Below are 570,079 nucleotides of genomic sequence, written 5' to 3' on the forward strand. Positions count from 1 at the left end.
TCCCTAAAATACAATTTGAAACTGAAATTAACTGGATCAAATGTAAATAATGTAACAAATAAATGAAGCTTGGTTCAGATTCAGGTGTGAAAATGACATAAAGATGCATTTTCTTCCCACCTGTTCTTGTTTCAGTAATGCAGGTGATCGATCAGCGAATCAATATTTTCCTTGCAAACAAAATTATATGGCTCAGCAGCTTTTAGAAAGGAAGGAAAACTTGGATGCTTTGAGTGTTTTTAAGAGGATTTAGAAAGTAAGTGGGGTGTTTTATGTTCGAGTTGTCCTAGTTTAGAGGGAGGGGTACTTTCTTCTTTTGTTCTGTGTTTTCTTCTTAATGGCTACATAAACTTGTGAGAAAAAGCTTTTTTGGAATACGCACACTCATCACCATGCCCCCCATTGCCATCAGTCTTTCTCACTGCTCTTTCATTATTATTTTTATCTTCCATTCCCCTTTTTTCAATGTCTTTCAGTTCACAGTGATTCATCGCAAAATCTCTTTAAGGTGTCTGTGAAGTTTGTGTAAAATTCAAACATCAAAATGAGATGTGTTTTTTTTGAGGAGGTAAGTATTTAAATGTTATACTTTTTGACCTCCTATTTACGAGCAACACAATTGTAAAAAATAAGAAATGATAATACATGAAGCAAGGTTTCATTAAATGTTTGGTCTTCTGTCACTTCTGCTGTCTCTCTCCCTTCCTACAAGGTCTTTATCCTCCTCTGCCTTTCTTCCTTTTCTTCCTTTTCTTCCTCCCTTTCTGTTAGTTTGACTAAAGCAAATGATTAAGTCATTTGGAAAGCTTGTGCGGTGCCATACTGTGAATATTGGCTCAGTAATTTAGTCAGTGTAGTCAATGCTACAAGCATATGGTAGATATTGATAAATAACATACTATTCTCCAACCCCTCCTACACCAAGTGCCCCGCTATGCTCTATAAAACAATGCCTTGAAAGTCTATACACATACAGACCTATGCGCGCACACACAAACACTCACACACACACACATACACGCACGCACTGGAACCTCTTAAGACGTTTCTCAGGGTCCTTTAGTGTGTTGGCTTATTTACAATTGCTCCATGAAATTATACAAATCAAATAGGCAGCACACACACACACAAACATTGACACACCCACGCACAGACACAGACACACAGGGATTTCTCTCATAACACATCGCCTATAGTTCCTTAGCCAAACTAAACACCTAGCACCAAACCTAAACCTGATTCCGTTCCCAAACCCTGAAACCAGGTCTCGACCCCCACTCAGCCCCTTTAAGGTTGTCAGTTGGGCGGACCGGTCAAGATACCCTCTCGTCCCAAAAATGGGACTATGAGTCACATTGGTCCTCGCACAGACAGAAGTACAAAAAGTCTCCCCCCCCCCCCCCCTGCAGTCCACACACCCTCCAAATCTCCAACCAGCTTGCGTTTGTGGGTTTCTGTGTATTCATCTGTGACAGTGTGTGTGTGTGTGTGTGTGTGTGTGTGTGCGTGTGCGTGTGTCTGAGTGTGTGTGTGTGTGTGTGAGAGAGCAGGAGAGAGCGAGATTAGATTCCCCGCAGTGCACCGTACTCCTACTGTAGATTAACTGCTCCTAATGTGGCTTCTCACTCCAAACGTAGAGTTCTTAAAAAGTCCCGTTCTGTACAGAAAGCCACATGAGGCTCCTCCTGTAACTGTGGGTTTATCCCGATTAAGTATTCTCGAAGCTGTTTCTCTACACCTCCGTGCACCTTCACTCACAAGATACATTTCTATACACTTAAAACGCTATGCATAGCAGAAAGTGTGTCTAATTTTTATTCCTCACGATAGGAGTTCTCGGGTAATTATAATTAAGTATCTTCCAATAGTACATCAGGTGCCCCAGGGATCCACATTCACAAGTAGGACTTTGTCTTTTTCCCTCTCTACAGCTCAATACCAATAATTGCAAATTGCAAGGTAAAATAACAACAACAAAAGTGGGCATAATTTAACATGGATCAATGTGTTCTTTGAGTGTTTTAACAATACCCTTTTAAACAACACTTGAAAATGAGTTTTTTTTGGTTTGACAACATGTCCCCAGAGCAGATTGTGTTGTCTGACCACTTAAAAACTCCTGAAACTTAATGTACTAGAACACTAAGAAATCCATCCATCACCTGCGATACTATAAAACACAAAGACTCACTCCATGGTGCTCGATCTCAAAGTGATGTCCGGGCTTCACTGTAGTTAAGGGACTGGAAGTGTGAGGGCGAATGAGTTATAAATAAACACTTTCTGCAGCCATTACTACTCAAAATACTAATTTTTGTTTTCACGCGGCTGTTTAAAGGCTTTATTGCAGCCTAGGGGCAGGTTGCATGTGCAGCTCACATTAGAATGAAGCAGAAGTGAATTCAGCCTGTCAGAAACTGGGAGGCGAGACACAGAGCAAAGACAGGATGAGGAGAAGACACAAAGAGGGTAAGGGAAGGCAAAACAAGGTTCAGGTTATGTGAACAATATTAGTTTTTCATTAAGGCATCATGGGATTTTTTTTCAATCCCTTATCTGTGTTTTGATAAAACACAGATAAGGGATTGATGAACTATAGGGCATCTCTTGGAGAGTTCACACCTCAACACCCATGTTAAATAAAGGGAAGAGGCTTCCTGGATTCGCCTGCAGATCCAGTCCAGTTGTTAATGAGTTCTCCTTTAGTTCATGCCACACATTTTTTTCATAATCCTGATGAAAGTTTTACAAACAAATAGCCATGAAAACATAACCTTCTCGGTGGAGGTGTAAATATTACTGAGCACACTCAGAATATTCTTTTATCAGCTTGTGTATGTGTAGTGTGTGTGTGTGTGTGTACCAGAGTGAATGGAAATGTTATGTGGGTGAGTAAAAAAATCTTCACAGACCAAGTCCAGTGAGTTCAACAAAACACATTAGTATTTTTGGGTCACAAGCAGGACTTCTGGTTATGACGCTCATTACAGCAACATATACACCCCATAATAAGGACAGACCATCTGGACAACACAGTGTTAGCCCGCTGTACTGAATTGCCCTTTGGACTGATGCCCTGCTCTCTCTCACTCTCTCCTGTCCTCGCTCGCTCCCTCTCTCATGTCTTGCCAGGTTTGTTGTCTGAGCATGTTTTGCCCTAAAATCAGTCACTTCTGTGGGGAGTGGAAAGTTGGGCAGAACTGACTGGAGTCAGCTGCTTGTTTACTGCAAGATTTTACTGGTGACTTTTATAACTCACCAGCACGCTGCAGAGCTCGTGTACATTTTCAGTGTCCTTGTGCTTTAACCTCTTTTCATATCATTATCAATCACTTGTTCCCCGTTGACGGTGAGGAAACAGAGACCCCTGCCGTGTGGTGAGACGCGGGTGATAAACATCTTGAGTGTCAGTTATATTTGTCAGGGAGCAAAGTTTATCGTGACATTGAGTTACCTGCAAATACACAGAGGGAAGTCTGTGTGACGTTGATAGAGAGTCTTGACTACACCTTCAGGCTAGCCTCTGCTGAGAAAAACTGACTTTGACCATTACAGCTGTTGCTTCTAGAGCTTCAAACGGTAGGAGCTTGGATGGATTCAACTGAACAAGCCAAGTTTCAATGCCAGTAAATCAAACTCCATGATCTTTTTAAACAATTCCTACTACAAAATGTTCTAATTGCCACATCGGAAATGATTCTTAAACATGTAAGCAAGAGCTCCATGAAGATGCTTGGTATATTCATCTCACAAACAAATGTCAAATTCATAAACACTGTTTACCCCTGAGGCTTTTATTATGGATTAATATTTACCCATACTGATGAGGGTAATATTGTTTTGGCTGCTACAGATTCAAAAGAGTTTTTGAGAATTATTTCACATTCTCACAGACAAGATGCAACTGATCCTCTATTTAGAACATACTCACTGAGGTCAACATACAACTTTCTAAGCATGCTCCCATCATATGTATTTAAATTACATTTTTTCTTTTTGTGTGTTTTTCCTATTTCTGCAACTGAACCAGGAATTTCCTTTTCTTCAGCTGTTTCTACATTGAATCCTCAAAATGTGTGTGCACAGGATACAATCTGTTCCAAAACTTTGATGAATTCATTTTCATGTTCCTGATGGAATCATATGCAGCAGATCTGTGTATATTTACAAGAGACCAGCGTCTCCCACTGTGAGCCGACGCGCAGGGTTAGTGACTTTAATCTGTCAATCTTCTCACTTTCCAAATACAAGTGTTGCAGTATGAGAGTCTTAGACAGGTTAGGAAATCTTGGATGAATGTGACTCGTCTGAGTAAGGTGTTATCACAGAGTGTTCACCAAATACATGGAAATATGATGATTTCTGATGTGGTGCTGCACCTGCTGTAGATTTTCCTGTTTGGATGATGGATTTTAACATTTTGAATCTGAAGCTCCTTGTGGGAAATAAACACAGCTTAAAGTAAAAGACTCGCTTTGAATTGTGGTGCAGTGAATACAGTGGTGTAAAACTCAACAGATCACTTCAGCAATAACCCAAAATAAATCATTTTTCTTGATCATGACCTGAGCTTCAACATAACAGATATAGGAGAGTTAGAGTTGGCAACAGGGAGAAGCTGTTTGGTTGAGTTGAGGCATGATATTCAAGCATGGAACATCTAGCCACTTGCTTGCGCCCTTACTTTGAAAAAAGATTCGTCACCGACGTGCAGTGAATCATGGGATAGGTTTGGTCGGTATGGATTGTTTGTTTCTCCGGGTTGAAAGAAGTTATTGTCAGCCACATTTGAAGGGGTCTTCAAAAATGGACGAGTCTTGCCATTGACACAATTGCTCTTCAAATGCAGCCTCCAAAGGATGCGGCCCCTGAATTAAGACATGGCTGTACTTGTCAACAGTATGCCAAAAATATGCCACTTTTTAAAATATCTACCGGTGACAATCCAAGGAAATTTGAGGTAATAGTTGGACTGTTTGAAATAGGAAACAAAGAGTCACTTTGTTGTTGTTCTGTAAAACTGTCATACTGCACTTTCTTTGGAAAGTGAGCAAGATGACAGAACGAAGTTCTGTTTGTTCTAGAGTAGTTCTAAAGCATTTACCTTAAGGGTTAGAATATGGGACCACTCCAAATTTAGGGTTGACAGAATGTACCATAAGGCTTTGCTGTATTTCTAGCCTTCTGTGGGGTAAAATGTCACCTTGATGAACTTATGTATTTTCCTTCTTTCTTTGACCACTCACTTCTCTACAAAAAGCTTTCACAATCCTTATAAATAAAGTTTAAAAGACAAAAATATTAAGACATAAAAAGTCAGAAAGATATGTTTTATTAATATATTTAATCCTGCTCTGAGAAAAAAAAAATCTAATATTTTGTCATAGTCGCTGCTTACTTAGTAATCAATTTCTGTCACACTACAGCAATTTTTGATGGGATAAGTTCCTTTTGTCAGTTGTGTTATTGAAACCACTTTTGTCAGCTCGTCGTATATCACACTGGAAACAAATGTCTGTGTGTATTTCAACGCTGTCTCCTCGTGTCATTCGACTCAGTAAAACTTTCATTAAGATTTACTTTGGTCTCACCACACCAGAAATCATGTGTCACTTCAGACTAACTACAAAATGTTGCAAACTTGGGATTCTCGTGGCTTCTTTGGTGGGTTTTTCCCTTCCTGCTTTAAAAAACAAACATCGACTCACTTCACATTCTCTCTTGTCACCTCACACTAGCATGAAAAGTTCCCGCAGTCAATTACGGGTTTTAGTGGGTCACACTTTCGACAGCCTGCATAGTAAATCTGCTCTTGGAGGCCGGTGAGATCAGTCGAGGCCATCTATGATTCAACATGTCCTCAGCACCTCCCACTGCACACAGATGTAGCTCACCCCCTCACAGTGACAGGAGCTGTGGGCTTAAACTGAAGCTAATTATTTGTGGTGCTGGAACAATTCTGTTCAAAGTGTATAATTCAATAGGCCTCGTGGTCCAAACTGGGTTCGGCTTTAAATGAATAATCGGCTGACAGCATCAAAATCAAGCCAGATTTTGATTAGAATATTAAAAAAAACAGCTTTATTTCAATAACATACAGTGCTCAACACTAGTATCCAACAACAATAACCTGTTACTTTGGGCATGACAGTTCAGAGCAGAATGGTAGGGACATAGGTAAGAGACATTGGGTAGGGTTTCAGAGATGAACAGAATAAAAAAGGTGCCCACACCCTCACACGAAAGAGGTTTAGAGCAGAAGAGACATAACATTTTACATTTGTTGTTTGTCAAGAGTAGGCCCCACTACTTGTAAAGAAACTTAGCCCTCCTCTCTTTCAAGCTGGCAAATCTCTCTATCACCTTCTGGTTAAAGTCAATCATGTCTGTGACAAGCCTTTTTTCCATTGAGAGCATGGCTAAGGCATTCAGTCTGTCCTGAGTCATTGTGTTCCTGAGAAAGGTTTTAACCCTTTTCAGTGTTGAAAAACACCTCTCAGCCTCAGCAGTGGCCATGGGAGTTGTGTTGATGATTTTAAGCAGTGTTTCTGTCTCTGAAAATACCTCAGAAAGGTTATTGTCTTTGAACAACTGGTAAAGATCCACAGCACCACGACAGGTTCGGAATTCTTCTGAGCCATAGATGAGGGTAAGCTCTGTCTTCAGCCTACTTCCATCGAGCACAGGATAGGCCTTCAATGTTGTGGCCAGAGCAACTTCAGGGAATGCATCGAGGTAGTGGTCAAACTGGGGGCTGTCCAGTAAGGTGGCACTGATGAGGTGGTCCTTGAAGGCAAAGCGTTCCTTGGTGTTTCCAAGTATGGTGTCGCATACCTACCTACAGATAAATATAGAGAGAGACAGACAGATAAGGTGTGGGGCATTTAGATGCTAATAACCTTTGACTTCAACCATCTTGTCCTGGCTGCAGACAAAAGCCAACAATCAGAGTCTAACAGCTCTGGCTCTAGACACACAAAAGCCAGGAACTAGCCTGGTGCTATGAAACACACACACCCCCACTCCATGACACACAAAAGCCAGGAATTAGGTCTGATGGCTCATCAACATTTCGAATTGGTATTTTAGATAAAGTATAGTCTGATATGATATCCACACAAATCTCACAATTTCCAACATGTGTTCTGCTGTGGGAAAGACAAAACATTGAACTTTAACACAGGCATCTGCTGATTTTGACACTCACCTCTGAGGCAATCCTTTTAAGCTCATCTTGATCGATAACCCGGCGCTTCCTCGGCTGCTCAGAGCCACTTCTGTGCTCCACCACCATTGCATGGACTGAATCTCTGTAAATAAAAATAATAATAATTTAAAAATCACATTTGTCTTATTACTATGGTTAATGTAAAATAAGAATGTTATGACTAAGCTTACAGAATAATAACAATAATGAAATTACCTGATTTTTTGTATGTCCTCTTGGAACTGCTGGATGCAGCGATTTATATGGACTGAATCTATGTTTCTGTTCTGGAGCTTGGCATAGAGAATGTCCACGTGTGGCATTATCCGATGAAACAGTTTAAGGAAGAAGTTGAAATCAGGATCCTCCAGTAGCCTGATGTGGCCTCCTGCTTCGTGGCTGGTCTTGTCATCAAAGCCATCTGATGCTCGAATTCTTTCAAAGCAGTCAATGAGGTCATCTCTGTTTTAAATCCGGACGGTCAGGTCCCATTTCTTTTAGTTTCTTTTTATCGACATCCGATCGTCGATTGAATGGTGTTCCGTGAATAGCTACAATAGAGTTTTCATTCGCCATACTCTCAGATTAAAACAAGTATCTGCTAAGTGCTAACTATGCTGCACCTGTAGATATGTGATGTGAGGGAATCACAAAAGGTCTCTGATTGGACAGTCCTGTCAGCATGATATATAAGAAACCCTTTCATTGGCTGTGGGCGCAAGGTACGTGCGCCCATGGCTCGAACTGTCATCCGCCAATGAGAACTGTCCTTGCTCAAATGTTCCTGCCCCTTTATTTGGCTTCCATAGACTTCCACTTGCCCGGCGCCCACAGGGAGGAGTGGCTTCTCTCTCAGTGACGTTATCGTATGTTATCATTCAACGAATGGCAATATATTATATTTGGTCACATTTAAGTGGTTTTTGACAGGGGCTTACAGTCTCCGGCACACATTTAACGCTTTAAAACAGTACATTTCTTATTCAATTATTTGATATATAATGTTTTTTGACATGTCATTTTTTTTTTTTTTTCATCTCAAAATTGTAGGGTGGGCGGCGCCCCAGCGCCCTGTATTGACGCACCGTCACTGACTAAAACTGGACGGGGCAGAATAGCGTGAATAGGGAGCTCTTACCACAACTGACAGCAACTTTGGAAATGCCCCTGGGTAGTTAATTTCAGCCCAATCTCTATAGCCATATTTGCATTGGAATTTGCAGAATCTGTAGGTGAGGGACAGGATTTTGGGGCCGGAAGCCTTCTGGTTTCCATTTATTGTTTGACCAATCACTTTGGAGCAGGCTTTGTTTACCAGCAGGTAAACAGTCCGTGTGGAGAGCAGAAAAGGTGAATGGCTATCGGCTCTGTCATTAATCTGCAGTCATATGCAGATAAATTGTCATCAACACGGCAACCCGACTCACCTCCTAAAGGTGTCACCGTTTGTGTTTTATAATGGGAAACGTTTGACTCTATTTGCTGTCTACACTAAAAGACCCAAGATTTAAGGCTAATTTGTCTTCAGACAACTGCCGATGGGCTTCGAGATTGATTTAGTCCTAACGAGAGCTCTCTTAATGAAGTAAGGTCAGGATTTACACTGACATATGAAACCATCCTCTCTAGGGACCAGCCGCAGGTTTTGATAACCGGCTGCCGTCCTGTCAGACTGACCGTTCGGGTCACTGACTGATCGGCTCCCAGGTCGGTTGACTAACTGACCAGATAACTGGCTGACAGACTTAGTGATGGCTGAATGACTGGCCGGCTGGTTAATGAAATAGCTTATTGGATGAGCGGATGAGAATGGTGCAGGCTCACGACTCCAAACCAGTAGAGCAGAAACAGCAGCGTCTTCAGGTCAGATTTTCAATACACACACAGAAACTGAACTCACATGTGGCTTTTAGAAGTTTGGTTTGAGAGCTGTACGCTTCCAAGAGTTAGAATGACTTTGGATCTTTTTCAGGAGAGCAAGTTTCTAATGTGCACTGACAAACATGTTGTTCTTGTCTGGTTGTGCTGTTTTATGCCCTGCGGTGAAGTGGATTAAAAAGTCTGGTTCGTTCCCAAAATGTGGGATCAAGCTGGATAAAGATGTTTCTTAAAATTGGATAAAAAGGCATCAAATTACTTAGCATGATACTATGAGTGGAGAATCACTCATACTTTGTAAAATATGATGCATCTTTCATGTTCGTTCACAGTTTAGTGGTGTTGATTGAGGAATGATTTCCTTGTTGCATCACTCGATTTTAAAAGAATAAATGTTTCACTTCGGCTTAATAAATCATTATACAAAATCAAAAAGCCAAGTATATTTTTAGGCAGCAAAATACAAAAATTCCAAACCGTATAGAGACACAGGAGACAGACATAAAAGTGTTTTACCTCGAAAAATCTTTCTCTCTTCAATGCCCCTAAATGCTTTTCCATCTGACCTTTACCCTCGGAGCTTTGGTCCTACAGCACCCATGCGAGTACAACTGAGCAGGTGAAACAGTTACAGGCTGTACGGAAATCTGAACTAAACCAAGCAAACAAGGGTTGAGCGACTTTTCACTTCCTGTTCACTGAGAAATGTTGAGATGTACTCAGCTGAACTTGTTGGGAACATCCACGAGATACTCTTTTCTTTGTAAAGCTGAGTCTATGTGACACATCCCTAAGTATTATAAAGTTGAGGATAGAAGGGCTTTTTCAGATCCTTTAATAAAACAATTGCATTTGTGCTCAGGGGTCGTATACATTTTTGATCTTTATCTTAACTTTCACAATATCTATAACTGATCTCTATATTATTGATATCTTTGAGGCGGGCTACAGAAAGAAGCCTGATTGGTTTCTTTTTTTTTTTTTTTTACATATTTTGTCTTGAGTATTCTGCGGCTCCAAATCAACAATAACAAATAACACTGAGAAACTCAAATTTATTCATGTTATTTCTCAATGGGAGTCACCACAGAGGTCGCACAGCATTGTTACTACAACACAGTGCAGGAATATTACAACTTAGACTCGATTATACTTTGATCGGATCAAATTTGCTTTCTTTTCATCTGATCGCGATAATAAATTTGATTAGTTTCCCTGAGGATAATATAATATAGGAATTATACAGTATATAGAAGCAACATTCCCTAAATCAATTCTGAAATAAAATTTAGGAATTCTAAACCTTTAAAGAAACATTCAAGAAAACCCTCTAATTATATTTCATTAATTATCAGTACACTCTTGAAAACAATAGCTTTCTCTTGTCTCACTCATTTCACTTTACTCTTACAATAGGCTTTAAAATAAATCACTTTAAGGAGTTCCAAGTCCCCTGTTAGAGGAGTTCATTAGTCATCTATGATCAGTTTCTCATTTATTTTCAGTACCAATATTTCTTCTGGGGATCCGTTCCACATCTCTCCCTTTAGCCCCCTTCCTTTGCTCATCTCTCTCCCTCTCACTATCAATAATAGTTAGAAACTATGGGTTTATGTGCCTGTAACTATAATCACTTATACGGATGTATAGCCCTGTTTGTTATCCTCTTCATCTCAGTCTTTCCTGTGCGGCTGTATTTATGCCACCGTACACAGATACAATACATTCACATATACTATGTAAAGCCCATCTTAGTCTCTCTGGCAAACACATGGTTGTGTGTATCGCTGCTTACACCTGACATGCATGGGGTTTAGGAGGCTGGAGTGTATGCATCATCAGATAACAATAGACTGTGAAGGTTTGTGAAGGTGACACAACTGCTCCCCAAAAGGAAAGCTAAAGCACAACGATCCCCCCCTGGTGGCTGGCTGTTGTATAGGTCTTAAACCCTCCCTCATCCATGTTTGCTGATTGGACATTGACCAAAACTCAAAGTGCACATCAAATAAATCTTTGTCAAAGATGGGTTCTGTCACTTCAGGGAGTGTTCCTTTAAAACAAATTCTGGTAAGTGCGTTATTTGATGCTATAGAAGTGGACAAAAATGTCATGATTGACAGCTGAGACTCTCTCATGATTGGTGGAGCAAGCCTGTGATCCCAGGACCTCAGTACCGGGGCCTCTCGTCTATGATGACTGCTGCCCAAACTCCAAATGCTCCAAATGGCAGCTTTCATATCTGGGATGTTTTGGCTTCGTTTCTGCATAGCAGGAGAAAGTGGAGACGTGCCGTCCATCTTAATTCACAGTCTTTGGTCTTCACTGTCATTCACATGTTTCATTTCTTTCACTGAAAGACTTTTCTCAAGAGCGCCTGTTGTGGTTTGCCTCAGAGCAATCTGACAGCTGTGGGAGTTGAACGTCATTGCACATGCACAAAACGTAGTATATCATGGGATGAAGTGGAAATGCATCTTGCATCCTCATATACAGTCACTGGTTCACTGAAGCACCAGTGTGATTAACCTACAGTTTTTTCCTATCGTTTTCGGTCATGTACCCATACTATGGTCACTTTTCCCTATCACTTAACACAGTGGGCTTTAGAGACACACACCTCTGCATATCTGTTAACCTTTGGTGCAAAATGCACTACAACAACCACACCACAAACAATGCTGCCATAACTTAACACATGTTTCCTCTCAGAACACTATGACCTAAAAAACACTAACATCTTGAAGCATTGCCAATTGCATATATAAAATGTTGCTGTGTCCTCCAGTTTGGCATAGATTTCCTGTAGTGTTGCATTGAAAAAAAGAGAAAAAACACAGACAAACACTTCTTTGGACTACAGTAATAAAGTTTGTAATATTACAGTATGACAATCCAAGCCAAGTATCTGCTGACAGTGTTCATATGTCGGTTTACCTCCCACAAAAGATGTCACAATTGAGTGTGGTAAATGTACTGTAATTGTAAATACAGTAAATACTGTAAGTGTTTTATGAGAAACTGAGAATAACAATTTTCAGTTTTTGTAATGCAAATTACATACAGTAAGTACGTAATATATGATCCAGAAACAAATCACAAACACAACAGTTTTTTTCACTGTGCTTTACTTTTTGGAGATTTTGTCACAGTGCAAGTGTTACACAAAACAGAAAATACATTACAAAGTCAAAAAATGTGTTCTAACAAAAAATGCAATGCACAAAACCTGCACATACTGTATATTACAGTAGCCCAACAGTGGCGCAGAATTGGGCTAATCCCTCCTATCCTCCGCATTTGGCCACAAATTTTCATCTACGTCGCAACGTATGGTTTCTCTTGCCATACAACGTGGATAAAATCTTTTGGAATGCCTTATCCAGGCCTGGATATCTTCTGGGGCTATGTCCATACACCCATACACCCTAATAGGGACATCTGGTCCTGAGGGCGGTGGTCATAGACCTTCCATCTCCACGCCGAAAAGAATTCCTCGATGGGGTTGAGGAAAGGAGAGTAAGGCGGAAGGAAAAGTGACATCATCCTAGGATGCGCCGCAAACCACCCTGTGACTTGCCGGGAGTGGTGAAAGGCCACATTGTCCCATACAATTACATACGTTGGTAGATTCTGCCTGTCTACCTCTCTTGCTGTGAGCCTTTCGTAAAGCTCATCTATGAAGGCAATTAGGCGTTCGGTGTTGTATGGGCCTATGCCGGCCTTCTGCAGCTGCAGTCCATCGTTCGAAATTGCTGCGCACATGGTGATGTTCGCACCCCTCTGGCCTGGATCATCTATCGTGGCCCTTTTCCCAATCAGGTTCCTTCCACGGCGACGTGTTTTTGCCAGGTTGAAGCCAGCCTCATCCACAAAGATGAACGAATGTTCATTCTCACTGGCTTCAAGTTCCATGGCTCTCTTCAGGAAATTAGAGAATACACAAGATACCATAAGACAAAAATGGCATAGCTTACAGTTTTGTGCAAAATCACAATCAACATGACAGTGTGTCCTGTGTTCAGTCTTACCTGGACGTATTGGTACCGGAGTTCCTTTATCCGCTCAGAGTTCCTCTCGAAGGGGACAGTGTAAAGCTGCTTCATTCGAATTTGGTGCCTTTTCAGTACTCTGGCGATAGTCGTGGTGCCAACATTCTCAATGTTGGCAAATACACCAATGTCTGCGATGATGTTTGCACAAATTTCTCTTAGCCTTATACTATTGTTAGCAATAACCATTTGCACTATTGCATTTTCTTGTGGCAAAGTGAATTTTCTTCCCCTTCCACCTGAGTGGGGCAACCGTTGGGTCCTACAATAGTGAGTCAGACACAAATGCACTGATACGTCAGGAGAGTTTTGGAGACTTCTCACATCACATTACTACTGTTACAAACACATCAGTCAGAATGCTGTAAATACTGTATAGTACCTGTTAGTTTGTGTGAAAACCCTCACGATTGATGCCACCGTTGATCTTGGCAAGTTCGGCTGAACCCTCAGACCAGCTTCCCTCATGGACAGACCATGATTGATTACATGGTCGATGACAGTTGCTCTGATTTCATCAGATACAACTGTCCTTGCTGCTGCTGCTCCTCTCCCTCTCCCTCTTCCTCTACCTCTCCCTCTTCCTCTACCTCTTCCTCTTCCTCTACCTCTTCCTCTTCCTCCTACTCCACCTCCACCTCCACCTCCACCTTCACCTTCACCTCCACCTCTTCCTCTACCTCTTCCTCTTCCTCCTACTCCACCTTCACCTCCACCTCCACCTTCACCTTCACCTTCACCTCCACCTTCACCTTCACCTCCACCTCCACCTCCACCTTCACCTTCACCTCCACCTCCTCCTCTTCCTCTGCCTCTTCCTCTGCCTCTGCCTCTGCCTCTTGCTCTTGCTCTTGCTGGATCCATTTTCCTATACCAACTACGTAAAGAAGTCCAAAGCAAATGCCAAAGAAGGCCCTTTTTCAACAAGGCACAAATTACATGTAAAACACCTGAGTAGGTCTTTAGCTGAGTAGGTCTTTAGCTGAAATGACCACCAGGTGTTTTGCATTGCAAAACTTATCCTCTGTGTTTTGTACAGATCATTGTATGTAGTGTTGCTTTTACGTAAAAAAAGTAATTCCATGCCAATTCACCAAGAACTATGGTGCACAGGGGGAAAAAAAATCTAAATTACTGTAAAATAAAATAAATAAACTATAAACTAAATATTTTTTCTTATTCAAACATGTAACTTCATTTGTCTGTCCAAATGCAGCATCTTTCCATCTACAGTGATCTAAATTACTGATAAGTTAGGTTATGAACAGAAAGTTCACTGTTTTGAACAGAGTATCTAAACATTGGTAAAATATGCTGTAGTTCCACAGCGTTTTGCCGGTAGTGAACATTGACTGGGGCAGGTATCCATGAAATTTGGAAGAAGGCGTCATTGCCAGCATTTGTATCTTAGCATAGGGGCAAGTAACCACAGTTTGGTTCACATGGTCTACTGGTATGCTCACTGTGTGAAGTGTTTAGGGAATGTGAACATGGTTTAGGTAAATTGCCTAAAACGATAGGAAAAAACTGTAATACCGACCATAGTAAAGAACCACTGTGCGACGTTGGTTATTGGCTGGAGTTTTGCTGCGTGGTTCCAGTCCCCTGATTTACCAAGTGTTACCCATGAGCAAAGCTTTAATGTCCCATCTAAAAAACAGTCAGATTCAGTTTGTCACTGTTCAAATCACTTAACAGATTTTTGGTTTCCCGAGGTGGGACTCTACTCTTTTAGCAGTCGGATAAAGTTGCTTCCACTCTGCCAGGAAAACTCAATAAGATCCACCCGTGTCCACAGAGAGTTTGTGTGACAGAGGTTCATGCATAAAACTGAGGCTGGAGATGGTGACAGGATGTCATGCTCCTCAGGACTCAGACCCCCCTGGGACCAAAATCACAGGAAAGCTGAAGCAGGCGGCTTCAAGTTCACTTGATCCTTGTTTTTTCCCCCATGTTGCCTTCGTTTGAATTCAGAAGTGAATATTATGTAAGTTTACTTGCAGGAAAATTTGGCGTTTCTTGCGGAGTTTAGAATTAAACACAGAAGCTGTAGTGTGTGTGTGTGTGTGTGTACCTCAGTCCCTTGTATTAGCTCTTAAATGTTTTCTGTTTAATCTCAATAGCAACCCATTCATGGTAATACGATTACTGTCCCCTTAATAGGCTAATTACAATAGCCTGTCATGTAGAACGGCTTATGCTAGGTAGGTGTGATACATGTGACCTGTGAGTGAGTGTACGTGTATATGTCTTCCCTCCCTCCCGACTGTCAGACTGTATTTATCTCTTTGCTTATTTCTTTTCACCTCCTCTGTTTATCACTGCCTCTCGCCCCATCGCTCCCTCTCTGTCTCCCCGCTCGTCTTTTCCTTGTCTTCCTAACAGACTGTTAATCGTTGATTACCGCAGCAACAAAAGGTTAGGTGAAAGTGTTGATGGGATTCTGTTGTCGTGGGAAGTGCTTAAGGCAAAAGTCGCCATCCGCCGAGTTTAATGATCCCGTGTGCATGTGCGTATGTTTCAAACTCTTAGCTAAATCATGCATGAATGTGGGGTCGTTTGTTAAAGAGTTGAGGGCTCATGTGCAGGCACCCTCACGCACACACGCCGCAGAAGATCGATGTCCAAGGCTCTCGGTAATGCTTCTCTGTCTCAATCTGTCATCCTGAAAATGACAACGTGCCACGATCATACAGGATATATGGCTGCACACAAACAGATACACACAAATACAGATTAGGACACACACATGCACAGTGTGACGTGGGGAGGAGGACAACGTAACAGGAATTCAAAGGAGCTAAGATAAGAACAGTGAGAAAAATTAATTATAAAACTGCAATTTTTTTGAATATTTCATTTCTCATTGCTCCGCCTTTTAATTCCGTCTTCACCTTCCTGTTTTTTGAGGAGGCCCATGGAGGGAAGCTGTTGTGTCATTGTAAACTTCTCCCATGCACCAGTGTGTCTATAAGAATGTGTGTGTGTGTGTGTGTGTGTGTGTGTGTGTGTGTGTGTGTGTGTGTGTGTGTGTGTGTGTCAGCTGGTTCTGTATGTATGCGATGTCTGTCTCTGCGTGATTAGTAATAATCATATTGTTTCTGGCATGTGTGTGTGTGTGTGTTTTCACACGTTGCATAATAACAACTCTGCAGGTCGGTAAAATGGGCACATGGAAACTGTTGCTATAGAAACACCAGAATAAAAAGCACCCTCCCTGGTAACGACACAAGTTTTAATTTCTTCCTGTGGGATGGGTAAGGGGGTTTCACTCTTTATGCCCCCCCCCCCCCCCCCCCCCCCCCACACGCACAGGCAACCCACCCAGTCCCCCCCATCTCCCTCTAAAACGAGACAACAGTTTCTCCCTCTCTCGTCTCCATGTTCCACTTTTCTTCTGTGTCTCTCTCTCTCTCTCTCTCTCACTCTCTCTCTCCCTCCCTTTCAACCTCCCCCTCTGCACTTCCTCAGAGGCCTCCGTTTCTGCATGGGAGTCAACTTTACTGCACTCGCACACTAGGCAGTGACTGACTCTCTCCTGCCTCGCTCTTCTCCTTCGGTTATGTATTTCTTTATGTCATTCATTTATTAGCTGTTTCCTATTTTAACACCTCCCACTCAATTCCGAAGCTTCACTCGCCCTCGTGTGTTTCCCCGTCAGTGCGTTGGCCGCCCCACTCTGACTCATTTCACCTGTTTTCGCCTCACTAGTTGGTTCAGCCCGTCCCTTTCCTTGGTGCCAGTTAATCCTTCTACCTTGTGTCAAGGGTTCGTGCTATTTCTCCCGTGTTCAGTGTCCCTATTTTTGGTGTTGTTTTTTATTCCAGCTGGTTTCCCTGTGACCTTGTCTTCTCCCTGCCAGATTTGTTTGCCTTTACCTCTGACTGTTCGCCTGTGTACCAGATGGGGTCTTTGCCAAGTAAAAGACAGCTATTTGTCGAATTTAACTTTTGTCTCAGAGCCGTGCGATTGAGTCTCTTTTTCTTCATGGTGGTTCCGTCAGTTTTTACTGGCAGAATTTTGGGGGTAATTTCATGGCCAGAGGCGGTAGCGCTCCGGCGGTGCACCTGCAGCGCTAATGCAAAGGAGGCTGGATTAGAGGAATAAATTATCGGCATCAATCATGAACAATCAGATCAGCTCCTCTCATCCCATTTAACAGCAGTGCGCTCCCAGCACTCACTGACATTTGGTAATGGAGAAAAGAGCCGAGAAATCCCCCATGAGGAAGCTGATGTGCTTTATCAGGAGGTGCAGAGTCTGGAAACACAAATACACACACACAGGGCTACACACACTTTTCCAAATATGCAACAAGTGGGGCTCAGTTTAGGCGCTAGTTCAGCAGGATTTATTCATAGATGAGGAGTGTGAGCTGCCCTGAAAATATGTACTATTCTTCAAATTATAGGCTGCAGGTGGATCGGACACACATCTTGCTGCTCACAGAGAGCTACAGAATTTCATCAACTGCAAAGGAAACGTCCCCTCATACATAATACAAGCATTTGTAGATGACAAATACAAGTTAGAATAACCACATGTTTGATGTGCTTGTAGTGATGTTTTCTGAGTTCAATGTGCATGTTGTTGCAAACTCAACCAGACAGAAGACAATATATTTTCTGAAATAAGAGCTGGTCTGAGCCTGGAGAGGCCTGACTTCAATTTTTGATGGCAGACAACACTGTCTCAACTAATTTGTGTTGACATCCTCCTCTGGTGTGCTCTTCTCCTTCTGGAATCGTTGGTCTACTAATGTCATGGCACGGAACAACATGACCGAACCCTTGTAGCTCATGTAGTTGTAAGTTATATTATTGCAACGGATTATATCTAGATATGATTTCAATCCGATAACACCTAGAATAAATGTTTGTCCCCAGTGTCCACAGTGTGCACAGAAATATGTGACATACCTTTTTACAAAGTGGGACAATAAAGGGACAAAGGCAAAGAACAGGACACATTTTTTAAAACATCACTCTATCCGTTATCTATACTGCTTGTCCTTTGGATGTTAGGGGGGAGCTGCTGCCAATCCCAGCTGACATTGGGCGAGAGGCGAGGTTTACCCTGGACAGGTCGCCAGCGTATCACAGGGCCAACACACAGAGACAAACAACCATTCACACTCACATTCACAGCTAAGGTCAATTTAGTGTCCAATCAGCAGTATGGTTACAGAGATCACCCCTGCACACTGAGAACATGCAGCCTCTCACAGAAAGCCCCCTGCATAGGTCTGACCCCTCTCCCTATTTTCACTTTGTACTTGACTGGAGTAGCCAAATAAAATTATTTTGTCAGAGCTGTCACTTTATTTTAAATGGTGTAAATATTGGGACAGAAATTGTCCATGAAAATGATATTTGCCAGGGTGAAGCAGACGACGTCTGTCTGCCCTATTTGGAGGCATTAGCTCTTCCTCTTTCTTGTCCTTCATTTTATCTGCATCTGTTTACTTACCTCTACAGTATTTTCTTCCTGTTCCTCTCTTTCATTGCACGTCTCTCTCGCTTTCACACACACAACCTGCTAGCTCATGTGAAACATCAGTGTCGCTACAGATGAATAACAAAGCATACTGCAGCATATAGAGTATAAGGGCCTCAGGGGCAAATATATACTGTAGATGCAAAGAGCTGCATCTCCCTCCGTCTCTACCTGCTCATTATATAATCATCCCATCCTCCCTCTTTAACTTATAACCCCTTTTCTTTTTTTTTGTAAGTCACTGAATAAAAATTGTCTAGAAATATCTTTCTTTTGAACTTTTATTTTTCCTTTGTACATTCATGCATCAGCCTTATACATCCAGTAAATCTACACACTCACACACTCAGCCATGTAACTCCAATATCAATTTGATTTATATGGCAACTTGGTTTAAAACCACTTGGTTGACCAAATACTTCTCAAGTGCGATGGTACAACAAGAGGACAGTAACAAGTTAAACATCATTAGTAACAATAAAACAGATGTAAAATAAGAGAACATTTTATATAAGATACGGGATAAAATAAATAAAATCAGCTGAGATAAAAACATACTCAACTTGAGGAGAAAGCCAAGGAGAACAGATGTGTTCTATGTAATTAATAGAGGCTTGATCTAAGCCCACATACAGGGAATTGCAATAACCAAGACGGGATGTTATAAAGGCATGGATCATCCTCTCTCGGTCTTTTAGTGGGCCGGGTAACACACCTTGTTGGAGCCACAAATATGGGACAGCAGCTGCTTTATTGACCTATGTGTGTGTGAGATGGTCCTCTCATAGGAGACACACAAAGACGCTTCTTTTTCCTGCTAACTCCACCTAAATGCCATAAATGCCTGGTTCACACAGTCAAATACTGATCTGCAGTTAGGTGTAACTAATTAGGTAAATAGTGGATTTGACAGGACTCAATTAATATCACTGGGGAAAGGAAGCTGAATTATTCATAACTGAATTATTTCAACCCATCTCTGGCCATCAGCTTAATACCGACGTATACAGCGGTGCTGGATGGCAGCAGCGCAGGCATACTTCCACCAAAATATATCCTTCACTAAACTTGTAGCGTATAATTCATCAATTTAAAGAAACATGATGAACAACAGCCAATCTTGAATGGATTTGAGAGCTTTGTGGTTATTTGAGTGCTGTTGAAATAAAGATAAGTAACAGCCTCTCGTTGTACACGTGCCAGATAATCTGCTCATGATAAACGACGACTCCTTTACATGTACATATTTAAACGTGTATATGTTATACGTGTATTTTAAAAAGTGCTTGGTGGACAGTTAAGGGTATAGGATGGAAAAACAGTTAAAGAGTTGTTTAGACTCTTATAGGTGCTGTATACGTCTTTTCTGTCACTAAACATTTTTACCAATGGAGACAACTTTTCTCAACTAAATAAATTAAGTCTGGGGCCGAACACAAATGTTACTGAATGCAGTGTTTCTAGTCTGCTCAGTAATGCTAAAGTTGGCAATATATAGCAATAGCAAAAAGTTAAATAAAATCCCTTTATTTTAAATATAATTTTGGTCAATGCTAACATTGTTTCATTGTTTCCAGTAACATCTCTAAAAGCAATTATCCTCAGACAAAACAGGTCACATTCGCTGTAGTGTAAGAGACACGCAGGTTATTTGAGGTTAGCATATCAGTCAGGTAAATATGCAAATATTATAGTATTTTTAATTCACATGTCAATATTCTCCAAGGGAGAGGGTGATGAAGTGTTTTATATTTGTCAAGTCCCCTGTCAACTGGACCGTGACTCATTGGAAGTAGAGGTGTTCATTTCACTCTGTTTGAAATAGAGCTGAAAATGGAGCTCGGCCACCGACAATTGTGGTTGTGTGTGTGTGTTTGTGTGTGCGTGTGGGTCGGTGTGTGTGTGTGTGTGTGTGACTCATCACTTTGATCAACTGGAAGGTTAAAGAAAAGATCAAATTAAAGTCAGACGACATAACTGCCACTTACAGTATAATTACATTCACTTTTTTCCACAAGTCATGATTATTGTTCAATAAATGCGTATATCATTTAGAATATTCCCTGTTAACGAAAGAAGGGAGTAAAAGAAAAAAATCGAAGGTTGGAGTTAAGACCAGGTTTAATGACTCTTTTACTTTTTTTTAATTATAATTGAGAGAATAATTTACCGTGGACATTTCACATTTATTTTATGTTTTAAATAACAAAGAGTCTTATTGTGAGTGTGTGTGTGTATGCGTGTGTATATGCGTGTGTGGGCCTTTTTTCCTTTTCCCATCAAAATGAGATGGGAACTTTCTCATTGTGCACATACCAGATGTTCTTGTTTGTCCAAAATAATACAAAACACACAAACATGGGTAAATACCTATACACAGGCCCAAATGGACAAGCTGGCAACAACAGAGGCACACACACATGTACACGTTGCTCACACATACACAAATTTCAAACCATCTGGAGTGTCTAGATTAATTTCAGATTGCTCTCCGCTGTCTTTCCAACCCAATTCACCTCTCCCCCTCAGCCGTCTTTGTGTCCGTCCCTCAGTCTGTCTCCACTTGTCTCTCTGTTCTCGTCTTCGGTCTTTTCTGATGCCAGATCCCCCTCCGTCCGCTTCTGAGCAGATGGGATGAGTAGAATTCAGCGGTCATTTGCATCATACTGGATGCCACATTGCAGCACCATACTTGGGGCGTTTCCGCCAAGGAAATACTTTGACTCTTTGTTGACTTAGCACTGAGTTCATATACCCCCTCTAGATTTTCAGGTTCAGTCTTTGTGTTTGTTCATCGTGGTTTTTCTCCGGGAGAGACTGTCCCGTAACCAACAACCACACCATATGGTCAGCCCTCCCAACAGCTGTCAATGTGAGGAAAACAATAAAACACAGTAACATCTTACTCACAGTAAGAAATAACAGAATCGACCCTACAGCCATGCTAGCAGCTCTGTGAGCCTGTATTTTCACAAAGCGGTGTTTCGAGATTAACATTAACTTGCATGCAGGCAGCAGCCTCTTATTAGGCTGTTTGAAATTCAAATGTCTGTTTAACATTAGTTTTTACAGGTTTTATTAATGAGAAATCTAAGTTATGGTTGTAGAGATATTTTACTTTAAACCAAAGAGTGGTAAACATGCAAACTGACCCTTTGACCCCTGAGACTTTCATCCCTAAAGAAGCAAACCATCGCTACAACAGGATTCCTACTTGGTCGGCATGACACGCATGTCCTCTGGAAACTGTTTAGCAGGGGCAAACATGGAGCATCTGCTAAATCCTTCCTCCTCACTCACTCATCACTCACTACTGACTTCTTGAGTCGCTGAAGATTTAACAGATACATTTAGTAACATTACATCTAACTTTCTGACTTGTGTTTTCTCCATCTCAGAGGTGAAATGTGCTGATTGACTATTTCATTACATTCATGACTTTTTCCTGAACGGCCTGTTTGAGATTTTCTCACAGAAACATTTATTTAGCAAACACATCAATTGTATTTAATTGAGAAATTCTAAGCACACAAAATTTGTTTGTGTTTGGCACTCGCTCACACTGTGGAGAAAAATCAACCAATTGTAGAACACAACATTTTTGTTTGGCTGTCTGGTGTCCAGTTATATTGCTTGGATAAATTTCCCTGTGAAAATGTACCTCCTCTGATTGGTTGCTTTTGTGGAAGAAAAAAATAAGACTTGTTTGTCCCTGTCGCCAGTGGCCTTTTAAATACCGGCACATGAGTCTATTAAATATTTATTGTTTATGTTGTTTAGCTTGTATTTATGTGTACTGGTTTTGTGATTGCTCTGCTGGCTGTACAACAAATTGCCCCTCGAGTACAACACAGATACCTTGAACCTTGAACAAATGTAATGGCTTTTACATAAACATGTGAAAACATAGCTTTCTGTAATAAAATCACTGGCTCAAAAATAAATCACAAAGATGACATAATATTTAACTCTGCCATGTAGCTTCATATAGGAAAGATGTTGGATGTGTTTATTACGTGAATCCTAATAAATAGTATATAAAATAGGAGCTGCAAATACATACAGATAAACACATCTATACACATTCACACTGTGTACGTCTTTATCAAAATACACAACTAAATCCTACAGGTGTATGGTTTGATTTATATCCCACAAGCTTTAAGGCTTTTCTCACGTTTAAAGTTTTTATTTTCACTTTATATATAAAGACATCAATACCATACCAACGATTGCTTGAGGATTTTTACAGATCCAAGTTGTTTTCCTACCAGTGCCGCATGTTAACAATCACACCAAAGCTACTCCGTCCTCAATCCATCTCACAGTACAGAGACGTAGATATCACCAAGGTAGAAAAATGAATTCAATCATTTCTGCCCAACAACTCAAACAACCACTGGACTGTTCTGTGATGGATTGGGTCAGTGCACAGATCTACATAACAATCACACAGATTGTTACATTTTAGGGACTGAGGGGCAGCGGGGGGGGGGGGGGGGGGCGCTCGAGTCCAACCTGACCACAAGGTCCCCGGCTCATAAATCACACGCCGGCCTTCTCCTTCCACGGCGTGCTGGGCCACAAATCAAATGCATCTTTCTAAGTTACGCTGTGTAGAACTATTGACTGCAGTGATTCAATACCAGCCATGAAAAAGTGGAGAGGCAACGAGAGAAAGAGGAGAGGAGTCTGTTCTGCTTCCCTCCGCCCTCGTTTTCTTTCTCTCTTCTCCACCTTTTCTCAAGTAGCCCCCTCCAACCCCTTCTTTTTCATTATCTCTGTGTCAGAGTCGTCGTGTTTCTTCCACATTGTGTTTGTCTCTCCATCTCCCCTCCTCCATCTCTTTCTCTCCTCAGCCTTATATGTCCAATCCTTGCTCTCTTCATTGCCGCGGTGTTATCGCCTCCCCTGTTTGCCTCCCCATGCATCTCTCCCTCCCTGCAGCTCCCTGTATCGGTTTCCCCAGCCCTCTGTCATCAGCCTCCGCCTCCCTTACCTCGTTCTCCCTCTGTCCTGCTCTCTCATCCCTTTATCCTTCCCTATCTCCCCCCGTCCCTCTTTTACCACAATTATCTCTATATTAGTATCCTCGCATCTCCCCCCCCCCCCCCCCTAAGTGTCATTAAGTCTCTCCCTCACTTTCTCCCTGTTATTATCCCTGTGTCATATTGTCTGTGTCCTGGCGTGATTATTTCTTTCTCTCTGTGTGTTCCCTCTCTTATCCTGCTGGAGTGTTAGGTTGTTTTTATTCCACCCACTCACCTCCTATATTTATCACAGAAAGAACAAATACCGCAGCCTCTCTCTGTCTGTCTTTCTCTGTATCGCCGTTCCTCGCGCTCCGTCAGCCCACTGTCAAACAGTTTAAGTAAATGGGACTGCAGTTAGATTGAAGCGTTTAGGCCATTTAGCTGGTGCTCAGCGGGGATAAGGGCAGGTCTTCGGAAAATCTTATGAACGTCCGTCTAGTTAACTGTGCTAAAAAATACAGTTTTCCTCTGAAAGCAATTACCTTTAACACTAAATTCCCCCATTTTGAACTTTATGCTTCCATCAGGACTCTGAATAGATGGTCGGTGCAACTTGTGTCACTATGTTTTTTTAATGTGAATGACACTGTCGGCAAAACCTGTCGAGCTTGTTAACCAGTCAAGAGAAACTGTGACCCTTAAGTGAAGACTGGTGCTCAGCAAAACGTTCACTTGTGCCGAGAGGAAAACTTTTCACAAACAATGATGTAAAGTCTTCCGTGCCTTTCATCGTACAGGAATAGATTAAAGAGCCTGTTTGCCAAATACAAGATTAATAAACTAGTCAGATGTAAATTATTGTAAATAAGATGTAAATTAGATGCAAATTAAAATGAGTCTAAACTGTCAATTCAATCTACAGTGAAGGTGACGGGATAAACTGGTGGTAAGGACAGGGCGTTCACAGTCACAGGTCACCATGACAACCACAGGGACGGAGGAGAAACATGTATCATTCGCCCTGTGACACACACACACACACACACACACACACACACAAGAGATACACGGAGAGAATCAAGGCCGTGTCCAAAGTAAATCCCGAGCATTGTCAGCAAGGAGAAGGGGATGCTGTCTGAAGATAGCGGAGATAGATGGGATTGATGGTGTGTTTGTGTGTACGAGTGTGTCCCTGTGTCCGTGTGAGGAAGAAAGAGAGAAACGATCAAAGACAGAAGCCGACCAAAATAAGGATAAAGTGAGAGGAAGGGAGGGAACTGCTCACAACTGTGTTCGTACTCATATTTACATGTGTGTGTGTCTGTGTTTGTGTGTTTGTGTGTGTGTGTGTGTGTGTGTGTGTGTGTGTGTGTGTGTGTGTGTGTGTGTGTGTGTGTGTGTGTGTTATAACACGTTCTCTTCATCATTCTGGCTTTCAAAAACACAACAGCTTGACTTTCTGAGGGGAGCCACCACTCTGCCTCTGTGATCAATCATCCTTCAACCAACAACTCAACAGCTTCACGTTCTGAACAGAAAGAAAGGAGAATGATTCAAACCGAAACAAATTGCTGAAACCAAATATTTAACAAAAAAAGAACAAATTGAGAGAACATCGTTGGCCTGTGAAGTTGCGCATAATACACCTCTCAAAACGTTTCACAAATCGTGAGTGATGCATTCTTCAGTGCAGATAATACCGTCTTGCAGACACACTTGCTCACGGGCACGGGCTGAAATTCTGTCATTCCATTATTTGTATTTGCCTCAACAGTCTCAGTGGAGCAGCCCAAGCCTGTTTGTTTGGGGGTTTGGGAACTGCTGTCAGTACTGTGATGCCAAAGCACTTAGAGCAGTTTTATGAAGCGATGGCAAATGCAGTGCAGAATACTGCCCCAACAACAGCTCATTACGAAACGTGTCGGCACAGTCACGAAATGAAAGAGGTTGCCTATTGGCCACTTTAGGGTCAAAGGTTTAGAATGACAGAAGCTTAAGACAGTGACACGAGTGACACATGTGAGCTCCCTGTCCCTATTAGGACTAGTTTGGATAAGAACCATCCCAACAATGCAGAGACACACCTCAAGTCTTGGAAGTTACAATTCATTATTAGCTTTTGTCCATTTAAATGTTTTGTGTAGAGATGCAAACAGTGACATTAATGCACCATTTTTAAATAACAAAAGATAACAACACTACAACTTCCTTTTTGAGGTCTCACATCGGCTTTAATCCTTTATGTTTTGTCCTGGCAGAGCGCGAGTGCCTCATTATTACCTTCACCAATGTTATTGTTAGTTTTTCTCTAAATTTATTGAAACTTGGTGAAGGGTGGGTCCAAACGAGAACCTTTAACTCTGGAGAGGATTCCATAACCGGGGTAGATCCAGGATTTTGTTTTTCCCTTCCTTTGGCACTGCTAGATAGGCACGTGCTGTCCACGAACCTTCAAGTGTTGTGTTGTCTTTTTCCTGATTGCCGTCCTAACCAGCTTCAACACAAGACCTTCGTCCAATTGTTCTGATCGACACCTTGACCACGTTGCTTTTAAAGGTCCTTTGATAACTATGACAGCCTCAGGTCCTCCCTGAGAGTGCACTGTTTTTGCAGTTCCCTGTTCCAATCAATCGTTTTATGTCACCTGGGGGCAGCAGAAAGTTGATAAAAAAAACTTTTCAGCAATTTAACAACTTAAGTGAGCGTGTCTATTTCTGAATTAAGCAGACAGGGACACACCGATTTGTTTAAAGCCAAGCTTCTGTCCACCTGGGGAATATAAAAGCTCTCTTTTAGCTCAGCCTTTTCTCTCCACCAACTTGTGTGGGAAATATCAGGCTGTTAAATCCACTCCACTTGCCAGCTAGTCACTAACCCTGTCTGCCTGTCACTTGGTGCAGTGGGTTTTAAAGCATTTTGCTGGAAACAGCTGCCTGCTGCAGCCAGACAGGACATAATGAGAGCCCTGACAGTGAATTAACATGCTGCTGGTCTCAAAATCAAAACACTAAGCTTCCTAGAATTAAGAGGAAGCACAGAGTCAGGCCGTAATTGTTAATAGATACTTCCTCCCTGCAAGTGACCCCGGTCGCTTCACACACAGTCATTACATCCATTGTTGCTATACAAATATTTAGAGCATGGCTGCCTTTATCTGCAGTCGTGGCTGTGGAGGTATTTCACATCAACACATCGGTGACTGTCACGGAAGTGGAGTTTGTGTGTTCCTTTTCGAGTTTGGGTTTCCTGAGAGTTTAAACCGTCAAACTCCCCGGGCCTGAGTTTTCCTAGACACGGTGTGGCCCTGCTCCGGAGTCAGTGAAGGGGAAACAGGAAGATATACACCGGGCCATCTAACTAGAAAAGATGTGACACTGAAAATCACTGAAGCCCCTCTAGCTCGCAGTGTTGTGTCTGAAAATAGAGGCAGTCTGCTCAATATTTCAGCGCATTAAGCAGAAAAAAAAAGAGAGAGAAACCCGGTGAATATGTTTTGAGGGGGGGATTCTTGAAAAGTCAACCTGTAAATGCGATAGGGAGAAAACAGAGTCAGCACACACACACACACACACGCATCAACTCTCACACAGGGATATTCTGCGGTCAAGGCCAGGTGGGAATATCTAATCCCTTAACTCAGCAATCTGCTGAACATGTGTCAGCAAAGCAAAGTGGGTGCTGAGCGCAAGCAGTGGTAATTAGTCCTCTAAATGTTCGTGAGCATGTTTGCTGTTAGCGTTAATCTATATGTGGAAAACTGTGCAATTATGCTGAGATGCGCTAATTCTGTCTCTTCAGCTTGTGGTCAGTCCCCCCCCCCCCCACCCCCACCAACTTCTCTTTCTAAACTATAAATTCCTCCCTTCCTCAATAAAGATATTTCTTCTTGACAGTGGAAATCAATTGCTTGTTACATCTGACAATAATGTTGTTTTTTACTGCAAACGAAAAACAAATTAAAGTGCTCCTGAAGCCCAATGGCTCCGACGGCAGCGGTTACTTGGTTTTAGTTTTTCTAAATTAATACATCACAAATTTGCTTCTCTCTTTTTTCTCTCTGATCCATCACAGCTTCATTCCTAAAAGACAAATTCATTGTTTTTCTTTGTGTCTTTGAATTTTTATTACCTGGCAACACCAGGAAGAAATCCCCCCCCGAGCCATGTCACATGACAAAGTTCAGTGTGATACCCCGGATGTACTAGTTACAAGTAATCATACAATTTTAAACTAGAGGTGATTTTTTATGGTTGATAACCCCCCAAAAATAACAAAAACGGAAACACACATACAAACACACCCATACAACGAACAAACACACACATTGATGGACTGGATTATGACCTAGCATGTAGTTGTGCTTGGAGTGTACGACACGTATTTGTGCGTGTGTAAAAGAGAGTGTTTTCGGCGATATAAGGTTAATAAATCAAACGCCATCGCCATCTGAGAAACAATTACTGCTGGCTTTCATGTTTGCCACAAACACACAACACACACACACACACTCACACACTGTGCACTACGTGCCTTGCATGGACCAGTAGCTGTAGGAGTAAACTGTATAAAGTGTTTCTCGAGGAGCGAGTAGCACGAGATGAAAGACGGAGGGGAGAAGTGAGGAGAGTTTTGTGTGGAGTGAGTGTGGAGTTTGTAAATGAGGGATGAGGAGGGGAGGAGACTGGGAGACTGGGAGACTCGAGGCACAGCCCTGGTCCACGGTGGAGGATCCTTAAAGCCTGATTGCGTTTCATTTTCTGTTTCTCTTGGCTTCACTTTTTTCCACGTCATATTCCACTGTTGCCTTTGATGCAGCTGAGCAAACTGTGAAGACTGAAAGTCGCATGCTGTTTTTGATCCATAAAAACCTTTTCATCATTATTTCTTCATCGCTCCTTTCGCCATAATTGAACTTTTGTCAATTAATGCTTACATCCCTGTTTCCAATTTTCTCAGCTTTGTTTTGCATTCGCTCACACTGGCCCTCTTCACTAGCTCTTAGTAGGTTTTGGTCTTTTTTTGTGCTCTCCTCTGGTTCTTGTTCTGGGCTTCTTTTCTGCCTATTAGCTGTCAGTTAGCCACGTAGCTTTCCACAGATTTGTTACACATTAGTGCAGCTTTTGGCAGCTTTAACTGCTTAATTACTACTTTACTGTCCTTGTTTTCCGGCTATTCATAAATTCTTCAAAACCCGGTGAGGTCTATTGCCTGTTCCTCTGTGTGTTTGTGCAGCTCCTGTGAGGTATACCCGTACGTGGTTAGAGGTATTCAGCAGCGGCCGGCACTCGGCGGCGGTGGGATATCGGATGCCAAGAGTACTGCTCAAATAGCACAGATAAAAGCAAAGGTGGTGCAGGAGCACACAAGCACTTACCCTTTGAAGCTCGCACAGGTTTTTAGCAGAGACATTTTTATGGTACGACCGTTTGACTTCTCCTACTTTAAAACAAGTGGTTTTAATTTCATGATAATTACACTTTAACCACAGCGTAGATTTAGTAGAAACACTTAAGTTTAGCAGCTTGTGTGCTACGCGTACATTTTCAATCTGTTGGACATAATGTGCAGAAATGTTGAAAATGCACTTTCTGACCAATACTTAAGAAAAAAAATGTTTTGCTGGTTGTTGGTGTGTGTGTGTGTGTGTGTGTGTGTGTGTGTGAGTCGACGTTAAAGTTATAGGCTCTGTGTGCATTCAGTGTGAAGGGAGGACAGTCTAGGGATTGTGTAAACTCTCTTGTCTGCATGCTTTAATTATTGCGTGTTTTATGGCATGATATTTTAATGAGTGAGCCATGCGATCACACGGTGCACACTGCTAAAACAACACCATACACTATTCTGTGCATGCGTGAATGCGTATGAATGTGTCATGGGAGGTTATTTGTGGTTTGAGATCAGTGCGTCGCTGCCCTAACACTGTCGGATTAAAGGGTTAGAGCCGTGAAATCTAAATGTATACAGTATGTACTCATATTCAGGCACTTTGCATTAAAAGCTTTACATGACATGCGCCTCAGTGTCGGGGGAGGCGGTGAGCCATGTGTTGCATTATGGTGGAGATCCTGCAAGTACAGGGGCTTGTTACTCACTTGGCTTGGCACAGAGCGTGGATCTAAATCTATCGGCCTAGTGTTTTAGTTTAATTAAACAATTCATTGCATTATTTCCCAAGGTTTAAAAAGATGTATGAATCCCTTTCTGCATAGTGATATTGAATCTACATGTTGACTCTGTTTCTAGTCCTCAAGTCTGTACAGATTTTGACATTACGAGGCTACAGGCCGAACGATGACAAATCTGTATCTTTGAAGTCCTGGAAATCTGTCACACACAAGACATGTGATTCTACATCTGACCGCTGTTCTCTGATGAAATGCAGGATGCATATTTGAGTTAGTCCTATACTAATATGATCTTGTTTCTCTTCTCTCTTCCAGCTGAATCTTGTGGTGGCGTAGTCCAAGGCCTGAATGGCTCCATAGAGTCGCCTGGTTTCCCCCACGGCTACCCCAACTACGCCAACTGTACGTGGCTGATAATAACAGGGGAGAGGAACCGGATCCAGCTGTCCTTCGTCACGCTGGCACTGGAGGAAGACTTTGATATTGTATCAGTTTACGATGGACAACCATCGCCTGGCAACCTGAAAATGAGGTCAGATATCTTTCTTTAATTTACAGTCAGATCGTCTTTCCTGCTCGTCTGCTGCTCTGATCTCTGTCCTCTCTCTCTCTCTCTCTCTCTCTCTCTCTCTCTCTCTCTCTCTCTCTCTTCAAACCTCTCAGATTTTCACCCTTTTCACTGCTCTACTCTCCTCCCGCCTATAAACAAAAACTTGACATTTGGACAACAGCACATTGACATCTGAGCTTTGAATACTTATTCCATTTAGATGGGAAATGACACAGCCAGCCGAAGAACAGTGTCGGCTTCAACATGAGTTGAGTTCCTGTCAGATTGGATGAACGGTTTAAAAAAAGGATATATTCATGGTGCATGATGGTTGTACAAATGCAGTTGGATAAAACAAACTGAGATTTAAAGCTGATGCGTATATAATTTTTGATCCTCTACAAACTTAACAAAAACAGAAAAGGCATTTTTTAGTTTTCTACACTTAAAGCATTGCCTGTGCTAATAACTGTTTATCACAGTCATTTTCTTGGAAATACATAAATAAACTGTATATGACAGTTAAGAAAAAAAGCTTCACATCGGCAAAGAAGCAAAGATACAAAAATAACTCATCTAAGATAACATCGTCTAAGGATTCAGGCAATTAAAAACCAGTTTTACCAAACAATATTTTGGGCTGTGTATGTTTGGAGAGTACAGTCCTGGATATTCATGCATGACACACAGTCTTTCTCTCTTTCTTTCTTTCTTTTTCTCTCTCTCTCTCTCTCTCTCTCTCTCTCTCTCTCTCTCTCTCTCTCTCTCTCTCTCTCTCGCTCTCTCTTTCTTTCTCCTACTGTGGTTGGTCGACTCAATGACACAGATATCTAAATATACGTCCGTGGACCTGAACATAAATAATGCCGCCTGTCTGTTTGTTTATTTATCCTTTGATTCCAGACATACAAAGTGTTGCCTGGACTTATCATATGATAAGGTTAACATGATAATTATCAACCACTTAGGTTGTATGACTGATGTTGGAGGATGTATTATTCTAATTTGAACTGTACAATATTTAGTCTTATCTTCAACAGAAATTGGGTTTAATGTCTTTGCTTATCAAGTGCTGTTCAACACTGACGCTCAGGCTACAGGGACTTTGGCCTGTGAAGAATCACATGGGGCTTGTTCCCTTTGGCCTACACACACACACACACGTTCTACAGAACAGAAGGTGGGAAATACAGATCTCAAAAAGTGCCACAACATGTAGAATGAAAATACTGTAAACATGTTACTGCTTTGTAGAACATAAAGACACATATGGAGCAATAACATAACAGGCATTGATTGTAATATAAGTTGTACATATCAAAATGAGGTCCTTGGAAATCCCACGTGTTAAATCACAAAAGGACAAACAGTAAATAGAGAGTTCCCCCAGGCCTATATATCAGACTCTTGTCATTATACAGAGGAAAAAATAATTCTTGCACATTTTAGATTATTATGTCGGTTAGTTTAGCTGTAATGCAATGAAGGAGGATAATTTACAGAGTTTTTCCCGGAAGAGACGACAATAGAAGAAGTCACATTAATTACATGAACTACTTGTAAGCATTGCTGCTTTTATCAAGGAAATATATTTAAGCAACATTTTTAAAAATCTCTTTCAATCTTTACCATTTTTGGAAAATGAATGTCACTGATGAATTGACAGGGTTTCTTCTTGGTGAGTTGGATCTGTTGTTGCAGAGAGAACAATGTCTACCGAGCTGGCAAACTGTGAACTGAAGCGTGTTCCTAGTTCTCTGCTTGTATGTGGGAGGTATGAGCTGGGAATGCACCAAGTAGGGTTTGAGGATACTGGTGCGGTTACGGATAACAGTGGGTTGTTGTTTCTTTATAGCAACATGAAGCTGTTTTATTTTTATTTTTTTCTAGCACACAGAAGAATAGTGTAGACGGCAGACTATATACTGAGAAGGTCTCTGTGGAGGTTCACATGAAGAACTGTATATCCCCATTAGGAACACCTCTGTTTATTGTTTGCCTCTTTGCAAGACCAAGACTGTAGTAAACATTAGTTAATAGATAAATCACCCCATTTTGGCAGTAATAAGAATATATGTATATTTGAATTTGTGTATTTAATTTATCCTTACTTTCGGAAATTCATACAAATTGCAAGACTGTATTTTTTGGGTTTTGATTTACAGATTGGTTTGACATATCCAATGCTACTCATGAATGTTTTTGTGAAAATGAAATCCCCAAACTCATCCCTAAATCACCTTAGTTTGTACTTCAGAGTGGTGCTTCTTAGATCAGGCATAATTTGATCCGGCTTTCAGGAGAGATTTAGTGACGCTGTTGTTTATGATCTCACCGTCTTTATCCTGCCTGTTGCTTTACATCCACAACAAGCCGACGGTACTTAGAGGGTTTTGTTCGGGTTTATGTTAATGATTTGATTCACTGAACTGTGTTGTGATTATCTCAAGAGATAGGCCGACTCATAGGACTCCTTCAAAACACAGATTTATTAGATCCCTCACCATGTTAATTTCCCCAATTTCTTTGAAAAGGTCAAGTCTGGTAAATCAGATTGAATATATTATGTTAACATATGAAAATACAGCTCAAATCCCCGGATAAATTAAAAAACATGACTGATCTTTGGAATATTTGTTTAAATTTTCCTTTTATATTGATCATCTTTCTGTTTGCTTTCATTTGTTCGTCATTTTTCTTATTTTTCCTGTTCTATCTTTAATATTCCAACAAAATTCTATCTCTCTTGTGGTCAGTTTAAGATCAGACATGCAGTTCAACTACATGTCTCCAGTAAACACATGAAGCTTCTCTCACAAATAGTCTGGAGTTTCTTGGATTTCTCAGTCGAAGCCTTGAATGACTCTCTTGTGTTTGTCCAGTGCACTTGCCTGCATCTGCTCATACATAAGACCTCATTGTATAACGCCTTCAGCAGAGGACAGCTAGGCAGTGGCGACAGTAGCTTGTCAGGTGACTGCACCATGGCTCCCTACGTGCTGACCCCGTGTGTTCCTTGTATCAAAGCATGTTTCTGCTGAGAAAGTGGAGCCACCAGAGTGTGCTGTCTGCAGGCACTGCACAAAGCCACACCACAGCTGCTCTAGAAATATCCGACAATGTCTAGAACTACAGGTACGGCGTTCGGCGGCAGGAAATTGAAGTGTGCCGCTGACACACCAGTGTCGTTCTCAGAGGGGCCAGATGTCCTGACAAATAAGTGCTGTTATTGGAACACACCCAGTATCACGCTCTGTGTTCATGTGACACGTTTCAGGGATGCAAGAGTGTACAGGGCTCTTTTTTAGTGGATGTGAGAACTACTTGCTGATATATTAATGAACTTACAATTCATTCATTAATCAAAACCAAAATGTTAATGTACCTGCAGTGGAAGGTGATGTAGTGAGATCTGACAGTCGCAGCCTCCTTCCAGGCTCTGTCACTGGTGTTAATTGGCTCTGGAGTTATTTGGCACTCACATTATCCCACAGAGAGCCAAACGTAACCGGGAGTATTTCAAATTCTGTGTCGCTTACAAGCCCTCAAACGTAAAGGATCACTAGGAGAATGGTGCATTAGCTGCTCACAGAGCTCCTGGCCTTAAGTGCAGTGAGCTCCTGCAGTGAACCCATTCCCAATGTCATTTGGATCAAGTGAGTAAGCTGGGAGGTGCGGGCTCATTCTCTCCTCAGCTCAGCTCCTGTGTTGATGTTAGCACTTATCTGAATGGTCTGGACATTACTGAGGACAGGCAGCACAGTGCTGAATTGAGATCACTGGCCAGCATTCTTCTGTGCCCTTGGGGTTTCCCTGGTGTGTGTCACTGCCGGAAAAATCTAGGCCCGGCTTGCAAAGCTTCCTCCAGCTGCAGATGAGCGCCAGTAGCTGCTGAATCACACCCACCATCCCGTCTACTCTTATTGAAGCCTAACTTTTGTTTTTCCATAAAACACTTCACCCTGTCCACATGAGAGCCGACTCGCGTTTTCGTGCTGCTGCCTGTTCTTGGTCTGAGCTCCACCAGAGCAGTGGTCAGCTGGTTGACCTCAAATACTCTCCTCCTCTCAGCTTGTGGCTAAAGGAGAGTATATGAACCCATCAGACTGCCCACATGGTCGGTGGGATGAAGCCGAGAGGAGCTCACTGCCTTCTTTTTGTTCACAAAGAGGAGCTCTGAAGAGGGAGGATATATCTTTCTTTCGCAGCCAGCCCTCCGACTGCCCTCGGACCGTGTGTGTGCGGAAAGCTGCAATCTAATACATAGAAGAAAGGCTGATCCGGCATCTGTGGCCTCTTCTTACCAGCCCCAGCTGTGCGTCAGCAGTGGTAGCTCTACTCCGTCCCACTCACTCTGATGAATGATGTCAACAGTGTGGAAATATTTATTTCCCTCACTGCAAAGCTTCTCTCATACAGAAAGCAATGTTAGCGGTCAGAGAGGTACAGACGTGGGTTTACAGACAGTTTTGCCAACATTCTAACTTTGCTTGTTTTTTTAAACCCACTGCAGATAAAGAAGGGCTCTGATAAATACTGTTTTACCTTTATCGATATAATGTGTAACAATTCCTATTTAAAATGTCTAAAAAGGACTAGACCCGTGATAAATGTTTTGCTGATTTCTGTACATTATCCAAAGTGTTTCGAACAAAGTTCGAACCAAGAGAAATCCACATGTTTATTTAAGGTGACAGGACATTTCCCTTAATTGACTTTATATGGCGACTTATTCGCTTAACCCGCGGTACCCTGCTTTAAAGTTTCAGTGTGTACGTTTTAGATGAAAGGGATCTATTGGCAATCCTAATATAATTTAGATGGGTAATCACCCAAATTTGTATGATTTGTTATTTTCTTTACCCTAGAATGGGCCCTTTACAGTCAAACAATATATATTTACCTCGGGAGCAGGGTCTTTCTACAGAGGCCGCCTTGTTTTTTACAATCGTCCAAACTGGATAGACCAATCACCTATTGATTTTTCTAACAACTAAAGGCTGCCACAGGTTCTCTTTTATGTTTGGGTGGGGGGGTTGAGGGGAGGGGAATTCAGCTGCAACGTGCAACTCCACCACTAGATATCACTAAATTTTACACACTATACCTTTTAACTTCCTGTGCAAACAAAGCAGGACAAAGGCAAATCATAAAGGTACAAAGTTTATTGCAGTTGAATCGCTGCAGTGGGCGTCTCTGATATGAGTTAAGCTTGTGTTTAGCGTCTCGGGATCACGTTCTTTCTGATCATTTACTACATTCATGTGCCGGCCTGGTTTGAATGTGTTTTTGGGGATGTGGGGATCAGGAGGAGTGTTGGATCCTGGTTCAAAGCTATTGTATTCAAAAATATCTATTGTTTGATTTCAGAGGTCAAAAAAACATTTTTTTTGGCTGAGATCGCTGTGGTGGGAGTCATTGGCAGGAGATGACATATCTGCACTGGAGCGCCCTGGTCATGCTGATAGTGGGTGTGTTAGAAGACAGGGCAGATGAAGAGAAGTGGGGCTTCCATGTCATGTAAGACATCACTGTAACTACAGAGGCATGCAGGTTGCAGAATGATGATACATTTCACTCAGAGTATATGTTGTGCAATAGATGTGAGTCTGTCCTGTCAAGAAGAATGACAGCATCAGTTGTTTCAAGCAGTGTCTCAAAATGACAAACACAATGTTAAAGCCATGAACCCCTCTAGTGGACATGTGAAAATTGGAAATATGGTAATACAAAGAAAATAAATACACATTAGGGAGGGCGACGCTGTGGGTGAATGGATGTGTTGGTAAAACATCAGACTTTAATATAAGAGACCATTGTTTTTTTTCTGTCTCCAACTGTCGCTGCTGTTTTGAAGAGAATCATTCTCTTACCTTTACAACAAGTTTATTATTATAATCATGAAATCCCAGCTCCCCTGGTTTTAGCAGGATAGCAATTTTAATGTCAAATCATAGTAAAAGATTCACTTTTTCCAACAGTGTCGAGTGTCAGACCTGAAAATGCTTCCTTGTAATTCTAGAGCAGGGGTGTTCAATTCAAATCAGAGAAAAAATCCTCAAGTGGAGGTTCAACACATCACAATGTCTTACTAACATTACTGAATGCAATTTATATATTTTTTGGGGGGGGAATAAAATAATTATTCATTAATTCCAATCAAGGTAAAAGTTTAGCCCGGTCCTAATATATATAGAAATATACATCAATTTCTGAATGTAGTACACAGCTGACAAATCAGTATAATGCAGTAATATGAATTGTTAGTTTTCACTTTGAACTGGTGGGACTATAAATAAACACTATAATCAACACTAAATGCCGCTTTCCTCATGTCAAGTAAAAGATGAAACACACAGCTGAAAGTCTTTTTTTTTAATGTAAACTTCATTTGGGATTTTTTTTCGAATTTCAACACAGAGCTTTAACAGCTGCTTTAATCTTCCTTTCTTTTATCCTTTTTACAAATCCGGGCTGGTGCAGTGTAGCTGCACCTCAGAACATATGCTACTGTTTTTGAACTGCTTGTTGGATAAATTAACATGTAAGTCTAGTGCGCTGGGTAAAATAGAAACCCTCTCTCAAAATGTGACAATTCTCATTGATTTGTTGTCTATAGGAATGGGCCCGGATTCTACGGCTTCTTGGTCCCATTTGATTCTAGCTCCAGCTTTGGTCAGTCTTCCTGTACAGTTAGATAAATTAAAAAAAAGGATGTTCTATCTGAAGGTGCTGCTGGATTTCGTTCTACTTTAATTGAGTTTCTCAGAACCAGACAGCAAACTATTACGGAGTCAGGTCAGGGGCCACAGCAAAGGCGAGCCATTGACATTCTTATGGCTCGTGTCATCTCCCCTCAGGATCTTGTGTCAGCAGCTCACTGTATCTCCACTGCGGCGGCTGCACAGGACGCGTTCCCAGCAGTGGTTTGTCAGGCTGCACTTGGACCAGCAATTTCACAACTGAAGTTATACCTTTTTGATCCCTGTAGGGAGATATTTTTTTTCCCTCCTTGACCCGCACACCAGCAAACTGATGAGTTCCTCAGGAGATCACAACATTTTTGCCGTCACATTCACTGAAAAAACATTTCTTTCCTCCTCAAGCCTTTGTCCTCTTTTCAAAGGACATTGCTCTATCTATTTCAATGAATATCTACTATCATGGTCATGGCAATGTTCTCGCCAGACTCGCTTTTGCCTTTTCAATGCCACCGTGTTGGTGGCAAACTTTTTCTTCAAATCTGACCTATGGGTTTTAAAATCTAGAGGCAGAGTTTGCTGTACAGGTTTGATGTTTTGCTAAGCTGTAACAGCTAATCTTATCTTATTTATGTCACTTTAACAACTACAGAGTTACTACTACCAGGGCTGAGATGTCATTAAAGGATAAAGTTCATTTATTTTTGTTTGAAGCATGTGTCATTCCTCCTCTTCATTCTCTCCACAGAAAACTAGCACAATCCTCCACCCAGGCCTCCTCAACATAATGCAATTTACAACCATCACACTGCTTCCTGAATGAACAATATCAATAAACATTTATACCTGAGGTAGAACAGCCGACATATGGAGAGGGGACTGCGATACAACTTAATGGTTGCAAACATCAACTTGAATAGCACCTAACATGCACAAGCTCAATGGCTGTCAGAAGAGAAACTGCTTTGTGAGTTGCTGGTTAGATTAAAGATTTGTGGAAAAAATCGTGTTGAAACTATTCCCAAACTGTTAAAAATAAATATAAACTGCCACTTGTTCTTAATGAGCTTATTTCCATCACAACTGTCAGGGCTCCTGTTGTTGTGGCCAGAGATATGGATTTATTGTGCACTGTTAACAGACTGCTTCATAACTCGACAGTTAGCACAGCAGCGTTTCCCCTCCATCCACCCAACAGGGCGGCTAAAATACGACTGCCGCTGATGATATCTCTATATAGCAGAGAAGAAGAGAGGCGAGGCCCGGTCTCCGTCTTATCTCTTCAGAAACCAATCTTATATTAGTTTGCGCTGCAGACACCTCATATTCAGGTTCGATGCACGCACTTGGGAGTAAAGCACATAACTAAGAAACCCCTGTGCCGACCTGTCATGACAACAACATGCAGCGGTATGTCAGCGCTGAATCAAGCAATGGTTTTTTAAGGTTTCCATTCACCAGGGTTGATGGGATGAGCGGCCCTGGCTGGGTCATTTATTTACCAAAGAAATTCTTTGTACATTAATCCATGTGTGATGTGTGCTGCATATGGCTGTTTGGATAGCATTTCCAATTGGAATCTCCCACAGTGCATTTTCTGCTCTCACCACGGCGAAGATAATCATTGTGTTTAGACCATGAGATGAGAACAAAACTCCTTTGAAATGCATACTAATGAAATTATTTTAGGAGGGTAAGCAGCTACAGGACACGTCTGCCCTCGCCTGCTGCTCGACTCTCCTTCCACCGGAGCCAGCGGTAATATTTGTCACAGACCAGCACACGTTCAGCTGGGAGGAATTCCTGGAAAGTTGTTGGTTAGTCAGTGCAACCAGAGGATGTTGGTTAATATTGTGGTTGCAAATCTTACTCCCCAAGAAACCTGCAACTACACTGTACCTAAATGTACTGAAACATCTCTGCTTACATCTTTGATATCATCGCACAAAATTTTGTCCGTACTCACAATAAACATGATCGGTTTTTACATATGATCATGGACAATGCATGTTATTTGCTCACATTGCACTAGGATAGCCAACCTTACAGTTACCCTTACAGATAGAACCAGAAAGGCCCAACAGTCCCCTTAAATTAAATCAAACTGCACTCGCAGATACGTCCCTTAAATATGCCAGCAACAATATTTAATAGGTTCTTTCCTGACTCCTACCAGATCCTTCAACCAAGTTTTGTGGCAATCCGCTCTGTAGTGTTTGCATAATCTTGCTTAAAAATAAAACAAAACTTGGTACAGGTGAATTTAAGCGGTTTGTGGTGCTATTAACCACAATCTAATTAGTCAATGAAAGGCCACCTCTTGATAAGGAGCAGTGTGAGAGAGCTGATCTGGGTACGGATAAGGATAAGGGTGGAGCAGGCACCGAGCTCGGCTGTGAGTTTTTATGCACACGACGGAGCGATGAGGAGGAGGAGGCAGAGAAAGGTTATCAGTGAGGTGTTGTGTCTTTGTTGTATTGAGATGGAGACAGAGCTAAATCAAGAGAGCAATATAGAGTGAAAATGGAGACAAGGAGAGAGAATGACAAAGCAAAAGGGCAAGGTCCGTGCTGTGCTGTGCTGTGCTGTGTGTGTGTGTGTGTGTGTGTGTGTGTGTGTGTGTGTGTGTGTGTGTGTGTGTGTGTGTGTGTGTGTGTGTGTGTGTGTGTGTGTGTGTGTGTGTGTGTGTGTGTGTGTGTGTGTGTGTGTGTGTGTGTGAGAGAGAGGGGGAGAGAGATAAGAGAAAGAGGTCAGCTTATTCAGTAAGGAAGTTATTAATTTTTTTCAATGCAAAATAGTGTACCGATACATACACACACTGTTAAGTCTCCTCTTTGAATTGTGCATTTTGGTCTAACGTACAAACACACACACAGACACACAACACACCTACACACACACACACACACACACACACACACACACAATAATAACATAATAATAAAGCATTATCGAAGAACAAAGAATAGAAAAACTTAAATATCAGTGGGAAAAAAAACAAATGAAATAAGTAATGCCTCCAGGGAATCATGTACCAACCAAATATGGCAAAAACAGACCCTTTATAAGTGATATTTTATATTTAACGACAGGTCATTGATATTAATTTATTGTAGATATTTGGGCTGCATAAACTGAGGACTTATATAAAAAACCTGTTATTTGAAGCTTGTATAAAATCAGAGTAACACAGATACACAAACATTCTATTGTCAGAGACACAGCTGCTCATTGAGATCATTAAATACATTTTATAGTAGTGAAGTAAGAAGAGGAACAAAATCAAAATAAAGTGCCCAAATAACAAAGAAACACAAAGGAGTTTGTATATTGAACTCAATTCAAAGCAATGGAATATCTAATAGATTATTTAAAAAGTCTCATCACAAAGTACATTTAAAAGCAACATCTTGTGAACACACACACACAGGCACTCACACACACACACGCACACACACACACACAAACACACACACACACACACACACACACACACACACACACACACACACACACACACATACATACACAAAGATTAGACAACCCGAGTGACTGCACAGTAGAAAACACACTTTTCTGAGAAAAATAGGCCAACACTAGATAACCAGGCAATGGAACTAATCCAGGACTATCGCTAGGGAAGGAAGGAGCGAAGTGAAGAGAGAAAGAGAGTGTGGGGGAGGGATGAAGGTACGACTGCTGGGGAAGAAGAGACAGAAGCATAAAGAGAAAGGGACATAGGACCAGAGAGAGACTCAACACTCACACACACACACAAACATACCATACGCACACACACAGAGGAAGGATGCTAAAGCCAGTAGAACTAAGTCCCTCTGCGGTTGGTAGTTCTGTCTGCCTGCGTCTCATTGTATTCCTGATAATTCTCTAAGATGCTTCCACTTGTCACAGGCACATCAGAAAGTTAGGAGTCGTTTTCACATTGTGATAAGAGTTGAATGGAAACTTAGAGAACATGTGTGGTTGCCGCCTAACACGCATTTTGATATGTTGTTCATCCTGTTGTTTATCCATTTGTTGATCTTCCTGCTCGACTAAACTCTGAAGTGTCCAAGCAGCAAAAGCTTAATGTGTGACTGTATTCATCTATGTGGACTCAAACAATGATAACTTTGGTTTTAATTAGCAAACACTCTCCCTCCAATGGGTTTGAGAATTGGCTGTAAAAAGTCTGTAGCTCGCTCCCTTTGCGAGGATGGCAGCTGTGATCAGCGTGGAGTCACAGCAATGACAATAAATTCCGACTCGTTTTGCAGTGGAAAAAAGTAAAAAAAAAGGATCTAAAAATCCACAGAAACTTCCCAAACTACTCCCATGGCGTAATCTACTTCTCTGTTTTTGTCCCAATGCTCAGGGTGATCCAGACATTTAGTTTTATTCCCCAAACAATGCCTGAACCTGGCTGTAAATACGGCTTATTTTTTGCCCGTTATAAAAGCTTTTCATGTTTGTCACCAGCTATGTACAGCTTTGTATATAATCATCATTATGATTGAATTCTCTCAATTATGTTGTGATCAATTCATTAGTTATACAACTAGAATGGCACTCAGTAATGTGCTCATCTCCACCAAGGCTCAACAGTCCCCCTCTGAATTCCCATTTACATTCACCTGTATGTTTATTCGGATCTGCACCAAATTGCCCACACAAATAAATATAGGTCCTCTAAACATGCTTGATTTTTTATATTAAGGATATAAAATAAACAAGTGACAGTGATTATTTTTTTTAAAGTTCAGTCCACCACTCCATCAAGGGAACCGATTCAATCACCATATTACACACACTCATAGAAATCAGTCCTCTTAATATGCCAGATTCTTTTATTAAATTGATGAATTATTCTCTGAGAGATTTGGCAAATGTTGAAAAAAGCCTTGCAAAGTTTAAGACAATGTAAAAAGAAAACCTGGCTTTGCCACCTGATCGGGATCCATACCCAAACCACGTCCCTCTACCAGGTATCATTGAAATCTGTCCTGCCAGTTTTGCATAATCCTGCTGACAAATAAATCACCACCTCCTTGGCAGACAGAGAAAACACATAAGTCCTACAATAGTAAATATGATAATGACAATCTCACAACAACTTATCACTTTTTAAAGTTGCCTGCTTTGTTACAGTGAGAAAAAATTCAAATGTACAGTGGTGTGAAGAAACAGAGGAAAGCATTAAATCCAAGAGCTGAAAACAAGAAAAATCATTTCCTTTTTTCTGTACTTATAACTTTAACGGGTTAATTTATCACCAGATTTTGTGTCAATGAATTGCCGCTCACAGTCTAATCAATGATGAAATGTTCAGGGTTGTAGTTGAATTCACATTGGGTTTTTTGAAAGTTGTACCAGCAGAGTAGTCAGAAGTATTTTGTCAGCAGAAAAATGAACGTGTGTTGTTGTGAGGACCGAAAATGACCGGGAAGGAGCCGCGGTGGCTGGAGCAGGCTGTGGACTGATGCTGAGTTCAGCTGTTGGGCTCGACTGCAGGACTGATGAGAACATTTAGATCCACAGGCCTCCTGCCTCACCAAACACCTGTTACTGCTGAGACACAGCAGGGGGCTGAGGGGATGCGGGAAGAGAGATGAAGCAATAGAAGGAGAGAGTTACAGGTAGACACTGAGAGATAGTAACAGAGACGCCATGAGAGAGAGGGAGGGAGAGCGAGAGAGGGATAACATGGAGGAGAAAACTGAAGGCCAGCCGACAGATTGCAAGTTGGGCTTTGCTTAGGTTGTCTGTAGGAATTGTGCTTTATGATATCACCCAAACACACCCAAACAAAACACACACACACACACACACACAAACACACACACACAGACACACACACACACACACACACACACACACACACACACACACACACACACACACACACACACACACACACACAGCCTTGTCTCTAAACTTCAAAGAACATTAACTTAAACTCATTTCCTGGAGACCTTAACAATAACTACTTACTTAACCCTAGCCCTAGGCCTGACCTCATCCTAACAATAAAACATGACCTCAACCTTAATATGAAATGCTTTATGACATAAACACTCGTCCCTAGTGTTAATGCAAAGTCATTTAGGTCCCAACAACATGAGTAATACCTGCAAGACAGACCCCACACACACTCTGTCTGTAATAATGCTGTTAAATTAATTCCGCTCACATTTACTCAGACATCTGCAGTAAAAGATAAATCTACCGTGAATCCAGATTAAGTCTTGTCACAGAAGTTCAACTTCAATGAAACATCTGAGTTTCTACTTTAGTTTGTGTACAAAGTGATAGAGCATGGAGGCAACGTACTAAAAAACAGTTTGAGGAAATACAGTGACAACACAACAATTCAAAACACACCCCGACTGGATAGAGCAATCTCAATGGCATGTGTACTCATGAATAGTTCACCACAAGCTCCGGCCACCCAGCGTGATCGCTGCATGCCCTCCCTCTGCCGCTGAATGTGAAGCTCACTGCCACAGCTGTGAGAAAGCACTATTTTAACCTCAGTCTTATGACTGTATGTATTTTTAATAAGTGGCATCTGTTTGTCACAAACGGTAAATTGAATGGAACACTTTGGAATTGACCAAACTTCATACTTCAGATTTATATTACCACTATAACCAAGCGATATCATTCAAAAAATATGGCCGGCTCCCACAAAGACATTTTTGGCACAGTGTGGGGTTTAGAAACTCTTAGAAATACAAACAATTTTTCCTGTCATCATAAATATGGGGAGATATCCTCTGGCCATGTTTAGGAAAAGGCCAACTGAAGCATCTTCATATTGGGGCACCTCAATTTTCAAATGGAGTTAAATGTGTACCTCAAAACCCAGAGGTCACAATTCTTCAAATTTAGGAACCCCTGCTCTGGAGGTGTTGGCCGTAATCTTAAGTGTCTTACTGATTGGTGTTATGTGGTTGGTCCTATCACATCTTCTCTGTTGACTTCAAAAGGTTAGAATCTGCGTATACACCACACAATATACTGTATATAGCTCATAAAGTTTACAGTGGAAATATCATTTGGATGATTTAGCATTTTAGCAATATAGCACAAATTGAATATTTCAGTCTGCGCTGAGAACGGGTGTGGCATCTCTCTTAGTGCATTTTTGGTTAATATTAATGTGAAGGAGCTCTTATACCCCAAAAAAGTGGTTTAAATAAATTTGTTTGGAGGAAAAAAGGAAAATGGAAAACAAAAGCTGGTCCAAGCTCCTTAGCTTCAACCGATTTGTACACCTGCTTTCAGTAAAACCTCTTAAATGCCACTTTTGATCAAGACGGTGACATCCACAGGGGGTTTGAACTGATTCTGACTCTGATTGAAGGCTTATAGTTTAAGGTTTTCCAACTTTGAGGATTGTGCAGATCACTTGAAAGAGTTGACTTTTTGTTTAAATGGCTATAGTCTTCACACAAACCACAAAACAAAAGTTGTGGTTGCACCATTGACCACACCCAGCTGTGATGTCACCCTGTACTGACACTCCTTCAAGTACACCTTTACAAGATTTACCACAGGATGGCAAAAAATAGGAGATTATTAGTTTCCGATAAATTGCTCTTTAAACTTTTATTTATTTTGTCGACACACACACACACACACACACACACACACACACACACACACACACACACACACACACACAGACACACACACACACACAGATGTTACGGTGTTTTCTGCAAAAATACACCAATTCAAGATAAACAAGGTACAGCGATAGTTGTAGTTGCTGACCACCGCAGGGACAGTATTTAATCTCTAAAAATAAACAGAAACACAAAACATCAGGCTTCACAGCAAAACAAAACTGACCCCTTGGAATTAGTTTGTCTGTTATTGCCGTGTTTTTAATTGCCTGAATATTGCTGCTCTTGATAGTTACCTGTTATGCACAAGTGACTGACAGCTGATGTGTTAGTAAAGTAACAACAGTACAATGCATCTTGGCACAAAAATTCCCCAGTGCAATTGAGAAAGGGGAAAGAGGGAGAGGGAAACATCATTGTGGTGCACCTCACTTTTTGATATTCATAATTGTGCAGTACTTATTCCCCTGGATATTTGAATTATTTATTTCTCCCTGTTTTTAATACAAATCAACATTTAAACCACAAATAACGAGCACTTGTCCTTCGTTACACTCATTCACTCCCTTCATGACTTTCTTTCACTGAGGATTTACCTCAATATTAATGATATTTATCAATAATGAATGTTTCAATGCGGCTCTTTGTTTCCTTGGATGTAATTTTTGTGACAGTCATACTTTAAATATGCTGTCATCCCTTAAAATGTTAATGTCACAGCTGTTGTCAAAGTTGTTTAAATGTGTAAAGTTTCAAACTCTCTTTAGAATTGGACGTGCACACGTTGACCTTGCATTGCTGCTTTGCTCTTTTGACAATTATTGTTATGTGCAAGACACCGAGGCCTTGTCTCCACTCTGCAGATATTTTTTAACAGATATTTTTTCCTCAATACAACAAAATATAAATCTCTGACTATGCAACCTTCATTTTTCCCAAAATCGTCATTAAGACAAGAACGTAAAAACAACTAAATGCTTACACATGCATGCCGGGCCACTAGGTGGCGATCACGTCAACAATCTATAAAACACCAGAGAGGAACATTGCGAGCATGCTAAGTGAGTTCTGGTTTTTGTATCTGCACTTTAGGCTGAGTTTGTAGTCCCAGAAATGTCAGTGATTTCAGTATGTGGATGCAGGGCTCAAAAACAGAAGAAAACAGTTTGATTTGCAAAATATCTGCATTAGCATGAGAGAAGAAAATGTAAATGTAATAGAATAAATATAAAAATAGCAATAGATGCCATGTATAATGGAGAACACCAGAAAAATACGAGGAGTTACAGCATTGGTTAGCAGTTTGTAGCATAATGAAAGGTTAATGAAATGATGAATTATTGTCATAAATGGAAAATTCATTTATAACTAAAACTAATGTTAAGCAGATCATCCTCATGATTTTCATGTGGCTGCTGTTGCCCCTGCAGTCTGAAATACCTCAACTGAAGTTAACCTGAAACAATGAAGTTCCTACCGCGATAAATAAATAATCATCTTACATGTGATTATTTCCACCAGGAGGCATTTGCTGAAATATCAGGTAAATATACATTGTGATACTCAGAATTTACAAGGCAACAGTCAGATGTATTGTAACAGCCATTTTCTAACTCTTTCTTATTTAGCTCTCTCCCTGAGGCATAGCAGTTGATTTATACTTTGCATTTCAAAACATCATACATCATAAGATGTAATGTGCGCAGGCATTTAGACACAAGGCCTCGGGCCCTCCTTTCCACTCTGGTTGACTGACTGACTGACTAACCGGCTGGCTGAATGGCTGGCTGAATGGCTGGCTGTCACCTTTCTCTTTTTTTAAACATCTGAGCTGGAGCATTTCCAGAAAATCCCCCGTTGTTTTTATCCCCTTTGGGTGTTTGCTGAGCGGTAATATGGAATCTACACTTCCTGAAAATACTGATATAAAAATGTTTGTTTGTTTCAGACACATCAAGGTAGAAGGGCTGGCTCGTAAAAAGCCAGAGTTTGAAATCCCTCCAAAAGAATCTTCTTTTTTTTTACAAATACATCAAAGTACAGAGAGGAAAGAGCTTTGATATCAGAGCAAAAAGCAAATGATGCTCCCCTCTTTACTAGCTTGTCATTTTATTAAAACATCAGGAAATAACAGTTCTTTTTAATGCTTCACACTTTGAAAACTTTTAGTTTAATGGCTGACCAAAAGAACGTCTTAACTAAAAATAAAGTGTATTTTCTTTGCATTCTATATTTATAACAAATGTAGGCTAAAGAAACTTCTTTCCCCATATAGATTTCATAGCTTTCTTTAGATTCTAGTTCTTTCGTCTTTTATTCATTAAAAGCTTTACAGCCCTGGTGTTGTGTCGTTTTCCTCATATATCATTGTGTATAGCGAAAGAAACACTGTTTTTATTTATATGTTGCTGACTGACAGGAAGAACATGATGGGATGGAACATTGTTTCCCTCAATCCATCTCTCAGATTTATTTCCATTGTTCTGCTTGCTAAGCCTCTCCTGTTAACCACTCCTCAGACTTTCCGTGTCTGTCGTTTTTTACTCATGCACTATTTCAACTGTCGATGGCCCCTCATCTCTCTTTTTTTTTAAGTCTCTTCACTTTTTTATTTGCTGAGTTTTTCTCTCCGTTCCTCCATCGTTTTCTGCTTCTCACAGTGATTCTGTGCTAGCTGCTGTGTCCCTGATCGGAAACTTGTTCTTGTTTCTTACAGACACACACACACACACACACAAACACAGAAACACACACACACACACACACACAACACGCAGACCAACAACACAGAGCAGTGGGGCTGTTAAAATGGAATGAAAAGGTTTTCACTTTGAGATGGGAACTCAAATAACTGAAATGATTGGGGACGATTCTGAAAATAATCAAGTGTATAAACTCCCATTGTGAACTCACTGTGGAAGGAAGGAAATAAACTTTTTTTCTGTTTTAAAATGGTGTGCAGGCTCTCAAGCTAACCTTTGCTATATTAAATTATAAACATAAGCAGGAGGAGACATGTAGAAGTAAATGATGAATCAGTGAATGGACTATGGAGCCGGAGTCTTTGCATTATCGAGGCGCTGTTGACACAAACACTCAATCAGTTCAATCAATACAATGGAAATATCACTATAAACAATGTAAAAAATATTTTTGGGGATTGGCTCTAATGCATAATATACACTGTAGTGATAATTTGATCTTTAAGCACTTACAAGATTTATATAAATGTAAATAAATATCACCTTAATGACCCAAATAGCAAATATTCTATTCCTTCACTTGGATAAAGAAATATGGCAGAGTTGTGGTCTTCTAGATTTATGCCCTATGATATTGTTTTACACACCTGAACACAGGATATGTGATCAAACAAAGTTTAACTTTGTACTGTTCTCTTACACTATTTTTTCAATAAAGGTTCAGATCTTATTATTATTCAGATATTGTTATAATAATAAATGTCTGGGGACCGTGGAGAACAGTATGGTGGGAGTATTTAAATGTCAAATTTGCTTATGCGGGCTGCAGGATTGTGGAAAGTGGGATGACTGTTTTCTGTGGTTGTTACCCTTGTGTGTGAGTCTATGTGTCCACACTGTGCGTGGTGTTGAAGTCTTGTGAAAAACTTTGGTGCTGGAGAAACTGTATTTACCTTTAAGATGACTTAATCTCGACTTCCATGAAGTAGACGGACTAATCTCAGCAGTGGACATCAACACTGCTCACAGAGACATGAAAGGCGTCCATGAGTTAGTCTTTGGTTGAGTAGAAAAATCTGATATCAGCAAATGAGTCAGCAGGATTAGCATATTTTAGCCCTGTAGCCCACTGCAGCACATGCAGCCTGGATTTTAGCTTTTTTTTTTCTCACCTGCAAAAGACCACAAGGTTACTATAGCAGCTGAAGAGGAGTTTTGATGGGGACTGACAGCTGACAGATTAGTGTCATCTAGCTTGTCTTCTTACATGACACCAGAACGGGAGGGGGAGAGTGAAGTGAGGTTGTCCACAACTGCAGTTTGGATGGATAGAAAAATATAAAACAAGACCGAAATATGCTTTGGAAGTCATGCATATACCTGAGCAGGTAAAGTGGGGGAAACCCCGGTCTCCTCATGATTTGCCTCTTTTTGAAGTTCTAAATCTTTCAAAAGGATCTCTCTTTCTCCCAGTCCTCTCTCTTCCTCTCTTCCCATTCTACCGTCTGTAACATGAAACTGACTCCAGAGTTGAATGTTTATGTTTCAATCCGATTTAAATTTCAAAGAAAATTGGGCCAGTCTTCTTGGAAAAGGGAGGAGGAGCATGAATGGAGAAAAGAGCAGGAAATATAAATAAAAGATAAATACAATGTGGTATGTTGCCACCAATGGATAAATGCATACGCACAGACACACAGCCGCACACAAACATACCATGTGAAAAAGGATTTGGAAAAATGTCTGTAGGGATTACTCATGAATATTGAAATGTTGCCTATACTATTGTGTATACTCCCACATGTTTGTGCTGAGTGTGTGTGTGTGTGTGAAGAAGCTGGTTACATTTCCCATATTTGTTTAATTTATATCACAAACTATCACTTTACTGCTATAACTCAACTCAATGTGTGTGTGTGTGTGTGTGTGTGTGTGTGTGTGTGTGTGTGTGTGTGTGTGTGTGTGTGTGTGTGTGTGTGTGTGTGTGTGTGTGTGTGTGAATATTACATTTCCTGTCCCTTGATCTGTCCCTCGATTTGGACGATTCGATTTGATTTGTCACTTTCTCCACCTGTCTCTCTCCATATGTCTTTATCTTACTGCTTCAACCTGTCGCTGTTCTCATGTATTCATAAAAAAAAAAGATGCAGCAGGATGTCAGAGATGAGGGAGAGGAGATGAGGAAATGGCAGAGGGACACGGACGACAGGATCTAGACAAGGAAAGAGCAAAAGATGAGGAAAAGAGGGAGGTGAAATAAGGGCCGAGACAAACTAAGGGGACATTTATTTGAATGATGTTGAATAAAGGTAAAGTCGGATCAGCTGATTTGAGGAGATCTACATTTAGTAGTGCAGAGAGCGTAAAATACTTTTAGATCAAACTGATCCCCATAACTTTTCGGATCAAATTCAAACATAATCCAATGACATCTCTTGCTAAAACCAGATTCATACGATAGGTAAAGAAAAATCGAAAAAAGGACGGAATCGTGAGAGAAAGATGCATAATTTCCTATTTCTTTACTCCTGGTATCTATCAGTGCTAAATTGGACACTGTGCGTGGGTTCTGAGTGTCTGAGTCATTTTGAAGGTAAGAACAACCGAGTCACAGTAACACTGACTAATGACGGATCGTTCTCCGGCTACAAGCAGAGCTAATTTCTCATCACAGCTACAGTATTTCTTCAGAATGAAAGACAGGCATTTGACCACATTCTTTTTCTTTCGTTCCTCAGGCTTTTGTCATTTTAGCAGCTGATTACTTTGAATAATTAAAAAGGTGAATAGTGTTGTCCTGCCCAATAATATAAAATACTCTTTAGTGTCTTATGTAGTGGACACTGTGATGGTTAGTGTCACCGCTGGCAGGATATCATTAGCTTAAAATATACTAATTTATGTGTAATGTACTAAGTTAATGAGTTAATGCTCCTCTCCAGGACAGGGGCCCATCCAGGGGTGGGGCCATGGGGGCACCGGAACCCCAGCTGATCGGCCCCTTAATTGCAAATGAGCCTTTATTAGTTTAACTCCTGACACTGGTCTCCAGGGTCATACATCCGAACTGAAGTGAACAACAAATACACATTTTGTGTTAGAAGGGGACTTTGAAACAGAGGTTTTTAACCCAGCTGCATAGACCAAAAAAGCTCAAAGACGACAATATGACAAAATCCACAGTGATTACTTTATATCCCAAAAATGCAAATTACTTCCGGACTCCAAATCTGCGATAACTGGGAATTTAAACCTCTCAAGAAACAGGACTGCCGCCTGTCCAGCTTCTCTTTCTCGGTTGGGAAGCGTCGTGACGGATTACAGCTGCAACAGAAGGGTGGAAATCAATCAAACGTGGATGAGTATGTGTGTGAAGGAGGGGGGGGGGGGGATTCTTTCATGTCAGTCATGTTTTATATATCAGGAAATGTGCTGAGCAAGAAGCTGCATGTTTTATTTCACAGGAATCCAACCTTTTGTTTTATCGCCAGTGTTTGTACTTGCATTGAGTCCTCAGAGTCCAACCTAATTCTATATCTAATAACTGTCCATGCAGCGAGGATGAGCAGGACTGTAGGATTCTCGATCCATTTGAAAATATTAATTTGCAGGATTGCATGCAGACACATTAACCAAGATTTCTTCTGTTCTATACCCCCCTCCCCCCACCCAACGCGTATGAAGGCAACAATTACTTAATGATGTAAACAGTGCTCTAATGAAGGATTAGGGGCTCTGTTCATAATGCAGAATTTTCATTGGCTGCATGAAGACTGTAAACTGCGTTCCATGAAAAATCCAAATCAGCCTTATATTGTAACTTATGGAGTTAAACGAAGGACACATAATGTCACAACTTGAAAAAAGGTATTCACATACCTTTTTATGCCAGAGTATCTGACCAAAGCTTCCTAGCTCACCAATTATACCAATTTTAATAGCCCATCTTCTATTGTCCCGATTTATCAAATATATAGAGCTTAACAATCTGTAGAAGGTGCGACTTCCTCTGTCCTTAACCCTTGACTAGTCAGGAAAAACTTTTTAACAGGGCAAAAATAAACCAGACACCTCAGAGAGAGTCACGGGTGAATGATCCTTCTCCAAGCACAGACAGGAGTGCAAAAGATGTGTGATCCAGCATCTCAATAACATTAAATAAAACATTTAAGAGACAACATCTTGTCTAACTTAGATGTTGATCATGAACCCTAAATGATGTTGCTTGAACAGGTTGGGCCTTCAGTTCTTAGTGAATATGATTTTTTTTCTCAGCTGCCGATTTGTTGATCTATTGAGTATTTGATCTTTTACGAATTTAATTAACGCAGATAAATGTGCAACTCGCAAATTTCTGTCAGAGCCCAACAGCAAACTAAATGCCGGCCTAAAACTGATAGGCATTTAGTTTTTTGTGTCCGTACCCGGCCCAGCCCATTGTTGTCCTCTCCTACAGGCATGTTAAGTGTAAAAAAATCAATCAGATAGACCGAACCTGTCTCAAACTCTAATTCCGATCAAAAATAAATGTGTCAGAGAATGCATGAATGAATTTGGCTCAAACCTGAATATCGTTTTTATCCCAGGACCCGTTGTGAACTGTCGGATCTGGTATCCACACTGAAATGCAGCTGTGTGACTGTAGAGATTTGGTTAGATGATGAGCTGCGCAATAACATGGTCTTCTTACACATTAAACGTGTGTGTGTGTGTGTGTGTGTGTGTGTGTGTGTGTGTGTGTGTGTGTGTGTGTGTGTGTGTGTGTGTGTGTGTGTGTGTGTGTGTGTGTGTGTGTGTGTGTGTGTGCGTGTATGTGCGTGTGTAAGTGTATACTTAAGTGTCTTATGTGTGTCAGGCCTTTGACCCTACTGTATGGATGTGTACATGCACATGTGCGTCAAGGTGTGTGTGAAGGTGCCCTTCCCTGAGGCCTGTGGGTGTATGTGTCAGGAGAAGCTTTTAATGTTCACACCTTGTCAGTCTTTCAGTTACCTCACCGACATCACACTCACACACACACACACACACACACACACACAAACACACAGGCATTTAGAGGACACATGTCATAGGCTGCTAAACAAAACCTGACAGAGGGTGGAGGGGGTTGAATGAGATGGGGAGAGCGAGGATGTAGTAGAGGGAATGGAGGAGGAGGGAGGGGGGTCTCCTAATTCGGGCTTCCTCTCTCTAATCCTTCCTTCTCCTTTTCTCTCCTCCTCTCTCTGACTGTCTCTCAGAAGCATAGAGAATCAGTTTTAATGGTTTGTCAAATAATGCTTTTCTCCCCCACAGTGGATTGGCGATGCATTGTTTGTGTTAGTTTATGTGCGTGTGTGTGTGTGTGTGTGTGTGTGTGTGTGTGTGTGTGTGTGTGTGTGTGTGTGTTTTATAAAAGGAAGCTTGCCCTACTTTAGCCCAGTGGTTTTCTCTGTTGATATTGCCCACAGCGCCGGATTATACGCTTTTCAATGTGGTCAAACACACACATTCACCCTCAGAAAACAATGCAAATGCACACAACATGCACGTGCACACACCATCAGGGAGACTAAATGTTTATATATGTTGAAGAATGTCACGCATAAACACACGGAGACACAGACAAACACATATGTCCAGACACTGAGTTATGGTGTACATAACATGGATGTTAATGTTTTCTCACTAACAGCATTTAAATGATGCCTCAGGAATAGCCTGTATTTGGTTAATGTGTGCATTTGTCTTGGTAATGATGTGGTAACACAGGGTCATTTTATATTATATTATATTATATTGTATTAAATTAAATTAAATTATAATATATTATATTTCAAGCTGCCCAGTATATGTTTTTGTAGTTCATTGTTTGGCCAGAATAACAATTTATTATATCAGTACCTGTGTTCACACTGAGCCAAGGTCTCAGAGGATCTGATTCTGTTTTGCTTCTCTACTTTTTTGTGATTGTGTGTAGGTACTTTATATATTTGTGTCTGTATATGTTTTTTTTTGTTTTTTTACTTTGCTCTCAAGGGGAGTCATGACTAATCTCTGTGTGATACTAAGAGTGTGAAATTGATGTGTTGGTGTGTTGCTGGGATGGGAAGCACAGCACTGTGTGTGTGTTTGTGTGTGTGTGGGAGCGAACGTGTGCGCTTGTGATGTATAGAGCAATACATCTCAGGTAAAGCAGCTAGATGTGTGTGTATGTGTACAACAGCAATGTTTGCTCACCTGTAAACACTTTGATGAACAGTTTCCTGTAGCCTGACTGTGCTGCACTACATGACAGATGGAGAGAGTGTGGGGGAGAGAGAAGCAGAAGAACTGAAGAGAGTGAGAAGAGACTCAAGCAGAAAATTACAAAGAGATAAGAGATAAGCAAAAGTGTTAAAATATTAACCAACTAAAGGGTCAGTTTTTCATGCTTTTATCTAACTGTCTTGTATTTGTCTGCTCATTAAAGAACCCTGACTCTGTAAAACAAGTTATAAAGTTCAGTTCAGTTCAGTTAAGGTGACCCCGCCCACTGACAGATCAGATACAGTCACCCAGCCTGTCGTATCGACATGTCTCAGATCAGTGGTCGAACCATTTTCCTAACTGAGGCCATTTCAGTTTTTATAGCATCTATCTGCTAAATTATACACAAAATCATACATTTTACCTAAATGATCTAATGCCATGACCAGTAATGGTGATGATGATAATGCTACACCTGGTACACACACAGACACACACTCAAAACATTAACAGACACATTGTTATAACTCGTAATGATCCGAGATGACCAGTTTAGTGCAGATCCAATGGGTTTTCACACTTGATGCCAAAACACTGTGCAGTGGTTTAAATTATATGGAAAAGCCAAAGAGCTAATTATTCGTCTAATTTTTTTTGCCATTTCATGTTTCAATATCGCCAGCCGCCGTTTATAAATGTCGTTGTTAATGGCAGTCTGCATTTGTGATTGCCAGCTGGTTTATACAAACGCTGTTGCAAATAGCAGTTGGCATTTGTGAACTGCATTTGTCAACGTCGTTTGCAACGTTGTGGCAGTCCACTGATATGATGGCTGCTCCATGCGCCTGTGCAACGTGACTTACGTCATGAAGCCAGAAAGTGATTAAAAGGACAGCTGCTTTTATTCAAATCAGACAGCCATAACATGCAAATATACATGTGTTGTAATAACAAACATATGTCTTTGATAAACCTTTAAGATGTCTTATAACCAAGTAATCATTTGTTGCCAAAGAAGTTTTTATATTTTAAATGGTAATCAGGAATGATATCTACATGATAACATATAAAAATAGACTAATTACAAGAATTGTGGAAGCGTTTTATTTGAAAATATTTAATGTGGAATAGAAATCTTATATAATCTTATTGATTAGTGTTTTCAGCCGACTCACTTACCTATATACTTAAAGATAGTGATCATATGCACAGTATTTGAAGAGTTATTAAATGTTGCATTATTAATTTATATTCAGAAGGAACAGATATGTTACAAGATTTTTAAAAACATTTTCGTTGAGAACATGTACTTTGCCTTTTTAGTTTGGTCCAGGTTTTACACATTACATAACATTGAGGCTGTGCGATTTATGACCTGTACTGCAGCCAGCCACCAGAGGGTGATCAAGATGCTTTGGCTTCACTTTTGGGGAGCTATCAGAACGTCCATCTTCACAAACAGTCTATGGTCTGAACGGGATAGTACATTACATTCAAACACTTTGGAAAATATAAATAGAATTGCCTCAATATGAATAACAGAGTGCAAGGTTTGGTCGTTTTCTGTCATCGCCATGGAAGATGCATCTTTATAATCATTGTTACTAAATCCCAATCTTTCTATCTTTGGGTGTTTGTTGTCTTTTCAAATGGATGAGCAGATTTGCCAGGAGCCCCACTGTCTGGCACTGATCCACAACTCACATTCACAACTTTTAGCTTATTTTTGTTTTTGTTCCAAGTGTTCCACATTACTGATGGAGAAGAGCCAATGTCAGGCTCTGGGCTTGATGCCATTTTAGTTTTCCACTATTGTCATGCGCACTAGTGATTTGTATACACACAATATGTGAGTCTGACAGAGGGATGGAGAGACTGTTATATGTCATTGTGTTACTTTCCTTGGTCTATATTGGATTGCAGTGGAGAACTGATAGGAAATATGTGGAACATTATGATGACATGGTCAGCAACTTAAATTCCAATGTCCCCAGGACATACTAATAAAATACAGTTGAGCAAAAATCTTTTACAGAGACAGAAAGAGAAAGTGCTTTGGTCTGAGGGACCCAGGGTCCTGGCTGAAAGCCAGTGGTCTGGATATCTGTAAACCTTTGCTGCTGGCATTGGCACAATGGGAATTTCTAAAGTGCAGTTGAACCTCTATTTTCACATTTGAGGTTTCTATGCCTACAGAATATAATTAATATACATTTCATATTATTTTTTATTTTTTTTACAATTCTTTACTGTGGACTCTGGCAAGTGCAATTTACATTGCAGGTTAAATTATTTCGTTTGTGTTGATTGGAGAAAATATCTTATCCCAGCTGGAAGACTTTATGTCTGACAATTTGTTACTAAGCAGCTGCTGCGTTTATGGTCCAATGAGGATATGCTCTTCCTCATCTTGTCATCCAGCAGCAAATCAGTGCTCTGATCACACGGGACCTCAATTCACAACCTTATTGTTTCAACCTGAGATCCCCATTCAATAAAGCATCATCTTGTTAGAGCCCACTTGAAGCAACCAGTGACCCATGCTAGTCCCAGATTCACCGTTTGAAAAACACTGGTTTACAACCAATTGAGATGTGGCTTGATGCCAGCTGCCTGTTCATAATATCCTGCTGCTCAGCTCCTGTTCCTCACACAGCTCAAACAAATTGGTCCTGTTGGTATTTTGTCAAGCTTTTTTTTTTTTTATCTATAGTGACCTAATATTATGGTGACTTTTCTCAGCATCTTCAAAGATGTTAGCATTTTCAATGCGATACATTTTTCTTATATACCGTATATCCTCTAATATAGGCCCGGGCCTTTATTTGACTCAAGTGCATCGCGACCCAGGCCTTTATTGGAAGGAGGCCAGAATTAGAGGCAGGCCTCTATTTCTATTTGAGCAAAATAGACTACCAGTAGAATTAATAAAAACAAGATTTTGTGTCTATTTGAACCTATAAAATACTAGGTTCATTTATTGAAAAAGTAGGCTACAGGTACCATATACACACACCTCTGCTGCATTTGTTTCCATTAGGACACATTTTGTTGTAACGCATCCTGCAGAGCTGATAATGTCGTAGTCTACTATAGTACATTCTGAACGGATTGAATGACATGTTTGTTTGCAAGGCAGAGGATTCAACAAGCTTTGACGCTAGCGCTATAGCCGACTAGCGCTTAGCTATAGCCGCTTAGCTATAGCCGCTTAGCACTTAGCTATGCGGCTATAGCGCTAGCTAATAGCCCCGGCCACTTTTAGAGACCGGCTTTTATTTACCTCCGCCGATAGCAAGCCCGGCCAATGTTAGAGACCCGGCCGCTAATGGAATACAGGCCACTATTAGAGGATTTACGGTAATTAACATAATTGCAATTCATGGGAAAAAATACTGTGGCAGCATTTACTTAATTCCAGGAAGATGTGATTTGTACTGAAACTGTAACTGTGTGTAATGAGAAGGAGACATATTTTATTTCCTGCCATAATTAGCATACTGCAAATCACAGTGACTACAGAAACTTAAAGTTGTCATCATTTGCATTTTCTGACAAGAAGGTTTTAAGCAAAGAATTTGCTGCTCTTTGGCTCCAGTCTTGATGAATATATCTTCAACTAGTTGGAGCACATTTATAATGTTGATTTGGTCTTTTCATGTGCAAAAAGCTAAAAAAACAACTTTTTTCACAATTGATAAAGTTCACTGATTTAGTTTAACAAACTGTGTGTGTATAATGTTAAACTAAATCAGTGAACATTATCAATCGTGAAACGAACATTATCAAGTGTGAAAAAAGTTAATTAACACACGCTGTGTGTTAAGTCTCCATTTGTCTGTATGAAATGTGTTCAAACCTGTGAAAATAAATCTCTTAATTTCTCTGCTCTTCTCCACCAACCAATAAAAGTAAAAGTATCTCTGTAATACTTTTAGAACCAGACTTAAAGCTGGTGTTTAAACAGGCTAGCTTCAGGCTATAGCAGCTAGCCTTGGGTAGACTGTCAAAAAGTTCCATAGCCAGAGGTCTATAATTAGGGCAGATAACTAACTATTCATAAAAACAAATTAATATCTTCATTAACTGCTACCAAATATGTGTCTAGAAAATGAAAACATGCTATTTAGTGTTTTCAGATGTTCACTGTTGGCTTTAAATGTTGAGTCTTCAAAATAGGCCTGGTGTATTTAAAAAAAATCATCCAGTGGGGTTTGAAAGAATTTCAGACGAATTAAGTAATATGTCTTAAATGGGAAAGCAGTGAAACTACTTCTACTTCGCCTTAGGGTTTTTTCCCGCAGCACATGGAGAAAAAAATAAAATGCTCTTAGTGTTTTGTGTGCATCTGTCTGGGCAATTTGTAAAAACTCACATTCCTGTTGTCACAGAGTGACACCACCTACAGGAGCTAAATTCAATTTGAGTTGAATATTTACATTGTTATTTGCATTATGCATTGTGAAGGAGATAACTCAGTATCACCTTCAGGGAAACCTCTTGTATTTTGTGCAAGCATTCACTTGGACTCAAGGTTGAGCTGGACAGAGTTTGTAGGTCAAATATCAAGGTTAGAGTGGCATCAACAATTATTTTTTTGTTCTCTTAAACATGATCTCTCAAGACGGCCTTGAGGGGATTTCTTTCAGATTGTGAGCCATAGCTACTTGGATTAAAAGATGAACTGATTCAATTCCAGTGGTCAAAGGTCACAGGGATCTCATATGGGTCTGGGGAAAAAAGGATGATGACTGAAACTACACTGTAGGGCAGTGCTTCTCATATACTTAGTTGTATTGCTGCTGCTCTTGATATATTCATTCAATTAATTACTTTTGATCAAGTTAACTTGAATACAGTATGTATATATATAAATAATTCTTATAATTTCTTTGTGAAACATGTATATAAGTATCCCTTTAAGATTTAAAAACTTCTTTCCAAATTCCCACTTAATACCAGTCTGTCTTCAGCCATGTTTTTGCTGTTTCTAGTTAAAATAAAATGTGATATGTAATTGTTTTCAATGAGGTCAGCTCTTCAAGATTTCATCAATGAAATACTTGAGGCTTTTCTATCTCTCCCCACCTCTCTCTTAGTGTCTGCTTTCTACTACAAGCGGGACTTGTCTATCCATTTCCTCCGAACAGCGTTGTGTCACTGATAGACTAGTGTTCCGCCAGGCAGAGTTAAAAAATGGATAATACCCCCAGAATGACGTGGAGAACAAATAGTTTCCGCCTGGGACATACATCTACTGTACAAGTGTGAGGGGTATCTAGTGTTGGCAAGAGGAGTCCAAATGCGCTGCCTGACTATGGTGGGAAATAGTAATGTTTGTTTTATGGCTTCACATTGGTCTTTTCTCTGGTTTGAGTGTGACAGGTGTTTATTCCAGATGTCAGAACCAGTATATATATGAGGAGACAAAGATATGAATTGCTGCAGTCTCTCAGAATAGTTAATATAATTTTTTCAGTGAACACCTTTTTTTTCATCCATTCGATTATTTGACTGTCTATGAATTCCATAGTTTGAAAGGTCATGGGTTATAAGTGGCCTTTATTATGTAAAGTTCAAGCTCAAGGTTTATTATGGCAACGCACTGCTTTAATAGAGTCAGGTTGGAAAAGAAAATCTCAAAAACGTTGGATCATAAGACAACCACCCTTCTGAAATTTGTGTACCAAATTTGACCTTAAAATGTACCTTCTGAGCGGAGTGAATGAATGATGGTGTAGTGACTCCAGTCCACTTGGTGGCACTAATGCCCACATAATCCTGTTTGCCAACTGCCAATATGTAGAAGAAGAAGCCAAGTGTGAGGCTGCACCACAACTGAGCGGCACATTGTGTTTTTAATTCCTATAACCACCATTTTACCATGGTGGCATATAATCCAGATTGTTGCCATATTAGCACATTGTTAGCTGAGACCGCTTTGAGTCTTCCATGGCTCCTCAAATATTGGATCTTCATGTTCCCGGCCTTGGCTCATCAGTTAAATGTGCACTGCTTATCAGACACTACAGCCCCACTAGTCATTTTATAAACAAACACAATATATATAAGTAAACATGAACTACGTTAATTACATTGTCATTTTGCTTCATTACTTATGCAATACAATTTGGATTTAGTGCCGTGCTGCCATCGGCTCAGGTTGGTGATGTAGGAAGTTTTTTTCTAAAACCAGTTCAAGCTGGTACAACAGACTAGATGGGCAAGATGGGAAATCCTCCCTCGGTCTAGTTGTGAAGGTGTTTCAGCAGCCGGAGTAGCTGAACTGAGTAATGTTCATGGTGCAGAAATAGTACCCTAAAAACCACATATGATAGGAATTATTTTCTGGAGAGGTAGGGCAAATTTAGAGATAATCGTAAAAATAACTACTGTATAGAGCTTCACCATCAAAAATACATTGGAACGTGGAATTCAGTCATATTGCGTTAGGAACTGGATTGCTCACTTCTTAGAAATCCACAACCCAGGAAGAAGGTTTTAGGTTTTGAGTATTCGTGATGAGCCTGGCTGGACGTGGGTAGTAGAAAACTCATCTATGTTTTTCCACTTCATTTAGCCCTCTTATTCTGAAACAATGAGCTTCCATCACAGCCAGCTATTGTACCAGCGTCACCAGAGCAGTCGAAGGTCGAGTGTCTCAGCCAAGCACATTAGAGCGGTCACCAATAAGTGCCATCCTCTCTCCCTTCTTCGCCCTGTCAGGATTTCCCCTGATGTCTGGTGGATTTCACCCTTCAACAGTCTATTCATAGCTTTCTTTTTTTCACCTGTGAGCTGTTGAAATTCCCAGGCTGCAAGCATCACTCTTGATTTGGCTTTGTTAAGGTGTGATTGATACACGTTGTCACAGCCATTGCTAGCAAACACCGAAGAGGGAGAAATACAGTCAGTCAGTACTGGTCAATATCAACGTAAATCCTTTAAAAGACACCAACATTTAACCAGCATCAGTTCAAAAGCGCATTCATTTCGATACAGCTGAATACCAACCATGATCAAATGAGACCACCAACATGGAACCTTGCCGCTCGAAGGCCGCTCATGTGCTGGATGTTAGCAGGGTCGATATAACAGGACATCTGGAACACCTTGTGAAAAACAAAGCTTTTGTGGTACAAAGATGATGTAAATGACTGTTACAGTATTGTAGTGTTCCGTGTGGAGAATTAGAATAGATGTTTTTATTACCCCTGCCAAGGAGGGTTTGTTTTCAGCTGCATTTGTAGATTTAGCTAAATTATGCAGAAAATACCACATCTCCAAAACGTCTATGAAGGGATGGGGCATGACCCAAGAAAGAATCCATTCAATTTTGGTGCGGATCTGGATTTGGGGATACATCCAGGAATGTTTTTCTCTCACTTTCTTACACACTGAGATCGGGTGTATTACAACATTATTCATTATTTGACCGAGAACAATTCATGGGAAAAGTCTAGTATGTTTAGGAAACTGATATTTAGGAGTGTGTGTAATTTGATGCAGAAATACAAAATCTGGGTCTAGTAAATTTAAATGCTGTTTCATGAGGGGACTGTCAGGCTTTGGCAGATTGACTGGGTGCCATTGTAGTTCCATAAGTAACACAGTCATACATTTACTATTTGTTGGCTGCCAAATTATGACCCATCCAAAATGAAGCGAATCCTATGAACTAGTCCAGATAAGCAAGTCAATTCTGCCTTTTCTTCCTGAAAAATATCCATGGTACCCTTTTGATTATTGTGTTCTTGAGCTGCTGCCGAATCACTCACCTGACTCCTACAGCATTTGAAAGACGAATTCCACCCATGGCTGCATATGTAGCCTCTGCATCCACTTCCTCCTCAGGGGGAAGTTAGTGATGTCGTCCCCCACTCCCTCCTTAGTTATTTCCTGTAGGGAGTGACAAGGTCAAAGTCTAGTTTTGAAACATCAATGCTGTCCTTATTTCACATTTAATCTATTCCATGCGAGTGGGCTGGCGGACATACAGAGCGCTTCAGAAAGCTGTTTAAAAGTTATATAGATTTTCTGCTTGGTGGACCACTCATGAGATCGAAATGTACATGAGGTCTGCGGGAACATGTCAAAGGTCATCAGGCTTTTATCTAAATATGTAACTGTTGTAGTTAGGAATGGCAACATTAAGTTGGGTTGCTGTGAGTAACTTTTATTTGAATTATTCACTGAAGAGTGCACTTGAATTATCTGTTATCTGTGACGATAATTAAATAGGAAAAATTAACAATGCCGTCTTTGAAAAGCATTGAAATAAAATTGAAATGGGTTCTTTGTTGATGGCACATTTGGGCACGGTGTATACTTTTCATGCACATGGACAGTGAGGCCGTTTCTAAGCTTATTTGCATTATTAAATGTGTAGTTACACTCTTTCCTTAGCTGCTCACTTCGATGACAGAAGAGTGCTGTTTAGATGGAAACCAAACTGCTTCTCAGATGTCTATTCTTAGCTAAACAAGCCATTTTTCATCTAAATACAATCAACACGTATAGCACTTTATGCAGCTGAATACCCCTCACCTCTCCCTCCCTTTCCAAACAATAGAGAGAACCTGTGGTAGCCTTCAGACACCTAAAAGGTGTTTAGTTGGTCCAGTTTGGGTATTTAACATAATGGGCCAATTCTAGGGTAGAGAAAACAACAATTCATACAATTTAGATGATGAATGACACACCAGTAGGATTATTTTATATTTAATTTCTGCCAATACAAGAGAAACACACACACACACACACACACACACACACACACACACACACTTGAGGTGACTGCCCGTTTAACCATGAATATAAATACAGTAAAGCCTATAATCAGAGCTTTTCACCACACAGGCCTTAGTGCACTGATGCGGCTTGAGTGTGTAACTAATGAAGTACTTACCTCACTATTTATCTAAATTAATAAATTGGATGGCCCGCCCCTTCTGCTAAAAATTCGTAGTGAGCCACATGTTCATTTTTTTGAGATTCGAAATTATCCCACGCTGCTTATTTAGTTTTTTGTTGGAAGGAGATAATTAGTCTTGATCCCCTCTGCTTTTTCTCTTTGAGTGTGTGTGTCTGTTTGTGTGTGTGTGTGTTGTAGATGTGCCAGTTACTGAGTGTGACAAGCAGTTGATGAGGAGAGTAGTGTGTGCATTTTGCAAATTACAATATATTCAATACTGATAATAAGGTTTTTTACAAAGTAGGATAACCCTCAATTGTTATACCATGGTATATTGAGAAATACAAATACTGCTGCACCTTCAGTGAAGTCAAGTGAGGGGAGAATCTCTCCATACCTCATTTATACTGCTCACCCTGTATAAGTGTGACTGGGGAGAGCTGAGCCAATCCCTGGGCCCATCCCCATTGGCCTGAGTCAATCCCAACACACAGAGACAATATCATTCAGGCAAACCCAGGTCTGAGGACATGCAAAGTCCACACAGAAAGGCCCTGACCGAGCAGGGATTTGTGAATTGAGACTAATTCTGCTAAATGGGTTTAGCGTCTGGGCATTACTGCTGTATAATAGAGTAGCATGACACAACACGGCAGCTGCACTTCACTGTGCCTTTCCACAAGGACAACTCTCTAAATCAAGAATTGTATTCATGCAACATTATCCGACATATTGTAAATAGTATATGGTTGTTTCCACAACCTTCGACTGTTCTTCATTGGGGTTTTTCACCTCACATTGACGCTTGTATGATTTGCTATTATCCTGATTTGAATTATTATTCCATGGTCATGTTTGGCACCCAGTTAGAGGGTCACTGATTCCAAATAGGGAATGCCAATTTTCAAGTATTGCCAGCTGTATATTCCAGCTGTCCGTCTTTTCAGGAAAATCTTACACACAGCTTTACCGAAGTCTTCTGTGTCTCTGTTATCATATTGTACGAATCTGAAATGCTGCCAATCTGCACCAGCTGCAATCTTTTGAGGGAATAACTCGTTTACACTTATGCCAAGTTTTTGTCTTGACTCTGTCTAATCTGTGAAAAGTGTGGTCATGTGATGATGATAAAAATAGCGCTGACCCAGTATCATACCATGCATTAGCACTGTACCACCACCGAATCTGAGCAGTACTCTTAGCATGTGAGGGTCCGTGAACATGAGACGTTCCGACAGTGTGATAAACTGGCGTGCAGCGTGAGAGTTGGGATGTTAAGCAGGCTGATACAGATGGGCAGTCAGACAGATGGACGGGGTGACAGGAAGGCACAGGGACAAGCTGGCTGGTTTTACTGTAGAGCCCAACTGGCTGGAATCACTGAGTGGCTGCCTGATTACATAAGGAGGTTGACTGGTGGAACAGTTGACCGACTGGATAACGGTCACATAGTCTAAACTCAGCCGACTTATTTTTGTATAAATGTCAAACAGCCGCAGGATCAGCGGGTTCGCTGCATTGGGAGAGAATCTAAGAAGGAAAGGGAGCAGAAAAACCCCCGGCTGGGTAGATGGATAAAAAAAGAGATATAGAAACAGAGATAGTCAGGATTATACACCAGAATCGTGTCAGTCCATCAATACTGTGTCGGACATCTACGCAATTACCTGACCTCTTACCTGAGTTTGAGACAAATCAAAGACATTTATTCTCAAAGACAGACAGAAAAGAAAAAAAGATAGTGGTGCTTGTATTTCGGTTTGCACAATATATTTTCCCTTAAGGCTGATTTGTGATCTAACGCGTGATATGTAAACGGACTGAGCCAGCATCCTCCTCTGTGCTCCGACGGGGGGGTTATAAATATTGGCTCATCACTCCCATCACTCCTATGTAATCATATGTGAGGGACTGATTAAGTCGGAGCCTAGACGCCAAACACTAACATGTTCTTGTGTTGTAATTAACATTTGAACCGGAGTTGTCTGACTGAAGTACATCCACGTGAGATGCACCTGCTGCCCGCTGTGGTCCATCAAGGTGATTAGTCCCAACCTTTGACCAGGAAATTCTCTTTGTACTTGAGACTATAGACGGTGCACTGAAAAGCACACAATGGAAAAAAGTAGATGCTCTTACACTATTAATGAAAGAAATGCCTTTCGTATGAAATCCCCTGTATCGTAAAACATATTTATAATATATGATTCTAAGCTCATAAATGATAAGACGAGATCCACAAATTAAGGAATTACCTTTTCGACAACAACGCAAAAGTCTACTGGTTTTTATCTTATTACTGATATTTATGAACCAAACAATCACAAACAGTAATAATCAATACAATTTAATAAATTGTCAACTAAAATATTGAATTATCTGAGGAATCATAATATTCACATAATATACCAGGCATTTCAATTTGCTCAGAGAAATTGAAAATATTAGCATGTCCTACAGGTGAGAACAGTGTGAGGGATTTAATTAGCCTATAGTCACAAGGATGCTCAGTCTGTAGAAGGTTGATAACTGGGTAAATGCATATGATTGAAGGGAAAAGAGCGAGAGAGGTGACAGACACTATCGTGACTTAAATCTCATTAACACCTGTAAGAAGAAATAACATTTCTCTTCTTCCTCACATCCTCACCTCCTTGTTTCTCCTCAAACCTCACACCCTCTCCGCCTTGTCCTTCCTCAGTTCCTTCCGTCTCTTCTCTTCCCCGGAATCTCTCTTTCTGTTCGTCTCTTTTCATCTTCTCACGTCATCCATTCTTCTCCCTCTTTTGTGCCCTTGCTTTGAGGCCAGAGAATTCAAATCGTTCATTTTGTCACTGTCCTCTGCGGTGCATATTATTCAAACGGCTTCCTCTTTCCTATTTCTTTTAGTTTTATGTCCACCTTAATTTTTTCAAAACAACTTTCCATTTCTGGCACTTTTCCTCTTTCACTTTCACTGTCATCTTCTTTGTGTCTCCCCATCCCTCATCTGTCCTTGGTCTGTGTTAGCACTTGAATCCTGTGAAAGTATCTGCCTTTAATTCACTTTTATTGTGTCCTCTTTTTTACATTTCCAGTTATTTTTGTCTCTTCTAACCTTCCTTATTGTTTACTTTTGTGTGCCATGAACCGAGGAGAAATTGTTTTCTGAACTTGTTATTTTACACATCCTTACCCTTTGTTCACTTTGATGGACCCTCAAAAGTAAAACGAGTCATTTCATGCTTTTAGATTTTCTGCTCTAATTGTGTCAAAAAGTGCACAAGAAAAGCATAATAACTGAAAATTGAATTTGTAGATCCCTTTCACTTTTTGAAACATGAGAACGTCATGATGTCAAAACAAGAAGTCCTCCAGCTGGGGGACAAATGGCTTCCACCCCAGCAGAGGCTATTCAGTTTGCACTGGATGTCAGTCTGTTGATACAGAGCTCCTTCATATGTAATGGCTTATCACCACTGACACTTTGTGTTTGGCTGGGCCTAAAAAAATCCAAATCAAAACAGGTCAAAGGTCATAACTTTTGGAGAGTCTGCGACCTGGAGTCGGGGCTTTCTTTTTTTGCGGTCGTGAAGGTGGGTTTGGGATTTGCATTCTAACTCTTTAAGGCGGTAACTACAATATAGATATAATCGTCCTATATATCTTTGTCTAATATATCTACTTACTTCTGTCAGATTTGCAGCAAATTTGGTTATTGATGTAACCTTGAAGTGATGTGATCCATGCTAGATCTTCCACTTCCACTATATATAAAGTGTTAAGTGTTTTTTCTTTATATAAACAGATATCAATACTGTGGATCTGTTATTATATATGCTGTTAATCTCTTGCTATTTCCTCTCTCTGTTTTGTGTTATTTGTTGCTTTAAAAACCTCCTTATTCTCTTTGCTTAAACCAACAAACTGTCTTGCACAAGCTCCTGTGTAACCGCAGTCTCACCTCGCTGCATCAGTCAAACCTGACTGTCTCACATGTAGGTTTGACTGCTTTCGTATGAATCACAGTATGTGTCCATGCTCATGACACGGCTAGTTAGGTTGGTAAGTGGCGTATCTAAGATTTATTTTTACAGGGTGGGGAATTCAGTCTCTTCTTCAGCGGACGAGACAGCAGGAAACCGGAGTGAAGGAGGTGTCGGGAAAACAGAAAAGGGAAAGCTCTTGGAGGAAACCGATCTCAGGCCAGCAGGGAGCTTTATGACTTTAGGGGCAGCGGTCTACGCGCCGCATCAGCACTGTGTTTTACTGTCATATGCTTATTTATTTTGCCCTTGTTCAGATTTTCAGATCTAATGTTGCCTCATTGTTTTCCCTCAGAAGTCAACAGTCCTGCTGTGTTTCACTGATGTATTTTTCATGCATTTCTATGTGTCTTCCAGGTTGTCAGGATTCATGCTGCCCTCCCCTATAGTCAGCAGCGGATCTATATTGGCCTTGTGGTTTACCACAGACTTTGCCGTCAGTGCTCAGGGCTTCAGAGCTGTTTACGAAGGTAAGATCATGTGTGAGTGTGTATTGCCATGTGTTACTGCAGGTCATGATACACAGGAAACTGTGGAAATAGTGAGGATGGGTTTGAATTGTGAAGCCATTGGTGAATGTTGGAAAATGTGCATGAATAATATTTTGTTCAAAGGAGATAAGAAACACAATATGCAAACATGAAATGAAAATAAAGCTGGACTGTGTTTGGATTTCTGCAAGTCCTAAAAAGTTGTATGAAGTGGTATATCCATTAACCAAAGTGTTTTTATTCTACTGAAACATTTTGATGTTCGAAAGCTGGTTGTAGAGCTGAATATTACTCAATATTATACGGGTTGGGGCCAGTTTAGTGAGATGGCTTGAGAACAGTTCAGATTGTGCTTGTTGGAGAAGCTTGTTGAAACCAGATGCCCGCTGCTTGGTCAAATCAGGAGCGGGTCACATGTTAAGTCTCTTTCTGGTTTTAACATCGACCCGAGCGCCGTCCACTCTGTACTTGTAATGTTCAGCCCTGCCACTCTGTTTAGCGATGTGCGAACACTATTTTTATTTACATCAACATAAACAATAAGTCTGAAATGATATTTTGGTCTCTAAAATGTCTTAAAAACAAAAAATTTAACTTGCTGAAAATCTGTAGAAAACCTAAGTAACCGTGAACGTTGCTGATTAAAAAACATAAGGATTCATGGCATTTGCTTTATTGAGAAACTATATATTTTCATCACAAAACATTGAAATGGCTAGAAAAGGAAATGGCAGTCCCCTGGTGTGACTTTATTGACAGACTGGAGTCGGAGTCGGTGTTAACGTTTCACAGTGTGGTTGTAGCTGCTGTTGAGTAGAAACTCATCATTGTCTCGCTTAATGGGAAAAAGGTTCAGATATTAGAAAGACCTTTTTTTTTTAGGGACTCTATGTCGGTTTACAGGACTGAAGAATCAGGGAATGAGTTGTGTTGATCAAAATGTGTTGAGTCAGCAGAGATGTATATGCAGCAACTTTCCGCGTACTCAAGGTGAAATTGTATAGGTAAGCTTTACTTCTGATTTATGACAATGACTGTTGATGTTAATAGTTCTGTGTGGGCGATTCTTGGCTAGAAGCCCAGGGCTGCTCTCTTGGTTGTCCCTCCATCAGTTGGGACTATATATTATATGTGTATTTATAATGTGTTGGTGACGTGTCCTGTATTCGTTTCCCTGCTCATAAAGATGGATATACAAATTAGTGCTTCCTGACTGGATGATGTCTGATGTGTGCTATGAACATAGTAGACTGTTGCATGTCGGCATTGCCTGTTGGGATGCAGCACAAATGCTTAGCCTGACCTTTTGAAAACACACACACACACCCACACAAACACACAAACACACAGACACACACACAGCCACATAAACACACACAAACACACACACACATACACAGACACACAAACACACATTCCATTAGGCTTGTATAACGGTTCATCTATGAATCATGAACTCTAAATATCAAACACAAACTCAAGAGAACCGATATGCAGTCTTACTACACTCTCTCACGCTCTCTCTCTCTTTTTTTCTCTGTGTGTGTGTGTGTGTATATCCATGTACCTGTTTCACCTATATCTCACTGTTAATTATTTTGATTTGGTGTGTGTGTGTTTGTGTTAAAACAAACCTGACAGCCATTAAACCTTTTTTCTGGGAAGTGCTTTGTCTTTATTTTTCCTTCCACTGTTCTGCTTCACATCTGTTGGGACCTCTAAGTGTGTTTATTGCCTCAGGAGTGATTTTGCTTATGCATGTGTGTGTGTGTGTGTGTGTGTGTGTGGCTGTTTAACTGACAGTTCTTTCTGCTAATGTCCTTGTTTCTATGTTGCTTTGTGTTTGCATTGATTCCCAAGACATAATGAATTGATTTGTGCAGTGCGAATGTGTGCATGTCTGTGTATTTGTGGGTGTGTGCAAAGAAAATTGCACTTATGCATCAAAACATTACTTTTATTTTGTTTTTGTTTTTGTGTGTGTATGAGATCAGTCATCAATCATGTGATCAGTCCCTGCAACCTCAGGCTAACTGGTGAGCTGTGTACTCCATCTGCGTGTTACTGGTGTACACACAGGATTGAGTGAACATCAGAAAAAAAACAGAGACAAATGAAACGCTCAATGCAAACAGATGTACATTGCAGATTTGATGAAGTATGAAGAACAAAATGAGGCTGTTCATTTTGGAGTCACACAGAAGGGTTTCAGATCAAAGATTAACTGTGCCTCTTTACACTATGGGCTTGTTATTTGTGCAAATTGCAATTATATAAAGAAGGCAGATTTGAGGCAAAGTTAATCTATTTACGCTGCTCAAAGACTGTATCTCTCAAATAACGAACAAACAGTTCTCACAGTCAGTGTACATTGAGGGTGTGATTGCATGTTCAGTGCAGCAAGTGGAAGGATATTAATCCGTTGCATGATGAGAATTTGAGAGATTTAAGGAAGGTCTTCTCAGAACTCATTTTAATACACTACATTCGACTATTACTTGAATCTAGACCGTTGATAAAACACAACCTGGGCATAACTTTTCGACTTGAGACAAAAACCCTTCATAGCTGCCTGCTCTGTTGCTCAACCCTCTCTCTGGAAACATGTGATTTAGATCAGTTGTACATTTAAATAAACTGCTACGTGAATCCTATATAGTGGAGTATAAAAAGTGCCTGAGTTACAGAATCATAAACTTGAACCCTGGACACAAGGGAGATGTTTTGATCTCATGACATAGCACGTTTTATTTGACGGTGGATACCTCACTGTGTACCACTCAGTCACGCACACTCTGGAGTTGTTAAAGCACACCAACGCATCACGTCTTCCTTGTGTCCTGTTATTCAGGCTCAACTTTGGATTTTAACGAAATGTTTTTGGGGCATAGTTTTGAACTTAAATTGTCTCCAGTGGTTGTGTCTTTGTATTTCTGCTATTGTCCGTCTTGTTGCTATGGCTTCCCACTGCAACTATTTTTTCCATATCAGAAAAAACCATCAAACCTAACCTGACATCTGCATCTCTGACTTTTGTATTTCTTTTCCAGCATTTTTTTACCCTCCTTTAATTATTGAACTTAATATTCAATGTCTCTGTCTCTGCTTCTCTTCATTCAAACTAATTCACACTAACAAATAATCTGTTGGGCCCGAGTGTCCTTATTGTCTTTAACAACCTGCCTCCCTTCTCTGTCTGCACCTCTCCTAACATATTCAGTTCTGTTTACACATCTTTTCCGTGTTCCGTCCCTTTATTAAAATAAACCAAATTGAACTATAAGTCTGAACATATGGTTAACAGATCAGATCCCAGTTGCATGAGAGAGGAATGGCTGAAGAGAGAGACAGAGAAATGGAGAGTGGGTAAAATGTAGCTATAAGTGCTGGAAAGTTTGAAAACCAGCTCAGCAAGACAAGATTATCATCAATGAATGTCCCCCAAAGCAAAAAGAGAGACAGGAATAGAGAGAGAGATAGAAAGGTGAAGAGAGGAACGTATAGAGATAGAGGTGTGGACATGGGAGACCAGCAGGGGGGGGGGGGAATAGATTGAAATGAGGAGTGTATATTTGTAGTTTGTTGTCTTTCCAGATGAGGGATAAAACACAACGCCATCCCAGATGACAAATGCCTCTTCAATATCATACAATTTCATTTCAGAGCCCTAATGTTAAAAGTACAGCATCAAAACAGTACATGAACTCATATCAGTCAACAAAGATGAGATGGTTAAACGCTGCAAGGCAGACTGGATGCTGTGACATGGTTCTGACACAGATCCTCTGCAAGTTCCCCAGCAGGCATGGCCTTTGAGGTAGGATGTGAGCAGGGAGAGAACAGAGCCTGAGACGCCCAGATACTGAGGGGAGGAAGTAAGGATCTGGTGGTTCACCGTGTTAAAAGCAGCAGAAAGGTCTAGAAGGACGACCACAGAGGAGGGCGAGGCTGCTGTAGCAGTGTGAAGTTGCTCAGAGACAGCAAGGAGGGCAGGCTCAGTTGAGCGGCCTGCCTTGAAACCACACTGGTGAGGATCAAGAAGGTTGTTCTTGTGAAGATGGGAAGAGAGTTGATTAAAGAAAGCCTGCTCAAGAGCTTTGGAAAGACAGCGAAGAAGAGAGACAGGTCCAGTTGTTTACTTCAGATGGGTCGAGGGTGGGTTTCTTCAGGAAAGGGTTTACTCCTGCCTCCTTCAGAGAGTTAGGGAAACAGCCAGTCGACAAGGAAGAGTTAATATGATGGGTGAGAAAAGGAAGAAGGTCGGGAGCAGTAAAGTGGAGAATGCAAGAATGGATGGTGTGAAGGGGGCAGGTGTTTGGGCGGCAGAGGCTACCAAGGTAAGAGCTTGATTGGGAGACAGGATGGAGGATAGAGTGAATCTGAACCAGAATGTTTAGACATATCACGGAGATGCAAACATCTGACTTGTTGGGCTGGCTTGGTCAGGAGAAAGTAAATTTGTCTTTCCATTCCTGCAAAGAAAAATACATGCAGCTCTTGCAGGAACAAGGAATACAATCCAATGGGCTCACTGCATCTATACCACTCAGCACAAGATTAACTGTCTCCAGATGTTCATCTTCCAAATCATTATGTTCTAGACCCTGGGTTCTTTCTGTTTGATGAAAAGAAAATCGCTAACTATATCATTATAACTTATAAAAGGTAAACCTTCTCTCAGATGTGGCAATCAAGACAGAAATTAAATTATAAATAGAATGTGGGAGCCATATGTGGTCAAAGTAATTCATCGCGACCAAATTGGATTTGTAAATTGGAGATTTACCTCAAACAGTATCAGGAATCTTTTCCATATTTAAGTCAGTCTTGCACCCTGCAGCTCTGTCAGCTTGGACCTGCAAAGAACATTCGTTGGGGTGGGTTGGAAAAGCCTGTGGGGGCCTTTCTAGAAATCTGGCCTCGGCAAACTAAAAAAACAAAGGAATCACTATTCCTTGTGCAGTTATACAAACAGCTAGTCTTCCAACTGCATGGCACTCGTTCAAGGCTGCTCATTATTTCCGCTGCTTTTTGGAGTGTCACTGCAATGTCTCTCCCAGATAATTACTTAATCTTCACATCTCATCCATCAACAGACAAGGTACAGAACAAAAGTCTCTCTTTACTAGGACAATGTATTGCTCTGCCTCTTTGTTTGTCTTTGATCCTCAGCCAAATAACAGGACAATTATTTTGTACAGCTATTCCCTACACTCAGTGGCACGATTCTGCTTTTATACTACAGGCTTATTCCTCACACACCAATTAGGATGTCAATAATCAAATTGAAAATGTTTGGTGAAATATTATCGATTGAAGTGTCTGAAGGTCTTGTGTTATCTCATTTAAAATATTATTGGTAATTTCAGCTTGGTTGGCCAAATAGTAAACGATTGAATGTACATAGATCGGGGCATGTGTGGAATGTTTGGTCCAGTTACAAGCAATTCTGTTCTAATGCAGCTAAAAACTGTTAATAAGTTCCAAAATTTAATAAAAGGTTCTTTTGAAATAAAAGAGTATATAGTTTTACTCAATAAAATTTTTTATTACACTTTGTATTTAGGTGCATTTGGCTCTTGTTGGGAGCATTTTGTCAAATAAAGTTCTCACATCTCCCCCATCACCTTCTCCATTTGTTTCAGCTGCAGAAATAGGTTATTCGATAATTTAACATATCTATATTTGTTATCTCTAAGTTCAAAAATCAGTCAGTGACTGTAAACTCTTACAGCTGCTTTGTCAGGAGTTGGACTCACTGTCATAGCTTTTATTATTTTGGAAAAATAATGAATGAAGCCACTTAAGTCCAATTAAATATCTTCTATTCAGATATTAGGGTCTTGATGTGTGATCCTGCTGGCACTGGAAGCGTAACCAGTGTTTAGTACTCATGAAACCAAATGCTAAATGTTAAAAGTATTATACATTTTAGTGGTTTGCAATTGTCGCTTGGCAACAGGAAACAGCACTTACCCTTCAGGGGTCTTTACTTTTTTGAAGTAACTGAACGGACCTGTAACAAACGAGCACTTGTCTCCCTGCTGCTTACAGCTCCTGAGCAGAATGACTTGAAGGGGGTCAAATTTCTTTAACATTTACAGCATGTGACCATTTACTCCATTTAGTGTGTTAATTTTCATTTGAGGAAACTTGAGTCAGTGCAGCTGCGGTGCTTGTTTCTGACATTATAAAATTAACATTGTAAAATATAGTGTTTGTGTTTATTGGGTTGAAGAGTTCAAGCTAGGTAATAGTTAATAATGAGTATGAATGTATAATACAATATAAATACCAATTGATGGGGATTATCAAATTTGTACCGAATGAAAAAAACCCTGATGCATCTTATTTTGGTGACAAATCTATTTTTAATGGGTAAATGCAATCTAAGGACAGTAAACAAATGACCATAAACTAATTATTTAAAGGAGAAACATGTTTTAACAATTCTCATTTACCATCTTGACTAAAGATACAATAGCACAGCTTTAATTAACTATGTATTTTAATTATACACTGTTGATAATTATCTCCAATAGGCAAGCCAACAGAAGAGCTCTCTGTCCGTGTGTGCGTGTGCGTGTGTGTGTGTGTGTGTGTGTGTGCGCATTCGTGCATGCGTGCGCATGTGTGTTAAAGGATTATTGACTACAACCACCTTAAAAGGTAAAAGTTGGAACACTATCACATCCTCTTCAAAGTCTCAACCTCTTACATCCTCTCTCCCCGAATACACACACACACACACATACGCACCTACACACATACACGCACACAGAGAAAGAGGCCAAGTGTACATTTTTCAGTCCCTAGACTCACTGCAGAGTTTCCTTTCCTGTGAAAAACACGACTTGGAAACCCTTTAAACTAAAGGGACTTTGCACATTAAACACAAGCAAATGCATAAACTCAGAGTTTCCTTATCTCCCTCTCTCTCTTTCACACACACACACACACACACACAAGTATTTAAAAAAGCCAGAGATTACATGTAGGTATCACTTTTTAAAAGCAATAAAGGGAGAATACACAGAAGATCTTCAAGGAAAGAGAAGAGAAAGAGAGACACAGGCCTGTGTTTCTGATCCATGTTCTAGCACGTGTCCCAGGTCACAGCTGTTTTTGTGATTTTCCTCATTTTGTGTTGTTATGCCAATTCTCCCCATGTCCCAATGTATGGATTACTATACATTCACTTATACACTGCATTACAACATGTCATATGTGAGGGCCTGTGTATGGATGTGTGTGTATCTGTAAAATTGCAGGAAGTTCATCCCCTTTGGTGTTGGCATTTCCACCGTCTCTCCCTCACTCCCTGGCTCGCTCTCCGTCTCCGTGGCGCAGACTGGTGGGGAATCCATTAGGAACACTTCTAGGAGCTTCTAAATCATGCTGACTTGATGCAAAGCTTTGCTCAGACTATGGCAGAAGCCCTGTAGCCAACCAACCACTGGACAAAATGCTAAAAGATTGCAGCCTCCTGCTCTGAGATTCTAGGTCCTTAGACATGATGATACATATAAGAGAGATTTATTCATCTGGAGATTTTCCAAGGGCCCTTAACAGGATCATTTTCATAGTGGTGCCTTTATTTTACAGAATGTTTCCTTACTAAAGTAAAGAGGGCTGCAAAAAGCCATTGCAAGCAGTTTGTACAGACAGAATAACGTTTTTTTAAATAAAGGGTTTTGGACAGATGAACCCTAAACATTTTGTTATATGATTATTTGGCTGGTTTTGTGGTTGGTTGGCCGTATTTCACAAATGTTACCACCTAAGAGTCCATGGTCCCACGTATGTAAATGTATCAGTCCTCCTCCTGTTCACTTCCAATCTTTGCGAGGCAGAAGGCGAATAAAACATTTGCTTCCTGTGGTGAGGCGAATCAATGCGTGGCTTCGCCTGGAGTTCAGATTTCGTGAACTTCTACCCGCAATATTCGCTTCACATCAGTGTGACCGGGCCTGAAGACTCTTGCTCTGCATCTATCAGTTAAATCCACGCAGCCTCCAATGTAGATTTTGAACCTCATTGTCCTCAGACTCCTGACTTATCGAAGGACTATCTGCTTGGAGTTAATTCCCTCCACCGGGTTTACCTATAGTGACTCCAGGAAGTGCAAAGATAAACAGGAGGGTTTTTTATCAATCATTACACATACAAGTAATATGCTCCACACATATATACATATATAATGCAGGCGCTATGTGTGTTTGAAAATACTTCCTCTGGAGAATAGGCAACACTATAAAAAACAATGGCCTCAGCAGGGGGTCCCTTGTTGCTGGTCTATGTGGATTGCGCTGCCAATTATAATATAGAACAGTAAACAATAGTCATAATTATTATCATCATTATGCATGACTTATTTTTTCTTTTAGCTGCAGCAACACTAAAAGTCTCCCCACTGAAAGAGGTGGTCACCAGAGTACGTAACACATTCACACCATCTTGTATTCATAAAATTTATCAGGTTGATGTTTAAGAAACATAAAAGCAATGTTTTCCTTTACATTTAAATGATTGTGAGAAAACCATATAAGGCTCCACCCCACGCTGCAAGTACAATTTGTACATCCATCTCTCACCACATGCAGTATTTTGTACTCAAATATTGGCTGCAGTAATTTCCTTGTTTAAATGACGGTTGCCCAGCCTGATAGGTTCCACTGTAGACCAGACTGGCCCACTTCCAAAATAAAATGAACCAAGACAAAGCTCCAGAAGGTTCAGATATTACAGCCCTCTGGTAATAAATCTGCAGATAGTCAGAATGAGCCCATGTGAGACCACAGCAGGAGATTCTCTGCAGGATTCCCCGCGATCTAATGTGTGTGTAAATAACGTGTTATACTTAAAAAAAAAAAGAAGGATACAAATATATTTAGAGGAAAAAGCGGTGCCACACATGTAGAAGACACCCATGAAGGTATCAAGAGAGCTTTTGGTGATAAGGGCGGCGTCAATGTGCTGTAAACAAAAACACGTGTTTTCCGTGGCGGATTTCTGTGTTATCGTGAACGTGTGCAAGCGGAGAATCTCCTCCTGTGTTGTTCACGAGTGAAGAGTTAACTCAGGAGAAAGTCCGGGCCCAAATCTGCAGATATCCTCTGGAGTTCATGTGTGAAAACTGCTTAACACGAACAAAGGTAGTGGAACAGTCATGGTTTGGTTTGGTTTAGGCACGAAAAACTACTTGTGTGTTTCTTCTGAACACAACGTACCTGCTGGTGTATGAAATATACTTCTGGTCTATATTTAGCAAATATAGATTCACAATAAGGACTGCTTTCATGTAGATTTGGCAACAGCAACACAGACTCCATCTCTGTGAGCTAAAGTCAGATGGTAAACAAGTCTCAGTCATTCCAGAGGAAAATAAATTCATTTGGATTTCCTTTTGATTAGCTTGTTGATGAAATGGGTTGCATACATACAGATGGAATGTGTTATATACATGACAAATATTAGCTGTTTGAAATGGAAATGTTTAAGATGTCTGAATTTAATGGGCTTGTTGTGTACGTAATATGTCAATGAAAATTGCTTTGATGTATATAATAGGACGCCTTAAAGTAGAGCAGTCGTGCACACATATTGGTAAATTAAGACACGCACACATTTCCATAAATAGACGGTGTTGAGTGCGTATACGGGTTAGGTTTGTAAAAATATCTGTGTAATACGCCTTCGTATCTTAAACAGGAATGATTCTGCCACCAACTGGGACATGAAGTGATACATTAAACATAGAAAATGGCATTTTACCTATTTTATGAAAGATGGGGGGGGCTCAGAGGGATTTCAATGATTATGTTTATGGGTGACATTTACTACATTTCTCTCTTACCAGCACGTAGCCTATTTCGGCTGGCTATCGACCTGTTACACTCTGTTCCTATCAGTGTCTGTGTGTCCCATTGAGAATAATAGGTTGGTGGGTTTAGCCAAAGCCAATGGATTCAGCAGGGAAGCTTCTTAGAGCAAACACAGCAAATCATTAAAGGAAGGGAGGACGACTGGAGGATTTGTCAACTTGGATCATCAGGTGCTGCTACATATTTGTGTGTGTGTGTGTGTGTGTGTGTGTGTGTGTGTGTGTGTGTGTGTGTGTGTGTGTGTGTGTGTGTGTGTGTGTGTGTGTGTGTGTGTGTGTGTGTGTGTGTGTGTGTGTGTGTGTGTGTGTGTGTGTGTGTGTGTGTGTGTGTGTGTGTGTGCGCACGCGCTTGAGAGATAAAGAGAGCGAAAGAGCAACAGAGAGTGAGTGGAAAGGGAGAAGCAGTCCGTTACACCATTAACCCATATTGACTGGAACGCCATAGGAAGCTCTTCTCTGTGGGAGTGTGTCATATAACGCTGCTGTTACTGACGCCAGCAGTAGTCAGCTACATCGATCAAAGCAGCAATGTCAACTTTCCTGCTGTGAGTGTGTGTCTGTGTCTCTGTGTGTGTGTGTGTGTGTTGCCCTGCGTTCATGGTCTGGTAACAGCGGAGTGTCCTAGGGTGATACCACCGTCATCAAAGCATGCTGTCGGAGCCAGGCCACACACTCTCTGACTCTCACAGACACATACTTGTAGTAAGTGTTGTGAGCGGGTGATCGACTTCACACCATGCAGTCAAGTCAATATGACATCTAAGTGGTTTTGAACGTAGCTCCCTTCATGTGCTATTTTCAGTTTGTTTGGACTAACTGGTCTCTCGGCACTGGCGCAGGAGGGATATGGGATCACTCTCACCTGGGAGGTGTTCAGCACATCCACAGCGTTGTTTTCTTGGACAGCTCTTCTCAAGCACATGAAGACATTGGGCAGTGATCAGAGTTCAGGTGGATGTTCATAATGACCAATGACTTATCTGAGGAGCCAGGCACATACTGGGATTTGGGAACATACTGCGCAGCTCAGACCTTATTGGTAGCCTCAGTTTTCTCAGCGACATAGAACGCAACACACACTCACATGCACATGTATCTTAATGGGATGTGTACCATTAGGCTATATTAATCTATCGAGTTCATTGTACTGTGCCATTAATGCTGTGGAATAAAATGAGGGTTCTTATCACAACAGGACTTTTCACAGAGCAAGTCTTATTTCATTTGTGTGTTCCCTAAGAAGGAAGCCAACGATTGATGTTCTTAATCCAATCTCTAGAGAAAGGGTCTGCAGGAGGGAAGTTATTTTTGCATCTGTAATGTTTGCCTCCTTGCTATTGTTTGTCCATTTAGATTTGCCAAGAAAGACTTCATCTCTTTTTTTTCTCAGGTAGTTTCCTTTTCTTTGTTTACTTGGAGATATCACATGATTCTCATTCAGTGCTTTACGTTGTAGGCATTTAGGTGAACATTGTTTTAGGTAAATCTATTGACACATAGAAACAAATAAAAGAAAACAGGGCAAATTTGGATACACTGAAACAATAAAGGCCAATGTATGCTTCTCCGTTTTGACGGACACGGACAGATAGGACCGCCCTCTCCAACGTGGAACGCCCTCTCCGTGCCTCTCCGCGGCTCCTCGCAGAGCTTTTCGTGCAGCTCTCATTTTTCTAACTACACGTCGAAATGACAGACAGCCCACGGATAGCACTTGGCTGTGATTGGTCCGCTATCGCAGCATTTCGGAATGGAAACTTCCTGTTCCATTCCCTACATCACAATAAACCAAAATCACAACTACGACTCTATGATTAATGTGAAAAGTGTGTTAAGCCAGCGGCGTTGTCCGGCTGACTGTGGCTGGTTAGAGCACTTACAGCATGTGTATACGGTCACATACGGTTATAACGAACTTTGATAACGGGGGTAGCGGGCTAACCACCATGCTAACTGCGGTGGGAACAGCGCAAAAACCCGCTGACTTTAATCCCACGGCTCTCATGACACTGTTTCTCAAACACCGTCAGGTTAGAAGAAAACACTTTGTAGTAGTTAGTATCGGGTGTCCGTGCTGACTGTGTGTGGAAGCTGGGGGGAGCTAGCTGCCTCCGTGTAGCTTCAAGCTGTTGCAGCTGTTGAATTAGCAACGCAGTTTGGAAACAAGACCGGGGAACCGCTGCGTTAAGACACGATAACATAAACATTATGACCCGCTGCGTGTCACTTTATTCAGCAAAAACTGTCGCGTCATCAACGTCCTTTTTCTGTTAGTTGCCATCGTTCACTGTGTGTGAGGAGCCGGGAGGACGTAAATAAACCAGCGTGGACTTCTTCTATATACCTCATGAGGTAGGCTTCTCTAAGCTCGACTTCAGTTGCGCCATCTACTGTTCTGGCGGTGAATTGTTTTCACAACAAAAAGGCTCGTAGAACTATAAATCAAAAAGGGTCCGTCCGCTCTGTCCGTCCGTCATTCCGAAACGGACTCGGAGAAGCATACTGAGGCCTTAACTCCCACTGCTTCATCAATGCTGCTTTACAACACGTCTTAACACAAGCTTTCAGGACAGAAGGCACGGAAATAAACGTTCTTACCATGAGCCCAAGTTAGACAAAGCGAAACGGTGCCTTGTATTGAAAAATGTTCTGAAGATTATCCATCACTCCGTATCTTATACTCTCTATACAACATATATTTGCAAGCTCAGTCAAACTTAGGCACATGAGTAAGAATTTTGTTGGGAAAGAGAAAACCCTAAATTTTGCAGTCCACGGATTAGGTTCCAGCACTCACCGATCAGGAAGCAATTTCATTATGTCACAGCAAAAATTATACAATCACAGAGAGATGGTGGGATTCAGGTCAGTCTTCGCAGCAATGGGGAAGTAATGAAAACTAAAAAATCTATTCTCCTGCTCGATATTCTACATCATTTTTTTCCAAAGTCACACAGACACATACTGTAGCTTTCATATGAAATTGTTTGCTGTAGCTATAAGTAGATTATATAAATCAACTGAGAGACCAACAAAGGAGAAGAGTTTTTATGATTCACTAAACTTTTTCAATCACAAATAGCACATTTGTTTATCACAATGCTTAAAGACTGACACTGTGACTTGTGACCCAACAAGTGAAGAGTTTTTCCTCTGATATGTCCCGCCATAAACAATAGAATGTAGCACTGTAATTGCGGGACAGAGATAACAGATTTCTGTTTCCCTTTCATATCTTTGTTGGCCCTTTTTATCCTCAATGATTCTCTCTGTGATGATAAGCAGTTTATAAAATCTGTGGAACAATCTTCATGGCGGCTCTCTTGGGTTGTTTGTCAGAGTCTCAGTAGGTCTCGCAAATGACGATAATCTTGACACTAAGACTAAACAAAAAACTTATATTTCAACTGAAGTAACTGTTTGAATTATTTGCGTACTCTGTGAACTTGATATCTCAAGAAAGCCTTAATGGAATGTCTTCAAATTTGGTTTGAGCATTCACTTGGACTGATAGAGGAACCGATTACATTTTGGTGGTCAAACGTCAAAATGTCAAGGTCGTACGAACGTGCGTTGTTTTGAACTCAATATATCGGGAATGCCCAAAGGGAATTTCATCATATCTGGCACAACATTCACTTAGACCAGTGGTCTTCAACAGGGTCCCTAGGGGGTCCGCGGGGGTACTGCAGGGGGGTCGCGACATTTTTTTTTGCCACAAAATTCAACTCTTCATAACCAGAATTGTATATATTGTCTTTAGATACACATTGACATGAATTCAACATATTGTAGCGAACGGATACATTGAGGCAGAAGACGTTATCTTTCAGTCAGCAATGCACACATTCAGCTACACACAGTAGCTCTCTCAAGCTGGGCACCGGTTCATAGTCTAAAGAGTGCGAAGCTCAAAAATAAAAGATGGCGGACCAAACTCTGTAGATGGTAGTATTTGTACCTAAAAGTTGTTTGTTTGACTTTTTTTTGCTTAGATTTTTAAAAATTTACAGAGAAATAGACACTGTACAATGTAAAAAAAAACATTACTCTAACTGAAAAATAATTCTGAGAGGATTTGCGAGGTGTCTGATTAACCTTTCTAATGTTAGCATGCTACTAACCACAAGGGTAGTATTGAATGCACAATAACAGGGTAGCTATGTTTATACATGGCACTAGGCCCAGAATAATATAAACACTATTTTATGCAATTTATATAGTAGGGGGTCCCTGCTCCATCTCACCATCAGTTTGGGGGACCTTGGCCTGAAAAACGTTGAAGACTCCTGACATAGACTGTAGGATGACCAGAATAGAATGTTGTGGTCAAAAGTTAAGTTCCCTGTGACCTCACAAATATGTATTTTCTCCCATGTGAATGCGACATCTCCAGAACGCCTCGAGGGAATTTACGCAAACATTAACTTGGATACATTTTTTTTTGCCAAGGGTCAAAAGTGAAGGTCACGCTGGCTCACAAATGTGTTTGTTTCTTAATCTCATCAGGGTTCACTTGGACTCTGAGATGATCTGATTCGATTTTGGTACTTTGAGGTCAAAGGTCAAGGTCACAGTGACCTCATGTTACTGTAAATGTGATATTAGGACTGCCCATAGGGAATATAATGACATCTGGTACAATTAATTTGTGCTAACTGATTAACTGATTGGATTTTAATCGTCAGTTTCAAACCGTTTGCTGAAACAGAAGCGGTCTAGAGATGTTGTTTTCACACAGATAACGTTTCCACTGCTAGCATCACCAGAAGACTAGAAGACGAAAAGAAGACATTTATTTGTGTGAGGGTTCCCTTTGATTTTCCTTCACTTGCAGCATATGCTAAAATGGTGATGAAAGGACAACACTGGTGATACTGATAAAATTGTGCTTATCATTTTCAGCCTGTAATAACTGTATTGTTGGAAATATTACAAAGCTAGACTGAAAGCTGTGGAAACTAAAATGAGAGTCCAAATGGCATGTTGTCCTGAATGCAGAATGAACTCCTGAGTGGAGTTCAGAGAGGTGTCTGGTTCCTGCATTTCAAAGTCTGCATATTTTATTGAAATTAAATGCAGCTCTCACCTGAAGCTGAACTGGACATCTGTCCAAACTTTTCTGTGCTTTACTTTCAACTCTGATACTCTTTTTTTTTTTTTTTTTATTATGGCTCTATATTCATGTAGATATGGGGTAATTTCATATGCATTGTATAATTTAATTTCCATCTAATAGGAATACAATTTTACCTTCAGTTTAGTAACCAGTATGGTACCGAACTTCTGTTTCCACTTCATCTTCCACGTTTCCTGCAGATACAAGACCTAAATGTTAATATATGACCATTTATGACCCTCATTTGCCTAAATTAGTCCCCCTGTGGTGGCAGGAGATATGAAAAAAATACTTGTATGGTGTGACAGTGGACCAGGTATAGGCACAAATTTGTCTTTGGTTAAGATAAATATCGTAATTTGGTTTAAAATAGGTCATTATAAGTATATATATGTAGTTATATAAGTGGTTATAAGTAAGCTGTCTCTACAGATACTATAAATTTATTACAACTATTTTGTTACCGGTGAAAGTTGCAGTCAGGTCAGTGATGATCTGCGGTTCGACGTCTGCACTGCCATTAAAACGAATGCATTTTCTCCATATTCAGTCTGAATGTGAAGTAAAGTTTGAAGGCAGCACGACTGCAAACGGCGGTGTGCAAAGATGAGACATCAGCTGATGCAAAGACACATCGGTGTGGGTTGAAAATATTTCAAAATAAGAGTTTGTGATGAGATGTAAGTTCAATCCGAGTGTGAGCTTGTTCACAGACAGAAACACTCCCACAGACACTGTTGGTACTGTCTACGTGATACAAACCCTCGGAAACACAGCACGTTGGTGCTAATAACAAAACAATCATTTATGTAAGACTATAAAAGTTTCACCAATAATTGCAGCTTTTTCAGATCGACCTTGTTTGTATTTTCCTTTTGTCTGTTTGCCTCTTGAAGCTCTGGCACATGGTCCCATTTCTAAAGATGCGTCTCCACGTAACTCTTATGAAAATAATTTAGTGGCTAAGATCATTCAGAGGACATTTCGATACCTCTCCCAAATACAACAACTCAAACATAAGGAAAGTGTGCTGTAATAGTAACTGCTGTTAACAATTCACTGAACATTTACTCTGGTTGTGTCAGTGAATCCCCCTCACTGACTCCGTGTGTGTTGTGCTCATTTACATGTGGGTCTGTGCTTCAATTTTATGGCACCAAGAACAGATGGAGCAGCAAATGAGGTGCAGTAGTATTAATATTGTATGTACTATATGTTTGTACGTGTTCTTTGCGTGTGCTGCCTGAACTGTTGAATAGCAACTAGAGATCAAGGCTTACAGAGGATTGAACCGGCCTCGACAGGATGTAGGAAGAAGACAGAAGAACGAAGAAGAGGGGAGAAGTGGTGAGAAACAATGAAGGTTCATCCGGAAGCAAGAGAAGATAAGTGATGAGGGTGTGAAGATGAGAGGAGTAAGGATGGAGGGAGGAGAGGAGACTGGAGAGGAAAGAAGAGCAGACAATCCGTAGAATACCAAGCACTCCTCTGGTGGAGAGAGAAAGAACAGAGAAGAGGAGGGGTTGCAGTGAAAGATGGAGAGCGTCCACAGCATACCAAAGAGAGAATAAATGCTAGGAGGGTTTTCAAGTAATTTTCACATTAATCCCAATGTCTGCTCCAGAAGTTAAAAATAGACACCTATACTTGGATTTAGTTAAAATGTCTACTTTTAATAACTGGTTTTCTTTGATTAGTTGTTTCGTGGTAATAACTACAAAGTTTTAATTATAAATTATTGATTACAAATATTTAGTTTGTAAGTAGCTGAAAGTAGTGAGACATTCAGATGTTAAAAAACAAAGTGGTAGAGGAGATCATGCGATGAATGAAACAGGAAAATAAGAAATGAAAAGGGCGATGATCTTAAAGGAGAAGGAAGCAAAGAGAGAACGACTAAAGAGAGAGAACTGAAGAATCCTCTTCACTTGGCTGAACTCGTACCTTTTCCCAAGATGCATTCTGTTTGAGATGTGCCTAAAAATAGAACACACACACACAAGCACACTTAGAGACCCATACCTCTCCCTGGGGTGGCCTCACTGTCAGTATACACTACAGACGAGCTGGAGACACAGAGCATCATGTTGTCTCACCTGAACTAACTGCCACAAGTTGTTGTTATTTTTCATAGGGAGAGACGACGAACAGGAGAGATATAGAAACAACAGAAAAAGAGTAAAACTCAGAAATGGAAAAGTGGAGTCAGACGGGGGCCACGTCGACACAAGGGGATGAGATGTGCTGTGAATCAATGTTAACGTACCGAAAAAAGGCTGCGACCATAAACTAAGACCAGTATGTGATCCATGGTAACGCATGGAGTACACAAACTACACAAGCACTTCATGATCGTACTTGATGGAGTAGTTTGACTGCAATGCATGGAAAGTATTTTGCATATTGTTACCAATTTCCATCAAATTTGACTGAAGGACGGGACATGGGCTTAGAAACAAAAAACTAAAATATTCTACATAGAAAATTGGCCCAGGTTTGCTCCACGTCCCAAACATCCCACATCGGGCCCACATACCACATGATGCCGGCTCTAGTGGTCCACTCCTTTTGCAGATCTGTCTAACTCTGGACCTTGTGGTTTTATATGGGTTTTATGAGTGGACTGTTGGGCCTCGGTGGAGGTCCGCGCTTCACTGAGTGCTAGTTGCTGCCTCATTAGAACCTTTTCACTCATAATTCTGATGTTTTTTTAATATTCATACATAAGCAGAAGGATTTCAAGCTCCTCCATCAGTCAAGACTCATTTCCAGGCATTCAAACCTAGAACACCCTCTGGAACCTGAAGTATTTCATCAAAACAACACTCTCACTCAACTCTAAGGATGTTTGTCCTCTTGGTGCAGAGAAACTTGACATTTCGGAGGGATGCATGTTTCACCTGGAGGCAGATTGATTACGTTTACTCCAAAGACCATAATTGCGCCACATAATCACTGAATGACATTTAAGCTTGTCAATTATTCTCTTAGTCACTGTACAATCACAGTGGATTGTGCATGTCATTTTTTAATCAAGGCTGTCACCAGCACTTTTTAACATCATGTGCGTTTCTTCACCACATAGCTTGTGAACATTTCTTCTGTTTCAGTTTTTCTTTTACAATATCACTCTGTTGTTTCATGTGAGCTGGCCTGTACTGCTCCAGCTAGAAGGGATCAGTGTGCCCTTTGAGCTTTTGTGTTACCAGTGAAAAAAGTACAAATACAAATGAAAACAAGCAGATATTGCACGTCAGGATGTTCGGCTCTGTAATCACACCTCAAAGACGAGTCATAATCACGATGAAATTGTTCATGTGTTGCCTCTGCAGCTCAATGAACAGAGCTCACATGTAATCTGAATAATAGGAGGTTTTACTTTATACAGCCATGAAAATGGCTTAATTACTCTCAAAATCTGATTAATAATAATTACATGATTGTGTATGATTGAGATAATGTGAGTGAGAAGGATAGAAAGCGAACACAACCCACGTCTGCCTGCCTGCAGCCTCTTACCTCTTTATTTTACTTTCCTCATATCTCTCTGAAACACCTTGTCAACCTTGTACAGCTCTATCACTTTTTTTTTTACCATCCCACTCGCTCCTTCGTTCTCTCTCCTCCATCTTTATTTTCACAGGGGGTGAAGATAACTGCCCTTCTTTATTACCAGTCTGTGTTCATGCTATCAGTCCATGGGCTGTTTACTTTACCGAATCATGACTCAGCTCATGAACTGAACAGTACAGTACAAAGGTAGGAGGAAACGTAGTGAAAGTTGGTGGGTAGGTAGCTATCCACGATGTGACACATCTCCTTCCCTGTGAAACCAGGTTCACAGGGAAGGAGATGTGCGAGGATCAACTAGATTCACTCATCCCAGAATATTGACAGTTTTACATCATCCCCATTGTTACATGTCGACAGTTCGAGAGATCGGGGCCAAAACACCCAAATTAAAAGAGCAAAGCCGACGGCAAATATTTATCGTCCTTAAGCTCAACTGCCAGTCAGGTACACAACACACAGGTCTGTTATACGCACTGTACAGATTTCATATTGGTTTCTAGTGTGTTGATCTGTTGCACAAGCTTAATGTTACCTCTCCTATCTCCAGTGGAGGAGGGTGCATTTCTACAGGAATTTGTTTCTCTTCGGGGGGGGTGGGGATGTCCTGAGCAGTGAGTCTCAAGAGAACGACCAAAATATTGTAATTGTGAAATTGGACCAATAAAGGGATGGTTAAGGTTCAAATGTCTCCTCTGCTCTCCTCTCCTCTCATCTTCTGTAGATCTTGTTCTGGAAGGAAACATGTACATTTTCTCCACAGACAGAAATGAAGATACAGTATGCAAGATGAAATGATTGCAACTTCAGAAATAATATACTGTACGTTTTATGGGTAAAAGTATAAAACTTCAAGCAGCTGTTACGGCCATGCTCCAGCATAAAATCGAACTCTAATGCAGTTTGGATGAGACGTCATCTGTATTCAATATTAGTAGAGTTAAAAAATATGGAATCATTTTTGTGTGGAGATGTTGCCCAAGCCCTGTCTGCTCAGGTAGTCCTAGTGTGGAAGGTTACTTCAGCTCAGCTGTCAAACCTTTCAGTGTACCGTTGTCAACATCCTCACCATCACTTGATTTTGGAAAACATTTTCTGCATCCCTGGGACGTTGCACTTTCAATGTCCAACCTCTGCTATTTCACTGTCACTGCTGCTGGGCCGACTGATATTAAGGACGGGTGAATTTTGAGAAGTTGCCTAAACCCTGTCAGTGCAATTTGAAAACCTGGCGTTCCTGTTATGGCTCATTATGATAGCCTGACATTTTGTTTTTCTGACAGTAGCTCTGGTAGTGGAATTTCATGATGAATTCAGGATGTGCCATATCTAAACCATTGTTTTCATGTCATTGTCACCGCATCATTGAGTTCAGTTAAGGACAATGCACATTTAGTGCTACTTTACAGTGTACTGGGTGGTTAGGTATGGGGTTTTAATCCTCCAATTTTCAAGGGGGTGGTCCTTCGGATAGAGAACAGGATTTAACATTTAGCTTTTGTAATGCTCTTGCTCAACACCCTGCACTCTCCTTCAAATATACCATACTTGCGCTTAGATTTCCTGCATCAGCTCTTCTCCTCATGCCCCAACCAATGAAATGCTAGGGGTAGTGATGACAAACGAATTTGCCCCACCCCCGTTTTGGTTACTTTTGCTCAGCTCTCTGTTCTTGTTTATAAAGCAACAATGTTCCCATAATGTAAAGACTTCAGAATCTGATTGTTCAGCTCGCTGTTGAAAAGGGATCGGGAGGACTAATGCCCTATGAAAGGACTGGAAGCTGGTGTAAGCCTTGCAGGGCCAGACTGCATTAACCCGGTAAACCTATCACATGTTCATAGGCTAACGCTACACCTGGCATTCTATTGGTTTAGGTGGCTGGAGTGCAGGGAATTTAAACACAAGCAGGGCATATTTGAGTGTGAGCGCAAGGTTTGACTGAGAACATTACAAAATCTGGATTTGTTGCAAATAAGTCCCGCCCTCAAGCTGAAAGTGCACGCTCTTGAATAAAAAAAAATAAACTAATTTAATTTTTAATACAAAACAACTGTCAGGATGAAACATTACATTTAAAAGTGTACAATCTTTTGGTTTTAAAAAAAACGTTTTCCTGGTAAATTAATTGAAAGATTAAGACAATAACAAAACAAGGCTTCCACTGTCATCATCCCCTTGTTACATTTGAACGATCCTCTTTGGACGCCCGGCCACGAATCACATCCTCTCACTATGTCCTGTTATTTACCAATCAGAGCCGGGGCATAGCATCGAATGGATTTGGCAAACACAGTCAGCTGCAGAGTTGGACACAGAGCAATTTCTGGACCTTGGGCTAAACAATCTATATAAGTAGTGTTAGCATCTCTGGCACCAAATCTCTCAACATGTCGTTATAAAGCCATGACTATTATCATCACTTCACCTTTTTGAAAACTGATCGCTGTCCCAAAATATTCTTCTGAATGTTCTCACTCTGTAAGGATGTGTCACGGGCAGTGTTGCCATAGTTACTTTGAAAAAGTAACTTAGTCACTTTACAAGTTACTTGATTTTAAAAGTAACTAAGTTAGATTACAAGTTACTTTATTAGTTACATTCAGCAGCTGCCGACAACACCCCCGCCGCCTCAACATAAAAATGACAACCGGTTTTGCCAACACTAACTTTATTAGACACCGCCGGAGGTCTCCCCCCCCCCCCCCCCCCCCACCCACGCGCGAACGGAGGGTTCCCCCAACGGGCGCTGTAGCTGAGGTGATCTGACGGGACCGACACGCGTCCAGAGTCGCTGCCGCCGACCGCCGTACCCGGTCCCCTCCAACCGGTCCCCGCCTTCCGCAGCGCCGACGGACACCGCCCCGCGGCATACTAGAAGGAAAGCCCCCGCACCGCGGATGAGCACCTCCCCCCCTAAAAAAACGTCGAGGCGTGCCGCACACCGAGCCTCCGGCGGCGTGGTGAGGAGGGCGACGGGGCGACTGCTCCCCCAGCCGCAGGACGTGCCCAGCGGGTTAACCACAAATACCGAAATAGTAACGCAAGGTGACTTGGACAAGTAATTTTAATCTGATTACTGGTTTGGAAATAGTAACGCGTTAGATTACTCGTTACTGAAAAAAGTGGTCAGATTAGAGTAACGTGTTACTAAGTAGCGCGTTACCGGCATCACTGGTCACGGGTCATGCAAAAACACTCAGCTCTTCAACATCCTTTGTGAAATTTACTGTTCAGATATCATTTAGGTTTTAACTAAGGCAACAGCTGGTTTGGATATCTCATAAAAGCAACATTAAAAGTGTTAAGTGTTCACATATTTGAAGGTGAAGCGCCCTCCCACTGCTGTGTACGCTGTGACAACTTGATCTTTTTCCACCTAGTGGCAGCTCTCCTGCCAGAAAGTTTATCTGATTACCTTTAATATAATTCTCTACGATGAAATCTGAACTCTTTGCTGCATCTATATTTTTGGCCCTGACCCACTCACAAGGCACAGAGGGTGTGACGCTCTGAATAAATCAAAAGGATCTCTTATAGCACCCTGTCAAGAGTCTGCTCAGTCAAATCCACAGTGAAATGGATCAGGCCTAAAATAGTGCCAGACCTCTCTGGGATACATTTTTTGTGAAGAAAGCAACTGCTTGATTTAAGACATTGGTCCAGTCACTTACTGATCAAGATGTTGGTTTATGATCACCAGTTGTAATTAACTGTACAGGTGAATTATGAGTTAGACAACATGAGAACGGCAGTTTAAAACCTGGATAACATCATGTCAATTTTAAATGGTAAATAACACTTTTTATAGTCTTACACAAAGTGCTTCACAGTACAAGTCATATTCACTGCATGCACACACACATATCCAGCGGCTCTACACACTGCGCTTTTTCTAGCACACAGTCTGCAAAGTCATCAAGGGAAATTTGAAGGAGGCAGGGATCGAACCATTGACCCTCTGGTTAGTGGACGATCCTCTCTACCTCCTGAGCCGGTCTTAGGAAAGCTCTTCTGGAAGTTGAAGCCTCCCTGAAGAATTCCACTCTCTTTTTCTTATTCTTATTCTCCCTCTCTCCTTTCTTTTCCTCTCTCTCGGTCTATGTTCTTCTCTCTCTCTTCTGTCTTTCTTTCTTTCTTGTCTCTCTCGCTGTCCTTAATGCTTCTGTCATTCCTCTCGCCTTAAGGGTCATTCCCAGTCAGACACATTAACAAGGCTGGCTGCATGGACCCCCTGTTCATTGATCAAAACACACACACACACACACACACACACACACACACACACACACACACACACACAAACCACTGGCATAAGGCAGCACATGCATAAGTATTGCTCGTTCTGCCTGGTATCTCTCGCTCTGTCTCTGGCTGTTAGCGTTATGAAGCTGTTTGATAAAGCAGACAGTCCAGAAGTCGGGACTGACAGCATCAATCGAGGATTCCTCAAAAGCACCTAAAGGTGACAGATGGCTCATGGAAGTGGAGGATTTCTTCTGACCAATTTGTTCTTGTTCACACTAACATTTTGTTAAAACAGGAGGCGTTTGAACTGCGTTTTTCAGTCGCCATATCTCACATCTCTGACAGAACACAAGATTGTTTTAAACAACATGACACAAATTCTTGTAAATTTCTCACTTGTGCACAAACACTGTGATGCTTTAAGTCTATTTTCTTTCTGTTGCGTGTGCATAACCTCAGTAATTGAATAACTGGCTCTGAGCAAACTAAACACACGGGAGACCTACATTCGATACTGAACCTGAACACATCGTGTGCACTGACTACTGTCATTCTTCATTTTTATTTTTTTTATTGATATTGTTTTGTAATGGAACATTTTATTACATTTCACAGCAAAGACAATTATCAATTCTGGTTCATACAATTCTACCTAGCTGCGGCTAGGGACCAGAGCACCCTGTCACTTAGTCAGACTTGGGTCAATGGCACAGAACAATGGAATCACATTTGATTTATACTAAATAAGTCCCTCCTTTCACAGAGGTAGAATGTTTATCCAATCAGCTCTCTGCGTGTTGTCTTCAGGCTTAGATTTGGTCACCTCCAATCTGAATGAAGAACCCCTTCGAAGGTCTCACTACACATCAACATCAGGCATCTGCTTAGACTCCAAGTGTTAAAATCTGTTTTCCCAGAGACCCCTGTCTCTGACTGTAACACCTATGCACTCTATCGCAGACAGTAGGATGGACCCTGCTGTTAAGACCTTTTGTTTCATCAGAGGCACAAAGGAATCTCCAACGAATACACATCTGAGTCTGCCAAGCTGACCCCACATGTTTTCAGTCTTAAACACACAGAAATACATATCAGAATAACATTCCCATCTATAACTGTCATTCCTTGCATGAAACATAACTAAATATAAAATCTGCCATCACAGTTTCATTCACCCACAAGTACATTCACACATTCATGCAGTCTGAACTTAAGACCCAATGCGTGCATCTTAAAGTTTGAATTCAGTCTTCAGAGGCACAGACTGCACACAGACTCTTTTTGATGATGGGCTTCCAGTCTGTGTGAGCAACATGTGAATTAGCTGGTTGTCACACAAATCACAAAATATGATTTGCAATGGATTGTGAGTCTTTCTGTGCCTTGTATATTCATTGACATGTTTACAGTCAGTTCAAAACCAGTCTGTGTAAATATATAAATGTTTTTTTTCTCTGTCTCTTAGTCTCTTCTTACCATTTTTTCCCTCGGACATTCTGTTGTGGTTCATTCAAGCTTGGGCTCACCATGAAACAAGTTGTCAGACAAGAGCACAATGTAGTGTGTGTGTGTGGTCACCAGTTGTGTTGCTTCCCGTCCGCGATACAGGTCACTTCCCGCCAACCGAAATGCCACTTCCTCTCACCACCAATGACTCACAAACACACACACACACACACACACACACACACACACACACACACACACACACACACACACACACACACACACACACAGACACACACACGCACGCACGCACATACACACACACATAAAAACATGTACTTGTCTTGCCCTGGGCTGCAATGCACATCAGCAGTCGAATTCTCTCCACAACTGGAGTGCAACAAAATCACTGACCACAACAGACTCATAAACACAACTCGCACACACACACACACACGCGCACATTGGTGCAAATACACAGGCACACAAACAGAAGCAGAAGAATCCTTGACTGATTTTACTTCTCACAGTGAAAGCTGTCAACACAGTGCACAACTCTACAAAGTAACCAGTGGGAGAGCGTTAGTGAATCATATATGTGTGTGTTTGTGTGCATGCATGTGTGTTTGTGTTTGGGCGTGTGTGTGTGTACGTGGTAACCAAACCAACAGATTGCCAGCAGTCGCTTGGTTGTTTTCTGCCTGCTCATGCAACAAATCCAATTCCAGTCAGTCAGCAAACCAGAGATGACTATCTGAAAGAGTTCTGCCACCAGAGCCACTCAGCCCCAAAATACAATTTTAGTCAGTAAGCAAAGCTTAAGCTATTATTTCTTTACAGCTTGGTTTAAACTTAAGAAGTAAAAGAAATTCCAACATCAGAGGCTTGAAATTCTTCGGACCCCTCTGTGTGACAGCTATGAGGGGTCAAATCGGGGCTGGAAAATAATGTTTGCTGAGATATTAGGCTGTGAAATATGTAGGCCCTTAACTGCCAGAACGAAGCCCTGCAACACAGGAGTGTGCAAACACTGAGCTGCACTCTTCTTCTGTCGCCATGTCTCATGAGTCACTGTAAGAGCGAGGTGACTCGTCGTGACCGACATCCTAAACGTCCGCTGACACACAGTCATTTGTGATTTCAGCTAATGCAATTAAAGTTAATGTGATCAAAGTCTACGCACGCTCCGACTGCATAGATCCTATAAAGACTGTAGAGCGTGAGCTTCTACACTTTTCTCTTCTCTTCAGCTACAGTCTTACATAACATATCTGTGGAGAATGGACATGTGAGTGTGTCCAGTGGTTCAATGTCCAGACAGACCCGGTAGTAGAACTCTGCCACTATGCTACTTTCCATGCACTGCCATGTTGGCTCTTGTCTGTACACTTGATTGTAAAAGTGGTTCACTTCAGCTGTGTATCTGTTTAGTGTGAGAAAGAGGTGGTTAGGACACACACACGCCGACACACACGCCGACACACACAAACACACACACACATACACACAGAGAAACAACTATGGCCAACTATGACAATTAGAAAGCGGAAATTAGGCTGCAAGACACTTAAGCTCCAAGGTGACAAGTGCCTTGAAGGGAAAAGAAGCAAACTCGACATGTCACTGTTTTCCCACACACCTCTGGAGAAAATCTCACAACCTGCTATGCCATTGAAGGCTTGTAGCCATATTAATGACTCTGTGGCAGAGTCAAGCATGGCAGAGCAGTGTAGAGGATTTATACAGACTTGCATTCGGAAGGTTGAAGAGGTCGCCTATCAAGTGCTCCGCTGCAAACGTCGGCTCTATTTTAGCCAAGACTCAGCGCACCCGCCACCTCAATTATTGAACTGCGTGAGTCTGTGAAAAGCAGCGCAGGTGGAGAGTGAGGCTGGTGCAAGAAAGAAACAAAAGTAAGGTGTTTAGCTGGCGGCTAGTCGTGACCATACCGATGAAACTCTCACCGTTGAAACCTTTGCTTCACAATACAGCAGCTATTTGGTGAGTGAAAGTGTGTTCACTTCTAGTGGAGTGACAATAGACCTTCAGAGGAAGTGCTGAATCCAAGATGACTGAATGTTATTACATATGCATGCAGAGTGTTAATATTAATGGCCACGTTGCTGTCAGCTTTTTTAATATTCAGGTAGGGAAAGACCCTGGAGGCCGGGGGGTCAAGTACTGTGTATAATATATGTGAATTAAGCTGCACGCTACATACAAAGCGCTTTGACTGGTCACAAGCTCTTTATAAATACAGAGCATTTACGTAACACCTCATGCTAAATGTGTTTTTTGTAATATTTTCCATTAGTTGATCATTGCAGTGCGTATTTATACACACTCCAAAAACAACCATCTGCTGGCCTGCGCAAAAAAGTTAAATGTTTTGCCAATGAAGACATTATATAAAGATGGTTGACCCGTCTCCACTTCCTCCCACTATCCAGAAATAGAGCAGACATATCCTGGATACAAATGTCGCCACCTGAATGGTGGTCATCGGCTATGGAGCTGTGGTAGTGAGGTCCCATCTCAGCTGTTGATCAAAACTTTTCATAATTTTTTATAGCATTAATTAACTAATGAAAACTGAACTTACTGGAAAATGATCTTTTGAAAAAACATCAGTGTGATTCAAAGACTACCCTAAATGACAGAAACCATCGTTGGGAAAAAAATATATTTGGCGCTTTGGCCTTTTTATTACCACGTTCCATCCACTAACATGGGGGAGGTGAAATTTATGACCCATACTGCTAACAGCCACCAGGTGATTATCTAGAGGCTCATACAGTCTATGGTAAAGACAGTGAAAGACTGGGCTCCAGGTCATGTTTGCTCTTTGTTTGTTGTCATGTAAAGACTCTTTTAGCCAGATTAACTGTTATTGTTGACCACTAAAGGTATGCTACGCTTCATCATTTATTTCTGGACTTTATCAAACGGCATCAGGTGTATTAGCACCACCCACTGGACTGGAGTGGTCAGATTTGTGACGTAGCTAATGGTGACTAATCTATGTGACAGTGTATTCAATCTCTAAATCTAGATCTTGTCCAGATAAAATTAACAGGTGTCATTGATAATAGGAAGGGTGACAGTTTCCATAGTACTACTCTGACATGATATTTACATTTATTGTCCACTAAAAAGATGCAGTTAACTGCCTCTAGTTTAAACTGGTTTAAAAGTGTATTTAGCTGTCAGGGTCGACCTGGCTTGTTGCAAAGTGTGAGGTTGAAGTCTGAAATACTTTCATGCCAATAGCAACACTTACTTAGACACTTGCCTCCAGCAAGTAGCTTTTACTGAGCACTGCAATCAGTGTCTGTTCTGTAGCCTCCGACTTCCAACCCTGATCTTTGCACTCACAAGTTGTAAATTATTTAACGGCATGAGAGAAAATGACAAGGTCCCTTTTTGTGCTAAAACACTGAAGAGCTGTGAGGTTGTCTCTTGACATCACCCGAAGCTCAAAAACAGTAGAAATTGAATAAGTTATGCAGCATTCAAAGATGTTTTCACTAAACCATTCAAAAACCCTTGACATGTGACTTTTGCCTCCAGTGTGAAAGGGAATAATGTACATTCATTCCCAAGTCAAATAACTCTAGAGTAGTCGCAGGTATATAACGCCTTCAGCTCCAATCGACTCTCTGTTCAAGGGCTCTGAGTCACGGCCCCACTATCAACAATAGCTATCAGGGAGGCAATGCAGGCTTGTCATATGTGTTGGTGACTTCTGAGACTGTCAGTCCCAAATTCCATTGAAACTCTGTGATGAGTTTGAAGAGACTGAAGTAAGAGAATCTAAAAAAGTAACTGCTGCAACATAGTCTCTGGCCTTCGTGCTTCTCTCTGCCATTTACGAGCCCAGCTTTCCAGTGTTTCGTGACGTTGAACATGACACACCAGGAGAAAAGATTAATAAAACAGAAGGGCAAACTTGTCCTCTGGCAATGGGAAAGGAATCCTTTTTATAGGGGTTTAGCTGAAAACTTTTATATACGCATACATTTTCTCTTAAAAAGGGTTTAACTTCCGCTAACAACCACTCAATAGTCACTCATGACTCACTGCCGCTCACACGTCCATTCCTGTATAACCAAAAGTGGCTCTCTGTCTGAGTCGAATTATCTCAGGTACGTTATTTGAGAGGTGTAATTGTGGTCCCAGTTATGTTATCTGTTTCTCTGAAATTACTGCTTTTCTTTGTGAACTCTCCCAGCTGCTATGTATTTGATTTCTCTCTCTCCCTTTTGTTCTCACTCTCTCTTTCTCTTTGTCATCCATACATGTCTGATGTGTCAGTCAGTCAGGGTCTTAGCAAATCAAAGTGTGTGTGTGTGTGTGTGTGTGTGTGTGTGTGTGTGTGTGTGTGTGTGTGTGTGTGTGTGTGTGTGTGTGTGTGTGTGTGTGTGTGTGTGTGTGTGTGTGTGTGTGTGTGTGTGTGTGTGTGTGTGTGTGTGTGTGTGTGTGTATGTGCTCCACTAGACAGAGCATATCCAGTGGAGCCAGCCTTGTGTTAATCTGACGTGCTTGGTTGACATTCTTTAGTTGAAACTTTGCATGACTCCATGACAATCTCTGCTTAAGCTGAAAGACAGGGAGAACCTTTATGTGTGTGTGTGACAGATAGAGAGAGAGTGTGTGTGTGTGTGTGTGTGTGTGTGTGTGTGTGTGTGTGTGTGTGTGTGTGTGTGTGTGTGTGTGTGTGTGTGTGTGCGCATAAAGGACAGAGATACATAGAGAGACAGAGGGAGAGAGTGAAAGGCAGAAGGCAAGAAAGTTAGCGAGAGGGCAACAAGAATATTAAGTATGTGTGCATGAAAAGAGGGAGAGACAGTAAGCCTTTGAATTTGTATTTGGGTATGTGTATAAGGGTTTAAACTAGGCCATTGTAGCATCAAATATGTGTGTGTGTGTGTGTGTGTGTTTGCTCGTGTGTGTGTGTGTGTACATTTGTTGCAGTCCAGGTGGGCTTTTCTTAGAAAGAGAAATCCATATCGTTTTGTTACACTGACCATTTGAAAGTAAAATTAAGGCTGAAATTAAACCCGAAATCAAAGGGCCTTTTTAACAAAAGTCTACATATTCTTTTCTTTTTTGTTTTGATTCAGCTAATTTCAGATTTGATTTTCTTGTTAGCTGCTATACTACAATTTTACAGAAATACAATAATAAGGAAGTCTTACTAAACTGCACAGTACACAGCAGAAAAGATTGAGATCCGGTATAGTATTTATCAGTCTTCCCAGAAATTTGTATCTCAGTATTTTTCTAGCAGTGAGGAATGGCCTTATAATAAAATAGAAAAAAATCAGTTTTTCCTTCCTGTTGTGCAAAGTAGGGTGACATATGAAGACCGACAAACCCAGTTCTCACCCAAATTCAAAAAAATCTCAGGGGAACGGGATGAAACGATGTAAAAAGCCGTCAAGATGAATCATCAGCAGGCTGCTAGGAATCCAAACAGAGGGGTTATCTTCTTGGAAGCAACGCGTCTCTTTACACCTGTAACGAGCGATGGGTTTTAAGGAGCGGCAACGTCAACACAGTAATTATGGCGCCTCATCACTCTCCTGGTGAGAGAGAGTCAGCATGCCTCGGTTTAATTCCCCTCCAACGCTCCTGTCAACAGGCGGGATGTCCCATTTGTTATCAAACACGCTTCTTTGGTTGTCTTCTGGTGTTAGCAGCTCAAGTGAGCACCACGATCACTGCGGTTAGTGTCAGGGCAGAATTACACTGACCGAGATACAACCCCAGACAGAGAAATAACTAATTCATCCGGTAGAGCAGAATTTGTCATCCATTTTGTGACAGTTTATATGTGGATATGTTTTAATGGAGGGGGGGGGGGGGGGGGGGGCTGTCCACTGCCAGTAGCATTACCTTTCAGACCTTGAAGCTTGATGTGAAAAGCTAAATCCATTATCTTTGGCACCGGAGACGGCTTTTGTTCGACAGAAAGGTGCCGTTGCTCCTATTAAGAGCACAGCAGCGGGATTTCCCCAAATCCTCCACCAAACACAAAACCCACACAAACACTGTCACGCTTCAGTGCGCCCCTCTGTTTGAACTTAGCTAAATCTGATCGAGCTCAGTGCGAGACACACCCACACACATACGGAGTGAAAGAACACCTTCTGTATTCATTAAACATTAATAAAGCTGCTAAGCATGTGTGCTTTTTTGTGTGTGTGTGTGTGTGTGTGTGTTTTGCTCTGGGCTTGATCCGATCAGAAACTAAAAAAACATCTGTGCATGGCTATTTTTTGCTGGGGGCCTTGAATGTGTCATTCGTGAGTCTGTGGGTCTCACTAGTTGGGAACATTTCAATTGAAACAGCTTTATTAGGTTGCATCTTTCACAGGAAACCAGGTCATTACAGCAACATAAGAAGGGAGATGTGTGATAGAACCTACACTCACAGATAATTATCATTATGTGTAGCAGTCCATTAACAAACATGTTAAGCAGACAGTCGGAGATGTGTTTGAAAACATGAATTACTCATTACTGTGTGGATAAAACTGGTACTACATTTCACTCTGAAGACAAAACGGCACCAGGGCAACACACAACTATGTAACAACTATGTTAATAGCTAGATTTCGAGAATAATGTTTTTCACACACCTTGATTCTTTGATTATGAAACTAAAGCCGCGGTTTTCTTAATTTCAAATTATTCACATCCAGTCTGCTCAGTCAGGGACACGAGGAAGATTTGGTGTTGGTAGGAGTAGAGGATGAGCCAGAAGACGACGAGGAACTAGAGCAGCATGGCTGAGCTTGAGCAAAGAGCGGAGGGATATTGCTGAGACACTATGACACAGGTTTATAGCAGTTTCTACTTCACCCCCTCGCATTGGGCTGAGGACTGAGCCTAAGCTCACTATCACCTCTTGAGGTATATAGTGGTATTGTGAGATGGTAGACATCTGCAACACAGTGCAAAGATGTTGACATGTCGAAGCGCCTATTTCATTGAGTCTTCAAATAAATCTTCTTTAGTTTTTGGATGTGCTCATCTAAAATACATATTGCCCCTTTAAGGTGGTCATGGATTGGCGCAAAAACATACTATGACATGGGACATGAGCAGTTTGTCTCCTGTGTAAAAGTCCTTTGTTCTGTCGACCCATCAATTCCACCCCGGCCTCTCCCTGATGTGGAGTTTGTCCCTGTTTTTTACTAAGTCACGTGACTTTCTCTTTTCCTCCTGTCATGATAACTGTGGCCACCAGGGGTCACATAACATAACTAAGCTGCTGTCAGCGAAAACCTTTTGACTTGTTTTTAACAAGAGCAGAGTTTCATCCATTTCCCTGTCGTGTTACAGGATGTATTAAACGAGCCTTGTTCTACATCTGACTACGGTGTATGTGTCTTTTCATGTTAATGCAGTGGATATTTGTGTTTAACCATCAACTAAGTTTAGCCCTTTATACCAGTTCACGCTGGGTTAAATACCCTTGCTGGGGCCCTGAGGCTCAGCTCATTGGGAATTGAACTGGCAACCTTCGGGGTCACACAGACTGAATCTCTTCCTGGCCGTTTTAAACGATCTAGATAACGAGCCCGTTGAGAGTCGATGAGTGTGTAGATTAGCATAAATTTACATAAATTAGGGTGGGAATTAATATTCTGTTCAGTCTGTTCAGAAGTCAGCTGACTATCTGGAGGAAAGGCAGGGAGTAAGGAAACAGAACGATACAGGAGAGGAAAGCAAGAAAGAAATCAGGCCGTGCCTGATAATGCTCTGTCAGACAACGTCAGATGAAATGACCGGATTGGTCGTTTTTGTCATCTAAGACAAGAGCATAAATACAGGGATGTAGGAACACATTCTGTAATGTCATATTAATACATATACGGATGAGACTACTGAGTTGATATGCTTTTTGATCTGATAGTTTACAGGCTATACAATAATGGGTTTGTAGTATTTTTGATTCCTGTATCTTAACTTTTCACACTAAAGTCAATGGAAGGCTAAGTAGAAAAGTCATTATTATTAGTAATAATATAATATGGACTGATTATAATAAACAATATAGATATGGAACTTTCACAAAAATGGAAGTTCTACAAAAATAAAACAAAATAAAATGTATAAAAATCGACAAGACAACATGTCCATTAGAAAAGAGCCAGAGAGCTTCATAATAGTCAAAGCTTAGTAACCAGCTCGACAAGCCACTCTACATGCAAGGTCAATGACTCAGACGAGGTGTTTAAAGGCATAAAAAGTGAACAATGATATAAGTTTGAAATCTAGTGCTAAAATGAAAGAGCTGCTGGCGGCCAAGCGCAGGAGTGATGTGGTTCGGCCTTGTCCCAGTATTGAGTTGAGCAGCAATGTTTTGTATCAACTGGAAATGGTGAAGGGAGAACTGGCTGATACCCAAGCTAAGTGCACCGCAATAGTTAGAGAGATAAAAGCATGAAGTTCTTTTGAATCAGCAATTGATAAAAATGACCTTATTTTAGAGATTTTCTTTAGCGGGAAGAAACAAGGCTGTACACTGCTTTGGATCTGACTGAGGTTACAAATTATTATTAACTCGAAATTTAACAGCACCTTGAATTTTGCCTCTGGGTAAGAAAGGTGCTTTATAGAAATAAAGTCCTGCTCTTGGTTTTATTTGAAAAACCACCAAGATTAGCACAGAGCAGATGGAATTGAGGGACCAAGCAGCCTTATCTTCAAGAAATGTAAGGAAGTCATAAGACATGCTAGGCTGCTAAGATATGTATATCCTAACGCTGTGGATATTAATAACAATACTTATAATAATATATAAGTGTCATCTTCATCTAAATGGTAAAAGACAACTAAATGAACAGAGAACCGACCCTTGACATTTAACATGACATTTACGATTGAAAGTATCTGGTTAAAGAGCCCCAAAACACACTCAGTCAAATTTCTCTCTCTCTCTTTTTAGTTTTGAATTGTATCATCAGACTTTATTAGCATATATATATTTATATATCCTAAACCATTGTTACAAAGTGCTATGAATGATCTAATTACAACTTGGGATAACTAGCTAGAAAGGGATCTTTAGTTGAAATTGTTTTGTCACTCAGGTTTGTCCTTCCATCATTGTCCTTCACTGGTGCTTTGGGCTACACCAATTTTTTTAATCTGAATCATTTTAATTGCTCTCGTTGCTTCAGTGTCCTTTGGCGGACTCCAGTCATTAGATTCATTCTAATGTCACGATCTGTCCCTGTTGGACTTTTGTAATGCTTCCTGTTTTATTTTGTAATATAGTACTTACATTCATGGTTGCTTGCCTTCTATCCGTGTGGGTTTTCCAGTGTTGGTGATCGTCCGCCCTGCCTTGATAAGTTTCACCTGTGTCTCACTGTCTTCCCCAGAGCGTTTCGTCTTTGTCAGTATGTCTGTTTTTGTTCCTGGTTGTGTTCCCTTGTGTGCCTCCAGTATCCTGATGTGTGTTCCTGCTTGTCATCTGCCTGCCTGCTTGAATTCCACTGTTCCACCCATCTTCCTCTAGTTCGTTTTTTCAAATTAAGAATATATTTCCCGACATAAGCTTACCTGCTTGTTTGCATTTGAGCCATATATACATTGCTGTTATTTAGCAATCCAAACAAAAAATCGTAGGAAATGTTAAAGGTATGCAAAAAGGCTTCTTCCTCGAAGGTTTGATAATGGTCTGACTTAGCCTTAATAATAATATATCCGTGTAATCCTATCTCTGTGGGCTCTTTGGTTATGTACAATACACGGTTTAATCAACATTGCCCCAAGGGAAATAATGCGTATTAATCAATATAGAAAGGTACTGAAACCCCTAACAAGAAGCTACAAGATGGCTATACAGATTCCTCTAAATGAGTTTACTCTCTTACACACACACACACAGACACACACACACACACACACACAATAATTGAAGAACACACATGCAGCAGCTACATAAGGGAGACAAAGCGAACATTGATCATTGCCAAAGTAAAAAAATAAAGTTTTAAGTAATGCAGGGGCAGGTTTTGCTTTATTAGACAATACAGTTTGGTGACAGGAAAAAATAAATAAGACAGAAAGGATACTACAGGTTGACACTTTGATTTCAATCGCTGTTGTTGTCTGTCATTCTCTATAAGCCAGACAGTAGATCTGTATGGTGAATGGAAAAGACAGAAAGGGAGGAAATAATGAGATAGGGCACAGGGGGACACTGGCTCGTAGCTCTCAGAGGATGGACTCAAATCCAGGCAATTCTTGAATATATTATGAGAGACTAAAACTCATGCACTCAAAGTGCTCACCTCTTCATGCCTCCTTGCTTCTCTCACTTGCATCTCCTCAGTTCCTCGTGCTCAAAACCCAAGGGAGACATGCTGGGCATTGGATGAATAGCGGAATCAACACATCACACATTTGCCCACTGGGACATTTTTGCCCAGTCGAGCGCCATTTGGAAACAATGTCATTTACTTGTGTTGCTCAGCTGTATCAACTAAAATATAACGTTTCACAGATTACGCTCTTTTTTGATTATGTGATGCTCTGTTCTACTTATGATGACTATTCCCTGTTGAGTCAATTCAACACTCTTTCACAGTTGCAAAGGTATATAGGTCATATATTCCTGCACTTCAGTTGTTACACACATAATAAGGCCTCAGTGCAGGTCCCGACCAGTGGCAGGAGGCATTATGTTTAGTGATTGTCCATCTGGTATCTCCATTCATTCATCTATCCATCTGTCCCACTCTTGTGGACACGATATCTTAAGAACGCCTTGAGGGAATGTCTTCATATTGGGCCGAAATGCTCAGTTGGACTCATTAACTTGTAATCAGAGATGACCAGATTTGAATTTGGTGGTATATGGTCAAAGATGGCGACAGAGTGACGGTGACCTCATCCTCTTGTGAAAGTGGTTAGGGTTAACCCTAATACCCAAATCTGATTTTTCACATCTCATCCAGAACTCATCCCTCATTATTTATATTCATATAGAACATGATGTGATCCATATTGTCCTGAAAAACCTTTCAAACTCATCTGTGTCACAAATCATGAATAGGCATTAGAAAAGAACCCTGCCCTGTCCACACTTCAGGTAATATAAATGGAGATTTTATACAAATAGTCGATCTCGGAGATCAGAAATAAGAGAGTGAAACAAATTGCAGTATTTCTACATTGGTGGTTATATCCTTCTTCATGGGAATCCCAGCAATATATGTTTTCAAAAATCTGAGTACCGGAACCACTTAATATTGAATACATTTTCCCTAATAATGCTCTGTGGCATTGGAATAAAAATATTGTATATTCATAGTTTCATCTCTCGAACCTGTATATCACAGGGAACACATATAATCACACAGCCTGCAGACTGATCAGCACACAGCCTGTAGCCTCGTGCACCACCTCAGGGGAAACACATCTTTTTAAGAAACCAACAATTCTCAGACTCTACATCTTCAAATGAGCTCATTCACGCTATTATGTTTCCAAAGTGGATTATGTATTGGATTTAATTTCCTTGTGTATTACAAATGATAATTAAATTGGAAATTCGCAATAGATTTTGTGCAACAACAACTATTTTTAGAGCAACGCTGCTTCCAAACATTTAATTTTGCAATTTGCTCTTGAAAACCTTTTTCCATAATGCACCTCTTACAAATTGGACCACAATATAGCAGATATATACAAACCTATAGAAATACACTTTGAGGTTCTTATAGCATTTCCAGTCATAGGAAACTGTAAAACAAGAAGCAGCACGGAAGTGTAATAAGAATAAACAATTGCTTAAATATTCTGATGCTTAATATTGAGATATTACCTCTGGACTTAAGTTACTGAGAGACCATTTAAAAGCCAAGCTTTTGAAACAGGAATTGAAAGAAAAAAAAGATCCAGAGTCTGTTTGAAAGGTGAGGAGCAGAGCGGAAAAAAATCAAAAGAGAGAGGAAACAAAAATCACAAAGCATGGTTAGTGAGAATAAAGAGTGATGCGCAGAGGCCATGGAAATATTATGGAAATCATAATGGGATAAGATTTCACAAGATGAATATGGAAACGCTAAACAATAAAGATATAAAAGAGAAGATGAAATGGTGGCAGAGAGAATGTCGTCTGATGTATGGGGCCCCTGGAGACGGCACTCAGGATCCGGTTATTTAGAAATGCTTTAAAGGTAAAAAAGTGGAGCTGAAGTGAATTGAATGCAAAAATGCAAAGTGGCAGCTAATACATACAAACGGTTTACAAAGGCAAGAGGGGAAACACCAAGGAGTGTCAAGATAAAATAAAGCTTTCAAAGGTTAATGTGGATTCGATAAGAGAAGAGGGGTAGGAAACAATTAAACAGGAAGAGGGGTTATTGAGGGTAGTAATAAAGTGTGTGTGTGTGTGTGTGTGTGTGTGTGTGTGTGTGTGTGTGTGTGTGACAGGTGGGGGGTGGGGGGGTTAGCATAAAAAAGAGAGGAAGAAAGAAGGGACACGGGGAGGAACGATAATAATGTCGGTAAGAGGCTCCTGCTCCCCCCCCCTTTTTTTTTTCTTCTGTTGTATTTTTTACAGCAACTAATGAATGAAGTATGTCTGCATGCAATTTACATTTGTGTTAATTTAGCTGGATGCATGCCTACAAACAGTATATATGTGTGTTTGTGTATGTGTGTGTTTGTGTGCGGGCGTGCGCACATGTGTGCGTGCCGATATGTGCTCTACCTGTATGAGTGTAGTGTGTATCTGTGTGCGTGTTAGATGAAAGTGTTGCGTGGTGTGTACGCTAGCCGGAGTCATGCCGTGAACAATAAGAATCCTTGATCATACATCAAAGACTTCGCATTGACACTCACATTGATACCTGCGCACGCACAAACACAAACACACTCACACACACACAAACACACTCAACCACACACACACACCCTCTGAAGAAGGGGTGAGAAAGTCTAACCATGCATTCACTGTGCTGTGTCCTTCTTATAAAGTACAACATAGACGGCACCTCACACAAACACATCTAGACGTTTAAGGAAGTTAAAGGTCGTATAAACATCCATTACATTCATAGGTGAGCCTGGCCCTATCGCACTCTGTCAGGCCTTATTCATCACAAACACAATTTCGACTGTGGATTTTAAAAAATGTATAATATGACTGTTCTGTTCTGTCAGGTTTGATAACTGTAACTCAGAGAAGTATATTAGAAAAAGTAAATAAGGTCCATTACTATTTATTCCATGCTGCCCTAACTTTGCCACAGACTGCTCATCAATCTAACAACAGTTCACGATACTCATTACTTACGAGTGGACAGCAAAATAATATAAAAACACAATATCACTTCATTGTTTTCCTATGGCATGCTTTAGTCAACATTTATACAGAATTCAGTAAACAAAAAACGACATAACTGTCATGTTCCCTTCGACTTGGTAATAATGAAGTGAGTCCAGTATTCTTCCTCTTTTAGACAGGTTTAACTTGTATAAAACTCTTGAGAGAAATGTTCCTGGTTGGTGCAGGCCAGGAAGAGCATAGTGGGTTTAACAGTGGGTTTTATTTGTTTTTATTTTGCTTATTTAATCCGTCACCTGTTATTGCTGGAAACAAAGTGGTTGAGGACAAAGTTGTCGGATACAGACATAAAACCATGATATAAGATAAAAGATCTTTTGAGCTGAAGGGTAATGTAATGATGGTTTATCATTACTTAGCCTCAATTGCATTACTGCTTCACAACCAGCCTATTTATTTCCTAGAGGTCGATGCATTCTTACCTTTCTTTGTAATAGGATTTGGTTCGTTTGCCACACATTGCTTTTTTTATATTGAAGTCTGTGGGAATTTGCTTCTGACCTGGACACAATTTTTTGATTTACATTCCTCCCTCCTACGAACATCACAGACTGTGACGCTGGCTGTACAACAGATAGGGAGGAACCACACAGACACAACAACTGGTTGATGTGGTGAAGCAGCTTTAATAAATGTACAAACTGGCTCACGGGCAGACGGCTGGATGAGCAGGCACGGCCAACAATTCAGGCAAACGAGAATCTAGAACAAGGTAATCCAAAATCACAGAGGGAAAGACAGGGACACGAGGCAACAGGTACAGAAAATCCAGCAACGAGTAGGAGGAGTCTGTCCCCTTGTAAAAAAATTGCCTAGACATCATCAAACCAAGACCTTTCCATAAATGTCTCTACAGTCTTGATTTACTGTTGCAAACCATAGCAGTGGGTGTCTGTTACGCTGTTGCTAGTTCCCTCTGTGTGCTTATTATTTTATCATCGACTACCATGAGGATTTGTTGAGCTGGCGAAAATGGCAGGTTTAAATAGTGACTGGGTTGATGAGGAGATCAGGTGTTTCAGGAAGTGGGGAAACACGAGTACGGAGAGAGAGAACAGGTGAGCATGTGGAACTAAGGATACGGAAAAAAAAGCCTTTGGACATCTGTTGGACAGACGGAGAATGACACGCCCGTGGAGAGAACATGGCTTGTGAGGAATAAAAAAGAGATTAAGACGGGCCAATGGGGGACGGAGTCAGCAGATCGTTACTCTGAGTCAACTGCATGCACACACAGTATACCCTGAGAGCGCCCAATAACCAGCACAGGTTTTGATCTAATTGGCATGGCTGATATATGTATTGCATGTAACTAGCATTACTGAAATCAATCAGCAATGTGTTGCATTCCCTTGCTACCGAAAAGTAATTGGCTGCAATACTGCAATACCTTGAAACCTCCAGCAATGGTGACATTTTATTCGTCAAATTCATCTTCCAGCTAAAAATAAAACAAAAACAAGGCAGAAACTAAGAGGAACTCGACACACATATGGTGTAAAAGTGTAAAATAAAGTTGCTCAGCTGCCAAAGATTATACTAAAGTTAACATTTGTTGTACTACTAATCTGATTGCCTGAAGTTGAATGGCAATAAATTAAAAAGCCACAAGCCAAAGACTAGTAAGAGTTTTCTGTCACTTAAAAATCAGTAACCACTTTCCAGATAATCAGCGTTGCTTCAGTCCCTTGCTCTGTCTGCTCCTGTGATGAATTCCCTGCTTTGAATGCCACTGCCAGAATCTTCTGGCTGCTGTGATCTGGTGACAAATGAATTAGTTACATTCCCTCAACGGAACTGAGACACATTTCAGTCACTCTTACAAGGTGCGGCCACTTCTTACGTTGCCCACTGAGCCGCTGACCCTTGGCTAGGAAATTTAATTAACGGAAAAATTGGATGAGGACTTTAGACCATGCACTGTGTTTGGTGGCAGTGTCACAGAGCTTCTCTGGCAGTGCCGAAGTGCTGCCGGACTAATGCAACAACAGACAGATATGATTAAAAACAACTCTTCCACTGCCGCCGGGCTTCTGGATTCACCTCAACTATTTACCTCAGGCACACAATGAATTGTGTGTGATTTGCAATCCAGTAAGCCATTGTTGTGCCTTGGCTGTTGGTTAGTCCATCTGAAATATGACCAAGAGGAGGAAAGCAAAGCTACAAATCAAATGAGAAACACATTCGCTTGGTCAGACTATGTTTTATCGGAGTAACCTTCAAAAAGGGCAGAAAAACAGTTATGGATTACAGTAGAAAAGGTAGCAGGTTAGGGAAAGCAAAAAGACAAACAGTGGACAAACATTGTGTACAACATGCAGGTAAACATGAAAACCTTTTTTTCCCTGTACAGAAAAGTCCTGAGAGGAGACCTTTAGAGTTTATGGCCTCTCCTGGCGTTCTCACACTCATTCAGGGAAATTGCCTTCTTCTGGCTCGGAGGGTTCTAATGAAAACCCATCACATTTGATCCACATAATCCCAGTCGGGAAAATAACACCAACTGCTGGACCTCAGATTGCAGTTATGCACATAAACTCACAATGATGCACACAGACACACACCATTTTTTAAACCTGGACTCTGTATCAAGGGACTGAAGAGACATACCAGAAACTTGTCAGGGATGAGTGGTTCATCTGACAAAAAGGTGTGTGTTTGTGTGTGTGTATGTGTGTGTGTTTTGTCTAATCCTGGTGATTCAGCCATCAACAGTAAATGCCAACAGCAGATGCCTGAGGGTAAAATTCTTCTTCCCACCTACATATCGGAGTCCGGTGGCCACCAAACATTATAAAGTAGGATTAAAAAAGAGCCACTCCTGCCTAAATATTTTGATTAATGCAAATTACGTTCCACTTTTGTATGCATTGCAGACTCATATGCATTCAGATCCAGGCGTTTAACAGTGTTTATTTCACGCTACATCCTCCCTCAGCTTTTTTCTTTTTTTTTTTAAATAGCATGGATTGCAATCAAATCTCTTATTGCACTGGAAACTGAATACCAATAAATATTCAGTAGAGTCAAGATTGTGGTTCATAACAAAGAATAGCAATGCAGTTGAAAAAGACTCAGCTCTTTCTGTATGCACCACAGTCTGTGAGGAGCTCAGTGAAACAGCCAAAACAAACTTTAAAGTCCAAGGAGATCGGAGCAGGCAGGTGCTCCATCCTAATGATGCATGTGGTTTTGGTGAAGCCAGAGCCCATTCACCTGAAGGTAAGAAAGAAGGCTGGAGACCCTTTAATTCCATTCACAAGACCACTGTCCTGCTGTCTTGATACAAATTGAATAGTCGATGTACTAAATCAAAAGCAGCAAGCATATTTCAATTCAAACAGGCTAATTTCCTGCTGACAAAAATCATTTTCACAGCCTCTTGTTTCAGAACTGATCTTGTGTTCGTCATCATCAATAATCAGAACAGGGGGATTGCTCATTGTACAGAACCATCATCTTTTAAACTAGGAAAGACAAGGGTAAAACTAACTTTTTAAATTTGGAATGGAGTTTAAGGAAGATAAGTTCAAAATACATGAAAAACAAGTATAAACAAAGAGTTTGTTTCGTACAAGTAATCATTTTAAATAGTCCTGTAGCTAAAATGTCAAAGCCATCGCGTCTCCCTAGAAATAATGTAATAATGTAGTATGATTGTAAGTAAGACAGATTGCTCTTCTCATGGGTGACTTGGCCGCTCGCTGCAAATGACTCTACGTCTTTCCAGTTAATGGATGTTCAAGTTTTGACTCAGTGCTTACAGGAAGTGTGCTTTCAGCTGTCGGCCGGATTTTACATAGGCGGTACAATATCTAGATCAAAATGTTTACATCCCCAAATATATAAATATATTAGAGCTGTGAAAAATAACGCGTTAACGCGTTATGATTAAATTACAGGATTAATTCTTTTTTTTTTTTTAACGCATTTAACGCATGCGCAGAAGGTACTTCCAATTCCGCCGCCTCTGCACTAGTTGCCGCTCTAATGCAGTCAGACGGCAGCTGCCATTCAAACAAACAAACAACATGGATAATTCTGATGAACCTGAGGACCTTCTGGACGGGAAGATCGTGTTCCAAAAAAACAAAGATCGAACATTCAGTAAAACCAAGGTGATATGCACACTCTGCGAGAAGACGTTATCGTTTCACCGTAGCAATACCCGCCTAACCCCCGCAACGCGAAGCATGTGTTGCGGCGAGGGGCGTTCAAGTGGAATGCGCCAAACCAGACTCACTCGCCGGACACATTGTGCAAAAGAAGCGGTTAGCTTTACTGTCAGAGAATTTGAACAAGTTAGTTTGCCTCACCAACTGGCTAAAGAACGAGTAGCTAAGAGGGCCTTTAGAGGTATTAGATTGTATCATGGTGTGGTTAATGGTTGTGTGACAAAAAATATAAAAAATGTCAACCATCCTATGGCTAAGAAGCTCAAATAATTTCTGTTTAATTTAAAAAAAAAAGTTTTATTCAACCACACAAGGGCTAAGGAACCCGAATTCTGTTTAGGATGAAGATTATATTAATGTTCCATATGGAAAAGCAATGATAACTGCTGAAGAACTGCTGAGTTGCAGCACAAAAGAAAAGTTAAATGTCATAAATCTTGTTTTCACAAAAATATTCCGAAAAAATCGGTAATGTGATTAATCATGATTAATCCATAGAAACCTGTGATTAATTTGATTAAAAATTTTAATCATTTCACAGCCCTAAAATATATACAGTATATTCATGAACTAGATAAACTTTATTTATTATAAAAAACTAAATAATCTATGTCAGCACATTTCCCTTCAAAAGTATGAATGAAAAACGAGATGGGCCCGACACTTCCCCTTTGAAATCATATTTAATCATACTCGATTTTTAGTTGAATCTGCACCAAATTGTCCACAATATCAGTTCCCTTAACATGACAGATTTCCTCATCAGCATCCATTACATCTCGAAATGCCATAGAAAGTGAATAAAACAATTTCCCAAACATCTTACCCCCTCATCCGGATCCACACCAACATCCGATGGGGTCTTTCCTGACCACATCCTTCCAGCAGGTTTTGTTGCGACCCATCGAGTAGTGTTTGTGTATTGAAGCAAACAAACAGACAAACAAACAAGCAAACAAATGCAGAGGAAAACATAATTTGAGTTTTCAGGTTTCACTATGTTTAAATACTGTTTTTAAAGCTGCTGGAAACTTTATTGCAAAACAACTGTACGTGACAGACATTGGTATATCATCACTCTGAATGTTTTTCTCCCCGTCTCTAGTATTGTTAGTATTAATAATAGCATGGGTGGCAGTCGACTCATCAGTCACTTCTCATTTTCTATCTCTGTGATGATTTTGTCAGAAATGTAATCTGCAGCAGAAGATAAGGCACACGCTGTTCTTGTGTGGGCTACAGGCACAGTTGGTTTTAATGTATTCGGTTTGGCTGTTTCTCAGTCACATGTGGGTGCATGAGTATTGTTCGGATGAGCGTGAAAGCTGCTGGTTTCCTGAGATCCTTGTAATTATTCTCCCCCCGTTGTTTTTTTTTTTACGTGACATGTTTCACACGAGAACATCAAAAGTTCCTCCCCGTCGCACTCGTCTCTCACATTCCCTCAACGTGCGCTCTCCCTGCGCTGCCGCTCTTTGCTTCCTTAAAGCCTTCTCCCCGCGCTCTTTCATTTTCTGCTTTACATCCCCCACCTCCCATTCACATTCTCAGCGTCTTGCTTTCATTTATTAAAAAATTTGATTTCATGCTCTTTTTTTCATTGGTCTGTATTAGAACAGCATCACTCTCCGGCTGTCATTTCCTGCTTAATGTTCCCGCAGTTATTCTGTCTGTCCTTCTCCTCTCGTTCTCCCTCTATCCCTCCATCCCTCCAGCTGTCCTTCACCCTCTGCTTAAAGATGGATGGATGGAACAAAGTGGTTAATGAATCAGCGAATGATTTTACGTGTGTGTGTGTGTGTGTGTGTGTGTGTGTGTGTGTGTGTGAGACTGACAGGGAGCGAGAGAGAAAGCGTGTGTGTGTCTATTCCGCATTTGTGAGTCTGTCTTTTGTGTGTCTATGTTGTGGACACGTGATAGAGAATAATGAATGATTGGGTCTGTCATTTGGCCCGCTACGGCTTGTCACGATGTTAAATTCATTGGTACATGCGTGTGCATATGTGCCTTGGTTAGGTGTGTGTGTGTGTTTGTGTGTGTGTGTGTGTGTGTGTGTTTGGGGGACAGGATATGAGGCTTTCCAAGCGTAGAAATGGTTTGCTCTGGACTGAACACAATTTAAATGGAAACAGCGTCAAACGTTATAAAAAGCTGTGGCCTAAAATACTGTAAAGCCAAGGTGCATTCAGCGTCGAGCAGTCGCACGGTTCAGGCTTACAGCATCAATCTACTGTGATGCTCTCCACTGCGGCAGGAGACACACACCTATGAACACACGTACACATATTCAGGTGTGTCTCTATAGACTCTACATTGCACAAATACTGAAATATGCTGATTTGTTGACCTTTGGATTGCACATTGGTTACGAATGCACACACAAACGTAAATGTAAATGCTGGTACACACTAAAATACACACTACCATGCCTGCAGAGATGATTAATAGTCACTGCCGCTTTGGATAATGAACTGTAATATACAATATCATTTAAATTTGCTTTATGTGTGTGTGTGTGTGTGTGTGTGTGTGTGTGTGTGTGTGTGTGTGTGTGTGTGTCAACTGAATGTTTTTCATTGAAGTCTCGATGGTATGTTTATTGTTGGCAGCAAAGGTGTAAATCTTGGTAATCCAGTGAGTTTGGATATTCTGTCAGAAATGAAGGAGAGAACAGTGTTGTCAGGTAGCTGGCTTCACAAGCTCAGCAATGCAAACTTGACTGTAATACAGCTGCGGATTTGGAGATGTGTGTAGTGTCTATACTGACAGGCCTATATGCACTGTAAATTTGTTACAGTGTGTCAATCCATGTCACACTGGCTGTGAAGTCAGGCTGTAGTTATTAAAAAATAAGAGTATTATTGTTAATGAAAAAAAACATTAAAGAATATTGTATCATTTTAACCTCATTATTTGACCAAACAATCAATGGGAATGTCTTCTAACAAACGCAGCCACCAACAACTTGTAAACTAGCTTTGGTAAGGCCCAAATATGAACAGTTTGTACAAGTGGTCTGTGGCTAGACATAGTGGCTTTATCCTAGATGTCTATTAATGTAGTGTTTGATGATGTATGATACAGAATTATTCCCAACTGAAAATGGGTTTGAGTGGGGCTCCTTCTTTGTCCATCTTGGCTTGGTCCTTTTCCGATTGAAGATTTTTTTATATAATATGTTTTTTGTAGTTGTTGTTGGGATCTCGTCTTAAGGTCTTTTATGTGGATGTGATGACAAAACCAGCCACCATGGCGTGATAGGGTTTCAACGACGTACCTGCCTCTCAAAGCACAAACAGATCCACAGTGCTTAAATATCTGAAACCTCCCATTAACAGTTAGAAGCCTTTTGGATGAAAGGTGAAACATCTGGACAAAACTTCTAAAGATATAATCTGGATGATATAAGAAAGACCTCCTGTTTGGAGTTTTTGTCTTTGTTTTTTTTCAAACATGGATTATCTTATGTTATCAAAGGCAGTATATCAAGGTATGACCCTGTGTTCTGTAGCTTGAGCTGCTTCCGCAGAACGGCAATATCAGCCGAGCCTCGACATGTGGCACTGCTCAGTTGATGGTTGTTTATGTGGTTGATCAGTCAGTTTATGACACTTAGGTTGAGTGTAAGGATGAGCAGTGTGGTCTTTAAGAGCCAGCTGTAGAGGCCTCGACCAGCTTCCTGCACCATTTACACCAGCATGCCCCATCAGCCACCTGCTCATGCACTGACACTGGTCCACATACGTTTTTTGTGTGTAGTTGTTGTCAGTAGTTGGTGATTAGTTCTCAGTTTGCGCGATAAAGCTCTGGCGTCCTCAAAAACCAAAGGGCTGAACTGTGCTGTATTTAATTACATTTGATTTGATATGGTACACCTATGGAGTAATATTACTGTTGCCTTGCTGCCACGCTGGTTTTTATTGTTCAGTCGTTTTGAAGCAGCTCACATAGTTTTTTATCAGCGTGTTTCTGCTGTAATCAAGCAGCGCTGCCCGGTGGTCTTATCTTGTGCATTCACATACAGGAGCCTGTAATTAACTATATGATCCATGGCTATTCAAACTATTAAGTATATTATCTATTAAAGCCTTAATCTCTCGCTGTAAGGCCTGTGGAACATGCATTAATGAAGCTGATACATGAAAAGTGACATCCTGGATGAGTTGTTCTTGAATCATCATGACTCTGCTTTAAGTATTGTGACGCTCAAAGCCGATCTTTACAGCCACATCAACAACTCTCATCATGGAAATGAAAGTACATCGAGTGCGTGTACTTGAGTGCTTGTGGATGCACATGTTTTTGAAGAGGATAGTGAGTGCTCTAAAGCACGTTTCATGCCTTTTCTTTTATTAAGAAAGACATGTGAGTAAAATCTATTTATTTCATTTAATATTTTAACACTGAATATAATACTTAGTTCATCTTGCTGCCACGTGTCTGTAGTTCTGTTACAACCACTGAGTGAAACTTAAAATTGAGCTTGTTCTTTATTATGGTATGAAACATCAGTGTTATACCGCAGGTCGTGATATGCATTTAAACACACACACACATACACAGACACACACACACACACACACACACACACACACACACACACACACACACACACACACACATTGCAAAGAAAAACCTAGTCTTATCATAATAATATCTTAATACCTTGTACCAGATTAACACTGTGCTCAGTGTATTAGCTTGTGTGTGTGTGTGTGTGTGTGTGTGTGTGTGTGTGTGTGTGTGTCCAGCTATACCACTGAAATGCCCTGAAGGGTCTGTTTATTTCCCCAAACACAACATGTATTGATCCAGAATACATGAAACGCCCACAAAACCACACGGATTCCAAAACGCAAACACAAACAGACACACTTTCTCACTCACAGACACACACACACACACACACACACACACCCACACACAATGGTGTACGCAGGTTTGTCATTTCTATCTCTTATTTTATCTCTCTCCCACACACAACAATTGAAACACCTAAATTGAGAGTTTTAGGGTTGAAATATGGGAAGGTTTAACAGGGCTTACATTGTTTTTATGGTTAACACCCACAGAGGAACACACAGAGACAAGCGGGAAGACAGAACAGGAACACTGGGGATAAGCTCTCTCTCGTTCACTCTCTTTCTCTCTAACATGCACACACACACTCACACACACACACACACACACACACACACACACACACACACACACACACACACACACAGTACACAAGGTCACTGTTGAGCAGCTGGTTGTCTGTTACAGCAACATCAAAGTAGCTTCCAAGTATTTGTGGGGCAGAACAGAGGAGAACCAGCCAGAGATTGAGTTTGGCCTTTGTGCTCAAGCCACAAAACTACATTTTGAATTCCCTATCCCATATCTCAGGTCCTGTTCCACTTTTAACTGGGAGTGTTATTCATCTCCATCACAACACAAACTGTTGTGTTCAACCAGGTCTCATGATGTCTTTCACTTATGTGAAACTCGTACCTACTGGCAAGCACTGATTTAATATCTTTATATTTGAGGCCAAGTTTTTTTCTTCAAACATTAATTCCGTACCATCTTGCTCTTCTTCACTGCATTAATTTCCTAATTGAATGCCTGCTTGATATTAAACAGAGTTCTGTATTCTCAAGAGTGTTACTGTACTGTATACACATATATATTGTACAGTATATTTATATATATCTATCTATATACACACACGTATACACACACACATATATATATATATATATATATATATATATATTAGATACGAAAAGAGCTTTGTGCCCTCGTTGTTTTCTTTGTTTATCTGATGTTATCTTTGGCTCTTCATCCTTTATCCGAGTCAAACTGCAGTCCGGGCGTCCTCCAGGTATTTGTTCCTCCTCGATAGTTAATGAGCCTCAGATACAAAGTGCGGCTCATTAACTTTCAGGGAACAAAAACCTGCGAGACATCTGCCCTTGACTAACAGGCCTCGACACCCCCTAACTGGATTACCGGGGTGTACGCCGGTGTTTACATCATGAATTTCCGTTGGAGGCTCAGTCATCAGTCAAGATTTTCTGGTAGTGTTTCAACAGATTCAGGTGTTATCGCACTGATCAGACTAATATCAGCTGCTTGGGTGCATTTAACTGGTGACTATAATTTTTGTTGTGATCTGGTAGACATTTTCAGATTCTTCAATAGTTACTGAAAACAGATGTGATCCGAGCCTGTGCTGATTCACTGTCTTCTTACCCCTTACTCCAACAATCTGTGTGTGATACCTTTTTGTTGGCAAACCAGAATCCAACTTTGTTTGATTGTTTCATTCAAATGTATTTCCCCCCTTATGTTTCTTCAGTAGATAAAGTTAATTGTTTGTCATAAAATGTAATGGCAGTCCTCAGCACTTTCTCATCCGCTTCCCTTTGTCTGGCTTCCTCAGAGATGTGATAAAAACCTATTCTGTCCTTGCCACGCTTCAAACTGATTTTCCCATCATCAGCTGACCTTGGTCATGGTCAACACTTTCCAGAGAGACTCACACATCTTAAAACTGCGCTCACATCCATTGTGAGGCACATTCGGGAAGTGTTGAGCTAGTATCAGCGGCTGCTCCCAGTCGAGCAGAACAGGTAACAATGGGGCTCCTGCTCTGACAGTGCTGCTCGAGCGACAGAATGACTCCTGACAAATGACTAATTCGGCAATAGTATACATACAGGTATTTCAGTGGAGCAGGAAATTCAGGGTGAGCGTGTGAGTGTGAGAGACTGTCCACCTTGCATTATCTCATTAATGTCACTCCATTCATTCACTCTCGCCCTGTGTAAGCATGTGCAGCTGCCACACTCAGAGGGGTCTGTGATATGAATCATTTGACGTTAGTTCTCATTTTAATGGCACAGTGGGTTTTATTTTATTGTAAGACTGACAGACATTTAGGGATGTTGATTTGGCATTGACATTATTGGAAGCTCGGGCTTTACAACGCTTATTTTTGATGAGGGATTTGTCATTGTGTGTCACGGCCCTGCTGACAGTGATCGGCCATTTAATTACGTGTGAGGGCACGTCTGTCTGTTCGGTCGTGAAGGATTAGGGGTCATTTTGTTTCTTCTGCTATGTTCACTTCCAAGTGAAAAGACAAGTCATGTCACACGTCTTTAGCTGGAACGTTCACTAAACCCCAAATAGGTACTGACATTCATCTGACAGAAAAAGTTCAGCGAACAGTTTTCTGTGTTTTGTGCTGGATTATACCTCATACATCTGAGTATAAGAGAAGATGACACTATTAATCATAGTTATGTGATTAGCATCATCATTCTTAATTGTTGTAAGAGTCAGTGATCCAGATGTTATATCCATTTCACTGTGGGAACTGCATTGATAATAAAATAGAGAAGGATGGTGGAATAATGACAGTGCATTTTTTACCATTATGACAATTTAGGTTGTACACCATTACTGCCCATTTCTGTGTATCGGATAAACTTCAGTGAGTCCTTCAAACTGCCTTCAAAATAATTTGACTTGACATAAACTAGTAGACTCCAGTTACAATAGAGTTTTTCTTCTTTCATATTAAATCTCCCATTAAAGTTTGGATGTAAAATGCTGTGTACCCTTCTTTCTTATTGCTTAACCCAGACAAAGCATTGACACATACAGTCTCACACATTTATCATGGATATTGGTTTTACCACTAACCATGATTCAACCTTGTACATTTCAAAATGGCCATGAAGTATTATCTTGTGTATTTGTGTTGACATGATTGTGTCTATGTGTGCATACCTATCTGTGACAATCTGATGATGTATGGGAGTAGTTGTGACATCGAGTTTACCCACAATGCTCTGCTGCCTAGGGGACCATGAACTGTTACCTATCAAGGCAATTTACTTTTTTGCACACATGCTTGCACACACGCTTGCACACACACACACACACATACACATATTTGTGACATATAGCAAATATGCATCTGCCTACATGTACGTACTATTAAACATCAAGACTGACTTGCCCTTTAAGATCCACAATAAATATTGCATAACTCCCAGGAAGACAAATGGATTCACACCAACCTGCAGCATGGCAAAAGACACACACACATACACAAGCCTATCCATCCATTTTGTATAGTCAGTTGACAGATGTAAATGTGCCCAGAGGACAGCAGGACTAAATGAAGATGCATTAGACCTTGTGTGTGTGTGTGTGTGTGTGTGTGTGTGTGTGTGTGTGTGTGTGTGTGTGTGTGTGTGTGTGTGTGTGTGTGTGTGTGTGTGTGTGTGTGTGTGTGTGTGTGTGTGTGTGTGTGTGTGTGTGTGTGTGTGTGTGTGACACAGGGAGAGAGGTGCAGCAAGCAACAGGGACAGCAATGATTAATGTCCATTTTAAACATTCCAGCAATGAACACTGGTGTCCCTATTGTATTCACCTGTTAGCTCTTCAATTGCTCCCTATTCTAGCACTCATAAAGTTATTCATGTTATTTTCTACATGTCAACTATTAGTGTCATATACCTTTTAATGTTCTGCTCCTGCTTCCCAACACAACTATACACACAAAAGCCTGTGTCTCTGTTTGTGTGTGTGTATGTGTGTGTGTGCGTGTGCGTATGCGTGTGCGTGCATGCACATCCAACTAGGCCGTGACAAATGTGTGCATGTGTGTATTGATAAAGCATGTGATGTTATTTCTCCATGTTTTGTCCCCATTGACACCACTGCCTCAGGGCGAACCGCTCGTACCATTGGAACTCATGCTCAGGTCAGGATTGTCATTGCAATGATGACAGGAAGGAAAAAGAGAGAGCAGGATGTGTTGGCAGTTCTCTTTGGAGAAGAGGGAAGAGCAGGAGCAGTGAGGGGACAAGGGGGGGGGGGGGGGTGACAAGGGAGACTGGGAATGGAGGTGGCTTTGGACATTTTGAGGTTTTCTGGCAGAATGAGATGCTATTTTATCTTCTGCTAACCCTGTTCCTGAGGAGAGCCTGTCACGGTGGACTGTGGAGACCACTTTGCTCCGGGCTCACCGAGCCCTCAGGTCCAAGTGAGCCGAAAGTGCACAAAGACAAGTGAGCAGAAAGGGAGAAATAAACAAGAGACTGGCTGACTGACATTTTCTTTGCTGAGCCTGTATTTCCTTTTGTTCAATTAATTTGTATGATGTATTTAATATTTTATACCAGTAATGCAGTTACAGAGAGTGCCACAAATAACCAGCTGCTCTGCTGGTTGCTTTCATATTAACTGGATATAGGTCAGGTCTCATGCACAGTACATCAGGGGTCAGGGCATCGAGCTATTCTTTGGACACATTCACTTTATTTATGATGATGAAAACTAAAATTCAACACATAAGATTAACATGTTTCCAGCTTTCAAGTATTGTAAGTACAATGTGTGTTATTCAATATTTAATACTATTTATTCTGGTTTTAAATGGCACATATACCTCTGCCAAGGCCAAACAGTAAAATCAATCAAGGTGCACCAAATTTCGCACAATTAAAGATATCAGTCTACTACAAACCTTTTACAGCAGCATGAGCCTTTCTATGAGCAACTCGATCATTTTGTTAAGACAAAAATAAACCATGACGTCATTAGTATACCAAAAGCAAAGGAGTTAATCATAACTGATGCTGTAGTGCTTTAACAAAAACAGGGGACTATATTGAAATCATGTAGTGGATCTCCAGAACACAGACCGTGTCTCTGATGTGTCAGAGATGAAAGCCTCGGGACTGCAGATGATCATTTTGGAAGCAAGTTGTTCCTATTTAAAAAATCTAGGCTGAACTGTCCCAGATCAAAAAAAATTACATTTACACATGTGAATACTATTTCAGTGCAGATGTTCCTCTCAAGATTAAATCAATGTGCAGACGTTCTCTATCGGCTGATACAGATGTGGAATGTTGTTTCCTCAGTTTGTCCCCTGCAGCGCTCAAGCCTCAGGCTAGGTCACTGTTTCCATGGCAACCTCCGGCCAGGAGTGCATTTGCCAAGTGTTGTTGTGTTACCATTGTAGCTCAGTCCATTCAAAGAAGAACTCACAGCAAAACCACAGAACTTACTATATTAAGAACTCAATTCATTATCACGATTTGATGAGTTTGAGTGCATGAGAGCAGTGTTTGTTCACAGAGAGTCAGTAGAAGAGCAGCCATGCCACACTAACTTTAATGTGTCAATCTTCTCACTGTCCAAAGACAAGTGTTGCAGTACGAACGTCTTAGAGAGGTCATGACATCGTAATCCTATCCAAACACACCACGTCCACGATTAACTAAATTGCATTGGGCAGGGCGACGTTAGCACAAGGATACATGTGACATGTGCGATTGTTAAAAGTGTTAACTCAAAGGCTACGACAGAAACATGGCACCACACTGACGTCTCTTCTGGTACTGTACCAGCTGTTACATCATTTCTCTTGTGGATGATGTAATAAAAGTATCTTAAAGTGAATAGTGAAAGTTTAAGTGCAGCATGTGGCTCCGGAGTGAATCTGTGGCGCGGTGAATGTGGTGGTGCATACATCCTCCAGCTGGATCACATCCTCTACACATCACTATAACATTATCCCAAAATAAATCTCCTTTTTTTTCCAACATGACCTCAGGGTATTGCATGTGAACATTTTCATGATGTAGTAAAATGTGGCCTATACGGTATATATATAAATGTGTTTTTTTTTGTCTCCATGAGCACCCCCCCGGGGCTCTGTATACGGCTGCAGAGGACTAGATTGATGGTCGGGAACATCTCTTCTGTTCCAGTCACCTTTTCATGTCTTAACCATTTGAACTGTTCCTGTCATCCTGCTTTTAAACAAGTTGGCTCCTCCTCCCCTGCTCAAGGAGTGAGAGAGGAAGAGAGAGAGATAGAAAGAGGGAGCATCAGTGATCGAGCGAGCTAGCGAGTGAATAAAAAATACGGAGAAAGGTGTTAGCCAGAACAAAGCGGCAAATCAGCTAAATGTTATTTTCAGATTGTTTCATCCGGGCTACGTTTAAGCGAGAAATGGAGACGCTTACACCTCCAGGGGAGGAGGGGAGGTGCTATATGGCCCTATTTAGTGTTAACCCACTCAAAGTGCACATTTCTTGCCGTCCGCTGTGGTCTCCCTTCTCTGCGTCTTGGTCAAACAAACATCCTACACTGGCAGAGGACAGAAGACACAGCAGCGTAACCTGGCTGCTAAGTTTTTAGTGTCCGGTCCACAAACTGTTTGCTGTTGTGTGCTGGGGGCTGCACACCCATCACCCAAAGGTTTGCAGCCCAGGAATAAGAAAAGTCGGAAAGTAAAGTCATAGAGCAGGGTTCTCATCTGATACTACGAAACACATCATTTGTGGCTCACTATGATTTTGAGCGATTCATCCTGTAAGCATCAATAAATTGTTTGTTTTTTTCTAGAAAACCCTGCATAGAATACCTCTTAGGGAGATCACATCGATATTCTACACAATAAGCCTTTGCCACAGTAGTAATTTTGACAGAAGGAGAAGCACAGGTGTAAATATAAAACTTTATGAAAGCAAAATCCCATTTAGCTGTTTTGCTTCCAGTGTTGTGCTCTGTGGCTCATTGTCGTGACTCAAATCGTGAGACAGAGCCGTCATTGATGTTGTTAGTCACACCTGAGCTTTTTGTGCTTTGACGAATCGAAAAATCGTCTGTGAAAAAGGAAACGTTGTCGTATTTATTTCAGTTGCGATAGGGAAACAAATGGGATTAAAAAATGTTTATGTTGGAAATAGCCTGAGTCTGCGGTGGGAAACCCATATGCCATCAAGTTTCATACATTTCAAAAAATATATTTTTTGCATTCAGCCTTGAATTGGTATGCAAGAGTTAAACGTGAAAGGGGGAGAGAACAGGGAAGACAACCAGCACAGGGCGAGGTCAGAACAAAACCTATTTCTAACATGATGGCTGGAACTGGTAGATGATTCTACTTGCTCAGATAAATCTCTACCTTTGGTTGCACCATACATAATTTGCAAAGACAACTATTCCTGGCCCATGTCCTAATAGGGTAATTCCACAATCTCCAATCCGGTTAGTTGAATTGTATTTGTGATGCAGGTTGTTACATTGCAGGCCAGTCAGAAAAAACTGAAATTGTTGCGTCCTTCAGATTTTTGGTTCGATCCCTTGTGCCATATTTGCTTTCTATTCAATGGCACTCCAGGACAAAAAGACAATTTAGAACTAATCTGCTCTATCCATTTGATGGAGCTCCGGAGCAGCAACAAGAATAAAAAATAGAAGCAGAATAGAAGGAATATAACTTAAAAATGAAATGACCTAAATTGTTTTTATCAAAGATATTTGAGGAGGTTCCTTTTAAACATTTTGTGAGACGTTACAGCCCTTGAAAACACTCAGTTCTCTGCTCTAGTTTTAGTTTCTCTTACAAAAGAAACTCGGATATCAAGGGGATTCGCCAGAGTTCACAGTCCAGCTGGTGAATGTAACTGATCCTGCGTGAACTGGGAATGCCCCGAGGTTTCCTTCAAGTCAGTTTCGCCCTGAACACCTTAAGGAGGCACTGTCCTAATTTGGAATTTGAACTCCTCAACGCAAAGGAGCTCCGGCTCGACACTGATTTCTTGTAGGTGAGCTCCTCATCGCAGCCACATGTTCATTGTTCTCCCACTCCACCCAAAGCAAATGAGCATGGAGCTGGTTTGAACAACATGTGTCGGGACTTGTGAGCTTTGGTTTATTCAGTAGCTCTCTCCTCAACACCACTGACGGAGACAAAATAAAAATAGACATTACCTCTTACCGCGGTCCTGGCTGCGCACTCTCTGGAGCAGATTAGGTGTATAGTGGAATTTTAGAATCAATCATAGATTCATTTTAATGAGTGTTCATTGATTATACAGTAGGATAATATTTCCCCCTGTAGATCAGACCCAACTCCATATTGCTGAATTTAATGTCTCAAAATAAATGTAATCAGAGGGGATGTTTTACCTTAAACAAGCTGACAGCACAGTTGTACAGCTCTTAATCATTGAAAAGTCAGTCAGTCTTATAGAGCCCAATTGCAACATCAGTAAAGGCCTGATGCCAATGCCAAGATATTTGCACCTTGCTCTTAACTTACTGCTGAGAACCTTGAACTTTTACTGATGAGCCTCATATCATTCAAAATCTGTTTTGTTCATATGTTGTTTTAACCTTTTTTTACATTCATGAATAAGCTCACGCATACGCTGATTTGACTATTCTGTATCGCATCAAAGGATAATCAGAAAAGACATGCTTTGACATGAAAATTAAACATTCTTAAAGCTATGTTTAATTCATTCATAACGAATGATGAACTGGCTGTTATTTATTTTAACAAGTATATTTTGATGTATGTGATAGGATGGAGAGAGTTTTAGTGGTGAAAGGGGAAAAGGGGGATGACATGAAAACACCGTGGCCGCAAAGCCGCTGCAGAGGCGTATAGCATCATGGGGGCGGCAGTTCTACTAGGTGAGCTGTACTCCACCCCCAGGCAGATATGTATTTGACATGTCCCATCCACTAACATGGAGGAGGATGGGTTCATGACCTATACTGCTGCCAGCCACTAGTAGGCAATCTAGATGCTTCGGCTTCAATTTTTGAGAGCTTTGATGTCCCCTGTCTTTATGTACAGTCTATGGTTAGAATATCTTTGGTGTTTATACTTAAAATAAGAATTTATATTTGACAGTTAGCTGGAAGTATAATATAACCTGTTGGTTAAAACAGAGCAAGAGATGCAATTTTTTAACCTTAAATCACAAAGGCTTTATATGACAGTAAACTTGGCTTTCTGGAACACGTCTGTTGGTCAATATACAATTTTAAACACATCTGCTGGTCTTTATGGTGTCGGACATCACAGCATGGGGATGTTGTGCGTTAGCAACCAACATTTCTTGGTTGTGAGCAGAGCTGGTGTTTAACAGAGTGTAGCTGCTACAGTGATTACTCTGTTTAGCGGGTGATTGATGAGAAGCAGTCCTAGAAATGTCACTTGCGGTGTTAATATATTTTCACCCAGGGAACATGGGGAAGGCAGAGTTAATACATTCTAATATGTTTACTCCAAGGAAGCTGAACAGAAATATAACTTTCAAGGGCCTGAGGATTTCTTTGATTCATGTTTTGGTCTTTGTTAAATGTGTTTTTTTGCTAAATGTGTTTTTTATGTGATGTAGGTTTCAGATGATGATGGCATATGTGCAGAGCTGTAACTAGATAGAATATATTTCGCTATTGCGGTGTTATTCGTGCACACCCGACTTATAATCCGGAGGGTTTGTATCCTACGCAGCTTCTGATTCCTCAAGCCCTCAGGCTGTGGTTTATTTTATGGGTTTATCTGTGTTGTAGAACAAAGTGAAGTCTGTACTCTGATTGCCCTCCTTCACTGGTGATCACTGGGAATTGATGCTGGAAACATCCCTGGCTGGCACAGCAAAGAGGAAAATCCCAGATCCAAGATCGTCGAGCAGAATTCCGATCTGTTGTTCTCATTATCTTGGACAGTGCAATCACTATTTAAGATAATAATCAACCCTCTGTCCCAAAGCAATAAATACAGGAATGAAAGCTGTAATATCACTGGGACGTGCAGTGAGGCATGTTGCTTTGAAAATTAACCGAATGAACCATAACCACACAGTGTTTGTTTGAGCCTCTTAGCAGTAGGCATTCCACACCTTAGTGTGGTTGCGTATTCCAGAAAACTTGATCAACACTAGATGCAAAGTAGCATAGATTGATGCGACTGATATAACCACTGGAAACATCACTGGATCTGCTAATACTGCCCATATTACATCAGCATGAAAATAATATACCATGAGTTACCTCTGTTCGTTATGAGGGCTGCAGTGATTTTCATTGTGAGATGTTGTGCCTTTTATTTTATTGTTTTGAATGCCCATCAGAATGTCCTGAAGCCTGGAATGAAGCATTCACATGGTTTGTTTTGTCTGGGCAATATATTAAACTTGCTATTATATAAAATAAGAAATAAGCAGCAAATGCTCGCAAATTACTAACTGGAACTGTGGAAAGTTTGCTTAAAAAATGCCATTAACAACTGATCCATTGTCAAAATAGCTGCAGATTATTTATTGCATATTTATTATTAACATTCCGGGAAAACAAGTTTTCTAATGACTTTCATTTGGCAGCCATGTTACAGTACCTCCCTATGTTCTCTGTAAAGCTATTCTCTATAGCCGTTTTCTGAGATAAACATAAACATACAAAATGTCTGGAGAATTTCCAGCATATGAGTTGCATATGAATATTGGCAGCAGGAGAGATTGTTGGGTCCCTGAGCATTTAGGCAACATTTGTGTTCTCACATACAACCCCTCATGGAAATCTCAGGAGATTATCCAGACTTCATTGCATGTAAGGCATCTTACTTAAATCCAACTGCTTCAATCGGCACTCCATGGTCAAACTGGTATTACTATGAAACCCAATGCTTTTTTTAAAGCCAAAAACTAAATACAGTGGAAATCGTTGATCAAGTATGTGTTGATTATTTTGGCTCTTTTTTATGCATGTGTTGACCATAAAACAATACCAGCTCTCTCAGTAATTCACTAATCCTGAGTTGAATTGAATGATTGCAAACAGATATGAAGAAAGATTTTATTCATTTCAGGAAAGTATCGATCCCCATGTGGTGATCAGTGTTGATATCCTGGCTGTCATTTCAAACAAATCAATGTTTAAACTGTAGCAGGTCAGAAACGTCAGCTGAGTCGGTGTCAGTGTTTGTGTGTGTGTGTCTGCCAGTCAATGAGAGAGAGAGAGAGAGAGAGAGAGGTGAGTCTGATATCACCCTTTTCTTAAAGACCGCTGTGACCTTTGCCTCAAGTTCTGAGACTTACCATACAGAAGCTGCTCAATTCGTTTGCAAAAATCCACCTCTTATAGGGATCAATTTGTCCCAGGACAACTGTGACCACTATAAATGGTTTCCGCTGTAGTTAAACTCACTTCTGAGGCCTCATTCGGATTAGACCAAAGTGATCTGTAGGAGGTGTGATATTAGCTGTTGTCACATTAAAAGTATGGGAGAACAGCAGGTGGTGAGGGGCTTGGATTATCTATGGCCCTTTGGCCCCAGTTGGGCATGAGCCCCATTAGTGTTTGGTTGGTTAGAGGTAGTATATATATTTACACCATGGGAGCAGTATCAGCGCTGGGGAGTCCATTTAGCCCAGGGGCTTTGGCATCTTTCCAACAGCAACAACTGTAATACATATACACCACTGCAGCTGAGTACAGGTGTTAATGGATTATGGATTGCACCCGCTGAGAGATGCTTTTAATGTGAACTTTGGCTCTCAGCAGAGATGTGTACATGGAGTGATTTATTCGGATTCAAAGGGTGGGTGGTGGATAGGTGAAATTTGGTTGTCTGCACTTTTTCCCATCAGTTCTTCTGAAGTGTTGAGTGTTTGAACTCAGCTATAAAAGGGCACAATCAGCGACTGCAGTATTGCAGACATTGTTGAGTTGTGAGTGCAAAAATCATAAGCGTTTTCAGAAAGGGACTTATTGGACTGAAGAAGCTTTTTTTTTTCTGTTCTCCAAAGTGAGGGGACCAAGGCTTTTGTTGTATGAGCTAGAAAACTTTGACAGACATATTGAATACATTTTTGAAGATGCATTTTTTTTTTTCAGGACCAGAACCCCGCCTGAGTTTTCAGTTCCCTAAAAACACTAAAGCATTTCCCCGTCAACTGTTCATGTTCAACCTCAAACTTGGTGAATATATTTCTAAGGATCCCGTGAACGGCTGCGCTGACACTGAAGGCTTGTGGAGGAGTGGTTTTCACGACCCTAACCTCAACCCTAACCCACTTAGTTCCCTTGCCGTGACTTATTTAATAGGTTGACATCACTGTGACATCACAGATTGTGGTTTTGTGACGCATGGATGGGTTTATTTCATTGGGAAAAAAACATATTTAGTATCACTTTAAAAAAGTGAACTTGCTCTGCCAACATTGTTAATCAAGTTTTGAAACCCTGAAAGATATTCTCCCCTTTTTTTTCAGACAAATTTAAAATGCCAACATCTGTCCAAATCCCTGTTTAGCAATATGTGCTTGCGGTCTGACATTTGTTCTGGTTCCGCTTGGTTTTAACTTTACAGCCCTCTGGAAACCAAACAAGAAATTAGTAATTTTTGCCAGGTAGGGGAAGCTGGATCCGATGAAACATCTGTTCCAACTTTGGCTGGTGGCAAGTTGCATGCTGTGGATACAGATACGGTTCACTCCAGTTGTTTTGTTGCTGTCAGGAAACTAGAGGTCATTTTCTTCCCTTATTCTATGTGTAGGATGAGTGACAGCTCACAAACAGCAGCAAACACACATTTTGATCTTGATCGGTATAGATGGAGGCATGATATTATTATTATTTCATTATTGGTTACATTCATTTCATTTCAATAAATAATTGAAGGTTTCAAATCTTTGTGTGTTTGCTGTTTACGTGTATTGTGCTGTAAGTGTTTTGTAATATGCCATAATTATTTACAAAAAAATTCTTGCACCATTAAAAGCAATCACCTTTCGAGTCCAGCCATTTGAGTCACTGTCATGTTAATGCACGGAAAACTGTCCCATCAATGTTACCATGAGCTTAGCGATTCTCACTCTTTTTGATTGAATTTTATTATGTCCATTTTTACATGCGGAAATCAATTATAGTGTGTCTGTCCCCAGTGCCATGCATTTACAGCACAGGGGGAGAGAAAGTGGGGTGGTGGTTGGCTTTTATCCAGCAGCAAATGGATCCACTGTGCATCCATGAGAACAGATTCAAGGAGCCGTTAGCAATGCTATTTTATTAGATGATTGGCTTATACGCATCAGCTTATAATAACAACGACTGTCGGACCGTGTTTGTAAATATAAGGTGACTATTCATTCTACTAGTCGGTTGTTTGCTGATAGATCTTTATCTATACATGATACCAACAGTTATGGTTTGTGTGTGTTACAGTATATACTAGAAACTAGTAGTATGTAAAACATGCACATTGTAGCATAGTTTCCTATGTGGTTGACAAACCTAGTGAATACTGAAGAAGACTATTGTCTCTGTTGAGTATTTAACAATTGTGTGGGATTATTTAAATATATTGTTAATTGTCAAAGATGTGCTACTATATTGAACTTTTTGCTTTAATACATTTTCTTTATAATATGGCCTTTTTCTCACTTGAGCCCTCCCCCCCAACGTGTCTGTGCACCTCCTCGCTGTGGGACAGAGCCCCGTAGAGGTCAGCACCACACAAATAGATGATGACATGAAGTTTTAATCGTGTTCACAGCCTTAACTGAACTCCAGTTAGAGAGTGGAAACACTGTGAGCAACAAGAAACTGTCTCGCTGTTTCCCAACTCATTGGCCGCCTTCTTTGTGCGCCGATCACAAAGGCCAAATACAAACTAGATGGTTCGGTCAACAGAGGGTTTTTTTTCACGACAATGTTTTAACCCACCTCGTTTTTGGGGGCGCGACACTTAAAAACGTTTTTCAACAGAGTGCAAAAAATCGTGGGATAGGCTGGATCAACACTTTGGAGCCTTCATAACTTGGTGATGAAATTATGCATTTGACTGCTGCATTCGTAGGAGCCTTCGAGGTGGGACAGCCTCGTTGTGCCACTGTGACCCGATTAGTTTTCAAATACGGCCCCTGAATTTAGACACAGCTATGACCACTGTCGGATTTGAATTTAGGTTTGCCAATGCTATAGATTCATGCTTTAGTTGTTTGATAGTTGTAGAGAAAATTAAAGTCATGATGGGGAACTCATTAAATGTATAATTTTCCTAGAGGAGGGGAAGAAGACATTAGAAAGGATCAAACAGAAAATAGGATGTAATTGTGTTTGTACTAGGTTTCTGTAAGACACTGATTATATAAGTAATTAATAATTTATTAATCTTTTAACAAAAGCCTTTATCAGAACCTCCCTCACCCCCCCTCTTTGTTTCCCTCACTTCCTTTTTCCTTCTGGCTCTCATCTTTTACTTCTATCATCCTTGATCTGTTCTTTTCCCTCTGAACGCAACATGGCCTTTCCTTCCTACCTCTTCCTTTTTCCTTCCGTTTTTTGATTCTGCTCTTCACTTTGTCCTACTTTCATGTCATTGTCAGCTCTTAGCCTCCCTCCCATCACCTCTCTGTCTTCTTCACCTCTGCATTGCTATTAAAATGATGCCCTGGCCTAGAGTTGCCATAGCAACCCGCTGACCTGCCCCAAGGCTGTGAAGTGCCGGGGGGGACAACTCTGTGGAGGAGAATCATCAGTCATTTCCACTAGACAAAAAAGACATGCACACGCACGCGCGCACACACACACAAACACACACACACACACACACACACACACACACACACACACACACATACGGGTACTCAAACAAACACACACATATAGACTTTGATACCATCTCCCCATCAGTGTTCTTGTGGCCATCCCACCAACTGGTGCTTTCCTCACAACGTGTATATCGAAGGTCACGCATGACTGTCTAAACACTCTTCAGGATAACATTGGAAGTTCCAGCCACTGCGTGAAAGAAGGGAATTTGCCTCTTAAATTAAGAATTATATTTTAACAATTTGGATGCGCTTCTGTAAATCAGCTGTCATGGCAGAATGTACCTGCATAGGCTACCATCAACACAAGTTGATACCAGAGGAAAAAAACTTAATAACTTCAAAATGTGTACACATTTTCAGTGATTTTGTATGTTTGGTTTCTGTGTTAGGAACATTATCATTCCCCCGTAAGTCGCTTTAATGTAATAATTAAAAACCTGCTTTGTTTTCATGGCTGGTTACGAACACTCTAAATTTACAAAGCTTGACAAGGGACCTAAAGAAAAATGATAAAAGATTGAAGGAAAAAAAAGAATGTTGTACTTCAATGTACTTCATTAGAATGTAGCGGTTCATAGATGTTTACTTTGAGCTTGGCCTCAAATATAAAGATATTAAATCAGTGCTTGGCAGGAGTAGGTAGGAGTTTCACATAAATGAAAGATAAGCGAATACTCAAGGAGACACGATAATGTAAGTCAGGAGACATGCTTGATGCAAAGTATACTGCCTGGCGGTCCTGGTTGATGGAATTCAAAACCAGCTGCAGGACTTTGGGCGGCTTCACTGGTATCGGTGGATTTACGCTAAATGGACTATACATGAGGGAAGAGGATATAGTGGTGCTTTGTGTTAAAGGAGCTGGATCCCAGAGGGGTGTCATGAAGTCCAGGTGCCAGATGAAGTAAGGCTGGATGGATTTGCCATACTGTAGCTTAAGCACAAATCCGGGCCTGTGTAATGACCCCTGTTTAAACCCACAGCCCCTGTAATCAGTGTCACATCATCTGCCTCATCAGCTCATTGCGTCTCATTGCTTCAGTCTGCAGAGCCTTTTATTTCATTGTTGCTAATCATCAAACAATCAATCTAATAATCAATTATTCAATTAATCAATCGGCCAAACAATCACACAAACTTAATTACAGCACATTTCAACAAAATGAATGCAATTCAAAGTTCTTTACAGGCGATTGGCAAAACCTGGAATCCTAAAAAATGTATTAAATTAGTTTAAAACATTTGGAGACTAATGCAAAGCAATCAACTGTAGAAAAGGCAAGAATAAAATAAAGTTGAGATGATGAAATATATATAATTAACAGTGACATTTTAGTAACTCTCCTCACATTTGGCACAAACCTAAGAAAGCTTATTTTTCAAACTTCCTTTAATGTCAAAGCCCAACAACATGATTATCAAAATACCTGCATGTTGTAATCTGTTGTGTTGTAGTAAAGGTTTAGATATAAAAAAATAATCCATAGTTTTAACATTATAAAGGTGAACAAGATAAATTTAAAAAAAAATATGTTCATTAATATCTATTTTATGTTAATATATATAGATATAAAGCTCTTAACCTTCTATTGGGCAAAGATATCGATAAAACATACTCAGCTAACTGATCTTGTCAAGATGAAACGCCGTGGTCATCCGTATCTCAAATCAGTTTTACATGGTGCTGCAGGTGATCCACATGTTTTGCAAGATATGAAAAAACCAAATGAGTATAATGTGATTAAAAGTATATTCAGACTTGTCTGTTTAACATTAGAGGAGTGAAAAGAGAGCAATATCTTAGTCACTATTTAAATGGTTTCTCTCAGAGCTGGAGGAAAAATGCAACTGTAGTTAAGCAGAGATTATCTGCATACTGACAATACTTCTGAGCACTTTATCCTTTCCCCAAATCCCTCCTGATTCTGTCAGATGACTTCTTCAAACATCGGTTCAAATGAGAGAACACCTTTGTGCATCAAGCCGGCTTGTTATAATGCGGCAGGCTGGCAGAGAGAGGACTGTGCGGTCACATAAGTGTGACTAATGACTTGGCTTGGACACGATTCCTTTCGTTCTCTCCTCTTTTAGTCGCTTCCTTCCCTCCTTCTTCCCATCATTTAGTCAGTGCTTTAGTTTGGGCTTTGAATTAGGTTGTGCGCTTCACCTTGTTATACCGAAGCAGGCAGCACAGAAGACAGAGTGGTCAGCTGAGTGTGGAACTTCCCTCTGATTCATGACTTCATACAATCCAAATAATGAGTCAATTAGAGTAAATTATACACGTTTAGTGTCCACTGTAATTAGTTCACCTCTCTCTTCTTCTGTCTGACTCCTTTTCCCAGCCTGCTTCCTCTTCCTCTCTCCACTGGAACCATCAGGCTGTCTCGAGCCTTTCCACTCTCCCCAGTCTTTTTCTCTCCTGTCTGTCTCTTCATCTTCCGGTTTTCTCCTCTTCCCCACCCTCTTTGTCTTCCTCTCATCCTCCAGCCCTCCCTCTTCCTCTCTGTCCTAGTTCTCATGGTCTCCTGGTGAAGCTTTGTCTTATTACCATGCAAGTGTTTAATTGGACCTGTGTACACAAACACACAGATCGACTGACTGAACACCCCTTACATGCAGTCACATGGCACCGTGCACACAGGCACATGTGTACACGCACACGCACACACACACACACACACAAACACAAAGTGGCTATTTGGAAGCACATTATGTGCACACACACCCACCAAGTTAACATGCTCCAGTTGTACAAATACACATAACACACAGCGCCCAGTAAGTTACTGTGGAGTCCATCCAGGTTGTACTACAGCTACCGTGTTGCTGCCCCTTCTGTGGCACTAAGGCGCGTTGGCTACAGTCATGGATTGATTTTGGCCCAGTTCGACCATGAGCTGCCTGTAGCTGCTGCCACAGTAGAGTTAGTAGAGACATCTGAGAAGAGGCAGCAGCAGCAGATGCACATTGGAGAAATGAAGGCTAGACAGACATCTAAATACTGCACAGTCAGTCTCACATAGTTGTAGGTCCGTATAGAAAAACAATCACACACACAAGGGTTTGGTTGGCTGCTTGGTTCTTCTGTGGAATGTTGATTGGTTTATTTAGTTGTTTTTTAATTAAATTTTACAGTTATTTTTATGTAAATATGAGTAATCATGAAAAAAAATTCTGTTTTCCTCTCTGTGTTTCAGTCCTGCCCAGCCACACATGTGGAACCCCAGGCCTCATTCCAAACGGGGTCATTCATGGTACGCGGTACAACATGGGCGACAAGATGCGATACAGCTGCGAGTCAGGTTTTGTATTGGAAGGACACAGTATCCTCACATGCATTGTGTCACCTGGCACTGGAGCACAGTGGGACTTCCCATCACCATTTTGTAGAGGTAAGAGGTTTCTATCTTTCTTTCTTTCTTTCTTTCTTTCTAATCACTGAGGTCGTCAGAGGGGAAGATGAGAAGAACCAGTGTATTGATTTATTTTAAATGCACAGCAGGGTCTGATTCAAATTATGCCCCAAATTTTATGTGAAGCAGATACAGGACAAAATCCTCTTAGCAAATCTGTGGAGGTTTTCACAATCTGAGTCAATAGATAGAACAATTGCATTTTTGTGCAGGGTATATGTCACCCCGCCAATGCATTTCATTAAAATGTGCTTTATGTTAATTTATATAATAATACATTAATCTGTTATATGTTTATTCATGAACAGAAATGAGAAATGAAGCTATTAAAAACATATTGTGAAACCCCAAAATGGTTGATTTGATTAAGTGGGTTTTTATTTTTGGTAGTAGTATTTAAGTATTTAACATTTACATTTGGACAGAGCAAGAACAGTAAAGGCAATTGTAAAAAAAAATAATAATCAAAAAGATAAAAGAGAAGAAATAAAAATATCAAGCCAGCCCAGGAGAGACAACACCAGAATCAATGTATGAAATAAATTACAAAAAACATGTGTTTGTTAAAGAATTGCTCCTCCTTCTCACTCTGTCCTTCTACCACTTTGTGTGTCTGCAGCTGAGGGAGCATGTGGCGGTACACTACGAGGCACCGCAGGTTCAATAACCAGCCCTGGATACCCTGCAGAGTATGAAAACAACCTGGACTGCACATGGTCAATCCTTGCTGAGCCAGGGGACACCATTGCTCTCGTCTTCAATGACTTCTTGTTAGAGGACAAATATGATTTCCTGGAAATCGGTGGAACAGAAGCACCAAGCATATGGTAGGATACATTTCACATACAGAACACATGGAACTGATCACATTTTGGTAGTAATGGGTCAAAAGGTCAAGGTGACTGCGACCTCACAAACCACGTGTTTGCCTGTAAATGGTTTGTATTTACTACGCGCTTCTATAATCTTGATGACCACTCAAAGCACCCTACTGGTCCAGGATCACAGTGGCCTTACAAAGTATGTTAAGTTCATCTTGAGGGAATGTCTTCAAAATTGGTACAAGTATTAGATTTTGGAGCCTTAAGGTCAAAGGTCACAGTGACCTCACATTCCTGTGAATGTGCTGTATTAGGATTCCCTGTAGAGAAGTTCATTATATCTGGAAAATTATACCTTGACTCATTGATGACCCGATTACTACAGTGCCTTGCATAAGTATTCACCCCCCTTGGACTTTTTCCCATTATGTACTGTTACTAACTGGAATTCAAATAGACTTAAATAAACTTTTTCCCGTTTGATCAACAAAACATGCATAGTACTTTGGAGGTGCAAAATAAATGTTATTGTGACACAAACAATAATGAGAACAAAAAAGTTGACATCTGTTGGGTGCATAAGTATTCACCCCCCTGTGTCAATACTTGGTAGAACCCCCTTTCGCTGCAATTACAGCTGCAAGTCTTTTGGGGTATGTCTCTAACAGCTTTGCACATCTAGAGATGGAAAGGTTTGTCCATTCTTCTTGGCAAAAAAGATGAAGCTCAGTCAGATTGGATGGAGACCGTCAGTGAACCGCAATCTTCAAGTCTTGCCATAGATTCTCTATTGGATTGAGGTCTGGGCTTTGACTGGGCCATTTTAAGACATTAACATTCTTTAATCCAAACCATTCCTTTGTAGCTCTGGCTGTATGTTTAGGGTCATTGTCCTGCTGGAAGACGAACCTCCGCCCCAGTCTCAAGTCTTTTGCAGACTGCATCAGATTTTCTTCAAGGATTTCCCTGTATTTGGCTCCATCCATCTTTCCCTCTATTCTGACCAGTTTCCCTGTACCTGCTGAAGAGAAGCATCCCCACAGCATGATGCTACCACCACCATGTTTCACTGTTGGGATGGTGTGCTCAGGGTGATGGGCAGTGTTGGGTTTTCGCCACACATAGCGTTTTGCATTGAGGCCAAAAAGTTCAATTTTGGTCTCATCTGACCAGAGCACCTTCTTCCACATGTTTGCTGTGTCTCCCACATGGCTTCTGGCAAACTCCAAACGGGATTTTTTATGGATCCCTTTCAACAATGGCTTTCTTCTTGCCACTCTTCCATAAAGGCCAGATTTGTGGAGTAGACGACTAATAGTTGTCCTGTGGACAGATTCTCCCACCTCAGCTGTGGATCTCTGCAACTCCTCCAGAGTAACCATGGGCCTCCTGGTTGCTTCTCTGATTAATTTTCTCCTTGTCCGACTCTTCAGTTTGGGTGGACGGCCTCCTCTTGGTAGGTTTGCGGTTGTGCCATATTCTTTCCATTTTCTTATGATGGATTTTATGGTGCTCAGAGAGATGTTCAAAGCTCTGGATATTTTTTTATAACCTAACCCTGCTTCATATTTCTCCACAACTTTATCCCTGACCTGTTTGGTGAGCTCCTTGGTCTTCATGATGCTGTTTGTTCAGTAATGATCTCCAACAAACTCTGAGTCCGTCACAGAACAGGTGTATTTATACTGAGATTAAATTGCAGACAGGTGGACCCTATTTACTAATTATGTGACTTGCAAATGTGACTTGTGAATGCAATTGGTCGCACCAGATCTTTGTTAGGGGTTTCACAGTAAAGGGGGTGAATACATATGCACTCAACACTTTTCAGATTTTTATTTGTAAATAATTGTGAAATCCATGTAATATTTCCCCCCACTTCCAAATGATGCACTATTTTGTGTTGGTCCATTACATAAACTCACGATGAAATAAATTTTAATCTGTGGTTATACCATGACAAAATGTATTAAAGTCCAAAGGGGGTGAATACTTATGCAAGGCACTGTATTTGGTGGTCAAAGTCACTGGGACCTCTCAAACTGTTCTGCCCTGTGAATGTAATATCCCAGAAACATCTCAAGGGAATTCTTTCAAATTTGGCACAAGGGACACTTGGACTCAGTGATTAACTGATCACATTTTGGTGGTCAAAGGTCAAAGGTTAAGATCACAGTGGCCTCAAACAACATGTCTTTGCCCTCTTGAATGTGATAGCTCCAGAAGGGAAATCCTTCAACTTTTGATCAAATGTCACTTGGACACAAAAATGAAGTTATTAGATTTCCGAGGTCAAAGGTTAAAGATTATAGTGACCTTATATGAATCTGGAAAAACTATTATGTAGAAATATGTACATGGTTACTGCACTGGTTGTCAGAGGCATACCACTGCAGTGCGGTAATTGTAGTTACAACTTGGAAACAAGTTGATAAAATGAGTGCCGTCTGGGTTCTCATGCAACTTTTTTTGCAATCTCACTCTTTTCTTATGGTTTTAATAGTATGAGATTTTCAATGGCCAGATTAAGAGAAGATACATATGTTTCATTTTGGAGTAGCAGGGATGAGGTTTTTTATGTAGTTGTTAAATAAAAGAGGAACAAGAATCCACTCTTGTGGAACACCTAGACTTGTTCTGAGAGGACTTGACTTTGAGCTATTCTCTGAGTCGAAGAGTTGAATAGAACTGTTGGGGTTCTAACACTTAAACCCTTTCTAACACTTAAAGTAATAAAACCTAGTTTAAATATTTTGTTCAAGTATCTGTATTGTTCCAGAAGTATTCGTGGCATAAGCCATTGAGCAACAATCGTAGATGTGTTGAGCAAAAGCCGCACCAGTAAAGTACCAGTGGATTGTTTGTAAATATAAGATCTAACTGTTAAGTGTTGTAGGACTAGGAATCAGATGATGTAGATTAAACTCTAAACACAGTATCTTGCAGCCAGTTGAAAGTGAATAGAGAAGTGTCTTGAAGTGAGATTGTACAAAAGCAAACCATTAATGCACAGTTCCATCCCACAGGGGTTAAATAGTCATTAAAGCTCATTATTCCATTTGGGCTGACAGTGAGTCACAGAACAGAGCAAGACTACTGGATGATGCTACAGGCCAATATTCAATGCAGCAACAGACGTACATCAATCAGCACTCTATTGCTATTTATTACTCACTGCAGTGTAATCAGTGGATTCTGTGCTCCGATAGCATTTATCTATCTTAACATAATCGAACATCATTTCTTCTTTTGTCGAGCTTTTGTCAATCGTTCTTGCTCATTCTCCTCTCTCTCTCTCTCTCTCTCTCTCTCTCTCTCTCTCTCTCTCTCTCTCTCTCTCTCTCTCTCTCTCTCTCTCTCTCTCTCTCTCTCTCCGTTGTATCCATTAACATTGTCGGTGTATCTCTGCCGTTGCACACTGCTGTGCCTATGGGATGGTTATGATGATTTGCATGGCTGTAATCGTACTGTCTGCCTCAGAGAAACTTCCTGTTGTGCTTTGTGACAAACGTTTAAAAAACCACTGAGCTCCTCCCGCTAGCTGAAGCAGCCTTCTTCTCCACCGACCTGAGCTCCTAGATGAGGCGGTGGCACGCTAACGTCCTGACAGGAGATAACTCTTCCTCCAGCTCCTCGGGTCTCGCCTGCGCCTCGTCGCCTTCATCCTTTTTCTTCTCGGGAAAGCTTCTTATATTCATAGCCTTCAAGTCTTGCCTCAGTGAATTAGCTTGCTAGCTACCACCAGATGCCACCAATGACAAGCCCTGTAACCGGTGTGCTCTGTCTCTTGCTCTCTCACAGTCACACAAAATGTATGTGGATGTATTGTATGTGCCAAGTGTGTGAAGTTAATCCGCTGCTTGAACGACACACAGTTATTCAAGCGTATTTAGATCAACATTAATGCAAGACTGCAGCGACACATGAATAAAGCCAGGCAACTTTTGTCATTATTCTATTATATATAATTAGTATTGTTTCACTATTATATATTTATATCTGGGATTATTCATAAAACATCCTGGGCTGTAGCCTGCAGACATCTAGGACTAATGTCCTAGAGCCTTCAGTGTTGTCTGTTACATTACAGAGTTTACATTGTGCTGCAGTTTTACTCGATTGTTGGGAAGTATAGATACAGCTAGGGATTGACTAGGAGTCCTCCCGATTTTCCCAATTTATTTAAATCCCACAGGGAAGGTTGTTGTTTTCATTCGTATTTTGTTTTTTGTGCAATAAAGCCGACATTCTGGTTTACTACGCATATCCAGGTTTTTAAATTTAGAGTCTCCTTTGAAGGCTTACATGTGTTTTTGCAGGAGCGGAGGCAGCCTAATAGCAGCCCTGTTCAAGTCGATGGAAATCATGGAAAAACTTAAAGATGGGAAAGTGAAAAGCTGTTTGTCCTTCTTCATGGTTTTTGATGGATAAAAAATACAATATTTGAAAACATTTTTCTAACCTAAAATAAAACAAAGTCCACGTCAGTCGTCAATAAAGTAGACAGCTTCTCTACCAGTTTTTATCCAGAAAGATGTTGACTTGCCGTGTGGTGTGTGACCCACAGTGGAAAATATCCAGATAAGATGGTACCGATATCTCAGAAATGCAGAGATAGCATCTGGTGAATCAGTACAAGTTCTTATTGATAGTTAAAGGTTGAACATTTAATTATAAACGTCCCTTGTTTACATTAAGGCGTTACAATTTGAGGGGATCCTAATAAAGAAAAAGAGAACAGTGCTGGTATATGCTTTTCAAACTTGAGTCTTTAATATTTCTTTCTAACTGGTAAATGTGTACCCTAAAAATAAATTTATAGATCACTATGTCCTGCAGAAACAGTCCCATTCGTCATGTTCTATTTACTCCAGCTGACATCGTCTGCCATGTGTAGAAACAGTTTCATGATTGTGGTGCAGCTTTGAGAGGCATCGAATGGAAAAGTCGACAGATAAATAAGTGGAGTGAAGGAGGCAGAGGGGATTGCATTAAATGGAAACAACAGGAACGGAGAATAATTACACATTCAGTCCTGTCACCAGCTGAGCAGCACACGAACCATGGCATTGTCATGACACCATATATGTGCGTGTGTGTCTGTGTGTGTGTATATTTGTGTGTGTCAGGTCTTAAGTGGCCGCCTGACAGTTTGAGCTGCTGATCATTCCTCTCGGCTCTGACAGATTACACGCGCACACACGGCTTATCTCTGACGGTATAACATTCAAGGACCACTGTCAACCCACCCTCTGCAATGCAGGGGAGGACAGGGAGTGTGCAGGGGAGTACACCAACACATCGACACCAAACGGTGACTGCAATATTTGAAGCCTTTCGACTTTAGAGTTGCTTCTACGCCCATTTATTTGCCTTAATAGATCATCTTAATTAGAACACTAGATTACAGTAAGCGCTACGACAAAGAAATGTTGTCAACTGCATAAACATACTTTTTAAATGATTTTATTTCCGCACATTAAATAAATGAACAAATTAAATCACAAACACAATTCTTGTTATGTGTTGGTCACCACATTCAATTGCATTATATCAATGTGCACTGTGTTTAAGTAGGCAGCTTCGGTGCAGAAGTAGAGCAGAGACTGGCGGGCAAAGGTCTCAAGTTGGAATCGAACCAGGGCTGTTGCAATTTTATGGTTTTTACCCTCACCGTCATAGGGCTCTGAGACGCCATGTGTATTTAATCAAAGTTCACTGATCTGGGCCTGAGACATTATAGTTATTATAGAAAAGGCAACTTTAATGGGCTTCTTACAATCTCACGATCTCATACCATTCTATGTGCCTTTGGTCAGATGTGGGATTAGTGATGACTGATGTTTCCACTGAGGCATTTGGTCAGGTCATTGTGGAAATGACTGACACCTGACAGGGCCACTGTGACAGGTTCTTCCTGTTTACTGAGAGCTTGTTCTGATTGGCTGTCCCAAAAGCAATTTACTGTTTCATGTTCCTGTCTGGTAGCTGGCAGGTTGAATGTCAGGTTGTCTATCTGTCACATATAAGCATACACACAAAACCCTGCTGCGCGCACACACATGTGGGTTTATATGTATCTCTATATATACACTTGTGTACACACACACACAGAGAATGATTTGATTTCAGAATATCCGTATAAGGCCATGTCACGCCTTTCCTTTTATTTAATTTTTTAGACTGAAATTATATTCCTGCAGCTATTTACAAACTGATGCGTCATACATTTCTAAGTAGAGAGGGGATATATTAGTGTTACATGATGCAGGTGAACCATGAGGGGGTCAGGGGAATAGAAAGACATATTTTGTAAGACCTCCGGGCATTTGTGGAGTTGGTGCCTACTGTACAGCGATGTCTGCATTCAACTCTATGGCTTATTGTGTTTATTTCTCCATGCATCCCTCTATTTAGCAAGGGCAATGTCATCAGGTCACATGTTTCTGTGCATACAGTTGAAGAGGTCATCCGTCAATTTCATTGCTGCTCATATTTCACATGAATCCATATGAAGATTGCAGATTCTTTGTGATTTGTAAACTAAATTCAGAAATGTAGGCGCAGATTGTTTGTCCCAGCAGCAGAGTTTGGTTTGTATAGAGGAGACACCTTCTGTACTTTAATCAATGTTATTGTGACGCATAATGAGCCTAGACATACGGGAACTACCTTCACTTCTGTGGATATATCATTCGAGTGAATTTTGCTGTATAATCAAATGAAAACGTTGACCGATGACCTGTATTTCTTGAACATATATGAATCTTGGATTTCAGAACACCAAACGTGTCCAGTCAACTGGTAATTGTTATTAATTGCGGACATGCTTCAAGGTCAACGGTTAAAGACCCTGACTGTATTTACAAGGGGATGATCTTAGGCTTGACGGTGTGAGAGCCTCCTCAAACGGTTGTGCAATTATAATGAATTCAATACCAATATCCTGTATGAACTCAGCTACACCTACAATACACCATCCTTATGTGATTGGATAAAGTCTCACTCTAAAAACATAGATGACAAAAAAGGAATGTATCAATATCTACGAACGTACTGTCGCAACTTGGCACTGTTCTTAAAACCCTATTTATTTATCAATCTGTATAAAACATAAAGAACATAGAAACAGCTTATCCTAAATAAATATTTCACAATGCTTCTGTATGTAAAGTGACGGCTGTTATCTTCAAATCTTATTTTTTTTGATAACTGAAATGAGGTGTTTATGTTCATAGAGATACAAAAAGGCATCCTCTGCTCTTAAACCTCTCTCTTTTCTGCCCTCTTCTTAACCTCTGCCCTTCTCCCCCTCCTCAGTCTTCCTCTCTCTTCTGTCCTGTGTATCTCAACAGGCCCTCTGGCTGTCCCTTCCTCTTCGTCTCCTTCTTCCCCTTCCCCCTTTCTCTGCTCCTCTCCTCCTAGAGCTTGAGTCTTTCAAAACCCAAGACAAATTGAAATGCTTGAGGAACAGCAGCGTTCTGTCATTTTCTTCAACTGAATGAATTCTTACACTGCCAAAGGCCATTATATCTAAAGAGCACAACCACCAGCAATTAATCATATTCCATTCCTTATTGCTCACTACATTATTCACGTTGATTTGAACCTATAGTTGCCGGTGCGGAAAACTCAACAATTTGCCGAACCGTCATGCTGGTATTCAGAGATTTGTAAGAAGCAGTGGATTGTTATGCTGATACAAAGAGATGGAAGGAATCTCTGAATTCTTTATTCCCTCTTATTTTTTTACAGACGTCCAGTTAATTCAAAGGCTGTAAATTGCCATTTTTCTAGTGTTTGACCAAAGGGCTCACTACACATAATGTGATGAAGGTAATACTCACTAAATGGGACTCACACCTTAATCTATGACACCTGCAAGGGATAAGAACTCTTTATCCATTTACATTATATTATATTGAACTGAGTTTTATTCTGTCATAAATATTCCCTTGTTTCCGTTTCTCTTTTAATCATCTTTCTCTCAGATTCTCATGTCTCTCTATCATAAACAGAAACACGCATGCAGGCCCACACAGTGTTGGAGTTTGTATTATTTTACTGGCTCTGATAGAAACATGTAGTGGTAAAGTAATGCCCATTCAATCGCTCATTTTCTAGTGGCTTGCCCCTGTAATTGTCTAGTCATCTAAACAGGAAAAAGTCCATTTATTCAGGGTGCACAGACTGCATCTTTAGATGTCAACTTTGTGACAAACTCTTGCACCTTCTGCTTCCAGTTCAAGTCACAGTCAAATCAGATGGGAGATGTAAATCCTCTTGTCTCCTCACTCCCTCACTCTTTTCTTGCTTTGTTTCTCTAATTCTTGGTGATTACTAACCCCAATGTTGGGAATCACTAAGAAAGAAAACAACCAACAGGTGAGACAAACTTCTCTCATTTTAACCAACAACAAATACAATCCCACTTTTGTCTATCACCTGTCACCGATGGACATGATCTTTGGGATTAAATAGGACTCTACGCTTTCAGTTTCCCATCCTGAGACAGATCACACGTTAGCTTCTCAGTTCTTCCCTAGATGAGAGCGTGATGAACCCAGCAGGACAACGTCATCCGCAAACAGCAGAGATGCCATGCTAATGTCACTTCTGATTGTTTAATACAAACACCAGAAAAGGCAAAGGAAGACCACTGCTATGTTTGAATGACCTTGTTGGCTCTGACACGCCATACCCAAACAGCATCTTACACAGAAAACAGCGAGGTATACAACCATGAGTATCCGATAAAACACTGAAACATTTAAACAAAATTAACAAATCTCCATCCCTGCTGAGATAACCTCAATTTGATCTACTACCCATGATCCGGCCCGAGTGCACACTGCTCCGCATAAGTCAGGGTGAGGTTTAACACTCAGCCAGCATTTCTTTACGAGCACCTTGTCCTTGGTAGTTTTTCTCAGGAAGATTTAGCTTTGTAATTCCTTAATCATTTGAACACATCCTGCAGCCCCTTGGCTAAATCATGGAGTCTTGCCTGCCAATCCAAAGGGTATTACATTAGGCCTACACTATCTTTGGACTATACCTCAGTACCTGCCACCAAGGAAGCAGTGACACCTGCCAAAAACAGGCTCAGACTCATTTTTTTATGGGGGGGGGATTTGCTCTCCTCTAATGCTCCTCTGTTACATCTCATTTCACTCCTCCCTTTGCTGTCCCTTTCTTTCTTGTACTCCTCCCTTTTACCTTTATTCCCTGCTTCCCCTTTTTGTAGTCACCATCCGTCTCCTAGTCTCCTTTCTTCTCTTTGAAATGCCTCTCTTGTCCTGTTATTACATTTACATTTTAAATTATGTTTACTGTGTGTGTGTGTGTGTGTGTGTGTGTTTCAGTGTGACTGTGTGAGTGTGTGGGTGTGTTATGAGATTAAAAGTACCAGTGTACCAGGGTTTTGCACTAAGCACTTGGAATAAACAGCTATCTGTCGTGAATAATGTACTTTCCAACTTTTTTTGACTCGCATCCAATCTTTCTTTTTACAGTCTCTTTTTGTCGTCTTGCAGATGCTTGCATCCACAGGGACCTGCAATAACTGCACCCGTAGAATAAACTTAAAATAATGTATTGCCAGCAATATGAGCAGCCAATAGGGAGGACAGAGGCCAAGACACAGTGCCCAGACAAGAGAAAGTTACGTCTGTGTTGTGATGTTAATGGATCACCAAAGAGCGTGTGGTCTAATAATAGAGAAGTGCTAAAGTAAGCACAGAAATAAGTCTCTCCTGCTCTTTGTTCCTCCTGTTTGTCTTGTATTGTCTACTCCTCCTGGGTTTGTTAATCAGCTCCTCTCTTTTCCTCTCATCTCCTCTTCTCTTTCTTTTTTTAGTCCTCCATCCTTTCCTCTCTGCCTCTCCTATACGCTACGTTACTCTTTCTTTTATCTTCATCCATTCTTTTCTCATGTGCGACTACCCCCCTTCTCCATCCCCTCTTCTCCTTTCTCCCATCACTCTCTTTCCAGCTTCACTCGCTCTCTCGTTTATCTCCATCCTCTGCAATCTGGTATCTGTAATGTCTCACCTCATCAACACTTTACCTCTTTTTATCACCTTTTCTAACTTCCGACCTCTCGTCACGGCTGGTGTGGTTACACTGTCTCCCTCCAATTCATTTAAGCAGATTTCTCCTCCTCGCCTCCTTTCCCATGGTCTTCACCCATCAGCCCCGGTTTGTGCCTGTTCTCCGTCCCTCGGTATCTGTCTCCCCTCTCCTCGTCTTCTCTGTCTCCCTCTAACCTCTGTGCTGCAGCCGGTTTCCTTCTCACCTGCTAAACTTCTTTCAAACCTTTTGCCAGTCTCTCCTCTTTTCTTTGTTTTCTCCTTCTCCCTTCCCCTCCTTCCTTAAAGTTCAGTCTCATCCCTCTGTCCTCCTCCTCTGACCCCTTGTCTCGCCCTCATTCTGATGTCAGGCAGTTGGCCATTCACTATGAATAATGGAGGAGGTGCAGCATATCTCACCGATTTTTTTTTTTTTATCCATCCCTCTCTACACTTTTCGTATTTCCCTACCTTTTTAGCTCTCTTATGCACATGATATTATTTATCTGATTTAGTTAAACATCCATACATGCAAATATGAATTGTTGAATAATTTGCATGTGCTCTGACAGTATTGTAATATGATTTGAGATTATATCTACAATATGAATGCGTTGTCATTTATCTACAGATACAATTCTGAACTGATTCTACCAATGTTAGTGGACTGTCCTTGACTTCATAATAGAAATGTATTAATTATTTAATTATTTGATTTACTTTATTGACTTCCACTTTTATAAGACGGATTTCAGTTAGAGACAAAACTGCAAAGTCCAGTGACAACCTCTTAAATAACTGTTTCATTTGTGTCATTATATTCATATTCTTTTTGTTGCTAGACATATTGAGCGGGGTCAATGAATATGGCTGAGATAGAATCACACTCTTGCCAATGCAATCAGGAGAAAAGTGCACGGAAGTCTAGAACAGAATTACTGGTGTTAAAATCCAATGATATGATGCTTTGCTGGTGCCTGTAGGAGTCGCAACATCAATTTCACTCGCCCCACTACAAACTGAGGTCATATAGATGAAGTGCAGAACAGTAACTGTGTCTGAAACAACTCCCTACACCATTTATTACAGGATGTGGTGCACGGTATGAACTGTCTGTTGCATGTCAGGGTGGAAAATTTATAAATTATACAGCGCCTTTAAAAAAAATGTCTTTATCTCTCATATGTCATGTTGTCAAGTCAGACTAGCACACATTTATATTCAACCACACTAACTGAGACAGACCACTGGTTGCCTCGTTGAGAGATAACATATCGCTCTACAGTAGTCGACTCACTGTGCGTACTGTAGAGTTAGAGTGCCTTTGGGCAGGGACATTGTCAGAGCTTTTGTCTCATCTGACATTTTTCATTTTCTTTCGCTCTGATTTTCACGAGCTGTCTCGTTCACTCTCTTCTTTTTGATTAGATCTGATATCTTTCCCAACTGTATTCAAAGAGGCAGGACTTTGTGTCTCCTATAATAAGCACTCAATAAGGTCCTCTAACAAGCGTGCTTCATATTTTATACCGCCGCTCATATTTTGTTTCTGCCCTTTTTCCTTATCGGCGTTTTCCCTCCCTCGCTGTGGGTCTCAATCTGCCGAGTATACCTGAGGCATTATTAAAGGGCAGTTCCACTCCTCTCCTTGCTCCAGGGAGGATCGTACAACATCGGCTTCCAGGCAGTTTCTGACATCATTTACTTTTTGTTAATAAAGTATATAGATATTTTTTTTACCACTGCTTGGTTGCTTTTGGTAACGGAATGCAAGAGATGTGAGACAATGATGTAAGATTCACCATAGGAAACCAACACATTGTTTCAGTGGTGATGCTTTAGAAACAGTTTTTGAATATTGGAATGTTTCTGTCTTTTCTTTTAATCGCAATGTCCTTACACCTCTTCTGCTTTACCACGTCTCTCTTCTCCTTATCCTCCACTGCTTTGTTTTGATCCTTTTCTTTCCACTCTCTTTCCCGAAATCTCTGTCTGCGTGTGGATTGAATATATCGAGATCCATTCTTCTCAATCGGCCTCACACTGAAAGTGTAGTGTTGAATTAAGCACGATTTGGCGAACGATACATTCAATGTGGACATACTTTGAATTAACAGGCAACCAGCGCTCTGTAGCAGACTATTTTTAGAAGGAAAGCTGCAACCATCATTACCACAGGCTTGGCAATCAGCCAAATCCAAACACGCAGGTTAAAAGCATTCGTCGCACTAGTTATTAATATATTTTAAATGCAGCTTGCTTCAGTCCCTCATTGTATTCTGAGTCCAGATTCATACAATCATACATTTTAAAAATCCCCAAATATTATGATGTCTTAGGAAACCTAATAATTTGAAGCACAGAGATTTGCTGACTTTTCCTTCAGCTCAACACAGTTTGGCACAGGAGATAAACATTATCGAGTACAACTAGCTAAAACCTGCCTTTGGTCAGGGGTGATCATTATGCAGAGGGATAAAATCCTTTATTCATTTCCCACATCCACATGTGGAACAAATTGCCTTTCAACGAAAACCTCTGTAAATAACAGCCAGACAAAGCAGAGTGACATCAAAATCCTTCCTCTAGAAACGTCTGCCTGACATTGGGATATCTTTTCCAATATACTGGCCCTGAGATGAAGTCATCTGAATCACAGTCTCATTTCTGCACTGTGCATTGTACGACATACTGCACTTAGAATTAAATGTGAAGCATAATTTCTCAACAATTTTCCCAAGAGAGGTTGGTCATCCATAAAGCTGCAATCCCTAATTACCCGGCAGCAATTTTTTAAAGCATTTGCCCCACAACAACTGCATTTTCGTTGGAGACTTTGATTTTTCAACATTAAATAAAAATACCGTATTCAAAGCTCTTCTTCCATCAACCAACTAAATGCACGTACTCTACTTCCACTTCTGGAGGAGCTTTAATAATATCCCTTTCAGCGTAATATTGATGACCAGTGTGGGCCATAAAGAATAAATACACACACACATTCCCGTCTTCCTGTAAACGTGGAGACTGTGGATTTTCAATAACAACAACTTGACTTTTGTTGCGTCACCTTCTCTTTCCCATTTGCCTTGTGTTTCTCTGCTGTATTCTCCATAGAATAGAGTAAGTAAACTATGGAGCAAAAAGTTGATTGAAACAAACTCTCTGTGGAAATGCTGTAACACTGCAGATTTGTGTAAAATGTGAATCTCATTACATGTTTTGTATTTATTTGCTTGCTTCCAGGTCGACAGGTACGACCATGCCCTCGCCAGTGATATCAAACAAGAACTGGCTTCGGATACATTTCACCTCAGACAGCAACCATAGAAGAAAAGGATTCAGTGCACAGTATCAAGGTATTTCATATTAACACTTTAACACCTATAGTGTGAATACTAGTGTTTGTGCGAACCTGTTTGTGTTGTGTGTGTGTGTGTGTGTGTGTGTGTGTGTGTGTGTGTGTGTGTGTGTGTGTGTGTGCGTGTGTGTGTGTGTGTGTGTGTGTGTGTGATGGGAAAAGCAACACAGAGATATATCTAAACACAAAAAAACACAAAGAGATTAAAGCTTGTATTGATCCCCACGGGGGGGGATTTGGGTAATAACAAGTACGGGATGAATAAAGGAATACAAATAATGATAAAAAAAAACATCAGACCTGACTAAATACATGATCGTGTTTATAGGTTGAATGTGCAGGTGGATGCAAGTACACTTTCTCAACCTCACGATCGATATTTGCTGTAATTATGATTAGCATTTATTTGGAACGGCAGTCTGAAATCACCTGACTGGACTTGCATGTCCTCTCCTGTCTATAATTGACTGGTAGTATGGTTTGATTGGTATATTACGGTGCATATTAGTTTCCACGTGGCGGCCCAGATTTAATTGGCTGCTTCCAACACAAAACAAGGCGTGTCTGTATCTGTGGCTCTCAGCCGCCGTCTGTCTACATGTCCTTTTTTCATTCAACCCCAATGCTGACTCCGTTGTCTCGACTCGTCTGTGTCACTCTTGAGAAAGAGAGAAATGTGTTTTTTATGCCAAGTCACAGAGGAAGTTTCACATTGAAAATGTAGTTCGGTAGTAGCCCAGCTTTTTCTGTTATTCTCTGCAATGTTTCTACTTTGGATTGAAGAGATGGGATGAATTTCAATGCTGCTCCCTCCTTCTCCTCCTCTTTCATATTGCCCCCACTTCTGTCTTTTAGTCGGTTCTGCTGTTCCCTGTTCTAATTTCCTCTGCCACTGTTGCATTTGTCTTGGTTTGTTAGAGGAGGGGGAGTGTGAAGCTGGATTGAAACTCTGAAAATAATAACAAGTGCTCAAGGAAAAAGGTGTACAGTAAACAAGGTCTAATAATGTATTAAAATTAAATGACTCTATTTTTCTTTCTGCAGTAAAGAAAGCAATAGAGCTGAAGTCCAGAGGGGTGAAGATGATGCCCAGCAAAGACTCCAGTCACAAAAATGCTGTCTGTAAGTAAACTGCTGCTGTTAGTTTGTCATATAGACATCACTTTAAAAAAAGTACACTTTCAAAATACACTTTTCTTTGTCTAACAGTCAACATCTAACCTGTTTTCACAAATACGTTCATTGCAAACCAACCCACAAAGCCCCCGTGTGGATCTTTTTGCGGTAACTTCTCAATAAGCAAGTCTAGAAAAAAGAGCAGGGAAGCAAAATGTACTATTTCATCGCATGAACGCTCGTGTCACAGTGTCAACTCAAGTTGTTTTTCTTCACTCAAGAATGTGGAAAACCTAATAACGCACACGCTGTGAAGCTTATAAAGTGCATTTTTAGTTAAGACTCAGAGGAGTGTTGTTTAGAGTCTGGGCTCCCCTCAGACACTGTGCTGTTGTTCATTTGGAAACATGACCGACCAGCCCTGCTCGGGATCTTCTGCTCCGTAATCAAGTCACTGTGTCAACCCCATGTGCAGCCATCATGTCTGAATGTAAAAAGTAGGGAATAGCATGTGTCTATTGTGATAGTTTATGTAATTTAACTTTGCAATAAGCTTGAAATCCTATTTCTCCACACAAACAAACACACACACTGCACCACCCTGTACTCGTGTGCAGATGAGAATCTGACTACAGCCCATAATAGACCCACTGCAGTACACTGACTCACTTTCTGCTGGCTGTCGCTGGTGCTTCCTACTGGATAAGTCTTTTGTATTACCCATTCCAGCTGCTTATTATGTTTTAACTTTCCACACTTTCAAAAGCTAAGTGGTGTCTGGAGGGTTGGCGTGGTGACTCTCGCTGGCCAGAGCTGGAAACGTGCCCACTGCATCTCATTCATTCCTTTTGGAGGCGCAGCCAAGATTCCAGTACGAGACTCCATCAGGTGGAGACACTAATGAGTAAACCAGTGGCAGCTCATCTCTGAGACATAAAGGAAACCAGTAGAAAAAATATCTTCAATCCACTATGAACATCATTGATGATCAATGGTTTATGAAGGTTTATGTATTTCTTTAATGTATATCTCTTTACCTTTTACTCTCCTGTCACCTAATCACATGTTCAGCTCTTGACTTGATTAATGTTCCCATATCAAACAGACCACACACACGTGTCCCACCTGTCAGTTCAATGGGATTTTGTGCTGTAATGCGTTTCTCCATGCAGTCTTTGACATGACAGAAGCCACTTCTTGTACTTTTCACATTAGAATACTAAGCATGACACCAAGTATAATCATTACATACGTTTTCATCCGTAGTTAATGTGCTGTAAATGGTCAAAAAGATTTCAGCAACAACTTGTAACTTTCATTAGCTCCATCGATCAGGCAAAAAAGACGATAGTCTGACAATGACACCGTTGTGTAAACAGCATTGTCTGATTACCTTAACTCATTACATTAGATTTCATTTAGCTGACACTTCTATCCAAAACGGCTTAAAATAAGTGCATCAGTTTAGTTTGCTTTGCTTCACAACAGCCACAAGTTCTACATGTAAATGCCATATAAGTGCAACATGTATTTATTTGTATTGAAGGTGTAGTCGGAATTAATGCGTCTTTAGTAGGACAGCAAACAGATTTCAATTTACATTGGGTGGTTTTCAATGTTTCAAAGCTACACATATTCTATTTTAATTCAAACTGCTATACAGGACTGAGATGGTAGTAGTGACAGTGACAGTTATAGTGATATCTGAAGAGAAGTGTCTCAAGATTCATGGTAAAAAAAAACACAATTAATTATATATATAATTTAATTTTTTCAGCAAATGTCTCAAGATGATTAATACCGAACACACCATCAGTTTGTTGTCCTGCTTTCAAGTAATGTGCACAATAGGTGTCAGTTTTCATGGTTAATCTGGGAATCATGGGCAATTAAAAGAAACCTCTAGTGGCTATGTTTACACATTTGAGTATTTACTCAGCTTCAGCTTTGTCATAACTTCTTATGCGGTGAATCATCTCTCGATAGCTACAGGGATTAGAACGCATCAGTCAAGTTTAGAAGGGAAACTGTGGCGGTGAAGCTCCTCAAGTCAAATCGTGAGCTGCGGAGGATTTTCTCTGTGTGTGTAGTATTTTATCAGGTGATCCATATGGGAGGTGTGGGGCACAGAGTGTTTTTATCTGGACCTCAGGAAAAATGTTTCTCACCTCGGTGGCAGCTAATGGGAATCCAATTGTACTTAAACACCACATTGACTACGAGGCAATAAAACAATGAATGTACTGATAAATACGATAAATATCTCTGGCTGACATATGTCTCTGAAGCTTGGAAATTCTTCTGGATCAGCGTTGGGATCATCTGAAGGAGCTTTTTAATTATCCCAGAAGCTCCAGCTTATACCTCATCCATTCCTAGCATTTCATAATAAAAGCCTCATCAATAATTCTGCCGATTTACACGCTCAGCCAAGCGTGTACCGGTGCAATTAACATTAGTGTGGTGTTTTTGTGTGCATGTGTGTGTATGTTGGGGGAAAAATAATTCCAGAGTGCCTGTGTGCCTCTTCTCTTGTCCTTGCATTTCAAATTTAAATTAGTATATTTGCATTGTGTATGTTTGAGAGTATGCATGAACATGTGAGGAGGAAGAGGAGCTCGGTGAAGAGTTCAGATCCCACACACACTCTTTCTTGGCTTCCACCTGCTTACCCTTCCCATGAATGCATTAAGATTTACACATGAGCACAAACACATTCATATACAAAATGGTTTCCACATGGGAGAATCACCTTTTAGATGGCCTGCGGAGTCCAAATCGAATGCAGTAACCATCTGCAAGGGTTTGTCTCAGGCTGACATGTAAATGTTTTAAAGCTAAATGATGTTACATCCTTAGCAATGTGATTATTGTATGGTTGTACCATAAACATTACAGTAGGATCTGGGGTCTCTAAGAGTCTTATACTTTTGGGACTGACTTCAAATGAACTTAAAAGAAAAGCTGAGCCTGACTCTGCAAGCAGTAAAGCCTTCTGCAGTCGTTCAATTATGACTTGTATTACACCTTTGCCTCAGGGGCTCCGCATTTTATCATGATGTTTAAGTACAATAATCACCAGTGGTTTTTGCACATGGGCTTAAAGACTCTCAAAAGTGCCGATCCCCCTTGTGAAATTAGTGCTGCACTGTACAGAACTAGCTTTGTTATCTGTAATCATTATGTGGAGCTAAAGAATGATGATAATGACTGTTAACCGTGTTGTCCAGGGATCCCTTAATCTCTTTAAACTCCGGACCTAAATGAGAAATTTACGCTCTCACCACGGGACCACTGCTCATTAAAAACATGCCAGCCTTTTTTTTTTTTTGGTGACCAAAACTGAGTAAATGTGGGCTCTGGATTGAGGGTTCAGGGAGATTATTCTAACACAGTACAGTGAGGCCATCAGGATGTTAACCAGGATCATTAAAACATTAAAGAAAAGCAAAGCCATCGTCCACTTTAGCCCCAAATCAGTCTCTCAGCAACATTTCTGTGCACTGTATGACTCCCACTGTTGATATTATAGCTGTATGGCAGAGCATGTGCAGTCTTTATGTAATATACAATCATTACAGAGAAGTAGAGACTTATGATAATGAGTTTTACCTGTCTGGAGAATGGTGTGCTTATGAATCATAATCTAAAGGACTATCTGCAACAGCCTCCAGCCTATATTAAAGCACAGACTAATAGACAGACACACATGAGAATACGTTTAATTCAGTTCGAGACTGTTTATGAATAATTCTAATTCAAATTGACTATTGATTAAATCCTGCAGTATGTGATACTGAAGACAGATGTATATAGAATGTATACAGGCAAAAAACGTCACGGTCCATTCATATGAAGTAGAACGTAAATGTAAATGGTTCGAATAGTAGAAACCCATTTTTTGGTAGTTTCCCTCTCTCCGCACCAACAGTAGCTTGCCGCTGAGGGGTTAGGGTTATAGGTCATAATACACAGAGGCTGAAAGATTGTGATTAAGGAGTTTTCCTCGCAAGACAACGACCAGGATCTGCAATGAATCATCATTGTGAAAGTGTGATTTATAATCAGTGTTTTCTTCAGGACTGCCGGGGAAAGGTGGTGCGAGGCCGCGCTCCCCTTAAACGAAAGTGATCCCACCACTTGAAAGTTAAAATTACAAGACGCTTCAGTAGCACGGCTAAATAGTTTTGTGGGGAAAAAAAACGCACGGTGATGCATTCCACCATACCATCAGAATAATTCGATATAATGTGTTTCATCACATCACACATGGGCCCGGCTCAGCCTCAAGCCGTTTTCTTGTTCATGCGGAGAGTCTTGTGGGTTCAGCAGAACGAGGCAGGGATACGCGGCTGTGGACTTCGGCTCTCGGCTTGGTTGACCCGTTTGAGAAGTTGGAGGAGAGAGGGAGAGGGAGGGAGAGAGAGGGAGGGAGAGAGAGAGGGAGAGAGAGAGAGAGAGAGAGAGAGGGAGAGAGAGAGAGGAAGAGAGAAAGAGAGAGAGATAGAAAGAGAGAGAGAGAGAGGACAGAGTGGATAAAAGGTGGCGAGAAGAGGAGAGCGGAACAGAGCATGTCAACACACTGCACTCCACACATGTCTCTCCTCATCCAGCATGAATCTGAACAGCACCTCAAAAGCTCTTACATGAAACACATCAGCTGATCACACATGTTTACACTCACACACTCACACACTCACACACTCACACACACAGGCACAAGCAAACAAACATACTCCCCTACGCTCTCCGTGCCTCTGCGTCTCTCCTCCCACCTTCCCTTACATTGTCTCATTGACCACAGTTTCTGTTTTTTTAATGGCTAATCTGTCAGCTGTTATGAAAACTAAACTTTTGTGCCACATGGCTTTGCATTCTAAATGCAAATGTCCTCTGTGTTTATCCGTCTTCACGTTGCTCTCTAAGCCAGCGGTTTACCACTTTCCTCCAATTCCCTGAGCCAGTGGTTTGTAACTCCTTCTCTTGGGAACTTCAAGAACAGTCTTCTACAAGAACCAAAACAAAACTAACAGAAGGAAAGACACAAAACAACCTGCAAGTAAATAACCCATACGTCACTGTTACATGAGATTCACCTTGTTTTGAATATTTTATTAAAGTTGTATCCAATCAATACTGGGATATGTCTTCATCTATGTAGACTGATAAATACAAATTTTGGAAAAATAATATGTACATTTAACTTGATTAAAATTAATATTGCACAGTTAAAAGAGTTAAACTTGTAACTCTTTTAATTTAAAACTCTTCAAATGTAGTTTTGCTATAAGCCTCCTGGCAGCAATGATGTCACTACTAGTTCTATACTGTCATACACACACTGTTTAAGACATACAGGTTGTACACTAAGAAAAGGGAAACATTGTTTTCCCACAATTGCAAATCCATTTTTTTTATAATATATCCATGTCTGTGAATGTTGGGATTTATAATGTTTAAATTGTAAATCTGCTAATGCTAAAGACAACTGGATTATATAGTTACTGTAGAACCATGAAGTTCTGGGACAGAAGTTTGAACAAACAAATTACCAACACTGGCTTAGATATTAGATGAGTTCTCCTACTAGCTGAGCTGTTTTTACTTGAATAAATTTTTCTCAACTTTAATATGCTGAGTTATTAATAGACACTTCTTATTTCATGCTGTATTCATGCAATCATTTTAAACAAACAGATGTACAGAGTTGGTCCATTAATCAAACAAAACAGATAAACATTGAAATTGCCTTTTTACGATTTAAAAGGAGACATCAAACTTTACAAACTGATACACTCCTGTGGTACTGTTACAAGTACACAACAATAGATATTGAAATTAAAATGCAATGTTCTTTTTATTCTGTAAAAATCCACCTACTATGATTATTAGTGGTGCATTAAAGCTTGCGTAGCATCTCATGCTGCAGGCGGCTGAGGTGGAGCAGCGGTGGTGTTAACTACACTGTGTTTCATTGAGATGTGTTTCTAACGTTCTTCTCCCCTCATGTTTAAAACAAGGTGAGCACAACAGGAGACCAACACACCTCTTTACATCAGGCGATCCACTCCAGCATCATTGTATATGATCACCTTAATGATAAACATTTAGCTACAGTAAAGCCAAGCTGACAGTGTCATTTCAAAGTGCATTAGATGTCACAGGAGCACTCTTCAGTAATTCTCTACACGTGCCCGGGTTCATTTCCTCCACAACAGTTGTTTCACCATTTCAATTTCACGCAAAAGCTAATAACTCCCAGAGGGTTCTATTAGATCTCCATGTCATTTTGCTCACTACATGTTCTGATTTGCTAACGACATGTTGAAAATTCCAATGACGTATGACCAGCCTCAGGTTCTAGCAGGTAAATAGGGAGTGAAGCATATATACTGTAGATCATCTTCTCGTTCTGCTGTTATGGCTGATCAGCACTTATATGTTTCAATGCAACAAGAGAAGAACATCCATCCATCCATTCATCATTTTGAGGATCACTGGGGGAGCTGTAGCCACTCCCAGCAGAGAGTGGGCGAGAGGTGGGGTCATCGACATGCGGCAAAATTAGCTGATGTAAGCAGATTTTGGGTAAAACTTAAAAAAAAATATGCAATGGACTCTTCTTCGATTGCCAGAAGAAGAGTCCATCATTCAGTTTTACATTTTTTCCAATAAGTCGTGTTCAACATCACAGAGGCAGCAAAAGAGTTATTTGACCCGGGAGTGACCTCTGACTGTTACCATTCAGACAAATGCCAGGAATTCACATTCACACCTTCGGGGTCTCTCATTAACCTGACTCCAATCTGCGTGTCTTTGGACTGTGGGAAGAAACGGTTGAACCTGGAGAAAAGTCCCACAGACACAGAAGCTGCTTTCGGACTTGCACTGGACTCCGGAGGAGGGTAATGTACGAAGGGCAAATGTCCGAGTGAGACGCTCCATAGTATCTGCAGACTTTATTTGCCTGGCTTTTATCCAGGAGAAGTAGATGTGTGAACACAGCAGGGGATCCCCCCGCTGGATTAACTGAGAGCGAGTGGGGAGGGGGGCTATTAAAATGCCAAAGACGCAAAAAGGAAAACAAAGTCAGAAACGAAGATGTCAGGAGAGTTTGTGGTGATAAGAGCCGACGACGGTGACGGGCTGATGTAAACATGGTCACATGAACTCGACAGTGGAGTTAATACATCACTTCCTGCCTCTGTCTGCTGCAGTCGGCTGCTCCAGCTCTGGCCTGAATACGGCATAGGATTTGATGCAGTTGTTAACGCGTCTGTGCAGAGAACCTCCCACTGTGCTGGGCATGTGTGGAAGACAGACTGCGGGTAAACTCCGTAGCCAATTGTCCGGATTTCACCTGGAGGTCATGTCTAGCAAAACGGCTAGAGAGAACATGCAACCACAGAAAGACTCAGACATAATTCCACTACTTGATTTATTGAACTCAGTCACTTTCCACTGCTATGACCGAGACATCGCCTCTCTCCTCATTCCCATGTTGAATAGTCTTTACCTACCCTTTGTCGTGAGTTGAAACTCTAACCTCAGGGTGACTGACGTGAAGTGGACTCCATTACAGATATCAGAAACAAGCACCAGCAAGAAAATGAATCACTTTTTACAGATTCCTAAAAAAAAGTTGACTTTTTGGAGATGAAAGGTTTGCTGGGAACACTTTGATGATATGGAAATGACTTGTTTGCATCATAACCTTATGTTTAAATGTTGAATGGTCTTTTAAGTGCAAATATGGGATTAAGTCGGCTTGAGGATTTTTGACATCAGCCCAGCAGTGATATTTGGCAGCTCTTTTTCTTAGAACAATCTCATGTTGTTTGCATGAGCTGGATTTGTTTCAGGAAAATTCGAACCTTTATGTTTGATGCCAATGCAAATCATTTGAACACGAGTAAGAGAGAAAGGGGATGAGAGCGCGCTACAGAGGAAGTGTGTTTTACAGCCTGTTTGTGTGCTGATTTTTGGACAGAACATCAAAAACACAGCAAAGCAGAAAGACAGCTGGTTCTGTTTGCATCACATCTCGCACAAACATGTCTTCAGAGTGTGTGTGTGTGTGTGTGTGTACTTACTCACAAACCCTCAGCACACACAGAACACCGTCACACAAACGCGGCAAATCACTCATCCGTCTTTTATGCCAGGATGCACAAAACTTCGGCTTGTCTTTGTAAATTGCAGCTAATGCATGTGAGAGAGGAAAAGCTTTGAGAGCAAACAGGGGAGGACAGAACTAAAGGAGACGGAATGAGAGAGAGGAGAAGCAGACGAGGAAGAGAGGAGAGAGAGATGGACAGGAAGAAAGAGAGGTGTTAATCAGTCTGATTTTCTCTCTCTCTCTTGGTCGGAATCTATAAGCCTCCTGGTTTTTGTTTATTTTATTATCTTATAGTTTTTATTTATTTATTTTCTCATTTTCTTTCTTGTATATTTATCCGCTCACTCCATTCCCTTTTCTATATTTTTCCTTTGCTATCCATCATTATTCAGCCGCAGATTTCCATTATGACCGACCCAGTGTGGACCGGTGCATGTCATTTTCTCTTCTCATTTACATTTACATTATGTCTCAGGCATGAAGCAGAGGCTTCCAGCCACAACCAAGTATGAAACCAATGCAGGATCCAGAATATGAGCTGGACAGAAGCACTTTCTTTCTTTTTTCATTTCAAAGCTTTTGAGTTTTTTTAAGGAACAGTGCAGATGATGCAGATAGATGAGAGAAACAGGAGGGAATGGGAGGCTGAAAAGTGAAAAGTGGCTTCTACAACTAAATCTCTGCGGGTGTTTGTTTTTATTTCCGCCACAACAGTTGTTTCCCCGTTATAATTTTATGCAAATTATCATATCTCTTCCACGATTACTTTTTACAGGTTTTAATTAATTTTCATTTCGTTTTGCACAAAAATTCTGCACATGTTTGCAATAGATGCTGATTAAAATTATTAATCAACATTTTGCAGAGTCAAACTGTGAGAAAGAGAATGCAATATTTTTTTATATAATTGGGTTTAAAGTGTTCTTCACCAGGAGGTTGTGTTTTCATATGTTTCTTTGTGTGTTATTTATCAGTGTTAGTCAAAAACTATAGGATATATTACCACCAATCTTGGTGGGAGGACGTGTTATGGGACTGGGAAAAAACAAGTTCATGTTGGTATGGATACGGATCAGGTTTCGGATTCAAGGAATTTATGTTCTCTTCCTTAAAAGATATTCTTGATTAAAAATAAATGTGGGATAGTAAATGAACTGCTTGATATATTTTAAAGTGACTGTTAGGCCTCTGCAGAGGTATGTGCTCTCTGAGTATCCTTCATAGATATGCATCATAGAGTAGGTTTGATGTATAATAGTTTGTTCTTTGTAAATAACTATAGCTCATGTAATCTATTCAACTGGAAAATCCTCTGCAATACTGTGCTCTTTTACTTAAGCGAGAACTACTCTCTGGAACTATTGGCTGTGTTGTAATGTAAGCGTCTTTGTGTTTGTTTAAAAAACTGAGTCACACTACTATCCGGTGTGGACGCTTGAATAAAATGAAAAGTTTGTCAAATTACTTTTCCTGCTATAAAAGATCTAATGTGCTGCGAAAAAAATAAAAAAAAGATGCTGAAAGTTGTGTTTAGTTTCCAGGATTTTGTCTGTGTGCTGTTAGATCAAATTACTTCTCCCTCAGTTCTTCCCTTTGTGGGTGAAGATAAAGAGCCTGTTTTCGTTTGGCACATCAGTGAGAAAAAAATGGTGGATACATAGAGTTTGGGAGAATGGACTTTATAGATAGACAAATTGCAAAAGGATGATCAGGATGACATTGGTGCAGATGTTCATTGCTGCCTTTTTGTGGAAAACCTTGTGATTCGAATGTATTATTATTAATCCAGCTGTCAGTCAAATAAAATACTAGAGTAAAAGGCCGTATTTTCATATTGGGGCCTGTGTATTCCTCAACCATGCTCCTGAATCAACCAAGAATAGATCTGAACAATGATTTCAACATCCAAAGGCTGAGAGCGAGTCTCATTTTGTTAATCAACAACACCAGTAAGGGGGGGGGGGGGGGCAGTATCCAAGTTTAGCTGAACCTCTTAGCTGTCATCACATTTTTTTAAATACCCACATGCCTGTGGTCAGGGTAACAAGAGTGATGTCCCCCCTGCTGGGCTCATTTTACTGATAAACGTTTAATGATTGACCTGTCAGCCGAATACGATGATGCCTCCAACAATTACAGGATGTGCTGAAATAACCACAGGATATCTCACAATGTGTTTCCTTTTTTTCCCCAGTAAGTCAAAGTGGCCTTGCTGGGGATGTTTGTCCAGATCCCGGAGTTCCAGAATATGGCAAGAGGATGGGCTCTTCCTTCCAGTAAGTTTTGTTTTCTAAACGTTATCCCAAAACTCACCTGCTCTGAGCCACTTAACATCAGAACACTGATCATTAAGAAACCAGACTGCAGGTATTTCCCAACATGGCACAAGTCCCTGAATCATTTGGTGATTTGAGGGATGGTTGCTCGAGTCGTGCTTTGCTGACGTTGTGTGAGAGCAGCTTGGTATATTTAGGAGTCAGGTCAGAGCGACCCCCCAGTGGGCGGAGTCACATTGTGAAAACACCTAACCTGTTTTCATCTAGATGAGTTTGACTTTACAAAATACTTGTCTATGAATGACAATAAGAGCAGTCAGAGACAAGAAAGCTTCATTTAGACCAGACTCCAGATCTACACTGCTCAGATTGGGGAGGCAAGTAGACATTTGGGGTGGGCACCTTTTCACAAAGTGTTGAGAGTTTTTCAGAGTATTAAAGAACGTTTTACAATAGGAAAAAAACAATAATAATATATGTCATTATTTAATTATGTCTGTTCTACATGTGCCACACACAATCCAGTGCCACTTTAGTAAATGGACAAACTGTCCTCTGTTTAGTGTTTGGGTTTTCTGACTGCACCTGAAGGCAGCTCCAAAAACTAAACCTATTTTTCCACCGGGACCTGAGTCTGATCCATCTATCCTGAATCAGGAAATACTGATTGGGCGAATCAAATAAATGTGATTCAAATGGCACAGAATAAAGTTGAGCCCCCTACCCCCACCCCGATTTAGTGCTCATGACTCCTCAGACTGTTTGTCCAGTTTAGTTTGAGGTTGTGGACATTTTGACTTCAGGGCCCAGTTCAGATTATACATTATTCACATGCAGGGTGTTTTACTTCTGCTCTCTTCTTCACTCTTGGGCATCCCACTGTGAGTTAGTGCCAGTCCGCCTCTGTTCTGCACAGAGCCTGGAACATCCTTGCCAGAGCTCTCCATCGTTTTCATGGGGACTGAAGTGTTGTGTTGTGTCTCTATTATCATAGATAATTCCTGTTCAGTTGGGGGCTTGCTTTTACAGGGCAGGCTTTAGCTGTAAAACGTCACATATTACTGACGAAAACTCACGACTTCACATTTGCAGTCCTTCAAATTCTCCAAACGGGGAACTGTTCACCACAGGTGGCACAATTTCTGAAATTGCAGCAGCTATTACTTTCTCTGCCTTGCGCGTACCTCTCTACATCTGTGCTTCTAAACTGCTGCCGTCATTACTTAATTTGTCAGCAAGTGGTGCGGTTTGGTTTGAGAATTTCAGTTCAGAACTGCAGGTTTAAAACTGCAGATATGACTTATCATTTTCTGCTCATATCTTTGTTTAAAACATCCGCAGTGGCTCTCCTGTCCAGACGCACTGTCGGGTTTTCAAGGGGCCGTATTAATGTAGGAGCACAAAGACTCTTTCACAAGTGGGATCTTTGCCGTTGAATAAGGACATTGTGGACTTGGAGATTAAATGATTCAATTGTTGGTGTCTGTCAAGTAATCAGTAGAAAGGGAGACATCTCTTTATATAATCAGGAATGAGCAATTATATGAAAATCACTTGTCCCTGAACTCCTCCACTTAGCATTAGCATTAATGGAAGCTAAATTGTTCTTATGTTTCACTTATCTTGAAGGGATTTTTACCACTTACTGCACCTACTTTAAGCCAAAAAATGTATTTAAATTATTATTATTAAACAACTAAAATATTAAAATCATCTTTCAATCTCCAGTTTCTACAACTCTGACTGACACACACTCTGCAGGACCATCAGTGGAATTGTCTGAGTTAGTGAGAGGTCATTATCTACATGTGTGCTGAAGTAAGAAAGGAGAAATGGAGAGGAAATGTAGACGGGAGAACACTTCAGAGTTTCACTGCAGATGTGCAAGATGCTCTGTTACATCATTAATCGCGGCAGTTGTGATCCACAAACAACCACAGACACACAACTGTGATGGAAAGGTTTGGGTGGTTTCCGGAGAAAACAGCAATAACAACAAAGTTTAACAGTGTGCGGCTGGACTCGATGTCATCAGCATCGCCAAAGTGGCAGGGACTGTAAAGTCTCCGTGACAAAGGCACTAACAGAGAGATTTGGCCCGGCTGTAGAGCTCTGCAGTGTTTTAACAACAGGGTGGGGCCAGCCAGCATCCAGAACCCGACATGGTGAATGTTTGGCCAGGTGGTCGACTGCAGTGTGTCTCAGCGAGAAGGAGACATTAAGCCTCGCAGACAAAGCACCCTGCAGACTTCCACTTAGATGGCTGAATGTCCCTCGCACGTATTAGACAGCAGGGTGTCGGAGGAAATGAGGAAACAAGAGTGATCAGAACAAGTGATGAGGGAAAAGGCAGAGAAGGAATGATGAGTGGAGAAGAGCGAGCGAGGAGCAGAGGAAGAGAAACGTGGAAAAACAAACAGAAAAGAGAAGAATCATAGATCCTAATTAGAGTATTTATTTTGCAAGGATCTTAATGCCACTACATAATTTGTTCATCATTCCCAAATTACAATCATTCCCTGGAAGCGTCCACTTCTCTTGTAAAAAATAGTAAGAAATCCTCCTGTGTTTCTTCAAAACAAACCGTATAACTATTTTTAACAAGTGTTGTTCCCGATGTGTCTCCCTAACTAGAATCGGCTCCAGCGTCCAGTTCAGCTGTGATGACAGCTACGTACTGCAAGGATCTAAAAGTATCACCTGTCAGCGAGTCACTGACACCCTGGCTGCCTGGAGTGACCACAGACCCATCTGCAGAAGTAAGTTAAACCCATCATTCTGTCTGCATTTCATCTCCTTGCATGTGACAAAGGCTATTTCCCTTCTTTCGGTCATTGCATTGAATTCCCGGCCTTTAAAATAAGTAAGTAAATGTTTGTTTAGCTCTGAAATGCGCCTCATTCACACACACGACCGTGCACTGATGGTGATGGAGCTGCCAGGCGAGGTGCTGACCTGCTCATCTGGGATTCAGCGCTGCCTGAGATCCCCGGGCTGATGTTGCAAAGCCGTGAAACCGTTCACCCTCGGTCTTTACACTCATTACCCTGGACACGGACTGAAACAGTCAGAAGGTCTGAGCTCCTCCAGCGAGGAAGCCTCGGCTCAGGTGGGAGAAGTTCAGAGCATACGTAAAGTAACAAAAGGAAACATTTTAAAAGTTTTGAACTAAAGTCTTAAAATAATGGCTTTTAACTAATTTTGACTTACAATAGGGGGAATGACATCTCTGCCATTGCCACGGCGCTACTGGAACTGCACCTTGTAAAGTGTAATGTGTATTTTGTGCAATCTGCTTTAAGAGAAACTTCACATCCCAATAACCGCTACAACAATAACTGGTGTTATGAGCTGGAGTCAGCAGCCAGCTGTAAGAAATTGTTAGTTCAGTATTGTCAGTGTGTAAAATCAAACAATACAGTACACGTCATTTTAAACTACATACGTACATTTTCAGAGTTTTGACTTTACTCATATTAAAAGCTACTGGTTGGGCACATTTTAACTACTGAGCTTTTGCAAGTCCTATTAGACACTGCAATGGTTCCAGGATCTCTTTTATTGATAAAAGTTTTGCTCTTAAATGGCTGTTCCTCTGGTTGAAAAAAAAACCTTAACCATAATGAGTATTTTGGGCAGAGTCATGGGCATCTTCTTCTGTCGGAGTCAATTAGTGTCAAACGATGTAAGATGTCAATTTACAGAAATTATAACTCTTAGATCGACATATTTTCTTGGAAATGATTCCTCTCCAGGGCCTAGAAACCTCTGCCATAGTACTCAAAATGATAGAAATGTATGCATATATAATTTAACACAGTCCTGATCCCGCTTTGTAAAGCACTAAATTTAAACCACTGTAAGATATTTTTGAATCCGTAGGTGGTTATGTCAGATTTCTGGTATTTTCCAATGCGCAGGCTCCACAGTAACATTGAAACATCACTGTGATTTATATGTTTCTGTTTTTGATGTGTTAAAATCACTTCATTCATTTCCTCCCTGACCGGTTGAGTGACTAAATAAATAACTGTGTGAGTGGCAGAGCAATGATGCAAACGCTTTCACTGCCCACGTGTTTACTGACAATACCCTGTTGGGTTTATTGCTCCACAGTCGGAGAGGCCGACAGCAAGCATACACACCCGAGTGTGTGCGCGTACACACACGGACACTGACACAGCAAGCGTCCAATGGACAATGTCACACACCTCACCGCTGTGGCGCTGTTTGCCTTGAGCTCCGTGTGTGCGTTTGACTGACAGGCAGTCCCTGTGGTCAGACACGTACTGTAGGCTCCCTGTCACATTGGATTATAGTGTGTGTGCGTGTGTGTGTGTTTGTGTGTGTGTGTGTGAGTGTGTATATGTCTGAATGCAGGAACCCCTCAGCCTTCACAACACTGGCTACTCTTTCCAGGACGAGCCGGCAGAGATGGAGGGAGAGTGAGACGGATATTATTTCCACAATTAGCTCGGTGGAGGAGCTGTGGGAGGAGAGGGTGCAGACGACAGAAGGCACAATTAGCACCCACAGTGTTAGGGGTGGACTACACCTGCACACACTGTAACACAGACTGCTGCTCCAGAACCGGCGCCGCCACTGAACTGCACACTGATCACAGACTCCTTTGTCTGCTGAGACAGAAGGACGACGAGGATTTAGTTCACTTGCAAAGCTTCTCTGAAATATATATCTTGTTTTATTTTCATATATTCTAATAGAAAAGCTGAGTGTGTTATTTTGCTCTCGTTGTTTGGTGCAGTTAATTGTTCAGTAGTGAAAGAACCATCAAACTGTTTTGACCTACTTGTCATGTTAATATAGAAAAAGGACAGAATCGAATAGAACAGAGCAGTGATGTGAATATTGGTTCATCCGGCAGTTTCATTCGATTATCAAACTGACAGCTCAGATACTAAGTAAAACTAAATATACACAATGTACACAAAGTCTAAGCAACCTGCCGTGTCAAACATTACCACACAGTTTAATGTGAGGCTCAGACCACAGTATCATTTTGTCTATAAAACAGTGACGGTTTCAGATTCTGTGATCATGATGTCACTGGAAGGAAACGCTTGGGACTCACTTCTTGGGAAAATACTTGAAAGAAACAAACATGGCATCCAAAGCACAGTGTATGATACCGTCTGCCCTAAAAAAATGCATCAGCTGTTCCGCCGTATAACACTGACAACTTAATTCCTATTTTGCTTCTCAATCCTCCATTTGTCGGTGGCCCCCTCTCTTCCAGCAGAAGGGCTGTCAGCTCTGCTTCTACTGGTCGAACAGAGAACAACAGAAATCCAATACGATAGCCTTTGTGTTAGGATGTTGTGAGGCGTTCCCGCCGCAGCGTCGGTTGTTACCACACGAGATTAAAATGATGATTGTAGCGCCCAATGCCCATCGATCATTTTTGAAGCCCCCTGACACCCTACAATTTCCAGGTGGGGCTTTCATCGGACTGATATTGTTCCGTGTGACCCTGGCACAAGCAACACAAGGCCTTTAAAAGCTTCAACACAAATAAACTCACCTTTAAAGATTTATAATAATTTCTAACGTGTGGTTTGAAAAAAATTTAATAGAAAAAAATGATATGTGTAAAAAGATGCTCAAGACGTGGATGTAGGATTCCCCTTTGAATTGTGCAGCAGTAATTAAAGTGTGTTTAAGACGCCTAAAAGAAACACAGGGACATATCAACAGATACTGATGATCTGAAATTGCAATGCGTTGATAAATATCAGGGGCGGTCGAGCAGTGGGTGAATTTTTGTCACATCAAACAACATAGCAGTAATTAATGTCCTTTTTATATCAGTAATTAGAAAGGAAGATGAATTCAGAGAAAGAAAGACAGAAAGAGAGAAATCTGAACACAGCAAACAGGATGAACAGAGTGTTAGGCACAAACACACAGGCAGAGGTTAAAAATTCTTATACTATAGCTCTGTTGTGCGGTGTTCAGTGGTGTGATCTTCCTCCTGGGATTCAAACCCACGAGTCTCCCTGCATCCCTACTGAGACCTAACTGTTAATTAGAAGCAGGTCTCTGGGATGAATTGCCATGAATGTGTGTCTATGTCCGTGTGTGTGTGTGTGTATGTGTGTACCTGTGTGTAACACAGTGTGTTCTAGCTCTCTTTTCTAATTAACAGGCAGATCAGTCATCTGAGGTCCTCCTCCTCTCTGTCCCTCTCTCTCCCTCTCTCCCGTGGTATTTTCGGTGTCTCTTCCTCCTTCTTGGCTCTTGCACTTCCTCACTATCTGTTCCTTTCCCACATTATCTTTCAACCCTTTAACTCTCTCTCTCTCTCTTTCTATATCTTCGCGACCTCTCTCTCCACATGATCTCACAACCTCTCTGTATTTAAAACCTTCTTCACTCTCACTTTATTTACACCTCTCTTTTCACTTTCTACCTCCTCACCCTCTCTATTAGTCATCATCCCTCTGCTTTCCTTTTATCCTCCCTTGTCTTGGATGCTTTTGATTACGTGTCACTGGCCCTCTTTCCCTCCTAATGGCAGTCATCTCCTCCAGCTAACTTATTACGATAGATAAAGGGCAAATAATATGATCAGTTAAAACTTTATCCACAGTGTGACAGTTCGTGTTGACTGGAAATGACTGAAAATGTCAAGTGCGCACTTTAATATTACTGCGCTCGAGGGAGAGAGAGGGAGAGAGAGGGAGAGAGAGGGAGCTTATTAGGGGAATTTTTGACACAATGCACTTCTTTTTTTGCCAAATATCCCTTTAAGGCAATAACACATGGGTGACTTTATGAGCTACTGAGGGCCAGAAATATTACCTCGAGTATCACAAAGGACAAAATCAATATGGGTAAAACAGAGCACTTGGAAGAATATTATGAAAAATGCAATGGATGCCAGGGATCTTCAAGCTCTTCAGGAGCAAAGGTACTTAAAGTTTCAGCAACGGAAGAAGAGGAGAACTTGGGGCCAATTGGGTTTTTTTTTTTATATCCCCATGTTTACTCAGAACATAACTTTTTAAAAGGGGGTAATACCACAGCATGTCTGATGGTTGTCTAGATCAAAGCATCCCAGTGGCATTGAGATAGGTTACTATTAGAGCAGACATCAATGTGGAAAGTAACGGTTTTCCCCAATGGCCCCTTTGGCCAGTAGATTATGAGTCGTACTGGCCTGTTATATTTTCAGTGGCCCGCCAGGCAAAAGATGAAAACAACTCTTTCACTCCCCATGATTTATTAAATTATTAATTAGAGTGGCCATGTACTGTGACACATTGTACACAGTTTTAATTATTCCCTTACACTTTTTGATCCGATGTAGATATATACCATACTGGGCCTGATGACCTTCTCTGTAAAGGGCCTTGAGAGTACATTATGATTCAGCCCTATACTAATACAATTTAATTGATGCCATCCATTAATCCATCCAGCCAATGTAGTACAATTGGATCCACTTCTTAGAAAAACACATTATTCTCCAACGTCCCCTTCAGCACCAATACAATCGACTGTACATTTTTCAATTGAACAATGTCATAATTTGAAAACCCTCTTTTGGTAAATAGATATTGGGAAATTATAATTTATACATTTGTATCATGTCTGTGTTTCCGCTGTTACATCACTTTTTGTTCTGATGACATTTCACAAACACTTCAGCAGGTCCTCCATCCTATGGACCATATCAGTCATTTATCCTTAGGTAGCAGCAGCAGCATATCAAGCCTTTACTGTCACAGTCACAAATGTATGATCTTCCTCTATTAGAAACTTACAGACACTAAAAATACACTTTTGGATGTTTTAAAATCATTGTTTTGAACTTATTTCCTGTTTTACTTCCTGTCTTTGTCTCATTTCTGTGCTTGTCGGCCCCGCCCTAATGTCTTTCGTCTGTTCCCAATTATTCCTGCCTGCCTCGTGTATTAAGTCCCTGTGCTCAGAGTCGTCTGTGACGGTTCGTCTGTCTCCGGCTTTTGCTTGTGCTGCAGACTGTCTCAGTTAAGCCTTGTGCTTCTGTTTTAGTTTAGTTCTCCTCAGTTTTGTTCGTCTCTTCTTCTTATCCTCGTTCTTCTGTTCAGCTCCCCAGTGATCCCTCGTATCTTAAACCTACTAGTTCATTCGTGGTTTTGGACTTTATGTTTGCCTTCCTGCCTGATAGCTGCCAACCTGACTACCAGACAACTGAATTGTTTTTTTATTTAAATGAAAATATGCTTTGTACATCTGCATGTTGGATCCTGAAAACCTACAACCCTGACAATCAACACGTGACATGTCGTCTAGTCAGTGTTTCAATCTGATTTGGGCACTACAAAAGCAGATCATTTGATAGGTTAAAATAAGCACTTCTATAGGTTTAGAGGACTATGGATGCCATAGTAAACACACCTTTACGGTTGTAAAATGATCATGGCTAAAGGAGAATCTTGGAACTATCACTTTCACTTGGGAAATCAAGAGCAGTCTCCCATGTGAAAGCTCTATATACTATGTTACATAACTCCTCTTCTGCTCGCAATATATTTATTATGGCCACAAGAGATCGCCTGGCAATGAAACATCACTATGGGTTGAAATTGACTGTTTGCACGTAAGGAGGAGAGGACACTTTCCACCATTTTCATTTTGCTGAGATATGGCTTTCCATTAGAACACATGAAGAATCAACCGCTGCTAAAATACAATCTGAAGGACACTCACTGGCCACTCTACAATCTGAAGTAACCCAATACACACAGTAGCTGTACCTTAAAGTCTGTCTCTCACTCGCTCCAGCAGTGTTGAAGTGCATCATTTGAAGTCGCTGTCAGTAGAAACCCCTTCAGATGTGTGGGAGTCCAGTCCAACACCATCACACACTATCACCTTCATGATAAACAGAATGTCTTCATTACCTCTCTGAACATGCAACAAAGGCAGACACATAACAAGTTTAATAAATGAGGACTTTGCTTCTGAGCAGTTGTATTGCTGCGTATCAGACTGTACAAGTGGACCTGATGAAGTGGAGGACTCTGCAGAAATGTTGCAGGAGAGTTCAACTTTATTAACTCTCCACTTGTTTGCTGGTGGGAGGTTTTGCAGAGTTATGAAACCATGAAGTTAGATCTTTAATTTAAACTGTTGTCATAACTGAGGGGGATAACAAACACGTTTACATAAACAAGGCCCGGATTTAAAAAAATATATAATTTCCTCTTGATAATGAAAACACTAAAAATAATTCATTTTCATCGCCTCTTTATAAACCGTTTGGTGTATTGCTTCCCAAACAACAATTGTTTCTTCAGTGCCCAACACTATTTCCCCACACTGTGGAGAGTCAAGGTGTCCTTTGGCAAACTTTCTCTTTGAGAACAGCAGTGTGATCGCCCTCGACCACAGAAGAGCTTTACCTTTGATTGACGGATGACCACATTATTGCAGCTCTATCTCTGCGATTAAAGCAGCACAAACAACAAACATCCGTGTTCCTGTTTGCAGAGCTTAGCTCGACCTCCACAACGATGAAGTTGAAGAATCACTGAGTTTATCAAAATTGAAGCAATTGGAACTTTCAGTGGATTAGAAGAGAGCAGCAAGGTGGCAAGATAGAGTAAGTAATACGTTTAACCTCGGCAGCAGTCGGTGTCTGTGAGAGATACTCTCTCCTGTGGAACAAGGTGCTGAAAAAACAATGTGACTGAGTTGATTGCAGACCAAATCCAAATAAAAAAACTGCCCAGATTTGATTTTCCACGAACCACAGTTTTGGTTTTGGACAGATTAGACAGATTGGCAATGGATCTTCTAAGATCCATTGCCTGTTTCTCTGTCACTGTCTTTTCTCTTCCATAGGTGAGAAGCCATTTGGAATCTGCGAGTATAATTTTGATCTCTCCATAAATCCTTTCTCTTTGTCTCTCTCTCTCTCTCTCTGTCTCTCTCTCTCTCTGCCCCCTCCTATAGCTCGCACCTGTGGCAGTAACCTAAGGGGGCCCAAAGGGGTCATAACTTCTCCTAACTACCCTGTTCAGTATGAGAACAACGCACACTGTGTGTGGGTCATCACTGCAATGGACTCTGGGAAGGTAAGCTCATTTCTTTACTATTTTATTCCCCCCCTTTCAGTCCTCCAGGGTTTCCATGGCTACACTCTGACATGGTGACGATAAAACTTCAGTAACTGGAGCGTCTTCACGTCACATGGTATCGTCACATGGTATCGTCACATGGTATCGTTACATGGTATCGTCACATGGTATCGTCACATGGTATCGTCACATGGTATCGTCTAATGCGCTGATCGCAGCACGGCTTCTGAGGTGATTCACTTTTTGTCTAGATCTACAGAGCACCGTTCTGCCAGTATTCAGCCATTTTCTAAAATATTGATTTGTGTTTTTTGATCTCATTTATCAATAATGTTCGATGCAGCCAATATAGGCTTAAAAGATTGGCCTAAGAAATAATTTTACTTATGTCATTCGAAGTGGCTGAGATGTCAACGGTGTGATGAAGAGATTATGAAATGAACCTGTCTTTGCAGAGGGATTGTTGCATTTCACTCCACAGCTGTTGAAGTGTTCAAGAAGACGTTATAGATGGATGTTAGTCACATGTTCAAAGAGGTTGCTGAAGAATCTGAACGCACACGGCCCTGTTGTGGTGAATAGAGTTGTAAAAGTGCTGCAGAGAGAGAGGGGCAGGTGCTCGACCTTAGAGGGCATCACTTTCAGTAAAAAGTGGAAAGCAAGACTAGAAACTATGACACAACATCTTCTCGTCTGTGGTGCTCTGTTGAAGGTTGAAGGATGGATGTTTTAGGCTACATTTTTGTTTTCCCTCATGATGACTGGACTGTGTATCCATTGCTTAGCTCCTGGGATCTACACCTCTCCAATTCTGTGAAGGCAACTTGTTTGTTGAGTCATTGTTGTATCGACATGAACAATTTATTTAACCTTTGTGTCTCTGTCTGCAGTGTCTTTTGCAATAATATTTTCTCCTCATGTCTCATCACATAGAGTTTTTACTCTACTTGCCGAAACTTTGTGGAAGTGTAAGCAGTTGAAGTCCAGTGAGGTATCCAACAGTTGAAGTGCCCCTTTTGGTGAAAATAAAGTTTTTAAATACTTTATTTTATGTATTTTGAGTGAAATTAGTAGTGAATCGCTTATATTAACATTTCCATAGATCCCAATTATGAAATGACCAAGGGAAGTGTAGACTCAAACCAAGTTGAGGTCATGAGAGCATTTTTTTTCATGACAAACCTTCTGAACATGCAGTTTTATAGAGTGTTATCTGCTACTGGAGTGGGGCTTAAACCAAATAAACTGAAACTAACGCTGGCATCACATCATGGATGAACAGCACAGTCTGCCTCTAGAGACCATTGAGCTTTGAATGACCTTACCAATATGAATGAAAGGAAGAAAGTGTGTGTCCGGATGCTTAAAAAGACAAACTCAAAATATGGATTCCATTTAGCTCAATAACAAAACAATTCAATGATTCCTCGATTATTGTTTTATTTGTTATGCTTTCAGAAATACTGTGGAATCAAAATAGGTACATTTAAAAAAGTAGCGCAAAGTTTCGTTAAACCTTTGCCGGTAGTGTGTCCTGCCTCTTCTTCTACTCCCCTCTCTCCACTGCTGCTCTCTCTGTCTCCACTCTCTCCCTTTTCTCTCCTCCGAACTCTCTCTGTTTCTCCCAACATTTAATTTCCTTCTTCTCTGCTCCTCTCTTCTCGCCTCTCTACTCATCTATTTTGCACTCTTCCCATCTACTCGGCCCTTTCCGTCATCCTTTTTTCTCCCTTCACTTTGATTCGTCTAAAATGTTAAGTTGGAAAATGGAGAGAGAGAGAGAGAGAGAGAGAGAGAGAGAGAGAGATAACGTGCGAGTGTGAAGGGCTGAATGTCCAAGCAGGTTCTTAACATGTGGCATTGAAGTTTCCTCTAAAGATGGATGGAAATAGAGTCTCCTCTCCTTTGAGTCTCTGAGGACAATGAAGACATATTGATGAGAGGGAACAATTTACCATTTTATTTAAGATTGCAACATGTGGCAGACATGAGTGATCCACAGCTTAACACGTCCTTGAAGAGAAATCAATTTATAAGCTAATCTGTCTTTGAAGAAATCATGACTAATAACCAGGTAATTTACCTTCTGGCACATTTCATGTTTTATGAATAACTTGCTAAATATTGTTAATTATTATGGTTGATGTCAGGTAACAGCCGGCTTGTGGTTTAAAAATAGAAAGATAGAATGTGTTTGATCTGTTTGGTCACCTGCCTGTACATACGTGTGTGTGTATGTGTGCGTGTGTGTGTTAGAAACGCTTCAGGTTTGAGAGCACTTTAAGAATCAGATTATCAGCTACTACAGCTGCTGGCATTTGCAGAATGTCACCATCTACATACATAGAGGGAGAGACAAGGACAGAGACAAACACGAGGATAAAGACACTTATAGACTACAATAGACTGGAATAGACTGGAAGACATGAAAGGAATGTGTCAGTGCTTCTCCTCTACTTATATAATGAACAAACTGTTGTGCCTTTCTAATTTGCTTTTTGAAAATACATAATATGTAATCCTCCTCATTCAGACACTAAGTGGAATGATCCAGCGTTTCATGATACCACATATTTGCATTTTCTTCTTCTGTTAGCATTCACTAATACTGCATTTCCATTGTAATATCAGCATATTTTAAGTATGTTGTCAGTGAGAATGTGCTTAGAATCAGGCGGCTTAGGAACTGAGTAGGTTTACAACTGTAATGAATATTGAGAAGGTTATTCCTTTTCAAGTACTAAACCTTCACTCCACATGGTGCTCCTTTTTTTTCTATTGAACAACAAAAACCCTTACCCAAATAAATTATCATAATTTATCATATGTTTTAATATTATAAGTAAATCAAACATGATTATAAGCTAAACAGTGATAATATCAATCATTTCTAGTGTATTTGTTGAGATTTGATTGTAATATTAACAATTCTGACAAGATCCCTGTCCATGGCTACATAGGCTTACCACAATTTTAAATAACAACCTTTGTCCCAGTGATATAGACTTTCTTTTAAAAGAGCCTGTATTAAACAAGGGCATGTATATGGATGAACAATTACCCTTATCCCAAAATAAATCCAGGTAAAGTCTTCAATATAAAATAAGCATACCAATGTATAGATCTGGGGCATATTTATAGAAATGTCATGAAATGGAATAGAATATTTAAAAAAATTAAAAATTCTCAGTTTCAGTTCACTGGCTGATTTGCAAACTTTGCTGAGCATCATAGTTGCTCTTTGTTTTCTATCAGAGAGCGGATTTCTTTGTCTCTACACATTGCTTAAAGGCCCTTAATTTGTCTGTTGTGAGCCTCCTTCTGAATCACATTCTTCCTTAAGTAGAAGATGTGAGTATTCCCGCTTGAACATTGATCTTTAGTCATGCTTTAATTTGTGCATGTGTGGAAAGAGACAGATGATTAAATACCATGGAGAATACTAAGTGTAAGTCGCCCTGAAAAAAAGATAGTTATATGAGCTTTTTAGTAGACGGTATAGAGAGACTTAGGAAGAGGACAAGATACTAAAATAGAGAAAATTAGCAAGAAATAAATTAAATAACAGTCATCTTTTCTAGATCTTTGTTCTTTTTTTCTGTTAACATTTCTCTGGTTCCATCTCAAACCCCTGCTCTGTCCTTCTTTGTTTTCTCTCTTCTTCTTTCTTCCCCTTGCACCTCGGTCGCCTTCTAACTGACTATTAATCCAGATGACTTCTTTCATCAATAACACGTTACACAAATTGAGACAGAGACAAGTCTTTTCAGCCCAGCATCTCTGCTATTTGTTCCTTCTGTGTGTTTACTTACGTAGACAAGTTTAATTGGCCAATAAGTAAAGTTGGCTGTTGTCATTCTGGTAAGTTCTGAACAAAAGCAGCAAAATCAATATCGCTTGTGCCGGTCTGACAGCCTGTCGGTGAAATGCTGTGATTGTGCTTCAGTGTTTGCCTGTGCTTTTGTACACCCATGTTTGATTGCGTGTATTTTTATCAATGTTTTCTATTTGCCAACTTATTTGCTATACCTTCCAGATGCTGTGTGGGAAAAAAATATTTTGGAGAGTAAACTTTCAACTTTGAAGTGTCGAGGCAAAACTCACAGGAAGAAGGACTTAAAGGGATAGTTCACGGAAAAATTAAAGTTCACTCATTATCTACTCGTCATTGTGATGATGGGTGGGGCGAAGTGTTTGAGTCCACAAAACACTTCCGGAGTCTCGGAAGTAAACTTTGTTGCAGGAGAATCAAATAGAGTTGAAGTAAATGGTGACCTACACTTCAGACGTAATAAAACATCAGAAAAACATAACATGCCTCCATACGGATCGAGTTGTGTCATCCAATTCCGTAAGCCCCGAAACTGTAATAAGACTCGAAACTCGAAATTTACACCATGTTTTAAGCCTAAAGGTCAACCTGAAGTGGCTAAGCTAGCAGACGTAGCCACACGATGGTGTGTCTGAGGGTCCGTGAATGCACCTCCTAGGAAGACATCTGTGGGCTTTTAGGCAAAAAGTATGTTATAACAAAGCTATTAAGAGTCAAATACAACTGTTTGGGACTACGACCAGTTGGATGACACCACACAAGCAGTGTGGAGGCATGTTATGTTTATTACGTCTTCAGAAGGACTCATCATTGATTTCAATTGAATTGGAATCTGCTGCACCTGTTTTGTGGACTCAAACAAACTATGAATTTCATTTTTCGGTGAACAATCCCTTTAACACAGTGGGTGTATCAGTGCATATGTGCGTCTATGCCCCTGCGTGTGTGTCTGTGAGCTGTTTCTGTGTGTATCAGTCATGCCATTCATCAGTATGAAGCAGATTATTTTGTTCGAGTCCGAGCCATGCCTGACTGCTCACACGCACACACCCTGTAACCCATCGTCACACATACCCATTAGGCCTGTAATCACTGCTGTCTTTTTCCTGATGAATACATATTAGCGAGTGTGTGTTTTTCTCGTGTGAGACTGTGTGTGTGTGTGTGTGTCTGGTGGGGGTGCTGGGTCATTTTCATGCATGGATCATCATCGTCATTATAGTGTTGGCAGGACACATTCTGTGACACTCTATCAGATTCTGTTAAATTTTACTTGATACTGAAATTGAGGCCAATCAAGACCAATAAAAGCCTCGGCCAGAATATGGTAAAATTCTGACCGATTCTGCAACAGCACATCTTTTTGTGACATGAGTTCATTACTGCTCAAGCTGTTACTTAACAAAGGCATAATACCCAATATTCTGATAAATAAGGCTATTTTCAGCTTTTTTAGCATAAAGCTATCATTTTCATCATCAGCTGTAAAGCAAACCAGTCCCCTCCTTCTCCCTCACCTGTTATGCATCACTCAGCCACAGACTTAAGGCCTCTGTATGCTTCTCCGAGTCTGTTGCGGAAGGACGGAGTGGACGGACACTTTTTGATTTATAGTTCTACGAGCCTTTTTGTTCCGAAAACAATTCACCGCCAGAACAGTAGTTGGCGCAACGGAAGTCGAGCTTAGAGAAGCCTACCTCATGAGGTATATAGAAGAAGTCCACGCTGGTTTATTTACGTCCTCCCGGCTCCTCACACACAGTGAACGATGACAACAGAAAAAGGATGTTGATGACGCGACAGTTTTGCTGAAATAAAGTGACACCCAGCGGGTCAAAGTGCTTATGTTATCGTGTCTTAACGCAGCGGTTCCCCGGTCTTGTTTCCAAACTGCGTTGCTAATTCAGCAGCTTGAAGCTACACGGAGGCAGCTAGCTCCCCCCAGCTTCCACACACAGTCAGCACGGACACCCGATACTAGCTACTACCAATTGTTTTCTTCTAACCTGACGGTGTTTGAGAAACAGTGTCATGAGAGCCGTGGGATTAAAGTCAGCGGGTTTTTGCGCTGTTTCCACCGCAGTTAGCATGGTGGCTAGCCCGCTAGCCCCGTTATCAAAGTTCGTTATAACCGTATGTGACCGTATACACATGCTGTAAGTGCTCTAACCAGCCACAGTCAGCCGGACAACGCCGCTGGCTTAACACACTTGTCACATTAATCATAGAGTTGTAGTTGTGATTTAGGTTTATTGTGATTTAGGGAATGAAACAGGAATTTAGAGGTCCGGAAATGACGTTCGGCGGAAATTATGTTTTTAGTGGACCAATCACAGCCAAGTGCTATCCGTGGGCTGTCCGCCATTTCGACGTGTAGTTAGAAAACTGAGAGCTGCACGAAAAGCTCTCCGAGGAGCCTCGGAGAGGCACGGAGAGGGGGTTCCACGTTGGAGAAGGCGGTCCTATCTGTCCGTGTCCGTCAAAACGGAGAAGCATACATTGGCCTTTAGCTAATGCAGGGGTACCGACAATACAGAAGCTTATTCGCATACTCAGAAAGTCTGAGTGCATTGATGGGGCTGGTCAGTAAGTCTGGGAAACTGAAGCCTTTGACAGCACTTTTACATGGTGCTTTCTCTGTGGGGCATACTAAGGAAATAGTCAGAAAAAAAAGGTAACATGATGTGTTTGTTTAAACTGAAGTTAAAGGGACATGATGGTGAATTGTGGTTATGACATCGAACAAGCAGACAGAACCACACACCTGATTTTTAATAAACCAGTTTGTTTCTTTTGGTTTTACGGGACCAACTTTTCACCTGAATGTGACCTTTGATCTTCTAAATCTCACTTTGAGTCAGTGTCAGCTGAAGCATGGCTATCTACTCTGACCTTCATAGTGGTGATAATATTCCACTGCAGCCTCACTGTGTCATTTCTGAATCATAACAAATAGCTCACCGAGTTCGTTGTTCACATAGACTGAGCAAAATGCAGAGTAAATAACCATCAGTGTCTGTGGTAATGGACAGACATTCACTGATAGCTGCCCAATTAGCACATTATCTCAGTTCTTTATGCTATTCTGGCTTTTGACTATAATTTGGCAGTCTGACTGACCATAATTTACTGTATTAGCTGAGTCTTTGGCTCTCATTCCTGAACCTAGTGCCTCTCTATCCAAAGGACGTTGTCCATGGTGATGCATGAATGTCCCAATGTCACACCGATTAGTTTTGTACACTGCTCGCTTATAATGGAGATGCTTGGATTGAATTTGTTCCAAAACTGCACTGTAAAATAATCTGCAACGAAGGCTCTTCCAAAAAATCCCCACATTGTCAAAACAAAACTCATCGACCCACAGAGAACTGTGCTCACATATTTTTCTATTGTATCACATGAGAGTTAATAATGCAGCTTCTCCAGAGCTGTCGCGCAGTGGAATGCAGTTTATTTTCCCTAAACTGTCGAGCCAACAGGTCGACGGCACTCTAAGGCGCCGTAACACCTCTGCAACTGAGTTATTTTACCAGACAGCGGCCGTTTATTTTCTTACCACTTGAGGCAAAGGTCACCTCGGGGCAGGATTGCAACACATAAACCTGGCATGTCTGAGTAATTTCAGGGTACAGCCAACAGGCTAGCATCCTCGTCAGTCTATTTTTAACAGAGTGATACTTTATTTATCCCTGGTGGAAAATCACTGGTCAGAGCTTTTAACAGCCCTGAAACACAATTAACATATGAAGTTAAAATGTAGCAAAAATACTGTACAGTATGTGACACTATGTGCAAAACCATTATAACATAGTGAGGTGATAAGTGTTTTGTTGTTAGACTTAAAGAAATCCCTTCATTCTTCTTTCTTGTATCTTTCTTATCACATTTATCCTCTTTCCACCGATTTGAGGTCCCGTCGATGGAGCATCCTGATTGGCTGCATGGGCTACCAGTCATATGTGTCAATCAACACTGCCAGATTTCTACACTGTGCATCACATGCATTATTTGATCAATCTTTTGTTATTTTAGCCCTTCCACTTTTGTCAGAAGAGGAAGACGTTCACATGGCTCTTCAGATGTAAGGAGATATAGTAGTTCAAGGCTGAACTGACCTTTGCTCAGTTGGCTGCCTGAAACATCACACACACACACACATACACACACACACACACACACACACACACACACACACACACACACACACACACACACACACACTCATTCAGAGACCAAAGACATGCAGGTCAGGTAGACTGTAAATGAGTTCTCATAAATCTATGTTAGCCCTGTGATATATTGGCCATTAATAGGGTAGCTCTACCCTCTGGTCATTGCTAGAAGAGACTCTGATAGTAATAACTTGTAAAGAATAGCAATGGATTAATGCTTAAGGCCTCTACACACAGTGAGCAACAAATCCCCCCATATATTTATTTGAATGGCTTTAGATCAGGAACCAGCCACGTAGCATCGGTACAACAGACATCCACTGACCTCTGAAATATGTCATCACAAAGGAAATAACCGTCTGACAACTAATGATTTGACCCGACAGCTAATCTACTCAGGCCAGTGGTGCGAAATTACATTTATAGGTATAGACAAGGAGAGCCAGCCACCTCCTCCTCCTCATCACTCATGTTGATCAAGGTGATTAGTGAGACAACTTGTTTGAGTGACTTCTAGATGATAGATCACAGTGTAAGTTGCTTGTTTATGTGCTACTGCTTCCTCTTGACACTTAGATAGAAAGAGTAAAGGAAAAGTACAGTTTCCACTTGTATCTGCTTACAAGTATAATCATGTTTTAAATATCATCCCTGATCTCAGAACTGTAGAAGCTGAGTGGTGAGAAGCTTGGCTCCCTTTTCTAAAGCGAGCTACTGCTAGTCACATGTCAAAGAGACCAGGGTTGTACATAGTGCGCGTCCTTGAATATCCAAACGATGCTTCTCCCCCCTCTGATTGACAAGTCCCAGCCTTTTGTTAATGAGACGGGGTCGTACACACACCAATGAAAGTGACAGAAATGACAGATGCAACATCTGGCTGTCAACCCAGCTTCTAGAGGTCAGCTGCAGCCACTAGAGGGCAGTAAAAAGGCAATGTCACATCTGACAGTGGCATCGTACTTCTTTGAGCTTGTTAGCGTCTCATGGAGGCTGTTCACTGCTGATCTGAATCAATTGTAAGGATGGGGATGTACACCCAGCGGCTTGGTATGCATCCCACTGCTGTGTTTGTCCCTCGTCCCTTTGCTGCATGGTGTGTATCCGTCGTAAAATCCACTGTGGCTGTGAGACGCAGTGCACTGTAAAGATGATTTATAACGCTCTCTTGAGCTGCAATGAGCAGCAAAAGTGCTTCTGAAATTCTGATTAGATTGTCAGTGAACAGCTCCTGGGAAATGAAGTCAAGAATAAAAAGAAGTGTGCTGATAAAAAAAAAAAAAAAACGAAGCTGTGTTAATATGATTATGTTAATCAATTGAGTAATTTGATAAATTGTGGATTGCAGGCGGTTGGTTTGCTGTAACTGATTACTTTACAAAATTAACTTTCCCAGGCATGAAGGTGTACCGGGGCTATGTCCTCAGATGTGTCGTCAGGTTATTCTGTACTTGTTTATTTGACTGAACGGCCCAAAAGTAATGTATCGGAAAAGATTCCCAAAGTGCCATCGTGGCAGCTCACCAGTGACTCAACCTTGCTGCAAAATGTCAGCAAGGGAATTTTGGTACAATCGGCTTTCAAGACAGTTGTTTCTTCTCTGTACTGTTTCTGACAAGGGGTCACCTCGGTGCTCGTTTTAAACTTTTTCTTGACAGTTTGTGTTTGAGTCAGTGTAGACAAAAATACACTAAAGCTCACAATACTTATGTAAAAATACACCTCACCTAAGCCGGAGTCCCAGTGGAGCAACCGCAGAAGCCTGCCTCTGCCCCTTGAATTGTGGTATTAGAGTTTGTTATTAGTGTGACATTATCAATGTGGACAGGAAGTACAAACTAATGAAAAAAAAATTGGAGACAAAAGACAACATTATCTTACCCTCTGCTTAGTCTCTGGACCATTCAAGCTTGTCATCATCAGGGGTGTGCACTTTACTGACACTGTGATTATATTATTTTTATATATTTTCTGGGGAGTTATTGTTAAAATTACATCAAGTCTCATGTCAGTTGGATAACGATTTGCATTCCTCCTCAGCACATACTTGCATTACACCATCACTACACTCTTGACTCAAGTAATTCAATTTGTGAATTTGCCGTTCAGTTGTAAAATCATGTGCAAACGCAGCATTCTGCCATGTCTTCAAAAGCTGTGCTGGGTAAATGCCGTAACTCTATTAAAGAAAGCATTTATTTTGCAGCAATTGCTACATTTACAGCTGGTCAGATGATTGGTCGAGCAAATCTGACTGTTTGGTGTTCGGTTGTAAATCACTGTGGTGTCTGAAAAATAGCTTGTTTGTTGTAGTATTGTTGGCTGTGATAGTAATAAGGATGTTGGCGGTATACTGCCCCCAAGATTGAAATTAAACATATACCCATGAGTGCTACCCTTGGCAGGGATCACCTCAGCTAATTATGTACTTCAAATGGCTGACTAAACATAATTCATTAGATGTGTGCAGTGTTTACTTTTTAACAGGGCCCAAATCAAATCTTATTTTTTTAAGGGGAACAGGGCTGCACACCTACAGGGTAAGAACATGTGGGCAGGGTGGTTGCTTTCTGACCAGGTGGTCGGTCGGTGTGTTGGTTGGTTGATATGTCAGTAGGTCGGGAGGTAATGGGGTATAGACTGATAAAAGTAGATCACGGTTTCCATATTTGTATTTATTTAATGACTTTACTCCACTGCTACTCAGCAGAGACTCAGCACGGGGGGATTCAGGAACTTTTCCACCCAATTACAGCTGTTTGTTCTCTTGCACTATTCTGACTTAAGGTCATAACAGCAAGGGCAATCTCAGCAGACACAAGGCAGTTTTTCAGTTTCAAGTTCCTTGCTGAGCGATGACCTTTCATCGTTCAGCTGTAGATAGACTGAAGACTTCATTTCAGTGCACTGTACTTGAGGTGTTTATAAGTCTCTTGTTGATTGGCAATAACAGCCACTATATGTCTTCGATCGTTTGCCATAAGCGGCACAAATCTGCTTAGAATTTAGGATCAGCGGAAGAGAGAGATTATTATCAGTTCACTCCTCGGATGTGGCCGTGCCCTGAGGAGACCCTCAAATTCACAGCGCTACAACTTTACTGTGTAACGAACTGAAGACATTTCACTGTATAGCTTTGGATTGCTCAGTGCTCTTAACAATGTTTAAATGGCCTATTGCGCTGCTCCAAGCTGCTCTGCTGCTTACTAATGATCTCAAAGTGATAACGCTTCACTTATCTCTTTGAAGTGCAGCCACAGAGCATCCTCCCTCAAACTCTAACACTCTTCTTTTGTTTCTGTTCTTGACCACGAGAACACACAATTCCGTGGTCGTCAAAGAGAAACACTGCTTGTTTCAATTAATAATCTGCAAAGGACTACATTACCCTTTTTGTCCTTTTTCTCTTTCTGTCGTAGATTCTTTCCCATCTTTGTTTCTCTCTTTGCATAAAAAAATAAAATAGAGAACCTAATCTAATGCAGTTTGGGGTTGCAGGCTGCTCTTAATGTCTTTCTAAATGGGCTCATTTGGATCTACTGAACAGCACTGAGCCTCTTGCTAATGACCTTAGTGTGAAAACGCTTCAGTTCCTTCCTTTAAGTCTGCCGCTACTATGCAATCTGCCTGGAGTGTCTAGACACACAGTCAAACGGCACTCACACATTCAGTGAAACAGGCATGCCTATCGTCCCGCTTCAGTTAAGGCAGAAATTCGTGAGAAAAGCTCCTCCTATAGATGAGCAGACACACACATACGCCGACGCACACACACGCACACAATTACGCTTGGTTGCACAGAAAACCATAGTCTGTTTCTCGTTCTGTTCTGCTTCGCTCCCTTTCTTTAGTTGCTGTCACTGTACAGTCTTAACAACAACCTGCACCTCTCACACACAAACACACGGGAAGCGTGCAACAGCATATTCTACAGTGTGTACAGTGTATTTGCCATGTTTCAGATTCCCTCGATTTGCACTGCAGTCAAAACAGTGATGGTCAGATTTACAGGTCAGACTTCTTTCATTAAAAGGGATACAAGCATGTTGATGAGAGGGAGATTGTAGTTTGGAAGCTGCTGTGAGTGACGTGGGTTTTGCAGCTTTTATGTGACTGTTCCCGCAGAGATAATCACTGCTGCATGCAAATTAAGTCTTAATAAAAACATTTGGTGATGTGCAAAAATGTCTGTAAATAAAGAAGACACCCAAATTACAACAACAATTCTCTATTTTCTATAAATGGGCACTGCCTTGCATAGTGTCTGTGTTGGGGGGGGGAGGTAATTGCAGACTTTGTTGTGACTCATCGTCTTTTAAATCAGTTTTTTAACAAATACTTTCACTGATGTTTGAAAATCACAAAATGATGTGTGTGTCCTCCTGCTGCCTTTGTAGCTGCAACACCACTGTGGACGGCTTAAATCCTCTGTTTTTACAAACAGGGTTAAAAAAACGTCCAAAGATTTCAACAGATGATGATGTATCCTTTTAAAAACAACAGATAACCTTATTGTCTCCTTAACCATCAGACACAGTGAAACAGATAATACAAAAACACATCAGCCAAAGAAGCACAATGGTTTATTAATGCTGCCTGTGATTTGCCGGTAGCCAGGAGAGATACCTCACCACGTTGTTTTCATCCTTTCCCCCATTATCTTTTAGCCTTTGTGGAGAGACTAAACATGGCCAGAGGCTGCAACATTGAGTGTATGATAAGATACTTAAGCATTTTAGTATCTATCTTATATTTATTGAGCCAAATTTAGAATTTGAGTTTTACATTATTTGAACATTTTTATTTTTGTACAAAACGTGACCAGAGCTTTGTAGAACTGATGTTTGCTTGATTAAACAGTTTTATCACCAGCAATTGTGATTTGCAATGTGATTGATCCTCATCCACTATATCACATGTTAATGTCTGAGATCAGCCCTGTTTTTTTTTGTACAGGTTTTCCTTAATGCAACCGAAATCCAACATCATCCATTCTGTCAGGGTTATGATCCACTGCCAGTTAGAGTGGACAGGCAGCAAATAACGGACAGCCAGAAAGATGCCATGCAGTAGATTGGTATTCCTGTGATGTGTGCGTGCCGCCACAGCCATGAACGTGACTTTATAAGGAAGGCGTTTTACAACAGAAGGGTGTGTTTGCATTGGGCAGTCTGCGCAGCTCGTGATTTGTGTGTCTGTGAATACAAAGGAGCCACGCCGCCAAATAGAAGCGAGGCAAAGTGATTTCAGAGTTTATTTTCTTTCTCTCTACTTTCCTCCATTTACGATGGATTATTTTTGGAACAGCAATATGTCATTGTCAAGTTAATTGTTATACCTTTGGAAAAGCAGCTGTAATTAAATGAGATGATGGTCACAGCCAAGAACACAAGTAGCCTCTCTCATGCTAATGGTATTATTAGTATTTGTGTGATGGGATACTTGGGCTTCGTAGCCCAAGCGGACATGATCACAACCTCATCCATCACCCATAGTTTGCTTTTTTTCTACAAGCATTATTGAATGATCCACACCAATGAATGATCCAGGTACGATGGATGGCAATTATGTTGAATAACAGATTATTTACAAAAATCAAATTCTTTAGAGGGAAACTAGAAACTTAGACGATGTATTTGTCTTTCATTGAACATTTATTTCCTGGTTTATTTCCCTTTTTCTGAAGGACTCAAACCAGTTGCAAGATGTCATAAAACGTGATTAAGTGTGATCAGGCCAAACATATCGTCTATGAATGTAATGAATGCATTTTAGATTCTCTGAATGTAAAACAGATAAGTATGTATTGACCGAGGAAAGCACTTTATTTCCAGGTCTTTGTGATGTTGTACTTTGTTGGCCAGCTAATAACTCGCCCCTCTCATAGGTCCACGTGTGTTCCAACTCTTTTTAATGATTTCCCAGTTGGTGTATTATATGTGACATATCTGGGATCACGCCCAGTATTTCTGTGTTTGATGATGCTCTCGGTTTTCATCCGTTTCCAAAATCAATGCTGTCTATTCCAAGCTTTAATGAGAATATACATTTACAGCCAGTGGAATGTATGGCTGAGTTTGGAAGTGGAAGAACCCGGTTCAGCCAGAGTGTCAGTGTAGCACCTTTGTTCCCCATTGTCAGGATGAGCCGGGTTCTGCAAAGGCAGTATAAAACTTGGGACTTGTTGTGACTGGGATAATAGAAGCTATTTTCTGCTCCAAAATGAGTTTCCACTGTGCCGTAATTGAGTCTGACTTCATGGCATAAAGTCAGACTTAATTACAGGAGTCACGAGGTCACGAGGTTGGCAGAGGCTGTCAGTCCTTTCAAGAAGGGTGGGTTTTATTGTTTGTAGAATTCTGGTTTATAATGAATGTGTTTGTTTATTGCTATTAACATCATATAGGAACGTTCACTACTCGAGAGGCCGCTCTTTGTGAAACAGAATTTCCGAATTAAATGCTAGGCTTTCAAATATCCCCAGTGATATAATCAGTGTGGTTTCTATTGCTGGAAATTGTAAAGGGCGGAAAAGCATGAGTACATCGCCACAGGAACAGATAATGAATCTCTCAGTGATCTTTCTGTTTCGCTTTTGTCCGTGTCCTCATCTCTCTGCATGTCTGCGTTTATAACTGTGTGATTGCTGTCATTTTTATGTTTTGTTTTCTTTAGGTGATAAAGCTGTCATTTGAAGAGTTTGACCTGGAAAGAGGATATGACACACTAACGGTGGGCGACGGAGGAAAGATAGGAGACACTCGGAGGGTTCTCTATGTGTAAGCACCACTCATGTTCTCACCTGTAATGTAGAGGAAGTCTGTGTCTCACCTGCTTTTTCTGCAATGAAAGATGAGACTGTAAATTTAGTTTTAAATATAATAATAGTGATCAGGATCATACAGTAATTACTAATAGTATTTATTCATAAAGTGATATATTTTTATTTATATGAATACTCTGTTATTCATTGATCAATAGTAATGTAGTAGTATTTAGTTATCAACAGTAATATACTGTTGTGTAATCATCAATATTAATATAGTGCTATTTTATTATTGATATTCAGATAATGTTATTCAATTATTAGCATCAACTTTGATATAGTGTTATATATAGTGTTATAATGCTTTATAACTGTTTGTGTTAATCTGTGTGTTTGTGTGTGTGTGTCTGTGTGTGTGTTTGTGTGTGTGTGTAGACTCACTGGCTCCAGTGTTCCTGACCTCATAGTCAGCTTGTCCAATCAGATGTGGCTGCATCTGCAGTCTGACGACACCATCGGCTCAGCGGGGTTTAAGGCGGTCTATGAAGGTATGGCTTCCCTTACAATGAACACAACAACTTCCAATACAACTTCTCAGTCACGCTCGTCTTTGCTTGTGTCAGAAACACACACAGAGATACACAAAGACAGAGACGCACACACAGACCTACTGTACACACTCACATAATGGAGTGTGAAAGTCACAGCGTTGCTGACGAGGGGATTCAATAGCAAACACAAGTGTTTATGTCTGCCCTTGTGGATACATGTGGGTGTGTGTGCGACTGTGCATTACCACAAGGTAATAGATGAATTATGAGTCAATCAGTTGATCGTTTTGCTTGGTTATTTCTTATATTACGCCAAAGCTGACACCGATAGAGAGATAAAGATGGTGACAGTCACAGTGAATGAAGGTGATAGGGGGAGATAGTGATGCTCGAACTATATACTCATTGTTCTGAACAGTCAATTCAGTATATTTAGACATCTGATCGCTTGCTACATCTTACCATGTCAATGCAGCTCTTTAAATGGAATTGAACTGGTACTGAACTAAATGGATTTCACTAGAGACACAGGTTGAGACATGTAGAGGGAGAAAGGTAATACAAGTAGAGGAAGAAAAAGAGAGAAAACAAGAAATTGACTGTTACAGAGACAAAATGACAAATTGAGTGAGAAGAAATGGACTCTGTCTCAGAGACACCAAGGCAGTGTGAGAGCAGAGGAGAGATTGAGTTGTGCTCTTGATTTAGGTTTGTCTGATTCAGTGTTGTCCAGGGTCACACCTTATTTACTCATAGCTCCATATGTGAGTCGACCGGAGGTCTATTAATTCCTTCAGAAGTTGGACAAGTGTACTGAGGTAACTGGACTTGTTTGTGGTTCTTGAAGTCAATTAACCTCTTATCCAAGAGACTCCTTGAGTTCTAACTGACTAATAGGAGGTTTCAGGTATTTAACCTCTGTGGGTTTGTACCTGTGTTGACAGTCGTTATGTCAAACAGACAGGTTGTTGAACCCAGTTGGATGTCAGGGTCGTTGGGGTCCTCTTGGTCAAGGCAAAAATACTCACATTTGGCCAGAGAAGACATGGTTTGAGTGACAGAAGCCAACTTTGTCAACCTGGAATCCACCAGGAGGTGGTTTGTTACACACAGAGGTTAAATACCTGAAACCTCCCACTGTCAGTGAGAACTAAAGGAGCCTCTTGGATGGGAGCTGAAACGTCTTCAATAAACACAAGCAAGTGCAGCTGCCTACATGCACTTCTGAAGATACCATGACCTGGATGTTCTTGTTAGGCCAATTTGACACATCAATAATGTTATTTTGCAAAAAAATTTTTTTTCATATTATTAAATTTCGTTAATGTGGTAGACTTGATAGTTAAATTCTTATACTTAATCTATATATGTATATATATATAAATATATACAATATATAAATATTGATAATAAGATACTCTACATAAATGTTTTAACCACCAATCTTTTTTGTCCTTTTATTGCTTCAGCAGAAATTTATACAAAATCGTGCAAAACTGAAAAAAATGTACCTTTCTTCCACTGCTGCAGTCGCGTCTTTATCTGTTGTCAAAAAAATAAATTTCCATTCGTTGAACACTAGGAGACGGAGTCCACGTATGAAATGCAATATCCGACATTATACAAAACTGTGAGGAAGTTAGGCATCGTTACTCCTCAAGAGTGCATACATTTATGTCAAACTGAAGCACAGAGACATTTAATCTCTTGTTTTGTTGGGCTCATTATGAACTGAAATGGTTCTGATCTTGATCTAAGGGCTAAATTTGTTTTTTTCCCTACTTAACATTTATCCTAACATTAAAACATGTCTTTCTCCTCTTTACACCTTGGCCTGCCTCAGTTATCTGGTATTATACATGTCAAGGCGATGACAGCAACGGCAAAGTAAATCTAAGGAAGAAACAAGCAAACAAACAATCCATAATGACCTCTGGATGATCTTGTAGTTTGCTGTTCCCCAGGGTAACAAACACACCGCCTGTGGTGTGTTTTGTGTGTGCGTCAGTGCATGTTTAAATGTGATGCTGTCACATTGTATAATATCACCACATCACATACTTTGATCAGTGTTACCACTGATAGCTGTTAGCTGTTCTGCCCTGCAGGAAAACCCCACACTTGCGTTTGTGTGTAAATGCATAGCCGTCTTGTTTTTGAATGCAATCATTTTACGCTTGATCACTGCGCACATGAGAGACCGAAAGAGAGAGAAAAAGAAAGAAAGAGAGTTATTATATACACACACAGCTTATTATGATAATTGAAGCTTTCAGGGAAAAGCTGCTGCCAGGTTTTCAGGCTGATTGCAACTGGCTGTGAAAAGTATGATGATGTAAATTATGCATTTATTTTATAACTCATCAAAGGAGAGAAAATCAGCATCGAATGACTTAAGATACTTTTCCTGTGGTTTGCAGTTTCAACGTGATGGTGTTGCTGTGTAAAATATGCGCATCTGTACACCATCCTTGCGTTGCTACAGTTTTAAGTCATTTATGTTCACTTCACTTTGTAGTAGCAGAAGTTGACCTCGATATGAATACAATAAGAATACGTCAATGTTATGAAAGAGTAGTCTGACCTCTGATTGTTAACTTTTAGAAAAGTTTCCCTACGTTCTTCAATTTGCAGCTTTTTACCATGTGATGATATCATCTATATCAGAGAAGTATAATGACTGTAAAATACTCCTTGTGATTGATGGTTGGCAGTGAAACAAAGTTTATAGACTTTTTGGTTAATGGGCTGAAACACACTACCAATGTCCCGAAAGTATCCGTCACTGTATTCCTTCTGTCTTTTACTTTTGAATACATTAATTCTCCATATTTTTTTCAAATACAGAAAATATTTTGTCATGTAGATTTCTTTATGCATTATGTAACTTTTGAGAAGGAAACAAAACAGAATCATAAAATGTTGAACAATAAATCTTAAGTTAAACCCTTTAAACTTAGAAAGAAGGACAGAAATTAACGATAGAAAAGAAGATAGAGACACAACAAACAAACAAAAAAGACAAAAGAATGGGTGAGAGAGGCAGTTACCATAATGTCAGACTTACCAGGGGCTCAAGATATCTGATATCCATCCTGACACTCGTCAGCTTTGTGACAGCTCGCTGTGGGCCACAAACACACACACACACACACACACACACACACACACACACACACACACACACCCACACACAGCTGCCAACTCATTGAGTATTATGTTCTTGTGGGTGTACTTACGTCCCAACAGATAGTAAAAGTGTAGAGCACATGCACACACACGCACACACACTGCACAGCTCACCTTGAGATGTATTTGCCCACAGCGAATCCAGGAGCATGGTGGAGCATGTGTTACAAGATGACAGACGTCTGGTAGAATGTCAAATTTTAGGAGGGGAGCGAGGGAAGAGTGGTGTGTAAAAGCATACTCCCATTAAAGATGGAGGAGGATCAGGAAACGTGACAAAATGAGTGATTGCAGGCCAGTTTGGCAGAACTGCTCATGTGACCCTCATACTGATGAGGCATGGCATATTGATATTATATACAACGTCCAGTATTGATCAGATTGAGAGTTGAGTGAGGCACAGGGACAATTTGACAGGAAGACTAATAAAGAGACAAAAAGATAAAGTGCAGCCTCAACATATGTCAACATAGAACACAGTATAGCATCACAACCATAAGAGTTGTTGTCCTTGATTTTTTACACCTGCTGGTTCAACTAATTTACATGGATCATTGGGTGCGTGTTTGCATCTACCTGTGCGCCTCCACTCGTTGTTTTGCCTTTCACAATTAAAGCTGAATTGCACAACAATTACCTTGATGACAATTAGCTGCGAGAGGAAACACTGAAATTAATTTCTCAACGGCTTTTCACCCCTTAACCCTGCAGCTTGAAATAACAGACAGTCTCCACGTTCACGTTTCCGCTGCTGCCGACAGCCACATTACAGTTTGCTGCGAGTCTTCCTTTTAAGACCTGACAGTTCTCGCCATTTGTCAAGCGGCTGACAGCGTAATGAGAACTGCTGCCAGCTCTCCATCAAAGGAAGTAGCTATTACATAAATTTTAACTACGGCCCCTCTCTTCTCCCATTGGGTCATTCCGAGCCCCAGTGGACCGAGCAGTCCACTGAGACCTGAGCCTTATTTGTGTTCTGACAGAGGTGTCTGTTTGCAGGTGGTGGACGTATTTAAAAAACGCACTAAATGAAACAGACCCATATTAATCTCAATAACCATAATTGTCTCTACATGGGGTGTGTTTTCAAGTGGGCGCTTTTTATAGATTAGTGTCGTGACTAATATGCAAAACTGCCGACATGAGATTCTGCGCATTACTTTAAACACCACATTGTTTAGATGCAGGGATTATCTAAAGATGATTGCATGCAGGTTATTGCCTTTTAACCCACCTCAAGAGCAAAAGCAGACAACCTCCTATCTGAGTGTCACCAGGTCACATGTCGATATCGATTATCTGCATCAAAACATGGCTCCCTGTGTTGTGTTACAGAGATAGAACGGGGAGGCTGCGGTGATCCCGGGGTGCCGGGATTCGGTCGGCGCAGCGGTGATCGCTTTCAACACGGCGACGTTTTGACCTTCTTCTGCCAGTCAGCCTTCGAACTTGTGGGAGAAAGGACCATCACATGTCAGCACAATAACCAGTGGTCTGGGAACAAGCCCAGCTGTGTCTGTAAGTGGACTATGTGTTCCTGCAGTTTTTTATTTTATTTTTTAACAGCGCCGCATCTATCAATTTTGCTTTTCTGCTTGGACTCTTTCCCAATTGCCTATAAACTGAAGCGTTTTCCTTCCTGCCTTTCTTCCTGTGCTCCTTTCTCCCTGCAGTCTCATGTTTCTTCAACTTCACGGCTCCATCAGGGACCATATTGTCCCCAAACTACCCAGAGGAGTATGGGAACAACCTCAACTGTGTGTGGTTAATTATCTCCGAACCGGGAAGCCGCATTCATCTCCTCTTCTCTGACTTTGACCTGGAGCCACAGTTCGACTGGTTGGTGGTCAAAGATGAAGGTAATAAAATCTTTAAAAGTTTTTTAAAGTAAATTCCTCCACTTTAGTGTAAACCCGTTTGAAGAAGTCAGAAGTTTAGACCTCAGGGTGTGGAGAATCACATTGTTTGTAGCTGAACTATTGATGGTCCATTTATCTGTCCGAACCCGTACAAGCCAAACTGAACTCGATCCGAACCCGACAGCCATTCGGATCTGATGTTTTCTGTGATCACAGGCAAGTGCAAGGGTAAAAACATTTAGTAAATAGCACAAACCAAAAAAGCATTGCAATGGATGGATGGATGATTGTGATGTTTTTTTGTACTGTTACAGCTTTTGAATGATTTGTCACATCACAAAGTGCACAGGGGCGTCTGATCACTGCACTTATTGATTGGCCCTGTGTTTAATTGACTGGCTGTAAACCCGTCATTCCGCAGGAGCGTGCTTTGTGTGTGTGTTAAGTAGTGTTTTGAAAATTGCAGGGCAATCAGCGCTGTGGCTGTGAGTAAACTAAAATTACAGTTATTTGAAAGTCTTGGCGATAAATCACAGCTGTCACAGGAAGTAAGAGCAAAAACATTTTCTGTAACACACATGTTATTTTGTAAAGGTACATGGGTGTGATACTGACCATGGTATTTACCTCTGTATGCAAATACTACATGTCAATAGTGAGAGCCACAAGTGGGTTCAGTTACTGCATGCTTGACAGTCTCTATGACTAAGGTGATTTTATTGGTCAGGTGGCCGGTCCACCATGGTTTGTAAATAAATAGGTTGTCAAGGATCAGTGCTCACTAATGTGGCAGCCATTACATGGTTACTCATCAGTGTTTTGAACTTTAAGAATGCACCTCATTTAAAACTGTGCTTCTCATAATCACACGGAATATATGTATGAATTAATTTGAACTTGAAGTCACTGAAATTCCCAACAGGCTGATGAATGAGAAAATCTGTCCAAAACAAACACAACACTTCATTGCAATAGTACATTGACTATTGAGGGACTTCTTCTGAGCTGCCTGTTCATCATTAATAGTATATATTTATAGTTGATAATTTATTTCTCTCATGACGCCAATGCGATGACCCAGTCTCTGCTATTAACCCTAGGAACATGAATGAATAAAAGATAGATGCTTCATTCCAATAGGAGATGAAATCCGCAAGAGGAACATTTATCCTGGCTTTCATGTGACCTTGATACTCATGACTTATCTTTCTTTTTTTTATTTCTGGATAATAGCACAACGATATACAAATAAATGAAAAGGAAAAGTAAACCGAGCATACGCATCCATAACCCATGATTCATCCTTAGCTGGGAAGAACCAAAATCAAGTCTAGTCTAAAATAAAATCTATTAAAGCGTCAACACATGCTTTTGAATGGTCAACATTCACAATGGTTCACATAATCAGAAAGCCATTGTTGTCATCTAATATAAGAGGACATAGTGATAGTCTGTTGCAAAAGGCTTTTCTCTGAACCTCTTCTCTGAGATAAGACAACATTGGATCCTGTCGCTCCTTCAGCTATTGTTGCATTGATTCTCTTTCAACTTCCATTTTCCTTTGTCAATGCAGTAATGAATACATGAAAGATGTGTTAGGATGGTGAGGAACAGAGTCTGGCACTTTGCAACTGAGTCGCTCTGTAACTTCATTGAGTCACTAAGTGAGTTGGATCCAAAACTCCAAGTCAAGGAGGAAATGAGAAGAAAACTTTCTGTGGGAGTGTTGGGGAAGAATTTCAGATACTGAGTTTTTACTCAGTTTATTACTCAAGCCGTTGGGTAGTTCCTTTTCCGACCCTCGCAGGGTTGATAGCTCTCACTGCTTTCATTGCATTGCATGGAGGATTTTGAGTATTACTTTCAATAGAGTGTCTGTACCTAACATGGAAATGAAAACGCACTGCAATGGATCACGCCGATCGCTCTCTGCTGTGTTTAAACCATCGGATGGATTTTTTTAAGCTCAGGACGGATGTGAAACTGTGACCAAAATCTCTACCCGTTAAAACCTGGACGTTTCTCAGGCCCCTGCTTGAAAATGACATGTCTAAAATGAAGGGAGTGTATCTCTGCAACTAGAGGCTCCATATGAAAACTCTTGGTATCTATATTAAAGTCAAACTTGTGGGGTGTATGCAGAGGTGTAAGCATGAAGATTTTACTTGGACAGAGTAAATGAAGATGAAACACAACGTATAGGAAAGATTTAAAATCCCCCAAAATATATATATTTTTTAGAGGGAATATCCCCCATGAAATAATGTAGTTGCAGCCCAAAATAAACTGTATGAATAATCAACACTGTAATTGTCATCTGATGTTATATTCTAAATGCCCGTTGTGTGCAATGTTTCCTCAAATGAATCTTAGTATCAGTTTGTCCAATTCAATTTCACATAATAAATGAACCAGCTCTTCATAAAACAGTCCGATCTCCCCCGTACAGAAGTCGAGAGTCTCGATCCATGTCTATTTTGACATGACATGAACAAATGTGCAAAGCACTATTTTCTCTGTGTGCGGATGAGTTACCAAGGGGCTGGCATTACAGATTGTTGACTGTCAGACTTTGACAAAGCCATGATTGTAGGTGCCAGAGGTGCGAGTGGGAACATCACTTAGAAGGAGTTGCTTGGATTTGTTTGTTACGTTGGAGATCAATGAACATGACAGAGCACAAGAGGGGCAGAAATAAACACATCAAACATTTACTGCGCCTGAGACGACCCTTAGCGCATAACCACGGGAAGTGCCAGGTGGTAAACAGGACATAATGAATAATCACAGTGTGCCTGCTTCACCTACCCGTGCAAAACTGCAGGCGCTTTCTGATGAATCACAGTTTTCCGCTGCAACATCAGTCTGGTGGACTCCTAGAGGGCAATCAACGGCAACAGGCTTTGTGTTGGTTCTGGCAGGGAACTGAAATGGTGCATGCCAATAGCCTATCAGCATCAGTTGACATTTATAATCACCAATCATACAGGAAACAAATTTCCAATCACATTCAATCGAGACAATAAAGTGATCTTAATAATCCCACCAGCGCTCACTCTTACTCTTGATCATTATGGCAATACTGCCACTGCGGGCTGTGGGCTGCTGCTGCAGGTTAATCTGTTTATTTCTACCTGCTACAAACTGGAGTTACTGGCGCTTGATTTCTCCAACATCGACCTCAGCCTCCTCCTGCTCTAGTGTCTTATTACTGTATGAGGGGATGGCATATCTTTCCTTCTGCATTATGTTTAATTCATATCTCGCTGATATGGGCCTGCTGGGTTCTGTTCTGTGTAGCCCTTCAGGGTTTTATTGTGCTCCCCACTGAATGCGTCACTGCCGACTGGATCACTGGGGAGCGCCCTCAAGAGCAACGTGTATTCTGCCAAACAAAAGTGTATAACCATTTGTCGCAGTAAATGGTCCTATGCTGTGACACAAATGTCTCAGGCAGAAATGAAGTGATGCATAGTTACAGCTCGGCAGGCCGATGGGGAAGGTCTAATGGTGTCTGCGCCATGCAATTGGTATACAACTCGCATAGAGCAAAGCTATAATGCAAGAACATACCTTTACATAGCAGCCAGGCTCAGCCATTCATTGTGATCATGTTCCCGGCGAGGAGACGATGGGTGCTTAAAGGAAGTTGATGCTCCCAGCAATGATGACAGGATTGTCAGGGAATGCTGGGTTGAAATCACAATCAGCAACAATAGCGTTAATAACGTGGACACCATGATCCCCTTATTTCAGTCTCTTTGGGAATCACCTAAGTGCAGCATCTGTAGAAAGGAGCATGCACTTTTGTTTTGTTGTGTGAGTCACTGATGTCTGTCTGGTTCGCTTTAACACCAGACTCTGGCAGGTCGGTCGCTGAATCACCGCCAAGACTTGTGGAGGCTGTTATTGGGGCTAAAGGTGGTCCAGTGCTTTACTGAACAAGAGCCTGTATGTTCAGGTCACTGGTTGTGTATTCTGTCTGCTCAGGCAGAAATAATATCGGAGCCAAGTATCAGCAGGATGATCAAATGTGAATTTAAGAGCCATCACTGAGTAGTTTAATCTGACATGAACAAGTTGCTTTGTGAATCAGTCCTGTATCAATGTGCAGCCTGATTTATACACAGATTTGTTCACTTCTTAGTGTAATAGGAATAGTGTTGATAAAACAGAGTGTGTAACTATAATACAGAGGTACAAGCAAAGTATATGCAAAGTACATTTATCAGTGACTATGCAGATTGTGATTATACAGTCACCATGAGATGAGTAAGAAAAATAGCATTTTCAAGATGTAGTCTTGCCAAGAACTATGAAAGCACATTACCATTGCATTTAAAATGATCTCACTAGTTCTGGAAAATGTGTACACCCTCAAGAGAAGCAGTTTAACCTTCACTGGCCTAAAAAAAAACATGTGACCTAAATTGGAGACAAAGTTTTCAACAAAATGGAAAATTGTTGTCATTTAAACTTTCAAGGTGTAATGAAGTCTTCAAACTGGGCTCCACAAAGACATATAGCTAATCATATTAATAAAGCATACTGTGTTTTATATGAAGGCACGTTTTAATTTCACCTGTTAGCTTTTCCTAAATTAAATGGATTATCTTTCCATATTGTTACTGACACGATGAGAATGTTGAATAAAGTGAATTATATCGTTTTCTTTTCTTAAATCCCAAATGACTGACAGACAGGCAGGTAATGCACAAATGGGGCAGCGCTACTGACATTTTTCTGTGAAGCAGAAGAACTATTGAATAATCTCAAAGTAAATTCTAAGAATCTGTTCTGGCCTTAATAACATTTAATTCATCTCCTGGGGTCCCTTAGGGTTTTTTTTTTTTTTTTTCTTCTTCTTTACAGGAGTCCTTCACTTTCCAAGCCTGTCCTTGCCTTAATGTTATGCAGATGAAATTAGATAAGCACCATTAAAAAGTGTCTCTAAGAGATTGTCTAAACTCTGTTCTATTTCAGGTCTGTCTGAGCCAACAACATTTGGAACGTTCTCAGGGAAAGATGTTCCATCGCAAATCGCCTCCAACGGACACATTATGAGACTGGAATTTCAGTCTGATCACTCTAATACGGGAAAAGGCTTCAATATCAGCTACACCAGTAAGTGCTTGCCTATCTCCCTCTGTGTGTGTGTGTGTGTATATCCATGTATGTATGTCTCTTTATGTGTCTGTCATTAGATTTCCTGACATGTTAACCCAGAATATGACCGATGCCACTGATTATGTCAAAGGTTATGTTTGTAAAATATTTATTCTCACTTATAGTGCATGAGAGAGTGATTCATTGTTTTACACATTTTTCGAACTACAATCAGTGCATTACACATATCTCATTGTAATAAATCTGTAATGTCATCTCAGCGTGAACTGAACAAGCATTCAAGCCTCCCTCATGGAACCCATCACGCCACTACTTTTGCAGTGTTAACCTTTTTCCTGATTCTGCCAGAACCGGACTAGTAATATAAATACAATATAAATGTTATTTTTATAATCATTTTACCAAGTGCTTGTTATTACTGGGGAAAGTCAGGGCTATATGTGTAAAAACACCAATTTGACAACATATGCTCTGTAAATACACAACCAAATACCCATGTTCAGAAATGACTAACAACACACCAAACACAGGGACAGACTGCAAGTTTCACAGATGACAGTGTTTCCAGGGGACATTTATAAAATATTTCATGCTTTTTCATTTGTTTAAAAAAAAATAAAGATGAATAATACTTTAGGTACTTGAAAAACCACAAAGCATTGACAGTTTATGTTTCCTAGCCAGGTTGGTTGGTGACTTTCCTTTAATCCTGCTGTTATCCAGTCAAACATCAGCATTTTGTCACAGTTGAGATAGTCCCAGAGCGGCTACCATGGAGGTTTGATGGAGGAAAATTATTCAGCAATCTAAAAATGACAGCAGTAAACATGACAGGCAGATTTTTGAGCATCACTCTTCAGAGAGGGCCTCTTGTAAGACACAGCGGTCTGAAGCAGCGTGTGATCACACAAAGATAAAGCTGAAAAGTCAGTGTGTTTTTGTCACTTGTCCAATTGAACAGCAGAACACAGAATGTCTTGGAGGAGGTTTTCTTCACCAGGAAGCACTTCCTGTGTTATTACCACTGTAATAACCTGTTGCTTCGAGCTGAGGATTACATGCCTGGTGGAAAAACCCAGCATGTAATCGAATGTGAATACGTCTATTCATCATACGTTATTGAAAACTATGTTTATACTTCGATGACTGATAGAGCAAACTGCTGACATATCTGCCCTGAGGTCTTATTCATGCTTTACCTGCAGCAGTTAAGCCTGTCCCATTGTCAGCTTTGAAACCCGACTGCTGCAGCCAGTGTATTTATCTCCTCTAAGCTGAACTAGTTCTGCATGACTGCCTCTGATTAATTCTCTTTGATTTCCATACGGTTTTGCACCATTTCACACGATACCTTCCAAAGTGACCTTGTCTCCGACTCGTCTTTGAGAGGCGAAATTTGACAAATGAAAATGCTCAATGTTTTCGTGCCACCTCAGCTGCACAGATTATTTAATAAAAAAACAACTCCTATCTCTGATCCCAACATACATTTTAAACCTAATCCTAACACAAATGAATGTGACATTTTGTTTTACTCAAACATATTTCTAAAGGTAATGTGCAAAAACAGAGATTTAATATTTATAGATACTCACCCGTTTCCTGGAAATATTACGCAGTGTTTTTTTTACTGTCAACACACATTACACAAAAAACACAACGTACTGTTGATTCTTAAAGAAAGATAAATGTTTTACTGCATTAATATTGTTCTTGATGTCTGATCGCATAACTACTTCACTGGGATTTAAGAAAGATCAGGCATCGTGGTGCTGTTTCAGTCATTTAGTCTATTAACATTTTAATGCATATATGAATATCAATGGGTGTTGCCGTGGGTATATCAGTATCTGTTTAGATGAATAATATCAGAAACTCAAATATGAACTTTGACACACCTGACAGTAATACATGCTATTAATTTATGACTTTTAAACTCGAGGTAAATCCATCCTTCGGGGTGGACAGGTTTATTATCGGTAGTTATACTTTCATTATTAATGGTATACGGTTATATCCAGTGAACAGTACTGTCAGGACTCCAAACAGGAAACGGCCATATCACATCTGTTAGGTCTAAATGATTTGCAGAAACGGATGCTTCCTTTCCCTTTCACACCATCAGGAAATTTGACCAGTACAGTTATTATTCTGCTCCAGCACTTCATGCATCCTGATGGATTGAGATGCTGCTGCAGTAGCCTCAGTGCAGCCGCAGCACATTGCATGGCTGACCTGCTCAAAGCATAAAGCCATTGGTGCAAATTTTGACTAAAACCCTTTTTACCCAATGTGGCTGCCAGTCAAAAACCTGCACTTTGACATAAAATGATCCATCTATTGCTGTTGAAGTTAGAGGCTCTCTTTTTACCTCTCCTCCCTGTTCAACTGTTCCCTTCTTCTTTCCCTTTTCTCCAATCCATCATGCTGATTTCTGTCTCTCACTCAGTTCTGTTATTTCCCTTTTTGATTCACACACAACCTTGTCCTGCACTTTTCCTCCTCGGAGACCCTCACACCACACACTCAAGTATTTTAAGACCTATGTCTTTGTCCCCTTGACTCTTGCCTCTTGTTTCCACACATAATTTGAATATTTTGTGCTTTGTCACTTTGTGTGTTTTCTCATATATATGGATATATCTTTTATTCCTCCTAGTTTTTTCACCACTTCTTATTATATCAGGGTTTTTGAATGTGTTCAAGGTGATTTCCAATGAATGCCTTTGGCTCTTTTATTCAGTATGTGCCACACGTGTATTTAAGAACATGCTCATGTGCGCAAATGTATTTCAATCCATCAGCCCAGTAATACATGTGTGTATTCATATGTTTATGTGTCTGCCTCACTCTCATTTGCTCTCTCTATCCTCTCTTTCCCTTCCTGTTCTCATTTCCTCTCCATCAGTAGCTAATCAACCTAAGACATGTCCAATCACTGGGTTTGAGCCCCGGTTGGTATCAGGTTAATCTCTGGAATGGGGATGATATAAGCTAAACATGACAGGGTGGAATCCACATGAAGATAATTCCATTCCCACATTTCCAAATCAGTGGATATGTCACATTCCCTGACAGTGAAACAGCAATGGGTTTTCTTTGTCTTTTCTCTTCTCGTGCAGAACCACCTCTCAGGGAATAAACACTCACATGTCTTTTGAAAAGCTCTAATAACATCCAGAATATAAATATATATATATATATGGTAAACTGTAGGTATAACACATCATTTTGTCTGTGCTCATTCACTTGAGCACCAATTAGCCTTTGTTTCTTATTTTATTTGATTCCAGGTCATCTGGCTTTCATTTTCACTTTTCTCTCATTGTTCTCCCTCTGTAGCATTTGGGCAGAACGAATGTCACGACCCAGGCGTTCCTGTCAATGGTCAGAGGTATGGCGACCAATTCCAGCTCGGCAGCTCTGTGGCGTTTCGCTGTGATCAGGGATTCATTAGGACGCAGGTAATAATCAGATCCAAGTGTGAAGAAGCATGCACTGTAATATATGTGACTAATCTTTGCGTGTTATATTATTATCATTTTCCCAGGGATCAGATCAGGTCACCTGCATCATCCAGGAAGGAAATGTCATTTGGTCTGCGGCTGTACCTCGCTGTGAAGGTGAATATGAGCAGACGCACACACACACACACACACACACACACACACACACACACACACACACACACACACACACACACACTCACACAGTTACATGACTTCAGTGGACATTACATTGACTGACTTCCTAGAGACTTACTCCAACTTTAAACATAGTTTCTACTTGTCTAACCCAAACCTTAACCTAAACCTTTTTGTCCCCATAAGGAGGACAAGTCCCAAAGATGTGACTGTGTAAACAGATTTAGGTCCCCGCAACGTGACTCATACCTGGACAACACACACACAGAGAATAACGGTTTAATCTTTTCATGAGCAATGGGGAATCATTCAAAATGTTTCACTTTCCAGACTGTAAGGTGACAAACATTCAAGCGTCTGGCTCTTGCCGTGCAGCTTTAGTGCGCTTACGCACCTTAGAAATCGTATAAATTTCCTCTTGTAATTGCTTTAGCCTCCAGCCTCCCGACACTCATTCAGGATATTTGCATGCATCTTTCTCTCCCAACAATAATCTTAAATGAGACTAGCACAGGTTCTGCCGAAACTCGTTCAGTGAGACACATTCATTATGCGGAGAGATGTATCCATGGTGTGCAGATAAGCTGCGTAATAATGAAAGGACAGTGAGTGGGCCATTATTGCAACACTTCTTGAATGGGAACCACTGGCCTGTGAGTGTGGTTTTTTTGTTTGTCCTACATCTTGATTATATTGTCTAAATTACATTATCAAATGTTGCCTGTTAACAAATGGGATGGAGACGATCAAACTAAATAGAGTTGTCACATTATTAAATACGGAGAATATGAGCAAACATTATCCATCCGAGTGGACAGCGGAGGATGAGGATGTTTTATGTCCAGGATGACTTCAGCACAGTGCTTCAGTTTGCGTGAAGAGGTTTCTTTCTTACTCAAAGTTTGCAGTTTAGAGCGCAATCAAAAGGGCGAAGGTATCAGCTACTTGAGAGCAGAAGAAGTGGGAAGAGTGCGGAGCATAAGCCACTGCAAATTATATATTGTAGACATCCAGGATATTGATCATGAACTCATGGCCTCATGAACAAAGTTTTTGAAGGCTGTTGCTCTGCATGTTAACTTCATGACTCATCAGTAGACAGAAAACCGCAAACAGTGAACACCAAAGCTGAATAGAGTTATTCAGACGACAGATAGTTCTAGCATTTTAATGACCTTGATTGAGATTTAAAAGCTCTAAATGTTTCTCTAAATCAGTGTCAAGATGTGCCAGCGTCTGCCGCCCTCTGTGATTCGGGGGAAATGAGGAGCCGCTGTTTTGGCATCATTATAAATATACTTGATTTCCTGTATAAATGATCACGCTTTAATTATTTTTCACCTTTTTCTAACGAGACCAGCGTAAAACTGTTTACTGTTGCACCAGGCTGGCACATTTTGGGAAGGTAAATGTTTATGCACGAAAATGTGCGTGAAAACCCCGAAAGGATAAGACAGCTAAAATAAATTGAGCAGATGATGAATCTGTTAGCTCAATGAAATATGAGCGTCATGTTCGTACCATAACACAGTTACAAGAAAAAATGATTAATTTCTTTCTCTCTCATGGTGTGTGCGTGTTTGTGTGTGTGTGTGTGCGTGTGTGTTTACGTGTGTGCGTGTGTGTGCGTGTGTGCGCCCTGTAGCTCCATGTGGAGGCCATCTTACAGCACCTACTGGTGTTCTGCTCTCTCCTGGTTGGCCTTCCTTTTATAAAGACTCTCTAAATTGCCAGTGGGTGATTGAAGCACAAACAGACCACGCTGTGAAGATCAACTTTGAAAGGTAAGTAACTTGGTTATGTAAATATGGAGAGATATTTTGTCTGGTTTCTTAAAGTTTTTCTCACGGTAATCATCCAGAGTTGATGATAAAGTCATGGAGTCAGTTTATCTCCCACTTCTAAGTCAGATAGTGCATCATTTAGTTTGTCTTTCACAAGCATTATGAATTAGTTACGGTTTTAAATGCCGTTGGTGAGTTTCTGCCCCGGTAAATGATTCATGTTTTGTTTTTCTTTGCATATTTGTCCTGCAAATAAGCCAAGAGCAGACACAGAGTGGCCTGACTTTGCTTTAGATAAAATCTGTCTTCTCTGTTTGTAGATTCAGAGTTCATTTCACAGTCACGTGTGAAATTGGCTGCTTAATTGTCCAGTTAGCTATTCATATATCATTGAGATAAAATGCTTGTCCATTGTGTGTGAGTGTGTTGGAACGATATAAATCTGCCACTATCTGATGTTCTTGATGGAGATATTGATAAACAGGCCTCCAGGAACCAACTCCGATGCCACAACTGCACACAATGTCACAGTCAGTCTCCGAGACAGAGCACAGCCACTGAAGAGAAAAGTGAGACAGGGGGAAAACAAGTCAGTCGTTGAGCTAATTAGTTACACAAGATGGTTATGCATTGTTTTTTTTTGCCAAGTGTATTCCTAGAAAGGTCACCAGTCTGTTCCTGTTCCCGCAATGAATTACTTAACAAAATTAAAACTGCTGCATTTTTGTTTTCATATCATTTGCTGCTGACTATAAAAAGAAATGTTTGCTGTTGTTTCATTAGTCTGCACCCTGAATATGTATGCCAGTCATATGAATGTAATCCTTTTGTATATCTGTTTATTGTGCATGTTTGTGTGTGTGTGTGTGTTTGTTTTTTGTGTGTGTGTGTGTGTGTGTTTGTGTGTGTGTTTGTGTGTGTGTGTGTGTCTAGATTTCAGACTGAGGTCAACTATGATACACTGGAGATCAGGGATGGCCCCTCTGCCTCCTCCCAACTGATTGGTGAATACCACGGCACCCAGGCACCTCATTTCCTGATATCCACGTCCAACTTCCTGTTCTTGTTGTTCACCACGGACAACAGCCGTTCCGCAGCGGGCTTCAGCATCAGATATGAAAGTAAGGCTGATTGACTGGATGATAGAAATGTTTAGTAGACGCACGCACTCCGTATCTCTTGCAGACGCTCAGAAGCACGAGTGTTTCTTTCAGTGTCTCAGCTCGGTATAATTACACACAGACACACACCTCTTTGACAATGAGGTATTTGTGCTTGTGTGATGTGATTCTCAGGTGTGAAAATGGAGCTAGACTCTTGTCTCGATCCTGGCATCCCAGTCAATGGTGGTCGCCATGGCAGCATCTTTTCCATTGGCTCCCGCGTCTCATTCACATGTGACCTAGGCTACACACCGAGTGATCAGGAGCCAATTGTCTGTGAGCAGAATCATCAGTGGAGTCACGCTCTCCCGAGTTGTGACGGTAAGAATCTTCTATCCTCTCACTGTAGCCCTCTTGATGAGAACCTGTCTTGTACTGAAGCCTTTAGCATCATACTCCAAAAATAATTTAAGAACTGATAGATATACCAAGGAAAAGGAATTCACAGGAATATGGGAGTTCTCATATTTCTGTGAATCCATATCTAACAGAGAAGATGTTATTGATATAAAAACTGTAATATCTCTGTCAAGAGAAGAGAAAATGCCCTTGGTCTTCCTGAGATACTTAATATAAAACCCAGCTGAGAGGACATTTGTAAATACTTTTGTCAAAAGCAAGACTAAAGTCCTATGCTTGGCCAATGAATTTACCTTGATCTAAATTTAATATTGGATGAATAAGCAGTGGCCTGGATTGATTATGTAAGATTTTGAGATTACATTTTTTTACTGCATTGTACAGTAAGAATCACCCATTGAAAAAGAGTGAAACACTGATCCGACATTGAAGTGGTTTCGACCATGACTTCATCTTTTCTACAGTTTTCTTTACTGTAGCTCCTTATCCATGCAGGGTCACAGGGGATGGAGCTAATGCCAGCTGACAGTGGGTCAGTGAACCCTGGTCAGGTCTCAAGTAATTCATTCACACTCACACCTATGGATAATTTAGAGTCACTACAGATCAGGTCTCAGGATCATTTAAAGGAAAGCCGTGCAGTTACAGCGAAAAATTCCAATCCCAACCTAAGCAGCAGTCATTTGGGATGTTCCAACAAGCTTTTAATGAGGCTATAAAGCTTAACACTGCACCTATCACCAAATTATTGGTAAATCTCTCAATATACTAAATGGACTAGTGCTGACAAATCAATGTAAGTTTTAACAATACTTAAAACTTCTATTATAGGTTTATTGATCTTTCACTCCAGGTTGCTGACTGAGATATTACATTGAGCTCTTAGCTAATTGTGACACTGGTTTAAAGATTTGGGAGCCAAAGAAATAACACAGGGCAGATGGAGTTAAAAGGCACATTAACCAGCCATCGGGCAGGTATACATTTAATAGATAGGCAGAATCTGGCAAGGAGCGACCAGTACTGCAGCAGCGTTGTGCTCATACATACCTAACAACAGTACTTCACAGTTACATTTGCATTGTTACCCCCCCCCCCACAAAAAAAACACACACACAAACAGACACACGCATGCATTTCCAGTGGTACTGCTCCGTTTTGTTTGTTTAGTCTGAATCAGAGAGCTTTCAGCAGAGTTGCACAAACAAGGATGAAATGGGCTCTACGTCTACGTCTCTCACAAACACCTGGACCAAACTAGGTCTGGGTGCAGTGTGTGACGCACCTATGACGCTGATCTGTCGTGTCTCATGCATGTCTGTTGTTAACACAGGAAGTGTGTCAGCTGCTACATGGGTTTCTGCTAAAACAACTTTATTTTCTCTATAGGCCTACATGCTCAACAAAACTCGTGCAGTGTTTACCAAGGCATCACTAACTTATTTCATCGATACTAGGATACTATTTGGCCTAATGACTTGTTTTGCTTCTCTTTTTTTTGTTATCACGGTGTTACGGAGAGCCATAGTGTTAATTGTACACATAGTGTTAATTGTACAATCAATGCCTCCACTCCAACCTAAGCCCTACTACAATGGCCAGAATGGGACTCCCAGCCTCAGTGAAACCCTGCGGGTCATCAAGCTCTCCTGAAACAGACGCTCACTGGCCACTCTCAGGCCCTTGCTCAGCTCACTCTATCATGGGGGAGGAGCACACCAGCGACTGATTTGATCTGCCGATTGAAAAGAATCCAATTTGAAAGCCACAGTCAGGATGTCTCAACTTGGGAGTGAGTTCATACAGAGGCAATCTATCTCACTGTATCACTCATATAACATAAGCAGTTTTAAAACGGCCACCGTGGCATTTTCAATTTGCAGCCAGGCACGCAATCTCGCCAGACAGCTGTCACATCGCAAGACTTGCTTTATTTCCTGAAACAGTTTGAATATCTCAACTGAGATTTTCTATGTCATGGTTTGCTTTTAGAGAGCATCATACGCCTGGAATTTGTCAGACTAACTTTTAGATTAATTCATTCATGTCCTTGCCTATTGTGTTACTTCGCCCTTTTTTTTGTGACAATTTCACATATCAAGTTCATCTTATATTCATGTTGTGGAACTGTAGGCGGATACCACAACAACAGCATGTATTGGATATCTAACATCAGTTCAAAAAAGAGAGAAAATCATTGTTGAAAAAGAAACTCCCACGGCCAGGCTTAAAGCAACGTGCACCCACACATGCACAAATTAGCGCCCATGAATCATCTCAGGTGCAAGGTCAACAATTTCAATAAGATAATATATCTCTCTGTCACCACACACTTTGGATTACAAACTGACAGTTGTGCATCTGAAAGAAGAAAACAAAGCGATGTGTGCTGCAGCTGCAGGCATGTAGAGACCATTCCCTCCCAGTATAATACCACAGCATCTGCTGGATCCGAACCACTCATCTTATTCCTGCAGGTCAGCTGAACAGATAATACCCAACACTGCCGGCTCTTTGTTGTGTCAGGGAGGATATTGAAGGGGCACTGTGACATTTTAAAGCTCGCAGTGGGTGCCAAGACAACAACTTGTTAGAAGTGACCAAAGTCACAGTATCCCCGCTTAGTGAGAAAACCCATGACATCTTTAAAGGGGCAGGTAATTAAAGATAGAGAAAAAACATGGAGGCAGGAACAGGGAGGAGGAATGTAGCTGGAATCTGGTGTAATATCTTTCTCTGTTTACCTCTCGTTCAGCATTCAGGCCCCTATCTGTGCTCTCCATACTGAAGACTTTGATTTGCTTAACCTTTTCTTATTAAAATCATGAATAGTCTTTCTTTCTATCTTTATCATTTTTTTTGCATTACAGCTCTCTCTCTCTCTCTGTCTCTCTCTCTCTCTCTCTCTCTCTCTCTCTCTCTCTCTCTCTCTCTCTCTCTCTCTCTCTCTCCCCTTGCATACAGTTTTACCCACAAGAGACACACGTATGCACTCACAGACCTCTGCATGTGCCTCCCTCCACCAGGGTAATCTTGACCCAATCATGGGTCAAGATGCACAGACGATGCACAGACCCCGCCATCAAATGCACTAGAAGGCAGCGTTCTTTACCCAAGCTGTTTTGGCTTCATTAGTGGATAGTGGGAGGAGTGGTGATGCGCCGTCCATCTTTACATGCAGTGTGTGGGTCCAATCAGCCAGAGGGTTGAAAATACTCCTGTGCACTGGGTTCATAACGTTCAGGCAATGTTTAATGTGGTTTCCAGTCTGATACTAAGAACATGGAGGTGAGAAATGTGCCATTCAGTGGTGACCACTGTACTGAGGACATGGGTATCGAAGTTAAGTAGGAATTAGCCAGGATTTTCTTGACGTCTTTGTGTTTCCTGCTAAATGTGAAGGATTTGAACAGGCCGTCTCTCACAAATCACATCGTGACATGTCACAGGTGGAGAATCACAGGCTTAAACAAGGAAATGACTTCATCTTGTGAATAGAACAGAGCCAGCATTAATGTTATCTGGAACACCTGGGCCCTTTCTACTGTGACAAGTCAAAATGTCTGCTGTGAAAAAGAAATTTATTCTCCTTCCCTCTTTCCACTCTTCTTTATCTGTCACTTTTCCCCTCTAGCTCTTTGTGGAGGCTATGTTTATGGTAAAACGGGGACTATTCTGTCTCCCGGCTATCCTGACTTTTACCCCAACTCTCTGAACTGTACCTGGACTATAGAGGTGTCTCATGGGAAAGGTAAGAGCACACATACACATTCATAGACACTCAAATTTTTGCCTTTGTCTGTTAAAAAAAAAAAGGTTTGGTAAACCAATCTTTTCTTGTGCTGTGTGTCTGTGCATCCACTCATGCATCCATCTTTCTACCCATCCCTCCATTCATCTGTCCATCTGTCCATTCATTCATTCATTGGTGGACTTACAGGAGTCCATCTGGTTTTTCACACTTTCCATCTGGAGGAGAACCATGACTACCTGACCATCACGGAGGACGGCAATTTCTTTGTCCCAGTTGCTCGACTCACTGGCTCCGTGCTGCCCCCTAGTGTCAAAGCAGGACTCTTTGGGAACTTCAGTGCTCAGCTACGATTTATATCGGATTTTTCAATGAGCTACGAAGGATTTAATATTACTTTCTCAGGTAAGAGCACTTGATCAGAAGTTGTGTTTTGTCAGAATGGATGTGATGGACAATAAATCGGTCTTACTTTGTTTTCAAGAAAGGTTTATCCGAGAAAATATCATAAGCTTCGGGAAATAGTTGTTACACAGTTTCATTCATGTGAGCTAATATCGTAAAGTGAGGTAAGGCGTTTGAAGTTTGAAAGCTATTCACTAAACCGAAACAGAAATAGACATCGTTAAATCCACTTTTTATGCCTTTTTAGGCTGATTAACTTCATAATCATTGTCACAGACCTTACATAAAAAATAAAATGGTGATGCTTTACTCTTAGCCCCATTCGAGACTGTCACAACCCCTGTCCACTTTATAGAGGCACGTCTTTGTCTCATTGTGGTGTGCTGAGCTGTAATGGGCTCATTACTACTACTTTACACTTGAAAGCCAAGTCTGACAAATGACGCAAAGGTCAGATTTATGCTTTATTAAAAATGTGTCTAAGTATTCAGTATTTTTTAGTTTTGTAAGAGGAAAGAGAACAGAAGAAGATGAACTGTCTGGTCGGTACATCTGTTTAGCTGCTCCACCTCCGGTTGCTCAGCCACTTCCCTGAGCTGGGGGACGAGACAGTCCTCAGTGGGACTATTGGTCTCTGTGTTTGGATAACACATAATGGCAAAGGCAACACAAATCAACAAATACAATATGTTGTTGTTTAATTAGTTCTCTTTGATTTATTATATTAGATTGTGGGATTTAAATGAAGCCTTAACTTAATAATGTGAATTCTGAGAAGTTACGGCTACTTGCATTGTGCATAGTTTGGCTAGTTTCACTTAAATAGATAGAAAATTCAGCACTATGCCGATGGAGGGGCGGGTGAAGAGGTTGAGTCCACAAAGCACTTCTAGAGTTTCAGGGATAAACAGTGTTGTAGCAGAATCCAATACAATTGAAGTCATAACGACATTCATATTCGACTCAAAAACTAGGTCATTTACACCTAAATGTCACTTGAGATCTTCCTACGAGGTGTACACAAGGTGTTAGTGACCTTGTTTGGAGTTGAATATAAATGTCGGGGCTTACGGGCACTTGGATGACACCACACGAACAGTATGGAGGCAGTTTAGAATTTTTTGTTGTTTTATTACGTCTGAGGAAGGACTCACCATTGACTTCCATTGGATTCTGCTCTAACAAAGTTTACCCCTGAAACTCCAGAAGTGTTTTGTGGACTCAAACACTTCACCCATCCTTCCATCGGCATAGTTATGAGTAGATAATGAGTGAATTTCCTTTTCGGTGAACAATCCCTTTAAGCAACATTGGTTTAGCTAATATTTGTATTAACTATTAGCTAATTTATACGTTTGTGATATTTTCTCATCACTTTTAGATGTAGCTGCTGCTATATTAACTGGTTTAAAATACTCAATAAGTTGCATCATCAATGCTGATCAATAACTTGAGACAGAAAATTTAAATTAGCTTTGTCTAAGGCTAACTCACCAGCTAGCTGTAACTAGCTGCAGTGCTGTAACTGCAGTTTGGCTTTAGTCTTAATTTTCTAGTGTTTACAAATATTTTTGTGTTGAAAAAGTATACATTTTAATGGGATCATTTAAGGTGTATAATATCGTAAATAAGTCCAAAACAAATTAGAAAATGTTGGCTTGGTAGCGCAGTGTTGTGATTAATTGTCTGGATAACAATATGAGTTTTTAATCATCTGCTTGAATTACATGTGATGTTTCACTGTTTCAGGTTTAAAGTTTTCCTAAAATGTAGTGAAGTTCTTTATATTTACTTGATATATATATATATATATATATATATATATATATATATATGACATTCAAATATATGTATGTTCCTATATATTGCACACGACTTTAGTTTATTTATTATGTATTCTCAACAATGTTATTTGACTCTCCTGGATGTTTAGAGTACGACTTGGAGCCGTGCGAGGATCCCGGTGTGCCGGCGTACAGCAGGAGGATGGGATTCAGATTTCGAGTTGGTGACTCGCTGGCCTTCTCTTGTTTCCATGGCTACCGACTTGAGGGAGACAGCAAGATCACTTGTCTGGGAGGAGGCCGGCGAGTCTGGAGCAACACACTGCCACGATGTATAGGTAAGACACCAAAGTACACGTAGACTCACTGGCTGAGTTGTGTCTCAGACAAAATGTGAATTAATTGGCACTGCGCACAAAACAAATGAAGGTGATGGTTGTTCTACGTGTATTGTTGTCCAGAGCGTGGGCATTGCTCTTTAAACTCGTTGAACTTTCTTTATACAACGGAACAATACACAAAGTAATGTTGCTGTGTCAAAAGTATTTCTGGCTTCATTCTTTATAGTTTGGAGTGGTTTATCTTCTATGACAATATCTGGTAGCTTGTAAAGTACAACTTTCAAATTAACTTCTTCAGCACATGAATGAGCCCAAGGGTGAAGTATCAGCCTTTTCATGGTTGTAATTCACCAATGTTTTATTGCTGACACAATGGTAATTTACTATTATTTGACTGGTTGAGTGTTGGTTTTATATGCCTGGATTTGGCTTTTAGCAGGTCATAATTTGCTGGTATTTGATGAGTATCAGTGTTTCCCTGGATGCTGCTGGCAATTTATGAGAGGCTGACTGGTGGCTGCTGGTAATTTCCAAGCCCCCAAGAAGAGCAGACTGAAACGGCTATAATAGCACTATCTGTCAAGAGATCAGACCTGACTAAGAGGAACCCGAGCAGCTGCAGCTGGCAACCTCCACCGGGTTCATCGCTCTCTTTCTTTCTAAATGTCCGTCTCCTAACTTCTCTGTCTCTCTTTCTAACTTTCTAACTGTTTCTCCTCCTCTCCCTCAGCCTTTGCCCAGTCCTTGGGTAGATAATTAGGCCATTAGATGTTTTATGAAAGCGTTAATGCTGTGTCTTTTGTTACTCCCATTTTCCCTTTCCTAATTTCTCACTGCATATTTTCAAAGGCTCTAGTCTAGGTCCATCTACTACCCTCTCTTCTTTTCCAACTTTCTCTTCACACCCTATTCTACTCCCCACTTTTCGTCACACATTGCTTGCAGCATCCTTGAATAACCTCAACTACATACAATTTAAAAAGATGTTGTTTTGAATATCAGATTTGTTCAGATTTGATACAAACTGTATTTTTCATTGTTTTATCTGAGTGAGTTCCATATTGTTCCACACCGCCTTCTCTCTTGTCTATCTCATTACTTCAATTTCCTCTTTATCCCTTCCCGAGCAGTGGTGGTCCTCCTCAGTGGGAGTTAAAAGCCTGCTCGGCTCACTTCTTTTCTCCTCTCCTCATTTACATACGACAAAACTCTATTTGCACAAAGTACCACTTATTTGAATTCCTAAACTTTGATAGGTGCAGCACCTGCCAGATAATTCTGTATAATTTATAGGAAATACTTTTTCTATCGAAAAATCACCCAGACCTGCTTCTCTGCGGTGTTTTTCATTTTACCCTCTTATGTATAATTGGTTTTCTTTTGAATGAGTTTGCTGCTCATTCTGTTTGTTGCCATTGTCTTGTTTAAAGTAAATTTCAAATGTACATTTCAGTTCTTTTAAGCTGCTGTATACTGTATGCTTCATTGTCATCATTATTATCATGTCTGCATATTTGAATAAGGTTTGTGGTTATAAAGGATGTGCTCTTTTCTCTAATCTCTCTTTTCATGTAAAATTATGAGCCCTTTGCCATCTCATTCCGACTGCTCAAAAATAATTAGGTAGAATTGCTGTGATTTTGATCCACAGTGTCCTTGTCCTTTTTCTTCTCTTGCTGTAGCTGAATGCGGCGCCTCCTCATTGGGGCCAGAAGGGGTTCTCCTTTCTCCCAACTTCCCCTCAAACTACGATAATAACCACGAGTGCATTTACCGCATCACCACTGAAAAGGGCAAAGGAATCAGGCTGAGAGCTGAGAGCTTCTCATTGCAAGATGGAGACAATCTCAAGGCATGTACACACACACACACACACACACACACACACACACACACACACACACACACACACACACACACACACACACACACACTCTCTGAAATGCACATAAATAATATGCACATGTTAACAAGATCAGCTTTTCCCAATCAGGATGCACATGGATGGCTCATTTATTCAACAATTCCGGCACACATTTAAACGCACACTAACAGGAATAAAACCTTAGTATAAGGAAATAAGATGCATCACAAGCATCATAACCCTGTCTGTGTTGTAGTAAAACTGTGGTTCATGATGGCTTCAAATGAAAATTTAAGAATTCCAATTTTCCTATCTAAATTAGTTCTAAGGATTGAGATGATGAGGGGGATGAAAAAAAGGATTTATGTACAGTAGCTGTTAGCTATGTTGAATGTTTTGGTCCCCAGATGTGAATAGCATCAAAAGCATCAACTTGAATATGTACATACACCTAAATATTTGAAGAACATGACTGTGGATAGTATTCAATTATATAACCATAATTAATAGAATATCCATCCTAGACCTGACTTGTGTATATATCTTTTGTTGATGTTTGTCACTTCAGTATTTCCCCCTGGTTTTCTCCATTTATTTATCAAGAAGTGCGGTTAGCTGCCTGATACCAGAACAGTGACAAACTGAACTAACCTTTCATTTCAGGGCTGCTGGAGTGGTTTCATTACTCCCTCTTCTTTATGTAAAGGAGCTTGTGCTATTTCCGCACAACCAATGTCAGCACTAACAGTAGGTGATAGGATGAACCATTGGTCTATCACTGTTTTGCAAAAACTAGTCAAGAGGAAAATAAAAACATCTCTTTCCTCAGTGGCTGTCTGTACTCTACATGTTCTCGAGTCCTGATATAACCTCTGCTATGGTAACATCTATACTAAGTTCTTTTGGACCTGCCACTGCTGTGGTGGTAACTTCTTGCTGTTCTCAGACCTGAGAACAACCAATAACTGCCCATAGTTCCTTCCTTAAATCGCACTGATTGGTCTGAACCACAAGCAAATAGTTTGGAACCTGGCAAGATTGAGCTTGCTAGAAATCCAGCTGCCTCGCAAGATTACTTTGGAAGTGACTATCACAGCCATCTGCTCCCGGCAAGAAACCACAGCCGGAGCTAGAGGAAACTTATAGCACATATAGCACCTTTAACACAGAACCAAAGAACTACCTTGAATGACAATTTCTCCTCTATTTATTTTATGTCTTTCCACTTCAGACATATATTTTGTTGCAGTGCTGAGTCCAAAGTTTTTTTTATCCAAGCCCATTCTGCAAGCTTTTGTTCCAGCAGCGAACACCTGGCCCAATTAAGATGTCAGGAAACTTGTAGCCCTTCATTATGTGAGGCGTTCAAGAACAAGACTGGAAACACAAGCAACCGGAAGGGCTTTGAATCCTGCTTTTATCCAGTATGTCGTTAAATTGTATTACCGAGGTCCAGGTCCCAGATGTTAGATGTGTTAAACATTGCTGTAAGAAGCAATAACATCCCTGGAGGGGTTTATTACCCATGTTCTCTATTAGTGCTCCTGCTGCAGTGGCCATCCATGGCTGAACGAATACATGAGAAGACGGGGCACCAGGGATCAATTCTTCCTCTCTTAACCCCTTTAAGGAAAAGACTGTTCTGTTAGTCTATAGAATTATTGTTCTATTTGGAGGTTAACCCTGGGTTTAATACACTTATGGCGACACATTTGGGTTGGAAAGGGACAAGTTATTCCACATTTTGTACTTGTAAATCAACCTTTAGAATGCTGTAAGACCGATCATAAAGCTTAGGCAATTCAGGTTTGTTATGTGTAGAGAAGGTTTTCATTTGAAGTTAAGATTTGTGTTTGTAGACTATATTTGTTTTGTTTTTTTAACCAGACTGTGGATAAAATCTTTGTAAAATTGAGTGATGAGTTGACACAGTTACAGAACTGCTTTTGTGCCCAGATACAAAGCAGCAAACTGTGTGTAAAACTCAGTGTCCCCACACTTTGTGTCACACTGAATTTAGAAGTATGAGCTTCTACCCTGTTTTTACACCTGAATCTTACTTTATTTATTTGTGTAACTTCACCATTCATATAATTTGTTAAATGTCCTTTTTTTTAACAAATAGCTATTTTTTTCTCAGTTTTCTGGTGCCCTTGCGAATTTGAAGGATTTGTTGTTGTCACAATGTGCATGCAAGGATTTAATTGAAGCATTAACATAGTATGAACTAGTGTACGTCTGAACTATAAACAGAATTACAGATGTTTTCCTGACTCATTATTCTGTATAAGTCTTCTCTCGGGAATATGAGCCCACTTCAGGGTCAGTTAGGAGCAGCTGTGTGAACTGTTTCACCGTCTTGATGTTGTCCTACAGACATCTTCTGAAATGTTTTTATTCACAATCTATCTTAGCGGTATTAGGGCTGTGGGCAAGGTTGAGCCAGGATGTGGTTGGAGTGTATTATCAGTATTAGGTGTAAAGCATTGGCTCAGCCTGTCTGTGGTTAAATTGTGTTAGCAGGTTTTTAACTGAAGTTTAATGCGGCTCCACGTCATTGTAAAAGGTGGAAACGTTCCCCGTGGAACATCCATCAAAAAATCTAATCCCCCTGCAAGAAAGGAAAGTCACACCAAATTAGGTTTGTGTTCGTCACACGATATTTGACATTGCATTTATGCTAACGCTACACACTGCGTAATTGCTCCAGAGCTACAGGCTAATCTTTCATACTAACACTAAGCAAGTATACCACACACCCAACATTATACTTCAGTTATTAGGTTATTAATATTTTATATCAGTATGATAACTTAAAAGTATACACATTAGTATCATGGGTTTTGTGTTACAGACAGGCCCATTTCCAAAAAGCATTAAATTATTATGAGAATCTTTTCAAACGTGCCATACTTGTTATTGCTTTACATCCTCTATGTTTCTTATGTTTTCTCAGAGGGAACTCACGCTGTTCTCTCTAAATGTGAAGCTAAGCTGTTAAAAAACACATGTCAAGATGGTGTAGTCACATTGTAATGTACTTATTTAGCTAAATTTCATGCATAAATCAGCTAATCGGGATGTGGTGCAGCACGTCATGTTAAAGAGGTCTGTTGAGACTGTTTCCCTGCATGGCAAATTTAGTGACTTTACTCATGATGTTAACAAAAGCGCTGAGATTACGTAAACAAGATGAAAACCCTGCGAACGTCCTGTTTCTTCACAATTACAGTTGGTGTTTCAGTGTTTCAGTGGGTTGGAAAATAAACTGCAGCAGACACATTCCCGAGAAGCGAAACAATGCAGCCACTTAAAAAGTTCAGGAATGAATTTATTTAGTTTTTGTGTGGTTGTTCCCTTGTGTTATATTGTCCTCCCTTTTCACTATTTTGTCAAACGCATTTGGACATTTTTCACTTGAGAATCATTTTCAAATGTATTGGGCACATTCAAAGTCATGTACTGTAGTCAGTATGTAAAGTTTAGCATGCTGTGGTTTAATTATCTTTAGCCTACTGCTGCCAGTTTCTGTGATGGAACTGGGTATTTATAAGGGCAATGACTATGTACAACATGTCTGTTAGTTATAAATTTCCCTAAGAATTAGCGGAAAGCCAAGTGCAAACTATAATGAACTAGAGGGAAATCCCCAAAGTGCCACTTGGGCTTGCAATTAGCATGCCACTCCCCAGGCTGAGCGTGATGGAGCCAATGCCGGCTACTGCTGCTGAACACTGAACACAGGCCATTTGTTTCACAAGGTTTCAGTCTAAAATCTCCGGTAACATATGAACCAGATCCTTCCATCTCCTTCTGCTTTTGGTGAAGGTTTTTGCCCTGGTACTGTAGAGGGTAAAGAAGAGTCAGGCTCAAATCGCCTAAAACGTCCTCTAATACATTGCTTGACTAATTCTATTCTGATGTATACCCGCCCCGAGGAGGGGAACAGAGAGGGTGAGACAAAATGGGGGGGTAGGGGGGTGCAGAAATTGTTATGAAAATAGAGGTGGTGGGAGAGCAAGCGGAGAGAGAGAGAGTGAGACAGACAGAGAGAGGAGGGGTGGCAGATGGTGACATGTTGATTTATGAGCTGCAGGGCTTTTTCATTAACCATACTGAGTTTTACAGAAACTGAGGGAGGAGGCGAGAAAGATAGAATGAAAGTGGGAGAAAAACAGAAGGAGAGCAGGAGAGAGAGGCGGTAAGATGCAACATTTTGGGGACACTGACAGAACTGGAGGGATGTGCAGGCGTAGAAACAGGAAGAGCAAAATAAAGTTCTGGGAGAGATATTATTACACTGCTCCTCTGTTTTAAAATAATCTTTTTTTTTTCAACTCAATTTCACTCAGTCCTTTACCAGGTGTCTCTATCTTCCTCTGCTCTCCGTCTAAACCTCACACCCACTTCACTGTTAGTTGGCCTCACGCAGAAGTGTCTCCTCCGTCACCTTGGCCCTTTATCTTTGGCGTTCCCGCCACCTGCAGACCTGTCACCACCAATCTGCGGAAATGTCCCCGACTGGCAAATATAAGCACTAGCAGTTCACATTTATATTCCAGCTGTGCAGTTGTATTATGAGGTACTTCAGAGTCCTAATTCCCTCCTTCAAACTGCACTCAAAAGTAGACTGCACTTCCTACTGCAACTACTGCTTCTCCACACAGCGAAGCTGCAGTCATCACTAGACTTAAGATGAAAAAAGTTACCTCAACACAAAAAGTTGTTTGATGTCAGATATTTTGTATCTAGCCCTTGAAACGTTTAAACATTAACCATATAGATGTGTGTATTTTCTTCTGCCTACTCTCCATATCCTCTCTCAGGGCATTGCAAATACTATTTCCCCTAAAATATGGCTAAATACAAAGCTTCCATTTGTCCGATCACTTTGTTGTATGTATCTAGATCCGCTCACTCAGGTTCCAAAAGACAAACTGTGAATTTAGTCCCATTTTAGGGAAAAGTATACAAAAAGATACTGTACCCTTTAATGGGTTTTTGAGCTATAAAATAAATAATATGAATATTCTTTGATAATATACATAATATTTGGTGTTAATATCATATTTAATAACAAATTGGCCCAAAGTTGCATAGCCAATGTCATCTGCTTAGGGATATCACTATGTCAAGACATTTATATATATTTTAATGGTGAACACGCCTAAACTTAAGGTGAAGTTACACTTGGAAACAGAGCGAGCAGCACATTTGGATACGAGTGATGTTTGCACATCAGCCCTTCAGCTGGATGCTCTTACACTGTATCATTTGTGTTATTAAACTCAAGCTTGCTTTGTGTTGCCAAATTGCAATGATCTTATTTGGCAGCCTTCACTCTATCCACTGTATCTCCTTGTCTCACAGTGCACATTGACAATAAATTACCTCCAGCTGTCTTTCTCTTGTTTTAAGCTGCCAGTAAACAGTTGATGATCATAATTCAAGAGATGAGAAGCAGAATTTTCATATCAAATGAGATTGAGGCAAAATATCCAAGATGCCAACATCTTAATCAATTTCATATTTTTCACCTCCTCTGATATGTGCAGCAGAATCTAAACCAAGTCACACACACGCACTTTGACTTGCTGCTTTCAACACTGTTTAGTTAACATGCAAACTGAGGCCTCTAGGTTTACTGACGATATCTAGGAAACACACTCTATTGCTCCTCAGCGGTTTCCTCTGTGGAGGATTCTGTAGCACTATAACTTTTCAAAATGTAAACACAAATTTAGAACACTTATCAAACCTAGAGACACCTTCAACTGTGAATAAGCTTATTTTTATTTTTCATTTAGGTCTGCAATATCCCCACTGCCAATACTCAAATTAAAGTGATACTTAAATCTGCTGCTTCCCGCAGGTGCTAGACAAGGATTAAACTGCAAAAACTCTAACTGTGGTTATACAACATCCTCATTTCACCAATTTAATTGTTGTAAACAACATTTCAAGTAAGGTAACCAATTTATTTACCCACCATCAACATTTTGTTTCCTGACTCTCTGGAATAGTTGCATAAAAATGTTGATGGTTGATCATTAAAATTGGAGGTTTCATCAGTTCTGCTTATTATTATAAAGCCTCTTCATAGCTCACATGTGTCCTTAGAAACATCCATGTGGTATTTGAGGCTCCCTCTTTGTGGTGTTTCACAAGATCCACACTGATGCAAGTGGCTGTTTCTTGCTTTAACTGAAAGTCTTTGCCCTTCTTGTGTTATTTGGTATTTTGGTGACTCACAGCAACACAGCAGTGCACTTGTATCAAGAGTTCCAGACCAAGTGATGGCAGTGCAACAGGTGCTCACTTAAACCTCTGCAAAACCACATAAGTCCTAATGTTTTTATCTTTATTCCTGTGTTTGATTGATAGGTATATGATGGAGAGAACACTTCATCCCGTCTCCTTGGCAACTTCACACGTGACAGCATGACAGGTTATGTCATCAACAGTACGTCCAATCACTTGTGGCTGGAGTTCAACAGCAACGCCTCTGGAACCAGTCAAGGCTTCCGCCTCTCATACACAAGTGAGTCATTTTAACTGAATTAACTTATTAATATAGATAGTTTTTATACTGTATTTACTTTTACATCCATGGTGTGTGATGCTCTGGAGGGTTTATTCAGTTATGGCGAACAAATTAAATACTCTTTACTCACATGCACAGAATCAGTAATTTGACTATGTCATCGCTAAGGTTCACATAATAAAATGATTTGAATTGAAACTAGAGCAGCAGGGATTGTATTGCCCTCAGGAATATGTATCCCATGTCTGCCCTGTGCCTCAGTCAGGTAATTCTTCAGTGCTACATACCAGGCTGAAATAGGTGTCATGTACCGCAACACTCTATAGAGACAAATTACCAAGCGATTTTGTTTACTTCTGAAAGAGGAGGTCGACATTCTGAAATTTCCTTTTAAAGGTCAAATCTAACGTGCAAGAGTAGTTCACCAAGCAAACAGAAGTGACCACACAAATGCCGCACAAGCTCTGTCTGTCATTTTCTCTCACACACACAAACGCACACACCTCAATTGCTTTTAAGAGAGTCCGTTAAGAAGGCACGACCAGCTGCCGTGTAAGTCAAAGAGGCTATTAGGTGAGTATTTATCTGGAAGTCATTAAAAGGAGGTGAGAAAGTGTCACATCTGGAGGGGAGGTGTGGCTGGATGGAGGGACAAAGGGAGGGAGGTGGATGCTATATGGATCCTAGATGGATGCTCTGTATGTCAGTGAAACCATTAGACACTCGTGAATATGCGAGTAATTAAATTGGGGAAGGTGTCACCTTCTGCAAAGTTCTGCAACAATGGAGGGGCTGATAGATAGAAAACAGTAGAAAGGAGAGAGAGGCGTCTGAAGGGCAGTGGAGGTTTCTTAAATATGGACAGGGACTGTTCAAGCAGTTGTATGGTTTTAAAGCTGTTTTTATATAGTAATAAGGATTCAAACAACAGTACAAGATATTGATAAGAAAGGTTGACAGAATTGTGATGCATATTCTTCTCAGAGATGGAAATACAAAGCGATATATGATTGTACATTTAATTTCCAAAACTGGTGACAGGTAACTCAAAATGTTGTGATTGGACAGTGAGGGTTCATTTTTTGTGGTCAGAAACAACCGATAACAGGATCTGTTTTACATATAATTACATCACTTAACAGTTGAGAGGATCTGAGGAGATTGCGGTTATGTAATCAAATAATTTGGCCTCCTCTGCCAGAGAGATACAACACAGTCTTTAGGATTCACATCCGGTCACCAAAGAATTTTAGAAATATCATTTGACGTATTTCGATTACCTGAAATTGTGAAACTGAAGGACAATATTCATGTCTTTGAATTACATGCATTACTCTACACTCAATTTAAATTATTATCATCCATCCGTCCATCCATCCTTTGAGTTTTTAGTGGCACCAAGAAAGTTCACCCATCCCGATTCCTTCCATCCACCCACCCATCCATTTCCTGCAACTTATCTAGAGTCAGTTCTAAAATTAGTTACTTATTTCCACTTTACTGATAGTGACTGGCTCACTGTTCATTGATGCTCTGTTCATAAGAGGTTTACCAGGGGAAAGAGGATATGTGGGTGACATTGTTCTGTCTTTGTTTATCCATCTGTATTTGAGGTGAGAAAGTTTCTTCTACTTTGTTATCTTTAAAATACAAACATACCCCTTGCAGTGCTTATTCAAATGTACATAATATGACTGCTGATGTGGAATGTGGTGTTATGGTTAAATATTTCCCCCCACTGTTTCATAGAGGAACCAAACTTTCAATCCATAAATATTACTGCTGGCACTGCTCACTACTCATCATTGTGTCCTTCAGAAAAGGGAGAAGCCCATACATATTTGAAAATATCAGAAACAAGCATATGAGTGGAATCTCTACAAATGTCCATCGCTTTCACTGCAGCTGTCACATAGTCTTTCAACATTATGTGAGCTGTGCACTCAATATTATCAACCCTGAGTGTTCAAACTGCATTTTCTGCAGAAGCACTGGGATTCAGTAAAATAATAGTGTGACCTCTTCTCCAAAGCTGCTCTGAATCATCCTGTTCATTTATGCAATGTTGTCTCACTGCATGCAAAGAGAAACCTTTTCTCTGTGTGTGTAAGTACCTTGTGTGTGTGTCTCTCTCTAGGTTTTGACTTGGTACGCTGTGAGGAACCCGGTGTCCCTAGTTATGGCTATAAGATCCAGGATGACGGTCATTTTGCCAACACTTTTGTCCTCTACTCCTGCAACCCTGGATACAGCCTCCATGGCAGCAGTACACTGACCTGCCTCAGTGGGGACAGACGTGTCTGGGACAAACCACTTCCCTCCTGTATCGGTTAGTATGTCAACACGTGTGCAAGTTCTATGTACATCAATAATTCATGAGTACAAGATCTGAATTATTCACCTGTGGGTGAGTTTTTTTTAAATATTATTCAGTGAGAAATGTTGCCTGGCTATGCAGCAGTCTACTCCTGTGTGTTTCTGAACTCCAACAAGAGCACAAAGGCTTATAAGAGAGAGTTGGTGAGTCAATACAGGGGTAATACTTTGAAAAGAGGGCATAGGGATTGATGGGAAATATTTGAAGTGGTCCTAACACGCCTCATTGGGTAAAAACTCCCCGTACTGATCCAGCAGCCTATGCACTCAAGACTATCTTCACTTGGGCATCACAGTTAGATTTGAGTGGACCTCTGTGTGTTTTAAGGATGGCAAGGTTAAAGTAAGTGATTACTGTCTGAATTGAAGTTTGATTAAATGTGTATTGTAAGTTAGACTACTTTCTTGTACCCTGTGTGCAGTATTTTATGCCAGGTACTTTGACAGAAGCCTCAGCTTTCTGTTTTATTCTAATCATGCACAGTAAATAGAATATTCTATCAGGCCAGAGGCGTTATGTTTTGGGGTTGTCCATCCATTCGTCCATCCCCTCCTTGAGAATCCAATATCTCAGGGGCTACAAGAAGGGAGTTCTTCAACTCTGGCACAAACGTTTCTTGCATGAACTGATTAGATCTTGGTAGTCAGAGGTAGTCAAAGGTCAAAAAAGGAACCAGAGGCAATGAAAGAAGAAGAAGCTCGTTAAAACAACCAAGCATTTCAGCCCTGTCAGAGACTTCATTTGAGTCCTTAATACGTGGCGGAAGCTCAATGCCTTTTTTATTTCCATTGAAATATTTAATATTTAAAAGGTCAAGGTCACTGTGACCTTACTAAACATGATTCTGCGAAGTGCAACCTAATGTGTTGGTGAAGTAATTCAAGTTGCCAAAAAGTGATGTTATGTAAAAACAACGATGACTCATCTAGAATTGTTGCCTTTTGCTAGAAGTTGAGACAAGAATCACATTATGACGTGTGCATATTTTCAGATACTGAACAACACAGACTGGAGTGAAAGAGAAGCCGAATGCACAATACTGATCACTACAGCATATCTTACTTCTTATTAGCTTCCCTTTGATTATATGTGAAGGCAGAGAATATGGTGGCAATAATTTCAATTGGAGACATTCAACGTTTCTATACACCCACATCACATGTGTTAAGACTAATCGTGAAAACAATGATCATGGGAATAACAGTCAGACTTAGATAATTCTGACTCATTCTTCAACAGAGAGCTACAGAGGGTGAGGACAAAAATAACAGTTTATTTAGATCTTGTGCATCTCGAGTTGAGTTGAGGTGGAGACCAACTGAATAACCCGTCACCTCCTCCAACAGAGAGAAGAGGGCTAAAGGCCATCTGTAGACCCAGTGTTTGGTTTGACCACTCTGGGTTACTGTAGACATAGCCATTTTAATGTTGGTTCAACCACCGGTGAAGCATAAACCTGATGTTGAAAATTCGGACAATTTTTATTGTCCATAATTCCTGCTTGTCAATAAATATTTTGTGGCTTTGCATAATTTAAAAAAGTGAAGCACTCGCCGTGTAAATATTTCTACCTTGTTTAGTGGACCTGAGAACTTGGCAAATGTTAATGTGGAATTCCCCAAAGCCGAGCCAAGCCTTGTGTCTCTCTAACCTGCCAGCACACCTGAGCTCTCTGAGCTGGAACCTGGCCTGATGCAGTTGCTAATAGCAACTAAAAAGGATCTGTGTGTGTGTGTGTGTTTGTAGAATGAGAATGAGAAAGTGTTTTGACTTGATATACGTGTGTGTGTGTGTGTGTGTGTGTGTGTGTGTGTGTGTGTATGTGTTCGTTCCCTGTATACCTCCACAGTCAGGCATTAATTTGTAGCTGCTCTGTCGCTGCCTTATTTCAGGTAAGCCAGCAACCTAGAGAGTACTTGCTGGCAGAGCCCTGAGCTAACTAGCTCTGAAGCTACCTTTGTCTATTCCTCCTTTGTCTGTGTGTCGGGGCATTTGTCTTTCTGCTTCTCTGAATATCTCCGTCCCAGTGTGACTGGCTGGGTCCCATATCAGTGTGTGCGAGCACGGAGATGAGGAGATGGCTTCGCCTCAGGCTGTTACTATACCATCCTTCTTACTTTCCCCCACATGGAGTCAAAGAGACTGGTGGTCTGCCTTTGTGGGACTTACTTAGTTGTTCCCCCTCTTCCTCTATTCATAGAGTACACCTGTCTGTCTTCTGCTATCTCTGTGTGTGTGTGTCATTCTCTCTTTCTCTTGTCTTAGGGAATTGCAGTTGTCTTTGGCTCGAACCACCTAACTTACTCTTGTTTTTCTCTCTGTGTATGTGCTGAGACTCACAAAGAGAAAAGCATATTTCTGGTCTTCTGTGTGGTTTTCTGCTACTCCCATTGTGTTTGTGTTTGCGTGCGATTGCATTCCGCCTAGGGTAATGCAACAGCAGTAGGTTGTCATATTATTGCAGATTGTGGAGCTGTGTTAACGGTGCCCTCTTAACTCACACAAACACGCAATGCCCACACAACTCTAAAGCCCTCACTGTACCAAACTGCTTCCTAATCAGCAGCGATCTGCTGGCTCAGTGGGCTACCATGTGTACCATGTACTACCACGATGCTCCCAGCCCATTCCCCTGCCTCTCAGTATCTCATCAGTTCCTCCCTCCGAAAACAATTTTAGAAATAGCACACAAAGCCAGTTATCTCCCGCGCATTAAACAGCATTTCTTTTTTGGACGTTGCACATTCTAAAGAGATCCTTAATAGAAAACAGCCATCAAAGTTACTTACTAACCTTGAAACTGTAAACCACGGGCTTGTATAATTCAAGGTTGATTTAATGATTCAAGCCTTTCTGAACTGATCCTCATTTAACTCAACCTTAACACCTCAGAGTAGTTTACAGCAAAGTAGAGAACCCTCTCTTACACAGATGAATTTAAATCTTAATAGGGCCGGAAAGGCTGGATACAAAAGGATTTGGTTCTGTTGAGAACAGAGGTCTTCACAGATCCCAAATGTTCGACTAATCCAAAACCACTGGAACACCTACCTAATCCTTGTTATGGAGATGTTCCTGCTTTGAATGTTTTATACTGTTTCAGTTAGTATGCATTGTCAAATTTTCCTCCACCCAGGATGACACAGTACACAGAGTGAGGTTAAAGGGAGATTACTCAAATCCACCACTTATTGGTGTCATACTTCGGAGACCTCTTTTCTCGTGGTACAGCTCGGAAGCCAAATAGATAACCAGTCGAAATTCCTCTGCAAGGATGCACTCTGAATCCTTCTTGGAGCCTGACAGAGCAAACATGAAAAGGGCTAGACGAGCCTAGCCAATGTTTAGATATAGTCCTGCAATAGAGTAGTTCCCCATATAATCTAATGGTAAAGGAAAACCTCATATTTTGCAAGGACAGCTCAGATTTGATTAGCATCTCTGTGAGCTCATCTGTCCGTCTCTAAGCACCTGCTGACAACCATACATTCTGCTTAAGAGATCATCTGTGTCGAGAAACTTAATTCATTCAGACCTGAGCATTGTCAGACCCAATGCAAAATGTATCTACATAAAAAAAAAAAAAAAAAGTGTGATGCACCTATCAAACAGGCTCATTCCAACAACTCTCAGTCAGCAATTTAAAAATGTGCTGAGATGAATGAGAAGTCATAAAAATTAAAAGCATTTATTTATTGTAACAAAGACTAATTCATAGAAATTATCAAAAGTTGTATTTTCTCCATCATCCACATTCTGTAACCAACTGGGTGATAGACAGTTGATTAAACTTTTCTACCCAACCTATTTGTGAATGCTAGTTATTTTAATTTAATTGAATCCCTTTTTATATTAATAATGAATCAATCCAAGCATTTTCTGCAGCCGCAATTATGATAAACACACAGATCTCAGAGCAGCGGCAGTAAAACAACTCAATATCGTTCGAAAAGGCTACAATTTGATCAGCGTCCAACTCAGGCCGCAGGTCAGGTTTTAGGTTCTCAGCAACATGCCATGCTGTAAATGGCTGAACATGAAAAAAAAACTAGATCTTTAACCGAGACTACCAACGCCACTAATCCGATGTATTATTTTGTACTAATGAATGTGCTAACCATGCCTCTCTATTTTTCAAATTCACCATAACACTGCAATAGAACAGGGTGTAACTGTATATTTGTATCCTTATTTGGTCACCTAATAAGACATGAGTGTGATGACTCATATTATTGAATAGAGTTCAAATGTTTTTGTCTTTGAGACGAGCTGGCTGAGAGGGCTGCAAGTCATCATTAATATCTACTGCAGAGTGCATAATTCATAATAACCCTGTCGCAATCCTTCAGACTGCGTTTTATTGGTGTTTGAAAAATGGCCGGATGTTTCTTATTTGTTTCATCTTTTTTGGCTTAATGTGAAATGATCCATGCTCCATAAAACAGGTGGAAACAGCTGAACAATATGCAGTCGGTAATGTTAAAACAAATAGTTGAAATATGCTTGTTTTTTTCCAGTGGTGTTTGATCGTCTTTGTGTCTCATGTCCTTGTAGCCGAGTGTGGAGGACACATAGCTGGAGCCGTGTCTGGACGCATCCTGTCTCCAGGTTATCCTGCTCCTTATGACAACAACCTCCACTGTACCTGGACTATAGAGGCTGACACAGGCAAGACCATCAGGTAATTATGAAGCACTTGGATATCCACTGAATCCGCTGTGAGTAGGATGACCTCTAATTCGTACACAAGAAACTTTGTGCTGATCCAATAATGATAATTAGAAACAAGCAGCGGGTAGATGTCAAAAGAAAAGGCAAGCAGGTAGTTGTTAATCCACATGGACTGTTATTGGTGTATTCCTCCTGGAGGCGGGGCCATATTATGTGCAAGAGCCCCAGTGACTTGCGATAGCTGTCAACCTCAAAGACGACAGATTCACTCACATATATATTCACATCACATATTATTCACATAAGATTTCCTGTGATAAATATATATATGTAAGTTGAAAATGTCATTATATTCAAGTAAATTAACATTTGCAAATTAATTGAAGAAGGAAAGTTACATTTTAATGATTGGAAGAATGAATTACAGCTGTATTTTACCGCTCAATAATTGCCAGTAATTGTTGTGAATATTATTTTGTTATTGTGCTGGATAAAAGTGTTTTTTTCCAACAAGGTGAAGACACTTCACAGACATTTCCCCTGCTCATTACTGTGCACGAATGTACTGTATGCACTTGGGCCTCAAAAGCCCATCTGATACCTGCCGTTACATAGAAGCCTCCAGGCACGTGTGCTTTGTTAGCACACAAAAAAGTGCAAAAAGAAAAAGGAATGTTTTGCTCTACATTCGCTGCAGCAACTCCATTTTAGGCGAAACATTGCGCACTATAGAAGCAAACACTCACAAGAATGTCAGGTAATAATATATTCACTAATTAGAGATAAACGTTCACTGTCAAAGCCACTGCTGGGTTGCAGAGTACACCACATTAGTCATTATGCCACCCTTGTGTTTCTCGACAAATTTTGGCTACTGCTGACATCTGTGTGCGTGTGTGTGTGTGTGTGTGTGTGGGTGTGGGTGTGGGTGTGTGTGTGTGTCTGTGTGTGTGTGTGTGTGTGTGTGTGTGTGTGTGTGTGCATGCATGTTTGATCCGTCTATTCTCAGCTCAGCTACATTTTATTTTATGAATATGATTTTGGGGCAAAAGTGCAGACTGTAAAGCCTGTTGTTACCCGATCACTGAGCTGTGTATCTTTGTGTTTTCTCAGCCTCCACTTCATTGTCTTTGACACCGAGATCGGTCATGATATTCTGAGAGTTTGGGACGGTCCATCTGGGCCCTCAGATGGGGGGATCCTGTTGAAAGAATGGTCCGGCCCAGCCCTACCAGAAGATATTCACTCGACTTTCAACATACTCACCCTACAGTTTGATTCCGACTATTTCATCAGCAAGCAGGGATTCTCTATACAGTTCTCCAGTGAGTGACCTAACCTTTAAATCAAAACCATCAAACTCCGTTGTTGTGGATCTGGGAATAACTGAAAAGAAGGGAAAATGTAGCATGATTCCACAAAATCACCAATTTGGGGGGTCTGCTGCACTACCCAATCCCCTGGATACATTTATGGAGAAGAACTAATTACTGAATTAGCAGGGGTTTTAGCTGAGTAACAAACTCATCACACATAGTTTCTTAGTTATTATATAAACCTCATTTATACTTGCTAAAAGATAATTAATCTAGAATTAATGTCACATTTAACAAGATTTTTGAAAAAACCTTTAGCCAAAGTATCAAAATAGAAATGTGATTTGTCAACCTGGGACTCCAGACCGGGACCAAAAGGGACCAGTGGGGGCTCAGCCCAGTTTGTCTCCCACTGTTTAGGAAACCAGAAGAAATGTTTAAAAAACACTAAATACTCTCCTTCAGCCCATGTTAGTTACTTATTGATAATTATATTAAAACTGTTTAGAAAATTGATCACAGTCCCACTCCAGTAGCTTATTACACCCCTTGTTCCTCAAATTGACATATTCACAAGAGCGCTTTATCATCCAAAAGGCATAATAAGGAAACGATAGCATGTTTGAAAACTTGATTTTCAGCTAAGCGGGACTTAAACAGCAACAACATTGACAACAATATAATATAGACTACAAATAAATTCATAGATAATGGCTAATATCTTTTCCATTCAGTTTTACACACACAAACATCCTTCTCCTTCCACTTGGTAGTTTACATATATATCTGCATCCTAAAGTGTGCAAACAAAGAGATGCATATCTCTCGTCATAAATATTTACATCCAACACATTCTCTCTCTATCTTTCTCCCATAATCACCATATTTAAAACAATAAATATTTGCCCTCACTAAACATGCTAATTAAACTCCCTTTATTTACCTCAGTGTTGATTTACCAAACGCCCTTATTTCCGAAGCAGGGTTTGTGGCTGTATTCAGGGAGTGGGATGACGGGGTGACTTTAAAATATATGTTTGTCATTACCTCCTTCTTCACTCTCTGTTTCAATATCTGACCTTCTTAAATGCATGCAGTTGTGTTCCCTGAAGGTTTAATTAACACAATGTGGAATCACTATCATTAGCCAAACACCAGCTGTTGGAATAGTTGTGAAAAAGATAATTTCTATGTTTCAGTGTTAGGGATAGGACTTGAGTTTGGCATAATCCAAATGAGAAGAACACATGAGCTGAGATTTGAATTAAAATAAACAACAAACAACACAAAGAGCAAAGGTGCTGACAAATTAGTCAATGAATCTTGTTTTTGCTGATTTCCTCGTGTTGCTCTTAGGATCTCACAATCCCTGAGAGGTATTATGCCTCCTGTCAGGGTTCTAAACCCCCAAATGATCCAAATGTGACAGGAATAACCCCTTTTATCATTCACTAGTGTCTAGTACACAATACTGAAAGATTATAAATATTAAAGGTACAGCATATATTTATACGTATAGATAATGGAACATTTTACAGACATATCTTTTAAATTGAGTTAGGTTTTGTTGATACACATATTTCAACTTTGTTATCTGATCAGAACATGTTTTTGTCATTTTAGTTGTTTTAAGCACAGGTTGATTCAATGGAAGCCCAACTTTTTTTTTAACACAATTGCAAACATATTTGAAACTCTTTTACAGTGAGTTTGATCGTCATGAAATATGCAATATACTATAGATCTAATTATCCCCAGTTAACACACCACTTAGCCTGAGGGGGGAGCCAGTAATTAAAACGCAAAATAGCACCAGGTCAAATTTGATTGAACTGATGATCCATTTAGCATTCGGTTGCTGACTCTTCAGATCGAGCAGGAGCTTTTTATCCCCAGCTACCACTGCTGCCTTCAATGGAATCATTTTGTCAGTCATTGTCAGTGTGGTGACAGTAAGCCCCATTAGAACTCAGACACTTTTTGTCTGCAGCTTCCAGCGATGATAACACAGTTTGAATGTGTTTGTCTCACTGCTTCTCCCTCGCTCTCTGTCCACCAACGGTACGTCAATACCTCTTTCTCTTTGACTGTATCACACTTTTCAGCCACCACAGCGACGACCTGCAACGACCCAGGCATCCCCGTGAACGGCTCTCGATACGGCGACAGTAAGGAGCCCGGTGACAGCATGACGTTCCAGTGTGACCCGGGCTATCAGCTGGAAGGCCAGGACACCATCACATGTGTTCGGATGGACAACAGATTCTACTGGCAACCAGACCCTCCAGCTTGTATAGGTAGGTGTGCATTACTCATGTACAAACTGAGATGAAATTACATGATGATAAGAGATATGATCTGATGCCATGGCGTGATGAGTGAAGCTTTAATGAGTGAGTGAAATTTCATATTGAATGCTATAAAAATTCCAATTAAATATGTTAAAAGATTGTTAGATAATGTTCATCAAATGTCTGCAATTGGATCCCCTGTTCTTATGATTACATCCCAAAATTGGAACGTTAACACGAAACCTCTGGATTTGAGATGATCTAGAATGATCCTACCTCTGACCCCAGAGAAGCCTTAAGTCAAGAACTAGCAAGAACACTGAACTCCAAAAGCAGACGGAGCTCTCAAGACACAAGAAGTAGATGCACAAAAAGTGAGTGACAACGTAGAATATAAATGTTAACAAGGTAGTAGTAAAAGTGTAGTAACTATCAGGTGTGCTGTCCAAAGGAGTTCCTGACAGGGTCCCTGAGTAGTGTCGCTGGAGAGTTGGCTGAGTGCGACAAACAGACTGATGCAAACAATCTGGTGAAAAAGAAACAAATTCAGGAACAGGCAGCTTCTAAAAATATAAGGTTTTAGGCAGGAGCTGGCCAAAGGCTTGAATATCCCAAGTCCTCATGTATTGCAGCAGGTGAGTAGATGATTGCAAGATGAGGAACAAGAACATGGAGTAGTTGGTGGCACTAAGTGTGGGTGGCGACAAGGCCACCCGCTCCGCAATGTGCAAACATCCCAAGGAAGTGTCCAGAAAGAGTACAGACGAGACAGTGCAGGTCCGTTAAGTGCCTCTGTATTGTTCTGCCATACTTCTCTGGAGACAAGTGGGCTAGATCTATGCTCTTTGAAATCAAGGACAAGCTGGACAGGTGCTGAAGGAATGTTGGTAGGGATAATCACTGTGCCATGTTCTTTAAAACTCAGAAAGCAGCCTAAATTCAAAAAACCTCAGAAATTCATCTCTCTGTTCTGTAGCTGTGCTGGACAGCCAGCACAACAAATGTGCCAGCAGATTGGCACCTTTGAAATAGTGAGGCATGTCAACACCAGAGGAAGAGTCGGTTAGATCTGTCGTCTTACAGAATGAAACATGGAGCTGTGACAGGGCTCCTGAATAAAAACTTCAGACAAACCAGAGCTTGTTTGCTCTTTTTCTCAATTATCCCCATCATGGAGCCCACATGCTGCTGAGAGCGTAGCGAGACTCCACAGCCTGCTCCACACCTCATTCACACGATTGTGCTGGAGTTTGTTTTTTTTAGACTCCCGCTTTCACGTGTGCTTTTCTTCCTTTATTTTCCTCCTCAACTCCTTCTGTCACATACGACTTCCCCAACAAAGGAAGAAAATTACTTCTATCCAGATAGCTTTTCTTCCTTTTAGAGTCAAAATAACAGGACAAGCAAAGCCAATGCAAAAATAATAGACATCAACAGTCCACTTGTGAAACCACATTTAAACTTACTAGATCCGCATTGTTATTTAGCTCTGCACCAAATTCACACACATAAATTTAAGTCCCCTTAACTTAAAACATCCATGAATTATAAAATGTTGAGAAACATTCTGACAATGTAACAGAAAGTGAAACCAATTTTTTTCGGATCCGCCCCCTGACCCGGATCCTCACCAAAATTCAATGAGTTCTATCTTGGGTCATGCTCCATCGCTTCACAAAATGTCATGGAAATCTGTTGAGTGGCTTTTACATAATCCTGCTGACAATCAATCAAGTGCAGAACAAAACACGACCTCCCTGGCGTAGGTGAAGATTTGTTTAGTAATGCAATCACACTCTTCACTGTCCTCGCCAATCAAACTAGATATTCCGCTCTATTCTTACCCCAAAAAAAGTCTGTGCCACATTCTGTTCATATTTAAGTTGGTAGTGTTTCACTTTATTGGGATAAAAGTTTCCTTACTGACTGCTGTACCCAGCTCAGCTTTGTATTGCACGTGACCTATTCCGTCATGTTAGTCAGAGCAGCCGCTGTGTTTTTAATGATTCAATGCGCAGGATGAGGTATGACATCACTCAGCTGAATAAGGGATGGAAGAGGGGAAACTTCCTGCAGCACATTGACCCCTGCCCAACCCGGAGCAAAGATATACTCATCTCCCCTGCTGTTAGATGCCACGGCCTCCCTCCCTGTTCTCCTTCTCTCTATCAGCCGGCACGATCTGGAAGTCATCCAGCGCGGTCACAGACACAGGTCATTTTCCTGTGAAACACATCACGCTCTGTCCCTGATATTACCTCTGACTCTTTGCCAGTTGACTCATGTTTTGCGTGACTGAAGGTAAAGTGTGGGGCTTAAGTCTCCCTCCATTTCCTCACAGCTTCCCGCCTGTGCTTCCCTCCCAAGCACCTTAACCTCAGGATGTGAAGCGCTCAAAAGCTCCGAAGATTACCAAGAATGTTACAAAGTTGTCTAGTGCCTATAAGTGTGTGTCTGTGTGAGTGATTTGCAGCTATTAATGCCTTTGTTTACCCCTGTTTCACTGTTGATCATCCATTCACACCCACCTGCCACCCCCAAGACACCTCTCCATCTTTCCGATTCTGCCTTCACATCACCAAATTGCTGCTGAATGCGTCTATCTGTCTCTCCTGCCAGTATCTCTTTTCTGCTCTCTGGCTTGTTGTGGGATAACAGGACCACTAGGGGTGATTCTCTCAGCGAACGGCCCCCAGTCCTTCACTCTGTAACTAAATTACAAAGTCTCTCCCTATCTGCCTTTTGCTCTTTCACCCTCTCCTGCTACCTGTGGAGGTAATACCAGTGGTCCTCTGGGTGTAATTCTCCCTCTTCTAACCAACTCATGCCATAGCTCCCATCACTAACGCACTCTCGCTCCCTCTGCCGACCTGTGGGGGTTATACGAGTGGTCAATCAGGGGTGATTCTCTTTCCAAATTACCTCAAGCCCCGTGCTGTGTAATCATCTTTCTCTCTCTCTCTCTCCCTGTTTTTGTTTCTCTCTTGCTTTTTGTCTGACTACAGCAACCTGTGGGGGTAACATCAGTGGACCCTCTGGCGTCATCCTGTCTCCTAACTACCCGCAGCCTTACCCCGCTGGGAAAGAGTGCGACTGGAGAATCAGAGTCAACCCTGACTTTGTTATTGCCCTCATCTTCAAAAGGTAGACACCCCAATTGAAAAAAGTTATTATACCTTTGTCTTTAAATGGGTTCAATGGCAAGTGGAGCAGCCAGGGCCTCAGAAACACTTTAACCTCCTAACAATTTCTAATATGTGTATTAAATATTTCATTTTCATCTCTATTTATGCCAGTTTTATACGCCACTGGTCCCATGTTAGTTAATAACTCTGGGTCTGTGTTTTATTATAGACGGGCAGAAACTGAGCTTTTTGGAGAGGATGACAAAGACACTCACAGCATTTGTGATTTGTTTTTTTCACTTATTCATCAGGCTTCTATCTAAGTGGCCTTTTTCCAGAAGGACACCAGCCACCATTAGCCTGAACCTGGTCAATCAATTACAAGCGTCGCTGACCATGTTGTCTTTGCTAACAGATGTTGTGCAGTTAAATTCTGCATTTTACAAAGATACAACTGTCCAGTGGGACCTGAGTGGGACACACGCTTGCCCCTTTACACCGGCACACACATGCCAAGTGTATGTGAGTGGTCATGTGATATGCTTTTTCAAGCATGTTAGTATAGACAGAGATTAAAGCTGATGCAGAGGCCAATGCTCAAATGGACAGAGATGGTTTTAGTTTACTGATCGTGAATGTGAATTTTACTCTCCGAAAATGTACAGTTACTGATGCATGGCTTGATCTGGCCGATATTTAATTGTTTGTTGTCAGAAGAATTCATGCTAATTGATCGTAACACACTTCATAACATTCGTAACACAACAAGAAAGATCAGGGAGCAACAGTGAGATGTATCTTTCCACAAGTTGGAGGCAATGCGCTAGCAGCAAACGCATCAGGGCAAAGCTCACTGATGTTATTACTTTTTAATTAGTTTATCCCAATACCTGAGAAAATATTAAAATCACCAACTTAAAGATTTAGGTGGATGGACAGAGTCCCCCAAGCATTTTCCAAAATATGTTTCTCTTCTGGCTTAAATTAAAAAATCTATCACCCCCCATGGACTTGGTTCATGAGTTCAGTATAAATTTATTTTTCAGTGTGGACTTGGCATGACTCACTTTGACCCTCACTGAGTCTTAAAAAAGGTCTGTGCTGTATAGTCAAGGGCCTGACCCAGTTTAACCTGATGTTAATTAATGTAGTAAAGGAACGTTAACCTGACTAATGAACCAGTAACCGTGCAAAAAAAACTCCAATAGACATTTAAAAACACGTCTAACATAAGTAACTACTGTAGTTTAATGAAAAGGTTATGGTGAGATAATCGCAATTTGACTCTCAGGGCCTGAATCTTTCAGTCTGCCATTTTAAGTGTCTGAGCAGGAACTTTCTGACCGCATGCAAAGGAAACTATGGCGGTCTCTTTCACAAAAACATTATACTTTGGCAGATAAATATTTCTGACAATTCCAACTTTTATTTTTTGAAACAGGGCTGTGTTTATTTACATCCCGAGTCCTGTTTGCTTCTTAGTTGTGAATATTTCATATTCATCGTGGTTAGGGGCATAAGACTATAGCAAAAGTGAAGATTACAGTTTCACATGTCGTAAAGAGATAAAAGCAAAGCAGAGTTTCTCTAGATTGCCAAAGGAAAAAAATGACCCAATTTTGGCGTCATGTTTTTCAGCTGGAGAGATAATTCCCATAATTCCCTCCTGTTGTAACAGTGAGACAGTTTTTTGTCATTTCTTTGCGATTGTTTATCTCATTTTAACCTCGTTATTGTGTTTTATGAACTCACATGAGACAAACGTCTATTGAACCAGTTACTAATAACTTCTAATCAGCCTCTCAATCAGATCATTGTACAATTCTTTAATTTCTCCATTGAAGTCAGAACTAATTTTGTGGTATAATCATGAAGCATTCTTATCCAAATTAACCTTGTTTTATAATAGTGCTAAAAGATAAAGAAATGTTTATTTGTCAAATGAGTGATGTTAAATTCCATATTCTATAATTGCGCTCTTTACTCTCAGTGTAAAATAATATGTTTGTAATCTTCCCCTAATGAGAGGATAGGCGGTTTTGTGACACTTAAAACACACAGTGTGTTTCTTATCCAAAAAACTAAAATACACCCACTCAAGTTTGCATTATTGTTGCATTCAGGTCTTAAATCCAAACAGACTTCCTTTTCTTCAGGCAGGGGTTATGCTGCTGTCCCCATTTTCTGCTCAGTGAAATATTTGTGTTCTTTTGATGACATTTTAGAAGCTTTAACATTCAGACCCAGGATGTATCTCTAATGCAAAAGGTATTAACATGGATCATTTCAATGCTTTGTCAGTGCAAGAAGGGGCTTATGCGCAGTTAAGCCCATTCTTCACCAGATATAAACTCAGGGCTTGAACTTCATTCAGTATTCTTGGCTCAAATTAAATTTTTGAAATGATTGCATAACGTTTTTGATAATACACTTTGTTTTAAGTTAAATAATAGCCTTTTCTGCCAAACTCTGAAATTCTAAATTGTTTAAAATAAAGTGAACAGGTACAAAAACTCTGGGAGACAAACTGGGTTAATCTGTTCATACAGCTACATCTGTCCATCCTCTATACTACACAAGTTCTTATATTGCAATTTACATTTTTTGTCAGGAACTACTACATATTTAGTGCATTTCCTGACTCAATCATTCTTCCTGGGTCCTCTTCACTGTCATTTGCAGAGCTGTGTAGTAACAGTGTTCATGTCCTGGATACACAGCATGTGTTTTATGTAAATGGCGACAGAAGAAAAAAAATAAAGGGATTTCCTCTTTTAAAGCCTGCAGTGTAATATCCCCAGTATTTGAAGGCTCTGTACCATTACACAAGTTGATATCAGTTTCTGGAGATTCGCTCTGACCTTAAACATAACTACAACAGGCTTAACACTAACCTTTACCCAAACCTTAACCTAAACCTAACCTCAGTCTTAACCTAATCTAATCACCTGAACAGTCAATCATTCAATTTGTGGGGATTTGTTTTTTAATCCCAAAAGAAAGAAATGTGATTTGGTAAACATTTTTAGGTCCACACGTCATTAGTATTACTTACAGCACACTCACACACACTATGAAGTCTTCACTTAACTGGGTGGTGTAACAGGACAGGCTGGAGACAGACCTTATACACTGAAAGCTAAAATATGTGTGTGTGTGTGTGTGTGTGTGTGTGTGTGTGTGTGTGTGTGTGTGTGTGTGTGTGTCACCCATACAAATACTGTGTGTCTCAGTGTGACAAGTGGGAGACAGGCCTGACACAACCTCTGTCAAAACAAACCCTGAGACTTTGTGTGGGACTGTGTGGTTGTGTGTTGTGTGTACATTTGTCATGTACCTTTACCCTCTGAAGCACCACACGTCTACATGTATGTGTAGAGAGATGACGAGAAGTTGTAAAAATCAAATCCAGCCAAACTTAAAAAAAAAAAAAACACATTAATAGTTTACTGGCAGTTAAGGCTGCAGGTTAAATAATTCAGGGCACATATTTGTGTTCGGTTTTTACACAAACACATGCACACAGAGGATATAAAGATAAAAAAATACTGCTCTGTGTTTACCCTATTTCTACTTGTGTCATTTTCACCAATATTACTCAAGAAAAAGAAATGTGTTGAGAACAAAAATGTAAGATAAACACATTTCAATTTATTTTGAAATGAAAATGTAAACGGCTCATTTACCCGAGGCAGTCTGGTTCCACCATGGGCTATATTTGGTGTCCTTTGATTTTCAATGTTCGCCCTGATCTGTTTTGACTGGTCCAGTTCCTTTCTTCCCCACGTGTATTTTTGCCTAGCAGTGGAGTTTTGGAGAAACTTCAATATATGTGGTTGCTTGCATTAGTGTGTCTTTGCTTTTTTCAGTTTTTAGGTGGAGTCGTGCTCACATCGAGGTAACCTGCTGCCCATGCACTTGTGCTCTGCAGTAATTAAAAGGGTCTCTGATAACAGTGGTCCTCAAATCACATCAAGACCTTCTCAGGCAATATACCCAAAAGGGTGGAGGGAGATCTTTCATCCTTATTTTTGTAAAAATATCCCAAAAGTTTTGATGAGTTATTGCTGCTTTAATTGCATTAGAGTAAAACAACATGATTTAAGGTACTATTTCTCTACTGCAGTAAACACATCCCAAAAATGTCAAAACATGTCAAATGAAAATTAGAAAATGATTAATGGAGAGATAGTACAAAGTAGTTATTAAATGAGGAAGATATTTGAATTGAATACATATCACTGGATTAATTGTTTTTGAATTTTTACACACACACTCGCACGCACACACACTTTATCACAGAAATCCATCTTCCCTGATTCTCAGGCCTAACCTTCTTTGTTTCTGTTTTAGTTTCAACATGGAGCCAAGTTACGACTTCCTGCACATCTACGAGGGTGAAGACTCTAATGGGCCGCTACTATCAAGTCTCCAAGGCAACCAGGCCCCAGAGCGAATAGAGAGCAGCAGTAACAGTCTCTTCCTGGCGTTCAGATCTGATGCCTCGCTGGGCATGTCTGGGTTCGCCATTGAATTCAGAGGTAATTAAACCCCCAAAAAACTCCGCTTAATAAAACATCTTCATATATTTCCAGCAGGTCTCATTTAAAGTACTGGAATTCTTCGTACATAGTGAACAAACTGCTTAAATCACTCTATAATACAGACTCTTGTTTAGTTATAATTGTATAAGCATAGAGAGCAGTAGCTGTATACATGATAGTAATGTTAGTAGTCTAGAAGAAGTAATAGTGGTACTGTAGCTATAATATACAGTAGTAGTTGAAACTGTATTGGCTATGCAACATTGTAGTAGTAGTTTTAGAGAGTTACCGTAGAGGAAGTGTGAAGTAATAGCAATATTTGTCAGTCTCGAAATTCATCTTGAAACATTGTTAAGGCAATTATGATGTTTACTCTTATGAACAAATCAGTGCTATACAACATGGACTGTATATAAAGTTGGACGACATGACTGCTGCCCAAAGGTGACACCAAGGCATTTTGATCTCCCCCTGGAGGCTGGCTGAGGTGTATGTTTTGAATCCTGCCTCATCCATGTTAGCAGCTGAGACATTGACCAAACAAACAAATCTGAATACATTTATCACAATCTAATTTTTCTCATTTAATTAGTTTGTATCCCACTGACGTACGTTCACATGTGTGTGATTTTAATTAGTAATTTGATGCTATATATACTAGGTAACATGTTTTGATTAACAGCTGAGACTGTATCACAATTGGACAAGGCCGTGTCTTGATGGAACCTTACTTCCAAGGCTTTGTCACCCTATCACTACTTTGCAGACTCTGTCTCCGAATGTGCAAACAGGCGGCGTTAGTTTCAAGTATATTTTTTCTTAACTTCTGGATAGTTGGAGGAAGTGGAGACCCGTCTTCTTTATGTGGAGTCTGCTGAGATTTAATCTACTTCTACATATTTAAGTTTCACTCTTTTATAATGTGTGGGCCAGATTTACTAATGCTTTTGAGCCAGTATTTTTTTAGATGCAGATGGTAAACAATCTGGCCCAGACAGATCATCTTAGCGAGTGTTTACAAGGTGTGTCTCTCTCCTCATTGCATTTGCATTTAAGGGAGAATCACAGAAATAATAGGAAGAGACATGTTGACAGAGGCTGATTATGTATTCCGCTGGATCTGCTCAGGTTGTGCAATTTCCGCAGTAGCTCAAAACGGATTTACGAGAGCGACAAGGATCGTTATGGTGGGGGAGAGAAACATAAACTCGTATCTAACTGAAAATCAATCAGAAACAAAGACGAAGCAATTAGGCTATTGTTAATGAGCACAATATCTGATTACTGTTACACCAATTAATAGTGGACGGGTAATTTTAGTTTGCGCTTATAAAACTTGACCATCAGTGAACTGTAAAATCACTACGGGCTGCAACAGAGCTTTTCTTTTAATTAAATGTTAAATGGGGATGCATTTAAAGGGAGAGTTTTTAACTCAGTGTTGGATTTAACTAAAGATATCACCTCAATTAGATGTTCTTTTCCAATGAATGCTTTGTTGCCTCTTTATGAATCAATACACTGGCTACATGCTTAGGATTATATTATAGTTATATAAGCAATATTTGAATAACAGCCAGAGTAAATGTTTTTGCAATCAGGATAACGGCATCATTATTTCTTTACTAATTGCAAAGGTGTAATTTATCCTGGAGGCAGAATAATGTTCAGTCCAAAAGCTGGCTGTGTAATGAGCTGCTCTCTTTCTAAGTGTATCCATCCATGTGTTAAATAAGTAGTGAGGCTGCTGTGAGCACAAAAGCAAAAGACAAAATCTTTGTCACTGTGCTCTGTGTTTACAGTGTTGTGATTAAAATGTGGATCCCGGAGTGTCTCTAACCTCCCGACTGGATGATATCGAAACTCTATTAACTTGAGAACGTGATACTTACTGTAAATCAGAAGTCTTTCTCAGTTGAAAGGGTTCATCCTGACACAGGAGACGTTGCTTGACTCAATGTGGAGCTGATGATTACTTGTTTGAGTAACCAGAGACTAAATTTGCTCTGTCAAGATATATCAACCCATTTTTCTCCTGTTTCTCTCCGTCCATTTATCTCTAATTAAAAAAAGATTATCTGCCTCTCTGTTGTCTGTCTCCTCGCGCTACCTCACACCTCTGTACTTTTGTCATTAATTCATTACCTTTCATCTGCCATCTCTCTAATTAAAAAACCAACCTTAATCATCTCCCTGTTTTGCTTCCATCCTGCCCTCCACCTCACTCTCTCTCCCTGTCTATCAGTTTCCCTCCGTCAAGCCCGAAATCTCTTTCTTATTAGAGTATCACAGAAAAGCAAACATGCTCGGCAAACAGCCCTAACCCAGCACTGTTTGTACAATATAGCCTAAATTCAGTTGACAAATAGTGGTCTGTTGACTAAATGTGTCCCAAACTTACCCCTGAAACAGTTTTGACCCAAGTAAAATGAGTTTTTTTGGTACTGAGATGCATAAAAGATTGTATGTTTTGGAAATTGGTACCTGTTATTAATAATTATCCCACTGAAAATGATATGAATTTGTCATTCGGCATATGGTGTTGGTAAATAGCTTTTTTCCTGCACCACATGGGAGGCTGTGGTTTATTGTATGTCATCAAAATTTGTTATAATTTATTTAACAGGTGAATAAATAATGAAAATTAAAAGCAGTTCATTTTTAATGAGTTGGACTTTGTGGCTTTCTGGTAACACAAAACCTCTTCATTCTCCAACAGAAAAACCAAGAGAGGCCTGTTTTGACCCGGGCAACATTATGAACGGCAGTCGGACGGGTTATGACTACAAACTGGGATCACAGGTGTCCTACAACTGTCACCATGGTTACACGATCGTGGGCGGGGATACCATCACTTGTGTCATGGGGAATGATGGGAAGCCAGTGTGGGACAGAGCTCTGCCCTCATGTAAAGGTAGGAGAGACACATCAAGAGCAAACACAGCCACCAATGTTTGGCCAATATTACACTTAACTACACTATTATGATTTTATAGTGTTATGACCTTAACAATACCACCTGCCTGCTTGTTAAAAGTAGGACAACCATAGTGTTTCAAAACTAAATATCTAAGCACAACAAGGAAACTTAAGAGTCACACCATTTGAATGCAGTGTCCTCACTTTTGTTTGCCGAACCTCTATGCTGTCAGATATTCAATCATTGGGGGAAATGACACAAACAATTGTTAGAAAATATTTTTTATCTTTATAAGCCATACACAACATCTATGGCTGCCAAGACTCATTTCACTGACAATCCCATGTGAAACTATGTCGACTGATTTGCCAAAACCTTGTCTAAATGGTACGAGAAAATACTGTGCCTGTAAGTGTATTTCTCGGGTGTGTGTGTATATTTGAGTGTGGCTAGAATGTCTATTTATTTTGATGGACAGCTCAGAGAGCTAAATAGGTGGAACCTGCCAAACTGCCACTCAGGGCATATGTGCCTTATGAATGTGAGTGAGAGTGTGTGATGTCCAGGTTACTGTAATGTTGTGGGGACCAAATGTCTCAACAGTCACATTATGGGAACTTGTCTTTCTTATGTGGACAAAAAGTCACTGTGGCATAAATCATGGCTTTAAGGTCAGGATGCGAGTTTGGGTCACACTGCTTTCTCTGCCATTACAAGGAAAAATTGAGTGAATGGGGAAAAAACGCCTTGCATTATGGGTTGTTTGTAGTTTAACTGTTCTTGGGCCAGTGTAGAAAGTGTTGGTTCGTCCGGTTTGACCAGTTTCCTTCATCATGAATTAATTCAAACAAACAAGTTATTAGTGTTTCCCATCGTATTAAGTGCCGAAATTAACCAGGGGGTAAATCTGTCTGCTAAGACAAGTGCTCAAAAAGACTCAAGTCTGAACAAATGTTGAACTTAAGGGTAAATAATCATGTGAGTGGAATCGACTCACTACATTAACGGAGTCAGGTGACCGGTCGACATAGTGGGTTGTCCACAGACGTCCAAAGAAACAAAAAGTTTGGTCAGCAGCCAAACACTGTTTACTGTCAGATGTTTATGGCAGAATGAGAAAATGTCTGCTCATATCCATTCGCTGTCTTGTTTTCAGTGTGATTTTGCAAAGCACACAATGTGACCGTTCACAAAAGTTTGACGCATTCGTTCAGGGCCTAGCATGTAGCCCTCACTTCGTCAGTGAGCATAGTTGTTTCTCTATTTTTCTCACGGATTTCTATGAGAGATGGCCACTTCAAACCCCCCCGCCCTCTACACCACCTAAGACCCCATGGAGTAATTATGGTTAGGGTTAGAGTAAGCCTCCTGGAAATAAATGTAAATCAGTGTAGGATGAGTTTTTGGAGGTGTGTGTGTGTGTGTGTGTGTGTGTGTGTGTGTGTGTGTGTGTGTTTGTGTTTGTGTGTGTGTTTGTGTGTGGGTGTGGGTGTGTGTGATAAAGTGACAGAGACCTGACCTGGTGCCATGTCAGTCAAAAATTTCAATATTCAACCGAGCAAGGCAGCAGGACAAGGGAGGAATTTTTAAATCAGCACAAAACACACACACACACACACACACACACACACACACACACACACACACACACACACACACACACACACACATAGGGACAACACACACTTACTTCTACCTCTTAGCAATTTGACAAAGGCTCCTGTGAAAGTTGTGTTTAATAACGTCTGAGAGACAGTGAAGATGGGGAGCTGGGGGCTGGAGGGTGGGAGAGAATAAAGATGAGATAATTGCACTCCGAGTAGCTGTTTGAGAAGAGCAACTAATAACAGACAGCACGGGGAGAGGAAGCTCAGCAAGTCATCTTATCTACTGTTCACATTCATCCAGTTTGTTATTTCAAGGCAGAACCACCACTTACAAACTTACTCAACCAAACCTTAAAGCGAGAGGGTTCTCTGCTGCACTTCTTTGTCAGCTGCTCAAAACAAACAGGATAATTTTTATTAGTAGTTCAGAGCAAAAACATGTCATTGTATCAATGGAAAATTATCTCACCTCTGTCACGTGCTAATAGACAAGAACGCTAAGTTACCTTGTGTCTTGAATGTGTAAACATATTATATTGATGATCAAAACCTTAACACATTTTCAAAAGTAGTATTTCAAGTCAGTCAGTCATAATTTAACCAATCCAGTTTCAAGTTTGTGTCTGATGTTAGAAGGTAGTGATGATGATGATGATGATGCACTCATAACTTTCTCAAACAAATCTTCACCTTGGCTGTTACAATGCAAAGAGACTAATTCCTAATTGTACACAAAAATCATTAGTTGTATAATATTTGTTATGGTAGTTTTTTCATCATAAGGGTTTTTTCAAAATATTTTGCTATATTAAGAATCCATCAAATGTCCATGTGTCAAAATAACACTTACGAGCAATTTTACTTTACCCCGTTCTGGTAGTTAGACCCAACAGGCAAACAGCCCATGCATATAGGCAACATTTATAATGACTATATGACAAGTTGATATATAACCCCAGAGATGTAGTGACTGAATCATACATAGTGTTAAAGAAGCTCCTTATTGATCTAAAGTAAAGCTGTGTTATCCCTCCTCTCCAGTGGATCCGTTGTTCACTCTGGTCTCTCACAGCAGGACCCTCTTGAATTTGGTTTCTGGCCTTGTGCTGTGTCCCAGATACATGGATCGATCTACACAGATCATCCTCACCTACACTATTGAACTTTGCACATAATCAAAGCGGAACGATTGAGCTAAATCCAGTCCCAGCCAGTAATCCTGCTCTTTTCCTCCCTCGGCGCTTATTGTACATTGAATTTTCTCACCACATGGTTAGGGGAAGTTAGTCCGTCTGTCTGTCTCTGTCTTCGGGCAGCTCCTGGGGCTTTTAGACCAAACTCATTAGACAGGGTGAGACCTCTTTAAATAATACATCTCCACTTACACTCCCACTGTCTCCTCTCGTCTTCACTTTCAGCCCCCCACTCTCCCTCCACCCCACATACACACTCGCTTTCCTCTATTCTACTCCACCTCGCTCCTTTTCCCTGTATCTACATCTCATTCTCCTCCCTCTCGTCCCCTTTTTTCATCCTTTCTCTCTCTTATTTCACCTTCCTCCCACATCCTCTGTCTGTGTCTGATTTACTCTACATTTTTCCCTCAACATTTCTCACTAACTCCCTCTCTCTCTCTCTCTCTCTCTCTCTCTCTCTCCCCTCCTTGCTCTCTCTCTCTCACACATGCACGGATACACCTCCCATCTCAAACCACTCTTTTATTGGTTTCCATGGTAACTAAGAGCTGGTGCGAGAAAGAGGGAATTCTCTGTGACTGTTGATAGAGTTGTGTGTGTGTGCGTGTGTGCATGTGTGTGTGTGTGCAAGAAGAGTGGGAGAGAGGCACAGAAATGAAGACGGGAGAGAAAGATGTTGCTATTACACAGTGCCGCCTAGAGGCACTTATCTCACACACACACACACACACACACACACACACACACACACACACTCAGAGGCTTTACAGGTCAGAGACTGCTCCAAGCTTAACCATAACTGTCACTGTATAACCCTTAACTTGAACCCAAACCTAACCTATAACCTTGTTTTCACCTTGAAAATTAATGATTTACATTTTGAGGACTTAGTGTTTGTCCCTACAAAAACAAAACAAAACAAACAAACGTGTGTGCGTGTGTGGCTTAACAACAATATCTATGTAACTAATGAAGGACAAAATAAACTGTGTGTTTACTTTTTGTCAGCTGAAATTGTATTATCGATGAATCTGACTGAAATACTATTCTTCACTCTCAGATTGTCCTTTTGACCCCATTGCCTCGAGCGTTGCAGACAGCTTGTGTGCATATTAAGGACTTTTCTTGTTTTCATGTCATTATATGCACTATTTAATCACAACAAGGCCTTGTACGGACAGCAACATTATACTGCTTTAATAAAAAATTGTTTTCATTCATTTTAATGAAACTAATAAATGCTGCTGTTAAACCAAAGTTCCCTGTTTTAGATCTCAGTGCCATGGTGCTGTTTTATTTTTGACATGCACACAGGTGACATGATATACAATCCTAGTGGTGTCTCCCAATCTACTGATCAACAGGCTTTGGTAACGCAGCAAGTAATTCCTTAGTGCATCACAAAAGGTAACGAAGGCTGCAAGCTGTGGTGAACATGAAAGTAAACGAAACCAAATTTCAAAATACTTAAAATCAGTTTACACATGTAGAAAATGACACTTGACACATTTGCTTTCGCTTAAAGATGTGTAAGTGTGAATTTGGTGAGTGCCTTTCTAGTTATGTATAAATAACAAGAAAGTGTGTAAGAGCAAAAACTAAATTAATCACAGACAGTGAGTCAGTAGGACCTCAAAACGGTGCATGTGTATGTTCTTGTGTCTGTGTGTGGATAATCAAAGCATTTGTATAGCGTTTTTTTTTTTTTTGCATTTTCATTTGAGCATGTGTGTGTTTGAGTGATCAAAGCACGTGCGTGTGTGCAAGGAGCTTTTGATAAGGCTGACACCTGAGCCTAGAGCATCACCACTGGGGAATTGTGGGTAGATCAAGACGAGACCTCAAGACCTTAAGGTTTCGATGCAGCAGCACAACAGAATCAATTCCAAAAATATCAATCAGTGTCAGAGCGGAGGATCAGGAGGAGAGGGGCGACAGAGGGTGATTACTCTGCTGCTTTAGGAAACAGGAAGTCAGTAGGAGGGGATGGGAGTCAGAAGGAGGAGGATGAATGCCTGCGAGTACAACTCGCTCGCAATGGAGTAGGAACCAAATCCGTCTTGCTATATTTCTCACTCTGGGCATGTAAATCGTCTTTTGCTGAGTAACCAACATTACCAGGAATACGGGCTGAGTCTTGATGTCCACACACAGGCTTTATATACTTTGACATGTGTTGCTGATAAGTCTGCAGCAGCTCAGTGCTGTCCCACTGTGAAATTGGAAAGTGCCTCTGGGTTCTCTGGTGGGCCTTCTGAGCCCTTTATGCACAGTGTTTACAGCACTGAAATGCTAGAGATTTTGCCTGAGGAAGTGACCCTCCAGGGGAAGTACAAAATGGTCCAAAAAATGTAACCAATAAAAATAAGCTATCAGCGACAGACGTTTAGATCATTGATATATTTTCAAAGCATCAGTGACAGTCCAAAAAAAGCAACGAAAAAATGGCATCCTCAGATTTTAGTGGCCGCAGACAGGTCGGTGACCCCGGTAACAGATTAATTCACAGCGCTCTCCCATTTCTCAAACAACATTTTCCACCTTTGCACCCTCCTGCTCTCACATTTTCGACAAGCGCAGAGGTGATGATAATTAAAGTCTGCTAGAGATCACAGCTGATGGCGCGGGTGGACTTTGGGACGGGGTCACAGAGGTGCACACAGTGGCAACCATAACAAGACGAGAGGAGTAGAGGCCAGATGAGGTGAGGAGTCAACTGAAATGAGTTCACCTGCAGTGTGTATGTGGGTGTCTGGGGGGGGTGTTGACCGATGTGTTTGCTGCTGCGGTTTTGTCACACGCCCACCACCCCCATACACATCGATACACACCTACTTCATTGACCTCTAACCTGGTGTATAAATGTGCACACACCAGGTCTGTAGCTCTCCTGGTTGTGCTAAGGATGGATCAAGCTCCGGCTTGGTCTGCTACTCGTGGGTCATGCAGCAGGAGAAGCTGGGATTGATACGGGTCTGTTTTTTTATTGCAGCGCTTTAATACCGGATATTACACACTGTGCTCTCGCTCAGCCCCATAAGAATTAATTCTCTTAACTTTTTCTCCCGCTGTGTTGTGGTGAAGAGGAAGAAGCTAATCTGAGGAGGGTGCAGCAGAAGTGCAATTTCAGTTACACACACCCTTTGCTACATTATAGTGCACATCTTGATTGTTTGGCAACTTTTTACTGTGATCAGGTGAGACCACAATGCTGCTGCATAGTGCCACTGAATGGGGTTTTCTGCATCATCCACAAACTGCCATCATTATCATATCAGAGACTTACATTTAAATAGAAACTTTTAAAATAATTTCACTTTATAGATGTAACGTTATTTATAAGTGGTGTGATGTAGATTTACTTTGTTGGTATATGTACTTTCATTTATCTGTTGTAGATTTATTTTCAGGTACTTTTCACTTATACTCTACAACATAACAATACAATGTGACACCAGGTTCACATTGTTTTATTTTTCTTGGCATAGGAGGTTATGTCTTCATCTGTGTTTGTTTGTTTATTAGCAGCATTACACAATAATTACTGGATGATTTACACCCAAACTTGGTGGAAGGATGTGGAATGGGTCTAGAAAGAACCCAGATAACTTTGGTGTGGATCCAGATCAGGGGGCGATCAGTATTTATTTTCACTTTCTTTAAAATCAAGAGGCAAATTTTCCAGGCTATAAATAAATAAAAAAATCTAGATCTATTGAATTTAAATGCGGTATCATAATGGGACTGTTGGGCCTTTGTTGAGACAAGAGATCTACTGAGTGAAATACAATATTTTTTTTATTAATCAATAACAAAAGGGGAATTAGTCCACAGATGTAATCATTTCAGGCAGGTTAACATTAGAGCGTGCCTCCTTCAACGACAGTACACCTCTATATTTTTAGTGGATATTATTTGAAATCACTCATATACACTAGCGTGACAATAACCATGATGCTTTTCAGCGATTACACACATCCACTGCATGTCTGTTTCATTCACCTGGACCGTGACCTAGTACACAGACCAGAATCAGACCAAATTAAAGAACTAATGTTCCATATCATGGGCCAGATCAAATTATTATCCGTTATGTCAGAAGTTCCCCACCTCTGCTCTAACTACTACCTGTCAAAGCCTTAACCCATATCCTAACCACTGACCCACTTATTAGTGTTTTGAGTTTTGTCTCCAACTTGACAAATTGTTGCCCAATTAACTGGTCTTTCGGCAGAAAGTTGTCCCCAAAGAGGCGAAACTCACGAAGTTATGAGCACACACTCACACACACGCTTATACACACCTACACACACACACACACGCACGCACACACATATATGCAGGAGAAGACGGACATCAAAAGCACTACAATTTTTCATTATATAACAAAGCCTTTGAGCCACAAGGGTCCAAGTGATATTTGGGGACAACGTGAACGTTCTGTTAAACTAAACAACTTTTGAGCCAAACGCAGTCAGTTGAGTTTTCTTTGAAGAATACATAAGAATAACAGATTAGGGCAGTGATACACTTGCCAGCTTTGAGAGCAATGGGCAGTGCTCCCAGCAGCAGGGAAAAACATGAATAAAATACATGATTAAAAGCAAAACGCTTCACTGCTATGTGATGTCTCTAATCACTGAAGCAGCAAAGTGGATGAAGCTGTATGCTATAGTGGTGCCGCTTTACTCTTAATTCTACAATATCTACACATGAGTACAGTGACTCTTTGTGTTGTTTTGGCTTCATCATGCAAGCCGGATTAAAGGGACACAAGGACAACGATGTAAAAACGTGGACTTTCAACTCATAATAGTATTTTGAGGGTGTGCACGTCCATGTTGGTTGAACAAAAAGGTTTTAAATCTCGCTTCTGTTGAGGAAAAAAAGAAGTCAGTGAAGCTCGAACCTGGCACAGCATCACTAAGGAAGATAACAAGTGCATGATGATATCGGAGGGCTTTAGACTTGAGTGAGCCAATTATTTATTTATTTTAACCTTCATCTACTCAGGGGAGCCAAGCGTTCTTCTTAAGCAGTGCCACAATCCCACTCTTATGGGTGCACAAAGTCACACTGGGAAGCTGCCCAGTACAACCAAAAGCTTGAAGGTTATTGTAATAAAAAAAAAGAAGAAAATTACTGTTGTTTTATCTTATTTTACCCTGATGTAATGTTGTATTACGGGGGTCAAACTTTATAGTACATACAGTAGAAAATAAATTTAAGTCTCCCTCAGTTGCTCGATTTGAGGAAGAATAGATATGGAAATTGTTGTAATCCCCAAAGAGTAATAACTCTTCTTAACCTCTCCAGTATCTTTGTCTTTGGTGTTTATCCTTTAATCGTCTCTGTTCTCCTCTCTCCTCTCCTGTCCTGCTCATAAATTGGACAGAATCAAAAAATTCCCAAAATTTGACGTGATAATTAATCATACATATCTTATTTATAAAGATGTATTCCATCCATACCTATGCAGTTATTTGAACACACCGGCCATTATCAGATTACATAAAAGCAAAGCATTCATTTAATATTCCATCCCATACCAGCTCAGGAATCATCAGTACTTATTATTCCACACGGGCTGCTGGTTAAACAAGCAACACGACTAGATGTCAGCTATGGACCAATATTCCAGTAGATGTACATCCTTCAGCACTTCTTAGCTATTTACTGTATTATTCACTGCAGTGTAATCAGTGGATTCTGTGCTCTGATAATATCTTTATTTAACTTTCCTTAACGTCATCTGACCTCATCCATTCCTGTGTTTTCGCAAAAGATCCTTGGTTATCCCAGTATTTACGAATATTTCCACAAACATCAATACAATAATTTGCCAAGACCAAATTATGGTAAAGCATCAGTTTGAGTTCAAATATTATGTAAATATTATGATATTACAACATAATTCCATGCACCCCTTTGCACACCCCTAAAAGATGGTTCAACCCTTTGTCTACTGAGATTTCTATCAAATAGATTGCAGGTTAATTAAGTCCTCGCTCTTTCCCATCGCTGCTATACCCATTCGGTAGAGTGCGGCTGCACAAAGTTGCACTTGCTCTTTAAAGCTGGTTAATTTTTTCTGACATGGCTCTTGCAATTTGTGTGAACAGTATTAGGTGCAGCAGATCCACACTTATATCATCCTGCCATTTGCACAATCCTTCTCTAAATGCTGTACATAAAGCAAAGATGGGCACTTTACTGACCTCACAGAAGCTGCACCTTTGTAAACACATAAAGTGCTTTTCCAGACTGGTGAGTCAGTTTGATAATAATATGCATGTGTTCAGGCACAGAATGTTCCTGAAGTGGAAGTGAAAATATCTCTATGAGTCTTGCCCTCTCTCTCTCTGCAAAATACACACAACACAAAACATGTAAGCAGTACCGAAACGTAACTTAAACAACTGCTTAATATATTTGCAGTTAAGAATGTTAATTAAAATACAAATCTCTCTGTCTCTGTCTCTCCACAGCTCCATGCGGGGGACAGTATGGTGGATCTGAGGGGGTTGTTTTGTCTCCTAACTATCCCTTAAACTACACCACAAGACAAACCTGCTCCTACTTCATCACTGTGTCCCCAAAGTTTGGTTAGTCCATAACTAATCCTGCCGCATATGCTATTGTGTAAGTGAAGCAACAACACAAAAGCAATAATTTTAAACTTTTCTCTTCATCTTTTTCAGTGGTGTTTGGTCAGTTTGCTGTTTTCCAAACGGCGATGAACGACTCGGTGGAGCTGTTTGATGGAGCCAATGAGAACGCTCGACTGCTGAGCTCCCTGGCTGGGTCCCATTCAGGTGAGTCTCCGAATGTGACTGATTGGGTGTCAGCCACCGTCAGGGTCATGCTGCCGTAAAGAGAATGTTTTGCTTGATTGTTTTTTTCACCTATGACTTAACATGTCCTGCCTATATAATTTAAAACTCCTGCCCCACAGTGTAGTAATGTTTTAAAGTTTCTCAGCTGTATTCCTTTTTTCTTGTGGTCCTGAACACATCAGTGAAAGAGGAAATTATAATGAAATCGTTTATAAGAAAGCAGCTCTCGGGAGCTGTAGAACATAGCACCACCGGTCGTTATCACAATTTATTTGACAGTGATGTATTTGGTGAAATTCCATTATGGGTTATCTTTATAAGAAGAAATCAGCAGTGGGGGCTCCACCATATACACACTGCACTGATACTTCTTAACACAATCCTCCCTGGGTTTCCTTATCCTCCTAAGTTGGAGTCATCCCAGCCTGGCAACGTTTCGAGTCACTGAGCAGCAACACACAAATTGAAAGATGAAGCAACATCAATGTAAATGACAGACTATGGATAATGTAATATGAAGAAATATTGATTAACATAGATGCTGGCTAAATGGGCTCGTATTTCCTCAGGATTTCATGTTCCTCTGCTCTGTCATGGCCAGGGGGCACGCTGCAGGGTTATCCCTCTGGAATTGACATTTAATCTCTTACTGTAAAAATAAGGATATTTTATGTAATTCTTTCTGTTATGTGCTTGTAGATATATGAGGTGAAAAAAAGTTTCTGTTTAATAAGGAACAAGACCGCAACTGGCAGTTAAATTAGCATCACAATGCTGGAATCCAGTAGAGTTTGAAGATAAAAAAAAGGAAAAACATCAAAATAAAGCAAACACAAACATTTATAGACAGATATGATGGTTCCCTCAGGCATTTATTTCAGTTTTATTCACCGAGGCTCTTGAGTGGATCAGTGAGCTTATTTCTGCATAACATTAACTTGGAGGATGTGACAGTTTTTGTACGGCTACATGTTGCTGCACATTACACCATATCTCTCTTCCAAACTGCCATCCATCTGAGTTAGTTCAGAGGAAACAGGCCCTGTGTATATAATGTAGGATGGGTGGCCTATTCCTTAAAGTTAATTTGGGTTTGAAATTCCCCTTTTGGCTTAAACTGGCAGGAAAGAATGAAACACACCAGGCTTCACAAAATAAATGAATCATTACCTTATCACACATGCACGTAGATGCACACACACGCACACACACGTGCACGGACAAACAAATTTGTTGTACACTGTTCCAGCAAACTAACTGATTATTCTGACACACCAACGTATTAACAGCCAGAGCAAACGTACACAAACACACACACACACACCCTGACGCAGCTAATGATGGTTGTAAATGTCAGCCCCACCAGGCCATGTTTTTCTCATTTATCACTGTTACTTTGTTTGCCTGTGAATGTGTGTGCATATTTTCTCTGTGATTTGGTGTGTTTGTTCTTGCATTCCTGTACTTGTAAGGACATTTGGCATTTTACCACCAGGGCAAAAATAAAGAAGAAGTTTAAAGTTATAACAGTAAACTAGTACAGTGCAGGCTGTGTCTGTTTTTTCAGCAAAATAAGAATAAGAATTATTATTTGTATTAATGTTAATAATTCATAATCTATGTGTGTCTGTGTGTGTTTGGATCTGTCTCTGTCTCTGTCCCAGGAGAGACATTGCCATTGGCAACTTCCAATCAGATCATGTTGCGGTTCAATGCTAAGAGTGGCCAGTCAGCTAGAGGCTTTCACTTCGTCTACCAAGGTAACTCTCACTTTATTTGTTTGTCTTACTCACACGTACATACACTTACACAAAGAGTTACATCGAATTTAAGTTGGACATCTTGTGTCTCTCCTGACAGCTGCAGTTCTGTTTCCCCCCCCTCGTTCCCCTCATATTAATTGTAACTGTCATTATTGTAGCTGTGCCTCGCACCAGTGACAGCCAGTGCAACTCGGTGCCAGAGCCTCGGTACGGCAGGCGGATCGGTTCCGAGTTCTCCGCAGGCTCTGTGGTTCGCTTTGAGTGCAGTCCAGGGTATCTGCTGAAAGGGTCCAGTGCTATCCGATGCCAGGCCATACCAGGTGCCCTCGCACAATGGAATTCAACAACTCCAAGCTGTATAGGTAAGGCTCCCCTGAAATCTACAGTGAATGCAACCAGCTAACAGAAAGAAGTAGTCAGTCCATTGGCTTTGGTGAATCAACCGGAACGGCCAGACATCTGTACGTTGATTATAACAATGGAATGTTCATGAAGACGGATGACATGGCAGTTCCCAAAAGTGAAGCCAAAGCCTCCTGGTGCCTGGCTACAATACATGTAATGAACCCAGCCTCCTCTATGTTAGTGGATGGGACCTGGACCAACCTTGGACAAAAGATTTTCCCAAAGAGGGTTTCTGTTGTCTTACTTCTATGTCTTAGGTAGTTCGTATCACACTGACCTACTGTATGTCAATGTGGGTTTAATTTGTCATGTGATGCTATTAATTTGGGATGAAACACCCTGATGGACCACTGTGACTGACTCATGACAAGCAGGAGCGAGTTTTGGGAGCAGGGACTGCCAAGATCTAGGGGTGGATCCAGCAAGGGCTGGCCCTCAGTTTAAATCTGATCCAGAATTTTCTGTCAGTAATCTTTAAAGAAAAAGTCACTACTAAAAATACTAACAAAAAATATGACTTTCTTTAAGCACATCTATTTAAAAGCTTTTTTTGAAGTACAGTGTGCTAGAATTTTCCAAATATATCACTTTATTCAAAGCTATACAGCTAACAGTAAACACAAAATGACACCTTACTGAATCAGGAAGGTCTCAATTTTGCATTGATGTTGAGGTAAATTGTTGCTCCTTCACGGCCCCTGATTTAGAAAAATCCTAGATTTGCCAGTTATTGGCAGGACCTTGATGGCACAGCTCCATCACCCATTTGATACTGTGCCGACAGCGGCTCCAAACGATGTCATCAGCTGGAGATTGCAGCGGTTTTGGCTTCATTTCTGGAGAGTTGGTGGAAGCGGAGACACATTGTCCATCTCTATATATCATCTGTGATTCTAAAGGAACTCATTATAAGCCTGGGTGAAATCCCTCCCAGTCAAAAGAGAACCTTTTACAAATTGTTTCAGCTAGCTCTTAAGTTCATGCTACAAGTACTGTAAATCATATTTACCTTATTTGGCTCCCTGCGGTATCTGTTAGCAATTGAGTTAACCCCGCTAATGAATCCATATGTTATGTCGTTGCTCTGTAGTTCCCTGCAGTGGCAACGTGACCGAGCGTCGTGGTACGATCCTGTCGCCTGGTTATCCTGAACCCTACCCAAACAGCCTCAACTGTCTGTGGAGGATCCATGTCAGCGAAGGGGCTGGGATACAGGTACAGATGCTCTTATATAGAAATATACGATGCACTGCACATGAACTCAACTATTGAGGATACACCTTAACTCTGAGGCTGTTGTCCTTAATTGTTTTCATTGTTTTATATTTAGATCCAAGTGATGACGTTTGCCACAGAGCACAACTGGGACTCTCTGGAAATCTACGATGGAGGAGACATGACAGCTCCTAAATTAGGGTCATTTTCTGGTATGACAATATGATCTCACACACACACACACACACACACACACACACACACAAATGCACAAAAAACACTCCGGAGATCTATGATGGATGAGATATGACAGCTGCTAAACTATAGATACGCACAAACACGGGCTGATAGACACACATAGAAACAAATACACACATCTATGATGAATTAGATATGACAGGTCTTGAACTATAGATACACTCACAAAGTGCATTCACTGGAGGTCTAAGATGGATGAGTTGCAATACCAAGACATATGATTTATATCTTCAATCAAAAATAAAACAATGTTTTTAAGACATGTAATTCTTCTGCTTTCCAGGCAGTTAGTGAGAGGAGAGAAGATAGGAGGAAGGGAGGGATGGAGGGGGAAGAGTTTCACCATGAGGTTGAAGGAAAGATGGAGGAGAAAGAGAGAGGGAAAGAAGTCAGGGAGGGATAAAGAATGATCTAACCTTTCACAATTTCCCAGCGGAGTTTCCCTTGCGACCTGCCCTAAGCACATACCTGTCACAAGCCTATCACACATAAAACATGCCGCCCATAGGGCCACACGCACACAGACACACACACAACTTGCACACACACACACACACACACAAATCACTTTGCCCTTCTCAAGACGCCACACAGGGGAGCTGCCCACTATGACCACAGTGATCTGGTGTTGGCCACCGAGCAGCTTGTCTCGGGCAGATGAGGGTTGCTTCACATAAGGACAGTAAAATCCTAGCTGTCCATTGAGGGCAAGATGTCCCTCAGTTTCTATACACATCATTTCCCAGCTGGAGTTGGGATTTATACAGGAGTTGCGGAAAAAGTGTCACTTTGCACATTATGTGTGCATCCGCATGTTGTGTTGTGTTACATAAACTTGATTATTTGTATTTATTTTGTATATCCTCCTGTGTTTTTCAATATCTATTGAGAATATCCCTGCGAAACACTAATGCTATAACTAGTTATTATGTATCAGAAATTGTTAAAACTCCTCACCTGTTTGTGTTGTATCTGTATCTCTTGTCCGTTACAGGTACGACAGCTCCCGCCCTCCTCAACTCAACGTCCAATCAGCTCCTTCTGCATTTTCAGAGTGACATCAGCGTGGTGGCAGCAGGTTTTCACCTAGAATACAAAAGTACGAAAATGATTTTACTTACGTTTAGCTGGACACAAATAATCTGATTAATAATCTTTATCTGAATAAGACATTCATTTGATTATGATTGAATATTCCATTCATATTTACTTTAAAATGTTACAGAGCATAGTGGGATTATGACACCAAGCAGATGGTAACCGTACATGTCAATGTTATAATGCTCGGATGTGATAATGCGATTAGGATGTATACATAACTACCTAATGTGACTAAGGTCAGAATGGATGGATGGACACATTGATTGATTTTTGAAAATAATGTAATGTTTAAAAAGCAGAGGAGAGAATGTTTGAACCCCTCTAACCTCAATCAAAAAAATACACAAAGACACATACACAAAATGTCCTCACTCTGCGGGGTCCATGCTTAAAATGGTCCTCGTGAAAGTATAAGTTCAGGAACACACACACACACACACATACACACACACACACACACACACACACACACACACACACACACGTTGCAACCAAAACCTTAACATTGAATAGCAAGAGTCAGTGACCTGAACTGGTTAGTACTGGTACTGCCTGAGAGCATGCACACATACTGCGACCAATACTGGAGCGCACACACTGAACACACACACACACCTTGAGGGATGTAAACAGGAACACTGTCAGACACATACACACACATCAAGTGCTTTTGCTTGTTTCATACATGCACAAAAGTACAAAAGAACAACACGTACACACATGCATGTCGTAAACAAACAATATTATATAGATGGATGATTAGAGTATGCACATATGCACACCTGCCAGGGCACGGTTGTGCTTTTCAGGCCTTTCTAGTTGTTTTAGCTTAGAATCACTTCTAGATCAATGAACATGTCCCCTTTTGTGAGTGTCTGTGGGAGCAGATTTCTACGTGTGTGGTTTTTCTGTGTGTAAGTAGGTGAACGCACACTTTTGTGGCTGAATGGTGTGTATTTTAGCTGGCCCTGTGAGTTGTCGTGCCATCACTAGGGGGGAGAAAACCTAGAGGAAGGGTCACTTTGGGGCACGGTACATCGTGTCTATATTTCTGCTTCACTATTTCTAACTGTGGTTCATCTTCTCAGTGAGGCTCTTATATAGCAGGTGCACCTGATCCAGCCCAAATCTGACTGCAGTGATGAGACCATATGTGACTCACAGAATTGGACTCTCTCATACAGTAATACAGTATCATGAATAATCTGCAGGTGGATATGGTGGGACAGGCCACAGCTATTTTTACGTTTTAGCATTTATTTTGCTCAAGCCAGCACCACATATATTATTGAGTTGAGAGCAGTGCAGGTGGCATTCTCTGCAGGCTTCTGGGGCTTTGCTTTTTTATGAAGGCTCCTAGATTCTATGGGGAGAGGATTTGGAGAGAAAACGTCCTAGAATTCGACGTCCTCAAGGCTCCTCTTGGTTGTTTGTAAAAATGACCCAACCAGAGACCCGAGTCAAGCCAAATTATATTCTCAGGTTGGGTAGGGCAAATATTAATGTGGGTCTGGGGTCAGTGTAACTCTAATTGTAATGTGTGAATCAGAGTGACGAGATGCATCATAATCAAAACAGGACTAAAATTAATAGTGTGGAAGGAAAGACAAACAACCCTAACCCAAAACTCGGTAGGTTCACGACACCTACCTCAAATGTCTTCAAAATTATTTTCATGCTATCTGGTGTTTTTTATCAGTTTTGTTTATTTGTGAAGGTGTTTTCTTATTATTTACTCTATTATTTTCTTTTATTCATGAAATTGTTTACTGCTTTGTGTGTGGATAGGGGAGTTTTCTTTTGTAAAAACAGTTTCAAAGTATTTGTATGAAAGGGCCATACAAATATAAGTTGGTTGGCTGGTTGGTTGGTTAGTTGGATAGATGGATGGACAGACACCAATCCAGGAACATACCCCCCCCCCCCCTTGCACCACTGAAAGATACAAGCTCATGTACTTCTCAGATGGTAGTTCTACTTATCTTGAAATGAGTGAAACACTTGAATCCTAGAAGAACCTCTCTTCTTTACAGGAGGTTTCACCACAAACGAGGCTTTCAACTTTCATAATAACGTGTTTCTTGCAAAACCAGGAAAAAAACTATTCTTGTAGCTGAAAAAAACTTCCCCAGAGGTGGGGAGTAAACTGCAGCAATTGTGTCACCATCACCAGTCTCACGTTCTGCTTCAACATGGGTATTGCAGTACCGTCATTACCATGAGAGAAGCACACATGCGTTTTCGGTTTTAGTGCACACACAGGGGAAATCTACTTCCCTGATGAACTATGTTACACCCACAGGATACATACAGGCTCATTTGACTTAACGCAGCACTGCACAGCGCTGACGGAACGTGATGCATGCTGATTAGAAATTTTGCCTGCCTTCACAGTCCCTGCAAAAATGTCGCTGTGTCACATGACACAAAAACCGCGGCTACGGTATTGTGAGAAAGGCAATGAATTGTTTTCTTCTGACTGCACCAAATGGGAACCACCTCTGTGTCAACAGAATTCTGCCCTAAATGACTTACAGCTTCAGTGGCAATGTGGTACATTTTTAGTCTAATAAAATCTTTCCGAAAGGGGGATGCAATTTATATATTATCATTTTATCTCCTCATTCTGGCAGCCCGTTTTTTTTTTTATTTCCACATGGACACCTGAATCTATTGTAGTTTTAATGAGTTTAGTTTTTGTTACTGAGAAAAAGTAATGCCCGGGAGGAGGAGGAGATCAATTATTCTTCAACCAAGGTTACTCATCAATACAGTTCAGTGACAGTTCTGTACATTATAGGGCAGGTAAATCATTTCAGAACACATGTAGGCCAGGCTTCAATCTAATTGTCCATCGTTTTTTAACACAATAAACACATCTGTTTATCAAAATCACCTTTTCTTTCTTAAGAGGTTCTATCCTTACATTTCCTACTGGTTGAAAAGAGTCTTGTAATTCTGTCATGTAGAAAATAATACAGTCCCCATAAAAATCCACAACTATCAAATACTGTGGTATTTACACATGTACATTAGAACTATTACTATTATGGCACCATACTAACGATTGTGCTTTGAAAAGTTCCCTAATCTGTGGTTAGCAGTTTTGTGGAAGCTTGTAATGATTAGAAGAAATCATCTGCTGGGGACACGTACATGATTGTGGTGATGATGTTCTCATCATTTTCAGCTGACTGAAAGGCGTTTCATCCAAAGAGCAGAGTGAGACAAACTCTGTCCCTGGTCTGTCATCAAATAAAGAGACAGAAGTATAATAAATCCAGTCAGTTAGACTTAAATGCTGACACTGTCTGGTTGTACTATAGTGGCCCTAGTGGGGTGGTTTGTGGTACTGTCAGCATTTTACTGAGAATCACTGCTCTCTCATAACCAGGGAAGAGAGGGGGTCGTTTGTTTGAACAGATAGAGAGAGAGAGAGATGGTGGGCAAAATGGAATAGTTCCATTGATCAGCTGTCATGACAGCCTGCTGATGCTCTGCCTAAAAATATACAGTGTGTGTGTGTGTGTGTGTGTGTGTGTGTGTGTGTGTGTGTGTGTGTGTGTGTGTCTCCACATCACAGTCTCATGCAGCTTTTTCCACTTATGCTCACTCTAAGAAAGTCCTGCTCATACCCCTCTGTAAGCACACACTCATGTAACAGAAGCACACTCACTCACAGATGTCACACACTGAGCTGCTCCTGATGTCCAACATGCAGGACCCTGTGTGTGTTAATGGGTAAATGGCAAAACTGTAATGAGTGGTCATTAAGACAAAAACAGATCGATATAAGTAAAGACCATTCACCATTTGGACCGGATGTTAAGGTTGCTGTGGTGTAGTTTAGGGTTAGGCCTGTAGTGGTTACGGATAAGGTCCGAGTAACTCTCCAGGAAATCCAAGTAATTGATGGAATGTCACAGGGACAACACAAATGTGTGTTTGTGTGTGTGTGTGTGTGTGTGTGTGTGTGTGTGTGTGTGTGTGTGTGTGTGTAGGTTGAGCTCTCTGGGATCACTTTGTTTTGCTTGTAGGAAAGTAGATAATGAACCAACAAGACACACACACACACCTACGCAAACACGCACGCATACCCACAAACAAACATTCAATCCTCTCTCCCTTCTTTTACTCTGTGCCCCTCTTCTACCCCTGTGTTGCCATGGTGACTGCTCTAGGGCAGTCTCCTGCAGAATTTTCCAAGTGAAACACACGTGCACACACACACACACACACACACACACACACACACACACACACATACACACACGCACGCACAGATCCTTACTGATGCTATTTGATAAAGGGCTGCCTGCTGTCAAACTTACTAAGTATGTATTTTACTTTCATTGTTTTGTGAACACATGACCAAAATCAGTCAATGATGATGATGCACACACTTTGTTATTGTACTATCAATTCAAAATTTGTTGTTGTGTGTAAAACAAAAGTCATTAGAGCATTTAGAATTCTAACATTTCATTTGCCACATTATTTCTTCATTAAAATATTGTAACTTTCTCATGTATGTTGAGGACCACAAGTTTCCCTTAGCCCTACAGCTATAGGGCTTTAGCTTCAATATCGATATCAGTGTGATGACTCGTTGACATTTATTGTGTTTTCTCGTCTACATTATCATCATGTCATTGACCAAGACCTGAGCCAGAGGTGTAACACAGATAAAATAAAAATTAGAAATTTAAATTGTCGTTGGTACTTTTGTTTTTCTTCTGTAGCTGTGGGTCTTACCACCTGTCCAGAGCCAATGATCCCAGCCAATGGACTTAAAACTGGAGACAGATATATGGTCAATGAAGTGGTGGCGTTCACCTGCGAACCTGGGTACACGTTGCAGGTAATTAACATATAAACCGACCAATAAATGTATTGCATACAGTTTTTACAGAGTAAATCCTTTATTGTGATGTGTTTTATTTGTAGTTTAATAGAAGCAGATTAAATATTGTGAAGCGCAAAATTCCAAACCACTGTCTATTCTCCTCTCTAAGCTAATAAACTGTATTATTACCTTCAGGGCCACTCACACATTTCCTGCATGCCTGGTACTGTGCGTCGATGGAACTACCCACCTCCTCTTTGCATAGGTAACACACACACACACACACATACTCACGTCAGCACATGGAGCTGCTGGATATACTTCAAAATGTATAATTGAACATCCTGTAGGTGTGAGGTTGGCATTGAACTTTGAACCAAGGCTCTCCCACTTCTGTAGTAATGTTAAGGGACCTTATATCGTTGATGTTTGCGTTTAGGCCGAATAACTCGGTCCTTAGTGCAACTTGTAGCAGGTCTACGAAGCCAATTTCAGCTAAACACAACTTTAACATGAAAACTTAACCCTGTCACAGCCCCATTCATTGAACGTTTCAGATTCAAGCATTTTTTTTCTTGTATCAACCCAATCAGCACCAAATCTGTCTGTAGAAGGCAGCACCATACATTAATAGAGTGCCATATAATGTATTAGACCCACACTGAACTATGGCACCTCTGTTTGTTTTAGCTAGTTAATGATTTTCTATATTTTAATTTCAGTCACCAGATATTAGCAGATATTAACCAGTCATCAAAGTTCATAATCCTAAACATTACATACTGTTAATTTCAAGATAATGTAAATTATACATTTAAAAAACATATTTCATACATATTTGGCATACTTATATACTTAAAAATGTTTATCAAGTGTTTTTATAATGTTTTGTCGCTGTTTGTGGCTTTAACATCAATTTTGAGCTTTTTTGCTAGCTGTGTTGGAACAGAGAGGATAAAGAGATGATCTCTACGTTGCCCTTGTTTCACCTGTTCTTTGTGTTGTGTTTGCTGTGCTCGTGTTGTCAGCTCGTTGCGGTGGGGTGTTGTCTGAGATGAGCAGTGTCATCCTGAGTCCAGGTTTCCCTGGCAACTACCCCGGCAACCTGGACTGCACCTGGCAAATAACCCTGCCAACTGGATATGGTAAGTTTGATGGGGGGGTAAGAGCAGTGCTAAAACGAGCGTGTCACTTTTAGTACATCTGTTGGTGGAGTCAGGAAACAGACCTTCTTTTAAAGCACAAAATCTGCGGCACATACGTTTTATTGAAAGCTCTACCACATGTTTGGCTGAAGGCTGACACATGGTGTATTCTGTTTAATGACCACACTAACTGATGTCCTATTCGATGTAATGCCGAATAGGACACCGTTTTTTATCTGTGCGTCATTATTCCAGATTATAGTAATTATATGACGTGATTCTTTTTTTGATAGGGTAATGATACTGATAACAGAATACTCAACAATCGTCCCAGGCAACAAAAGTAGAGTTGTCTTAATTGTATGCTAACAAACAATTTAAATAGCAATATAAAAACACACCATTAAAGATTTGTAAACTTAATGCACTTGGCCCATCTTCTTGTCTCTGTAGCTGCTTTCAGACAATCAACAAAGTCCGGAATTACCTTTACTTTCCAGAGGGGCTGTATGTGTGAAATGTCAAAATCAGTTGCTTCAGACATTTTCCTGAACTTTTCCTGACAGCCCCCTAGTCAAATATATGGATAATGTCCCAGTGAGCGCATGAGAGATGTCCAGAAAATTCACAGCGAGCAAGTGGGCGTGTTGATGAGGTGTCCATCACATGACGGATGTGAAACTGGAGGCGTACAACTGTCTCAGGATGAAAAACAGGGGCCAGTTCGGAAGACAATTCGATTTTAGGAGCTATTGGTGATGAGGGCAGAGACGGCTGTGGATTTGCTGTAAACAAAAACACTCTGCTTTCCGCAGCAGAATACATGTTCTGCTTCCTGCATGCTCTACCCGGAGACAACCCCTCGCCTGAATGCTCTGGACATTTTCCTGTTGATGTGAAGGCCTCTGATCCAGACAATCTAACTCTGTGTTATTCATATGTTAAAGGGAAAATCCGCTAAATGTCTGGACTTTTTTCTGGACTCTAACTTTTTTTGTTGATTTTCTTAAATCCATTAAATTCCCCCTTGAGTCCTGAAATGTATGATCCTGATGGTTGTTAAAACCATCTACATTGCAATGCTCATGCATTTCTGTCCTTGTATTCTAGGAGCCCATATTCAATTCCAAAACTTCTCTTCTGAAGACAACCATGACTTCCTAGAGGTCCGGGCCGGACCACAGCATAGCTCTGCTCTTATTGGACAGTTTACTGGTTCGCAGATCCCGCCCCCTCTACTGAGCACCACCCACCTGACAATCGTTCACTTCTACAGTGACCACTCAGAGAACAGGCCGGGATTCAAACTGAATTATCAGGGTGAGTTTCTTATTTTTGCCTAATTAAGATGTTGTTTTTTTTAAGGCGATGACTGCAGACACTGAGTGCCACAAACCCTGAGGTCTCCCTGCAGGCGCTCTCAGTTGAAAGCAGCCCCTCAAGGGATGCTGAGAGCACACACCTGTTTTCAAACTGAGCCAAATGTTTAGTCCCCCCCGTATTTGGGGTAGAGAACACAAGCTGGTTGCTTTCAGATGATTAAATAAAAAATTGGTCTCAAATGTTTTTGAATCCAAACCTAGTGGCCAAATTACAAAGCTTTGCTTGCGCCAAGAAATGAAGAGTAGGATGAAAACATGTATTGCTGAGAGGTTTTGAGCTTTGATCCACGGATGAGTCATGTTAAAGACTTAAAAAAAAACCTTATGGCTTAATTTTCTCTCATCATTAAAAGAGATGGATTGTTAGTAAGCCCCTGTGAGAGACAGCCATCGTGTCCAGCAGGCTTTACTTGTAGCCCTGAGTGTTTCACTTCAAAGACACAAGAAATGCACTGTGGGCCTGTATGCCAGCATAACTAGAACAAGGCTTATTAACTTACATACTAACCCATATAATCATAATGGTCCAAAGTCCCTCACTGATCCACTATATAGTGCACTATATGGTCAGATCGGCATTTTGTAATGGTGTCTGAATGTTAGTTTTCATACCGTATGTAGTGCACTTATTGTTTCCCACAATGCATCATGAAGAGTAGTGCACAACCGATGGTTACTAAACGAGCATTATTTACCATCATGCATTGTGCACTCAGCAGAGAGACAGGAGGAGCGAGGGCAGCAGGAACAGCCCGGCCCATTGTATGAATATAAGAGAAGCAGAGCAGCATATCACATCAATATCTTTGTAAAATAAACATTTAAAATTTACTGTAAGATTTTCCCCCGGCCGACGTTGTTTTTTTTTTGTTGTATGTCGTAATCCTGCGATAATGATGTCATTAATGGCGCAGAGCAAACACACAACTACGTAGGGTCTGAAAGCGTCTTTTTCTTTTCCCGAGCAGGGAATAGTGAGTGAGTGGATGATTTCGGACACAATCAATCATTTTCCTATTTTTCTTCCAATCTGTTATGGCCAAGTTCCCTAACACTGCAGTGCTTGTCATTGCTAGCCCTCACTGTTGGCACTGATGTGGATGGTGTGGTCATGGAGTTGTACCAGATGCCCCCTTTTTCTAGATCGTCGGTAGTCGGATGTAATAGACGTATAGATTCTCGATTCTTCCCCTGAGGATCACGATTGGCAGTGCTCCAACCTTCACCCCTGCACACTTGAAGATACAAGCTCAGCTTCTGCCTCAGAGATTTATGGTTCATTAGTCATGTGCACATCTGTAAAGCCTCAGTGGGATAAGGGCTGGATCCCCAAAAAATCTGGATGAATACAATGGAAATCTACCCACACGCTGAGGTTTTGACACAAACATCCCTGATATGATCAGATGGAAGGTTGTTCCTGGAATCTGTGGAAGCCATTTTCTTTGTTGTAGTTCCACTGCTGCAAATGCTCATATGGTATCTCTACATCTGATGCCACCGGCTTTTGTGTTGCCTGTGTATTTCTATCATGTCCACCTAGTTTTGTCAATATACAAATGTACAACAGGACAATCATTCTTATGCTCACAAAACTCTGTTGTGGCTTCTCCATTTTGCTCATGGGCTGGGTCATACTGAACAGCACCACTGGTGTTCTGCACACACACTGTGTTCTGATTGTGTTGTATCCAGTTCCTCGCTACATTCTTGATCCTGCATGGGCTATCTGCACGGACCCTGTTTGTATTGACCTGGTGCTGGTTGCATCTTCTCGTGCTATCTCTATCTTCTCACCTCATTTTGATGAAAGTCACCACTGCTCTTTTTCAATAGCACCTATAATGGAAGGCCTTGACTTACCATGACACTCACACGGAGTGAGATGTGATAAAAAAGTTTCAGTGTTTCAGAGAACTTTGTAGAAGCAGATAAGATTTATTGCTGCACTTACTGCTGGTGACCTCTGTTAAACATAGAATTGTTCATCCCCTTCAAGTCTATTAGATGTAGATAGAAAATATGGTTTGAATGCAACACTCAAACTCAAAATTCCTTTTGCAGTCGCATTTGGGACTCGGGAGACTAACAGAGAATAGAGAAACATAACTACATTGCATTTATTCAGACGATAAAAGAACGCATTCCTGTAGGAAACCAATGAGCAGCTTGTATTATTTTACTGAAGCCTAAATATCATGTAAAACTGGAATTAAACAGATTAGTCTAAATTAAATTCTCATTGTCTCTCCTTAGCCTATCAACTGCAAAACTGCCAGGACCCTTTTCCTTTCCCCAATGGTGACATCATCAACGGTGACTACAGCGCTGGCCAATCAGTAACTTTTCAGTGCTACCCAGGCTACGTTTTGATTGGACACCCCGTACTAACCTGCCTGCATGGGACCAACCGGAAGTGGAACCACCCGTTTCCACGCTGTGACGGTAAGAACCAATGACTTTTATATGAGAGTATTCCACAAAAGGTTCATGTCTTTTAATTGGATGAAAGGTTTGTATGTCACCAGTAACACAAATCAACACTGTTGGCAAATACGTAGAAAGTAAATAACATGGGTGACTCCTTTATACAAAAATCACTGTCCTCATTACTACCACCACTATAACTCTTGCTGTTAATAGAGATGATAATAATTATAATCTTTACTGTCTGCAGCTCAGCAGTTAGTCACAGCCCCTGATTCTTCCAGTTCTAGCACGTTACAAGAAAGTGAAATTTGCAAATGGATAACTTTACAACACTGCTTTTTTACAGCTCCTTGCGGCTATAATGTCACGGCTGAAAATGGGACCATCTATTCACCTCAGTACCCCAATGAATATCCCAACTCCCAGGATTGTATCTGGCTCATCACTGTTCCCCATGGACATGGAGTTTATATCAACTTTACCTTGTTGCAGACGGAGCCTGTCACTGATTACATTGCTGTCTGGTAAGTGTGGGTACTCGCACTTGAATGCACGTACACACAAATGCAAAAGCTTCTTCTCAACGTTGCCCTTTATCCTGGAAATGATTGCATCACTGATGGCTGAGTCCTGACTGCTCTTATAGCCTGTCTTCTCTCTGCACACTAACAAGAAACTGGCGAATCAACTTTTACTTTTATTTTTTATTCATCGTTGTCAGTCCCTCTCATATATTCTCTCAAACAGACAGCCCTGGTATTGATTGCATTTTGGATTCATATGTCTTTTACTTTATAAAAAAAGTCTTGACTCTGCAAAGGTAGGAATACTATATATATGTCAATTGTTTATTACTTTATCATACAAGGAGATCAACTCAAATCCATCTGTGAATGGCTTGGTCAATACAGAGGGATCGCAGCTCCTTAGACCCCCAGTATAATACACCCACACTCACATACTCTGTGATATGCATACACAGACTCTCCTGCAGTAATAATAGGATTCAGTGTGGAGGTAAAATTGTAATAGAGAGGGTGTGAGAGCAATGCATTTACAATGGGACCACTGACCAATTCAATCTAACTCAGTACCATGGCCACACAGAGACCCGGATAGGGCTCAGGAACTCTGGCAGTAATGATGAGATTCAGTGGGGAGCGGGGAAAAGTAATGAAAAGGATGGTGGAGCTGGGGGGTCACAAATCCAACGGGACTCAACTGGATCTCACAAGTTGGGGTCAGCCCAAGAGAAATTACTCACTTAACAGTTTCTGTTTGCCCACAAAAAAACAATATTGAACAGTGAATTTATAAGGAAGAAAAATAGGAGTTTGTAGTATTTGGGACATGTCATCAATTGGTGCAGGTTTGGTTCAGTAAAGACATATTTGATGTTTGTGCTGAGGTCAGGTGTTAATGTTCGGGCTGAGGAGTCAAGCTCTGGGGAGTGAGCAGCTGAAATGCAGGCAGAGGGAAAGTAATAGATTCACAGTCGGTGACTACTCACCTTCAATCTCACCAGCCACCACAGCCAAGGAGATCGGTGTTGATAGGCTGGTTTTACAGTTGCAAATAATTTTTTGGGATGTATGTGTTTTTGGTACATTTCATGGTGAATAGAATTATAAAATCACATTTATAGATTGTATGGTAGCAAAAAGACATGTGTTAGGTGAGGTTAGTGCCTACACAATGGACTGTAGCACTGCTCAGTCAAGCTATATCTCCAACACATGAATATATTTGGAAGTGACTGGAGGCTGACTCTGAAGAGAGGAGTCCTTTTCTAAGACCCAGTGGGATACCATCTACCTTCCAGGGCTGTGGACAGATTTAGAGTGGATGATCCGAAAGGTCTATTGCATCGACATTACAGTCAGGTAAAGGGTAGAGAGCGGTTACCTACGTCAGTGCTCTCTGTTTTTCGAGCACTGAGTAACCATCAAAGACACAGCCTGTACGTTTGATGTATTTGAATCAGCTAATGTGCATAAAACAAATTACTTATTTCAAAACTACAGCCGTAACTGGTATGTCACTTCAAAGATGTGTTACTACAGACAGATGTACTGCTGGTGCACATCACAGCACAGGTGTAACACACGTAATTGCCTTCCAGTTGTTGTCAGTCAGAAGAAAGTTTACTGCATCACTGACTCAGGTCACCTTTCTTTTCATTGGAGATGCACTCAATGCTCATCTGTGCTTCAACAGATCTTGCATTCTAGCTTACATCCTTGTGGCCTGAAGCTTAATACTTTTTTTTTTCATCTCTTGGTGCTTTCAACTTGCCCAGACACACACAAGTTTGCTTTACACAAACAAGGTTGTAGCATTGTGAGATGTACCATGGGTATTTCCAGTGGATGAATGACTGAAATCATGAACATGTCAGGCCTTCTGAAACTCCTTCATCCATGATAGATTTTGTACCATAATTATGTGCATCAGCAGTGAATAAAAACATAACATCAGACATTATCTAATGGAACTCACAAGAGGATAATATCAGGGCCACCGCTCTTTTCATGAATTGGGCATTAGACTGTTTGGATTTGTGAATTGACTTGGACAGAGAGTGGGAGGAGACAGATTATTCCCTGTGTGAACTGCCGGGTTAATAAGGAATTGATTGGATACATAGTTTCTATTTAGTGAAATATGAAACTTTTAATGGATAGTTTTATGAGTTAGATCCCGAGCCGATTCATACTGGATCTGAATAAGTGGAGCAAAGCAAACATGTCTCTGGTCAAATTAAACCTCCAGTTGTAGATGCTGTAGCCCAAAGATTTTTCAAATGGTTTCTGTGTATAGATATATAAATCAAAATTTTGTGCAATGAACATTAGAAGCCATATAGAGTAATATGTTCATAGGCATTGCTTTATTTTTGAGCATTTCACTTTGAAATGCCACCTGGAACAGCTGACTCTTAAAGCAAGCACTCAAACAATCAGGCAGTTTTAATGATCTGATGAGACGAGATATTCACTCTTAGTGGTTCTCTTTACCAGCCAGCTTCTTTCTGGTCTGGCATTCATTGAAGTAGTGATTGGTGTGTTTTGCCAATGTTGTCTCATATCTCAGCATATTTGTTAACTGGTTACTGCCCAGTACCACTGAGTTCATGTGACAGCAGCTGTATCCAGATGCCAGGGACCTAGGTTGTCTCTGTGGTCTGCCACCATTCGTTTTTTGGCATGTTGCCTAAATTCACTGGACCATATTCTAACAGTGGGCGATGCATCTAACACCATAACAGCAGAGTAATTTGTTATACTGTTTACTCACTGAAATCATCTAATCAAGTGAAAAGGTTATTAAATAACCATATTTTTCAAATATTTTTGACAATGTTCAAATGATTTTGCGCACTATTGGTGCTTTGTATAATATTGGATCTCTCTTGGTGCTGGTCTTTTGAAAAGAAAGAAAAATCAAACCAGAAACGGTAAACACAGATATGGTTTGTTTCATTTAACAGGAAAAAGCATCTATAAAAGCTCGGAAAATTGCAGCAATCAGCTGTGATAAGTGCTGTCGGAGCAGCAAAAAACAACAGCACTTAAGGCACATCACGATATTTGATGCACAAAGTCTCGTCTCATGTCACAGTTTCGTTGTTCCGTCAGTAATTTCTGATTCTTTCACATGGTAAATCTGAAACTTCAGCACAAAGCTGTCTGTTTACTCTCAAAGAAGATTTTGTCGGGGATCCACTGTTTTCTCCTCCATTAGACTCTGAGAGTGCTGTGGCCAAGGATGCACTGATTATACTGTAAAATGGTTTCATTTTGAAGGTGAATGGTGTCAGCCCCCATCACTCTCTTAATGTATTATTCCCAACCCATCGTATCCCAGCACTGCCCCCAATCACCTGTGGTAAACAGAGAATATAAGTGTTATGTCTTACTAAATAAATGATTCTTTCAAAACAATAAAATGAAATATTTTTTGAATGCAACACTCAAACTCAGATTTATACAAAAATAAATATGGGCCGAAGATATTGTCAAAGTCTTTGATGGTAGAACTACCCACTTTAAGAGGTACATGTTTATCATGTTGTCTTGGCAGGTTGGATCATCCTAGTGTTCCGAGTCACGTTCACTCTCGTGCACATTTTCTGACTGCTTAATACATTGTGGTGAACAAAGAATTTTGTGAATACCAATAAAATATTGCAGGGAAGAGTGTGATTTGTGTCTGAGTAAATAAACAATAAAGCGTTATGTAATTAAACGATTGTCACACAAAATACAGTATACATGGATTTGTAATTTATGACTCAGTTTAGATTTAAATGATCCAAATAGCGCACTTTGATTCTCCAAAGAGCTCCAACACCTTCCCAAGACCTTGAATTATTGAGCAGCCTAGAGATCCCAGGCCCTCCTTATGAATTAAAATTTTAAAACCCTTGTTTAATCCAATGGCATGTTCATTAAAAACCTAAAACTGGGCATTTAGAAACTTTATAAAATGTAACCTTTCAAAAACATTCAACATTTAATGAGTGAAGTTAGGCCTTTAATCCATGGGCTTTGTTAAAAAAAAACAAAGAGGAAAAAAAATATAAATATTTTTTCTACCACTTCAATGAAGACACATGTGGGCTGAGCAGATATCTGTTTTGTGTTTGTTTTGAAGAAGGTTACCGTGTTCTGGTTTCAGTTTCTCTTCCTAGAAATTAAATCCAGTCAGTGAAAGTATATCCTCAATTATCATTTTCTAAGACGTTCACACTGTTCTCAACCCATGATCCCCCTGAAAATCAACGGTAGATTTGTATCACTATTATTACGGAATTTGACAGTTTAAGTTTTATTATGGTGATTGTAAGGAAAATATTCCTAAATAGTTTCTATGATTATAATTCATAAATTATAATTCTTGCATATTTCATTTAATGTTATAATAGATTTGATCTGTGTTGTCCTTATCTTGCACATCAAGCTATAATTATGTATATGTCACCCCTTGTTTCATTGCAAATGTTACTTTTAGTATGCACCTAATACATTTTTAACTGAAAGGGCTTTGCTCACTTTCTAAAGACATAGTAAATCATTGTATGTCATATGCATAGATCTCTTTTTGCCAGTCATTGTTTTCCACGTCTGCATCTGTTTGCTGCAGTGTATCCTACCTGCAGTTTAAACATCACCACTTGTCTTTGTTGTCTCTCTTTCTTTATTTAGGGATGGCCCAGATACACCCAGCCCTCAGCTTGGAGTCTTCAGTGGCAACACAGCATTAGAGTCAGCATACAGTAGCAGCCCAAAGGTCCTGATTCGCTTTCACTCTGACTTTTCAACTGGAGGCTTCTTCATACTCAACTTCCACGGTACAATTAGACAAATACACACACACACACACACACACACACACACACACACACGCACACACACACACACACACACAGACACACACAAACACACACACACACACATATTTTTTACTTCTATCTTAGTGAAGACAATCATTGGCATACTGCATTCCCAAGCCCCTTACCTTGCGTAACCTAGACCTAATCATAACCCTAAATCCAAATCTTTACTTTTTCACAGCCCGGCTGTGAGGATCGGCTAAAATTTCCTCACTTTCCCAAAATGTCCTCACTCTGTAGGGTCTTTGCTTGGTCCTCACAAAGCAATGAGTACAGGAATACATACACACACACACACACACACACACACATACCTGTAATATAGGTGGCATTACACAGTAGCTTTGTTTGCATAACATAATGTACGTGTAATGTGATACAGTCTGACACATATGGGTAAAGGGACAGATACACCAAGTACCCGCTTTTTTTCACTAACAACTATTCTGCAACTGAGTGGACAAAAAGTTGAATTTATCTTCATCTCATCTGCATTTGTAAATAGAATACCTACCAATATGTTGTGAGAGTGAGTAATGCTGTGCACTAACCACTTTGACGGCTGAATCTTTCTTTTGTCGCTCAATGCAACACAAGTGTATCTAATGTGATGTCCTAGTATTCAAGACACGTGACCGATGAAATACATCATGATTCACTGAGACTGAAAAAGAAAGGTTTAATTGCAGATTGACAATTCAAGTTTTTCAGAGAATCCTCATGATGTCTATTTGAGGTTGTTTGCTTTCAGAGGCTATCGTAGGTTTTAGTGGGATAAAAGACCCAGAGGGAGAGATGCTGGAGCACAGCTACGTTTCTTCTTTCACTCACTTCTATTGCTCTCCATCACTTCACTGCATTACAATCTTTTTTAAGAATAAACTAATTCATATCTTTGAGTATTTCTATCTCATCAATAGAGAGTACCTTACTGTATTTCCTTCTCTCCAGCTTATCGTCTGAAGAAATGCCCTCCTCCGCCTGCTGTGGAGAACGCAGAGGTGATATATGAAGATGAAGACTTCCAGATAGGTAATGAGCCTGATTAATAATTATAACCTTCGTACAGCAAAAAATATGTTGACAGTAGAAAAACAGACATACCAACCTCTGTGTGTGCATGTGTATCTGTGACGCACAGACACAAGCAACATGTGTGAAGATTTTCGGTATATTTTAATAATATCACTCAAATTAAATGACAGAGGACCCATATCACTCTGGGCTATAAAATAGAATATAACTTTTAATTTGTTAACTTTGGATTTTCATGACTCTGGCAGGCTTTTCTCAATGTACAGTTAGTCTCTCTGCAGAGTGTACAACATGCTGGGCATCACAAGGGCCAGCATTCAAAGAACCATCAAATTAACCAGAGGCAGCAGAAGTTGCTTCAAGGTGGGGCTGGCTCAGGAGAGGAGAGCCGAGGGTGGAGGGGGAAGCATCACTGATGATGTTGGTTAAAAGCATAAACATTAACAAGGCTCTATTAATGGGAAAACTGAAAGGCTTCCATCATTTCTAAAAATGTCCTAATGGAATTTACAGTGGTAGCAGTAGTGGTAATGAAATGCTGTGGGCAATCATTACAATTATTTGTGGTCAGTTAAAGCTTTGTTCTATAAACTAACGTCCTAATTACAGTGTTGTTTTTATTGTGTTGTGTCTATTGTGTAGAGCTTGGTCGAACAACAAACACTGTCGGAAAACACAACTATTTTTCGTTTTGAAGTCTAACACTTTGTATTTTTTCATAAGCTTCTGAAGAACATTCAATTTAGGAGAAATAATCGCTTGTCAAGTTTTCCATTTTCCCTCAGCTCTGTATTATGTGATTTGCTCAAAGCATCTTACTTTAAGGTTTGGTGACCTTTTGAGGACTCTTTTTTTTTTTAAGCAGACATTTCATAAAACCCAAAGAAAAATCAATTTACCCTGCCAGTGCTACCCTGCCAGAGTCTAGTTCGCTTCGGGCAAAGTATAAAAATATTTCTTCTCAAGAAAACGTACATTTTGAAATGTCATCTTTTTACATACCCAGTAAACCTAGTTAATTTTTGAAAGACTTGGAGATTTTTTTTGTTTTTTATAATTTTGTCTTTGACCTTTTAAAAAAGAATGAATAATGGTGTAAAAGTTTTATTAAAAAAACGAACTTGATACTTTGTTTCTAATAGGACACAGATAATGTACATTTTGCCGTGATTGACAGTGACAGCACTAATTTATATTTGTGATTTACTGTGTAAGGATCATTTGAATAATTGCCACTACACTACACCACAGAAGCAGCAACAGGAAGCACCTACTCACAGCAAGTCTCAATTCCGTCCTCTGTGACAAAGTAAAGACCCAAGCCAGGGACTTTGCAGTAATCACACATACAAATCTTAAAAGCCCTTCGAACATTTGAGAGCATGCAGTGTCAAATTTACATCCATAAAACTTGGCAAAGCGGAGAGCCTCCAAGAGACAGGGCCAGTTTTATTGTCGGTCAGTCTAAAAGCCAATTATGCAACCTGTGAACGAGTTAAGGAAAGGGTAAACGTTGTGTTTTTGTTCTGCCAAACGTTTAAACGTACAGAGGCCCCATGCTTTGACTTTACACTCCTGGGTGCTATGTTTGGAACATGTATTACATCTCCCCCCCTTTCAAGATTGCAGGCCTGTCAATTCTGCCTCTTAAAATGTCTTAGCACTCTGCATGCAAAATAAATACCGTAAAGGTTCAGACAGGTCAGACTTATAGCTAGTTTAACATAATACTTCCCCAGGTATGATGAATTGTATGATCAAGAAGACTTAACTGTAGAAATGCTTATAGAATGGAGTTCAACAAGGTTTTAATATCTCCTCTGCTTTAGGTGATATTGTTAAGTATCGCTGTTTACCTGGATACACACTGATTGGAAAAGCAGAGCTTATGTGCAGTCTCAACTCCCACTTGCTCTTTGAGGCCCCACCACCATCCTGTCAAGGTAAGACATCACTCATCAATGTAAAAAAATATGACCCTGAATTCCAGCAAGTGTTGCAGAATTGAAGAGCTCCGATTGTGTAGTGAACTTAATTTGGTTAAACAAATTAAGTTATTGAAATTAAACTTTAAGGATCCTCTGGCTATTGTACCCTTTGTATCTCTCTGACGTTGACATCAATGTGTTCCACAGCATTATTTCTTTAAAATCCATTTCAATTTTAACTGTATTGACTGTATTTACTCTGAAATGTGTGTATTTGTCAACACTAATCCTGCATTTCCCATAATGCAACTTGAGGTGCCTTTTTTTTGTATTGTTCCGCTCTGTAAGGAGCCAGGTCTTTTCAGGACTTCAGTTGTGTTAACCAAGTTCTCTTTGCAGCGACAGGAGATATCATACAGCTGTTTACTCTGGCTGAGTGTTAGTCCACATGAGTAACTGATATGCATGTCTCCTCCTTAAAGACGGACTTCTAATTTAAGGCTAATTCACCTTACTACCATTGCTACAATTACCCACTAATGTGAACCAAAACTTGAAGAATCAAAAGAGAATTTGAATCAGAGGACATATATTGCTGCACTTTATACAGCCGTAATTTGGTTATTGTTGTGCAATTATTGTTTCACCTTCACATCGGCCACCAAGCTCAGTGTCAGTCAATTAGACGTATTATACCAAAGCCTCTCATTTTATTATACTTAAAATAGTGAAGAGGCATAGAATTAATTTACCCTGTTGGTCCTTCAATGTCAGTGTATGTAGAAAGCACCCATTTTTAGTAGCAGTTAGCATCTTGAATACATCAATTGCCAGAACCAGCTCCTGGTATTTCAATGACGAAACTGAATTCTGATGACTATTGCTGAATTATCCTTTCCTGCTACACTAGAAGTACAAGTAGAATGGACATTGTGCTTTCCATTAGAAAGTTGGAGCAAAAGAGGCAAGCACTCTTATAAGAGAACATGAAACCAAAGTGTGTCCCCAGACAACCTGGAGGACAGATCCTTTTCTGTGACATGATACCTGTACAGTCATCACCTAGAACGACTGGGAGAGGCTTTAAATGACTCATTGGTTAGGAAGCTTTTAAAGGCAGACACCATATGTCTAGAGATTATACACATTCTGACTAAGCCCCACATGACCCCAGTTCATCTGTTGCCAGTGCAAACTAGTTGAATTAAGAACTGAATTTCCATGCTGGAAAAGGCTATTTTTCCAAAAGTGCTGGTGACACAAGACTGGTAAAGGAAGTGGGCAGGATAACATTAACATTGGATGAAAGGGACGCCAGAAATCGAGCTGTAATCTTTCAATGTTTGGGTCAATCTGACAAGCTTTTGACTGTCACCCTCCAGCCCAGTGCCCGGCCAATGAGGAGCGGTCTTCATCATCAGGAGTCATACTTAGTCCAGGGTTTCCAAGCAACTACCCCAACAGCCAGACATGCTCCTGGCTTCTACGTATGGTTCAAGGTACAGTGTGTGTCCTGGGGGTGCATACACTATGTATATAATGTGTCAGAGTGATGTCTGCAAAACTGTGCACTCATAAAAGATATGCATGTTCATGTGCACTTTACATGTATAATGCATATGCATACATGTTTGTGTGCAATGTGTGTGTGTTTGCATGTATATGTGGTACAGACTTCATATTACAGCTTTTTGACGTGATTGTAAATGCATTTCTCTTGTTTCCCAGGTTATACCATCAATATCTACGTAGAGATGTTCCACAGCGAGAAACAGTTTGATGAACTAGAGATTTTTGATGGTATACAAAGCTTTTCCTCTGTTTTTAATACAACTCTGTACACACATACACACTTCATCATCACACACTGCTTTAATTCATGTCTTTCAAATTCAAATAAATAGCACAACAGCTGATAAGATGCACAGCAATTACTTGTTGTTGCCTGGAATCCAAAAATGTTTCATTATGTTTGAAAGTGTGTGCGTGTACTTGTACTTATATATTTTTGAGGACCGTTTTGAGCATTTTACAGAAAGAGGACATTTTTGGAAAGAGAGGATATTTTGGCTGGTCCTCACTCTTTCATAGGCTTTTTTGAGGGTTAAGTCTTTGTTTAGGGGTGAGGGTTAGAATTCTGTGTAAGTTAGGGTTAGGAAATTAGTTGTGATGGTTATGGTTAAGGTAAGGGGCTGGCAAATACACTGTGCCTATGTCTGTCCTCTTTTCGTCACAAAGATAGAACCACAAGTGTGTGAATTAACTTTCTAAACTTTATTTATTTAGTTTGTGCAATAACTTCACAAATAAGTCTTAAAAAAAAGTGTATTGTCATGCAAAGAAGAGTTGAGAAAGTGATGTAATATAAATGAAAGTCTTTTGGCGGTTAGACCCCTCATGACGCTATCATGATTCAAAGGGGTGAGGCCGTGAGTAGAATAGGAAACCTCGCCGGCGTCTAGACGGTGATGATGGCTGTGATGGGAGGGAGGGATGCTGAGAATCTGAATACAAAAATGAACGGACTTTTGGTATGAAAACTGGAGGTTATTGAGGTGGAGGAGAGTCGCAGTGACTCACTGAAATGACAACGAGAGAGAGGAGAAAAGATTTAAAGTTTGAAAGCAACAACACAATTGGCTGAATAAGATTGACGCAGAATCTGATTGGATTACAGAGAACACCCACAGTCCGCCGATTACAGAAAGTGTGGAGAAGGAGACTCAGAAACAGAGAGAGTTGTGAATAAATGAGTGTTTCAGATATTCTTAGTGATTGAACTTATGCTGCGCTTCATTACTGACAGCTAAAAATTATTTGCAAATCTCTGTCAGAATATCAAATCTTTAAATCCGTGTGTCCTATTTAAGGGGCCTACAGCTTAGTTTGTAACCAACATCATAATGAGCCAACATAACACATGACTTTAATATCTTTTGAATTCTGGGATTTGTAATAAAATCCCCGAGCAGGATGAGGAAACATTCAATATCTTTATTATCCTGTTCAACTCAGTCTCGTCTCTGATGCTGCCCACGGCGATGGCATAATTGCTGAGTAGGCGGCTGTGCCGAGACAATTTCTGATTTGCAGTCCCTTTCACTTTGTTGAAAAGTAACAAAATGTCAATAGGTGTCAACATTACAGCTGATTAAGTGTGTAAATGTTTTTATTGTTAAATAATGGGTACAATGCTATATTAAAAAATTCATAAAAGACTGGTAAGGCTTTCAAAAAAAGACAATATGCTCCAATCAGAATACATCTACAACCAGGGAGCCCTTCCAATGGGATTGATTCTAACCCATGAGTACTTAGTATTCATGACCCCACCCATTTTCAATCAGGCAGATAGACGGATGGACACACACACACACGCACTCACTCACACACACACACACACACACACACTCACACACACACGCACACACACACTCACACACACACGCTCTCTAAAAACAATACCAGTCCTTCTGCAAGAGCTGGTAACAAACCATTTTGAGGCATCTAACAGCTCAATGATGCCGTCACCTTCATGAGCTGCATAACACAGAAATTATAAAACTGTCTCAAACTGCAAAATATTGTATAGCTCCATCTCAGATCATGCTGATATTCATTTGATTATATGAGTATTCCAAATTGTGATCTATAGAGTCCACTGTAAACACAGCAGCTCTAAAGTCTCACTAATTTGTTTTCTCCAGGATCCTCGGGACAGAGCCCTCTGCTTGTTGCTCTGAGTGGTAACCACTCATCTCAGCTGAACTTCACATCCAAGACAAATCAGCTCTACCTGCGGTGGTCCACTGATCACGCAACCAACAAGAGGGGATTCAAGATGCGATACTCAGGTAAGATCTTTCCTTTCTTCTTTTTCTTTCTTACCCGTTGCTCCTATAATCAGCCACTGCACATCAGGAGAGTTATATCGGTAATATGATTTATCAGCTAACTCCTTATCTGTTCAACAGCTTTAAGTTGTGAAAACTGATTATGTTCATAGGCTGATTCTCTCTGTAGGTTTTTTTAGGAGATGTTTTTGGCCGTGAGTGTCCTACTATGTCAAAGAAAAATCCAACTTGAATTTGTTCCCATCCTGCTGTATAGAAAAAACGATCTCACTGTATAAATAGACAACCCAAAGGCCTTTCTCCTCATGAAAGATAAATCGATGCATCACGGGTGTAGGTACATGAGCCACAATCATTTAAACTACACTGCTAATTGGAAACATTGTTTGTTTAATGCATCAGGCTAATTAGGAGCCAAGGAAAATTAGCAAGACCAATTTGTTAATTTGACAATTTGTTTCAGATTGAGTGTATTATCTCTGCAGGGTCTTGCCAACTCCATGGTACTTTAACCATTAGCTCTGTTAGATTCATGCTATGAGGTTCAGCTGCCCGTTAATCATGGGCCGAAACTTTTACATTTGCTGCTCTTAATCAATCTCAGTTGTACAAAACACAATTTACAGCAACTCTGATCCCGTTTGGGCTCAACAGGAGCGAGTCACAAGGTCAGGGACCTGGATCTCTGTGCTGAAAAGTAATGTGTGATACATTTCAGTCTGTGGGTTATATCTACACAATGGGCTGAAGTAATAGCATCCTCTTCTCCCCATGGTGTTGTACTGCCGTGACAACGGCAGCTATATAGAGAACAGACATTTATAGTCGTTTTTTTTACTTCCCATACACTATTCATGCTCTGGTGAGCTTTATATTGAAAAACAGCATACACACAAAGTGCAGTACATATATTGTATGTTTATCAATTACATATAACGTGGATTGATGACTTATTAGCTATGTTAATCACTTCTGCACCTGAGCTGGAAGATTAAGGTTCAATTAACTTCAGGGTTTAAGTAAACAAAAAGTATTATGGGGAAAAAAACGTTCTATGCCTATGAGGGCCCCCACAATAGTACAAGTTTGTATGTGTGCTTGTGTGTGTGTGCATCTATGTGGATGCGAGTGTGTATGTAAGGGTCTCTGTTACCTATCCTGTCATTGGGTCGAGTAAATTTACCTTTTTAACTTTTTCAGGCACAAAGGTCACTTTTTTCCTGGGAAAATAAGAACGTATGTGAATGAAGGATTCAGTATTTAGGAAAATAGCCTAGAGCAATCATCTGCTCAATTGATTCAAACTTTGTTTAATTGATTATTATTCAAATGGCCATACTTAAACATATAAAACATTTTTGGTTGTATTTTGTAGTCTACACAGCTGTCTGTGAAATCTCATGTTGCATTGTCAACACTCCTGAACTAGTTTGTCCTGACTATCCATATTTTCCTGTCTGCAAAGGTATATTTTGAATTTTAGCAATATGTTCTCTTGTAAAGTACCCCATTGGGATTAATTAAATACTGCATTCTGTATCACAAAGGTTTTGAAGGTTATTTGATATTTATTTTATCCAGGAATTAAATGTGTCTGTGTTTGCTGCAGACTGGGAGAGAAGTCATGCAATCGCTCACAGCCCGGATTAAATTGCCACTGAAACTAAGTATTAGACCACAGTAAATCACCTGATATGGAGGCTCTGGGATAAAATCTTATCCAAGAGGAGTTTGTCTCTCGGTTAAAAAGTCGCTAGTAAGAAATGAAAGGACTCATCTTTGAATATTTCTACAACCAGCAAATGATGATGTCAGAGAGACGCTGTGATAAGATATACAAATTTGCTATGCAGATGGAGCAGTTTGATTTAGAGCAGGTAGAGTGAGCTGTATTATATATGATTCACTGGGGTAAGGGAGACATGAAACACCTAACCCGATGAAAATGGCATAAGTTACTGGATTGTTACTGATTTCTGTCAGGCAAGTGGGAACCAAGTGGCCTCTTGTGACATTTAGTGCCTGACGTTGTCTGACCTCTAGTAGTTCAGCCTTTATGCTCAGTTCTTGGAAGAAGAAACGATAACATTTGTTGGAAAGGTTTGCCAACAAGGACTTTAATTGATAAAAACATATTCTGCTGCTGTCTTTAATTTATTTACAGATTTCTGAGCATGTTCTCTGAACTCACTGACACTGTTTACCAGCTGTAATGCAATGAAGGAAATGGACGGTAATCACTGTCCTTTATCCAAAGTGCCTGGTAATGGGAGTTGGAGCCATAATGTTTCCTGTGAACTGAAAAAAAAACAGAAAATATTATTTCATTACTCTCCCTGTCTTTCTTATTTCCTCTGTGTCTCCAGCGGCCTATTGTAGCATTAATGATCCCCCAGCGAATGGGGGTGTGGTCAACCGAACCAAACTCCAACCAGGCAGCAGACTGCAGTTCTTCTGTAACCGTGGTTACCGCCTGGTGGGCTCAACCAATTCCACCTGCCGGCTCCAGTCCAATGGGCTTTTCCAGTGGGACACACCGACACCTTTTTGTCAAGGTAAAGTTTTTGAAAACATTCATCATCTACAGTGGTGTCCAAAGGACCAGCGGTGAACTGACCTGAGTTAAAAACTCACTGTCTTAGAGGAATTCCCTCCATGATGTATATGTCTTTGTGATGCTGCAGCTATCTCGTGTGGAATACCTCAATCGCCAGGCAATGGCAGCTTCCATGCTTACCAGTACACTGTCGGTAGCCAAGTTACCTACCATTGTAACCAGGGTTTCCAACTTGACCCCGGTGTTTCGATGACAGTGGTGTGTTTGGAGGATGGCACCTGGAGTAATGCTGACTCAGTCCCCAGATGTCTACGTGAGTTTTTGTTTTTTTAACTTGGATTTAGGTATAAGTTGACAAGAAAACAAAAAGTAGCTATTAGCAGAACTCATATCTGTATCTCACGGTCCTGCTCAGTAGATGGAGAAACATTTGAAGCCCAGAAACAGCAACTACTATTTTATTGACAAACTACTCCTAAAATGACATGTCCTCGGTCATATGTCACACAGTAACCTGGGTTCTGTGTAATTCATATGTTTAAAGGTAGAATTTATTAACAAATAATAAGATTTGTGGTATGTGGAAGACATTTCATGAAGCAGACTTCGAAAATGTGAAATTGAGAAGAATATGTAGGTAAAAAAAAAATGAGAAAGATAGATAGTTGTTATCGATATATGTATATTAAGTATATATAAAGCCAAACAAAGTTTGTATTGGATCATTACTTTCCTTAAGTAAATCTTGCTTTTTTATATCACCTATAGCTAAAATAATAGATTCTTCTAGTTTATAAATTGTGTATTATAGAAACCTGCGGTATTCTTAAGTTAAAACATTTTTTTGCTGTATTTTTATTTTCTAGCGGTTCACTGCCCTATCATTGAGGGCGTGTTGACGGATCACATGACCTACCACCTGCTCTATGGAGGGTTGGGAGAGTTTTGGTCTATGGTGATGCTGGAATGCTCATCGGGCTACTTTTTGGGTTTGGGGCATCGGACACTTCGCTGCCTTGCCAATGGGACGTGGGAAGGATCCGATGACCCAGCTACATGCAAGAGTTAGTATTGACATACACATCATCATGATGACTATATGACCGAGAGCAAAACGACTCAGTATTAAATGAATACTCATTACTCTGACTAAGATAATAATTAAACTGTGATATGATGTGTGTGCACTCAGGATGACAGGGTATAGCTTCTTTATGAGTCTACACAGACACACAGCCATAGCTAGGAAATCCTTTTCAACTGAGTGCCCTCAGTATGTATATTCACATCCATGAAATGCTTCACACTCCAGACTATATCTAACTTCTCATATGAAGATACTCGTCATGGATGGGGAACCATAAACCAATGAATGAACCAGAAAAGCACTGAATAGCCCAACAGACCCCTTATGAAACTCATCCAGATTTTTTTTGGGATCCGCACCAAATTGCACAGACTCATAAATATCAGTTATCTAAACATGCCAGATGTTTTTTTTTCGCCAAGACCCATGAATTATTCTCAGAGAATAAACAGTAATGTTGAAAAATGATGAATTGTAAATTCCTGGCTCTGCCCCCTGATCCAGATCCACGTCAAAATTGAATGGCACCATATAATGGCTATGACACATTCCCCATCCTTTCATAAAATGTCATGGTAAGCCGTCCAGTAGATTTTGCATAAATCTGCCAATGATCCATCAAACGGCAGTGATGACAAAACCTCCCTGGAGAAGACACCCTATACACTCACACTTCATCTGCACGTATACTAGTTCCCAGGGGTATATGTGTTTGGAAATATCTTTCGACAACTTAACTATTGAACACAATGTCTTGACAGGGTGAAAACAATTTTCAACTGACTGATACATCTATGATTGATTAATGTGAACTATGTGTTGCCAATGGTGCATGATTGGTTTGTCAAACAGAGTTACTCTGCAATGTACCTTGCCTGCTTATATTTCATAAAGTACTAAGAGAGCTGTGACTTAGAAAACTTTTTGAGTTTCTCAGTCTTACATAATATAAGATTTTTCTGTGAAAAGGTCAAATTTGTACACTTGAGAAGTGAAATGATAAAAAATTGACATCTATCGTACGCCATCTCAGACCACAACATTATTGGGCTACATTCCCAGTTTATTTTTCTCATTTTTCCCGATCCCTTATTATTTGAGTTGACCTACCTCACGCTGCAGCATGTCTGAGGGATTTAGTAATGCAACGCAAGAGTCAATTCTTCAAACTGTCTCCAAGGACAGGAGAAAAACTTTATTGGAACACTAAATAAATAAATAAATTCAGTTTTCGCAGCGTTTCATCCACCTTACCTCAAATAACAACCTGGCAGCATAACCCACCTAATATCCAGATATAACACAGATCATTTAACTATACCCATAGCCTCCTAATGCTATATCATATCTATTTTCTAGTGTATGCCTGTAATCAAATGATCTTATAGTGTGTATCTAATTTTTTAGTCATCTCCTGTGGTGAGCTTCCTTCTCCACCCTTTGGGGCCAAACTGGGGACGTTGACCACATTCGGAGCAACGGCAATCTTTATGTGCAACCATGGCTACACCCTGGTGGGGTCACATGTCAGAGAGTGCGGAGCTAACGGGCTGTGGAGTGGGGCCGAAACCAGGTGTCTAGGTAAGTTCCACTAAATGTGAGAGGTTATACATTGGGTTGCATCCTGTCCTAAAACATTTAAAGAAATAAATAGCATGAAGTGCATGAGCAATAATTAAATGCAAATTCTACAGATCAAGGATATGAATAATTAAGACTGAAACGAAGCAGTTTATATTGGTAATGAACTGTAGTAGCTGTTAATGGAGTTAAATCAAAGGCTTGGAGGCATCTTGCATTAAATATCTCTTGTGTATCTTTTATGTTTGGTTGAATATCCAGCATGACCTGATATCAATTGTGAGACTTGTGTTTTTTTTAATCTTATATAATATAAATACAGTGTTATGCCAAATGAAAGACCAGTATGTTAATATCATTTACATACAGGCAGATACATGTATATTCATATAATGTGATGAAGGCTCCATATTTATCTGCTGTATGCATTGGTCCTGCATGTACTGCACAGAGGGCAAAACTGTGTCAAGGGCTTTTTGTAAAGACTGAAAGTAAAATGTGTGAAGGCATACATACCACTCATAATCTTTATTAAAACATGGGGTTGATAAAGGTGTCTTGATAAAGTCTATGGGAATTAGACAAGCAATAAGTAGGATAAACTGTGCACATGCCTCAGTAACTCAAATGATGTACTATGATACATTTTATCGCTTATTACATTAAGGGCTTGATTTAGACCTTCAGTAAGCACGAGCCATGAGATGATTAATACTGATTTTACATGCACGCTCCACTCCAATGATTCAACCTTGGAGTTGCACACCTGAGTAAGAAGAACTCTACCCACATTTATATGATGAATGTATAATATAAAGCATGTTTACCTTCATGTCATTATTCTGAAATTCTCGGGCAAGAAAAGGGGAAATAGCCAAATAACATAAGCATTGATGTGAGAAGAGTTTAACATTTGAAGTCATTAAATGACTGTTTGATACAGATACAAATGTGTTTTCAAGCTAAAGTGACTGACCTTGATACTGTGATTAATCAATGAAGTGTTGTGAAGGCATTTCATGAAGTCTATTGTGCCCATTTATTAACCCAAACACAATTGTGTACAGGGCTTTCTGGTCTCATGCTGCCCTGGTAGGTTCTGAGTAGCTACTTCGACAGGCGTTCACATGTGTGTGGGCAGATTTGGCAAATCTTATCAGATGTGTAGTTGAGATGAAAATTAAGGCCACACATGTATTAATGTACTGTAATGCAATGCAATGTTATAATGAGTACACATGGAATTAGGAAGTAATGAGGAGGCTACTAATTACATCATATTGTAGTAATAATTGCGCATGTACAAATAAAAAAAGAATGGCTAATGAGTACTCTTGTAATAATGTATTGAGCACTGGGTACCACTGTGGTAATGTCATAATGAGTTGATTGCTGATGTGATAATCTACTAATCATTGCTCATATATTAGTAGTAGTATTGAGTACTCAGAACTCAGAACATGAACGTGTTGACGAGTGTTGCGGCTGGTGTAATTCCCTCGCAAGATGTGTCTTGTTTATTAAATTTGAAAATGTGTCTCTTTAACTAAAGCCAAACATATGTTCCTCATAATTTCTACAAAAATATGTAACTTGCAGTATTTCACTTTGAAACGTGCCAGTTTTACACATCATCACAAGCATCTCTGTTTTGTGTGAACTGCGTGAACAGATTTGGAAATCATAATAAAAATCATTTTTTATCCAGTGGGTCCTAGATGCTGTTTAGACACGTGGTAGAAATATCAGCAGTCCATTAAAATTAATCTCTAATGAGTTATATGAAATAATCAATTTTCTAGATGTCTGCTTTTACAGCCTTAACCATCATTTAAGAAAGTGTGTCGAATCATTTGGAAAAAAAACACATCAAACAGCCTTGGGCTTCAATCATTGACTCCATGAGGCACAGAAACATGAAGGGATGAATTGACTGTGAAATCTGGGTTATTGGTCTCGTTACAGATGAAATAGTATTGAATACAATCCAATGATTCTCCACAGTGATGCTCTCATGTTGTGTCCTGCAATTGACGTGCTCAGGTTTGAGAAATCATGAAAGGATGCTGTACTTCAAGGCCACTTACTGCACGACCATGAGTACTTTTTATGGTTAGGGCTGCAGTCACAGAGCTGCACTGTGTCTGAACACTGATTTATAGTTTTACTATATATGAATGCCTCCTGCACATTGTTTGGCATTTGGTACGTTTACACTACAGAACAGCTGAACCCACACCGATGACTTTAAAACTCTAAGAAAGTGAGTTTAAGTTGATTTTTAATTATAGTGCATTAATCTCTATCCTTCTGTGTCTTCTAGCTGGTCACTGTGACTCTCCAGACCCAATCGTCAATGGGCACATAAGTGGAGACGGGTCAAGTTACCGTGACACGGTGGTGTACCAGTGCATGTTAGGATATCGCCTAATCGGAACATCAGTCAGAATCTGCCAGCAAGATCATCGGTGGTCCGGAACCACGCCTGTCTGCGTCCGTAAGTACTTTGATGAAACCAAAACCACCGTGGTCCATCGCCAGTGTATTGTGATTCACTGCTACCTTATTCATGGATATTTTGTAGTTTTTAAAGTAAATCAAATTCAGAAAAAGTCACACATTTTAGGCTTTTTAGAGTTAATTATGTTTTTTCAAGTCGAGTCTCTGCAGCAGTTATTTGTTGAAGTTCAAAAAGATGAAGCCTTAATGCTCCAGACAAAACCTTTTACGCTAATCCTGTTTGTCATCCAACTTCTCTCCGTCAGCAATCACTTGCGGTCATCCGGGCAACCCAGCCAATGGGCGGACCAATGGCAGCGAGTTCAACCTCAATGATGTTGTCAACTTCACCTGCAACAGAGGTTACGTCCTTAGTGGAAACGCTCGAGCTCAGTGTCGACTCAACGGACAGTGGAGCAGCCCCCTGCCTGTGTGCAAAGGTCAAAAACACATATATTAACACTACACTGTACATCCCTGTAGAGGCTTCCAGATTATTGTACACAGAATATTCACCTCCACTATATATTCAGAGCAAGGGAAAGGCAGTTGTGCAAACTGGCTTTTTTTTTGGTCAGTGCATGAATGCATGCTTACGATGCTTCCATTGTTTTTACCCTCAAATAATTACATTAAGATATTTCTAGCCATGTTGCCACCTGGACACACACAGCTGAGAGAAATCAAAGCGAATGGGCGGAAAGTTTTAAAATCCATAGATCCAAGTAAACCAATGATTTCAACTGGTCAGTATGTGCTCAGTATATTTTTGGCCCGATTTGCTTCAAGCCGCAGTATGTCAACTGGAAATGTTTTGTCCAAATCTGCTTCCAGCAAACTGTAAAATTGAGAACTGAATAACTGTAGCATAAACACGGTCTCCATTGAACTGTATTCAGCCACAGTCAGTCTGGTGTGTGTGTGTCTCTCAATTTAAAATGTGCATACACACACATCCACAGCACACAGCTGGGTACATGTGCAGACATGCGTTCTTCTCCTCTGCTAACCATGTGTGGTCGTTACACTACAAGTCCCAGACCTCTGCTCGTGTAACAGTTATGATATACTAAAACACAAACAGGGAGTCCTTCAGCAGAGTCATGGGAGCAGATCAATACAACATAGTTGCTCACATGGGTTTTCCATTGAAGGGATTCATCCTCGCTTGCTTGCTTTCTCCATCTCCCTGACTTTTCGGTTTTATCCCTCTCTCCCTCCCCGCAGCAGCTGTCAGTTTTGAGACTGAAACTTTCTGTGTTCCCATAGGGTGCCAGACGTGCACATACACACACACACACACACACAGCCAACAGCGGCACACAAGCACGCACATATCCCCATGTCCCCCACGGACTTGAATATGAGTGAATGTCAGTCTCCCCTGTGACATGCGGAAAATCAAACTCCACTCTTTCTGCACTGGCATGCACCCAGAGAGCAGAGCAGAGGAGAGGGGACAAGAGGAGAGAGTAGAGAACAAAGAAGAACTCTGGAGAACAAAGCAGGGTGGGACAAAAAGAGCAGTGAAGAGGAGGACAGCGCAACAAGGACAACCTGGATTTGCGACACTGTGATTCAGGGTTTAAGACCCTGAAAGTATTCAACACCATCCTATTCTCTGGTGGTTCTTCTGTGAAGTGTCATCATCCACAGAGTCGGTCTATTTTGATAAAAAATCTTGTATCCAAATTCACTCCTGATGTGCTATATAGTGCAATACATTTACTGTCCTCCTGAGTGTATCCATAAAGTATGCCAACACTCCCACAATGCATCAGATTCCTCAGATGCTATGGGTGCAGTAATCACAGTCATGCGTTAGTAAACCTGTCAATGGTGACACAAAATGATACTGAATGTCCCAAATTTCACTGCACAGCTCGCTAATCTCTCTTCTCCTGTCAACACACACAGCCCATGTTAATCATGTATATTCTGGAGACTTAAACATTTTTGTGCTCCCTCTCGCAGTGGTAAACTGTTCGGACCCCGGCCATGTGGAGAATGGTGTGCGCCAGTCTGGCCTACGCTACCCAGAAGTCTTCAGTTATGGCGTAAGCGTGGCGATCCACTGTAAACGAGGCTTCTACCTGTTGGGCTCTGCACTCCTCACGTGTCTACATGATGGACGATGGGACCGACCAATCCCTCGCTGCCAAGGTATGGATGGACCAATGCAGGGAGTGTTGGAAAATGCTTTAATTTGAAAGAAACAATGAAAAAACAGGTTTAAGATATATAAGAGATAAAGAGGCTAAAAGACAATTCATAGAAGGCGGGGTGGCCTAGGGGTAGAGTGGTCGTCCTCCAACAAGAAGGTTGGCGGTTCAATCCTCACTCTTCCCCATCTGCATGCCGAAGGGTCCTCGGGAATGATACTGAACCTCTAAAAATTTATAAAAAGGGCCCTCATAGATGGCTGATGCACTATTGTAACTCGCTTTGGATAAAAGTATCTGCCAAATGACATGTAAAGTAAAGTAATAGGCCTATATTAAAATGTTTGTCATATTGTGATTGGGTCACAACTATTTGGAATGTCTGCAAAGGTTTGTCATGATGAACACAATTAGCCAGAGGCAGGTGGATTTCCATTTAGTTTTCTTTGTACGCAACGTGACAGAAAAGAGTGAAATGACTTGAAGAGCAACTGGAAGGAAGGTGAGGAGGGAATGACAAACCGAAAGAATAAGAGCAGGTACAAGGCAGAAAATGGAAGGAAGGTAATCATAAAAGGAAGGCAAGAGTAGAAAAGAAAGAGACTTGAAGGTTTTGAGCCTGTCTGTGAATGTGTGTGTGTGTACGTGCCCGAGTGGATGTGTGTGTGTACACACCTGAGTGGATGTGTGCACAGAAAAAAAGGTGAGATATTTCTTTTAGGGCTATAGGCGCTGTCAGGGGGCTAACATGGCTGATAGAAACATAGAGATTAAACCAGAGAGAGCAATAGACAGAAAGAATCTGATTCAGAGATGGAGAGAGGCGAACACGACTGCAGAACAAGGACACAGTAACAGAGAGCAGGCGACGGGGAATCAGACGGAGAGGGAGAGAGGGGCAGACACTGGTGAGACACCGGTGTCTGCGCGTCGAGCATTACATTCAAGAAACAAGGTCTTATCGGAAAATTGGGGGGAGTGGGGTGATGACTGTGGGGCAAGGGGAGGATGAAGTAATACCATTTGGGGGTAAGGGGGAGAGAAACCCGAGAGCAGTTTCATATCTGCGTCCTCCAGAAACCTGGGCTGTGTAAAACATCAATTTCTCCAAAATTGAAGTACTCTTTTTTTTTTTTTTTTCAATGATGTCCACTGATTTGACGTTGTGGAGCGATTTCTGCTTTTTGAACCACGGGAGAGAGAAGCTCTTTCATGTTTTATAACTAAAAGGAATTTAATTGGAGATGACTTATTGGCTCCCTCTTATTCAATTCAGTTAAACTGGATACAAATAAGCTTTACTGGCATACTGCAGTACGGTGCTGACAAAGCATTAAGGGTTCTGTTTAAACATGTGTATACAGTCTCCAAAGAGCTTTTACCTAATGATTCACGTGCACAACCACAGAACCACAAAGTCCTCAGTTGGCTTCCAGCTGGGGACCTTTGTTGCATTTCATACCCGTCTCTCCCCTTTACATTTACTGTCTATCAATACATAAAGTTAAAGCACTTCATTTTTAAAACCTAGATTTTTAAGCTAAATTTATTATTTTAAAAACACACAGTATAGAATCATCCCAAAGAAACATTATTTTTGTGTTTTTACTCCACATTTAAGCACATATTATTTTGGAGTCTTTTCTCTGTTATCTGTGTGGGCACTTTTAGCACACTCCCTCCCTGTCTCACTCTTCCTGTGGCCATCTCCTGCAGTGACCCAGCTGCACCACCTAATGCAGTAGTATCTGGAATCTATAGTTGGACACGACCCCACGCACATTAACACTCTCTCTCTCTATTTAAATCCATCTCTGTCCCCGTAGCGATTTCCTGTGGAGACCCCGGTGTACCCCCTAATGCACTGGTGCCTGGAACTCACAGTTGGACGTACAGTACAGTGCTGCACTACTCCTGTTTGCCTGGAGGGGTGCTGGTGGGCAACGCTACTCGCCACTGTCAGGAAGATGGCACGTGGAGTGGAGCGCCGCCGTACTGCACAGGTAATGGCTCATTGGTTCATGAAGCAGCATGTCTGGTGGTCTTCAGCTTCATCCGGGCTATTCATAACTTCTTTATCTGATGTAGATGTTTGCAACAAATAAATTTAGTATAAAAAAAACTTTGTATATGTACTGGACATCTCCAAATCACTCCTATGGAAAGTATTTTAGAGACAGCAACTGAGGCCAACCAAATAAAAGATATTAAAAATATTAAAAACTAGAACTGGGACACAGTAGAGTTTATACCTTCAACAAAGCCCAACAGTCCCCTTAAATTCAATCAAGCAGCTCCAAATTGCACACACTCATCATAAAAGTGTATTCAGTTCAGAACAAAGATGTTTTCTGAGTGTTGTTGCTCCACAGTCTATGTTACAGTCCTTTATTCGTCAGTCCCACTTACAAAAGACAAATGGACATGATCGTATGTTACCAGTCTAAACTGAGTCACGACTGTGAATAACCCGGCTTGAGCAGCGTGTGTTACAAACAGGGGAAAGGAGTCGGAAGATTTCCTGGTTTACCTCTCAGTTTGTAAGTGCTGCGCTACAGTAGGCTTACACATATCCCACAACACCACAACCGATCATTTCCAAACTCAGCATCAACTGTCTCTACAGCTGAAATGCAATTAGCTCACTCTGCCGGCCTCAAAACAGAGCACTCAGCGGGGCAGAATCCATCCTGCAGCTGAAGGCTTCATTGAGATGCAAGACGCTGCATTTGGGAGCTGTGCCCTGTTAAACTCACAAATCCCCACCGATGGAATTTAAGCTGCTCAAATTGTGACACGCTCTGTGCGTTTAATGCTAGAACAAGTACAGTTTTATAAAAGTTTGCGTGCGTATATATGCGTGTGCGTCACTGTGTACAAAAAACTGAGTAGGCAAAATATTTGTGCGTTTACTGCTACAGACGTTACAAGGCTATGACATCAACATCATCACAAATGCTTTGTTGTGCATGTTGTTGACCTGGAGCTTGAATGCGGGAACACATTTTTAGCACGGTGCCGCCAGTGAGAGGAAACCTTTTGACCCTATGTTTACCATATAGTTACATAAAACACTAAAACCTATTAGGAGGATAATGGATACCAATTTGAATGCAGTTGTTGTTTTGCATGAACTGTATTGAGTGCATTAAGCTCTGCAGCGCATGTGTGTTTGTATGTTTCTGTCTCATGAGTTGATGATTGCGTGGGTTGCCTCGGTGGTGTGCATGTGTGCGGCTGTAGTTGTGTAGCCTTTGCCTTAACATGTGTCTCTTTTGTCACTGTAGGTGTGACTCCAGGAATCTGCGGAGACCCAGGGGTCCCTCCCCATGGTGCCCGCCTTGGAGGGGAAGAATTTAAAACCAAGAGCTTGCTGCGTTTCAGCTGTGAGGCAGGATACAGTCTGACTGGCTCAGCCGAGAGGACCTGCCTGCACAATGGCACCTGGAGTGGCACGCAGCCTGTCTGTCAAGGTGGGGAAGAGTGGCAACACCCTTTATAAAAAATGTCAATTTTAACATGAAAGAAAACTCATTAGAAACTCACACTTCAAACAGCACACACCACCTTTATCTTTCTCTTTTATAGAGACTAGTGCGGTGCCCGTTCTACCTTTATTAGAACCTTTATTAGCTGTTTACTTGGGCTGTGTTAATGCTCTAGAGCTACCTTGGAATTATTTCTTGTCACTAGTCATACCTCCTCAAACAGTTCTACAATATATGTAACTTTTTTATCGTGTGTGTGTGCTGGACATTGTGTGCAGAGGTTGTTTATAGAGTGCAGAGTGAAGCCTGAACGTTTTGTAATCATCCTATCTGGTTTATCTGCAATGGCTATTTTAATTGCTTTATCCTATGTTTAGCTTTTATACAAGATCGATTGGTTGGTATATTTCTGATCTTTTTCATATATTGCATATCAGCTATTTTCATGTTTTTTTTTAATTAAAGCTCTGTAATTCAGTTTGATAGAAAGAATGACATCAACAAAACAAGTGTTGTGCTTTGAAGTCCCATCGCTGAAGAGGAAGTGATTCTATGAATGCTGCTGCTATGACGGAGATCAGCGCTCGCGACACCCGTGAATGTCTGTGTCAGCCGGATGTGTTTGTAAATAAACCTATTCAGATTCTAAAAATGATCTGGCAGCACACATATTGTTGGCCGCAGGCTCCCAGTTGGAAACCGCTGCTGTTGTTTATACATAGAGGACAAAGAAGAAGACATGTCCAACAATCATTTTTATTATATTGAAGGTACCATGCATCCAGATCGTGGTGTGTGAGATGAGTTTCACACACAGTCAGACAGTAGTTTGTGTAAATAGTAGGTAGATGACATTTTGAGTCTCATCGTAGCATGTGATTATTTATTATTTAATATCAAAGCAGTGACTTTCTCCTGGAGTTAAAATAGATCAATCAGTGGGCTGTTATTCACTGGATTTTGTTTGTATGCACCATTTATTTAAAAGGCTGCCGCCGCCCCTATACAAGGGACATGCATGTGACAATATAGCATAAACTGAATTGTCTGTTTAGAGAACATAATGTGTTTTGATAGCAAGCTACCTGTCTCCTCTGAGATTTGCCTTTGGGTCCCAACCCAGATTCTATAGAACACTGCTGTAAAAATAAACATGCTTTAAAAGGAAGGGGTGCAGACTTTGCATAAACAGACAGTGTATTTGTGGCATATAGACTTAATTATTCACTCTTTTATGTGAAAAAAAATCATCTCAGGCTCCAAAGTTGAGCAGCTTAATATTTTCTTTGGAGAATACAGTAGCATCAGGCTACTTGGCATGCTAGTGACAGTAAGCAAATAATCCATTCCTAAATATAGCTTAAAGCACATTACACACATCGTACACTGTACACTATAAATATTGAGTAAGTGAAGCTTACAAATTCCATATACATTAATAGGGATGAATTTAATTCATAACATGAAAAGTTATATGTATGGTGAAGTGCCTTGTATGTAAAATTGTAGCCTAAAGCATAATATGAATTGTCATTCTTCAGCTTAATCTCTGCGGCACACAAATGCCGCCCAACAAAATATACAAAATAATATTGTAGCTTTACTTTACATGTGGATTTGATATGTAGACTGACCTCTAACTGAAGTGTTATCCAAAGCATTCAGTGTGTTTGTGTGCGTGAGTGTGTGTAGTTGTGCACTCGGAAGTACTGAAGTGTGTCACTCCTGACTGACTGAGCTGGATCTTCCACAGCACAGTGGCAATAAAGTGGCTCCTACACAACAGCAGTTTTCAGAGACACGTTTTAAACCCATTGGGGGTTTAGGGGAAATTAAAGTGGGTCCCCAAATCCTGAGCCGCTGCCAGTGTGCTGCCTGCTCCCTATCGCCAGCTATGTTAGGTGGGCTGAATAAAACACTGCTGACATCAACTCCATTGTTCTTTGATGCACAATCTAGCTTCAGTTAGATGGATGTACTGCTCCTGCAGTGAGTTTAGTGGATAGTGGGAGGAAGAGTGAGTCATGCAGTTTCCGTGTACTCTGCTGTAATGTTGTGTGGCTGTGACCCAAAACCTCACCAGTATACTAACTATAGAGCACTGCAAAGATTAAATGTCAAACTGACTTAAATGAGAAAAATATGCAGTGGATAATCATTCTAATAAATATATTACGCTGATAAATTGCAGCTTCTGCTTGGCATATTTCATACCCACATACCATATATTTAGTTCCACAATTTTATATTATAAAACTATTTCCAAACTTAAAAACTTTGTTACTTGTTGTAATTTGTTTTTTAAAACCTCCTGATTGATATTAGAAATCCATAATGTACTTTTCTTGCCATACCAGCTATCAATATGTTCAGATTGTATCTTGATTTGGAATAAAACTCTTTACTGAGGCGGTTGAGACGGTCTCGACAGTTAGAGATGACTTTTACTTTTATTTTGAGTCATGGTTTCCCGACATGCACCAAATCAATAACGTCAAAATCCACTCTTTTAGACACCGGAGCGCACGCACGTTAAACACACACATACACGAACAGAATGCACACACTGTGTTTGCGTTCGTGCGCCAGTGTCTGTTTGGGTCACGCTAATTATTTATGTCTGTCTTCAGTTGTTTTTCATTAAGCTAATAGTGGTTAAAAGCTGATTCAGAAAGGATGAGGCATCTATCACCGGGACACAAACACAAAGAAATCCATAAACAACGAAATACATCTACACAGTCAAACACAGACTGATGCTCACCATGTCTATATACGAGACGCACACACACACAATCACACACACACGCACACAAACTCAGCTTTTGCGTGGTGTGCTCCACCTTGGCATCCCATCACACACACACACACACTTTTGGACAGAGCTTTTAAGGGCTCTAACTAATGAATCCCATCAATAGGTGTTTGATTGTTTAAGGCCATCAGCTGTCATGATCTTATTAGTGAGATGCTCTGTGGTTAGTTGTTAATTCCTGTTGGTTCTGTTAATGTGCTGAGCCAGCGAGCGTCAGACAGATGAATCACTGCTTCAGACCAGAGCCACGGTCTCTGCCCTTCCTCATCCTTGCGTCCTCTCTGTCAGTGTCTCACAATCTACCAGAGCAGCAGCGGCTAGAAAGCAAAACAATCCGAGGATGGATAAAGATCGTAGACTTGTCTTTAGACTGGTTAAGACAAATGTTTCCACTGTGAGATCCATGCATTGTAGGGGCTTTAGTGCAAAGCCTGCTGAGGCAGCTGCGAGACGCCAGTGTGTCCTAACAGATGCTGCAATGTCCCGCGTGGAGCCGTTCTCAAATTATAAACGTGTGTTATCCGATTTCATTGCTGAGACTTTCTTTTCACCAAGTTGACATCAGAAAGACAATGTCCACTGACTGGTAGCTAGCTTCACAACCCGGCTGCATCGTCTCACATATATTTGTTTGTTTCATTCCACAGCTGTTTGGAGTCACACCACGATGATCGTATGCAAAACACTGTCACATATCTTCTCACATCATCATGTCTTGTTTTTTAATAAGAGGCAGAACCTTGTCCTTTGAGCATTTGAAGCCTTGGTGCTTGGCTCAGTGGCACTTAGAGCGCGGGCTGCAGATGTATTACCGATCCTCCTGCCAGCTTCTCGCACACAGGCAGAATACTGTACATCTGCCATTCAGTCGGGGCTGGGAATCAGTCCAACAACCTTTAGTTATTAATCAGCCTCACTTCCTCTGGGATATATTTTATGTGATTTCCAGCTGACTCTGGTGATAATCTCATTATTGCAGCCCACAGCTGATCAGCCTTGAGTGACAGCGAGACATTATTGTTCACACTGATATCATCAGTATCATTAATCACCGCTGTTTAATATTTCCTCGATTCCTCAGCTGTATCCTGCGGTAACCCTGGCACGCCAGCGCACGGCAGGATTGTCTTCAGTGACGGCATCACCTTTGGCAGCTCGGTGGCCTATGCATGCTGGGAAGGCTTCAAAACATCCGGCCTGACCACCAGACACTGCACAACCAATGGGACGTGGACAGGACAACCACCAGACTGCACTGGTAGGGTTGGATATTATTGCTACCTTACTGTTATATTATCAGGTCAAACTAGCACTGAAGCTACTCCTGCAAATAATGTCAGTGTGTCAGTGCAAGTATAGATTTTCTTGAGGACAAGGACATTAGCATAAATTCTGCATGGACCACAGCAGTGAGCCACTGTGCAGATACAGAACTGTACAAGGTTGTTGTGTTGTAGTTTAACTGAGTCTGACGGCGGTCTGGGGGAAAAACATAAAACCAAGGTGGAGGTTAGACGAAGTGAAGTGAAGTGGTGATGTGCTTCAGGGAAGTTAAGGAAGGTTTCTTTTAGAAGGTTGAGTAGGAGGGCAAGGTAAAGGGGCAAGCAGGGTCCAATAATGTTACTGCCCTGACGCATTACTACACCACTGCAGGCTTCATCTGACAGATATATACTGCACATACTCTATTCATGATTTGCCCCTATAAAAAGTTTACCTCACATCATTTCAGTGATCAGTTGCGGAGACCCTGGGCCTCTAGCCAATGGGATCTATCTCGGAAGAGAGTTTACCTTCAACCACACCGTGAGCTACCACTGTAACCCTGGCCACCTGATGGAGCCGCCTGGATCTGGACGAAGTGTTCTACGCTGCACAAAAGACGGAACCTGGAACCAAACCAAACCCAGCTGCAAAGGTGACAAGAACGACAACTCATAATAACTGCTCCCAAAGTAAAAGGAGACGAGGACAGCAGCTTTTGAGTTTGTACAAAAATATAATCGGCATCAAGGGAACTGCAGGATTGTGTGTGAGGGAATACGGCAGCTTGCAGGTAAATCATTTTCAACCAAGGCTAGAGTTTTTGAAGCCAGTCCGGGTTTTATTTAAAAATATGAATAAATAAAACATTATGTTTTTTATGTAGCACCTGAAAAACTAGCAATTAACATAAATGGCATCAATAAATAGAATGAAAAGGACTCGGAAATGTTAAACTATATCCTATAAAACTTGAACTGTATTGAAATATAAAATAATTTAAGAGTGTGGTGCGGGAAAGCATGGATAATGAAATGTTCATTAAGTTGTATAATATATATTTATATAATGGATAAATGTATCCTCAGGGACTAAACCTGAATAGCAAGTAGATAAACCAACATTAGGTTACATTCTACACTGCAGTTGAACACAATTTATCACATTAGCTTGAAGTGAAAAACATATCAAGTCTAAAATAATCTATAAATAATTAAGTATAAATAAGTATTTTTACAGAGCTGCATAAATCAAGTGACAATATAAACAAGTACAACAGTATTTCAGTGCAAGCTGGCAGATGAAAATAACACATTTGGACTTTAACACTACATTAAAAAGAGGCCAAAGAAAGATTAACATTGCTCTTAACAATAACACACGGTTAAATTGGGCTTTATTTCTTGAAACTTCTCTGTTTTTCACAAACACAAAGGGGAAAATAAAAAAGAATCTATTAAAATAAAATGGGACAGCGCTTTTACAGCAGCCCATATGTAGAGTTTGGACTCTGATACTCAACAACAGCAAAGAGGAATGTTTCCTGAGATCCTCCCCGCCGCTTCTTCCCACAAACAGAAAATCTCCTGCTGGCTGCTGCAGTAGCAGAGGCTTTGAACTGAGATAAGAAAAAAAATGAGAAAGCAGGCAGAGAGGCTACTGAGAGGGAACCGGAGAGAGATGCAGACGGAGGGGAAAACGAGGAAGTGAAAGATACTGTAGGTCAAAGAAAATGAGACTGAGCTGGGAAATAGGAACGTTAAAAAATTAGAGGGGAGGAAAAAAGAACGAGAAAGAGAGGCAGAGATCCAGGTGAGAAAAGTCCTCTGTCGTTCTTTGTTTCTCTCTTTCCCTCTTTTCCTCTCTGCCCTCCTTTTTCTTCTCTCTTTACTCCTCTCTTTAGGTTCTGCTGTTCGTGTCTTTCTGTTTATCTCCCCCATTTCCATCGCCTTTGATTTCAACCACTTCAAACAATCCACAAGTCGACATTTGATCCTGTTTTGGAACAACAACTTTTTCACACGCAGGCACACACACACACACACACACACACACACAGGCATATTGAATGAGGAGTTGTAAGCCATTAAAGTGTCGCTCGACTGGCAAAAGAATCAAGTTAGATCTCGCAAGAAAGCAGTGCGGGGGCAGAGTGGAATAAAACATTACATCAACTCCAAAACACAAGACGCAGATTACTGCAGAGATTAAGGAAATGGGAGGAAAAGAGAAAGTGTGTAAATGCAAAGACGGAAAAGAGATAACGTGACGAGCTAAAAACAGAAACAACAGAGAGGAAAGAGAGAGAGAGGAAACGAGTGATGGGAGAAAGAAAGCGAGAGGCGAATCGATACCTGTCCCTAAACCTGTAAACACACAGTGAGGAAAGGGATTAAGCCCATAAAGTGTGTTGACTGGCTGAATTGCACCAAGAGAGAGATATCCCTAAAAGATGAAGGGAGGGGGAGGCAGCAGGGGTGTGGAGAGCGAGACCGAGAGAGGAAAGGTGGAGATATAAAAGAGCCGGGAGCTGGGACAGAAGGAGGGGGGGGGTGCAGGGAGGAAGAAAGAGAAGAAGGTCTGGAGGGAGAGAGGAGTGGAAGGAGAGGATGGAGGCAGGGGACCGATGTGTAAGAGAGAGCAGAGGGTGGAGACGTGAGAGGAGAGAACAAAGGGCGAGGGGAAAGGAAAAGAGTCAATGATGGCTGTGACAGAAGAGAAGAGGAGAAGAGGAGCAGTGGGTGGAAAGCAGACGAGTTCCTCCTCCAGACTAATATGAAGCCAAAGCGGTTCATTAACAACAAAGCAAAGACACAGACAGAGACAAAAAAAAAATAATTCAGAAACCTTCAATTACACACGCAGGTGCTGTTTGGGCATCAGAGACCTGCAGAAATATTGGTCTGAAATATGAAACTTCTGAAGTAAAACAATTTTAATTAAACGTTTGATTCTATTTTAAGACAGCTGGAGTTTGATGCCTGACTACAAAGCTGTTTTAATAAAAGAGAAAACACTCATTCAATAATTAATTTAAATCCCTATTACTTGCTGGCTAACCACCAGCTATCACTCCTGGACTCACACCACAAACAATGATGAATGGCATGTTTTTTAAGAAAGTGGGATTTGGCATTGACTTGTGAGTAGGTGTGTCGAATTTTGGCTTCTTCAGGTATGAATCAGAATTTGTCAAGTTATTAGTTTGCCGAGTGCACACACGGTTGCCTGGAAACTGCAATGTTACAAAAACAGTTGCATTTTTATAGTTCAAAACAGTGTTTTTAATAACCGCACTTTCAGCAAAAGACAAACCATAATGCAACAGAGGCAGAGAGGGAAACAAAATAAGACAAAGGATTAGCAGACTATATCAAGTATTGTTATTTTACTGCACTATGCACATACATGTACCATTTAGTTGACTGTTAATTTCAGCATGTGTTTTATCGGTGCTCCTACTGTACATACATATATTGCTTGTGTGTGCATGCCTGTTTGAGTATCTGTCTGTGTGTGTGTGTGTGTGTGTGTGTGTCTGTGTGTGCGTGTGCGTGCGTGTTCGTGCACTGTATATCATCATGGCAGAGTGAATGGTGCATGAAACCATCTGTCTCGCGGTTAGATGAGAATTACACTGACTTTATTAGATGTTTGAAACCATGCAGATGGTTATCATTATCTTAGGGAGTTGGGCGCTCACACTCGAGCACGCACACACGCGGGTGTTTATCATGGTGTTATGAAGTTGTATGCACAGATGTTAATGCCCATGCAACATGGCGTCATGTAGGAACACCCAAGTGCACACGGAAGAATGTACAATATTTTGTTTTCTAAAACATTAAAAAGATGCTGTTGATTCTCTATGTATAACAGATGTAGTTTAAATGCTATAATCAATGTAAACATTTGTTCTGTTCACTAGCAGCTATAAAAGCTTTAGGTTTGAATGGGATTGTTCCCATTCCATAAACAGCATGCCCACTAATTGAGTTTCGCTTTAGGGATGTATTTGTTCTTTAAATCCCATCGGAGAACAGCATTCCATAACAAGACAGCTGATGGAAAAGTTGTCATGTGGATGATATTGTCAGCATTTGATTCAGATGACTGAAGGGAAACCCCATCGCAGATTAGTCCCAGCAACCAGGGTGGAAGCAGAAATGGCTCCACAAGCAACGCTAAACTCAAACTATCCTTTCACAAACCCACCCTCCATACGGGGACCGAGCTTGGTCTCTTGGTTTCAGCAACTTGAACGTGGTGACCTCGGCCATGTGCGGTTTTAAGACAGTTAATGTCCATATGGTGATCACAGCTGTCTGCTGCTTTTCGCTGTTCTTTGTTTTCACTCCATGTCCCACCTCCATCTGTAGCCATCTTGTCATAGAACCTGCATTGACCTTGAATATGGAAGAATCTGGCTCTGAAAACATTATGATGTAATTCTTACTCAGGTCTTTCTAATTGTGGCTTTTCTTAAGAAAGACATTATTTCAACTGTTGATTCCCATCTTCGTCATCTTGGGTCTGCACATCCACTAAGGACCTATCATTACTGCTTTTTATTTTCTATAAGTGTTTATCATGTTACCTAACAATGGTCATTCAAACACATGGTGCAGCCAATAGCTTAAAGTCTAAGGGCAATTTAAACTATTTATACTACTGCTACTACTACTACTACTACTACTACTACTACCACCACTATAGTACCATCACTTATAATAATAACTATTTCCATTGCGCTTATTCTAAATCTAAACAGATTGGACATTTTTTCGAAAGGTGGATTAAGGAAAACTAACCCCCCGGGATCCCCCCCCCACACACACACACACACACACACACACACACACACACACACACACACACACACACACACAGACGTTTTGTCCCTTGAGCTATGTTAATTGTAATCATTTTACTTTTGTGTGTGTGTTGCAGTGATCCAGTGTGGACCTGCTCCTCAGGTGGATCATGGGAAAGTGGAGGGGACGGATCACTACTGGGGAGCAAGTGTGAGCTACAGTTGTTTCCACGGTTACCAATTGTCCGCTCCCGCCGTGTTGTCCTGTGAAGGGAACGGGACGTGGACGGGAGACGTACCCCAGTGTCTGCGTAAGTTAGCTGAAAAGTACTTTCTAACTTAAACTGGTGCACATCACGGTTGTCGTGATTGAAGCGAGAATGTTAACGGTCCTTGTTGTGTCTCTCAAGCTGTCCTGTGTGGAGATCCCGGCTCCCCTGGAGGAGGATTCAGAGAAGGAAACATCTTTTCATACCGGTAATATATTAATAACTGACTTTAATGATCAATATTGGCTAAATTCTATGTTATAATGTGCTTCATCAGAAACATGCTTCTATGTAGAGGAGGTAGTAAACTGTCTGAAACAGCAAGGTCACCAGGCTTTGCCTCCTTTAGTTTTGATCAGAAATGGGATTAGACAAGCTTTGGCCTCTGTGTCTTTATGTCAGTTTGAAACACTGCATGGAACAAAGAGATTTTTGTTCGCGACCCCAAAAAAAGGATGTAGGTCACAAGTGCTCAGATAAGGACGTTCAGACATTATCACACTCTACACTGTCCTATAACAGATGTTAGAAAAAAAATCTAACTATATCTGAAATGATTTGCTCATCTCTTATATGTGTTCCCTTTTTGTATGTGTGATATTAAACATTTATTTTCCTCCACAGGTCAGACGTCAGGTTCTACTGCCATGTCCCCTACTTGCTGGTAGGCTCTGCCTCCAGACTCTGTCAGGCCGATGGGATATGGAGTGGCCAGCAACCGGCCTGTATAGGTAATTTAAAGGCAACACACAAAATGAAAGTAATGTGAACCGTCGGATACATTGAGAGAGAACGAGCTTTTGAAAACGAAGTAGCTTACTGCGATGATGGTGTGGCCCCAAAATGTACACATGGTTACAAGAGAGGTACTAATTAAAGCATTAGAATGTATCTATATATCAAACCAATAAATAAATATTTCACTTTCATAACATATTGATCAAAACAAACAAATTCATACTATTTTTTACAACCTCCTTTAAGTAAGACTCATATTTTCCTGTGTGCAGCGCGGCAGCTTCACACCCTTAATGTAAACATACTCTATGTAATAACCTGACCTAAATATGTCAATTCCAAGATCTGTCAGCTAAACACTGCATAATAACATGCAATATATATTTAAAGTGGGTTTTTCATCTTCATTATTTCTGGAGTTGTTTGTCGTGGTGACTTTTGAACGAAATTGAGATGCTTCATCGTTATCAATGCTCCTCACATTCTTTTTCTAACTTCTATTTATTTAGGAATCAACGTCACCAGCATTCAGAGGATGTTCATGTAAATCTTTGAAATGTTACAAATTATTTTCTTTCCAAAATGAATCTAATATCTGATTCACTGCAAAGGAAAACATTTCATCAACAAGCCATGAATACAATGATTAAAAAAACAGATTATTGGTAAAGCAGATTATGGATCTTATTTATATGCAGCTTGTAGCATTAGTATTCCTGTGCAGATGGAGCTGGAGATGTTATCTAATCATTCAGTGACACGTGTAGTTGTGATATCAGCATTTAATTCTACAAAGACCTTATCTTGGAAATCAGGCCTTTCTGTATGGAGCAAAACTGAGGTTTGGTGACTGTTAGGAAAACATGAAGTTGAGAGGGAAAAATCTGATTGTGTAAAAGCTAAAGTATAAAGCAGCCTTGTGGCCAAGAAGTAGCCATTTATTTCAGGTTCCTCTGCTAAAAATAACTGTACTATGTCATACAATACCAGACTGTACTCTACTATATACTATATGCTCTGACCAGCACTGCAGTACTTCTGACTTTTCTCTGTAAGTCGTTGCTGGGTGATGCAACTGGTCAGACTCAGACCCTTCTAGTTCACTAAACATGATTTGTCATACTGCTGAGGCTCTGAATGCTTTTCCATGACTGAATACTAGCTACACTACACAGATGTAAGTGAAATAAGTTAAAATATAACATGTGTGTGTGTGTGTGTGTGTGTGTGTGTGTGTGTGTGTGTGTGTGTGTGTGTGTGTGTGTGTGTGTGTGTGTGTGTGTGTGTGTGTGTGTGTGTGTGTGTGTGTGTGTGTGTGTGTGTGTGTGTGTGTTTGTAGACCCAGCCTTCAACAGCTGTCGTGACCCAGGAACTCCAGCCTACGGTATCCCAGTCATGGCCCAGGGCTTTCAGGTAAGAAACATATTGGTTTACTAAAACCACTGCATCATCCTTAAAATAAATAATATTTCAATCTAAATTGTTACAACTTAATCTAAGTTGTTACAACTAATTCACTTAGTTCGTCAAAAAAGGACACAAATTTGTTTGTTGCTGGAAACCTGTTTCTGATCAATGAATTGCTTTGTAATTTAGTTTATTGATTCAGAGAATAACACATTAATTAAGTATATTGGTGCATATTTCATTTGACACTTATTAATGAATGAAATGGTTCATCACTATTGATGAACCATCATACATTGTAAAACATTGTCCTCCATACGCATGCGCCAAGCAAAGTACAAAAGGAGATGATGAAATAATGAAAGCACAATGACTAAATGCATACATATTAATATCCATGGGAGTTACAATAGGCCTAAGGTTGCAAGATTCAATCAAACATCAACATGAAGGTCAACGGTAAAGGCCCGGTAAGACGTGGCGCCCAGATTGTTAAGGTTAGACTTTTACAAGTGACAGGCAATATTTTCTTTTGTGTCAGGTACTGGGCTGTGTGTAGCACAAATAAAAACCCGTTGATTGGACATATTGGCCATCAAATCCGTAATGGGATTTGAGCAGGCATAATTGGATATCATCCACACGTCAGGTTTCCGCTGACATCTCCACAAAGAGAGGAAAGGGTTACGAGCATCTTTAGAAAAACTGACACAGGATGTGTGTTATTTATTCTGACAATAATCTTTCCTTTCTTCCGCTGCGCCATGTGTTGTTGTGTGTGGCAGGTCTTGAGGCTATGCTGTTCACAGTGAATAAAGACTGTTTTGTGTGTGTCGATGTAGGTTGGCAGTAAGATTTCATTCAAGTGCCGCAAAAACTACCACATCCTCGGTTCGACCACACGAACGTGCCTAGAGAATCTAACGTGGAGTGGAACTCAACCAGAGTGCATAGGTAAGGAATAACTATTGAAAAAACGACTATCTTATATTATTTATATTATATACTGCTTACATTTTAACTGTGAATTTGACTTTATGGGAAAAACCTTTGTTAATGTTTATTCTAAAACAATAATATCAGTTTTAAATGACTTTATTTTCTCTTCCCATAACCCAGCCCACTCCTGCAGACAGCCAGAGACTCCCAGTAATGTAGATGTTCGCTCTATGGACCTGCCCACTTTGGGGTATACTCTGATCTACACCTGTCAGGATGGTTTCTATCTGGCCGGGGGATCAGAGCACAGAACCTGCAAAAGTGATGGGAGATGGTCGGGCAAGCCCCCGCTCTGTAAAGGTATTCAGCTCTGATGTCGAAAATGCTGACCCACGCTGTGATAGGATCTGATGTCGAGCCTCCAATCTAAACTGGATGTCATAATCCCATATGGTTTAAGATTATAGAGATTATCCCCCTGATATGATTGCTATACTTTTATTTATCAGCCTCAGGCACACCATGGAATTTGAGATGGTGTCGTTTTTTTATACTGATGGCAGGGAGCTGATGGCTGTGAAAGCTGTGATGTATGACAACACAATAATAAGTTTCATAAGGGGCAACTTTCGATCTTGTTTTAGACATTCATAAATACTTTTCTAGGTCTAAGTTTTCTCAGTCCTTCCTGTCACATGGTTGAGTCAGTCATCTATTCGAACCCCTATGTCTGTAGCAAATATATTATCAATGAAGCCTTTCCTGTCAAGAGAGTTTGACTAAATGTTGTTCTGTATTTCAGTTGGAGTCAAAGTCAACCCCGTAAACAGAGGAGATTCCGATGTCCAAAAGAACAAGATTCGGGGTATGCAGAATAAACAGTTACAACACACACCTACACTAACACTGTACAAGGTATTACTAAACAAGAAACAAACTTTCTCTGGAAATCTTTCTCTGCTTGAGTTCTTATCTTTGTGAATTCCCAGTCTATTATGGTAATGTACTGGAAGGTTATAATATCATGGATGACCGCAAAAGTCATGCTCAAGCGATTTGCTCAGTCTCAATATTTCTAGAATTATTTTAAATCGTTAAAAAACTTTGAATGTATAATCTTAAAATTGTCTTTTTGTCAGTGGCTTCAAATGGTGATTTGTTAAAATGAGATTAACTCCTCAAACATACATTTTTGTCTTTACCTTCACTTGCAATTTTTAGGTTGGACCAAGAAGTAAATGCCAAGTAGATAATAATCTTTATAGTAAACATACCTTAAGGCTATTTAACTATTTGTTTCCTAGATTTTTTTAGTAAAATCAACTTGTCAGATTTGACCAGGTTGAACATGTGCCACAGATGAACATGCAATACACTTGTTACATGTATACACTTCATTGTTACATGGGATTGTATTTCCCAGAGTGGAGTGGTTACTGAGGCTGGAGTTTGTGTTGAGTCCGAACATTAATGTTTCAGATTTATAGTCTTACTGTCAATTATCCTGTGAACAGAGTGCAGGTAGGCCCCCATCTACTTTAATAAATCAGCAAAAACGCTCAATGTGCAAAACCATGTAATACCTTGTAAGTTTGAAGGAGGATCTAATAATCAATATGCATTCGGAGGAAGCCAGTGGAGAGAGACCAACACACACTGGAGAAGAAGAGCAAAGTTGGGCTCTTTATTTCTGGAACTCCTGAGTATTGAATGAGTCCTAATTATCGGCAGTAGTTAGTTGTTAGTTATTTTTTGTGAGTGTTGTGACACAGGGACGTGATCCTGAACCTGACCCTTGAATGGCTGTCAACCTTATCCCCCCTCCTCACTTACAGTTCCAGTGGATGTGTTCTCACCCAACTCTGAGTGGAGCGGTTTCTACGAGTATCTTGGGAAGAGACAGGCCACCACTCTGACAGTTACTGGCTTCAACGCTACCAGTGGCAGAGTCAACGTCACGTTACTGGAGACCAGCGGAGTGTCAATCAGACTGTCAGGTAAAAACAAGGAAAACACAGTCAGTCTAATTCATTTTTCTCTGAATTTAATCTCACGTTGTGTTTTATTTACATTACATTTGTCAATGACCCAGAAAAAGATGAGATGTGGAAAACACTCAATTTAATATGTTACAAAAATTATAATTAGGTAATACACCTGTGTAGCTTTGTTGAAGTGTTGTAACACCAGTTTTGTTTTCAGTGAGGTAAAAAAAGAAATCATATCCGAGAGATATAAGATTGACAGACTTTAAATGCAGTGTAAACAAAAAAGGCGGTGTCAATACACAGCAGGTTAATAAGGATCCTGATTTCATTCATACTCATCAGAATGGCATCACTGATAGGAAGCTTCATAATTGAAAATTCCCCATATGGCACGTATTAGAACACATAGATATTTACAGTCTGCAAGGCAGGAAAATGGGGATTGCAAGAGCTGTAGATCATACACAGATAAGAAACAGGTCATTAATACCTTACCTTAAATAGCATGCAGGTGCAGTGGGGAGAATTCTTTACCACCTGTGCATCTGCAGAATCAACATATCAGTCAGAGTAATCTAATATTCCTTTGCAGCACCCTAGTGGACATGATGTATTGACTATTGATTATGAAAATGACTGGTAGCTTGAACAATTAGGTCAATATAAACTCTTACTTTCAAAATAAAAGGCTGTGTGACTCCTTCACCGACACTCATGTATGTTTGACATTTCACGATGACATTTCTCACCAGTTTGAGCCCGGAGTCATAGATAGGAGACAAGGGTTACTGACGTCTGAAATGATTTCATTTCTTGAATCTGCCAATGTTGCTCTCTGTTTCTCTGTTTGTCACCCACCCTGTCTGTCTGTCTGTTTGTTTGTCAGTGGTCTATGTTACTTATTCTCAATGTTTTACTCTTTTTCCTGCCAAGTGCCATCACAATGTTGAAGGGATTGTTCACCCCAAAAGGAGAATTCACTCATTATCTACTCACCACTATGCCGATGGAGGGGTGGGTGAAGTCCACATACAACTTTTTGAGTTTTAAGGGGTAAACAGCAGCCAAACCCAGTACAATTGAAGTAAATGGGGACCGATTCTTCAAACGTAAAAAAAACTGAAAATGCTTTCATACTGCTCCTGTGGTGTCTGTTAGCACAGACACCACAGGAGCAGTACCACATATTCAAATTTAACTCGATTAAAGGTCATTTACACCAAGTTTTTAGCCTTAATGCGCGGCATTTAAGCTAAGGACATGGTGTAAATGAACTCTTTTCAAGTTGAATATGAATGCTTCGGCTTACGGAACTTCGACACCACACGAGCAGAATGGAGGCATTTTCTGTTGCTTATTTCTGTTTGAAGAATTGGGAAGCATTTACTTAAATAGGATTGGATATGGCTGCATCACTGTTTAACCCTGAAACTCCAAAAGCTTTTTGTGGACTCAAACGCTTCGTCCTCCCCTTCACCGGTATAGCGGTGAGTAGATAATGAGGGAATTATAATTTTTCGATGAACTATCCCTTTGAAAGGTTGCTCCTGATCCAGTACCAGGCACTGACCTTTCTCTGTCTCTATCTAGGCACCTATAAGTCAGAGGAAAACCAGCTGCTGTTGAAAGTCTACCAGGTGAAGGGGCCCACAGAGCATTACTACAGCAAGTTTAAAAATGACAACTGGGCGATGGATGGATACGTAAGACAAACTTCTTCTTATTTTTTTATATCAATCAAGTGAACAGAGGTTTTTACTCATCTTTATTCATTAATAATCACACTATTAACGTTTATATATCTGGGAAACAGATAAATGATCATACTGAATTCCCTCCTCTGTATTAATGATGTAATACTGTCTCTAGCACATTACTCACCCTGCGTCCACTGCACGCCGTGTGGGCTCGAGAGAGGTGTGTTGACATTCCAGAGAAATCTTCAGTGACATTATTCAAAACAGATTTACAAACACAACGAAATCTAATTAGCAGCTTTTCAGACTGGATTAATGTGGTTTGCCAAAAAGCATTTGTTTCCATCTCCTTAAAGGTGGATTAGGCAGTTATCTAGAAAAAAAAATTCTGAAACTCTGCCTGCCAAATTGATGCATGTGCACTGTCATGGCAGCGGCACAGCAGAGGAACCAAGAGTCACATCGTTTGTGACGTGGAGGGGGATGCTCTCACATGCATGAAACAAAACAAACCCCCACGATAATGTAAGATGTCATTTAAGAAAAGACGTGCACACAAACCCTCTATCCAGATAATGACAGAGTAAAAACTAGCCCAAGTTAGCCTTCTTGCAATGTGCATGGTTAAAAGGGAAAATTCATGAGGCACATACTTAAACAAGTAAAAGAAGAAGAAAATGGTTAGGGTTAGTGTCCACAACGATCAGGATTCATGATCAGACACCATCGATTAATAACTAAATAAGTGTGAACTTCAGTTTGTGTGTGAAGATGGAAAGAGACAAGCACACACACACACTCACTCACACACACACACACACGATATATTCCCTAGTCCCCTACAGTAACCTTAACCATCCAAACTAAATGCCTAACCCTAACCCTGAGCTTAAAACCAAGTCTTAACCCTCAAAAAGCCCATTGAAAAAGTGAGGACCAGTCAAAGTGTCCTCACTTTCCAAAAATGTCCGTCCTCTTAAGGGTCCATGCCTAAAATGGTCCTAACAAAGTGGGAATACAGGAACCCACACACATACACACACAGACAGAGAGAGACACGCAGGCTGCAGACAGGAGAGAAGTTATACCTGCAGATCATCACATAACAGTGTGTCCACATTTAACTTCATTGTTGCAGAAGAAGCGACGCCCCGCTGATCCAGGAACATTAATATTAATACAGCAGGTCATTATAAAGACCAGGGACAAAAGGGTTAGGGACTCTTTAAAAGTGTGGCATCCGGTGAGTCTTCACGTCTGCTTTGTGGTGATGTTGACTCTTACTCGCTGAAACCCTGCTGCTCCTCCTCCTGCTCCTCAAACACGTCTCTCACCCCGAGCCTTGGCCAGCAGCTCAGCAGGACCCGTCAAAGTCTGTCTCTGAAGCTTCTAAGTCATTTTCATTGTTGGTCTCTTCGAAGTTAGAGACCAACTTCGCTTATTGTTTGAAGCATAACTTTTAAAACTTCGCTACTATCGCAAAAAATAAAACATATTTTATTTTATCTCCAGGATGTGAGTGTCAGAGAGTCATGATGGATTTCAGAGGTTCTTTATCTTAAAAACATTAGTATCATAAAAACAACATACATACTCATTACTATTTACACAGTGTTGTTGCACTTTGTGTATACATTGCCGGGCTGCATCCACTCTCAATGGATTTAATTATAAATGTGTTCAAACAGTCAAATTATAATATTTTTTTTGTGTCTGGAAAGAAAGACAAAGAAAAAACATGGAAAGAAAGTTAGTTCCATGTGATGTTCCCTGGAACACGGAGTTGACCTTTCAACTTGGTTCGAGGTGATGCAGTATTTGAAGATGGGGCTTCTATACATCATTTCTACAACTGGGGAATAGATTAAAAAAAATCTGATTCTGTTTGACTTGTCGACGGAGAGGAGCAGAGAAGGAGGCATGGAGGAACCAAGTGGGCCGACTGTAAAGGATGGAAGCAGGCAGCCATGTATAGAAGAGCAATGATGGAGGAAAGAAGGAATGAGAGGCAGGCGGACAATTTCTCATGTCGCCAATGACAGAAAGAGTGAAAGAGGAGGAGAGTCGGGCTGATAATACCCTGGTTGTGTGGCTCCCGGAGAAACAATCTTTTTCACTGTTAGAAGATGAAATTTCAATTGTTGATTTGTGGTTAAAACATCGCTGCTGCAATCTCGAGAATAGGAAATGGTGGAAGGGGCAGAAAGAGGTGAAGACAGAGGAGATGCCTAGTGCAGGAGGGTGGGGATGCTGTTGATTAGGTGGGGGGGGAATAATGTGAAAACTGCTGTTCAAAGGTATACAGCACAATCAAAATGGTTCTTCTTAAGCTATAGACTCTTAAAGATATAATAAATAACCATTCTTCATTAAAATGTCCAAAGACAAGTAGACCTATGTGATATATTTTTGGGGGCTTTCCTTATCCAAAATGTTTCCAACAACGTTCAATTATTCAAGGTAACGGGACGTTCCATTTGGCCAACTTTATGACTAGATGATTTTTATCCTTTGCTTTGCCTCTGCTACAACTTCAGCAACAAATCAATGAGTAAGGAAAAACACACTGCTAGCCGGTCAGATCGTTTTTTCACGATTGTTAATTGTCATTTGCTGCATAACATGAATAAAACTTTTAGTACATACCTCATCCGATCTTCGCCAGAGTCCCCTCAGGTCAACTTTTATTGACAATGGTGATGAAAAAAACAACTCCCTTACCCAAAGCCGTTTCACGACATCGTCAAACTAGGTCTTTCCTTATTGCTTTGGATTTTAATTGGCCGAAGTCACATATTGTACCTTTAAACCAGAACAAAGGAGCAGAGTCAGAGTCAGGGGAGGTTTTCAAAGGTTTAATGTAAAACTTAAAAACAAACACTGAATGTAGTGACAGAATGAATGATCACAGAGAGCAACAGGTTGGCGAGCAGCTCTCCAGATCCAGGTCCAGAGTTCACCGAGGTTACAAGGCTGGCAGGAGTCCAAGACAGAGGCACGGTAATGAGAGCTGGCTGAGCGTGGCAGGAGCAGGAGTCAGGTAGATGATCCTCAGCCTGGACAAAAACACACAGATTAATATTCAGGCACGGACGGGGCAGGTAGATGGGCAGGTAACAGAAGTTTCAAAATGAGCTTTTTCAGAAAATTAGGAGAAGCCAAGCGAACGACGATCAGGCAGAGTCTTGATGAGTGAACCAGTCCTGATGTGCAGCAGAAGATTGTGGCATAGATCAGGAGATGAGACATGTGCATGAATGAATCGGTGGGCAAGAAGGAATCCACACAGGAAAAAGACAAAACCAGAATTCCATAATCATACCAGTAAAACCCAACACCTAATAATAGTTTTTTTGAAGTCCAAATGGATACATTTGGTTTCACAGTTTGTTGCGTGTAAATAAAACCAAGCAACACATTGCTTTATAGAAAAACAACATTTTCCAGCTAAGAAGTGAACTTACTTCTTGCTTAGTTCCTTTAAATCTCAAGGATGACAACATTAAGCTGATTACTGTTAGCTTCACGTTGTCATCCATCTGTAGTCAACTCTGCAGGAAGGTAATTACACATTCCCCCGTTGGCTCTTAAAAGGTTTTCACCCTCTAACCACACCTGTCTCACGCTTCCTCCTTTTGATCCGTAAGCCACTTTTTGACACTGTGATTAATATTCTGCACTGTTGTTGCAGAAATAAAATAGACTCTCTTTGAAATGGAGAAGAAACAGATCCAGTTTCTCCCACTGTCGGTGCAAGGTGCCCATATTCAACTGTGCTGTTTGTTTTGTTTTTCAGATGACCGCAGAATCAGACCAGAAGACGTTTGTTTACCAGGGACATATTCACAGTAAAGACTTTGGCAAGTTCCATCTGACGAGGCAAGGTAGGTCTGTCAGTAACATCTGCATCAATGTCAACCACAACAAACAATGCAGACTTTATATTCCGGTTAAACATACTAAAATATGGACACGCTTAAATAATCCGTCATTCGTGGATATATTTAAATGGTTTGGTCAGTGTAGTGTAAAATAAATTCCATTTCAGATTGACATGAACAACAGAGCTGACGGTCACAGAATGAATTAATGCAGTAAGCATATATTACACATGCACAATAGGGTTTTTATACGTGTTTATTCATGCATGTGTTGGGTTATTCTTTGTGTCTGCATCCCCAGGCCCGGTAACCATGGCTATGGACCCATCCAACCCTTACACAAACAGCAGCTCTGTGGCAGCAGCCATCTTAGTTCCTTTCTTCGCCCTCATCCTGTCGGGATTTGCCTTCTACCTCTACAAGCACAGGTAAACTATACGCTCCACGTAAACCCACCACAGGACACAAACAACAGAGCAGAATCAAAATACAGCCGTTTGCCTTTTGGCTTTGTGTGCAAGGGAAAAGAAAACACGATGCACTCAGCCAAAAGTCAAATCAAAGCAAACAAGGTAGCGATAAAAATATAGGAATTTACTTTATGAAAACAATATTGTTTTTATAATACATAAACCACAGCTTGATTACCCGATAAATATAAGACAATATCCTCTTTGGATTATTTGCTGATGAGCCGTCAATGAATTTCAGTGCATTTGAAGGAACTTCTTCATTCAATTTGTTTATACATTTGGCCAAACACTCTTTTATTCTGAGGGGCTGACACCAAAAGGGGAGCCTGTATTTATCAAGCTTCTAAAAAGTAAGATATTAATCCTAACCATTTTTTCAGTGACATATTCATATTGACAAATACTGGGGTACATGGCTGTAGATTAATTTCTTATGGGGACCAGAGGTGCAGACGCACCTCTGGGGGCCTGCATAAAGTAGGAAGGATAAATGATCAGCAGGTGGTGTCTTGCATTGCACCTCCCAACCACGATGCCCAGGCAGTTTCTTTAAGGCGCTGGAATCCAGGCCAGTTCACCTACATTAAAGGAAACCGTCCAAATAACCATTCAAATATGCACCAGTCTTAATATGAATATGCAGCAGTCTTTCATGCTTCAATGGATGGGTATGTCCTGTAATGATCACATTAACATAACAAAAACCTAAGAGGAAGAATCAGCCATTTATCTAACCTATTACTAATCTTCCTTATTGACAATAGCAACTCTATTCTGTTACAAAAATCTATACTTGAGATGTGCATAAGAAGAAAAATTCGTTAGAAAAGATATTCTATTCGATACTCTGGCTTTTCTACACTCCAAACGAAAGCACGTCTTTGTGAGTCCCCTGCTCCAAACTCAGTGGAGAAGACGGAACTGAAACACAATGGAAATACGATGTGGAGTGAAAACCTTATTTTTAGAAGGACAGAAATGTGGAAACTTAATTATAGTTCTGAAAGTACAAACACAGCCTGAGGGTGTAATCTGATTGACCTTAGATATTAATTATTGCCCCTAGAAAGTTCACAATAGACTTAAAAAGCCGTCTGATGTGAGATAATTCCGCACTTTATTGAGGGTAAAATGTCATCATTGATTTTACGTGTTTAAGATTATTTATCTAAAGTATGATCTGAGTTCTGCACTTTATTACTCAAAGTTTTACAAAGTCATTGTGCTTTACTAACAATAATCATTATTACATGTTAATCTGTTGACTTGTCATTTATGTTAGAAGTCAGAGAGTCTTTGTGCTTTAACCTGTTAGTGATGAAACAGCCAGTCAGTAATAGATACTAACTTGTTACTATAACTGACGATGCTAGGATTGTGACGTCTATGTGCTGTACCATGCAAATTATAAACAAGATATTTATCATATGTGCACATCTGTTATCTGAGGAGGAGAGTAGACTAGTGGCTCTGTCTTTACTTTACACTTTGTTAGCAGTTAGCAGTGTGCAAATGCTAGTCGATGTCTATTGAAGCTGATGGTTGTACGCAGGACGTTGTCTGCTGACACAGATGACAATGAAAGACCAAAAGACACCTGGGGGCCCGGCGGCAGGTAAGACTGACTCGTGTCATTCCTCTGGTTTCGAATGGCAACCAGACCTCCGCCCGCCGCCACATCCTCCGTCGAGCTTTTCATCTCTTCTTTTTAATTTTCCTCTTGCTGTTTAGTAAGGCTGCACAATTTAACCAAGTCATTTCTGAACTGAACTGAAACTTGTATCACTTAAAATAACAACTAAAAAGTTTAAAGGTTTCATATTCGCTAAGAGTAACTGTGGGGTGACTTTTATACTGAGGTTTTATTTTGAAGGCAGTGCAGCCCTACTGTGTTCAACAGCAATCATTAAAACTAGACGGAGAACTTTTGTTATGTCGTCTCTGATCTCATTGTCATCTCTCTGTCAGCATGATGCCATCAAGAACAAATACAGCATATGACCTGCTCTGAACTGGCCTGATCAAAGCCAGTGATATGTCTACCACTGTTTGCCGCCTCTCCTCATTATTATTTCCAACAGTTTTTTCTATAACCAGAAAATTAGTTGCATCTTGACTTAACAGCAGGTGTTTGATAAACCCAGTTTTGCCAACACAACATAATGCCCAGCCCTCAAGCCAGCAGAAAGAGATTTATTTCTAATTATTGCTTCATTATGTGAAACACTGAAAGTAAGGTGTGAGTGTGTACGCCGCAGTGACTTCCTGCTGTGGCCCATTTGTCTCTACACTGTCTATAATACTGTCAACGCGATTATGTGTGCTGTTTCTCACTCTACCAATAAAACTAAACTATTGCACCTACAGCCACAAACAGAAACTAGTGCAGCCATTTGAACTACTGCCATGCAGCGAGGTCTGTGTGTTGGTGTGTGTGCAGTTTTGTAAAGTAATGGGTTGAGCATGTAGGGTAGGCTTAGTGGCTCCCCAGGGTTGGATTTCCACTATTTCGTACACACACACACACACACACACACACATACACACACGTCTTAATGAGGTCAGACTCAAACAGCGTTTCTGCTGCAGCACTCCTCCCTTCTAATAGTTCCACAGGGTTCGGGAGTAAGTGATTATATCTAACTGGATTATAAAGCCTGATTATCCATAAATGTAATCTGCAGCAAACAGACGAATCAGGACGGCAGCAGTCACATTTCATCACGTTTCGGTTTGAACCTGGGTAGCAAGTTTCTTAAGATCCTTTTTCAGGCAACAGTTTCTTTTGAACCATAACTATTGAAAAGCATTTGCAGGATGATGGCAGGTTGAACGCACGCGGAGACATGAGAGCAGCAGATGGGAACTGGGCAGCCGAATCACTGAAGCAGACAGTTGTTATGGTTCATGTCCTCTGGCCTGCCACACATCTCATAGCAATTTGAAAAAGAAAAAAATAAGATTTTCTCTTCTTTTTTATAAGCAGAAACCTGCTCTTGCAATGTTTGCCAATTTGGTCTCAAGAGTAAAAATGAACCTCAGTATGTCTGACAAGCCAAGTGACAGGACGTACCTAGTATTTTGAGTGAGCAATGGATAAATATAGCCAATTTGTAATATTTACATTTGCGGTTATGTACAGATTTTTCTTGCTGCCAGTAGTTCTTGAACCTACACACCCTCCTGTGTTTTAAAAATCAGTGAGGTTGAATAGGACTTATTTGGAAATGTTTAAATGTTTCCACTTATGACCAAAAACATCAGAATGTCCAATTTAATCTAAACAAATCCTTCTATTTTACAATCATCTAAAAAAAAATCTCAAAAAGTTTCAGTTTTCTTTTACATTTGAGACACAAAGTCTCTGTAACAACTTCACAGCCACATATGAAACCAACACTGGATCCCAATAGAGTCGTGTTTCTGGCCCCCTGACAAACACAATGTAATACGCCCTGGCTATTTGGCTCTGCTTTGATTCACTAACTCCTGGGGAAGCATCTGGATCGGTTGAAGCTGACTTCTTTCATCGCCGGTCCCTGATTCATTAGAACTCTTTGCTGTTTTGTGCTAGGAAAGTACCATGCAGCCGGTGGGCACTAGTGAGAGCTGTGAGACTCTACCATACACTTTATATAATAAAAGACCTACAGCTGCATCGAGCCACAGATTTCTGTGTCTCACTGGGTACAGCACTACAAGTGACAGAGGCAATTAAAAATATCACTCTTTAAAAAGTCGGCAGGAGCAAGATGGAATATATGTGTGAGGATGCGAGGAGTAAGGTGGAAAAGGTGGATGAGTTTAAATACCTAGGGTTAGAGTGCGAAAGAGAGGTGAAGAGGAGAGTGCAGGCAGGGTGGAGATGAGTGTCAGGAGTGATTTACGAAGGAAGGATGCCTGCGGGGGTGAAAGGGACAGTTTACAAGTTAGTAATAAGACCAGCTATGGCCCCGTTCAGACCTGTGATAATCATCGGGTGGTGCGGTCACAAGTGGTCAGCTCTAAGTAAAGGTGTGAACACAGCCAAGACGTATTTGAGATCCAGCACATTCGGAGATGGTGTGGGACGCGTTGGGCCACATTCTGTCAGCTGTGTGAGTGCAAATTAGTCCTGACGTCCTCTGACCTTCCACATTTTCAGAATGAACTGAAAATGTTTTATACTCAGTGGTACATTGATCTATTCATTTAAATGGGCGACACTGTGGTGCAGTGGATAGCTACGTCTTCCTGTGTAGTTTGAGTGGGTCGTCCTCCCAGCACCCCGGTGAGCAAGAATGGTTGCTTGTCCGTGTATGTTGGCCCTGTGATGGACTGTTGACCTGACCATGGTAAACATCACCTCTCGCCCGATGTCAGCTGAGGTTGGCTCAACCCACCCCACCCCCCCTCAGGATAAACAGTATAGATAATGGATGGTTGGACTTCATTGTAGAGCTGCACGCAGCACTGATTCTCTCAATCCCTCTTGGCCCCTCTTGGCCCCCTGAAAACAGATGGTTATGTCACAGTCAAGCCGTCTTCAGACATGGCCTGCGGGTGGAATCCGGAGAATTCGCTACAGAGTTTAGCCAGAGTTGGCCTTTCACACATGCTCAACACAGCGGGAGGTTCTCTGCAAAGACGCATGTCGACTCTTATCACCGCAAGCTCTCTTGACATCTTGGTCGCTGTCTTCTATGTGAGTGATACCGCTACTTTCAACGGGAGATATGTTTCTTTTAGTTTTTTTTAATTTTTGCCTCTGTCACGCGCTAGCAGCGTCATCAACTCTCAGGGAACACAGCGGGATCCCCTGTCGTGTTCTCACATAGACTTCTCCTGGATTTCTAGGGACATTATACTAGGAGGACAGTAGGGAAAGTCTGTACAGACAACGTACCATCTGTTTTTGTATATAGAGAAGTAAGTGGGATCCGCTTCCAGGTGATTACTTGAAACACGGAGCTGTCCACTTGTGATCGGATCACTCAAGACTGATTATAATCCCCATATGAACAGAGCCTGTGTTTTAAAGTTTGGATATTTTGCCACTGACATTAAAACAGGAGGCGGTGCTGGAGGGGGCAGAGTCTAAGATGTTGAGCATTGTGTTGGGAGTGACAAGCATGGACAGGATTAGGAATGAATATATTAAAGGAATGGCTCACAAGGGACGGTTCGGAGACAAAGCAAGAGAAGTGAGATTGAGATTGTTTTGACAAGGAGAGATGGTGGTTATATTGGGAGAAGCAAGCTGAAGATGGAGCTGCCAGGCGAGGGGAAAAGAGGACAAACATGGAGGAGGTTTATGGATGTGGTGAGAGGAGACATGCAGGTAGTTAGCGTGACAGAGGAAGATGCAGAGGACAGGAAGAGATAGAAACAGATGATTCGCAGTGGCAACCTCTAACGGGAGCAGCCAAAAGAAGAAAACTCAATGCAGGTTTAATATTATGCTACACTTAGTGTCACTGCAAGATAAGCATGACTAACCTTGTGGGGTTTTTTCAGTGTCCTTGGTGACACTTCATACATATTTTATATTCAAACATTAGCAAATTTGGGCAACTCAACCTTGATTTCCTGAAACAAGTGTGTGTTGAACTTGTGATTTTGTGTTTCAGAAGCATGTGCACTTTTTTGTTAAAACCAATACTCTGTCATTAACGCAGTTCTATGTCTTTTTCTTTTCAGGACACGTCCCAAGGTCCAGTTCAATGGCTATGTCGGCCATGAGAGCTCCAACGGTCAGGCATCTTTTGAGAACCCAATGTATGACACCAACATGAAGCCAACTGAGGCTAAGGCGGTTCGATTCGATACCACACTCAACACAGTCTGCACTGTGGTATAGTCCAGCAAACCTGCCACTCAACAGTGGTTTAGTCCAACCTGTTGCAGTCTGCGGTGTGGTTTAACCAAACAAACAAGAAAGAGCAAACACATGTTTTGGACGCGTCACCGTGAGCAGTCTGTGTTGTAGCATGCTGGTCCTCTGTCGGCATCATCTGCACAGTAATGCAGCTCTGCTCGTGCTCCTGAACAATGGTATCATCCACCTCTCCCTGTAGTCCAAAAGGGCTAAACAAGATGGAACCAACAAACGAGGGAGTAGTCCATGACACCATCGAGTTAGATGAAGTCTGTTGTTCAGGAGATCAATACTGGGACCAGAATTCTTCTTTAAGCACTGTTGCAGTTCAAACATCAAGAAATATGGTACGATTAGTACAACTTCCTCCATTAGCGACGACCTTATTGAACAGGACCTATCCAGCGACTGACTGCTTAAGTTTGACCCAACCATGGAAAGGGATTTGTACGCCTCTCGAATCTCCTCCCTGAAACCTGAATTGTGGTTTACCCCAACCTAACCACATACCCCCATGCCAAATTTGCACAGTGGTATAGGCTAACTGACTCCTCCTGCTGTAGGCCAGACATGAGTTTGACCATTTTCAGGCTTAACCCTCGGGGGGAAGCACACAGACTATTCCACCTCTCAGCTCCCTCCGGACATCGAATAGTAATTGGACAATTTCTATATGTCAACACAAAAACCATCACTGGTGCTGGACCAAATCCTCCCACTGGACTTCCATCACACTAGACTTGACAGGACTGGACTCTGATGTAACGACAGCTCACACAGTCTGTTTTGGTGGAACCGGATATTAAAGGCACAGGCTGCTCTAAAGCTGTGAACCAAACACAGTCATTACAGTGACAAGTTCAAACAGATCAATTCCTTTCAAAGAGAGTATCGTCATGTCCAGCACTGGATACCAGTATTTAATTAGTACTGCGAGTGGTGGACTAGTGCTGAATGGATTGAAATAACACTTGCAGATAAGTTTGTTTAGCCTGGGTTCAACATAGGAGGACAATCACAGAGGTGAAGTTGTTCAAAAAAGCATTTTTAATGTGTTCCCGTGATTGAACCCTCTGCCACTTGCTGTATTGCCTTTAATGACAGTGTCTATTTACAGTATTAGGCAACAGTAAGGCCAAAACATACCGAATCAAGCTTTCGCAAATGTTGTTTTGTCCAGGTTTAGTACTAGTATGTTACAAGCAAGGTCTAAATGAGGTTTGGCTATTCGAAATATTCTACACAGGTACTACACACCTAAAATAAGTAAAATACACAATACTCCACACTAGCACGAGACACAACGTGCTGGACCTGAATACCAGACATTTGAGCTGCCTGACTGGTGTACACAATGGACTGGTTTCCAGTGGCCTGTCCAACGCAATCTGAGTCAGATGACTGATTCTTGTTTTTGGCCTGGATTCTCTGTGGAAGCTTGGAGGCAATAAGCTGTCAAGATCTTCGACCGCTGCATTCGGCTGCGTCTACATCGAGGAAATGATTTGTCCTCTTGTAAGTCCGGTCCGGATGATCAGTCAAGTGATTTTCTTTTCTGCAGCCACGACATCCGAAACAGATGGACACATAGACTGGTTGACCGACAGAAATTAGACAGACGAACACAGACGAATGGACAGACAGGCACTCTTTGTCAATTGTGCTTGGAAAAAAAGAGACAAGGACAGGTTGCTATGGAAGCGGAGACAAATAGTTGTCTCCTGTTGTCTCTTCTAGCATTTTTCTTCAGTGAAGATATTGATGAACAGACTCTCATGTTCAAAAACCCAGTGGCCCCATGGGACTTCCCAAACTATTGCTGCTGGGGACCCCAAAATATAAACTTTATATAAACTCTTAAACTGCACAAATTTTGCACTAGTGTGTTTTTCTGACTGGGTTATTAAAAAAAAGGTAAGAATTTTTGGGTCTGAAATGGGTTTGAAAAATGAGTCATTCAAAAAAAATTGAATTTTATTCAAAAGCTTCTATCTTTAAAGAGATGACAAAATGTCTAAATACAGGGTTACAGAGTGTTTGTAAATACACATTTATATTTCAGACTCCCTGTTATCAGAAGGTGTGACCACATGCTATGACGTTGTTTATTTTGTTGCCATTACAACACGCTAGCCAAACCCAGTAGTTTGGATCAGTTTACCTGTGGACCTCCGAGCTTCTAGTGTCACGTGCTGGCAACACACTCCTGCCGTTTATAGAGCAGTGGCTGTTTCTGAAAGCTTCTACTGAATCCTGCTACTATTATATGTGAAGGAAATCTTTAGAAAGCCTTACATCAGTAATATGCAGTTTGGTCCCACTGTGATACTATGGTACCACACTGCTAGTTTAATTTTCCGGTATTATACCGCATCATTTCCTGACATCTGTCATACTCAATACAGACTCGTTTCTCTCTGTGAGCGTCTTGTAGCAGCGGACAGTACAAGTTCTCAGAAACACGATGTGACTGTTTCTCTAAAACTCTTTAAAAAGATGTGTTGCAAGTGTTCCCCACTACTCACATCACGATGCATCATCTGTCCACACGTCTGATGTACAAAATCAAATTTCAACACACCTTTTTAAAGAGCACTGGGCGCACGTGTGATCTGTTCTAGATCTGTCGGGTAAGAGCAGAGTACAAAGAGAAACATTACTCAGACAACATGCACAATTATTGTTGTCGAAACTTCTCGCCCCATTCCCAACACTGAACCCCCTCCGTTGTTTGAGAAATACCTCGTCTGCAGACAGTAAGTTACAAACTGCTTTTCAATGCTGGAACCTCACTGCAACAAATACACAAGCTTAGCGAGGCCGACCTCTCTCTGTGCTTAGTTCCTGGTAATTTTAGTCAAAACTTTGCGCTAACACCCATAAATCTGCAGGATCCGAGATAATTCACTGGTTTCAAATCACTTGCCAAGCTTGTTATTTCTCGCAGTGTTCCCTCAAAGATATTTTTATTTTTTGAAAGATGCTGCACTTGATTTAGATCAGATGTAACTGCTTTCAGTGTTTGTCCTTCACTCAGCGCACCACATTCTGGTGTTAGGTTTTTACACTTCAGGCATTTTATTTAACCTGCATGGTTTTTGTTGTCCAACTGAATTTCTCTTTATGGTTTTCCATGTTTTTCAGTCATTCAACCTGTCCATCATTTACAATAAATCAGAAATTCATCCATCCACACACACAATATCAAATGGTGAGTAGAACGTATGATGTCAGATAATGAAAATCTACTACTGATACTTTTTGACTCATGAAACACATTATTACAGTGTTATGCTCAAGGCCAAGACTCAACTCAGATCAGAGAGTAGCTTTTTCTGAGAACTCAAATACTGAAAAAAACATGTGGCATGAGAAAGTTGTCGCATCGACCTATTTTGAAAGACTGAATTAACAAGTCGGTTGTTGTTTCTATTTAAATTTTAATTGAAAACGAAATGAAATGTTCCGAAGCAATGTGAAGATGTCTGGAGGAATGTCATCGGGATGTTCTTGGTATTATAACATCCATTGTCAGTCTGGGGGTCAAACAGCCACAGACAGAAACAGCAGTGTGACACACAGACAGTAGAAATGTGCAGATGTGTGTAGGAGCTAATTTACTGGTGAAAGTAAAAGAGTGACAAGACAGAAGAGTCCCATTTAAAATCTCTTCACAGGAATAAACAAGACATCTGTAAACAACAGCAGAGCGTCTGCTCACAAGCTCGTGCGCTTCCTCTCTTTTTATTGCTGGAGTGCACCCAGTGCCTCCATTTTAATTGATTCAATTAATTCAGAGGAGATTTCGTGGAGTCCTGGAGTCGAGAGTGCATAATGGAGCTTGAAAATTAGAGGCTGCATGGTTTCCAAAAAGCATAATAAAAGGTCTAATTTTTAACACTTAATGACACAGATCTGATCACCCGCCGTGCCCAGAGAAAGAGAATTCTGACTCCTATAAATAATGGCGTGTGAAGATCAGAGAGGTGCGGCAGAGGTTAGATTTCGGATCTCACAGAAACTCAGCCGAATAAAAAGCAAATATTTTTGCAGATCCTCTAAGGTTATGGTGTATAGGCCATCATAACATCTGAAGCTTACAGCAGAGCCCTAAAATTATGACAGTGTTTCTGAAAGCCCACGAGGATGCCAGATGAGTTCAGTTTTTATGACTGCCGGCACCGAAACTCTTCTTTTTAAGAGAGATTGACTTTCCCCCAGTAGCCTTTCAACGTTCCTCTCAGTGACCAGCTGTGCAGAGGCAGATGTTGCTTTCAGGAGCTGTTTTCACACACTGCTTTTCTTGTGTATCGTCTAACATGGAGGGTGTGGTTTCATTATGTCAGCCTCAAGCCTTAAGCTATCTCTGAGCCGTTCAAACATGGATAGTGTCCCTGTCAGTCTCATTTTCCTTTATACTTAGACAGAGGTTTGATAGAGTGTTGGTGGAACATGTGTTGATTAAGCTCTCGAGGTAAAAGTGTTTATTTACATTGGACTCTTCTTAGGCTGAGTCATGGTGGCAGTTCAGATGAAGTTCAGCACAGATGGAAGTACAAACCAAACGAAATGTATATGAATATAAAATTATACAAAGATATTTATATTCAATATGCAAGAACATCTATTTTTTTCCATTTATTTTAAATATTCATTTAAACACGATCATGAAAACAGATCCAGTTTCACCTGGAAAGAGGACAGGTGATTATGAGTATGGATAAATACATAATAGAAAAAGGATGTTCTCAGCTATAGTTAGAAGAAAAAAGTTTTAAGACTGATTTCTTGAGGCTCAGCGAAGGTTGCGGGTTCGAACTATATCGTCCAGCCCCGAGCTCTGATTAAGACCATTTCAATCAGACAGCTCATGTTTGAATTGTTTATTTCAGCAGCAGAGCATAGATCGAGTTTTCTAGGCTCCAGATAAGATTACATTCGTGACAGAGCCTACAGGTGGATGCTGGGGTGGTGGAAGGGCTTGATGGAATACTGATGCACGGCTGCAGAAACATTGACAAGCAAAGGGAGAGATGTGCTTAAACTTATTTTAAGTTTTAATCAAATCAATCAAATTGTCTAACTAAAGGACACTTCCTGTTATAACGAGATAATCTCCTCTGTTCATTTCCATTGGAAAACTTTACAACTAGGCAGCTGTAGCTACATACTGTACAGGCCTCTCCTTGACTCTGTCACTCGACTTTCTAAAAGTGCAGCGTGTGTTTTAACTGAACATGAAACATCCCCGCTCTGAAGATGTCCTGAAAGTTTGGATGTCTTCTTCCCTCAAACTTTTGTTTCAAAATGGTGTAAAAGTTCCAACTGTGTCCTTCGTTTGACATCGTCAGCACTTCTCAATTAAAAAGCAACAGCTGGCTGCAAGTAAAAAAATAAATCAAATGAAACTACCCACTAAATTTTAAAATGTCAAGGTTGCTTCTGCTTCTTGAGTGTTTTCACAGTTTGGGGGAAACAAAGGTTCCACATTTCTCCCTCACTTCCTCTATAGTGGTTTTGTCAGCAGTCTTCATTGAAACAAAAGAGCCTGGGTTTGCTGTGAGATAAAAAAAAATAAGACACAGGCTCAAACTTGAAATGTCACACTTTGCCTTTTCACACCGTGTCACATGGTACAGGCGAGTTACTTGATTAGGTGTGGATGTGATCTAAATCACATCTAGATGGGGTCTGGGCAGTTTAAACACTGGTTCAAAGCACACGCTTGCAGGGACGACTGCAGAGTGATGGTGCTGAACTTTCCCTGCCGGAATAGTGAAGGAAAATCCAGTGTCAGTGCAGCGTGGGCAGGAATCAAGCAATCCATGTGTTCAAAAGTGGCTCGGTTGCCTATCGACCTGTAGATGGATTTTTATCTGTGAAGGAATTTTATTGCGAGATAGAAATCGGACCTTTCTGTTTTTTGTCTGGGAGTGTCTTACACACACACATTGCATACTATATCTGAGCTGCTTAGGTTTCACTTTTTAGTGTAATCTAATTAAAATATGAAGTACTGCAGAGTTGGTTTGCCCTTGACAGGCCTGCACCTTCTCCTCCACAGTTTGGAGAGGACAAACATCTCATGCCACACATTCAGAATTGGAGCTTTGATGAAAATCTAAACCTTAGTGATTTAACTGCGGCCCTGCTTCACAGTACAAACAATGATAATCGTCATTTCAGCACATAGCCGTCGTAGATTGCGATATTACATAATATTTAACAACTGTTATATCCAGAGGTTGCGATGACAGGATGCAGCAACATATATCGAAATGCAGTAAACCGCTGCAGTAAAATGCAGTAGACCACTAGATACATTGGAAAATGGAGAAGTCATCATTAAAAGTTATTGTTTTAACCATCACATTCAGTGTCATTATCATCACTGTCATCCTCCTCCTCCTCATCATCATCATGTGCTGCTGAACTTGAAGTACGTGCAAAAGAGAATTTTTTTTTGTACAGAAATCTATTTTTTATGGAGAATTTGTAAAAAAAAAAGGGAAAGAAACTTATTATTAAACATGCTGTACTTTTTATGATTAATGATGTAGGTACAACAAAATCTTGTTCATTAAAGTCAATGTTTTTACTGTATCACACCATGTAAAAATCTACGGTTCAAACTGAGTATCAAATATCCAAATGTCACATGATCCCTTTGTCTATTTCGGCTGCTTTTACACAGGAACCTAAATCCTTTGAGGAAACTGGAATAAATCTTCTGACACTCATCTCTGGGTCACAATTGTAAAACGCATCAGTTTTATAAAAGGATGTGACACTACAGCCCAGTTTTACTTTGCTTTAAACACTAAATCAGCATTCATTGGAAACTATGGTATATCATTTGATCATACATAGAACGGTATTGAGTGCTACAAGAGTTCTCTGAGCTTTGATGATCCCTCATTATAAATAAATAAAATTATTCTTTTAATTGACTTACATATATACAGACACAGATGATTAGTGGCATGTGTCATGGTGGGTTTGAAAACAACACTTCCTTTTAAGAACAGTGTTCTTGTGTAACAGCAGCCCGATGAGACTGGTTCCTAACGTCTGTAACTTGGAGAGAGATGACTTCCACAGGCACAAAAGATTTTGGATGACTTGACCCCTTTACGGCCCAAAGTACAACCTCGTGTCTAAACCAGGAGGAATGTGCTTCTCCTTGCTAAGACGTTGTGGGTTTAGACAGGAAAATTAAGTTTAAATGTAAATTCATACTCTAGCAGCAGCTTTGGCAAATTGGCCGCCATCTCGGAGGCTTCTTTGTCCATCGGTAAAATAAGACTGGTGCTCAAGTTTTGAAGTAAAGGATGGAAAAGGACACTTTTCTGTCCGATGAGAGAGAAACAACAGAGTGTTATGAAGGGTTAAACAACAGTGTGTGAATGCAGCCTCACAGCCTGCTGCTAAAGAGACTCAGTTTATCTATTTTGAAGACATTATTTGAGAATAAAGTTTTTATACAATACTTCTCCTCTTTGTTACCATTATTGTTGTTGTTTTGTCGATTGATTTCCAAGTTTATGAATCCAAACACATTCTAATGCCAAGTTCACACTACACAACCTGCTGTCTTGTGATCAGGAGTCTTGCAGTTGTGAGTTAAAACTACACAACTGATTGTCTGTAGTTGTCACAGAGTAGTCCAGATATTTAGCCTGCTAGCTATCGAGTCATAGCAGGTGAGGTGTTGCTGAGCCTCTCAAGTTGCGTCTTTGAGGAGTTGACTTCTCAGCGAATTGCGCCTGAATCAAAATCAGATTTGGATCCAATCGGGGGCATTTGTCAGCAAGTTCCAAAAGTTGTGGATTTCTGGAAAATTTGAATAAAAACCCTGTAGTGTGAACTAGGCATACTGTATGTCTTTGGTTTAAATCTGACTTTCCCTGTGGAACTTTGTTGGGTTTGCATGTTTTCTTAAGCTTCCTCCAGGTGCATCAGTTTCCCTGTACAGTCCAAATATCTACTTAGGTGAGTTTGTTATTTCTTCAGGTATATCCGCTCTAACAGAGTGATGACCCCCCCATAATAAACTCTGCTTCTCACTGAAATCATGATGGGATATGGATGGACAGACTCACTGGTTGGTTGGTGAATGTAAACCCTTTGCAGGCTCATCTCTTTATTGCGGATGATCTTAACTTTGACATTAATAGGTTAAGTCACCCTTTCGTTTGCCTCTGTGTTGTGTGTAAAGTAGTGAGAACAATCCGCCGTGACTTATTCAGTTACTGTTAGCTAACAATGTGATGGTCTATTACCATTTATTTACTGTAGGGACTGGAGTGGATTATGTCACTTACCACATTGCAATGAGTAATGGCTACCAGTGCTTTGTAGCCTTATGCTGTTTAATAAGAAATGTTTTGCTGGACTGTCATCCTCCAGCAACTGCTGCTACCACACTGAGGTAATTCTACACAGGACTTTATACATGTACACCAACCCTGGTCAGATTCAGTTCCAAATCAGAGCATTTACATTTTGTATTAGTTTTCAGAAGAGTTGAAAAGTGCTTGGGGGGGGGGCAGGGGGGCAGTGGGTTTGTGTCTTTTCTGGACTGTTTCCATAGTTACATCATTCGGTCAGACACTATGTGGGACCAGCAGATCACATCAGTGAGAGATTGAGTATAACACACAAGTGAAGAGATTCCATCAGGGACTTATGTGGAACTGGAAGAGGAGAGAGCTGAGGGCTGAAGATGGAAGGAAGCAGCATCTTGTGGCCGTTCAGACCCGCGGGCAGAAGGATGACTTCCAGCAAACTGATTCATCACCCAACGTGGATTAATACAGTTTACAGGAGAATTCAGAATTAAACATCAAGACGGAAACTAGAGACTGAATGAGAGTAGAAAGGATGCATGGTAGATATAAGAAATGTAATAACAGCAAATAATCTGAAGTGCAATAGAGTAAAACAAAGAAGAGCAACTGGAGCAAGGAAATAAACTCTAGCACTGATATTAAAAAAAAAGGCTTTGACCTATGAAAAAAGGCCATGTTGTCGCTTCTTTTTTAATTCTGCAGCCTCTTCAACCTCACTGATCCACCTGGAGAATTTGTCATTTTACTTCACGTCACAGTTGCCCCATTAGATTACCGTGTTACTGCTGCCACCAGAGACGAACTACTGGGCTGTTCCTTAAAGGTTTTGTAAGTACTATTCATTTTAACACAAAAAAATAAACATAGGGCCCAGATCGAAAAATACGGGAATTTTCCCTTTAACTTCCTTCATCCTCTTTATCCATATTTGTGGACTTCATTTTAACGCGCATTAAAGTCATCATAAGTTTGTTTCTTGTCACTACTAATAAGAAAACTAAACACAGACAGAGAACCTAAGAGGTACAGTTCATTAAAGGTGATCAAATTAATCTTCTTTGTCATTTCTAGAAAAGGTCTTACTGTTGTAAAGTCTGATCCATTATTGAGACGTGATTCAGATTTCCACTTATTGACTGAGTCGATCAACTGCAAGATCCCCCAGATGAAGTTAGCACAAAGTAACACAGACTCCAGCATTGTCCCAAACAAAAGTAAATAGACATGGATGCAGTGATTAATGGAGTCCAACATGATCCATCAAGATACAGGTTGATCAGGGGATTTAACAAGATCACATTTTATCATCATAACATGAGGGAGCTAATTATTCCTTGTTGTATACTTCAAGGAAACAATATATAAAGTGCAATATCAAAATATGAGCTGATTTGGTCGGCTGTTTAAAATGAGGCATCTCTCAGAACAGTACACAGACGTGTGACGGCTTTGTTGACCACTTCAGAACATTTCTAGAAATCATTTGACCAGAATATCAGAGAGAGAGAGAGAAAACCTTTAATCAGAAAAACATGAAACAGTAACACAAATAAATCACTGTCATTCTAACATTATCAAACAGTTGTTCACATGTAACAGCAACAGTTGATACGTAACATGATTGCAGGGGATTGAAGGCAATCTGTGTTTCTGTGCAACCTAATTCAACTTGTAAGCTGTCTTTTTCCATTAATATTTATGTGGTGTGTGTGTGCATGTGTGTGTGCACGTGCCTGTGTGTGACAGATGGTCTTCACTGATGCTTTATTAAACATATCTGATAACTCAAAAATATGTTATGTCTGTTGGAACAGAATGAAAGAGTGAGGGAGATGATTTTAACATGCTCACATTTCCACATGCATGATTGCGCACACAACCTCTCTCTCTCTCTCTCTCTCTCTCTCTCTCTCTCTCTCTCACACACACACACACACACACACACAATCCCATTTTAAAGGATCATCACCACTTCTGCATTTCATATCAGGCAGTGATATTGTTAATTTAGCCTGGTTCATATTGTGGTTCAATCTCTCGCCTGAGGGTTTTTGTTATTACTGTTGCGCGATTTACGTCATTACTGATTGTGTCTATTATATTCAAACTGTATGTAAGTCACCAGTGAATAAAGACAAAGAAGTGAAATAAAACAAGTGGAGAGACAGGGACTCGAGACTCTCACATTATCTCACACTGTCTTGATGATGATGAGTCAGATGGCAGACGTGTGTTCTCCTGTCTCCTTCATTATCATCTCTATCATCCCTCATTTACGCTGCTATTCTCAATCTTCAGATCAGCTCCTCAAAATTGCTTGTCGTTCTCAGTTTCTTCAATCGCAATTTTTTGCATTTAACACTCCCCTCTGCTGCTCTGCTTAAATTACAGTATATTGTGTCAGTGCCTCTATAGTTCAATATGTCATCTTCAGGTATCACACTAAGTATTATTAAAAATCGTTTTAGCTTTCGCTTTTATCCAAAGCGACTTCCAATAAGTGCATTTAACCATGAGGGTGAAAACCCAGAACAAAAAGGAATCATGTAAGAACATTAGCTTAAAAAAGCCCCAAAAACTAAGTGCTACACGTAAGTGCAGCATATAAGTGCAACTTGACTCAGACCATCTAAGTATGTGAACTCAATGTTGCACAAGTCTTTTTCCAACAGTAGCAGGTAAATGATATTGTTATTTCATAATTAGGACACTCAGATGCTGAAGGTTTCATTTAGTCTGTCATCTGCCGTATATCCAGCACCAGTACTGGACAGTGTGCCTTTCTCACATTGCTTTCAATCATTGAGAGAGTGAGAGAGTGGGGGGGGCACACCTCAACCTCTGGATGTGCATGTTTGTGTTTTCATGTCGTTAGATTGCTGTGTTTCCCCCTCAGGTTTCAGTTTACAAATCTCCTTTAACTGCACTGGGCTCAGTTATCATCATAATACAGACGCGACAATCTTCAGTCACCACACAGAACAAACTCTTTGTTTGTCAGTGTGGGAATCGGGAGGAGGGGGAGTTGAACAGGAGGTCAGATTCCGGTTATCAGCTTTGTGGGAGCTGCGCCGATTTGTCTCGACAACTATTCTAATTTCCATCACCACTACTTCCACAGAGTAAAAAATAATATGTCCTCCTTTTCTTAGAGTTGACAGCAGTTGATATAAATGAAGACAGTTCATGGATTTTTTTCCTCCATCATTTTCACCATCATCAACTGCTTTACCATTAGATAGGCTATTACTAAGAAAAGTTAACATTATACCAAGTTTATTTATAGGGCACATTTAAAATCAGCAAATCCTGATGGAGCAACTGCACCACAAAATGTAAGGAAAATGAAAATCGACAGGTATATAGATGTAATAGACCTTGAATTCAGAAATTGTGATTGATGGGTAAGACTTGACAGTGAAGACTAAACTTTTCCACAGACCTGACAACCTGAAAGCAGCACTGCCAACTTTTAGAGCAGAGTCAGCGTTCTGTACTGTTATTCATCAATAGCACGATGTTCCACAAATCAAACCTGAGCCCACATTTGTCTCAGAGGCTCAAAGGGTAAAAGATAGATCGTGCGGTCTTTATTTATGTCCCAAAGGATCCGTCAGTTTGTCTTCAACTCTTGTCACCCGCAACATGGGACAAGTCCAAGTGCAAGCACACCGTGACGTCACCCATTGCTTTGTGAACGGCTGATTTGAAGCCTTTATTGGCCATCGATCACACAGCATCATCTTTATTCTATTATCATTTTATTATAATTATTTTATTATTCTGCTGTATTGACAAAGACTTGAAACTAGTGATTGAGACCATAAAATCAAAGTGTTCACTCACATAAAGTCCAGAGAGAAGTAGGGTCATTGTGTTAATGGCCTTCTTTACACGTGTTAAATGTGACGTCGCAGGTTATTCAATATCCTTATGCGGGTCCAGATCTTCAGATCGCAAATAACAATGGCAGATCCTGTGCTTCTATTTACCATCACATCTTTTTTAGTGCGGCATCAATTAAGGTACAACAAGGGACGACATATATATTTTTTTTCAGCCGAGGGGGAGCACACCACTTCTCAGATCCACAACTACCGCAAGAGACATGGCACTGCAGCATCTTCACCAAACCAGTGCTTTGACCTGGAAACAAGTCATGACTTAATAACTGTTGTGCAATAGTGCTTAAATAGTGTTACCACCTTAGGAACTGAATAAATGTGGTTATCAAAATAAAATATAAAACATTAATATTTAAAATATTAATATTAGATCATAACTTTAGTTGGTTAAAGTTCTCGCGGGGCACCACCCTTCAATTTTAGATCTAGTTCAAGTAGAAATCTCAATATTTTACCATCAAAGATTATATAATGAACAATGAAGGTTATGGAGTTCTTAACAGTGTAACGGTTGGCAAAATTCACTTATGCAACATTAATGACAGAACATTTGTGAAAGAAAACATTTATTAAGAACATAATAAAGTATAAAAACCCAAATTACTTAACAAACGTACTAACTACCAAGGATCTGTATGTGATTGCGTGTGTGTGTATTTAAATTAGGGGGGGTTCTCAAAATGGTGGTTTACCAGGAGAGTAACACCTTCCTGTGGGCTTTTAAGATGACCCCTAAGATAGCAGCCCCCAGGAACCTGCAGCCCCCAGGAACCTGTAGCCCCCTGGGAGCCTGAGTTCCTTGACTGTCTCAGAACAATGAAACCTTTGGCATTTTGGGAGATTGAGTTCGCTCCAGCAGACGAAAAGGAGACCTGTGGTTTTCACAAAACCATATCCCAACATAACCAAGTAGCAGAGTTGCCTTCTGCTGGTCATGTGAGAGAATACTGGTTTCGGGCACATCTGCGAGTCCACGTCCATTTTCACTTGCAGTCTGTGGACAAATCCACAAGTTGTGTTCCATGAAATTCATCTTCCCTCATGTTTTATCTGATCAGGCCATTATCAGACTGATATCATGTCATGGCTTAAAAGTGACTAGAAAACTGTCTAAACAAGCGTGAGCCAGTGTGTAGCTCATTATCAGGGAAGGAGCGCCTGCATCTGTCTCCCGATACCATCACAGATTAGAGCCTTCGCTGCTCTGCGTTAATCTTTGTCAGACAGCGGTGGATTTAACAGGAGAACTTTATCACCACGTGGTCTCGCTGCCACCGACTTTTCATTATTAGCGGTTTCAGTGGAGAGTTTTGGTATTACATCTAAATGCTGTTTCAGGGGCCTTTTCACGCTGCCATAAAACACATCTTGGGGAAACACTGAAATGCTATTATGTGCTTATTGTGTTGGACAATCGCCTAAACTGGGAAATGGTCGATGGATTTTGGCTTCATTGCCCGGATTTGGGCATTATTATCGTTTTGGCTTCATCCACAGTTGGCAGCACGAGTGAAACATTTTCCATCGTTCGTGCTCGCTCTGCCTCGATCTTTGTGTATACGTGTTGTGTGTCTGTGACATGGAATGTAGATTTGCAATTCCTGTTGTGCAAATACATCCTCAGTCTCCTCTCATCATCGACTCTGCTCTGCTCCATCTTCACATCGTTTTCTTCACTAGCCTTTGCTGCTCTCACTGCTCTCGCCCTCTCACTTTGGTCTTGTGGGGCGGTCTGCGAGGGTGGATGTTCAAAATGACAGCCTGTTAGGGGAACACACACACACACACACACACACTAACCGATTGTACCATGCTTTTAAAAGCCCAAAATGCTGCATGTGTGTGTGCGTGTCTGTGTCTTAAACTACCTTAGGGGACAAATTTCCGACTAGAGACCAACTGGGCCACTAACACACCTCAGCCAGGTGGGAAGGACATTAGTGGTTGCCAGCTCTAATAAGTAACTTTGGATTTGAGCTTTCTGTGTAAAATCAATTCCAGAGACATTGCTGTGTGTGTGTGTGTGTTTGTGTGCATGTGTGCATGCCTGTACTATGTGGGTGTCAGGTGTTATATTCAGGAATCTGTAGAGGTTATAATGACCTACACTCACACATACACACACACACACTCACACACACACAGGTGTTAGATCAGGAGTTTTGTGATAGTGTGGCCGTAATAGAATCTGAAGAGACAGAGACATACAGAGATTTATAAGTGTACGTCCTTTCCTCTCCCCGCACCAGCAGCTTCATTCTCTGCAGCTTTATCAAACACCTCTATCCCTGGAATTACACCAAAGACTGGTCTTTAAAAAAAAAAAAATGTATCCCTTCTGTAGCCTGTTCATTTCCCCCCGTTCTTTCATTTCAGTCTCCACTCCTGCATCTAACATCCATTAGTACGGCAGCCCCCTCTGCCTGAGCAGACAGTATGGCCTTATACACGCTTCCTTTACTATCTAAAAAAAATTTCAAAAACTTTTTTGTCAAACTTTCTCTTTCCCAAAGGAGAAGCTGTTCGCTAAGTAGAAGGAACAGGTTGTGATTGTTGAGCCAGTTATTAATGATTTGGACTCAATGACTGATTGGACAAGTGGACGGAGTCTGTTCCAGTCTGGCTCAGATGATGTTTGCAGTTGGAAGATAAATCGTACATTGTGTGGCGTGGCAGGATTCTGATCAGTTGCCTTTCGATTTAGCTGAAGTGTACGAGTGAAATTAGTTATGTGTGACGTACTGTGTGAGCAGGGGAAACAACTCAACTCACTGAAAATGGCAATCAAACGGCCGACTCAGGCTTTGTGATGCAGGTCGAGCTGCATGAATAATCCCATTCTCCTTCGTCGGTTCATTTTCTTGGTCCGTTTCAGCACCTGAAATTTTGGAGTTTAAAATTAAACAAAAAAGAATAAATAACATATTAATGTAGTGAAGAGATACATGTTTTAGTGAATGTTGATGTAAAAATCCATCTATTGTAAGATTTCGTGGAGAATATTCTATTCAATGAATGTTGTTTGTTTTCATGTTTTATTTATTCCGACAGATGGAACAAACAGATTTAAAGGAGGGAGGATTGTAGTGGGAGCTCTGTGGTGTCAGGTGGGACTGTTGTGGCACTGGCAAATGGTTTACATGGCTCAAGGGTCAGGTAGAAGGGCCACTTAGCAGACTTTTATTCAGGGCCCCAGGGAGCTCAGGTTTGGCTCTGCATGGGGAAGAAAAGTGCAAATTCAATGAAACTGGCAAAGATTCTATGGCGTGGCTAAAACTGTGGAATCCCACGTGCACTGACAAATGCAAAACTGCCAAATCCACCAACAGATGCCAGGTATTTCTGTTCTACCTACAAACAAGCGTGTTCAGGTGTCACTTACACTGAAAGCAGAGCACATATTACACACCCTGACAGCACCAGTCAAACAAGTCAAATGTGGTTGTAGGAGGCTTTTTATGCAAAATGTTCCTGGAATCCAGATTTGTACTTTTGAGGGCAGCTCCTTGTTACTCTTAAATTTGTTCCTGTTGTGCAATTTCAAAAGTTTTAAATGTAATTTGTCTTAAGTTGCAGGAGCCGTGTCTAAACATATCCAGTTCGAATCAGTGCAGCTGTTTATCTTACAAATACAGCTCCACACTTTCCTCCGAAATGAAAAACATAATCTGTGTATCCATATATTACCATATATTATTTCCATAAAATGTACATGGATGTGATAAGGGCAATAAATTGAAATGATTATATCTTCGGACAACCTGTTTGCATTTCTGCACATTTGCATGGACGGATGGATGGAAAGACAGAAGGACAACACTAAGCAATATGTTAACTCTAAGATCAAGAATATCCAAATATAAAGAATGACAAATATAAGAACTGATAATATACAAATAGTACTACTACTTCTACATGTCGTAGTTTTCATAGAACTTGTAACCCTCCATTTGCTTTTCTATCAAAAATATTTAGAACAGATATTGGAGCCACGAGAAGTTGAAGCAACCAGTTTTCTACCTGCTCCAGCGGATTGTGCAGTGTAGCAGAGCAGAAACTGAGACTCATGGCTGCATGAGCAGCTGCCGAAATCCATCCTAAAGCTCAACAAATATTTTCAATTCAGTTTGCCAGTACAGCCGGGAAAATATTCTGACAGACAGTAGGAGGCAGAGAGGGAGAGAAAGAGATTAGAAGGGTTTGGGAAGAGTAGAAAGAGGTTGCATGAAGGGACAAAGAAGGAGATGAAGCATGTTTGGCTCTAGGTGCTTGGGTAAATAAAGCAGCTTTCCTCACCTGGCATTCACACACACACACACACACACACACACACACACACACACACACACACACACACACACACCCCCACACACACACACACACACACACACGAGCAGGAGGAACACCATCTCTGTACTTACTGTATCTACCTCCTCAGTATTATGTAAGTGCTCCACATGCCTTTGATTGGGAACTAGGACACAAGAAACAGAATCAGAGTTCCCCAACACAAGCCCAAAATTCATGCAACCCACCGTTTTTTAAACCTTTATACAGTTTTTATGATTGTGGGTGTGAGAGTGTTAAATCATATTGGTACTGTATATGTATATATTTTGGTCATTCCATTTTCTGTATAGCCTGTGAGCAAAGGACATTGTTCACACTTGTTTTCCGACGTTGATATACCATATACCATGATATATCTAAGGCATATCAAATAACATCAAATTAGATATAACAATTATCAAATATATGATCAGAGTGATTTACTGCAGATCATTTACAGTTAATGATATGGTTAAAAATATATTAAGATCATCATTTGGTCTGTGTATATATATATATACTGATACATATTATGTTAAAGGTCAATTTATAAAGATATCTACAGATACATGTATTTTTAGCTTGTGCAGCAGACAGCAGAGCACATACTGTACCTCAGCCAAGGCCATGATACACATAATTGTCTAGTTCTTATAGTGGAACAAAAGAAAAGACAGCGGTCTGATAACCTGAATGGATTTTTTTTTTTATAAAACATAGCTGAAGAAAGTGAAATAAAAATCCTGGGTTTGTCCCTCAATCCACATTTGCACCAAATAGTAATGGATGTTTCTCAGATCCAGGTCTCAGTTTTGTAGCTTTTTTCATAATTCTGGTAATAAATAAACCAACAAATAAATAATCAACAAACTAATAAAGTAACAAACAGACACAGATAAAAACACAAGCCAGTTGGTGAAGGTAAGGGACAGATCAAGATCCTGCATCCCATCAATGCAACAGCGCCATCAATCCGAAATTCATCTGTAGGAGACTTATCATTGACATGCAACACAGACCCCAGTATAGATATTAATGGCTGTTAGCATGTTGTAAAGGAGATGGATGAGACGCTAAATTTACATTATGTCACTAGATATTTTCACCCTCAACTACACAAGATAACATTTTTCAGATATGCACAACAAAAACTTCATTACCTAATTGTGTCATTTTTTTACTAAACCATGTAGAACTAACTCAGGTCAGACATCTGTTGCAGGATGATATGATGAGTTTAAATCCTCATGATATGGTTCTGCTGACAACTTAAGTGAATTATTACCCGAACCTTCTCTTAACTCTGCCTCATGCTGCCAAAAAGCAACCACTGCACTCCTTTCAAATATTCAATATGATTTCAGCATCAAAATCTGGAAGCTCCCCTTGCTTCTCTGTGTGTTTCCTATACTGTTGCACATCTTGACTCTGTGTGTTGTTGGATTTTCTCATATTTCTACCATATCCTCTTTGAACAAGGAGTGTTTTAAATTTCCTCTGGACTGGAGCTTCCATGTGATGTAGATACACATTCTATATATAGTCAGTAAAATGTTTTGATTATGTAAAGGACCAGTGAGTATGTTTGTCTTGAGGTTGACATGTATTAACACGGTCCAGGCCCTGCTATGTACAATTTTATTGCAGATTGTTTATGTTTTCCGCTCTGTATGTATATAAAAGCAAAGGCATTAACAGGGAAGGGTGGCTGCTCAGCTGACCCTCATAGAGAGCAAGTTTGTGTGTGTCTGTGTGTGTGCGTTAGTGTGTGAGAGAGAGAGAGAGAGAGAGAAAGCGTGCCGAGGAGCTGCGGTTGTCTTGATAATGATTGACCATGACAGGGGAAGTGTACGGAGCAACAGCAACCTGATATTACACACACACACACACACACACATACACACACATGCATACATGTACATATATACATGGCTTTAATAAATGATGTAGAAACATATGAGATGCAAATGATCCCGTTAAGGGCACCGTGGGTCAGCGGTTGATTTGATGAGCATAAAATAATGTGCCTCATATGATATGGCTTTCACAGGCATCATATCACAAACCAATTAAATGCATACGGCAGAACACGGAGAACCAACTTGATCAACGCACAAAGTCAGAGAATGTCTATGGAGAGAACAGTGTTCGAGCCCTCCAGTAAATTTACAGACTGTTTTATACTTCATAAAATGTTTATGTCGTCTCTCCTTTAATTTGTCACAAATCCATCAAGTTTTCCTCAGGACATTTCTTAGTCAAGGCCACAAAGCACCAGCATCCTGACATCTCTCACAGTGATCCACTTAGGGAGTAGAGTTGCTTTCAGCCCAAACAACAGTCATAATTATAAATAATTGCATAATATTTTATATCACACATTTTTATCGGTTAGCAGATACTATATACCCTTTGTTTATAAAATATGTTATTGTTTATTGTTATTGCTGGATGTTATGTACAATCTAAGGTGCAGTGGAAAGTTAGAAAACTTTGCATTCATCCCACCTGGTTTATCTGGCATCAATGTTTTACAGCCAGTTTTTGTGTGAAATTTTTTTATGAATTTTCTTTATGACAGTTCACACGTGTGACCTAAATGTAATTTAAAAGTTGAGCTAACCCAATCGACAAATTCTTCAGACCCAAGTTCATAACTTTTCTATATAAAAGCTCTGTAATTCAGCTCAATTTGAATCATTACAGCAACAAAGCAAATGTTGTGCTTTCATTTTAAGGACAACTTTCTGTCCCCCTCGATCAGCACCTAAGAGATATTTTTGGCCCCAGGCTGCCATTACTGACCACAGCTGTAGCATATCTGAGGAGAGAGAAAAAAGACATGTTCAACTTGGTCCACCGACTGCAAGCACACTGCTCCAGAGTGCTTTTTAGCTGTTTATTTAAATTTTTCGCAGCAAATCTGACACTGCACCTCTATGGGCCCTGAACAAAACATATTTGAAATGGAAGCTGATAAGATAAAGGGTTTGTGAAATATAACAGACCGACAGACTTTTGTTGAATTGGTAAGTAAACTAGTTGGACTTGAAAAGAAAACCCACAACCAGTCCAGACCCTGAACTCACTTTATCAACACAACGTTGGGTCTTCGGACCTCCGAGCCACTATTTAATAAAAACGTATTCATACTTTATAGACAAGCAGCGCAGTAGCTTCAGCCTGATCAAAATCGTCCCACCAAATGAATGAGTCTTATAATCAGAACAGAAGTAGTAAACCATCAGTATAGCTAATACACAAAACATCAAATTGTCTGTTCTTAATTATGGTCCAATAAAACCACGAGTTAACTTTGCAATGGTGGAATGGAGAACCCAGAAAACAGTGGGTCACTAAGACGAGGAATGATCCTCTCTAGGGACTTTAAAAATAAGAATTCAGAGCATTAGCCAGCATCGACTTCTATTACAGACAGCAGAAGGAAAGTTTGCCTACTTTTGCAGCATCGTCCCAGAGCTGAATCCCTTTCAGTTGGACACAAAGTTGTTGTTTCAGCATTGGCTTCCCTCGCAGCTCTCCCAGTGAGGTGACGCTGCCCGGGATGCAGCAGTTGCTGAGCAGTGAGGGTCAGACAGCAGGGCTTCTCAGCTGATCTGGAAATCTCACTGCATGGTTGACTGAGCAGAGTTTTAGGGCTGACGATGATTCCAGCAAGCAGGCAGAAGTTGGTAGGCTGTACGGCCTTGACTGGCTTCTCGGCTTGGCACTCAGGTGAGGCAGCGGCCGGATCAGACGCAAGTGGAGCAACAGCCTCGACTGACTTCTTATTCGAGACTCACTCTGCAGTTGCATGTCACCACATGGGAACATTGAAAAACAATACTGAAGGTTAAAAACACTGTGTCACCTCTGAGGGACAGAAATCGTTGGCCAGACACTCACAGCAAACTGCGTCTTGAGTTCATTCTTTGGACGGGTTGTGTGGGAATTGATTCCAATAAATAACACATTGTTACTTCTGCCAAGGAGGCTATGTTTTCACTTTGTGTGTCTGTCTGTGAGCAGCATTATGCAAAAACAACTGGACGACTTACCATAAAACTTAGTGGAAGGATGTGGTATGAGTCAAGATATAACCCATAGAATGTTAGGGATCTAGAGCCAGCAAGCACTAGGCAAATTGCGCTGCAGATAGAGCGGCCCACAGCTAGACTATACTGCAATGGAGCAAAACTCCAAGTTAGACATTCCTTATTTTATAATGAGAAGTATAGGAACAATATTGTTGGTTCATCACGAAACCGTGGCAGGACAAAGTCGAATAAGGCAGGCTGCCGCCAGTGTCTAGATAATTAATGGTAAACACTGTTTGACATGGTGAGAGAGCATTAGCCTTGGCAGAGGTACGCACTCTCAGAGCAAACTAGTTTCTGATTGGATTCAATTTTAATATTCGATTGTGCTTTAATCGTTTGTTGCATTTGCATGTTGAGATTACTCGATTCGTCACTCGACCCTGGAAGTGTGGGTGCTGAGGGGGGTGCTGAGGCAAGGAGTTTTCATTGAAGTAACATTTTGAGAGTATTGTTTTTTTCTGGTAAATCATTTCAGTTTCAAGTTAATTTAATTTGGAGAACATTCAGTTTATTTTCTGTGTCGCCTTTGTATACAATGCTCAAATGTACAGAAGAAAAATAGGTAACCTGTACTCCATGTGTGAAACAAGTAAATATTGTAATATGCTGCTTTGAAATGTAAGTTTGTGTTTAAGTTGGCTGTTTGTTGTAATAGTGTGTGAGTAATATCTTCTTGGTTGCCTGGATAAACATGTTGTGTTGAGCATTCAAATGAATACCGAATTGACAAATGTTGTGCTGCTGTAGTGCATTTAATATGACATCCTGATGTAAACCCAGCTCTCCAGCTCTGTCTGATTTCCAGTCTCCCTGTGGATGAGCCAAAAGTAGATATCCTTTTATTTATATCCATAAACATATTTTTATGGATTTATTAGAAAAAGTACTACTTCTATTATCCTTTCTGCCCACTCAGTCTAAAAAATATGCGTTATAAAATTTAAAATCTATTTCGGAAGTGTCAAGGAGATCAAAAAGAAAGCAAATGGATCACCAGGGCAATAAAAGATAGAAATTTAAGCTGGGATGGATGTGTTTCCTGCTTGGCACCAGTTCAGAAGGTGGGAGAGTGTTAGCTCTTTAGAGTCTCAGCAAGGATTTTTAAAGTTCATTTAAAACCGCACAGCAGACTGGAGCAAAGGTTAAAACTGCCACTGGTATACCTTCTGTCCTGGCTCTGCACTGGTAAACCCGGATAAAGCTAAGAGACGTTTTCGATGGACAAAATGTGGGTGAAGATCTCAGCTGCAACAGGTGAAAAAAGTTCAAAGTAAATGGTTTTCTTTAATATTATGAGAAAAAGGCAGATCTGAGAGCGAGGACACGACCCGGAGGCTTTTATCTCGAATGTCGTAACTTTTAAGTCATTTCTTGTTTTTTATTTGATGATTCAGAGCCGTGCAAGATTAAAGCGATGAAATGAGAGAGCGAATGACATTGACCGCGGGGTCGACTGCAAAGAATAGAAGTTTACCTCGACCGGCTGCTTTATGAGCTGCATCGTACATAATACACCTACATGTTGCCGAAATAAATTTCACTTAAGCAGACATACAATGCAGGGGATGACAGGGGCTGTGTAACAGATTTGACTCTTTCTCATTAGGCTGCCTTTAATCCTCAGGAGACCTGGTGGGCAGAAGTCGTCTCCTCTAATTGTAAGGTCACAGCCACGACCGCTGCCCTCTCATGTCCGTGCATGCATATTAAAACGCTGCACAGCTATAATAGCTCCCTGCTGAAGTTAAACGGCTCACTTCACTTAACCAGAGGCTGGATGTGACCTGAGGGACTTCTGACCTCACACGCTGTCCTTCATAAACAAGGAGGCAACTTTACAATGAAGTCAGCTTACTGTAGGCTTATATAGCTTCAGAGCGGCCGAGAAAAGATAATGATGTGAACCAGTTTCCATAAGAACTACTACAATAAATCTGAATTATCATATGAAACTAATTGCTCATTGTATGCAAGTACAAATTAACTGATTTAAAATGTTAAATATTAAAAACAAAAACAATGATATGATACAGATAGACTAATATTACTTTAAAGCCCCTTTCACACAGGATAAAACAGAAAAACATCTGGATTTATATTAATATTTATAGGTTTAAAAGGAAAACATAGATGTGCCAGATATAGCCACGCAGTATTCAATGTTGGCTACTATATTCATTCCATGGTCAAATTACTCTCCAGCAGTTACAGATATTTATCAGCTCTACTTTGTATTGGCTCCATTTCCTGTCTGCAGAGACATAAACATGTTACCCAGGTGGACATGCACATTTTAACTCGTTCTCTCTCTCTCTCTCTCTCTGTGTGTGTGTGTGTATGTGTGTGTGTGTGTGTGTGTGTGTGTGTGTGATTTGTCTTTTGGAGCACACAAACACTAAACATCGCATAACTACGCTAGTGATGCCCGCCGTGCATATTAGCTGCGAGTCGCCATGCAGGCCAGTTGAAAGTGCTTCACTTGGGAATGTCCGCAGGCACAAAACATACATTTACTGACCAAAACATCTACTTGCATGAAGACACCGAGACTGGAAGTGGAGCCAAAGCTATGCAAGCAGTCTACACGGCATCTGGCAGCTATCTCTCAGTCTGAACATGGAGGCAAACTCATCCACTGCAAATTTGAAACGTTGACTTTTTTAAGGGGGTTTACTTGTGTTTAAATACAACTGCAGTTGTGCCGATTTTTGTGTAAAAGGTGTATAATTGGAGAGCGGTTTGTGTGTGTGTGTGTGTGTGTCTGTGTGTGTGTGTCTGTGTGTGTTACTGTTCCGTCTAGAAAGCAGCTGACTTCATGAAATCCTGAAGAAACCTCTCTCTTAATGAGGCCTTTCAGATGACACCAGGGTTGAGCCGTTCCTGGCTCTGGTTTGGACTTCCTCTCTTTTTCCCCGTGGCACATATGCTGTGAGATACACTGTGAGATATACAGTAACACTGTGACAAGGTTCCAGGTTCAGTACAACTCTGCTGAATCTGCTTCACTGTCGGTCTACTTCGCTGCTGTTTTTTAATGTATAAAAAAAACTGCACATCATGCCTCTATAGCAGGTAGAGTAAAATCGCAGCTGGCCAATGCAAACAAATTCAAGAAATTAGATTTTGTTCAAAAATTCTACGACCACAAATAGGATCAAAGATATATTACAAGTCTCAGTGCCCTTTATTCTATATTCACCCTCTCAATACCTGCCTGTTTTACATGTATGGTCATTTAAAATACATGTTCTGTCTTTTGTTTTATGGAGTAGGCCGGTTCGATTTACTTAAAGAAAAACAGATTATACATTTGTTAGGTATTACCACATGATAAGGTTGGGATGAGACTGTTCTCCAACCTCTATTTGCCCCTCCCCTCAGACAGGCGTGTGCCAGTGGCAGGTGTGATGAGCCTTCATCGGCATGGTACCACTGATAAAAACATGGTTGTTGAGCAGTCATTATTGTTCAAAATGGGAAATAAAGTTGTTTCCAGTGTGTCAGACCTGTGTTTTGTCAACCCATCCTCTTCATAGCATTGTTTTTATTGCTCTGTATATTATGTCATCCAACTTCCTCTATTGCTCCCATCATTAGTGTTGACCAAACAATAAAACGTAACTAATGGTCATAATAAGTACTACTTGTTGAGATTCCTCCTGTAGCATGATAAGTCTCGCACATATCTCCTACCTACTACCAAGTAGTTGTAGATATTATACTCAAATAAACCAGTTGTAGAGCATAAAAAAAGTTTGCATGAAATCAATGTATAACTAGAATCTTACTCTGTAGAGTGTAGAGCTCCGCCAAGGCCCAACAGTCCCCTTATGAAACCACATTTAAATTCACTAGATCCGGATTAGACCCTCATAAATATCCGTCCCCTAAACAAGCCTAATAATTTTTTTCAGAGAATTCAAGGAAAATGTTGAATAACACTATCTTAGCTAAAAAAAGTGAAATAAAGATCCTGGATCTGCCCCCTGATCTCGATCCACACCCAAATTTAACGGGTTCTTTCCTAAACCAAACCATAATCCTTTAAGCAAGTTTCGTTGAAATCATTTTGGTAGTTTCTGGAATAAAAACATGATCACACATTATTGATAATTATTACGGATCATGTGAATTTTAAAAACAATGACTTTGGTTGCTGGACTTTTTTAAAGGGCTTAAACTACTGGTCAATAGAAGGTAAAGTTATCTTTCTTGGACCATAGTGCTCATGTGATGTCAAAGAGGATAAGCACTACAAGGACAAGAGAATTTGGGCAGGAACAGAAAGATGTGTAGAACCAGCTGAGATAAGGCTGCAGAAAATATATTTTTGTGTCTGAAGCCAAGAAGACAATGAATGCTCGAGACTCTTGGCGGTTGCTGCCACGGCGGAGGGCTTGACGGTTTGCGAGGCAGTGAGAAATGTTGAATTTGAAGTGGCTGATACAATATAGCTTTCCTCCTCAGATTCTGCACCCCTGCCTAAGAAAGCGGCGACACCTGTTCGCTGTGCCTCGACAGTTTGAGGCAGAAAGTCAAGAAGAGCATGTGATGTGCGGGACAGACAGGTGAGGAGAAGTCGCTGTGCTGCCATCACATAATAATCTCAGTGAGACAGCTGGCCCCCACATATCAAGAGGGAATAAAATGAGAATTGCCAGCAGACTTGCAGCTTCCTTTGTCTGTGTGACTGCGACATGTTGACGTGCATCAGGGGCTGTGCTGTTTCCAATCAGCTCCAAATTCACCCGCACGCGGTTTGTGAGGGAATAGGACACGCTATTGTGAGACTGTGCATAATAATGCAACCTGCGACACAGACACACACCAGGATAAACATAGTGTTTATGATTTAATGATACTTTGGTGAAGTGTCCTGTCCATCCATCTGATTTCTCATCTGTCTCTGTGCAGCTGCAGCCTCTCGTCTTTTGTCTCTCGTCCTACTGAAGTCACTGTATGGGCTTCTGCTCGTTGGTACGTCACCGGTGACACCTCCGGGGTGTTAATTGTGTTTCGCATGTGCAGAAAGGGAGAAAGAAAGAGGGAAATGAGTAAGTGAGTGTGTGAAAAAGAGAAAGAGAGGGGCGGGAGAGTTGCAGATTGTCAGTGTCTGGCTGTCTGGGTGGGTGTGCCTGAGAGGCTGCAAAATCATTTAAATTGGGGGAAAGGAATGCAGGAATGCTCGGTGGTGATTCTGATCGGAGCCAAATTTCTCTGTCAGAAAAGTCCCCAACCAGCCGCCTTGCAATTTCACAGTGATTGGAGAAGGAGAGGGGGGGAAGGAAAAAAGAAGAGAGAGAGTGAGGTAGGAGAGACTGAAAAAGAGAAGAAAATAGAGGGAGGGAGAGGGGTAGACATGAATAGAGAGTAGAGGGAGATAGAGGCAGAGCGAAGAAGAGTATGGTAATACTGAGTTCATTTTTGTTGGCAATTCAGCGGGCGGGGACAGAAGAGGAACAGTGCTGTCAGATGAGTTTCCCTTCTTAAAAAAATAAAAATCACCTGAAGTTCAAATCACTCGTCAGTCTCATTGTCTCCATTCAGACGACCCTGGAAACAAGTTTCTTTAAATGATTATCCATGATCTTACTTCCCCAGAGGGCAGGGTGACATATTATCAGACAAGAAGATGAGTCAAATTCATAAATGTGGACAATTTGGACGCACCGGTCGGACTAGACCTTCAAGGTCGGAAATGTTACCAGAAAAAGAACACCACGTGAATAAGCAGGCGAGAGCTCACATGCACTTTCGGGGTTTTTTCGACAGAACAATGAGCCGCTGCTACTTCCAGTATGGCTCTACCGAGAGCAAAGCACATCCTTGCGGTTCTTGATTTATTACACGGTGTTGACACAAACAATGCGTCTGGATTTAATGTGTGTGAGGGCCCCACTGTATCCCGGCAGAGTGGCATTAGGGCTACTGAGTGGAATGGCAAGTAGGCGCACTGTCCTTGGACCAGGGATCCAGGGTGTAAGCCCCTACGTTATCAAGCATTTGTCCCGGTGAAGCCTCCAACACTGAGTCACCAGACACGGGATCCAGGGAGCTGCTGTGGCGCTGAGCTACCTGAGGTCCCTGCACAAACACACTATGTTTCACTGCAAAGCCCTGCTTAGTATCAGTGGAAATATACCAAAGGTGAACGTCAAGCATACTTCCTTGTTAGGATGAGTCATTTTCCACTCGAGGCAGGCAGTGGGCTTTGAACACGGTGGGGATAAAACACATATATTTATGTCAAATAATGTGCCTGAGGAAAATCCTCTGAAAGACAGACGTATTAATATGCACAGTATGAACTTGGATTGCACTCAGGAGAGCGCGTACCTCTGCTAAGGCCCAACAGCCACATCAAATTACACACACGTAGATATGAGTTCCCTAAATATGTCTGATCATTTCTCTCAGGATTCATGAATAATTTCTATAGAAAATCAAAAAAAATTTTAAAGTGCCCTATATCTCACAATGTTAAAGACAGAGTAAAATATATCTTTGACAAGCCTCTGATCTGGATCCGCACCGAAATTGAATGGGTTCTTTCTGTTTAACCATGCGGCGTCTCCAACAAACCAACAGCAAACAAACCAACCAACAAGCTAGCATGGCACTCAGAGTCTCAGTCTCCCTATGAAGACTCATTTCAATTCTCTAGATCTGGATTTTGATTTGGATCTGCACCATGAATGTCATTCCCCTCAACATGTGTGACTTCTTCCATCAAGATTATTCCTTGGTAAAACTGTGAAATTGTGGTGGATCTGGACCCGGATCTGGGTTTCTCGGGGTCCACATCAGTGATAACCTGACCTGGACCCATTTTTTGGGTTGTAATTACTTGAGCATTGCTAGAAGGGAGCCTGTGACTCAAGCATTTCATTGCCAGCGACTGCTTAATGTTATTGTTGTGCATTTGACAATAAACATCTTGAATCTTGAATCTTGAATCCACACAAAACGTTGTATGGGTTCTGCATCTTTCCACCAAGTTCTGTGTTAATACGTCCGTTAGTTTTTGTTTATCTTCCTCACTAACAAACAAACCAGCCAACCAATGGACAGGGGTCATAACATTGCATGATGCGAAGGCCGTGTACTTAGACTTTTGATGTTCCCGAAGAAAATCCTCCAAAGACTATCAGTCGTATCAATATGAATCCAATCTGCTCACGAATAGTGGAAACATGTTGATAGTCAAACCTCAAAGAGCAACTCACCTGCTTTATCTTTCAAAATCTTTCAAAATCCTAAATCTTAAGGTTTAATCTCCCTCATGTTTTGCTTCCCTCTCTCTTCTCCTCTCCCTCTGTTTCCCTCCTTCCTCCTCCCTCTCACACTCCTTCCTCTCCCTCGTTGCTCCCCTCCAGGTCTCTGCATCTCGGACTCTACTCCTGACCGTCCTCGCCTCTCTCCGGTTGCTGTCCTTCTGCGTTACAGCGGAATAAAGACGTGATCATCTGTGCTGAAGCGGAGAGAGACAAGAAAGCTAAATAACCTGCTTCTTGTTTCTCTCCTCCCTCCTCTCTCCTTTATTAGTTCCTCTAACCTCTCATTGCTCCTTCCGTTGTTCCTCATATTCCTTGTACTCTCATATTCCCCAGTGTTTGTCTCTCCTAATAAATCAGCAGTAATCAATATCACTATCATGATAATTATCCTCATTTACCCCCGAAATGCAGAGCACAAATTGCAATGTTAAAAAAGGGGTATGTGTGTGTGTGGGTTTCTATATATGTGGGTGTGATTGTACTGTGTGCGTTCAGTATATTTAAAATGTGGTTGTGTGTCAGTGCACACCCACAAAATGTCTCTTCTCCTAGTTTATCTCATTGTTTAAACAGCACTGCTTTAATTAGGACAGGCCTGTCTAACTGTGTGTGTGTGTGTGTGTGTGTGTGTGTGTGTGTGTGTGTGTGTGTGTGTGTGTGTGCGTGCGTGCGTGCGAGCGAGTGTGAGTGAGTGTGTGTGTGTGAGAGAGAGAGCAAGTACGTACAAGAGCCTAAAAGTGAGTAACACTGTGTGTGTTTTTGTGTGTGTGTGAGTGTGTGTCTGTGTGTGTGTGTGTGTGTGTGTGTGTGTGTGTGTGTGTGTGTGTGTGTGTGTTACCATAGTGCCCCCATGTGGAGAAATGTGGAAAAGCATACATTCTCAAGTCTTGTTTCTCTCAACATACACGCACACACACTCCAATGACACGGTGTTATATTTAGAAACACAATTTCATGCTATCAGCACTGGCTAGCTATTCCATTTAGATAGCAGCCGTCTACATGTGTGTGTATGTGTGTATGTGTACGTGTGTGTGAGTATGCGCTTGAGCGTGTGTGTTGCAGTCGTGTGTCTGTATGTATGCATCTGTTTGTGTGTCTGCGGGGTGCACAGGCTATCGGTTTCTTTCCCAGAGACAAGCCCCTCGCCCCAAGTTTGTTGAAATTGAAAGTTTGTCGTCATGGTAACATTTGGATTCTCTGTAATTATGTTGATTAAAAATGTGAAAATTAATTAAAAAGTCAGGGAAATGATCTCACAGCAGATGATCAGCGAAACATCAAAATGATTCAGATCTCTGTGTCTCCTCCTCTCTCTCTCTCCCACTCCACCACTCTCGTTTTCATCCACTTCAGAGGTCCTCGAACGCCACGCAGCGCTGAATTATCTACGTTCATCTCTCGCTCTCCTCCTCGCTGTTTATGTCCAGTTGGATGTGTGTATGTGTCCATAAAGGTGGTGGTCGAGACGCCAATGCAAAAGCCACAACACAACCGCAAAAGCCACAACACAACCGTTAAAGATACAGCACCAATGCAAAAGCCACAACAACAATGCAAAAGCCACAACAGTAATGCAAAAGTCACATCACATAGTAAAAGACACAACACAGCCGTTAAAGACACAGCACCAATGCAAAAGCATAACACAACTGTTAAAGACACAACACCAATGCAAAAGCCTAAACACAACCACAAAAGCCACAACACAACCATTAAAGACACAACACAAGTACAATAGTAATAAAATCTAAAAAGCCATGACACCAAAGTAAAAACCATAACACAACGGTAAAAGCTACAACACAACCGTAGAAACCGTAACACACCCGTAAAAGCCACAAGTACAATGTGACTTTCACGTTTGTGTTTTCCATTACTGTGCTTGTGTGAGATGTCCGGCCACTATACATGGAGACACCGGTCCCCTCTCTCTCACTCAACTCATTCCCAACTTGTTAACAAGCATGACAACACTCATCTCATGCTGCCAGAGCCGACACATCCGCAGCACAAGTGACACGAAACAACAGCGTCTTCACAGGTCTCTCTCTCTCTCTCTCTCTCTCTCTCTCTCTCTCTCTCTCTCTCTCTCTCTCTCTCTCACGATCCCTCTCTTGTTCGCCATCTCTCTTTCTCCCAGACAGACAGAGTGAACAAACAGGCTCAGCAAATTATAATCTCTTTCTTTTATTAGCAACGGCAAACACAGAAACAATGAAGTTACCCTGCTACCCCCCCCCCCCCCCCCCCCTCTGTCTGCTGCTCTCCTCTCATCAGCTTTAATGAACCACAAATCTCATCAGCCATCTTTTCATCAGCGCTGCCATCCTCACTTCCTGCTCAACTCTTTAAACCCGACTCCTGGTCTAAAATCAGCTTCTGTTCCTGCTGTCGGCTGCTGACCAGGAGGACTGTACATTATTAACATTTGGTTGTAAGGTAGAATACATATACATTTCCCAGATACGCATATATTTGAGTTTCCTAATCGTCAGGGTCAAAGGATTGAAGTTGAGACGATCTCCAGCGGCAGAAGAGATGTACTGGTCTACTTGATGACCACTCAAAAGGCTTTACAGTAAAGTTTTACATACAGTGCATCTATTCGCAGCACTTTGTTATTCTATGGGGGGGCATTCGGGGGTTCAGCATCTTGCCCAAGGACACCTCGGTATGCAGATGGGTCAGACTGGGGATCGAACTGCCGACCTGCAGGGTGGAGGACGACCACTCTACCCCTCAGCCACAGTTGTTGCTCCACGACTCTGTGCTTCACTGCCAGCTGATCGTCAGCATGTTCAGTATCTCTCCATGGTGATGTCAAGGAGATCGTACCATTATATATTTGCAGCGAGATCAGTTTTTAGAGCTGAAGTGGCGGCAGCACAATGACAGCTTTGTACAGCCTAAGATGTTTCTCCCTGTAAACCTGCGCACAACAGGTTATTTGTGAAAGCCTGCAGTCTTTCTCCCAAGCAGGTGAAAACATTATAGAGCATTCATCCGTCTTGTTGGGTGTTGTGTAGTCACAACGTCCTCGACCTCCATTTTGTATTTTGTGCTTCATCACGCTTAGAGCTTTTTGGAAACATGTGAAGGAAATCCTTCATGTATAAAACATGTGTCCTGACTGTGATACCAAGCCAACCCAATGATCATATGCAGAGCCATGCCTCCCTATAGACAGCGCCGGCCCACCTCTCTCCACAGGAGCACGATGTGGCTTGGCCCTGTCTTCAAAGTGTGTGTGTGTGTGTGTGTGTGTGTGTGTGTGTGTGTGTGTGTGTGTGTGTGTGTGTGTGTGTGTGTGTGTGTGTGTCTGTTTGTATGTTTGTCTGTGTGTGGGAAATTTAGAAATTCTGCCAACGATTTCATAAAAGATGCAGGAATCAATGAGTAATAAGAATTTCATTATAATTTTCTGCAGGGTAGTGATAGGGGTACAACAAAGCTACCATTTAAAATATATTGGTTCCTTTTTTTTATTGTATAGTCAGACATGACATATTGGTAGTATCCTGTAACTCTGACGTTCACTCAGCTTTCTGTGCAGACAGCTCCACAATAGTGACTGACATAAGCTATATATAATGTCTAATAATAGTGAATTTATTCAAAAGTGGATTTTTTTAACATTTAAAACATTTGTACACGAGGTTGTCTGTGAAAACTATGATTTTATTTGTTCTGTTTGGTTTACATTCACGATGTCAATTCAAAACACATTTCGTTCTTTTTCCAGCAATAGTTTTATTCAAATTTCAGCTTTAGTCAAGTTTCATTTCAGTTACTTTTCAGTTCAGTTAACTCAGACTCACAATACTCATCACATAGTATCGTAGTTATTTTTTCCCCTGTCTGGGTTTTCTTGACGCTCCATTTCATTAAATTATTTTAATATTTGTTTGAAGGAAAGCTTCTATGTGTGGTCTATGTGTTTGAATATGTGAGTATATTTATCCCTCTTATATCACTCTTGCTTTTCTACTTCCTCCTGGTGGGAGTGGGGCTCTTCGCACCTTTTCCTAGTGCTGGCTTGGGAGGGGCGGGGCTCGGAGCGCTGGGGGCAGGGCTTGGAGCAGCCTGGCTCTTAGACTGAGGGATCTCGATGGGGAGTTTGGGAGGGATGATGGTTTTAGGAGTCAGGGTTGGTTTCGCCTCAGGGATTTTCTCTCCATGGCGGTACACACTCACCTGGAGAAAGGGAGAGGAGGACATGGTGTCAACAGTATGCAGACATTTCCCATCCACACATTTACTCCAATGCATATATGTATGACAGTCAAATAAACTAGAGTAAACAACCTGCTCTGCCTCCGCCAACTGTTGTGCAGTCTCATCACTGCGACCTTTGACCTCTGAGATCTAATAAGTTCAGCTTCAAATCTGTTGAAAGATCACTGTGACCTTGACCTTTGACCATCAAATTCTAATCAGGTCACCTTCAAATCCAAGTGAATCTTTGTGCCAAATTAAATTAAATTATCGCTTGGTATTCCTGATATATCATGTTCACAATAGCATCAGGACCTTGACCTTTGACCTTTGACTACTAAAATCGAATCAATTCTTCTTGTGAGTCTTCTCTAAGTTATTCTTGAGATATCCTGTTCACAAAAATGGGACGTATTGATGAAGAACTTCAAAACATTCGCTCTCATTCAGGCATAAAAGAGGCCTAAATATGTTGTGGTTTGGAGGATGTCTTTTCTCGTTCGAAACATTTAAACTTCTCATTTTGAGTCTCAAAAAAGGAAAATCACAGGTCAGGACCAATTTCAATGTTAAAACTATGAAATCAGGTACTGAGAAAAAGTCACAAGGTCAAACATCAGCTCTGTTACAGCCTCCTGAAAACGAACAAGTGTGATCACTGAAATATCTCACAGTCAGGTCGGGATGAAAAGCCCAGATTTGTGCCACAGATGGTCTGAAAATGTCACAGCTTTAAGTAAATCCAGTCATTTGCAGTAACACAGCAGTGACACTCACCACTATGTCCACAGATTCCCCTCCGTATTTGTTCTGGACAATCATCGTGTATCTGCCGGAACTCTCCATGGAAACACCTTTGATCGTCAGACTGGCAAACCTGCCCTGGTCCAAGGAGACCGAGTACTGAAACAGAAAATCAAAGGTGGAACTAAAAGATGGAAAAGAGGCAGCAGAGGGATTTGAGCATGATTTAACATTTACAAAATGCCTGCCACTTCAAGTTTTAGTTAAAAATGGATTTGAATTTGACTCAGCGCTGCAGTCGGAGCTCTGATTGGCACCTCTCTTTAGCAGAAGTGGAGCACTGCTCACTCTGGGCTTGGTGGACACGAGGACTATTGATTTGTTCCAGTCTCTCCTCTGTTCAGAGCCCGGTTAGCTCAATCAGAATCTTGCGGTTTTAAATGACAATAAAAACATGTTCCATCGCTTCTTCTTGAGACCACAAAGACAAAAATATCTAGGATTAAAGTCTCCAGAGGTGGAAGACACATCTATCATCATTTTTCAGACGCCTGAAGAGAAGATAGAGTCCTTGTATTCTGACTGATGAACCCCCCCGCTCTCATAGACCTGCCCACTCATTTGCAAGGTCTGGTTATTACTACAATTAAATGGAGTGGTGCTTGTAGCAGGCTAATCACATCATTTAAGAGAATGAAAAAAATATGTAACTACTGGCTTAAAAAAAAACTTTCCACTTATCTAAATTGTGCAATTTCTTTTTTGTTTTGTTGGAAGTAATAATTGTTTTCATAGCATCATGATAAAATGTACCGTCTCCTCCAGGTCACCTCTATTTAAACCTGGTAAGCTTTACAGTCACACTCATTTCCATTCTGAGTTTCAGTGCATTAGTGTCTCAGTCTGTATTTAGTTTGTGTTTGTTTTTTTCTGTTAGTATCTTCAGTAGCCAGTGCGCTTGCTCGGCAGGGGAGAGACAGGGGAGAGACACTCCTGAGGTTTGGGAAACACATCACCGAGGATGTCAGTTCTTGTTTTAGACAGATTATTAGCAGGTGAGGGAATGAATAAAGACTCGAGTGTAAACTCCTCCTGGACCGGGGGTTTCTCAAACTCCAATCTTCAAAGCTGAGAGGAGCCGCAGGAAGCTGATGCTGTTGAAAGAGCCTCCACTGACAGGGGACAGACTGTAGACTTATACTGGTTGGCAAGTAGGTCAATGAGTTACGAGAGGCAGAAGTGATACCGATCCAGGAGTGCGCTGCTGATAACACTGTCCTCAACTCGAGTGTGGAGACCCCTTCAGAGGGGGACTCTGACTGCTGCTGAAGTCTCATCCAAAAGCAAGTGGAGTGTGTTTTACATCCGAATGGTCAACTCAGCAGCACAGAGAGGACAGGGAGGGTGCCGGCGGTGCAATCAGGGAAACAGCGTATCATTCAGGATATCGTGTATCTAATATTCAATTGAAACATCGACTATAACTACTAAGATAATACTTTATTGTCAACTCAGAATCTCCTCCAATATTTCCTTAATTCTTCCTTTACCTTATATAACTAGTTTGGATGTAATGTTTCAAAAAAACATATCAAAACCATAAGTGTATTGTAGCATGGTTGTATTTTGCATTTTAACAATACTTGTTCTTCTCAATAGGATATTTCCTGTATAAATCCAACTAACATGCAAAATTATACTATATTATATTATATTATAGGACATTATCATATTATATTATATTATATTATAATATATTATATTATTATATTATATTATATTATATTATATTATATTATATTATATTATATTCCTGTACTTCAGTAGTATAGATAATGATTGGGTGGGGGGATGGATGAATATTTTATTTTATTAAAGTGATTTGTACAAAGTGATATATGTATGTATATATATTATTATAAAACACAGTGAAAGCCAGTAGAGGTGACCCAGCAGAATCCAGTTCACATGCCACTGTGGGTGTGGAAATTCCACAGTGTCTCTTGACAAGTTAATAGGATCATACTATTGCAATTTTGTGTGATTAATAAGGTAATTAATCATGAGCGAGGGAGGCGGAGCTGAGTTTCTGAGGAGGTTAAACAGCTCAAAGACTCAGCAGTAGAGTGTGACAGGTAAAAACCAATGAGTGCAGCGCGGCATACCAGTAACAGTTTAATTACGTGCACGCTTCAGTGAGCGTTAGAAACAAGATTAGAGAAATACAATGATCCCCAGTCTTCCCCCACAATGAGAGCGATATTCACCTGATCATCGGGTTCAACCTCCGTTCCGTTCTTCAGCCATGAGACCTGCGGCTTGGGGTCCCCACACACCGTGCAAGTTAAACTCAGGGTCTGTGTGGAGCAGAGACACAAAAACGTGTTACACAAACCTCTGCACATTTGGTGACAGAGATGAAAATCACGCTCACTGTCACACATTACCTTCTTTTCCATAATGGTGACCACATCAGGCAGTCCTCCCACCACCATACCACGATCTGAAGCAAAGCATAGATGTCATCAGCATCATTCCCATTGATTGTTTCTGTGTATTGATGATGGTGTCCTAAGGAGGCTGGATTTTTATTAGCATTTCTTTATGGTTCGAGGAATTACGCTGGATGAATTCAAGTGAAGGTTAGTTAAATAATGTGGTATGGATCAGAAATATCTCTATATATCTTGAGAAAGATCTTTATGAAAAAATAATGATAATAATAATTTTATAAACATCCAATAAATAATTTCACTAGGGGGTTAGGTACGATATTTATTTAGTTAATGTACCAATAACAAATACTCCTTTCAAATATTTCAGAAAAATAATAATATTCCCCTGGGTTTCATGAGAGCAGTTTGCAGCAAACCCTGCAGTCCACCTGGTATATGAACCTTAATTCAACATGCAAAATGGTGATTAAGTGGTCAATTAAGTGGAAGTAGGCGCCCTCCAGGTGTCCTTCTTGACGTCTATAACATGCACAGTTGATCTATTTTTTTAGAAAAGTGCAGGATAATATGATGAGGATCGTTTTTATCAGCCCGTCTATGAGTCGAGTGTTGGAAAAAATAAAAAATATAAAGCATGCACTCACTCTTTTCAGCGTAGGCCTCTGCCCTGAAACACAGAGAGAAGATGGAAAGTTAACATCTTTACCTCATCCTTTTTTCCTCAGGACCAACCATGTACATTTCAGCAAGGCCAGTAAAATGTACTGTTCACTATGTAATTAGTGATGATGAACCTCTGTCCCTACAGGAGTTGGGATGATGTGTCGGATGAACTTATCTTTTTCCGCAGCCTGACATCACACGTGATATTGTCTCCATCTCTGGGTCAATAGCTACGATCAGACGGCTCGCTACGAGTTCTATCTGGAGCCAAACCACATTACGCTGTGGTTCACTGTGGCACTTTGAGGATCTTCTCATGAGAAAAAAATGATATTGCTTTGTAATAAGTAGGCGAGGGCTGTCGGAGCGGCGTGGGAGGAGCAGAGGTCAGGCGCAGGACCAGATGGCTGGGGGGGGGGGACTCTCTGCTCTCCTCTCTGCATGTTGATGCTCAATCAAAAGGGCAACGTGATGTCACTCGATTCAATGTGTTTGTAGATTCTCCTGCTTTGAATGTCTTTCTTTGAATTCTAATTAGAAAGGGGATTTGGGAGATTTCCACTCGGCGTGCAGGGTTTAGTATTTGGAGGTTCAATTGATTTGTTTTTTCCTAAACGGTTCTAAAAACAATTTAGCGAGTGGGGGTTTCATTTTAGCCCGAGTAGCTAAAGGACCTTAAAAGATCACTGCGGCCTAACTGCATCTCTTTTGAGCATTGATTCTAATCTCAACCGGGTTTGTTCGGACAGAGACGTTTATGGACTCCTGTTCAAATATTAGATTTGAAAATGGAGACGAGAAATCTTTACTTAAGCCGACCATTCTATCTCATACAGAAATGTACATAAAAACCTGGTCTTATATCTGAGTGAGTGTTTCGGCAGAACATTGTGAAAGAAGCAGAACACGTGCGTAGTTGTCATCTACATTAGACTCTGACCTTGTCACTTCCCACAGGCATTTACCAAGCTCATCTTGGTTTAGTGTTTGCTTGAACAGACAGATCTGTTCTATAATACTCAAGAGAAGCATCAGTGTTTGCAAACAGGACAGTGACACAGCATCGTAGTGCAACAGCCTACAGATCCTTTACATTGATCATCTTTTTGTAAAGGTTGTGTTCTACATGTCCGTGTGGTAAGTTGTGTGTGTAGAGGCTCAACTCACATAAAGTGTGTTCAGGGTTAATATTGTGCTCTACATTTTCTGAAACAACGATGAAGAATATGAATTTCGGCTGATCAATCAATACACACTTCCTAACCCCGAAACCCTATTTCTGGACAAGACTCATGCTACCAGATGCCAAACTCACAGTGTTCAAGCTGGGTGAGTTGAAAGGTTATTTATCAGTCGCAGTGGAAGTCTGACTAAAATATAAACATGAAGACAAATATAGAAAAGAGTTGAGAGTGGATTCTTACTTGAGTCTCTGGAACTCGGCAAAGGCCTTTTCAAATACTGTGAAGACAAAAACACAGTTTTATTTCATTATGTTGACAGTATGATTCTCTCCTTAGAGGGATCCTCTGGACCCTGGTTTGAAATGTGGCTTTAAACAGTGTTTGTTGCTCGCTCCTTCTTGCAGCCTGGCAGATTTGAGTGTAAATGTGAATTAACCGTCTTCTGGCATAGCTTTGGAATTTGAGGAGAGAAGTAATGCAACTGGAAAGCCGTGCAGACTGAGTGTTAGTCGATCCCGTTTTTTTGTTACAATCCAACTCGACTGGATTCCATTAAAACCCCAAATGACTTTAAGCTGACCACAGCTGCAGGTGTTTGTGAAGGAGCAAACTTTTTAGAAACCCTTTTTTCCGAGCGTACAGGGATGAGTGTCTGAAATCAAAAAATAGATTTTTGTTTGGAGCATCTCTCCCTGCACGCCTCAAACCACAGATTGGATCCAAGCGCTCCATAAAAACAAGTCACTGAGTTGTCTCTAACCCTTTTTTTACGGTGCCGTCGTAAAAAAACAAACAGTGAGTGACACACAACAAGAACAGAATGAGAAAAGTGAGGGACATAAAAAGTTACTGACCGTCCCCGCTGAGGTCCAGTGTGCGTTTATGTGAGGTTTCGGGGTCGGCGATCACGATGGAGTACATTCCTTTATCCCTTCCCTCGGGCTCGATCACCTGCGATGAAGTCAGTGCATCAACCGATTAGTTATGTGATCAACAAACCAATCAACTCATCAGCTGTTTATCTCTCATTCTGTATCCTGACAGTAACAATTGCCTGATTTAATTAATTAGGTATAATGGTTTTAAAAATGCATGTGTGTTTTTATTTCATTACTCCTTCTGAACATTATCTATTTAACTCCTCTCAACGTTGCCCTGGTTTCAGCTCTTGTGAGGATCCTTTGAGCAGCGCGTGCACCACCAAGGGCTCGACTGTCATACAATCACCTGTGTATGAATCACCTAACAAGCATGTAGGTGTACTGCTCAGCGCTGTACAGGGGACAATAATACCTCCATTGTTGCCATAGCAGGGGTTCCTCCAATCACATGCTTGTCACTGTGGGAGAGTTTAGTCTCACTGCGGAGGAGAGCGGAGGAGAGAAGTTAGTGTAGTGTTTGACTGGGTGAAGTCGGTTTCAGAGGTCATGGAAAATCCTGTTTACATGCCTGCCTAATGTGACCATGCCTGCCTATGGGCTGCCAATTTCCCTCTCTTGCTCTCTGTCACTCTGTCTCTCTCTCTCTCTCTTGCACGTGCACACACACACACACTCACACAGAAAAGGCCGGGCGGAGGTTAAAAATCTAATCTCCGTAATTTTGTGTTCTTTGAATAATTGATTAACTAAAAAAGCCGCCACCCTGTGTCATTGTTCCCTCTTTCCCTCTACCCCCTCCCCCCCTTTCATTCTTCTTACTTTTCTCCCTTCTGTCTTTCCCTCTCATTCAGTGTCCCCTCCCTCAACAATTTATAACCTCAAGGGTATGGCAGAGTGACTTTAAGTGCAGAAAAAAAAACATTGCTACTTTATAGAAGAGGATGGGGGTGTGAGTCTTGTCACAAAGCAGGGCAATTTGACTGAAATAAGCAGGATAATGAAACACTTGCCAAAAGCCATCACAAGTTTTATTATGTGTGGCTTATTGTTTTTACCGCTCCCGGCGGTTTAACTTGAGAGAAAAACAAAATCATATGTTTGCCGTCAGCATGTTTAAGACTTAAAGGAACTTTGGTATTCCTCTTAAAGCCGCCGCCATGACTGCTAACACCGGAGTTCTCGTTATTATTATTTATTTCCCCTTCGTTGTCGCACCAGTGGCTCTTGTTGTCATGTTAGTGGTGACAGTAGTGGTGTAATTTGTATGAGTATTATAAATTGAACATCTTACCCATTAACCCAAGTGATGTTCATCTCTGAGGTGTAATACTTCAAGTGACACTGGAGCTGAATGCCTGTAGCTGTGCAGTGAATCACCAGCTCTGCTGCACTGGCTCCTGGAGGACACGACGAAGGGGACAGAGGTTGTGGAAGACACGTTTGAAAGCAAAATCAGATTTCCATTTATTTTTTTACATCTGCTACTGGTTAACCCAAAACATACACCCGCCATTAATAAATCAAATAAAAGCAAATCCATCTACAGTCATTTGTAGTCCTGATTTTAAGACTTCACTCTTTTATGTTATCCTGATCCAGCATGGAGAGCAGTTATACTAATAAAGCAGAGTGTAGACTACTCTAGAAAGCTTTTCTATCTAAAAAAAAGAAAGAAAAGGGAGTTACACACTTCTCCACGTCTGTGTGGGACTTTACTCACTGCACATTACAAGTGTACAAGTGTGTCATCCACCTGGTCACATCACCATGGTTTCCCATTATCCCAGTAATGAACCCTCTTCTCCTCTGCAGCCACTGCTGTAACGGAGGCTGCAGAGCTGTCAAGTGACTGTCTCTTAAAATAGGAGTGAGATGCTCCTCCACACTGTCACTGTCAGAGCAGTGGAATTTTAAAGTGATTTCACCAGACGATGGTATGATGGCCAAATGCTTCCAGCACGACAACTTCTGCCACATGCTGATAAGTGTGTGTGTGTGTGTGTGTGTGTGTGTGTGTGTGTGTGTGTGTGTGTGTGTGTGTGTGTGTGTGTGTGTGTGTGTGTGTGTGTCTGTCTGTGTGTAGCAGGGGGGTGGGGGGGTTTTGAAACAGAACTGTATCAGCCTGGTGATGAATCTACCGAATCTGTCTGAGCCGGGCTGTGATTGTGTTGTGTTGAATTTAGATCGTTTTCACTTGATCCAGTCAGCTGGCAGAGGATGATGATGGTGATGTTTGGGACCGTTTTTAATATGGATATCTGTTGGTTAGATTATTCACATTTGGGTATTCAAATCTATGTGTGTTTGTGTGTGTGTGTGTGTGTGTGTGTGTTTGTGTGTGTGTGTGTGTGTGTGTGTGTGTGTGTCTGTGTGTGTGTGTGTGTGTGTGTGTGTGTGTGATACATACCTGCCAGTTGGCTGATCTTATTTATGGCATCGTCAAAGACTAGAAGAGAGGGAGACAGTGAGGGGGTCAGGAGGAGAGTCAAGAGAAGGAGAGTCACAATACTGTCCTCTGGTGGCTGCTTTTAAAGGTTAGCATGGTAATGCTGAATAATACACACGACATATACTGTACATGCTATGAAATACATTTACAAATGGTACTTGATATATATATCTGGGTGTCTCTTGCTCCCTGGGTACAGATTTGAACTGACACTATTACCATTAGTTAAACAATTAAATGAATATGTCTATTCTCTGCAGCCAACTTTAAACTCCTGTAGAAAGCTGTATCTGTTCACTAAACTCCCTTCAAGGGCTGATTAAACACCAGCACACTTCTAATACAGTGTGGATTAGAAAAACTGAAAAGCAGAGTAATGCTCAGTCCTGCCGTCAAAATAAGTACAAGCTTAAAGAACGGCAGTGGAGCAGCTTATGTCGACTCCACACAAACTTTTGCAGGAAAATTAGAAAGGATTTTCTCAGGAATAAACACAGCCAGCAGGTCAACAAGCCGTCTCATAGCAAGAACTGTGTTAATGCCGACGTAAGAAAAACCAGGTTGGGGTTAGAGGGTTTGTTAAAAACTCATTAGTTTGCCATTTACAGATACACGATATAAATTTGCATCCTGTCTCCCTTCTTTTTAATTGTTAGTGTAGAGTGTTAAGCTCTTTTTCCGTCGTTCACTTTAACAGGCCATTATGCTGAGGGTTATTATTATTTATTCTTGCTCAGTGAGACGACCAGTCAGCAAGTGATTACTCCCATAATCCCTCAGGCAAGATGTGTGTACCTTTTCCGGAGATGTCAATTTGACTCATGTCTTTTCCCCTGTCATCACTGATGGTGGCCTTATAAACTCCCGTTGTCTTCAATGAAAACTGGAGAAACAAAACAGGAAATACATAAAACAGAGTGAGGAACTATTGTGAATAAAGTGCTCTGAATATGAGCACATTATGTGGATGGCTTCTTTCTTTTCTTCTCTTTTCTTTTATTAACAAAAAAAGTGCCCTTGTTTTTGGATCCTCAGAGAAATACGAAAAATGTGTAACTATCACTGAAGAAACTAAAATAGCACTCAGGAAAGTGCCAGGGCCCAACAGTCTCCTTAAATTCAATCAAGCTGCACCAAATTTCACACACTCATAGATATCAGTTTCCTAAATGTGTTTTCATCAAGGTCGATGAATTGTTTCCTAGGGAAACTAAATTTTTAAAAACACCCTATCTTACAAACATGCAGATAGAGGTGGAAACATAACCCCACTGGTGGAGGTAAAAATTGCATTGCCTTGACTTGATAGCCCCTCTACACAACACTACTTCCTGATAAACATCACCAACACTGGTTTATGAGCATTCAGAGGACCAGTGGCACCAATTACCAGTTTAATTGGCAGTTTGCAGAGTCCCGATCCGAGGTCAGGCTTCACATCGGGGATGATCTCTGTGTCTTCTCTGTACCAGTGGAACTCGGATTCCTTCTTCAAATTAGCAACCTGCAATGAAAAAACGTAATCAAATATAATTTTAAAACATTCAGCGTAATTAATCATTAACGAGGTTTTAGCTTCTTTTATAGCCGATATAAAGCAGATCATAAAATCCCAACAACACAGAGTCAGTCTCAGACGCACCCAACCCCAAAACTGCATGTTTGCTTTACTTCTATTAATCAGCGTTTACTAGACCCTTGTCTGTCCTGAGTCTCGTCTCAGAGAGCAGAGCGACACCTCCTCCCCCCCAACTAATCACTGACATCAACGACTGACGAGTCTGTTTCTACAAACTACGACAACGTGCACTTATTTGGACTAAACAGATCGTCTGGTATGATACCTAATTTAAAATTCTGCTAGCTATATTCTTCACGATAACAAAGCCAAGACAAAAGAGACTATAACTCTGCTTGTTTTCAATGTGGACATCATTATTACAGAGCTTTGTCAAATCCCGGGCTCAGCCTCCGCGGAGCAGCTAATCACGAGTCAGCCTCCCTTTTGTTTAGAGTGTAAATATTCAATAATTATCGACTTTGCCTGTGTTTACCTTGCACACCAAAGTGACAGAGCAGTCGTCTCCAACCTGAAGGGTCAGGAACTCACTGAAGTGGGGACCTGTGGTGGATTAAGGGAGGAGAGAAACACCCAGGGAAGGAAAATGAATTTAAAATAAATGACTTGCGTGCCCCGATTGTTTGCGCTCTATTAATTGCTGAGTGGGTGATTCTTGCTTACTGTGCTTAAGTACAGTTCTCATGTATCTGTGCTTCACTTAAGAATATGCAGGTTCTTTTCTCTTCACTTCATTTTTACAAATTCAGCGTTACATGTTCTCATTTCTTTTTTTTACATTTTCATAAGTAATCAATAATCAGAGGGGCACTGATCCAATCAGAGCAGACAGGTACCATTAGACCCCGCCTCCTGCAGCAGCAACATCACTTGTGAAGAAACACCACTGGAGAGACCCAGCCATAATGATGTAGTAGACCGTTGCATTAGGGAATAGGCTACACAGCAAGTACTTTTACTTTTACAGTAATACTTTACTTGAGTACATTTGGGTCTATTTATTTGTACTTTTACTGTACAATGTTTAATTACCACCTTCACCTTTGTAATTACCTCATGTCTGAGTAGGGTTTCAAAATTAGAAATGCAAAATGCCTTCTATGCTGAGCCAATGGGTTCATTTTGAATTTTCAGTTTCCGATTGCCTCTTTTGAGGAAACCTTGGTCCGCCTCGCTCCTGTGTACTCACTGATTAGATGAGTTATTTCACAGACAACAGAGGAGACTGAGAGTTAAAACCCATACAAGCTTAAAAGTGAGTGATGCTTCGCTTCTTACCTTCCTTGACTCGGATGTACTCCCTCCTCTGGTACTCAGCCTCAGCCAGCGCTGCCTTGAAAGCTGTGTGCACGTACAAACACACATAAACAGAGAATAATTAAAAAGATCAAAGTGGTGCCAGTAGTTGCTGGATTTATTTGCTGGATTACCGAGACTAATGGTCTCATGCATGAGGGTAGAATCATAATTCATCACATAAAGCATCTTTTGAAGCGTATCCGCGCACAGTAACAGTGTCCTTCAGACATTTAAAAGTCACTGTATAAGGTAACTGCTTTAAACCTCCCTTCACACACACACACACACACACACACACACACACACACACACACACACACACACACACACACACACACACACACACACACACACATACACACACAGATATACACATATATACCTTGGTCTCTATAGACAAACTACAGCAGCAGCTACAGAGGCAGAACAGTATTTGTTGTGGTACATGTCACAGCTACATTTCCTACCATCTCCGATCAGAACCAGTGAGCTCTGTCCTTTGCCTCCACCGTCTGTGATCTGGCAGGTGAACGTGCCCTCATTCTCCTCAGTGAAATGGTCCATGATGAACTCGATGATACCTGTAGCGACGTCATGACCCATCTTGTTGGGCTGCAAGAAATATGTTTCTTTGTCAAATGTAAGGACAGATTTTGTGAAAACATATATATATATTTTTTTAGATTTAATTTTTCAACACAATCTTAATCACCGGACAGACAGAACATTTGTTCAACTTGAACCCAGAAAATAATTTTGACTTTGTCAATTTTTTTAAACTAACGCAGATCTTACATCAGCTCCGGACAGTTCCTTGTTGTTTGCGAAGAATTTGTACGTGACATTGGAAGAAATCTCTTCAGCTTGCAGCCAGAACCTCATTCTTCCTCTCTCCAAAATCTTATAGGTCAGCTCTGACTTCAGTGGGATGACTAGAGGAGGGAAGAGGAGAGAAATACAAGTCATTATTAGGGAGGAGAGGAGAGGAGAGAAGAAAGGAGAGCAGAAGAAAGGAGAGTAGAGGAGTCAGTTGGAAGGCAAAAGACAGGAGAAGTGAACGGTGGTGAGGCAGGTGATGCAAAAGCAGGTAAGACTTTTTGGGATGAAATAAAAAGAGAGACGCTTGCTAAAAGAAGAATGAAATGTGAAAGGTTCAAAGCAAGTCAGAACAAAGCGAAATGAATCCATGAAAGATAGAAACACAGAGAGAGAGAGTGGGTGAGACAGATTAAAGACGCAGCAGAGAAAACGTGTAAGAGACGAGAAATCAAAATGGACAAAGAGAAAGAGATTATAAGAGATTGAAAGTGCTTTGTTGGTTTGAAAGTGTTTGCCAAAGGTACCTACTTGGGTGTCTGATATCGTAGCTGAGTGCCAGCATCTTTGCCAACTCTGAAATGAGAAGAAACAACTTATTCAGGTGATAATGCAGTGGGCACAAACATATTTACACTCATATTTACACTCACATGCATACAAGTAAATTTATCACGGACTTTGAAGGGGCTGCTCGAGAACCGAGTCTGGAGTTGGAGAAGTCATTACTGTAATTGTGTTTAATAGGCGGAGGCAGACAAATGCACAAACACTTAGAAAGCCTGGAACTAGACCCACAGGCCCGCTGTGAAACTCCTCCGACAAACTGCATTCAGCGCTCAGATATTTAATAACTGCAGTTTCCCCTATTACCCGCGCTATAAGTGAAATACATAATACATAATACATGCGGATGAAACCCTTATTATGAGTTGTGCTGAAGAAAAAAACAACAATGCAAGGCCAAATGGGAAGCAATCAGCGTAAGGCACAATAAATAACAGATGTGGTGAAACTTTCTGTCAGAAAGAATGTGGTTTTAAAAACACACATTCAGCCGCGAGCTCAAAAGGCCATGAGAGCAATATGCTCGACTGGTTTTCATCAGATGTGTAACGTAATTGTTTGTTGCCCTGTTGCCAGTGTGATCGTTTTAAAACAGTCTCTTTGCTTTCATCCGGATTTCCTCCTGCACAACGCTTGATTCTTCAATACGCATTTTCCTCTGGAGTTTTGTTTGAGCCTGTGATTCTGATGTCCTCGTCTAACCAGACGTTACTGGGTTCTCCCAATCCGTGTCAGCTAATGTGATATGAATGTCGGCAAGAATTTGTCGAGAAGAATAAATGATATATGTAGTTGAAAACTAAGCCAGACTTTTAAAGGCAGGTAAACTTTACCTTCAGCAGAGATTGTATAGCTGGATGAAATTCCCTCTGTGCTGGTGACAGAAACAGAATATGTTCCAAAGTCTTCTTTATCTGCGTTCTTAAAGATCAGCTTGGAACTACAATACAACCCGAGAGAGACAGAGACAAGAGAGATAGAGACAAGAGAGACAGAGGGATGTTACACATTTCAAATTCACAACACTTGTGTGTGTGTGTGTGTGTGTGTGTGTGTTTGTGAGTGATCTCACCTGCTGCCTTCTGTCTTAATCACCACTCCTTTGGAGAAATCTGTTATCTCTTTATAATCTTTTTTCCAGACAAACTGAGAGCCCTCGTTCATTTGGCAGGACTCGAAGGACATAACGATGTCACCGGACTTCTCGTCCACCACACAGGAAACCTCCTGAGAACCTTTAATACACAAGACAATCACACACACAGCAGTAGAGTGATCACTTTCAACCTGCCATCATTTTATTCAACAAAAAAAAAAACTGGCACACAGAATCAAAGAATAAATAATAAATAAATAAAAAACTGAATATGTACATCAAGTGCAGTGGTAACGGATGTACAGGATGTTGTTTTACTTTTAAAAATATTTGTTGGATTTGATTGTATTCATCATCTCCCCTTCATTTAAAAACAGTACATCACAAAGTGTAGACATGCTGCAGCACTTTACAGAAGAGGTTTGTAGACAATGATAAGTTACCTTCAACAGCCTTGGCGGTCACGGGGTCAGAGGTCATTGAAGCCATGCCTGCTCCAGCCTCGTTGACCGCACGCACCCTCACCACATAACTGCTGCTCTCCTCCAGGCCTGTTACCTATAGGAAACAAGCAGGAGAGAAAAAGAGCGATGATGGTCGGCCTGGATGTGTTAATCATCAATCCCTGTAAATCTGCTAGGTTCACTAACTGTGATTCTGTATCAGTATGTTTGTCCACAACATCAGAAACTGTTGCTGGTAAATAATCTAATTTCTTATTAGGCAGATGAGACAATAACAAGTAATCGTAATCTTATATTAGCACCCAGACACATTATTGTTTTTACTATTGGTATTTAATGACTTAATATTATGTTATTCACTCATACTTAATATGTACTGCAACACATGATTTATCAGACCACTGAATAATAATAATTCATAAATTATATAATTTATAATGTGTATTTGCTGACTGAGTTGGCTTTATGCTTTTATTTTTCATTATTCTTTACTTATTTGCTGAGTACTTAACCCAGTAGTTACTCCTTATTTCCACTAGATGTCAGCATACCACAATTTAATATCAGCAAATTACTACCGTTTCCAGTAGACACAATAAAATACCATATTCGTCCAGAAGGTAGAAACTCAATGGATGTGTGTCAGCAGTGTCACTTCTTACCTTAAGGAAGCGATGACTGACAGATTTCTCGTTGGCTGTGACCCAGTCAGAGGTGCCCTTCTTAGCATACTCAACACAGTAGCCTGTGATTGGTCCAGAACCAGAATACACAGGCTTTTGCCACTCAAGCACCATAGAGCTGCCTCTTACTTCACAGAAAGACAGGTCATAGGCAGGACCTAAAGGAGGAACACATTTACATTAGTTTTTTTTTGTTAACCTTTCACGGACCTTCTAAATTCCACTCCATCGGATTCTCTAAGCTATTTGGTAGATATGAGCAAGACTACTTTAAACTTGACTTCATGTTTATTCTCCATGTTTCAGATTGATCGTTGATGACGCTCACTGACCGGGCTCAGGCATCGTCCAGGCCTCACAGGTGAAGTCAGCTGAATGCTCGGACGCGGCTCCGAGGCCGGCCAGGTTGGCTGCATACACCTGGAACTGATAGACTGCTCCCTCGGTCAGGCCCTCCACCTGTCAATGACACGTTACCATGTTAACTAAGATGGAATAGAGGAAAGTTGTAGTTCATGAGGTGAAAAGGTTCTCTATAGAGTAAAAGTTAGTTTTTTTAAGGTAAGTTTGGAAACAGATATTGTTGTACCTTATACAGTCTTTCTTTGAATGCTGGGATGTGAACCTCCCTCCAGTTGTCTGTTCCACTGCGTCTTTTGTCCACATAATACTCCTTGACCTTTGCTCCTCCAGAGTGCAGAGGCGTCTTCCAGTTCAGAACCATTGATTTGCCGTCACAGTTCAGCAGAGCCACGTCGTAAGGGGCAGAAGGGGTGGCTGAAACGGCATTACTGAATTGTAATACTTATAATAGCAGCAAAATATTTATACTTCAGTCTCATCAAAAGATTTGTCACAATCCATCAGGGTTACAGAAAGCAGATGTCATGTGTCAGTACTGACTGAGGGCAGCCTTGACAGTCAGAGGAGCAGACTCCTGGGATTCATCGCTGAGACCCAGCTCATTGATCGCCTGGACACGGAACACATAGGTTTCTCCTTTGGTCAGACCACTCACCACAAACCTGAAGGAAAACAATCAAAACAGGATTTGGTGTCATTTTATATTACGCATAAAGCTACAACCAGAGAAAGACACATTTCACAAAAGAGTGTGGGTTTTTTGGGGGTTGAAAACATACCTGCAGTTCTTGTGAGGCTTGTGATTGGCTGAGGTCCAGGCTTTGGAACCTTTAACGCACTGGTCGATGTAGTAGCCAATGAGATTGTTGGGTTCCTTTGGAGGAGCCCACTGGATGAGGACGGAGGTGTCTGTTTCTCTTGTGGAAATCACCTGACCGGGAGCTGATGGCACACCTGAGTAAAGGAAAATATTTTTTAGAATATTGAAAATATTTCAAACCTGGACTTGATGCACACTAGAATAATCTACAATCTGTGACACTAGAAACAGACCTTTGAGTTCCTGGGTCTCGATCCGGCCTGTCGGCTCTGAGGGCTCACTGATTCCATAGATATTGGCCGACAACACTCTGAACTGATATTGTTTTCCCTCTGCCAGGTCAAAGACGGCATAACGAGGGGATCGAATAGGAACCTGAGTGTTGATACGCTGCCATGCATTACTGTCTGCCATGCTCTGTGGGGACACGGGAGAGAGAGGACAGAGTTAGCTTGCCTGCTTCATTAACACACATAATGATATGTTGTACTGTATTAAAACTGGTTTTTACTGCAGATCTTAAGTAGCTGTTTACACATAATGTCACAAATCGATATACATATATACACTACTGATATAAATTATTGTTTCCCACAGCATTGACACAGCTTTGTCCTGCTTCGAGAGTACAATGCATTTAAAACAAATGTAGACTTAAACCCATGAGAGGACTTTTAGAATGTACAGTGTAGTATTTGATTCCTACCTTTTCCATAAAGTACCACATGGGAGCCTTGCTGGAATATTTAGGAGCTTTCCAGCTCAGAACAACATACGTCCTGTCGGTTTCTGAGGCATACATTCCTGATGGAGCACCGGGAGGCTTTCCCTCAGCTAAACACAAAAACACACAGATTATTAAAAATATATAATTATAGATTTTGGGTAGATGAGTGTTGATTCTAATCGAAAAATCCCACCTTCAACTTCATCGTGGTAAGACACAACATCCAGTTTTCCTCCAAGCCTTTTGGCTACAGGATGATAAAAGACAGGACATTTAGATAAGATGGATTCTGATTCAGATCATACCAGACTGCAAATTGTTATCAATGAGATGCGCTGTGACAGAACCAAACACTGTACAGTTGTGTTTTAGTGAGTGGAGCAAAATGATCAGAATCAGCAGATTGGCATGTCAAATTAACCTTAAAACAAAATATGTGAATGACCTGAACTGTTAATAACATAAATATTATTTGATGATGTTGCTGAAGTAGCTCTATGCTAACGTTTTTGAGTCAAGTTGGTTAAAGAAAGTGAATCATTCATCACAGACATTATTAAACATAAATCTCAGAGTTCATAACTTTGCATCTATTCAAACATCCTAAAATGACTCTGACATTTTGCTTCTCACTTCATAAAAGGCAAGGATGACCTTTCACTATATAATCCAGTGAAACCCACCGTGGAGCCTCTCAAACTCAGTGGGGTCCAGAGCAGCGATGGGATCAGACATGCGGGACGCCTTGCTAACTCCTTGGGAGTTGACAGCTCTGACTCTGAAGTAGTAGGAGTGTCCTTCAAAGAGCCCAGCCACTGGATATTTGCAGATCTTAATGGGGTGATCATTGCATTGAGTCCAGTTTTCAGTGCCAACCTCACATCTACAACATTAAAGATAAGTAAGAAAAGGACAAAAGAGGAGATGAGTTCAGGAGAGGAGAATATATTATGTTGCAAAGATCTCCACAATATTATGCACAGGTATTAAGTCACTTTTCAACTGCAGCTATTTCATTAAAGAAAAGTATGTAAGATATTTTTCAAAGATTTGTTGCAACTCTGAAGATGATTACAGCAAATAATGCAGCAGTCCAACAAATTAAGTCAATAACTATCTTAGCTGTAAAATAAAATTGCAGTACTGCAAAAATGGCAAGATTATCTGTCCCTTGAGACAGTAACGCCTTAAATAGCACAAATAGTCAAGCAAACTCTCTGTGATGACTTACAGTAATAAGTTTGTCGTTATGTTGCTCAGTTTATTTATTAATGGTGTTTATGTCAGTAACTCCTACTTGTCCACAAAGTATCCCAGGATTGGACCCTCTGTGGTGGTATTAGGCGGCTTCCATGACACAATGACATAGTCTCTATTGGCATCGTGGATCTTGATGTCCATAGGAGCACCAGGAGCTCCAGGGACTGGGGGAGGACCATCTACACAGGATGGGACAGGGGGACATTGCTTTAAAAATCATGTTAGTGAGAATATTTGTGGTTTGTAAATGAGTTCTGTAAAAAGAGGAAGAAAATGCATTGACGAAGTTCAAATCGAGCCGTTAGTCCTCAACATCACCAACTTCTCTTGGGCTGTCCAACCCTCTAGCGCCGCTCACCTGCAACAGATACAAAAGCGCTGTGTTCTGCGGTTCCTCCTTTAGTGACCATGCGCAGAGTGTAGAGTCCTTCATCGTCTTTGAACAGGTTAGGAAGAGTCAAGGTGGTGTATCCTCTGCCAATTTCAATCTTCACCCATTTAGAGTCAGCCAGACGAGTTTCTAGAGACGAGACGGGATTCGGAATTTAGTCTCTTTCAAATTACTAAATAACAGATGAGGTTTGACTGTATAAAGTCATTAATTCATAACAATTTGCCGTTGTTCCACCTGGCACCTTTAACTGAGGTCTACAGACTCCCACGTAGCAAATGAAGAGATAGCTGGGGTTATAACATCCGAATCTATTACAACTTTCAGTGTAATTAATTTGCAGTAAAAATTAGAGGCTGTAAAAACGCTCCCATTTGTCCACAGCTGTGCCTGAGGCTGCATGTCGACAACGCTGGGTGGTGTAGTCTCAGTGGAAGCCGGTATATATTACTGGCAATTACGGTGCAATTACTCTGTCATAACATATTACTTTATAACAATTACCATCTCTATACCACTGGGCCTCAGGCTGCAGGTTGGCCAGGTTGGGGTTCAGGGTCATGGCAGCAGACAGAGTGGCAGATCCTCCCTCAGCAGAAAACACAGGCCCGAACTTCTCCGTGAAAGTAATGTTGATTTTAGTGTAGTTGATCTTGGGAAGCATGGAAGCTGCGGGACAAGGGACAGGAGGAAACAGGACAACAGAGCGATGGGAACAGGGCGGGTGCAGAGTGTGTTGCTTTGAAAAGAATGACATACTTCATGGCCTATAGTTGTGGCACAGATCTTGTTATTGCTGACATAATGGAGATGAAGTCAATTAATGTGTTTACCTGTGAAAGGCAACCACGCATATGGACATGTCTCTTCATCTTCCTTGAATCCTACATGATCGAAACACAAACACCAAAAGTTACACGGTATAAATAGATATTAGTATTCAGGTGGTGCTGGTGGTAAACTGAGTGTCCAATTCTATTTATAGGTCAGAGAAATAGTCTCTGACCTAATTAATGGTCCAGACGTGAATTTATGTTTAGCTAAGTAGTGTGAATTGATGATGAAGGGCTTACTCTTGACGATGATGGAGGCCTGAGTAGAGGCCTGTCCATGGAGGTTACCAGCAACAGCAGTGTACTGGGCTGTATCATCAGTGCAGCATCTGGAAAAGACAGCAAAATTTAGGGTTTTCAGCTCAATACACCTATACGGATTAAACTATGCTATAATAGAAGGACATGGGAAATGCCCACATACCAGATGAACTGAGCATCCATAAGCATTAGTTCTAACATGACTACCTGGAACCTACGGATGTATTGCCAGTTTGGATTTTCTTCTACAAAGTGCATGAAACTAATATACCAAAGGAGCAATAATTTGCCACATGAATGCATCATTGTGCCAGGGATGGACAGCAGCTGAGGGAACAGAGCCTCTCTTCACATGTACAGTGAAACCTGCAGCATGGCTGGGTTCAGTAGTCTGGGGATGATCTGTTTTGACCAGCAGCATATGTCTGGTTCGGTCCTGACCTGTTCTACACAGATAAGTTAATGCATGTACACGACTTGGCATCAGACACACTTTATTTCCTCTAGTCATAATCAGTCAAGTTTGCCTGACTTCGTCACAAAAGCCCCAAAAAATAAATGAAATAATCTGCTCCAGCGGACATGCCACGGGTTTCAGGTTGTAGTGCATCAGAGCACTTTATAGCATTTGTGATGTGGAACTTCCAAGCACCATATGGAGTTATCACTGCTTCTGTTACCTCTAAAGTCATATGGTGCTCGAGAGTCATCCAGTAAATGTAGACGTTAAAACTTAATGTAAGCTTAACTTAGCGTCCACGTGGCACCAGTGACACCGCAAAGCTTTACAAGGGTCCCACACAAAGCTAAATTTACCATTAAACAGTTTCTAAGGACTTGGACACTTAGATATGCGCAGAATCATGTTGTAGACATTCGTTTTCAATACATTGTCATTTGAGAGAATATTGATTTGCCACAACGAGAAATCCACATAGAATATTAAAGCTTATTTTTCATTCTGCATAAGGGGATTATGTCATAGCCATGAAGAACATACTGTCATAGTCCATTGCTTCATAACTCATAATGAAAGAAATAGTGCCATTACAGCGCAATATACCATGATTGTACTTAAGTCATGTGTCTACTGTTGTAGAGGTGCTATCCATAGTTGAAATCTGACTCTGGACTATAGATCAAAACCTATTGATGACAGGGCTGCCATTAATACCTTGTATCAAGCACAAACCAGTTTGACAGACACAAAAGGGTTGCTAGAGAAATCTTTATATTGCACAGATCTGTCGTTTGAACAACCTCAACCCTTGAGCTGAAACACTTCTGCTTTATTCTCTCTTCAACCTACAGCCTTTTCATCTTTCTACCTCTCCCTGAATCCCTCTCTCTGCCTGACGCTCCTCTCCTTTTCTCCACAAGCTCGTATTAAAACAGTAGAGTGAGCACGGGGCTGGTGCAGTCAGGACGAGATGACTTTGACATTATTAACGAAAGTCATTGCAGGGAGTTGCATCAGGGAGCGAAGGGAGAGCAGCAAAAGTATTGTTACTTTCATCTATAATAACCTTCAGTAAATACTTCATATATACAGATATGTCTGCACCATCAGTGTGTGTGCGTGGGTACGTGCATTTGTGTGTGTGTGTGTGTGTGTGTGTGTGTGTGTGTGTTTGTGTGCACGCGTGTGTGTGTGCGCGTGTGTGTGTGTGCGTGTGTGCGTGGTTGTGCAGGAATGTCATGGTGTAAAGATCCAAGACAGGCTGGGGGTTAGGGATTTCTCTCTCTGTCTGTGTGGCCTAACTTTTGATAAAGAATTTATCCCTTAATATCTTCCAGTCCATTCGAGAAGCTTGAAAACATCACAAGCCTTTAGTAGTCACAATCATTTTGGATTTAATGACTTAAAAAATTTTAAAAATCTCTGTACATTTTTAATAACACTCATAATTAAAATACTACTGGCTCATCGAGTTAAGGAGAATTAATCAAAAATCATTAAGAGAGAATGCGGTGAGTTTCCGTTGTGGGTTGAACTGGGAGTAACAGACAGAAGTAGCGAGGGGAGACGGGATCCACGGAGAGAGTGATGACTGAAAGAATCCTGGAGTATCATGTGGCACTGAGGTCAGCACTTGAACAGCTGAGCTTCCTGAGGCTGGAGGGAGAGGAGGATATGTTCTTGTCCCATATACAGCATCCAATCGCACAGCCCAGCCTCACAGCCAGTCAGCTGACTCTGACATATGACTATAGTCAGAATTTAGAGTCAGAGGCTGATGGATTTGACAGGAGAGTTTTTCTGAGGGTTCATGTCATAGTCAGTGCCCAAGTGGGAATAGAATCATGAATAAGTTTCATAATTCATGAAATCTGTAAATTGATGACAGTAGTCAAAAAGCAATTGCAGAATTTTCCATTAAGATTATATAGATGGATGACACGACTGCCCAAAAGTGAAGCCAAAACATCTCAATGTGAGTCATAAACCCTGCAGTGCATGGGACATGGATCAAACTAAAAAGTCAAAAGACATGTGAGATGCATTCTTCTCAAAGATGAAGTAGTGTTTGTCACACTGGTTCAAGTGCTAATTTTTCATCTGAAGATTACTGCTGTGGAGGCTCCTTCTCCAAATGACTTCTGACAAGCAAGATGGCTGAGTTAGCATCCAGGATATTTTGGCTTAATGTCTGGACAGTAAGTGGAGATGCACAGTCCATCTCTATATACAGTCTATGATTTTCATACAATTGCTCTACTAGAACTGAAGATTCTTGCAAAATATATTATATCCTTAAAGCCAAAGTAACATTAAACGTGTTAAAATTTGATTAAACTTGTTTTGGAGTACTTATACGCAAGCACTGTTTACATCAGCTAGATGTGTTTTTTCTTCTGTGTTTTTGGCCTTCCAAGTGACAGACACTAAATGCTGAACTTGAATTCAGTCTGTGGTTCAAAGTCAAGTTCAAATACCAAACAACAGATCCCGGAATTCACATGAGGAAGCTAAGTGGCAGCCTTCGTCATAAACTCAGTCAAATTCTCTAATAAAAACTAACTTTTTCATCAATTACTCTCTTTCAAAACAGTCTGTGTTTGAAGTTATTGTACCTCATGATCTCCAGTGAATGGATTCCACCTTTAGTTTCTACCAGGTACCTTCCAGAGGACACGTCCAGGGTCACGCCATCTTTATACCTATTTTAGGTGAAATTTACAGCGATGAGACATTTTACTACTGAGATCAAAAATATGATGTACAACAAAAAGATCAGTTGACAAACTTAGTTCATGTAATAAGTTATGCAACTGTTACGTATGGGGAAAATGTATCCCAAAAATCTCCCTTGAATATATTTTTTTCATTTTAGCAGGCTATTGAATTACCAGGCAAAAAGTTTTTATTGTTGATTTACCATTTTACAATAGGCATGGGGTATCCCTCCACAGTGCAGAAGAGTTGGACTGAAGTGTTTTCAAACACAGTGTGGGACCTGAGTCTGACCAGAAAGTGTGGTCCCCTGATCATGGGCTCCTCACGAATATATTTGCAGTCCATCTTTGTCCTCACCTAGAAAGATAAACAAGAATGCTAATTTATACAATGTTATTGACACAAATGTGGATAGTATGAGTTCGTATATTCTTACCACTTCCTGGATGCGAGCTTGTTTTTTGTGCTCATATCTCTCCTCCATTGCAACAGAGCTTAAGACAAAGAAGACATTTTATTAATGTACATGGTTAATGTAAATAGTTTTTAATAAGCTGAGAATTTAGTAAAGTGGGTAAGTTCTTTAAAGTATGTGTATATTCAGTTAATAACACTGGTTTCAATTAAAGGGTCAGTGTGCATGAATTTAGGTAAAAGGGATCTAAGGTAGGAGGGAAGGTCTAAATTTTCGGATTGTTGTTTTTATTACTCTAGAATTGTCCCTTTAAATTTTAAATACTTTCTGTTTACCTTGGCAGCAGCTCCTCTCTACGGAGCTCGCCATGTTTTTTATAATCGTCCAAACTGGACAAACTAGAAACTTTCCTGTGAGTTGCTCACAGGTTCTCTGTCATGTTTGGAAGGGGAGGGTGAGGGGTATTCAGCTGCAACATGCAACTTCACCACTAGATGTAACTTAATTCTACACACTGAACCTTTAAATAAAAATGCCTTGTGCATGTGGACAGCTCTTATACAGGTGTCTGCTGATACAAATAAGAAGTTTTAGCAAACTAATACCACACATGACAGAGTTAAAAAAATGTAAAACGTCTATTACAATCCTTGTTCTACGAGCAAAGATACAGACACATCTAGAAGCTCCTCAGGTCTGTTCACAGGGTTGATATCCAGAGACAAACAAATATTGAAGCTCTTGTTCACACCTATGGCATAACACCTATGCCCTTCCTTCATGTTTTTGGACAGTGAGAGGAAAGAGGAACAGCCAGAACAAACTGTCAGAGGCACGAGAGAACGTGCAAACACATTCACACACAGTGCTAACCACTGCACAACTGTGCTGCCCCACTGACTAAATTAAGATGAACATTTTCTTTTTTTAATCGGCCACACATGCTTTCACCATCTGCCATGATTTCAACAAGACCAGAAGCTGTGTTGGATACTATCTATGGCAGGAGAGTTAAGGCTCCCTGACTGAGACTAAAGAGCAGGATGTTAATGCACGATCCGACCCAATCGATGAGATAAGAGACTTAAATTTTATATGTGGGCTCATGTGGTTGACATCAGAAACCCTTGAGCACAATAGATGTTATTTCGATTGCCTTTGTGAAATCCACCAGGGCAAAATTGTATATCTTCCATTGGGAGAGCCATTTCTGTTATAGGTTCAAAGATTATCACAATGCCCAGCAGCTCTTAATCTGTCTCTCTCATCACTGTTGTCAATAAGACATTAAAGGCTAGAAGTAATTTCCCGACAGCCAACTGAAAATCGAATGAAGTGTCCTGCACTCCAGACAGACAGAAGAAATATGGCAGAGGTACTTAAGGTGGCTTTTGTGATGATCTGACACTGTGATGAGACCAGGGCTGGAAGGACAATGCTGCATGGTGATGAACATCCTTGACTTAAAGTAATTGTCAGAGTTCTTTTTTTGCAAGTGGATGCTTGGTTGGGGTGTGACAGCTCTTTACAGGGCCTGTGGGATTTGTGAGGGTTCATCCTAATTGGAGAAACAAATGCCAGTGACCTGCTATACAGAGAACAGTGGGTACACCTATGTGAAAAGAACAGACTTCCAATTACTTCACCCAGGAAAGAGTGTATTTCCAGCTAAATAGAAAGAAATCGTGTCATTGGCACATCAGTCATTGTTCAAGGAATATTGCACAAATACACTTGAGGTTGAAATGGAAAGATAAGAATTTGGTTAGGAAATACGCTCTATACGAGCAGAAGTGGTGCCATGTGGAAAAAAGATTCAATCACATGTTGTTATTTAACAAAGGTCAGACTTGTGTTGGGGTTAGCGGATTATTCGCAAAAAGAAAAGAAAAAGCAAGAGTAAGATGTTTCAAGTGGTAAGTATGGACATGAATCAAAGCAGCCAGAATACCGGTTGGTATTCCTCTTAAATGTCACACAAAAAAACAAACATAAAAACTCCACATAGTGTTAGAAAGAGATTTTTGTTTCCCCCTACGGTGTTGTATAATTAATGTCTGCCATATTGTTATAATCCTAATGAAATTTCAGAAACAACATTTACTAGGTTTTTACCAGGTTTCCAGAAAGACCTGTGTTAAAAATTGATGAAGTTAATCCAATGCAGATCAACTTGAATCATCAATAACATCAGTTTGAGACTTTTGCTGCTTTAATTAAAACTTTAACTTTAAAATCTGATTAGCCAGGATATGAAGTTCCAAGATGAACTTGGGATATCCCTGGTTAAAAAATATATCCATGTTTAGCTTGGGAATCTCAGGGTTAGCTTGGATCGAATTGGGTTAGCTGTAGCTTCTCAACCTTGGCTGGGTTTTTTAAGCAAGGTTGTTTTTGCCACAGTTTAACAAGGAAAGATGTTGCTACTGTTACAATTCTACAATTAGTAAATATTAGAACTATGAGAGTGCTACATTAGCTTGATGCTTTAGTTAAAACTGCAGTAGAATCAGCATCTATCCTGTACCTGCTGTATTCTTTAACCACATAGTTGCTCTCTTTGTGGTGATACTCATGGTTGTAACTCCCACGTTTGCTCCACGCTGACATGATTGCGCTCTACGACCTGTTGGAGCAGCAAAACACACAAATACACACAAATACGGATATGGTAACAAAGTACAGTATAGTCTTGTCTGCAGGCAACAGTGACACTGACATACACAACACAAAGGCTGTCGAACATGAAGATCACATAGTCAAACTTAAAGAAGGAAGAGGATGGTTAATTATGTCGAGGAGCATCAGGGGCAACTGGCAGTAAAATGGCATCTTTGTCTGTGTCGACGTGTTTGCAACAGCAATAAAGAGCTGCCTCGTCCCCTGCTAAAAGAAAGGCCCTCCTGGAATTTAGACAAGAGAAGCTTCCACACACACACACACACACACACACACACACACACATGAGTCTAACTGGAAGCCTCAGCAATGACAAGGTGACACTGCATTGATTTAAAGACACCACCATCACAGACACACGTAAACATACGCATGTTGCACATAAACACAAGGCACGGATGTACACTATTGTTGGACCAGTGACGTGTATCAACAAGGACTGAGAGTACAGCTGCACCAGAGATCGTCCTTCACCTCGACGGCTCTAAGTTCAGCCCCAGCACATACAGCTTGTTCATCAAACTGTGCTGGACTGTAAATATTGGACTGTGAGTCTCACTCACCATTTCAGATATTGCAACCTTCATGTTTACATTCTTAGATAAAAATGTGTTCATTTGTATCATATAAGCTCCAAAGTTTGAAACGTAACATACCACAGTATCCACTGTAGCATTCTAAACCACCAAGGCCATCTTTCTTGTATCACCACTGAAGCCTTGGATAACAATTGTTAAATGGTAAAGTCTTTATTTAGTGAAAGCTGAAGTTAATTTAAACTCCTTTCACTTCCAGGTGATCACAGCTTTACTTCCTAAACCATTTGAGCCGTTTCTCATTACTTGGTGTCTGCAATAAACTTACAGACACCTAAGCGAGAGCATACGTTTGCCTTACATCATGCACACACAGTGGAACAGAATGGCCTTACATCACCCACATCTTCAGAGACTAGAAATAAGGTCACATGAAACATGAAGCCCAAACCTCACCCTGAGAGCTACTGCGACATGTTGAAGACATTCCCACCTTCACGTCTCTGAAACACTCACCCAGGCTTCGGGGTTGCTGTGCCCACTGCTCAGGCCATGTTTAACTCACATCTAATGCCCCAAAGCAATCAATCAAGCAGCAGAACAGGTATAGATAGTGGATGACACCATCATGCCCTAATCCCTGACCTTTAACCTGTAACCCTAACGTCAATGAATCAGGAGGTTTAGTAGTGGAAGAGTTTATGCTTTTATATTTTCATGTCCATCCTCTTATAATAATATAATAGATGCCATATGAATACTCTTTGGAAGCAAAATGCTTCACACTGAAAGATCCAAACAACACATAACACACAACACACAGGAAGACGTCCTTCCAAAGATAATATACATGAAACTGAAATGCCACCAGACAAGTGGTCACTGTGAACCAGTGATATTTTATGCCCAACTTTCCTTCACCAGCTCCTCAGTAGCAGTCCTCTGCCTCGGTCAGGCGCTCCACTACTGTAAATATCTGCCAAATGACACCTGAGCTTCTCTCTCAATTCTCAACCATAACTGTGCAAATCAATGGATATCTGCAGGATAATTATTTACAGTTGCTATCTTAATTACTTCTAATGTAACCAATGAAGTTTTATACAGATAAATACTGTTCATTTTCATGTGGAAATGTGTCATTTAAGATGAAACATTAGTTAGTGAACAGGCACAGCGTCAAGTTTAAATGAGGTCAATGAAATTAAAGTCCCAGAACCAAACACCAGCAATTTGTCCGATGAAGCAGCAGTCCCAAGTGCCCCGATTAAATCTGACTGTGTTGTCAGTATCCATTCAGACCAATTAGAGTTACTGTGATAAACACACTTAGACCTGCTGTCTAACTCATTTGTCCCAGACAAGATGATTAAGATCATTGTCCTCAAAACACATCCTTCTTAACTCACAATTCATATCTTTGATCACTTGAACTAGTATCAGCTCTGGTTAGGGGCCACACAACATCCTGTAGTCGTGCCCTAATCTGCTCTCTGTACCTGCACCCCCCCACTCCACCTGCTACCCTTGGGCTTGAAACAAAAGTAGCTGAAAAAGCAGAGGATATTGAAGCGATAGAAACACAAAACAGAGTAAAAATAAATCTTTTTTCTTACCCCTTGAGATTTCCTTTGCACTGACTTCGGATGACAGCCTGAATCCACAGGGAGTCAGCCTAAACCAAGTACCAGGCCAACACAACCACCACCCGTCTCCAACTGACCCCCACCTGCCGCTCACTGAGGCCTTAAAAGGAGACAGAGCTGCCTATATATAACCAGTAACCCTCAAGAAGCAGGGCTGCTAGAGCATATGAACGTTTAAAACAGACTTTAATCATTACGATGTTTACTGGAATCTAAGTTACTGATGCTTAAAAAAAATGGCTGATCAATGCAAAGAATGCAACCATGGGGGGGGGGGGGGGCACCATGTATACAAGCAGCATTTTTAGCTTCATGGAAAAGAAAACAATACAGTGTGCATTCTCAAGTACATGTTTAACAGTGCTGGTTACATTATTTTCTCCCAGATCAAATGTAACTGAGTAGTTCAGATTCTACTGTGCGGTTTTGGAGGAGGTGTGAGGTGGTGCTGTTATTGCCTCATGCAAAGAGGTGGTTCTGTTATTAACTCTTCTCTGCATAACACAACACAAGCAGGCCCACACAGCTGCAGTATACAGCTGTTTCACTTATACATTTGAATCTAGCTGCACTTTGGACAGAACTGAAAACCCTCGCCAAGATCTTTCTCCACTTGCATTCAGAAGCTTCTTGAGACACTGTGTCGCATGCTGATCTTTGGTCGGAGTCTATTTATAAAACTAGCTACAGTTACAGCCCGACTATTCCTGACACAGTGGAGGAGCTGTGAAACGCATTTCACATCTGATGGGAAATCATATGATGGGAAAACATGGAGTCACATTTAGGGGAGGGAAAGAGAGAGAGTGTCAGGGTGAGAGACTGAGGAACGCTGTGTGGTGCGTCAGTGGCACAGACTGAAAAGTATTAGTGAAAAAGGCAGAAGACAAGAAGGCCACATAGAAAAAAAACCTCTCACCATCATACATCCAGTCCATTAAGTCTGGATTGAAGAACATATATATATATGGAGGGTGGCTTGGCAAAAAAGAAGGACACTTTTTTTTGCAAAAGCATTGTTTTAATAGTTAATGGTCCTTTTTTTGGTATTGTTCAGATGAGCAGCACCTTTTAGAGAATAAAATGAATCTAGTCAAATCCAACAGACGCAGTATTTTTCTATGGTTAGGGTCAAAAAGCCTGGATTTTTGAATTTGCAATAACTTACCAAAGTGTATAAGCAAACTATGAGCAACATCAAATAAAAATATATTTATATGTATACATGTATGCATGAACAATTTAAAATCACATATACAAGGTTTTACATCATGTGAGAGGGATTTTTACCTATGAAAGACTAAAATGTGGCGGTGCGTGTGTGCATGTGTGTGTGTGTGTGTGTGAGTGTTTGCGTGTGGGTGTGGGTGTGTGTGTGTGGGGGGGGGGGGGGGGGGGGAATGGGTGGTTGCAGTACTGATGCCTGTCTGTGGTTACAAAGAGCCCTCTGTTGGTCATATACTAAAACACCTATCACTGTAACCAAAGCCCAGTGACAATTTTAGTAGATTATGTTGCTGGCAGGCAGTAAGATGATGGTGGGCTTGAACTGCAGGCTAACGATCTTCAGCAAGTCGACAGAGCAGAAACAGAAGCAAACAACAACAAAAACAACGAGAGGGATAGGACTAGGAATAATGAGTTTATTTCAATCATTTTCTTCATACTGGTAGAAGCAACTCTGATAATAAGCTACTCCCTCTAGAAAGCTGTTCTTGATTTTACAATTTGTTTGTACCTTTAAAGGCACTGATAAAAGTAATTTTAGCAGAAAGACATTTTAGATATTATCTAGGGTTTTTATTCGATTTTTGTCCTTTTCTATTGATTGTTCGTCTTGATTAGTGTGAGGCACACTGAAACTGTGTCATGGAAAGTGCTTTATAAATAAAGCCGATTATTATTTTTGCTTTTATCTGTGTTAGTATTGTGATTGGTATTATTATTTATCAGAACGCAGTTTTGATCAGCCGGTGTGATCCTGACAACAAACCAAACGTACCAACCATGTCCACCACGTGACGCGTACAGCGCTCCTGATTGGCTGAGTAGAGTGGTAGGTAGGGAGCGGGTGCGCGACAAAAACATTCAGTCTGTCTAGTCCCGAGTAATGAGCTAACTGGGCTAACTGGGCTAACAGAGCTAACTGGGCTAAGTTAAACACTGCGAGGCTTCCGGACAACCACTACCAACCTTTGTAGCAGCTTAAACAGCGTAAGGTGAGGCCAGTATAAATTCTACATTTGTTCTGAATGAAGCTTGACTAACAGGAGAAGTCGGCTTTAGATCGGTCGGCTAATGTTTAACGTTCAACCTCTGATATTACTTTAGCTTCATATTAAGCTAACGTTGACTGCTGGTGCCTGCCAACTGACTTCAGAGAGGGTCGTTGTTTCCTCCTGTCTGTCACCTTCACTTTAGTCTCTATGTGTCAGACAGTGGCTTCACAGCGTGTTTACGTGAAACCTGTGTCCCTAATGTAGCTCAACTGTCAACGGTGCTGCAGGGACATGTGTCTCAGAGGTACATGTGTATGTATCTGTGTGTCCCTGGACTTGTTGTTGTGTTGCCACAGACTGCACATTGTCACGAGACTGGGACCGACACACTAAGTTAATTACAACTTCCATTTCTAGTTCATTAAACTGCAGCATTGCTGTTTTGGTCAGTGCAGTCTTCTCCATGAGTGGTGGTTATTTTAAAACCCTCACAGACCTGAGGTTCCCCTGCACTTTAGTGATTGACTGTAATTGTGAGGGAGACATGCTGACTTGTTTTTGTTCCCCCCCCTCACTTCCTCTCATATAAGCCACTACCTGTTTTTTCTCCTTGCGCCATGCATCGCGTGCGGCTCATGCAAATTTTTGCTTTTAGTGTTCCAGTCAAACATTGAGTAAACTGCAGCACGTGGTTTCATCAAAACTCACCACTAAGGAAAATCTGCGAACATGGTGACGCACACATGTTCCTAGAGGAACCTGGGGTTTCCTGATGCTACGCTGTGGTTTAAAGGGGATGTTTGTTGAAACTCTGGGTTGATCTCATGTTCACTTCTGAGTTCTGTTCAAAAGCAGCTGACATGTCTTATGTTGTTTATTGTATGTGTTGTAGGTGAGCCATGAAGCTCTGCCCACCTCTTCTGCTCTGCCTGGCAGCAGCACTGTCTTCTGCCTATGTGATTTCACCCCCGTAAGTACAGCAAAATGACGTGACCTGCTATTTTACAAAATTGACATAGAGCTGCATTAAATGTGGTCATTATCATGCAATATAAGTAACAATAAAGCTGGATTGAGACATACATGTGTGTGTATTTCAGACACATGTGGACCAAGCTGATCCTCACCCACCACTGGCCCTCCAGCTTCTGTCATGCAAGTCATTACCTTTAATTATCGTATAACTCTTCAACTTTTAAGTCCTAAATATCACGTGATGTCAGAGTCACAAGACTAGTTGTGTGTCAGCAGTCTTGCGGGTTTAGGTAACATTGCAGAGTATGCAGTTTTTACTTTCATGGCAAATAAATCCATATCCCTTATTTTGTGCTTTTATTTTTGGGAGTTGTTTGTTTGTTCATCTTAATTAACAGTCTACGGTTCAAATCTGTGGGTACCATGTTACTTTCTATCACATGCATGTTTGTGAAAAAAAAAAAAGGGTTCGGTGCCTATTTGCTTCAGGTCTGTTTTTGCTCATTATTTCATTACGACATTTAACAACAAAGTGTCTATCGAGGCATTTTAGGGAAGAAATTCTAGGTAATGTGGTCTATTCTCTGTATAACGACTCTATTAAAAAGGTTTATATGTAGATCCTTAACTGTAAAACCACTGCACTTCCCCTTTCTAGGACATGATTCGGTGGTTAATGTTTTTTTCAGGTGGTTGTCAATATAGATGCAAGATGCAAGACATACTGGAACTTCAAATTGATTGTTCATTTTGATCAGTCATGAAGTGAATGTTTTAAGTACCAACACAAAACTTTAAATTTCAACTTCTAAAATGTCAGAATGTTGCTATTTCTGTTTCCCTTAGTTTTTTTTGGCAGGCCTTAAGATGTCATGAGCTTGCTTTATTGTCCATTTTCATTATACATCATGATATTTTATAGACCAAATAACCACTTTTTTTATATATAAGAATAATGAAAGGAATCAATATAAGAAATAGTCACCAGTTAAGTGTCAGGATTATGAATTCAGATTGACTAAGAGTTTTCATTTTGGTCAATTTCAGATGGAACATTGTCATGCCAACTTCAGCTACTGGACACTGCATGGACTCTGGTGTGTGTTTGTGTTTGTGTTGTGTTGTGTTGTGTTTCATAGGCTAGTCTTTGGGCAAACTTCAGATTACAGACCAGGTAATTTCGGGACAGTTTGTCCAACTCGATTAGTGTCCCCAATTTGTAATAAGTTGATTTTTGGGTCAGTGTTTAATTTTACTTAGTGGTTAGAGAACTACCTCAAGTCATGTTCCCTCTATGTTTAAAATAAAATATGAAAGTATCAGTATGGGGCAGAGAAAGAGAACGAGCAGTCACCTTTGGCTTTAAAGTCTGAGAGTGGGACTGAAAGCTATACTGGGAGCCGACTATGGAATCAGGAGACCAGAAACATGTCAGGGTTAGACCACTTAAACAAAAAGGTATATGTTCATTTGTTACCTGTAAAATACAGAATTTTACAGAATACAGAATTTTACCAATGTAACCAATGAAAGTGAACCAGAACAGGAATGATATGTTGATTTTGTTTCTACCCATTAAAATTCTGGCAGCTGCATTTTGGACCATTATCAATTGAGACAGGTTGTAATTCGTCAACCCCATATAAAGAAAATGGCAATAATCCAGCCAGGAGGTGAAAAAAAGCACAAGTTAAACATGTCTTTGAGTCAGGGTTAGGTAAATTGGGGTTATAGGGTAAGTCATCAGGAACATAATGGTCTATGACAACATGTTAATTGTGCAACTACCTGCTAGGTGGTATCACCTTGGAGAAGTGGTTAAGACTAATTTATCTGTTTGAAAATTTGTAAAGTATATAGTATAAGAATAAAATGCATCGGACCTTTGAAAGACTGCTACAGGTATGAATGCTGTTCGCAGATTTACTTTTTAGTGCATCGAGTGAATGTTACTGAAATCGTATACACAGCAGGACTGTCTTTTATTATTGCTGCTTTCATTGTTTACACTGATATACTCTGAATCTGTTTTACAGGCCAGATAATGGGCAAGGTTGCAACTCATCATGGCATTTCAACTCTTCTCAAATAGAGGTATAACATTAGTCACGCAGTGTGTATTTGTTATTAATCATCAAATTAAAAATGTATTTTATCCTCTTCCTGTAATGTGTTCAAACTGTAGATTTGTAATTGCTTTGATTTGGAGAAGGAACCTAAGCAAAGCTTTTTACATCAAGATGGAGCTATTACACAAAGAAAGAAGAAGCATAAAGCTAAATTCCTCAGCATAACAAAAGTAAAAGTTCTGTCAATCTAAAGTAGACAGAAGCAAAAACTGGAACGAACTGGATCTAGAAGAGAAAATGCATACATTTTTGAATAATTTTGTCAAGTCAATTCAATTAAGTACTAATGGATAAATCTAATCCGTTGTTCTGTTTCTGTTTTCAGGACCTGCTTCCTGACATGAGGAAAAGTTGGCCTGACTTACTTGAACCCTTATCTACTGCCTTCTGGTAATGTTTCAGTTAATCCTTCTATGTTACTGTCTCATTCATTTCACTTTTAGTTGGGTGTGTTCTAATTTAATATACTATGGTAGTGTACTTCCACCACATCAGTGCTATCTTACATCACTGCTGCTGCATTGCTTGTGTGGTTGTTTGTTTACTCAGAACCTCCTCGTGTAGATTCAGATACTATGACATAGGATAATAATTGTATAGTTATTCTCTGTCTTGTAGTGTGGGTAGAAATGAATGCACTATGCTCTTCTGTATCATATGAACTATATATATTGTTTATTTGTTCATGACGTTATGGTTAAACAAAACATTTCTTTGTCATAAGTTTGGGTTTGACAATGACATCTTTGGAGTCGGTGACAATCTTTGTTTGGGGAGAGCGTGGCCTAGGGGATAGAGCGGGTTGCTGGTTCAAATCCCACTCATAAGTCCCCCTAAGTGTCCTTGGCAAGATACTGAACCCCTAAAATGGCCCCTCAGAAATGTTGAGTGTACTAAAAATGTAAGTCGCTTTGGACAAAAGCGTCAGCTAAATGACATGTAATGTAATGTAATGTAATATGTGTCGGCTGGTATATTGTTGCCTGGTGTTCCTGTCTGAAATGTGTTTAGCATGTCAGTTAAAGGTATTGCCACTTGTTGGTCTTTCTGTTTTAACAGGAAGTATGAGTGGGCCAAACACGGTACATGTGCAGCAAAAGAGGAGGCTTTGAGCAGCCAACATAAGTACTTCGGCAAGGCTCTGGAGCTATACCACAAATTGGATTTGGATGGGTACAGATCATCTTCATGTGCACATACACAAACCACTAACCACTGTCTCAGGTTCTAGTTCTCAGTAATGTCTTCAACCCTGCACATTTTTACCAACACCTCAAACCTGTATTTTTGTTATTGTAGCATCCTGACGAAGTTTAACATCACTCCTTCTGACAAATACTACAAGGTAGGTGTATTCATATTTTTAACATCAAATAAAAGTCTGATAAAATCTCAAATATAAGTGTTACATAAGGATTAATTTGTGGAATTATTGGGCCTCCTAATAATAATATGGAAGCTAAGGTTTCTCACTTTCACTCCTCTCCCTTTTACCAATGTGTCTATTTGTAGTTTTCACAAATTGAAGGAGCCATAGAGACCTTCTACGGCGTTAAACCTAAGATCCAGTGCATCCACCCAAAGGTATAAGCACCTAATATCATTTTCACGGTTGAATTGTTCTCTGACAGTCTGATGGATGGCTAAATGTTGTGTTTTTGTTTTTGACAGAATGCCGATGCCCAGATTTTGGGGCAGATTGAGATCTGTTTCAACCCGGACTTCACCCTCGTGAACTGTGATAAACACGGACACCACGACAAACATCTGGCTGTTGACAAGGCATCAGGGTACAGCGTGTGTGACCCTGATATGCCAGTTTCCTACCCAACTCATTTATAAGACACAGACAATGTGCAAACTGAAACGCAGCAACTCACTACACTCATTCACACATTGAAACAAATGCATTATTTCGTTTACCAGTCAGTTCTACTGTAAAACTGGGATGCACACACACCCTAATCATAATTATATTTTTCTCAGATTTTACTATGAACATCAAGGCTTTAATGAAATTGTATGTCTTAAGTAGCCTTAGACAATCAGTGTGAACTGAAAATGTTTTTACCTTCACAGAAATGCTGGCTGGGACAAGTACTTGAAAACAAAAATCACATTCATTGCATCGTTGCACCTTTTATCACATTTCATGCATTACTCTTATTTTAATCCATCTCAAACCGGGACACACAGACACACACTCCACTACGACATAGTGCCTTAATGGAATTATGTCCCTACCTGACCCTTAGTAGTAGATGAGTCCTAAAACGTACAAGGTGTTGTTCCAGGACACAGCAGGAGACCGTGTTAAGTCTAGTTCGAGGCAGGTGATCAGACTGGCAGGGTTAGGGCTCTGTCTCTTGTGGAGTTGGCAAATGAGTGAAGTCTTGGTGTTTTTCGTATGTTCAGATGAATCTTTGTCTGTGTAATGAGTGTGTAGACAAACCACAGTGCATATCTTTGTTTGCTTATGTGCCACCTATCAATTACCATTTTATTCACCTTATTCTAGGGTTGATTGGATTGTAACTATTATATAAAAGCTTTTTCAGCATTATCATGATTAAATTCAACCAATACATAGAAATAGCTGGTGTTATCTATCAGCACCTTACTACACAATTATTACTGGGATGTATTTTTGCATAATTTTCATGGCTTTTGGGGACAGGGTCATTTTAAGACCCACACTGCTGCTTAACTACTAGAGGTAGCTGGCCTCTAATGTTTGTCAAGTACATCAGCTATTATCGAAGTTGTTCTTTAGGCCTTGTTAGGCCTGTGCTGCCGGAGGGCTGATAAACACCGTAACATGATTGAAAACAATAGAAAGTACTAATAATATATGTAGGTTTAGAATAAATGCCTTTAATTCTTTAGGACACACCCCAAGTACGACGCATTACAAAATATTTTTGCACAAATTGATTATGCACCATTTTTCACACCCAGAAATCAAACCTGTTTCCTCAAGGACGTAGCAACTGTTTTTAAAAACAATGTTTTGATGAACACAGATTTCTACTTTGACTTTTCTCTGTTGGTTCTGTTTGTATTTGTCATTTTTTTGGTGCTAAGATGAATTGCTTAATTGCAGGTTGAAATATGATTATAGCTGTAGTGGACAAATTTCTGAAATGTATCAAATGAACATTTGTAAATTTTTAACATCAATAAAATTTGGGATCAATACAAGCTGCCCTGTATTCATCATTGAGTGATTATGTAATATGCAATATTGATAAAGTGGATCTATTTGCATTTATTTAATTGAACATGAATTCCACCTATAAATAGAGCTCGTTGAATTAAATATAGAGTGACCATCTGCCCCATGACTGTTGTCAAGTAAAGTATAGTTACAGTATTATTTTAGTCTGTCTTTCTGTTCAGATCTACTCTGTGTGTATGAATATTAATGTTGTGATCCCCTTACAGAGCCTTAATCCCACCGGGACAAAGACACCAGCCCGTAATCCTGAATCTCCTCCCACAACCCAGCTCCGGCAGATTGACTGAACACATCTGATTATGTTTTCAACAGTGCGAAAATGCCCCGAAACTATGTGCCAGCTATATTCTTAATGTTCTCCAAATCTTGTCAAACACAGGAAAGCCCCAGTATGAGCTCTGGTTTTAGTTCCAAGTTTGAGGATCACGGTTAAAGCAGCTGAGCAATTTGAAACCATAATTTAGCAAAAAAAAAGGAAAATAATATGTCAAGCTACAGGTCATCTGCGGATGCTTGACCCCTGCAGTCCTGATTTACCCCAATTTAATCCAATAAACCCCCATCGCCTCTGCTTCACTTGGGCTCTACCTTCACTCCCTCCTCCCTCACTCTCTCTTTGGCTCTATGATTATGTAACACTGCAGCTCTGCAAAGCTGCTGATGTGACAGATCCAAGTACCTACACACACCCAGTGATCAGCCAGATCACGCTGTGCTCTCTGTGGCTGCTGTGCCCAGCTTCTGCCACCACTATCGATGTGTGGCATTGATTGCTGGCCTCAATAGTCTATTGAACTCTTATGTAATGTCACTGGAGCTGAGCCACAGTGTCTGCTATGATTGCCTGCGTCTAACTTTATTTTATCATCTGTCACCTTCTTAACCATCGTGTGTGTGTGTGTGTGTGTGTGTGTGTGTGTGTGTGTGTGTGTGTGTGTGTGTGTGTGTGTGTGTGTGTGTGTGTGTGTGTGTGTGTGTGTGTGTGTGTGTGTGTGTGTGTGTGTGTGTGTGTGTGTGTGTGTGTGTGTGTCATTGGATGTCATACAGGAGCAAAATAGGAGATGGGACAGTGGCAGACAGGGAGAGGTAGCCGGCCTGCACCACGTGACCTCGCCAGCTGTTGCTGTATACTGGTGGGAGAAAGAGAGGGAGAGAGGGGGAGATAGAAGGGGGAGGGGGTGGGGGGAGAAATGCGAGGGAGGGTTTCTGGATCTCGCCTGTGCACAATGTGACTGGTGACAATCTCTTGTTCTGCAGAGGGAGGGAGAGAGGAGGCAACAGGGGACACAAACACACACACACACGCAGAGAGGGGCAGGGATGTGAAGAGGGTGCTCATGCACGCGCGCGCACACACACAGACACACACGCACACCTCCTGATTCAGCGGAACAGATTTATTCGTCACCTCTCCCTGCAGCAGACTCACGAGGCGCGCGCCTGCTGCAAAACACCAGGCAATCCCCACACAAACCCTGCAGCGTGCACCTGCCCCGGCCCTCCTCATCCCACCACCACCACCACCGCCAATCGTGTGTCTGAGTGGATTAACGGCTCTGGTGCAACCCGGACTGCGGCTCACACAGACGCAGGAGCTGGCGGAGCTGGAGACGCAGCGGGAGTGATGGGAGAGCCGAAGAGCGACGACTGCATTGAGGATGCGCCAATCGAGGAGCTGCGGGACAAATAGATAGAGGAACAGCCAGAGCTCCTTCTTTCTGCATCTCTGATCAAAAACTAAAAACAAAAACAAACCTACAGCTCCTTCCATCCCTGCCGCAGGGACATGGTCATCATTATGGGATAGATGCACAGAAAAAAAAGCAAGTCCTGCCCGTTGCCATGGATACCAGCACGCGAAAATTCACAGTGCGGAGATGGTTCTCCATCTACCTGAAGAACAAGGCGGCGAGGAGCAAGAACAACACCGGCTTCTGTCAGCTGGAGGTGAGTGCGTGTGCGCGGGGGCAAACCTCTGAGAAGGGTGAACGCCGGGAGGCAGGGTCACATGCACGGCTGCACCATGCATGAGAATGTAGCTGTGAAGTAATGGGGGGAAAAAACAGCACCGGGCTCATTGTGTGATGGATGAAAGGGTGAGAGGGGACACGCTGCGCACATGGGAGTGGGTGCGCGTTGTTTGGCTTGTGGAGTCACTGCAGCGTCATTACAGCTGTTGCTCTGCGTGTCCGTCAGCACAACAGAAAACAGAGGAGGCAGAGAGACAACGTGTTTTCATACAGAGACGTGGGGGGGGGGGGGGGGGGTATGGAAATGAAGTCAGGCAGAAACACTAACAAGCGGCGAGGCGGGCACGTTGACAGATGAGTGGATACAGGCAGATTGATTCAGTTCACGGCAGCAGTGGGGGTCTATTTATAGCCCAGTCAAACCAGTGAGGAGAGATGTGCAGTCTGCAGCACGCCCACCTGTACGTCTGGGATATAAATAGAAAAGAAACTCCCCTCCTCTCTGCTTTGTTGTTGTGCTGCTGCTGATGATTCAGCTTGACGGGCTATCTACCTGTGTGTGTGTGTGCGTGTGTGTGTGCGAGCGAGTGAGTGAGTGCTTGTTCTCCTCACCAGCAAATGTCTGCCTGCTTGCGTTTGTTTACCTGTTTGTTTGGTTCGACTGTCCGTCTCCATCTGTGAGGAGATGTTTTGATGCTCCGTGCGTGGATGCTCTCTTTTCTCAGAGCTCGGGGTCAGCTTCATATCCGCATCAGTAGATGTTGACGGAGCTGGAGTCGAGGCCTTGAACCTGTTTCTTTCAGGCTGATGGATGTCACTCTTGCTGCCATGTTTAAGGAATGAAGTGGTGATTAATCTTTTAAAGCAGATGTCTACTCGGCTCTCTGCTGGCTGAAACTCACACCTCAGGCCACGTACCAATGCTGCTGAGCACACTATCATACACTGCAATGCTCAAATCAAAGAGCTACATTGAATAGTAACTCCAACCTGACGGGATCCCCCCCGGCCATCACACCCAGGAGTCTGCAGTAGTTGTTATTTCATGATATACTCTGTTCATTAAATACTCAGTACATCTGCACACCTGGAAGGTTCAATGACATCTCGCAGAGTTGTGGTGTCCACAAGTAAACATCTGTCACATTATTCAAAATACCTGTGTGGTATTTCCCGCTACGATAGATGTGAACTATCTGCAAAGAGCTTCTCTCGTCTTGATGACCACGTCAGGCCATTTACAGCTCAGTTTTGTCATCACACAGTAGTTTCTAGTTTTATTTGTCATATGCAAGTAAACATTGGGTCAACAGGACAATGAAAGGTGTTGGACAAGAAGAAACCAGTCAGCTCAGCAGTGCAACAGTTAAATTAAAATAAAAGCGCCTGCTATTCAAAAAAAGTCAAATACAAAACTACATACATTTAAATGTGAAGTGGGACATTTGGTGCAAATGAGCTAACACATTTAACTGTATAGAGTGTGTGTGGATAGTTATTGCACCCTGTGTGCATCAGTTGTTTCACATATTTCCAGATAAAGTGCAAACAGGCAGGAAAACAGCTGTGTAGAGGGTTGTTAGTCATGAGTTGACTGCAGGTCTGGGATCCTGATGGCCTGCTGGTAGAAACTGTTCTGAAGCCTGGTGGAGCGTGCAGTGCTGCTCCTGGACCTTCTGCCAGATGGTAACAGTGGAGGAACAAATGTTCGCTGATCTGGCTCGGAGCACTGGTTGGTGCAGCCAGCTCAAGGCGCAACAGGAAGTACATCTATTTGCAGCATTGTCTCTATCACAGGTTCCTCACACACTGTTGGCATAGCAGGTCCAGTATCTTACCCAATGCCACCTTACAGGGGAGACTGGGATTGGACGTCTGGTCTTGTGGTTAGTGGACGACCCACTCTTCCTCCTGCGCCAGGATACTTACCATGATCACAGCCACACTTTGGAAAACAGTGTGTTGGAAAGTTCAAACCCAACCTGACATGCTCAGTTTTTAGAACGTGGCCCTTTCATTTTAACACTTCTCAATAATAAACGTTACCTTATTTAAATAATGTAATCACTATGAACTGAAACAAGCCTGAAATTAGAAGTGTAGTGAAACACTGTTGTGAAAAGTGAGTTGAAGCAAAGTTTAAAAATGTTAACAGATAATTCTTTGGCATCCCAGATGTTGCAATCTAGGGTGTGGATCTGCAGTTACTGTCATGTCAGCATATTGGTATTCCTTCAGCTTTGTCTCCTCGATGAGCATGAGCTCAGGAATATCCCTCAGGGATTGTACAACCTTTTTTTTGTTATTTCTTTTGAGAAACTTCTTTTAAACTATTCATCTCTCCCCCATTGAATTTTAGTCCTATACATTGCTTGTTGCATTCTTCTCTTAAAGGAGAACTGTAACAGGAAAAACAAACGAGCTGTGCTATTAACACAGTGTCAAAAACTTCACACTGAAGACTGACACTCACAAAGGAAGAGTAGATCTCATTCCATGATCAGAAGAGGTTTCTGACAGTGGTATTCACCTGCTTATTAAAGTCATAATGTGTCTGTGGAACTTGAAAAACAATAGGGAACACTGATTCACTGCTCACAGGAGAAGTGACTATGTTCCCACGTGCAGCTTGACAAAGAAATTAAACCAGATTTATCACATAGGACAAATGCATTAACCCCAATGCAATGCAATCGTTTTCTATTTCAGCACCATGCCAAACTGCACATGTGAACGTTTCAACCAAGTGCCTCCACTCGGGTGGGGGGGGGGGACGACCTCACGGGAGGAAGAACCACAAAAATCTCATAATCCTGCTGCTGAAGCTCATGGAAGCTGTTAGAGCTAAATGTAATTTGAACGACTATCTGTCACTGATTACTGACTCCCAGTAAGCATTTCATACTGGATTGAAAGTGGGTGTGAAGCTCTTATCATTGAAAAGACGCAGCCAGCTTCACACAGGTCCAGTAGATCATCCCACTGACCGGTCTGAGAGGTGCCTCAGGTCAGCAGCTGATCTTTCACCTCACTGAGCAAACTGAATGGACCGATAACATTAAGGGTTCACTTCGCTGCCGCTGACCTCAGCCCACACCTACCAAGAACATCATGGCTCGTAAATACCCAGCTCTGTGTGTGTGTATGTGACAGAAAAGGCTATTTTATTATCGTCTTTGTTTAATCAGCATTACTCTTTGATTGACAGTAGAATGTGTTTGGATGGACATTTCCCTAAATTTCCTCCATCACCTTGACCAAGTCTTGTTTCAATTTCTGCATTTTTTCTCTGCTCTTTCTTGTTGTTCTGGCCCTTTTGTCGTAATAAATCGGAATACATCATCCATTGTGTTTTCTCTATAGGATGACAGCATACTGAAAGAGATCGACATCAGCCACCATGTCAAGGAGGGCTCTGAGAAAGCAGACCCTTCTCAGTTCCAGCTCCTCAAAGTGCTGGGGCAGGGCTCCTATGGAAAGGTACGGTATACAGGCTGTCGACTGAGACCTACATACATCAAACCACATCTCATCACACTGCCAGGCAGGCTGGGGATCTGACTGAGGGTCATGAGATCAGTGCTGACACCGTGGGCCTGACATTAACACACCAGGCCCAAGGCTCACTGCTACATGCAGGCTTTCCTATGAGGCTTATTATAACTAGGCTGGGCGATATAGCTTAATAATATATTGAGATAAAAACACATAAATATATATACACACATACATATATTGTATGTATAAATTGATACATGATTATTGATATTGCACTAGTAACACATTTGCATTCTCTGTTTTGATGTGACTAACAATTTCCCTATGGTTTCTTCTATTAACTTTAATCACATAAATGGGCTAACATACTACACAAACATTTTCAACTCATGCTGTTTGTTAAATGTTATAACAGCCTCTTAGAAATATAAACTGTTTCAAAATCTTCTGAGTCAGAAAACGTGATGATGTCAGTGACGGTGATGATTTCTCAGGTGTTTCTGGTGAGAAAGATCCGAGGGGTGGACAGAGGACAGCTGTATGCCATGAAGGTCCTGAAGAAAGCCACGCTGAAAGGTAAACACGAACATGCTAAGCTACAAACACTCTGACATGTTGAGAGCAACCCAGTCTCATCAGAAAACGTTCAATGGCAACGTTGGTCCACTTGGAACGACGTTACCATCTCACAATCTGGCCTCTCAGATTGTGAGATGGTAACATTTAGTCCTCCCATTGTTTTGCATTGGCGTGTTCTCAGGTCACGTGACTTTCAAGCTCCCGTCTGCGGAGAGGAAAACATGGCGGAGATTCCCTGTTTTTTCAGATAAAAATATAATTTTGTAACTTAGTTTGGGCATAAAAATACATTCTGACACCATTTCTAGCGAGAAATGTGCTCTTTGCTTCCACAGTCTTCAGCCAGTTCGTGCTTATGATAAATATTTTAATAGTTATCACGCATGTGTTTATCGTTGCTATGACGGTTGCCATGCCACCACGGCGCAGCGTGGTGTTTAAATCACAGTCCCTGCGTGATGTCCTTCAGTGATCGTGAATGTTATTCATGTTATATAATAGTAATATTTGAGGCTAGATTACATCTCTAATGAGAAGGAACCTGCGAGTCTGTTCATACCGAGGCCGGCCCGAGTGCGCGAGCCGAGCGGCCCGAGTGCGCGAGCCGAGCGGCCCGAGTGCGCGAGCCGAGCGGCCCGAGTGCGCGAGCCGAGCGGCCCGAGTGCGCGAGCCGAGCGGCCCGAGTGCGCGAGCCGAGCGGCCCGAGTGCGCGAGCCGAGCGGCCCGAGTGCGCGAGCCGAGCGGCCCGAGTGAGCGACCGGCCCGAGTGCGCGAGCCGAGCGGCCCGAGTGCGCGAGCCGAGCGGCCCGAGCGGCCCGAGTGCGCGACCGGCCCGAGTGCGCGACCGGCCCGAGTGCGTGAGCGGACATGACGTGTGGCTGTCGTAAAAACCCTATTTGTAAACAACCAGTCCTTTTAACTCGGGGCTACGTCATAAACACGGCGCGCTTGGAAGACCACGATGTCATCTTCCTTCTGTCAGGTAAGTAGTTTATTGTTTTTAAAGATCGTTACGATCTAGGTTTACAGTCCGAGTGCGGAGAGAGTCCGTTAATCCACACTATAGACGCTGTTCATCAGCTAATACGCCATTGTTAGCCACATGCTTCAGCCCACGGTAGCCTGTGCTACCTGGGAGGTGAATACATGGTTGTTGAAAACCAGTTCAAGACGCTTAGCTCATCATTGAGGGACGCTACAATATAAATATAAACATGAATTTGATTTATGAATGCTTTAGATTAATAAGGAGTGTATTTCTCTACTATTACTCCACAATATCAGGTCAATTTGGTTTAATGTATAGGATGCACTATGACAATAATGTTTTCATGTTATGGAGTTGCGATTCATTTGATAAAACAATTGCTATGTTCTGTTTTTTAATCAAGGAGGATCAAAGTGAAGCTACAGGAGTTTCATTAACGTCAACAACTTGGACCGAACGGTTTGTTTTGCTTGATGAAGAGCAGGAAGGGCAGCCTGGAGAGAAAGAGAAGCCGGGTTGAGCCCACTACCATCATCCACATACCACGAGGAAGATGAGGGAGAGAAATGATCCTACCATTAAAGAGGTACTTTTAAGTTACATACCAGAAAAAACATTTTATATAATTTGCCAAATATACATTTTTATTAAATCCCCAAAGTACGCTTGCTGAAATACAAGTTAATATCACACTGAAAGAATTTTGATCAATCATGCTTCCCTGCTGTGATTGTTTAACTGGGAAAACAACTTTTTCCACAGGAAGGCAAGTAAATTTAAGGAATACATGTGCAAAGTTTTCCTCTGTTATGTATAATGATGACCCCCATCAAACATAATGTTAGCAATCTTTACACCTTTTAATTTATACTGATTATTTCTGTCTACATGTGTGAATTTGCCTTCATTAGTTTCAGAAAAGAGCGATGATGTATCGGTCAGTGGGCGGCAGCCCGAGACTCCGCAAACTAGTCTGTAAGCAAAGCAGACAAAGGCATCGAGGTTGCGGCCTGCCATCATTGTTATTTTGCTTAAGGGACTGAATATGTTTCATGCAGAAATATTAGCATTTCCCTTATATCTACCAAAACTGCTTGTTTCACAGACTGCAGTTTTGTTTTGATCCGATGTGGTGTGCAAATACAACCGTATCTGCAATGGGTTGTGGGGCATTAACATTTGTAACTCTAATTTTGTTACTGTTCAGGTACTGTGGAAAAATGTGTGTCATTGTTGTACAATGTCCTTTGACTCTGTTTACACAAGGTTAACACAAAAAGGTTTGATTGTAAAGTGATATTGGTATGAATTCATGTTATTCTCCTCTTCACAAGAAACAAACAATCCAAATTACCTGCAGAAAGCCCTTGATGGACGCTTCAGCTGCATCGTCAGACTGGCCAGACAGCAAGATGCCAACTTTAATGCCAATTTATTTGTGTAACATTCTGTGACCAAATGTATAGATAACTTTTTGTAGATTGTAAAAATAGATAACCCATTTATTACAAAAAAACTACACTAGAATTACCGCACTGCGTTGTATGACTCCGCTAACCAGTGCAGTGTCCGTCTACATATTTCTACATATTTTCTCTCATATAAATGACACTGTATCTCTTGACAACTGAAACCATAAGATGAGGTCAGTGTGGCCTTGACCTTTTTACTTTAAGACAAATACAAAGTTAGACAATCCGAAAACATGCAGTTATGCCTCCGGCGACTCGCTATTGCAGAGGCATTAAAACTGTAGTGTAGTAGATTGGATTTTATTGGTGTTACATTGGACATCTTGTATGGGTACACCAAAAAATATATTTGGTTTCACATTCTAGATGGCAATAAGCAGAGTCATCAACTCAGGAAAAATATTTCTGTAGAAAAGAAAGCCCTGTATGTGTGTATGTATACATACACACAAACGCACTATTGAGACGTTTTGTTTTTTATCATATATTCTCAGGCAGTACTGAGTCATTTACTGAGAGGGGACGTGAGGGCCTACTCTGCGTGCTCAGAGTTCAAGCCCAGCAGGCTGCAGCGGGCCTGACATATTCTGGAACAGCAGCACAGTCTTTGGATGACTCCTCTGAAGATGAAAACATGGCGAGGTACTTCTCCACTGATGAAGAACTGTGAGGGCTGTGATTAGCTACACTCTCTTGCTACAATGCTACTCATGCTACTCCCTGGCAGCCTTAGGAAGGCATTAGCTTGCTGTGTGGTAGCTGTTAGCTTCAGCATTTTTAGTTTTTAGTGGCCTGTCTGACGTTTATGTTTAAAAAAAAATCAGAGGGAACCATCTTCATAATTTAACACTATGGTTTGTTTGTGTCCTTCAGTTCTTCTCAAGAGAAGCAGTACAGGTGTGCCTCAGCTCCACGGTCCCTCCTGCAGCCTCCGCTCCTGATGCTAACCTCATGTCTCCATCACACCAAGCAGCAGACCTGGAGTGACAGACCTTTCTCCAGAGCTGCCCCCTCCCTCTGAAACCCCCCTCTCCAAAACACTATTTGTGTAGTTTTTAAAGTATTTTTTGCATGAGAATTGTTGATCATATCATTTCCAGCAGATGCCTTAATATAATGTTTGTGCACAATAAATGACATTGATCATAACATAATGGTATTTCCTTGCACTTCTACACCATGATATTGTCAGATAAGATGCTGATTACATTAAAGCAGTGAATGCTCTTCTTTAAGCAACATAAACAAACAATGATCCAATGAATCTGAAGTAGAATGGGCACATTACATTCTGTAGAGAATGCCTCAGTTATGGAAGTCAGAAAATAACTTTCTTTATCTGAGGTTCCAGTCATTTATAGTCACAGCAAAGCACACAGGTCTGGTTGTCTAGGGACACCCATATCATTGTTTAAGCTGTGTAACATCAAGTTTGTGTTTCAGTGCAGAATTAGTCATTAGTCAAGAGTTCACCCTCTTGTTTACATTAAAATTAGGTGACCCAGATGTTTCACAATGCATCTGATAAGGTCTTATGAGAAACATTCTTAACATTAAAGAAATCAACACAGAGGCTAGCAATAGATGTTTGACTTTAATCCGTAGCTGGTAATCAGCGGCCTGACTTATTCAAACACATTAATACTACAATGAATAAGGCAGGGGTTTTCCATCAGAAATCATTTCTGGGACATTAATTTAAAAGATCTCCAGTATAAGCAAATGTGTTCTAAAATTGGTTTACATCCAAGTGTGAGGCTGTCCTGGCACATGGAAATAAGATATATATATATTGTTTGTATTAACTTTCCCTCAGTTTAGTACTTGCACTACTTGAAAAGCTCTATATAAATAAGATGTATTAATGTTTATACATTGCCCTCTAGTATATGTTTTCCTAAAAGTCACTGTAGATACAGAAACAACAGTATGGTTCAGGTGACAGTGAGTGGAATGTGAAGGTAATTTCAATGAGCTCAAGAGAAACATAACGTGACGATATAGTTGATTTCTGATAGATAATCCCTGCCTCATTCATTGTAGTATTAATGTGTTTGAATAAGTCAGGCCGCTGATTACCAGCTACGGATTAAAGTCAAACATCTATTGCTAGCCTCTGTGTTGATTTCTTTAATGTTAAGAATGTTTCTCATAAGACCTTATCAGATGCATTGTGAAACATCTGGGTCACCTAATTTTAATGTAAACAAGAGGGTGAACTCTTGACTAATGACTAATTTTGCACTGAAACACAAACTTGATGTTACACATCTTAAACAATGATATGGGTGTCCCTAGACAACCAGACCTGTGTGCTTTGCTGTGACTATAAATGACTGGAACCTCAGATAAAGAAAGTTATTTTCTGACTTCCATAACTGAGGCATTCTCTACAGAATGTAATGTGCCCATTCTACTTCAGATTCATTGGATCATTGTTTGTTTATGTTGCTTAAAGAAGAGCATTCACTGCTTTAATGTAATCAGCATCTTATCTGACAATATCATGGTGTAGAAGTGCAAGGAAATACCATTATGTTATGATCAATGTCATTTATTGTGCACAAACATTATATTAAGGCATCTGCTGGAAATGATATGATCAACAATTCTCATGCAAAAAATACTTTAAAAACTACACAAATAGTGTTTTGGAGAGGGGGGTTTCAGAGGGAGGGGGCAGCTCTGGAGAAAGGTCTGTCACTCCAGGTCTGCTGCTTGGTGTGATGGAGACATGAGGTTAGCATCAGGAGCGGAGGCTGCAGGAGGGACCGTGGAGCTGAGGCACACCTGTACTGCTTCTCTTGAGAAGAACTGAAGGACACAAACAAACCATAGTGTTAAATTATGAAGATGGTTCCCTCTGATTTTTTTTTAAACATAAACGTCAGACAGGCCACTAAAAACTAAAAATGCTGAAGCTAACAGCTACCACACAGCAAGCTAATGCCTTCCTAAGGCTGCCAGGGAGTAGCATGAGTAGCATTGTAGCAAGAGAGTGTAGCTAATCACAGCCCTCACAGTTCTTCATCAGTGGAGAAGTACCTCGCCATGTTTTCATCTTCAGAGGAGTCATCCAAAGACTGTGCTGCTGTTCCAGAATATGTCAGGCCCGCTGCAGCCTGCTGGGCTTGAACTCTGAGCACGCAGAGTAGGCCCTCACGTCCCCTCTCAGTAAATGACTCAGTACTGCCTGAGAATATATGATAAAAAACAAAACGTCTCAATAGTGCGTTTGTGTGTATGTATACATACACACATACAGGGCTTTCTTTTCTACAGAAATATTTTTCCTGAGTTGATGACTCTGCTTATTGCCATCTAGAATGTGAAACCAAATATATTTTTTGGTGTACCCATACAAGATGTCCAATGTAACACCAATAAAATCCAATCTACTACACTACAGTTTTAATGCCTCTGCAATAGCGAGTCGCCGGAGGTATAACTGCATGTTTTCGGATTGTCTAACTTTGTATTTGTCTTAAAGTAAAAAGGTCAAGGCCACACTGACCTCATCTTATGGTTTCAGTTGTCAAGAGATACAGTGTCATTTATATGAGAGAAAATATGTAGAAATATGTAGACGGACACTGCACTGGTTAGCGGAGTCATACAACGCAGTGCGGTAATTCTAGTGTAGTTTTTTTGTAATAAATGGGTTATCTATTTTTACAATCTACAAAAAGTTATCTATACATTTGGTCACAGAATGTTACACAAATAAATTGGCATTAAAGTTGGCATCTTGCTGTCTGGCCAGTCTGACGATGCAGCTGAAGCGTCCATCAAGGGCTTTCTGCAGGTAATTTGGATTGTTTGTTTCTTGTGAAGAGGAGAATAACATGAATTCATACCAATATCACTTTACAATCAAACCTTTTTGTGTTAACCTTGTGTAAACAGAGTCAAAGGACATTGTACAACAATGACACACATTTTTCCACAGTACCTGTCGTTCACTACTGAACTTCTGACACCCATTACTGGACTGTGTCTTCCTGTAGAGTGGTGATGTTCTCAACGTTCTTTTCACAGTCTGTCAAAACAAAATTAGAGTTACAAATGTTAATGCCCCACAACCCATTGCAGATACGGTTGTATTTGCACACCACATCGGATCAAAACAAAACTGCAGTCTGTGAAACAAGCAGTTTTGGTAGATATAAGGGAAATGCTAATATTTCTGCATGAAACATATTCAGTCCCTTAAGCAAAATAACAATGATGGCAGGCCGCAACCTCGATGCCTTTGTCTGCTTTGCTTACAGACTAGTTTGCGGAGTCTCGGGCTGCCGCCCACTGACCGATACATCATCGCTCTTTTCTGAAACTAATGAAGGCAAATTCACACATGTAGACAGAAATAATCAGTATAAATTAAAAGGTGTAAAGATTGCTAACATTATGTTTGATGGGGGTCATCATTATACATAACAGAGGAAAACTTTGCACATGTATTCCTTAAATTTACTTGCCTTCCTGTGGAAAAAGTTGTTTTCCCAGTTAAACAATCACAGCAGGGAAGCATGATTGATCAAAATTCTTTCAGTGTGATATTAACTTGTATTTCAGCAAGCGTACTTTGGGGATTTAATAAAAATGTATATTTGGCAAATTATATAAAATGTTTTTTCTGGTATGTAACTTAAAAGTACCTCTTTAATGGTAGGATCATTTCTCTCCCTCATCTTCCTCGTGGTATGTGGATGATGGTAGTGGGCTCAACCCGGCTTCTCTTTCTCTCCAGGCTGCCCTTCCTGCTCTTCATCAAGCAAAACAAACCGTTCGGTCCAAGTTGTTGACGTTAATGAAACTCCTGTAGCTTCACTTTGATCCTCCTTGATTAAAAAACAGAACATAGCAATTGTTTTATCAAATGAATCGCAACTCCATAACATGAAAACATTATTGTCATAGTGCATACTATACATTAAACCAAATTGACCTGATATTGTGGAGTAATAGTAGAGAAATACACTCCTTATTAATCTAAAGCATTCATAAATCAAATTCATGTTTATATTTATATTGTAGCGTCCCTCAATGATGAGCTAAGCGTCTTGAACTGGTTTTCAACAACCATGTATTCACCTCCCAGGTAGCACAGGCTACCGTGGGCTGAAGCATGTGGCTAACAATGGCGTATTAGCTGATGAACAGCGTCTATAGTGTGGATTAACGGACTCTCTCCGCACTCGGACTGTAAACCTAGATCGTAACGATCTTTAAAAACAATAAACTACTTACCTGACAGAAGGAAGATGACATCGTGGTCTTCCAAGCGCGCCGTGTTTATGACGTAGCCCCGAGTTAAAAGGACTGGTTGTTTACAAATAGGGTTTTTACGACAGCCACACGTCATGTCCGCTCGCGCACTCGGGCCGGTCGCGCACTCGGGCCGGTCGCGCACTCGGGCCGCTCGGGCCGCTCGGCTCGCGCACTCGGGCCGCTCGGCTCGCGCGCTGGCTCGCGGGCCGGCTCGCGCACTCGGGCCGGTCGCTCACTCGGGCCGCTCGGCTCGCGCACTCGGGCCGGCCTCGGTATGAGCAGACTCGCAGGTTCCTTCTCATTAGAGATGTAATCTAGCCTCAAATATTACTATTATATAACATGAATAACATTCACGATCACTGAAGGACACCACGCAGGGACTGTGATTTAAACACCAAGCTGCGCCGTGGTGGCATGGCAACCGTCATAGCAACGATAAAAACATGCGTGATAACTATTAAAATATTTATCATAAGCACGAACTGGCTGAAGACTGTGGAAGCAAAGAGCACATTTCTCGCTAGAAATGGTGTCAGAATGTATTTTTATGCCCAAACTAAGTTACAAAATTATATTTTTATCTGAAAAAACAGGGAATCTCCGCCATGTTTTCCTCTCCGCAGACGGGAGCTTGTGAGTCACGTGACCTGAGAACACGCCAATGCAAAACAATGGGAGGACTAAATGTTACCATCTCACAATCTGAGAGGCCAGATTGTGAGATGGTAACGTCGTTCCAAGTGGACCAACGTTGCCATTGAACGTTTTCTGATGAGACTGGGTTGGTTGAGAGACAAATTATTAATATCTAGGAAATGTCAACAAAAAAAAACTCAATAAAAGCTGAGTTCATAGAGAAGTCTTAGCTTCCTATGCCCGAAAAGCACTTTTATTTATATATTTGTAGCATCCAACAATATTTACTTATTGTTGGATACATGTTATGTTATTTTCAGAGTGACCTACATTCAGGAGGATTTTAGGTACAACATGTTCATTCAGGAAAACGTTGTCATGGTTTAACCGTTTATTGCAAAAATGGGAAAACAGTTCAACTTGGCTCTATTCTTTGGACGCTCTGGGGATTAGCCACGCAGCTAAGATTAAAAAAAGAGAACACAAGTAAAAAGGAGGTATTTCAATGGGCCGCTTTGTTGAGAAGACAGGCTGCGATTGGTGAGGGACTGACGAGCAGCCATAAACCAGTCTGTGGCTGACAGCTTATGACAGCTGGGCACAGGACTCCGTGTCCTGGGTGAACTTGTACAATTTGTACTTTTGATTCAGACAAACTGGTTTGCGTTGAATGGGATTATTGTAAACAAGGAGGTGCTGTAAAATCAGGCTGAGATGGCATGTGCTGATTTGGTGTCTTTGTAGAAGCCTTAATCCTCTTAACCTGCGGCCCCCAGAATTTAAATAGTTATGGTCTCCACCTGTCAAAGAGACAGATGCTGCAGTAACACTGTGACGGTAGTTTCCACTGCAGAATAGACCCTGGAAACGCTGGGATGTATCTAATCCCATCTCCACGTTTTCAATTACCTAAATGCAGTTTCATCCTAAATATAACGTACACACGGTATTAGAGGCCGGTCACATTTGATCCGCATTTAGACGGAAGGAACTGAATGTAACGGCATTAATCAGATTGCACTTTGCCCACTGTGTCCTGTCTAGTCCGGGATCGTGTGCGGTCTAAAATGGAGAGAGACATTCTGGCAGAAGTGAACCATCCATTTATAGTGAAACTGCACTACGGTAAGTCTGACTGACAATTCACTATTGCTCTTTATAAAATAATGTGTCCCCATATGGTCCAACCCAGAAAAAGAATGGTACAGTCAATGTTAAAGAATTGGACAGAATTTATTTAAAGAATACTCCCCTTTAAAACACATTCAATCATACAAACAACAGCATTGCACGCACAGCTACTAGACCAGACTTGAAGTAAATTAAAAGCTCAGACTGTTTGTCTTGAGATTAAAAAAAAGGAGATGACCAGAGGCAAAGGAAAAACAAGAAGAGGAAGATTATTCCAATCAGAGGGAGCTTTGCATTTGAATGAACTATGTCTTATTTCTTTAGGAATTCTGAGTGGATCTGAACCAAAAACTGTTTCAAATAAGGAGGACAATTGAAACTCATTTGGCATTGCCCTCTCGATTTGTGTTGCAACCAGTGAGGTGATTTGAATGTAAAACAGTGTTGAGTTTCACAGTATCGACTTCTCAGGACGAGTATACATTTAAACCAAGCATTAAGCAACTTAAATTGATTTCCTGTGGTGTTTTAATGAATGAATAATTCTGAATGTGAAAGAGAGTTGCAATTCTGAGTAAAAGGTGTTCACTGATCAAACATTACAAATTTGATCAAGCCACCTTTTTGCTTCACATTCACATCAGATATCTGCGCAAACCTGACAGATCATATCTAGAGCAGAGATTCATGGATTGGATGAAAATGAAAAAAATAAATTGTTGTGATGCTAATTGTGTGTGTGTGTGTGTTTGTGTTTGTGTCTGTTTGTGTGTGTGTCTGTTTGTGTGTGTGTGTGTGTGTGTGTGTGTCTGTGTCTGTATGTGTGTGTGTGTGTGTGTGTGTCTGTTTGTGTGTGTGTGTGTGTGTGTGTGTGTGTGTGTTTGTCAGCCTTCCAGACAGAAGGGAAGCTCTATCTGATCCTGGACTTCCTGCGAGGAGGAGACCTTTTCACCCGTCTGTCGAAGGAGGTAGGTGTGGGGCTGATTTGGCTCCTTCTCTCTTTCACCGTCTCCACAGAGAAAAAAACACTTCCAAGCCTTTAGTTTCAATGTCTGTCATATATATTATATGTAACACTGATGCAGAATCAATAGGAGTGACTATACCTGCCATCACTCTCCTTGTCAATGCTGTTTTGTTTTGACCGTCACCTTAATCACTTTGATACTGATGCATTAGCCTGTCAGTAAACACACGACCCCACAAGTGACAAGCAATTGTTTTCTATTGACCTGTCCCAAACTAACCCAGTTCTATCATATTTGATACTTATTCCTACCTTTGAAACATTTTTGAATATTTTGCCGATGTCTTTTTTTTATATTTTGTGTTTCATCGTCATGTACCAATTCTCCTCAACATCTCTACCTGTTCCAGGTCATGTTTACAGAAGAGGATGTGAAGTTCTACCTTGCAGAGTTGGCCCTGGCCTTGGACCATCTACACAGTCTGGGCATCATCTACAGGGACCTCAAACCTGAGAAGTACGTGAGGCTCCCAAATGGCGATCCATATATTTTACAAAATTATTTAAAAACCGGATTGTAATTTTAATTTCACCCAACAGTATTCTCCTGGATGAAGAAGGAAATATTAAGATAACAGGTCAGTTCATCCAATCGCAGACTACCGCTATATTATCTTCTGCTTTTGTGTCTTTATGTGTTTTTTCACGACATAGTTCTGTCCCCTCTCCGTCTCTCAGACTTTGGATTGAGTAAGGAAGCCATCGACCATGATAAAAGAGCTTATTCCTTTTGTGGAACAATAGAGTACATGGCTCCAGAGGTTGTAAACAGGAGGGGACACACGCAAAGTGCTGACTGGTGGTCATTCGGGGTGCTCATGGTAAGAGTTTAAATATTGACTTCTTATCTTAAAGGTTCAGTGTGTAGAGTTTTGGGACATCTAGTGGTGAAGTTGCATGTTGCAGCTGAATACCCCTCACCTCACCCTCCCCTTATGAAAGAGACTCCTGGCAGCCTTCAGTTGTCATAAAAATTCAAAAAGGTGTTTAGGTTTGTCCGGTCTGGGCTACTTTAAAAAACATGGCAGCTCCCGTAGAGAGGACCCGCTCCTGATGTAAATATCAACTATTTAAATATAAAGGTTCCATTTTAGCATAAACAACAACATTTCTTACAATGTAGATGAAACATACTTGTGAAAACATCACTGGGATTATTTTATATTTCATTCTGCCAATAGATCCTTTCACCTAAATCTTACACAGTGAACCAAGCTGTACGAGTTTCATGTTTTGGGTGCTGTAGTGTATATTTATGCCTATTATTAAAAACACCAGACACATGATATAATAATATACATATGAGACAGACTCCGCCCTTTGATAATTTGCTGGTTCACAATTTTTTTTAAATTTTTACTTTCTTCCAGCAATAAATGTAATATCATGTGTGGCAGAATGACCCCATCACTCTCAGTAATCATGAATCTGCTTGATTCTGCTTGGTTTGTTAGTCTGGTGGCTTATTTGACTCATAATGAAAAGGAGATTAACGTGCACTGACAGCTGGCGGTTACATCAGGCCAGCAGGGAAGGTGTCACCCCCTATCTGCCCTTGGCAAGTATTTGGAATTAAGAAAATTCAAAAAACAAACTAAAATAAAAAAAACAAGTCTCAATTGCGCTGCTGAACTACACAGGGGTTTGAAAACTGAAGAAGGAAGAAGTATAAATGAAAACAGTATTTATGGAAAAAAATTGAGACAGTATTTCAGACGTGCTGACAGATTTGTTGCCACTCATAAAAGTCATCAGGCTGTTTGTGAGCTCCATTAATCTATACAAGGACAAGTTATGCGTTTTATAATTCTATATATTTGATTAATTTTTTGTGGAGTTTGATATAATTTATTTATGTATATCTAGCTAGTGATGTAATATTTAGCATTTTACTAGTTGTCAGTCCCTGTTTTATGTTTAGACTAATGCACAGTTTGTTGGAAAAAACTTATTTGATTTTCTCGAAATACAACATGATCTACTATTAACTCGACTATATTTGTCTTACATATGGTGAATAGACATACGGGTGATTGATATAGTGTTGTTTAGTTTTGACACAAAATGATTATTAATGTATCTTTGTGTATTTAAAAAAAAGTTTTACATTTAAGTTATGAAGACAATGTTAAACAATAAGGAGAATACAACAAACAATAAACAAGCTGCCAGATCTCAAGAAATACAAAAGACGATCAGAAATTGTCATAAAAGTCCAGAAGTGGGTTGAGGGTCAGTCCATGTGATAAAAAACTGGTGTGGTCGAGGAAGATCCAGGCAGAGGACCAGAAAAACCAGAGTCCTGTCAGATCAGGCAGAGTGCAGCACCATTCAGTGATAAACAGTTAACAGTGTAATAAAACATAAGCAATATATTTCATTCTTAGACTCTCTCTGCGAATCTGCTCGATGAAGGGTCCCCAGATCTTAAGAAACTTAAAGTGGGAACTTGACAGAGGAAATTTCTCTGAGGTGTAAACATGAAACCATGTGGAAATACTATCAGGAATTAACTGTGTGCTGTAAATTTCGCTGTATTGAAATACTTCATCCAAAAAACTCCTAAACTTGGGGCAGAACCAGATAGTTCACTGGTTTTAAATAAAATATCAAAGCTCTAACAGTTCCTAATGTTGCAATGAATGAACCTTGCATTGAGTATAAAGGTGTGACACAGTTTCCAGCTGACGTGTTCTGATGCTCTGTTATCGTCTGTGTTCCAGTTTGAGATGTTGACAGGATCGTTACCATTCCAGGGGAAAGATCGAAAGGAAACAATGGCCTTTATTCTGAAGTAAGCCTCAACAAACTGTTTGCATTCATTATTGTTATTCTTAAAGCCTTTAATTCATCACCAGTTCCCAATAAAGTGTCTGGATACAGGTTTTTTAAATTGTTGAGTTTGAAATTGTTTAACAAAATGTAACGTTTAATGTGTTATGTTTCATAAGTGTCTTGTTCTCAGTGTCTGAGGAGATAATGGTGGTTTTTCCTTATACACAGCAAGAACAGGAAGTAATTGCATTTAGCTTGTATATTTTGATAACTTCCTCTTTCCCACTGCGGCTTCTTTTCTATGTCGTATATTATTTCTCACACTATTGGGTGTTCATACTGCGAGTACATTAACATGTTTCTTGTTTTGTCTTCACAGGGCGAAGCTGGGAATGCCTCAGTTCCTCAGTCCTGAGGTGCAGAGTTTATTAAGAGCGCTCTTCAAGAGGAACCCTGCTAATCGACTAGGTAGTGTATTATTTGGACAAACAGGCCGGTTAATATGGAACAACTTGCACATAAGTCCTGGGGACAAAAAGCTACACGCCTCCATCCTGGTGTAGTGCAATTATATTCAACAAATCCGTCCTGTTAATAGTTATGATGACGTCCCTTAAACAATAGAAAAGCTAAAGCAATGGTTTGTGTTTCACAGCATTACATTACATTACATATCACTTAGCTGAGGCTTTTATCCAAAGCAACTTACGGTAAGTGCATTCAGCGGCCACATCTACACGACAGCTCTGTGAAATGACACCACTCGTGTCCAAGCAGCCGAATCCTTACTGTGGTCCGTTAGAAATAATAGAAACTGTTTTCCTTCTCCCTGTGTGTCGATTCAGTTTATAATGACCCGGGTGTTTTTGCCAAACAGATGTACCATGAACAATGACACCATTCTCTCCATCTGCCTCTGTCTGTGGGACTGATAGGTGCGGGACCAGATGGAGTGGAAGAAATAAAAAGACATCGCTTCTTTGCGTCAATAGACTGGATTGTAAGTACAATGTGTACGAATATTCTTCATTCAACTTCATTTTAAGGCCGTACATAGCCCTGTGTGTTTTCAGTGACACTTTATAAAATTATGCTGTTAACTTGTATAATACAAATGTCATTATACACAAGCTGCATTGACAATACAGAAAAATAACTGCTCTCTGGATGCTTTAGTTGATGTCTCATATCATCGAAATCCTTCTCCATCCTCAAAGTTTAAGTTTAATGTAAAAATCTCCAACTTCCCTTTGTGGGTGTCTTACCCAACTTGAGTGTAACTAATCCTCTTATCTTTAATAACCTTTCTCACACGGAAAATGTGTTAATGTGCAAATGCTCCGGCTCCAATCATCGCCCTTTGATAGCGTCATTTAACCTTGACATCCACCCGACGTGCGCTGCTTAAAAAGGATCATTCTTCCAGCTATGAGCTTCTATTTAAGAAGCCTGTCAAACATCGCAGAATCATGCTGAGGGACTCCATTTGTTCATGCTGAATTTTAAAGCTCTTCCTTTAGGCGCTGTGTTACATGTCAGCAACATTCATGCTGCAGAGGCCTTACGCTGCCCCCCCCCCCCCCCCCCCCTGACACGAGCAACGCAGCAAAATGTCATTAGTGAAGAGCAGTGCACTTATGTAACCACTCTATATGGGATGATTTCAGGGTTTTAATAACATCATTTTGGACAGTATGTGCTTCAAAGTGTGCGTGTGAATACCCCTGTGTGAAGAATAAACATCAAAATGTATAGTAACCATACTCCCTGCATATTTATCTATAGTGTAGATACATGTAGATTCTACACCAAGCAAAAAATAACTTAGAGACCTTGTAGTCAAACTGTTGAATCCATTTTTTTGTCAGAGATGTTCGGAGGCTCTGTTATTCCTGTTTATCCACTGTTGTGAGAAGTGATGCACTCTCCACCATTATCTGCTTCACGTGCTCACTAATCTCTGCCCTCGCCACCGGCTCGCACATTAGTCCTCACCATTACTTTTACTACCTACTCGCCTCCTGCCAAACACAACATTTTCCTATTTACAGATGGTGTTGTGGCTTGATGTGACAAGCCATCAGTAAGAGGCTTACCCTCTCCTCCACACTATGCTAATTAAATCACCGCGCAGCATCAGGCCCAGTGAGCCCTCTCTGCGTCGCCATCATCTCAGTGTTTATCGGAATCTTTTTTGACTTTTTCTTAAAACTTTTTCTTTTAATTTTGAGGAATTTCTTTCATAGTTCCGATGAGAGTGACAGAACCGGGAACGTCTCAGCAGCTGAGCAGCACAGAGGATGTCCAATGTAAATCAAATAGTAAATATCAGTGAACATTAATGGTCACAGACCGACCATGAATAAAGCTTCAGCAATCTTCTCCCTATGGTGCTGTTGTCTGCTGCGGTTCTTTAATGTGTTAGCATCTGACGTTGCAATAGTGACATCTGCAGGCCATACTTAGTATTACACTTACTCAAAGAAAAACAGTATGATCTGAATTCTCGTCTGGTACATAATACGCAGAGCAAAGCTTTCATTCGGCAACACATTACGCTACTTAAAATAACATGGATACTTTTTTATCACTGTCTTTGAAATCATCATCCAAACACGCCAAATATTATCTTCTGGTCAAGTTTATATCCACATTCCTTATTTTATTCACTTCTGTTCAGATTAAAGTTTATTTATATTCTCTTAACTTCTCATTAAGTTTTAAGATCTGTCTGTGTATCGGATGTGGAACACAAGTCGTATAATCCAGTGACATTATAAACAACCACTTAATGCTTAAAGTTGTGTTGGTGACTCTTTTCACGATACTTTAACATTATGTTGTCTTGTAACGTTGCTCCATCTGTTGTTGTTGTTGTTTTCTGTAGAAGTTGTTCAAGAGGGAATTGAGGCCTCCTTTCAAACCAACTGTCGGGAGACCTGAAGACACTTTTCATTTTGACCCCGAGTTCACCTCCAGAACACCAACTGGTAACCAACACACACACACACACACACACACACACACACAAACAAAAATCATAGAAAACTATTGTGTTGATATTTGCATCTTTGTGTGTTTGCATTTCCAGATTCTCCGGGCATCGCTCCCAGTGCGAACACACACCAGCTCTTTCGTGGTTTCAGCTTTGTGGCAACGAATCCGAATCAGGAGGCCAGTGTTGCTCCAGTGGCGACCTCTCGTCAGGAGGTCAACAACATGGACCCCATCGCACAGGTAGCTGTGTCTTTAAGAAAATAGCAGATGTCCTGACCACACCTTATTTAATACTGACACACACATTTAATAAAGTCATTGAGTAAATCACTGAATTAAACTCTGTGGCACATAAACAGTCTGTATAATTAAGGGACTTAATGTTTAATGATGCTCACATTTATGACTGTTACCGTCATGGCCGACCGTCAGCTCCCGACTAAACAAATACTCACGCACCTAATAACTCTCTGTTCTCTGTGTTGACTTCTGTTCCCCGCAGCATCTCCGAGGTGACGTAGCGTTCAGCGAGGTTTACGAGCTGAAGGAAGAAGTCGGACAGACCGCGACCTCCGTCAGCAGAAGGTGTCTGCACAGAGTTACTGCTGTGGAGTATTCAGTGAAGGTACTGGACACTAAACCTCGTACAAAGTGTGTAGATGTACTCTTCACTTTTCAGTTCAGGTCAGCGCAGGGTTAAACAGGGAGTGAATGCAGTGCTTCAATAAAAGGTAGAGCTCTTTATTGTGGACGATGGCAATAAAAACAAAAAGGCACTGACAAATATCCTCTAAAACAACACAATAAAACAGTTAATAAATACATTAATTAAATCTTCCCAACCTAGTCTCTATATCCTGGATGAGTGAACCATTACGGGAGGAAGTTTGATTATTAAACAAAGCCTCTGAAACAATCTGCTAAGTTCATCCTGACCTTTAGAATATTCAGTTATTCACAATGTTTCCTGTTTGTTTCCAGATAATTGAAAGAGCGAGGAAAGATCCGTCAGAGGAGATTGAGATTCTGTTGAGATATGGACAGCATCCAAATATTATCACCCTGAAGGATGTAAGTGTAACACAGCCACACCTCACAACGGTATAATGCTGTATAACTGTTAAATCCAGTGAGAAACTGTAGCTCTTTGTTTACCACATCATTAAATAGAGGACATCATCATTTTCCTTCAGCATTTTAATAAGCTACATTTCTCTCTGTAGGTGTTTGATGATGGTCAGAGTGTTTTCCTGGTCCAGGATTTGCTGAGAGGCAAAGAGCTGCTGGACAGAGTTCTGACGGTGCCAAGTTTCACAGAGAGAGATGCAGCAGACATCGTCTGCACGCTGGCCAAGACTGTGGAATATTTACACTCACTGGGGGTGAGACGGAGACACAGAGGGAAAAAAGATATTCTTTGGAACTCTAGACATAGGACTTCATGATGTTGTTATACTTATTCGCAAAATACTTAAAGTCTCTGCTTGATTTAGAAGATTCAGTGGCAGTAAAAGCTCTGTGTTGCTCTGTGAAGGTCCTCTTATGTTCATATGCTTTTGTCTGTGTATATCTCCCCCTTTTCTAGGTGGTGCATCGAGACCTGAAGCCCAGTAACATCCGCTACGCCGACGACACCGGACGTCCAGAGTGCATCAGGATTTGTGATCTGGGATTTGCCAAACAGCTCCGAGCTGAGAACGGCTTGTTGATGACGCCGTGTTACACAGCTACATTCATGGCTCCTGAGGTGCATCAGTCGTCTCAATCACAACAAGTGTCTACATCTATAAAACAGCCATTCAAAAATACATTTAAAACTGATCTCACCCTGAAATGTTCATGTGTGTGCAGGTTCTGAAGAAACAGGGCTATGATGCAGCCTGTGACATCTGGAGTATGGGGATCCTGCTCTACACCATGATAGCCGGGTCAGTTTAGAGTTTGAAGCTCCGCCTCCTACTGTAGAACACATATGTTTTCAATCAACCCTGCTTTGGGGGTTATTTCTACTAATCTTCCGTACAGTGGGTTTTATCATCTCTGGATTTATTATGTCAGAGGTTGCACATTTTAGAAAGTCCGCTATACATCTGACTTTTATCTATATTTTTCTTATTCACCAAACTTTTGTATTGCACTCTGTAATTTTTATCTTCACATTGGTCAGGTTCAGCCCGTTTGCCAGCAGCCCTGAGGACACAGCAGAGGAGATTCTGGCTCAAATCGGCTGCGGGAAAGTCACCATCACAGGGGGCAACTGGGACCTGGTGTCAGATGCTGCCAAGGTGAGAGTTGAATATTTTTGGGGGGAAATGTAAAGATATAAAAGGGTTCTGTTGCTGATATAATAATACAATTACTGTCTAAATATACTAACTCCACATGTGTGTGTCTCCATACTGTGTGTGTGATAGGATATTGTGATTAAGATGCTCCATGTGGATCCTCACCAGCGCCTGACTGCTCCCCAGGTACTACATGTATTATGACGTATAGTGTGACTTAGTGTGACCTGTTAGGTTATAGGTCAGGCTTGCTACTATTTGATGAGCTGTTGAAATATAACATCATGAAATCATCATCACTCTGCTGATTCTCAGGTTCTCCGTCACCCCTGGGTTGTAGAGAGAGAGCAGCTCTCTGACAGAGCTCTCACCAGACAAGACGCAGTCACCGTCAAGGTAAGACCATTTGTGCGCATGTGTGTGTGCGTGTGTGTGTGTGTGTCTGTGTAGATTACCATTAGGATGAGCATATTATAGCTGTATTAAAACAATATCAGTGTAAATCTAAATATTTGCGAATGAAAATATAGCAATTGCATTAAATTAAAAAACAAACCAATAATTTTACTCTTTAAACCTCCGGTAGTAGCCTAACTTCATATTCGTTTTAAAAATGAAAAGTGTAGCATAAAGATGAGGGTTTCCTGAAAATAAAACACTTTCATATTTTTTTTATATATTCAAATATATTAATACTCTGTATGCAGAGATTGAGCTTTGAATTTATTTTTAAATATACCATCTGTACTTAGGTGTTTCAGTGTTTGACTACAAACCCCATATTGCTTTAAATGTATTAATCTTTTAAAGTTTGTATTCTGCAATTATTTAAAAAATGTCTTTATCTCATAAATATATACTTGCTTGGTTTATATTAGCATTAGTAAAATGAACTGCAATGTAATATACTGAAATATGTTTGTGTAAGTGTCCATAAGATGGAGCTGTTTGCTAGTTATTGAATGCTTGTATATGGGACCACAATGCAGTAATTTCATCAGTGTGATCTAACGTCCGTTTGTGTGCCAACAGGGGGCGCTGTCGGCCACCTACTCTGCTCTGAAACGCTGCACTCCCACCCCCATCCTGGAGCCCGTTGAGGCCTCCAGCCTGGCCCAGAGGAGGGTGATGAGGAAACTGGGGAGTCCGGAAGTTAGTTCAGACCCTAAAGACAAGGAGTAACTCCAAAGAGTTGAACCGAGGCCCAAAACATGAGAGAAGATCTACTCTTATTTTGAAAAGCACAAACCTTGTGACGGCAGGCTCGCGGGCCGATAACCTGAATGTAGCTGATCAGAGAAACCAGGATATTCAACTCATGTGAAATCTACCAGAGACATGGTGGCAGGTTTTTAAATAAACATTAAAATAAAATTTACTAGCCTTGACATTTAGATCAATTTTAAATCTTAAAATTCTAAATATGATACTCTGTGATCTAAGATCCATCACATGCATCTGCATAGAGAACTTGACAAATATATATATATATATATAATAATGACCTTGCCCTCCAGACATTTCCATAGTCTGATCATCGTATAAAATTACCATGGATTTCTATCCATATTTACTTATATTTTATTCATACATGTCAGAATAAAATTACGCTCTAGTGCAATATATATATACGGATGCACTGTTACCTGCCTTGATCCAGCTGGAACAATGTCCACCACAATCAGAGATCAACACTTTACTATGCTACATGACAACATGCCAAATAAGTTTCCATGTTCAGCACATACATGTACGTCAGCCGGAGGTCATGGACAGATACACGTTAACGCCATCTTCCAGCATCATGACTCTCAAGGTTTTTTTGTCCTATCGGTCTTCTTAAACTTGCAGTTATGCATGTTACAGGCGTTAATATTCTACCAAAGGGAGTTGTAACAATACCATTGAAGTCTTACTGTTCATAATAAGCGTAATAATTTCACTGTATCTTCCAGAAATGCAGCCTTTGCCTCTTGTAAAAAAAATATGATGTTTATTGTGTCACTGCTGCACTTCCCAGTCCAGGAGGATCAGTCACGTACTGGGGTGACAACACTTAGTTTGTTGTGCGTTTTCATAACATATTCGAGACGTCATTTGGCTTCAGAGTCGTCATAAATCTGGGGAGCAGACTCGTAACTCTTCAGCCTGTGCTACTTTGTATTATTTAATTCAGATAGTTCATCATTCTGTGTGTGTGTGTGTGTGTGTGTGTTTGTGTGTGTTTGTGTGTGTGTGTGTGTGTGTGTGTGTGTGTGTGTGTGTGTGTGTGTGTGTTTGTGTGTATGTGGGCTCAGCAGTTGACTCCTGTGTGCTATTAGTGTCTGAAAGCCAAAACGTTAGTGTCAGAGGTTTGTATGAGCTATCTGTTGCGGCTGCCCCCGATTGTACCTAATGAGCTGTACAATCACAAACACGAGGTAAGACTGAGCGGCGCGGTTGTGCAGACGGGAGTTAACAAACCTGTGTGTTGGTCCAGTAGCAGTGTTGTACAGTTTACTAGTAGGAATCCAGATCATGCCGCCCCACAGTTTAATAAGCATACTTACCGCTCAGAGGCAAAACAAAATATATTGTGTGTAACCAATAACCACTGTAGCGGCATTTCCTGTACATATATTTTTTCCCGATAGACAAACAGTTTGTGTTGTGTTGCGCTGCTCGACTGTGCGAGGGGGAGCTGGGGCTGATGCAACTATGAGTATATGCAGATAAAACTCTACATAGTGTGTCATCGAGGTAAAGCTGTAAATACTGTACTGTTGAATTATTTTAAGAGGTAAATAGGTTGCGATCGTGTAAATATACTGTTCTGCACAAGCATCAGCAAACACTGACACTGTACATATTGTGGTTGCAGATATACTAATGGTACATGCAGCGTAATACTGAGATGTGCATCCATTGCTCAGAGTGTACATACTGTCTATACCCCGGCCAATCAATTAAATAATTGGCTGGAATGCCAAAGTTTTATAAATAAAGGAAAAGGACAGAAAAGCAGTGAAATGAAGTGTTTTTAATCATGTATGTCATTACTTACACACGTGTGCTTGTGTGTGTGTGTGTGTGTGTGTGTGTGTGTGTGTGTGTGTGTGTGTGTGTGTGTGTGTGTGTGTGTGTGTGTGTGTGTGTGTGTGTGTGTGTGTGTGTGTGTGTGTGTGTGTGTGTCGTGAGACATACAAACACAAATCAGGATGTTTGGCTGAACACTCATGACTCTGATAGTCGAACACTATCGGCAGGTTCCTTCTATGTGAAGTCCAGTGTTTCTCATATAATCTGGGTTTGAATAAGTCAAACTATAAATGATTCTTAAATTCTTATTGCTTATGTTGCAGTGCTTTTGCATTCATTTGTATATTTGTTCATATTTAAATGTAAGCCATCACTAAGATAAGCAAAGCAATTACACAATCGCATGATTTTTGCTTAATATTTCTGAAACCATAAAACAACAACTGAGCTACAAGATGGAACAGTTTGATGGTTGAATAAGCAGCAAGTGATAAAGCAGAGCTGATATGTGGGACTTACAGCATCTGTGTTGTCACTATGAATCTACTAATGATATACATAATTATAATAAGTACGACAACAGTTAATATGACCAATGAACATGGAGCTTTTTGTTGAGATCGGTTTTTATCCCTCATGTTTTTAGACAATTTATAATTCTAGAAAGACATGTCCTCATAAACATGTTAAAATGCCGGGCAGCAGTTTTATTTTATGTCAAACCCTCTTTGTTTATTCGTGTATGGTAAAGAAAATAATCTTCATAAATAAAATAAAATATCATATAACAAATCACGAGAGAGATGCTATGATGCAAGGAATTAAGTTGATGAGTGAAAGCATAGTTCCAAAACAAGCAGAAATAAAAAAATATATAATGCTGAAATAACACAATAAAATTATAATCACCTGTAGTTAATGCTTTAAAAATATATCATAAGAAGCAACATGAAACACACGTACACTCAGGGTTCAGATAGGGTGAGGCATTTAACTGAATGTGACAAAAGTATGAAAAGTACAATTACCAGTCTGTGCATTATCACGTCAGTGTTATTTTACATTCAACGCATTGGGTCACACATAACACCAAAAGAAAGTTTTCCCTGAAATCAATAGATCACATTTTTCAGAAGTCAAGGAAGAAAAACAGATCAACTGGAACTTTAAAAAAACAGGTTTGCAGAGGTCTTCGATTTTTCCCCTCATCTGATTGGTTCTGACTCCTTTGAGCTGCGTCCAGATATAAATGACAAATGTTCATATTGAGTTTTTCTAGCCCTGATGATCACCCAAAGCTCCTTTCAGTTTTGCCATACGCCCATCTCACACACATTCACACCGTGCATCCGTGTGCAGCACTTTGTCCATCACACATCACCCACACACTGCTGTCAGGGGCGATTTGGGGTTCAGCTTCTTGCCCAAGGACACTTCGGACAAACTGCGAGTGTTGGAAAGTGGACGACTCGCTCTACCTCCTGAGCCACAGCTACCCCACAATGCTACGAGTCCGTTACTGTACAGTTCATAGTTTCGATTACATATCATTTTAGAAATATAATATTCTGTAGTCAATACCAAAGTATTTTTTATTATTACTTTTGGTAAATGTTTATTGTCATACAGTTTTATTTGGTGAAAGGTGAGTTACTGTATCGAACCTTTCTCCCCTCACCTTGATCTTGTGGCAGCAGGCACTGGTGAGAGCCACTAGATGGCAACCAATCACAGGCTTTTCTCTTTCCATTTTCTTTGCAGAAGTTCTCCCTTTAGATCCATAATCTCTGGCAAAAAGAGAAGAAGAGGGAGGATAAAAAAAACTCTTTAATTTATATCAACCAGCGCGCTCACACTCTGTTCCATAAAAGCTTTTAGCAGGTGCTGAGCTGATGTGTCAGGTGGGTGTGGCCGGCTCATCAGGCCTGACATTTAAGTGCAGTAGTGCTCTGAGCAAAAGGGATTGTAGGATATGAGTAGATACAGATGACAAGCCCCCCTGCGAAGATGATTGCAGTGGAGTGACAAGAGGAGAGCAAACAACAGATCGAGGAAGGAGAACATGTCAGGAGGGGACACATGAAAGGCAAAAGAAAGAGAGGAGAAGAGCTTCCAGAAACAATAACTCAACCCAATAATTACAGCTTCGTCAGAATTTAGATTATCTTTCATAAAAGGGAGAACTTTGATATTTAGTATTTAAAACTTGGATTTTCTTCTTTCTTCTGATTACAACTTGTTTCTTCAAGGTAAAATCTTTTATAGCTTCAACAAATCATACCAATTTGCATTGGCACACAATCCAATCAGCTCTGTTTTCAGGTTTTCCTTCTGAATGTCCCTTCAGTAGGAACCTGGACGTGCTGCAACCAGATACCAAAGCTGCGTGTGACAATTAACTACCTAAGTGCCCTTGGGCAAAACAATGAGTTCTTACCTGGGGGTGTGGATTTGACCTCTGAACTTCCCTTTCAAGAGAAAGTGAAAACACACTAAGATTTATGGCATTTAGCAAAGTGATTTAATGCAGGTAAATACAAGAACTGCTTGAAATCTTATTCTTGGACGTGTAAATATGTAAACATGCAGCATTCATAATGTGCTGTGTGTAAATGTATGGAAACACTCACTTGATTTTATTCTTTTATTTTTGTAACTCCCTTTCCTTTTTATAGTATTCTTTTTGTATATTCACTGCCCTATCCGTTTTTATTCATCAAAACATACTTAAATATCATCTGACTGCTATAAGGATGATAAACAGGATACAAGCAAATATAAAGTTGGGAGAACTTTACATTGATATGTAAAAAATGATTCACATCACATTGTACTATATGCAGTAGGTAGAAAAACTGAAATAATCTTTCATTCATCCATCTTTATTTTGAGATCAACAGCAAAACTTGGACATTTGCACAAGATGATGAATGGCAATGTTATTCAATCTATTTGGCTATTACAGGTGAGAAGAATGTGTTCCTATAGATAGCAGCTATTTCGTTTGAGATTTTAAAACCAAACGCTTTTTTTAAAGTTGATTGTGGAGGAAGCAGATCCATCTAGAGGAGAGGTGTTTCCCACTGAGGGATTTCATAGAAGCTCTTCTCATCTCACATTGACTGTGGATGACACAGATCACTGAAGTATGTCTCATCACATTGTTGTAGAGATGAGGACGGATCCAAGCAAACAAAAGCACCTAATATAATGGATGTTAAATTCAAACTACAACAGTGTGTATTGTGAAGCTGTATCTGTTTGTTCTCCAAAGATTCCTCTTCCCTCATACAGCAGAGGCTCTGAAGACAAGCGACATGCACACTCTTGACAAGGACGGAGATCCCACCACCTATGGCACTGGGTGTACGTGCACACACACACACACACACACACACACACACACACACACACACACACACACAGACTCTCGGACACCCTGTGGCACTGCAGCTAGACCTGCCACTCGGACGTTCACCGAATCAGACGGACAAATCTCTAACAGACGGCTCCTGACACAGAGATTATCACCGTGACAGGAGAAGTGTGTGCAGCTGTGGGTGGTGGAGTTTACAGCGGGGGTGGGGGGCGGGGGTGATGGGGGTGAGTGGTTGGGTGGTGAGGGGGGGGGGGGGGGTGAACTATTTGTACATTCACACATTTGAATCGTGACTCCCGACGCGAGGGGCTCGGAGTCAAAGTCAGGAAAGTTACTTCAGCCTGGTTCATGTATACCTGTGTTTGAACTGATTGCCCATCCGTGTGTGTGTGTTTGTGTGTGTGTGTGTGTTTGTGTGTGTGTGTGTGTGCCAGCCGTCAACTCAGATTTGTGAAACTGGAAAGTTGCTTCAAACCTCCTTTATGAGTCCACCTTAACAGCCACAAAATATTTTACCTAGAATCAAACCACACTTCGGTCTTACTGCATCACGGTGCCGAGCGGTCGCTGTGGATGCAATGGCCGATGGGACGCAGTTTGATATTACCTGCCAAAGCTTTGAACTAACAACAAATTGCCACAATAATGGCGATACAATCATGTAACACAAATGCACTCGCGAGTCAGAGGTGCCAGTGGAGGATAAGTGAAGCTCCGCAGAAAGTCAATTAATCTTTTCAGCAGTTCCCCCCCTTCCCTCCGCCCTGCTTAAAAGCTTCATTTACCTCCTATGGAGAAGAGATAGAAACACCATTAGTGAGATGATGGCAGGACTGGAAAGGGGGAAAGGAGAATCTCACAGTTGGATGAGCTGAAACAGTATAGAGAGCCATCTCCTCAAAAGTGTGTGTGTGTGTGTGTGTGTGTGGGCGAATAGGCGAGAGCATCTTCTGCGTGGGTGAGCTCAATTAGGTTCTGTCTTGATTATCAAAGGTAGTGGTGTACACAACTTTTAAGACGGAAGTGTGCCTCACATCCCGGGGATGGCAGAGGGTGGGCCGACCCCTGAGAGTTAAGATTTGGGCAGACAGTGGTGGAGATGTGGCCGAGAGGCTTTCTGCTGCAGAGGGATGCGAGCATTAGGGGGGGTGAGACCCCGACCATTATTTTCCATATCTAAGCTGATGTCTGTGTGGGTCTGTACATGTGTGGGTGGGTGTGTGTGTGTGTGTGTGTGTGTGTGTGTGTGTGTGTGTGTGTTTGTGTGTGTGTGTTTGTCGCATGGGACCCCAGCTGGATACATGATATTCATGTGTGTTTACGTGCACACGTTTGAGTGTGGGAAATGCCAGTGAGCATATAGGCTCTGCTTCACTGAGCTCGGCTGGAGCACAATTGGGGTTCTTCCTGTGCAAAGAGGTCAAAACACAAACACACAGACACACACACACACACACACCCACACACACACACACAAAGAGAGAGAGAGATACAAACACAAATAAGGAAGTTTGGCTGAATACTCATGACTCCGATTATCAAACGGTATGTAAATGAGGTTCCTTCATCTATGCCGAGAGGACCAATTCCCATATGAATGTCCATTATAAGAATGACTCACGCTGTGGATGCTTATGAAATTCAAATCACTTATTTTACATTATTGTTGCATCTGTTTGAATGTTTCTTGACATTTCAAATTCAAGCCACCTGCAGTTTTAAAATTACAGGTGCAATATACACAGTCCTCGCCTTCGTCTTAATCACTATATAGGTCTGATCTCAGGGCAGCAGGGTTTTACATGAGTTAATAAAGTTGCTGTTAGAAGAAGGTCAAGTTGAAGTGGTAGACAGAGAGAGGACAGAAACCCCCTGGGCTGAGGACACGAGGGGGGAACTGCGGGCAGGAGGGCCCCATCTCCATCTTCTTAATTACAAGGAGCTTCCAGGCGTCGGCCCTGAGGACTGGTACACGCCAATAACATGCATGTGGTTCAATATGTGCTCTATTACATGCTCCGTGCAGCCCAGACTCCTTCAGGGGACAACATGCTCGGGGCTGCATCAAAAGGCGACCTCTCCACTTAGGAGTCTGCAAACAGAAACCAATGACGGCATGTGACTAGCGCTATGCCTCTACATCTCCTGCCATGAGAATGTGAGTGTGACTCCACGTGTCTGTGGGCCAGTTTGCACTCGTCCAGTGTGTATAAACAAATGTTTTGTCCCAGTTAACTAGGTCCCAGTCGGGCTAAACCTATTTGGCATTGGTCCGCTGATGCTGGTGTGTGTGTGCAGGCAGCAATACACAGATATATAAATATACGCAGGCATGTGTGCGAATGTGGCAGCCAGGGGGATAGCATGCTGCCGCTGCTGACACTGGGCCTGTCTGCCTGGTGTGCCCCTTTCTGCACCAGTAAAGCTGGCTCTGCCTCCTGCCTCTGCCCAGCCGAGTCGCAGTGCGCCAGCTGGGCGCTACCAGGAGAGGCCCTGCAGAGAGAGGACGCAGGTCAGCCGTGACAGAGGGACAGACAGAGAGAGAGAGAGAGGGATTTGTCAAGGTTCAGACACAGAGGAGGGAGGCAAACCCACCCGGAGAGGCGAGTTATGAATTTAGAGGGAAGAGAGAGGGCTTGAAGGTGAGAAAAGAAAGAAAGATCCAGGAAATGGAGAGAAACCAGTTCTGATTTTGACATCATCATCAGGTGCCTCTGGGTCCGCTTAGTTTTTCTCTGTGTTATTTTTTACATTGCAACCTGTGTAAAACCCTAGTACATCTAAAGTGTGACAAATAAATGTGGTTAATGAAAGTAAATCCCTGAGGACTCACAACAGCAAAATACGTTCGCTATTGACATGTATCCCTGTTGAGGTAATTCAAAACATTTATGAAATTGTTTGTTATTACTCATATTTCCCTGTACTGTTGGTCACAGTTTTAGGATCATGAAAGCCAAGATTAAATTGCATTACTATTAAAAATCGCTCTATTCTTGCACATATTGGCATTTAAAAATTGGCCAGAAATCATGATTCTATTGTTAAGCTCCTACAAATGAAAGCAAACCGTTTCTAACTAGTTCCCATCACTTACAAAATTCTCATTTATAACATTATTATTTTTTGGAATTTGAAAAGGTTTTCATAAAAACATTATTGTAATCCATAAATTGTCCACATATCTTATCCTCTGAGTTTTTTGATTGAATAAATTAGATTTAGGAACTTTAAAGTCATGACTGTACTAAAAAGTGCACATCCAGGCAAATAACAATTAGTTTGGTATTTTCAAAACATAAAAAAAACAAAAAAAACAGTAAAAGACATGAGCTTGTTTTATGAGACACCTCGAGAGGAGTCAGGCTGTTTTTCCTGGTTTGCTAACCCATGTGTAAATGGGTGCTCCTCCAGGATGATACGCTGCCATGTACAATGTCAGACATCGACACCGGGCTGTGCGACTACTTCTCTACACAATGACACAGAGACGCTGCTCCTCTGAGTATACAAATAGTTTTTAATCAATTTGTCTAACATACCTGACAGTTTACATCATAAACCTTGTGTCATACCCGAAAGCTTCTGGCCTGATCTTATTCCACTTTTGTAAGAAAAAGCAGATGAACGTCCCTTCAACAAATACAAGCAGAAACATCTGAACCACTTCTTAGTTATTTCCATAGACTGTATATGAAGATGGATGAAATCTCCATCGGTGGCAGGCTGCAGAATAGGTCATAAATCTCACCTCCCCCTCGAAGCAGAAGGGACATAGACCAAACCAAAGACTATTTAACTCCAAATGTGCTGGATGGCGACTTTCATTAATGGGAAAGCTTCTTTGTTACAGTAAAATTGGATTGAATTGAAAACAGTCTGGCTCTCTACTAGCTAAGGCAACACAAGGCGATAATACATAATTAAGTTAGTGTAGTGTTGATTCCCCACAGTTAATGTTGACTGACAGACACACACTGAAATTACAGCTCAATCTGATTACATGTTCTCGTTTACTTAAGGTGTCTGTTTGTGGTTGGTTTATTTGACCTGAAAGGTTTTTGCACTAGTTGATTAGTGAACCACAGTGATTTAAAAGAATATGTTTTCTAAACTATTTCAAACTTTGACTTTGTATCAGGTGTCCTCCAGAGAACACTTTAAAGTTGCACTGATACATTTTCCAAAAATAATCCGATATATTCGCCTCTCGTGTTATTCAACATTTACTTGAAACCTGGCTCGACTATCTGGTGGAATTGAGTTTCCACTTTTTTTCAATCACAGGAGCTGATCCCTCTGCCACTTCACTCCACGTCCAACAGGCACAGGTCAAGGGTCAAGTGATGAAAAGACTTGAATGTGAAAGAAGACGTGGTAAAGCTTGCGGCTAACTATCAAAGGAGGAGGAAAAAAGAAACTGAAGAGTGGTGAGAGAGTACAGCTTAATGAGCATAAACTGGATTTAGACACTATAGCACTCCCTTCCCCATGAGTCACTTTGCAAAACTAATGAGTTTAAAGAGGTGACAAACAACAGCCCAGTCGTGTCAAAGGTCTCCAACCCTTTCACTTGAGCCTTAATCTGTGAGATTAGGACTAAAAAGAGCCAAATCCTGCTGAGGTTCTGAATAACGCAGCGTTAGGAAGATGTGCATGCAGGTGATTGACGTACACCGATGATGGCCCTGTTTTCTGGTGTCATTTGCTTTCTATGCCGACTCCAGGACCAAAATATTTCTGTGAATAAATCATTTAGAAGATTCTGAAGTCTCAGCCAAACTCTGTGATTCTCCTGGGGATCCGTTGCACACTGGCAGGAGGTCCATGAAACATTTTCTGGGTTCATTAATTACAATTATTATGACATCATATGGGTGTTCTGTGTTGGCATGGTGAAAATAATTTGAATGCATGTCTAATACCTTTCTAAGACATTTCTATTGGGTTGTTATTTCCAACCCAGTCTCATCAGAAAACGTTCAATGGCAACGTTGGTCCACTTGGAACGACGTTACCATCTCACAATCTGGCCTCTCAGATTGTGAGATGGTAACATTTAGTCCTCCCATTGTTTTGCATTGGCGTGTTCTCAGGTCACGTGACTCACAAGCTCCCGTCTGCGGAGAGGAAAACATGGCGGAGATTCCCTGTTTTTTCAGATAAAAATATAATTTTGTAACTTAGTTTGGGCATAAAAATACATTCTGACACCATTTCTAGCGAGAAATGTGCTCTTTGCTTCCACAGTCTTCAGCCAGTTCGTGCTTATGATAAATATTTTAATAGTTATCACGCATGTTTTTATCGTTGCTATGACGGTTGCCATGCCACCACGGCGCAGCTTGGTGTTTAAATCACAGTCCCTGCGTGGTGTCCTTCAGTGATCGTGAATGTTATTCATGTTATATAATAGTAATATTTGAGGCTAGATTACATCTCTAATGAGAAGGAACCTGCGAGTCTGCTCATACCGAGGCCGGCCCGAGTGCGCGAGCCGAGCGGCCCGAGTGAGCGACCGGCCCGAGTGCGCGAGCCGGCCCGCGAGCCAGCGCGCGAGCCGAGCGGCCCGAGTGCGCGAGCCGAGCGGCCCGAGCGGCCCGAGTGCGCGACCGGCCCGAGTGCGCGACCGGCCCGAGTGCGCGAGCGGACATGACGTGTGGCTGTCGTAAAAACCCTATTTGTAAACAACCAGTCCTTTTAACTCGGGGCTACGTCATAAACACGGCGCGCTTGGAAGACCACGATGTCATCTTCCTTCTGTCAGGTAAGTAGTTTATTGTTTTTAAAGATCGTTACGATCTAGGTTTACAGTCCGAGTGCGGAGAGAGTCCGTTAATCCACACTATAGACGCTGTTCATCAGCTAATACGCCATTGTTAGCCACATGCTTCAGCCCACGGTAGCCTGTGCTACCTGGGAGGTGAATACATGGTTGTTGAAAACCAGTTCAAGACGCTTAGCTCATCATTGAGGGACGCTACAATATAAATATAAACATGAATTTGATTTATGAATGCTTTAGATTAATAAGGAGTGTATTTCTCTACTATTACTCCACAATATCAGGTCAATTTGGTTTAATGTATAGTATGCACTATGACAATAATGTTTTCATGTTATGGAGTTGCGATTCATTTGATAAAACAATTGCTATGTTCTGTTTTTTAATCAAGGAGGATCAAAGTGAAGCTACAGGAGTTTCATTAACGTCAACAACTTGGACCGAACGGTTTGTTTTGCTTGATGAAGAGCAGGAAGGGCAGCCTGGAGAGAAAGAGAAGCCGGGTTGAGCCCACTACCATCATCCACATACCACGAGGAAGATGAGGGAGAGAAATGATCCTACCATTAAAGAGGTACTTTTAAGTTACATACCAGAAAAAACATTTTATATAATTTGCCAAATATACATTTTTATTAAATCCCCAAAGTACGCTTGCTGAAATACAAGTTAATATCACACTGAAAGAATTTTGATCAATCATGCTTCCCTGCTGTGATTGTTTAACTGGGAAAACAACTTTTTCCACAGGAAGGCAAGTAAATTTAAGGAATACATGTGCAAAGTTTTCCTCTGTTATGTATAATGATGACCCCCATCAAACATAATGTTAGCAATCTTTACACCTTTTAATTTATACTGATTATTTCTGTCTACATGTGTGAATTTGCCTTCATTAGTTTCAGAAAAGAGCGATGATGTATCGGTCAGTGGGCGGCAGCCCGAGACTCCGCAAACTAGTCTGTAAGCAAAGCAGACAAAGGCATCGAGGTTGCGGCCTGCCATCATTGTTATTTTGCTTAAGGGACTGAATATGTTTCATGCAGAAATATTAGCATTTCCCTTATATCTACCAAAACTGCTTGTTTCACAGACTGCAGTTTTGTTTTGATCCGATGTGGTGTGCAAATACAACCGTATCTGCAATGGGTTGTGGGGCATTAACATTTGTAACTCTAATTTTGTTTTGACAGACTGTGAAAAGAACGTTGAGAACATCACCACTCTACAGGAAGACACAGTCCAGTAATGGGTGTCAGAAGTTCAGTAGTGAACGACAGGTACTGTGGAAAAATGTGTGTCATTGTTGTACAATGTCCTTTGACTCTGTTTACACAAGGTTAACACAAAAAGGTTTGATTGTAAAGTGATATTGGTATGAATTCATGTTATTCTCCTCTTCACAAGAAACAAACAATCCAAATTACCTGCAGAAAGCCCTTGATGGACGCTTCAGCTGCATCGTCAGACTGGCCAGACAGCAAGATGCCAACTTTAATGCCAATTTATTTGTGTAACATTCTGTGACCAAATGTATAGATAACTTTTTGTAGATTGTAAAAATAGATAACCCATTTATTACAAAAAAACTACACTAGAATTACCGCACTGCGTTGTATGACTCCGCTAACCAGTGCAGTGTCCGTCTACATATTTCTACATATTTTCTCTCATATAAATGACACTGTATCTCTTGACAACTGAAACCATAAGATGAGGTCAGTGTGGCCTTGACCTTTTTACTTTAAGACAAATACAAAGTTAGACAATCCGAAAACATGCAGTTATACCTCCGGCGACTCGCTATTGCAGAGGCATTAAAACTGTAGTGTAGTAGATTGGATTTTATTGGTGTTACATTGGACATCTTGTATGGGTACACCAAAAAATATATTTGGTTTCACATTCTAGATGGCAATAAGCAGAGTCATCAACTCAGGAAAAATATTTCTGTAGAAAAGAAAGCCCTGTATGTGTGTATGTATACATACACACAAACGCACTATTGAGACGTTTTGTTTTTTATCATATATTCTCAGGCAGTACTGAGTCATTTACTGAGAGGGGACGTGAGGGCCTACTCTGCGTGCTCAGAGTTCAAGCCCAGCAGGCTGCAGCGGGCCTGACATATTCTGGAACAGCAGCACAGTCTTTGGATGACTCCTCTGAAGATGAAAACATGGCGAGGTACTTCTCCACTGATGAAGAACTGTGAGGGCTGTGATTAGCTACACTCTCTTGCTACAATGCTACTCATGCTACTCCCTGGCAGCCTTAGGAAGGCATTAGCTTGCTGTGTGGTAGCTGTTAGCTTCAGCATTTTTAGTTTTTAGTGGCCTGTCTGACGTTTATGTTTAAAAAAAAATCAGAGGGAACCATCTTCATAATTTAACACTATGGTTTGTTTGTGTCCTTCAGTTCTTCTCAAGAGAAGCAGTACAGGTGTGCCTCAGCTCCACGGTCCCTCCTGCAGCCTCCGCTCCTGATGCTAACCTCATGTCTCCATCACACCAAGCAGCAGACCTGGAGTGACAGACCTTTCTCCAGAGCTGCCCCCTCCCTCTGAAACCCCCCTCTCCAAAACACTATTTGTGTAGTTTTTAAAGTATTTTTTGCATGAGAATTGTTGATCATATCATTTCCAGCAGATGCCTTAATATAATGTTTGTGCACAATAAATGACATTGATCATAACATAATGGTATTTCCTTGCACTTCTACACCATGATATTGTCAGATAAGATGCTGATTACATTAAAGCAGTGAATGCTCTTCTTTAAGCAACATAAACAAACAATGATCCAATGAATCTGAAGTAGAATGGGCACATTACATTCTGTAGAGAATGCCTCAGTTATGGAAGTCAGAAAATAACTTTCTTTATCTGAGGTTCCAGTCATTTATAGTCACAGCAAAGCACACAGGTCTGGTTGTCTAGGGACACCCATATCATTGTTTAAGATGTGTAACATCAAGTTTGTGTTTCAGTGCAAAATTAGTCATTAGTCAAGAGTTCACCCTCTTGTTTACATTAAAATTAGGTGACCCAGATGTTTCACAATGCATCTGATAAGGTCTTATGAGAAACATTCTTAACATTAAAGAAATCAACACAGAGGCTAGCAATAGATGTTTGACTTTAATCCGTAGCTGGTAATCAGCGGCCTGACTTATTCAAACACATTAATACTACAATGAATGAGGCAGGGATTATCTATCAGAAATCAACTATATCGTCACGTTATGTTTCTCTTGAGCTCATTGAAATTACCTTCACATTCCACTCACTGTCACCTGAACCATACTGTTGTTTCTGTATCTACAGTGACTTTTAGGAAAACATATACTAGAGGGCAATGTATAAACATTAATACATCTTATTTATATAGAGCTTTTCAAGTAGTGCAAGTACTAAACTGAGGGAAAGTTAATACAAACAATATATATATATCTTATTTCCATGTGCCAGGACAGCCTCACACTTGGATGTAAACCAATTTTAGAACACATTTGCTTATACTGGAGATCTTTTAAATTAATGTCCCAGAAATGATTTCTGATGGAAAACCCCTGCCTTATTCATTGTAGTATTAATGTGTTTGAATAAGTCAGGCCGCTGATTACCAGCTACGGATTAAAGTCAAACATCTATTGCTAGCCTCTGTGTTGATTTCTTTAATGTTAAGAATGTTTCTCATAAGACCTTATCAGATGCATTGTGAAACATCTGGGTCACCTAATTTTAATGTAAACAAGAGGGTGAACTCTTGACTAATGACTAATTCTGCACTGAAACACAAACTTGATGTTACACAGCTTAAACAATGATATGGGTGTCCCTAGACAACCAGACCTGTGTGCTTTGCTGTGACTATAAATGACTGGAACCTCAGATAAAGAAAGTTATTTTCTGACTTCCATAACTGAGGCATTCTCTACAGAATGTAATGTGCCCATTCTACTTCAGATTCATTGGATCATTGTTTGTTTATGTTGCTTAAAGAAGAGCATTCACTGCTTTAATGTAATCAGCATCTTATCTGACAATATCATGGTGTAGAAGTGCAAGGAAATACCATTATGTTATGATCAATGTCATTTATTGTGCACAAACATTATATTAAGGCATCTGCTGGAAATGATATGATCAACAATTCTCATGCAAAAAATACTTTAAAAACTACACAAATAGTGTTTTGGAGAGGGGGGTTTCAGAGGGAGGGGGCAGCTCTGGAGAAAGGTCTGTCACTCCAGGTCTGCTGCTTGGTGTGATGGAGACATGAGGTTAGCATCAGGAGCGGAGGCTGCAGGAGGGACCGTGGAGCTGAGGCACACCTGTACTGCTTCTCTTGAGAAGAACTGAAGGACACAAACAAACCATAGTGTTAAATTATGAAGATGGTTCCCTCTGATTTTTTTTTAAACATAAACGTCAGACAGGCCACTAAAAACTAAAAATGCTGAAGCTAACAGCTACCACACAGCAAGCTAATGCCTTCCTAAGGCTGCCAGGGAGTAGCATGAGTAGCATTGTAGCAAGAGAGTGTAGCTAATCACAGCCCTCACAGTTCTTCATCAGTGGAGAAGTACCTCGCCATGTTTTCATCTTCAGAGGAGTCATCCAAAGACTGTGCTGCTGTTCCAGAATATGTCAGGCCCGCTGCAGCCTGCTGGGCTTGAACTCTGAGCACGCAGAGTAGGCCCTCACGTCCCCTCTCAGTAAATGACTCAGTACTGCCTGAGAATATATGATAAAAAACAAAACGTCTCAATAGTGCGTTTGTGTGTATGTATACATACACACATACAGGGCTTTCTTTTCTACAGAAATATTTTTCCTGAGTTGATGACTCTGCTTATTGCCATCTAGAATGTGAAACCAAATATATTTTTTGGTGTACCCATACAAGATGTCCAATGTAACACCAATAAAATCCAATCTACTACACTACAGTTTTAATGCCTCTGCAATAGCGAGTCGCCGGAGGCATAACTGCATGTTTTCGGATTGTCTAACTTTGTATTTGTCTTAAAGTAAAAAGGTCAAGGCCACACTGACCTCATCTTATGGTTTCAGTTGTCAAGAGATACAGTGTCATTTATATGAGAGAAAATATGTAGAAATATGTAGACGGACACTGCACTGGTTAGCGGAGTCATACAACGCAGTGCGGTAATTCTAGTGTAGTTTTTTTGTAATAAATGGGTTATCTATTTTTACAATCTACAAAAAGTTATCTATACATTTGGTCACAGAATGTTACACAAATAAATTGGCATTAAAGTTGGCATCTTGCTGTCTGGCCAGTCTGACGATGCAGCTGAAGCGTCCATCAAGGGCTTTCTGCAGGTAATTTGGATTGTTTGTTTCTTGTGAAGAGGAGAATAACATGAATTCATACCAATATCACTTTACAATCAAACCTTTTTGTGTTAACCTTGTGTAAACAGAGTCAAAGGACATTGTACAACAATGACACACATTTTTCCACAGTACCTGAACAGTAACAAAATTAGAGTTACAAATGTTAATGCCCCACAACCCATTGCAGATACGGTTGTATTTGCACACCACATCGGATCAAAACAAAACTGCAGTCTGTGAAACAAGCAGTTTTGGTAGATATAAGGGAAATGCTAATATTTCTGCATGAAACATATTCAGTCCCTTAAGCAAAATAACAATGATGGCAGGCCGCAACCTCGATGCCTTTGTCTGCTTTGCTTACAGACTAGTTTGCGGAGTCTCGGGCTGCCGCCCACTGACCGATACATCATCGCTCTTTTCTGAAACTAATGAAGGCAAATTCACACATGTAGACAGAAATAATCAGTATAAATTAAAAGGTGTAAAGATTGCTAACATTATGTTTGATGGGGGTCATCATTATACATAACAGAGGAAAACTTTGCACATGTATTCCTTAAATTTACTTGCCTTCCTGTGGAAAAAGTTGTTTTCCCAGTTAAACAATCACAGCAGGGAAGCATGATTGATCAAAATTCTTTCAGTGTGATATTAACTTGTATTTCAGCAAGCGTACTTTGGGGATTTAATAAAAATGTATATTTGGCAAATTATATAAAATGTTTTTTCTGGTATGTAACTTAAAAGTACCTCTTTAATGGTAGGATCATTTCTCTCCCTCATCTTCCTCGTGGTATGTGGATGATGGTAGTGGGCTCAACCCGGCTTCTCTTTCTCTCCAGGCTGCCCTTCCTGCTCTTCATCAAGCAAAACAAACCGTTCGGTCCAAGTTGTTGACGTTAATGAAACTCCTGTAGCTTCACTTTGATCCTCCTTGATTAAAAAACAGAACATAGCAATTGTTTTATCAAATGAATCGCAACTCCATAACATGAAAACATTATTGTCATAGTGCATCCTATACATTAAACCAAATTGACCTGATATTGTGGAGTAATAGTAGAGAAATACACTCCTTATTAATCTAAAGCATTCATAAATCAAATTCATGTTTATATTTATATTGTAGCGTCCCTCAATGATGAGCTAAGCGTCTTGAACTGGTTTTCAACAACCATGTATTCACCTCCCAGGTAGCACAGGCTACCGTGGGCTGAAGCATGTGGCTAACAATGGCGTATTAGCTGATGAACAGCGTCTATAGTGTGGATTAACGGACTCTCTCCGCACTCGGACTGTAAACCTAGATCGTAACGATCTTTAAAAACAATAAACTACTTACCTGACAGAAGGAAGATGACATCGTGGTCTTCCAAGCGCGCCGTGTTTATGACGTAGCCCCGAGTTAAAAGGACTGGTTGTTTACAAATAGGGTTTTTACGACAGCCACACGTCATGTCCGCTCACGCACTCGGGCCGGTCGCGCACTCGGGCCGGTCGCGCACTCGGGCCGCTCGGGCCGCTCGGCTCGCGCACTCGGGCCGCTCGGCTCGCGCACTCGGGCCGGTCGCTCACTCGGGCCGCTCGGCTCGCGCACTCGGGCCGCTCGGCTCGCGCACTCGGGCCGCTCGGCTCGCGCACTCGGGCCGCTCGGCTCGCGCACTCGGGCCGCTCGGCTCGCGCACTCGGGCCGCTCGGCTCGCGCACTCGGGCCGCTCGGCTCGCGCACTCGGGCCGCTCGGCTCGCGCACTCGGGCCGCTCGGCTCGCGCACTCGGGCCGGCCTCGGTATGAACAGACTCGCAGGTTCCTTCTCATTAGAGATGTAATCTAGCCTCAAATATTACTATTATATAACATGAATAACATTCACGATCACTGAAGGACATCACGCAGGGACTGTGATTTAAACACCACGCTGCGCCGTGGTGGCATGGCAACCGTCATAGCAACGATAAACACATGCGTGATAACTATTAAAATATTTATCATAAGCACGAACTGGCTGAAGACTGTGGAAGCAAAGAGCACATTTCTCGCTAGAAATGGTGTCAGAATGTATTTTTATGCCCAAACTAAGTTACAAAATTATATTTTTATCTGAAAAAACAGGGAATCTCCGCCATGTTTTCCTCTCCGCAGACGGGAGCTTGAAAGTCACGTGACCTGAGAACACGCCAATGCAAAACAATGGGAGGACTAAATGTTACCATCTCACAATCTGAGAGGCCAGATTGTGAGATGGTAACGTCGTTCCAAGTGGACCAACGTTGCCATTGAACGTTTTCTGATGAGACTGGGTTGTTATTTCACAAGGGAGAACCCAGAAGAGTATCTATCTTGTAGGGGGGAAAAAAGATTGAGACCCTCTGTGATAAGAGAGTCCAGCCTTAGAAAGGAAAAAGGGGACGACAAGGAGAGACATGTTAGAAAGTTATATTTGACTCTAGATCTACAGGACCTAATGTAACCCTGCTGACGTAAAGAATAACAACTGCTTCCTTACACCTCTACCATCATATCTCTGTGTCATCCTGTAGCTTTGCCATTGAGGAGCCACGGGGTCGTCCCTCAAGCAACAGAATCAATGGAGTCTGTACAGCGAGAGCAAAGGCCCTGAAACACCCTCACCTCGTTTCTCCCTCCACTCCCACCCGGCCTGGCCCACCGCAGACTCCGTACCCCAGCCCCTCGCCGTCTCCAGAGCGGCCTCACTCTACCGCCTCCCCACGTCCCCCCCTTCTCCGTGGGCCCTGGGTCCTCTGGCTGGGGCAGGCTGGCACAGCTGTGCCGGGAGCCGTGCTGTCACAGGCGGTTAGGGTGACAGCCACTCACACTTCATAATGTCCCTCTCACAGGTCACCGAACGACAAGCTGGGTCACCTCGCTCCAGCAGGCAGCCCCAGGGGAAGCAGAGTCCCCCCCCAACACAGCCACCACCACCCCCCCATCCCTCCCTCACCCACCACCTTTCCATCAAAATCAACCCCCCCACCCCCCAGCCTCCACCCTCCTATTGCCTAGGAGAATAGAGAGACGAGAGAGGGCAGGTGGAGGGAAGAGATGCTCCATCCCGCTGCTGGACCGAAGCTCTCCACGAGACTACACGCCAGGGTCATGGTGAGGGGGGGGCACGCCACTGCTCTGGCCTCGCACACAGACCAGGCTGGCAGTCAGTCTCAGGGTCACTGTGAGCTGCCCAGAGTGTGATTGCAGACTTCAGAGGAGTATGATGACGTTGACACTGCAGATCTTTAGGAATCGGCGAAGACTGGAATCACAACTGTGTCATCTGACACTACTACTTGATAAAAACAAATGGACTTTAAAAAGGATTATTGTTAGTTAGTTTTTACATGAACCACAATGTCTTGAAAATGATTGATTTGGTTTTCTTGTCCTCCTCCATGTGGGTGAAGGGGTTTGGTACAGAGTGGGTAATGGCCATAGGAGAGCACCATATGCTCCTGACGTCTGCCATCCAACTGTCATTAATGTGCATTACCTCAGCACTCAACCTCATTGTGAAGTCTCATCTGATAGCAGTACTGACCGGACGACATTAAGAGCCACACTGGCGGTATTTCTAACTGCTTTGCCATTTTCAACAAATGCAAAGCTTTTGGTTCGTTCCTATTAAAGCTGTCTATTTTAATATGTCACCTGAATTAAGCTGATGGGACTAAGTGAGTCTTATAATACTACTACTAAGTTTGAAATTAAACAAGAAATTGAAATTAGAAACTTTTTTATACAAGTTATAGGAAAGATGTCAAATATAAGAATGAACAGACGTGCACTACAGAAAACCAGAGAACAGCAGCTATATGCAAAGTGTTGTTCGCGAAAAATGTTTTCCTTCTTTACGCACTAACAACAACGAAGTAAAGCGTGTGAATTCAGGGGCCAGATAAGCTAATTGGATGCAATGCCTGTAGTTGGCTTCAGCTGTGAGTGAGAGGCCTCATACCTAATTCCCATTATTCCAACAGTCACACCCTGAGAGCGGTTAATTCACTGAAGGTGCGCACACACCCATTGAACAATGTGTAGCAATTAATTTCGCTCTCCCTCCCACATCTGGCGCTTCGGCGTGACCCCGCCACTGCTGCGCCGCGCCGCTCGGGCCGGGCAGGCCTCGGCAATTTCACACGTAGAGGACCCCAATGAAACGTGAAAAGAATACGTGGCATTGTTAAATTGCATTAAAGAGTTTAAAACAGTGGATATGCGCTCCCGCCTCACCGCCCCCCTCGTTCCAGAGAAAACGAAGCAGTAAACGCACTCAAATGTTCAGTGACGAGATGTGACATGATGTAATACGCACCGAGGGTGCATTTTCACAAAGGGGGGGTAATTTCCTCACGAGGCTCGACACATCACGATAAACACCTCAGGAGAGAGAGAAGGAAGTTGAAGCCACAACAGGACTCAGTCAGGTCTCTTTGGATCATGCATCACAATGGCCCTATTGATTTCCACTGAGTGTACTTACTGACATGTTGATCAACAGAAAATGAATCAAGAAATCTATCAAACCAATCAAAACGTAAACCCATTTGGATTGAGTGCTTGATATCTTCCTGTGCTTCATTTGTTTCTAAATCAGAAACATTTTGGGTTTTGGACTGTTGGATAAAACCTGACATTTTGAGACATTAAAAGTAGAGGAGTGGAGTCTCTTACCACCAGAAACACTACAGAGAAATGTTTTTTATGTGTGTGTCTCTTTGTTAGTTTACTGCATTAGTCAGTGTCGTTTGATTCCAATGCGACAGTGGGGGGGGTAATGTGCAAAGACGTGTCAACAAAGGACTGCAAGCTGGCTAAGCTAGGGATGGTAACCCTGGAAAAGATGGCAAAAGGCACGTTTACAAGATTCAACGATACATCCCACCATGGGCCCCTACGTTATGCACATGAACACACACTGCCAGACAATTCTAGAAACTGACTTTTCCGTGACCCTCTTGCTAACTTGTGTCTGTCGTCTGTGGTCAGCGGTCTATGTGTCCAGCTCTACGCTTGTGAGGACTCCCGTCATGAGCAGTGAGAGCATCGGCAGGCTCCACACAGGGAGGCAGGTCGGATGGTGACGGACAGGTACGCCAAACCAACTCAATATCATTCCCTCAGTATGAAATGATTTTTCGTGTTTATAAAAGCCCTGAGAGACACTTTTTGTTTTTCTTTCTTTCTTTTTCTCAGATTACTTTATATATTCATGGTTATTGGGACCTGTCATGTGTTTCAATAATAAGATAAAAAAAAGATTTTCAAGAATAACCTACTAACTATACCTTTTAGTAGAATTACCCCTGTGTGGTTATATGCTTCCTCCGAGACTCATATAATATTTGAAGGGAAGAGTAGCTCAGAGAGTACTTAATGCTTTAAATATGTGTTTTTTTTTTTTTTAATTTTAAATTCCTAAGTTCTGTCCAAAAACGTGTTATGTGGGGTAACAGTTACCTTTGACCCTTGACTACCAAAATATATGTATTAAAGTAAAGTACTATAAAAGTACTGTTAAGTCAACATTTGTGCCACTTTTTGTTTATTCTCTTCTTCCTGAGGCAGTCCTGAGATGGTGCTTTGACAGGAAGGGAAAACAGACAGAAAACCCACAAATATTTTATGTAATAAAAGTTTGATGAGAAGGACAGTTTGTTAGCTCAAAAACTACACTAAGTCATGACAAATAATAGAGTTAAACATAACTTTTGCTGGATCACAAGGAAAACTCAACAGTTCACTTTTGACTTTGGGACTAGAATTAGATTGTTCACTACTTTTTATTTATTATTTTAGAACAACTATTTAAATGTTTAATATGAAAAATAATAATGATCATGAGAAGTGAATATTGGAAACAAACTTACATCCTAAATGCAACAGTCTAGTGTTGTAGATGAAGACAGGCACCTTGAGTGTTCTTAAGGAAACAGTTAGCTCATGTGTAGATTTAGAAAAAGTGTATTTGCTTCTCATATTCGCTGCCTTTGCCTCTGCTCCGAACACACCATCTCCTCCTCGACTCCCCCAATGCACAACCTCTATGTGCCACTGTGCCAGTCACCCTGCTCCAGGGCGCCAGAGATATTTCAAACATATCTGGGAAATCAATCTTACAGCAAACTGAAGGAAAACATCGAATGTCATTGAGCAATAAGTATGAAGCCTGTCAGAGGTGGAGCTGAGAGCCGGGCCTGCGGCAAGTTAGGCCTGCCAGTGTCCCAGTGAGAGGCCTTGTCAGCTGCGCCCCCCCCCCCCCCCCCCCCCCACCCTGCTTCCTCACTATCTGTCTCTCTCTCACACACACACACACACACACACACACACACAAAAACACACAAATAAACAGTTTATGCTGTTTTAGCATTTTCAGCTCACACCACTCCCACCACCTTTAGTCACTGTTTGGGATGTTACTGTTTCATCAGAACATTTGTCATTTTCAGTGTTTTTTCAGATTTGTCTTAAGAATTCATATTTGAAAATAAACTAATCAACCCTTTAAAAAGCAGAACATAAAGAACATTTAAAGGGTCAATGTCAAAAAAGACAAATGAAGGTGAAAGGAAATAGAGCCATTCAATATTTCAGTTCTGGCCCTGCAATTAACAATTGGCATTATTAACGATTAATGCATTGATTTTTTTCTAGGTTAATTAAGTTTAAATGATCTTGAATTAATATAAATTGGGAAACTATGAAACCAGCTGTTTTTAAACTTTTAAAGGTAATGAAAAGTGTTAATGTTAAAAAATATATATTATTATTATTGTTTCACTGTTAATAAGATCATATTTGATAATATGATAATCATCACAATCCAAACATCATGGGCTAAAAGTTCTGTGTACGTGAACATTGGAGCATAGATTTAAGATCAGACGGATTATTTTTTTTCATAAATATATACATTTACAATATTTGAACAACTAATGCGATAAAAAAATACGACTATCACTGTGATGCAGATTTCCACCATATTTCTGAACCCCTGATTCCACTTGCTGTCCTCAGGTACAGGGTTCAGTGTCATCCTTTCCATCCAGGAGAGGGACTCGGGCAGTTAGAGAAGGACAGAGATAGAAAACATGAGACAGGAAGATGGATTTCAGCAGGCAGGAGGGGAAAAGGGCAGGAGAAAGGGAGAGGCCAGGGCCCAGACAGACAAGTGAAGGGAAGCAGAAGTTGATGAAACAAGATGTCACCATTGATGGGTCATTACACCCAAGTAAGCATGGGACACTAGCTGAGCTTACGCTGACCCCCCCAACCCTGTTTTCCCTCTTTTGGTGTGAGAAGGATCTCAGAAAACGTGCTATTGCCTCAGTGTCTCACTATTACTTTTGAGGCTCTCTGTCGATTATCCTCACGGTACGACAAACCACCGCAGTACAGTGTGCCGGCGCTCCTAATTGGCCCTCTTATATCCACACACACGTGTTTACATCTCCAGGTCAATTGAATTAGGGCCTATAATGAGCCTGGGTGCTGAATATCTGATGCCGCTGAGCACATCGGGGCATAAACTGGCACAAATCAGGTGAATCCAGTTAAGAGTGTTTACACTTTAGAGCACATGCATCCAGTGTTTGTCTCACAGTCCCGTGCTGCACACATCCTGTTGCTCATTATCATGACTCCGAGTCCGCATGAGGATCAGGGCAGCGGCATCCATGACGCCACATCAACGGGTCAAACAGCGACACTAATCTACAAACCCCTAGTGTGAGAGTTTAATAGTAAAGCTCAGCCATTATTGGTTTTAAAGCCTACTCATTATTTGTTGACGCAAACAGTGTTCATATCACACAGCCACTGACCGCGTCCCAGAGACGGCCCAATTAGGACTCGGAGACGGAGGGAGGAAGATGAGATGTTAATGTGTGGAAGAACTTCAGAGAACAGTGTCTGGAGTCGAGTGTGTGAAGGTGGAAGGAGAGACGTGGTGGTGATAATGAAATGTTTGTTGCTATCAATGAACCGCGAGGCCTGGACAAGTGCTGCGATGTGAATGTGACTGAGGAGGATAAAGATTTGATGGTCCTTAGGCTGTTCAGTGGCAGGGAACAGAGAGGTCATCGTTTAAGATGCAGCGCTGGAACAGATCGAGCCACTCGACTGCGAAATGTAAGGTTTTATGTGTGTTCACTGTCCTGCATCAGTTGGTCATATATTATTCTTATAGCACGGTATCATGGCCAGAATATTAATCAATTTACTTACATAAAAGTTCAATCTAATTTTTGTTCCCTTACTTTACTCTGCAATCAGCTGGTGTGTTCTGATATATCAGAGATGAATCAGTTTTATATATAAATATGTTTTTTTATATTATGCATAAACAAGCATTATTTTAACAAATGCAAAGTTTCCGACCCGAATGCTCTTCACCTCTCGCCTCGCCATCTCAATCAATCACATAAAAAAAAAAAAGCCAAACTAATGAAGTCAGTATCAGAGAAGAGTTTCTGATTTTCCCACATGGAGAGGGGAGCGGCCCAGAGGGAGCTCACATCCTCCATGTGTGCATTTAGACTAGTGAGTGGAACTAAAACCTGGCCCTCAAACCAACGCGCCCCGGCTCCGTGGGGACACACATGAGTGACAATAACAACTAAATTAACCGTGCACACGCAGGCGTTAGCGTGTTGAGCTGATATCGGTGAGCCGTGGGCCCCGGGTCCACTCTGGCCCACTGATCCGAGGGACCACCACGAGCAATCGCGCAGCCAGGATTCTGTACTGTGAAATTAGGCTGGGGTGTGAAAGTGGAAAAACCAAACAAGCATGAGGTTGAAGCACCGTATCACCCTCTCTCTCTCTCCCGTCCGCCATTCGCGCACCTCGGCGCTGCCAGACACTGTCAAGAAAATTGTCCACGATCGGAAACGTCTCGGTTTCTCTGTCGTGACTAATGTGTCATCCTTGGCTTTAATGTGGAGAATTTCTCCTTTGTCTCGAAACCTGAATTATTAAGTCGTACACATATCAGCCGAGATATACGGTAACACACTTCCAACTTTTTTTACTTCGAGACAACAAAGGTCAAGAGGGAGTAAATTATGAAATAACAAAGTGCAGCGCTGTGGTAAGGGACTACTTTAGGTTTCTTTATTAAGTGTATTTCTCTTCATTACAGCTAGTACGCTATGTTGTACATAGCATACTAGCTGTAATGAAGATGTATTTTTTTTTTTTCTGTTCATCTGAAATCCTGTTTTGACACACAACAACCTGCTGCCTTCATGCTTACAGCTGTGATAGTAACACTTGATCCATATGTGCACACACACGCAAACAAACACAGGTTTGCACAGCTGTCCCTATTACGATTTGAATAATTTTCTATTTATTGCGGTGAGCCTAAATAAATCCTTATCCCTAACCTGAACCTTACCACAATTCACATTTGACCACTGACCTTAATCTGGACCTCAGAAATACACACACACACACACACACACATCCACGCACACGCACGCACGCACACACACAAGCACACACACACATACACTCCTCGACTACAATGAGATATATTTGAAAACTCTTTCCTCTCTCTGTTATAGTTCTTTTATAGAGCACAGAGATGATGATTTTTAGGATTACAATAAAGCCAATTTAAAAAAAATGTTTGGCTTTTTCTCGTTCAAAACAAACAGACTATGAATAGCAAATAACACACGCACACACACAAACACAAACACACACACTTACAACTCTCCCTGTTACCTTAACCTTTGGGGCCTTTGCTGTCTTGGAGACGTCTGAGGAGGGAAAGTCCAATTCTAGCGTCCATGGCCACAAACACACATACACAAAGACATATACACACAGACACACACACAGAGCAGCTGAAACAGTCAACAATGGACTGGCAGAGAGCTGGTCTAAAACACTCTCTCCACACCAGACCTAGTTATACTCGGCCTGTTTGAGGTACACTGATTACTGATATTACGCACACACACACACAAACACACGCACACACACTACCTTCACTGCAGGGTATGTGTCAACCCACCATGCAGAAGCAGGTCGCTGCATTAAACACAAGCATATGCTAGCAAGGAGTCTTACTATGATCTTGCACACAGCACTTCACTAGACTGGGCTTCAGCACGCTACACTAGTCTGTGTTTCACTGCAGTACATTGGGCAGAGCGGGCTAACGCTAGCTGAAGTGCCACCACGGTGTAACAAGTGCAGGGGCCTGGCTAGCAGATGCTAGGCTAGGCTAAAGCACATCAAGGCCTCCTGCAGTCATTGGTGTGAGAGCCCATTTTCACAGTTCACACCCGACCTGCTAATGGCTCATCATTCATTCACGCTGGCTGTTGATTGTGCAGGCAGGGGGTTGGCCAATCGTACAGTTCGCTAATGTACCGTACATAGTGAGGATAATCGGCGAGAGCAATAAGCATGCTAATGTTCTGTTGGCCATGAAAACTGCAGTCTGGTAATCTGGGAATACTTTCAGAGCAGGATCACGGACCGGGTGGAGCTGCAGGTGAATGGACATTACGATCTGAAGTTCTCTAAACTTTTTTAAATTTCAGTGAAATCCAGGGAAACTCAGTATCCAGATGACCAATAGACCTTCCTGTAGTTTCCAATCGTCCATGATGGTGTGAACAGGTGACAACAGCTGAAACTGTGTAAGGAGAGAAACTTCTCTAACCTACAGTAAATGTTGAAAACACACTTTGAGAATAATCCGCAGATTTGACTTTTTTACTAGAGTAGACTGATCTTTGAAAGTTTCCATCACACTTGTTCCTGTCAAAACATGTTGAAGATAAAAATGCTAGTTTTATCACATCACTGCAGATACAGTTATATATTTAATGTATATATTTATTGCCCAAAACATTATTTTGAACTAAATATTTTCATTCAGATTGTGTTTCGGAAATTTGTGACACATGTAAAAAGCCACCAGGATTACACCAACTTATTGTAACACTTTTGTAAATTGGATAAATAAATAAAAGGAGCTTTTTCAACTGTCTGCTAACTGGTAAGAGCTGTTAACGTCCTACCACAGCAGGTAGCCACTCTCTACACTTAATTCAATTTCACATATTTTAATTCTGAAAAAAAATACTATTGGCAAAATCTCAAGATGCAAAGCAAAATGTTGGTCCTGAGAATCTGAGGTCTAAAAAACTTGTGTCAATAAAGATCCATAATTCAAGTCAGTTGTATTGTATAGCCCCAAATCCTAATATTCATCATCTCAAGGCACTTTACAAGAGAAACACAACAATTGCCACGATTAGCAGCACTTAAGCGACTGTGGAGAGAAGAAACTCCTTCATTAACTGGAAGAATCCTCTGGCTTAACCAGATTCAATGTGGGCGACCACAATAAATCAATCAATATATGAATCTGAGATTAACTAACTTAACTAGAACTAGGGGATGATGTAATGCAAAATCCAAATTGAAGTAGAAAGTCTCATGTTCCAGGGGAGACACGTGAGATTCAGGCGATGATCACAGAGGATCTCTTTCTCCACCTTTCAACTTTTCTCGCAGAGACTCGGTTACAGCTGCTCAGTCAGTTCCCCCCCCAACCAACAGAAATACATCAGCTCTCCTGTTCGCTCCATGAAGCACCTCAGAGGAAGGAGACTATTGAGCTCTTCATTTCAACCAAGACACCTGCTTCTGATTTTCTGATTCGCATAAGTGAAATCAACATGTAGTGAACACTCTCAGTCTCTGGGCTCTCTCTCTGGGACGTGCTTCAATTAGGCCCAAATTACACTCTTCACATGCAACACACAGATTACAGGACATTTCTTCGTCTCCTCAAAACACAGTTTTTGTCTCTTATTAATTATTTTAATTGAATCACAAACTAAACTTAATTTGTGTCATCATGAATGCTATTATGTTTATTTGATAGTCATTTAATTTGCTGTCGTAGGGAGAAGCATCTTTTTGAACCTGTCAAATAGCTTTATTCATGCAAATGAGTTACTCGTTGAGAAAAACCCTTCTAAGGTTTTAAAGTCCTCGTTAATGTGACAGACACTCAAGCTAATCGCTATCAGTTAGTCAACTGATGATGTCACTAATTAGTGAACGGGGGAAGTTAGACTAAAGGAAGAACCCTCACAAATAAAACTATTAATGCTGCTCGCCTCAGGCTGTTAACAGTAAAAGCACATTTCACTTTGTATAATCAGTGGTCAGTAATGTGTCAGTATATACAACGAAAAGCTGCACACAGTCGCCGTAGTTCCCTCGCTCTCGCTGTATTTAGAAATTCTAATTGACGTTCAGTCTGTATCAGTTTAGTATTTTCTGTGTCATTAAAGAGCTGTGAGCCGTGCTAATGCCAAACATGTTGCATCTGCCTCGCTCACAGGTTTTTCACAGGGCATTAGGAGAACCTCGCAGAATCAGTCTCAGAGATCACGCCGTGTTTTCTGTGTGACTTCACATCCCTACCCTGTGGAGGAGTTCGACTCCCCCTGTCCATCTGCATATCCCGGCTCACCCCGGAGAGTCCAGTTCTGCCAAACATGACAAACTTCCTCAGCTAGATTAGATTATAGCACGAGAGAGAGCGTGCGGCCGCGGACTCCAAATCCTCTCCGGGCTAAAGAAGGGAGTGATAAAGTTAGTGCCAAGGAAGCATAATTAATGCTCTTAATTGGGCCTCTCCTTACAGTGGCGACTGATAGTCCACCCATAGCCAGCCATGGCTCCGGGGGCACTGCCAAGCGCTGTTAATGACGTGTGTCCTGTGCTTGTCTGATCTCATACAGTGGTTGGCCTTTTCCAGCAGGAACACGTCTCAGATGCGTTCAGCTGTGGTCGTATGACGACATGACTCACAAACATCAGGCCGCAGAGGAGAACCTCTTTGCTCCTGCTTTGAGGAAACGTGTTCCTGAAGCAGGTGCCATTCCCCCTCGACCCCTTCGTGCTTTAAGATGATCTATTCCTGCTGCTGAATGATGAAGTGAGTCGTAACAAGCCTTTGTCCACTACAAGATGGATTTAACCTCCTGTCTCCCCGAGAGGTCTTACTTACAAGCACTGGCCTCCTCCCTGTGACCCCAGGCTTAGTGACACTGGACGGGCGACGGGGTGTAAATCCATTGCTCTTACAGACCCCTGACACGGCCAAGTCAGGTGTGACACAATAACCTTTTTGGCAGAGAGAAGGTACAGTATATCTTGTGCTGAAAGAGTGCGTGAACAAAAAGCTGCAAAGGTTGTTTGGATGTTTAAATTCAATTAACTTAAAAGATGGTGGTTGCTATGTGTAGAGGCTGAGCTGCACGTGTTTGATTCCAGCTGTAGACCAAAGTTGTCCGAACTCTCTACATCATGTTTCCCGTCTCCATCGATACAGTCAATTAGCCAATGAAATCAAAGACTTATAATCTCACCCCCCCAAAAAAGGTATAAATAATAATCAAATATTAAAATAAATGAAACTGTTAATACATGATCCATTAGATATTATTCTTTCAATAATTGAATGGTATGAATTAACATCAACTGGAAAATACTGTAACTTCAGAATTATACAGCACATAAATATAATAGATTTGTATAAATAAAGTTAGAAAATCTTCGTATATAAATAGGAAGATCAGCAAGAAATTTTAAGTCAAGGTAAAAATGTATATTGGACTTAATAATGACTGTTTGCTTTGGGGAACATCTCACCAGCAGGGGTCAGTGGTGCACCACTATGAAAAGGCTTCCATCACCAGCTGAGAGAGTTTCCTCTCACAAACCGGCTGCACCAAGGTTACACAAAAGGCTGCACTAATGATTGAATATAATATTTTTGTTCTGAATTAATCAATAATTTCCCCTAACGTCCTACATATTTGTCTGTATTCTATAAAACGTTGGATAGTGTCACTGTATTTGAACAGAAAAGTCAGAAGAAAATGTACAAATTAAAAACAATGTAGTAAAAAAACAATTATTTTCATGCTTACAGCTTCTATTAAATATGTGGATTAAGGGCAACAACTCAGGGATGACTATGGAGTGGAAGAGCCTTTGTTTAAAAAAATCATAATGAACTTAAGTCGGAAAAAGATGCTGAGACATCAATGATGCACAAAATCATAGACAGACGTTACCTTGTAATTGTTCAATTTAATCATCATTTAAAATAATTCCCCTCAGTGAGTTCAGATATCTCATGATCTTCTGGACTAAATTTTAAATCCACTCTTCTAATTAGATGCAATTAGAGTAGATGTCAGACTTTCTATATTTTGCGTTGGACTGTCATTGTTTATAATGTTGCTTTTCTAAACACAATTAGAATAAATAACAATGAAGAGATGCAAATCGGGGTAAGGAAGAGTGACTTTAAATAATCCCCTCATCCTGAATAAAGTAAATAAAAGCATCGAACTTCATTTGCACACAACTCGCTGTGCGGATGTGCCATGTTTCTTGTTTTCCGTGGTCAGAGGGACGCGGTGGCAGCTTAGTGTCCAACGCGAGGAGAGACTGACACACTTTCTCTCTGTGTTTTCACCCCCAGGCTGAGAGCTAATTAAGGAGGGACTCTGCTTTTATTTACTGTCAGCTCTTGGCCCCTGGGTGTGTGTGATTGTGTGTATGTGAGGGGGTGAGAGAGAGAGAGAGAGAGAGAGAGAGAGAGAGAGAGAGAGAGAGAGAGAGAGAGAGAGAGAGAGAGAGAGAGGCTTATTTCGCCCTGTCTGAGGCCGGTCTCAGTCACACCAGTTTAGCTGGGCCTTGCCATTTTACCCACATCCAGCCAGCGGCACTATGTAATGCTGACCGTTATCCATTAGCTAAAGGTTCTCTCAGAGGAGGGAATGTCCACAGCGGTGCAGGGAGGTGCTGCACACAGGGGCCAGTGCTGCGGGGGACAAACGTAATTATTATGTCCTCAATATGATACAGATACCACAGATGTATCAAAGATGTGATGTGGAGATTTACTGAAGCATCAGAGCTGGATCTGATCATGATGTCGTCTTATGTCAAACTCTTCCGACTGTCCAGTATTATGTACACTTTCTAAATATTCTAAATTATCTTCCATATAATTCAGTTGCTTTTCACATCTCACACTTTAATTACCAACTTACCTTAAGAGCTGCTTTTCCTTAACTGTTTCACATTATTTAGAGTTTAGATTTTTATCATAATTGATAATTTGATGATTAAATAGAGTGCACCTTGTTTCTAGCATGTTAAATATTCTACATTTAGATTCATATTTAAATGATTTCGGGGGATCGAAGCTGTTTATACGATACCATGCTGACAAAGCAATAGTACTCAACAGTGCAACAAGTGCAACAATAAGCGCCCAAATTACATTTAACCTAAAGCTGATCAACTTTAAAAACAATGAACTTAAATAACCCTCCACTAAAATATGTCTTTTGCTTTTTGATTTTCTGTGTAAATTTATGAATGTGCAGAGTTTGATATGAAGTGGGAACGTTTCTCTGTTCTCTGTGCTTCCTTCCACAAACCAATCAAATAATAGATCTTAATGAAGAAAGCGACATTTCACAACGTTTGTAGGCTCCTTGTCTTACTTCTCTATGTCTGGTCGATGTAGACGCTATAATTTGTGACATCACATGCAACTTTACATATGTGGAATGTGAAAACCTGAAATGTGCAGCATCTGAAAATGGACTATCAAGTAGTTTAGATGACACCTAATATAATAGATTTTAAACTCTTTTTGGTGTCAAATCAGAAATCAGAAATAAAGAATAAAACAAGCATGTCCGGATGGAAACTTTAAACTTTCAAAGCAGCTGATCATTGTCCCCCCGTTTTCCTTTAATTCCTTCCTTTAGACACACTGAGACGGTTGTCAATCCAATCCATTTGTCCAGTCTGTTATTCTGAGAGGAGCACCTGCTATTCTCTTGGGCCTTGCTTAAATCACTGACAATAACTACCCACTGTCTGTGTTGACTGTACACGGTCACATGTAGTTAAGCTGACAGTGGACATCCTCCCAACATCGGCTGATGTTGATCAAACAGAACCTGCAGTCCCCCACTGGCCCCAAGCTGATTCAAACAGCACCGCAGCAGGACTCTCCTTCCAGGGAACCACTACAGCTCCATTTGTTGGTGACAGCGCTGCAACAGAGGTGACACACCACAGTGTCAGGGGCAGCCCCCCCTCCCCCCTCTCCACCACCATCCACTCACCCAGCGGTGGTGCCCCAGTGCGCCTTGTACCTCGCCCACGTCAGTCAATAAACCACAGGCGGCCACGCACACACACAAACACACAGACACACACACACACACACACACTCATCATCGACAACCTGGAACTGCAGAGGGGAATGACAGGGAGGGAGAGTAAGTGAAAGGAAGGATGTGATAGATGGATGGAGGAAGTGTTTGACCGGTATCTGAACAGCGAGCACAACGTGGAGCCCTCTCATTATGTGCTCTTGTGTCTGACAGCGGCAGTGCTGTAGCTGTTATAGGGAGTTGATGACCCAAGTGACCCGGAAAGCAGGGCGTGGCCCACACAGCTGTGGTCACCGGGGTGATCTCACACAGTGTAATTAATGCACACAATCAGAGGTGTCCGTGTACACGTGTGTGTGTGTGTGTGTCTCTCCTTGTGTGTGTGTGTGTGTCTCTCCTTGTGTGTGTGTGTGTGTGTGTGTGTGTGTGAGACCACGCATGGAGGGGCTCGCCTGCTTATTACAACCAAACAGTGAGTTACATTCTGACAACAGAGAGCTCTGGGTAATTTCCCATCATGCCTCATCAGGAACAGCGGGGAGCCAAGAGCCTCGCCACATCAGCTCACACTCGGACCTGGGTAGAAAATTACCATCATTAAACAGCAATGTGTGAGGGAGAGAAAGAGGGAGAGCCAAAAAAAGAGAGAGAAAGCCCCCGATAGACAATGGGATAGACGGAGTCGGGCCTGATGGAAGGAAAAAAGGACAAATAAATCAGATGAAAGAAAGGAGGCTGGTGGACTCGTGATGCAGTATCGATCGAGGAAAACTTAGGCTCTCAGTGTCTGTGGGCCTCAAATGACAAATCTATAAAAACAATTCCACTTTGACGTAAAAAGAACCAGAGCAGAGCTGTGCCAGTTGTCTCTCTCCTTGTGTATTTCTGTCCCCCTCATTAGTGAGTAGCCGTGATTGTATTGGATTGAACAGTGACTGTATCGATCTGGGCCTCCCTCTGAGGACTAATGTCATCAGTGCCCTCTGCAGCTGAGAGGCAGGTGGCCGAGGGAGAGATCAGCAGTGAGACAGGTGGGGGAATAAAGAGGCGAGCACTAAGGTCCCTTATATATAACATATTCATAATTACAGTTTTACATCGTATTTTATAAGTGAAGATGTACGTAACACACTAGAACACGACAGATTTCAACCCTTATTTCTTAAATCCTCACAACACGAGGGACAGAGGATCATTTTGACTTGAATCCCGATCTTTACTCAAGTCCGCCTAAAACATCAGTGACAGTCATTTGAGTAGAATCTATGAGGAGATACTCAAAGAGTCGAGCATATACCACTTTAATATACATCTACAAAACCACAGCCACACTTTGAGCTGAGACAAGTTGTGGTTGTCCTCGGAGGGACACGATTTCTCCTGACAGTCCTGAAGTCCTGCAGCTCCTCGGGCCGTCTCCACAGCTCCACGAGGCCCGTGCCTCTTCTTAACTCCTTCTGTCTTCCTGTCTTTTTCTGAGCCCAGTGCTGAAAGTGTTTACCCTCCCATCCTCTGCCATTAGCCTCAGTGTCCCTGCACATATGTCTGCAGCTCCCTGTTACGCACCTTGACTCCCTCTTTTTCTCCCCCCCCCCCCCCCCCCCTCTGTACAATCCCATTGTGCTCTTTTATTTTCTCCTCTGCCTCTCCGCTCCACGCAGCATCACTCGATCACTTGAGCGAGCGTTCACCTAGGTGCTCTGCTGGCAAGAGATGAGATGAAGGAAGAGATGAAAAAAACACACGAGTTGGAAAACAAACAGAGAGTAGAGAGAGAGAGACCCAGGAGGAGGGACGGACATATGCAGAACAGAATTTATGTTTTTTGTCGTGGCGCATTTGTACTTAACCCAGCACCCCCAGCCCTTCTATAACACATACTGTATCTTTAGTATATACACACGCACACACACACACACACACACACACACACACACACACACACACACACACACACACACACACATTCCCCATGTAAAGGCCCACACAGATGCGCTCTTGGTGAGGAGGAGAGTGAGAGACTCTTTGCATGGATGACCCAGTTGGGCTTGTGCCAGTTCTGGAAGAGCCTGGAGCCAAAGTGGACACACACACACACACACACACACACACACACACACACGCACACACACACCATCTGGTCCCATGCCTTTTAATAACTGAAACAAGGCACAAGATGTAGGCAGCATGGTGCATGGTTTCCCATCAGCCTGGCAGCGAGAGAGCAGTAAGTAACAATAGCAACAATAGCCCTGAGAACAGTAAACACACAGAGCATTACAGGTGTAGATGGAAGCACATGGCGGTGGAGGAGGCCTTCATATGCTGGATGAACCGGAGGATTAGTTTGAGGAGGGGGGGGGGCAGCCGGGCGGACGAGGCTTTCTGGGTTTCGGCACACAGGAAGTTCCGAAGATGCAGCCATATCCAGCACGAATTCTCTCTCTTCCTTTGCTCTCTCTCTCTCTCTCTCTCTCTCTCTCTCTCTCCCTCTCTTTTCTTCCTCCCTGTCTTTCTTTCTCCCCTGCTGCGTACAGGAGTCAGTCTGACTTTTGATCCTGACATCTGCGTCTTGCAGGAATGTTTGTGTGCTCTCTCTGCCCTCTGATGTAGCTCCAGGAACTAATGGAATGTGAAAGAGACAGACGGGCTTCTCGTCTGAAAAACACTGCCCTCTCTCCGTACACGTGTATGTCTGTGTGTGTGTGTGTGTGTGTGTGTGTGTGTGAGCTGAGAGGGCATTCTTGCTCCCACACATATCTACTGTCTGCTTCAATCCAGCCTTTTCCGTAGCAGCATCCCCGAAATAATACGAAATGAAATGGAAAAGAAAGGGGGGAGACAGGGAGGAGGAGAGCGGATGATAAACGAGTTGAACACCTCAATCCATGTTTTGTTTTTTTTCACATGGCAATATGGAGCGTGGTTTTTTAGATCGGCTAACCTTTGAGCCGTAGTGTACGGGTTAATCCCACAACTCCTTTCACTTTCTCTCCCTCTCTCTCCCTCATTCTGCGGGGAGAGTCTGAAGGTCTAAAAGGGTGTTTACAATTCACTAATCTGACTTCAAAACCAGCTTAACTCTGGAAGACATCAAAGGTGCGCGCGTGATGGCCCCACTGATCCCAGTGAGGGGGGGATGTATGATAGACTGGAAACCTAGTGAGAGGGGGGTGGGGGGTGCCCAAGGAACAAGAGGAAACTTGATATTTCTGAGATCTTGTGATGACTGTCTCACTTGATCCAAAAAAACACAGCTCCAGACTTATGATAGGGCTTATGAATTAAAAAGGGAAAATCATGAGGCCGATTGGTTTCCGGATCAATCCAGGAAACTAAATGATCAATCGGATGACGTGTTCTTCATTAAAACATGTTTGTGACTCACCTCTCGAAGTGGAGCCTTTAAATTGTTTGTATCACAGTAATGAGTGCATCCATGTGGGTTTATCGCTCATGATGAAAGGGCGGATCAAATATTAGCCTCTGCTTTCTTTTTTTTTCTCCTACAAACATATTAATTAACAATTGCTAGCCGGATTTTCAATATACAGTTTCCAGGAAGTGGACGGGGGGGGAGCGTCTTTGTCCTGGTGAGGCTGACTAATGATGAACCGCTCATTTAAATAAGACTTGCATGAACCTCCGCACAGGAGAAAAGGCAGGCAAGGTAAAATAAGCCAGTAATAAATGAACACTGCGGAGATACATCTGGCATTAATTGTCATCCAAAGGTCACGGTTCATTAAATTACCATTAAAGAGTTTGGCAAAATATATTTGGTGCTCACTGAGCTATGCCGGCTTTGTGAAGTAAAATGTATAAATAACTGTAATAACTGTAGCTGTGTTTCTAAGACCTATTAATATCAGATTGGAGAGGAGAAGTCTATTCTGCGGGGACATTATCAAGGGATTCGCGCTATTAACAGATGTATTTTTCCTCCTCTTTGAACACGTAGAAATAATGCAAATTATAATAAATTGTCATGTAATGAATAGTCGGGGCCCGAAAGGAGGGCAGTATGATTTGATGGAGATGAACTGATTGCGGCCCCTATTAGTTATTCAGTCTGTGTGCCGAATGCATCTCAATGCAAAGTTCTTTTGTGATTTCAAGTTTGTCCCACATTTCTATTGAGCTACCAGGGACGGACATGTGAAACTGCCCCCGAGCAAACATCTGCTCGCACATGTACACATATGTATAAACATGCACAGGCTGACATACATGCCCACGCTGGACCCGTCAGAGGCCAAACACTTAGATGGAGAAAAAAAGAATGGGAAGGAAATGCAAAAAATGAGTGTGTGGCAGACGCACATTACTTTAAGAATAGGAGGGGAAGAAGGAGAGTGTGTGTGTGTGTGTGTGTGTGCGGCCGTGCGTGTGTGTGTGTGTGCGTGTGTGCTGGAGAGAGGCAGAGCAACACGAGACAGAGAGAGACTCGGGTGGACAGACACTGATTCCCCCAGGTGCATGTTGGGTAAGTCTTCAATAATCTGGAGTGACAAGGAACAGAAGGAGCCGATTTCTCCTCATGTCATATCCTCTTTCTCTTCTCGCTTCCTGCCTCTTGTCAACAGGACTTTAAACTGGTGTTTGTTAAATTAGATGTCAGGGTCAACAGAGGACTTTGTTACATCGAATGCTTGTCTGTTTGTGTGCATGTGTTAGCCTGCATGAGCATGCGTGTGTGTGTGTGAGTGTGTGTGAGTGCGTGTGTGTGTGTGTGTGCGTGTGTGTGTGTGTATCCAATACCATCATTTAAATGCGATAACATGTTGTCTCTTGAGATTAGAGGTCCTGGGTCTTCCGTAAATTCTCAACTTGCTGACTTCCCAAAATTATTGTCACAATCTAACAACAGACGCAATTCAATCCCAGACGCCATCACACTGATTCACCGAGCCCCCAGCCGCGGCACAATCCCGACTGTATTGGATGGCAAAGCCCCGGAGCCTCCGCCGTTCAGCCATGACACTGTAGCAGGTCCGTCGAAGCCTCCGATGAGTAGGAAGCCCCTGGACATCTCTGCTAATCACTCATCCCTAAACAAGCACTTCCTAAATGACCTTAGAGGAAGAAACAAGAGACAGACAAACCGTGCAGCCAAACAAGGCCCCCAGGCCTCTAACCAATTTAAATCCCAATTAGATATTTTCCAGATAGTCTCAGGAGTAAGGTCTGCGTCCGTGGATGCTCGTGTACATGTCTGCGTGCATGTGTGTGGATCGTCAGCCGACCAGCTCTTCAGTATAAACAGCAAAGGTCATTCCCTGTCTGAGTCTGTGTATGTTATTGTTCCGATTAGTGTGTGTGATCTTGTTTTGACTATTATTGTTACAATGGTGGAAGCCGCTGACCTTTGACTGTAAGATATAGAGGATCACATCATTGTCATTGTCAGAGGTTTTAAAATATGTCTTATCATGCAATAGAAAAGTCAATATTGATAATTAAAATGGTTTGATGGTTGTCAGGACATCTGAAGTGATGGTTCAGAGGTCATGCAAACCTGCGTGTTAATTTAAACATGTTAAGCATCTGTATTGTTCCTGATATTACCTAAATAAGAAAGATATACAAAATCCACAGCGGCACCACACTCGCTCTGATACACAGGTTTGCATGAAATAAAAAAGGTAACAGGAGCAAACTGTTCAGCTTCTCTTTCCGTCCATGCTCCCTCACTTCCATCCAGTCTGCTGAAACACTTCACAGCCTGCAGCTCCCAGAACAAGGAAACCACTTTCTGTTTATTTCAGGACTTCATCGATCTAGATACACAGAATAAAAGAACGTGAGATATTTGGAAAACTTCAACTCTCAACCTTCAGATTCAAATCCCAACCTGTATATACGTTCTGCAGAAGCCAGGACTCTTCCATATGGTATTTCTCTTACATTAAAAAACATACATCATGCGTGCATTGATGAAAGCAAATTTCAGCACCAAAGATAGCATCCCTTTATGTTTTCATGTTGTGTAGGGTAACAGCTGCTAGAAAAAATGGCCTATTAACGCCTTTAGAGACGTAAACAAAAGCGCAGAAAAATACACTAGCAAACACACACACCAGATGGCCACTCCCCCACCTCACCTCTTACATCGGGGCCCCAGTGGCAACAGGTCAAAACAGGTCCCACCTGAACGGGGCATTTGTGGTTCACAGGTGAGCCCCTCTCTCTTCCTCCGCTTCGTCTTTTCTTTATAGTCGTGTCCCGTGTCCCTGTCTCTCTGAGAGCAAATGGGAGCAGGTCAGCATGTGCTGGTTTACTTCTGCGGGCCAGATGGGATTCGGTGGCGATGACATTCGGTGGACGACCCACCTGATGTAACCTTCCTGCAGCCACAGATTCCTTTTCCCGTCCACAAGCAGAGAGGTGAACACACCAACACACACACATACACGAATAAGACTTCACACTCATTGATGATGCAGGATTAATACCGTGGAAAAAGAAGCCGATCACACATTCAGTAGAGTGCTGACCTTTGTCATCAACTGCTCACTGAAGGAGGTTTTTAGAAACAGTCTTGCACTCTGGCCTCGTTCCTCTCCACTCCTCTAGGTGGCAGTATTGTCATTTCAACCTCTTTAAACCGGTCTCTTTTGCTTCAGCTTTCATAACTCCACAGAAAAATCTCAACTCCTCAGCCACAGCAGAACACTGCCACTAAAAGCTAATCATCTGCCTTGCACTCTCTTTCAAGGCTGTGCAAAATGTTCTGCTCTAAATAAAATATTCTAACCTGCCACACAGCCAACATAAAAGCTCATGTTGTTGTCGTTTGTTCAGAAAAATCTACATCACAACTGGACATAGCAGCATCTTTTCTTTTTAATAATGTGGCCGAGGGGGAAGAGCGGTCGTCCTCTAACCAGTTCGATCCCAGTCTTCCCCATCTGCATGCCGAAGTGTCCTTGGGCAAGATACTGAACTAAAAAAATGCCCCACATGGAAAAAAAGTGCTACCCATAGATGCACTGTATGAATGTGAATGGCAATAACCTGAACTATATCCAGACTAGAAAAGCCCAATATAAATGTAGACCATATACCATTTGTTGAAATGTATTACCACATGATTTGTTGAATTAAAAACCCCATCTGACCCTTGGTAATAAAAAGTAAAAAACTACTTTTCGGTTGTTGACGAGGACACAGCAGTTACTGTACGTGACACAAAGGTGAAGTCATCACGGTGCTGAGGGCAGTTAAAGCAGCATCATCACAACCATGAAGTCATCTGCATTGGGGTATTTTTGTCCGGTTTTAGCCCTGTGTATTCACAGCTCTCTCTCTCTCTCCCTCTCCCTCCCTCCCTCTCTCTCCCTTTCTCTCTCTCGTGTTGTATGGAGCAAGGTGTTTTGGTCTGGGGTTGGTGGGAGCTTTGCGTGCAGAGCAGCGCTCGCTCTGACACTGAGAGTCAGCGAGAAAAGGGAGGCAATAACAGCCGCATGAGCAACACACAATTAGACTCATTATTGTATCCTGGAGATGAGAGAAGTGCAACGTGGGCACTCCCCCACTGTGACTTGGCACCCTTTGGAGACAGTGAATCATGTACACATGTACACATTTCCCACAACAATACAACAGAAGCTCCTCAAACCAGCCTGCACCCATTCATACTCTGCTCTTCATTCAGTCCAGTGCACACTTTACATTTGTCATTGGCAAATGGTATTTAGAAGTATCTGTCCAACTCACCTATTCACACAGAAACATGGTTTCCTAAAAGTGCAGGCCTGGTTTCCATCCTGCATCGGTCCTGAGGTTTAATTCTCCCAAAAAAATATATTTTCCCGTGTATACATGCGGCCTGTTGACGGGGTAGTGCACACAAAGAAACTGCTGTTTAAACTAACAGTCACTTTTAATAGTGAAGTTTGGGTATATATACAGACGGGTTTCAAGACACCTCCTTGTGCCCTGGTTTTTCCCTCCTTCCTTGGCTGCAGGACCGTGGGTGCACCTGGACTCCCCCAGCAGAGTGTGGCTCTGACAGCTAACACACTGCACTGTGTCACGGTGTGCACTGATTGTCTTATCTGCCCATTTATCACAGTTGAATTGGAACCAGCCTTGCCTGAAACCTGCTTTCAGACTTCATTCGGGTGACTTGGGATGCATGAGGCTGCAATTGTTCTCAGAAATGGGGGTTCCATTGCAGATGTATCCAGGGGTTGTTTCAACATAGCGAGATACCCAACGTGTTGCATGACCGTATTCCACTGGCCTGAGATAATAGTGACAATTAGCCTGCCAGTGAGGAATGATGGGGAAGTGCTGTTATAAATATTAGCTCACATGCACAAAGGCTTGTAAGCTACTTCCTGGAAACAGAAAGTTTCTCCCGCTTCACGTATCACTAAATGGGATCTTGCATGAACGCAAAGCCTGAAAAATGCATCAGTGTGCGAGCAGAGGCAGCGTCCACACAAGCTATTTGCACACAAACCAGCGCTGATGTCTTCTGTCAGCCCTCGTTCCGGTAAACACTGACGTCCACGTGAAGAAACGGAGTGACAGGTGCATGATTGAGGTACTTAAAAGCAGACCCTCCCCACCTCACTCCTGATCTCCCAGGGCTGCTGTGATTGTCCTCGTGTGTTTACATCCTGACATTATATGCATCAGCTCTCTCTCTCATCTATCCCGTTTAATTGATGCTGTGCACCTATTGAAAGCTTCGGCGCTAATTGTGAGATGGTCCCAACAGTTCATAATGATCATCTCATTATCTCTCGCCGAGGCCGGATTTTCTTTCTACTTCAATAATAAAATGAAGAAGTTTCCCTTCTGAGGGCTCCAGGACGAACTTGTTTGATTCTGTCGGGAGGCAGGAGCCGGCTTCTCGGGGACTGGGCCACCTTCTTCAAAGACTTTGCTTCATACGAACAGGTCCGCTTAAGCGAGATCTGTAAAAGATAAACATTAAATATGCATCCAGATCTTCTGCTTGGGCGAGTGGACTGAATCTGTATGAATGGCTAATGTGTTGCTGTGACGGCAAGCAACTAGATTGATCACTCATTACGATATCTGCTCCATTGGCCATTAACACCCGCGAAGAGACTAACCACGGGCCCCGTCACACACCAGGGTTAAATTGAGAGTGAAGAAGTGAAGTGTGCTAGTATGTGTGTGTGTGTGTGTGTGTGTGTGTGTGTGTGTGTGTGTGTGTGCGTGCGTGTTGCAGGGGATGTAGGAAGAATGGTTTTTACATGATCCAAATATGGTCAGCTATAGGCTGCTATATACATACGAGCCGGAGTGAGGTGGGTGGGTTCAGGTGCCCTGTGCATAAGATCTCTATGGTTTCTCACCAGGGATACTGTCATTTGTATTTGTCACACTCACTAAGCACATTTGGCCACAATGCCGCAGATAAAAGTGCAAACATCCACCCAGATGGCTCTTCAATGGAGGCAAATCACACGTGTGTGGGTATCAGACGTGGACTTCAAACCGCAGGCGTCTTCACCGCTGATCCAAGAGTAAGAGAGAGCTACACATGTGGAAGTCAAGAGCGAGGGAAGGGCCTCTCCACACCCACCGCTACAGGGATGTTGTCAGAGGGACAGAAATTTAATAAATCTGTCCATGACACATGTATGCGCGCTGTCTCTCTTCCCCCCCATCCAACAACACACCTGCCTAAGAGGAGGATTTACTTGCATTACACACAGCACATTGAACCTGCCAATCAGCCGGCAGTGCAGCTGTCTGTGTGTGGTACGCGAGCTCCCTGCATTCCTTCAGAAATGAACCGTGCACCTCGAACACTCCAGACGCGCCGCTTTAAATGCTAAAGTGGGGACAAATGTTGTGACAGGCTGCTCCATCAGTTACACGTCAAAATCCCTCCGATAGCTTTTAATTACCATAACTGAATGACTAATGCTGTCCTTAAAAACAAAAAAGAGATATCAAATTCATACCTCGGTGATTCGTTCAGTGCACAAATGAACACAGAGCTGCTCTAATGGGGAGTCTCACGCTCTCCCCCGCTACACTTTAATTCCAAGATTCATTTCAAGATATCATAGCCTCCAGCTTGGCTCCACCTTACACTGTCAGACGACTGTCATTTCTGTTGCTGAGCTGCGGGTTGTTGGAAATCCACAGGCCGAGAAACTACACCCAACATACAGTATTTGTCACATTTAAAAAAGGGCATTTTTCAATGAGACAGAATTTTGGAATGTTTAAGAAGTGAAGGACGTTTTGAAAGGGGGGGTCTTTCTTCCAGAGAATCCCCATCACAGACCAGCTTGAAACCGATCTAGTGGAGGGCCTGTGGTTTCTGTGAGGAAATCTATTTCTTACGGAGACGTCGGAGATGTTGGTGTTGACACAGAGCCTGTTGCGCTGTGCTCCCTCTGTAAAGATTCTGTCCACAGGGACCTCATACGGGGCGAGGGGACCCCTATTCATCTCCTCCCAAATGGGATAGCATCCTCCAGGGGAGAGGGGTGACCCAGGCGCTGCCAAGGCGATGGGGAAGTCCTTCTGCTGATAATAGCAGTCGACGGGGGGAACAACCTCAGCAGGCACCACGCCAGACAACTGTCAATCAAAGCACCTCTCCTCTTTTCCCATTTTGGGTCGCTACTGCCTCTCCTCTCGATGCATCCCCCTTTCCTCCATGTCATCTCTTCTCCCTCGCAGCGTGCACACTCGAAGAAAACCAGAGAGTGCCCACTGGGCTTAATGGGCACGATGTTCTGACAAGGACGGCTCGAAGCATCGATGAAGACAAACATCGATTGCAGATGTGTAGTCGTAAACGATAATGAGTTTTAATAGGTCAGCTAATTGTTTATTCACGACGAAGCTAAAGTGGAAAGCAAACGTGGATTCCTCCGTCTCTTTTCATCTCTTCCCTAAGTGCACTGGATAACAAACAACAATCGACAATTGTGGAACCCTTTTAACTAATTAGTAATTACCACAATGATAATTACACAACTGTGCAATGGCATGAAACAAATAGCTATGAGAATAATGTGCATTCCCCTCTCAATTCGTTTAATTTGTAACTTTGAGTCAAAATCATCCATCCATCAGTGATAAATCACAAAAACAAAAACAAGCTGCACGGAAGAAAGAAGAACAAGTAATTAATAAAAACTGCAGTCCAAGAAAGAAAACAACTTCTGTCCACTATTTTCATTATTTTTTTTATTTAAGTTCTAAACACTTTCTCTTACATGATAAAGTATCTCTTGATTCCCTTTACAGCCTTCCACATTTTATGGAATTGATTGATCACTATTTCCCACAGAGTGCAGTCTCATATCAGGGCCTTTAAAGGTCCCATGTTGTACAATTCCCTGTCTTTTATTCAAGGCTATGCTTCCACAAGAAGATGAATTCATGGTTTTAAGTTCCAAACCACCTTAATATAATTTTACATTTCCTCTCTCATGCACCTCTCTGGAGTTGTGGAAGAAACAGATCAGTCAGCCAACTGGAGGAGAGGCTCAGATCCTCGCTTCCAGTTTTTAAATGACGCATGGCCAGGCCAATCGCAGGTCAAGGATTCTAGCTATTGTAGCTTAATAAACAGTACAAACATATAGTGATGATCTGGGGACCGGACCCGGTGCAGAGCTAAAGAGAGCTGTGAGGACTAGCAGCTGTACAACTTTCATGGAAAAGGGTTTGAACAGCAGCTGTGGAGCCATCAAGCAGCTTATCCTTTTTTCAGAGCTCTGAAAATTGGTGGATTTCGTCACTTAAGCGACAAGTAAGCAAGCAGTCAGCAAATTTAGCCTTCAAGCTGGTGTAATCACAAACTTTAGAAATATGGACGACAAAACAGCCTTTCAAAAGTAGGGCCAAACCACCTTGATCGCCCCCTGGTGGCTGGCTGCAATATAAATTAATCCCACCTCCTCCATTTTGATGTATGGGACATGGGTTGAGCTTCAATGTCAAAGTAGGAGTTTAAATACGTTTAGATCTGATCATGTATCTTGTAAGTTTGGTTTTAATTTGTTATTCTTTTTAAAAAACATGATTGACAGGTACTGCGGCTCCAGTCCTTCATCACTGCTGTGTAGAATGTGGCTCAGGTAAACATACACACAGAAATGGTTGTCCTGGCTGGGCCGTAATGGGAGTACAGGTGAGTACGGTATCCTGGTGGCTCGTTTTAAGGCCCAGTTTCTGAATATAGTTGAGTATAATACTTCCTCTGTATTTATACAGCCTTAAATCTAAATATAAACAAAACATGGAAATCTTGCTTTGTGTATTACTGGACCTTTAAAGTTTGTTTATGTTTTATTGTGGTTTTATCTTGCCCCCCCCTTATTCCCCATTTGTATTCCCCCCAACAACATTGTCATAGTATTATTTGAACATGACCATATGGCTTTTATAATAATCTAATAAAACACTGGTATGGTTACAGCCCCAGCATGAACTGTACGTAAAAGCACTGCACTTTCTTACATGGCATCAAATTGAAACGTGTAATGTACACAGTCAAATATTTTCTGATAAAGGCACAATTTCTAATTTAAATAGCAGGATGCACAGAAAAACTGTCAATGCATAGTTTATCTAAAACGGCCTCCTCGTTCAGAAAGTATTCTCGCTCTGCGGCTTTATCTCTGCTGCTTCTGACAGAGCTGTTCCACTGAATTTACTGAAATGTCGAGGCAATTAGGACGTGACGGTGATGCAACAGAGGAGTGTCAACATTTGAATTCCCTCACATGATGACAAGTTGTTTAATATCACACATGCACCAAACTCGGACATGATTCAAACCAAGCTTTTTGGTTTTGATCAACAGAAGTGATCAAAACCAAAAAGCTAAAAACCTTCCAATACCCGATGAGCATGCATCGCAGCGATGGAGGAGAAGCTCGGCTTATTGATAAAAACAGAACTGTCACCATGGTGCTGCAAAGTGGGAGAGGTAACGCCGCGCTTCCCCTGCAAGCTGCGTATTAATGAGACATCACTCCATCAGGGATGCTCCGTTATGACAACTACTGGAGGCATTTTTGTGTTTGTTTACGTACATTGTGTGTGTGCAGGCGCCTGTGTGTGTGTGTGTGTGTGTGTGTGTGTGTGTGTGTGCGTGTGTGTGTGTGTGTGTGTGTGTGTGTGTGTGTGTGTGGACACATTAGGACAAACATGTACCAAAACAAACACTGAATTATGCAAGTGCATAGGATTTCTCTTAAATTGCATGACCCACAGTACATACGTCATGACAGACACGACAATATTAAAGTGACAGATGACACATGAAGTCTACATGTACAGAACTATCATCTGAAGAATGTAATCTGCTGTTCATCACGGCGAATGGTCTACGGGCCTGAGCATGAACATGGTACGTGCTATGTAAATCATAATTATTTTTGGTAATCACGAGGATACAATATTAATCCGGTGATATTAATTGCATAGAACAAAAGACTGTTTAAAGTGGGCCTCGTCTACATTAAACAACTACATTGTACCACGTCTTCTAAGACATAGCGTGAGTCGCCGCACGCCTCCTGTGCATTGCTGGATGAATCGCTCTTGTGGAGGTGGACCGTCCACTTCTGCTCAGAGCAAGAGTTTTACATTTACAAGTCACCGTGTGTGCGTGTGTGTGTCTCTTAACCAGATGTATGTATAGCAGCTTTTTGCGTGTCTAAGAGTGGTATGGTATAAAAAGAAACCCCAAGACTCATAAAATATATAACACAACCCATCTTGCAGATTTTCCGATTGGAAACATTGGCACAAACACACTCGACATGCAGCCACACACCGTTCCACTGCTCTGCTATTATATTGTTCAATTAGGAGGCCTTCTGAAATGCTCCTTTAAGCAGTTTTGGGTGTCAGGGGTACAACACTGTTCTTTCTCTCTGTGATAGGATGAGGCTCGTTCATCCCAGTGTGACTGTGAAGACCCGTTATCAACACTGTTATAACACACAATGTAAAAAGTATATACCGTGCCCGGTTTTCTGTGAAAAAAATCTGAAGTATTAATGTTCAATTAACTTTTCAAGGTTTTTAGATTCTGTCGAGAAGGAGGGTTTTATGGTTCATTTGATCTTCTGTAAACAGTGTTCAGTTTGACTTGCAGTAATTCAATGACTCGTTGAATTTGTTACGGGATCCAGAAAGTACATTAACAAAATGAAATCCCTGCAAAATACACGTACAATTCCACAGCACTGATTGCCCAGAGCCCTCGGTTTGTCTTCCAGGTTGCATCCGAGGCAAATCTGGCACAAGTGCTCTGATGCCACTTACACCTGCGCTGTCATTGGTGCAGTATGTTTCAGTTATGTTTTCATCTTGGCTGGTATGTCTGTTTGTTGTCAGGATTACATAAGAACTACTGACAACTTAGTGGAAGGATGTGATATTGGTTTGGTAAGAACCCATTACAATTTGGGCCAGATCCAGATCAGGGGACAAATACAGGATTTTATTTCCCCCCTTTAACATTGTGTCTCTCAACATTTTCCCTGATTTCTCAGAAAATAATCAATGGATCTTGATTAAAAAAGGCATATGTATGAGTGAAATACCTTTTAATCTTCAAAAATCTGGATCTAAATGTGGTTTCAAAAGGGGACTGATGGGCACTGGTGAAGGAATGCACTTTACTGAGTGCCTCTTTTTGTTACTAATTTAGTTCGGCCTACATCTTGTCCCTGAAACTGCTATGAATCAACCATTGACAAATAAATGTGAAGAAAGAACCCACTCACAGAATCCACCCCCTGATCCGGATCCATGATAGAATTGAATGGGTTCTTCCCTGACCCTGTTGCTATGTAAAGTGAATTCTGTCGGTGGTTCTCGAATGACACACGTAGGTGGCTTGGACTGCAACAGTTTTTTACTGCTTTGTCTCTACCGAGTTTGACGTCCCTCCGACAGTGTCTCCTTCTTATCCGTCTCTCCCTGTGATCTGTGGCCTGTTTGCTCTCTCACGTCATTTTACAGCTGACGTCACCAAGAACCCATCTCACCACGTCTAGCAAAGTGCCTGGCACCAACGGGACGAGCACAGCTTCCTGGTTCTCACAATGGATACCCCCCCCCCCCCCCCCCACCAAACTCACCAAACTCCCATAATGACCCAAGTCCCTCAATACGTGGCTGCGGTTGATGTTTGGCTTACACTGTCGCTGATATTACCCCCTCCTCCTGCTCTCCCCTTTCAAGTCCACCCATTTGACAAAGTGAAAACAGCAACAAAAACACAAACAAAAACCTCCCCCGAGCGCGGGCACGCACAGCCAAACCTGACAGTCTAATTAGTTTTAAAAGTAATTGCTCGAAATGATTAGTTGAGTTGGGCCACTTTCCCCTGTGACCTCTGAATTGGAAATATAATTGCGGCAGACAGTAATTGGCTGGCCATAGACTGTTGGATATTGTAGTCTGTTGTGGCCGGCTGCATCATTACCAGGGCTTGGACGCGGTTCAGCTTTTGAACTACAGTGACCGAAGAGGAACACAAACACACACGCACGCAATGCTCTGCTTCCCCACGCCAGCTCTCCATCACCACTCGGGCCCATGCCCCGCTCTAAGGATCTAAGTTGTTTTCCATCCTGACCTCTCTTTCTTTCTTTCTTTCTGTCTTTCTTTCTCTCTGTTCTCCCCTCGCTTTGCCCCTGCCCTCCTGTATACCTTAGGGCCAAATAGACTCCTCATTGACAGAAAAAGGAGGCCGCGAGCTCCAATCCGAAAGAGGAGAATCATCAGCTTGTGTGTGTGTGTGTGTGTGATGGTGGGGGGGCATAGAAAAAGGATTGTATGGGAATAAGAGATGGGAGGTGGGTAGATGGTGAGAGTGTCAGGGAGTTTACGTCATTGCCTTAGCCTGGCCGACACGGGGCCGCAGCTGAAATACCTCAGCAGATCCCAGCACAGAAAGTTTCTCTGACAGTCTTATCCCAGCTTTTAATCTTACATCCGTGTGGTATAGAAATCCATGCTGCTCATGAATGATGATTGCTGCACCTATTGTGTGCATATCCACATGTGTGTCACTGTTTGTGTGCAGTTTCTTTGTGTGCGCTCGCTCTCAGTCTGTTATTGCCTGGATCAGTGTGTGTCTGTTTATGTTTGTTGTGCAGAGTTTCCTTTGCTAAATTGTCTGGAAGCCGATCAGCCCCCATCAGTAAACCAGGCAGAAAGAGTTACGTATCCCACTACAGGATCCAGGACATGCCAGGGGGACCACACACACACACACACACACACACACACAAACACACACACACAAGCACTGTGTACCTTATTTTCTCTGACTCACTAACACTAGCTGACTAATTGACAGACCATCAGAGGAGAAAGACGCACACGCTTACGTTTCTTTTTTTCTCGGTAATGAAGTCATTAGACTTTTGATCATGCCACTGACAAAAATCATGACGCTGTTAGGACGAGGCTCGTCTCACTTAACTTGAGGTGACAAACAAATTTTCGAAAACAGACCGGAGAGATGAAGCAAACTCCAAACCCTCACTTCCTGCTCTATATTGACCACAGAAAACACGAGTCAGAGAGGGAGCGCTCCCAACAGCAAAAATGTATGTGCCAATTACTATCTCCCTCTCTCTATTAAGCAAGGGGGGGGGGATATAGGTCAGGCCTGTCAGACTAAGGCTTCTGTCATCCCCCTTCCCCTCCCTGTCCTCCCCCCTCACTGCATCACTCCTTGCCTGAGGATAGAGCTCCCATAGCTTTCCATTAGGACCTTCATTGAGTGTACAGTACATACAACGGAGGCCCCACTCCCTGTATCCCACCCACACGCACCATTAGAGGGAAGGAGCACTAATAGTGTTGACTGCCTTTGGGGTGGGGGGGGTGGGCCTAGCAGGGCCAGAGGCCGGCTAATGTTCCTGTGAAACCCTCAGCTTCACTGTCCTATTGACATTATTCACACCCTGCAAGCAAAAGCACAACATGTGTTACTTTTGGCGATTGGAAGTTCGGCTGACTTCTTTCATGGAATCGAGCAAAAGTTAAGTTTTGCCTTCTAGATCCTCTTTGTGTGAAGTTTTTTTTCGTCTTCCTTTTCCTCTTTGATAAGTGGACTGTGAGTATTGACAGCCGTGTGTGTGTGATCATCACAACAAGCTGACAGTAGGGAGCTCGATCGCCGCCCCTGCCCAGCCTCCGATACCATCTGTCTAGTATGGATCTCTGGAGGTTGACGCCTGTTGGCGTGGGAGATGTACACACCACAAGCCTCAAGGGCTGGCAGAACAGAGCTGGAGGAGGTGTATGGGCCCCAATTGAAGCTGTGCAGTCATCTTCACACACTGGGTAGGGACTGGTAGCGTATCCCCACTCTTTCTTATGCTGTCTCCCTCGTTGTCTCTCTCTCTCTCACACACACACACACACACACACACACACACAAGTAGAACAGCAACACTGATCAAATGCGACTCTGATGTCTTAATTAAGAAGAACTAACAGGCTTGATTAAAAGGAGGAGAATGAAAGGATCCGTCAATGAAAGCGGCAATTCCCTGATCAGCAAACAGCAACACAAGTGGATGGGAGAGGGAGGGAGGGTAAAGAAAAAAGGCGAGGGGAGTAAACAGGATGCAGCAGAACAGAGATATGCAAAGAGAAGAGGAGGAGAACTGAAGAAAGTCTGGATTCATGCAGCAGTGTGATTGATACGGCTTCAACTTAGTTGAAGTAGCAAAAGTTCAGCTGGATAAAGGCAGCATAGGTTTTCATGAGGCGCTGTGTCTTTAGGATGGAGACATTTCTGTTTGCAGACTAAAAGAGACATTTGGCTGTCAGGGTAACGCTGCAGCATCTGACCCAAGTTTGCTTTTGGGTCACGTTCTCTATAACGTGGATGTTAAAATAAACAAACCAGGCCATTACCAGTGGCGGGCGGTCCTCTCACTGGCTGTACCCGTGCTTCCTGCTCCGCTCTTTCACGTGTCCCTGCACTTTTAAAGGATTCAATTAACCTGAAATGAACTAAAGAATCAGATGCAGCCCATCTTCCTGTCTCCTGCCACATATCCAACTATCATCCACTGCAGTTCCCTCTGCACCCTTCAGTTACTGTTACTTTCCCCATGCTGAACTCCTTCATACTGTTTGAGACAGTTTTTGAAAATACAGTGGCTGGTAACTACAGGGTAACTACACAATAATAATAACAAATAATAAAAGTAATACCTAAATAGATAATCATTGTTTTCTCAAAGCAGTAAACATAATACACCAACTGTTTATTAACTTCTTAAGGACCACTCAATCATACACTATGCTTGTCTAGTCACCTACACAGTAGGAGAATAGAGTCATTTCAAAAGGTTCGTAAAAACTGTGGCAGGGTAGCAACACAACAACTGATTGTTGTTATATCTCATTCCAAAATGAAAAGTGGCCCAGAACTCCTCCCCACCATATTATATTATATTATTTAAATAAAAATATATATTAAAAAAAAAACTGCATATTTGTCATAACTTTAACGTAATAGGTTCCTGTTGCAAAAAGCATTAAGTCAACGTAAAAGTCGAGCATTCTAATTTTGCATATTAAAGTATGTTTTTAGTACATTTTGTGGCTCCAGAGAAAGATGAGGAGGTCAAAAAAAAAATGCCCTGAAGTGATTTACCTTGAGTCAACATGCGTTAAGGCTCAAAATGAGAGAAACATTTTTTAGGTGTGGATGAAGACAGAATGGAGATCACCACACCTCTGTATCCTCATCGCTGATTGACGCTAGCAGCCTGAGGATACATCGGCCCTAACATACTTAACACCTGAATCTAACCTGAATCTCCAATTGAGATGTAAGCAGTTGAGTTGCATTGTGGGTAATGGAGGTGGAAGGTTTTGCCAGGAAATAAGAATGTGTGCATTGAATATAAAAATAACCTTGGTTCTGCTGCATCAATTGTGATATAATTGAAAAACTGGTATGAGTTCAATGATGTTAAAGGACTATTTAAAAGTTAATTAGTTGGCATAAACATCAATCTGGATTATGAGTAATTTGGTTTTCACTTCGCTCCTATAGACTAGTTTGTATTACATATTGAAGATACTCAAATAATTAATCAAAAATGATACTGATTCAGTCTTTGCTTTACTACAGTATGTACTCATACTTAACTAGAATGGCAGTCAGTAGCAGATACTTTCGCCAAGGCCCAACAGTCCCCTTATTAAACCTCTTTTAAAATTCACTACATTCCTACTTCCACACACTCAGAAATATCAGTCCCCTGAACATGTCTGTCTTTTCATCAAGATCCATGAACTATTCTCTGAGAAATCAAGGAAAATTATTCAAATCCGCACTAAAAGTTTCAAGTTTTGTGTAAATCCTTGCAGTAGTTTTTGCGAAATGTTCCTTAGAAGCAAACAAAACCAACAACAAGACCTCCTTGGCTAAGATAACAATATGCATGCCCGTTTGAAATCACGTACAATGAATAAAGAGCTAAATACACATAGCATCATACAGAACATAAAGCAACAAACATACAGCAACATCACAACACACTGCAGCTCTGTCCCTGTCTCCCACAGAGGCAGACACACCTCGGCCCTGCTGACAGCTCACAGCCTGTCTCTGTGGTGCTGCCCAGCTCAGCACAGCTGTCTGTTGTCCCTCTCCTCTGATCTCTCTCTCCTCCTGCCTCACTCGCAGCCTTGTGCCCACTCAGCATGATAATGATATACACCTCTGCTCGGTCATCTCTTTGAGACTCTGGGCTCGTGGCACAACTCAACATGTGACAACAGAGCAACGGACACAGGCAGATCACGAGTCAATTAAATTACCGGTCAAGTAATCAACCCACATCTTTGGGGAAAAGAGTTATAAGGATAAACAGTGGTGCTTATACCAGGCGACCTGGGATATTGTTTATCTAAAATCAATAGGTTTAACCTTGTTATCATTCTTAATCATGTTCATCAGAAGAATGTCTTCATCCACCAGGCCTGCAGTGTGGTCGTGAACAGCAGAGCTCCCTCTATGGGGCAGTGTCTTTAAAGGGACAAGCTAAGATTACTTGTCAGCATTTCAGCTTAACACTGGCAGAGTGTTGACACGCAGCAGATGAATATTAAACCTTGAGAAACAAAGACATGCTCCAAGCGAAACCCGGCATAAATATTTTTCATATGCACTCAGACAGACACATACACACACACAATCTTGAGAGTCCCTCCCAGCAGGCACAATCACACTCAGGCAGATAATTCAGTGTCACAGGGAGCCTTGTCTGTGACCCTCTGGCCCCCTCCAGACAGAGGAAGCAGCTGGACAGGGACCCACGGCTGCCTGGAACTCACTTCCCCTGGGGAGCTGTGGGGAGAAGAGTCCCTCTCTGCCTTGGAGAATGACCAGCTGAGCTTCTAGGGCTCAGTGTGTGTGTGTGCTGAAGTCTCTGTTTCCAGGAAGGTCTGAGCAGGATGAGCAGGCCGAAGACATGTGCAGCAGAACAGGGTTTTTTTGTGCGAGTCAGCAGGCTGAAGAAAATGTCAGATCACAAGCAGCTTAGCTTTTCCCTCTGGTCAGAGAGCAGTTTACAGGCTCGTGTTTGAATTGTATCTACTGTTCATAAGTAGGAACTTCTTTACTTTCATTTTTCATTTTAATCATAATAATATAAAAAATATGAATGATATTAATAATTATTGTATCAATGTATTTTGAATCGAAGAATTTGTATTCTACTATCAAAATAATGATGTGCGGCTAATGCTTTTTCATTCTTACTAATTAAATCACTTAAAGACCTGTTCAAAACTATACTAAACACACACACATATACATACAAACATACACATATACAATAATAAATATACATCAAAGCGTATATATATAAATATACACACACACACACGAATATATCTATATATACATATATAGATACATTTAAATCTATACCCCAAAAACAGGCACCACATTTGGTTTCCTGTGTGACACACACACACACACGACACACATGACACACACACACAAGACACACAGATGACACACACACCCCATAGTTCACTGGTAAGCGTGGCAGTTACTAAGTGCATATTAATATTTGATGGTTAAATGCGAAATGTTAACATTTTTTTCTATTGCCCTGGCAGCATGATGAAATATTAAAGAATATGAGAGCTTTTGTTTTACCATAATACAAAGAAAGCAGTAAACAGGACATTAATAACATCTTTTTAAGGTAATGAGACACGTTTTGTTTGAGGTCATAATTTGTAGCTTTAGACAGATATCCCTGTTTACAGACGGCAAATGTCTTTCAGGTGCTTTTCAAAACATATTAAATCAAACAGTTAAATTCAGTTACAATTTATGATCCAATATACTGTATGAACTGCTAGATTTAGGTTTAATTCTGTCTTCACTTCATCGGTTTGTGACTTAATTGTTTGTGTTGTAACTGAATGAGTTTTTGATTATTAATGTACACCTTGTGCATCATGTCTGTGCCTCCGCCCGCTCTCTGCTGTTAGCAGCTCCACAGAGACACAGATTTACTTGCTTCTCACGCAGTGCTGTTCCTCCCAGTGCTTCACAGCTACAGCCAACACACCACAAGCTCCACGACACAAGACACTGTCAGAATTAAAACAGTACAATCATGAAGCAAGTACAATTGCATAGTATTCCCCCCAATAGATAAACATACCTTCAACATACCTTGGGTTTGAGCCTGGCTTATTTAGAAAGATTCAAGCACGACTATTTTTACAAATCAAATTTTAAATAAATATCAAGCTTTATTGAAAAAGATTGAAAGCAAAGTAACATACAGTATAAACAATTTGAATGAGTCAATCTGAGTCATTGTGAGTTTTAATGATGCGTTTGGTTGGGCTTTCACTGAGGGTCCCAAAACTATGTGGCGGCCAGAGCTGCGAGGGACAAAAGGCACAAAGAAACAACGGGTTAAAAACGAGATTAGACCCATATGATGACTAAATACAGCAGCTCCAACCATTATGTACCACACATGATCTCACTCCTTGGACACATTTGCTAATACGCCTTTTAATGATGCATTTGACTCGGTACGAGATCCTGTTATTTCATCAGCTGTCGTAACAGGGCCTCCAGTGGAGTGCCGCTGTCCAATCAGATGGACAGAAGGTTGGCTGACCTGTTTCCAGGGTCGTGGTTGCTATGACATCCAGTGACATGACAACACAGCAGAATGGAAAGCTAGACAATATGTTGTCCAGGCTTTGGTCAATCAGACACACTTGCTTTGAACTTCCAACTGACTCACATCCCTGCATTGTGCTTTGAAATGCACAAACTAACTGGACTCATAAAAATAATGAAGAAAAACAACATCATACATTGGCTTGGAGCTTCACACCTTGGAACCAATCAGTGAGCAATTCAATCCAACCCTTCTGATTGTGTGAAAAACAAGTTTAAATACTTGACAATACAAACACACGTACACACACACACACACACACACACACACACACACACACACACACACACACACACACACACACACACACACACACACACACACACACACACACACACACACACACACACACACACACACACACGCACAACACAAACACCTCATCTGTTACCTTTAAGCAAACACGCCCTCGGATGAGGGCATAGGGAATTGGGCCATAGCTGCGTGAGTCAGAGGAATTCCTAAGGTTATCCCCTTCGAGCCATACGTGGCCTTTTGGAACCTAAAAACATCATCAGACACAAAAGGGGAGAAAATCATCACTCTTCTCTCACAAAACATGGGAATCAAACAGAAATCAAACGTCTGACACTTATTCCAAGTGAGCTATGTACTCAGAATATACCTTAACCCCACCCCCTACTCCCAACGAGTCGCCTCAGCCATCCCCTCCCTCCTCATCCTGTCTTAACGTCAACCTGCCTGTCCCTCTTTAACCCCGTACCGTCTTAGGAGAGGGGTCATGGGTAACGGGCAGGGTCGGGAGGGATTTAGAAGAACTTCAAACGGGGTCATTAGGCTGTTGGCTGAGATCTGCGCCCCTCTTACCCAGGGAGGGCAAAGCTAGAGAGGGGCCTGAGATAGCTGGGCAGAGGGAGCGAGACAGAGAGAGAGAGAGAGAGAGAGAGAGAAAGGGAAAGAGGGAGAAAAAGAGGGCTAAGCTGCGGCTAGCAGCAGCGTCCAAGGGTCTCCACCGCGGTCCGACCTGCCAGTGGGGCGGTCATCCAAGCGGGCTCTAATTCACAGTGACACCAATTATGATTAATCTCATCACTTTAGGAGAGTAGGCTTGTCAAGGCCCTAATTAAGTGCGCTGTCCCCCCTATATGTGCAGACAGGATCAACAACACATTATATTGTCATAATGGGCATCACAATCCACGAGTCTATTTTTGTGTTGCCTAACTTTTTAACGGCAAAAGTCCTCTGGAGGAAAGAGAACAACATGAATAAAGAGGCAGAGCATCGTGGGCGCCGAGGTGACGTCACACTCGTGTTCCTCCTTCCTGTCACCTGGCTCCCTGATTAGACTTTTCTGTCCTACTGTGGGATGCTGCGTTTCATTTCATATTCCATAATTGAGACAGATGATGTGACATAATCACGAGCCAGTGACACGCTGACCTAACACGAGGTATACAACTCACTAAATAACGACGACACAAATGAATATCATTAAAGGAGTCATCTGAGAACCATATGTCAGCATGCTGGATTCCCACCATTACACCTCATTAACATGGCAACATATGCTGGCTCCCAAGCACAGGAAGAAGAAACACCACCGTTTGTCATCTGTCAAGCCAGAACCCCCCCGTTTCTACTCATCTTCCTCAAAAAGAAAGAAAAAGGATCTAATCCTCATCTTAAAGACGCAGAGGTTTGATTAAGATATTTCGAGCGATTGTTCCAGAATTAGCTGGGCAGTCTCAGTGTCTTGTGTTCATTTCTTGATAATCAGGATATTTCCACTTCATCATAATCCAGCCTGATGAAAGCAGGTCAATCAATCATCCAATCGACGAACGGCAAAATGCGAGACTTTGGATTTAAGTCTCAATACACAAATGACGTCACAGAAAAACCAAGGACCAAACTTCGAAGATCAACCAGGCAGTATTTCAGAAAAGTGAGAAAGTGAAGAGGTCTGAAACCTGAGCTGCTCTGCTGTGGCGAACACACGGATAAGAGCTTATGCGTATCACCTTGCAAGTTGCAGGTGCACAGGGAAAAGAAAAACTTGGCAAGTCAAAGGCAAACACCTGAATAAAACCTATTGCTGCCAAAACGCTGCTTCTTTAAGAAAACAATGCTGTTTTAAGTCTCATGGGATTTCTTTCATGCATATCAATGAAAAAGTATTATTCTTATTTTAGCACATAAACACAATTTAGTCGCCTTATTTTAAAAGTTATTTAAAATTTCCAAAAGCTCAAGGCTGGACCACCAGTCTTGTAGTATCTTGACATGGTTTAATCTGCGCTGCTGGCAGCTCTGGTGTGATGGATGGCAGAGAAGGCACCGGTCCCGTGGATGTGGGCTGGGTCGAGGCGAGGCATTGTGTACCTGTCAGAGACGTGTCAAGAGGAGCTGAAACCAGAGCTCTCCTCACTGCAGAGGTGTGTTGTTTAACAGCCACACTATTACAGTGCTCATTATGTTAACATGATTGAGGTGCTGAATTATGTTCAGCTTAAATACATACAGGCGTACGGGGCTCATCTTTCCCCACATTGCTCAGTCCATCTTTACAGCCAAGAACAGCACAGCTCTCTCTGTCTGTGTGTCTCTCTCTCTCTCTCTCTCTCTCTAGCTCTCTCTCTCTCTCTCTCTGCTGTAACATCAGGGATCAAGTGTCAATGTTTTGACACAAAGGCTCAGACACAGAAATGATTCCTAAAAGGTGACAGGGCAATTAGTCTCCAGTTGGATCTCTGAGGGTAGGGAGGACCCGTCTGTCTGTCAGAACAAAAAAAGGAGGTGATGACAGAGTCTAACACCATTTTCCAGGATGTATCTTTACAGGTCCACATTAATGCCTCCCACACCATCTACACAAACACGTGCATCCTCTGGGGGGCTTAAAAAAAACTCCCTAAGGGAGCGCAAACATTTATGTGAACAGCGGATGTTTTCTCTGTTACCCCAAATGTTGTCACATGAAGCCAATGATTTTGCTCCAGGGTGTTAATTAATTATCATCCCAAAGCAATAATTACAGTGTAAGAAATAAAATACAAACTTTGTGAAAACTAGCTGAATGGTTATTTCAAGATGACTATTTGAACAGTTTAAAGCAGCATTTCTGTGTCTCTCCATCTCCTGGTTCTTGCTGCATAAAGAGCCCGACTCCTTTCAGTCACCAAACAGCAGAATGGATCCAGGTCCATTTGTTGCACTGATGATTTTGAGGTTTACTGTACAAATATCAATTTTATTTCTGCATCACTTTCCACTGCTTGAAAACATAATTTTACCTGGTTAGACAAATAGCACAAATTGTAACTGTTTGAAAAATATATGGTTCAATTTCGGTTTATTTTACTTGAAAAGGACATAGCAATAGCATTGGTACTGCGGCATTCCATTATGCACAAGCACGAGACAAACTGTACTTGGTGTTTTTAGCAAAATTATCATTTCCAACACCTGTCCACAGGGGGCTTTTAAAATTTTTTAAAATAAAAAGAAATAAGAAAGAAAAACAATATAGGTGCAAATACTCTATGTATGTAAAAAACAAAACTGTTGTAATGTACAGGAGTATTCGATGTACACATATATGAAAGGCATTCAAATTGTGTTTGTACGAATGAGGTTTTGTTCACTGAAATGCAACAGTTAGATTTTGGTGAGGCTTGTGCGCTGACTCAATTGCGGAGCTGGTGTCAAGAAACACAAATCTGAGAGGAAGCATTACATTGTTGACGTTAACAATAATCTGTAGATTGGGACAGCTAATGAAGATGAATCTGAAAATAAGTATGTCTCATATGTGAGATTTGATGATTCGACCTTGTTTTTTTTGGGCCGTGATTTTTGAATGTTTTTTTTAATTTGAATTGAGTCTCAAGTGAGAGGACTTGGGGTGATAATGTAAAGTTGGCCCTGACTATTTGTTCTGACAGGTGTAGAAAAGATGCTAAAAATCAATGGACCTAGGACCGACCCCTGGGGTACCTCATCCTTCTGACACAAAGGATGAATCTTTCCCAATTGAACCTCAGACATTGATCTCTTCCTCTGAGATACAGATCACATCACTGTGAAGCCTGGAGTAGAAAATAGATTTGGCGTATTTTGGTCCACCATGTGGGTGTCAGCTCTCCTGATGTGAAATAGTTAGCAAGTTCCTACTGCTCTGCTTCAATCTACATTTGGTAGACAAGCCTAAATCAAGTAGCTCTCCCCCTACTGGCCAGTTTAAAAGTGACTTGAACTGAGACCTGAATGTAAGAAGCTACATCCTGAGATCACGTATCACAATGTCTCATATTACACGTTCTGCACTCTGTATGTGGAGGTGAAGCTAGCAGAATAGGCAACATCTTTATTTCCCGATTTCATTTGCTGAATGATACTTTCAGGCTTGGCCTTATGCTATGTTCCACTGAACCCATTCAACAGTCTGCCCGGTCTATAAAATACACAATAAATTCAAAAACATGCAACATAAACGCAACCTTTGCTTTGCAGACATATGTACACACTCACACGCACACACACATCTCCACCCACCCATCAGTCTGCTCATTCGGCTGGCACTAACTCTAACAGGCTTCAGAGAGATTGCAGGCCTGAGCTGTGGGCGTTGGGGAGAGTAGTAATAGAAAGGCAATGACAGTGGTTTCGGCGGCAGAACCCCTGCTCTCTCTCTGGTTTTATCACTGTTCTGAGGAAATATAGGTGTTGTCAAAAGCTGATATTTTGACCAATGACACAAAATGGATGTGTGCGGTCTAAAATGTAAAGAACTATGATAGTCTATAGACTGCGGCACGCACACACACTAAGAAAACCAAAGACAAACCGAGAGACGGTTTTGCATTATGCATAGAAATTCTGTTTGTCATTTAAGAGTGAAACAATCTTTCAACTGCTTTGCTATAAACACATTCTTCACTCATTCTCTATTTCCCCGACATCTTTTAAACCTTTTTTTCTTTCAAAGAGACTCGGAGTTGTAGATGCTGGAGGCAAAACCGTGAAACTGCCACGAGGAATCTCACTTGGTAAAGCAGGTAATCACAGGACGTACGAGAAAAGAAGCTGAAATTAATTTCAAACAATATGGGATTCTATGATGTAAACATACTCACATATGTGTGGGTCCTGAACATGTCTGTTGGGGAACTTGTGCAGACTTTATCTCCCTCCAGCCCAATTACCCTTTTACAAATGTTCATATTTGGGTCAAATGGACTCTTTGCAATCACTACATCCCCCCTGAAAAGAAGAATTGAACACAAGATAAGTTCATCAACAGTTATACAAAATATATTGTATAATCTATGTTGTACTGTTCATTTGCTGGAAATTGCTGACATCTTTTCCTTTACTCTATTGTCAGACTTTTTAGAAAGAAAGAACTATTTTTTTTTTTACAGTTATTCAAAAAAGTGATAGGTGAAATGGTACATTATCTCCTCTATTTGCATTAATCAACTGACTGAACTCACGTTTCTATTTTGCAAAGATGACGACTCATCCTCTCTGAGAAGACAATATCATGGCTGACAATAGTCGGCTCCATTGATGGACCAGAGCACTGAAGCAAGACAACAAAAGCAGAATTATTTATTTGGCATAAATTCATTAATTGCATTTTAAGAAATGGACAAAAAATATATCAAGACAAACAATTCCATATGAGATATATAGATAATTCTCTCAATAATGTTAATATAATTGTTTTATTGCCCAGCACTAAGAAAAAGTATCAGCCATTAATTCTGTGACATTATTGATACCTACCACAACAAATTCTCCAAAGTATTCAAAGGCACAATGTGCAATACAGCCATACTGGACTGTGTAGCCCACAAAACCCAGAGTCGACCCCAGCACACGACGGAACATCTCCACCTGCAGCACAAAACACAAACAAAGGTTATGGCTCAATATAAAATATGTATAATGTCATTATCAAATGCTCTTTACATAAACAGAGGTGAGGAAAAGATTCAGTGTCTGAGACATGTATTGTAGAATTATGTCCTCGACAGGATTTCTAAAAACAAAAGGCTGTTTGGGGTTTAATTGCTCAGGGTGTGGACAAGGTTGTCACAGTTGGCCTACCACTAAGATGGCACATTCCCTGGTGTTTCATTCTCAGAGGCTGAGCAGCCAGTTCACACCAGAAAACTGCCCTGAACTTTGGTCCAGTGTAGGATGGACCAATCAACACCTTGTGCAGAGGTTAGGGACAAACACAGAAGCTGTGACACATCCAGCCAAGCAGCTCTGCGCCGTCTGCGAGCTGTAGTCCCTGACACGCCACGGCCTCCGCCGCGCGGCTGCAATTATTAGAACAGTTATCAACTTCTGTCAGCACCATGGAAACAGATAAGACACCCCAGTGCCCGAGTGCCCGCCCTGCAAACACTCGGACACACAAACACACACAAGGACCACCCGTGTGTCTTCTGAGCAAACATCCCAGACACACTCAGGTTATTGACTTTTACTCAAGCTGCAACCTGTTGGACGGACAGAATAAAGTAAGTCAATCTTTACAAACACAGAGTGTGTGCCTAGGAGCATCTGCACAGACACACACACACAAACGTATACAGAGAGTGTATATTTAGAAAAGAACAGATACAGCTTGATTTAGAGGTTATTCTGAACTTCAAGCAGTTTTGGTCTCGGCCGCTGCCCTGCCAGTCCACCAAAGGGTAAAGAAATCTCTTTCTCCATCTCCCCCATTCCTTCTGTCTCTTTCCCTATTTCGCTCTCCATGTCTCCTCTCCCTCCCAGGGTATTATTAACCAAAGCAAGCAGAGCGGAAACCAAAGCCCCAAATCCTCAGAGCTCTGGGAATGACTTCCCAAAGATGGACACGGATTAGACCCCCAATTTCTTCCTTGCACCCCGCCTTTCTCCCCAGGTCCCCAACAGACCGGGTGTCAGGTGGCTCTCCCAAGCCATGCCAAAGGTGTTACCCCTAATCCCATTACCCCCCTCCACTCTTCTCACACACACACAAAAACAGACACAATGCTCTCTCATTCATGCCAACTATATTCCACCTATTAAGCCCTCTATCTATTCTTTCATCCCTAGCATGGTTTGTCTCTTTGGCCCATTCGACATCCTCTCTGATCCAAAAAAGGCCAACTCCATCCTTTCACCTCCCTGTGTGCAGCTACTCTGCTCTTTCCCCCATTCCACAATCACCCCTGGCAACCTTCTGCTTTTTGCCGCCGCTGCGAATGGTGGCGCCCAAGCAGGCGGAGGGGGACACGTATATAAACTCAGCACAGGGCCCAAATGAAATGGCCCTTTCCAGTCGCAGCCTGCTCAGGTCCCTCGTTCTGTTCCACAGGAGCTACAAACTCAGTTCTACCCCAGCTGGTACAATAACACCTCTGGCCCTATAATGCCCGTGTTGGGAAGCAAGTGGTCTCGAGGTTAATGTGAATCTCAGCTCTGCACTAAGGCAACATATTCAGCCCTATTTATCTTGCTCTCAGCTTCCTCTGCCGGCATCTCTCTCATCGGGCACCCTCAGACATGATCTCACATGTGTTCTTCCTTTTGCTAGGCTGGGGATCAGGAATCTTTGCTAGGACTCATTCTCAAAGAACAGTGGACAGCGTCCTGGTACAGCTGCCCTCATATCTCTGTTTCAGGCCCCCCCCCCCCCCAACACACACACACACACACACACACACACACAATTCCAGTGGGCATTCATCATAGGTAGGGATTAAGGGACTTTGCATAACAAGATCACACGGCCAGTGACTGATATCAAGAGAGTCCATATGCAGCCGCCTGGTTTTCTGAGGCACCCTCTGTCATTGATAGTGTGTGTCTGTGTGTGTGTGTGTCTGCATGTGGTTGTGGCATGAATGTGCACAGACAATAGCACTACCTATGTGTTTCACAGAAGCTGTATATGCGAGCCGGCTGCAGCGACTCCTTCGGGATTCAGAATGAGATGGACATCAACAGGAGCCTCTGATTGGATCTCTGTGACCTCCAATCCTTCCCAGCAAAGAGTCAGGCGACCCACACTATCTGTTGGCCCTAATACCCGACATGTGTGTGTGTGTTAGGGGAATACCAACATTGAATGAATGCTGTATTACAGCTGTAAATTAACACAAAGTCTCTCTGTTAATCCGGGATTACACGCCAAACATGTTCATGGGAAAACAAAGAAAGTCAGCGCAGCCCACTCTGCAGAACCATCTGTGTCAACTGGCCTCCCGCGGTCACAGCACAGCGCTACTGGTGGCGAAAAGAGGGGGCCTCAAGTGAAGAGCTGGCGATGGAAACACTTGATGTGTGTTTAACTCTGTGATTCTCTTACTGAGGAAGCTGCAACCAGGAAAAAACTTTTTTCAACCATGAGCATTAAATGTGCCCCAAAACATTGGGAAGCTCATCATTATATCCAACCTGATATCAATTTTCATACTGCAACCATAAAACATGAAGGGGGTCTAATTTCATCATCTGCACTGACATGAATAATGACCCAAAATGAAAAAGCAGATAACCATTTGGGAAGTTGTTATTGTTCTTTCATATGATGTTTTCTCATGATGAAAACAATGAAATAACGATAATGCGAGTAAGTTGTCTTACAATCAACACTGGTGGCAAATAAATCCATACAAATTACATTTCTTAAAAGCTTTTCTAACTTTAAATAATGAATCATTGACATCATTATTTCAAAAATATCATTCATTCAATACAAAATATGTATTCATACACAAAAGAACAGGGCTTAGGGTACCCAAGATCTAATGTTGATTTTTTTTATTGAAAACACAAATACTTTGGCTTATTTAAAAGTAGAAATACCATAGAACTGAGGCTAAGGCCAGACTGTCTTATTCAATCAAGTCAGATTTCAAGACAGATTTTTTTCACCTCAAAATTTAATGGTTTTCTTCTCCAGTCATTTTTGCATAATCCCCCTAACAGCCAAACAAACAGAGCCAGGTGAAAACATTTGGCAGAGGTAATTTAACAAATAATAAAGACAGCATCACTCTATTAAAAAAATTGTAAACCTAATTAAATACACATTATTGAAGCCATAGGGAAACATTGAAAAAGGAATTACAGCCACTGGTCTACAGAGGTTTGAACCTGCTACTGGCTCAGTAGTGTTAATTGATATACATGGCCAGTCTATTAGAGCCACAAAGAGAATTTCTATCCAAGCAGCACACAAGGGCCTTGCAGTGGACTCCTTACACAACTAAATTAGGAAAACATGGGCTGAGAGAGAGCTGCGCAACAGGGGGGCTAAGAGGCTTACAAGTCCCTTGTCAGATACTCTTCGTCTCCCTGAGGATCCCAGATGGAAGGGAGTCTGGAGGAGCAGGCAGCACCGGAGAGGGGACGAATCCCACCTCTGATGTCCTCTGTCCTCTGGGCAGCAGAAGGCAGAGGAGGGTGGGGCATTGGTCCTGTTGCGCAGGGCTTGATTTGATCTTAATGTGAGCTATATAAAAGGAGGAGGTTTGGCAACCGGGGGGGGGGGGGGGGGGGTCTGCTTCAACTATCAGTCCAATCAGAGATAATCCTGCTGATTTCGACACAGACACCTGGCTAGATGGAGAGTGACAGATGTAAGAGTCTCAGTCACAGAGTGCTGCGTCTAGCCCCCATCTCGTCTAGGTCTGCCTTCTATCAGAGGCTTATTTGAAGCGACTGATCTCCATATTGCTCTTTTCATTGTCGCTAACGGCAACACAGCCGTGAAACAGCTGAGCGAGGTTACTATTTGAGGAGCTGAGGGTTTAGACCTACAATCAATGGGTCAGCCAGTGCAAATAATAGCCAAGTGATATGAATACAACTGCTATGAGGTGAAAGGAAGTGTGGGTTGACAGAGTCCCCAGCCAATTACACTGAATGGAAAAAAGAAATCAGCCACTAAGTCTTATTGTATTGACCACCGGCTGCCGGCCCGGTGCTGAAAGAATAGAGAGATCTTATCTGGTGTTGTATCAGATTCACAAAGCTATTTGTGTTTAGCTCTGGGCAGCTCATTATGAAGCCTCATATACGCTACACCTCAACAGGAACATAAACCTATGATTTTTAAGAATGAGATTTCCTTTGGTTCTTGATGAGTAAGTATTTTCTTAGTCTATTTTCTTCTCTCCGATAGGTCAAGCTAAAAAAAAGTGTTCTGTATCTCATCAGCAAAAAAATCTCAGGGAACAAAAATAACGTCCCTCAAACAATGCGAGATGAATAAATGGAAAAAGTCAAATTCGTACAGTCAAAAACTGTGTACAAAAACCCATCCTCTGCTTATTGTACTTACACCCTAAGAATATTGCTTTCCTTTCAACACTAACAAAACAAACATGGTGCACGCTGATGATAATCTTGCCTCCCTCAGACCCAAATCTCCACTGCTTCTCGCAGTTCTTCACTGATGGCAGCGTTGGACTGAAGAAACCAAAACAGTCTGAGCAGGAAAGATCTGACATGTTATGACTGCTGCCATTATATAGCTCCATCAGATACAGGGGCTGAATGAAGTGACAAAAGCACTGCAGAAAATAAACACACACGAACAGATGACACATTGGAAATGAAGAAAACCGTGTTATTTCTGTACAATTAGGCGGCTGTGTTTACACTTCCACACGCTGTATTGTTGAGGGGAGCTAGGAAACAAGGTGACTGGCATTGTGCGGAGGATGTGGTGAAAAGTTTCCACAGCAGTGTGCTCCTGCATCCTGCACGTTGCCATGCTAGAGCAGCCACCCTTCCTTCTGAGATGCAGGTCAGTCAGCGCATCTTATTTGTATCGTATAGGCTTTCCACAATGCCCAGTGTTGTCAGTCATGATATATTCCCTTGGTCTCCTGTCAGCACATATAAATCTCAATGATGCTGTCAAAACAGCAGGTCTGCCTCTGCTAAGAGCATTTGTAAAGTGAGCAGTTGGGCGATTGCTTCCTCTGGAGCCTTAGAGTATCCTGTGATCTTGTGCTGCCTCTAGCCTCTCCCTGCCACACAAAGCTTTTTATAGCTGTCTCAAGGATTACAATTATCACTCATCCGTCAAGCAGTATTCAAAGTGGACATGCAGGACTTTGTGGTTTGCAGGATCAGACAGAACATAAAGAGTTCTCAAATATCTGAAACATTCCATTTTTCATAGCAGATATATCCAATTGTCATAATAGGAAAAACACAGGTACATATTGATGTGACATTAAAATGCCCTTTTGTAGTGTGAGCCAGCATGCACAATAGAAGAACCCTATAAGGAAAGCCACCTGACAGAATCCATCCATCATGAATTACTGTATTTGTTGTATAACTACTACCATTTTCTATTGTACTGCGTTTGCATCTGCGCTTTGCCTGTGTGATATGTAAAAGATGAAAAAGGTCCCCTAGCTGTTGAACACAGTGATGCATTACATGTTACATTTCAGTGCTCAACCCTATGAGTATTTTAGATTATGTTAATGTTGGACACTTCACAATGTGTTAATATTATTTCATACTGAAAACAAAACTAGTTTCTGTGAAGTAAAATATACTCATCCTGTATTTTAGTGCCAATTTAAAATCTTAAATAATATTATTGATATATTCTAAATATAAGAGTATATTCTGGACCACGCTGAATTAAGGTTATATCATAAATGACTTAAAATGACATTACTGTACTTGAATTCAACTCTTTTTACATGATGGTAAAATGTACAATAAATTTGTTGCGTGTCAAAATCAAAGAATGTGTAATATATTACCTAAATATATATTTTTTTCTCTCTTTTAACCATTCCAAGAAAATCCCAAAAGGATATACAATGCTCCAATTTATTACTGTTTTATAGGGGGAAACATTCTTAAAGGTTATAAAGTTAAAAGAGGTCAGCAGTTCATCATCAGGTTACACTGAGCTGACTTGGTGCAGAGCAGGTAGAGTACAAGCAGAAACAGTCTGTGCTGGTGTTCAAGAGTCAAGAGACTTATTATTCTATGATCATTTCAAAGTGGGAGTGAAACTCTTCCCACAGCTTTCATTGAGCTGCAGTGGTTTACTCCTGTTAATGTGTCATACTCTGAGCTTCCCTCAATTACACCTGCTCAACCCTCCCTCTGAAATGGATCTGGATGGTGAAGCGACACACATGGATCCACAGTGACATTCACCATCAGCTTAACATAACAACAGTGTAAATGCCAACAAATCCAATTATATCATTTTTAGTGATTTAAAGTGTATAGAGAAATATGAAGCTGCTCTGTTTTAAGATGAATTTGTAAAACTGTAGTCCATGACCTATTTGAAAAACAGGTCATGGACTGCAGTTTTATAGGTTATGTCCTATATATAGGACATAACCTATATAGGACATAACCTCAGGATGTAAATTAAGAGATAAATTACAAATGTGTTTATTCTGTCTTCACAAAGAACACGCTTCAACATGGAACAGAATAGAATTAAATACACTTAGCTACTGTGATACTATGTTGTGCTGCAGCCAACATCACAATACATTAATTTTCCGATTGACACTAATATAGTGACATAAAGCACATCGGTTCTTTACATTTGTGATTCACAGAGTGCAGCGATGTGTTTTGTAGCCATAACTTGCTACGCTGTGTTAATTGTATTAATACTTTCACACAAAGCACCAATCCTCAAAATCAGCCAATTTTCTGGCTCTTACAGCTGCTTTACAGACAGGAAGCAGTAATGACACCTATATTAATGTGGACGTGTGTGTTTCATTCAGTGGCACATGCTCCATTATGCTGTAAACATGTTTTGACTGATTCAGTCTATTTAACCATTCAACCATTCATTTGCAACAGCTACAATCTCCTTTAAATAAACTATAGAGATGGTAATCTAACCCTGATCCTGCACTATGGACGACACACACTAGAATCAAATAGACTTGACTTGAATAAAATATGATATTATGCATGCAGCTTGTTGTACTATGTCATGAGCCTAGGAGCTAGTTCTGTCCAACATTCAGCAGATTCTCTGAAGTCATGTAACAAACTGACAAGGTCGAGGGCAGCAGTAGAAACCAACAGTAACGGTTTTATTTGATCAGTTCATATCTTCTGGATGATGCAGAGCACACAACCCTTCACGGTGTTGTTATAAAACACAGAAACACCGCAGCTAACAGAAGCTAACGTGTGAGAGCGGAGTTTCTACTCACCTGTAAATAAAAGCTTCCTTTGACCATGCACTTCACTGCTCAGTGGACTTCCTCGTTGACAGCTGCAGCGAGCGGCTCCGTAACAACCGCTGCTCCCATTGGCCGAGCCCCAGCAAACTCTTCGCTGATTGGACGACGCTCTCCAAAACATTGCTAAGCGTCGCCACGCTACGAGCAGAATGGCTGCGCCGGTGGACAGTGCGTGTAAACCCGGGGCTCAACGCTCCCCGTTCAACACGACGAGTTTCCAGAAGAAAACCAGGAGCAAGTTGATCTCCATACCCGGCACCAGACCGTCGGTTCTGAACGGACAGCTCTTAGTCTCCACCGGTGTCACCTCCCTGGACTTTCTGCTCGGTCAGTGCTGCTGCTAGCTACACGGCTAACTGTGGGTTTCTCATGCAACTTCAGATAAACACGCTGACAGCAGTGACACGCGGGCGGTGTGATTCATTTCTCTCAGGGCAGAGCTGTCATTCCACCAGGAGGGGGGGTTTGGTCCCTGTCAGGACAGATCAAACTGTACTGACCAGGGGGGAGTTACTGTTAGCATCACAGACACTCACACTACAGAAGAGACTCGTTTTGATTTGCATTGTGAAGAGTTGGTTATAGTTATGTCTGTAGTTGTGTCTTCAGGGATTTTTCATTTTACAAAAAAAGATTCGTGTCACCTTATACTTAACTCCACTCCCTGATTTTAAGACACCTTCAGGAACTAAGTCGTACAAAAGCATCAGATTCGCCTGCCTTATCTTGATATTCATGCAAATTGAAAAAAGCACTTGTCTCCCAACTCGCTTCCAGATGCTTTAAATTATATCCATTACATAAAATCAGAAGTAAAAGTTGTTAAACACAAGTAGACATGAGCGACATGAGCGCAGGAAATAATGAGATACAAGCAGACACTTGTTGGCTCAGGTGGTAAAATATGGCATCCCTTCATCTTATGACCTACTGGATGGGGGGGGGGGGGGGGGGGTTGTTTTCCTGTCTTTTTTTTTGTCTTGTGTTACTAGAATTACAAACCTTTGGATATGCTCCGATATCTGGAAGCGATGACAGATTCCTGATTTAACTTTTCTTTAATAAGAAGACATTTAGACCATAAGGGTCAGATGACTGCACTTTAAATGTGTAATAATAGTAGTTTTCTGCAATCTTGTTTTATGTTTCATCTCTCAATTTTGATTTAAACAAGCAAAGGTTTGTCTCGGCCTGAACACACCGGATCCACTGTGGTTCCTGATACTCATCTATATACAGCACAAAAGCAGAACACTGGATTAAATACAAATAATGAGTGAAATTGATAAAGAGAACACAACTATCAACCAGTGGTCTTTATTATTTTTTTAACAGAATTAATGGAGCTTTTAGATGCTGTGGTTTCATAGTTTTGCTAATGTGCTCACTGTCACACTTGTGGCTTAATGGAAAACCTATTTCTATGGCAATTCACACCAGTGCAGAGAAAGACTGACACTGTAACTTGTTACTGATGTTAAATAATTTAACCGATGATCTTCTTCTTCTTTCTCAATCTGCAAACAGGTGGTGGTTTAGCAGTCGGAACAGTTCTTCTAATAGGTGAGTGTCGGACTTTTCATTTCAGATATTGTTCTATTTACAGGCCCCATGAAGTGGTTTCATTATTTCATATGATGCATTTCTTCCTAAAACAGAAAAAGAAGAATATAATATGAGGATGAATCTGTCTCAACTTATCATGTATCAACTATTGAGAGAAGGTCCCTGTTATTAGACACCACAGATTTACTATTTTGATGACTTTAGTTGTTAGATATTTTAATTACCCTTTCAAGTGAGAAGTGAGTTCAAGGAAATATGGGATTTGTTACAATAAGTAAATCACAGATTCGTGATTTTAGTGACAGTTTTTCTGTCAACACGAACTTCAGACAAAACAATGCTAGTTATGAACTGTATCAATAACGTTGACTAGAGACCTTTGACACATTATAGTCATCATAAGCTTCTCTACATTATTACATGAGTACTCAATACTCGTGGTTTGAGCCCAGCCCAACATGTGTTGAAAACTGTGACAACATACACAGTTAAGTCTTCCTGAACTACAGTTCACCTCGATGTCTTTACACTTCATGAGTAAGTTAAACGTGTATCTATCCTACTGCTTAAAGCCGTGTTCTGAATGAAGCCATCTGCAGCTACACATTTTTTATTTCCTCTAACTGGACCTAGAGATGGAAGTTTATGAACAACTGTTACAGCAGGTGTTTGTTTGGTAGTTGACAGTGAATCGGTTAGCTCAAAGACACTTGGTATGTTATATTGGATACTTTAATCCAGGAAGGTGCATATTGCTGCTCTTTAATGAAGCCCTATAGCCTTCAGCTATTTCAGAACTATTTGCAACTCTCTCAGTAAAAAAGTTACATTGATTTTAAATGACACTGCACCAAGCTATCACTGTGGCTATAACTTCAGCCGACAATTCATATATTCCTGTACAGCCAAAAATGAAATGTATTCTTAAAATCAAATTCAGTATCACTTTTGGTGCGCCTAATAACACCATCTATCTGTGCTCTGGCTCTTTGTGGTTTGCTATGGAAGATAAAGTAATGCCCCGAGGTCGCTAGTTAGAATCCCAGGTGTTCACACTTCCTCTGTGATCCTTAATTAATATGCTCATCTGCGGATGTGCTTTTGAACTTTTCTGAATTACATTCAAAGCAAGTGTGTTTTCTAGAGACATAAATGTCTCCCACTGTAGTGTTATTATTATTATTATCATTCATCATAGGCGAGGCTATATGCACTGGTAGACAGTAAGGTTAAGGTATCTTGTTTCCCCTTGAAGCTGTAATTTGTGTGTAGCCGAGGCCTATACCAACTGATGATATTGCTTTGCCCTTTAATTCATCCCCCCAATCGATGCAGGAGTCAGTGATTACACACTAATGCGTTCTTCCCTTCCATTTTGTGAATCAATGTACGGTTGGTTTCATCTGGTAATGAGAGACACAGTAAAGGTGAAATGCGTGTGTGCGCTCTCTTGTGTTTGTCTCTGAAATAGTGATGTGTGTGCGCACACAGTGTGCTGTCTGTGTCTGTTTTGTTATGTGGCTGGCTGGCTGGGTGGGTGGGTGGGATGGATGGGGGGGGTTTGGAGTGTGTGTTTGTTTGTGTTTGTTTCAGGCAGTCGTCTCCTACAGTCTGCCCCTTTAGCCGTGATGGCCTGTTTGTGAGACACAGACATAAAATTATCAGACTGGTCGTTGTCTGCTTTGAAGTGTCTTGAGCTGTCCATCCCGATTTGTCAACCACAGGGGGATCAGTCCAGTATGGCTTCTGTCTGAAGATCTCTCATCTGCTCTGTTATTGTAGGAACAAAGCTCCGCAGCTCTTATTATGTTCACCATGTACGCTTTCTTTCCATTAGGTCGTTTAAGAGAATGCTTTTTTCTTTCCCATACATATATTTATGATTTTTTTGCAGGATTACACAAAAACTACTCAACTGATTTCCATGAAATTGTGAAGGGGGGTGGGGCATGACCCAAGGAAGAGTGCCTTACATTTTTGGGTGGATCCAGGATTTTTTTGTTACTTTCTTTTACATTGTGAATGTTTAAAAGGTTGTTTATTTATTTATTTGACAATTTCAAAGATAATTCATTAATCTTGATGAAAAATAATAGACATGTTTAGGGGACTAAAATTTCAGATTTTCTGCCATTTCCTTCGGATCCAAATAGAAATCTGGATCTTGTGAATTCAAATTGGGTTTCATAAGGGGACTCTTGGGCCTTGGCAGAGGTATGAACTCTACTGAGTGCCGTTCTAGTTTATTTCTGTGTCAGGCTCATGTATTTGGCCCATCCCTTCTTGGAATTACAAGACACGCATAATTTACAAACACATACATCTTCCTCCAGTATTAGTACAGGGCGAAAAAGGGAGAACGAGAAAACACACGCACACAGAAAAGGGAACAAAAATCTAAAGAAATCAGAAAATGAAACAATAAAGAGCCTTTTTTCTCTTGTTGCAGGCTTTCTCCAGATATTTGGCTAATTTATGTTTCATAGGTAAATATCAAACTCAATATCGCACATGAACCAAAATGACAAAATCAATCTGTCATCTTACGAAACAGAGCATTGTGCAGTTCACAATAAGAGTAAAAAACCAAATGACACAAATTTTCGTGTTGTCCAGTTTTCACAGTCAAAGGTAAAACATTATATGCATCATAGTTGTCTGTACCATATTATTATCATTGTAAAAAAAAAAATTATCTTGGATTTAGTGCATCTATTGTCAGATTCTCTAAACAAACGTTGACCCTAAATTACAGAACAATGTGCAATGTCTTGTTAACCAGATTTCTAAATTAAGCAACTGATTCCATAACTGAGCTACAGTATCTTCCACTGGGTCTCATATGATAAACATGTTATACATGTGAGACCCAGATATATAGTAGGTACCACTAAAATTGCTTTAGATTTTGATGTTTTACAGCTTTGAGATGCACTTGTCTCCAAAACATTAGGAGTTAAAAGACAGTTTTAATGGTGATATAAGATGATAAAAATACGTGTATTAAAAATAGTTCCCTTTATTATTCCCCTGACAAACTAAATGTTAATCTGAACAACTATAGTTGGAATTTAAAAACATGTTTCAGGTCAGGTATAACAGCAAGAGATGCATTAGAACAACAAACAAGGTGCATATAAAAAAATGTTTGCATTGAACACCACAAAGGACACAGTGATATTCCTTGTTGTTCGAGGACTGCTGATAGAACTACTGAAGAAATTTCACAGAGTTTATTGCTAACAATATATTAATGATCAATAATAATAATAATAATATAGCACCATCACCATTTCAAATGTGCAACATAACCTTTGAATAATAAAGGCTTTAGATTGCTAACGAAGTTTTTAGTTCTTCAGTGAAAACTTCCCGTAATGCAGGTTTAATCAAAGACTTAAATAACAAAATAAGTAAATCAAATTAGTATTTCAAAATTATAACGAACAAAGTATGTGCAGTAAGAACATAACCATATGTAAGCGAATACAGTTTCAGATCTTGATAACATAAAATAACACAAAACAAGATGAGCAGAGGAGAGAAGGTTGACAACTCATTATGTTAAATGTAGACGTGGATCCCAGATGTTTGAGAGTCAGGAAGAAATATCAGCGTTTGTTAAACACATGCAAGTTGTTGACTGTGGATGGATGATATGGCCAGAGCACTCAGGCTGTTACAGTATCAACCAAATCACCACAGTTATTAAAGATTGCACAACTAACCATCAGGAATTTTAACAGTATAATATGAAATCATCAACCATTTCATCCCTAATTAAGGTATATTTGTCAGTTCACTAAATTTCCCATAATGCATCATAAAAACAGAAAACATTAGACTGTTGAAGCCATATAAGTGAAGTACAGAAAAGAATAAAGATGTTGTGATTAAAAACAAAGACCTTCTTTAGCATGAAGAACTGAGGATAACTTAGGTATAATACATTTATTTTCCCCATGTGAGAGGCGATATTAGACACCTAACAGAGTGACAGGTGCGTTGGTCAGAAAAAGTAATAATTTGATGAAATAACAATTTGTTTTGTTGTGAAGAGTCTCAAAAATCATAACACCATCAGCCTGAAATCGACAAACTGCTTGATAAAGAGGAACAGCTGTCACACTAGTTAAAGGCTTAGGATATATGATGAGCAGATACAGTATCAGGGGGTTGACAGATGCTGCCAATAGGCAATTAACCCAATAAGACCACCTTTTGTATTAGTGTTTATTTGAAGGGTTTCTTGACGTGATTGTTTGTTTACCTGCTGTACGGCCACTGAGCGGCTCTGTGGAAATAATAGTGCATCATAGACCAAAGAAGAAGGGGAGAAAAAAACACTCTGACCTAGATATTCTGTCTCCTCCCCCTGCAGCTTCAGCAGATATGATTCAGGAGTCTCCCACTTCTCTGTTTGAAGGCAAACTAAAACCGAGCCCCCCGCCCCCCCCCCCCCCTCCTTTTTCACAAACCTTATTCACAATAATAAACATGATGAAGAAAAAGAACGGGGAAAAAAAAGTTGTCCCGTGACTGTCCAGACTGACTGATCTACCTCAAAGATATGACCGTCCCCCACCCCCTGTTGCGCCTATACCCCGCAACACCTCCCACCCGCCTCCCCTTACCCCCCGCCTCAACAGCCTAATGACTCCTGGAGGTTCCATTTGTAAGGCTCCCATAGAAACACGACCACAATAGGCCCCATCTTGAGAGGGCCCATCTGGGAGTCTTTGTGGGGCCTGCTGAAAGCCACAAAGGCCTGCTGACCTAGAAACCCATCAATAAGAGAACAGGGAGCCCCACCGACAACAAATTGAAGAGCCATGGAATTTCCTGGGCCATCCTAGAGTCCGTAGGTGAGGACATAGATGGGGAACGTGGGAGGGCACAGGGGGAATTCTCCGGATATTCGAGGATGACACGTCAGGATGTCATTCCCAAGCTGTCAGCTGTATGCCCATTACCTTAAACTGTCACTGCTGCCATTGTCCCTGTGCCCACTGATCGTCATTGTGTGAAGAGGCCTATGAAATCTTTACAAAATGGTGATTGTGACAGGAAGCAGTAGTAGCTTGCTGGGAAGAGTTATGTGTTCGGGAAGGGTGGGGGGGTCATGGTGATGATACAGGATTTAGTGTGGAAGAGCTGGGTGGCTGCTTCGGGACAGTACAAGTCATCCCTGTAGATGTTACTTGTGTTAAAAGTCTTTCTTTAACCTACTTTGCTGATAGTAAACACACCTGATGTGATGGACACTAGAAACATATGAAAGGATGCCATTGTAATTCACACAAAAAGCAGCGATTTCAGTGAACCAGATGCCAGGAGGCGTTTTGAGGACAGGCACCATCATATCTTGCTTCTGCCTCCTCCTGTCGGTTGTCCTGCCAGCCAGGGTAGCACTCAGCGGGGGGGGGGGGGGTGCACAGGTGAATACTTAAGACAGTCGCCTACCTCTCACCTCTGATGCTGCCTGAGAAAATGACAGGCGAAGGTGGACGAGACTTCTGTTAAGACCCTAACAAGAAAGCTGAAGGTGTCGTGTCAATGTTGATTGTCAAATCACACAGAAACAACTTTGTTTCCGTGCCATGTCGATTGCCTCTTCATCTGTTCCCCTGGTAAAGGTAGCCCGAGTGGGGTCCTTACTCCAATTTGCAGTCAGCAGCTGTGATGTGATGGTGACCTACAGGATCTGTGGCATCTCAATGAGAAGAGATATAATGTTAGACCTGAGGTTGATGTATGTTCTCATCTGGTGGACGTTTCACCTACTTTTATCATTAAAGCCCTTCCTTAGGCCTTGCTGACAGTGTTAGAGTTCTGCATTGAGTGACAGTTTTAGTCCTATGTTTGTTTGAATTTTTCCATTCGCACTTAAATTCTGATTGTTGTCCTTTTCTTTGTTTTGCAGAAGAGGACCGATATGATAGCTACTCCCGTATGATCTTAAAATACTTCCTGGCAGAGGGAGTGGTGTGTCGACATGAACTTTTTGTGGCGGCAGCTCAGGATAACCCTGATGACATCTTACAGGTATGAGAGGAGGTGTCGTGTGATCTGTAAATTCTTCGGAAGGAGTTCTTTTTTAATGCAATGTGTGATTTCTGTCGAAGCCACAAGTCTCGACAAACCATCTGCAGACACTGAGACTGCCTCGATGTCTTCACTTCAGCCTCATCCCTACATATTTCCTGCTGTATTGTCAGAAGGAGATTTATTTTTTTACTTTAAGATCACTCTTTCGTCATCAGAAGATGGTAGCAATAATCATCTTTTAGAAGATTTACTTATGCAATTCACTTTGGATAAAAGCGTCAGCTAAATGAAATGTAATGTAATGTAAAGTAGTAATATGTGTTCATCAATATACACTATTCAGCCTGGGTCCCACTGATCAGACAATGATGCAGCAGATATTTTAGACACACAGTTTTCCTCAAGATGTATCAGGGTCAGTGAGGGTATCTCAAAGGTCGAGGGTGGTATGGTTGTCGCATTGTTGAAATGTTTCCCGGTGCATCACTGTGATGGGAGCTGTAACCCCAGAGTCTGACTGCTGCCCAGCATACAGGAGGAGGGCCCCTCTCCCACTGATTGATAGTGGGAGGGGTCACAGCCTCACCCCCTCTTTACATATCAAAGGCTTATTAAGAGACAGGGACTCCCAATGGGGATATATCACATCATTTAGTGTTTTCACAGCTACATTCACGGTATGCTAATCTTCAGATGCTATGGTTGGATTTAATGCATTACAATAACATGCACACTTAAGAAACCAGCTCACTACAGGAAGAATCAGGTTAAAGCAGGAAATTGGAAAGCATGGTCACATGCACTGCAACACCTCGGTTACTTAAAACCCACATTTCCTCGAGTCAGCTTGTCAATCAGACTTCCCACCCAACCCCACCCCCTTTCTGAAGAAAGATTGTTTTGTTGCTTTTGTGTTGCACACATGTAAAGTATTGGTACTGGTTACACGATGAAACTTCCACATTTAAAAGAAAAGAAAAACTGATGTAGTTCATCTTAATTTTCACTTTTTAGTTGGGAAATTATTAATTGTGATACAATAATACATGGCTTCAAGGATCATTTATCCCTCTGCGCTAATGTCAAAACAATAGGTTTCCTGTCGTAACTCTCTGTGATACATGTGCACTACTGTAAAAACCCCATGAGAAACCCAGTTAATTTCATTCATGGTCAATTTATTGTTATGTTTTTTAATTGAAAAAATAATCTTTATTTCTGTAGCACTTATCCAATCAAGGTTACAAAGTCATTTACAAAATATATGGGAATAGAATAACACATAACAAAACAAGACTCAACCAGTATATGTAAGATAAGTTTTTAACAAAAATAAATTAACTAAATCAAATCAAATCAGGCATTAAAAGATTTTCCTTTAACTTTGTTTGATTCTTTAAAGACAGTTGACAAAAAAATTCACTTCTATGTCCTGAATTAAGCTCTACTATCTTGCAACATTGTGGCCACTTGCACGGTGAAATTACACAAGAAGAAAAAAATTCCATTTACAATCGGTGTGTTTTAATTGAATTTGTTAACTGTATGTTTTTCAACAGGAACTCCCGGCTCCCATCTTGGATGATGTCGCTATCCACAAACCGGCAGAGCAGCCCAGGCTGTCTTGTGAACCTCAGGACAGTTTGGATGCCATGAAGATCGCTTGGCGTTACCAGAATCTTCCAAAAGTTCAGGTAATCAGGGGATCGAGTGGCTGATTCTGTTGTCTGTTAATTATAATAACAGCATTTTATAGGATACAGGTGGCATTGAGATCATGCTACTTTTACCAAAATTCAAACAAATTTCTCTGCTAATGATGGTATGAGAAAATAATAACGCTGGCTCTCTGGTCTTAGTGGTTTGGCAATTGTCTCCACCACTAAATCCATCAGCTTCTAAACTCCTTTGTCGAGTGAATAAGGCCTTAGCCTCTCCTTTCAGAGCTGTACCAGATTACTCACACTTAGCTGGCAATAGGTAGGCTTTTCACTGGTCCCCCAACTCTCATATACACACATACACACACGCCTGCACCCCTGCTTAGCCTGGGAAACAAGAGTACTTTGCAGTCTGTGCATTGACATGTCTGCTCGCTCAACCCTATGACCCAGACCTGCTCCTCTGTCTCTCCCCAAATCCCTGCCTTTCCCCCTGCTAGGGTCGGCATCCCTACACTCTTTCTTCCGCTTTGAGGAGAGGTGACCCTCCCCTTCTACTTCTCTACAGTCCCCCCCTCCCCACTTCGGTCTATAATCCATATCGCTATGTGGATTAACAGCACACAGTGTGTCCCTGGGGATCCTCTCCCTCTTTCTCTTTCCCTGGAAACTTCTTTATATCTGTGTCCTTTCCTCACCTCTCCCCCTTCCCCTGTAAAATCGTCTTTACAAACCACTAGTAAGCCCCACCAGAGGATTTGCATCTCAAATTCACCCCCAGAGTCAACGCTTACTTTCCCCTTATACACACCTCTCCTGGCACAGCACACTGTGTCGCTCTCCCGATGAAGACATCAGATCAAAGGTGAGGCCGTCAGGGCGGGGAAGGAACGCTAAGCGGGTTGCCGGGCTCACAAAGAGAAGATGAGCCCCTGACCCCCCTGCCCTGCTGACCCCCTCGTCCCGCCAGGAGAGGGACACACCGGGGGCCCTAATCCAGATTAGGAGTAGATTAAGGGCCCCTCTAACAATGGAATCCCTGGTTTTACTGAGAGAGAAGAGCTAAAACTCTCTCTTTCAGCTGCAGGAAAACATCCGCCTTCCCCTGCGTCCCTGACACGTTTGCTTTCACAGCCAGAAGTGGACATTTATGTGAAGAAATGATTAAGAGCGTGGTCATAGTGGTTATTTAACTTCTTTGCTGTAGGAATGTTGAGGACTGACCCATAAACAATGCAATTGCATTACCATAGTGTTGTGGAGCACCCTCATTTAACTTGTTAGAAACACAAATAAGATTATTTTTCTCATGAATTACCTTATTGTTGTCTGAAATTAGTTAAATGGACACCATTTTTTTTTAAAGAAGAGAAAAAGCTGCCTGTAGTATCAGATTTAAGTTTAAATGCTTTTTAATTGAAGGGCTTTAGTGTACATATTTTTTACCAGGAGTGTGACTTGTTTACATCCCCAGTGTGCCCTGGCGTCTTCGTCCCGGTTCGGCCACTACTATGACGTCTCCAAGACGATGGAGCCAGAAATTCGCCAGGCAGCCAAGTGCCACCGCTTCTACCTTCCAGAACATCCCGCCCAGTCATCAGGCACACACAGGTAAGACGACAAGACATCATCCACGGAACGCACGGAAACCAATGAGACACCATCCGCAGAACACAGGCGCACAAACACGACATCGTCCACAAAACAGTTACACAAATAAGACACCATCTGCAGGACACAGGTAAGCAAACATGGCATTGTTCACAGAATAAACAGCTAAACCAACAATGCAGACAGACAACATACTCCAAAGAGCACATGCTATGGAAGCTCTGCAACCAGCATTTGCATTAGAGAGAGAGAAGAAACTCCTGACTGAGCTCTCCCCAGTATCTTTTAGCCTTTTTTACACCACAATTAGAACGTATGTGCACATTATTTATCCAATATAAATTAACCTGCTAAAAAGCAACTGACTTTTTAACATTGTCAGCACACAAATATAATTTTTTCCCTCTTTTTTTTGTATCTCACATTCAACATCATGAATATACGGGAAGATGGGGTTAGCAAGTAGCAGAAAGCATCACGTAGGCCAGTGACTGTAGTGGAGAGCTCTAAGTTTGTCAGTTCACCCACAGGTCTTGAGTGCGTTCACACTCACTTAGAACTGTCCACTTGTGATCGGGTCAACAGAGACGGATGTTAGTAGCAGGTCTGAACAGGGCCATATTCACAGTGGTTACTTTTCTCCCAACACTCCGAACTTAAATGTGCGTTATTGCATTGTGCCAAAAAAGGGTTGAATATTCTCACGTCCACCCCGGTGTCATCACAGTGCCGATTGGAGCTGAAGGCGATAAATACCTGTGATTATTGCAGAGTCACTTAAAGAAGGATTGACTGCCGATCATAACGCTGGGAAAAAAAAAATGTTGGGTAGTTTTTTTTTTTCCTGTGGGAAATAGGTTATTTTGAGCCCCTTGTCTGAGAGTCACACTTAAGACTTTAATAATTAGTTGGAATGAAACTAATGGATATTCCCATCATTTATTTTATTTTTAGCTTTTCCTATTTAACTGCTATGTCCATAAAATCTTACATTTTTTAAATATTGCCCAGCACATGAGAACCAAGAGCCCAGGTTACATTATCTTTGTTGAATAAATTTATTGTGTTTTGAAAAAACAAATACGCATATTGCAAAAGCTGAAAACCAGTCTATGTGGGTCTTTTTTTGCTTTAAAATTACTTAAATCATTGAACTATTGTTTTCTACATTTGTCAACTAATTTAGCAATTTATTGTTTGATTTTAAATTATCTGTGCATTTGTCACCTGTAGCTGCAAAAAGAACGAAAATTATTTTAGATTTTGTATCAATAGTTAATGAGTTTCTTCAAAATATGCAAATGTTGTATATGAAATTACCAGATCTTTTCATTCACTCACTTTTCCTTTTTTTAGTACTGTTTTCAAGTCCACATGAAAGCTTAAAGGATGTGTTGTTTCAACATATTCACTTGGGACAACAACAAACTAGCTTTTTTACACATTTATTTGAGATACAAAATCACTTATTGATTTAACCTATTAAAATGATACAAATCAGTTAAAGCTATCCTGGTCTACACTCTATTTTGAATATTTGGCCTCGAGTCATTTACAATTCAAGGTTGTGTGTGTCTATTTAAATAAGGCCCTTGTTTGCTCAGCGTCTGTTTGATTTCTCCTGCGTTGAGTGTACTTAGGGTTCAGAGGTCATGTAGGCTCTTTACTCAGAGAGTACCGCTGAAGACACAAGGGCACGAGAAGGCACACTCACACACACGCTGAGCAAATACAGCAATCTGGAGCGCAGAGGATGCAGTGGAGGCTTTATAGAATCCCTCTTCCTTTACTTCGGCAAACAAAGACTGTTTAATGGAGCGCCCATGCAAACACATTAGAAGATTCGGTTTAAAATATACACTTTTGCAAATGTGGACAATGAAGTTTGCAATTTATGCTAATTGAAGGGAGCTAATAAAATAATTTAACATCTTCTCGCGTGATGGCAGCAATATTTTGTGGCAGTCTCGTGAATGAGAGTTTCGCAGTGGTACTGTTGTCTCGTGTCTGAATGGGTTATAGATCTCATAGACATTTTGACAGCAGGAATCTACACCTGCACTGCACCATTGTGCCCCCAGCCCCGCCCCATAACTCTGACACACACTTGCGCGCACTCACACACATACACACACACACTATGCACATTATACACACTTGTACCACGCATACTCCTAAGCAGGTTACTCCCCCTTGCACGTGTCCACAGCCCCATGTTGATACCCTAGCTGTTAAATTGCTCCGTTTCACTTGAAGGCATAATTGGCACAAATTGCTCTCTAGGTGATACAGATCCTGTTGTTTAAGACCAAGCATGCCCTCCGCTCCTCCTTTCTCCCCTCGCTGAAAGAGGAACACTGAGATAAAGAAGCTTCCCCGCATACGATCCTAATTAGGTGACGCACTAGCCCCTGTAGTTAAGCACCTAGACCTTTTTGGTACCTGAATGAGGGGTGCTCAGTGGGGGCAGCCAAAGACACAATGCTGTCCTACACAATGGCTGCCAACCAGAGGCAACCTCCCGCTCAACTGCACGTCAAACCATCCTAGCCCCCTACCTCAGAGCAGGGGCATGGGCAGAGGGGCCAAGGAGGGTAGGCTCCCCTCTTTCACCAAACCAGCTCTATCATTAGGCCCAGCAGGGTCAGAAGGCACCATTGTTGGGCTGAATAACTGAAATGGAGTACATGGATATACTTGGTGCAAGTGTAATCAACACGAGTGTGTATTGCTGGTCTTTATGCAGGGCTATTGGTGTGTGACCAATCCATGTGTATCAGCTTCTGTTGCCCGCAGGTTGAATTGACAACTGACACAGCAGCCCACTGTGACTCACTACAGAGTGGTCATTGGTGGGGCGTTCCTAAGCGATGAGTCCTGTGTAAAAATATGGGGCTAACATCCCTATTGGCCATCCTACAGGTACATGGTGGGCTCAGCAGCCATCCATCCCTTCGCTGTTGCTTATGGTTGCGCGGAGGATGCTATATGTCCCTTGTCAGTGGTGCACATCTTACCCCTGATTAAACACCAAAATGCTGTTCCCTGTTAATTTTTGATATCAGCCCATTAACCCCACACCCCCAGCCATTTACTTATCATTTGTTGTGGGTATGTTTGTGCATCTCATCGGTTTGTCTGTCTGTCTGTTGGTCTGTCTCGGCACAATCAGATCCTCGGGGAGCTGACGGAGAACCAGTCATGTTGTAATTTAATCAACCAAATAAATTAATTGGATCTCTTGATATGGATCATCTGTCTGCTTCAGTGGCTCCAGAAAAGCACAGTCAGGAGGACCACGCTGTAGTCATGGAAGATTAAGCCGCTGCGCTGATGGACTTGGCCCAGTTTTATCAAAATGGTTTCATTTACGTTTTACACCCCGTCAGTAACCCTATTTTTGTGTTCTCTTTCTTTTGTCTCCTCCACGGTGTCCACTCGTTCCTCTGTCCTGTTCTCTCTCCAGTCCCATGCTTCAGTCCTACACGGCGTTGTTGAGATCACTTCAGGAGGTCATACACAGGGAGGGCTTTGATGTGGCAGCCCCCATGGTAAGAATCACGACTGATTTTCCTCTTAATGATTTTCCTTTTGCCTGAATTCACAAAACAACTAAATTTGTATATGTTTATTTAAAATGTTGTTATCTATCATTAATTACTAGGGATGCACCGATATGGAAATTCTTGGCCGATACCGATATTTAAAATAACAATCTGGCCGATAGCCGATACCGATACCTATATTTGTTTATTTTCTTTTTGTTGTTATTCATTCACCCTTTTGTGCCAGAAAAATAATTAAATCATTATTAAAAAAGCACTATTCATCACTCTTATCTTTTAATGAGCACAAATTGAATCAGATTTATGAAACAATCTCTGATTTAACTAAACTTTATTTAACAGAGACATATTAGGCCCATTTTACCGCAAGTTGAAATGGTTCCTTGGGATCTTAATGAAATGTCTGTAACATATTTTGGTCAAAATACCACAAGGATAATTTAAAACAGCACCTTTTTACCCTGTCTAAAACAGCCCTGTTAAAGTATCATTATAGAGAACGCTCTTCTCATTGATTTACGGTAGCAGTATTGCCCGTTTATTAGATGTGTTACGGCTTCTGTGTGTATAACGTATGTTGTCAATTCCCTTGTTACCTGTGCATGAGACGGATGAATAGAGCCGGTGCACATGAGAATAAAGTACTTAAATAGACGCTACGCTCATACTTTTTACACCAAGTTACACTGCGTGAGTCAAGATAACTTAACAAGCCCTCCTCAGTTTTACCTGTTTTGAGGGTCGGGCAGAAATCACATCGCGTCAACACCCACCGTGGCCCTTCGCGATGCTTGTTTTAATTAAACAGTCGGATTCCCCTGGTCCGCACCAGTTCTCAGTCAGCTGCTAGGCGCCAGCCGGAGGGTTCCCCCAGCGGTCGCCGTAGCTGAGGTGATCCGCGAGAAGGGCCCGACACGCGTCCAGAGTGGCCGCCGCTGACCGCGTACCCGGTCCCCTCCAACGGCCCGCCTTCCGCGCCGGCGCCGTGAGGTGCCACCGGATGAGGACCTCCCGGTGCCGCACACTGAGCCTCCGGCGGCACGGAGAGGAGGGCGACGGAGCGACTGCTCCCCCAGCCGCGGCACGTGCCCAGCGGTTTTACCACAAATATGAACATCGGCCAATGATATCGGTGAAAGTCAAGTTTATTACCGATAAGCCGATATCAGTAAACAAGGCGAATATCGGCCGCTACCGATGTTCGGCCGATAAATCGGTGCATCCCTATTAATTACTGTTAAACATTTTAAGGAAACCAATAAAATCTTAGTAGAGCTCGAGTAAAACGCACACCTCCACCAAGAACAACAAACACATTCTCTTTCCATTAAGATCTATGTATTGTGTCTTTAAAAGATTCACAAAAATATCATTCAATATGCAATCTGCTGAGATGTTAAAGAAAGTGAAAGAAGTTTCTCTATCCCCCCTGATCCAGACCCACAGCAACATTTAATGGGTTTTCCTTGACCAATACCACATCCTTCCACCTACTTCTGTGGTAATCTGTCCAGTAGTTTTTGAGTAATCTTTCTAAATAACCAACAACAAAGACAAAAACATCACCTTTTCGGCGGAGGTAACAACAATCATTCATTCCCTTTATATTAAGTTGTATTACCTGGACGCCAATTTATCCAAGTGAGGTAAATTGGGATGTTAAAAATATTCAAATATGGCACTCAATAGTAACTAATAGTATGCATCAGACCAGTTTGTGGATTTGTTTGTGGTTTGTGCACAAAGTCATTGCTGAAGTTAAGTATGCATTCCATGAGCAGTGATTCAACATAGACAGAATGCATTTTCTACATTCTCTGAATACCATCAAAGGTGAAGTCTGTGACTCCCTGACACTTATGTGTACCAATCTGAAAATGTCTAGCTTACTAATCACTATGACCCGTCAAATTATTAAGCATTTCGTTTAATGTGCCATGTGCATTAGAGGAGCATCTTCAAACAAGCGATATTAAAGTTGCATCTGGTATCCCAGGCTCTTCTGTCACATTCCAACCACAGCTTCCCTCAGGTCTGTTTACCTCTTTCTTCTGCTCAGGTCGGCCTCACCTGTGTGTGTGTCTTAAATTTGACATGTATCTTTTTAATAACCGTCATCATCGGTTCTCTACAGTATGCCAGAAACTTTGATGGCCCTGTCTGTCTCACTTGTCATTTCCGTTTATATTTATCACAGGGCCAAGTGTTCTTCTGTTAACACTGTGATAGGCCTGCACATGTATGTGATCGGGTGGGTGAGTGGGGTGTGGGTGGGTGCGCTCTATTCACCTACATTTGGTGACCCCTCTGCTCGTCACCTGGAGCCACCTCCTCCCCTGTCACTCACACACAGGATTTACCTCCACTACACCACCTTCCCTCCCTGAGCGCTGTCACTCACAAACCAGATTAACTGCTGACATCATTAAAGCAGTGTGGCCGCCTGACATGCTGTTGGCACAGTCCAGGAATGCAGACCGGCACACAGAGCGACGTGGGCACTGGCACAAGAATGCCCAGTATGGGTGATAGTCAGTGTGTGTGCGCATTTATTTGTTAATCTGCCATCATGAATTTTTAACAAGATGCAAATTTCATATTAACTGTGTTATGTAAATAACAGATTAGAACAAGGATTAGTGTCCCTGAGCATATTTGTTTTGAGATGAGTGAGACAGGAGTGGCAGCAGGACGGTGAGTCTCCACAGAGACATGGCTGGTGATTAGGTTGTGGTCCCAGGCTGGCTGTAGTCTATATGGCTGGCCTCTGGTCCTTGGCTGGACTCTACTGGCACAGATCCCCAATTTTTCTATAGGCTAAACTATAGGCGTTAAGTTTGGCTTCTCCTCTTGATGTTGCCACAGCAACAGTCATGTTGCCACAGCCCCCCCCTGCTGGGCTGCACACATAGAAACAGATTTCTAATTCGGCGCCCCCAAAAACCCATGTAGCCTGTGAAACAAAGACGGGGCAAATCTAATAATGACAAAGGAGCACACACACAGAGCGAAGATGTTTAAGTATAGTAAGGCATAGAAGTGCAGCGGTGATGTAGAGGAGGACGAACGTGGAGTCCGAAGTGAGCGCTCTCCCCTGGGAAACTATGAGCCAACTGTGAAAAACTCCCAGAAACAATGGGGTTTATTTTTCTTAGATGCCTGCGATTCTGATCCAGATCCAAACGAAGCTTAGGTCATACTGTTGGAAGAGGAAGCAACGGGGAGCGGGGCGGAGGAGATTTTGGGAGGGTCGAGATAATGGAGGGGGAGGAATAAAGGAGAGGAGAGGCTGGAGAAAAAAAAGGAAAAGCTGAGCAGATTTTTAGGCCAAGCTTTGTTAATCACTCTTGGCTCTCACCTCAGTAATCAGGAGCCATCCTGAAGAAAACCCAAATAAAAGGCAATTGTGCGAAAGGTTAAAAACCTCTCACAGTTTGGACAGGCTCCTCCATTCTCTCACTTACAGTGATATATATCCCACCACTGTTTGGCCACTTTTTCTCAGTCTTCATGAGAGTGGGTTACCGTTGATCTCTCGTGGCGGGGTGGGGGGGTTTCAAGGGGACAGCGCTCCACCCTTACCCAGGCCCCCTTGGCTGCAGAGCATCGCAGTGGTGCCAAGAATGTGCTGGGGTTTCTGGGTGGCAGCCATATTGGAAGCCTGTCTGACAGGTCCATTGTGAGTGTGTCAGATGGCCTCTGTGATTGGGCAGTTGTGTCCAGTCACGTTTGGGCACTGTGTTCCGATCGTCTGTGCTGGTGAGCAGACTGTCCATTCGCTCTCCCCCAGACTTTGAGAATACTACCCAGGACAGCAGCACCTTTCTGAAAAACTTCAAAAGCAGTTATCCTCTAATCTTCACATGTACTCTGTGAACTTGAGATAGATTAAACTGTATAACTGCATCATGTATGTACTGTGTTTGTGCTTCAGGAAAATAACACACGTCCATGGCTCTTTACAGATTTGTTTATGTCCCCAACCCTGTCCCTTTGTCTGCTCTTTCTTATAGTCAAAGTCACGTAACATCCTGCGCATTGGGCTTCATTCTCTTGGCTCGGCTCTTTGGGGTGATGACCTGAGTTGTCATGACAACCCTACACACCGCCACTCCCTCGCCGCCTTTCTCTACGGACTGCGTGCTCTGCTGAGGTCATCGCTGTCAGTTGCTGTAGTTACTGTACCTTCACATCTCATCCAGGTAAGACGAAGTTTGACACATGAAAACAGCGAGTCTGTCGGCCTCCACTCAGAAAACCACCTATCTGATCTGTGACGAATGATGTACTCCCTTTTTTTGCTAGTGTTTAACAGTTAAGAAGTTGTTTTCTGACTTGTGAGTTACATGTCAGGACTCTGCACTCTTCTCCTCTTCACCTCTTTTTTCTTAGCTACTCTGTTTTTCCAGACGTGCTTTTCTTAAATTTCCCTCAGATGTATGAATAATGCACTAAAATTAAATGAACTGGAGTGAATAGTCATATACTTCTATGGGGGTTGATTTTCGGGCCATGTAGATATGCATTGTCTCATTCTTTAATGGGACACAGTCTTTTGTAGTGGAGCGTCCTCTCCTCTCCTCCTGACCCCGTCGTTTAGTGTCACCCTGGTATGACTCAAGCCTGCGAGAGGCCTCTTCCTCCACGCATCACTCCCCCAACAGACCCAGTCGAGTGCACACTTCATTCAAACCCTCTAAATCTATGTTTGTTTATTTGGACCTTAATTACTTGAAGCTGTACACAATGAGTGTGTGCGTCTGTGTATGCATGTCACTCCTTGTAGTTGTGTGTGTGTGTGAGTGTGGGGTTGGGGGGTGGGGGGGTTGAGTCCACGTGCATGGGTCTGTGTCCAGTCTGGCCTCTCAGTGTGAAGGTGGAGTCATCTGCTGAGGCATATGGCAAACCACAGCCCTCCCCCAAACACTCAGCCGTGGAGGCACACTCACAAGAAAAGCCATCTGAGACTACCAAAATGTTTTATCTTGTCCAAGCTTCAAACACCCCACTTCCTCACTGTCCTCAGCTGAAGCTGTGTTGTCTGTGATGCCTTTCTACAAAGATGTAGGTCGATGCTGAACTTTTCAGAACGACTCTGTTGTCACAACACGCTCTGGCTCCAGGCCTATGTATACTCAGTGCGCAGCGGCCTTGGCCTAGTCAAAAAAAGGTAAAGTGGCTAACTAGCAGATGTCAGCTGTGGTTGGGAGCAGTCCCCCTATCCCTCCCTGGCCTGGGTTCCAAACCCTTAATCTGCCCCCTCCGCCTTCTCCACCCTGGGGAGTGAAGTGAATGAGCGGAGGAAGAAGAGAAGAGAACTGGGGCGGGGGGTGTTGGACTGAATCAGGTGTTGGCTGTCTGTGCCAACATGTAGGTAATGAGTGGCTATTAAGATGGCAGTTTATGTAATGACCTTGTGATAAGAAACACTGTGAATCTCACTTCACGATGTCAGAAGAAAGATTATAAGTGGTCAACTGAGGTCATAAATTGGGTGTGTTCGATATGTATATCTTAGTCATCTTAGATTTTTTCACCGACTAACTTTCCGTTGATAATTAGCTTAGTTAACACAGTGTGGCCTTTAGAAGACTGTCTAGACTAGTAGCAGTGGGCTAGCTGGCCGAGACCGCACTGGACTCTCTATCCATTATTGAGCAGCTTGGGAAGCAGAGCAACTCACTGAAAGCCTCCTCACAGCAGCCCAGTGCCACAGACCATCTGAAACATTAATTAGGCTTGTCCTAGCCCGGCCCTCCGCCGTCATACTATCTCCTGCTAACACACCCATCCCCCCCCTCCAAGTAAACACAAACACAAAACACACCCATCCCCAAAATGTACCCGTCTACACCTCACCTGCTGTGTACGTTGCGCGGTGTTGTGTGTAACCTGTGTCCTGACCTATGAGAGCATTTTGTCACAGGGTTACGGATTGGTCAAGCACAGTCATCTAGTACCAGATAGGTAGAGTACAAAAGATGGTTTTCTTCACAGCTGACCTCTAGTGTAGTTAATTGTTACTCTTAAATCTCACTGCATTTTGATTTAGCTAAAGACTTCAAATTCCTTATGGTCATTTATTTTAGTTGTTCCATTTCACATGATTTGAATTTAAGACCTTGAAGGTAGCACTTCATATCTACCGTCAGAGGTTTTCAAAGTAATTCAGTTAAACATCCCTTTCAGTAGAATAGAAGTGAATTAATTTGAAGCTAAAGACTTCAAATTCCTTATGGTCATTTATTTTAGTTGTTCCATTTCACATGATTTGAATTTAAGACCTTGAAGGTAGCACTTCATATCTACCGTCAGAGGTTTTCAAAGTAATTCAGTTAAACATCCCTTTCAGTAGAATAGAAGTGAATTAATCTACAGGATACATTTGTCTTTATTAACTGGGATAATTACCTCCACCAAGGAGGTCATGTTTTTCCACGGCGTTTGGTATGTGCACCAAAAAATATTTTTGAGCGAATCCAGTATAAGAGCTCACACAGAAGATTTTATTTCACTTTCTTAAACATTGCATTTTGTGACAATTTTTCTCAACAATTTCCCCTGAAATAATTCATAGATCTTGAAAAACAATCTGGTATATTCAGGGGACTGATATAGTTGGTGCACTTTGGTGCAGCTTGTTTGAATTAAGGGGACTTGGAGGAGGTATGCTCTCACCTGAGTGCCATTCTAGTTTTATATAATTCAATCAATAATGTTCAATAATTGCAAGTGCTAGTATTATGTAGTGGGTGGTTATGGAATATTTCCAATGGTCATTTTCCTATTTTAATTTAATTTTTAAAAGTATGTTTAAATCAGAACCCTGACATGTCACCATTTCTTAATGTCATCATCTCGGCACTTTCGAGTTTCATGTCCTCTGAATTTTAATGGTGTCTGCGTGTGTTCATTTTCTTTGGAAAAGTCCTGCCTCCATCTCTTGTGAGGAAAGTGATGTACATTTATTTAGTCTCAGTCTCATTCTGTATCTGGTTCCTCCTTTCCCAAGACATTAGAGCAACCGAAATCTCATTCCTGCTTCCATCACAGTGATGTATTGAATATTGGGCATATTACTGGGTAGATTGTTTACTTTAAGAAAACTACACCAGCGATCTGATATTGAACCACATGCATAAACAGCGACATACCTACAAAAGTAAACATCTGCATCAAAGTGGGTTATTCAGTAACTGGGTGAGCCCTGTCACCTAGCTAGTCATGGTGAGATCCTGCAGGGTAAGTCGGATGCAGTGCCCTCCCTTTGACATGTCACTCGGTAGTCATCAGCTGCGGCTCAGGGTGTTCACACGATCTACGCAATTTGAATCTGACATAACTGAGACATCACAGAACCAAAATGATTTGTGTTTTAGCCCCTTATCTATTATCAATAAACTTAAAAAATAAGAATATGAGGTCAGCGTTTCCTTGATCACCTCCTTAACCTCATGGAGCTGCAGAGCGTGTGCATGTCTTACTGACCTCATTCTGTTCTGCTGCCACAGTCCTGCACAGCTCTGTGTGGACACTCTACTCCTCTGACTTTGAAACTTTTGACTCATTGCCAAGGAGCCTCATCTTTGTATTTAACTAAGCACAGTTACTATGGCCTAGACTAGGGTGCATGGATAGTATAAGCATGGTTAAAAATTATCTCACAGTTTAGGTGTGGCTGTTTAACTCGCACAAACATTGTTGGTCATATTGTGGCTTTGATGTTTTGAATAATTTGTCGTATTAAAACTCTTGCTCCTGCGTTAATTGCTGCGTGTGGAGTGACCTCGTATACCCCGTAAGTGCCGGTGGTACTGACTGGTGGGATATGCATACTTTAAAAGTAGGACAAAAATGAAAAGGAAGAAAGAGTGGAGAAAAGACATGGAGGCATGAAAACTGCATTAGGCGGTGGCAGCCAACACAGAGAAAAGGACGTGAATGATTCAGGAGGCAAAGGAATTAATAATGCAGGACTCCCTCCATCCCAATGTCCCTCTCTCTCTCCTTACCCTCCACTCCCTTTACCCCCTGCCTCCATCCTTTTGTATATTCCTCCCTCATTCTTTCTATCAATTTTTTTATTTTATTTTGCCCCTGATTTGCCCTCCTTGTCGTCAAGTTGCTGACCTGACCAGTAGGTGGAGCTCTCATCATCAAGCCTCCGTTGATACTTTCTCCCACTTCTCTGTCCTCCCCTGCTGGGTGCTGGTTTAAGAGTGAGCACCAACTGAGGGCCTCGTTGTAAAAAAATGTTGAATAATATAATTTCAATGTGTTGCTCATTGACTTTTCCCATGCCCTCCTTTTGAAAAATGCATGCCTGAAGTAAAGGTGTATGTCCGTGGGTCTGCCCGGACATCACCTGTGTTACCTCCATCAGTGCTCTGTCCACCTCCACACCTCATCGCCCTCACCTGAGCCATGGGCAGAAATGTCCTGGCCACGGGAAATGATGACCTAATTTAATTGCAACACCGATGGCCCGTCAGGAGGCTTTTAATTACCTGCTCATGTCTCTCTCCCTCTCTCTCTCCCTCTCTGTCTCCCTCTCTCCCCCTCCCTCCCTCTCCCTGGATCTCCCTCGATCCTACAGGACAGAGCTCTAATGGGCAGCATAACCAGGCTATGTGACAATGCCATAGCGCTGGAATCATTCAAAGGCTCTGAGAGAGAGACCAACCCACTCTACAAAGATTACCATGGTAAGAACACACACACTCACTTATCTTTCTGTCTCTTTTCCATCAAACACACACACACACAGGCAGTGCATTAAGGCTGGGGCTGGGCTGTGGATGGAGGCAGGGCAGCCCCCTTGCAGGCCAGGCTGTCAGTGCGCGTTAGTGTGCTGCTGCTCAATCAGACGTGCTCCTCAGTAGACAGGCCGGGGGGGATTCAGCTGCCACGCTGTACCCCCTCTCCCTCGCACCCTCACCCCCTCCATCCCTGCCCCCCCCCCCCCCTCCATCAGAGCCTCTCTCCGTCTCTCCCTCTCTCACCTCGCCCCCTCTCCATCCCCTCGTCCCATACCCCTGAGGCTCTGGAGCAGCGCAGACCAACACTGGGGAATCGATATTCTCACCATCACTCTTCCTCTCTGCCTCTATCTCTCTGTCCCTCGCTCAATGTCTCTGTGGCCAGCATGCTCTGCTAATAAATGGAGGGCAAGGCTTTCTGTAGGAGAGGAGGACACTGGTAAGGGATGATTGTGGAGAAGGGAGCGAAGGAAAAGGAGGGGAGGGCAGCGTTGTTTGTCTCCAGCCTTCCAGTCCTCGCTCATCACTTTTCCTGTATGATTCTGACATTCCCTCTTTCTCCGGCTTGCATCCCTCTTTTCTATCACTCTATCACACACTCCACGCATAAAGGTCAGTTTAAGCGAGTGGGGTATTTTTAGCCGTGCCTCTCGAACTCTCCCACTCTTGCACTATTCCTCTCATTTCCTCACTCCCTCCCCTCCATGGGTTAGACAGCCATGGTTGTGACAGATGAAGGGATGAGGAGTAAAAACATTCAATGGCAGATTTTGGTTTCATCCAACAGCATGTTTTATTTAGGTATCACATCCCATACTGTTTACATTCCTGTGCATTGAAAAGGCAGGTGGCTTGTTAGCTATTTAACATAATGTACAAGTGTTTTAGCGCCTCATTTAATAAAATCGAATAAATAACCAAACTTTTATTTGGAATATGACATTAATATTATTTGAATGTCTTGTTCAAAAATATATCTGCCCTCTGTTTAACCAGCCAGAGAAATTCTGGTCGGGTTATGAAATACATTTATGTGTATGACTGTTTTGATGTGTGTTCATGAGTGCAAACGCATCTGGTACGAGTGTGAGAGTGCGTGCGGACGCGCGTGCGTGCGTGTTTGCGGCAGCAGTTCGCGGCAGCAGTTCAGGGCTGCTCAAAGCATGCTGGGAAGCCTGTCACTGCAAATCAGGCAAGGGGAAATCACCCAAGTGCACAGAGGAGAGAATCCACCATCCCCCACTTTCTCTGTCTGTCTCCCTTTCTCCATTACTCCCTCGATCTCTTCTTTTTCCTCTCACGCTCATTTGTACCACTTCACTTCTACAGTATTTTGCCAGTTTTATAAAAATGTAAGTTTGTAGTGAATGGAAACGAGCAACGAAAAGTTTTTAAAAAATCCTCCAGAGCTTCCTTTTGGCTGTTTTGGAGTTCTTCCCTTGTGTTCGATCCCTGTCCCTTACTGCTCTAATTTGCCTCAGTAAATATATTTGAAACTTTCCTGAACAGCAAAGATTTTATTTTATCTGATGTCCTTTTTTGCAAGCACAGAGGAGAGAACTATACCTTTAAAATGCAATAATGTTGGTTGAGTTCTAGGTAGAAGTCATAACGAATCTTGCATGTGTCATTCAGGGAGAAAACATTATTGCACATTTATTTGTACATTCAATTAAAAAGCACACCTCTCTCCAGCGCAATCATTTTCTTGTTGGCACAGAATAACAAAACACATGAATAGAACAGGAATATCGTCCATGGTCTTTGTGTATTACATTCTTTTTTGCCCTTTTAATCACATGCTCTCTCTATTGTTCACAGGCCTGTTACATGTTCGTCAGGTACCTCACCTGAACTGTCTGGCGAGTCAACTCCCTGACCACAAGGACCTCGCCTTTAAGCTCAAGAGAAAACAGTTCAGCATTGAGGTATGTTGTCTGGGTCACTCTGTACACTCAGGGTTTCTTCATAAACAAAACATAGTATTCAGTGGTTCTGCCCTCTTGTTGTATTTGTAATGCCGTCTGGCAGACTTTTCTTTTGCTTTGTCTCGTTGCCACGCTTTTACTCCTCTAATGTATTTTTTGGGAACTTGCTGTAAAACCCTTTGGATTTCATGTAATTCTTAACATTTATAGCCATTACAGTAGTTCCATCCATCATGTTCATACCTGTGCTGAAATTACGTGCTGATGACATTGAGAAGTCTCCGAGCTCTGTCAGCCTCTGTTTACTTTTATCTGTTATTGGGAGGCAAAATCAGATGGAGCTATTGATTATACCCGGCTGCTGCCACACTTTCTCCTGTTCAACATCTAGAGGCGACAGAGTGAGATTAATTTCTATCTATAGGCATGAATATGCAATAAAATAATTACAGGTGGAGTTTAACTTAAACGTGCAGTTCGCGTTTTTGATACACTATAAAAGTATGTAATTGAACCATGGACACGTCCCTAGCCATTCGTGACAGACAAAAAACAGAGCCACCACAACAAACAGGTTTGCATTTAGGGAAGCGTTTCACACCACGCAGCTCTGGAATGAACAAACAGTGAACAGTAGGTGCCGCTTACTTTGTGTGGCAGCTTGTTGTACGTTCAATTCCCACCTGACAACACCTGTGACCTGTTGAAAACAGCGAGCAGTAGGCACCGGCATCACCTCAAACCGTCGTCTAAAACTAGGGTGAATGGGGGTGTGATAACCAGAGGGCCTCAGCGTCATCTTCTGAGATACAGTGGAATGAGGTCTGAAGGTTTAATGGGGCATCAAAAATGCACAAGCAATGTTTCCAACATAAGCGGGTTTTTCCCCCATTTGGCTTAATAGCTTAAAGTGGTTTGATTAGCTTGACCGTTTGGAGCCAGTGGAGAATACATGCCTTTCCATTTCTTCATTCATTTGATTTATGAAAAATTCCCCCCCCCCACCTTTTTCACTTCCTGTCAGATGCATCCATTTTGCATGTGTCACATCATCACTGTCACGCCGAGCAATCAATCTGTCACTGAACTACCACTCTGGGGACAAATTAAGGGGCCCTCCTCTTAGCTCAGGCTCATGATTGGTCCTCATTACATTATCATTACCTTATCACACCCTCTGGTCCCTGGCTCTTAGTGAGTCCTATTGTCTCAGTCAGGAGGTGAAGGGGAGGAATGCCCACCCCCCCTGGCCCTACATCCTACGGTTAGCCCATTCTCATTTTCTTCACCATCCTTCTAACCTTTTCTCCCGTCTGCATCTGCCCGCTCCCCCTCCTTTCTCTGACCCCCCAAATAGGCCACTCCAGTATAGATTTATAAGCTCCATAAAAGTCAAGGTGGTTATCCTCAATGGTCTTTTAATTAGGCCTCTGTATTGGGCAGGCCAGGGGGCCGAGGCCTTGCGCATCCTTGTAGCTCAATGGGGCCTGGATACCGTGTCATATATCCCAGCAGCACATTGTTAAGACCCAAGCTTTGTCTGTCTTCCTTGTTTAAGGAGCTTTATTGGAGTTTTTTCGTTGAACCACACACTCGTATTGCCCTCAGAACATTAAAATAAAATTGGAGTGATTCAAAATTCCTAAAAAAGGCTCTGTAATAATATGGGATGTCAGTCACGATGCTTGGTCATGACACATTGCTATTTGGCAGGGAAGTTCCCAGAGAACGCTGTATCATATCAGCAGTCAAGCATCAAATCAATCAAAACATGTATTCGTCATTTTAGTACACCGATATGTTCGCGTGTTGGGTTCCTTAGCGCTGTGATTGGCTGTCATTAGCTTGTAATTCACCTGAGATGGAGATGTCACAAAGGTATGAGTGCGTGTTGGCTCTTCATCCCTCGTTGCAGAGGCATTGGTTTCGCTGCGTGTGAGATCACACTCAGGTAAACGGTTGCACTCTCTGACTCCGTGACTCATCGTATACCGTGTTTGACCTGTTGGTCAACTGCCTCGTGGGCCGATGATTGACACATGAGATGATGATTGGGTTCTAAGCCCAGTGTCTGACGTGTGACAGCCCACACCATCCCTGCTAATCACCTCATTTACTCAGGCTACAGGACCTCTCCGCCCGGGGCCACATAATACAGCATTCTCTTACCAAGTTTGTTCTGCACTGCTCGGTCTGTCACAGTGGAGATGATGCACCTCTTTCAACTTTTGACTCCTTTTCCATGTTTGAAAAGCAGCAAAATCAGCTGCTCCTTGAATATCATCTATCTGGATTAATTTGTGATTGCAGCGGTGGTGAATGACAGTTGATTGACAGCGCTAGCTCCTCACTGGCTGGGTCAGGCAGCTACATGTCACCTCACCTTCACATGAAGTCACGCTGATAGCTAATTTCTTAACTGCTGTTTGACTCGCACTTCTACCACGTAGCACGTCTGGAACGCGGAAGAGTGTTTGTTTGCCAACGCACAGAGTAAAGGTTTCGTCAATAAAGATAGCTCTTGTGTCTCTTGTATTAAGTTATTCGAAAAAAACATTTTTTTCCTTAATAGATTCTTCGTATATTAATTCCCAACGCTAAATTACGCACCATCATCAAGGTTTTACTGGTTCCGCGGTAGGGTAACTACAGTAACGGTTGACGTTTCTCAAAGTTCAAACTGCGGTTGATGAGCAGTTATTAGCCATGATGCCGGAGGCCAGAATTAACCCATGGCCCTGTCTGAGCAGGTAGGGGGAGTGTTAGGTGTTTAGTCAAGATTAACACATACTCACAGACACAAACATTGCGTTCTCCCACACATAGAGATATTGGCATTCGTGAAACTGCACCAGCGCATACTTATTGAGAGACTCACACACGCACTTTCACAAACGCGCTTACAAGGGAGAATTTTCCCACACGCTAATATTAAGCCGACACAGGCTTCTGTCAGTAGTTTCACAATGCGAGATGCTTTGAGGATGAAGTTCGGAAGAATGCAGATGGTACGCAATTACATTCTGCTTACCTTTGTCTGACCCTTTAAACTGACAGGCAATGTGCCTCTGGGGTACCGGGGTGCTAGAGGCAGGTCATGGGGTCAAATACAGTATAATACAGGGATTTGTGTCAAATTAGTCGTAGCTTTGAGAGGCTATTTGGAGGTGTCTGTTGCACTAACAAGCTATGTCACCGTAGCTGTGTAGTCTGTACAAAAGCTTTAAGGTGGACTTCCCAGCCTTTGAGAACTTGTTTTGGTTGTATTTAAGTCCTTAGTGCAGAGAGTCCGTATTAGAAAGATGGCGTCAACCTATAGAGTGGAGGGAAACAGAAAAAGTGCACGAAGATTGTAATGGTGCCGAGCTGAAGAAGAAATGAGGAGAAGAGGACGGCGAACTTAAAGAGTCCGAGGGAGGTGTGTAGAGTAGGTTAATTTCTCCTGGCATGTCCTCAAAACGTTTTTAAGACAACGCCCGTGCTTGCCCCCTGTTGAAGCCTGTGGGTGCCAAGGGAAGGGTGTTAATGGACTTATGTGAGGAGCAGAGCGAAGGCTTGGAGAGAGGGGGGGGGCAGAAGCGGAGAGGAGCAGTTAAGTGATTCTCAGGTCAGGTCTAATTAAAATGAGGGCTTTTCCTCAGAGGCACCAAACCATCTTATTGAGAGAGAAATAAAAAGGGAGGGAAAGAAAGAATTGTAGAAATGCAAAACGGGTTAGACAGAGACCCAGTCCTCAGGGGTTGTTGGTGTATTTGTTTATATGTTTGTTTTTGTTCCATGCCTACTCGTATTTCTGCTTCCCCATGTCTCAAATAAGAGTACTAAAGATCAGAGAAAAGCCAATATTGAAGAGAATTCATATGGAGAGGGAACTAAATTGGGTCATTCAATATGTACTTCCTGGTGTATATCGCAGTGAGTATTTGCACATTGACAACAAAATGAATACAAACATTAGGCTTACTGCATGTCCTCAACCTATTAGTAACATGCAACCTTCGGCTCCCTACACATCTGCATGTGATTCCTACATCTGCTTTGGGAAGCACCATCAGATGGGAGTGGACCTTTGGAATAATATTCCACTTCAATAATTTAAACTTCCTCCCTTGGTGCACACCAGCCTCTGTCGCATTTTGGAATGAGGTGTGCTTATGGTTTGTGCATATATAAGAACGAGAGAGAGAGCTTAGTGCAGGCCTGTCAGTGGCACGCAATCGTACCCCTCAGCCGAACAATATTCACAACATACGTCAGATTGGCATTTATTATTTAACAGGTCTTCTATCTATTCTGCAAATGTGCATGTGTGTTTGAAAAGGCCCAGCTTGTAAGGTCTCTGCTGAGTCTTCAGTTTGTGTGTGTGCGTGTTAGTGTGTGTGTGTGTGTGTGTGTGTGTGTGTGTGTGTGTAGGGGGGTTGCACGTTTTTGTGGGGTTGTTTATGGTATCTAGGTGATGTAATTCAGGTCTTCTGCATAAGTGTATTGACAAATTTTTGCATATTCTTTTAATTTAGAAAACCAAAACCACTCAACTAATGCTCAACTAAATACTCTGCTGACATGAATTCTCATAAAACCTCTCAATAAGTGCCCCCCCACCGCACCCCACAGTGGCATAAGTTGTCTGATGTGAAGTCAAGGTAGCCTGGGCACAGAGGATATGCTTGTTAAGGCGAGGTCAAGGGTTCAGAAATAGTTAAGAACACTGGCCAAAACAGCCTCAAATGAGCCTTTTTGTTATTGTCAAGCGCCCAGGGAGGAAAAGCAGTAGCGGTTGCGTTTGCTGCAGTCGAGTCAAAGCTCAGTAAGAGAATATCTGGGACTTTGCCAAATGTGCTGCCCTCTGTACTACATCATCACAACGCCGAAACATTTCCTGCAAACGGACAGTGTTAAAGCAAAACAAAACAGGGCACATGTGCCCCTCCTGCCAGACTGAGTAAGAGTGTGGTCTGCGGGAACTCGCCCTGGAAGTGAAGCTGTTTCATCAGTGATCAGTGAACCCTTAACATGGTCCATGCACCACTCAGCCCCCATCAGACTAGGCCGGCCACGTTGGACTCAGACCTGATTAAAGTATCCCTATTCGTCTTCAGCTCCAATTAGAGAGGGGAATGGGAAGAGGCTGTAACTTGCATGCCACCCTACATCCATGGGGTCTCGTGGTACTATGGGGTATGTGTAAGTGTGCACAGAAAGGGCTCTCCATTAGCATAATGGCAGTGACTGGGGAACCATAGGCCCCCTGGTGCTTATGAACTGGGTCTTCACTGTATCTTTGGCCTCTGAATCATTTTATTGTTATTTGCCTCTGAAATATACTGTCTGATTTTGCCTGAGGTCCATGAACATTTTGTGCCAGTCTTAAAAAGTTTTGGCAAGACTGGCAAATGTGTTTAGTGTCAATCCTGTGCAAGTACTAAACTACTTCTCCTCATTATCAGACATCATTTATCATTGGACATTTTCTTTTGATCCTTGTTTGTGTAAACCTAAAAAAAAGTATATATTGGTTAATAGAAACAAATAAACCAGCAACATAGAGAAATTCTGACGCTGTTAAAGAATGTGATCCTGGATCTGCCATCTTCTCTGACCCATACCGCATCCCCCCACCGAGTTTCATGGTAAACCGTCTTGTAATTTTCGCAAACCAACCAACAAACAAACAGACGGGTGAAAAGATAACCTCAGTGGTCTGATGACTGAAATTATTTATTTGTCCTAATACATAGTAAAAGTAAAATTCCTTGATCAGCCCCTTAATCTGCATGCGCGTATATTTAATGGCTTCCTCCCAGGCCTCATCCCTCCACCAAGTTTGGTTAAAATCGCTTTAGCAGTGTTTGCTTAAACCTGCTAACAAACCAATGTCTAGCAATGTCCATTCTAAAACGACCTTGAAACATTGTTACCCTCATCACTGAGACCTAACACAACGGTGGAAAAAAAGCAGCGATTGTCCAGTTTTAAATGAAGCAGTCTCCACAGAGAAACTGCCATCATGGGCACAAACAGCTCCATGGTCGGAGAGGTTCAAAGGTGGAATGTTGATCCGCAGTAGGAGCATCAAACTCAGGAAGGCTCTCTGCTTGGAACCTAAAAATAACTTTCCCACACTCTCACCGCGGTGTCCAGGGGGCGGGTGGGTGCTGTATGTGTCTACTCCTCTGTGAGTTTGCTCAGTAGTTTTGCTGTTGCAATATGAGCAAGTTTGAAAACACAGATGATGTGTCAAATGGGCTGCGCTCATTTTCTGACTGAAAAATTACTATTCTAAAATGTTTAAGTTTATTCAAGTTTGAAACATTTGTGCATTCCACCACCATTTGGCAGAGAATGGAGGCGAATGTACAAATACTTTTTTATGTAGATACGATCACATACTCTGGTTTAAAGGGGTTAAAAGTCAGATCTGATCAGTCTGCCACTAACTTACATTGGGTCTGTAATTTCTAGATCTTTAACAGCAGTGTGCTTGGTTTGGCCACATGTTAGCAGATGCCAAATCAGTTTTCTAAAAGCTGTCTGTGTCAGCAATCCCTTGATGAGTTCTTGCTCGACAAAAGCAAATTTGGGTCTTTTGAAGCTCTCTCTTTCTCTTTGTCTCCAAGCAAACCATCAAGGCATCTGTTTTCTCTAATCATGGGAGCTACTTAACCCCTGCTACTGTGAATATGTTTGTATTTAAAAAGGATTCACCCAATAGTCAACACAGAGTTGTTTAAAAGCGGTGTTGGCCATTGAGAGGAGTTGGCCGGCCGCTGAATGTAACAGCGCTCATGAATTTTATGAGGGCAAGTGTCCCCTGTCCTTCAGGGTTCACAGGTGGCCATTGAAAGGCCTGGCCGCATGATGGAGGATAGTTAGGACACACATAGAGCACTGAATAGACTTTAATTACACTCAGTAGATGAGTCAAAGGGCCACTGGAAGGACAAGCCTGCACATCAAAAGGCAAGTTAGAGGGCAAGGTGATGGCGCCTTATGGAAACGTTTGTGACCCCATCCATGAATCAGGGCGCACATGTGAGTCAGGGGTCTTGTGTTTATGCTGCAAAAATAGAACAATTTTCTTTGTGCATTTGTCAGCGTGTGTATGTGTGTGTCTGCAACCTAACACACATGTGAATGTGTGAAGGTGGGGGAGTTACTGGGTGGGAGAATACTCCAGTGTGTGGCTTAACAAAACTTTCCTTTTGTTCCTAACAATGATGAGTGATGATGAGTGACAGGGGTGTTAGGAGTGGGATCTGGGGAACAGAATGCACCTAAGCAGTGGCTACCCAAACCCACACAAAAGGCAGCAAAAGGTCAAATCTGAGGCAGGCTTCTTATCCACTGGCACGTTATATTCCACCATGTTATGTATCGCATAATACGCCGAGACATTTCGTGTCTCTTTGCTGTGCTCAGACTGACGTACAAAGTATTTTTTTCAAATACCATCCTAGGCCGAAAAATACTTTTCAAACCTTTGCATACAAACTCTTACCAGGTATTGATTATTGAAGGTGTTTCCATCGGGTGTCTCGTCACATTGAGCCCTTTAAAAACCCTCTTCTGTGTTGATTGCCTTCATTTTAATAAAAAGAGTTGCAGTGAGATGCTCCCTATCTTTATAAGTCACATCAGTATACCCCCTCTCTGTGAAACAAGAAAGAAAAACATAAACAGTTGTTAATTTGTCAAGTGAAGTCCGTACATTCTGCTTACACAGCCCAAATACACACACACACACACACACCCCCCTCCTCTTACCTCCATACACATTATGACCCACCGCTAGCTAAGGATGAGGACGACTTGCGTGCAAGTATTTCCCAGGAGGCCGTTGCAGACTGAGGGTTCCGATGCCCGGGGATGGCTCTAGATGGCGGTTAGCGAGGAACCAGTTTTTTTTTTTTTCTTCTTTTTTTTTTTTTGCCTGCCCTCCTCCTACCCCTCCCCCTTTCTGAGCTCAGGCTGTGATCGTAATGGGGGGTGACAGCTCACCTCTCCCTAGCGTGCCTACAGTCCTTGGAGCGTTAGACCCCCCCGCGTAACCCCACCACCACCCCCAAGTCCTGGAAGGCCACAAAGGTTACTCCATATGTTAGTCTGAGGATTCTTATAAATCTTCTTTTTTTTTTAAAGACACCTACATTTTGTTTAAATCAAACAGAATCATCAAGATGTCAGCTTGATCCCATCGTCATAAATCTATTTATGGCACCCGAGTATGGAGTGTCTCTCACTGTTAAGTTTCTTTATTCATTTTCATTTCCCCTCTGCCTCCTGTTCCTCTGTGTGATTTGTAACTCAGCGGTTTGAAAGATCCACGGCCTGGAGTTTCACATCTGAAGGCTTCATGTTTGGAGAGGGAAGTGATCTGATGGCCTGATGTTGTTTGCTCACTTACACAGACTGTTTGTTTGGAGACATGCGCTTGCTTCATCGCCCGCTGTGAGCGTGTGTGCATGTGTGTTTGCGTCACCTTTGGTTAGCATGTGTGCCGTCCTGTCGGTGTATATTTGCATACAACTTTTGTAGTTTCCAGGTTTTGTTTTTAGTTTCCTTATCATTGTAGCAATACTTTACTTTGACAGATCGTAAGACACACCAGCGGAATTGTGAACTTCAAAAAGTCTGAAGAAAGTCCGTATTGCTTATTTATTGAAAGGTATGATCAGAATATATAACGTCTCCGTTGCAGACACCAAAGTTTTCACTTATCAAGTCACTTCATTTACTCTTGAGAAGTAACGCTCACCTCAACAAGAGAACAGATCCCAGTGAGCATCGCTCACTAGATAAATCTCATGGGACATACAAGTTAACATCCTCCTTTGAAGCACATCCTTAAAAACACTCTGACAGTCAGCAGTCCTCATCTGAGCTCTCTGCATCGACAGAAGTTTTGCAAGGCGACACAAGCTGTAATGCACAAAATTATAATTAAATCAGTACAGTGGGGGGGTTTTTGCGCCACGCAATAGACTCCTGGTGTTCGTGTGTGTTTCTGAATCTTAGCAAGAGTGTTAATGCCTGTACAGAGATTAGATAACTGGCTAGCAAAATTGTATAATGAGGAGTGTGTGTGTGTGTACTGAGGAGGAGGGTTTGCGTGCCTGGACGGGTGAGGAATAGCGCACAAAAGCATGTGTAGTGGTGAATATTAGAGTAGGCAGAGTGTTAGCAGGGTCACTCTGTGTACAGAGAGAAGTGCTTTCCCAGCTCACTCTCCTGCGCTCCCTCTATCCCCCTCTCACTCCGTTTCTTTTTGTCAAGGGCCTCCTCTCTCCACTCCTCTTTTTTTAATCATATTCAGCTTTTTAAGATTGTTGCTCTTAACTGCCTTCGCACTCACCCCTTTCACCTCATTAGCTGCCACACACAAAGTCAGCTTGGCATCATATAAGCTGCTGCTTGTTTTAAGAAGTTGTAATCGTGATGAATATTCAAGCTGAACTCAGTTGCAATCACATTTGGATATTTGGACAGAAGTGCACAGACAGCACTGCAATGCTGTGGGAATCAATCTCCAGCAGGAGAATACGCCCAATAAATGCTGATGGGGGTTGTGTGCAGCTCCTCTGCATATTCTCTAAAAACCCAGCAGGCTAAAGTTCAACCCCAGCCACGCCCCACACATCACCCCACGTGACTCTCATAAATGCGCCCACGCATACTCCTGGAAACGCACATTGGCCCCCTATCTTTTCTTAATCTGGGTGTACAATTGCATTACCACTTCTGGCCTTAATGGCAACCCACATATCAGAGAGGAGGCATTGGCCTGGTGTAATCTGACTTGTCTTAATTACAGACACTAACCATTAATAGGCTGCTCCCATAGATATCAGCCATTAGAGCGGTGTCTGTGACGGGTGAAGTCTGATTGGCTACGTGGTAGGTGATAAAGAAGCCATGCATCATTTACCTCCAATTTTTTGTTCACACATCCCTGTATTAAAGTCAAGCGTGAAGATGGCAGGGGCCTGTGTTAAACTGATTTATGTGCTCTCCTGTGTGGTGCTAGCTAATCTGCTCCCCCTGATTGCATTGTCAGCAATCAGTGCTTCTCTACAAGTAAATGATTTCGTCGGCTGGAAGTTGTTTCAGCGAAAGTTTTCATTAAACAGTCCCTCCTCTGAACTCATTAAAATTGATATCAGCAGTGCATTCTTTCTTTTTCTGTTGTGAGCTTGTAAAGCGATGGCGCTCAGGCCTTTAGGCTTCCTGTGTGGTTTTCCTCCTGAAACCTCAGACCAGCTGCTCTTGTCAGCTAATTGAGCTTAAACCGCAACAAGTGTCTTCAAAAATACTTTACAGACTCCAACACAATGTTCTACTCTCTGCAGACTTTTATTGTTTCCTCCACACTGTCGGTACTTGTCTGACTTTCTTCTCTTCCCACAAGTACACAAACACTCTCTGACCCGCCCAGCGTGTGTGTACCTTGTGGGTGAGCTCGGATGAATAACGTTGATGAAGAGGATGAAGAGGATGACCAGGATCCTGATGATAGATTCACAGTCCTTCCATCTCAACCATTCACTTTGTCTTCGTTAGCACCAGAGCAGCATGTGATCTGATGACTTGATCTTTTTGACTAATTTTACAGACGGCTTCGCCATCCATTTCAAATACCATGAAACAAAGTCAAACCATTAAAGATAATATACCCATTATTAGATATGGAAATTAGAATCTGAATACCGTAGAGAACTGAAAGCTTGTCACTTGAGTGACAGTTAATGAAACTCCTAGTTCACTGCACTGTATTTAAGATATGTTTGATGTTTTTCCACCTCCGTATTTGGCACATTATCCCCGGGTGGCAGCTCGCACCTTGTTGGTATTTAAGACGGATTTCGGCGAATATTACTGGGTCGCGGTGGCGGTTGCATTTAAGGGTGCAGCTCCCTCATAACAGGGAGGTGTCGACTGCTGACAGATCACTGTCTGGATGAGAGAGCACAGCGGCATCCCACCTCATTACCGTAGCAACACACTAACCAAGGGACCGACACACTGCTCGCTGTGATTAAGATGTAAATTTCCTCTAATTGGAATGTAAATTCATACATTTATATGAAGACGTCAGCTGTCAGATTGCAATATTGTGTCCTTTTTTCTCCGTCTCCCCTGTTCCCCAGGCAGGGACTAGGTGACTGTAATCTGTATCATACTCCCGCAGCCCATCCTGGGATTTGCCGTTTGTTTAATGGCGGGCCCATTGTCCTGCTTCCAGCCTGTCATTGTAATGCTTCCCATTCATGTTTCTGTGTTTTGTTGCAGTCTGATTTGCTCTTGCTACCTGTGTTTGTTCCTCCATGCATGGCTGAGCCGCCAGGGCTTTGGGGATGGGGAGGGACTTGGAGACGGGGCTGGGGTCATTGGGTGGCCGTATTTTGTGTGTGCATCGATTACTTCTGCTGCATGTTCCTCAATGCAAATAAGTCTGCCACTTTGAGAGGAACCACATGTATCTGAAGTAATTAATTTTACCCTTGAATGCCAGCTGTGGTGTTGGTTTGATGTGCTCCAAATTGAGCCTTCTCACCAAAAAGGTGTTAATTTAGGGATTTGGCAGATGAAGTAAGTGCGTTTGCCAATGGATATAACCCATATAAGTGGGATTCATAGTTTTTGTCCTGCTAATTCTGAGATTGTCCCGTCATGGGGGATGGGAGATTACACAGGGATTTGTCCCATTAATCCCATTTAAATTGTTGCCATACAAAATCCTCCCCGTTCATGTTATAATTAGTCTTGTCACATGCTTGCCAGTATCCTGTATGTAATACATTTCTTAATTTTTTTCTGGCTTTTTCTGATTTTTTTTCGAATTGAAGACATTTTTTTATTTATAGATTGTGATAAAACTTTTATATAATTAATCTAACTTGAAGTGATTTAAGAACAGTGCGTACTCTCTATCTAACAGTTCTGAAATATCTCTCCAACAAATTGGGAGAAGGAATAGTGAGATATGATTGCTTTGCTATTTTAAGTATTAACAGGTTGGATGCTTTATTTACATCCACGCTGACAGTTAACAGGAAAGATATTGGACAGGACACGTGTCCTGTTTTCACTCAACAGTACGTGTCTGAACAGGTCATGCTCCTGGTGATTCACAGGTGCAAGAACAAAAACAAAACTTCCCAAGTGATTTTTTTATACAGAAATTAGCCGAACAGACTTTGGATAAGGAACTAGAAAAGGGCGAGAGAGTTTAATTTTGTCTTTTGGCAGAGCTGTCTTCCATAATTGCCCTTGAGTTGTGCGTTGAAAGATTTGTTTGATTTGTGGTATGACAGTTCAGGCTGAGGTCACTTCGCCACAAACCTTGTATGTAGCCTATCAGACTGAAAACTGAATGCAGTTTCTTTTTTTTAAAGCTAAACCTTCTGGTGTTGGACCTGACAAAGTAGAGTCTGTACCCTGTGATGACACCATGACTGTGCTCTGGTGAACTCCGGGTAATCTCCAGTGACTCTGGACTAGTTCCTTTCAAACAAAAAACAATATGATGATAATCCTATTACAATGAAAAATTATGATCAGTTGCCAGTTTAGCAGGTGAACCTGTCTTCACGTCAGTAAATCTTACCTTTGTGAAGGATTTAATGTTTTCAGAGGTTTGATTCAACCATGTGATCATTTTTGGAAGGTGCACTTTAATGAACTGTTTAAAGAGCTGTGTAGTGTTATGTTGAAACATGACTGAGCTGTGGCTGCCGTGGTTAAGCTGTGCTGCCACTCACCTGAACAAACTGATCAGTTACAGTCACGTTATCCTCACTCCCAACAGTTGCCAAGGAAATGACAGAATTATACTGTTTTTATTAGAAAATAAAAATAAATTGCCCATCAGCGTGCATAGCTGGTTGACACAGCATTACTCTGTGGCAAAACCTGAACTTTTTATGCTAAACGAACATGCTTTTTTTACTACCAGTGTCTGGCCTTGGCACATATCAAAGTGTCCTGCTTAAATATAAGAATCTGTACATGTTATTGTGAGTTGAGTTAAGGTGTCATTGGTTATACATTGCAGCAAAGAGGCTTTGCATGGCATATGGAACAGTGGTCAATATATCCAGTTTACATAATATGGAGCTGAAGTCATGATGAGTGACAGATCCGAACCCACTCAATATGTTTTTTTAAGAATACAAACTGAAGCATGATAACTTCCTTTTGTTTGTCTCTTTGCGGATTGCACATGTCATCAAGCATCTCTGGGTGTGTGCTCGAGGATCCTGCGCATTTCCTGCACATTCCTGTCAGGTGAAGCTTGTGTGTGAAATCTCACGGGTCACGCAACCTTTCTGTTTGTTATTTGCATGTTTGCCAGGGCAGTTCCATTTGTCACACGCTTTCACTGGAAGCGTTAGGACTGGTTTATGAAAATATGTGTTTGTGGTCGTGGTTATGTGTATGAGACAACAGCATGTGTTGTGTAATTAAAACCCTGGAACTCTCGGGAGAAACCTCTGTGCAAACGTAACGCACGGACGAAGAAGCAGAGAGAATAGGCGAATGGACCCATCTGTTTTTAGGTCCAGGTCATATTAGCTGGAACTGTTTTAAAGACACAATCTGGAGTAAAAGGCCAGTAGATCTTGCCTGTTGTGTTATCTGTGACAAAGCCTTGGTTTCCCATGCGCTCTGATTGAGGGTTGAGCTGTACACCAGGAATCCTGACAATGCTGCCACAGCATGTCGACACTCCTCCACCCACCTGTGGCATCAGACATATGCAGAGTTCCCTCCCTCAATTATCCTTCCATCAGGATGGAATCCTAATAAACCTGCTCCTTTCACTTCCCTTCAATCCATCACCTTGTGTTTATTACACCGAATCAACAGCGTGGAAATCTGACGGGTTCACAGCCGCTGCTTCTGTTTACCAGGAATCTGCCTCTGGTCAGGTGAACCCGGTCTGCTCTGGTCATGTGGGTTTATTTTCAAGTTCGGGATATGCTTGAACTTACTGACTGAGGAGCAGCCTATCAGGGATAACATCCTATAGGGTCCCCCCTTTACCACACCACCCTCAGCGACTTACAGTTCAACCCATCACAGAGGAAGTGAATCACCTCACTTGCCCGTGGGGGGAAAGGATAAAAATGGTTCATGCAATGTGCTCCTTGATAGATATTTAAATCTGTATATAGTTATATATTTTAAATATTATTAATGGTGATTTTATTTTATGCAGCCTGTCACTTATTCATTAAGGCCTCAGGCTGCCACACAGTACCATAGAACTACCAAGCTTGGCTCACCACAGTCACAGCACAGACGTACAGTACAAGAGGGTGAGGAGGAACTGGGACAGAGGGAGAGAGAGAAGAGGAAGAGAACCATTTTGTCCCCCAGGTATGACAGAGTCACTCATGCAGAAAGATCCCACATGGAGGGAGGTGGGCAGAGCGGTGTGTGGGGTGGGGACATGAAGGAACTCTTGGCTTCCTCTCTCGTTCGTAACCCCCCCCCCCTTTCCTGAAAACACATCTGTCTTCCTTTCTCTGCCACACACCTTTTCTGCATCCTTTGCTCACCTTGTCACTCTATCAGAGACTTTTTTCACTTTAGCATCTGTGTAAATTGTATTTCAGGGAGGCTAGAAAAGTGTATTCCTTCTTCATCATCCGCCATATTTTTTCTTGTATCTTTATTGGGACGCAACCTTTGGCGGCTTGCTTTCTGTTTTTATTCTTTTTAGCTAATGTCCTTTGGCCCTCACACACACATTGCTGTTACCGTTACCCCAAGCGGTCCATCTTACATGCAAATATGTGTCTGCTCTACACTGATCATCATTATAGTCCATGGCAGAGCTATCTCATGGCTGCATGCATTAAAACAATTAAACCTTGCCCCTCCCCCGTCACAACAATCATTTGCGGATGTGTTGGGTGAAATTTAGCAAGAAATTATCATTTTCTGAATCACTTCACTCTGCTCGATCGGTGTTGTTTCATTCTTTCTCTTTTCTTCGTTTCGTCTTTGAGCTCTTTAAAAGACTCGGAGCCCCCTGCATGTTCTTCTTTTTACTTCCTTTCTCTGCACTTTTTTTTTCATCATTATCCAACACCACTTTTCTGTGCGTGCAAATGCTTTCTGAACGGCGTCCTTTCTTCCCTTTCAGGCTGGATGTCATTGTTGCTGCCTGTGGGCTGGGTGTATTTATTTAGGGGTAATTGGTGTGTGGATGAGTGAGGTAATGAGGTGCATCCACACTTGGCTGCTCCCCTCCCTGAGAGCCGGAGACAGACGTAGCCTAGCTGGGCTCCGGCTTGAGCTGCACCACACGGCTGTCTCCTCCACACAGGCCAAAATGGCTCTTTCATACCCAGGTGGACAAACACAATCGCTGGAGTTGATACCTCAATGAGGCGTCTGCGGTGTGAAGTGGTGTTTGTGTGTGTGTGTCTGTGTGTGTGTGTGTGTGTGTGTGTGCTTGTGTACGCGTGCGTGCATTTCTTTGTGTGTGTGTGTCCATGTGCATGTGTTTGTGGGTGGAGAGGCAAAAACAGCACTCGGTTGTTTGCCCTGTCTCTGTCTCGAGTCCTTGTTTGTATTGCGGCTTGTGTTTGTATAAGTGATTTTCCCTGTGTGTTTGTAAGTGCATGTATATCAGGCTGAGTGGGTGTTCAATGGAGCTCAAGGAGGACCTTTGGCTCCCGTAGCCCCCTGCCAACCTCGAACTGCCCCTGATGTCCAGCAGAGTTACCTAATGATTTCACTTACACCTCCCTTATCTGTCTGGCCCGTGTGGCAGCAACCGACTGACACTTCAGCCTTTACATGCCATTTGCTGCCTCATATCGTGTGAAATTCAATTGCACAGCTCCAACTGTAGCCAGAGTACGGGGATCTCCCTCTCTTGCTCTCTCTCTCTCTCTCTCTCTCTCTCTCTCTCTCTCTCTCTCTCTCTCTCTCTCTCTCCGTCTCTCTCTCTTCCTCCCCCTCTACCACTGTATTTCCCTCTGTCCGTCATCTCCGTCTATTTGTGAATACAAGTATAAACAGGTCTGCATCACGTTTTTCCCTTTTATCTCAGAGCATCCTCAGATTTTGAGGTTTTAGTTCTCTAAGGTTTGCACTTCACTTTGAATGAACTGAAGTTTTCAAACAGCTGAAGTTTCAACAGGGAAGCTTGGAAGTCCGAGGCTGCCCACAGGTGCTGGGCCGATAATATTATGCATTGATTGTTTTGTTGTTATCAGGGTAATTGGTGGAGACCTGCCAGCCTTTGATAGACACACAATTACTGTATGTGATGCATAAGTGGACTCATTTTAGGGCAGGATTTTGAGTTGCTAATGGTGCCTTATTCAGCTTTGGGCTGTCCCCAAAAGTGCCGGGCCAAATCAAACACGCCGCTCCAGGGTAATTGAGGCCCACTCCGCACCCCCTGCAGTGAGCAAGGCAGAACTGTAATCCCCTGACAACTCTGACTTGGCCCCAATCTGGCAGGCCGCCCATTTCCCAGCAGAACGCCTAACTCTGCATCGGGGAGAATGAAGAAGCTGGACGGCTTGGAACCCCATCCAATTTCATGATCCTTTTCAACTCCACTGCAGTTTGTATCAGTCTCTCTACTCACCCTTACTTTTGTAGTTTAAACCATTCTTTATAGAATTGAAAAAACGAATTATACACATCAAACTAATATCCTCACTTATCGGTCTCCTCCGGCCTTTTAAAGGTTGTTTTTGGACAAATACGCTTAAACACAGAAAAGCTTTTTCTTTTCTTTTTAAACGGTTCTTGCAGGTTTCTAGAAACTTTTCGCCAAAATGAAAGCTTCTGTAAGTGCAGAATTTGATTTGGATGGAAATCTGTGCTGCTGCAGATTTCTGATAGCTGTTAAAGAACGTCATCTTTACTAACCAACATGCTTCTGCAGCAGGCCGCCTGCAGACACTGCATCTACTGTGAATATAAATGTAACCCTTTAAAAAGATGTTATGGTGCTAAATATTCACTGGTGATATCTTCTTTAGCTTCACACTGTAGGGTTCTGGGAAATGTAGTGTATGGTATTAAGGTTGTAAAAATTGAGATAATTTTTTATTAAAAAATATATACTATTTCAGACCTTTAGATCAAAACTCTGTTTGTTAATCATGTTGTATCAGGCTCTTTTTTTTTTTAAACATATAATTTTTAAATCCAGAAGTGTGTCTATAGGGGTCACTTGCTGAGAGGGTATCACATGCATTTAGCACTGTCTCTCCGAATGTTTAACTTGAGCATGCGTTCTCCCCGGGCCCTGGCTCACTGTTTTAATGGCTTTAGTAATGCTTCACAATTAACACTCAGCCAGCGCTCTAGGTTAGGCAATGGCTAATGTGTTTCAGGCTAAATTAGAAAACACAAAACAAGAATTCCCCATCACCCACAGTGCTCTTAGGACCTAGAGGTTATGGGGGAAATGGAAGGTGGTGAATTTTTTGACAGGGCAGCCGAGGTGATGTCTCATTCCCTCTGACATCTTGAACACCCTAAAGGTGGCTTTGCCAACAGTCTACCCAGGAAGCACCTCACCTAGCTGTGGCTAAATTTACACACCCACCTGCCCACAGGGAGCGTATGGGAGAGGAGAGCAGAGGTGGATGTGGTGTGGGGAGGGAGGGTAAACAGGGGCGCTGTTCAGACCTGGTGTTAACATCCGTCTTTGGTGATCCGATTGCAAGTAGACGGCTCTAAACATTGCAGTCCACACCTGGCATTAGAATGTGCCTCCTATGTGATCAGTTAAGTTAAGTTTGTGACCATCCAGACTAAAACACAACTCTGGATCTTTCAAACTAAAACTGGGTCAGCTCAAAAACTCTGGAGTAGTGTGGACACCAGGCGTAAACATGGGAAAGCTGATGTTGAAGCCTCTTGAATGTTAGTGGAAATCATATGAAACATCTTCATCTACCTACAACCAAGCCCAGTTGCCCTTCATTCAACTTTGAACTTTGAGTGGTTGTATCAGTGAAAAACGGAGAAAGGAAAATATTTTGTTTTTCCATAGTGTTGTTTGGAGTTGAGTGGATTAGTGAAGCGAAGCATTTCAGACCCAAAAATCCAAGTACACAAGTCCAGGGGGACTGTGCTTCAGCCTTACTCTCATACCGTTCCACTGTGTAACTGTGACAGAGGTGACCCTCGATTCAGACTGTCACCAATGACAGTGGTAGTGGAACAACAGTGGATGGAAAGAAATGTGTCAATGTTGCCATACCACAGCCCGATAGATATTTACTTACTACATTTATTGCGACTTCAGCCCCTTTCACAATGTCCGTTAAAAACAGGAATTTTGCGCCTTTATTACACATCATTTTTTTGTGTAGAAGTTATGAACACGGAATAGGGGAGGATTGTTGTTCCACCTTCTCCCAGCAGCAGAGGTAGTAGCTGAGCCAAATTGAAGAACTGACATTGCTGGTGAGATGATGGTGTGTTACATGTCATGTCTCTCATTCTGTATTACAGACATAATATGTAAAATCACATTACTGGCATTGGTTCAGCATAAACAAGCAAAGGTGTCGCAACAAGGGATCTCCCTAACGTCAACATATCAGGAGAAGGAGCTTGTTATACTCTACGTAGATTTAAACCAAGAAGCTCATATCTGTCTCCTCTTACTTAATGCAAGTCAAAGTTTTACCCTGGCAACTATTTTGTATTATCCAACCATTATCTTGAAGTGTCTGTTCAAGTCTTAGGTCCAGATTAGACACATTAACTGTGGGCAATGAAACTGTGTTTTTTTTTATATAAAAGTGCTCAAAGGCTGCATACATACATTGAAGCTCTCAAGACGGACAGTCGAATTGAATGGTAACAATTCTAGATGCTCCCCAGTGGCAGAGTTCAGGCTGTTTGCCTGTGGGCTGATGTGGAGTGAATGGCCTTAGAGGCTCTAGGCTGGTCTATGTGTGGCCCGGCTGGTCCAAGTCAGCAGTAATGACTGGCTTTGGCCAGCATGCCTGTTAATGTGAATGGGGTTACTCTGGGCAACACCTTTTCAGCTGGGTCCTATGAAGTCCCCAGTATGGTGGTCTTTGTCCGCACAAGGGCTGTCCTCTCAGCAAAAAGGGCTCCTTTTTTGTGAGGACTATCAACTGGTGATGGATTATACCCACCCCCCTTTATTCATCATGGCAGTCGAACAGACACGGATGCATGCAAACATACACGCACACTCCTGTGCAACCACAAAGACAAATGTGATATAAACACGTCGGCACTTAATCTTACACAGGTTTAACATTCCTAACAGTTAAATGCAATGTGAGCACAACTTTCTTAGATGTATACAAATGGTTAACTTCCTATGCTTTCACTCTATTGTCCCCATTGCATCACTTTGTCACATGGGTAGATTTTCTTCCTGGTAAATCTGTTTAACTGTTACATTCTTATACCACCTGTTCTTCAACCTGTCTATCCTTCGCCTCCACTCTGGTTCTTCCCTTCGTGCTGACTCTCAAGATCAGGACTGGTAAATGGTGATGGCATCAACGTTTTCTATGTGTTCCACAGTTACTCATTTAGTTCTTGGAAGATTTCAAGTTGCTGAATCAAAGCCATGAACATGTCCAAGGAAAATCCCTGTGAAAAGACCTGATCCCGGGTTGTCATGCACAGCTCCTCTCTACGGTTCATCTCCTTTGCTGAGGAGGATGCAGCCGTATTAAGCTGCTCTTTGTGGCACCAAGCAGGGACAAAACCAACGGCTACCTCATCGTGGAGCCTTCAGTGCAATAATGCTACATGCAGGACAAGCACAAGTAAGCAAATGGTGTTTAATAAGCTTCACAAATTGGGTGGAGGGGCTTTAAGACCATCGTGTATGACGATGTACATTTTGAAAGACTGATAATATGTGGTCATCTTTTGCCTTCTGTCCTCGTATCTCTGCGAGAGCGATCACCCCCGCTACTCCCAAGGGGTCAGCCATTTACCCAGGCTGACACAGTAACCTCCACATGACCTTTCACTTTGCCAAATGGTATGCCTGTAAACTGTGTGAACTCCATCACGACACGAACGATGAGAGAGAAATGGGACTCTCGTTTGAAGGGGAGACGGGTTGAGGGAACCTTAGTTGTAATAACCTGCTTTGTGAGCGTATGTTGTAAATACTTCTGTGTGACACATGCATAGGCAAGTGGCCCTATGGGTCCCTCTGTCTTTTTATACATGGGTTTGCGCACTAGACTGACATAGGAAAAACATGAATAATACATGGCTAATTTTCATTGGTGGTTCTCTGGCTTTATTTTTTGGTGACTAGAGCAGTGATAGAGCCAGAGAATAGTACAAAATTCTAAAGAATATATTTATTTGCTGTGAGCCTTTGCATCGTGAAGTTGCCATTGGACACATTAGAGACATATTGGAAACTGCTACAGATCATGGTCCAACACGTTTTTCTAAAGCTATAAACTCTCAAAGTGGTCAAACAATTATTTTTAAGTAGAAATGTATTACTCTGCCATGACACAACTAAATAGTGGTTTAAGCTGTTTCTTTAACCTCTAGCTGTTATTTAGCCATGTACTAAGATTTCCTATCGAGTGTGATTATACGACTAGATAGTATTTAGGCCATGTTGAAGAAAAAAATAATTGATGATCCCCTAAATAAAATCATAAGATTAAGACTATTAAGTTATAATATTTGAAGAATATAGTCGTAATTGACAAGAATAAAGGAAAAATACGTAAAATCATGAAGCAAGTTGTACTCAGCTCGCCACGGTTCCACACTTGCTGGATTTTAAATCTTTAACCAATCTTGTTATGAAACTACAAATCCCCTTTGAATATCACTAACACGATTTGCAGCCGCCCACTACTAAACATTTCAGCCTCCACAAAAGAGGCAATTTCCTTCCGGTCCGTGTGATTCTTTCTTTGGAAAACAGTTTCCTACACAATCTTCTCAAAGTCCTAATACTTTTAATAATGTGGTGCTAATGTGCCAAAGTATTATTGGTATTATGTTATTTGTAAACTTCTGATATTTCCCCTGTAAAATGACTATTTATTCAATTACAACTTTATTCTCCAAATACTATGTAGTCTTAAAATCTCACAATTATTTTTGCTTCATCATGGCCCTAATACTCTGTCTTATGATTATTATAACAGGGCGTCAGTAGCACTGTTAAACCTGCTCTTACCAAAAGTGTCAGTGTTTTTTTAACCTGAACATGTTTATATCAGAGTCATGGTTTGAGGGGGTGAAATGTGTGTTTGAGGGGTGGAGGGCACGAGAGGTCCCCCAGATACGCTGTCATAACCCATGCAGCTGCACTCTTTGCTATGGGCCTATCTGTAGTGAAGGCAGCACTTAGACATGTTTGTACTCTACGCCCTCTATCCCTTTCCCTTTCTCTCCAGGCACCATGTCACTCCCGGGGCGGACCAGCACTCCCTGGCTGTGCCCAAGTCCATAACACCAACTAGCCCCCACCCCTTACTACCCATCACCACCGGGGTCAATGTGCCCTCACCCCCTCACCCTACAACGCCCACGGTCCATACCATCACTGCCCTCCAAAGAGAAACAAAACCGAACTGAAAAGAGACAAAATGGCCCCACGCTACATCTCCTGTCAAAGATCTTGACAGGCCCGAGCAGAGACCCCAGAGGAAGGCTCAGTGGGAGATGATGACGAGGGAGATAACAAGTCAAGTTGTTGTGCTACAGCACGGTTACACTTTGGCCCTTGTTTGCCCATTTGGTTATTCAGAAGCAGCACAGAGCTATCTGATTTCCCATGCACGTCATGTTTACTAACATGACATGCTATTAAATGCTGTTTTACATCCGTCTGTGGAGCTTGAAGGATACGTCAGGAGCTAGTTAATCAAGGGAACAGAAACAAACATTCCATTAGGTCTAAAAAAAAAAAAAAAATTCCCTTTCAATATTGTCAGCTAATCAATTTCCTGTTTAGACCTGCTCACTTCTAATGAAATTCAGTCATTTGTTCCTCCATTCTCATTCTTCCTGTGTTTGGGAATATAATTACACAAAAAATGCTTACTCATCCTTCTGCCTGTCTGCTGTCTACTATGTCAAATCCATTATCCCTGAAGCCGAAGAGATGATAAGCCAGTGTTTGTATCTGTATGTCAGTCTGCCCAGCTGTGTGTAGGCCTGTGTCTCAGGTTATCCTGGATCAGGCAGCAGGTGACATTACGGGCAGGTGACCTTCGCCCAATTACAAAAAAGATACTCGAGATAAGCTGCAGTGTCGAGCTGTTTTGAGACATGAACAGGAGAATTTCTAGAATTTGCCTTTCACATATGAAGAACGCAGCAGGAGATTGTCTGGGTCCGATGCGTTCACAACAGCAGTGAAATGTCCGGCAGGACGTGACGTATAAGTACTGCTGTGGAAATTAGTGATTTTGTTAACAGCACATCGAAGATGGTGATCATGTCCATCCCATTTTAGAAATATCGACAAACCCACTCCTCACTCACTCACTTTGAATTTTCTGAAAAATGTCCTGCTGTATTCTCCCACGGACATCCCTGTCATTTTCCAGACATTGGCTGGTTGGAAAAACTCAGACATTGGTGTTCTCACATAAGCCCCTAATGGAGAATTCCCTGACTTCAGTGCATGTTTGAAAGTAGCTTAGTTCTTGCTTTTGTGTTTCCTGCTTTGCTGTTTTTGTCTATCTTAATTTACATGTTGAGTATTTTCAAGCAGCAGGCATGTCCATAGGACAGTGTAGACTTAGAAAATGTAACCGTCAAGATCAATGTTATACTTGATGAATGTTATTAATCCTGAATTAGTTGAATAAGTTTAAAATCCTTAATCACCAACATTGTAAGCTACTGAAAGTGAGGCATAGAAAATAAATGTATTGACATTTGTTTGACAAAAAAGATTACATGAAACAATGAATGAAATCTAAAGACTTTAAAAGTTTAAAGCAGACAAACGGGGAGATTGAAACCTCCCCAGTCAACAGGTTATTCTGAGGGTAGGGCCAGGGATCGTGTTGCAGGCTGCCACAAAAGAAGAGGAAGGTAAAGCTTCTTCTGGCTTTTGTTAGGTTCAGGTGGGATGGAATTACCAGAGTGATGGGATTTATGCTGAGTTGTTTCTGCATTTATTTATTTCCTGGCAAAGCTAGGGGAAGTATCCTCTCTCACAACCAGCGTAAATGTGATGATAGTCGCTTCTCCAATAGAAGAAGCACATCACCTCATTATGTGGGTTTTGGTGGGCTGAAGTTAATACTAGTTGTTCCTTTAGGTTCAGCAAATGATTTCCCACACAATGCGATGTAACTTTAGAGGTGTGAGGGATTATGACGCTGGGGGGGTGATTCAGCTTGGTTTAGTGACTGGATAGACCAACGAGTCTGGGAAATCTCTACCAATTTTGTTCTGCTACCATTTTGACCCTCGGCTGGTTGTAGAAATGAGACTCGAAATGGAGGACATTGACCTGGTGTTGTGGACAGACATGCACATTAGTTTACAGTGGCTGCACTGCAGCTGTGCTGCACAGAGAAATGGAATTGGTGAGAGGTATCCCCTCTAGTGTGACCACTGTACATAGATACTAGACTTGTGCCATAGATATCCATTCAAACAATAGAATGATTTCACTGCATTGTTGTGTATCAGCACAATAACAGAAATGTCTTTATCATGCATGACAGCACATAGCCAGATTGATTAGTTGTTGTTTCTCCTGTGATTCTAACAACTTCCGCTTAGTTATACAGCATTTACTTTCTCTCATTTCACTGACTTAATAGAGCTTATAATATACTGACCAAATGACTACGGTTATTGTGTTAAGTAGGTGTTTATGGTAAATATCGTGTCACTTCACTGAGCATGTTCCGACAACGGCTAATCTGATTGGAACAGCCAGACCAGTCGTCATGTGTTCCAACAAGGTGTTGGGTTTCCCAGAGTTCTAAGCTGTACAGTGACACAGGCCATTTGAAAGTGTGGCTAAAACTCTATGGAAGAAATGACTCGTTAAATTAGCACCTAATACTCCAGTCATTAGCAAGCCGTTACCACCGGTGGAATGCCTTTGATGGCACTGCTTTGTGTGAGCCAGTCCCTTGTAAGCTGCAGTCGGAAAAATTGTCTACATCTGGATTCCTGAATTCTAACACTCTTCTGTTGTTGCACGTGTAGGAACAAACATTACAACTGTGATTTTGTGCCTTTTCTGACCCATGAAACTCTGCGACATGTGGAGGTTGTAACCATCCAGTTACAAGTAGCATGAAGCTCTGTACTTCTTAACAACCGGGTCTTTGGGGTGTTTGGTAAGCTGAGGGGAATTGTCCATTATGGGGAGATATTAGTAACCCTCTTAGCCAAAGCTAGTCTCTGGGCCAACCCTCAGGGCTCATTTCAAGTGCTTAGCACTCGTTTGGAGCTTTGTCACCCCTCACCCTGTTGCCAGCATGGCCCCAGCCCCTCTGGCTGTGGAGCGGAGCTGAACCACAGACCTTTACCCCTGCCCGCCACCAGGGAGGAAACATTGACATCACAACTCTTAACACACTCACACACACACATTTGCTCACACATACTCAGCAGTAACATTGTGGCACACAGTCATTTTCCAAATCCCCCCTCCGGTAGTGCACCACAGCCAATGGTTTGCTTTCCCGCCGTCCACTCCCATCCAGTGACACCCCCCTCTCTCTTATTTTATCCCTCTTTCTCCACCCTCGTGAAGGTTGCCAGGCAGCAGAGAAAGACTTCACACACAAATACACCCCACTATGCCTCTGAGGGTTTTCCGGATGTCCTTGTTTACATCATGGAGTGTGCAGGTCGTAGGGAAGCAGACTCAGAGCCTCCGTGACTATGTCTGTCTGAGTCCTGCACTGACCTCCATTCATTTGTGTCAACGCAAATGTCCATAGCAGCACCATGGTTGGCCTATTACCACTCAAATAAGTGCAAGGTAGTAACCCTGCGTTTGGGCCAAAATTTCAATATCAGGGTAAAGGGAGTTATTTTTCTCCTTTGACATTGTTTTCTACAGCGGGAGTGAGTATAAATGAAGTTCCTATATGGCCACTGAAAACCAATACGGGTTATCAGCTAACAGTGGCTGTCAGTGATGTGCGGGACGCTGCTGCCTGTTACTAGGCTGTGTTTTCCCTCTGTGTGTCAAACCGATCGATTTGGTTTGTCTGCTCCTCCCTCCAACTTTGATGTTGCCATTGATTGTTCTCATCTGCCCCTGAACTCAAAGGTTAGAGGAGCTGAGCTTCACTTCTGGATTGCTTTGACCTTCGCTCTGCACATGCTCAGTAGGTTCACCGAGCCCAGAGCCAAGCAGGCGTGGTGGTAGCCAGGGCCTTGGGTGCGTGACAGCCAGACAACGGTGTGATGTCTTTTTTTTTTTTTTTTCTTCCCTCACCCACTGAGAATGATGTATATGTGATTGATTTTTCTCCTACCCTTCTCTCTACCGTGTTTCCGCTGCAGTGCACTAAGCAGGACTGAGTCCAGGCTTGATCAATGCATTGTTTTTCTTTTTCAATCACACTTGAGTGAGCTGAAGACACGAAAGGTTACACAGGTGAGGTTTGGCAGGGATGGAAGCAGAGCTTCTGGAGGCCCCCTCAAGGCCAATATATGAGTTTGCATGGTTGTTTGTGTGTGTCTGAGAGAGAGTAAGTCAGAGAAAGAAAAGTCCAACAACTTCATCATGTAGGAACTTTTTAACTCATTGGTTTATGCTCATTTGTCTTTTACTCCTACATTTTCATTTAAAAACACTGTTTTGATATCTGTCCACTTAAGTGTTTTGGCTCCTTATCGGGTTTTAATCCTTGTCTGCTGTAAAGCGTTTTCCTACATGACCTATTGGTAAAATCCGGAGAACTAGCTACGGAGTGTGTCGTCTGTCTTTCACACATGCAGAACACAGCAGGAGGTTGTCTGCACAGATGCTTTCACAACCTTCGCAATGTTTGGCGAGAGGTGGAGCAGCCGACTGCGGCAGAGACACAGGAAGTGACGTATTAACTCTGCTGCCGATATCATGTGATCATGTTTACAGCCGCCTGACACCGTCGTCAGCTCTTCTCAACACAAACTCCCTGACATCTTTGTCGGTGCCTTCTACATGTGTGATGCCGCTTTTTCACTGGGTGTTTGTCGAATTTCACAGGAATTATCAGAGTTTTCATGACTATTATCTCGTCTCCTACTCGGAATTCAAAACAGGGTCAGCAACTCTTGTTGATTATCCATGTTTTGTTCTGCACTGGTAGCTGAGGCTAATGCTCTTTGTGTTTTTCCAGAAGAGGGACATGTAATAGGAGCCTGATGAATCAGTGAAGACCCAATCAGCAAGCTCTTGTTAGAGTTTCCAAACATCTCTGTTTCTGCCCCTTCAGAATAAAATGCAGCTATAGCTTTTCAAACTAAAACGGGGGGCCTGTTTAAGCAGCTCTAAAACTCGCTTGATAAGTCCAGAGAATTGTGTGCGGACTTTATCCGCAGTCTCCCTTTCACACAAGCACAACACAGCAGGAGCTTCTCTGCACAGACGCGTTCACAACAGCAACAAATCCTCCACATTGTTCAGCTGAGGGGCGGTGCAGAAGGCAGTGGCAGGAAGTAACGTATTAATTCCGCTGCAGAGATCAGCCGTTATCTCCACAAACTCTCTTGACATCTTTGTCTTTCTCTTCTACTTGTATGTCACCGCCTTTTCACCTGGAAATATTATTTTTTGGTGTATTTGGTCATTACTGCAAATGAATCCCCCCGCTGGGTTCTCACATAGGATTCTAAGGACTCTATGCAAAATCTACTGAGGGACCAGGCAGAGAAAGTCTGCGCATAATCCGGAAGCTCTCACCCTCACATTTGCCTTCAAATGAGGAGTTAAGTGCATGTCTAAAAAACAAACGGGTATACCGAAAACATAGTAGTACGGCTGTAGCCAAAGAGGGAAGCTTTCATCCTTGCCTCTGTAAATCCTGTGTAACCTTACCTTTACCATCTTTCATTAAATTATAGGTCCTTCACAGTGTCTCAGTGCTCACCTGCCCCAGATAATCTGCTAGGCTGTATGAAGGCTACTCCTCTTGTTTCCTATAGTTGCTTGACAAGTAGAGTAGGCTAACACACACATACAAATGCACACACACACACACACACACACAAACACACACACACAAAGGCCATGTGCTCAACAGAAAAGAGGCCACTTGATGCACCTCAAACGTGTCAGCCGCCGCAGCAGGAGCACAAGGCTTCATATCAGACAGGAACATCAGTGACATTAAAGCATTCTGCTGCTCAGACTCGGGTGTTTTAATGCTCCTTAAAGCAGTATTAAGCAAAGGAAGGAAGCGCTCTGCCCTAGAGGGGTGAAGAGTGTTGTGTCGTCCCAAATGATGTCTCTAGTAATGACACTGCTAAACCCGGTACCCAAACACCTAGCGATTAAGAAAAAGATAAGAATCTGTGGGAGTGGAAGGGCTCTCCTAAAGCTGAATGTCTGGAGGGGGTAAGGATGTGGCGGGCAGGGAATGTTTAGAGGGCTGGGGTGGGGTGGGGTGGGAGCGCAGGCTTTCGACCAGTGGGTTTCAGATGTCATGGCAGATTCTTTCAGGGGCAAATTACAGGGTTTAACTTCTCTTGTACCCGGGGATGCCTGTATTCTGATTCAACTTCCTCGGCAGACACTCGAGCGCAGGCCACTCAACACCATTGTCAGGCTCACACTTGACTCAGGGGACACTTCACCTCCTCTCCCACTCTGAGGACCTCTTCAAGACTTTGTTTGATGAGTGCCACCGGCAGCTTTTCCTTGTGGCTTCAGGAGAGAGCGGAGCAGCAGTGTAGCCCTCTTAAGCTTTATAGTGGTTAGCGTGTTAGTGTTAGGGAGCTTTACATGAGTGGCCCTTTGTGCTTGGAGTTGGCACAGGGCGGCTCCACAGATAAGCTTTAGTGTGGAACGGCTAAATGACTTGATTCTAATGACTCTGGCATTAGCCGAACATAATCATCTGTGTTTCAAACACAGTAGAGCAACAGCAAATACACTTTATCCGTACACGTAGACACAGACGAACATATCAACTTGGAAAGACAACGAGATTCTTTCGGTGACAAGGGCCGGGGCTGGTGTCGATGAAAACAAAAACATCTTTAGATTCTGCCTGAAAATTTTTGCTGAATACAAACTCTCTCTTACATCAGCCCATTAATACATGCCGTTGTGTCCCATACACAGTTCTCTCAAAGCACTTCCACCTCACACACACTCACACACACACATATTCCATGTGAGCTGTAACAGACCTAAAGCTCTCTGAAGCATTTAGCAGCACGCTAGCAGGTTTACTCGGCGCTGCCAGTGCTGAGGGGAGTGGTGAAGCATCTAATGCAATTTCAGCCCAACATGCTTCTCTGTGAATAAACATCGCTGGAGTGTACCATCTACTGTATGTTGATCCACTGCAGTGCTTTCTTTTTTCTTCATACAAGCTGATCTAACACTCTGCCCCCCCACCCCCCCCCCCTCTCTCCCTCTCTCTCACTCTAATTTCTGTAGAGACTGCATTTGCCTCCAGACCTGTCTGAGACGGTGAGTCGTGTGAGCAGGGGGGAGCTGGCAGGAGGGGCCGCGGCGGCTTCAGCCTGTGGCTCCGGCACTTCCGGCAACAAACACCTGGACTTCTAGAGCTCCCACACTGTCGCCACGGGCAAACCCAACACCTGGAACACCGTAGCGTTGTCCTCTTTACCACGGGGACCGGGTTGTTCCCTTGCCCACATAATGTCAACCGCGATAACCCTGGCAGCCATTACCACCTGCCAACTGTCCCAGCCAGGGGTGAAGACCTAAACTTCCTCAGCACCTCTTCTCATAATGGACACGTTGCATCGTACATTTCAAGTTCCTTTTTAATATAAATTCACATCAAACTCTACACTACTTCAAACAATAAAAAGTCAGCCCCGTAGTACTTTGAAATGTCACCCAGTCACATGATGCACAGGGGGACATAGAATGAACCCAATTAAAATCCAAGATGGAGGGATCATTTAAGATATGGTACTTTTTTCTTTTCTTCTTCTGCCTCCAGTGAAGTTGTTAAGTGTTAAGTGTAATCATGAAATATTTTTTAGTCATTACAGACTCTCAGTCTTGACTGACTTTAAATAATTTAACTACATTCTCCCAAGTTCAGCGCTTACTTTACAAAACAAGTGGCCACTTCCTGCTTAGCTGCACCGTGTACACCAGTCTGAAAGTACATGTTTTTTTGTCTAGGATAATTCAATGGACTGTGCCTTTGTTGAATAAATAAAAGAAAAGAATTAAACGGTGAATGACATGTGATTTTTACTGAACTGTGTCTGAGGGCAAAGTTGGCCACAAGTGAGTTGTGAATGACTGATCTCTGGTCTGCCCTCGCTGGCGTCCGGTTTAAATAGGGATTCCTCCATCTGACCCTGAGACTGTGCCGGTGAGTGACGTCTACCTCCAGTAAGCTGGAATGTGGGCAGAGGGCAGGAGAGGGGGATTCGGGTGCAGGCTTCACACCTCATCAGGCATGTTTGCTGGATGAGCTGCTTTGCCATGACAAGCCCAAAAAAACAAATTAGGTCAAACGGTGACACGGAGAAAAGAGTGTGGGGGGGGAACAAAATAAAACAACATGAAAAATGTAATGTTTCATTTTTGTTTTCCTCAGTCTGCTGCCGATGCCAGTATGAATATTTTCTCCCGTTAAAAAGTGGCAGTATGGGTGAGCATCTGCAACACGTGTCGGGTGAGGGTGGTGTTACCTGACAGTTTCATGCATGGATGGAGCGCTCTTATATCGGGTGTATGAGAGGGAGGGATGACACACACAGGTCACATATGCAGGTGAACTAAAGCTTGTCAAGAATACAAATGTGTTCCAAGTTCCTGCTGTAGACGAGCTGACGTATTCAGGGTACAACTTTAAGGTAGATTCAAATGGAATGCATTCATTTGGGCATTTGTTAACGTTACTTCTCAAATGTCTGTTACACTTTCCACGTCTCAGTGTCATATGCTGCTGATTGACTCTGTTCGCTCAGTTCAGAAAGTTAAATATTTTTGAAGAGACCTTTATGCACATAAAGAGGGTGGTCGCACTTTCATATATTTAGAACTTAGAGAATTGTCTCTACATTAACATTCAGCCAAATGTTGTCTCCATTTACATTTACACATATTAGCCTTTTGTAAATAAGTGCCCACACGTGGTTCTACAGAAACCCTGATTCCGTGCACCTCATTACTAGACTGTATTAAATACACTTCACTGTGCTGAGGACATCCCAGATATCACTTTTTGTTAAGTTCAGTTTTTGTTAACATCTTTCCTTAACCTCCTTTAAAAAAAATAGAATTAAAATCTGGCTAAAAACATATATCAGTATAACATATAATTAAAGTAATTCGTAATAAGGTAAAACTTCCCAGACCTACTTCTTAAAAGCCTCACTCGGCCTGTAGTCAAATGTATTTCTATTTAAAAGAAGAAGCCACCGGTCTGAGTGAAGTGGATACGCTTCTATAGTCACATCTTTGTTAGCTGCCTCTTACATCCTGTCGATCCCTCAACTCATCTGCTAGCTGCAGTAGCTTTAAGATGAGGTCAGAAGGTTTCTGTTATTGAATGGCTGTCCCTCTGCAGCACTCTTCAATTATCACAATGTAAGGCAGTGTTTTTTTTCTCCTATATAAAATGTCGTTTTCATAAAGCATGTCTAATATATTTTAACGATTAACATAACACGGAAGCTGAATAGCAGTTTACAAAATACACAAATCTAGACTGATATTTTCTATATTTAAAGCGATGAGGGAAACATCTCACACACACACACACACACACACACACACACAATGAAGAATCAAACTGTTAATAGCAGAGTATCCTCTTTCCACCACTGAAACTCGGAAACTTGCATTCAGATTTCCAGGTCCCAAGTTGGCGTGGCATTAAGCGACCGATCCAAACTGTACAAAGTTCTCGTGCAGGAACTTTTTACAGGAACTTATGTCATCTGACTCTGTTGAGAGCGAGAATTACATTTAAACCTTTTCATCCCAAAGCTGTGTATTATTTAGACACTAATTGCAGTCTTTCTTGCATTTTGAATTTGTCTTTCAGTGGCTCTCTGTAATTATTAATGCTCCTCCTCTGCCTCGGCACGTTTCGTCTGAGCTCCCTCTCTCTCCCCCCTCCCACCGCTCCCAGAACAGTATTCCTCCGTCCGTGTGATAAACTGGTTCAAATGAATAGGGAAATTGCATTAGCTCCAGAAAAAAAAATCCGCTTAAAAATCTGATTAACCTCCAAGCCTCAAATTTCTGATTGGACTATTAAATATTGAGTAAGACGAGTAAATTCAATTAATCAATTTAGCAAGACTTTTTGGTGGTTGGTACATGCTGTGTGAATGTTACCTGACCTTACTCTCTCCTGGATATGCTTTCCTTTTAGATGCTCTCTCACTCACTCTAACACTCCCTCTCTAACTTATACACACACACACACACACACACACACACACACACACAGACATAGAGACACAACCCCCATGCTGTGAAAGCAAGTGAAGCAAAATAACTCACTCTGCCATACAATCGCTCCTCTGCCTCGCTCTAGGCGCTGACTGCTTTATTCTATGACTTTTTTTCTCTCTCTCTCTCTCTCTCTCTCTCTCTCTCTCTCTCTGCTCCCTGCTCCCTCCTCATCCTCACTGGTTCTGTATATTTTTTTCCCCGTCCCATCGTAACTCTACTAAAACAAGAGCCAGCGATGGTGAATTGCCTGACCTTTCTCATTGTGTGGCGCCGGTGTTGTGCTGTGTGGTCTTTTGTCGACTTGGTTCAGCCCTGAGTGTTGTATGTGTGTCACCGGGCCTCGTCCCTGCATTTGTTCAAATTTTGCAGCGGGGGAAAACAGAGCTTGTACTTGCTCGGTGAAGACTGACACTGTATTTGGACACAGCATTGAACAGGCAAAAATGCTTTCTTTAAGACACAATTTTACTGTACAAAATGTTTTTATAGTTTTCACAAAATACATTTAGAAAGCTCCATTTTAAATAAAATTAAATTGAAATATTTAAGAGACAGCGTGTAGACGTTTTTTTTTGTTGTTTTTTTCTTTTATCTCAGAAGCATTGCTCAGACGTAAACCCAGTATGTGTCCATGTTCTATGTACACACTGAAATAAAATGCAAAACTCAACAAGAGCATGACAGATGATGCTAGAAAAACCCTCCCATGGTCTTCAGTTATAAATAACGGACTGCAGGGTTCGACTGCAGCCTCACGAACTCCAAGCCAATGTAATCAAACAGAACGTGTTTACAAAAAAGAAGTTCTTGCAACACAGGACTAATATCTTAAAAAAAACATTGTGTACTAGATGAAATACAAAGGCTTTGGTCTGTTTTACAATCAACAATGATTAAATCTGATATGTACTTGTAAACAACTGCCAAACACTTAAGTTTAAAACTCTGTCAAGCAATGTTTAATCATAATTATAGGAATTAAATATTTCTAGTTGCACAAAAAGAATTTTGACCATAGGACACTATAATACAACTATACCTAAGAGACAAATTGTACCTGACCCTAAAGTAATGTATTTTCATGATGCATGGAACATTTATAGAATATTCTCGGGGATATAAATGAAATCAACTTTTATTGGAGAAATCTTTCTGGAAGATTTCTAGGGAAGACAAGTACTTTACATTTTGACATAAACAAACTGGATTATATCGAAGACGCAGTCTACCATTTACAGACTACAGGCTTTTTCTTTTACACCTGTTTCCCCACATTTAATGTTCTTCGTGGTAGCCTAGAGTCAATCCAGCCACCGAAGCGAGAGGGTCCAAGTTGGGTCACGTGCTCCGTGCACTTTGAGCCGTTGATAGTGGTCCGTGTCTAATTAGCCGGCAAACGTCAGGCCAATGTCAGAGCAGTGGGGACCACAGCCTCAGTGGGTGGATCGAGTTTAGAGCTTCCTCTGCTAAATATCCATTCGTAAAGAAATAAGATCAATAAATATTTTTTTTTTCGACACAGTAAGAGTCTTCCCTCCAGCTTTTTTCGTCTTTAGTGATATGCAACAGCGTCCAGGGACCATGCAAAAGGCTGGTAGAAAGTCTCGATATAAGCAGATTAAAAGATAGTCATGGCAGAATCTCTCGGGTTCTCCTCTCGCAAACAAAACGCAAGACCAACATGGTTTTCTAGCAGTCCATCTATCAGTACTTGATCTTGGTTTTTCATATTAACATACAAATGGCCATTTACTAACACACCAGAGAAAAAAGGAAACAATGACTGAAGTTGGAAATAGAAAAAAAAACAGATAAGTTTTTGTTCCATAGAAATTTAACACCGGGCACTTTACAGAGGTCCATTTTTTTCTGTCTTTCCATTGTTCTCTCTTCCAAGTCCTCGTTTGATTGTGCCTAGAGCTACAGAACAGCACACAGTCCCAATGGAAAAACAAAGCCCAGACGTCCCAGGGCGCTCCCAGAGTCTCTCTCTCTCTTTCTCTCGCATTCTTCCTTTCTTTCTTCCTCTCCTCTCCCGTTCCTTTGCCTCTTCTCAACCCTCTTTCGCCTTCTCTACTCTCCTGTGCCGTGTATGTGTGAGGAGCACTGCCGGAGGGCGATGGTGAAGTGGGTGGTTACAGGGTGAAGTAGCTCTTCTCTCTACTGTAGTCTGGCCCAGTACTGAGACATGTCAGGCTCGCCCCCGGGTACTTGGACAGGGACAGACACTCCAGGAGAGATGAGTCCTACAGAGAGAGACATAAAGATAAAGAAATCAGTTAAAAGAAATAACAGAATAAATGAAAAAGAAAGCCCTGAGAGCCGGCATGCTGAATCAGATGAATGGATGCACTTTAGTCCGCCTTGTAGCACAAAGCAATGTGTTTTTAAAAGCTTGCAAACAGTGAAAACATGCAGTGAAGCCGCAGCGAGTCATAGCTCTGCACGTGGCCGCTCGCTAAAATGCTTGCAAGCTCAATAAATTGAGGCTTTGGCAATGGCATTTAAACAGAGAGAGTACAACAGCAAATGAATCAAATTAATTAGCAATTTAGCACAGAGGAAATGTGGTTATGCATGATTAACTCTCCATGACTATAACCAGTATATATGGCTCTGGGTAACAGCACCCTAATGGTGTGGAACTAAACTATGGGCTGGAGTAGCGGGACTGACATGATGGCGATGGAACGAGCTCCTTTCATGCAGCTGCAGACTGAGGGTGATATGAGATGTAGAGACAGTGATCCGCACATGTTTAAACCATGAAGAGTCTCAAATGGACCGAAGAGGACGGTGGGGTGGGGTGGGGGGGGGGTTAAAGGAAAGTTGGCTTGACAGGTCATGAATCAGAGATGGCTATGTGGTACCCCCTAATTAAAGGAAAGGTGGCAGATATATTCCTCAAAAGAGTGCACGTTTCGATCGGATTCGTTCCCGAGCATGTTGGTAAACAATGAATATTTTCTGCCTACCTGTTGAGGTGGGACCAGAAGAGGTCATTGATTGGCTGTTCATATGTGCCTGCATATGAGGGGGCGTGTATGTGTCGTAGCTCCGCCCGTTCACAGGCGGACTGGTAGGCAGCATGCAGGAATAAGAGGAGGTCTGGCTGGGCTATAGACGGGGGAGAGAATATTACATTAGCTTAGCCAACCATCAGCTCAGTATAGTCTATGATACTCTCAGCTTTTCATGTTTTAATTTTACCCATAAATTTCGTTCTGTTAACTTATATACTTTCATTAAATAGACGATTTTTAAAGGAAAGTGTTTGGCCAGGAAAAACAACTTCACATAAAATACACACATTTCCAAACAGGTATCGAGTCATGAGGATTTTGCTCAAACTTACTTGCATAGCTAGATTGTTTCCCATGGTGAAGCTGGGCATGGGGGGCAGCGCACTGTAGGTGTTTGTGAGTGCAGAGTCAGGTCTGCCCAGCATTGACCCCGTGCTGAAAGACACTGTGAATGAAAAAGGGAAAACATTTGATTAGAGGCACAGAAAACACACACAATTAACACACAAACTCACAATGACACTTCAGTGTGAGAGACTTTCTCTTCCGAATTGGGGAAATGGGGTGAGGCCTCATTTGACAGTCTGTTAGGCCAGGACAGAGTCTCCTGTGTGTGTGTGTCTGTGTGTGTGTGTCTGTGTGTCTGTGTGTGTGTGTGTGTGTGTGTGTGTGTGTGTGTGTGTGTGTGTGTGTGTGTGTGTGTGTGTGTCTGTGTGTGTGTCTGTGTGTCTCTCTGTCTGTGTCTCTCAGGTGATTGACTTGTGAGCTCCAGCCTCAGTTCTGCCGGTGTGCCCTCGTGCCTGACTTGATAATTACGCAGATAGTCAGCTGAGAAGTTTTGCTCAATCATCCATCCAAAGGAAACCACTGGTGTTACATGTGAAGCAGAGCACAGCCACTGAGGCCTCTCCTCCGTTTGTGTTACCCAGCATGCATGCTGTCAATGTGTAGTGATCTTACACCATGAACAGGAACATGTCACCCCCTTGTTAAAGCAGTAATGCATCTGCATGCCTTTGCAGCACAACAGTTGGTTTATTATAATGTGATGTTATTCTAAGGGCTGGTGGGGGTTGTCCTGTGAGCTTTGCCCCAGCTGTGGAGGACCTACCCGGTGTGGTGGGCTGTGGGATGGCCTGGTAGACGCTGGTGCTGAAGCTGCTGCTGATGGGGATGTGACTGGAGGAGTTGTTGGCCTGACGGCGCTGGTTCCGCAGCTTCTCCTCTCGCCTCCACTTTGCTCTCCTGTTTGAAAACCATACCTGCGTAAAAAGGAAGAAAAAAAAACCCGTCATGTTAGTTTGTTTACTTCTTCCTCTCTCTGCCTCTCTCCACGCACTGGATGACGTTGTGAGAAATGCTCTGTTAAAAGCAGTTGTTCGCTCACTCACTTGTATTCTCGCTTCGGGCAGGTCGATCTTCGCTGCTAGTCTCTCGCGAGCGAAAACATCTGGATAGTGGGTTCTTTCAAATTCTGTGCGTACAGGGGAAATGAAACAGCAACAATGTTAGTAAATAAACAAGAAACCAGGTGGAGGTGAATATTGGCTCAATGAACCATTACTTATTAGCCACTCCATTTTGTATTGTTATTTGTTGAGTAGTAAACCGTTAATTTGTTTTAGGTTTTAATCCATTAGCGATTATCCGGAATGAGTTTATTTTCATTGATTTAAAAAAAAAAAACGACTCGTAAAACAGCTGTTTTTCTTCGAACTAGATCAACACCCCAGCAATCATTGATGATCGACTGATTTGTGCACCTTTTTCCAGCGCTTCGATCTGCTCCTGCGTGAAGGACGTGCGGTTCCTCTGTAGCTTCCTCTTGAGCTGCAGACGCATCTGTGTCTCCTCCGAGTCCTCCCCGTTCGAGCTGATGGAGTTTGTGTTTTCTCCCGCGCCGTCCTGTTGTTGGCAGCCGTCTGCAAAATAAAAGAGAGGGCACATAATGAAAACACGCAAATCAATTAGGTTGATTGAATAATTAATTCTCGGGTCTGCGGTGCGACATCATTAATTAAAAGCCACGATCAGGGTTGATTTCATTCAAGTCCGAGGAATTATCGTTGCCACTTTACAGACGAAAAACCAAGTGTGGAGGCTTTATTGTATTTCTTTCATTATGGTTAAAGTGTTTATAAAATATTGTGGGAAACAGAGTGGAGGGGAGAAGGCCTCTGCGCACTTATCGCGCTCCAACAATGGCGTGTGTTGTGAAAAGGTTAAGAGAAATGTGACAAGATGTGGGGACACTCTTTTCACAGCCTATGAAATGTATTAAAACCCAAACTCTCCAGCAGCCCCCTACCCCCCAACCCCTGTTTTTTTTTTTTTTTTTTTTTTCTAGGCCAGAGCAATGCCTCAATGGCCGTTCCCATATGGGCGTTGGTATATCCATTGAGGTGACCACCAACTTCTTGAATAGGAGAAGACGCTTTTCAGAATGATACAATGCCTGCAGGAGTAAGGGAAACCATTAAACTATGGACACAGTCAGGGGACGAGCGGTGAGCCCTCGGTGGGTGTAATATATGGGTGGGTGGGTGCTGTGGGGTGGGGTGGTGTGGGGGGGCTATTGGAGGGGATGACAAAAGGATTCTCTCTCTCTCCCTCTCTCTGAAGGCGCACAGGCTGTAGTGCTTTTGGCATTGTGCGCACGAGGATCCCCAGTCAACGGAGCTTTGAGTCCAGTGTGTTAACCCTTATCCACGGCCATCATTAATCACGTCCCCCCGGCCCTGCTACACGCCAGTCAGGATTTCTGTCTTCAATTGGAAACAAATGAGTGAGGAGAGAGCATGCTACCCCCTGAACAACCCAAAATAAGGCCAATCTATTCACTGCGCCGTGCTTGTCCGCCGGTGCGAGGCCCGAAGGCTCCCCGTCAGTGGCAGGGCGAGGCTTATCGACTAAATGTCTTGTCTGGTTGTTGGGGGACATCATTATCACACCGAGAAGTTAATGCGAAATTAAGCGGGGGGGGGGGGGGGGGGGGGGTTGTTGCGCTATGATGGAGGATGATTTATGCAATATTTCGCTGATGTAATGGCTTGGACTCGTTTTCAGCTTGAAGTTTATCTAGAAATGATTAAAATCCTTTGCACATATTCTGCAGCCATAGACCGGACATATATCCAGTGCGTCTTTATGGGCTAGGCTTCACTGGAGGAGGAAACCTGATGCGACGTGTTTTCTTGACAATTTCCCCCTCGCTGCAAAAAAAAAAAGAAAGAAAACTAGACTAAAAAGTATTCTTCTCTATAGGCCAATAGTTTGTATCCACGCTATGTGTGTTTCTTCTCCCCGGCTAATCCATAAAAAGAAGTGAATGTGCAGCTATTATCCGTCTGCCAGACCCAGTGACGCTGGGATGGGATTTGTTTTCTTTATAAAAGCGCTGGGAAATAAACTCATTCTTTAGTATCACGATGTCTCAGCCAGTGAGGCGGAAAAGCAGCAGCAAAAAGAGAGAGAGAGAGGGAGAGAGAGATACCGAACCAATTGCGGCACCTTTCAGCTGCTGAGACCGGATCAAAACACTCTTGAGAAACCGCTTAGAACTGAAAGAGAAAGTGAGAGACTTAAATCCTATAGACGGGATTTAGAGCCATATAGCCGGCGAATGAGAAAGGGATGAAAGAGCGGAATCGGAGAGGAGTTTTATTCGTTTCTCTTTGGATAGAGTTGTCTTCTTTTGGGGCCCTGTCACTCTCCATGTTGCCATTATATCTGCTCACCCGGCTGACGCATGGAAAACAGCTTTTTTCGTTCCCTTGAGACAACTGGATATACCATTATTATTATCATTATTGTTATTATTGCTGTTGATATTATTATTATTGATTTTATTAATATTGTTGTTATTGTTATCATGATTACGTGTATCGTTTTTATTAAACAATAATGATAAAACATCGATAAAGATATATATTTATGAAAATTATTAAATATCAGCTTCATAATAAACTAATAATAATTTATCTAGATTATACCAATGGTTAACAGAGTAAAATTGAATAAGGTAAAATAACATGTATTATAGGATAATAATACTTAATATTAAAGGATAACAGTAATTATAATAATATAGTTATAATTACATTTTTAATACATTTGTTTGTTAAAATTATTCAATTAAGTTTAATTATTTCAGTGTTGGAATGATCTCTTCCGCTTTACTGCTTGTTAACAACAGCCCCACGTGTCAAAACAGTCATCAAACAAATGCAAATGATTTGTATTCCCCGTAAAGACTGAATTCCGCCGCTTGCATTTCCTCCCGTCTCTTCCTTATTTGAAAATAATAATAATAATAACTTTGCTCGGCGTTGGGCCTGCAGTGGGCCGACACAGGAAACCCTCTGAAGTGGAACATTTCCACATCAGCCCAGCCATCTCCACACTCCTGCATGTTGCCATAATGAGAGACAAAGCTCTCTCTAATGAGCAATTACATGTAGTGCGGGCCGTTCCCATAACCAATCATTGCGTGTGAAGGAAAACATTCCTTTGTACTAATATCCCGAGCGCACAGCTCCCCGGCTCTGCCTCCCCGTCAGGAGGGGAGGAAGGAGCAGGCTGTTGGACGGACACCTCTGCTGAAAGGACAAGCCGCTGTCACGCACATCCATGTCTGGGACAGTGGAGGCATTCAACACTGCATGCATGGCCCTCGGTTTCCTCTAATCGACCACTCTTAATTGGGGGTCTTGTTCAGGGCATCGATACAATACCTTTCCTGCAAACAGGGCCGTGGACCGGAACCGCTGGAATCTCTAACTGTATTTTTATTTCCAGGCGATTATCTAAGGTGACGCCTGTGGGCTTCATTTTAATGCCTCTTAACTTTAAACCCCGAAATCACAAGTAACCTTTTTAATTTTTTTTCGAGAATGAACGTAAATTGTTACTGAGCTCCAGAGCCCAAATCTGTATATGCGTCAAGGTGTCTTTATTGCCACCGTGTGATAATGAGGCTCACCTTGGCTGGGCTGCCCTGGCACCGATGTTCCGGGGTACCAGCCGGGCCGGGTCCCCCAAGTTCCTGTCTGACCGTTGAGCATTCTCAGCTTGTCATACATGCCATCTGCGCCCATCTGTTGCTTTTCACTAGCCAGGTTGCGGAGGACTCTGTTTATCGATGACACCTGAATGACAAATTGCATATGATATTAAATTAAAAAGTAAGGACTGGGATCAGATGGAGCGCATGCAGAATAGGTGTGTGTCTGTAAAGGCGCGCGTAAAGATGGGGGGTGTGCAGCGGCTTCACTTGCGCGCGCACACTCGCCATATAATCACAATAAATGTGCGCAAATGGACAACGAGCTGCTTCTAATTGACTGTATACGTTCGCTTGATCACGGACGCAGTAATGCGTGCGCCACACTTTGCAACCGCAGTGTATTTCATAAGAGTGAATGGTTGGATGCCCATCTCCTCTTCCTCCAGTGCGTGAGAAAAAAAAGTCATTTCATGTGGCAAATTAAATCATGCACACAACTTGCGGTGTGCGCACTTACGCTGGGTATGTTGTCGTTGGTGCAGATCCCCTCCGACAGCAGTCTGTCGCGGATCTCCCACGCGAAGATAGACGGACACTCCCGCTTGTACTGGGCGATTTTCGCGACCACCTCCGGAGTGGCGACCCTGGGCTTGCTGCCGCCTATCGCTCTCGGTCTTATGGAGCCAGTTTCATAGTATCTGCCCAGGATTTTGCTCACGCAGCCGTTGGATACCTGGATGGAAAACAAAAGACACAATTCACATACATTATTTACGACTATGTAGCGGAATTTCTATGATGGCGTCAAAGAATTATCACCTTGTCACTATCCAGCACTTGGACTTCATCATGGGTCTATAAACACAAAGAATATGCCTTGAATAGTGTATTAGGCTTTTTCTCACAATAGATGTGTTTTTTATAAAAAGCAGGCAGATTACTTTCCTTGCTGTTGGCTTTTTTTTTAGTTGTCATGCATTAATTTCCCATACGTTATATTTTATTTTAAAGCGAGCCTCAACTGAAATAATTTGGTAACTAGAAGCATGGATTTAAAGCAAAAAACCCTACCGTTACGTCCTTCGTAATTTTGCTTTAATTATTTTATTATTTCCAGGGTGTCTCCACTGAAAACAAAGTCTGGATGAGAGCTGTTTTGTGTTGCGAGAGAGGTTCGGTGGTCACCTGCAGTATCCTGGAGATGTCGCAGGGTCGAGCGCCACTGTGTGCAAGTTCAACTATTTTCTGCCTGGTGGAATCCGGCAGCGGTCTACCATTAACAAACACACCACCAAGCTGGTTTACGCCACTGTGACCTAGAAAAACAAAAAGCATCGCGGTCATCACATCGCACAACAGGACCCATGAAAGAATAACATGAGGTAAAGCAGGTTATTGTTAATGTTCATTTAGTGATGAGGAGAATGGGGTTTTATTCACGCGCGGGAGACTCGGGTTAAAGATGGAATATGGACACTGGATAGAGAGGCGCTGGAGGTTTTTCGTGGACTTGACTTCAGAAAATTAAAGAGTCAAACGTGTTGTTAAACACCGATGTAACAGGTCTCTTTCAAATATCTATCGGAACACTTCCCTCAACATTGCGCAGTAACACATGCAGTAACATGGGTTTAAATAAAAAAATTAAAAAAGCAGCAGCGGCTCACAAACCGAACACAAACAAAACCATATGTTTATCCTCCGGTAACCTCTGAACAAGTCTGTCTTCCTTTTATCCAACCGCTAAACTTCAGTCTTAAAACTAGTCGCACCGTTATCTCCATCCCTTCATGCACATCTGCTGCTCAGCACCAACACCAGCTCATCATCCAAAGCCTATCCTCACAATAATAACCAGCAACGCGGACAACTACACACAAACCAGCAGACCTGTGAAAATGTTTTAAATTAGCTTCTACTTCAACTGCATCGCTATTTGAAAAGCGAACTTAAATCGACAACTCCTTCTTTGGATAATCATCCAAAACGCACCATAATTACGCACGGATAAAACAGGCAATACACAGAATACAAGCTCCAAAATGTCTATGTTTTATCATTGGCTGTTCTCTCAAAATGTCGCTTTTCAGATATTATCCCTAAATAGTTCAATAGCATCTCTCTATAATGCAGAATAATCCCGCAAACCTGAAGCCAAAAGGGAGAGCTGACTCCCCGGAGTGCCTGCGCCGCGCTCTGTCTCTCCGCTGCCTTCCCCTGCGCTGCCGCCCGCTACATTGACTCTGGGAGCAGAGGCTCCTTAGCAATAAATAAGCTCCAAATATAGAAGAGGGGGAAAATATGATGAGCCTGCCTGACATTTGTCTTTAAAATAAAGCTAGCTGCACGTCAAGTTTGAGCTTAATTTCTGGAAATAGGCGGAAGTCGCCTCGGATCATGCATGGGAGGCTAATTGAAAAGATCAGTTGGAGCACTTGTGGCAGGCATGTCACTTTATGACACCGCTCTGCTTTTGAAAATCGCATCGTCACGACAAATAGTAGCATGATAAAACGACCCTTTCTGTCTGCATTTGGATATCACTCAGACAAAATTGGACGCTACTCGTTTACCCTCCGAGGGAGACTTCGTTTTAAGGTGGCCAGAGGCTACGCGCGGTCACAGAAACGAGGGCGCGCCTGGATTCTTAACATATTAAAAGTGACATGCCGTTTTTTCCCCCCCTTGTTTGTATTTGACAACAAATGCTCACAGCCACTGCAGTCCTGTTGTGAGCAATCGCATGGCGTCTTTACTCTGAAATATGTCACAGGACTCTGCTTTTAAACTGGAGACTTTTATTTTACCGGAATCTCCTAAAAGGGAGTGAGGAATAAACCTGTTAAACTGAGCCAGAGATCCCTTTGGGCCACTAACGTGTAATAATCTGCCTGTGCGGATCTGATTGACAGTAAATCCATTATCATCCCTCCTGCTCTCTGGTAATTCCAGGATTAAGTGGAATTAATAGACTTCTCATGCTGAAATTGGCCTGTGCGCACTAAGCAGCCCTGCGCTGCGGGTCTTCCAGGATCTCCTCCATCATCTCTGATTTATAACTATCATTATAAATCCACCAGATCGATAAAACCGTCAGATAAGGACATCACATTTAAAAAGAAAAACACTCTCCGAAGGTTAAGTCTTAATCATGGTACAATTCCCTCAAGTGCCCATGAGTCGATCTCGCCCGCTGGCGCTGATTACGCGCCTTGTATTCTATTGCAAGTCGACTAATAGGAAAACATATGGTGTCAATTTGGACGCTCCCCACCATATACACCCAGGAGTTATTAGCACAAAAGCCACCGAGGCCGCTGCGACCTTTAGACAACCCAAAGGGCCGGGCCCAATGATATCTCCTCGGCAATTCGCACCAGACATCACACGCCAAAGCCAAGGGAGCATCCCATTAACATCAATCCGCAGCAAAGCAGGAGCGCAGGGTGTTGTACACAGCTTTGATATGGCCCCATCATCTCAATAATGGACAATTGGCAAGCAAAAAAAAAAAAAAAAAAGGAAAGAAAGAAAACGAATCACCGCGCTCTGGCCTCCTCTAACGTGAATGGATGCCACCAGTTTGTAAAAAGAAAAACATATTTCTCATCACACATTTCTCTGTCCTTGCGCGTGAGTCACCTCTGACACATCATCCAACCATCCAGCCGCCATCAGGTCCCACAGTGAATTAGTCAAAAAAACATATTGGCACTAATGCGCACAGATTACAGCACGAGAACAGACACGTCATCAAGGTATATGGAGAATAATATAATAAAATTATTCCACACACCTTCATCACAGATGTCATACACCTCTTGTCCAGCAGCAAGAGAGAGAATGTTTCATGTTTATCCTTTTTGGTTTCAACACACACACACACACACACCAGGAACAACACAGACATTTCAACGCATCATGGGCCACTTAAGAAGAGGCCGATAAGAAACATGGTGTTTTTTGTTGGGCACCCACGACAATATGGTTGTTAATATTTATCCTCCGTGAGGCCCTGTGGTTATAATCTAAAGCATTTCCTCTCCCTCCTACTTCACGCTGAAGAATATATGGACTCATCTACATAAGACATTATTGCTATTCCTCATGTTTCATGCAGGGCTCCTCTATATACGCAGCTAATCTCGTATGCAGCCTGGCAGCCAGCTCTAACGCTAATGCAGACGGCTGTGCAATTATTTAATACCAACTCAAGCAGAAACAAAAAAAATCTCCCTCTCAACCCAACCCCCTCTATTTTCCCTCCCTCCCTCCCTCTCTCTCTCTCTCTCTCTCTCTCTCTCTCTCTGTCTCTCTGGAGCAGGACGACGTGTGATTAACTTGTTCAATAATAACTTGCCTATATACCTATCACTGCAAATATAGAACAAAATTAAAATAAATTAACAGCAATGAAACGGCCATCAAATAACAGAACATCCCCGCCCCCCCACCGCCCCTCAAAGACATGCACATTTATATTCCTGCACATATATACATCTCAAATACGCTATAACAACCAGTGCATAAAGGCTTTAACGTCAGTGGGTGTTCCAAAAGTTTCAAAACATTATATATAAAACAATAATAAAAAATTGCAAAAGTAAAAAAAATCAACTTACTGTTCTGCATCATTGAGGCAACGCCAGACTCCCACGTGGCTTGGTTGTGGTATTCTAAGCGTCAAAGGGGAATAACAAAGTTGGTTAGCATCAAATCCCATTTCCTGTTTTCTTTTCTCAATTAAAAAAATTATTTGCAACATTTCTTTACAAATAAAGTTTTGTTTTGTTTTTTTTCATCTCGTTGATCTCATTAGAATTTTATTTATCTGATGCATCTGTTGCGTGGAAACGTTGAAGATGCATGATGCATTTTGTTTGATTTGATCATAATTAAAAAAATAAAAGATAAAAAATAAAAACACCTGCAGCAGTGTATGTATTTTAAGTGTATTTTAATTTAACTTGCCTGGAAACAGAGTTGACTGTCCACTGTATAACAATTTAGTCAATCATCTGCCGTTTGCACTACTTAATGTCTCCCTATAGGACAAAGCAAAACAACAACATTAGCACAGCCATTGCTACTGATGCACTCTGCTGTATCTGTCATGTCAGACTTTACCTGGCCACGCACATCAAGTAAAACACTGACAGCATTGTAGGCTTTTCTATTTTGTAACGTCTCACTCTGCTGGGCCTGTGTCTATGTGGCCGCTCCTCTCTCTTCAGGACTTTTTCATGAAGTTCATATAAAGAAATCAGCCCTCATCTTCTCAGCGAGAGGCGGCTCTATATTCTCTTTCCCTTTTCTCCTGGACTTGATTTCCCTCCTCTGGTGGAGTCCATGCAGTGGAAACTGTACAGTGACACACGTTGTCTACCTCGCCTCAGTGCTCTGTAAAAGTCCAGACCAGGAGGGGGTACAAAGCTGGTGTACAAAGCCTGCTGGACTCTAACAATGCTGACCCCCCCCCCTCCTCCTCTCTCTCTCTCTCTCTCTCTCTCTCTCTCTCTCTCTCTCTCTCTCTCTCTCGCTCTCCCTCCCTCCCCCCTCTCTTTCTCTCCCCCTCTCCCTTTCCCCTGCCTCCATCCACCTCTCAAACCCGGGGCGAAAACTCGGCCTCGGCGACTAGAAACACAGCTTCCCCACTAAACACACCAACAAGTTCAGATTAATACAAAGAGCCGGAGGCATGCATCCACCCCCTCCGGGACCATTCATACACACACACACACGCACACACACGCACACACACACACACACACTCTCTCTCTCTCTTTCTCACACACACACACGACCGTGACCCCGGTGCCGCCAGTGCGTGAATGTGGGGTTTTGTTTAGCCCTGCTTTTTCTTTCTTTCTTTCTCCTTCCTCTTCTCTTTCATTTCTTTTCTTTTCTTTATCTTGTTTTTTCTCTTTCACCCGAGAATTTAAAAAAGCAATTTCTCGTTATAAATATTTGCAGGTTATTTTGCTGCTGCTGCTGGTGCGGCTTGTAAAGCGGGTTTTTAAAGGCACAACAGCGCAGTAGGGCGCTCAATTGGAAAAGACAAATGCATTAAAGAAGCCCATTGAAAAGGGGGGAAGAGATAAAAAGGGGGCCAAGGGAGGGAGAGGTCTGAAGTTTTCAATTTTCTCCCTCCGCCGCAAACTTGTGTTGTGTTGTGTGCAGAGCAAAAACTGCTCTGAAATACGGACGTGTAACAGGCTGCATGTGCTTTTAGTCTGGTTTGTTAAGATGCATGTATGTATTTGTATATATTTAAATATATATACATACACAGGGCCAGTGTATTCCCACTGTAGCTTTCTGTGCCGTTGTAACAAACAGGCTGTGGCTCATTAATCAAATTCAGATTCCATCACACTGGCCCACACAGCCTGAATTAGCCTCTTTAGCATGACATTAAACCATTAAGAGCAAGTACTAAATCATTCCCTTATGAGTAATAATATTATTTTACTCCTGATGTTGAATTAGATGTTGGAGACTAAATATTTTAAATAAAACCATTGTGTTCATTAAGCCCGAGCAGGCTGCAAATTGCACCGCAGTCAGTAGCTTTCAGCCCCGCAAAGGTCCAAGTGGTTAATCATTTATTTAAGGTCGAAAGCTCAAACGTTGTTGTTCCTGAGGTTAACTACGATCTAATCTGCATTTCTTTTCCTTTAGTAATCCCTAACAACAATGTCTTGATTCAAACATGCTTATTCTGCCGGCTGGATGCTGCGCTCGCTAACATTCAGATGCAGAAACAGTGCGTGTATAGGCCCCGGTGCAAGGTGGAGGCTAAAAAAGAGAAAATACATGGACATGGAGGTCATTTAAAAATTAATATATTACTGTAAATATTACAGAATATACGTGATGAATTACTTATTGGCAGTCATTTAATTAAAAGGATAAAAAAATATCTTTATTTATAGTCCTGGTGTATTTTGCTATAGTTTTGCTTTCTTAATTTCTGTTATATTTAGTATTTTTTGTAATTTAATTATAATAAAAGTATCTTTAATTTCCAAAATAAAAATCGTATAATTTCATTGTTTTAATGCATTTATTTTATTTTACCATTTCCTTCATTTGTTACGAGAAAATGATTTACAAGCAGCAGCAATCCGTGTCCAGATCTTAGAGTGAATTTTATAAAATTAAAAAGTTATTTTGGAAGCATTATTTTATACTTTAGAAAAACAGGAGACATGCCCTGACTAAGTTGTTTCGTGCAGTGGTAAAATATAAAGTAGTTGAACTCGCTGTCATTCAGGTGAAAGTTGAAGCAGCGTACAGAGAGACAAAAAGTTGTATTTTCTCTGACACACAAACAAACATATTTAAATAAAATAAATAACGGCTCTCCTCCCCAAGAGGCTTCGTGGAGCCTGTTTTTTTTTTTTTTTAGAAGCAGGCGCTTGGGTGACTCGCCTGCATGAATCAATCTGACACCTTTCCTCAACGGGTCATTGCGCCCCATTCTCCACGATGATCACTGTCCTGGCCCAACGTGACTTTTTACTCTTTGCTGTCATAAATAAGCGGTAAACTATCCGTGGGCCTAAACACGACAACAACGAGAGGAAGAAATGAGCAGATAAAACAGACGAGAGGGAGACGCTGAAGGCTGCTCGCACTTTGCGCAAGAGTCCAGTCAGCCAAGAGACACAGGCTGCACAGACCAGAAGCAGTACACCTCACCACTGAACCTCGACCTATACATGCGTGAATAATAATAATAATAATACAAATAATAATAACAATAATAATAATAATAATAATAATAATAATTTTTGACATGGCACAAATAATAATAACAACATCATTTAACAACACAAACAAACTTTTAGTAGGGATCTCACCTTTTTGGGGCATCCTGAGTCGTTGTCAAAGACCTTGGCAAACTACAGGCTATACAGTTTGGAGCCTCGTTCTCTCCACACCTCACAGAAGAGAGATTTTTTAAAAGAAAAAAAAAAACACCGACCAGGATCAGTCTCTCTCTCTCTCTCTCGCTCTCTCCTTCTCGGGAAGTTTCGAAGACGGGGAAAAAATTAGTTTCCAGTGGTCTTCGGCTGCGGAGACGGAGGGGATATCCCTGCGAAGGAGACAGAGATTGACAGTGAACTCAGATGTCAGGACGCACGGACTTTGGCGGAGGATGTGCGCTGGCGTGTGAGCGAGCGAATGAGCGAGTCGGATCGGGAGAGAGTGGGGAAAGAGAGAAAGAGAGAGGGGGGGGAGGAGAGGAGGAGGAGGGAGAGGAGGGAGGGTGAGTGGTGGTAGAAGGAGGAGGAGGCGGAGGAGGAGGAGGAGGAGGAAGGGGGAGAGAGAGAATGAGCACACCTATGCTGATTGGTGATGGAACAAGTGTATTAATGTATGTGTTCCTGGTCCGCTGTGTGTGCGCCCTCGCCTCGCATCGCCTCGCCTCCCTCCACCGCTCTTCACTGGCCCATTAGCGCGACCCGACCTCTGTCATCATCCCCCATATAAACACTTCCCCCTGCGCCACAGCCAAAGCGGGAAACGGGGCCGAGCCACAGCGAGAGAGGGAGTGTGTGTGTGTGTGTGTTTGTGTGTCTATGTGTGTATGTGTGTGTGTGTGTGTCGTCTTCCCCAACCCACTAATCAGCCCACGCATGCAAATACCCTGCGCTCTTGCTGAATATTGCCCCTATTGCAGAGCAACTGCCTTTGGAAATGCCCATTGGACGGAGAGGCTCTATTCTTCCAGGCTGAATCGAGTGCGCGCAGGGGGAATCTCAGGCATGTTCAGCCCGGACCTGAGGCTACAGCTGCGGGGGTGAGGGACAGAGCAGCCGCGCTGCGCTTGAACACTGGAGCTCGTACAACTAGGCTAGAAAATAAAATATACAAAAGAGCTGCAGCGTGGCTTGGGTGAAAATAATAATAAAAAGCTTAGCTGAAGATGTAGTTAATGTTGCAGAGACGCAAACAGCGATGCTTGTGAAAAGTTTGGAGACATGTTGCGTAATTGCACCTGTTTGTTTGTGTTTGTTTGTTTCAGCATCACTGTGACCAGCAGAAGGAGATGCTCACTGACAAAACGGAAACAGTGTCCACAATAACACACAACGCCTTCAAATCAGCCACACACATGAATTACTACAAAATAAATATTGGTCATTATAATTATAGGCTAATTATATTTAGAAGAAAAAAACAATAACATGGGAAGCCCAAAGTTTTGAGAACAGAGGTTTGGTGCAGAATGGAAAGTTAAACTGTTCTTCAAAAGCTCCAAATGGCACCATATGTGTTTGGACATCTTTTTTATTATTTGTCAAAGGCCCACTCTCACTGAAAACAATCAGCCATGTCCACCACGTGCTTTTGTTGATTCTATGTAGGTATCACCTTCCCCCTGCAACAGCCTCTCCCCCCTCCTGTCAACAAGAACGCCGTGCGTAAAAGAGCGCAGCCTTTAGGGCAAGCTCGGCTGCTTTTTATGGACACATTTGCGAGGCGCAGCGACGTCACTCCCCCTGCGACCTGACAGCAAATAGCACGCGTAAATAAAGTAAAGCAAATGACTGTGTAGCCATGGCCACACGCTCCCCGAAAAAAAACCCCGCCCTGGTTGAATGACTGGCCATTAACGCACACCTCAACGCACCCAAAAGCAACCCCTCTGCGCCCGTTTTTTGGAGCACACACCCGGACCTTTGGGCAGCACCAGTCTCGGCAATGAGGAGCCCCGTCGTTTTACTCCTATAAATGAGGAGAAGAACCGAAGGGGAAGGGGGGAAGAGAATGAGGCTTGTGGGGAAGTGGAAGCCAAAGCAAAGCAGAAAAATGGGGTGCATGAAAGGGCAATGAGAGAGAGAGAGAGAGTGAGGGGGAGGCATACGCAGGGGGAGGGGAGAGAGAGAGATTGCTTCTTTTTTTAGGATGGGGGCCGTGAAATGAAGTCATGGAGGCCTACACTTGACTTTCTTTGACATGTGAAAAAGTAGGAGAAGTCATAGCTCATCAATAAAACACTTTGGAGGTGAAAGAGGGCTCCCTAACAACCATCGCATTCCTGACTGCGAGTTCAATGAGTGGACAAACGACTCTGCCAGCGAGAGAGAGAGGGAGAGGAGGGGTGAGGAGAGAGAGAGAGAGAGCGAGGGAGAGGGGGACTGCCCGGCTTGAATGGGGCCCTCAGTGGGCCGGCGAGATAATGAGCTGAGAGGAGCGGCTCAAACTGTCACCGAGGGTCCCGCGGTGAGGAACAACACTTTGGCCACTGCTCCTTCATCAAACAACCCGTAAACTAAACGAGCACATTCATCTGTTTCTCCTTCCTGCATTGTTTCTGCGCTCACTCAGACTGGTGGCGAGGCCTTACCGTGAATGGTCGCAGCTTATATCAGCTGTGTGTGTGTGTGCGTGTGTGTGCATGGGAAGGGGAGAGGAAGGGTTCCCCAAACATTTTCACGTCAAGGACTCCCCCCCTCTCCGCCTCCTATTAGACATACATCAGACCACAAACACCCACCTCCTCTCTGCAAGTCACCCCACTTATAAGTTTACTGTACAGCTCAGCATGGACCCACTCGGGGCGCATGGAGCAAAACAAAATCTTTAAAAAAAAAATCATTATCATGCTAAATCATGTTTTCACAGTTTTCATGAGGTTAAAGGTCGAATTTTCTGGCATCAGACAGAATGAACTTGGACTGGATTAAAGTTAGAGGCAGTGCGCAACACGGGAAAGTAGAATAATATAGAGGTCTGAACTTCTGCAGTGTTTACTCAACCGTGCGTACTGGTGCATGTGGCTTTGGCTGCTGCGTCAGTTCCGTGCACATGCAGCCATTAGTTTTGCACTTAAGAAATAAAAAAATGTAATGATTGAAAAAAAAAAAACATTACTGACACTAATGCTGCAGAAAACACACAACGTCTCCTCAAGCACAACGTCCTCCAGTCCTTTATTAAAAATACTTATTTACAATCTTTTTGTTGTGTAAATGTCAGTGACTGCAGCTGTCAGAAAACTCTCACCACTAACCTGCCTGTGCGCTGAAAAGACAGATTCCCTGATGAGTGTGTCAAGTAGTTTTCTTTGGAAACAATACCTCCACTAGGTTATTGATTTCTTTGGTTAAGCTGTAAATCCGCTCCAAGAGCTAATTCGTTGTCTCCACTCTCAAGAGATTTCTTTTTTTGTTTTGTTTCCTTCCCTCCTGTAAGCCAGGTATATATACAGCTTTATCAGCACTGTCAACGAGCCATATATTTCCTCTCCCATCTTTGTTGTTTGTTTGTTTTGTAACGCTGGCAAGCTGTGGACTTTAAATATAAAAAATCGCGATATGCTCAGGTTGGGAAAGCAATTAGCCCAATTCGGATTAGCAGCAACTAATGTCATAGGCCTTGAAAAGAAAGCCTAATCTGGTCGCTATTTCCCCCCTGAGCCCGAGGCAATGTGGTATTTGTACCCCTGTAGAAACTTTTAAATACAAAATAGAGAAAGAAAAGAAAAGAAAAGCATAAAGGGGGGGAGCTGCAGTGACAAACAGGGGCATTGTTTTTGGACTGGGACAAGGGATGTAGAGGAGGGTAAACCCTGCTCATTTATAGCTTTCATTGAGGATGACACTCGAGTCTCCACTGGATGATATAAATCTGTAGGAGAGAAAATCCTAAAACTGCTGGCATGATTCCAATGAAAATATAAAGTTATTATTTTTTTAATTTAAAATGTATTCATACATGATGTTTGCCTTTGTGATGATCCCCCACTGGAGGTCAGAGTTTACTCACCTTTTATTTATCAGGACGTCTGGAGGGGCCTATTAACAGATCTTCGAATATTGCTACAAGATTGTTGACAGGTTAATAAACACAAAGGAGGCAATTGAGAGCATATTGATCCCTGTGATTGGTCGGGTTTGTTTATGTTGTTGTCGAGGCACGGTTTACTTCTGACCTGAGGAGGGAACAACAGTAAAAACCTGTTTTATTTTTATATATAAAAATGCTGCCTGCTTATTATCACCTCCCACTAATCCCAATTCTACCTGCTGCTCAATAAAAACGGATCATTTACAGGCCGCACATTTGAAAACACCTGTTTTTTCGCACTGCTGCGCAAACAAACAAACCCAGTATGATCATAACCTGCCATCTTACTATTATTAAAATTATTATTAAATATGTTTATTTAATGGCTGCTTTTTTATGGTTATTAACTTGTACTTTTACCAGTTTTGTCTCTTATAATAATGTTGTCAGTCATACTACTTGTTTAAAAAAAATGTTTAAACAAATAAAGGTTGGTTTAAAAAAATCTAATAACCATATAACCAACCACTCTTGTTATAAGTATTATTTATTTAATTTATCTCAATGCTCATTACAAACGTCGACCTACATTCTTGTTGAAGTGACCTGACATCCATCACACAGCCTCGTTTTGTCAGCTTTGAAAAGACATCGCTGCTTCATTTGCATTCATTATTTGAGCTTTTGCATCCTTTTTTCTGTTTTTTTATTTTTTTATTTATTCATTTATCTACAATAATTGAACCATCACGTGCGCGTTCGTCTTCAGCGCAGGAAGCGCCACGCACCCGGAACAGCAGCACATGTATTAACGTCGAGTCATTAAGCGAATTGAAGGAAACGTGACTCCATCACCAAGTGGATAAATCCACCGTGGTTTCTTCAAGAGAATAAGAGGTTCGCTCCTATGTCTATGCTGTTTATTCTAAATCTAAAACCCAAACAAACAAACCACCTGATTTATTTGTTCTTTTGAAACATATTTAACCCAAATAGTAGACCCCAAATAAACAGTATATTCACATAAATCATGGTGCACCCTCCTCTTCCTCTTCGCGAGGCAGGAGGATGTTTTGATGGCCACTTTAATACAAATGTGTGTTGTTGTTGTTGTTGTTTTTTTTTTTTTTACTAAAGTAGTTCAGCGGTCCTGGAAACCTGCATGGATGCGAGGGGAGGAGGTTTCTTGTGGGTGTGCAGTCCACAGAAGCCCTCTCCTGGCAAGAGGCTGAAGGCTGGATACACACCGGGGCGGATGGTGTCCCAGCACTACACGGCAAAACGTGACAGAGAAACACTGGATCCAAACACACAAGAAGCTGCGCGGACCCGAGGCACCCAACGTCTCCCAGCTACTGTTTGGAAGTGAGATCGTATCTTCAACATAACGAGGATTTGTTTTAAATGCACAAGAAAGTTAGACTAAAATCTACTCTAACCAAAGATAAATAAATGCGATTATAAAGACTAGGCCCAGTGTCTTCCACAGACTAAAACCAATGTGAAAACCCGCAAGGGGCACATGTCATTTCTCATCCATTCGCAACGGCCTGCACTGGAACACTTGACACACTCTCTAATTTCTCTGCAAGTTACTGTCAAAACGTAGAAAATGTGTTTTTACAACACGAATAATGACTTTTTATGCTCAACGTCCAAGTCGACATATTAACTTGTCTGTCCATACTCAGACACGTGGATTGCAGCAGGATGAGGCAGTGAAACGGTCCGCTGATGGACAGCGTCATATCCACCGGAGCTGGATGGGTCTCACGCACTTTCAGTTTAACGACAGGTCGAAAGCCTTTCGTTTCCTCGGCGGGAAGCTCGCAATAACAGGCGCTTTTAAAAAGTGACGTGCGCTTAATTTCTCAGCGAAGATCGGTAATTACGCGCTGGGTGTGTGTGTGCGATTGTATGTGTGTGTGTGTGTGTGGCAGCAGAATCACAAGTCAGCTCGCTCAGCTCAACTTTGGGTGCGTGTGCACCTCCTGTAGCCTGCACAGGGAAACGTACTCAATCATTTAAACTAACTTTTACCACAGCACCAGTCTGCACGCGCACTGCAGCTTTCTGATTTTAATGTTCGCCTGGCTGCAGGGAAGTGTGCCATAGGAGCGCGCAATTTCGGTGTGAGTGCATTTTCTCAGAGAGATAAATACAAGCGCATATGGGCTTTAATTATTGAAAAGTAACTTTAAAGAAATTAAAGTCCGTCCAAACTCACCGGATGAGCGACAGCAGACTCTTCTGAGCGGTATCCTGTGCGTAAAAACTCGCTGCTTCTTTCCTTCCTTCCCCCCGGATCTCTCCTCCGTGAAAACGTATAGGTCCCGCTCAAAGAATCTATCTACCTTTGGATCCGTCGTGGAGTTGAAATGTCAATGCGAGCGGTGGAAAAAAATCTGCGGCTCTTACCAACAACTTTCCCTTCAGCATCAGCCTCGAGTTGGCAGTGATTGGCTGGAGCGACGGGTCGACGTCATACCTTGGACAGGACAGGGCGCAGAACGGGGAAGTGCACAAGGTAGCGTCCATGTGGAGCGCAGCGCCGGCATGTTCGCGTTGCAGTGGACGTGTGTGGTGCGCGCAGGGACTGACAGCCAACACCTCACTGTGCAGGGGACACTAACCTGTAGGCTTTCATTTATTTTATTCTAATTTATTCTTATATTATTCGGCCCGAACTTTGACAGAGATCATGTGTATTAGTTTCCATGATCACCAGAGAACGTCAGCGCCCCGGGGATTGCACAGTTTGCTCAAGAGCACTTCGGCAAAATGGATGATTTGTAGTTAGAGCAGGCAGAGATGGGTTTGAAGTCAAAGTACAAAGATTAAAGGTAATTTTCTTAATAAACAGAACATGTTACAGTCATTTAAAGAATAAAAGTCAGATGGTTTTCTGAACTAATCCTGAAACTAAAACGATTCTCAGTGAAGCTTCCTACACATGTCATTATATAAACAGCAGGCACAGTGGACATGGGTGTAATTTTCATTAGTTTTAACTGTTGCCAACAAGGATTTATTTTGCAAGTTTGCAATATATTATGTCAATATATTATAGATTCACCTATATGTCATTATATTAAAAGAATCAAGACCACCAGATCCCCACCAGGGATCTGAGAGCTGCATTTCCCCCCAACAGCTTCTGAACAACAGCTGAGGAGTCCGGGCTACAATAACTGTAAGATATGAGCAACAAGGTGTGGACAGAACAGGTGCAGGCAAGACCATCCATTATAGTTCCTGATGAAGCCTCAGGTTTCAGGCCTATAGACTCAGGTCCAAAACACATGATGACACAGTTCTGTTTCATAAACAAGAATTTTATTTGTGTCCATTTGTGTCTGTCTGCACTAAAACGTTTTTTATACCTACAGCCCATAAAGTTGTCATCCGTAACTCGTAACAGGGCTTCAGCTCCCCCCTTCTTTTTTTTTCTACTAAGGAGGACTAAAAGCCTGCGACTCCTTTATTTCACAACAGCTGATGTTTGTGTCAATTTGAACAAGACGGTGCGTAAATGGGGCAACCGCGCCGCCAGCTCGTCTCCCAGGAAGAGAGCCCGGGCAGCGCAGGTACGGGCCGGTCAGGACTGGCTGCGTTCGGGGCCATTATTTGGAGGCACAGCCATTAAGAGAGGCCTCGGTACTGTGCAACGCAGCAGGGTGCTCGACATCCGCGCTGGAAACCGCACGGCTTGGTCCCTGCTTATCAGGCTGTCAATAAAACGAGATGGGGATGCAGGTGCTGCCTTTCCCTTCCCACACAGCCGCGCTCTCCAGAAACAGATCAGGCGTAAACGCAAATCTGTCCAGCCGGTTCTCCCTCTGCCGTCACCACGCTGCTGCTGCAAAACGCAACCCCCCCCCCCCCCCCCCCCTCCAAAGACACACACACTCCCTCTCTCCCACACACTCACACAAACACACTCGCTAAATCACACTGACAGTTGTTTTCTGAGGTTCTACGTAAGTATGGAAACTATTCTGCAACTCGTATACTTACTACGCTAAATATCTGCCTACATTTGCATCCACTTCCAATCTGCACCTCTTGTGCATATTTAGCCTGACTCATACGTTTCAATAAAAGTTAAGCGTCCGACATTATCCCCCACTTACACGCGGGGGGTGTGGATGTACACAGGCCTGCATGCGTGGACAACTTGCGTGCGTAAAACTTCAGAGAACGTCTCAGAAAGAAGAAAAGAAAATACACGGCGGCCCCTGCTTGTGCCAGGATTCTGACTTCCTGGGAAATGCCAATCCCCGCTCGCTCTGACTGATCAAATTTAAAAGAAATTGTGTAATGATCGACCTCCCCTCTCTAGCCATGCAGAACATTATGCTGCCATAGCCTACGCCTCATGAGCTTATTGTTTACTGCCGCTGTAGCAGACAGAGAAAAATGTCCAGGGGACCGAGCACATTACCAGAAAGCAGAGGGTGCGCGCAGAGCTGCTGCTGCTGCTGCTGCCGTGCACAGGGGGTATTTTTCATCCATCTAAATTAGGATTAATTGTAATGGAGACCATGGGAGGTAAGTTCTATCTGAACTTCAAGTTTAGACTATAGGCCCTAAACTAACAATTGTTGATGACGATTAACTTTTTCATTTATCCTGCATACAACAAGTGATGTTCTTTTATTTAGACAAAGTTTTTTTTTGCGTAAATATTATAATATATAATAAAATATTAGTCAACTAGGTGAAACAAGTTTGAAGCTGATCTGAGTTGGAGGGAGCGAAGTTGTCAGGCCTGTTCCTGCTGAGCCACTTTTTATCCCGGTCATCTGATATTTCCAATTTAAGAAAGTGTCCAAGGATAATATAGCCTAATTAGCCCCGCACTAAACGTGCACAGGCGCGTGCACACACACATACTCCTTGTCCCTCTCCCTCTCTCCCCCTGTGTGAAATGTTTTAATAAGCCCTACACGCTCTGTGTGCAGAGTTTGATTTGTTTTCTCTCCATGCTCCCCGGCCCTGGATCGAGACATTAACCGAATTCCCCCGGGGTGATTGGATGCAATTTGTCCGGAGTAGACAGGCACGTCCTGGATGTTAGGAATTCACTTTGGCTCAACGTGACAAGTCTGACTTCGATCTACAATTGCATCTGAAAGTGCAGCGAGCGGAAAGATCCCATGCCATTAAGTGTCCTCCCCACCTTTTTTTGTCTTTTCTATTTTCGCCAAATAACAACATCCTCCATTTGCGCACAAATATTCATAACAATTCCATTTGCGACACCTCTAATCTGCCGAACAGGCCTTAAATGCGAGTGTGGCGCGCATGGTCACTCCTCGGAGACAGGAGAGAGAGAAAGTCCGAACGAGGGGATATCGTGCCCTAAATCTATGACCCTTTAAATTAGATTAAAGATTGACAGTGGGCTGGATTTAAAAAAAAAAAACACGGAAGACTGACACCTGCCACGCAGACTTGGTCGTGATTGATTCTGATGCTTCGTGCTGGCAACAATAATGTTGCAGTTTTACGCAGGGCTGAGTAGGCGCATTTATCACTCACTTGCCAGGAGTGGCTGAAGTCAGTGTCCGTGTCGCGCTGTGAGCTGACAGGGGAAAATGGGAGCTAACGAGGTTGTCAGATGTCCTGACAAGACAAATGAGAGCTCGTCACTCCCATGCGCTTTAATAACGTTTAATGGAAACGTATTGCACCGTTCAAAATAAAGTGTTACACATACCGGGGTCTGGCGGCGACGCAGTTAATTACGCACGGCGAGGTAAATTACGCATCAGCTAAAGGGTGTTGGCCTGGATTCAGCACCACCAAAGACGACCGTGTCTCTATAACACCTATGATGTGTATAGTTAACAGAACCAGCTCCCACGTTGTGTTGTAACTACCAATGAGTAATTAATCTAAAGTTGATCAGCGAATAATTAAATCAAAACTGACTCCAACATGTGCTGCAGTCCAGTGAGGGTCGTGTTCAGAGTCACACCTTAGGAACAAGATATTTACTTTTTATTTTTATCTGAACAACAGTGATAAAAAGCTTAAATCACTGAGATAATATCAGTTTTTATTTTGGCAAAATGTATTTTTTCTCATCATCCAAGACAGGTGGACTGATATTTATTGTTGCTCTGGTGTTATGTAACAAACGCCGTTCTCTGTTTTTATAGCTATTACAAATGAAGCATCATTCATATTAACTCCTCAGTGAGCAGTGATAAAGGATGTGTCTATAAGTTCCAGTGCAGTGCCCTGACATGTTTGAAGAGAACTCGCACCTATAACTTATGAATCCATGTCAAGGTCGCATTTCCACCAAAGAGAGGAACTTATATTTAATGAGTCCAGATGAACTTTCACCTGTGGATTTCACTGTTTGCGATGTGATCCATAGTGATGTTGGTGAAGCGAGAGGTTGTGCATCCTTCTGCGTAATCCTCGGTGTGCAGTGTAGCCAACACGCGGTTATGGTCATGATACATAATCCCCAGGGCAGGGCTGATGCTGCAGCTCCAACTAAACCGCGCTGCACAGACTCTTACTTGTATTGGCTGGCCTGTCTGATATCTGTTTATTGGAAGCAGCTCCAGCGCGTGGAGCCAAACTGCTCCATAACTTTATAATTTCTGCAATGCATTGTCAGTTTACCCAGGAAACCCGAATCAACATATTAGTGTTTATCATCCGTCTCCACACTCGTTCCCAACGACTCTCAATGTTATCTCAGACAGATCAATCGCATCTGTAATTTGCTTTTGAGCCTCACCTTTCCACGACCACACATCAGATGGTGTGTGATTGGATGGGCATTTGGGTAGTTGTCATTCTCCCCCAGCTTCTTTCTCTCATCTCCCTCTCTCTGCTGAAGGCGGGGGCGGGATGTTCGCCTAAAAATAGACATAATTTCACTAATGCCATCACCTGGCCTCTGGCTCTTGTTCTGCGCAGGGTCAGAGAGGCCGGAGAGGAGAACCTGCTGCAGAGGAGCGAGAGCCAGAGAGGATCCGAGGAGGAAGAGAGGTAATTATACACCAATGCTGCACACGTGGCCAATGTGGTAATGTCTATTAAATATATACATATATGTTTGTATAAGACATAGACAGATACATGACAGATGCATAGACAGACAGACTAGATAGATAATATTTCTCGTGCGTAAAATTGCAAAAACATTAAAATGCCTGCATAAATGCGCATGTGATGGCAGGAGGACGCACAGGCCACTCAGTGGGACCTTCTACAAACAAGCCTATAGCTCCAAGCAACGAGAGGAGACGGAACATAAAACACCAAATGTGACAAACTCAACGCAGATCTGTGTGATATGTATAAATGGATGCAGCGGCACAACGCTGTACGCGAAGCCGCGCACATAACTGGGCTATGTAAAACAACACACACTAAATCAGGCAATAATGACGACAAACCGTCTGGAAAATGGACGCACATAGTGCGGCAAGAAATCACTTCTTCCTCCCCTCCCTCCTCTCCCTCCCCGTGTCTGGATGACACATCCTATCCTGGAGTAAATATTTTGAGGATAATTGAACTGATTGTTATTTGCAAGTTTTTCAGTCTTGAATATAAAAGCGGCGGCGCGCCTGTGCGCACACATAATGACTTTGAGACCACTGGCAAGATATATTCATAATGTGGGGAATATAAAATCGCTAATGTGCCATTCTGCTGAATATGTCAGGATGCGTTATTGATTTGGCTTTTTGGAGTTTTTTTTTTATCTCTACACCGGAAAATATTATTTTTTAACACTGGCAATGTGAGTGAGATGAGGCTCCAAAGGCTTTTAAAGGCCACGGAGGAGGTCGTCGTTAAAATGTGACATTAGCTGACCTCCTCACTGCTTTTAAGGAGCCTCACTAAAAGCTCACTAAAGCCTGCTGCCAAAATCTGGAGGAAGAAAAGGGATAGAAAAAAAAAGTGGAAAGGAAAAAGGGGAAAAGCAGTGAAATGAGTGTTTGGCAACATGTTTGCCACCGATTCTGGGACACTTTGTTGTACCTCCAACATATAGATTATTGAGGAGTTCTCTGAGAAAAATAAAGATAACTTTCGGGTCAGTGCGTCACTATTGATCTTATTCACTCAGGCTGGTTATTCAGCAGCACCCCGCTGTGGATACACACTACATTTCAGCCTATACAGTGTTAAGCCTACATACAGAAATCCCCTGTAGACCTTGGAACGTTTCTAAATCTAATCACAAGCGAACCGTAATTAGACAAGTAATTACCGGCGTAATTAACAGCCTCTTTCTGCTCGCTGTGCTTTGATATGGACGAGCGGGCGAGCCCTGCGCTTTATGGCGCATACAGACGGCGGCGGCGGCGGCAGCAGCGGCAGCGGATAAAGTCTTTATTATTATTGCTGGAAACCCATCTGGTTATAGTCTTGCCCGAGACCTCCTCCCCCCTAATCAAGGTTTTAATTAAAGACGGTTGAGGGCCATGGAGAACATGAAGGCCAGTAATTAAGACTAACATTAGACCCTAACAGATGCAACCCTCCTCCTGCGTTAGAGCACAAAAAAAAAACAAAAACGGGGGAAGCTCACAAGCCAAGACACGCACGGTAGTTTATGCATTATTCGGCAAATAAACGGGGATACAATATGATTCTGCAGCATCGTGCGTCACAACACCAACCGACACAATTCTAATCAAACCAGGTCTCAAACGCATATTTATGTCCAACTATTAAAAAAAAGGGAGTAAACGGTGAACATGGCAGGTACAGGCAGGTTGGTGAGTTTATAATTCACACCGTGCAATGCGCTATTTAACTCCTCGTCTGAGATCAGTTGGACGTTCACCATTTTCGCGGCGGAGTGGGACTTTGTTTTCATATTCCTTTGACATGTATTGATTTGAGGACAGCTGTAGGTTTTGTCGCAGGAGAGAGCCCCCGGTCAACCCGCATTAGTGTGATGCCTGCGCACTAGCCCGACATGCGAGGGTCCAAACAGGACGGAGGCCTCGACATCATCATCAGTAGCCCGCCAACAAGTAATGCTTAAACCGCGCGTAAAGGTTGCCTTCACGTATTAATAACAATCATTTCACGTAATAGCAGCCGCATTTGGAAAAGGGCGATTGTTACATGTGTCTACTAATATACACATCGGGCACTGGTCCTTAATCCGGGCGATGGAGAAATTTGAGATTAGAAAAATGACATGAGGTATATCAAAGTAAATTCAGGTAGGTGTACGAGACAGTAGCAGCAGTTAACCTCCAGTAGGTGATTCCAACTCAGAAAATATGGCTTCATGGAATATGCTCGGCCGCATGTTGTGCGTAAAGGCACACCTGGCATAGCATCACTGAAGCCCCTCCGAATAATCTTATTTAAAATAACCGATCACACGGACCGCGTTATACAAGATAAAACTCTGGCATGGGTGGTTATGAATATTCATCACTCCCAGCTTATCCTCTTTTCCCTCCTACGCACGCATGCACCCACGCGCTCGCACACGCTGAGACACTTCCTCCGTAAGTTGCATTGTCAAAGTTGAAAGAGTTGCCCCTCTTCAGATGGGCCAGCAGATGGGCAGACGTTATAGCCAAAAAAGCCCCCGCAAAGTTCCCTGGCTGCACCAGCCACCGCTGGAGAGGAGGGCCCCTGAAACGAGGAGGCTGCCCTTTGGCTTCTCGACCTCGCCACATCTCTGTGCGCAAATGGCAGAGCTGAAAACGAGTCAAGATTCAGAGCTGGCAGAGGCAGCCTCATAAACTACGGTGGGAAGAGGGGTGTCAGGTGGAGGCAAAGAAACAGGCTCCAGAGGGAAGACTCAACCATCACTGCACCTTGACGCCCCACACGCATGATGAAGACAATATGGTGACTGCACACCTGAGATTTAAAGACAGAGTGGAGGTGGTGCGTAGCTCCTCTCTAACAACTGGGATGCAATCCGGACATATACATGTAAAGAAACATATGTATGCACACATTTATTCTTATGATTTGATCAGTGTAGACCAATTCCTTTTATATTGGAATTCCATATGGTTTTCAGTTTAATATTTATCTTAAAATCACTTGACTTTGGTGACGTAGTTGCTTAATATTTGGGTCCATGATAAGTGGGTCGGGCTTGTAATTCATGTGTGATTACAACATAGCCGCCCCAGCTCTGTAAATCTTCACAATAAAAGTTTTAAAAACATTTTCATATCATATTTACTCTAAGTTCTAAATATGAACCATGACCAGGGTTAGAAAACCATTTTCAGATGCTCAGTAGAAAACTCAGAGGCTGAGCCGCAGCAGTCCTCCACACTGCTCCATCCTCGCCTCTTGTGGAGCTTTTCTGCCCCCTACTGGTGATCCACACATCCACAAAACTTCCGCTGATAAAGTTGAGGAGTTCGATGTTGAAGCGAGCAGCTAAGTTGAATTGATCTCTGCTGAATTTAAGTGACTGTTTGTGCTCAGATGAACGTGGGAAGTACTGCTGAGGTTACTTTGGATGTCTAAGGCCTTTTCATGTGCTTTAAGTTCTGGTATAATAAATATTATAGAATCAAATGAATGTAAGTTGTGTTTTTGTGTGTTTGACAGCAGGTGAATGAATAAGACTCTGGTGAGGCCACAGATCCGGAGTAGATTTATTTCTACTCTGACTATTCTGTAATCTACAGTTTAGTGAAATAAACCATTAAACAATTTATTGAAGATTCATAACCTAATTCAGTTTCCTGATTTTAATATTTCACTAGTTTTCATAACATAAATCATGATGAGCAAGGTTTGAAACAAATGTAACTTTGTGAGAACATTCGTTTCAATAACTGGTTGATTATAGATCAGGTGTTCACTGTGTTAAACATTATTTACAATAACATTAAGTATTGATGTTATTACAGCAATTGTCACACATTGCTCATTGATGTAGTAAATGAATGGAGTCCCCTGGTATGTCAAAAGAAACAATCCTTCATATCACTGAGTTTATTCACCCATTAAGCCTTTAATACTTAAATAGGGAAAACATCACGTAAAACAATAAAATATATATATATTGATAAAAAATCAGTGTCTGTATTTACTGTTATGAAACCATTCTGATTATTTTGAGCGTACTAGAAGAAAACTCAGACCCACTCGACACAGTGTCACTATTTATAAACATTGTCGTGTCAGGTAATGACCCATTAGCTATGTACATGAATTATAATTTTCACGATCCATGAAATAACAAAGTCATTAATATATAACTATTGTAAATAAATTATAAGTATTGGTATTTAAAAATGAATTGGAATAAAACCAAAGGTCTCTGTTTTGTGTTTCTAGTCCAGACCGGGGACCAAAGCAAAACAGGCAACATTTCAAGGCACGAAGTCTTATTTTGATGAGTTCACAGCAGACCCATGAGTTCCAGTCCGAGATGTCGAGGAGAGTGCAGCAAAGTTATAAAGCTGTTCTTTAAAATCTTAATGAATACAATATTTAGATTGAATGATGTTTTTGTGAAGGTGTCACTGACCCGAGCGTCTGTAATCAACCCACTTTGTCCTTTACATCGCTGGTACCAGTGGAGCAGCTCAAGCTCTTTGGTCCAGGGACACAAGAAGGACAATTATCCTTAATATCCTGGTAATGTTAAAAGAATGAGACTCAATTTTCCATCTGGTTGCATGGAAAGAAATGTCAAACGTGTTGGGTTGAGACCGTTGTTTTAATCATTAAGGGAGAACGGGGCCGGTTGATGAAGACCATGCATGAATTAGCGTATTGATCAAGTGGATCTGCAGCTCTTAAGGCCAATATTTGAGCTTCTTTGATAATTTGCTTGCACAAAACACACCACAACAAATTCCTGGTGTATACCCAATTGGCAATAAACCCTGAATCTGATTCTGATATCTGAATAATATGATCCTTGATTATTACCTTGAGCAACAACTCTTTGGCATCTACACTCACACACACACGTAGCTTCCTGTTCGCTGCAGTATTTTGTCTTGTAATGGAAATGTGTTTCCCTCAGTGGAGCTCTGTCTCTCCCTTTCTCCCTCTATGCATGGAGGGAGGCTGGCATTTACTTGACAATTTCGGCCTTTAAGTGCAGGCTTTAAGTGCAGTGTTTTTATCTAAACCTAAGATAGCCACGGACCAGGACAATTTAACAGGCAATTTAACTGACCGTGTGTTAGTGAGGCTGTCTGAGTCCCACTCTCTGCCAGAGCGCCGTGGCATGATGGATGTCGACAGTCTGGGCTAGGTGAAAAGACGCACACACACACACAGACGCGCACAAACACACACACACACACACACCAGCCCGATGAATACACAGACATACACAGACACACCACCCTGCCATATTTTCCCAATACAAACGCATATGGGCCCTTCCACAGCCAACCCCCTTCCATTAAGTCAACATCTTGTGCTGGCGGTTGGAACAGTGCAGGGCTGGAGTCAGGTCGTCCAAATCCGTCAGTAAGCGGAGGCAGAGGCGTTTGTCATCCTCCTCTCTGGGCACCATCCTCCTGGAAGAGAGACAGAGGGGACAGAGGGTGGTGCAGCTACGTAGCATCTGGCTCTGCTAGCTCCAGCTGCAGGGAGAGAAGGGGACAGGAGCCACGCCGCAACCCAGGGGGAGAAACTCCTTCTGCAGCCAAAACGGCTCCACCACCCCGTCGCCTGGATGGAGGAGCTGAGAAGCGAGTCGGTGGAGAATATTTTCGAGTGTTTCTGAACATAAAGAGCTAAAGAAGACGTTGTAGAACAGAGAAAATACAGATATTTAAGTACTTGGCTGAAAAGTTTTTCAAATATCATGCCAATCTTTTGTAGATCTGACATTGATGCAGCGCTCTGAGAAGAATAAGGATTGTTAGAACCTTTTAAACCTTATTAACATCACACGGTATAACAGTCTTTGTGGCAGCACCATAAAGGAATCATCTGAAAATAGAATAACCCTGCAGCAAAGGAACAAAGCCCGGAAACGATATTTGTGGAACGCGTTTTCCCTCAATTCTGGGAAGGTGTTGAGTATTGTAATGCCAGCTAACTAGAACTCGGGACCAGAGGAAAATGTCAACCCAATGATGACCCATAAATCCCAGGCCGCACAGTCACGCAGCCAAGGCCTAGAGACAAGAGTCTTTAGCATCGAGCGTCAGCGCAAAAAACAATGTTTTGCCCGTGGCAGACATTTAGCACCAGACTCCATCGCCTCTGAGGGAACTTTGTCACAGATCTATGGATGATTCAGAGCCCGGGGATGGTTTTTAGTATTAGCACTTAATGCTCTGGCGTGTTCCGGCCATAGTTCTCCGGCTATGTAGTTATGCTGATTTAAGGGGGGAGATCAAATCAGATGTTGAGTGGGAGGGGACGAGAAGTCCTCAGAGGGGCAACACATGCGTTGCTCTCTTATTGTGAAGTATGACCTTTATGGAGGGAAGATCTGGGGGGGGATTGAGGAGCCCCCTCTTTTCAATGTGAGATGTCCTCTAGGATTAATTAACCCCATTCTCCCATTAGGCCTCCAGGATTTGCATTTCAGATTGGGAGGAAGTCCTGCACGAGGCTGCGTGCACTGTTCGTCTGGACTGGGACCAGGTGCCTTCACTTCCTGTTTCAAGTTTTTCCAAGTGTTTCGGGGACATTTTCGTGCCTTTACTTCGAGACGTTGGCAGTGGAAAGAAGACAGGACATGAGGAGAGAGAGAGAGACGGGCGATGTGGTCCCTGACCTGACAGAAACAAAGGAGGTCAAGGCGGATCCCTTAGCCCCTTTAGCATCTCCACAGTGTCACTGCAGGCTGACTGTTGTGTGACTGTTTTGAAGACACAACTACGAACAAATTAAAAAGCACAAATGACCACCAAACATAAAGAAAAACATATGAAGATGCTGCCACGGTTAGCCGAGAAGCTAATGAAATTAGTGGCACAGATCACAAGCATCTGTTTGATGTCACTAATGATGTGTCGGGGGGGGGGGATGCTGTTGTTCTGATCGCTTATAGATGTGATGTGTCTGTACGATGTGATAAATGTCACATTCCCAAAAGAGGAAAGACACAAAGTCACCATTTTTTTTTCCTTCCTCTAAAACTGGACCATTAACGTCAATCACGTGGAGAGCTGTGGCGAGCCGGAGGGTGCCAGCTCACACAGACGAGCGCTGGTCCCCGCAGTCTCATGATGACGGTCCCCAGACGGGCTCCTCTAACAGCTCCAGCTAATCTTCTTTTCATGGTTTTCATTACGACCTGTCAGGACATAAATTGGCAGTGAATTGCCGTGTTTATTAACACCGCACTAAAACAGCATCCTTAACTGTTCTGCCCCCCTCGTGAAAATGTTAGCGTTTAACAGTGACCAAGTGGATCAATTAAGCTGTGGCATAAAATGATGCTGTGCCCAAACAAATCCCCAGCAACACACACAAACATACACAAACACACACATACACACACACACACACACACACACACACACACACACACACACACACACAAACACACACAAAGGGCCTCACTTTCACAGTTCCACCTTAATATGCCTCCTCAAACATTATGTCCTCTGTTGATGACCCCCTTTGAAGACCTATTCAGACAGACACTTGCTCGCCACATATTTGAAGCTCGAGTAACGATGGGAAGGGGCCATGCTTCACGGAGCACCGCATCAACAAAGTCTTGAGTCGGAGACTTGCTACGGCCTTTGCCATATAACACAGTAATTACTAGATCAAATATGTTCAAATTGAGGCAACGCTGTTCTGTGATCCCTCCTATACTAATCAGCACGCTGAGGTATGGCTATGCGACTATAAATTGCTGACTTAATTAAAACCAGGACCTCTCTGTCATCTAATTACAGGGAGAAAAGGTTATTGCTTCAATGCAATTTTCCAAATATGATTCCTTCACAGTTATTAAAGGCCCGGGCGCCGTTTATTGTTTCAGATTTTTCAATATGGAAATGGCCCCGGTGACAGACGTAATGACTCGGGGAAAACGCTTCATCTCGATAGTGGCCTGGCACGGCCATTTGTCTGAGATAAGTGGAGCGGACAGGAACTGGGAAATGTCATGGGAGGCATCCCATGATTGCCTCCACTTTACAGTTGTCATTAAACAGAGCAAAGGTTTCTTTTCTCCTATGTGGCAGCAATGAGAAGTTTATTAATCTATCCAGAATAGTCGGCTCGTGAGTTATTGTGACTATGAAAATTCACAGGGGGGAGAGGGAAATTGTGGAGAGTAATTGTGTGATGAGAGACTCTATATTCCCAGTTATTGTTCAGGCGAATCAGAACCTTATGGAGAGCTGTTGTAGAAAAGGTGACACTAAATTCAAATTAATTACGGAAAGCATAAGGGAATCCCAAGAACGCATAGAAACCTTCCAAAATTTATTAAAACACGCAAGACACAAAATGAGGGAAATAAAGTGTCTGCAGAAAAGAAAGAAGAGAATAAAAGGTCAAAACAAGAGGAAATGTTGTAATTTCTCTCTCATACAAACAGACGATGCTTCAGTTGAATCAGAACATGTTTAACTCTACATTTCATCTTTACTAAACCGTTGGAGGGATGTTATAACCTTCGTTGTTGATTTAACAATTTACTTTTTTTCCTCAGTTGAATCTGGGGACTTTAGCAACTGATATTAATGTTCATTCCTGATTAATATCGCAATAATTTCCCCAATGATTCCAAAAAATGATTTACTGTTACTCTAAAGTATTTTTGTTTTATTGAATTAACATTGTAATCACCAAAGGCATTCAACTTAGTATTGTCTATAATAAATAAAAGCATCAAATCATCATATTTGAGAAGCTGGAACTAAACAATGAATTGATCAAGCTTTGCGGATTACCTGTCCATTGATCGATTAATCGAAGAAACGACCAATGGTTGTAGCTCAGTTTGAACTTAAACATCACTCAGTAAATTGGACGTGTCTGGGTACAAGCATGTTCCAGAACAGATGATACATTTTCATTGAGATCCTCATTTTGGCAAAAAAGACTTGGTTTGTGTGTTTCAGATCGATCATCAACAATAAAATGATTATATAAGCTAAAATTGTGTTTTTCTTTCTTCTGTAATTTGTGAGGATTTGGAGGCCTGAAGTGAAACATGAGATTAACCTACTGACCTCAATAACGTCAAAAAGCAGAAAGACGCCCTCCGCAGCATTCACAGGATTCTGGATTTCTCTTTATCTTCCCTCACATCAAGGAGCAATATTGTTCATAAACTATAAGAAGATATTACAAATATACATTTAAAGAGAATAAGATACCACCACTACCCTTTTTAGTGATTGTCACTTCATTTCCAAGCGATGGCACTGACTTATAACCACTTCAAAATTCCCATGTTCAGATTGTTCAAACAAAAAGAAATGAGTCAATAAGATAAATACAGTGTGGTGCTAAGTGTGGGGCAGGCAGAGGCCACAGAGCTGAATATCCTGGACACTAATGCTCTGTGTCTCCCACCATAGGGTTTTCTTAATTACATTAACCAAATGCCTTCTGCAGTGTGTGTGCAATCTCATGGTTAGCTGAACACCCCTGTAGCTGCATGCGGCCCCCACCCCGCTCTATTCCTCAGTGAAATATTCATGTTGAAAGCCACGACTTAAAACCACTGTCTCTCTCTCTGCGGCACGTTAACGCCTGCAGTTGCTCAGCCACGGTTCCATTGTTTAACAATAATCCTGGAACTTCTCAGTAACCTCCCACACACAGTCCACACCTCTGAAACTGACACTGTCCCGTCGTAATACAGTCAAATAATCTTAATCCAGCATGGTGACATCCGAAGTTAAAACATCGAACAGATTATGTAGTTTCTCCTGCAGTTTGAAGTTGTGTCTGATATCAAAAAATTATTCATTTTGTCTCATTCAATCCACATTTTATAAAGTTTACATTGCTTAATACTTGTTTTGGTAAATTTCTGAAATTTATCTCTGGGAAAAACACAGACCTCTTCGCGTCTGCACAGCACGCTGATTCAAACTGACCAGGCAGGACTAATTTAAATATATTAACTATTCATTAATTGAATAAAGAGGCTAGTTAGCCCGAGGGTCGCTTTATAATCATAAACCGGGGTGTACTGTTTATGCAAAACAGCAAAGTGCCATGTGCTGGCTTATTATGCTAATGATGAATGGCAAAATACATGTTCCTCCTACCCACGGAGCAGGATTAGGCATGGCAGTGTCAGCAAGTTGTTTCCAGGGTACGGAGTCTGCTCGTCCACATTACAGCATGTTGAGAGGAAGATGAGTAATGTGATGCTTCCATTCCCCCCCCACTCCCCAACCCGCCCCCAATGCAAACTCCTACCGTCTTTCGCGAAACATTATGTTGCGAGTAAGGTCTTAACAAACTACAAGCACCTTCACACTGAATCATTTTGGGGTTGGTGTAAAGTATGAATTTACCACAAACTTATAAGTTATGTTGCTTATAAGATGTTGAATGCACCAATTGTGAGTCGCTTTGGATGCATGTAATGAAATGTAATGTAAACCTCACTGCATAAAAACAGCCTTTGACAGTTCACCAAAAGTTAAGCCAAAATCTCTTAATGCCCCCTTTTGTCTAGCTGCACTATTGGTCAGCAAACCTGCATCCTCCATGTTAGTCGATGGGACGGGCCAAACTTAGAAGTAAAAGTAAACGAAAAATATGTTTTCCTCAAAGATTTTACTTTAGAAAGTTATCAAGGTGATGTGTGAAGTGCTAATTTTCTGGGAAGAGTTGGTTTTAATTGTTATTATTTGATGATTTAAAAAAATGGGGTGAAACGTCGTGATTGACAGCTGAGACTGACTCACGATTGGTTGAGCGTGTATCGACAAGTAACGTCATCAGCACAAGATGGCATCTGGGATTGACTTCATTCTGGATAGCGGAAGGAAGTAGAGATGCTTTGTCGATCTTTATAAACAGTCTTTGGTCGTGACTGAGTAAATGTAACTGATACCTGAAACACTGAATGTTATAATGACACAGCCACAGTCTAAGCCAACCGAGCACATGACGGACAGCAAGGGCCGATATTGGTGCCAAATAAAACATATTGGATTGGTGCATCGCTACACCAAACACAGGAAATGGTGACTGCTGCAATGTTACAAAGTCTAATTTGGTTTATTAATTCTTGCTAGATCTTTTTTCCCTAAATAGAATGTTTTGCAGTGACAAATTTTATCGACGATGTTGTCATCCTTGATATTTTGGATAATAGATAATTAATCTCTCGCTTCCCTCAACTTAGAAACAATGCAATACCTTCCAAACAATACATGTTTGGCAAACCGGTGACTTTTTGAATATTCCAGCTACTCTCATCTTCTCAAATAAAGAGGTGCCAATTCTCCTCGATTCCACTTTATTCAAACTAATCAGATTATGTTGTATACTGTTATGTATCACAACACCAGAGTCACTTGGTCAGACATGTAGAATACAATTCCTCCAGACAGCTGTTGCAAAGAGCGTAGTGCTAAATATCAAAACACACATTATTTGCCAACAGTTCATTTTAGTTCAATGCTCAATGATGAAAGCTGAGCAAAGATGTGTGCAGCATGCACTCAAACTCAAGGAGGATGAGCTCTTTCATGCATAGTTGCAGTAGCTTTTCAGCAGGTGTGACCACTGTAAGTGAATGAGCAAATCAGGTAGAACCAAATGGAGCTGGGACACAGGCTGTAGGTTTTAGGCAACAAAAAAACGGTCCTATCACTTAACAAGTGCAGGGAAATCTGAACTCTCCCCATTCTGGACTTTCTTATCTACTGCATGGAAGACAGATTGGACAAAGGCTGTTGTTTAACAGAGGTGGTGGCATTTAGCCAGACATGAATTATTAAAAACAACCAATACCTAGAAACCAACAGAAACCAGCAAAACATTAAGCTAAGAGATAAAAATTCACTCTCACTAGTAGACACAGGTGAACCAAGAGTGGTTGCTGCAGGCGTAGTAATGCCAGAGGCTTCAGAGTGGGAGGTGAGGTAAAAACAGTGAAAACAGAAAAGAG

The 570,079-nt window shown here is 41.5% G+C and overlaps 7 protein-coding genes across 16 annotated transcripts; 4 read left to right on the forward strand and 3 right to left on the reverse strand.

The window, feature by feature from the left end:
• The first annotated feature begins 30,018 nt into the window (after nucleotides 1-30,018).
• Nucleotides 30,019-319,216, forward strand: LOC128442454 (CUB and sushi domain-containing protein 1). The gene is made up of 74 exons (XM_053424918.1): nucleotides 30,019-30,263; nucleotides 66,840-66,952; nucleotides 131,426-131,620; nucleotides 132,261-132,468; nucleotides 145,779-145,891; nucleotides 146,938-147,015; nucleotides 157,323-157,404; nucleotides 160,039-160,163; nucleotides 167,368-167,489; nucleotides 182,175-182,278; nucleotides 182,701-182,813; nucleotides 187,341-187,523; nucleotides 187,679-187,864; nucleotides 192,848-192,988; nucleotides 196,334-196,455; nucleotides 196,542-196,614; nucleotides 198,281-198,419; nucleotides 199,353-199,540; nucleotides 199,715-199,903; nucleotides 203,577-203,693; nucleotides 203,883-204,098; nucleotides 206,032-206,220; nucleotides 207,906-208,075; nucleotides 214,472-214,628; nucleotides 216,769-216,960; nucleotides 221,563-221,689; nucleotides 222,793-223,004; nucleotides 225,101-225,292; nucleotides 228,292-228,430; nucleotides 232,765-232,952; nucleotides 235,675-235,869; nucleotides 245,167-245,283; nucleotides 245,380-245,493; nucleotides 247,179-247,274; nucleotides 247,436-247,639; nucleotides 248,773-248,897; nucleotides 249,013-249,109; nucleotides 250,150-250,254; nucleotides 254,999-255,117; nucleotides 255,298-255,367; nucleotides 256,131-256,247; nucleotides 257,358-257,567; nucleotides 259,886-260,074; nucleotides 260,406-260,583; nucleotides 265,267-265,412; nucleotides 266,406-266,486; nucleotides 268,319-268,432; nucleotides 269,800-269,916; nucleotides 270,146-270,217; nucleotides 272,125-272,271; nucleotides 274,638-274,826; nucleotides 274,956-275,141; nucleotides 275,695-275,892; nucleotides 277,323-277,496; nucleotides 279,820-279,993; nucleotides 280,262-280,435; nucleotides 281,970-282,158; nucleotides 283,984-284,160; nucleotides 285,445-285,630; nucleotides 289,542-289,718; nucleotides 290,193-290,378; nucleotides 294,674-294,847; nucleotides 294,947-295,013; nucleotides 295,430-295,536; nucleotides 296,883-296,956; nucleotides 297,793-297,904; nucleotides 298,070-298,249; nucleotides 298,692-298,754; nucleotides 299,725-299,886; nucleotides 301,468-301,580; nucleotides 305,371-305,458; nucleotides 305,757-305,883; nucleotides 307,481-307,543; nucleotides 311,608-319,216. Exons 1-74 carry the CDS (start codon nucleotides 30,019-30,021, stop codon nucleotides 311,765-311,767), a joined length of 10,731 nt encoding a protein of 3,576 aa, XP_053280893.1. The 3' UTR covers nucleotides 311,768-319,216.
• A 24,105-nt stretch (nucleotides 319,217-343,321) lies between these two features.
• myom2b (myomesin 2b) lies at nucleotides 343,322-372,051 on the reverse strand. The gene is made up of 39 exons (XM_053439237.1): nucleotides 371,926-372,051; nucleotides 369,622-369,720; nucleotides 367,116-367,173; nucleotides 366,882-367,036; nucleotides 366,577-366,663; nucleotides 363,481-363,569; nucleotides 363,241-363,291; nucleotides 362,912-363,076; nucleotides 362,375-362,536; nucleotides 362,054-362,195; nucleotides 361,440-361,639; nucleotides 360,950-361,003; nucleotides 360,736-360,863; nucleotides 360,263-360,446; nucleotides 359,989-360,163; nucleotides 359,750-359,871; nucleotides 359,436-359,623; nucleotides 359,179-359,305; nucleotides 358,826-359,004; nucleotides 358,143-358,257; nucleotides 357,676-357,838; nucleotides 357,437-357,543; nucleotides 356,568-356,612; nucleotides 356,016-356,152; nucleotides 355,688-355,832; nucleotides 355,200-355,262; nucleotides 354,397-354,464; nucleotides 353,733-353,846; nucleotides 353,138-353,225; nucleotides 352,301-352,339; nucleotides 351,185-351,290; nucleotides 350,306-350,372; nucleotides 349,867-349,963; nucleotides 349,253-349,289; nucleotides 347,810-347,832; nucleotides 347,157-347,212; nucleotides 346,977-347,066; nucleotides 344,743-344,868; nucleotides 343,322-343,944 (listed from the first exon to the last, which is right to left on the reverse strand). The coding sequence occupies exons 2-39, from the start codon at nucleotides 369,702-369,704 to the stop codon at nucleotides 343,735-343,737; spliced, it is 4,245 nt and encodes a 1,414-aa protein (XP_053295212.1). The 5' UTR covers nucleotides 369,705-369,720; nucleotides 371,926-372,051; the 3' UTR covers nucleotides 343,322-343,734.
• A 1,966-nt stretch (nucleotides 372,052-374,017) lies between these two features.
• rnaset2 (ribonuclease T2) lies at nucleotides 374,018-380,479 on the forward strand. Its single transcript, XM_053439357.1, has 10 exons — nucleotides 374,018-374,174; nucleotides 375,067-375,144; nucleotides 375,275-375,329; nucleotides 376,197-376,246; nucleotides 377,186-377,243; nucleotides 377,604-377,668; nucleotides 378,338-378,451; nucleotides 378,578-378,623; nucleotides 378,791-378,862; nucleotides 378,950-380,479. Exons 2-10 carry the CDS (start codon nucleotides 375,074-375,076, stop codon nucleotides 379,118-379,120), a joined length of 702 nt encoding a protein of 233 aa, XP_053295332.1. The 5' UTR covers nucleotides 374,018-374,174; nucleotides 375,067-375,073; the 3' UTR covers nucleotides 379,121-380,479.
• Nucleotides 380,480-381,926: 1,447 nt separating this feature from the next.
• Nucleotides 381,927-408,148, forward strand: LOC128455679 (ribosomal protein S6 kinase alpha-2). The gene is made up of 22 exons (XM_053439478.1): nucleotides 381,927-382,463; nucleotides 385,850-385,966; nucleotides 386,479-386,560; nucleotides 395,978-396,058; nucleotides 396,953-397,032; nucleotides 397,442-397,548; nucleotides 397,632-397,669; nucleotides 397,770-397,912; nucleotides 399,815-399,885; nucleotides 400,246-400,334; nucleotides 400,802-400,866; nucleotides 402,754-402,856; nucleotides 402,958-403,103; nucleotides 403,366-403,488; nucleotides 403,845-403,934; nucleotides 404,087-404,245; nucleotides 404,449-404,610; nucleotides 404,715-404,791; nucleotides 405,031-405,148; nucleotides 405,278-405,334; nucleotides 405,464-405,544; nucleotides 406,181-408,148. The coding sequence occupies exons 1-22, from the start codon at nucleotides 382,359-382,361 to the stop codon at nucleotides 406,328-406,330; spliced, it is 2,244 nt and encodes a 747-aa protein (XP_053295453.1). The 5' UTR covers nucleotides 381,927-382,358; the 3' UTR covers nucleotides 406,331-408,148.
• A 52,581-nt stretch (nucleotides 408,149-460,729) lies between these two features.
• Nucleotides 460,730-474,547, reverse strand: immp1l (inner mitochondrial membrane peptidase subunit 1). The gene is made up of 6 exons (XM_053427138.1): nucleotides 474,391-474,547; nucleotides 466,955-467,065; nucleotides 466,660-466,748; nucleotides 466,300-466,426; nucleotides 461,592-461,702; nucleotides 460,730-460,889 (listed from the first exon to the last, which is right to left on the reverse strand). The coding sequence occupies exons 1-6, from the start codon at nucleotides 474,415-474,417 to the stop codon at nucleotides 460,809-460,811; spliced, it is 546 nt and encodes a 181-aa protein (XP_053283113.1). The 5' UTR covers nucleotides 474,418-474,547; the 3' UTR covers nucleotides 460,730-460,808.
• Nucleotides 474,540-528,947, forward strand: elp4 (elongator acetyltransferase complex subunit 4). The gene is made up of 10 exons (XM_053427128.1): nucleotides 474,540-474,747; nucleotides 475,948-475,983; nucleotides 481,910-482,031; nucleotides 483,594-483,728; nucleotides 485,170-485,306; nucleotides 488,773-488,857; nucleotides 492,886-493,074; nucleotides 497,469-497,577; nucleotides 499,453-499,559; nucleotides 528,166-528,947. Exons 1-10 carry the CDS (start codon nucleotides 474,570-474,572, stop codon nucleotides 528,292-528,294), a joined length of 1,227 nt encoding a protein of 408 aa, XP_053283103.1. The 5' UTR covers nucleotides 474,540-474,569; the 3' UTR covers nucleotides 528,295-528,947.
• A 4,396-nt stretch (nucleotides 528,948-533,343) lies between these two features.
• pax6b (paired box 6b) lies at nucleotides 533,344-547,089 on the reverse strand. Of its 10 annotated transcripts, none has more exons than XM_053421315.1 (13): nucleotides 547,077-547,089; nucleotides 543,834-543,887; nucleotides 543,008-543,031; nucleotides 540,397-540,527; nucleotides 540,031-540,066; nucleotides 539,729-539,944; nucleotides 539,188-539,353; nucleotides 535,970-536,128; nucleotides 535,598-535,680; nucleotides 535,318-535,468; nucleotides 534,539-534,651; nucleotides 534,159-534,300; nucleotides 533,344-533,429 (listed from the first exon to the last, which is right to left on the reverse strand). In XM_053421315.1, the coding sequence occupies exons 1-13, from the start codon at nucleotides 547,087-547,089 to the stop codon at nucleotides 533,344-533,346; spliced, it is 1,374 nt and encodes a 457-aa protein (XP_053277290.1). The 10 variants fall into 10 exon arrangements, with proteins under 10 accessions (XP_053277290.1, XP_053277280.1, XP_053277272.1 ...); XM_053421305.1 differs by having other exon boundaries at nucleotides 539,723-539,944; XM_053421297.1 differs by having other exon boundaries at nucleotides 539,714-539,944.
• Between the last annotated feature and the right edge of the window lie 22,990 nt (nucleotides 547,090-570,079).

The sequence above is a fragment of the Pleuronectes platessa genome, chromosome 1, assembly GCF_947347685.1.
Source record: "Pleuronectes platessa chromosome 1, fPlePla1.1, whole genome shotgun sequence".
NCBI lineage: Eukaryota > Metazoa > Chordata > Actinopteri > Pleuronectiformes > Pleuronectidae > Pleuronectes > Pleuronectes platessa.

Excerpts from the sequence above, each read along its gene's own strand:
- LOC128442454 (XM_053424918.1), top strand. The coding sequence starts at position 30,019 with ATGATCTTGTTTCTCTTCTCTCTTCCAGCTGAATCTTGTGGTGGCGTA. Across the intron at positions 221,690-222,792 it reads GACACAGGCAAGACCATCAG|CCTCCACTTCATTGTCTTTG; the intron begins GTAATTATGAAG and ends GTGTTTTCTCAG. Across the intron at positions 245,284-245,379 it reads CACTGTGTCCCCAAAGTTTG|TGGTGTTTGGTCAGTTTGCT; the intron begins GTTAGTCCATAA and ends CATCTTTTTCAG.
- myom2b (XM_053439237.1), bottom strand. The coding sequence starts at position 369,704 with ATGTCAGCGTGGAGCAAACGTGGGAGTTACAACCATGAGTATCACCAC. Across the intron at positions 353,226-353,732 it reads GCAAACTGCCAATTAAACTG|TTTTCATTGAAGACAACGGG; the intron begins GTAATTGGTGCC and ends TTGTTTCTCCAG. Across the intron at positions 344,869-346,976 it reads AGGTTGAACCCGATGATCAG|TACTCGGTCTCCTTGGACCA; the intron begins GTGAATATCGCT and ends TTTCTGTTTCAG.
- elp4 (XM_053427128.1), top strand. The coding sequence starts at position 474,570 with ATGGCTGCGCCGGTGGACAGTGCGTGTAAACCCGGGGCTCAACGCTCC. Across the intron at positions 475,984-481,909 it reads CGGAACAGTTCTTCTAATAG|AAGAGGACCGATATGATAGC; the intron begins GTGAGTGTCGGA and ends TTTGTTTTGCAG. Across the intron at positions 497,578-499,452 it reads ACTCTACAAAGATTACCATG|GCCTGTTACATGTTCGTCAG; the intron begins GTAAGAACACAC and ends TATTGTTCACAG.
- immp1l (XM_053427138.1), bottom strand. The coding sequence starts at position 474,417 with ATGGTCAAAGGAAGCTTTTATTTACAG. Across the intron at positions 467,066-474,390 it reads AAGGAAGCTTTTATTTACAG|GTGGAGATGTTCCGTCGTGT; the intron begins GTGAGTAGAAAC and ends TTTGTGCTGCAG. Across the intron at positions 460,890-461,591 it reads GAGGGCGTGTTTGCTTAAAG|CTCTGGCCGCCACATAGTTT; the intron begins GTAACAGATGAG and ends TGTCCCTCGCAG.
- rnaset2 (XM_053439357.1), top strand. The coding sequence starts at position 375,074 with ATGAAGCTCTGCCCACCTCTTCTGCTCTGCCTGGCAGCAGCACTGTCT. Across the intron at positions 375,145-375,274 it reads GCCTATGTGATTTCACCCCC|ACACATGTGGACCAAGCTGA; the intron begins GTAAGTACAGCA and ends TGTGTATTTCAG. Across the intron at positions 376,247-377,185 it reads TGGACACTGCATGGACTCTG|GCCAGATAATGGGCAAGGTT; the intron begins GTGTGTGTTTGT and ends TCTGTTTTACAG.
- pax6b (XM_053421297.1), bottom strand. Across the intron at positions 539,945-540,030 it reads AAGTGCTGGATAGTGACAAG|GTATCCAACGGCTGCGTGAG; the intron begins GTGATAATTCTT and ends TTTTCCATCCAG. Across the intron at positions 536,129-539,187 it reads GCCAGGGCAGCCCAGCCAAG|ACGGCTGCCAACAACAGGAC; the intron begins GTGAGCCTCATT and ends TTTATTTTGCAG.
- LOC128455679 (XM_053439478.1), top strand. The coding sequence starts at position 382,359 with ATGGATACCAGCACGCGAAAATTCACAGTGCGGAGATGGTTCTCCATC. Across the intron at positions 396,059-396,952 it reads TATAGTGAAACTGCACTACG|CCTTCCAGACAGAAGGGAAG; the intron begins GTAAGTCTGACT and ends TGTGTTTGTCAG. Across the intron at positions 397,033-397,441 it reads TCACCCGTCTGTCGAAGGAG|GTCATGTTTACAGAAGAGGA; the intron begins GTAGGTGTGGGG and ends TACCTGTTCCAG.